This window comes from Pleurodeles waltl, chromosome 11, assembly GCF_031143425.1.
Source record: "Pleurodeles waltl isolate 20211129_DDA chromosome 11, aPleWal1.hap1.20221129, whole genome shotgun sequence".
Classification (NCBI taxonomy): Eukaryota; Metazoa; Chordata; class Amphibia; order Caudata; family Salamandridae; genus Pleurodeles; species Pleurodeles waltl.
This window is the reverse complement of record NC_090450.1, coordinates 854118536-854695251: the sequence shown is the minus strand read 5'-3', so window position 1 is coordinate 854695251 and position 576716 is coordinate 854118536. Positions and strand designations below refer to the sequence as shown.

General features: G+C 45.2%; 1 protein-coding gene across 3 annotated transcripts; it reads left to right on the top strand.

Annotated features, from left to right (window-relative positions):
* Nucleotides 1-280447: 280447 nt before the first annotated feature.
* On the top strand, nucleotides 280448-556830 carry ASPHD2 (aspartate beta-hydroxylase domain containing 2). 3 transcript variants are annotated; one of them, XM_069214698.1, is made up of 6 exons: nucleotides 422880-422941; nucleotides 427171-427211; nucleotides 487511-487568; nucleotides 515531-516665; nucleotides 544796-544909; nucleotides 555451-556830. In XM_069214698.1, the coding sequence occupies exons 4-6, from the start codon at nucleotides 515783-515785 to the stop codon at nucleotides 555558-555560; spliced, it is 1107 nt and encodes a 368-aa protein (XP_069070799.1). In that variant the 5' UTR covers nucleotides 422880-422941; nucleotides 427171-427211; nucleotides 487511-487568; nucleotides 515531-515782; the 3' UTR covers nucleotides 555561-556830. The 3 variants fall into 3 exon arrangements, with proteins under 3 accessions (XP_069070796.1, XP_069070799.1, XP_069070798.1); XM_069214695.1 differs by lacking the exons at nucleotides 422880-422941; nucleotides 427171-427211 and adding an exon at nucleotides 280448-280515; XM_069214697.1 differs by lacking the exons at nucleotides 422880-422941; nucleotides 427171-427211 and adding an exon at nucleotides 482731-482839.
* The last annotated feature ends 19886 nt before the right edge of the window (nucleotides 556831-576716 follow it).

The following is a 576716-nucleotide window of genomic DNA, read 5'->3' as shown; positions in this document are numbered from 1 at the left end:
TGTAGGTAGGGGGGAGATGCAATTTCTTAAAGTTTGCATTTAGTGTGTATTTTAATGCTTCAGAAGTAGCAGTAATGTTCACTTTTGCATAAACGTTAGTCACTTTAGCTTTATAAATAGATAAATAAATCACTGTTGGACCTGTCAGCTTTAGGGTGGTCTCCCCCCAGACATTTTGCATTCACCCCTCCTATTTTAGCTGAATTGCTTTTGTTGGCTGTAGAACTCTATGCACTTTACCACTGCTAATCAGTGCTAAAGTGCTGTGTGTTCATCTTTAAACACAGTAAAAATGGCTGACACCTGATTTTCATATTTAATTTACTTAGAAGTCCCTTTTAGAGTGGTACACCATATACCCAGGTCTGTGAATTAAATGCTACCTTTGAACATACAGCGCATATAGAGTCACCCACTTAAGTAGCCCTGTTGAACATGGCCCTTTTTGCAGGTTCATCCCCAGACTTTTTGCTTCCTCCCTCTTAATTTTGTCTGACCTCTTGCTGTTGGCCGTAGGACTCTGAGTACTTTATCACTGCTGATCAGTGCTAAAGTATAGGTGCTCTCCCTTCTAGAGTAGCTATGATTGGTTTACACCCAATTGGCATATTTAATTTACCTGTAAGTCCCCTTTACAGTGGTATCCCTGTACCCAGGGCCTGTAAATTAAATGCTACTAGTGGGCCTGCAGCGCTGCTTGCACCATCCACAGAAGTAGCCTTTCAAACCTGTCTCAGGCCTGCTAATTCAGGGCCTGCATGTGCAGTTTACAGCCACGGGGACCTGGCATCTAAATGTACTTGCCAGCCCCAGAACTCCCCTTTTACTACATGTAAGTCACCCATAAGGTAGGTCCTAGCCAGCCCTATGGGAAGGGTGCTATGTATGTAGAAGGCAGGACATGTGTGTTAAAACTGATTTGCATATATCTGGGTCCAATCTGGGGTGGCATGGTGAGCAAAAGAATGATGGATTAAACCCAGATATGTGACAGGGGGTGAGTGGTTGAAAAGTTTCAGCACTCCATCTATCATCCTTTTGTGTTGGTAAAGTATCTCTAAGTGGGAAGGGTATGACCGGACGTGGGTCCCGTGCTTGCTATGCCACCAGATTCAAACTAGCGTGGTTGATGAAGGGTGATATCTTGAAACTGGTCCCAGGATGCTTGTTTCTGGTCCACGGATGACCTGGCCTGGCAGTTTGGGATTGACAGTTCCCATAGTGAATAGGGCCAAGACTGATTTGCATATGGCTGGGTCCAAACTGGAATGGAATGGCAAGCAAAAAAAATTATGGATTAAACCCAGATCTGTGAATGGGGTGAATGTTTGATTTTTTTCTGTCCATCATCTGTTGTTTTTGCATTTGTTGCCCCAAGTGGGAACGGTATGCCCAGATGTGGGTCCTATGTTTGCTATGCCACCAGATTTGAGATAGTCTGGCTGATGAAGGGTGATACCCTGAAACCGATCCTAGGATGCTTGTTTCTGGTCAAACGAGAGCCTGGCAGTTCGGGCTGAACTGGTCCCATGGAGAACAAAGTCAAGTCTGATTTGCATATGGATGGGTCCAAACTGGAATGACACGGCAAGCAAAAAAAACTGATGGATTGAACCCAGATCTGTGACTGGGGGTGAATATTTGATTTGCTCTGCATTCAGTTCATCATGTGTTGTTTTTGTATTTGTTACAAGTGGGAAGGGTATGCCCAGAGGTGGGTCCCGTTCTTGCTAGCCTGGCTGATGAAGGGTGACATAGTGAAACCAGTCCCAGGATGCTTGTTTCTGGTCCACGGTGGACCTGGCCTTGCAGTTTGGGCTGGACTGTTCCCATGGTGGACAGGTTCAAGGCTGATTTGCATATGGCTGGTTCCAAACTGGAACAGCATGGCAAGCAAAAAAACTGATGGCTTAAACCCAGATCTGTGAGTGGGGGTGAATGTTTGATTTTTTCCATCCATCATCTGTTCTTTTTGCATTTGGTGCCCCAAGTGGGAAGGGTATGCCCAGATATGGGTCCTGTGTTTGCTATGCCACCAGATTTGAGATAGCCTGGCTGATGAAGGGTGATACCCTGAAGCCGAGCCCAGGATGCTTGTTTCTGGTCAACAGAGAGCCTGGCAGTTCGGGCTGGTTTGGTCCCATGGAGAACAAAGTCTAGACTGATTTGCATATGGATGGGTCCAAACTGGAATGGCACGGCAAGCATAAAAAACTGATGGATTGAACCCAGATCTGTGACTGGGGGTGAATATTTGATTTGTTCTGCATTCAGTCCATCATCTGTTGTTTTTGTATTTGTTACCACAAGTGGGAAGGGTATGCCCAGATGTGGGTCCCGTGCTTGCTAGCCTGGTTGATGAAGGGTGATATTGTGAAACTAGTCCCAGGATGCTTGTTTCTGGTCCACAGAGGACCTGGCCTTGCAGTTCGGGCTGGACTGTTCCCATGGTGGACAGGGTCAAGACTGATTTGCATATGGCTGGGTCCAAACTGGAATAGCATGGCAAGCAAAACAACTGATGGATTAACCCCAGATCTATGACTAGGGGTGAATGTTTGATTTGTTCTGTATTCCGTCCATCATCTGTTGTTTTTGCATTTTTAGAAAGTTGCCATTTTCCTGCCCTAAACTATTTGGTGCCTTCAGCCTGTCCTAGGTCACATGACTGGTGAAGTTGGCAGCTGGACTTTATTTATTCCTCGCAGATAGACACATAATAGAGGGGTTAAGGGGCAGATTTATAAAAAGTGGCGCTGCACTGAGTGCAGCACTAATTTCCCTGCGCCCTTTGGCATCCCCTAGAAACACCATGTGTGCACCGTATTTAAAATACGATGCACCATGGCACAGGGTAGCGGGCAATAGCATCATTATCGAAGACGCTATTGATGTAATCTGCAGGAGTAGCGCCGAAATATTGGCGCTACTCCTGCAGAGTACATAGAGCCCCATTCTAAAGAATGGAAAGCCCCTTTTAACGCCTGCTCTTGAGCAGGTGTTAAAAGTGCTGTAAAAAATGGTTTAAGGAAATCTCAGAGATTTCCTTATGCCATTTTTCCGGCTCCCCTAACGGAGGAACACCCCCTTTGCATACATTATGCCTGGCGCAGGCATAATGTAGCGCAAATGGTTTGCATTACGCCACCCTGTAAATAAGGCACAGGGATATGGGCCTTGTTGGGTCACATTAACGTAAAAAACAATGACATTAATGTGGAGCAAGGCAGCACTAGGGCCCTATAAATATGCCCATAGGTGCGCTTGAATGGGCCATCAACTGGTCAGATCGGAAGATCAGAGCTGGGCACACTACCATTTGTAACTGAATTGGTTGCTGTCTGCCTTCACTCAAGTGACTTGTCACCCCTGCATTGTTCATGCTGCCAGTTTGAAGCCAAGGCAGGGGAGTGAGAAAACTTCAAGCACGTACAAGGGAATTCTCTGGAGGCTTTTCCTACTTCAAACAAGGCACAAGATATAAAAAGGGGACCCTCAGACTCACACTTCAGTTCACTTTCTGGACCTGTTGAAGGACTCTAAGAAGACAGCATGCTGCTGTGGCCTGCTGTGTACTCCACAAGAGTGCTCTGCTGCCCCTGGAAGGAAGGACTGCTTTGATGCCTGGAGGCTGTCTTGAACCCTCAGAGGCCTGCCCTGCTGCTTGAGCCGTTTTATCACCTGAACCCAGAAATTCCAGAGTGAATCCAAAGGCTTGTTGGGTGACCACCTGATCAGAACCTCAGGGACAGAAAAGGCTCCAACCGTCTTGAACCCACACCTGGGCCTAGCCTGAGTGAGCCTTAACCATCCCCAGGTGGTACCCCTCCAGTCCCAGACCCCTGGTTGTGGTGGTACAGATGCCCAGGTAGCCAAAATCCAAAACTTGGAATCTAAAAAATTGATGATGAGAATCTGCTCTGAGGAATGAGAGGAGACTGGGACCAACCTGACTGTCTATCCGACCAGGGTGCATCGCTAGTTGGACTGACTTCACAGAAGCTCCAACTACATTTTTCTCTGCAGCAGCAAGTCATGTTCAGTCTGTCTTTGGCAAAGGGGTATCATTCCTCCTGGAACTCTTGTCGGCTACAGCCTGCAGCTTCGATACTCTGGAGATTTTTGACTTCCAAAAAATGAACAATGTCCGAACATAGAAATCTTCATCATAATTTCGCCAGAGGTTCGCCAATTGATACTCCCTCCTTGAACACTGCCTGCAGCCTTGGCCTCCTGAAATTCACCTTCCTAGAATTTTTTTATTGAAACTTCAACTAAGTCCAAAGGTACAGGCCAACCAGACCCAATTAACTTCCTGTATCAGACTCACACTTCATCACGGTCAGCCATATTTTTCAACTCACCCGAAATAGTATGAAAGACAATATCAAATGCAGCAGAAAGATCTACAAGCATTACCATGGCAGGAGTGTTAAGATCCAAGTTTACTTTGACATATTCAGAGACCTCAAGAAGAGCGGTCTCAGTACTGTACCCTGAACTAAATCCTGACCGAGAGTCATGGAACAAGTGGTTAGTCTCCAGAATGTGAGTGACCTGCCTGTTTACAGTTTTCTCCAAATGTTTGGCAGCTGTCAGAAGAAGGATCAGCTGGTGGCTTCTTAAGTATTGGGAGGAAAAGGGCCTTCTTCCACATAGAGGGGTCAAACGCCTGGGCAAGGGAATCATTGCATAATCTATTCAAATTTGGATTCACCACCAATTTGAGAACAGCCGGGGAGCAAGGGTCAACTGGAGAACCTGACATGGTTTGACAAGATTTTTAAAGGATTCTTCAGGGGATATGGGGCAAAACAGGACAGCATAGGAACAGTAGAGGATGAAATACTTTGCAAAATAAAGATCAGTGCAGTGAATTGGTCATAAATTGCTTGACATTTACTATAAAAAAGTCTGAAAGACTTTCACAAAATTCCACTAAGGGAGTAAGAGTATTTTTGGAAGTTGTAGGGGAAAGAATGGAGTTAACCACCTTCAAAAGTTTATGAGTAGATTCTCTCCTTTAGAAATAGATGTAGCACTGTATGTTTTTGGGCCGCATTATGGGGCATATTTATACTCTGTTTGCGCCGGAATTGCGTCGTTTTTTTTACGCAATTTCGACGCAAAACTAACTCCATATTTATACTTTGGCGTTAGACGCGTCTAGCGCCAAAGTCCATGGAGTTAGCGTCATTTTTTAGCGTGGACACCTACTTTGCGTTAATTATATGCAAGGTAGGCGTTCCCGTCTAAAAAATCTACTCCGTGGCATGTGCGTTGGATTTATACTCCCGGGCAAAATTCAAGCCCGGGAGTGGGCGGGTCAAAAAAAATGACGTACGGCCGCTTTTGCGCCGTTTTTTAGTGCCTGCAAAAGGCAGGCGTTAAGGGACCTGTGGGCTCTGAAGGAGACCAGAGGTGCCCCCCCATGCCCCCAGGGACACCCCCTGTCACCCATGCCCACCCCAGGAGGACACCCAAGGCTGGAGGGACCCATCCCAGGGACATTAAGGTAAGTTCAGGTAAGTGTTTTTTTTTTTTTTTTTTTGTGGCATAGGGGGGCCTGATTTGTGCCCCCCTACATGCCACTATGCCCAATGACCATGCCCAGGGGACATAAGTCCCCTGGGCATGGCCATTGGGCAAGGGGGCATGACTCCTGTCTTTGCTAAGACAGGAGTCATTTCTATGGGGGTTGGGAGTGAAAAAAAATGGCGCAAATCGGGTTGAGGCGAAAAAATTGCCTCAACCTGACTTGCCCCATTTCTTGACACCCAAGCCCCATATCCCCCTACGCCGGCGCTGCCTGGTGTACGTCGTTTTTTTTAACGCACACCAGACGGCGCCGGCGGCTAACGCCGGCTAACGTCATTCAATAAATACGGCGCCCGCATGGCCCTTCAGAATGGCGTTAGCCGGCGCTAATCTTTTTGACGCAAAACTGCGTTAGCGCAGTTTGGCGTCAAAAAGTATAAATATGGGCCTATACTTTTTAAGGGCGGCCTGCTATGTCAGTTTCTTTTCCTTATCATATTTAGTCCATCGTTGTGTTTCTAACTTTTTGCAATGAGATTTCTCAGCTTCAATAGCATCGGAAATCCAAGGTGCCGATGACTTAGATCTCTTGAATAAGTGGGATTTTTTAGGTACAATGGCGTCCATGGCATTCTCAATCCAGATCCCACTATGGGTGCAGGTGAGCAGTTTCCCTGGTTTCTGTGACCAGTAAGTAAGTTTCCATTTTCTTAAATAGACAGCTCTCTTTAAGTGGAGCTATTTTTAAGGCAAGGACTCCGAATAAATCTAAATCTGTAGTGAGAATCCCAGGCAAAGTTAATTTCAGTTGAAGCTGACATTTGGCCCTCATCCACACAGATGATTAGATATGGTTTGGGTGATGCTAGCCATCCAAGTGATCGACCTTCTTTTGTACGTAAACTTCAGTTCAACCGTAGGATATGCTTGTGCAAAATAATGCATGGAAATACTGGTAATGCACATATTTTGGGATTTGTTTTCTGTTTCGTGCGTAGGTGCATGAATCAAGAATATTGATTGGAACTCAAGTGCAGCACGCGTATGCAGGAAGTTCAAATCTTTCCCTGTGCACATGCTAGTAATGCATAACTTTCAAGATTCATTGTGAAATGTACAATTAATGCATTAGTGATATTTACTGTTTTACGTAATGAGGAACGGGGATATAACAATGCTTAATTTGTAAAATCAAATGTAAAAAGAAATGTACTGGAAATTGTTCTTTGGAGGCCGCCACCCACTCCCACCTCTGGCACAGCCCACTTCCCCAACTTCCTCCAACGGATGATTAAGTCCTATGAACCTTCAGTTTTTGTGATCTAAACGGTACTTTTGTTGTGGCTGACTTCAGAGCACTTAATACAAGCAGCTACAATGAAGTTCTGTTTCCATCGCAATAGACGAAGTTTTTATACTTTCTCTCTGGAATGTACATTTTTTAACTATTAGGCTGCAGTTCGTAATCAGGCCTCAAGGTGGTACAAGATTCTCAATTCAACACGCAGACCAACAGAACTATAACAGTGCTATTTACATTTAATCTTTGAGAAAATGTTTCAATATAAATAGGAAGGTAGACATGCTTCAGAAACACTTGTTTGTTACTCAATACAGTGTCATAAATGAAAATGCCACAAGGTGGAGGTGTTTACTGTGTTTTGTAATATGTCTTCCACGCAATCGGAGACAGCTCCCATAGCCGATATTGCTAAATGTTATCTTTAGGCATTTGACTAAATTTAGACATAGATGCCAAGCTTCCCAGGTTCCTATGTGCAATGGTTAGGCCATTCCATATTTTTTCTTAGACTTCTGGCACTTGATTACAAGTCCTAGAAGTGGAAATAGGGATTCATATTGGCGATTTCTCTGTAGCTTTGAACTTGTGATTGTTCACATAGAAAATACACTCAAGTTATTTGCTAATAACTTTAGGCTTGTTTGAGGACTCTGCGTGAAACGGGATGCAGTGGGATAGGATTTGCACTGTGCAGTTCCTTAGTGCAAACTCAACTACAAGCTGCACTCGAGTAGATGGACCTTTAGTTCTCGGCAGAGGTTTAGCATCAACAAATCAGCAATCAATTACTGTGAAGCACATAATTTTATCATGAGAATGACGAGAGTGGTAAATTTGCAAACCACAAAGGTTTATTAGCAGATTAGCAAATTTACAAACTCAAATTCACTTGACGTTATCAAATGCAAATGGTCAGCACAGAAATGTATTTGTTATATCATCAATTCAAAATCAACAAATACGAAGCAAAACGGTAAGAGTTGTCATAGAGCAAAATCTAGCATACTCAGGCCCATATTTATACTTTTTGACGCTAAACTGCGCTAACGCAGTTTAGCGTCAAAAACTTTTGCGCCGTCTAACGCCATTCTGAAGCGCCATGCGGGCGCCGTATTTATGGAATGGCGTTAGACGGCGCAATCAGACCGGCGCTGCCTGGTTTGCGTGGGAAAAAACCACGTAGACCAGACAGCGCCGGCGTAGGGGGAAAATGGCGTATGGGCGTCTTAAAATGGGGCAAGTCAGGTTACGTCGAAAAAATCGTCGTAACCCGACTTGCGCCATTTTTTTTCGACGCCCATCCCCCATCAACATGACTCCTATCATTGTAAAGATAGGAGTCATGCCCCCTTGCCCAATGGCCATGCCCAGGGGACTTCTGTCCCCTGGGCATGGTCATTGGGCATAGTGGCATGTAGGGGGGCACAAATCAGGCCCCCCTATGCCACAAAAAATAAAAAAAAAAATACTTACCTGAACTTACCTTAATGTCCATGGGATGGGTCCCTCCGTCCTTGGGTGTCCTCCTGGGGTGGCCAAGGGTGGCAGGGGGGGTCCCTGGGGGCAGGGGAGGGCACTCTGGGCTCATTTTGAGCCCACTTGTCCCTTAACGCCATGCCTGACCCAGGCGTTAAAAAGCGGCGCAAATGCGCCGTTTTTAGCCACGCCCACTCCCGGGCGTCTCTTTTGCCCGGGAGTATAAATACCACGTAAAGGCCTGGGAGTCATTTTTTAGACGGGAACGCCTCCCTTGCATATCATTAACGCAAGGAAGGGGTTCACGCTAAAAAATGACGCACATTCCGGGAACTTTGGCGCTATACGCCTCTAACGCCATAGTATAAATATGGCATTAGTTGGCGTTAGTTTAGCGTCGAATTTGCGTCGAAAAAAACGACGCAAATTCGGCGCAAATGGAGTATAAATACGGCCCTCAGTTTCCCATGAAGTGCAAATTTACCAATATGCTAAGCTACGAAATTCGGGAAATTCGTGAGAGACGTTAAGCAGAGCGTGTCAGTAAGTAAAGCCTCTAAAAGTCAGAATCAGTCAGGTAAGCGAGAATGGATTTGCTTCTGCTGAGTCTAACTCTTTGAGCAGGAGCAGAGATGTCTAGTCTTGAGAGAGTAGAAGGGGGCATTCAAATCTAACTAGCTCAGCAATGCACAATTCCATCACACAATTCTTTGCAGTACAGCACGGCCCCCTATTGTTCTCATAAACAGAACCAATTTGAGTCTAAGCTTTCACAATAAGATGCTTTCGGTCTCCTTCCCAGGTATCACACAAAGCAAGATTTGTGCTTCACAGCCTTCAAGAAATATCTTGTAGCAGGATAATACATCACGGTCAGTATGTCCCAGGCAAAGGTGAGAAGTTCACTATTCACTCTCTGTGAAACATATTCAGATAAACAAACAATGCTCACAGAAACTAAAACATTTTGGTGGTTATCATCAGTCTGGCAGTCGCACGACCACCAGACTTGCAGTGGCGGTCCCACCGCCAACAGGCTGGCGGTGGGACCACCACATTATGACCATGGGGGCTCCACTGCCAGGCTGGTGCAAGCCGGAAGCCTGGCGGTCCCGGTCGTTTCACCTATTCCCGGGCAGCACTGCTGGCAGCGTGGCCCTGGGGATTAGGAGTCCCCATCTGCCATGGAAAGGCTGGCAGAATGGGGTACTCGGGGAGGCCCCTGGGGGCCCCTGCACTTCCCATGCACTTGGAATTACGGGCAGTGGTATGCACGACGTGTGCTGCTGCACCCGCTGCACTGCCACATTGGCGCCGGCTCCATTAGGAGCCGGCGTCAATGTTAAGGCCCTGGTCAGTGTTTCCGCTTGATGGCCCTTGCGGTGAAGTCCAAATAGGGCCGGCGGGGTTCAGGCCGCACAGGCAGTCTGAGGGCAGAAAGAGTTTGGTCAAACTCTTAATGAGGGCCTTTGTAACTACTGCTGCTTGGCTCTTGGAATGAGAAATAGGAAAAATACGCAGCAAATACAGTGCATTTTGTTTAACATGATTTACTCAAACTGATGCCTACATTAACTATGGCTCACTTAACATAAGCATCATTAACTATGCTAATCCTTAACATGTAAATCACACTATATGTATGCCTGCATACAGTGCAAATTAATGTATTTGTTATGCAAAACAAAAAATAGTGACAAAGCTTCACTAATGGGCAGCAATTTCTTTCGTTCTACCATGTCTTCACAGTTTAGATTTACTGCACATCTGTCAATGGACGAGGGCAAAGTTATTGGCTATTATTTCACACTGTAAGTCACTTAAGACACAGGAAGTGACTATACATGCAGCCACCCTCAAAAGTTTGAAAACTCTGCTACTTATCTGGCAGCTGCCTAATAGGACAAACATACAGCTAATTTGCAATTGGCTGGATAATTAGCTGAAAGCTTCACTAATTATCCAGCTGCTAACTAAATAGGAGAGATTATGTTTTATTAGACTAGGAGCTGGATAAACAGTGAAAAGGAGGTCTTTATTAACAGGCTGGATGTGTGCCCATTTTTGAAAAAAGGAATCTCTAGGCAATGGCAAGTGGTGGCTGTCTTTGACTAGGGTACAGAAAAGTGTTTGAAACATTTGAAAGAAAGTAAGTGCATGTACAATTGTGCACACGTATGTCCACAAGAAATTTCATAAATAATTCGAAGTTGTTCTCCGATAAAAACATTTAAAAAACTGATTTGGAATTCAGACATTTATATCAATATGAAATTAAAATAAGGAATACTGAACTCTGTGGATGCAAACTGCTGCTTCACCACAAATGTAAAAATCAGTTACTGAAAACTGCTGCTTCAGGAGATACAGGCCCTCATTACGACCCTGGCGGTAGGCAGAGAAGTGGCGGGAACACTGCCAACAGGCTGGCGGAAAAAAATGGAATTATGACCATGGCGGTTACCGCCATGGTCATCCGCCACTTCTCCGATCCGACCGCCAGGGTGGAGACAACCGCTGGAGACTTGGGTCTCCAGCCCAGCGGCCGTCACAAGACTGCCGGCGGTATTACGACCCTGCTGACCGCCATGGATTTCATGGGGTTGAGAACCGCCATGAAATCCATGGCGGTAAGCACTTTCAGTGCCAGGGAATTCCTTCCCTGGCACGGATAGGGGTCTCCCCCAACCCCGAGTTTTCCCCCCACTCCCCCAACCCCTTGCCACCCCCCAAAGGTGGCAGGAGCCCCCTCCCCACCCCTACCCCCAACATAGAAACACACCCCCAGCCTACACGCATGCAGACACCACCAACACACATACCCGCACACACACCAACAAACATGCCAACAGACACACACAGTCATACACGCACATCCACATGCAGACATTCAAGCACACATACATACAGACATACAGACAGACATGCACACATTTCCAGACACACAACACCCCCGCATGCATACACGCACTCACACACCCCCTCAACATACTCACACGCACACCCCCATACACGCACACAACACACAATGCCCCCCACCCCCTTTCCCTAACGGACGATCAACTTACCTTGTCCGTTGATCTTCCGGGTTGGGGAGAGGATCCATGGGGGCTGCTCCGCCGCCAGCACCCCATCACCAGAACACCGCCACGCCGAATCACGACCAGCAGTCATAATTTGCCGAGCGGAATACCGCCTGCACTGACGGTCTTCAGCACGGCGGTTCCTCGGCAGTCTGACAAAAAGACCGCCTAGGTCGAAATGACCACCACAGTCTATAGGTTTGGAGATTTTGGGTCTGATTTCAGAGATCCTAGTGCCTCCTTTCGCCACATTAGCGACATTTATTTACGCTAATGTGGCCCAACAAGGCCAAAATCGCCACACCAGATTTACAAAGTGGCGCAATGCAGCCATAATGTGTGCAAAGGGGGCATTCCCCAGTTGGGGGGGGGTTGAAAAAATTTCGCAAAGAAGTCTAAGAGATTTTTTGTGTCATTTTTAAAGCATTTTTATTGCCTGCTCTGAGCAGGCGTTAAAAGAAGGCACACCATTGTTTTCAACGGGCCTCTGTGTGCTTTGCAGGATTAGCGTCAACATTTTTTAATCTGGTCCTGCAAAGCTCCGAACTAGCATAGAAATTTTTACACTAGCTTCCCTAACTATTGCCATGGTGCACCATATCTTAGATATGGCAAATACATGGTTGTGTTAGGGGGGTGCTAAGGGGCGCAAGAAAAGTAGCGCTGCACTGGGTGCAGCTCCACTTTCCTTAAATCAGGCCCATTGTTTCCTACACTGTAGCATTTTGGATGTCCGAATGCCACTCACTTAAGATTTGCAAAGAATCGGAGAAGTGTGGATTGAACACATGTTAAATATATGTTTTCTAAACGTGTGAGAATAAAATGTGTTTAATAAGTATAGTGCCCCTTTAAAGCATTTTAATTCATTTTGAGGGCTGAGCTCATTTTGGGTATCCTATGTTAGTATGTGTTCATGTTTAGGACTTCTTCTAAAGGTCAATTTTACTTGTATTGGATTTCAGACCTGTGAAGACAAGAGCAGCAGAGATACAGGACATGTCCGGGGCAAATGTGAATGGGACACTTATATAAAAACATGTTTTGGGGGCGTGGCTACTCCACGAAACATGACAGATGCTCTTACCTAGAGCTCTGTGCTGCCATGAATGTAAATCCTCAACTTCTTGTTCTTCTGCCATGCCGCAGCCCTGATTTCAGCCAAAGGCACAAAGTGGGCATGGCTGCTACGTGTGGAGACTGGAGACTATGGTGTGACACCAGCCTGAACTGCTCCAGTGGACCCCACAAGACAAGGTCTGCGTATACACCTTAGCTGAGAGAGTTGCTGCAGAGGTTGAGGCCTGCCTTGCGGGAGCATCATGTCGGCTTGTGTCTTGTGGTGAGTGGGCCACTTCCTCTTCCAGGACCGCAGCTGGGGTTGCCACTATGGCAGGGAGGGCAGTGAGCATGTGGTTGTTGCACCCACAGTGGCTTGGATTTGCAGCAGTGGATGATGAGGCATTGAAGCTGCTTCGGTGGATCCAGTAGGCCGAGCTGTGTGGTGGCTGCTGCTTGCTTCAGCCCCCCCCCATCCAATTGAGGCTGAACTGTTCCCTCCCTGGGCCATGACTGAGGTCCTCGGCCCATTCTGCACCGTGAAGCAGCCGACCCAGGAGTGATTCCCCCTGACTTTGTATGTGCACCAAGGATGCGGAGGGGGGAACAAGAAGCAGTGACTGATTTGTGGAGTTTCCTGAGCATATAGAGGAACCCACCCCCCAAAATTCTTGGAAGAATGGCTTAAAACTCAATTGCCGGATGTGCAATTCTTGCATTGTTTTTTAATAGATCGTGCACATGAAATGCTGGGGCCAAGGCCCCCCATCAGGGGCCTCACCCCACGCAATGATTGCTTACTTTCTGAAGTACCGGGACAGAAAGTCCATACTGAAGGTGTTCCAGTGGGCCTTGAGAACTTATATTCAACTCACATCCTCGTCTTCTCAGATTACACTTACATCATCCAGCAGCAGCACTGCATCTTTGATCAGTTTAAACAAAAACTAAGAGTAATGATTCTACGCTATATGCTACTGTACCCAGAATAGCTGAAGGTTCTCTTCAATGAGAAAGCACACTTCTATAACTCCCCAAAACATGCCTGGTCTTCTGTAAACGAATGCCCTGTCCTCCATATTGGACCCGATGGGGCAGACCAATGTGCATGTCCTTCCTTAGGATTGGGAGACCCCATTTCCAGAGAATGTGCAGACATCCGGGACATGCTCTCACAAGTCACAAGTAAAGGATGACAAGTCTGAAAGCGATGTGGAGCAAGCCTCCATTGGCATTGCACAGCATTTACTAGAAGGCATAAATCTGTGTCAGTGCCAAAAATTAACGCCATCCCAGGGGTGGCGTAAGCAGGGAGAGGAATACTTTTATCCCTCCTCGTTTTTTGCTTTTTCCATGTGTGCTACATTCTGAAGCACACAGAGAAAGAGCAATAAGGCAATAAATTATTGTTTGTGTGCAGAAAGGTGTCTTTTCCCGCACATTAACAACAATTAAAAAATGATGATTTGGTACGTCTATGTGTGCTGCACTCTTCAGCACACATAGAAATGCCAAAATGCCATTGTAGATTGTTTATATGCAGGAAGGTAAACCTTTCTGCAAGTAAACAATCACTCCCCTCAACGAAGACACCCTTGCACTGTGGTGCAAGGATGCCTGCATTGGCGCAGGCTGCTTAATTTGGCACCAGCGCAGGGGGAAACACAAGGATGTGCCTATTCTTGTAAATACAGCACATACCTGTGTTTCAAAATTGGTGTGACGCTGTGCATCACTACTATTTTTGGTGCAGCACCGCGCTGAGCCAGTTTCTTGTAGATCTGGCCCTTTATATCTAGACCACAAAGGTAATTATAAAAGTGATATGCAACGGCAAATGTCTATCAATAGCAAAAAACCCTCAAGCGAATCATGCCAGTCAATAAGTCCAAGTCTTCAACTGAATAAACTCTTACCAGCTAGGAGAGTACTCCCGCTTGATGCCGCGAGGACCATATTGGTGCCTATTAGAAATGGGGTCTTTGGTTGGCAGTCAGATTACCACCTGTCCATGCAAGGACCCTCACTCTAGTCAGGGTAAAGGAGAATCACCCTCAGTTAACCCCGGCTCACCACCTTGGTAGCTTGGCACAAGCAGGTAGGTTTAACTTCAGAAGCAATATGCAAAGTATTTGTACCAACACACAGTAATACAGTGAAAACAATACAAAATGGACACCACACCAGTTTAGACAAATAGGTAATATTTATCTAAATCAAAAAAGACCAAAATGACAAAAATCCAACATACACAAGTCAAGTTATGAATTTTCAAAAGAATAAGAGTCTTAGGCCCTTATTACAACCCTGGCGGTCGATGGAGAAGTGGAGGTAATACCGCAACAGGCCGGCGGTAAAGAAATTGAAATTAGAAGCATATCTGTGACCGCCATGCAAAACCGCCACTTTTCCACTCCGACCGCCAGGGTGGTAAAGACCGCTGGGCTGGAGACTTTAGTCTCCAGCCCGGTGGCCGTCACTACACCACCGGCGGTATCACGACCCCACATACCGCCATGGATTTGGTGGGGTTCTGTACTGCCACGCAATCCATGGCGGTAGGCACTATCAGTGCCAGGGAATACGTTCCCTGGCATTGATAGTGGTCTCCTCCACCCCCCCACCCCCTCCCCAGAGTCCTCCCCCCAAACCCACAACCCCTCTACCACCCCCAAAAGGTGGTAGGACCCCCCACATCCCCACCAACATTGACACACACACACCCCCTACACACACACTCACACAACTACACATACACGCACACATACACACAGACATTCACACAGACATACACGCACACATTTTCCATACACACAACACCCCCGCATGCATACACGCACTCACACACCCCCTCTACACACTCACACACACACCCCCATGCACGCACACGACACACAACACCCCTCTACCGCCCTCCCCTAACGGACGATCACCTTACCTGGTCCAGTCATCATCCGGGAGGGAACGGGATCCATGGGGGCTGCTACACCGCCAGCTCCCCGTCACCAGAACACCACCACACCGAATCATGGGATGTGATTCGGTGGGTGGTGTTCTGATGACGTGGAGCAGCCTCCACTTCACCGCTGATCGCCAGTATGGCTGCTGGCGGCTCTCCGTCTGGAAAAGGGCGGAGGGCTGCCAGAAGTCATAATACGCTGTGCGGTCTTCAGCACGGCGGGAGCTCGCTGGTCTTGCTGAAAGACCGCCGAGGTCCAAATGAGGCCCATAATACGCTGTGCGGAAAACCGCCTGCACTGGTGTTCTTCAGCACGGCGGCACCTCGTCGGTCTTGCCAAAAGACCGCTAAGGTCCAAATGAGGCCCTTAGTCCTTAGAAAACGATGAGAATGCTGTAGTTACACAAAGTACTTGGTTAGCGTAAAAAATAAAGGCACACAGGTGAGCGTGCATTAGGAAAGGCAGGAATGCATCGATTCCCACCTCGCAAGGGAGGCTGTGTGTTGTTTTCTTCTCCGGTTGGGTCTGCAATGCGTCGTTTCTTCTCCCTCGCAAGAGTGCGATGCATCGATTTCCAGACAGCTCGGATCTCCGCAGATTTGAGTTGACTTTGATGCCCAGGGACGATTCGTGGAAAATCCTATCACACGGTGTTAGGAAACCACGCTGCGTGGGGTTTGCGTCATTATCAGCAGCCACAAGTGGGTTTTGCATGTTGTTTCTCTAGCCGCGATGAGTCAATCTCCCTGCCGCGATGCAGGTGGAGCGTCAATTTTAGCCGCAAGGCCAACTTCACCTTCCAAGTGCCCAGGGACTAGATAGGACCCATTTGGCAGGGCAGGAGTCTCAGCAAGGAGTCCAGATGCTAGCAGAGGAAGTCTTTGATGGCCCTGAGACTTCAAAACAGGAGGCAAGCTCAGTTCAAGCCCTTTGAGATTCTTCACAAGCAGGAATGCACAACAAAGTCCAGTATTTGTCCCCTTTCACAGGCAGAAGCAGCATTTGCAGGATAGCCCAACAAAGCACAGTTGTAGGCAGGGGCAGGACATCTCTGCTCTACTCCTTGGAAGAGGTTCCTCTTGGTTCCAGAAGTGATCTTGAAGAAATCTTATTTTCAGGGGTCTTAGGTCCCATACTTATACCCCTTTTTGCCCCTGAAGTAAGTCTACTTCAAAGAAATGTCTCTGTTGATCACAAGATCCTGCCTTGCCCAGGCCAGGCCCCAGACACACACTAGGGTGTTGCAGACTGCATTGTGAGAGGGCAGGCACAGCCCATTCAGGTGTAAGTGACCACTCCTCCCTCCACTCTAGCACAGCTGTCTCCCCAGGATATGAAGGCTACACCACAGCTCCCTTTGTGTCACTATCTAGATGGGATTCACAAACAACCCAACTGTCAAACTGACCCAGACAGGCAATCCACAAAACGGCAGAGTCACAGAATGGTTTAAGCAAGAAAATTTCTACTTTCTAAAAGTGGCATTTTCAAACTAACAATCTAAAAATCCACTTCACTAAAAGATGTATTTGTGAGTCCAGAGACCCCAAACTCCAGATTTCTAACTGCTCTCAAAAGGGATCTCCACTTTAATAATATTTAAAGGCAGTCACCATGCATGTTCACCTTTGAGAGAGATGGGCCTTGCAACAGTGAAAAACAGATTTAGCAGTATTTCACTGTTAGGACATATAAAATACATCAGTACATGTCCCACCTTTAAGATACACTGCTCCCTGCTCATGGGGCTACTTAGGGCCTCCCTTAGGGGTGCCTTACATATATAAAAAGGGAAGGTCTGGGCCTGGCAAGTGGGTACACTTGCCAAGTCGAATTGGCAGGTCAAGATTGCCCACACAGACACTGCAGTGACAAGTCTGAGACATGTTTACAGGGCTACTCATGACGGTGGCACAACCAGTGCAGCAGGCCCACTAGTAGCATGTGATGTAGAGGCCCTAGGTGCCTCTAGTGCACTTTACTAGGCACTTACTAGTAAATAAAATGTGCCAATCATGGATAAACCAATCAACAATACAATTTACACAGAGAACATGTGCACTTTAGCACTGGTTAGCAGTGGTAAAGTGACCAGACTCCTAAAACCAACAAAAACTAGTCAGGAAAAATAGGAGGAAGGAGGCAAAAAGTTTAGGGATGATACTTTATAAAGGGCCACTTCTAACAGCGTTCTAAAATCATGCCATATTGAAGTGGTATAAATACACTAAAATGAAAAGAGGACTATTTACTCTGGAACATGACGCCATATTGGAGTGAGGAGATATCTGTCTTTGTGCTTTCACCATGTTCCGATGGTCGTATAGGCATCCCGCCATCTTAGGACACTATAAGTAGACTTAGGAACAAAAAAGGACTGTACATGCCTGAAAGGTGGCACCATACTGAAGTGAGGGATCCTTATTGTAAAGCATTATATATAAAAAAACGTCCCTTCTTCCTTTTCATATCATGGACCCTAGTAATATTAGTTTGTGTGGATAGAGGGAGTCTGGTGGGCGATCGGAGGGGAGGATAGAATCTCCCGGTACCCCGCCAACATACTGCTATATGTTCAACCATCCAAAATCTCTTTTTCTCCTGGATGTCCTCTGTAGTATACGATGAGGCATCCGGCCTTCAGGTAAATTGGGGGAGATCCATCTACTGGGGACCCCTTCCCCTTTGTGAATGTTGCCAAAAAGGATTTTTCAGAGCAGGCAGTGGTCCAATTGACCACTGCCTACACTGAAAAAACGTAACCAAATGTTTTTGTTATTTTTTTTATTTTGCAACTCGTTTTCCTTTAAGGAAAACGGGCTGCAAAATAAATTTAAAAACTGCTTTATTGAGTTCAGCAGGCCACCATCCCTGTGAGTGCAGGGACTCGCTATGGGGTCGCAACATGCGACCCACCTCATTAATATTTATGAGGTGGGTCTTTGCAACCCCATAGCGAGTCGCAGACGGTGTCTGAGACACCGTTCTGCATCAGGATTTGCGATTCTGAAATTGCGAGTCGCACCGACTCGCAATTTCAGAATCGCAAATTCTGACCTTGCTACATCTGGCCCAAAGTTCCTCCTAGGCCTCCTTCCAAGGAGGGGAACACACCTGCTTCTAAAAGCAAAAATAAATCATATACGATTGTGATATCTAATATTCAAGATACTGATGATGATATAGGTGATCCACACTCTGATAATGTTCCTGAAGGATCGTCTAACTCTGACTTTTGATTTGGTTCACAACCTAAGAAACAAAAACTATCCCTTGCCTCTAATGACCCCATTTATTTTAAACACTCCTTGATGTGAAAGGCCAACCCATGTTTGCCACCAAACTAATGCACCACCCCAACTCTACCGAGTGGCTATCTTCAGAACATGAGGGGGGAATATATTACCCTTAGATTACACTTACCTCTTGATAAACAAGCAAGAGCTAAACTCAAGTCTGAGTGCCCCAGGCCTTATTCCTTTTCATATCACCTCTACACCTATCATACATCCCACAACGCTAACCTTCTTTTTTAAATTCGGCACAGATCCATGCAAAGGCATTGATAAAGCATGGTCCACTTGCAAGGATAAAATGTAAGACATTGTTGGTTCATTATCACACATTTTGACATTGCTGAAACAGCCAGACTTGATAACTCCTCCATCGACGCACAAGAGTTGTCGATGTAGGTACAAAGAGCTTTCTGCCTTTTGGGTTGCCAATTTGGCAATGACTCATGAAAGACCCAAGTGGTTGTTGCTTAAATTGGATTCCAAATTGGCAAATCTTGCAACAACGGACCCCCAGAAACAAGGCCAACCATTTATAATTTGGAGATTCCTTTATCAAGGAGCTCAGCAAGTATGTTACCACCTTTGCCTCCATGGACAAGGCACAACCTTCTCTCAAAAAGTTATTTGCTAATCGAGTTTTTGCCAGGGCCGGTAGAGGAAGGAGTCGATTTTCCAGCTGCTCCATGAGAAATCAAGGATAAAAAGGCTCCTTCAACTCATCTCATCAAAAGTTCCTGACACAATTCTACCCTCAGAGGTCAAGAGGCTATTGCAGACTCAGAAACTTCCAGACTGCCTATCCTGCAAGTAAGTATACCTTCTGGCCCACGTTTAGTAGGGGGTTGACTAAAGTTCTTTCTTTACAAGTGGAGAACCATCACATCCAACCCTTGGGTACTAAACACAGTTCAGAGTTATTCCATAGAGCTTTACAAAATGCCTTTTCACAATTTTCTCCATTCTCGCTAAAATGCTCTACGGAAATGGCATCTCTGGTTTCCAAAGAAACACACCATCCAATCCACTTACATCGATCCTTCAGGTTTCTTAAGTTCAATTTTCTTAGTTCAAAAGATAAACAAGAAAATGAGACCATTTTACATCTTAGAGATGTTCTACTAAAAATTGATTGGATGGTAAGTTTGGATTTACAAGATGCAAACATTATCATCCCTATCCACCAAGATCACAGGAAGTTCCTTCAACTCCAATGGCAGGGAAATCCTATCAGTTCTCTTCTCTTCCCTTCAGACTTTCAACCACCATATGGTGTTTCACGAAACTGATATTTGCTCAAGTCCCAAGGTATCAGATTAATTATCTATCTGGACGATATGCTTCTGATGTGTTAAAACCTTCAAACACTTCACATCCAGATTCACATCACTTGCTCTCTTTTCTCAGATCTTAGTTTCCTTATAAACAAAGATAAATCATTTCTAACTCTGTCTCACCACATGGAGTTTATAGGCGTTCTCATAAACTCTATAGACACAAGTCTCAATTTACCCCAATCAAAAGGAAAAGCAATAAAGTCAGAAAACACCCACTCTCCCTACCATCTCTCTCAGTGCTCTTGCAGGGATTGTCGGGGTGCTTTCCTCATCGATTCAAGCCACTTGCTTGGGTCCTCTGCATTATCGAACTCTCCAAAAATTATAAAGTTGACACAGATGCAGAGGGTGTGCTTATTCTGACTCCCTTCCCCTCAACCACAAATCCTCTTTAGAACTCCAATGGTGGCTAGACCACTTAGATGCCAGGAATGACAGGACTATCTTTGCTTCAGCCCCAGATCTTTTATTAGAATCTGATGCAAATCTGATGGGTGGGGCTGCCCGGTGTGGTCAAATATTGACTGGAGGTGCATGGTCTCTACAGGAGTCATCACTGCACATCAACTCTTTAGCGATGCTTGCAGGCTACTTTGTGATCAAAAGTTTAGCAAAAGACAGAGTTCAATGGTCCCTCCTTCTTCAAATGCACAACCTTTCAGCAGTAAAATACATCAATCACCTCAGCAGCACCAGGTAAAGCCCTTAGCGGAAATAGCACAAAGCTTTTGGGAGTTTTGCCTTTTTCACAAGATCTCTGTTCACGCAGAATACCTACCAGGCGATCTCAATACTGTGGCAGATTGGTATTCTCTGTATCTGCATGACTTCAGTGATTGAAAGTTCCATCTATCAGTCTTCAATATGGTATACCATAAAGGGAACCTCCTCAGATAGATCTCTGTGCGTTCTGGTTAATTAAACATCTTTTCCAGTTCTTCAGCTGGAGACAGGATTCTTTAGCATTAGCAACGGATGCTTTTCTTTAAGGACTGGTCCCAGTAAGCCAACTACCCATTTCAACCTTTCTTGATGATCAACAGAGTCCTGTCCTAGATTCGTCGTCAAATTGCCTTTCCAGTTCTGGTCATCCCATTGTGGCAATCACATGTATGGTACCCTTTTCTCCTAGAACTTGCAGTAGACTTCCCCATTCTCTTTCCCTCCTTTCCTGAACTCCTCCTGAATCCAGAAGGAGACACTCACAATCTAATTCAGAACAATACCCTTTATCTATCTGCCTGGAAAGTAGCAGGGCTTCCCAATCTTATCAAGGCATCTCATCGAAGCTTCAGAATATATCAGTAAATCCTGGGCTCCAGACGTGACCAAAGCTTACAGGTCAGCCTGATCTCTTTGGGCTAGCTAGTGTGTGGGAAAGGCTATCAATCCCTTTTCAGCAGATATCATTCTTATTGCAAATTTCCTAGCTTCCCAAGATCCCAAGCTAGTGCAGGCAAAACTTATCATACAGCAAATCTTTACTGTTCTGGAGTCTCCATCAACCATCCACACATCAATGGAAAACCTGTTGGTGAACATCTACTAATGTGTTATCTGTTAAAGGGAGTAACATTTTCTATCCCTCCTATTCCAAAATATAGTGAGTTATGGGATGTTAATGTGGTTTTGCAACTATTCCTGTCCTGGCCTGACAATATTTCTCTCTCCCTCAAAATGCTTTCAGCTAAATTAACAATGTTGTTGGGTTTAATTTCCACCAAACTCCTGTCGGATGTAAAAGCATTAGACATTTCAGCTCACCATTTTGTTCCCACAGGTATTCTCCTCAACATCAGTCGAGATACCAAAGCTAATTTAACTTCTGTTTTTTTATCCTTATTCCTCCAACCAACTTAAGTTTTCTGTGGTAAGTTGTCTTAAAACATATGAACAAAAAACAATCCATCTCAGAAGGTCCTCTTTTACTCATTTCATTCAGAAAACTACACAAACCGATTTCCTCCCTCAACCTGGCCGGATGGGTTATGTCCCTTGCTGGTATTGATACCTCCATTTTTGGGGCTTACTCCTCCCATGGTGCCATGGCTTCTAAAGCTTTTTAGGTGGGTTCACGTCTAGACATTCTAAGATTGGCTGAGTGGTCAAATAGTGTCACTTTTCGTATTTTGCATTGTAAATCAGTTAATATAGCATCTTCTGTAGTTGTTAATATGCTTTGAAGAAGCATAATATGAGCCTCAGATCTTGACATAAAATGTAGATTTTCGTAGTAATTTATGAAGGAAAGCCTTTATTTTTTAAAGACATGGAGCTGAGCATTATCCCTCCAAAACAATATATTAATTATGAGTTTCCCACCCTGACAGGTTCATCTACTCCAACAACACCATCTACTTAAGAAGCTTCTAGGCTGCCATGATGCTTTGGATATTGATCTCCCGGAGGTTTCAACTCCTTCCGGAATCATACCGCCTCGTCTCCTTCTTCATAGCCTGTATTTTATTGGATGGACTTTGTTCAAGTTGTTTTTTTTCTTTTGTCTTAGCTAGCTCCATTGTTTTTTTGCATTTTTCCTAAGTTTAATACTTATTCATGATTTTCTCACGCAAGAAAAGAGGGATGCTTGCAGTTAAGTTAGGTATATTAGAGTGTCCTCGATACTGATTGGTACAATGTGTTAAAATTGTTGTCTTCCATTGTCCTGCTGTTTTCCATTGGCCTTATGGGATATGTCGTTTTTTTGTTTCTTGACTGCTGCTATTCATTAAAGCAAAACTATAGAAGCATAATACTCACCTCAGTGTCTTTAATAAAACGAAGACTTTACTTCATAAATTACTAGAAAAATCTACATTAAGGGCCATTAAGAAGGTCCTAGGCATACCGGCCCTCATCACTATTGGCCTTCCGATTGCTGAAAGAGCATTGGCACAAAATTGGCTCAGTGAGGAGCTCCCCTCATTGGAGGAGTGGAACAGAGATATGGATGTCTGCAACTCAATGAAGAAACTGGTATATAAAGCCCGTGGGGTGCTAAAAAAAATATTAAAATTTGGACTCCATGGAGCTATTCTACCAGAAACCTCTAACGAAGACACTCTTTCAGGAATAAACAACTTGCCTCATTGTCACAAATCCACTTGCATTCCTATTACAAAGATGCCATGTTATGTCCTGATTGACTGTAGATTTTATTATTGTGGTTCTGTGTCATTTCTCACTTTTGACTCATAATGTTTTATTGTTTGACAAAATCAATAAAAAGATTTTTAAATAAAAAAAGTGTCATGTGTTGGAGGTATGGAGAGGTGTAATGGGGTGGAGAGGTAGTGAGACACGGGACAAATGAGGAAAGCAACTAGGGGGCATATTTTTGAGCAGCCTCTAGAGCCACCAGAGCATCACTTTTCATGATATGAGTCCCTCGGACACAGTTCTCTGCGTCAGAGGGGCGTACAATGGGTGTTGAGGTGGGCGTTCCCCCACAACACCCATTGCATTTGACGCTGCCTCAGATTTATGAGTTGCTGTAAACCTGAGCCAGAGCCAAAAACTAACGCCACCCAAGGGGTGGCATTAGCATGGCAAAGCGAGGAGGAATACTTTTATTACTCCTTGTTTTTTGTTTTTTCTATGTGTGCTGCATTCTGCATCACACATAGAAAGAGCAAAATGCCATGGGTTATTGTTTATGTGCAGGTAGCTGTCCCTTCCTGCACATAAGCAATCATTCAAAATAACGCTTTCGTAATTCTATGTGTGCTGCACTTTGCCAAATCGCCATTGTAGATTGTTTATGTGCATGAATAGACACCTTCCTGCACATAAACAATCTATCCCCTTAATGCAGACACCCTTGCACTATGGTGCAAGGATGCCTGTGTTGGTGTTAAGCAGCTGAATTCAGCACTAGCGCAGGGGGAAACGCAGGGGTGTGCTGTGTTCCTCTAAATATGGCGCACCCCAGCGTTTCTAAAGTAGTTCTGCGTGGCACTGCTATTTTTAGCTCAGCACTGCGCTGTGCCACTTGAAAATACATCTGGGCCTAGGTAACTGGCATGAAGAGAAGTATCTGAGGTGAATAACAAGAGAGCAATTTTTATGGCACCCTTGTGGGGTGATTGCAGCCTGCATGGGTCTCTAGCTTAAGATCTTAAGTGATCTGGGACCCAGTAATGCAGCGTAAGAGTCTATGACCCCTGATTAAGACTCTGGTGGAGGAGAATACCTGTTCAGAACTCTGCTCCATCCCATTTCCAGTGGGCAGGCATTCCCTCACCTGTTTTTCCTGGAGTTAGAACACTGGAGTAGGTTTTGCTGGATGATATGAGGCATTGGCAGCAGCAACACCCAAATCTCTGCTCCTGGTTTCTTTTTCTGACTGGAAAGAGCATTTAATGCTCTCACCTGCACCTGTCTGCAATGCTCTTAAGGCAGGTTGAAGATTGACCATAGTGCTGTGGGCAGAAGTGTTTAGAACAACAATTAGGTGGTTCTGGTAGAGTAGCCTGTAAACGTCTTGTTTGGAAGTGTAATGTAAAGAATGGTGTGAGGGGTTTAGTGGCTAAAGAAAGGATTGAAAAAGCTCTGATACCAACTGAGAGCATGTAGAAGCAGTCTGGGGACCGAAAGTGGGGCAACATAATGTCAATGAAAAGAATCAGAAAGTCAAAGGATGTATTCTGAAGCCAATAGTGAGGCAGAGGAAGTCAGTATGTGGATTATTTGATCTTGGAGGGATAACCGAGGAGTTCAGTGCTCTATGGGGACTGGCAAAGAAGTCTCTGACCCTAAAGAGCAGAACAGCTGGGGCACTGGGGTAGTAAATGAAGGGGTGAAAGTTGGCAAAGGTGAGCTCTTAAGGGGCAGGAAGGCAATGGGACGGCTGACAGGGAATCAGAGGGATCTACATTTGCAGTGCAACAGACAGGATCAAAGCATCATCTTAGGGGTCATGCAACAATGGTTTGAAGAGAGCCAACAAATAGTTTTACAGAGTCAACTGAGGACCTTACCTGGCCAGAAAAGGTGGAGCTGAGACACAATGATGGAGAATGTGTTCTGAGCGCGGAGCACTGGTAGTGTGTCTTTGGGTTTTAGGGCCAGCTGAAGGGCTGTAATGCTGACAGAGAAGCATCAATGAGTTCTGATTTTAACAGAGATGAAATTAGCATTCGCCAAGATGTAGCAGGTTGATGATGCTTGCAAAAGTGAGCTAAGTAGTTGAAAAAGGTCTTACAATCTCTGAGGGACAGCTGTAGAGTGTACAACTTGGCAGGGAAACAAATGGGTCAGATAAGCTTTTAGATCTACCAGAGGGTAGATTCAAGAGGATTCTGAGGCATGTGAAGTGTATGGATTGGCCTGGGGCTTCACAGAGCCTGTGGTACTGGAATAGATCCTCTGAGGGTTCGTGGATGTGGTCAGAGATCGGTGAGGGCATTGAACATTGATAGTGAGTCTGCGAGCACCAACAATGGTGTTCTAGGGGCACTGAAAGTCATCTGGTAGCGTCAATCTATTGATGGCAGTCAGAGGAAACAAAAGGCAGACAGGGTGATGGTAGGAGGGCTAGAGGTGGTGTTCTAACAAAAGTTATCAATTTAAAGGGTCTCACAACTGCAAATGAGTGAGGACAGGAGATATTGTGGCTGAAGCTGACTGAGTATCAAGGACCATTCTGGAAACATGTGATAGATTAATCATAAGAAAATGCCATACAACATTCCTCTAATGCTTGTCGACCATTTTGAGAAACATAGACTTCAACCCAGAAGTTATATGGCAACAAAATGGATGTAAGAGAAAAGGGGACCTATTTGATATACCATTCTACTCACATTAGTCATTGGATACAGCGTCAATCAAGCAAACCAATGTCTAGTAACTCCATTCAAAATAAAATGACAGTAAATTAATCACTGTAAGAAACTGCAGTATTAGTTTAGAGAGATGAGAACCCACCTTAAATAATAATCAAAATCCTTTTCAGGGAGGACCACTAAAGTTACTAAATAAACCTGTGCTTAAGTTTCTGGTAGCTTGGTACAAAGCAGTCAGGCTTACATTACAGGAAATGTGTAAAGCATTGGTCCTTAAACTTTTGACTTCTGTGGACTCCTACTTAATCATTACTGAAATTCAGGGATGCTAACTGAATCATTATTGGAATCAGGTGACCCTTCACTGAATAATTATTGGAAGCCAAGCACCCCGGCTTAAGCAATTTCAATGATTTGATCATCAAAATAATGCACAAAAATACAGAAACAAATACACAAATGGAGAAATATTTTATTTAATTCACAAACAATGATAAAGAAAACAACATTTCTATTTTTATGGGAAGGTTGGGACTTTCCTAAATTCATCTGAAGCCACCAATCATCCATAATATATTTTGCTTGATGCATTTGCATTGCTCCATCGAATCAATCTGAGGACAGCAACTTAATTTCTAGCCTAGAGGTTCAAATTCATTCATATTTATGAAAGGTTTTAAAATTTTCAATTTTACTTTTTGCTAATTTATTTGTATACACTTTATTAATCTGTTAATATTATTTAATTTCTATGCAGTTGCAAACCCCCTTAGTAGGCTTCATGGACTTCCAGTGGTATCCAGACCAAAGATTTAGAAGCACTGGTCTAAAGTATTTAAGAAGCTCCCAAGCAGCAATAGAGTGAAAACAATATACTGGAACAATTCCAAAACAATTTTGAAAAATAGAGCACATATTAACAAATAAAATGACCCCAAAATGACATAAATCCAATAAATTGAACCAGAGATTTAAAGAAAATTGAATTAAGAATAGAACCAAAAAGCACAAACTGCCAACTACGGTATCTGGTCGAGCTAGACTTGGTCAAAGTCAAAAGTTAAGGCTGATCGTGTTGGATCACCTTTCAGATACAGGGACCAGGTTTATGCCTTTGGAAAGTTTACTTTCTGACTTAGAAACATTTATGGAGAAAAAGTGGTTGTCAATGAGTTGTTCACAGGGCAAGCTGCAATCTGGATTCCATGCAGGAGTCAATTGTAGCAGGTTGCTGAAGAGCAGGATCCCAGTGTGATTATTAACAACAGTGGGAAATCTCTGAGGGGGCAAAGGTAATTCCCAGAAAGGCCTCAACATCAATCAGATTCTGCTTTGCATTGGTCCCAATGAAGCGCTCCACGTTTGGACTTTTCTGGAAGTCAGATCTCCTTTAGTGGAGCTAACAAGAAAGTTGAGGCCCACCAGTGATTCAACGGTGATCCTGGTCTCCATCAATTCTCCAGGCAGAAAGTTGGCAAAAAGTTTTTAAATCCCACTTCTTGCAATTTTGGGGACAGGAGAAATACACTTTAACACCAGCTAAGGACTGGTGGCACCACTTGGGGGCTAAAATTCACTCCAAAAGAAGCCAGCCGCATGCTCCAGGGCAGAGCCAGTTGGAACTGGTCAGAAGGGCAGTTGTTAGGAAAGAGATTTTTGGGAGCTTGCTGTGTCCCTGTAGTTCAAACAAGAGGTCAGCCAACTGACTCTTAGAGTCTCTTCTGCGGTCCTTTGCACAAAGCATGCAGGTCCAGTCTTCTGTTAGGGACTTAAGACAGCAGGACAGTCCTTCTTCTGATTCTTTACAGTTGTAGGAGAGTTCTGAAGAGAGGTCTGTGGGGTCCACTTTTAGCACATTGCCTCCCTGTGGATGAGGGGCAAGCGTTTGTCTGTCCCCTAAACCAATTCTGGACAGTTCCTTTACTCCTATTGAGTTTTATCTGCTAGTGGCAATGTAGACATCCTCTGAGGCTCGGGAAGGGGCTGGGCACAGCCCACCAGGACATTCTGTCAGAGGACGAGTCCCCCTCCTCACACTCATATCCCTTTGTCCGCTGTCTGGGAGCAATTCACATCTCACCACAGGGAAGCCATCTGAGGATAGGTGACAGCTGGATACTAGCAAGAAAGCCTTTTGGATTTAAACAGGAAAATAAAAACTTTTCTAAAGGTGTAATTTCCAAAATAGTGATATAAAGTGTGACTCAACCACTAATTTGGATTATAAATTACTACTGAAATGAGTCCTTGATCCATTTTCTAGATACTCTCAAAGTGAATTTAGCAATTATTATATATAATAGTGGAAACCAGTGTTAACCTATGGGAGAGCCAGTCTTCCCACAGCAAAAATGACTGAAGGTTATTCACTGCTAGTACATAGAAAACATTTTGGCCCTCATTATGACATTGGCAGTAAATCTCACTTACTGCAACGCTGACGGCTGCCAACTTACCACCGCCGCGGCGGATATCCATTCACCATATTATGACACACATACACCAATCAGACAGAATTCAGCCACATACACAAATCCACCAGCCCAAAGGTCAGTGATAAAGTGGCAGTCCCAAAACCCACACCGTTGCGCCAACAGAACAATGCCCATCACATTATGACCCACGAATCACCACAGGGGACATTTAACGGCGGTAAACCATTGGCGGTATATACCACCGGGCTCACAATGGATACCAACATACAAAACAACACCAGATTGGACAATTCAAACAACACACACCTGATACCCATACACACACCACACCGCCACACACCCACACCACTATAAAAAACACACACACGTTACCCACAACCCACATCATCAACATACTCCACATCACACATCCCCACACATTACCCAACACACCCTCACCAACACACCTCAGATAACACACATGGTACCACAAAGACAACCCCGTTTCACAGAGGAGGAGCTAAGGGTCATGGTGGAGGAAATTGTCAGGGTAGAGCCACAGCTATTTGGAGCACAGGTGCAGCTGATATCAATAGCTAGGAAGATTGAGCTATGGTGGAGAATCATGCACAGGGTCATTGCCCTGGGACAGCACCCCAGAACTAGGGATAACATCAGGAAGGAGTGGAACAACCTACGGGGGAAGGTACGTTCCATAGAAGCAAGACACCAGCTCGCTATACAGAGGACTGGCGGTGGACCCCCACCTCCTCCCCCACAACTCACAGCATGGGAGGAGCAAGTCTTGGCAATAGTGCATTCTGAGGGCCTGTCTGGAGTCAAAGGAGAACTGGATTCTGGTAAGTAAACCCTCTACTATTATCAGCCCCTACCTGCATGCCATCACATGCCCTCACCCACACTCCCATCACTGCACTACATCCCACAAACTCCACCATCACATCTCACTTATCCCAATGCCAAGGCCTGCATGCTGTACCAATGCATGGACACCCCTCACAGCCCTGCATGGACACTCATCAATAAAGCATGCACAGCATAGGGAAACTAATAATCCCACCATACACCAACATACACAAGTGAAAGCTGGCAGGGCAAATCCAACCATAGTGGGGAAGCCACGGATGCACAATATGTCAGACACATTAACCATAACACAACATTTACATTCCCATAGGTACCCCAGTCAATGTCAGCGGAGAAGAGGTGCCAGCACTATCCAGTCCCCCAACTGAAGAGGCCTTCAGTGATGACAGTAACTCTGTTCTTCAGGATCTGGATGATGTACCTGGCCCATCAGGGACCACTGGACAGCTGGTTATCCAAGCCCAGTCATACACCACCACCGAGCCTCCCTCATCTGAAAACACCACCACAGCACCAACCCAGCGTACCCACACCTCTGTCCCCAGGACACGTCAAACAGCAGTGTTTCCACCTCTACAGGGACCCCAGGCCACACCTCCAACACAAGACAATCAGGGCCCTGGGGTCAGTGGGCACCCGGGTCAAGGGACGGAAGCACAGGCCAACATGGAAACTGGGAGGACTGCTGTGCGCCAGGGAACCAACTCTCTAGGAGGCACTCTCCGAGATCCTGGGAGCTTAGCAACATTCCCAGGACACGATGGGCCAGATCCTGGACAACGTGAAGGAGAACAGGTGGCTGCAGGAGGGACAGTACCAGGGGATCAGAGAGGACTTGCAGGCCATCAACAACACCCTGATCTCCATAGCATGGGTGCTGGCAGACATGGCCAACATGATGAGGGAGGCAGTCTCACACTAGCGGGCCCCTGCAATTAGCCAGACATCAGAGAAGCCTTCCACTTCCGCTACCGCTAGTGGCCAGGAGGCCCCGCCACAGGACTCACAGGCTCCAGCACCCCTTCCCCAGCAGAAGGTGAACCACCCCACCAATGTTCCCTGTGATCCAGACAGAAGCCAGAGACACTTTCCAAGACCCCGCCAGGAAATGAGACTCTCCTGATTGTCACCCTTATGTCCCACTCAGTCACCTTGTCCACCTTGAACTGCCATTGCTCCCCTTCCTATGTCCCCTTGGACAATGCACCTATGCTACAAATAGACTGGAACAATACTCTGGACTTTCCTCCATCATCACCCCATCCCATTGCATTTTCCCCCTATAAGTTAGCACTTCAATAAACACTGTTTGAAAAAAATCTATTTGGAGTATGTCATGTATATCAAATATGTATTCATTGAAACAGGTACAAACATTGCCAATTAACTGTACAGACGATGAGCATAGAATAATGACCTGTAGCTGGCTGTAGTTATCACACCAGGAGTATTTGTCAGATCACCAACATGTGCAAAATGAATTGCCAGAGGGAACAGTAGGTGGGCATAGAAGTGGGGAATATCAGCATGCCATTGCTACACAGTTTACAACCAGTCATTGAAATGTAAAGTTACACTGTCCTACCTGTTTGTCATTGGAAGTACTGTCATATAACTGATGTTTGTGGTCCTCAGCCTCTGCCTCCTCATCCTCACTGTCCACAGGGTCTACTGCTGCCACAGGAGCATCTCCAGTCTCCTCCTCCTGCAGAAAAGGGACATGGTGACTGAGGGCCAGGATGGGCAACATGCAGCATGCCATTATTATCTGGCAGACTTTCTTGGGTAAGTAGCACAGGGATCCACCTGTTAGATGGAGGCACTGGAACACGGCCTTCAGGAGGCCACAGGTCCTTTCAATAATCCTTCTGGTTCACCTGTGTGCCTCATTATAACGTTCTTCTGTCCTTGTCCTGCCATCCCTCACAGGGGTCAGCAGCCATGATAGGTTTGGGTAACCAGAGTCACCTGTAATTATTGAGGGACAACATTTAGCCACACACTATCCTATATGGACTACACCCTACCCCTACACCAACATCTACTGGGTGTGAACCAGGGCTCACCTATTAGCCACTCCCTGTGCCTCTGTAGTTGGTCCATCATATTTGAGATGCTGCTATTCCTTAGGACAAGGGCACTATGCACCGACCCAGGATACTTAGCACTGACTTAGGAGATGTACTGGTTCGCCAAGCACACCATCTGAACATTGATGGAGTGGAAACTCTTACGATTCCTGAACACCTGTTCATTCTGCCAGGGTGGAGACAAATGCAATATGTGCACCATCAATCGCACCAATTATGTTGGGGATATGTCCTATTTCATAAAACTCGGCCTTCACTGTGGCCAAATCTGCAACCTGGGGTAAAACAATGTAGCTGCACATGTGTTTTATTAGGGCAGACAACACTTTTGTCAGCCTGTTTGAGAACATTGGCTGTGACATTCTTGCTGCCAAGCCCACTGTCACTTGGAAAGAACCAGTTGCCAGGAAATGGAGTACAGATAGCACTTGCACAAGAGGGGGGATCTCAGTGGGGTGACTGATAGCAGATATCAGGTCAGGCTCCAATTGGGAACACAGGTCTGCGATTGTGGCCCTGTCAAGTCTATAGGTGAGGATAATGTGCCTGTCCTCCAGTGTAGCCAAGTCCACCAGGGGTCTGTACACCGGGGTATGTCTCCATCTCCTATTCATCCGCAGCGGTAGGAATCTATGGGACACAAGAGTGAGGAGGCTGTCACAAACTGAACAATGGAGCCACAACAGTAGTTTGCATTCTGTAAATATGTAATGGGTCAGTGTGATTTGTCCAGTATGTGCCTATTTCTCCAGTGACGCAGCATTATTCCTGAAATGGAGTCTGCCTGTACTGTGTGGAGGGACAGGTGGAAGTGAGGTGATTCCGCTGACATTGTACACTGTGGCGGGAGGCGGTCGGGAGCCGCCATGCAATTCCTCATTGGTTAAAATTGGTCCCTATCGGGTACAGTGGCCAATGGTGATCTACCCCAGTGGTGACGGTATGCACCGCCATGGACCTGACTGCCATTTTCTATCATATTCCTCACTTGTTACCTGACCTTCCATAGGAGAGGACCAACACTGCATGTGCTGCTGTGGCCTGTGTCTGGCCCATGTGACTGGGGAAAGGGACCCAGCCTTTACTTCAGAGGAGTTGGAGAGACTGGTGGATGGGGTCCTACCCCAGTACGGACTGCTGAATGGACCTCCAGACCAACAGGTGAGTACACTGTGGGCACGATACATGTGGCATGAATGCATGGAGTTGTGTGTGTGAAGGCCTGGAGTAAGGGGGGTGGGTAGATGTCCTCTTTGCGGTGTACACGCTGTGTTCTGGACTATGTGTGTGCCAATGGTAATGCAAACGGGTAGGGTGGGCCATATGTGTAACAGGCTGGACTATTTGTCTAATGGTGTTTTCCTGTGTGTATTGTCTCTGCAGGTCAGTGCCCATCAAAGGAAGGGCATATGGTGTGCCATCGCCAAGGAGTTGCTGACCCTGGGGATCTTTGGCAGGCAGAGCACCCACTGTTGCAAATGGTGGGAGGACCTGGGATGCTTGGCACGGAAGACGGCAGAGGCCCAGCTGGGGATGGCCTCCCAACGAGGAAGGGGTGCCCGTCGAACCCTGACCACCTGATGGCCCCCATACTGGCGGTGGCCTATCCAGAGCTGGATGGATGCTTGAGGGCATAACAGCAGCCACAAGTGGGTGAATACAATGGCCAGCATTACAAGTTACGGCTGGTGGGGTGGTATCCGGGTGGTGGATGTGTGCCAGTGGGTGCCCCTAGGCCAGGCCTGACTTAGCGGCGTAGGTCCTGTGGTGGCTATAGTTCGGAAGGGATAATCCTGCCTACCTAGCTTGTAAGCATCCACTACTGGTGAGGGCTGCGTGAGTCCCAGGTGTGCCGCAGTTGGCGGTGTGTTCCCCTCCTCATGCCTTGGTGGCTAGCAATATCAATGGTGTTGCAATGCATAGTGTGTAGGTGTGTTACCTGTGTGTGAGGGTGCTGTGTACGCTAACGGTGGTGTTGGTGCAGCCATTGACCCAGTGTATCCTTTGTCTCTCTCCCCCCCTTTCTTGTTTTGTCATCCTGTCTTTATGAGCATTAGCATCATCTGGCGGAGGAGCAGAGGCACTGGTGATGGAGGGAGCTGCATCCCACAGGACCCAGGAGGCAGAGTCCACCGATGCTGAGGGCACCAGTGGGATAGAGGGCGAGGAGAGCACCACGGCGGAGACTGGAGGGGACAATTTAGACACAGATACCTCCTCCGATGGAAGCTCCCTGGTGGTGGCGGACACTTCTGTGAACACCCCAGCTACAGCTGCCACCCCCGTACGATGCCCGCTCACACAGGAGGGTGGGCATCTCCTTCGCCCCATGCACCTCAGGCCCTGCCCCAGGTAGCCCTGCTGCCCTGAGTGAGGAGGCTATTGACCTCCTGAGATCCATCTCTGTAGGGCAGTCAGCCATTGTGAACGCCATCCCGGGCTGGCAGCCTGGATTCCTGGAGGGCATTCACACTGGATTGGCGGCTCAACAGAGATTGATTCAGGCTCTGGCCTCCTATCTGACGGCTCCCTGTTTCTACCGCTACCCCTCCAACTACCACTTCCCAATCCAATTCTCTTCTATCCCAACCCATCCAAAGCACACAGCCAGACGAGCATGCACACAGGACAACACCCAAGGGTGTTACAGGCAAACACAAGCACCACACTCCATCCCACAAGACTCACGCATACACCATACAGTTGCAGACACTACAGAATACACTGCCTCCACTGTGTCCCCCTCCACCACCGCCCTCCCAGTCACGGCCACACTCACACCTGCATGCACTACATCAGCATCCATTACCAGCATCACCACACCAAGCAGAACACACACCTCACTAGCAGACACCTCCACAACATCCATGCTCACGTCCTCTGTGTCCTCTCCCACTGTGTCTGTCCCCCCCAAAGTACACAAACGCAAGCACTCAGACACCCAACAGCCATCCACCTCACAACAGCATACAGCCCATGCACCTGCACCCAAAACCAGCAGACAGACACCTCCAACAACCACTTCCTCATCCTCAACTCCCATTCTTTCTCCCTCTTCCCGCCCCAATGTCCCTAAGAAACTTTTTCTATCCACCATTGATCTCTTACCTACCCTCACCCCCCCCAGTCCTGCACGTAAGGCGAGGCTATCAGGGACCCAGCCAAGCACCTCAGCCACACAGTCCACGGGCCCAGTTCCATCCGCAAATAATCATGGTGGAAAGGAGTCCAGGACACATATACTGAAGGGGAAGGAGCCTGCACCAGCAGGCAAGAAGGGCAAGTTTTAACAATCTATCTTGAGTGACGCTTTTTCTTTTGGTGTTTGATTCATTTTAGACATGTGCTGGTGAGATACTTTAAATATATTTTGCTCCCTATTTTGGAGATTCTTTCATGGGAGCATGGAACTGGACATTTGACACATTGGAATCTTGTTGTAGTAACCTTGGAAGGAACCAGTGAGGTTGGTGTACTTGCAGTTGATGATTACATATTGACTAACATATACATAACTAACAATATGTGATATTGAGTTAGTTTTTCTACTTTCTGCCTTAGTTTTGTGTCTTTTAGTACCACGGTGAGCAAAGATGATAACAAGGTACATTTGGTATTTAGGACCTTCACCATGTGGGGGTTTATGGTCTCTTAACTAATGCATGTTTTATTTCTATCTAATAAGGTGTGGTATATGGACGCTGTCTATGATATGGTTTTTTTCTCTGTTGAGGTCTATTTTTACACTTTGCATGGTGATATGGGTGTTTGAGCACTTTTTTTCATAAACTCTTGTTTGACAATTTTGGATAAATAAGACTTTGGGTGATAGCATATTTTTTGTTTTAGAAGTTAAGTTTTGTGATTGTTTTGTTATTTGATGTTTTGATCATTAAAATATTTTTTTAACAATTGTATGTCATTAAATGGAATAAGTTTTTAATATTACTTTTTATGTTACCATTTTATCAGCCTTGAGAAAGTCCTAAGAGAGGACGAAACATGTGTCGGCTGAGACGTTTATTTGGGCTGAAACGTATATCTGTTGGCCTGGGAACTTCAAGAGTGTGATTATTAGAGATGTGTCATTGTTTTTGAAAAAAATGGATATGAATTGTTATGTGGTTTTATTTATATCTTTGTATATGTATTAGAATATTTTTTGTGACTATGTATATTTAATAAACAGATTTGTGATGTATGTTATAATTGGAACTATCAATTAGTAAAGAGAGTAACCATTTTCATAACTTTACACCCATACGTCTTGATCCATTTTTACATTGAAGTAGTTCATATAAGTATGCAACTGACATAACTGACTTGTTGTAACTGACGTTATTAATCTTGTCTATCATCCCTTATGGTTAGATTTTTTACATGTGAGATATGGTGTGCTCCACTATGCTTTGGTTTTTAAGAAGAGAAAGGAGCCTGCACCAGCCGGCAAGAAGGGCAAGGAGCCTGCACCTGCCACCTGAAAGGGCAAGGAGCCTGCACCAGCAGGCAAGAAGGGCAAGGAGCCTGCACCTGCCAGCCGAAAAGGCAAAGAGCCTGCACCTGCCACCTGAAAGGGCAAGAAGGGCAAGGAGCCTGCACCTGCCACCCAAAAGGACTAGGAGCCTGCACCAGGAGGCAAAAAGGGCCAGGAGCCTACACCAGCAGCTGTCACAGAGCCTCCACAACCAACCATGGTTGGGCATCCATCCGAGGGTGCAGGGGATGTGCAGGAGCCTCCCACCACCAGCACCACCACGATGCAGCCATCTGAGGGTGCAAGAGATGTGCAGGAGCCTCCCACCACCACCACCAGCACCACCACAGTGTATCCATCCGAGGGTGCAGGGGATGTGCAGGAGCCTCCTACCACCACCACCAGCAGCACCACCACAGTGCAGCCGTCACCGCCGGCGGATGCAATGTGATCTTGCTTCCATGAGCTGCTGTGTGGCCTGTCCACTCCCGAACCAGTGGGCAAGACACCCACTTGAAAGACTTTGACCTTGCACTCCCCAGGACCAAGCACAGGGCATATTGCCCCCTCCGGAACCAGTGGGGAAGACACCCACTTGAGAGACTGTGGCCTATCACTGCCCAGGAACAAGCACAGGGCATGTTGCCCCCTCCAGAACCAGTGTGCGAGACACCCACTCGAGAGACTGTGGCCTATCACTCCCCAGGACCAAGCACAGGGCAAGTTGCCCCCTCCAGAACCAGTGTGGGAGACACCCACTCGAGAGACTGTGGCCTTGCATTCCCCAGGACCAAGCACAGGGCATGTTGCCCCCTCCAGAACCAGTGTGGGAGGCACCCACTTGAGAGACTGTGGCCTTGCACTCCCCTGCTCCCGGCTGAGGTGCTCCCTCCTTCCCCCTGAGGTGCCTGCCTATTTACCAACTGATGCCCTTGCAGTGTTCTCTCCGTATTGATGCAGGTGACAAGTAGGGCCTTGGACTTTGCCCTGTGGCCATGTGGCCCATGCGATCTGAGGACTGGGCAGTGTCCCTTTTTCTTGTACATTTGTAGGTATCTGTGACATTGGCTAAGTTATTTTTATACTGTGTTGATCTTATTACACCCACTTTAGTAAATTAGTTTTGTCCTTGCATTAGGCAGCCGATTTGGGGGGTTAACTTCTTTTATTGTGCATCTTGCGGTGTGTATGGGGTGTGTGTATAGGGTGTGTGTGGTGTGTGTGTGTGTCACTGTCATTTTCCTCCCTCCCTCCCTCCCTTTTGTGCTAGGTGGCTGTACTCACCATCGTCGTCTTCACTGGCGTTGGTGTTCATGGTGAAGCAGAATGTAGAATATCATCGGAAATATATGCAGTTCTGGTTCATGGGGGAGTGGTTTTTCCCTGTGTCTCCAAAGGTGAGTCCTGTCACTTCTGAGCTATGTTTCTGCCAGGCTTTTGATGTTGTTAGTGCCGCCCCAGAAAAGATGGTGGATTGTGTTGTTGTAATATGGTGGGCAGAACTTTGACTTCCGCCTGGCTGTAGGCAGCTAATGACGTGGTAGCTGTTGTTTCTGCCCTGGCTGTCAATGTGGTACATTGGCTGTCTTTCGCCGATCTTTCCGCCATGGTAATAATTTGGCGTTACTTACTGCCGGCCTGTTGACGGCATTACCCCCAGTTTATCACCGAACGCCAGGGTCGTAATGAGGGCCTAGATGTACAAGCCTTACGTTTTAAGACCAAACCCTATGGGCATTTAGGGCTTACCCCAGGGGTGCCTTAAAAGTATTAAAAAGGAAGGTATAGGCCCGGCAAAACATTTGTTTTCCCCTGGTCGTTTGAAATGGCAGTTTTAAAACTGCACAACCCGGTTGCAATAGCAGACGTGGAGCTATGTTTTACAATGCTACTTTATAGGATATGCCTATTCTGACACATTTAGAGAGGACAGCACTAGCACTTCACCACTGATTAGCAGGAGTAAAGTGCACAGAGACCATGACTAGCAAAAATGAGTTCATAAAAAGAAACCAAAAATCTAGGGGATTCAAGGCAAATTATGGTCATTTCCAACACTGAGATTTACAGATTCTTCATAAACCAAGCAAAGACCATTAAAACCCTGACACCAGTCGTGGTCTCACAGCAGCTCTGAATACTCTGTGGAGCATCCCCCTTCCTTGGTTAAGAAGAAAGCAAAACTGGAACTTAGTCGGGTGGTTTAGTTTCTACTTTTATATTCATTCAGACAATGGATGTGGATCTACTGTCTAAGGCCCGGGAATTCATTTACGGTGGCTCCCTTTGAAATGTAATTTTTCTACCGTAGTGCCTGTAGTGCAGACACAACCTCTCAGCAAAACAATGACTCTGGCATCAGGTGGTGATGATGCTGGCTTCAAGCAAAAGGAGCTGCTGATTCACCACCTCTCCCATACCATGAACCAAATGACAGCGCTCAAGAAGATCTAAACAGCTGCTAAAAGGCCCTTATAGAATTTCTAACGAGTTCCTTGTCTCCACCTCACGGACTGCAGTGTCTGGTCCTCCACTCTGCCTGAGCATATTACGCTGGAGTAAATGTAGGAATTTTAGTAATTCTGTGTTACTCTTTGAAGCAGAATTAGTCATTATAACCAATTACACCTGCTCGCATAAGTAAGAGTAATTTGAGGGAAAACGATCACAAGAGCATATTTAGCCACTGTGAGTGGTTGCTTGTGCCCGTTATTTGTGATTTGCTGCATTTAGCGCTATTTCTTAATGAAAAATGCATCCTTGCACCCATTTTGGAAGCCAGGGTACATTTTGCACTAAGAAAATAGAGCTAAAGGTCAAAAGAAAGTTGGTGGAAAATACTATCACAACAGCATATGTAGCGCTATTTTTGGCAAAAATTCCTTCTTGCATCCATTTTGAATGTGAGGGGACATTTTGTGAAAAGAAAATAGAGCTAAATGCTGGGGGTAAGTTGCATGAAAATCGTACCCATAGAGCACATTTAGTGAGCCTGACTGGGTGCTCACACTTGCTATTCGTGTTCTGTTTCATTTAAAACTATTTCTTAGGGCAAAATGCATTCTCACCCCCATTTTGGACGCAAAGGGGCATTTTTATATTAAGAAATAGTACTAAATGCAGCATTGCTCTTCTCTTGAAATTATGGGGGTCATTCCGACCCTGGAGGTAAATACCGCCAGGGCCGGGGACCGCGGGAGCACCGCCAATAGGCTGGCGGTGCTCCCTTGGGCATTCTGACCGCGGCGGTTTGGCCGCGGTCAGAACAGGAAAACCGGCGGTCTCCCGCCGGTTTTCCGCTGCCCTGGGAATCCCCCGTGGCGGCGCAGCTTGTTGCGCCGCCATGGGGGATTCCGACCCCCTCACCGCCATCCTGTTCCGGGCAGTTCCGCCCGCCAGGAACAGGATGGCAGTGAGGGGTGTCGTGGGGCCCCTGGGGGCCCCTGCAGTGCCCATGCCAATGGCATGGGCACTGCAGGGGCCCCCGTAAGAGGGCCCCACTTTGTATTTCAGTGTCTGCATTGCAGACACTGAAATACGCAACGGGTGCCACTGCACCCGTCGCACATCCTCCACTCCGCCGGCTCCATTCGGAGCCGGCATCCTCATGGAGGGCTGTTTCCCACTGGGCTGGCGGGCGGCCTTTTGGCGGTCGCCGGCCAGCCCAGTGGGAAACCCAGAATGACCGCTGCGGTCTTTTGACCGCGGTACGGTCTTCTGGCGGTTCCCTCCAGGCGGGCGGCTCCCGCCGCCCGCCGGGGTCAGAATGACCCCCTATGTGTGTTAGAGATGGGGCACTAGTTGGCAGTCGGTTTGCACCCTGTCGAAGTAGGGACCCTCACTCTAGTCAGGATAAGGGAGCTACCCGCTCAGACAACCCCTGCTCACCCCCTTGGTAGCTTGGCACAAGCAGTCAGGCTTATCTCAGAAGCAATGTGTAAGGCATTTGCACACAACACACAGTAATACAGTGAAAACAGTACAAAAGGATAACACACCAGTTTGAGAATAGCCAATATTTATCTATGTAAAACAAGACCAAAATGACAAAAATCCAACATACAGTAATAAAGACATGAATTTTGCAAGGATTAACTTAAAAATACTATTATTTAAAGTCGATAACTATGTCTGGGTCTACCACAGCGTCGTGAACAACAAATCCAACAGTTCAGGCCGGCTGCGGCATGACGAGTCAGCTTCAGCATCGGGAAGAGCCGCAAACAGTACCTTCGAAATGTAGGGTGTCGTAATCCTCGCAATGAGATCCGGAGCGCAGCGTCACTGGCGTCACAGGTGTCGTTTCAGAGGTTGGTGCGGGGGGTCGTCGGGCCCTTGAAGTCACATGCATTGCAGATCGAACTGCGGACTGATGATGAAATCAGAAGCGTTGGTGTGGATGGCATTGGGACTGCAGTGCGAAGCAGGATGGTTCGACGTCTGAGGCCCACAGGTCACGGTGCAGGCAGTGGCTCGGTGACGGCATCCTGCAGCGTCAGTGAGACCAGGGCTGTGGTGCAAAGTGGGGCAATACGACGTGCGGTCTCCACAGGTCACAGTCAGGCAGCGGCGGTGTCGTTTAAGAAGCGATGTCGTGGCAGGCCCAAGACGGCGGTGCAGTGTGGGGCGGGCTTCGTGCAGTGCCCACGGGTCGCGGTGCAGACAGGAGCATCTGTTGATGACACTGGAGTAGATGGTGCTGGCATCGGTGGCCTGGAGCTGCAGTGCGGGCCGGGACAATGCTTTGTGTACCTCAGTAGCAGTGTGCTCAGACCACGGTGCAGGCAGCGGCACCGGTGTCAGCAGGAGCGGCGGCGTTGGGGATGCCCAGGCTGTGGTGTGAGCAAGGCAATGCCGGAGTGCGGGGCCCACAGTGCAAGCAGCGGCTCTGTTGAGGCGTCAAATATCGGCATCGCTGAGACCAAGGTTGCGGTGTGAAGCGAGGCAGTGCGGCTGTGTGCGGCATCGGCAAGTCACGTGCAGGCCAGCGGCATCGTTGCCGGCGTTGCATGATTTGTCTTCTTTAACAGCACAAAACACACGGTTCCCAGTGATGTGGCAAATGAAGCTGGAGTCTTTGACATCCCTGAGACTTCCATCAGGAGGCAAGCTCTCCTCCAAGCCCTTTGATAACTTTCTCAAGCAAGTTCACCCTTTGGTCTCTTTTCAAGCAGAAGCAGCAACTGAAGACCAACCGAGCAACACTCCAGCTCTTCAGCTCTTCTCCTTGGCAGAGGTCCCTCTTGATCCAGAAAGATTCCAAAAGCCTGGGGTTTTGGGTTCACTACTTATACCCCTTTCTGCCTTTTAAGTAGGCAAACTTCAAAGGAAGGTCTCTGTTGTTAACAAGATTTTGCCTTGCCCAGGCCTGGCCCAGACACACACCATGGGGTTGGAGACTGCACTGTGTGAGAGCAGGCACAGCCCTTTCAGGTGTAAGTGACCACTCCTCCCTCCACTCTAGCCCAGATGGCCCATCAGGATATGCAGGCTACACCCCAGCTCCCTTTGTGTCACTGTCTAGAGGGAATTCACAATATCCCAACTGTCAGTCTAACCCAGACGTGGAAAACACAAGCAGGCAGAGGCACAGAATGGTTTAAGCAAGAAAATGCCCATTTTCTAAAAGTGGCATTTCAAACAGACAATTTAAAAAACAACTTTACAAAAAGATATGTTTTTAAATTGTGAGCGAGTTCCTAGACTCTAAACTCCAAAGGCAACCGGCACTTATAAGGTATTTAAAGATAGCCCCCATGTTAACCTGTAAGAGAGAGATAGGCCTTGCAACAGTAAAATCCAAATTTGGCAGTATTTCACATTTAGGACATGTAAAACACATCAGTACATTTCCCACCTTCAACATACACTGTGCCCTGCCCATGAGGTTACCTAGGGCCTACCTTAGGGGTGCCTTACATGTAAAAAAAGGGAAGGTTTTGGCCTGGCAAGTGGGTACACTTGCCAGGTCGAATTGCCAGTTTCAAACTGCACACACAGACGCTGCGGTGGCAGGTCCGAGACATGTTCACAGGGCTACTTATGTGGGTGGCACAATTATTGTTGCAGGCCCACTAGTAGCATTTGATTTACAGGCCCTGCACACCTCTGGTACACATTACTAGGGACTTAACAGTAAAGCAAATACACCAAACATGGATAAACCAGTCACCAATACAATTTACATAGGGAGCAGTTGAACTTTAGTGCTGATCAGCAGTGGTAAAGTGCGCAGAGACAATAAATCCACAAAAAGAAAAAAATAGGAGGAGGAAGGCAAAAAGTTTGTCGATAACCCTGCCATGAGGGCCATTTCCAGCAATGTGTAATCTTGGTGAATTTGTAAGTAATTCCATGTGATTATGCTCCACTGAATTACACAAGTTAACCCCACCCCTAGTCTCAACCCTTACTCCATCCACCATACTACAAGCAATACACATCCATTACCAGGGAAAGCTATAGCCACTCTCTATCTTCTGCCATGCTAAACAAAGTTTGTGAGAAAACATTTTATAACCACAGCGAGGATGGATAATTGACCACCCCAAGTAATGAACAAGTGATGAAGGCACTATCTTGGAGGTCCAGTCAAAGGTTTCACTAATTTAAACCTGAACCCAACTCCTGGTAGCTATGGCACAGAGCAGACAGGCTTAAGGTAGGGAAATTTGTAAATCATGTAGAGGTATCAAAAATAGTTAAAAACTGCGAAAAAGTCAATAACATAACAAAATAAAAATCCTACTCCAATTTAGAAAAATAGACTCAAATATAATCCAAAAAAATGACACTAAAGTGACCAAAAATCAAGAACGGGAAGTGGAGATATACATTTTTGAAAGATTAAAGTGAAAATAGCACCAAAAAGTACAAAGTGCCAATCGTAGTCAATGGTCACAGCAGCAAAGGAACTAGGCGTCATTTGAGGCCAACCGCAATGGATTTCGGATCAGAAAACACCAAGGCCTACTTTTCTTGTGCCTCATAGTGCCCCCCTACCACCACCATGTTTGTGCCTTATTTAATATACAGCCCACCATGGCGCAGGGTAAGGGCAATAGCATCAGAATTTTTGATGCTATTGATGTACTGTGCAGGATTAGCATCAAAACTTTGGCGTTAATCCTGCACAGTACATAGGGGACCATTGAAAACAATGATATGCCCCCTTTTAAAGAATGCTCTGTGCAGGCATTAAAAATAGCCACTAAATATGGTGCAGTGGAATCTCTTGGATTCCACTGTGGCATTTTTGCAGTCCCGCTAATGGGGGAACCCCCCCTTGCCTACATTCTGCCTGGTGCAGGCATAATGTGGCGCAAGGTGTTACAAAATGGCGCAGTAAATTTTGCCTTGTTGGGCCACATTAGCGTAATAAAAAATGACGCTCATGTGGTGCATGGAGTTAGTAGGGCCTCTTAAATCTGGGCCCCAGTTTATTGGCCCACTATGGCCTGGAAGTAGATGAGTTTGAAAAAGTCCCAGTCTCAAAAGGGACTTTGGTGTTAATTTGAAGAAAAACATTTCTCTGCCTGGGACAAACCTTAAACTAGGTCCTACACTGTGAAACTGCTGATCAGATACATTTCTCGGTCAATCCCCTTGAAGATCTCAAGCAACAGTGTTGAAAAAGTTTGCAAACTTCTTTTCATGCTCAAACATCCATAAGAGTACACTTACAAAGCCCCTATGGCCTCAGGGGGAGCACTTAGAGACTCTTAGGCTGTCAGGCAGATGGCAATAGCAAAGTCCAATACAGGTCCAGTTGTCACTGGTGACTAGGATGCTTCACAGGAGAGTATCCTTCAGCATTTTTCTTTTCCTGCCACCACCCAAAGAATCGAGGAAGGCTGGATGAGGGTCCAGCTATGTAGGGTTCAACAGCCTGTGGGTGGGGAACACGCTACAATACTCCTTGGTGACCAATGCAGTAAAGGTTCCCACGCCTAACCTACCTATTTTTGTAATAGTTCTTGTTGCATTGGTTCCTGTTTGCTTACTTGCAAACAGACTCCAAATGCAATCTGTCAGGGCATTTTCAAGATGGGTAAGACTTCAACCAAGGTAAAGTTGGGCTCTGGGAGTTGGGTGAATGTGTGGGGGGTGTACTATGGTTATCCTAGTGTCCTGCCACATCTAACACCAAAATCCAGAGGAGTTGCATTCAGTGCTCTATATTTAGAAAGTGATGCATTAAGTATAATGCGTCACTTTTCTCTGTCCTGCGTAATGTTTTACGTCAGTTTAAGTTAATGATATGCAAGGTAGGCGTTCCCTCTTAAAAGCACATGCAGAAGTGACACATACATATTTAGAAGTTTTTAGGAAAGTGACGCATGGTTGTCAAATGAGGCATAGAGTCCAAAATGCGTCAAAATTCCTGTGCCTTCTTAACCCAGGTGAAAAACGACTCAGTGGCTCTTCAACAGGAATCTGACCAGTGAAATCACTTTGCATCTGGAATATGTTGGTATTTCACTTTCTTCTAGTAGTAGCGGGTCTACAAATGTTGTAGGAGGCCGTGACCCAGCTGGGACCAGGGCACCCATGATTTCATCATCCACTGCAGGAAGTCAATGTGACAGGACAACAGGTAACTACACACATAAGGTTGGTAAAACACGTATTGCCACTTCACATTCCAACATGTACTTGTATTCACTTACATTACACTGTCACTTGCTATGTCACACATACTCAGGACTATAAGTACACATAAGTAGACTATGCCCACTGTAGTATGACACATAGACATACTGCATACATAACCTCTTACATCCAGGTCCAATGCAAAAGTGTAGAAAGTGATATTCCACCATTTTAGTCTTTTACATTGTTCCTAAAACATTAGGCTACTTGCGTCAAATAAAACTGACGCAGCACATCTAAATTTTGATGCACCACTGAAGTTGCGTAAGTTGTGAGGCCAACTTCAGCGATGCACCACTTTTGGGGCTGATCTCTTACGGTAAAGTTTCTGACAGGTGCGTTAGAATTTCTGATGCACCTTGGGTCCTTGTGCCACGGTACCCTGTATTGTACATCCACGGCATTGTAATGCATTCTTGAGAATCGTAATAATTTTGAGACATCGCTACTGCAACACAGTGATGCATCATTTCTTGTAAATATGCCTCCGGGTTTGAAACGGCCACAACAGAACTCAGAGACAGAAGTCTGAAAGGACAAAACAGGTTCCCTCAGCAACCAGACATGCAATACACAAGAATTGTCCTAGCATTCTTTTCTCTCTCTTTCAGGGGATAAAACTTTTTCATGTGCTTCAGAAAGACCAGTCATGCAGGATTTGGCACTGGGGTGTCAAACGTAGGGACACAACCCCCTCCTTACATAATCTATTTTACTCCAAGAAGTCACCTCTACCAATTTAGGTCAGCCAATTTTGTGCTTCTGGAAGGAATTTTGCACTTCAACACTGAGCACTGACTGGGTGAAGCTGGAAGCAAATTAAAATTATCCTCCTGAAAGTTCAAGCAGGTAAAAGGAAACCTTTGAAAAGCTATTTTGTCTTAATAACTATTGAAACTCTGACTTACCATTGAACTAGATTTTTAATAACTATTAAAATAGTGATTTAATTTTTTTTTCTAGCTGATCCATTTCCCGATTTAATAGTATTAGTATATTAATCTGCACTCTGGTTTCCTACATAGGCTAGCTAGGCCTGCCACAGTGAAAACAGCTTTTTGGGCTAGTCTCTGCAGGGACATGGGAATATGAAATTTCTACGTCCCATTTTTTAATACCATGTACCCTAAAATGTGGGCTACAGGGCCTACATGGCATGACTTACTAATACTTAATGGGGAGTTTTTTACCTGTTAACAAGTGGTACTGCAGATTTAAACTGCATCAGTCAGGCTAGAATGTTAGGCCTGAATCCATGTTTTTCTTGTCACATAAGTGGATGGCACAATACGTGATGCAGCCCACAGATGACATTTAACTTTCCATGCCATGGGTGCAGTTTCAGTGCTCTGAACTATGGCCTTATAGGGAAGTTAAATACTCCAGTCAGTGATTAGCCAATTTCTACATGTTTTGGGGGTCAGCACACATACAATGGGCAATCAATCAATCAATAAATTTGTTGAGCGCGCTACTCACCCAGTAGAGTCTCAAGGCGATGGGGTGGGAGGGTGCTACTGCTCGAAGAGCGAGGTCTTGAGGCACTTTCTGAAGGACAGGGGGTCCTGGGTCTTGTGTTGGTTGGTGGGGAGGGAGTTCCAGGTTTTGGCGGCGAGGTGGAAGAAGGACCCGCCGCCGGATGTGGTGCGGTGAATGCGAGGGACTGTTGCGAGGGTGAGGTCGGCGGAGCGGAGCTGGCGTGCCGGGATGTGGAAGTTAAGTTGATCATTGAGGTAGGCCGGTCCAGCGTCGTGGAGGGCTTTGTGAGCGTTGATTAAGATTTTGAAGACGATCCTTTTGTTGACGGGTAGCCAGTGTAGGGTTCTGAGGTGGGCAGAGATGTTTTCGTGGCGAGGGAGGTTGAGGATGAGACGTGCTGAGGCGTTCTGGATGCGCTGGAGTTTTCTCTGGAGCTTGGCCATAGTGCCCGCGTAGAGGGCGTTGCCATAGTCCAGTCTGCTGCTGATGAGGGCGTGGGTGACCGTTCTTCTGGTTTCTATGGGAATCCACCTGAATGTCTTGCGGAGCATACGAAGGTTGTTGAAGCATGAGGACGAGATGGTGTTGAGTTGCTGGATTATGGAGAGAGAAGGGTCTAGTATGAAGCCGAGATTGCATGCGTGGGTACTGGGTGTCGGGCGGCCCCAAGGTGGCCGGCCACCATGAGTCGTCCCATGCTGACTTGTTGGGTTCGAAGATGATGATCTTGTTTTTTTCTGAGTTCAGCTTCAGGTGGTTTGCTGTCATCCAGTTAGCAACGGCGAGAAGTCCGGTGTGGAGGTTGTTCTTGGCGGTTGCAGGGTTCTTCGTGAGGGAGAGGATGAGCTGGGTGTTGTCAGCGTAGGAAATGATGTTGAGGCCATGGGGTCGGACGATGCTGGCGAGCGGAGCCATGTAGATATTGTAGCCATGTAGATATTGAAGAGGGTGGACAGTAGTACCTCACTGTGCAGAGTCAAAAAGTCAGTAAGAAATGGTGGTGACCACACAAAAAGGGGCATTTTCTCACACAGGCCATCCAAAATGAATCCCACTGCCCCCAGCAAGCATACTCATATAGTATACAATGTACACATGCACTTGATATGCGCACAGTATGTCATCTCCAGTGTCAGAGTATCACACTAAAGGGGAGCTTTTATTCAAGTGGGGCCAGTACACTGCACTCCTCTTGGATACAGAAAAAAGTCTGGTCAAAACCACTAATTCACAAAAACCCGTATGCCCACACCACCGTTTCATGCCAACAACCCATGACATGGATAGTAGTGCCATGATGACAAGAAATGGCACCCGTGGGGTGCCCCTCTAGTTGTTAGGTGGGCCAGTAAAAAGTCAGGATACCAGTTTCAAATGCAGTTAAGTCAGTCAGACAAGGGGTTCACACTTATATACTATGCAGGGACATTTCATTCCCATCACTACCTCTTTCTCTGTACGGATGGCAAGCTCTACAGCACTCTCCCAATAAGAATAAGGACAGACCTAACATATTTGAATTGAGGAGGGCAGTTAATACCGGTCTGTAGTGGATCTTGTTAGTTTTATTGGAACTCAGGAGGTTAGCTCGGCTTTTTGGCTTGCAGGCCTGTGCTCCCATCACCTAGTGACTTTTAACCTACTTAGTTTGCTATGTTTTAGCCCATTTATTTTATTATTTCTTTTAAAATGGCTGCATGTTTATAGTTAGAGAAATGTTTTGATTTTGCAGTATCAGTGCCACTCTGTGAAGGCGTCACTATCAGTGTCATAATCAAGTGATGTACGTAGATAGGCACATCATGTCCCCTTCTCACTTATGGGTGACAGGAACATAATGTATACTTGTCGGGATTGTTTTCATAATTGCCACCACAAGTATGCCTTCTTACCTATTGTTTTGGAACATACCTGCATTAGGGGTCTTTGATGGGCTCCCTTGGTGAGGGGGAAAGAAAACAAAGGCTTTTGGTTTAATTGGAAAACATAGACCGACTTGCTAAGTCTTTGATGGATCTCTTTATTTTCTTAGTGTTCTCGTAGCATATGAATAGAGAAAGAAAGGAAAATAAATAATAGAAATGTGCTTTTATCCTTCTTAGTTTTGTTTGTCTTGTTTTTCTCCTTTCTTCTTTTGAGTCCAGTTATTATTCATTTTGCTTTTCCTTATTTGTCCTTTCTTCTTTAGGTCTTTTTCTCATCACCATTGTCTCCGGATGAAACCTCGTCAAGTAGGGGAATGAGGAATAATGAAACAAAACAGTGTAAAAGGGAAAAAGGAAGAAAAAATAAAACACCAAAAAGAAAAGGTACGTGGGTTTGATTTGTATTAGGTAATCTCTTTTGTTTAATTACAGTGCGGAGAGTAGGACGGGGTCAGAGGAGTGTATGGGAGGAGAACAGGATAGTAGTGAAAAAAAGGAACGTCCCGGGATGACAGAGAAAAGAGTGTACACATAATTGTTATGGACACCTCTGTGAAAAACAGGCCATATTAGAAAAAATATCTGACCTTATCTCTGTTTCCCTGGTCTTCCCCTCTTACCACGCTATTCCGCGGTTACTCCCCTCCACACCCTCCTGCCCGTCCCCCGTCCTCTCTTCCACCTCCCCACTTCTACAATAAACCGCTGGTGTTGGGGAGGTATGCACACACCTGAGTAAGCCACGTCCCTCTGGGGACGTGGCGGGGTTCTCCGGTTTGTCTGGTGAGTGATTTTTGATCTCTGCTCTCTTCCGCGCCCTGACGCGCTGTCGGTAGTACCTCCTCCTCATCGCTTTTCCTCGCCGTCGATTTGAACTCCCTGGGGACTGTTCCGCGTTGTTAAGCTTTCTCCCCCCTCGTGCCGCCAGCCTCTATGGTTTTCTCCTCTCCTCCCCCTTCATCGCGTCTTCCGGAGTCCTCTTGACCTGCCGTCAGTTGGATATCTGGGTTGACGCTCTGGTCCTTGGCCTCCTCTAAGGTACCCCAGGGGTACAAACACAACGGCCCCGTAGTAGCCCCGGGAGACAAGGAGATCGCAACCATGTCAGACGGTCCTACATGGTCTGCATAAATACACCTCACACAGACAAGGTTATCAGAGGGATTCCTACCAGATGCCATCCGTGCCATCTATGCTTCGTGTCACATTGATGAGGACCCAGTCTTCATGTACCACGGAGTCTGATCTAGAGATCTCATTCCAAGAAAACAAGGGTTGGAGGAATGCTTGTCATGGACACAGTACTGGCAGATTAGGTTTATGACACCTAGCTCTCATTAGGTTAGGGATTAGGTTCTCTATGCTAGGGTTTTTACATTTCATGTTGATTGTAAAATGGTGGGGGTCCTTGTACTCACGGATCTCATCCTCACAATCATGCTTCTTTTATTAATAGTTATCCTAATAAGTGCAGCACATGCATTTTACCATAGATTGCATTCTTTTTCAATAAACATTTTGAAAACTCTCCTGCATCTTCTTTATTGCCTGTGTGTGACTGAGACTTATTACAAACACGAGAAAAGGGTAATTTCCATTTGTGTAGATGCTGACAGAAATCACTTTTTACTCTTTGGGTTTTTAGTGAGGTACTGCTTTTGAGCCGGGAGGGTTTGGCCAACAGTTGCGACTTGTAGGATTGGCCTAGTCGCCGACAAACAAAAGTGCTGTCATCCCTAAACTAGCAATCTCATCTAGGAGCAAGAGTCCATCTACAACACACATGGTGTGCCACTTCAGTCGTTAGCTGGGCCAGTAAAAAGTCAGGATACCAGTTTCACATGTAGTTAAGTCAGTCAGACAAGGGGTTCACACTTGCAGGGGACAAGCCTGTCCCACCACTACCTCTTTCTCTGTGCAGATGGCAAGCTCTAGAGCACTCTCAATAATAATGACAGCCCTAACATATTTGAATTGAGGAGGGCAGTAAAGACTGGGCTGTGATCATGCTCAGGCACATTAAATGTATCTGCAATTCCAAAGTAACACAAAAGAGAGGCAGACGTCCTCCAGTTCATATAATCACACAAAGAACGGGTGAGGGAAGGTGAGTTAAAGTGAGAAGTAGAAGCACCACAGGGCACAATAAAGTGCTGTGGACAACATCCAGGGAATCACCAAGTCTATCATCCTATGTGTGGTTCAGAATAGAGGAGCAGTGAGAGGGAGAGGAGCAAGAGAGACGGGGTAGGAGAGGAACAAGTCTGCACACAACGACTTCCAGGGCATCATAAAGCACACCATTCAGCACCTAGGTGCCATGGAGGTGTACTGAAAGGCAGAGTGGGAGGGGTCAGAGAGGGTGGGGGAGATTCAGGGATAAAAGAAAGAGCATGCCCACACTTTTTAGCAGCAGACAATGCAGGACATACAGTCCCATCTGAAGAAAAAGTAATTCTACAATCTCTTAAGTGGAAGGACACACCTTGTCCAATCAAAAGCAAGGGTATAGAAGAAATGCTCAAGGGGTGGGACAAACACAACAATAGCCTTCCAATAAAGAGCAGGGAACTGAGATAGACAAGAAGGCCATACAATCATGAGCAAGGACTGACCCAAAGCCCACTCTATGGTATTGTATAAAGTGCTGTATACGACAGACAGCTGATGCTGTCTGTAGGGAGACCACAGAAAAGTCTTCATGTGTTCAAGAAAACAAAAACTCTTCAGATTAAAATAGCTATTAACTGCTGACTGTCACACTGCTCCACAGCCCCTTTAATTTGATTTTCATTTAAATCTGGTGTAAATTAGCAATAAGATGAAGTAGTCACACATTCATCTGTTCAGCTATATGAGAAGCTGTATAATGTATCTTGTAACAAGAATTAGTTCCCTGGTAATTTTACAGCAATTGATTTAATTCATTTAATTTGTTATTGATTTTAGAAATATAAATGTGGATTTCACAAAATATTTTGACAGCTATTTACTAGAGGACGTTTTTTTAATGAATTGGTATGTGACATACGCAGCGACTAAGGTCGCAAATGCATATGAGAGAGCATAACATTATGTTTTCTTAAAACGTGAAATAAGGGAGTAATTCTCTTCCTGTGCAAATGTGTAAAGAATTATTTTCATGTAACATGGTGCACTGAACTGCATTCAAGTAAAGTGCAAGTGTGAATATAACTTTTCGTGTAAACCACATTAATCATTGTTTTACAAGAATCATTATGTTGCAGTATTTTAGAAACATCATTTTTATAATCATTTTGTATTCACTATGAGAAAGTGGAAATCATTTAAAGAAAAGTGTATTTGTGTTTATTTTAGCTTGGCTGGAATTAATACCCGAGTTCTCTGGTATTTCTAACCTTCAACATGAAAGATTGCTTTATTGCAAATTGTTCTAAAGTTGCAGGGGTGTGATGACGCAGAAAAAGAAGGTCCGACATATATTCATGTATACCGTATAATCAATACATATAATGAAGTGTGATTTTAATAAAGAAATAATGTACGAGGGAAATTGTGCCCTCGGGGTAGTCCGCCATCATTATAAACGAGCTTTATTAATCACGAAGTATTAAAAATGTAGTAATCCGTCATAATCGCAAATGTGTGCCATGATTTCTTGTTTGAAAACTGTTTTGCTTAGCTTAAATTTAGTACAGGCTTTGGCCTAGTTGCTTGGTTTCAAATTCTAACTGCGTGATTTTTTTTTCCTTGAACTAATGAAACATATATTCTTGCTTGAAGTTGTATTTTTCCAGTAGAAACTGGCTGGTACACTTATCTCCAAGGTTTCGTGCTAGGCCGGTTACATCCCCTTTGATACAAGGTCAGTCTCTGCAGGTGCGGACAATGAAGGTACAGATAGTAAAATAATTGGCAAACCATGATACAATTTGTGTTCCAAGGCTCCAAGGACAGTGTATGCATAAATGGGCGCTAGTAAAAGACAATTTTTGATTGGACAATTTGAAGCCAACCTATGAACCCTCCAATGGAAGACCCTGCAGAATTTGGAATGTTTCTTACTTAAACCCACCGGACAAAGAGAAGTCAGCCATTTTCCTCGATGCCAGTTTGAAGCCTGATGCCAGACTCCATTTTGGATGACACCCTGATGCCCTTTTCTCTATCTGAGAGAAAGAGACTTTAAGAATTCTCACCCTAGAGACTTTAACTTTGATTTGCCCCCATCTTGCCCATGCAGTAACTTTGCCCTATTCTCCTTGCCGTTGCAAGGAAGCTTGCCCTTAACTTTGCCCCCTTTGAAATTTGCCCCATGCTGATCAACTGGTACCTGAAGGACGAAGACTTTTCTTGAATGCTGATTGTATTTGGTAAATATGAAAGGATAAATGTATTATGCATTGTGTTTTTCCTTTTAGGTACCAACTGCTATTTTGATAGCGTCCTAGCTAGAAGTTTTCCAAATTTGTGTTGACTAAATTCGTTTTGCATGAAGTCCCACATGCCAATGCTAATTAGAGGTTAGTCGAGGTATTCATTCAATGTATCATGAAGAATTGAAATCTTGTTATGCTGACCGAATGTATGCAATTAGTCAAATACAGTTAGTCACATTGGTGATTTGCATTGCTATAACAGAGTGTATCATTATTCAGATTTTACGTAGATTGCGTTTCTTCCGCCGTTATGGACAGCTAGTAATGTTCATATACATATATCAATTGGTTTTGAGACATATACAGTATATATCGTGCTAGCTTTGTTAATATAGGGAAATAAATTCACTAACTTTTAATAAACTGGTGTGGTTATTCATGACTGAAAGGTCATGGTGCGCCGAAATACCAACTGTTATTGATTTCTGATGTGTTATATTGATCTATTAATTGAGTACTGATTACCGATTACAACAGTTATTGATTATTGATCTGAGTGACTCGACTATTGAGGATGAGGAGAGCCCGACTCGGTTAAAAGATTCACTGACCTCCAACGTGTCCAGGTACAGGTAATTTATAAGGGCTGGACGCGTTATCAGGTGTCATGCTACAAACCTTGAGGTTAATAAGGAACCTACGCCCATATTTATACTTTTTTAGCGCCAAATTTGCACCGCTTTTTGATGCAAAAGCGCCGCAAAGTTACAAAATACAATTGTAAGTTTGCGCCGCTTTTGCGTCAAAAAGCAGCACAAATGCAGAGCTAAAAAAGTAGAAACATGGGCCCTATTGTGCATGAGCGATAAGGGAGCTTGAGAAAAAGCGTTACAGGGAGGAAAGGAGTATCCTGAGCTGGCAGCTGTAACTCTTCTGCAATTCTTGAATGCAAGGGTGCACCAAGGTTGAATACAGATTTCGAGAAACGACTAAAATGTCAATTAAATTTTGTGATTTGTAATCTTGTTTTTCAGTGGAAAGTTTTGATGATGATGTCAGCCTCTGGAAGAATAGAGATTTAAGTGTGGTTTAGCTCATGGTAATTTCAAATTATCCCTGCCCCTTGAACAGAGCTGACCTCTCTGATGTACATACCTCACACTTTATTTCCTAAGAAGCTTCATGCTACTCTCACCTCTTTTTACAGAAGTTCTGTTATGCTGACCTTTTCTCTGAAATCCCTTCAGTATTTAGAATAGTTAGAAATCTATATTCAATGGTTAGGCAGGAAAACGTGATTTTGGATTTTAAGCATTGGACGCTTTTCCTGATTTTCTTCATTATTGCTCCTTTGTTGATTCCATCGATCCATACAATGGTTTTGAGACTCATTTATTTACGTTTGACTTTGAGTCTGTAATAAAGCCCTTTGAACTTTAATTTGGTCTCTGGATTCAATGTCTGGCTCATTGAGTTACACTGTAATTAATCTGAATGATTTGATGTATGTGTCCTCACCCCTCGGAACTGAGAAAGTAAAAAACTTACTGGACCCCAGATATAGAGATAGGGCACAAAACCGCATCACATCCACACAGAGGGTGTTACAATGGTGACCCACAGGCAAGCCAATGTGCACCTGTCCATGCAAGGATAGCCCAGGACTTTCCTACACCATGCAATGCAATTACAAAAATACAACTTGACACTATCAGAAGGGAAGCTTTGATCCATATTTGACATCTGCTTTTGACATATACATGACATCTGTGTTTCTTTGGTGGTCTCAAACAAACTATACGCCACAACAGTAACATGCACCCATATTTCCGTACCACAGCACACATATCACACCCCCACAGTTAGGTGTGCAGTAATGACCAACAAGTGTTGAGTTCAATATCTAGAAAAAGTTTATGACCTTGTGAGTAAAGTTTTACTGAATACGGCATCGGCCTGAAAATCTCGGCTGATGATCATGAACAGGCCACTGTTAAATGTGCTCTGACTTAAAAAGATAACCATTTTTAGCTTACAGTTGACATAAAAGCCACTCTGGTAAATCTGCTGTAAGTGTGCAAAGGTTGTGCATAGTTGTACAAAATTCAGATATGGGTGGACTGGCAAGATACAAAGAAAGGTTTTTCTTTCATGTCTCTAAAAACATAACATTATTTAGGAAGCTTTTGCCAAATTTAAAAGACCTTTTTCTGTGATTAAGGAAGCATCTCTTTGCCCTGGAAATTAATTAATGAAGCGCTCATATAGACCCAGGTGAGTGGTCACCCGTCTCGTGATCACCCAACCATATTTAAAGTTCTTCACCTTTGTGGCAGAGCATTTTTGGCCACCATACTTGTGCAGATGCATTTCCTGCGACTGTCCTGGCAGCCTACCAGGCACTATGTTTTTTTTCTGTACAGAAAGAAACAATTTGAGCAGGAGTTTGTTTCTGACACACTGAAAGTTTTCTCCCAGTTCATGAAAGATATTTCTGTTTTTTTCGTGTCCACAACTGCCATGGTTTACATGATTGTCATGAAAAAAAATAGCCTTATTAGAGCATGCTTTCAGTTGCATTGTAAACAAAAGCCCTGTGGCTGGTGCGCAATAGCCGAAAGGTGTCCAGTGCCTATCTTGCTGATACTTAGCAGACAGAAACCAACCAACTTGCCTATCTCTTAATTAGATGGAGGAACAGCAGGGTTGGTTTGCAGGCACTCGACGATTTTGGTGGATGTTCCTGCACTATGCCCTAAGCCACATGTGGGAAACAGCTGTTCATAGGCAAGCTTTAGAAGTCATTTTACATTTCAAACTTAAGGCCTCATTTAGATCTTGGCAGTCTTACCCCCAATCTGCGGCACTGGCGGACTCGAAAAGACCGTTTCTAGATGTATTGTGGCTGAGACAAAGACTATCGCAACTCTGTTGCAGCAGCTGTATCCTTCAGCTGACGCAGTTGGCTAAAATCTGATGATTTTTTTAATGCAGAGACTATTTAGATAACATAGGGCCAGATGTATCAAAGGGTTTTACCCATTCTACGTCTATGGGAAAATGTGTTGGTACATATGGCCCATAGTCGTGATGGTGATGTATTATTGGCAGCCCCATTTTGGTGGGAGTCCGTCACGGAACCCGTTCAGTATAGTACTATGGCTAGTCATTGGATGCTAGCAGCCCACACCTGTTGTATATTGACAATTGTGAGCACCTGCAAAGCACACTATAAACACTGTCCATTTCAGACCATGATCCTTTGCCTTCAAAAGACAGCAGACCATTTGGATGCAGGAATTGCCACACAGGAGTCAGGGTTTTTTCTGTGTTTCTCTCCCTCTGTTTTTTTGTCACTATAAGTTTTTTGATTATCCTTCATCTTTTTGGGTACCAGTTTTTTTCACAATTAATCACAATGGCAGGGAGGAGAAATCCACGTTTCAAAGAGGGAGAGTTGTCTGTCATGGTGGATGAAATTATTACAGTAGAGCCACAACTGTTTGGAGAATAAGTACAAAATACAACCATATCGCAGAAAAGGCAAATGTGGACCAGAATAGTGGACAGGGTGAATGCTGTAGCTAACAATCTGCGCATACAGAAGTAAATTAGGAAGAGGTGGGATAGCCTGTGGGGGATAGTGCAGTCACTGGCTTCCAAGCGTCACATGGACGCACAGAGGACGGGTGGTGGTTTTCCCACCTCCCTCCCTTACAACTCTTTTCCTGGGAGGAGAAGGTCTTACAGATTGAGCACCCTGAAGCCTTGGCTAGAATCCTTGGTAGAGTAGAGAGTTATAAGTTACACTTATCAATGTCTCAACAATCACAAATGGAGTTCTGCCCTTCAGTGAATTAGCACCCTTATCAAAACAGACAGATCTAAACTTGACTCAACAAAATATTTTGTTTCATCCCAATTACTAGAATCCTGGTTGTATCTCTCTTTTTAACAATGTGAAATATGTTTAGACAGATTGTGTGTTGTTCCCCATGTATCATCTCTAGCAGTTACGAAATTAAACTTGAGTGGAGCCCCCTGCAAAGACCCTGGAGGGGGCCCCATCTCCTCTTGACCCAGTTAGGGCTTGCCACCCATGCAATGTGTACTGGGCACCGAGGGGGCTGCAGGGGCCCTACTCACACCACTGATCACTTGCATTTGCCTAGTACCTTGCTTTCTATCAGTATATGTTGTTCTCCAAAAAACAGGTCCAAAACTCCATCTATTTGCACATGAAGGTATAGTGCTTGGAAGTGCTATTTTCACCCATTCACATCATACCCATATGTGTGTGCATGTTGCAAATGTGTATTGATCTCCGCTATAGTTATTGAAATAAATATGTGCAACTCACTTTTTAGGCCGCGCATAAGCATTCGACCTCTTGTATACTTTTAAGTATACTTTTAAGTGTACTTGCACTGTGGGCTTAAAGTCATGTCATTCGTTCATGTATGTGTCATTTACAAATCCTGGCTTGCTAGTGGTCCATCATGCCTATCTGCGCCACCTTTTTTCTCTTTGGTAGCAGGGACCAACTACTGTATAATTACACTTTGTCGTGTTCATCTGTTCTTTGGGGAACTTTTTTCTCTTCGTTTCCTGCTCGGTGAAGCTTCCCTTTTCACTTTCAGAGCATTCTTGTTCTCAGCTTAGCTGTAAACAATGCTGTTATCTTGGTCACATTTGCTCTTCCTCACTCTCTTTCAGCTGCCTGGCTCCCATCCTTCCTCTGTTTGGATTCTAGTGTGCCTGCCCAGTGTGTTTATTTAATTACTTGTTTGCTAAGTAGCCCAAACTCCACATGAAGGTATTGGAGGCTTTACATAAGTACCAGCTAAATTACACAAACACATATTGATTTTCTGTAGGCACGGTGAGAATAAGTGATCTTGAGCCGGCGCCATGATTCAAACCAGGGTCCTAAGTGCCAAAGACAGGAGCTCTAGTCGTTGTGCCACACCTTCTCTCTGCTCTACTGCATTTCCGTGGAGCACAGGAGGCATTCCAGCTCCTTTCATTGCCACAGCATGGCACGCCGCGATTTATGTCTATCTTCTCCATTTTTTATTTAATTACTTGTTCAAACCTGTTATTGTTTAAGGGTAGGGCATCAGGACTTCGCACATGTGAGCGTCCTATGTCACATGACCACCACAGATGCTTGCACAAAACTACACACACACTCGCAGGTCACACTTTTAAAGTAGATGCATTAAGCAAAAGACATACAAAAACTCCACCCAAAGGGATCAGAGGCTTTACATAAGTACTAGCAACATTACACAAGGACATATTAAGTGTTTGTAGAGACAGATGGATTAAGTGATGTTGAGCCGATGCCATGATTCTAACCAGGGTCCTCAGTTGCAAAGTCAACAGCTCTAGTCATTGTACCACACCTTCTTCCTCTTCTACCATTTTTTCACGGAGAACATGAGGCATTTCAGTTCCTTTCATTGTGACAGCACGGCATTTCGTGCTTTATGTTTACCTCCAACATTTTTTCTTTAATTACTGGTACAAACCTGTTATTATTTAACGGTAGGGAACCAGAACTTCGCACATGTAATTTGCACTCGGCCCAGACCTACACCTCCCATCCCAGATGCAACCACATCTGAACCTATGGATACTTCCACTTCCTGTGGAACAGCGGAACGTCACACCAATCTTGTGCCCCTCAGACCTGGTTGCTGTTGAGACAACACTGACACTGCCTCCAGTTGTGCCAGGACCTAGGGGAAATGGGGTACAGGGTAGTTGGGGTAGGGATTGTGGGAGGGAATCTGTGGTCCAGCGAAGAGAGGCCACTGGCATCATTGTCAGCCAGACCACCAATGACCGAGTCTTGGAAGCAGTAAAAGAGTCCCAAGACGTGATGGGCCAAGTCATAACTGAGCTCTAGGAGATCAAAGAGGTGCAGAGGGAGCTCATGTTGGAAATCCACAGTGATAATGACAGAATGAGCTCCCCAACTGGGGTGCTTTTTGATATCTATCACCACATCTGCAGGGCTTTTCCCATTCTATCTGCCCCTGTCTGTGGTCCAAGTACACGATTGCCAGCCACAGACATTGAGGCCCCGCCACATGAGGAGCCTGTTCTTCCCACCCCAGTCCCTGCACCTGTGCCCACCCTACTACCCCCAGAGGACGGTCATCCGGACAACCAGGAGAGGATGGCAAGACCTCCACCACCTCCAAGAGACTCAATTCCTAATTTCCTCCAGTGTGTGTTCACTATGTGTTCTATTTCAGGGACAACATTTAACTTTTTTAAGGACAGTTGTATTTTGTACATTGGACTCCAAACTTGTTTGAATCAAATACACTTTCATCCATCATGATAGACTATTTTTTTGCTTTGTTCATTGTTTTATAGTTTGAAACACTTTTCAGTTCTTTTGTGTTATGTAAATAAATGATAATGACACATACTCCAAGACTGTTGTCGCATTTATTGCCGCATTTCATTTTTCATGTCTGTCTTCCACCATCATTCTGTCAAATCTATGGAGCAATTAGTTGCAAAGGAAAATGATATATGGCAAAGCGGTAAACAAATCAAAATCCCAATGTATTGATGTCAAATATATGTAGGAAACAAGTCTGACAAAATCAGAGCTGAATTTCACAAACAATGCATAACCCCAATAGTCTGTGCCATTTAGGGGTGGACTCTCTACGACCTTAACACCATGGAAAAAGGGAATTTTACATGGGATCAAATTAAATAGGCAAACTATTATGAATGTATGACCTCAGCTGGAGCCAGACATTCCGCCCTCACAAAGGCATCCTAAATCAATAACATCAATAGTCTACATAATGGCAGTAACACAGTTTGAGGCCACATGATGATTACAGGACTCTGTGGAAGTATCTGGTACAACGCATCAATCACCATTCAGTGGTGTGCTAAAAAAAGTTCTATCAACTATGAGGAGACACATTAACAGCTTCATACACTGAACACAAATTGAAGTGAAGATTTAGCCAATCCGAAGAAGACCATTATGCCATGGCTTGACATACAGATGTGGTTTGAGCAACGTAAGTGGAGCATATTGCCTTGATGGCAACATTTCACAGAAAACAGGTCTTATACAATCTCAAGAACTTCCATTCAATCAAAGTGCAAGTTGTCTCTCTGCAAGATCTGTCCATCCCAAGTGGCTACCGGTCCCAGGATCAACACATGTTCACTTTGTACTTCCCAACTGCAACATATCACTGTAAATGCCACAACATTGACATGTTGAAATGAAGATGACATGATGAGGGGCTCTGAAACAGAATAACAAGAGAAAAGTAATAATTTCACATATACAATTTGACTCAAATGATAAGTTAGAAGGACACATATACTTAGCACAGTTAAAATTAATCTATGTCAATGAACACAGTAGTCAATATAGGGGAACTCTGATACACAAACATCCTTGCCTTGGACTTTGCTGAACTGACCATTCCTAGCAAAATTACCATCACCGGCTGATATGTTCACTATGTCACAAGTTGTTCTGACATTGGAGGTTACAATGAGTAAAGGTACGCTTACACACAGGTGAAGAAGTGGTCAATAACATCTTGATGTAGGTCAATTCCTTCTTCTTCACCACTATTATCTACATTAGGTATTTCAACACCCTCACCTGGTGGCTCTTCACGGTCTCCATCCTCTGAGATGATTGGGATGTTCCGTTGCAGGGCAATACTGTGCAACATGCAGCAGGCAACCGTGATATGGCACACCCATTGGGTGAGTAGAGGAAGGCTCCACCAGGCTTGTCTAGACACCTATACCTGGCCTTGAGGAGCCCAAAAGCCCGCTCAACTGGCCTCCATATTCTTCCATAGGTCTCACTGAAACAGACTTCCCCTGGTGTTGTTGGATTCCTCAGCCAGCAGTCCATGGTCTGTTAGGGTAAGCTTAGTCTCTTACATGGAAGAATCTATCTATAGATTAATATCATATAAAGCCATTGTACCTTCCTAAATAGGGATTAGAGCAAATGATCCTCAAATCATATCGTACTTACCAACAAGTCAGACCCTCTAAGGTCCAAGATCTGACATTTGCAGGGGTATGGTGCTATACCGTAGTACAAAGGAATTGTCAGGAATCCCCAAGGTGTCTGCTGACTTATCTGTCAGTATCCCCAGGGATTAGGGTTAAATCATATCTCTGTTCTTGGTTAAACCTTCATGTTTCTAAGTAAATATAATGTGCTGTGTTACACAATAGGTTTTATCAATGCTTGTTTTACCAATGCTTGTTTGCTAATGTGAGCAGGTGTAGACATGTGCTTCTAATTGGGCGTGGTGATGTTATTTTCATCCACACGTGGAAACTCAACAGCTTTCCTGATTGGCTATAAATAGCAGAGTGAAGCATGCCTCCCTGCTTGCCTTTGTTTTGCTTCCTGATCTCAGCATCTGACTTGGCAGTCCAGCCCTTGCTGTTATCCTCATATTAAGGACTTTTGAGACAATTCTTTTCTTCGGTTCCTGTACCAGCTGACACCAGGCATTCCTCCAGCACACCGGAAAAGACTGCAGCTAAATGACTAGTATTCTCCATGGAGTTTGTTCTTTGAGCGCTGCGCTTTCCTAGAACAGCTGGTGTATGTCAGTCCTCCTATTTTGGCAGAGTGCCTTTCTGGAAGAGTCACATGCATTTCTGAACATTCTACATTATTATTGTAGTTACTTGCCTAAATGTGATCCAGGAAATCTGCTTGAGCTCAAGTACTACAAAAAGTGACAGTGCAATTTTAAAAGAGCCTTTACATAACTTTTCTTTCTCTAATAGCATACTAATAGCATAACTCTTCAATTTAAATCATGTCATTCATGCCTGTGTTTCAGGTTTAGGGAATTTGCTTTTTGAAGGGTTTTTTACACAGACAGTGAAACCAAACCAAACTGTGCCACCCTAACCGTTTGAACCCAAAGTGGACATTTGTATTTCTTGGATTGTTTTGTTCCTCTTAGTTTTACCCTATGCATGCAGGAAAGTTATATGTGATATAATTAATGCCCTTGTTTGCTTTTCTTTTCCATGATAACTGCAACCACAGTTCTAATTGTAGTGTGCAACAGTGAATCTCTGTGAAGCCAGCCCTAGTGTCGCAATACTTATGTTTATGGTACTCAGTTTGTTTTTTTGGTAATGCAGTGTTAGTAATTGTGCCAACAGTTATTATTATCCAAGAAAAGTGCTGGAGCATACCGGTGTTCTTCTACCGCTCCCGTGCCCATATCAGAAAGAGAGATTCAGTTTCAAGAAAGTTGAATGCACTAACTCTACTATCACTCTGTCAACAACGACCTACCCCCCGAAGATACAGGGTGCCTGGCTGGACCGGCAAGATGTGGCAGTGTTTTGTCTCTTTCTCTTCCACTCCCCTTTTCCTTTTGGGACACCTGCCAGGCCTTCTGTGTCCACCAGAAAGTGCCGAGAGGTGTTCCACGAGGTGGGGGCGGGAGGGCATACCATCGCCCCTGCAAACATCCTGTTTTTCAGTTGAGTGACCCCATCTTGACAGGAATCATGTGTTGACCCAGGAAAGTGGGCACACAGACTTGAGATGTACAAATTCACTAAGCAGACAACTTTCACATTGATGGAATGGAAGTTCTTCCGATTGTGGTAGACCTCTTCCCTTGCTTATGATGACATCAAGGCAATATACTCGGCATCTATTGCTCAAACCACATGTGGTAGGCCACCCAAAGCATAAAATTCTCCCTTCACAGTGGCCAAATCCTGTTGTTGTGGGAACTGGATGGAGCTGTTAATGTGTCTCAGCATTGAAGAAAGGACTTCTTGTAGCACATCACTTAAAGTTGGTTGGGACATGCCTCCTGATACTGCTGCAGGGTACTGAAAAGAACCAGTGGCCACAAAATTAAATACTGCCATGAGTTTCACTTTTGATGTTATTGCTGTTGTATTCTGTTAGACCTCACAGCCTTAGGGTGGTCATCTTCCAACTTTTTCCCTGCCTCCCTCCACTTTTCTGACACTGTTTTTGCTGGTTTTAGGACTCTGCACACTTTACCACTTCCAATCAGTGATAAAGTGCATATGCTCTCTCCCTTAAACATGGTAACATTTGTTAATTCCCAATAGTCATATTTGATTTACTTGTAAGTCCCTAGTAAAATGCACTGCAGGTGCCCAGGGCATGTAAATCAAATGCTACTAGTGGACCTACAGCACTGATTGTGCCCCCCACATAAGTAGCCCCTCAACCATGTCTCAGGCCTGCCATTGCACTGTGTGTGGAGTTTCACTGCCACTTCGACTTGGCATTTAAAAGTACTTGCCAAGCTGTAAACTCCCATTTTATAACATATAAGTCACCCCTAAGTTAGGCCCTAGGTAACCCATAAGGCAGGGTGCAATGTGGGCAAAAGGCAGGACATGTACATGTGTTTATTATATTTCCTGGTAGTGGAAAACTCCTAAATTCATTTTCCACTACTGTGAGGCCTGCTCCGTTCCTAGGATAACATTAGGGCTACCCTCATATACTGTTTGAGTGGTAGATTCTGATCAGAAAGGGGTGCCCAGGTCATGTTTAGTATGGCCAGAATGGTCATTGAAAATCCTGCTTATTGGTGAGGTTGGTTTTGATATTACTATTTTAGAAATGACACTTTTAGAAAGTGAGCATTTCCCTGCACTTAAACTCCATCTGTGTCCTATCAACATGTGGGCTAGCTTGGTTGACAGCTTCCTTTTGCATTTCAGCCAGACAACCACAAACACAGGATACTCACTCACACCTGCACTCATCTGCATACTGGATGGGTCTTCCTGGGCTGGAAGGGTGGAGGGGCCTTACACTTACATTTCCAAGGCTAGTGGCCTTCCCTCACACAATGGACTGCCAAACCCCTACTGGGAACCTGGCAGAATGACCTGTACTGATAGGGGTACCTTGTGCACTTCAAAACCGCTCTTAGAAGTCTTCCCTACATCAAAGGCATTTTGGGGTATATAAACTGGGTCCCTGACCCCATCAAATCAAACACTTCTCGACCAGATCCTGCAACCTGTCAATCGATGCACAGCCTGCCGGAAACAACGTACAGCCTGCACTGCGATGAGAAAATTGCTGCATCGTCAAACCAGAACAACACAGACTGACTTCCAAGTGGAGATCAATGCAGCGCCTGCATTGCGACCAGAACTTCGACGCACAGCCATACCGGATCAACACACAGCCGAGCCAGAACAACTCAGCCCGACTTCCTGAGTGAAGAATCAACGCAGTGCCTGCTGTGCAACAGAAACTCCGACGCATCGCCCACGGGATCAACGCAGTGCCTGTGACTTTGTCTCAGATGCCCAGGATTTCCATGCTTAGTTCTTGGGCGTCAAAAGAACTCCGCATCGCAGTGAGGATCCAAGACTGCACGCGGGAATTCAACGCAAAGCCCTTGCAGCATGGGAAGAAACTACCATCATCTGTGCCACGTCTGAAAATCTCATGCACACCTTCCTTTCTGCACGCATCTCCTCCTCTGTGGTCTCCATGCGTGTAATTTTGACGCAAACCAGGTACTATGTGCAAACAAGAGACAATTGTTGATTTTGAAAGAATTAAGACTCTTCTTAACATTGCAAAAAAGATATTTCAACTTGTGCTTTTGACCTTAATTTAACCAGATAAATATCTTATATTTTTCTAAACCTGTGTGGTGTATTTTTGTGGTGTTTACACTGTGTTATTGCATGATTTATTGTACAAATACTTTACACATAGCCTTTTAAGTTAAGTTTGACTGCTCAGTGCCAAGCTACCAGAGGGTGGGCACAGGATAATTTGGATTGTGTGTGACTTACCCTGACTAAGATTGTTGTCCGTACTTGGAAAAGAGTGTATACCTCTGCCAACTAGAGACTCAATTTCCAACATATTCCTATTGTGAGGCAGGAGATCAGGCTCCTACACAAATCCTGGATAGTTTGCCTATTTAACCGAACTGTCTTAATAACATTCCTTTACTCCATTGTGGCAAGGCCTAGAAATGGCCTGAAAACCTGAGGCCATCATCTCAGCCCCATGCCTGGGTTTAAATTTCTGCTTGTATGCAAAAGAAAATATCAGCTTAAATGGTCACACCATACTTTGATAATCAACACACATCTTATGTCTTGGTAACTTTGGGAATTTCATTGTGTCATATATGTACACACCATTTAATCCAGACTATTTTTTACTTTAAAAATCACTTTTTTACATGTCTAATTGTTAGTATGTGCAAATAATACACTTAGGGCCAGATGTATCAAAGGGTTTTTCCCATTCTGTGTCAATGGGAAAATGTGTTCGTACATATGGCCCTTAAAGTGTATTATTTGCACATAGTTAAAAAATAAATTGTAAATACTGTAAACTGAGGTATTAATTTCCCCGCTGCACTATGATGCCAAACACAGTCACAGTTCACTTTTTAATGTGTCATATGTTGCCAAAAACTGTATTGTTCGTATCTGACATTTGTTTAGACAGTAGCCTCCATGTTAAGTCCTGTTGACCCACTAACAATTAAAAAATACACAGCTTCACACCCTAAAATGGCAGGTACCTGACCTTGCCGACAGGACATTAGTTACCTGACGACAAACTTTCACAGCATAGTAGGTGGAACACTCCACAACAGACTCTGCCATAGGCTAACATGTGTGATGGCTACACATGAAAGCCAATGGCTGTGTCCATCTCCATCACAGATTGTGACTGCCGTGTACGTGGCATATTGAAAAAAAGCTCACTTGCCTCTTAACACTCCAGCCAGCAGGACCTCTTAATTTCTCACTGCTTTTACAGACCTCTGAGAGCCAGGATGCCAAGCAAAGCAGGTGACAGAGCCCCTGCCTTCTCCCATGAGGAGCTGGAGCTCCTCACCAGGGAGGCCCTGTCCCTGTCCAGCCAGTTGTATGGGAACCCAGAGGAATATGTATCTGTTTGAGTGAGTAATATTTGCAAAGTAACTTGCTACCTCTAAGTCCACAGGTTATTTGGTCCCTTTTTGTTTACAAGTGAAGTGTTGTGATTGGAGGGTAGTGAACTGAATGATTTAGCTGGGTATAAGGTGTTGTGGGAGGATGTTAGAAATGTCTGTGTTTGAAATAAAAAGTCACCTGTAAGAACTAGCTGAGTTTTCAGTACAGTCATGGTTGAAATGGTAGAGATCTAAATTCAAAGTAGAATCTTCAAAGTTATGGAGTTGTCTGATGCTGTTCTGTCAAGTGAATGTACAGGCCATAATTCTGAATTGGAGTATCTGTTTGTTTTAAACATGTCATGGTGCCAATATGAGGAAAGATATTTCCTGTGCTGCCCGTCTAAATGACACAGGCTCTCAATCAGCCCCACAAGTATGTTCCATTACTACACACACACTTGCTCATGAATCACCCAAAACCATGGTCTCATTGGCACATGGCAGCCCTCCCACACTGTCCTTAGTAACTGTATGTGGTGCAAACTGTAGTATCTGGCCCTTAGAAGTGTAGGCATGAAGAAAATATAGCTGTGAGTCTGGTTATGTCCAAATAATGTACAGATTGTTTAACCTCTAGTATCTCACAATGGGTTGGAGTAATCTGGAGTGGGGCTCACTACATGACAAGTTTCCTATCCCTGGCTTAGATGGTGTTTGTGTCCTGTATTGGTAGCATGAGGAAAACAAATTTGAGGGTACTCCACACATCACTGCAAATGAGTTTTTCTTAGGATCTTAGAAATGTTTGTAGATAATCTGTGCTGACTGTTCTGGGAATGCTAATGAGAGCTGCTCCTAAATTATGTGATTGCATGACAGACAAACAAAATCACTCAAAAACTCTTTTGTTATTATTTGATCTTATCCATACAGGTCAACGCCCATAAGGAGTGTGATTGGTGGAAAGCCATTGCAAAGAAGGTGCAGACCTGGGGATCTTAAAGCAGCACAGCCTGCATTGCAGAAACAGGTAGGAGGACCTCCAATGCTGGACCAGGAAGTCAACAAAAGTCCAGTTCAGCCAGACCTTCCAACGAGGCAAGCTGGTGCATCGCAGCCTGAATTCTCTACTGACCCCCATCCTTGTGGTGGCCATTCCGGAGCTTGATGGGCAGTTAAGGGCCTAGTATCAAGGGGGTGAGTTATTGTATGTAGCTAATCTTGTTGTTTAACCTTTTTTATTTGCAGCAATGTTGTTTGGCATCAACATGACCATTGACACACAAACAACAAGACAAGGATAGCTGGATGCGTACATTTTTCAGACAGTGTCTGATGATGTCTTTGGAATTTAGTTTTGTGCAAAACTATGTCACTAGATTCCTCATCACAAGCCAAGTACTCTTTTGAGCAGACACATGGCAACATGCGAAAAAAGGGGTACCTGCATTTTCTTTATGTTATGAGGGACATTTGTACCAAACATGCCCCAAATGAGGTCTAGGTCAGATGTTATGGTTCATTACATATGTAACGATGTAATGTAGGCCCTGTTACTGGGTGACATGGCACAGTAAGTTCTTGTGAAACAGTTGCTGTTTCAGACCTTACATTGGTAAGTTGGTACAACGAAAATCTAATAATGAGCATCTGCACCAAAAGGACTGGAAACATGTATACAGTGGCATAATTCCTTATCTGGAATCTGTTTAAAAAATGTTTGAATACCAAAATTCAGTTCATTTCATGTAGACAATAGCAAGTTATCAGGAAGCCTCAGTCCTTTCTAAATGTGCATGTAAGCCAGACTGTGTCAACCAACATGAATTTTAATGCCAGAGAGTATTGATTGAAGCAGACAGGAATGTGTCCATATTGGTGACACAGTTACACGTACCCCAAATGACATTTAAGTGTCCTTAGTTATGTTATGGGAAAGCAATGATGGTGAATACTTGAACTGACAATTGCATATAGAAGGTTCCATCACACAGATGTTGGAGTATCCCATCTTGGTGAGTCAATATCAGGCCCAGAACGTGACTCTTTTGGATATGATGAAATGTTTTTGCTCTGTTTGGTTTAGGAAAGTATGCATGCCTATGTATTTACTAATGCTGTTATGCACAGAAGTAAAGGTGAATAAGAGAGAAAATGTATGCGTGGTATGGGAGCTAGCCTGGGGAATTTCTAGACTGTGAGCAAATGGTTTGTGGCATTCTTCCCTACAGGCATGAGATGCTGTTGATTAAGAAGCCAACTTTGAGTACATTGAAGCTAGGTTAATGTGTAGACTTGGCAAATGTTTCGAAAATATTTACCCAGATACCCCCAAACTGTTGTATTTGTCTTTATAGCATCATCTGGGCAAGTTGAAGGTGACAGGGACCACATCGGTGGGAAAGAAGCTGGGCACTGTAGTTCTGGTGCAGACACCACTAACACGAAGGGATCCAGTGCCACGAAGGGTGAGGGGAGGGGACTGGCGCAGAGGCCACAAGCAAATCAGCATCATCTTCAGAGGCCTCCACAGTCGACCAGTCCCTAGTGGTGGTGGTCCTTACTGCTACAGTTCCACCTGCATCATCATCCGCCACCCATGTAATGTACCCCGCCAATTCCAAGGATGACAGGTAACACAGTGACTTACCTTCTGTTCCAATGACAATGGGGTTGATTTTCATCTTGGCCCAGGAGGAGCAGCAGCAACAGTCGGACTTGTATGACCGGATTCATGGTGACAGGAAATGGGAAAGCTCAGAAAATTTTTAGTTTGTCCTTTTATACCTTCCAATCTGGCAACTCAGGTTTGGAGGTTTAGCCACCACAGTTGTGTCGGCTGGAAGACACTTCATGATTGTCTCAGTGGCAGCAGTGCCTGCAGTCCAACCACCAGCCACTTTTGCCTATGGCCCCACCAACGCGGGTGGTGATTCATGGTGGTGACTGCAGTTTGTCGGCAGCCTTTCATCCATGGACCCGCCAACATCTAAATAGAACGGGCGGACTACCTAGTAGGCGGATGGAAATCCTGATGGAAAATCGTCTGCAGGACCATTACTGCCAAGATCTAAATCAGGACCTTGGTCTAAAACTCTTTTAGATTAACCTTCGACAGAAACATGACATCAAAACCAACTGTGCAGTGCACAAGAGAGCCAACTTACATTTTGCTTCAGATACAATGGTTACTATTCTGTCCACTTGTTTAAAATGCTCTGCTATTTTGATGCCTTTATTTAAGTTTTTCAAAAGTGGCAAATATGTAATAGTGTACACCATAAGCAATAAATAAAACCAAAAAAAGGCTGCATTCCTAGTTATCGTCAATGACATGGCATGTACTGCAGTGCTGTATTGTTGGAAAATTGGTTATTGGTAAGGGCAAGTAAGTACCTACACATAGCAATAGGCCACTAACCTCCATTTAAGTCCAGTTAGGTCTCAATAAATTAAACCCAGCTCAACCCTTGGTAACTTGGCAACGGGTGACAAGGCTTAACTTAGGAGACATATGTGTAATACATTTAAAAATCACAAAACACTAAATAAGAAAAAAACAAAACACAATAAAAATCCAACACCAATTTATAATAATAGATTATATTTTTATCTTTAAAACGACACCAAAACTATTAAAATCGGAAAAGGGGAACCGGAGATATGAATTTTGAAAGAATTAATGCTGGTCGCACCTTGATCGGGGGAAAGTCAAAGCTTGAGGTCGAGCACGATGGAGCCCTACTCAGCTACAGCTCACAGGAGGCCTCGATCAAAAGTTTACCTTTGGACTTGGGCGTTTTCTTGAAGATTTTCTTCAGCGGGACCAAGTCGCCAGTCCAATCCGACCTCCTGGAACTCTTCCTCGGATACGCGTCGCGGTAGCCCTGGGTGGAGATTTTTACCTTCGGATTTAGTTGTTTTTATGAGATGAAAATCCTTCGACCGGGTCAAACCTGAATCTTGATCTTATGTCCCTGGAGCCCTCTTCGGATACATTGCCTGGTCAACTTCCTACATTCGGACTTAGTCACTTTTTCTGAGATTTTCTTCACTGGGACGAACCTGCAAGTCAGGCTGGGTCGCGGTTGAGGCAGGCCGGCTACAGTTACTGAAACGGGTCGTCCCTTTATGGAACTTTTTTCCAAAAGTTCTCCAAACTTCTGGATCTTCTTCCAGATGTTCTTTTAAGGTTCTTTAAGGTTCACAATTCCCCCTCCCCCAAGGTTCCAGAAGCTCTGGGATGCTTCTTGAGGGTGCAGCTCCTAGAATGCAGCTAGCGCAAACTCCTTTTTGGGCCACTGGACAGTGGTCAGCTGGTTAGTTTCTTCAGGAGTTGGTGCAGGGGAGTCTGGTTAGCAAGTTTTCACCTGTAACAAACAGGGAGTTCCTCCTTGTACCAGTTGAAGCCAGGCAAATGCCTTCTTGTGGTGGAGCCCAAGTGTGCAGCTGGTGCAGTCCTCCAGAGTGCAGTTCCAGGAGCAGGTCAGGGGTCCAGCAGAGCAGTCCTTCTTCTCCTGTAGTTCTTCCTTGTTGGAATCTGGTGGGGACCTGAGGGGGGTGCAGGTCTGCTACATTTATCTTTGCTCCTGGGTGAAAATAGGGGGGTCCTGGTTCTCCAATTAGGTGTAGGGTCCTTCCCCCTCAGAAGACCACTTCCTGGAACGTGTGACAAAAATCAATCCCAGGAAGCAAAATTGGTAAGTGTGGCTAATAATCTTAAACATACACTTATCCTGCCCTCTCCTAATGTCTGGGTTTGCAGTATGTGAGGGAGGTGCTGAGTTGCTCCAAATGTCCTTCCCTGCCTTTGAAGACCGGTTTGGCAGCCCTCCCACTTTCCTGCTTCCCCATCTGCTGAGGGAAACTCTCCTCCAAAGGCACATCTCTTTGTGTTGAGCCAGGCCACCTCACACCTCATCAAGGCAGCCTGGCAAGGCTGCCAGGGGCTGGTCAATCAGAGCAAAGCAGCAAAACATTGCAGGGGTGGAGTTGGCAACTTTTCTGGTAAAGTTTAAAAACTCTTTCTCTGAACAAGTTATATTAAATCCAACAATTGTAAGTTGTGGGATTTATTACAACAATTAATTTGATACCAAACTAGTGGTATCTGTCACTTAAGGGAAATTCATAAATTAAAATAAAGTCTCCCCATTCTAGTGAATTTGGCTGTTTTACCTCACCAGGGCTCATAAAATTATTTTCATAAGGTCCTGCTTATAGTTACATGGCACCCAACACTAGGGGCACATAGGGCACAACTTAGGGGTGACTTATATGTAAAAATAAGGTAGTTTAAGACTTTGTAAGTACTTTTAATTCCAAAGCCGAATTTGCATGTAACTTTAATTTAAAAGCAGCCAGCAAGGCAGGCCTGCATTTAAAATGAAACTGGACACCTCAGCAGTGTACCTATGGGGGCACCACCTATGCTGGGGTCCCTAAAGCTACATGCCCTACTATATACAAGGGACTTATAGGTAGGTTGACTTAGCCAATTATAATTAGCCTAATTTGCATACTCATTTTATACAGAGCACAGGTCCTGGGACTGGTTAGCAGTACCCAAGGCACCATCGCAGTCAAGAAAACACCAGCAAAAAGAGAAAAATGAGGGCAAAATGTCAGGGGGCCTCTGCAATCAGCCCTGTTTTCTCACATGTAGGATATAATACACCAGACAACTATTTGTAGTACAGAAGAAAGAGGAGCATTTTCATACAGAGATGTAGGAAAATACAAAAAGGAATCCAAATGTGAAACATGATCTGGAACAAAAGAACGAGAAACTACATTTTGAAGGTCCTATAGCTAGAGTAGCAATTAGTTAGTTTGAACAGTGACTTCAGCATCCGCATGGGAGGAGAAACAGAGAAGGTGAATACGCCTTTGTGAAGTATGGTGAAGTTCTCAATGAGAGAAGATGATGGCATTACATTATCCATGAGAATGAGGTCAACACCACGTACTGAGAGAACATTGGGTTTCGATTTGGTCCTGCAGATGAAGTTCATGTTAAAGCAGATTCAACTGTTAAAGTCATCGCTTGCACCAGATCAGGATTTCTTATGTGTAAAGCTGAAGACCTTCAGATGGCCCTCTCCCACCTTCAGACTGTATCAGACAACACCTCTTGGACACTGACTCAGGTCATAAAGCCATGGTGGTTACTCAGGGTGTAATGTTAGTCCATGAGCTCTTAAGGAAACAACTCAGCCCTTGTTATTTCCACTAGAGAGCGTTTAGGGGTAGCTGGAGGTGCAGTTCAATTGAGCACAGTGATTCCTGCTTGGGCAGCACGATTTTAGCACAAATTATATGTCCCATCAAGCTACTGACAGTGGGCATCTTGGGTGGGTCTGTGCTATAAATAGTTGTCCCGACTAGGGCTCATTGTTCTATAGTCCATATCCAAAGGAAATGATGGAGGAATCCTTGTCACTCCCAGATGTGAAAATTAAATGTTGTTGGCAGAGATCCTTGTGAGGCCCTCCACTTTGGTCTGGGAAGTCGTGGTACAGTGTAGCCAATTCAGTTCTGGGTAGTCACACTCATGTGTCAAATTATATGTTTGTTAGTTGATACAAGTATTTTATGCAAAAATCTTAAAATGGCGACAGATATTCCACTACGTTATTTGATTGTGCTGAGAACATACTGAGCATTGAAAGTGAAAGTGCTGTAAAGAACATCATAAGAAATGCGATTATTGTTTTGGGTGAACCTGCACAAGGAAAACTATGGAGAAGTGTCAGAGGAAGTGCTGTAACATCCTCCATGAGAAATTAATGTTACTTTATTTGAACTGTGAAATTTCGTGTTGGATATGTGAAGAGGTTATATGGAGTCCCAAGTAGAGTGAAGGAACCACTGAGGGCTATTAGAATTGAGGAATGTCTTCCCCACATATTCTGCTATGCCAATTTCCCTTCTGAATTAAATTAACTGTATGTGATGGTATGTTTATGCCAGTACCATCATTCAGCCCACCTTATACCTCTGTTTTGATGGTCTCAAAAACCAAGAGAGAATCTTACGTGGTATTTGAGAGATCCTCTCCTTTTGTGAATATTTCAGGAGAAACAGATGGCCAAAGACAGGTAAAGAAGGGAACACTGAAGAATAGAATTAGGCAACATAAACTCTCTCTGTTGCTTCAGGTCTTCTACCCATTTTACCTACCCCAACCATTTTCCCTCATCTGGCCACACTGGACCTCAGTGTTTTTACAGTATACCGAGTCGGTAGTGCCATCACGATAAAAAAAAAATTGGCAACTCAGTAGCCCGATTTAACAGGAAGACTGTGTCATATTGACTGATCTCTTTTGGAATAGAGGGAAGATGCATTAGTCTATTCAAGAGGTCCTTAGAGGTGGGGGAACACTGAATACAATCTATCAAAAAATACTTATTGAGGTGCTCAATTGACATCTTCCTGTTTTTCTTAGCATCAGGAAATCAGGTAGGATTATGGTATGGTTGCTTTTTACTCCGCAAATTAGAACATCTGCTCAGTAAGATGTTAAATAGGTACTGTTTCAGGAATTCTTTTCTGGATTAACTTTCCCAATTATCAGGTCCTCCTATCAGCTGCTTTACCTTCCATGGCAGGGTGAGAAAAGCTCTTCTTTTTCCACACATTTTCCTCTCAAATCTTGGAGATTCTGCAATAGATAGTCACATGAGACATCTGAATAATTTTGCACCACTGCCCTTCCAGGGAGAAGTAAGTCAGGTACACACATACATATCCCTAGGAGAAATTAGTACGATGTGCAACCATCTAGTACACCCTTCAGCAGGTTACTGCGTGCTAGCTGAGCCTGATGAAGTTAGTGGCACCATGACATTCCTGTGTTCAAAACCCTTGCAGTCCTTGTGGGTACCACTGTCTTGTGTGACAATTCCAATCGACTCTTGAGAAAAGAGATCCAGGAATTACAGGGATATTGCCTACGCAGAAATAGCATGCTTTGTATCACCCACAAAGCTATACATGGAACAGGACCGCTTTTTATCAGAAACAAAATAACCAAATACATCCAACAAAGAAACCTCTGCTCAAGATTGGCACTCCGCCTTAGAACACCACAATACAAGAAAAAGACTATAGGTGGTACATCCTTCTCCTTTCAAGCAGCCAAACTATGGAATTCATTACCCCCAACCCAAGAGCCACAGATAACTTTCTTGTCTTCAGAAAACTACTCAAGAGTTGGCTCTTTCCATCATAACCACCATATTCAAACAACTATGGACTGCATATGCCTATGTTGATAAATATTTTTTCTGATTATGTGTATATTTCTAGTTATGTATAGTTCTTTAGAAAATATGTATTGCTACTATGTTATGACAATTAAACACACAAACACTCTTTAAACCTGTTTGACTAAGTATATTTACCCATGGTTCTAATTATGTATTGTATGTACATATATGTGTGCGTATTTGTGTGTATTCATGTGTGTATGAATGTGTGTGTGTGTGTGTGTATATATATATATTATGTATGTGTGTATGTTGTTCTGTGCTTGGCATGTTCGTAGGTCATTGCATGGCTCCTGGGTGGATTGTTATACTAGATATCTATGAATCCCTGCTCTCATCTTATCACACTTATCTACCCATCATCATATGTCATGTCTCTATCAATCTATCCTCCATTCTCACTCTGACTCATCCCAAATCCAGTCTACTACTTTCATCTCCTAAATAACTCTGTCTAAGCTCTTCCCTCTGCTTCCACATCTAACTCACCAAACCTCACTCTACTACCATGACCTCCCAAACAGCCCTACTAAATTTGCCCTCATTTATCTCACCCTGCTACTATGATCTCCCTAACCCTTCCACAGACTATTCCCTCCTCCACCCCCCTTTACTCATCCCAAGCCTTTGGGATGAGTAAATGAGGGATATGCTCCCAATGAACACTTCTGGATTTCTTTCCTCCTCCACCACTCCATTACTCCTGTCAATCTAACTAACAAACTCTCATATCCGCGACTCAAATTAACTCATAATAATACTAAAACTGTACTCATATTTCCTGATACTAATCCATCACTAATTCTTGTTGGGTTCCGGAGTAGCGTGCTACTCACCAAAAAGCGCTTCGATGCCTCATCAGGGGTAGTAAGCGCTATATAAATACTATTACAATTACAATTACAATTAGTAAACACATCAGTAGTGAGTGTCGGACAATTCTTTGAATAAAAGGTATGCACCACTCCAACTGCTAAAGGACACTGAAAGCAAGTTATGGCTACATGAGCAGAGGCAGTCTTTTTTTTGGCCCTATCCATAGCAATCTAGGGCACGAATTGACCGCAACCAATATATACTTATAATGTTGAGATCAACAAACTCAAAAGGTTTATCTGATATCACCAGAGGCATAGAAGTTGGCCTTTAAGCAAAAAAGGATGTCATTTGTTGGCAAATAATACATAGCTATACATATTTATTTGTAGCTTTGGGCATATATGGCCACAATCGTCTTTGTTGTAGCATTGATATTATATATCATTATTGCCTGCATGAGCACATTCAATACCCTCATGTACTGCTTAAATAAGGTCTAACCTAGCTGCTTTACTGGGAAGATGTCTGCTCTCATCCCTGATCTAAAACCCATAGGACCATTATCCTCAATTGAACAGTTTGAATATTTAACAAGGACTCACACAGGTAGGTTAATCCTTTTAATGTTGCCTTTTTACCTACATTATTATCAGTATCGATCTTAGTTTCAGATCATGTTACAGCAGCAACCTTACAGGATTGCACAGCCATCACTGCATCCAGGTCAGCCTCACAGTTACCTTAAGTGTGAATTCCTTCACTTTTATGGGTTATCATATGGTGCACATGGACCAATCATAACTTCTTCTATAGGACACTCTCCTTTCCCTACAGCTGCTTTGCTTCAGTTGATATACCTTTTGAATCTCTGGATCAGTTGAAGCCTCACTGGGGTATGTCTGCTTTGTAACTATGTACAGGGAAAGCAGAAACCAACACTCTAAGGGCCATATTTATAAGCCCCTATTGCCACTTTGCGCCACATTAGCGTAATTTTTTTAGGCTATTGTGGTCCAACGAGGCCAAAATCCTTGCGCCATATTTACAAAGTGGCGCAATGCATGCACTTTGTAATCCTTTGCGCTACATTATGTCTGTGCCAGGCATAATGTATGCAAAGGGGGCGTTCCCCCTTTAGGGGGGCCAAACAAATAGCGCAAGGAAATCTAACAGATTTCCTTGCATCATTGTTTACGGCACTTTTAATGCCTGCTCAGAGCAGGCCTTAAAAGGGAGCTTCCATTATTTATAATGGGCCCCTATGTACTCTGCAGAAGTAGTACCAATATTTTGCCACTACTCCTGCAGAGTACATCAATAGCATCAATAAAAATGACACTATTGCCCCCTACCCTGCGCCATGGTGCGCCGTATCTTAGATACTGTGCACACATGGTGGCAGTAGGGGGAAGCTAAGGGGTGCAAGCAGGTCCGGCTTTTGGGCGGTGTGAACAGTGCTACCGCACCTGACACTGACCTCAGGAGGGCGCTTTTTTGGCCCCCCTAACAGGGGTTATGCCCCCTTCGAGGCGCAGGCATAATGTACCCCAAAGGGTTCCAATGTATGCATTGCACCTCTTTGTAAATATGGCACAGCGTTTTTGGCCTTCTACGCCACATTAGTGTAAAACAATTACACTAATGAGCCATTACAATGGCACTGGGGACTCTTAAATATGCCCCTATGGCAGTGCTTAATTTGTGCTTGTTGTTTCCGGTGCAGAGCACTGGCACTTATTTTTGAGGGCCTGTGCTTTTTTTTCTGCCTCAAGCATTTACAGTGAGAAAAAAGACACCTATGGGAAAGATGGAGGAAGAGAAAAACGAAAAAGTGTCACAATCTGAAAAAGCTGAAATCTGTAGGAGTGAGCGGAAGAGGCCCGAGATGGCTTCAGGATTACGCTGCCTCTGCATTTCGTGGTCACACATTTAATTGCAGCAGTCTCGTGTTTAAGTGGAGGGCTTTGGGCATTGGCACCTTTTTATTTACAAATTAAGCACTGCTCTATGGGGCATATTTGAAAAAAGTGGCACTGCACACAGTGCTGCACCACTTTTCTTGCACCCCTTAGTAACCCCCCCAACGCCACCATATCTGCGTCATCTTTAAAATATGGCGCACCATGCTGGTAGTTAGGAGGCTAGAGTCAGACTTTTTATGCCAGTGCGGCGCTTTGCAGGATTAGCATCAAAAATTTTGAAGTTAATCCTGCAAAGCACCAAGAGGCCCATTTTAACCAATGGTAGCCTCCTTTTAATGCCTGCGCTGAGAAGTCATTAGAAGTGCAGGAAAAAAATGATGCGGAGAAATCTGTCAGATTTCTTTGCGCCATTGTTTTGGCCCCGCTAACGGGGGGATGCCCCCTTTGCATACATTATGCCTGGCGCAGGCATAATGTAGCACAAAGGGTTACAAAGTGGCGCAATGCATGAATTATGGCGCAGCGTTTTTGGCCTTCTAACGCCACATTAGCTTAAAAAAAATTACACTAATGTGGTGTTAGAATGGCATTAGGGGCTCTTAAATATGCCCCTATAGGGCATATTTGAAAAAAGTGGCGCTGCACATAGTGCTTCACCACTTTTCTTGTGCCCCTTAGTGCTCCCCTAACGCCACCATGTGTGCGCTGTCTTTAAAATACAGCACAACATGGTGGTAGTTAGGGGACTAGTGTCAGAATTGTTTACGGTAGTCCGGCGCTTTGCAGGATTAGTGTAAAAAATGTTGATGCTAATCCTGCAAATCACCCAGAAGCCCATTGTAACCAAAAGAAGTCTCCTTTTAACGCCTGCTCTGAGCAGACGTTAAAAGTGGTGGGAAAAAAAGACACAAAGAAATCTCTCCAATTTCTTTGCGCCATTTTCTTGCAACCCCCCAATCGGGGAATGCCACCTTCGCATATATTATGCCTGGCGCAGGCATAATGTAGCGCAAAGGGGTACAAAGTGGCACAAAGTATGCATTGCACCACTTTGTAAATACGGCCCAGCGTTTTTGGCCTTCAAACGGCACATTAGCGTAAAAGAAATGACACTAATGTGGGATTAGAATGGAGCTAGGGGCCCTTAAATATGCCCCTATATGTTAAGTGGCTAGCTGAGTGGATTAGTAAAGCCAGCCTTTACAAGTGCTTTAAAACACATGAGTGCATGTGACAGGGGAGCGATGGAGAGATAAGGGGCACATTTGCCGGGTGGTAGTGAGTGAAACTGAGGAGGAGGTCATGGGGTGGGGGACGCCACAGTAAAATGTTGCACAGGGCGCCACCAGTCCTAAAGCCGGCCCTGGGTGCAAGGAAAGTGGCGCTGCACTATGAGCAGCGCCACTTTACTTAAATATGCCCCTAAGTGTGGGAGCTAACCAATCTGTCTTCTGGAGGGCTAATAGGAAGGCATTATTCTCAGCTATCTGTGCAGTAGAATCATCCAAGGTTTTAGTGGCAGTATGTTGCGGCTTGAAGTCAACACATTGGAAAGCTCCCTGCACTGCAGCCTGAGCAGCACAGCATTTTGGCTTAAACCTAAGCACAGGCTTTGCAGAGCTATCAGTATGGAACACGGTTTTGTACTCATGTGAGGGTAGTATGTGAGCAGTGTGAAGGTACTGCCGGTTGATATTCTAAAACGTATTGTGTGCTGTGTATGGGATCATATTCACATAGTGGGTCATTCAAATGTAAAGTTGAGGTCAATTACACCAAGGGCAAGTTATAATGCATGAACATTTGGTATGCTAGCTTTAAAAGCTGTATTTAGGGTGGGTACACGATAATCTATTATAATTATTTTCTCTGTGCAAGACAACACTTCTTCAAATAGCTGCTTCCACAGCTGTGAAAATGTCCCCCTTCAGACTGAATCATTCAATTAAGCTCTATATAAATGATCTATAGGTTATGGGGATCATTTGTCCCTCATTGTACAAAAACATGTATACCTGCACCTGATGTGCTTGGAACAACACTATTAACAAGGATTCGTTTATTGTCCTCTGTATGCAAATTTGTAATCTCTAGCATATCTGCTTGGAGTGCAAGTGAGATTGCAGCATGTGCTTCAGTTCAATTATTTGCAGAAAACGTGGGCAACATTAAATCAGATAAAGGTGTAACCTTTGGTGGCAGATAAGACCTCTGAAAAAAATCTAAATCTCACTAAAATTTGTAATTTCTTCAATGTGTTCAGAGATTGCAAAGTAGGACTTTCCTGTAGGAAATCTGGTGCCAGTTCATTTCCTTCACTAGATAATTAATATCTCAAAAGTATAACATAACACATTGGGATCATCCTATACAATTTCCATAATTCATGCTGGATGTATGGACAAGTGTTATAGGATTTTTGTAATCCCATATGTGTACATTGGATACCGCCAAATGTGAACACCATCCTATATCCTCATTCAGGTGCTGCACTCTGACTAGAGAACATATTAGCAATGCCAAGCATCATCTTGAAGTTTTTGGGTATTAAAATTGTCATCAGTCAAGTGCTTATGAACATTCAGCATGGCATGTTTATGTGTGTGAGGATTCTACAATCCAGTGCTTTATGGGAGGTGTAGTCTGATTAGCCATCGGAAACAGGTGAATGCTCATTGAGAAGTGACAGGGTGACATTGTGTCGATATACTTTAATATTGTGCTTCATCCCTGGCTTTAATAGATCTTTACTAGATATTGAGCTTGCACCCCTGGGTCACTCCGAAGAATCTGACCTCGTATGATTTCTTTACAGTGCAGTAGCTTGTTTCAAAATCTACTTTTGTGCATGTTTGTTCTTGACATTCTCAGGCACTATGGAAGACGATGCCCACATATCACTTCCTCCCCACGAAAGATGTCCAGCGCAAAGAGTGGAGCCAATCATCCTCAGCTAGAATGAAGAGTGGAGCCAATCATCCTCAGCTAGAATGAAGAGTGGAGCCAATCATCCTCAGCTAGGATGATTTCACAGGCTTCTAACTATTGTATCTTGAAAATTACTTTTAAGGTGCGCAATACGTCACCCTCAATTTAAATTACCACATTATAAACTCTGTGGGGAGAATGTACATGTCCACCCAGTGTTTTAGTCTTAATGTATTCATAGTAGGAGTAATGACTAGCTACACTGTGAGATTCTGATGAACTATTTCTGCTGTGCTGTCCAGAAGCACTACTGCCAAAATCACATTCCACAGCATGAGCCTCCTTATCTGAGGCATTTTTTGTTGTTGTTGTTTTTAGTGGGTAAGCCTGCCACTGTCTTGTTTTTATGATAAGGTTTTGGATTGAATCCTTTCACCTGAGCGTCTTCTGTCCCCAGAAAAATATGAAGACCTTGAAGACTGACTATAAGTATATTGAAACCAATTGGTTTTTTTTATTTGATCACAGTCCCTCAAATTATAAACACCCATGCTGGACTTTTGGAGTCACGGAGACACAAAGCCTGTGTTTTATGTTTAGCCTTCTGTTTCATTTTTTCACAGCACCGCCATTCTTTTTCTGTATTCCCTCTATCTCTGTGTTAGGCATTAGTTGCAGTTTTGAAGGAGGCATACTTAAGGTATCTACTTCTGACATAATTTTATACAATTTCCTTTCCCACTGTTGGAGCGATCGTGCAGCAAGACACTAGTGTCTGGCAAGTAATACCACTCCCACCTGATTGTTACTGAGAGCCATCAAATAAACCATACCACCCATTAATTGCTTACTCTAATTAACTGCCAGAATAGCCATGTGTTCATTTTGTTTTAGTTTTATAACATCATGTCAGAAAGAGACCCTCTCTTTACTCTGTTGACATAGCTATTACTGACCCTGGCCCTCGTGGGAATATAGAGTTACCTCTGTGCCATTATATAGACCTAGGAACAGTGAAGCACCAAAAGTACAAAGTACCACTCTTCTCCATCTGTTGGAAAAGTTCTTTCATTCATTCCAGAATCCCCAGAACCTCAGAGCAGGCATCTAGGCACCAGGTCTGTCCCAGCCAGGGCTTCTACAGGGTTCAATTTTCTGTGATCAGCTGGGCCTTTTTGTCATTAGTCCCTAGTTTTTGTCTGCCTAGATGAGGTAAACCGTTCAAGCTTTGGCATGTAGTAATATACTCTGCTGCAAGGAGTCAGCTGTCCTTCAGTTCTCTTCTTTCAGCAGGAGTCCTTTTCTTCAAACAGAATCTTCTTCTTTCAGATGTTGTCCTTCCACGTTAACATGTGTTTTGGGGAAGTCATGGTGAGGTGCCAGTCTTATCTTTTGCACTAGCTAATGATAGGAAAATGTCCATACCCAGCCCCATCTATTTTCTCATCCTATGCTTGCCACCTTTTGAAGCACTTTCTCTTCGCTTTACAGTAAAAATTGTCACAAGCCCTAAATCAAGGTGGCTGAAAATGTCTTCTCTCTGGAAGTGCTCTAGGTGTGACCTTAGCCATATTCCTATTTAGAGTATGTTCCTCCCCGCTCCAAACTGATTGCTACTCCTGTTGATGTTAGAGTCAAATTATCTAGGAAGGCTATAGGAATGAATGACAGCAGGCCACGTAAGCGATGTTTGGGGGCAGCAAGTTAAAAATAGGGATAAGGCTGCCCTTTGCTCTGCCAACTGTCCTCCACCCCACTGAGATAGATAATCTTCAGCCAGTGGCTAGTTATTGACAATACCCCCGCCTTCCTGGAGCCAGTGGCCGGGTCATTGTCCTCTCACAGGCAGAATTGTTATCACCAGCCAGTAATATACAACAGTCTCTGGAGGTGTGATGAGTAGCACAACTGGTTTAAGCCAGTTGCTTTCTCAGGCATCCAAAAGTATATTTTTATAAAATTACTTTTCCCCTCAAGTTGTTGTAAAGACTCTCATTATAGTAATGAGACTGCTGGATTTGGCAGCAGCACGACCGGGCGCAGGTGACTGAGTCTGATCCTGCACCTTGTGACAACTGCCAGCCTAACCCTTCTGGCCAGCTAGCAGCCCCTCAACATTTTTCAGGAGTAAAAGGTGATTTGTGGCAGCCCATAGCACATCATCTGGATTTCTCAGGGAAATTGTGGGGGAACAGATCTTACCCTTTTCTCTCACTCACATATGTCTCACACATTTAAAGGCAAAACAGAAGCAGGACCAGGTTCGATACATTTTATTGAATCAACTGCATTCTATGTAAAAAGGCATGTAGTGCGATAATAAAGATGATGAAGCATAATAAAAGCATGGCAGTGACAAGAAAAGTCCTGCTATACTGTCACAACAATGGTTTTAAAATCCCTACCTGCACTACTAAGGTTCCATACAGGAGCATGGCACTGTAAGCCCAAATCTGCCCATCATGCCCCCCCCGGGAAGAACCCAATCCCCCATACCTGTGATTGTAGGATAAAAAGAAGTCTGTTGGTCTACTGTGCATTCTCCCACATGGAGGGAGAACTGTGTCAGGTCTCAGCAGAAACCGCAAAGGGGATGTGCATTGTACAATGGCAACTGGTTGGAATTCCCCTCTGTTGTGTAGGGGGCAGTGAAGTGCTTTATAATAAAACATCTGGTGTTATGAGAAAACTGCCCTGAAGTGATAATATATATTTCTGTGTATGAGAGGTGGGGACATGATGAATGCTTTGTGCCGGCAATAACCCATAACTTATCACTTACACCTTGAATGAAGCACTGAATAAAAATGCTGTGCAGAGAAAAGAATAACAGAAGGCTGTGTAAAAGAACAAGCTGATAAAATAATAAAAAGCACCTCCACTAAGATAAGGCTTCTGCTAAAATAATAGAAGAATAAAAAATGCATACTTCAGAATGAAAGGGCACAAGATGCAGGCCTAACCTAAACTAACGTGCCTGTGTAAAAGCTAAAGTAACCTCACGACAAAGTAATTAAGTGTTGGATTTGACTATTATGTAAGATTTTTAAAACTAGGTTTAAAAGAACTTTGAATAATTTTCCTACATTTTCCCAAACGGAGATGGAAAATACATATCACACCAAGTCATGCTTGTGGAAAATCTAGCTTAACCTACACATTCAAAATATGTTTTAGGCCTACAGTCACAAACCTATTTCTAATATGGAGTATCATACTTTTTTATATATATTATGCATCCAACAACTTGGGTTGGCTTAGTAATATATCAAAACAGGTGTTGTTGCATTGCCAAGGCACTTTTCCTTGTCTTGTGTTACAGCAGTGCTTTAAACCTGCAGCCCAGCCAGAGAAGTGTGGTTATCCTGACAGCCATATATTTTTGTCATATATGTGAGTGATGTAGATACACACTGTAACCAGAGTGTTCCATTTAATGTCCCTGCCATTGTGGCATTTCCTGCACCATTTGCAATGGCCTTACAGGAAAGATAAATAGGCCAACTAATGTGATCCAATACATAGTGCAGGTTTTGAGAGAAAAACACAGGTGAGGAGTCCGCAACAAAACAGATCTCCTTTCTCACAGTTTTCATCCAAAAGTGAAGTTAAAAGCAATCGGGTGCTATCATGAGCTTTACCATGGTGCACATCATCTAAGGAACAGTTACACTGTTTATAAACTGTACTACAGGGTGTTCTTTAATACTGCATCATGAGAAAAGTATATTTTTACCTTTATGCTAACTCATTCATATTTTATAGAACATAAAAAAATGGTGGCTTTCAATTTATGATTTAGATTTGTGTCCTAAGTTTAATAATGAATATGCTTTTTGAGGATGTTTCTACATTTTCTCAAATATAGGCTCTACTAAACTGAAATTACATGTGGAACTTCTGTTTTTATTAATTACTGCCCCTCTGAAAATGCAGCATTGTTTGTTTGAGTGTTCCATTTGTAGGTGAGCTACTGGGGCATATTTTCCTCCCTTGAGTAAATGAATATTTTGAATGTGTAATATGAATAGAATGCTAATTGGTTTCTTTTGCATTAAAGTCTGAAAATGGGCTTATTTTAGGAAGCTGTTACAAATAAACAGGATAACCCAATATTCCCCACAGAACTGGGTAATCTAAACTGTTTATGGAGGAATCATTTGTATACAACTATTTCAGCGATATTAAGGAGTGATTTCTGATTGTGATCCCTTAGGAGTGATTTCTGATTGTTTGAAAGACTACATATAGGATTCAAACCTTTTGTGGTTGGACAGTCAGGAGGGTTGGTGCTCTCCTTCTGTCCCTTGGATATAAAGGGATTGTGGACTAGAGGGGCCACCAGTACATTTGTATAAAAACACAAAAAATCTATTTTTTGCTTTGCTATATTGATGGATATATTATTAGTGAATATATAAAAATTATTCATTTTCCTAGAAACGAATTACACGCTGTTTGATTTGAAGATTTACTCATTTATGGAATTTGATCTCTGGTTAATTACAACATTAATAGTATTTAATGTTGCTGAAATATTTGTATGCAAATAATTCCTTCATGAACATCATGTGCGTTACAGTTTATTTTAGAAAGCTGTCACTTTTTGAACCTGTTAGTTACTTGAATGAAGATCCAGAACATTACTTGTACAAAATATTGCTGACTATTCATTGCACCTAGCATGCCATTTACATTGTGTAGTCATTGTGTGGCTTTCATGATAACGCTGCTGGAAAAAGGAGCTGTGGAGAAAATGCAAAACGTTTGTGGCTGTGGACAGAGTGGCTTGACCTACAGCAGCTGTTCTTGGTGTCGCTCTGCTGGGGCGGAGGCCCCACAGCTCCTGGGTGTGGTGTTATTTTGTACCATGTGGAAATGTGGAATGCCTACTGGTGAATTATATAGCTTGCCAAATATGTGGTGATGTGTTAAAGGGTAGTAATGGGTCTAAATTGATTTATTCTAGACGACAATGCTGTAACATGCATTCACATCATTGTATGTGTGCACTCAAGTTTGTGTACATCAACATTTAGAAAGTGGCAGCAGATGTGTCCATAATGGTGGAGCTGATGAGGATGATTTCAGTATACACATAGTTCTGTGAAGCAAGAGGATGGTGCTAGACCTACCACTCCTGTTGCATCCCCCACGGGTTCAACTGCAAAGGTTGTGGTCTGAGGGAGAGTCTTCTTCTGTTCCACTAGGAGTGTGCAGATTACTTTACTGGCAAAGCAGATGCAGTCTGAAACATGTGTCAAGCTATGCTCTGCTCGGGTGTTCAAGTCAACAAAAGTGAGAAAAAGTGATCTTCAACCATTGTCTCTTAATGCCCCACAAGACATTGAGGGAAGGAGACAACATATCTTTGTAATTTATGTTCGTAACCGTTTCTGCTTGATTCCTTAGCACACAAAGGCCCTTTAGAATACCATTTGGCTAAGAAATTGATGAATCTTTTTTATGTAAGTTTGTGGTTTGTGTGTATTTCAGTGTTTGTGAATGTTCTTTTGCTTTGAACAATAGTTCAAAGGATGTTTTTTGCAATGTTAAATTCCAAATGCCCCAGTGAGGTGTTGTATGGCAGGTCTGATAATGGTCTCCCAGGGCATGGGCATCACTCATGCTAACCCTGGATGTTCATTGTGTTCCATTTGTGTGTGCTGTTTGTCTATTGTTTGCAAACTCTGATAATGGTGCAAACTTGTTAGCAAAGTCCAAACCTCATTTGCCCCAGTGAGTTTATGTGTGTCTCAAGGGATATGTGGTTATGGTCCACCAAGGAATGGGCATTGCCCATGCCAACCTTAGGTTGTGTTTTGTGTGTTCCTTATGTATTCAGTGTTCATGAACACTAATAATTGGCAAAGTGTTTTGGTGCAAAGTGAAACACTAAGGGCCTCATTACGACCTTGGCGGTCTTTTTACAAGAACGCCACGGTGGTGGGTGCCAAAAGACCACCATTTTGGCAGTAATCTGCCCGCCATATTGAGTCACATCATGAAGTCCTCCAAAACGCAGTCACAAATCCGACATCGCCAGGACGAGCAGCACCGCCACGCCGACAACCTTCCACCCACCGGATTACAACCCACAAATAACCACTGCAGTTCATCCATGGAGGAAAACCATTGCGTTCTGAACTGCCACGCACAGAACCCACTCCTGCCAGAACAGAGCACCAAATTGGACATTTCGAATAACCCACACATGACACACATCCACACACCAGGCACACCTACTCATTGCACTATATAACAACTCCCCACACACAACCGACAATTCTTTGTGACGAAAACGACCACCACATACACCAAGAAGCCACAAACTCAGCACTCATACACCATAGGCACATTTACACTTCACACTCACCACACACCACACAAGTGCTCGAACAACACTATACACACATCACAACTACACACAAACACCACAAACTACCACCACTCACAATCAAACACCCCTAGAAGACCAAGCACCTTTCACTGCACCGTACACACACAACACCCACCCCCACCCACAACATAACCACCATGTCACATTAAAAGCACCCACGCTTCGGTGACAATGAGTTGAGGGTCATGGTCGATGAAATCATCCGGGTAGAGCCACAACTCCCAGGAGCACGGGTACAGCAATTTTCCATGGCCAGGAAAATGGTGGTATGGCAGAGTAGACAAGGTCAACTCATTGGGTAACCATCCAAGCACAGGGGAGGACATCAGGAAGAGGTGGAACATCGTTAGGGGAAAGGTGTGTTCCATGGTAGCGAGACACCAAATTTCCATGCAAAAGACTGCCATTGTGCCCCCACCTCCTCCCCCAGAGCTAACATCGTGGGAGGAGAAGGTCATGGACATCCTGCATTCAGGGGGCCTGACTGGAATACCCAGAGGACTGGACTCTGGTGAGTAACTACCACTCCCCTGGCACTACTTTGACCTGTCCAGTATACATCCTCACCACCCAAACAGTTCCTATTATATCCCATCTCCCCTACACTTCCCATCTAATCACCAAATGCCCCTCTCCTGCGTGCCACACCACCAACCTACCCCAATGCCTATACACACCCTGGCAAGTCCAGGGATAGCACAGCCAATTACTATCACTCCCACAATGCACTAGCTGATCTACACCAAAACCTGCAAGGTGCACTTCACATCACATCTCTTGCATGTATGACTATTATACTAGCTACACCAAATTGATGCTTTGACTGAGGACCACTACATGGACATGACAGCGATGCTAAGGCACAACACAATGCTAAACAAGTCCTATGGAGCATGGTACACATAACTGTGTCAGCACAGCTGCACCTGTCATTGCCATTGCTGGGAATCAAGTCAAGCCACTGTATGCATCAGGCAAACAGACTACCAATCACATCTCCACCATTAAACCCTCTTTCTCTCCATTCACAGGTACCCCTGCCACTGCCACCATGGAGAGGATTACAGAGACAGACAGCCCTCCTCAGCATGAAGGCCCCAATGAAAGACAATGCCGCTGGATTTCTGGACAGTGACAACCCACCTGGCCCATCTGGGACCCCTGGTCAGTCTTCCACTCCCTGTCTCACCCTGCCCACATCAAACCTCCCCAACTCTGTGGAACCACCATCTCAGCCAACCCTTCATCCCAAAACCTGAGCCTCAAGGACTGTTCAATCAATTGTGTATGCCACAGAACAGGGACCTGAGTCACCCCCTCACACCCAAGACAATGAAGGCCCTGCTTACACTGGAAGTCGGCACACTGTGCAGGGGCACAGGCACATTAGGACAGGGGGCATGGGAGGGGACCTGTGGGCCCGAGGATGGGGCATCCAAGGCAGTCACCTGACCAGGAAGCCATCTCCAAGTCCTGGGAGCATATCATCAATCCCAGGACAGGATGAGCCAGATCATAACCATGTTGAGGGAAAACCAGAGATTGCAGAGGGAATATCACAAGGAGTTCATGCAGCAGTGGCAGGTCCACCATGCCACCATGGCCTCCATTCCAGGGATGCTCAAGGACATTAACAACACCCTGTGTGCTTCCTCTAGCCCCTAGTAGGCCCCTTCCACTAGCCACATCACATCAAAGACTTCTACATCAGCGGCTGCAAGTGTGTTCCTTTCATAAATCTGCCCCTGAGTTTCCTACATTTGAATCTCCATCATTGGAAATCCTTCAGTTTCCCCATCTTGAAATGGGCCAGCTGAATCGTAAATTTGGCGGATGCAACATTTTTTATTTTTTAGCAGATACTTGTATCTACCAAACTCTAAATTACCTCTTTTGCTCCTAGAGGTTGCTGTTGACTGACATGGGACTTAATTGATCTTTGAAAATATACAAATGGGAAGTCAGATTGGGGAACGAATCGTCTTACTATGAAGGTAAAACATGTGAGCACGCTATCACTTCGAGGTCAAAACTTCAATAGGACCTACAGGAAAATACTAGTCCGTACAGTATGAATGCTGATGTTACGAATAGACTCCCAACAGCTGTGCTGCTTAAAGCTGGAGTCAATAGTAATAACTATGATCTACAAATTAATGGGGACATGTCATTTGCCAGTACTAAAGTGTTGGTAAAAATATTTTTCATGTGAAATGTCATGGATCTCACTGACTTATTAAGAAATTTAAATGATATTATATCTTTTCATACAAGATTAGGTTAGAGTACATGGGATTTATTTATTTTCTCTTTACCTCTGGTATAATTAGAAAGACCATCATTTAGTGGTGGTACATCAAGTTTAACAACGTGTTCCTTCATAAAGTGAACTTTAGACCTATGTCTGAGCTATCGAGTTATGTCAATTCTGTCATGTCTAAGTCCTAGACTGCATTTTTTCTTTCCTTATCTGTTAGTGCCTATAGTTTTGTTTTTAGATTTTTTTGAAGTTGCATTCATTTATAGCAGCAAAAGCCTTTCTAGAAGAAAAGCATTAACTAACAACGAAATAGGTCTTGGTTGAATTTGGACAAACATGCAGAGTACTTGGTTAGGTGTTTGGGTGGAGAATTTTCACCTACCGCTAAAAGCGTCAGAATGAAAAAAAAAACATTATGGGCCTAATTATGAGATTGGCGGATGGGAACACCCGTCCGCCAAACTCACAGGGTGGCTGCTGCCATTGTGGCAGCCACCCAGCCGGACCTATTATGAGTTTCCCACTCTGCTGACGGGCAGAAACCGAGGTCCCCCCCATCAGGCTAGTGGGAAACAGTCTACTGCTTGAAATGGAGCCAGCGGCAATGCTGTCTCCTGAAGGGTGCCCCAGCACCTTTGCAATGTTCACTGTCTGCACAGCAGACAGTGAGCATTGCGATGGTGCTGGGCAGGGGGACCCCTGTACTACCCATGTCAAGTACATGGGCAGTGCAGGGGCCCCCCTTGTCTCCCCCTGCACCTATTCTCCGCAAGCTTTTGCATGGTGGTAATACCACCATGCAAGGCAGGCGGAGAACGAGGCTCGAGCGGCGGTGCCCCGAGAGACGATACAGAACTGGAGAAGCAGCAGAGACGGGCTGCAGGACTGCCCTGAGGAGACGTGAGGTGAAATAGGAGGGCCAGTGAGGAACATCGGAGGTGCGGCACACAACCCCGCCACAGAAGGACAGACGGAGGAACGACAAGGTGGAGTGGCAGCTCCGATGTGGACGAGGGCCACGCAGGAGCAAAGCCCGGGCGCAGCCTGGAAGGCAGTGCCCCAAGAGAGGACGCCAGAGAAATCAAAAAGAAGGCTATGGAACAACCCAGGAGAGCGGCACTGAGGCGTAGCAGGCCCAGGACAGGGCGACACCCTGGAGAGAGGTGATGTGGGTCGGGGAGGCCTGTGAGGAGGAACAGCGCAGTAGAACCGCTGCAAATGCAAACCATGCAGGAGCCCGGAGCGACAGCCTTGACGGTGAGTGCCTGGTGGCCCTAGCGGACCTACAAGGCAAGAGGTCCGTGGAAGGGGGAAGACCAGAGCCCTTGTAGGTTAGGAGGAACACAGAGAGGATTGGAGCAATAAGTATGTCGTTGATAGCGGGGAATGCAATTGAGGAGGCAGAGTCCCCAGGCACCAGAGCAATCTTTGTGGGCCCGCATGCCACCGGGCAATAGTCTGCAGGAATGGAGGCCGCTGAATGATTGGGGTCTATAAATCAGAAAGTACAGCTGGAACCATAAAAACAGAAGCCCCACTGAGAAACTTGTGCTCCTGCTTACAGCGATAAAGACCCAACAACAACCAAGCCCACTGAGTAGGGTGCTCCCAGCCCAGCAGACATAAGCAGGCCCAGGCCATACCGGACTGGTTATGGGGAAGCCCAGAGGCAAACAAGGAGACTCACAGATGGAGACTCCGGGCACGACCCACCACACACGAACCTCAGAGGGGGGAAGGAAGCTATGGCCCCCACGATACAAGCACAATTTGACCGCATTCTGGCAGCAATAGCAGACACTAAAATAACGTTGCAGCAAGATACTGGACAAGTGTCCGTGGGCCTGAGGCTGCTGTGGGATGAGCATAGGAAATTGTCAGAAAAGATGGTGGAAGTGGAGAAAGTAGTCGAGGACATGCAACCAACCTAGTGAGACCTCAAGAAACAGATGGGGGAACTAGACGAAAGTGTGCTGAGACTGGAACGGAGGGCTGAAGATGCTGAAGGGCGTAACCGGAGAAGCAACGTAAGAGTGATGGGCCTGCCAGAGGGTACGGAACAGAGTGACATGGTGACATAACTAAAGAAATGGTTTACTTCCGAAGTAGCACCGGGCCGCCTAACATCCTTTTTCACTATTGAGCGAGTGCATAGGGTCCCGGGAAGGCCCCCACAGCCAGGTAGACCCCCATGCCCAATAGTGGCAAGACTTTTACATTTTAAAGATCGGGACACTCTCTTGTAGAGTGCGAGAGACAACGGTCCCTACAAGATTGGTAATGGAAGAGTAATATTATTTCCGGACTACACGTGGGCCTCCTTCATGTCAATTAAGAAAGCACTTAGGGAGGAAGGAATCCAATACTCACTGATGTTCCCTGCTAAACTGAAGACCATACTGAATGGTAAGACCCAGTTCTACAAAGACCCAGTGGTAGCATGGGACTGGCTCAACTCATACAAAGCAATGGGAACTACTGCTGCCACTAGAGAACACAGTAACAGTGATCAACAGATTCCAAGGAAACCGAGTAAAGTGGAGTCAGATAGAGACAGGGCAGTAGCACTACAGGCAGCAGCGGATCTCCGGCACAAATCAGGAATGGATTCTGAACAGGAGTCACAATACAATAAGCAAACAATAGACTCGGAACCCAGGAGATGCACGCTGATGCACAAGGTGTTCTCTGGAGTGACACCTCAGTCAGTGGAAGATCTGATCTGACAGGATGGACAGCCAGAAGACACTACACACTGGCACCAGAGAAGCTGGTGCCCTAAGCCATGAACAAGGGGGACTAGAGGAAATATGAAACAAATGAGAATGGGACGGCTACGGACAGGCACAATGCTTCCCAGGGACTGAGACATACAGGAGCACCTGACAACCCCAGATATCTGGGGTGGCTTTAGGAATAGTAGAGGGCCTCCCCGTATCCACCGCCTGGGTTAGACCCCCAGGATAGAACAATGGGCAGGCTGGAGCTGTCCATGATGGCACCCTAGGCAGCCCCCTTCATCTACCCACTAACCACGCCTAGGGAACTGGACCAGATGGGTTTAATTTTTTAACTTTACAAGATTGTATGGCCGGTCGATATGGCCGGTAGGGCACAAGCACAGACAACAATTGTGGCACAGACACATGACTTACATAATCCGCAGATTGCAGGGGAGGGTCTCACACTGACATGCATTTCCTGGAATGTACGGGGAATGGGGTTAATGTCCAAACGATATGCCATCCACCGCTACCTGAAGCGCAGAGGGGCTACAAATAGCCATGCTACAAGAAACCCACATAGCAGGCACAGAAATAGACTGCCTCTGTCTTAGGTGGCGGGGGCAGCTATTTGCAACAACTGGTAACGGGTAGGCTTATGAGCACAGAAATCACGCTAGGAAGTATACATGCGCCTAACCATGACGACCTGACCTTCTTCCAAACCCTGTCTACACCAATGGGAAAGCTGGTGAGTAGCGCAATGTTGTTAGGGGGAGATTACAACTGTGTGACAGATGTTTCACTAGACCGTTCTACTCCTCATTTACGAAGTGTTCCTACACATAAATTATCCTCTGGCTTTGCAGAATGGCTAAGCAGTTGGGGCTCAGTTGACATTTGGAGGGTCCAACTTTAAGAGGATTGGGACTGCTCCTTTTATTCACCCCTACACTCATTACATACCAGACTAGCTGCCTTCCTTTGTTCGGATCAATTGTCAGACCATGGGCCCATACTACAAGGGTTACAAGTATCTGCTGATAGACAACTGATTCCCACGTGGTGACAGCAGCTGGAAGTGCTAGATGACCCAGTGTATAGGGAGGTGTTACGCACAGCCAAAACTGACTATTTCACCACTAATCAGGGCACAACTACATCCCCCTTAGTGGAATGAGAGGCGTTCAAGGTGTAATGGGGCCACTGCCTAGGACAATCGGTGGGCATCACTAGGGAATTCACTGCAGAACTCCACACATTGGAAGCAAAGATACACACAATGGAAATCTCCACGATTTCAAACCCTACAATTTGCCAACAGCTAATAGACAAAAAGAAACAACATGGGGAGGTAATGGAAAAACTGAGATGCTACGATTATAGAGCATACATGAGCAGAATCTATGCGGAGGAGGGTAAATCAGGCAGATTGTTGGCTTGGCTGGTCAGGCCTGAATTCCGGGGCTCCCCAATTACGCAACTAAAGATGGCAACAGGAACGCAGGTATATTTACCACGGTACATCAATAAGGAATTCAGACAATACTACGAGAAGTTGTACCAAGCCCCACTGACCCCCCTGGGTCCTGAAATGCAGAACTTCTTGGGCGGGCTCCCTCTCCGGACTCTGGCCCAAGCCGCCAAAGATGAAATAGGGGGCCTGATTACACTGCATGAGATCAAACAGGCAATCAAGGACATGGCGAGGAGTAGGACACCAGGCAATAACAGACTCCCAGTGGAGTTTTACGCCACTTACGCCACTTAGCACTGAAACTGGAGCTACTATATGCGGAGTCACTACGGCTCGGGTCTTTGCCTGCCCCGACTTGTGGAGCTACAGTGGTGCCTCTGCCCAAGACATCAACAGTGGAGACACCAGTCACAGAATTCCATCCCTTATATATACTTAACATGGATTTTAAAATCTTAAGCAAGATCCTAGCAACAAGATTGCTTCCACATATGCAAGCACTGGTACACGAAGATCAAAATGGTTTTATCCCTCAGCGGAGCACATCAGTCAATCTCAGGAGACTTTATCATGTACTTTACCCCACTGAGGTCACGAGCCAACCAGCTACACATCTCTTTTCAATAGACTTAGAGAAGGCGTTTGACTCCTTATCGTGGGACTACCTGATGGGGGTGTTGAGCAAGATGGAAATGGGGGAGGACTGGATGAGGTGGGCTTCCCTACTATACGAGAAACCGATGGCGAGGGTTAGGACACGCATCATTATCTCAGAAGAATACTACATTTACAGCGGCACCAGACAGGGTTGCCCATTATCACCACTTCTATTTGCCTTGGCAATAGAACCCCTGGCAGAACATTTTCGTCGGCACGGGAACAGGGGTGCATTCAGACATAGGGCATAGAACACATCACATCGCTAAATGCAGATGACATCTTACTGTATCGATTCAAAGGTGGAGCAGGAGTCGAACGAGTGATGCAGCGCCTGGAAGATTTTAGCATGATATCAGGCCTTAAGGTTAACAAAACCAAGACCTATCTGTTTCCGTGTCAGAGGGATTTGCCTGCCCCATGTGACACTCTGACAGAGCTACAATGGGCGCCAGTGACCTTCAAATATTTAGGAATCCACATATACCATCAAATGGACAAAATGAAAGAAGGGAACCTGGATAGGGCGCTACACTGGCTACGTGGGAGCGTGACATTTTGGACATCCCTGAGCCTGCCACTGATAGCTAGGGTGGCTCTCTCCAAGGTGGTATTGCTGCCCAGACTGCTCTATTATTTCACCATACCCGAGTGAAATTACATGGAGCATGGTTTAAACAGCTAGATAGCCTGCTTGGGGATCTGATCTGGAATGGAGAAAGTCACAGAGTCTCACTTAATAACTTACGAAGACCAGCAGGTTTGGAGGACTAGGGGTACCAAATTTTGAGTCATACTACCAGGTGGCTCAACTACAATGGGTGACTAGATGGATAGCTGAGACCATGTAATGGAGCCCAAAACAGTTGGAGCTAGCACCTAAACAGAATAAACTATTTGCTAATTTAGTACAACAAGACACTCGGCTGCAGCAGCCAGGTGTGTTGATGCAGGCAGCCATACATGGGTGGCGTGGTGGTATGAGACGTACGAGGGAAGTCCCGAGATATATACTCGAGCACTACCACTGGTGGGACTACCCCTGGGAGATCAGTGTGTTATTTTATTGACAACCAACTAAAGGTATGGGCGGAGGCAGGGGTGATGACGACAGACGACTGCTTCGAAATGGGGGCGCTGATGCCCTGGGCCAACCTGGCAGATACATTTCACATCCCACCTGGACAATTCTCGCTCTATGAAGTGCTAGTAAACGCTTTCCGGGACCTATGGGGAACAGGACGAGAGTAACCCCCACAGCACCAGGTTCTGCACACACTGATGACCTTGGCACTTCCACGAGACAAGTGACGTGGATATGCCAGTCGCTAACTGAGATGAAACAATTACCTATGACTGCACTCAAAACCAGATAGGAAGAAATGCTGGGCCATAATATCTCAGATCCGAGTTGGGACAGAATCCTCGTATACCCTCGACATATGTCGTGCTACACTAGATTAAGATGCATACAGTTTACCTATCTCCACATGACATATCTTACCCCCACACAGACCACAGGTGATTTACGGAGGAGATACTAGACACTGCCCGAAATGTCACGTTGAGATGCCAATCTCAAAAGCATGGTGTGGGAGTGCCCAATTATCCAGGAGTTCTGGAGGGCAGCTCTACAACGCCTTGGGGATTGGATTGGGCGGGCACCATCATGGACAATGGTAGCATGCTTGCTGAAAGATTTCCCTAGACCCGCTAGGACCAAGGTTGGGTGCAAGGTTCCTAGACTTGGCTCTGGCCCTGGTCAAGCGTAAAATCGCAATGGCATGGAAATCGAGCACAGGGTTCAAAGTAGATAAATGGGCAAATGATTGATTGGGCCGGAGTGGAGGGATGGACTCTGCACCGAGAGGATGCACAGGGCACTAAACGCAGACCTATGGCCGAGCTATGGCAGGAGGTGTTGAACTGCTGGGAAATACCACCAACAGCGGAACGGGGAGGAAAGTGGAACAATATGAGGGTAGAGAATGCGACGGACGAGTCATACCAGTGTGGAACATAGGAGGGTTAATTCTGGACCAAGAAACATGGTAGGGGCAATAGACCAAGAAGTCACAGGAGGGAACAGACATTACACTGCCATACACTGTATATACATAAACAATATCTTAAAAGGGGGATGGCTATCTCGAAATGTGGAAGACGAAAGGCCCATGCCACCTCAGGACTCAAATCATGACAGATTGTGCCATATAATTTACTAACAAGCCCTCACAGACACGTGTGCATACTTAGAAAGAGGGGAGTTTCAGAGATGTTTAGGTGAAGTTTGAGTTTATATTATATTGCAAGCTATAATGTAGTCATAAATGTCTCTCCCGATACCTGGGAGTCTAAAAAAAGAGCACAGACAGAGACATGCAGGGCACAATAGGAAGGGTAGTGAAGAAATGTTGATGATTGTTTATTTTGTGTTGCTGACGAACTGAGTGATACTATCAGAGTTCTGAAACCAAGTATATGTTATAAAACGAAAATGCAATAAAGATAACTTTAAAAAAATTGTTTTGCATGAAGCCCAAACATGCTATTCTAATCAAAAGGTTAGTTAGGAGATCCACAGAAAATGTTTGCTAATTATTAACAACAGTTGATGTTGTTTCTTTGCTAAATCTAAATGCATGCTATTTCTATTGCGCAGTTATTCTTGCTGTTGATTTGTACTGTAACTCGAGAATGCGTAGTGATCAATGCTTTGGTTAAATTGAGATTCTTTAGAAAATGTGGTCAACCAGTGTTGTTTCTTTATGTGTATCATCTAATTTTGAGATTAAGTTATGTGATTATTGATATTGTTGATTGATGTTATTGATTTGTATTGAATTTGAGTCTTATGGTGGGATTCACTCTAAGCACAGTCAAAAGGTCCATCGAAACTTTAACGCGTCCCCTTATAAATTAAAGATAAGAAACCAAATAAGGTCAGACATGCTCACAGAGATGATAGGAGAGGGTGGTTAGTTTCCTTAAGAGCCCATCATAAAGGTCCGGTACATGGTTTGTCTCCTTAAGAGCCCATCATCATGAGGCCAAATTGCATTTGCCTTCAAGACAAGGTAAGAGAGTAGAATGGTTACGTCTCATTAAGAGGCCATCACAAAAGTTTCACCTTGAGAAATAGATGGTACCCAGAGATTGTAGTGGGGTAATGGTTAGTCCCCTAAAGAGAAAAAATAATTTGCAGATTGGGTAAAAGAAATTGGTGAAAGTTCAGATTTTCAGATACGATGATACAAAGTGGAGAGAAAATGTGTCCCTAAGAACTTAGGATGACTTTCCCAGCACCTTGGAGCTTGCCAATGATGATTTAAAGATGTTCTCGGCATTCTAGTGACAATATAAATGGAATAGGTTTTACACTTGCACAGCTTATGCAAATCGCAGGTGAATTGTGATGTTTGTGAGGGTTTAGGGAGTCTGCGTACTCCAAATAAAGGTGTTGCAGGAGCTTGCGTACTGCAAATTAAGTTGTTGAAGGAGTTTGTGTACTCCGACATGTGAAAGTGGGAAGATGTCGAAATTCACATGTGTGTGGCGCTTGGTGTTCAAAAAACTGTCCACGTGGTTGTTAGTATACGGGCCCTGCGAGGTCTAATACTCCGGAGTATATTGAAAAGTGTATGAGACACTTAGGTCATTGTTGTAATTTGTCTGGTTTAAGATGTCAAACGGGCGTGGTTGACAAACTCAAGAGTGAGTGTTAAAGTGAGTGAAAGATTTTTCGACTGAGATCTGTGTGCACCAGGACAGACCCACTGATCAGTTGAGAGTGAAATTTGCGGGTCGAATTTTGCTTGCAAAACGGGGAAACTGAGAAAGAAAGAGAAGCTGTTGGAGCAAAAGGCATTGTGTTACCCTACCTGTAGTAAACAGACAAATTGGGTTTTGATTTAGTTCAGTGCTCGCAATAATTTTGCATTAGTTCGTGTGAGACTGAGTTTAGGAGGACAAGGCAAAAGACTTTGTCAGCCGCTGTACGTCTGAGTGTGACGTCATTGGAGCCGCGCTAGCATAGGTCAGTTAGTAAGAAGGGTCGCGCATGGATTGGCGGACAACCGTGAAGCGCAATTGGTTGAGAAGGCCGGTGAAATGGATTTTGGAATCGAAAGTCACTTCCTGATTTGATTGAAAGTAGCATAAGTTACCAAAGATGAAATGTTTTAAAGCTTTAAAGAGTGCCCCAAGGGGAGATATGTATATTCCAACAAGAATAGGAGAAATTGCATCACCAGAAGGTACACCCACCTATATTGTATTCAAAGAGCAGGGTGCAGAGCCATATCTTTGGCTGAAACAATGGTCCAAAGTGACAGAGAAAGATGGGAGCTTAGCGTTTCCTGCCCATGGAACATTTTATTTGAGAAGCTTTGAGAATCTGAGGAGGGTACTATGTGATCTGAAGCCTCCGAAGAGACCAGCACAGTTTGAAGCATTAGCTATTTGGAAACTAGTAGCCAGACAGCAACAGCAACTGAAATTTGAGAGAAGAATGAGAAAATCTGAGAAGATACTAGCGGAGGCTACATGGGATAGTGATCAGAAATTTTGGAGAACAGAGATTTTACAAGGAATTAAGTTGTTTACTGCAGTTACACAGGAGAATGAGAACTAAGCTAGAAAGAGCACAAGAAAGAGTGATTTGTATCATTCTAATGATACAGAGCAGAAATCTACAAATCTAGGGAGTCTTTGACACGCAATGAAGAGTCAGATGATGATGAATTCATTTTGCAGTTATTGAGAAATCGTCCTCCGCCATATGCATCATATGAGAGAAATTCAAACACCAGTGTAGATCCTACAGCCCTGATATCAGTTGAATCAACTCAGAGCCAGATACAAGTTAGTCATAATTCTCCAGTTACTTCAGCAGTTAAGAGGCCTATGCCGCAAATGGATATTCCAAGAATTTACCTTGATGTGCCAATTGTAGATACTGCAACAAACTTCATAGTGCCAACAGGACAAGTTTACCAGAAGTCAACATTAGTCCAGATAGAGTCCACCCCGAAATTGATGTCCCCGATACATTCACAGACAGTTCCAAGATGTACCCTCATAACAGAATCCTAGACGGTAATGTTCTACCTTACAAATCAGAATACAGGAATAGTGCACCCATGAGACCCAAATGTCAGACCAGGCCCAGATGCAGTGTCAGTACCAGTTACCATAGGTCCAGTCATACTGTTGTTTGGCCAGGGAAATAGGGATAATAGTGAGCAGAAGTCTCTGAACCCAAGTGTAGAAAGGGAGAGATATAACGCAAATGCATGAATGACAACTCCCATGAGTTGTCATTGGAAACAGGAGTGTCCAATGTTGGTACAGGAAGGTGTTTCTCAGCAAACCAGTGACATAAATTCTTTTCAAAACATGAAAGGACCAAGAATGAGAGGTCAGAGCCCAAATTTTCAAAGCAAAGGTTTTCAGCCCAGGCAACAGGTGGAAGTGCCACGTTTGTAGATGCCTCAGTCGCAGTCAATGCAACCGCAAGTTCATATGGTAATGGTATCTAGACAGCAAATTCAAATACCTCAAGCCACAATGGAGCAGCAGCATGTGAAGCTTCCTCAGCAGGTCACAGGTCAAAGGTTTAATCAGAGTAATAACACAGTGCACCAATTCCCGTTACACAGTGAGAATGGAATAAACGACAATTAGGTGCGTGAGAGTTCGGATGAAGAAGAATGTGTGCTTGCAGCTTCCCTAAAAATAGATCAGAAAGGTCCATATGTAAAGGGAAAAGTAATGGGCCACAAAGTTTCATTCTTGGTTGACATAGGAGCTACATTCTGTACATTAAGAACTGCAGAAGTTCCAAACTTGCCTCTTTCAGGGAAAACAGTCCAGATTGTAGGAGTCGCAAATCAATACCTGACCAACCCAATTACAGGACCAGTTGAGGTTAAAATAGGAAACTTTAAAGGATTACAAAAATTCGTAGTTTGTGACTCAAGTCCAGTATCCTTACTAGGAAGGGACTTGAGTATAACCAGATGCTCAATTACTTGCTCCAATGATGCAATTGAAATTGAGACAAACAGTGAAGATGAGGATGACCCGACTCCAGGAACAAATTGTGACACAGTGAATGAGGAGTACTCTTTGGTTAGCTTCTTTCCGCTTTTCACAGTGGGAGATCTTCTTTCAGACTTACAGGGAACAGTTACAATGAAAGAGTGGGTTTTTACAGGGAAAGACATTGGTCTGATAAAAGGAGTTTAGCCAGTTCATGTTCCAGTCAAGGCAAACGCAATTTTCCCCAGATTCCTCAGTATCAGATGAAGCAGGATACCATTGAAGAGATTGCACCCATAATTGCAGAGTTTGTAAACCAAGGAGGTTTGAAGGAAGTGTTGAGCAGTCCATGAAATTCACCTATAATGGGATTGTGAAAGCCTTGTTGGAAATTTTGAATTGTTCAGAATCTGAGAAAGGTAAATGACATTGTGATTAAATGTTGTTCCGTAGTACCAAATCTAGCATTGATTTTGTTTCAAATCCCATGCGATGCTGAATGGTTCACCATAATAGCCATGTCACAAGCATTCTTGGCTGTACCTCTTCATGAGGATAGTCAATTTATTTTGTTTCAAATTTGTATATCTAGCCTACTGTTGGTGTAGAATTCCACAAGGGTTTCAGAGTCCCCTTCTATTTCCAACCAGATCTTGAAAAATTACTTGGAGTCATTGGCAATGCCTTTCCAGTCAAAATTGGGTCAGTACATTGATGATTTGTTAGTCGCATCAAAGATGAGAGAAGCATGCAAGTATGATACGATTGCCTTACTGACAGAAAGAAGTGAAATATTTGGGTCACCTAATTGAGAAAGTAATCAGGAAAATAACCAGAGAAAGGGTCACAGCCATGTTACAGATGAATCCCCCAGCCATCCAGAGAGATGTCAGGATGTTTTGGGGAATGGGAAGCTATTGTCGCCAGTGGATTCACAACTTTTCAGTCATTTCGAAACCATTGCAGAAGCTGACTCTCAAAGAAGTTACTGATCCCTTAGTGTTAGATCAAACCTGTATGAAAGCATTTTCAGAGTTGAGAGAAAGTCTGTGCAAAGCCCCGGCTTCGTAGAATGCCTGATTACACAAAACCGTTTACGTTGTTTTGTCATGAGTGTGATGCATGTTCATTGTCTGTCTTGCCTCAAGTCCATCAGTTGGACTGAGCCTCACTTAGAGTGAAAGCACTGTGATGGGACACCCTTTAATTGTAATGGCCCCTCACTCCATTGAAGTTTTACTTACCAGAACCAAAATGCAGTATCTTACTGGTGCCAGGCTGACTCTCTATGAAACAAGCATCCTGGGGGGTCCCAAAATGTGTTATTTAAAAGGTGTACCGTGCTTAACCCAGCAACCTTACTCCTGAAAGAGAATGTTGAAATTGACAAATTGGAAGTTGAACATGATTGTCTCGAAGTAACAGATTTGTGCACAAAACCGAGACCTGATTTTAGAGATATCCGGTTGGAGGAAAATTACCAAATTATTTTGTTGATGGTTCCTGTTTAAGAGACAACATGGGAACGCTGACAGCAGGATATGTTGTGTGCACAATTTCTGGTATACTTGAAGCGTCCTGGCTTCGAGGAGTATATTCTGCACAAGTGGTGGAACTAGTAGCCCTTACTAGAGCATTACATGTTTCTGCACAGCTTAAAGTTACCATCTATACGGAGAGCCAGTATGGATTTTGAATAGTCCATGATTTTGGCCAGTTGTGGTCACAGAGAGGTTTCCCGACCTCTTCTGGTTCACCAGTCAGAAGAGAGAATTCATGAATTGTTGCAAGCTATTCAAATACCCGAGAAGAGTGCTGTGGTGAAATGCAGTGCACACCTGAAATCACAAGATTTTGTGTCAATGGGAAATGGATATGCAGATCAAGTCACAAGTTTTTGCACATTGAAATGTATATCGTTCATAGATAAATGGGAATTGTTATCTGATGAAAACGAGAGGTGCCCAAGTTATGTTAGAGATCTCTTAGAAGCATTGAAAACATTGCAGGATAATGTTGAAAGGGGTGAAAAAAAGACATAGATTAAATGGAAATGTGTCCTGCGTGAAGATGAACTGTGGGTTTCAGAAGGACAGTTAGTGTTGCCAAATAGTTTGTTGACTCAAATGGGAAGGTTTTACCATGGTCAAGGACATATTGGGAGGGATGCTTTGATCCGAGTGTTCAAACAAAATTGGTTCAATCCAAAGTTTAGACAGATTGCCAAAGCAGTTTGCCATCATTGAGCCATTTGCCAACAAATGAACGTGGGCAAATGGACAGTGGTCAATTTGAGCCACCTTGGAAGAGCAGGAGGTCCATTCAGCAGAATGCAGATGGATTTCTTTAAGATGCCTGTATGTGGAGGATTGAGATATGTGTTGGAGATTGTCTGCATCTTTAGCCATTGGAGTGAAGCTTACCCTACACGAAGAAATGACAGCCTCACAGTAGCAAAGTTGTAGACTTGTGGAACCGATGAATGGTACTTTGAAATCATGAATGGCGAAAATGTATGTGTCCACGGATCAGAAATGGCCGGACGCACTACCTTTAGTTCTGATGACAATGAGGAGCACACTCGACAGGAAGACAGGACTGTCACTGCATGCAATCCTCATGGGCAGAGCAATGAGTTTGCCAGCGGTTCCAGCAAATGCTCTTGTGAACATAACAGATGATATGGTGTTGGACTACTGCGAAGGTCTGACTGATGTGGTTCGCCCTTTCTCTCATCAGGTGGAACCTACCACATTGCAACCGTCACAAGATCAAGGACACAACCTGAGAACAGGTGATTGGGTTGTGATCAGAAAGCACATGAGGAAGACGTGTTTGGAGCCTCGGTGGAAGGGTCCCTACCAGGTAGTGTTGATCACCACTACATCTGTTAAATGCGCTGGAGTTCGAACTGGATACACATGAGCCTTACAAGGAGAGTGTTTTTTTCATTGGACAATGAAGAGGAGTTGTTGAGAGTACCAACAATGTCTAGACCAACTCCAGAATTGGAGAGGGAGAAGGAGAAACTGAGACTGAGTCTGAGCAAACTGAAAGCGGTTCAGCCACTCTTAGGAAAGACAAAGGAGAAGACCTAGAGGAAAATGAAAGTGAACCAACCTCAACTGAGGTAGCAGGAGAGTCTAGTCAGAGGAGGGCTTTCCCAGAAGCAGACAGTCTTGAGAGATAAACAGAACAAACAACAGACCTCGAGGGGGAAGGATTTGAGGTAGATCAAAGCCCATGTGGTCTGACTCCTCCTGAACCAGTTGCAGGTACATCAAGAGAAAATCCTGCGGAACAAAGAGAAACTACAAGTCCGACACTGAGAAGAGCATTAACGAAAGGTCCACTGAAAGAAGATAAGTGGCCAAAGTCATAAGCAAAAAGAAAAGAAGCAATTACAGTGACAACAATTGAGGAGGAAGTAGACACAACAAGGAAAGAATATTTGAGTGATGTAGAATTAAATGGAGATCGAAGATTAAAAAGAAAGAGAATTGCAAGTGGAAGGTACACTGGTCCTCAATGGGCACATGCAACAAGAAGTGAATGGCAGAGTGAATTTTTGTCTTTTTGTTTTGATTAAGACATTCCAGGTCAATATTTTGGTACTTGAAGGAAATCAATGAACTGAACTGTTGAGAATTGTAAAACTGAGAAAAGTGCAAGAAAAGACTCTTGAAAGTAACAGGAAGAGACCTTTTTGATAACCTGATTTGATAAGCTGCTAAACCGATTTTGACAACTTACCGAGTTTTGACAATAAGGATCCTGGAAGAAAGACTGAAAGCTGTAAATAATCATTAAAAGAAGACACTGAAGATTTGTTTTTGATTTTTGCTGCATAGCACTAATTTTTCTCTTCTACTTTCTTATTCTTTACAGATCATGAGTAATCTTAGCCAGCAGGGAAGGAAGAATAGGTGCTGTAAATACATGAGTATTGCTTGGGCGATTGAGTGCATGATATTGTGCCTAGTATTGATTGTGGGTATGACTGTTCTTGACAAAAGTAAAGCCAACCATTCCTTAGCTTTAGAGACAACTACTACACTCACAAAAATAGAGAAGTTTAGGTTAGATGAGATATATCGGCACATATATGGCACACAAGGGGAACTTTCCTCTAATGTTTTCTATCGCTTATTGAATGAGTATGTTGAGACGATGGATGCAGGAGATTATGGCCCTCATTATGACATTGCTGGTAAATGCTGCTTAACGCCGCAGTGACGGCCACCAACATACCGTCGGGGTGGTGAATTTCCATTTGCCATATTATGACACACACAAAACCGACAGAATACTGCCACATACACAAATCCGCCAGCCCAAAGGTCAGTGGTAAAGTGTTGGTTCAAAGACCCATACCGTTATGCCAACAAAACAACGCCCACCACATTATGACCCACAAGTCACTACAGCAGACATTCAATGGCGGTAGGTGGTAAACCATTAGTGGTACACACTGGCGTGCTCAGAATGGTTACCCCAAAACAAAACAACGCAACATTGGTCAATACCAAAAACACACACCTGACACTAATATATACACCACACCCACCCACCCATAGCACAATAAAACACACACACACATTACACACAACCCTTTACGAATGCCAATAATTGCCACGAGACGAAGACCACTGAGACAACTACACACACCACAAACACCCATCCATCCATCATGCCCCTCACATCCCACATGCCACCACATCACTGAACACTCTCTGCACAACACATGCCACACAACACCCATGCTCTCACTAAGGCACCCCCATTTCACTGATGAGGAGTTGCTGGTCATGGTGGAGGAAACCAGCTGTTTGAAGCACAGGTACAGCAGATATCCATTGCCAGGAAGATGGAGCTATGGCGGAGAATCTTGGACAGGGTGAACGTCGTGGGACAGCATCCAACAACAAGGGACGACATCAGGAAGAGGTGGTACAACCTACAGGGAAGGTACGTTCCATGGCAGCAAGGCACCAGCTCGCCATCCAGAGGACTGGCGGTGGACCCCCACAGCTCACAGCATGGGAGGAGCATGTTTTGGCAATCCTGCATCCTGAGGGACTCACTGGAGTGTCCGGAGAACTGGACACTGTGGTTCTAAAAATTCTGGACCCATGTAATTTACTTTGCCACAGCAGTACAATTTTAGTATCAAAAGACCGATAATGACTAGTACACTAAGCATGAGCATTTTCGCTCAATTCCAGCAGCGTTTTCACCTCGAAATCACCATTTTCGTCCTGCACTCGTGGCTCCCATTTTATACACGGCAGCCATTTTTAAAAGTTGCCCTCACATAGGCTTATAATACAGTCAGATTTGATTCCAAGGACACGTACACCTTGATTGACTTTTCTCTGACCTGGGCAAGCTGGAACCATTGCCTCAGGCCAAACCTGTTTGGTCAGTCCCTCTCCCAGTGGCCGAATCAGATAGCATCAAGGCACACCAGGCCATAAAACCCTTATTATCGCTCACACACCCTGCCTAACTTGCTCACACCTGCACCTGCTCTTTTCTTCTTCTTACTTTACGAGGGGGAGGTGCCCGTTTTTATTAGGGGTCCACACTTATCTGATGTAATATACTAGGCCTTGCCGGGTAATTTATTATGGGTTGGATGACATGAAATATAAGGTTTCATCATGACACTGTTTTCTCCTTTGTAGTGAAAACATGTGAATGACTAACCAAAATGTCAAGAATGTTTGCCTGAAGCTTAAAAAACTGTATATAAGGAAACCTGACTTTGCATTGAAACACAGTCTCCTGAGAACATACAAATCGTGCTGTTGTACTTCTAGGACACTTGTCAATTGGTTGCAGCCAATAAATTAGATCTTTGACTTCACCTAGAAGACTCTGAGTTTCTGTAGTCTGAATCAGGAAAGTACCCGAGGTCTTTGGGTGTACCCTGGCACCGCTGGGTTACCGGATCAGTACCGGTTCTGAAAAACCCAGTACCTCAGTTGGCGCCCAAACGTGGGGCGATACCAGCGGTACCGGTCCAAGCCTGAGGTCCGTGGGGAGCTTCGTGTGAAAATTCTGGAGGAAGGCCGCCACTTCATCGACCCCTGCATGTCGACGTGGTCCGAAAGTCTTTGTTGCGAGGTTCCCCGCTTCCCGACGGCTATGAAGGACTGCTGCCCTGGCTATCGCCCTGATTTGGACCCTTGATTTTTGGTAGAGCGAAACGATAAGACGAGTCTTCTGGTGACGTCATTGATATTTTCAGTTAAGTATAAGTGGAGCGTCTCCCAGTCCTTAGTTGGACACTTGGTTTGGTCCTTAGTTGGACACTTGGTTTGGTCCTTAATTGGACATTTGGTTTGGTATCCCTTTGGGATCACTTTGATTTGGAACTTGCAAGTACCAAAGCCGAAGGACTCGTGTATTCACGAGACTATCGTAAACGATAATCCTTTGAAGTTTGAAGCTAGACTAGTGAGCGAAGATGCCTGGTCTTAGCAGACTTGGAAATTTGTTTTGTCTTGGTTGTAAAAGGGACTCCCGGTTGGAGGACTCATGTCCGGTTCCTCCGATTGGAACTCCAACCTTTGAACTATATGTGAAGCACGGAGTGGGCCCCATCACGTTTAATAAAGTATGGGTCCGCTATTCTCGGAAATAATTGAGAAAAGTTTTTTTTTTCTTGTAAATATGACTTACAACTAGGATCTGCAAACGGTTCTGTAAGTAAATTGCGACGGCGCTATTTATGAAAAATGGCTAAAGCGCGCTGTATTGTGTGTCCTGAGTGTTTTCTGTTTATATCTGAAATGAGCTCAATGTGTGTTTGTGGGTCTTCTTGATGTTTTCAGTTTGTTAAGTAAAATGTTGGTTAATTAATATTAAGTAGAAACTTAGAAAAAATCCAGAAATGAACTATGTGATGTGCTAACATAGCTATATGTTGCTCTTTAATTTATAGAATGAGCAATTGTGCACATATACAAAACTGCCGTTAAATGCTTAATAAATTAGAAAACACATTCAATAGATATAAATAGGGCCCCCCAAAAAAAAAACGAAATTATCTATTTTCAATTCAGCCAGCACTTTCCCAGTTAAACATGGGTGGAATTTTGCATAACCTTCCTTTTAAATGAAAGTGGCGCAAAAATGTGATGCATTTCAAGTTAGGCTTATGCGCTTAGGCTTGTGAGTTAATGTATCCCAAATAATAGGCAAGGGATGCAGCTTGCTTTTATATGTGGAATTATCAACAAAAAAAACAAAGAATAATTGGGTTCTTATTTTTTTTTTAAAAGAAAATTATTAATTATGGAAAAATTATTTAAAAAACACGTTCCTTTCAAAATCGTTTTTTAATATTTATAAAGCTTAATACCTATACTATGACCTCCTAACATTAAAATTTAATTTAAGTTATGTTGCACCGCTAAAATGACATTTGTATGTGCAATTTTCCCTTGGCGCAGGAGCAAACAAGCTCATTTCTATAAAGTATAAGTTAATATTTTCAATGGCTGACTCATGGATTGTGTAATAGACATTCTGGTAATGCATATTATGCAAGAAAATTGTAGGATATTGATTTTTTAATGCCTAAAATATCAAAGTCGATTTTGGGAAAAAGCACTGTTTAAACTGCATTTTCTTTCATTCAGAGTACTTTTTAAAGTGTCTCAGGCTTCAGTAAATGCATACATTTAGGTTTGATATATATTTGCAGGTTGTGCCTTCTTATGATTCAATGAGTCAATGTGCCAGTACAAAGGCTTGTTTTAATATCAAGGTTGAAGGTTCTAACTTCAGCTGGGCCTACTGAGACGTTCATTCATTCGAGGTTGATGAAATATGTACCATTGCATGGGATTGCAACAAGCATTTATTCTAACAACTGGTATGTGTGTTATTAAGGTTTGTGAATTATTCACAGTAAATGTAGTTTAATAATCTGGAAATAGAGATAATTTTTTTAGTGCCTAAAAAGGAATTTGTTTTTTTTTTTTAAATAGAGTGAATTATTGCAGGTTAAAAGGAAAATAGGAAGGCCTACTGTCTTTGACAGATTCAGAGTGGCAGAAGCTAGGAGAGCTACAGAGGCTGGCTCAAGTCACGCTGCTGAGATGCTATCTTTAGTTTTCCCATAAACAATGGAGGAGGCTGTCATGTTGACACCTGTGACCTTTTAACTTAGGGCCTTGTCTCTGTGAAATGCAGAATGACCCTACGGGCCTCTAAAAGTGGGATTTCTGGTTTCTCCAGAAGAACATCAATACAATTAAAGAACTTAATTCCAAAGGGAAAATATAAAAAAAAGGGGTTTCTTCGAATGTCCCAACATCATGTTAAATGCTCTGCAGAACTGATACATTTGTGTCTCCGCTCTAAAAAAATAAAATGATGCCTGCTAGTTGCTTTTATTTGGCAGAAAACGAAGTGTTGCATTAAGTCTTAGACAGAAAATAAGATGCAGCCCTTTTTTTTTTAATTTTGAAGGCTACATGCCTTAATGAGAACGATTTGCCAATTAAGACTTATTTTTCACAGTGGAAATTGTAGGTGCCAAATTAATATGGAGTGTCAGTGTAACAATTTTTACCTTTAGAAAGGTAAAACTAAGGTGGCTTGATGTTGGGAAGTAACTGACAAGAGGGTAACAGTTAAGTAATGGAAATTTATTTTCATGTATTTGGTCCTATCATGAATTGTTCTTGCTGGTCCTGTATGTTAGAAGAGAAACAGTAAAGTTATATTTGACAGCAGATTTCCATTGCCTGGTGATCTACTGTCAAAAGGAGGGTAAGGATTTTAAACCTGACAAATTAAACAGGCCCAAATATTGGGTTTTGGGCTGCAGGTTTACAGTGCATAAAGTACATGACATGGTGTTGTGTGTCACCGCTTATTCACACATGCTATTGTTTTGTCTATGCTTTTTGTGCTTGATACACAGCAAGTATATCTGATGGCTTGACGTTTTGTGCGTTTTTATTATTTTTTATTTGTTTTTTGCATGTTTGTTGCTGCTTTTGATACTATTACAAGCTCCCCTGTGTTGTGAGGGGATGGTCATGACGATGCCCATCGCTACGCAACAGTTGGTTGAACTTGTTCTTGTTACTAAATTCCACAGATAATGATATTTCATGCTGTGAACATAAAAGACAACACTTCACCAGTGAATGTCTATTTGGCTATAATGGTATTGAAGGAAAATAAAAAGAGATATACAGGATCAAAGTGTGTCACCTGCAGTTAGTCACGTTACTGCCCCTTCCCTTAAAGGAACAGGCAGCCCTACATTTATGTATCCTTGATTGGACCTAAGGATGAAATTATAGATCTGTGACTCAAGGTGGCCTAATTTCTATATTACATTAGTTAATGATGTTCTGTTTCCTAAGTAGCATATGGCTTTCGTTCCTTAAAAGAAAACCAGGTTTTCATTTTTTCCTGAAGAAGGAACTGAAACATTAGCTAGGAGTACCGTATATGGTGTAGTCGCCAACGGTAGAGTTAAAATTTGTGTAACTTTGGCCTTTGTGTATCACCCGTACTCTTGGTGTTGTGTCACATGCCTGACTATCACCCAAATAATTTTTTTTGTTCTTTCTATAGATTTTTTCTTTGGTTACTTCCCCTGACCAATGTCGCACCATGCTTAGTTATTGAGATTTTAGCTATGTCCTAGTCCCATTTCTCTTTTTCGAATTCCTTTCACCAGTCAGCCCTTTTATTATTATTGATGTATTGTTCAGGTTCACATTTCCAGACTGCAGTGATGTACCAGGGACCCCCATGTTATGTATAATTCCCTTTGGTATGACCAGACTGGTTTTCAAGAATTTGCCTGCTTCAATGTTTTCCAGCCTGACTGTCAGGGTAGCGATAGACTGGTTAACTGACTCAATATTATAGTAAGACAAGTTTTCCATCTCAATAGGAGATATCTTATGTTTACCTTTTTGAACATGACGAATTTTCAATGTCTACTTTAATTTGGTTTTCGGTTCCCTTCTGTTCCTGCTACTTTAATTTTTTGTGGGATCAGATGTGTCCTAATCATGCAAATATCAGGACCCTCTAGTTCTTGTCTTTTTGTTTGCACATTTGACTATTAGCCTGTGTATTGCATAGTGCACCTGATGCACAGTTTTTAAAGGAAGGTTTCTACATGTCCCTGATAATCGGTATCATGTGATTTCTCTATTGAGATGTTCTAAGGTAAGGAGGAACACCTAGACTTAATCATTGAGGCAAATATGTGTTTACCCCATTAGACAATGCCACTGTGTGAGGAAATCCATTCAGATAGAATTCTCATGTAGCTATAGATGGCAGAGAATAATGGAGAGAACTGAATTAAAGATGCTACAGACCCTGTTTTGCCCTTCTGCCTTTGTCTTTGTATTTTATGCCCATTGTGTATGGCTACTCCTTTGAAGATTGTAGACCACCTGCTTGCAGTCCCCTTGTTAAAAACCATGAACTGTTTTTGTACTAAATTGAAGGAAACTAACAGCTGTGGCACACTTCCTACGTCACTAGATTCTGCGGGTATCAAGTCATAATAACCTGCAGGACATTGATTTAATCCTAATTCCCATCAGTGACAGCTACAGATGAAAGACGGACGTCTTGGCCCTACAGTCTCAGCACCCAGGAAGTAGCAAAGCTGGACAGCGATCGCCAGCGCATGATATCGTACTTGCTCCATCAGACGGCGTTGGACATCACAAAACCAAAGTTTCAGTGTAAAAGAACTAAAGAGAAGGATTCCTGTTGTTGATGGCAGAGCTGTTTTGAGGTTTCATTTCTCTACCTGTCATGTGCTGGTAACCTCTGACAGTGTGCAATCCCTTGAGCCCCTTGGCCTGAGTTTTGGCCACACACCCCCTTTTCTTTGCTCCAACGGAAGAAGGGCAGTGCACCGGAGATTTCAAGTTTGGAAAAAGGCACTATATTGTGGTGCCCATGAAAGAGCAGCTTGAGCGTCCTCTGACACTAAATAATGAGTGTTGGAGTCTGAAAGTGCTGCTAAGCTTGAGCTATTTCCCAATTAATGGTGCTTGCGTCTGCACGAGATGATTTGTGCCCTTGATCAATGAAGAGCACATTGTTTGTAGTGTCTGCCACAGAGGAGAGACACTGGTGCATTGCTTTAAGACATTGAGACTTTCGAGTGAGCTGTGGGTGTTTGCCAGGAGGGCACTCCAACTAAGCAGTACTTTTCTCACGAAGAGGCCTGAATTGAGAGGCCCATGCGAAAGAAAACAACAAAAGAAAATTTGATGGACAATAGAAGCCTGCCAGAGAGGCTTTTTGAACGGACTCTGGGCATAGTTGGTTTCACAAGAGGTTTCCGTGTGATTGTATAGACCAGGTGTTAGGAGACTGGTTGTTTTGCTGGCATTGTTTTAAAGTACTATTCTGTTAAGTAAAAGCAGAATAAAGTCCATTTTCTGTGGAAAGAGTACCCCCTTTTCACCTTAGAGCATTGATGAGAGTCACCACTGTTCCACCTGAACATACAAAAATTACTGAAATGCAGAGGAGCCCTAAAAATGTTACTAGATAATTTTAGGATTTGCTTTTTGGTTAGGGTTGTGAAAAATTATTATTTCATTTGTAAATAGTGGTCACTACTTTCTCCCGTTGTCTATATGTTCTTAATAACGTGTTTTCTAGTGTCTTTTAAACATGACGTTGTCATTTATGGGTGGGATTGTTTTTCTCTACTCAATTGACTTCTGCACCCACTTCCCAACCTATGTCTTTTCCTACTATTGTTTCTTTGCACTCTTTTCACCCTTTTCCTGAACATGAGCAGGTCAGAAGATCAGAATTTGTAAGCAATTCTTTTGTACAGCTTCTGCATCAACACTAGTTAGTAGTGAACATCACTAATTGTTGGGTGTGTGATCTTATGCCACCTACTGCAGATAGAGGTATTCCTTATTTTGTCCTGCCATATGTGGCCTTTTGTGCTACTTCATGTTCGAGGAGACCTGTCCAGAGAGAGTTACCAAGTACTAGAATTTTGCTCCAGCAACATCTCCATGGCCTTATAAACATAGACCTGGACTCAGATTAGCATGAGAATAGGTTTATTACCTATGTAAGGGCAAAAGGAGGGTTTGTGGTTCTAAAAATTCTGGACCCATGTAATTTACTTTGCCACAGCAGTACGATTTTAGTATCAAAAGACCGATAATGACTAGTACACTAAGCATGAGCATTTTCGCTCAATTCCAGCAGCGTTTTCACCTCGAAATCACCATTTTCGTCCTGCACTTGTGGCTCCCATTTTATACACGGCAGCCATTTTTAAAAGTTGCCCTCACATAGGCTTATAATACAGTCAGATTTGATTCCAAGGACACGTACACCTTGATTGACTTTTCTCTGACCTGGGCAAGCTGGAACCATTGCCTCAGGCCAAACCTGTTTGGTCAGTCCCTCTCCCAGTGGCCGAATCAGATAGCATCAAGGCACACCAGGCCATAAAACCCTTATTATCGCTCACACACCCTGCCTAACTTGCTCACACCTGCACCTGCTCTTTTCTTCTTCTTACTTTACGAGGGGGAGGTGCCCGTTTTTATTAGGGGTCCACACTTATCTGATGTAAAATACTAGGCCTTGCCGGGTAATTTATTATGGGTTGGATGACATGAAATATAAGGTTTCATCATGACACTGTTTTTTCCTTTGTAGTGAAAACATGTGAATGACCAACCAAAATGTCAAGAATGTTTGCCTGAAGCTTAAAAAACTGGATATGAGGAAACCTGACTTTGCATTGAAACACAGTCTCCTGAGAACATACAAATCGTGCTGTTGTACTTCTAGGACACTTGTCAATTGGTTGCAGTCAATAAATTCGATCTTTGACTTCACCTAGAAGACTCTGAGTTTCTGTAGTCTGAATCAGGAAAGTACCCGAGGTCTTTGGGTGTACCCTGGCACCACTGGGTTACCGGATCAGTACCGGTTCTGAAAAACCCAGTACCTCAACACTGGTGAGTCAATATTTACTACTCATCACCCCCCATACCTGCATAGCATCACAACCCCTCACCCTCACTTCTGTTACTCCACTCCATCCCACACACTGCACCTACACATCTGACTAACCTCAATGCCAAGCCCTGCATGCTATACCAATGCAAGGATAGGCCTCCCAGCCCTGCATGTACACCCATCACCAAAGCATGCACAGCATGAAGAACTAATAATCACAAAATACATCACCATACACAGAAAAAGGTAGCAGGGCAACAGCAACAATAGAGAGGAAGCCAGGGATGTATGATATGTCACAGACATGAAGCACAATACATCACTTACATCCCCACAGGTGCCCCTGCCAATCTCAATGGCGAGGAGTTGCCACGACTATCCAGTCCCCTAAAAGAAGATGCCCCCAGTGATGACAGTAACTCTGGACTTCAGGATTTGGATGAACTACCTTACCCATCAGGGACCACTGGTCAGTCGGCCACCCCAGCCCACTCACAGTCCACCACAGAGCCCCCTCATCACTAACCAACACCACAGCACCCACCCAACGTCCCCATACCTCTGTCCCCAGGACACGTCAATCAGCAGTGTACCCACCTGTATAGGGACCCCAGTCTACACCTCACCCCCAAGACAATCAGGGACCTGGGGTCACTAACAGTGGGCACACCGTTCAGGGGACACAAGAACAGGGGAACAGGGACACTGAGAGGATCTCTGTGCACCAGTGGGAGGACATGCCCATGGAACCGACTCTCCAGGAGGCACTCACAAATGTCTTGGGGGCTTACCAGCAATCCCAGGACAAGATGGGCCAGATCCTTACCAACATGCAGGAGAACAAGCAGCTGCAGGAGGAACACCATCAGGAGATCAGGGAGGATTTGCAGGCCCTCAAACCCACCATTGTCTCTATAGCAAGGGTGCTGGCAGATATGGCCAACATCATGAGGAAATGGACAGCACACCAGCGGGCCCGTACCATTAGCCAGTCTACTGACCAGCCCACCACTTCCACTGCAGCTAGTGGGCAGGAGGCCCTGCCACAGGGACTCACAGGCCACTAGCACCCCTCCCCCTGCAGAAGGTGAACCACCCCGCTAACGTTCCCTGTGACCCAGACAGAAGCCAGAGACACTTACCAAGACCAAGATCACCGCCAGGAAATGAGACCCTCCTGAATGTCCCCCTTGTGTCCCACCCTGTCACCTTGTCCACTTTAAACTACCTTTCCTCCTCTTCCTATGGCCCCTTGGACACTGGACCTGTGCTACAAACAGACTGGAACAATACCCTGGACTTTCCTCAACCATCACCCCATTACATTGCACTTTTCCATCAATTATTTGCACTACAATAAACACCCTTAAACACAACTTGAGTGAAAGTGTTTTATGTGATGAAAATGTGCATTTATGGAAACAGTCACAGTATGTGCAAATGATTTGAACACTGTGATTGCATACATTTAATGACCAGTAGCTTTCTGTAGTCATCACATCAGTACGCATTTGTAATATCACCAATATCTGCAAAATGAGAAGCCATAGCTGAATAAGTAGAGATGCAAAGGAAATGAATGCCATCCTGCTACAGCCACACAGAAAGCATCAATAATCAGAGGAATGGTCAGTTCCACTGTCTCACCTGTGTGTCATTGGAAGTATTGACATATAACTGATGGTCTGTTGTCCACATCCTCATCCTCTGCCTCCTCATTCTCACTGTCCTCAGAGTCCACTACTGCCACAGGGGCATTTCCAGTCTCCTCCTCATGCAGATAAGGCACATGTTGTCAGAGGGCCAGGTTGTGCAACATGCAGCACAATCTGGCAGACCTTCTCTGGTGACTAGCACAGGGATCCACCTGTTAGATGGAGGCATCTGAACCTGCCCTTCAGGAGGCCAAAGGTCCTTTCCATAATTCTCCTGGTTCGCCCATGTGCATCATTATAACGATTCTCAGCCCCTGTCCTGGCATTCCTCACAGGGGTCAGGAGCCACAATAGGTTTGGATAGCCAGAGTCACCTGCAAGTATTGAGGGACAAACATTGGCCTTAAACAATGGTATGGGGTTGACAACAGAAGGCATACACTGACATACATTAGGTGGGGAGTTAGGCTCACCAATTAGCCACAACCTGTGCCTCTGTGGTTGTGCCATCACATTTGGGATGCTGCTATTCCTTTGGAAGAAGGCGTCATGCACCGACCCAGGATACTTGGCAGTGACGTGGGAGATGTACTGCTCCACCAGGCACAACATTTGCACATTGAGTGAGTGGAAACTCTTCCGATTCCTGAACACAAGTTCATTCTGGCAGGGGTGGACAAACGCAACATGTGTACTGTCAATCACCCCAATATTGGATATATGTCCCATTGCATAGAATCCTGCCTTCACAGTGGCCAAATCTTCCACCTGGGGGAGAGCAATGTACCTGCAGATGTGTTTCACCAAGGCAGACTTAGAAAGAACCAGTTGCCAGGAAATGGAGCTCTAATGGAATGTGCACAAGAGGGGGGATCCAAGTGGGATGATGGATAGCTGATATCAGATCAGGCTCCAATTGAGCAAACAGCTCTGTGATTGTGGCCCTGTCCAGTCAATAGGTCAGTATTATGTGCCTGTCCCCTAGTGTAGCGAAGTCCACAAGGGGTCTGTACACAGGATCTTGTCTCCTCCTCCTATTCGTTCACAGTGGTAGGTACCTAAGGGACACAAGAGTGAGCAGTCACAATTTGAACACTGGGACCACCTCTCCAGTGCACATTGAGCATTGATGTAATGGGACAATGGGAATGTCAATATATGTGCAAATTGTAGCAATGACGCAGTTATGGATTATCTGAATGTAATCCACCACCATGAAATGGCGACTGCCTGTCCTGTATCTAGGGACAGGTGGAAATGACGAAACTCCGCCTACATTGGGTGTCATGGCGGAAGGCGGTCTTGCACCACCATGCAAATCCTCATTGGCTAATATGTGGCTCTATGGAGTACAGTGGCCAATGGGGATCAGCAGCGGCGGTGACGGTGTACACCGCCGCCGACGTGACCGCCATTTTCTTTCTAAATCCTCACTTGATTCCTGACTTTCCACAGGACAACACCTACACTGCATGTGCTGCTGTGACCTGTGTCTGGATCCTGCCATGGCCCATGTGACCGGGAAAGGGACCCTGCCTTCACTTTGGATAAGTTGGCGCACTTGGTGGATGGGGTCCTACCCCAGTATGGACAGCTGTATGGGCCTCCAGACAATAGGTGAGTACATCTTGGGCACGATACATGTGACAAGGTTGCATGGAGATGTGTGTGCAAGCATTGTGTCATTTGGGGAGGTACTATGTCTGGTGGTAGTGTACATGGTGGGCGCTGGGTGATGTGTGTGTGCCAATGGAGCTGAAAATGGTATTTGAGGGCCATATGTGTGACAGACTGGATTGTATGTTTAATGGTGTCCTCCTGTCTGCATTTTCTCTGCAGGTCAGCGCCCATCAGAAGAAGGAATTGTGGTGTGCCATCGCCAAGGATGTGCAGACCCTTGGGTTCTACAGCAGGTGGAGCACCCACTGCAGGAAAAGATAGGGGACCTGAGACGCTGGGCCTGGAAGACCGTGGATGCCCAGCTGGGGATGGCCTCCCAGTGAGGCCGGGGTGCACATCGTAACCTGACCTCCCTGATGGCCCGCATACTGGTGTTGGCCTACCCAGAGCTGGATGGGCGCTTGAGGGCATCACAGCAGCCACAAGGGGTGAGTACAGTGGGTCTTACAACTATAATTGGTAGGTGGCATGGGATCCTGGTGGTGGGTGTTAGTTAGTGGGTTCCCCTTAATGCAAGGTCAGATAATGGATTGTGATGCAGCTCAAGGGTAATGGTTGCATTGCAAATTCTGGTAACCTAGCTAGGTTGCATTCCATGTCAGACAGGGCTTAGTGACTCCGAGGAGGGGGGCAGTTGGCGGGGTTGGCTCACATCTTGCTGTGGTACCTAGCCAATGGAATGCCAGTGTGATGCATGGTGCTCAATCCTGATCCCTGTGTGTGACGGTAATGTGTATGCCATCTGTGGTGTTGGTGCTGTAATTGACCCAGTGCTCCTTTTCTCTCTCTCCCCGTTTTTCTTCTGTCTTCCTGTCCATATGTGCATTAGCATCATCTGGTGGAGGAGCAGGGGCACTGGCAACAGAGGGAGCTGCTTCCCACAGGACCCAGGAGGCAGAGCCTACCGACGCCGAGGGGACCAATGGGACGGAGGGCGATGGGAGCACCACGCCAGAGAAAGGAGGTGACAACACTGACTCTGATTCCTCCTCCGATGGAAGCTCCCTGGTGGTGGCAGACACCTCTGGGACCACCCCAGCTATAGGTACAGCTGTGACCCTTGTGTCAGCACCGCCCTCTCAGTAGCCTCTCACCGAATTGCCCGTGCCCGCTCACCCAGGAGGGTGGACATCTCCTTCGCCCCAGGCACCCCGGGCCCTGCCCAAGTCAGTCCTGCTGCCCTCAGTGAGGAGGCTATTGACCCCTGAGATCCATCACTGTAGGACAGTTAACCATTGTGAATGCCATCTAGGTGTAGATGAGCATCAGGAAGACTTGAAGTTCCAGTTCCTTGGCGGCGTTGATCTTCTCTGTGTCTATGATGGTGAGTCTTTCATCCTCTGTGTTATGTTTCCGCCAGGATTTTGAAGGCATGGGTACCGCCCCGGAAATCCTGGCCGTTTGCTATGTCATAATATGGTGGGCGGAACCTTGTCTTCTGCGTGGCTGTTGATAGCTACCGCCGTGGTCAGTGGTGTTTACACCCTGGCGGTTGGTGTGGTACATTGGCTGTATATGGGAGTTATCACCTAAATCGTCTTAATTTGGCGGTAATTACCGCCATTGTCCTAATGACCACCTATGTTTGCACACAGATTCCTTCATCAGTCAAGGAAGGAGTTACATATCATAGTTTGCCCCTTCCTTATGGGATAAGTTGTAGTCTGTTACTAACAATATTCTGTAACCAGGAGTACATTCAGTATTTCTATTCCAATCATGTCATATTTTCATTTATCCCTATAATAATTAAGTAGCTGAGTAGAGTAGGGAAGGAGAATACTATAGAATTAGTGAGAGGATTCTTTGAGCCTACGTTGACCTTTGGCACAGCTTACGCACATAGAAATTACCTGACATGCTTGCTTACACCCATAGAAAAGAGCTTCTTTGATCAGACAGACGACAGGAGAAAAGCATTAAAGGAGAAATTAGAAAAGGGCTGAGAAAAAAGGACATTTAGAAATGATTATGCATTTAGTGAGATAAGACACAGTGAAGGTTAGCCTTAGATGTGCAACACGTAGGAAAGCTTTGTGTATATAAACCTAAATCTAGATCTGATACATTGTTTGTGGGAACGAGTGAATGCAGACTTGTTTCTGTTTCAGAGTAAAGGGATGTTCATGTTGAGTGGACAGGATCCGGCAATTTCAGGAGTTTGTTGCATCTGTGGACCAAATGGGTATTACCGTCTTCCAAGAGGATGGTATGGCACATGTTACTTGGGGATAGTTTTCCCAAAGATATTTCAGATAGAGAACTTACCTAAAATGACTGTTATACAAAAGCGAGAATCATATTCTGGCAGAGTTGGAGACATATTTGGAACAATTATTCCTTCAGTAATAGTTATTTTGAATTCATTGAAAATTTGAAAGTTGTCTACTATAGTGGATAACGTGCTGACAATTTTTTCAGGAGCCATGATCCTAATGGATTCAGAAATAGCTGCGGTAAGATCTATGACTCTTCAGAACCGCCTTGCGTTAGACATTCTTTTAGCAAAGGATGGCGGAGTTTGCAAAATGTTGAACTCGAAGCATTGTTGCTATATATTCCTGATAATAGTAAAGAAATTAGAAGCTTGATTAGCAATCTGACTAATGATAGTGCTGATTTGAAAGAGCTGAAAGAACCAGAAGTTTGGGAAAAAGTTGGCAAAGGATTTGCTTCCATGGGAAATTGGCTTGGCAATCTGGAAAAAGGGATAATATTGAAAATAATACAAAGGATATTGATAATTGGCACTTGCGTAATTCGAGCTTGGGGAATATGTAAATTGTATCATGTGATTAAATTAAAGAAAATGAAAAATCATGAGTGGAGGGAAGAAATTAAAATGGAAAAATTATTCAGGGAAAATTTGAAAAAAGAAAGAAGACAGAGGGAGGCCAAATTTTAGCAGAGAAAAGATTTGTGTGGGAAGATGTAAATGTGATGATATATTTAGTCATCAAAGGAGGGATTTTGAACATGGAATTTTTACTAATAAATATTCATGTATTATAAATGTTGAATCTACATAGAATTTGAATTAATATAGAAAATAATGCACGATTTGGAAAATGTGCATACTTTACTGGCTGCCAATAATCACAAATTGTCCTTATTAATTGCTTATTAAAATGAATTTATGTGCTCATGTTTAGATTAATCTAGTAGTATATTATATTAATGATTGCTTATTATGCATTTGCTTTATTAAATTGTAGGCCTTAAGTTAGCGAGGTCTTGGGCCTAGATGCAAAGCCTCATGTTAAGTTGCACTGTTCAAATAAATCACATAAAATGAATGTTTAGAGAAATGAATACTTGCATTGTTTCACTGGGTTGACCAAATGCTAGTAGACGGTTTCTTTTCCCATGAGAACTGCTTGTAAGAATATGCTGTATTAGTTATTGTTACAATGTAAAGTTTAGTGTGTGAGAAAGCAATGTTCCCAGGAGCTAACAATGGATGCACTGACGGAAGGACAGAGAGATACAACATTTTTACCTGACGAGTCCGACGATGGGAACAGGAGGAGAGGAACCAATCGTCAACATATGAAAGACAGTTTACTTATATTTTAGATTTGAAGTTCTACTTTCATTGGACTAGATGTAAACATACGATGCTTTGATCAATGGCAACGTGGGAAGAGTTTTAGATGATTTTAACTTAGCCTGACCGCATTGAGAGGAGGAAGCTTATTCCCGTTTTCTCTCTCCACCGATGAGGTGTACTCACCTTGATTTCCTTTACTTAGAGAAATTCTATCTTTAACTGTGTTGCTTAGACTTTCGATGCTGAATGCTGACCCTTAGACTTTGATTTTGTAAATGGTTTGGATACTTAGAGCCCCAGATTCTGAACCATTCTCTTTCATGGTCCGATGCTGACCGAACAGATGTCCAATTGACAAAGACAGTCGCAGCTTGCTGATCCATGCCCAGGAGAGGTATTAATCAAATGTTATTGTTTGATGTAATTTGTCTTTTGTTCCTAGGTACCAACCGTTAATTTTGATAGAAACATAGCTAGATGTTTTTCAAAATTTGTGTTGACTAAATGATTTGCATGAAGCCCAAACATGCTATTCTAATCAGAAGGTTAGCTAGGAGATTCACAGAAAATGTTTGCTAATTATTAACTACATTTGATGCTGTTTCTTTGCTGAATCCAAATGTATGCTATTTCTATTGCACAGTTATTCTTGCTGTTGATTTGTACTGTAACTCTAGAACGCGTAGTGATTCATGCTTTGGTTAAATTTAGATTCTTTAGAAGATTTGGTCAACCAGTATTGTTTCTGTATGTGCATCATCTGATTTTAAGATTAAGTTACGTGATATTAGCATTGTTCACATAGGGAACTAAATATTCTAACTTTTACAAGAAAGGTGTGGTTATTTATGGCCAAAGGGGTCATGGTCCATGGAAATAATGACTCCAAAGATTACTGATATTGTTGTTTGATATTGTTATTGATTTGTATTGAATTTGAGTCTTCTGGTGGGATTTACTCTAAGCGCAGTCAAAAGGTCCAGCAAACCTCTAATGTATCCCCTTATAAATTAAAGATAAGAAACCAAATAAGGTCAGACGTGCTCACAGTGCTACCTAAGACCATTCGCCACCCTCAACCCTTCACCCCACAATTAGCTCCCAAACTGATTTTTCTCCTGGCAAATTGTGTGGTTTGGGAAAAGCATCTTGCCTGTGGGAAGTGAAAGTTGGTTGAAGGAGTTAAGCACTCATTGAAGGCATCTGTTACCTACAGGTTACTATGGTAAATGTTGACAGGGAAAATTACATTTTTCATTCTCCTAAGGTTAATAAATTGACTACAGTTAAATTAGTGCAACACTACTGTTATTTGCAGCACTTGGAAATTACAACACTGTTATAACGATCTATGTAATACAAGTTAAGAGGGGCCGTGGCCAACAACCAGACATGGCGGATGCATAGTTCTAGTGCTCCCATACCCGGGCCCCAGAATCCAGCAAAAATTGTGCCCTAACCACACATCGTCAGCCTGGCCCGGGGCGGCGGCAGTTGCAACAACACTGCTTGCAATGATGGAGCAGTCAAGGGACAAGAAATGCCACTACAGCTTTGCCAGCCCGCCAAGGGGAGACCATGCTGTGCACACAAGATGGCGGGTGGTGGCTGGACTTGAGCGAGCGGGCTGCTGCTGCAATCCTGTGGGAGAAACCGAAACCAATGTACTCCGGTGCCACCGCTGTAATAGGAAAGCAGCCATGTTGGGGTGCGCGGTGCGCGTGTGGCAGACTAGAGACCTGCCCAGGTGATGCTTAGCAACGAAAGGCTGGGCCCAGAGAACGATAGTGGAAAGATGAGCCCGCTGGAGGCCCTGGCAGTCAGCATTTACCAAACAGTACAAGGGGAGGCAGCCATACCTGACACTAGCTCTGACACCACATCTGGTCAGAGGAGGAGAGTGCAGAGTGCCCCCTCACCTGACCACCTGGCATTAAATAAGAAACTCCGCATCCGGCCCTCCAGCAGCCCACAACGTCAGAGAGGCGAGGCCTAGGACACTCCCACACCTGGAGCTGGCATCCCCACTCTTGTGCAAATCTTTCTTCCCCCTACCTGCAAACTATTGGATGACTCCCTGCTTAACTAATTCTGCACACTTTCAAGCCGCAATGGGAGGGGGGCTCACAACGGCCCACACTGATGGGGCAGGAGGTATGACGGACACTTGAGGCCTGTGAGGAGACGACCAAGGGCAATGGATAGTGCGGCCTTGGGGCCCTGCTGAGAGTCTATCTGGAGGTGTGACCCTTTTGCATGCAATAGGCTCGGGGTCCAGGTGGTCCCTGGATCCACGACTGCAACTGCTTGCGACCTGCAGTTTCTTCATCCATAACCTTGCAGGGCACAGGAGGTTGGGCTACAGAGACAATCCCCAGAAGGCCCCCTAGTCACACAACCATAATCATCAGCTACGCTGCTGCCTGTGGCCCCCAACACCACTACGAGATTCTTCATGGTGATGAGAATGGGTTATTCCTAACCACTCCAGCAAGGCCTGGACTGCGACGGGTTAAGGATACCCTGGGAGACCCCTTGCTTAACTGACTGGTCTGCTTAGGGCCATAGTATGGAACACACATCAATTGTACAGACTGACACTGAGACTGTGCGGTGCCCCTTGGGGATACCCTAACCCCCTGTTCTCAACTGGCTTTGTACGACACAGCGCCTTGGGTTGTGTGACTCCTTACTACCAAACTACAATAGTGGTGGGGATCACTCCCTCAGACCAACAGTAGCCCTCTTGTTTTGAGATTAAAATCAGCGGCACCCCCACCAATACCACTGAGGACTCCTTCCTGCCCTCCACCCTGAGTGCCACCGTAGACTAGAGAAAGCCTAGAGGTGGACCAACACCTTAGCTGACAAGCTAACTCCTGCTGCATACCTCGGCACACCCCAGATAGCTCCTCAGCCAAGACATCAGATCTTGACATACCCTCAAAAGATGAGAAACCCCCACCCATGGACAAACTGGATCTAGTGTTGCAAGAAATAAGAGAATCACTAATGGTCATGGAGCACAGACTGGTGCCATCACTATTGATGTAAGTCTACTTAAAGATGACCATCGCAAACTGTCTGATAGAGTTAAAGCTATTGAACTCTGGCTCTCACACTCTCCCCGGGACATGAGGAACTTACCACACAGGTGGCCCAGCTCCAGCGCTGAGTGGATCTTATCCAGGACCGAGCGGAAAACGCAGAGGGGAGAGCTCTCTGTAACAATGTACACATCTTTGGATTCCCCAAAGGTGCAGAGGGCACATACATCACTCAGTTTGTGGAGGACTGGCTCTGAACAGTGGTGGCCCCCACCGGTCTCTCAGACATGTTTGTGATAAAGCAGGTCCGCAGGGGCCCTACCAGGAAACCTATTCGTCGAGTGCCCCCCCCCCCACTACCCATCGTAGTCAAATTTCTTAATTTCAGAGATCATGATACTCTAATGCAAGCTGCCAGGCAACGAGCACCTATACTAGTAGACCATACAAAGGCCTCCCTCTTCTCCGATTATACCATTGCTGTGCAACACAAACTGGCTTCTTTGCAAGAGGTCAAAAGGCAGCTTAGAACAGCGGGCCTCACATATGTGCTCCTTTTCCTGGACAAACTTAAAGTACTCCATGACCAATGAGCCCATTTTTTGGAGGCCTCAAAGGAACCCTTGAGTTGGTTGGAGCACCACTTCCCTGATTCCAAGAGACAGGAATGGCTGGGCCTAGCATCACAAAAGGCAAAGTGAGTACAGAGGAGGAGATGACGAACCACGATAGTTCAGACTCTGTGTGCTGGCCGGGGTCTTCTTCACCACAACAGGCGCTGGAGGGTCAACTAGCAGCCATTCAATCTGTGACTACCCTCAGGAACCCTTGTCAGTCCATATGTTCTAGCTCATCCCAGAGCAGTGCCTCTGACTCTGAAGCAGTGTAGCATTGTTCCCGATGGTTACTCTGCAAACCACAGATGATTTGTAGGGGGGAGCCATGCCGCATCTTCAGCCCAGGGATGTGTGTATCCAAAGATGAACAACGCCGCTACCCTATACTGACCCATTATACATACCTCCGTGGTCCCCCACAGGAGTGGCCCCCCTAGGGGAGTGTTGTTCGTTGCTATCTTTCCAGATGGGTCAATCTGATTTCCACTGACCAGCTGCACAGAATGCCTTGATATAACACTGATAAATCCTCTCACCCTTACTTTGTGCTGGTTCGGGGCCCAGGGACCAGGTGGTTCTTGAACCGCCTCTAGATCATGCTACATTATAACAACACCTATTACAGGTTTGGCTTCATGCACTCCTATAGCAGGTGCAATTGGTTTGCAATGTTTGTAATGTTATTATCATGTTTACAGTTCCGCTTGACTAAGTATTGGGGGGAGTTTAAGAGGTTTGATTGTATCAATGGGTGCATCGCCACTTTTCTTACATCTGCCCCCTAGTATTTTCGATCATACTGCAGTTACCACATTACCTGTAAAAGGCAGGCAGCTTGCAATTCATCTCTCGCATCGCACTTTCTTGCGCTGGCAAAAAGACACAAGTCATCCCAAATAAGAAAACACAAGTTTTTCTGTTTAATTTGGGATCTTAATCAGTGCTTATTAATAAAACTTATCTAAAGACAACGATAACATTTGGATCAATCTTGTGACTGAAAAGACATTAGAGAAAGTTAAATTTCTTGTATTAGCTGAACCTTCCTGGATCTTGTGCTCATAGTTGGTTTTCAATCCATATTTTCGGAATCAGAATCTGATGTTGGTGTTCTAAAGACTTTTGGGACAATTGAAAACTATACTCTGGTTGCCATTGCATATTTGCACATGAACCTTGAAGTCTTGAGACTTTTGAACTACTGAAGAATTTGAAGTTGTTTTGTTGTGGCTAACCTAGGCATTTTCTCTCAGTGGAAATTCCTGTAGATGATAATTCCAGTTCATGATAATTCCTGGATAATTATTGAATCACACTGGGGAATGTTTCTAGTGTGAATTATTGGTATGTTGAATGTATGATAGTGAATTAAAAAAAGGTTTGTTCAGTTTTTCCTGTTTTAAAGTGTGGTTTCATTACATGGAAATCCGGGTCCAGACCCCTGAATCTGAATAATCCTGATTGACACTATCCTGAATCCAGAACCATAATCCAGATATCCTTGAGCCCAGCAGTGCCCAGAGTAGAGAAAGCCAAATATCCTGGTATTTCTCTCTTTCTGCCTCATCCCAACCCCCTTCCACTTAGAAACTTCTAGGGTTTCAATGTGTCCTTCAGTGCTGCCCTGCCAGTTCTCTTTGCGATTCGAGGATTATCGTCGCCCCATCGGAACCACTTGGAGTTCAGTTGAGCAGCGCGCAACACCTTTGGGGTCCAGGACTCCAGAGTAGACATGCAGGGTCAGTATGTGTTGGTGTGGGGTACCCTAAATGAGGACTTATTAGTACTGGGTGCATATATTCGCCTAATACAGAGAAAGACACGTTTTATGCCCATTTATAAGCTATGTTGAAGGACTGGGCTCATCACCAGTGGGTGCTGGGAGATTTCAATGCTGTACTAGATGTCACCCTATGGCCCGTCAAACTTGAATATTGAAAAAGTGGATAGATGGTTGGGAATTACGGGATGTGTGGCGTTGTTGTTATGAAGGTGTGAGAGAGTACTCCTTTTATTCACATGCACTACATTCTCGATTAGATTGATTCCTATTCCCAGTACATCTTTAACAGAGTGTCACTCACCACCTACCTTGGTAAGACCATATTGGATCATAATCCCCTAGCGATCTCTCTTATGTGGGGACAAATACCAGTGCCAATCCCCACATGGAGGCTCCAGTCCACCCTCATAGAAGACACTGTTTCAGGTGTGCCCTAGCGAATGTCATTAACACATACATTACAGACAAGACTGGCACTGCTTCCTCATCCATCATAAAGTGGAAGGCATTCAGACATTAACACAATGGTGAGTGTTAGAAAGGTGATCCTTCAAGACCTGAAAAAAGTAGAGGAATCCCAAGGTCCCCTTGACTTAGCAACATCAAATGATGCAGATATGGTGCACTGGTTGCAAGAAGATAGGGTGTAATATGCAGAATTAGTGTAATGCCTCCGGGTGGTGGATTTTTGCCTGAACACACAGAGGGTGCGTGCCGAAGCAAACAGATCGGACTCACTCCTGGTGCATTTAATATGACCAGAACTCTCCCCCACACTGATACTAGCAGTTTATACCCCAACCTAGGGCACAGTAGTAACTCAACTAGGGATTAATTCAATTTTCTAGACTATTATACAGAATTATACTCATCCCCATCCCACCACCCTCCTGACGCAGAAATGTGTGCTGAGGTTCCTACAGGGGACATGACTTCCTGGGTGCCGGCTACCAACAGGGAAGCTGTCTCTGTTTCTATCACAGCCAATGAAATCAGAGGGGCCCTGAAAGATCTGGCACACAATAGAACACCTGGCTCTGGCAGGCTCCCAGTGGAGTTTTATGCCACGTACTCCACACAATTGATCCCACAATTAGAAAAAATATTTAACACAACCCTCGACACAGGCCTTCTTCCCACTTCCACCAGGGAAGCACTGGTGGCATCTCTACTGGAACCTGGAAAGTCCCCACTGGAGTTGTCCTTGTATCGTCCCCTATCAACACTAAACACCAAAAATAAAATCCTTAGCAAGATTTTGGCTCGCAGGCTACTGCCATTGCTCCTATGGCTGATGCACATAGACCAATGCGGATTTGTGCCTCTCCAAAACGCTTAGTTGAATATCTGGCACTTATTCAGAATAATCGATCCCAGTTGGGACCTTTACCCCTATACTGATTGTCTCTCCCTAGACATCAAGTACGCTTTTGATTCATTGTATTGGGACTCCATGCTAGCAGCCCCACATTACTTTGGGATACCTTAGACCTATGTTAAATGGGTTAAACTGCTGTACACCATCCCCACAGCTCAGACACAAACAAGTCCACACATATCCAAGTCCTACCAGGTGTGGCAAGGCATGAGGCAAGGTTTCCCCCTCTTCCCGCTCTCTTCATCCGAGCAGTCGAACTCATGGCTCAAAGCATACACCATGAAGCAGGTCATAAGGGGATCACCGTGGGCAATGCTATCCATACTATCTATCACTCTACGTGGATGACATGATTTTGTATCTTAAGGATCTCCAGGAGGTACAAACAGAGATGTCCCAATTAATTTCCACCTTCGGGAGTCTTTCAGGACTCCACATTAATGCAGATAAGTCTTGGGCATATTCCTTTGATGGCACGAACCCGGAGCCCACCCTACACTTCGGTGACCATGTAATACCACCTTTCAGCACCTCAGGGTCCAAATATATCGAACTGGCCCTGACTTACCAGAGGGCAACCTTTCACACACAATAACAGCACTTAAATCACAGGTTGCCATTTGGGTTACGTTGCCCCTATCCTTGGCTGGGCAGATAGCCCTTGCCAAAAAGGTAATGTTACAGCCCTTTTATACCACTTTGTGAATTTACCAATCGTCAGACCTGCAATGATCTTCCAACACTTGAACACTATACTAACTGATCTGGTGTGGAAGCAGGGGCGCCGCAGAGTCAGCTTGGTGAAACTGCAACTACCAACAGATGAAGGAGGCATGGGGGCCCACAACTTAAAAACCTATTGTATTGCGGGGCAACTATAATGGTTGTCCTACTGGCTTGCTAGTCATAATCTGTTCTGAAATAGACCACACTATGGCTCAATTAGAATTTGGCTAGATGCACCCACATCTATACCCTGATGCGTGGACACTACCCACTCATATGTTGCTGTTACGCACAGCATTTATATATTGGAAACAGTTGACAAAATACACTGTGATCCGGTCACCTTAGGCACCCGATATACCCTTACGAGGGCTTCCTACTGCCTTGGGTACCTTAACTAAGAGAAGACGTGAACCTTGGGAACAGGAGGGGATTACTACGGTGGGGGACTTATTCACAGAGGGCTTACTCATGATGCACAAGGATTTTATAAACACACAGAACCTCCTGGACTCCCCATTCCTCACACATGCCAGTATCCTTAGATATGTGAGTAAGTACTAAGCAGTGGATGTTCATGAGCTGCCAGCCCATGAGCTATTCCGGCCTCTGCACATGATGGGAGACGGACGGCACCTGATGCGGTGGATATACAGGTGCCTCTGAGTCCACCTTATGACACCACTTATGTCCCTAAGAAAAAAGTGGGAAGCAGCCTTATCCAGAGCACTTTCTGACAAGAAATGGGTGGATATTTTTGAATATCCCAACAAAGTGTCCCACAATTCAAGATTTACATTTATTTAATTTGTCATTTTACACAGGGCATACAACACCAAATCATTAGGATGTACCCCACAGCATCATTGGTCTGCCCCGTTGCCGGGTGGAGAGAGCAGACCTATTCTATATTCTATGAGCCTGTCCACACCTCAACTCCATGGAGTGGGATATCCTGTTAGAGGGATTTAGGGCACAACATCCCAACTCCTGAGATGATACTGACTCACAGTGAGGTTATCTGTACTGGTCTAGCACCAGTTCTACACTGAGGGATATGTGTCATTCAGAGTCTCTATGGCCATCGATACAATTAGGTCTACACCTAGATTACACTATACTTGCATTTCTAACCCCCCTTCTTGTTAGAAGCAGTTGCCTCTAGGTGATACATCGAGGGTTCTAGTAATGGTTTGAGATCCGGGTGGGGGCTGATTATGTTGTAGAATTCTGTTTGCCTTTTATACTGGCTCAACTGAACAAAGACTTAAATACCACAATTGTAGCATTTTATATGTGCCACTGGCTTTAACTGATTGTTCTGATTTGCTACTTGCCAACCATTCACCTGTAATGTCTACCATTTGAAAATGCAAAACCTTTGTGTATAAAAAGTTAATATTATTGTCAGACAATTAAGCATGTAATTTACACTATGTCTGTGGTGTTCAAGGTTGATGGGGTAAAGTGATCAGGTAACATAAAATTGCCAACAATATTTCATTGTATTATATTTTTTGTAGCATTCACATATCACTCCATACCCCTGCATGGTTGACAGATAGCACACTGCTCAATTGGGAAGTGTGTGGTCGGCAGAGTTGTATTTGTTGCAATTTTAAGTAGAAAGAATTTTGGAGTAGTAATGGATTCAATAGAGAGGTGCACTTCTCTTGTTTTGGGGCACAGCACTAAGGAGTTTGATGAATGAGGTGGTATGAGAGATAAATACACAAATTATAATTATAGTTTGCACTAAAATATACATGACCAACCTAGCCAGAGGAGCAGTGGGGTGACTTGTGAGTGTACACCACAAAAGGGGGAAATCAAAGACTTTTCAATCCACGTAGCAACATGCAGAAAGCAGAGATGCTGAAAATTATGTCGAGAAGTGAAAGAAAAATCAAGCCTGGCAAAATAAGTAGAAACTAAATAATTTTGAAAAGGCTAGATCTTACCTACTCGACCAAATGTTTGAGCTGGACTTTACGTTCCAAGACCCTGTCATGTTCCAGAAGGTTTCCAAGTAAGGACGAGCTCTAGTTGGGTCATGGCTCAGGCCTGCATTAGACCTGCATCCTGCACATGTGAGAGTGAGGGAGAAAGCGTTTGGTAGGTTTTTGCACTGGAAACACAAGAACTAATTTGCCCATGTCATGTTACCCTTCTGTCTTCAACCCTCCAGATGAGCCGGGTACTTTCTCTTAGATACATTACATTTACTATTCCCACTCCAATCTAATTCATTTTGGGGACGGTGGTGGACAATACAGGGGTGACATTTACTCAACCCTTTTTAAGTAAGATGTTGGACACTAAACGGGTGGCATTTATTATTCCCATTCCAATGTATACCACTTTGGGGAAGGTATTGGACATTAATGAGGTTACATTTACTATTCCTACTCTAATCTAAACCATTTTGGGGAAAGTGTTGGACACTAAGGGCCTGATTTATGAAAAGTTAGCGCCGCCTTTACATCATTTTCTGACCCAAAAGGGGCGCAAACATACAAAATATAATTATATTATAATCAGGCCCTAAATAAGTTAAATTGAATTTTCCCACCTCAATCAATCTAAACCATTTTGAGGAAGGTGATGGGCACTAAAGGAGTTGCATTTAATATTCCCATACTAATCTAAACCTTTTCGGGAAAGGAGTTGGACACTAAAGAAGTTATATTTACTATTCCCACTCCAAAGTAAAACATCTAACAGAAATGAAATAACTTAAAACACACTCTTACCTAATAAATATTTGCAATACAATTAACAATACAAATTATTGAAAGAAATATGTGCAATCGAAAACAATAAATAACATAAAATCACATTAACAAACAGTAAACAAATTACAAAATTACAGACATATCTAAAATTATGTATTTAAAATACTCTGTATTAATTATAATACATATATAACATATAATAATTTTTGATTACACACATAAATATTTAATTTATCTTTACAGATACCTATTTTATCATTTTTATTTTTTTCTCTCATTCTCGACATTAGTTTTAATTTGTAAAGAAACATTATTTCAATATGTAATAAATACATTAATAACCTAAAATGTAAGCATATAAAACATATTAAAATGACATTAAACATATTTTTATTATAATTTAATATTTACTTATTTTATACAATAATCAAAAAAATAAATTATGAATGATTCCTAAGCTAAAACCATAAGATTATGTATTGTGATTACATTTGAACTATAAATAATTACGTTAAAATTGTACATCTTTTTAAACATAAACATATATTTACAATAAAATGTTTATTATGTAAAATATGTAAAACAATTCATAAAACTAAAAATACATTCTTATGAAAATGTAACAGATAGTTCATATAAATACAAAAAATGTAATATGAATTAAAAATAAATATTAATTAACATTTTGAAACCATCTTCATGCATTTTAAATATTTAAAATAATTCAAAAAGTTGGCACATGAATATTCACAGATTTCTATAATCTCCCCACACATCTCCCCTAAAATCACAACATCCAGCCTTATAATATAATTACACATTTACATATACATTAATTAAAAACATGAATCAAATTTACAATACAATATTTTTTTAACTTTTGTAGATTAGTAAAAAAAATTGAAAACACATTAACACAAGAACTAACATACAAATAAAACAAAACATTACAAAAAACACTGATAAATTAACTCCTCAATGTGATCTAACATACAACGATATTTTTTAAAACAATATTTTTTACAACATTAAAAACAACACTCAAAACGATATTCTTATCTGCAGTATTCCTGTACATGATATTTCTGCCATCACAATATTGTATATTATTATATACCATATATCATATATTTATATTATACTATACTATATATATATATATACATATATATATATAGTATTATGTTCTACTTATAATGTAAAACAGCATATAATTACTTTTAGAAAAGCTTTTGTCACAGCGGAGCCAAGATGGCCTCCTGAGAGGCTGTCTCACCATATAGCTCTGACGGATTATCCATAACAGGACCCCTCTAGGTCCTATCTGCCACAATCTGGGGTGAAAAAAGCCTGGGTGTGCACACTCTGACCCCAAATTGTGGGGGGGATGTGCCTGTATTCTGCAATTAGTGACTCGATGAGTGGCCTGGGCAGGGTGCAGCCACGCTAACAGGGAGATTGCACAAGAAGCCACCGCGGCTAAGAGCTGTGTGTATTCTGCATGCCACCTTGCAGGTAGGAAGTGATCATAGGCATCTCCCCTGCCCTTGCCTCTTACTTCCACAGTACATCCACGTGTGGGGGCTACCACCTCCACCTTCACAAGTCATTGCGGGGCAGGGCAGCGGCCACAGCATGAGTGGGTAGTCATCCCAAACCAGCTGGACTGAAGTAAGTGCACTGTGAACAGTACTGGGTTGTAAGGAGCCGGGGAGCTGCTTTGCTGAGAGGAGGAGGTGAGAGCTGCAGCCGCTGATATTACCTGACTTAACTAGGGGCGGTGATCGTGCCCTCCCCATTCTCTTCCCAACACATGATACCATTGTGCAGGGGTTCCCACTCCCCATAGTACAGTGAGAGGACAGGACTTTGTGTGGGGAGCCCAAGGGCTGTGCACATTCCCCATGCTCACCCCCGAAGAGAAATTGTAAAACATGTTTCGGGCATGTGAACTGACTCCTGTCCAACTGAGTGAAATCTGAGGACACCAGGACCCCAGCGTTCTAGTGGTTTATGATATTTTGACCAATCCCGCTAAAATGGGTGGAGAAGAAGTCATGGTGGTGTAGACCTGGAGGAAGGAAACGTGCAAGGACTGTCAGTAGAAGGAGCTTGTTGTGTGGAAGAGGCGGCGTCTGGAGAACTGGGACAGGAAGACCTGAAGGACATCTGCAGGAGCGGAGGGAGCTACCCATGGGAGACTTGAGAGGATGCAAGAGGATGCATCTGATGGAAGAGCGAATAGTGTGATGAGGAGACGTCAGAAGCTGCTTGTGAGGAGGCAGAGGTGACTACCCTGCGGGGAGGCATTTTGGATGTGGCTGTCGCAGCTCTGACTCAGAATTGTGGCCTCAGGCAGGTGTGCAGGGAGTGCAACATGGTGGGCTGCAATACGGAAGCCGTATTTGGCCTCCAGCTGTGATTGCACGTATAGGCCCATGGGGTGTTATTGCTGCACTATTTTCACTTGGGTTCTGTTTTTTATTTGATGAACAACGTCACAAGGTTTTGACATGGGCTAGAGATTTCACTGTGTGAGAAGTTTTCCCTCGCTATGAGTCCAGAACAGTCACTTTATGGTGTAGTGTTGGAACCTATAAGGAGTATTAGGAGACTGATTACTAAGACCTATGTTCTTTTATCCTCAAGGGTATACCACTCCATTGTATGGAGGGCAGAAGCCAAGGAGTCTGGTCGGTAAAACAAAGAAAGGTCCCTGTGTATGGTGGTTCCACCTTATTGGAGTGTTACCAAGCATATTCTGAATAAAAAATATTACACCCATACCTCCTCTGTAGTTGAGTCCAGTCCATCATCCTTTTACAGGGGTATCAGACGTGGGATAAGCAAACAGTCCCAACAGGAGATGGATGCTACCTAGCTCATCACCATAGAGGACATGATCAAACAGCAGGCAGAGGGATAGCGCACCTAAAATTAGTGGGGGAGCAACAGACACAGCAGCTCACCAGGAGACAGGTGAGCTGCATACCACCCTTAAACCTGAGGCCACTGCCATAACCAGTAATCAGCAAATACAGGATACCGCTATACAACGACTTGCTAACACAATAGCCAGTACCTAAGTACATTCCAATGTTCCCAGTTGTGTTTTGCAAAAGTGTCAACCTGGGAGAGATCTCGATTTCTATTTTTACAAATTTCAAAAGGGTAGCCACATCAGCTAGCTGGCCACAGAAGTGTTGGAGCCAGTATGTTGCAGCTCTGTTGTGTGGGGTGAGGGGCAGGGGAGGGCAACAAATCTGATGCCATACCATATACAGAGGTGAAGAGAACTATCCTTGAGTGGCTAGGTTTTTATGCCAAATATTACTGGGCAAAATTTCAGAAAGAAAAATTGAATCCCCATGACAACCTCAGGGTGCTCTTCTATCGAATTCAGGACTTGGGAGACTGGTAGCTCAAACCACAGAGGGCCACCCTTGAAGATGTCATGTACAAAATACTGTTGAAGCTATTTTTGGAGGCCCTTCTGGGGCCTATGGGGGCCTGGATAAAACAACATCCTAATGGGACTGTCACCACGGCCATAAACATAGCATGTACTTTCTATAGGTTTCCAGATTTTAGGGTCACTCAGCCGAAAGTAGGTCCCTCTACAGCACCAGTTGGAGAAATTCCACTTCCAAACCATTCCCTTACCCCGTTCTGACCCAAGGTTACCAATTAGACCTCAGGAGAGGGACTTGACTTAGGGACCGCAGTGTTTTCATTGTGCAGAATGGTGTCATATTGGCCGTAACTGTCCCCAGAAAGAGGCTCCGGCAAAGTCCAAAGAAGTCGAGTATTCTAGGGGATGGGTTCTCTGGGCAGGGGGCAGTCCAAGCAGGTGAGGAGACGCATAGAAGTGAATGGGATTCTGACAATGTTATTAGTGGACTAAGGTTTTTGGCATCTAGTAATAAGTAAAGAAAAGGTGAAGCCAGAACAGTGGGAGCAAGGAGAAACAGTAATTATTTCATGTGTCCATGGAGATAGTAAACCCTATCCTGTAGCTAAAGCCACCATCAATTAGGACAAAACACGTGTTCGGCTACAACATCATATGGGCTGAAACTCACCTTTATTGGTTGAGAATTTATAAGCACTGGCCAAAATACCACACAGGCTGAAATTTATCTCCATCAGTGGAGGACCAACAAGGACTAAACATCTGGATCATTATCATATGAACTTCATCTTATCATCATTGACCAATGTGTCACAAAGATTGGATATTTGAGTTCTATTGACATTGAAATGTTAGATAAATGTTTCTCGGTTTATTTCTATAAGTGAACTGGTTTGCTGTTTTTTTATGTGTTTGTATGAATCATGGTTTTGACGAATTGTATATTGCTTTTTTTAATATATAGAAATAAATTATTATTGTTAAAGATGATAATGTTCAAGAGAATGTGGACACCCATATGGTTTCTTAGTTAACATTTTCATGCTTGGCTTTCCCTTCTTTACCCTCCATGTACTTATTCATTACATTTCTTCCGACGTCTCTCTTAGTAAGATATTAAGGAGTTCAAAAAAGAACTTGAGTGCTCCACCATTTAGGAGGCTGGCCTGGCTTATAGTGGGTACCTTGTGGTACTTACACCTTGTGCCAGGTCCAGTTATCCCTTATTATTGGGTTAGAAGTGTTCTAGCAGCTTAGGCTGATAAAGGTAGCTATAGCAGAGCACCTTAGGCTGCACTAGGAGAAATGCAAAGCTCCTACTACACCACTTATATCATATGGCACTACATCACAAGAAACACAATACTCAGAGTTACTAAAAATAAAGGTACTTTATTTTAGTGACAATATGCCAAAAGTATCTCAGAGGATACACTCCCTTAGGAGGTAAGTGAAATACACAAAATATGCACACAATCCAAAATCAGGTAAGTAAACACTTAGAAAAGTAGTACAAACACTGTAGAACACAATAGAATGCAATAGGAGAAAATAGGCCTAGGGGCAACACAAACCATATACTCCAAAAGTGGAATGTGAACCACAAACTGGATCCCAGGCCTAGTGTAGTGTGTAGAGGGTCACTGGGAGTGTAAGAAAACACTACGGGTGTCCAAGATACCCAACCCCAAGACCCTGAAAAGTAGGAGTAAAGTTACCCTACTACCCCAGAAAGACAGTACAGTCGAGATAGGGGATTCTGCAAAGACAACAACTGACTGCAAAGCACTGAAGATGGATTCCTGGACCTCAGGACCTGCAAAGGAAGGGGATCAAGTCCAAGAGTCACGCAAGTGTCCGGGGGGGCAGGAGCCCACTAAACCCCAGATGAAGGTGCAAAAGGGCTGCCTCTGGGTGGGAGAAGCTGAAGATTCTGCAACAACAGAAGGTGCCAGGAACATCTCCTTTGGTCAGAAGATGTCCCACGGTGTGCTGAAGGATGCAGAGTTGTTTCCATGAAGAAAGACAGCAAACAAGCCTTGCTAGCTGCAAGAGTCGAGGTGGAAGATTTTGGGTGCTGCCAGGGCCCAGGAAGGACCAGGAGGTCGCACCTTGGAGGAGGAGACAGAGGGGGCACTCAGCGACCGAGAAGCCCATGCAGAAGCAGGCACCACCCGCAGAAACATGAGCACAGCAGTCATCTCAGCACAACAAAAGAGGGTCCCACGAAGTCGGAGGTCAACTCAGCGAGTTGAGCAATGCAGAACGGAGTGCTGGGGACCTGGGCTTGGGCTGTGCACGAAGGAATCCTTGCAAAAGTGCACAGAAGCCATAGAAGCTGCAGAACACGTAGTACACAGGATTACTGTCTGGCGTGGGGAGGCAAGGACTTACCTCCACCAAATTTGGACAGAAGGACCACTGAACGTTCGGGGTCACTTGGATCCAGCTCCTGTGTTCCAGGGACCACGCTCGTCAAGATGAGAGGGGACCCAGAGGACAGGTGATGCAGAAGTTTGGTGCCTGCGTTGGCAGGGGGAAGATTCCGTCGACCCACAGGAGATTTCTTCTTGGCTTCCAGTGCAAGGAGAAGGCAGACAGCCCTCAGAGCATGCACCACCAGGAAACAGTCGAGAAAGCCGGCAGGATTAGTCACTACAATGTTGCTGGTAGTCTTCTTGCTACTTTGTTGCAGTTTTGCAGGCGTCCTGGAGCAGTCAGCGGTCGATCCTTGGCAGAAGTCGACGAGAGAAGTGCAGAGGAACTCTGGTGAGCACTTGCATTCGTTATCTGAAGAGGAACCCACAGGAGAGACCCTAAATGGCCCACAGTGGAGGATTGGCTACCTAACCAGGTAAGAGCCTATCAGGAGGGGTCTCTGACGTCACCTGCTGGCACTGGCAACTCAGAGGTATCCATTGTGCCACACACCTCTGCATTCAAGATGGCAGAGGTCTGGGACACACTGGAGGAGCTCTGGGCACCACCCCTGGGGTGGTGATGGACAGGGGAGTGGTCACTCCCCTTTCCTTTGTCCAGTTTCGCGCCAGAGCAGGGGCTGGGGGCTCCCTGAACCGGTGTAGACTGGTTTATGCAAGGAGGGCACCATCTGTGCCCTTCAAAGCATTCCCAGAGGCCAGGAGAGGCTCCTCCTCTCAGGCCCTTAACATCTATTTCCAAAGGGAGAGGCTGTAACACCCTCTCTCAGAGGAAATCCTTTATTCTGCCTTCCTGGGACTGGGCTGCCCAGGCCCCAGGGGGGCAGAAACCTGTCTGAGGGTTGGCAACAGCGATAGCTGCAGAGAAAACCCCAGAGAGTTAGTTTGGCAGTACCCGGAGTCCGTGCTGGAGCCCTGGGGATGCATGGGATTGGCACCCCTATACCAGATTTGGCTTGGGGGGACAATTCCATAATCTCAGACATGTTACATGGACATGTTTGGAGTTACCATTGTGAAGCTACACATAGGTATTGACCTATATGTAGTTCACACGTGTAATGGTGTCCCCGAATTCACAAAGTCCGGGGAAATTGCCCTGAACAATGTGGGGGCACCTTGGCTAGTGCCAGGGTGCCCTCACACTTAGTAACTTTGCACCTAACCTTCACTAACTGAGGGTTAGACATATAGGTGACTTATAAGTTACTTAAGTGCAGTGTAAAATGGCTGTGAAGTAACGTGGACTTTATTTCACTCAGGCTGCAGTGGAAGTCCTGTGTAAGAATTGTCTGAGCTCCCTATGGGTGGCAAAAGAAATGCTGCAGCCCATAGGGATCTCCTGGAACCCCAATACCCTGGGTACATAGGTACCATATACTAGGGAATTATAAGGGTGTTACAGTGTGCCAATCAGAATTGGTAAAATTAGTCACTAGCCTGCAGTGACAATTTTAAAAGCAGAGAGAGCATAAACACTGAAGTTCTGGTTAGCAGAGCCTCAGTGATACAGTTAGGCATCACACAGGGAACACATACAGTGCACAACTTATGAGCACTGGGGTCCTGGCTAGCAGGATCCCAATGACACAGGCAAAAACAAACATACACACAAGTAATAAATGGGGGTAACGTGCCAGGCAAGATGGTACTTTCCTACACACTATTATTATTTATATTTGATATTTAACTGGTATTTTTCCCAGTTCATACATGGTGGCAACAGATGTGTTATAGTGTTATTGAGCACCATCAATTGATATTAAAAGTTTTGAATTTAAACTGTTTGGATGTGCGGCTAATCCTAAATCATTGTTGCCATGTTGTAATTCCACATGCGAAAGGTGTCAGGTCACCAACCCACCACATATGTGGAAAACCCCTTAAAGACCACTACCTGTTATTAATATCACTTTCTCCTGAGTGGGCATGGACCTGGTTGTTCCACTTGTGGCCTCTGTATGAGGGTATCAGTGCATCCTTGTTCTTGTTGACTACATGGCACGATATCCAGAGGCCATCCTGTTAGCAAGCACGACCTCAACCACAGTTGGCCATGCCATGATTGAATTCTTCTCAAGAGTAGATTTCCCCAAGGAGGTGCTCACCGACCAGGAAGTTTCTTTCATGTCCAAATTAATGACACAAATCTGTACCATTCTAAGTATAACCATAATCCGGACTTCTTTTTACCATTCACAGGCCTATGGGCTTGTGGAGCAGTATAACCAAACCATCAAAACCATTGTAAAATAATTGGTATCAGAGACGGGGAGGAAATTAAATCTTCCCCTGGTGTTGTATGTCATCTGTACCATGTACGATCATCCACCGGGTACAGTCCATTTGAGCTGGTGTTTGGAAGACAGCCCCGTACACTGCTGGATATGGTGGCGGGGCACAGAGAGGAGGATGAGAATGAGGAGTTAGGACTTCTAGAGTATGCCACAACCCTCATAGAGAGAGTCCATAGTCTTAGGGAGGAGGTACAGAATAAGTTGGAGAAAGCACAGGACAAACAGAAACAGCTGATGTCAAAACCAGTAGAGTAAGGGAACTGCAGGTGGGGGAAAAGGTTTAGTACTTCTTCCCTCTTCAGACAAGAAACTCTTGGCCCGCTGGCAAGGACCCTATAAAATGGTGTCTCAGATCACTACAGTGACCTATAAACTGGAGGAACAGATATACCATATCATCCTTCACAAGAGGTGGAAAACGAACAACACGGCAGGAGGATAGTATAACTGTGCCGTGTTTGTGACTAACTCACAACCCTTAGAGATTGCTTTCATTCCTGAGATGACAAACCCTGAGAGAAACAAAGTTCTTCTAGTGGTTACCCTAGATGTCACGCAAAAAGAGCAGGTAGAGAGCCCCATAAGCTGAAACACAGGAGTATTTGTAACTAAACCTGGGTGAACCTCACTTATTTGTCATGATATTGTTACTTAGGGCAACCAGGTGGTATGATTACAGCCCTGCAGAATCCCGGAAGCACGTAGGGAAGCTGCAGAAACAGAAGTAAGCAATATCTTAAAGGAAGGCATGGCAGAGCCATCCAAAAGTGGGACCATTAGGTTTTGTATTGACTTCTGACCATAAAAGCAAATTCATCCCATGCCCATGGTGGATGAATTAATTGAGAACCTGGGGTCCGCCTCTTACCTCACCACCCTTGAACTAACAAAAGAATATTGCCAGATACCTCAAAAACTGACAGCCAATAAAAAAACAGTGTTTTCTACACCTGCTGATCTTTAGCAGTTTAAGGTCCTGCCTTTCGGGCCACATGGGGCACCAGCAACTTTTCAGAGAGTCGTGGACATCACATTACGATCTCATCAGGGCTATGCAGCAGCCTACTTGGACAACATTGTGGTATACAGCCCCAACTGGGAAAAACACCTCCTTAATTTCAATGCCATATTTCAAACACTTAGGGCCTCATTACGAGACTGGTGGTCACAACGAAGCCAGCCTCATGTGGCTGTCGGACCACCGCGGCTGTGGCGGTCAAACTACCACATTACGAGTTTGGTGGTCGGACAGCCATCTGACTGCCGTCTCCACCATGATCCTAGGCCCTGATGAGGTGACAGGGATCTTGGTTGCAATCACCCAGGGCGGCACTGAACTCAGCACCGCCCTGCTGATTACAACCTTGTTCCCCAGCAGCCTTTTCAAGACAGTTTCACCACCATGAAAAGGCTGGTGGAGAATGCTCACTGTCTGCTCTGCAGGGTGCTGGATGGCCTCCTCTGTGCTACGAGATAGCACTCAACTCCTTTAAGAGAGCTGAGTGCTCTCTCGTAGCACTGTTCCGGTCGGTCAGAATGGTGGGAAAACTCTATTTCAAGGTTTTTGCTGATCATCCCAGCGAAAACCTTGTATTAGGGTGGAAGTCACCATCATCATGGTGATAGCATCCTCCCCGCGAGTTTCGTGGTCCTTAATTGGGGACAAACTTGTAATGAGCCCCTTAGAGACGTACGGCTCACTTCAAACGCTGAAAAATGTACTCTGGCCACTACTTCTATTTGGTACTTAGGTTATCATATCAGAAAAGAAAGATCAGTCCCGAGGTGGACAAAGTACAAGCAATATGTGATCTGCCCAAACGCCAGGATAAAAAAGGGGGTTTGCTTTTTCTTAAGCTTGGTAGGGTACTACTGCAGATGTATTCCTCATTTTGCTGATAAAGCTGCTCCACTGACTGATTTCTTGCTCAAATCCCAGCCCAACAAGATTGGTGAGTGGACCCTTGAACAGCAACAGAGTTTTGTGTACTAATCCCATCCTAATCTGACCCAACTTTGAGCAACTGTTTGTTCACTAGACCAATGCCTCAGATAATGGTATCGTTGCTATTCTGTCACAACCTTATGCTGCCAATTTTTTGAGGCCCAATTCTAATATAAGTAAGAAACTAATTTCCTGAAAACTCCACTACCCAACAATTGAAAAAGAATGCTTGGCCACCAAGTGGGCCATGGAAGCGCTTCAATTTTACTTGTTGGGTCACTCATTCTTGTTGCTAACAGATCATGCCCCTCTGGTTTGGCTATCCAGGAATAAAGACATTAATGCCCAAGTCCTCCGGTGGTTTTTAGCTCTTCAATTTTAATTTTAGACTCCCAGAGAAGCTACAAGGTACTGCTGATTTCCTTTTTTGGGACTGCTGATTCCTCATGGCCCAATCAGCATACCTGGGTTGAAGGTACTGTGAAGTAACTCCCGTACAACCAAGTGAAATGCAGAGACTCCAGGACCCTGGAGGTACCAGACCAGAGATCGTCAGATCAGCTTTCTACTGGTTAATGATGTTGTGGCCAATCCTGTTAAAAGGGGCTGAGAAGGAAGTAATGGGGGCATAGGCCCAGAGTAAGGAGAAGTGCGAGGACTGTCAGGAGAAACAGCGTTGGTGCGTGGAAGAGATGGCAGCAGGAGAAAAGGGTCAGGAAAGCCTGAAGGACATCTTCAGCAGTAGAGGGAGCTACCCTAGGACTTGGGAGACTCGAGAGGGACTGAGAGGAGGCGCCCGGTGGGACAGCGGACAGCATGACAAGGAGACATCTGCAGCTGCTGTTGAGGAGATTCCCTGGGGATAGGTGTTTTGGACATGGATGCTGTGGCTCCGGATCAGAGCCATGGCCTCAGGCAAGTGATAAGCAAGGGCTCAGGGAGTTAAACATGGTAGGGGGCAATACGGGAGATTATATTTGGCCTCTAGTGATGATTGTACATATAGGCTCATGGGGTGTTGCCAGCTGCTGCATTATTTTTACCTGGGTTTTGTTTTTTACTTTGTAGACAACATCACAAGGTTTTGACACGGGTGGAAAGTTCACTGTTTGAGAAGTTTTTCCTCATTCTGAGTCCAGAACAGTCACATTATGGTGTGGTGCTGGGACCTATAAGGAGTATTAGGAGACTGATTACTTAGGCTTATGTCCTTTTATACCTGGAGGTATGCCATTCCATTGTACAGAGGGCAGAAGTCAAGGAGTCCAGTTGGTGAAACAAGGAAAAGGATCCAGGGCGTGGTGGTACGACCTTATTGGAGTGTTACCAAGCACATTCTAAATAAAATTCATTACACCCATACCTCCTCTGTTGTTCAGCTCAGTCCATAATTATCTTACAGGGACCCTATACAGATACTGGTGTGAGGCAGGTGCTTGCACCCCCACCCCTTTGCCCCATCTGTGGGGCATATGTGCAGGAGCTGTACCTATGGACATTGCGAAGCTGGACCAACAACTGGAGATGAAATCTCATTTTTGGTGCCTTCTGCCTATGGTCATAATGTGCCCCTAGACCTGCAGGGTGGATCGAAGGTGCTAAATTGAATTACATTTGGTGAAGAGCGTTGTACATAGTATTTGGCTCCCAGAATTTATAGTACCACATCGGTGGGTACGGATGCCACCTAAACCCAAGGGGGGGCCTGGGAACGGCCTCCAAAATGCGCAACACATGATGACTCAAAATGCAACCCCTGGAGAGAAACCCTGCTGGGTAAGGCAGCACCCCCTCTAATCTAGATATAAAAAACTTGATCCTGGAAAGCAACAAGGCTATCACAGAAGTGATCAATGGAGTTGCCATAGCGGTAGAGTTGCTGCACCAAGATGTGGACAAGATGAGAGCGTGTGAAAGACGTGGGCACTAGGGCTGAGGGGGTATATGTGACCTTGCGGGCCCACACTAGCCAGCTAGCTAACCAAGAGAGATGTCTCCAGATATAGGAGGCCAAGTTGGCAAACTTGGAAAACAGGTATAGACATAATAATCTGCACATACTGGGATTGCCAGAGGGAATGGAATCTGCACCTGTGGAATAATTTTTGGCCCTGAGGTGTGAGGGAGGTTTGCAGGTAAATAGAGCCCACAGATCTCGAGGAGGCAAACCAAAACCCGGCACACCACTGCATATGCTCATTCTTTGGATGCTGAGGTACAAGGACCAAATAGGCACAATGGCGGCGGCTCGTCAGCAGGACGATGTGGAATTCAATGGAAGCAGGATCTCTTTTTACCCTGACTGTCGTGTGGCAAATGAAAAGAGACATATATCATTCATGGAGGTGAAAAGGAAACTCAGAAATCGCGGACTAGCCTATGCACTGTTGCCTCCAGCATTCCTCCAAGTGGATTTGCAGGGAAAGGGACAGTTTTTCAACCAAGCTGAGGATGACATGCAGCTCATCGAGAGTTATTGATTGGAACATTTGAGGAGAGTGCACTCATATGGTCACAGGTTTATCATTGAAGCGGTGGGGGAATGCTGATGATTATTTGTTCAAACCCTAGGGGGGTGCACATCAGCTGATTGAAAATGTCATGCAAGTCTGACGTGATAGGGGCGGAGTCTAGGTACACCAGAGCTTGCCAGTGGGTGTGTGGATATTGGTGGCGATGTTTTTGAGGTACCTCATATCTGGGGGCCACAGGAGCACCACGCTATATTGAGGAAGATTGACACTTCTTTACAGGGGGTTGGGTCGACACCATATGTGTCGCTTGTGGAGACCAAGTTGGGGTGGGCCACATGGGAGGAGGGTGGGAGGGCAACACACTTTCTGTTTTTTTAGAGGAGGAGCATAGGCTATTAGTGCTATACTCATTTGATAGCAGGGGCAGGGCAATGGACAAGTGAGGTACATACCTTACACACATGGGGTGATAGCATTATCCTGGTTGAGGGAATTCAAAATCCTATGAAGCGTGGATGCCAGTGTTCCCCTCTAGGTGGCATTAAATGCAGATGAAGGCTGCTATATATGAGTGCTGGAAGAAATTTGTGGCAGACCCGCAGTGCTGCTGAATACATATGCACCCAACACAGATACACCAGACTTTTTGAGGGAGTAGTGCTCCTCTTGACACTATACGCACACCACAACATCATATCAATGGGAAATTGTAATTGTGGGTTAGATAGAACTTTGGAGAGCTTGTGGCCTGCTGTTCGCCCGTTGGGCAGATCTTCAATGGCATTTTGGAGGGTATGGACAATTGGAATCTACTTGAGCTTTAGAGGTCAAGAGACTGTCAGACCAGGGGTTACCCCTTTTATTCTCCCCCACATGGGATCTTTTACAGAATTGATTACTTGTTTGTATACCTAGAACAGGTTGCATACTTTAGGGTGGTCCGATTTTTGGATCCCACATTGTGGTATCAGGCTCCTCTGGGGGGGGACTACAGGGCCAGGCCTATGTAATTGTAATTGTAATTGTAATCGTATTTATATAGCGCTTACTACCCCTGACGAGGCGTCGAAGCGCTGGTGTCAGTAGCGCAGTTCCAATCCCTAGCAGTCAGGAAAGAAATCAGGGAGGCGGTGCAGGAGTTCATTGCTGTCAATACAGGGTCAGTCCAATATGCTGGACTGGTATGAGAAGCCTTTAAGGTGACCATACAGGGGAAGAGTATGGCTATAACGTATGGGGCACAAAAATCATCAGGACACACAGTAAGGAACCTGGAGAAACAGATAATGGACATAGACAGGCAAGCTCCACACACAGATGCGATTTGAGTAGTGCGACATGGGTTACAGACTGAGTTGGATGAGGACCAGGACACCTTAGGGAAACATAACTATAGCGCACACACAAACACACAGCTTGAGCAGGGTGATACACATGGTTGGTTAATGGATTGGCTGGTTAACAGGGAGAAGGGGGAATGCTGTTGTGTCACTCAGGGATGCGAATGGGACAACTCTCATGGCACAGGAGGATATTCTGGGTTGGTTTGCGGAGTTCTATACAACACCGTATGCACAACAGGGCCAGAATGATGAGTTAGGCATTGCTGCTATCCTGGATGAGGTGCAAGTACCCAGGATAGATGAGGAAGGAAGGGCTTTTTTGAACATATTAATAGAAGGAACAGATAGCAGATGGGCTATCAAACAAATGAACACAGAGAAGACACCAGGCAACAATGGGTGGTCAGTTTGTGGACCTCTCATGTGCACCACTGTTAGCTATGTATGAGAAGATGTTTGAATTGGGGATGTTACCGGCATCACTGAAATAGGCAAACATAGTAGTCCTGCCTAAACCCAGGAGAAGCCCCAATGATTGTGAATCATATCGACCGTTGTCAATGATCAACGTTGATGCGAAGACTCTGGGGAAAATACTGGCCCAATGCTTGGCAAAGGCTGCGGAGGGGATAATACACAAAGATCAGTCGGGATTCATGAGTGGCTACACCACCACTACTAACATACAGAAGTCCTTCCTGATAATAGAACAGATCTCAAAAGGGAATGAACCCTGTGCTCCTGCTAGCTCATACGCACATAAGGACTTTGATACTGTTAATTGGACATTCTTGAACAATGTGCTGCCCTGTTATGATCTGGGAGCCAGTTATTTTAAATGGGTGTAATTACTTTACACTGATAGCAGGGTGAGACTAAAAGTGGGTCACTGCGTATTGGTAGGTGGCCGGTATAAAGGGGGACCCAATAGGGATGCCCTATCTCCCTGCTGATATATCTCCCTGTGAAATACTGGCTCAGGTCATACGTGCTAGGCACGGGGATGCTGGCTTACTTGTGGGAGGCATATGGAAGGTCATTTCGGTCTATGCAGATAACATCCTATTGACCATGAGGGATCCGGAGGTTACATGGCGTGCAATCAATGATACGATAACTGAGGTGGGGTTTCATTCAGAATTTTGGCTGAATGCAAACAAGTCTGTGTTTTATCCCATTCACGTGGCTCGGGCTGCAGGTGACGATCTTGGGGGTATCCCTTGGATTAGTCACCTCTCCTCCTTTATACATGCCGAGTCATTACCACCTATTTTCCACTCATCCACAGTGCAGTTTTTGTATGACTACTGCCTTTTATTGCATTGCTAAATGTGTTGACATCCAGTGTTGCTAATATGTTCCTTTGACAAATCTTGGTGATGTCACTCATAGCAACTAGCTCTTGTTTTCTGTTTGTTATTCTTAGCAACTTATAAAGATGATCTAAAAAGAAAGAAAAAGTTATTGGGGGTATATTTGAGCTCCGATATGACTGAAGCCTATGACTCTAATGGTGGCACTCTGCTGGATGGTTTATAGAGAAGTGTGTGCAAGTGGTTATGGTTCCCAATGTTCATGATGGGGCACAGGATGATTATGCTGCCTAGAGCGTAAGTGCTATAAACACATGCTGATGCGTATACCAGAATCCTGCTTTCGCAAGCTGGATGAATTGCTCCGGTTGCTCTACTGGGGACAGAGGAGGGCACGGATTAGCTTTGAGGTTTTGAGACTACCATGGACGGGGTGGGATGCAGGCACACAACTTCAGGACTTATTACTGAGCTGCCCATCTACAACATGTGGTATCATGACTCCAGGAATGGGGCACTGTACCCATGGCTGGGATACTGGGGCATTTAGTTTGACTGTGGGAATTACTAGCATTACCTCTGGTTACCCAGAAAAAAAGTCAGGAACTTGCTGGATATTTGGGTGTGAGCATCTAATAAAGAGGGTGATTTATATATGTATCTGCAGCAACTGGTTCCCCTACCACACAGGGATTATTCCTGCACTGCCTATATTCTTAAGGTGCAGGTAAGAGGGGGCCAACCCACAACCTTTAGAAGACTTGAATGAAAATGGTCAGCTGGTAGGTTAAGCAACCTTCTGTGCCTGGTGGATACTTCCTAGCATATTCTCGCCTAGCAGCAGCTATTCGCAAGGCCTGAGTAGGGTTTCCACAGGAGCTGGATATGCATATACTAAACCAAACAGTGCCGGACATCGGAGGAAAGGGCAAGCTCATTACATGACTATATGCTTTATTGTACGTACTGCCACCCACATGGCCAAGTTGAAGTTACAGTGAGAAGACTATTTGGGCGTGGAATTACGGGACCGTGACTGGGCATATATACCGGGCAATTGTAGCCGGGTCACACATAATGCGTGATTAAAGTTGATTCATCATAAATGTGTCCATAGAGATTATATCACACCGCAGTGGTTACACAGGTTGGACTCTTCCAAGACAGAACACTTTTCCAAATGCATGATCACAGTGAGAACTTATGCACACATGTGGTGAGCATGCCTGGGAGTGGGAATTCCTGGAGCAAGCTAGTAAAAACACTAGGGGAAGTGACCAAGCTGATGTTACAATGCAGGGCCTAACTCTGCCTGTTGAGCCTAGTGACCTGGGTCAAACACACATAATTTTCTGAGAAGGTACTAGAACTAGGTTTGGTTGTAGCAAGAAATGTATAGCCCTGAGATGGATGACAAACTGAGTGCCCTACTGAAAACAATAGTTATGGGAACTTGCGAGATAGGTATAAGCTGAGCGCAGGGTACACCACAGATTGGTGTATAGTAGGGCGGGCCAAGGGGGCAAAATGGAATGGGACATGGTAGAGGTCAGCTTACAGCAGGAAATGGAGGACCCAGCAGTGGAGGTGATGGTTTATTGGATGATGTGGAAATGGGATTGATGAGGTGCAAAATGGCAACAGGTTGAACTTAAATGCTATTTATACTGCCCGGATGCTGTATATAGACAAATGGTGAACGTTATTGCTGCAGCATGCTCCTCTTTCTGTTTGAGGGAGGGTGGAGGTTTGATGGGGAAAGATGTGAAGATGTAATATTGCATTGCAGCTGAAACCAATGAAAGAAATATGACAAAAGAAACATTTTTGTCATAATCTCACTCTCTTCTCTATTTAAGGTTGCTACCTTTTTTGTGGGTCTATGCTCTTTTTTATCGATATTGTTTCTCAAAATGTAATGTAAACAAGAATTCATCAGAATTATGTAATTCATATTGTTCAAATCAACTTTCTATGCAAACTCCACTACCTCTAATACAACATATGCATGATGAAAATATATCAGCAGTTCTTATGGTGATGAGGATTGTTGGACTTGGCCCTCTCTGCAGCATCACCACTAAACGTTTTGTTTTTGCTGAATTCAGTTTTGTTGACCATAGGACTCTGTGCCCTTACCACTGCTAGCCAGTGTTAAAGGGCTTGGGTTCACTCTTTAAACATGGTGAAAATTGGCTTACACCTTATTGGCATATTTAATTCACTACAAGTGGTTAGTGGGCCTGCAGCACATATTGTGCCACCAACTTAAGTAGTCCCTTAAAACATGCCACAGGTCTTCCATTGGAGTATGAATGCAGTTTTAGACCCCCTTGCCAAGCCTTAAACTCTCCTTTTCTTACATATAAGTCACCCCTATGGTAGGCCCTAGTCAGCCGTAAGGGTTGGGTGCATTATAATTAAAGGTTGGACATATACTTTTAAGTTTTACATGTCTTCATATTGAAAAACTCCTATATTTGTTTTTAACTACTGTGAGCCCTACCACTCCCATAGTATAATATTGGGTTGCCTTATTACATTTAATAAGTAATTACTTTTGATTGGGGGTCGGTGAACATTTCATGTTTGGCGTCTGAAAAAACAAATACCTCAGTTTTTCACAAGGATCCTTTCTGATCATCACATCAGTTAGTATCCATATTTGCAACAGAAAGGTGCAGTTTATACTCTTTCAAGGTTATCTCTGAAACAATAATTTAGGCAATTCAAGTTAATTTTTCACATTGGATTATCGTGGTCATTACAACCCTAGCGGTCGGTGTTAAAGCAGCGGTAAGACCGCCAACAGGCCGGCGGAAAAAAAAATGGAATCACGACCGTGGCGAAAACCGCCAACATAGACAGCCACTTAAACACTCCGACCGCCACAGCGGTACAAACAAACAGCATGGCGGTCACCGCCAACAGACAGGCGGAGGACAATGTACCGCCCACAGTATCACAACCTACCAATCCACCACCTTTTCCGGGGCGCATTCACCGTGAACAAAAACACGGCGGGAACAGGACTTCGAAGGGAAAACGCTCACCTCTACACAGCCCACGAGGAATCCGGACGCCATGGAACCCGAGCTCCAGATCCTGCCAGCCCTTATCTTCTTGCTCCTCTACCAGGAGCACGAACGCCGGCGGCGAAGACCACAGTGAGTACTGCACCTACGACACAGGGGAGAGGGAGGGAAAAAACAGGGACACACACACGCAACACCCCCACCCTCACCCACTACAACACACACACTAATACAGCATGATACATTACAGTTACACCCTCCAATCCCCCCGGAAGAATGCAAAGACAAAAGGAAATTAGTGTAACCATTGTAATATATTAAAATCCAGTACGCAAAAATATATATACACTATAAACAAATATATACACCAAGAATGGTAGTCCAGGTAGTGCTCCATTAAAGTCCGTGGAACACTGGGCCCACAAGGCATGGGCGAGGCCTACACTCAATCCCCGAACATGACGGAGAGAACACTGCAGGGGCATCAGATAGCAATAAAACAGGCACCTCAGGGGGAAGGGAAAGGGGGGGAACCTCAGCCGGTTGACTGTCTGATGCCAAATCCACGAGGGGGCCACATGCCCACTGTTCAATCCTGGGGAGTGCAAAGCCACAGTCTCTCAAGTCTCTACAGTGGGTGGGTTGCCCACTGTTCCATCCTGGGGAGTGCAAAGCCACAGTCTCTCAAGTCTCTACAGTGGGTGGGTTGCCCACTGTTCAATCCTGGGGAGTGCAAAGCCACAGTCTCTCAAGTCTCTACAGTGGGTGGGTTGCCCACTGCTCAATCCTGGGGAGTGCAAAGCCACAGTCTCTCAAGTCTCTACAGTGGGTGGGTTGCCCACTGTTCCATCATGGGGAGTGTAAAGCCACAGTCTCTCAAATGGATAACAGTCTCCACTGGTTCTGGAGGGGGCCTTGTGCCCAGAGTGCTTCATCCTGCCAAGGACTGAGGTAGTGGATGCCTTACTCCATTGGTTCTGGAGGGGGCTTTGTGCCCAGAGTGCTTCATCCTGTCAAGGACTGAGGTAGCGGATGTGAATCTCCACTGGTTCTGGAGGGGGCCTTGTGCCCAGAGTGCTTCATCCTGCCAAGGACTGATGTAGTGGATGTGAATCTCCATTGGTTCTGGAGGGGGCTTTGTGCCCAGAGTGCTTCATCCTGCTCGTGACGGACTCAATAGCGTCAGTGCCCTTGGCGCTCATGGGCCAGCGGTGCTTGTTGCGGTGGTGTCCTTGGCAGCGGTGCTTGTGCCGGCAGTGTCCTGTTCAGCAGTGCTTGTTACGGTGGTGTCCTTGGCAGCGGTGCTTGTGGCGGCAGTGTCCTGTTCAGCAGTGCTTGTGGCGGTGGTGTCCTTGGCAGCGGTGCTTGTGGTGACAGTGTCCTGTTCAGCGGTGGTTGTTGCGGCGGTGTCCTGTTCAGCGGTGCTTGTGGCGGCGGTGTCCTTGGCAGCGGTGCTTGTGGCGGCAGTGTCCTGTTCAGCGGTGCTTGTGGCGGCGGTGTCCTTGGCAGCGGTGCTTGTTGCGGCAGTGTCCTGTTTAGCGGTGCTTGTTGCAGCGGTGTCCTTGGCAGCGGTGTTTGTGGCGGCAGTGTCCGGTTCAGTAGTGCTTGTGGCAGCAAGGTCCTTGGCAGTGACTCAGCTGCTGGCGGTCCTGCCTGGCCCAGCGGGGCTGGTGCTGGCGGTCCTTTATGGCCCAGCGGGGCTGGTGCTGGCGGTCCCTTATGGCCCAGCGGGGCTGGTGCTGGCGGTCCTTTATGGCCCAGCGGGGCTGGTGCTGGGGTCCTTTATGGCCCAGCGGGGCTGGTGCTGGCAGTCCTTTATGGCCCAGCGGGCCTGGTGCTGGCGGCCCCTTATGGCCCAGTGGGGCTGGTGCTGGCGGTCCCTTATGGGTCCTTTTTGGCCCAGCGGGGCTGGTGCTGGCGGTCCTGTTCTGGGCAGCTGGGCTGGTGCTGGCGGTCCTGTCCTGGGCAGCTGGGCTGGTGCTGGCGGTCCTGTCCTGGGCAGCTGGGCTGGTGCTGGCGGTGGCCTCCTGGGCAGCAGGGCTGGTGCTGGCGGTGGCCTCCTGGGCAGCGGGGATGATGGCGGTGGCCTCCGCAGCGGGGATGATGGAGGTCTTCTCCGCCGTGCTGCTCTTCCCGGACTTGCTGAGTTTCTTGTGCCCCTTCCCCACCTTGGAAGGTGTTGCAGCTGACTCCACACTCCCACCTGTACCCCTGGGAGCGGCTTTGGTGGCTGGAGTCTTCCCCCTCTCCCGCCGGGCACTGGCCAACTTTTGATGCTTGACAGGTGGGGGACTGTCCGTGCTGTGGCTCCGTGCCACACTGGCTACCCTGCTGCCCGGTGCACTCCAGATTCCGGTGACCACAGGCAGCACTGGTCCTGGAGATGTTGTGGCTGAGGTGCTAGGTTGGGACCTGGAGAGTCGGGTCCTAGGAGACTGACGGGGTGGGGGAGGTGAGGGAAAGAGGTCAAGGGTGGACAGGAAAAGTTTCTTGGGAACACTGGGACGGGTAGCTGGAGGGGGTTTGGGAGTGGAGGAAGAGGTTGTGGTTGTAGGAGGTGTTCGTTTGCTGACTTTGGGTGAAGGTGCATGCGCTGTAGGCTGTCATGAGGTGGATGGCTGTTGGGTGGGTGTGTGGCTGCGTTTGTGTATCTTGGGAGGTGGCGTCACAGACACACTGGGAGAGGACACAGGGGACGTGTGAATGGTAGTGGGGGTTGTAAGGAAATGCCTCCTTGGCATGGTTACCCCCTGACTTTTTGCCTTTGCTGATGCCAACTTATGATTTGAAAGTGTGCTGAGGGCTGCTAACCAGGCCCCAGCACCAGTGTTCTTTCCCTAACCTGTACCTTTGTCTCCACAATTGGCACACCCTGGCATCCAGGTAAGTCCCTTGTAACTGGTACCCCTGGTACCAAGGGCCCTGATGCCAGGGAAGGTCTCTAAGGGCTGCAGCATGTCTTATGCCTCCCTGGGGACCCCTCACTCAGCACAGACGCACTGCTTGCCAGCTTGTGTGTGCTGGTGGGGAGAAAAAGACTAAGTCGACATGGCACTCCCCTCAGGGTGCCATGCCAACCTCACACTGCCTATGGCATAGATAAGTCACCCCTCTAGCAGGCCTTACAGCCCTAAGGCAGGGTGCACTATACCATAGGTGAGGGCATAGGTGCATGAGCACTGTGACCCTACAGTGTCTAAGCAAAACCTTAGACATTGTAAGTGCAGGGTAGCCATAAGAGTATATGGTCTGGGAGTCTGTCAAACACGAACTCCACAGCACCATAATGGCTACACTGAAAACTGGGAAGTTTGGTATCAAACTTCTCAGCACAATAAATGCACACTGATGCCAGTGTACATTTTATTGTGAAATACACCCAGAGGGCATCTTAGAGATGCCCCCTGAAAACATACCTGACTTCCAGTGTGTGTTGACTAGTTTTACCAGCCTGCCACACACCAGACATGTTGCTGGCCACATGGGGAGAGTGCCTTTGTCACTCTGTGGCCAGGAACAAAGCCTGTACTGGGTGGATGTGCTTCTCACCTCCCCCTGCAGGAACTGTAACACCTGGCGGTGAGCCTCAAAGGCTCACCCCCTTTATTACAGTGCCACAGGGCATCCCAGCTAGTGGAGATGCCCGCCCCTCCGGCCACAGCCCCCACTTTTGGCAGCAAGGCCGGAGGAGATAATGAGAAAAACAAGGAGGAGTCACTGGCCAGTCAGGACAACCCCTAAGGTGTCCTGAGCTGAGGTGACTCTGACTTTTAGAAATCCTCCATCTTGCAGATGGAGGATTACCCCAATAGGATTAGGGATGTGACCCCCTCCCCACCGGGAGGAGGCACAAAGAGGGTGTAGCCACCCTCAGGGCTAGTAGCCATTGGCTACTATCCTCCCAGACCTAAACACACCCCTAAATTGAGTATTTAGGGACCCCCAGAACCTAGGAAGATAGATTCCTGCAACCTGAAGATGAAGAAGGACTGCTGACCTGAAGCTCTGCAGAGAAGACGGAGACACCAACTGCTTTGGCCCCAGCCCTACCGGCCTGTCTCCCCACTTCAAGAAAAACTGCAACAGCGATGCGTCCCCCAGGGTCCAGCAACCTCTGAAGCCTCAGAGGACTACCCTGCCTCTAAAAGGACCAAGAAACTCCAGAGGACAGCGGCCCTGTTCCACAAAGACTGCAACTTTGCAACAAAGAAGCAAGTTTTAAAGACCACACGTTTCCCACCGGAAGCGTGAGACTTTCCACTCTGCACCTGACGCCCCCGGCTCGACCTGCGGAAAACCAACACTACAGGGAGGACTCCCCGGCGACTGCGAGCCCGTGAGTAGCCAGAGTTGACCTCCTGAGCCCCCACAGCGACGCCTGCAGAGGGAATCCAGAGGCTCCCCCTGACCGCGACTGCCTGCTTCAAAGAACCCGACGCCTGGAAAAACACACTGCACCCGCAGCCCCCAGGACCTGAAGGATCCGAACTCCAGTGCAGGAGCGAACCCCAGGCGGCCCTCTTCCTAGCCCAGGTGGTGGCTACCCCGAGGAGCCCCCCCTTGCCTGCCTGCATCGCTGAAGAGACCCCTGGGTCTCCCATTGAATCCTATTACGAACCCGACGCCTGTTTGCACTCTCCACCCGGCCGCCCCTGTGCCGCTGAGGGTGTATTTTTTGTGCCTGCTTATGTCCCCCCCGGTGCCCTACAAAACCCCCCTGGTCTGCCCTCCGAAGTCACGGGTACTTACCTGCTGGCAGACTGGAATTTCCATTGAAGCCTACGTGTTTTGGGCACCACTTTGACCTCTGCACCTGACCGGACCTGAGCTGCTGGTGTGGTAACTTTGGGGTTGCCTTGAACCCCCAACGGTGGGCTACCTTGGACCCAACTTTGAACCCTGTAAGTGCTTTACTTACCTGTGAAACTAACAAATACTTACCTCCCCAGGAACTGTTGATTTATGCACTGTGTCCATTTTTAAAATAGCTTATTGCCATTTTTGCCAAAACTGTACATGCTATTGTGATGATTCAAAGTTCCTAAGATACCTGAGTGAAATACCTTTCATTTAAAGTATTGTTTGTAAATCTTGAACTTGTGGTTCTGAAAATAAACTAAGAAAATATATTTTTCTATATAAAAACCTATTGGCCTGGAATTGTCTTTTGAGTGTGTGTTACTCATTTATTGCCTGTGTGTGTACAACAAATGCTTACCACTACCCTCTGATAAGCCTACTGCTCGACCACACTACCACAAAATAGAGCATTAGAATTATCTCTTTTTGCCACTATCTTACCTCTAAGGGGAACCCTTGGACTCTGTACATGCTATTTCTTACTTTGAAATAGTACATACAGAGCCAACTTCCTACAGGGCTGGTGAGCGGGGTGTGGTGGTGTGTGTGCTGGTGATGGAAGTAGTGGCTGTAGATGTAGTGCATGCAGGTGTGAGTGGAGGCAGTGGATGTTGGTGTGTCTGCATGTGTGTGATGCTTGCGTGAGTGCCTGTGGGATGTGTGGTGCTTATGTTTGCCTGAGCTTCCCTTGTGTGTTGACGTGTGTGCATGCTGGTCTGAAGGTGTGCTTGGGATAGGCTGAGGTAGAGGGGCTTGGGTCTGGGTGGAGGAAGTTGGAGGGGGGAGGCTAGAGACAAGGACAATAGCTGCCATCAGTGCTGAGGCCAGAGTCTGAAAAGCTCGCTGAAGGGCCGCCTGACCAGAATGAATGCCCTCCAGGAATGCATTTGTTTGTTGCAACTGCCTTTCTACACCCTGGATGGCATTCAAAATGGTAGACTGCTCAACAGTGAGGGACCTGAGGAGGTCAATGGCCTCCTCACTGAGGGCAGCAGGGGTGACTGGGGCAGGGCCTGAGGTGCCTGGGGCAAAGGTGATGCCCACCCTCCTGGGTGAGCGGGCACGGGGCAAAGGCTGAGGGGCTGCTGAGAGGGCGGTGCTGGTGGGGGGGTGGCGGCTGTACCTGTAGATGCAGGGGGCACAGATGTGGCACCACCACAAGGGAGCTCCCATCAGAGGACGAGTCCGTATCACTGGTGTCAGCTACTGTCCCCGCCGTGGAGCTCCCCTCGCCCTCCGTCCTGTGGTGAATTCCGAGTCCGTAGTGTCGCCCTCCAGGGCCATGTGGGATGCAGCTCCCTCCTGCTCCAGTGCCACTGCTCCTCCGCCTGATGATGCTAATGAACACAAGAACAGGGAGACGACAAAAAGGGGGGGAACGACAGAAGAAAGACATGTTGAGTGCATGCATTACCGCTACCGTTGGCGGACACGACAGACACAGAAGCCCCCTGCACTACGCCGCACACTTGGGGTCCACCGTTCAATCCCTGGGACATGGCCTAAAAGGCTATGGCCGACATCTGCACACATGGATGTCACAGGAGCCTGACTAGGTGTACTTGGCACTGTACACAGGTGGGATGGGGTGCCACAGGGTCTGCCAGAACAAGGGGACCTAACTAGCGCACTCGCCCTGGCCTAGGGAAACCCACAGCCCACCTCTCCCACCCAGACACCTCCACTGCGCGCAAAATCAGCAGAATGAGAGTGTACTCACCCCTTGTGGCTGCTGTGATGCCCTCAAGCGCCCATCCAACTCCGGGTACGCCACCGCCAGGATCCTGAACATCAGGGGGTCATGGTGCGACGGGCACCCCTCCCAGGTTGGGAGGCCATCCCCAGCTGGGCCTCCGCCGTCTTCTTGCTCCAGCGGCAAATGTCCTCCCATCTCTTACGGCAGTAGGTGCTTCGTCTCTGGTAGACCCCCAGGGTCCGGACGTTCTTGGCGATGGCACGCCAAATATCCTTCTTCTGGTGGGCGCTGACGTACATGAATTGTACAGGGGAAAAAGAAAAGTTATTACCAACTGCACCGTCACAGTCATTGGCCCACATCCCTACCCTTGCCATGTGGCACATGCACTCACCGTCGTTTCATGCACGCCTCAATCTCCCCCCCCATCTTTCATCCACCCCACTCCAAACAGGCATAGCCCATACAGCATGCTCCCAGTGTACTTACCTGTTTGTCTGGAGGACGGTAGAGTAGAGTGTACTGGGGGAGGACCCCATCCACGAGTTTCTCCAACTCCTCCGATGTGAAGGCAGGGGCCCTTTCCCCAGATGCACGAGCCATTGTCTCTTACAGACAGAGGTCACAGCAGCACTTGCAGTGTAGGTCCACTCCTGTCGAACATTAGGTATCGAGTGATTGAACAGATAGAAAATGGTGGTCACGTCTGCGGCGGTGCGTACCGTCACCTCAAGCGTACATCGTCATTGGCTCCTGGGACCCATAGGATCCAATGTTAACCAATGCAGAAGTGCGCCACGGTCTTCGACCGCCTACCGCGACGGTGTACAACGCCAGAGCAGTTACCTCACATCCCATTGTCCCACCTTACAGGTCAGGCAGCTGCCATTTCAGGGGCCCACATGGCTTAATTTTTAACTGTGTCACACATACCTAGGCCTTGCCTCAACACTCATACAGGCCAAATTTCGGATTATGATTCGTGTTCTGTGTAAGCTGTGAGTACGTACCTCTAAGTTGGTTGACTCTGTGCTCGCTGTTGTCCTTCATAGGCACCGTCCGCTGGGACATGTGAGGAGATGGTGGCATCCTCCGGTGTACAGACCGCTGGTGGACCTGTCGACAATGGAGGAAAGACATGTGATCATCACCTACAGGCTTGATCGTGCCACAATCCTGGAACTGTGTGCCCAGCTGGAGCCAGACCTGATGTCAGCTATCCGCCATCCCACAGGAATCCCCCCTCTAGTGCAGGTGCTGTCAGTACTCCATTTCCTTGCAAGTGGGTCATTTCAAACAACCGTGGCCATAGCATCAGGGATGTCCCAGCCTATGTTTTCCAACGTGTTGTCCAGAGTGTTGTCTGCCCTGCTGAAACACATGCGGAGCTACATCGTTTTCCCTCAGGTGGAGGATTTGCCTACAATGAAAGGTGGCTTCTATGCCCTGGGATATATCCCCAACATCATAGGTGCCATTGATGGGACACATCGGGCTTTGGTACCCCCCCGGACAAGTGAACAGGTGTACAGAAACCGGAAGAGTTATCATTCCATGAATGTGCAGATGGTGTGTTTGGCAGACCAGTACATCTCCCATGTGAATGCCAAATTCCCTGGCTCAGTGCATGACGCTTACATCCTGCGGAATAGCAGCATCCCTTATGTGATGGGTCAACTCCAGAGGCACCGTGTGTGGCTATTAGGTGAGCACCTGGAAGCAAGTCAGTGGGAATGGTTGTCTGGGTCTGGGGATATCCCTACAGGTTAGTGTGTTTCTAACAGTTGTCCCTCGCCATTTGCAGGTGACTGTGGTTACCCCAACCTGTCATCGCTACTGACCCCAGTGAGGAATCCCAGGACAAGGGCAGAGGAACGCTACAATGAGGCCCATGGGCGGACTCAGAGGATTATAGAGGGACCTTCGGCCTCCTGAAGGCGAGGTTCAGGTGCCTCCATATGACAGGTGGATCCCTATTCTACTCACCAAAGAAGGTGTGCCAGATCATCGTGGCCTGCTGTATGCTTCACAACTTAGCTTTGCGACGACAGGTGCCTTTTCTGCAGGAGGATGGTCCAGATTGCGGTGTTGTGGCAGCTGTGGAGCCTGTGGACAGTGAAGACGAGGAAGCAGAAGAAGAGGACATCGACAACAGGAACTCAGTTATCCTGCAATACTTCCAGTGAGACACAGGTAAGAATACAAACCTCCTTCTACATGTACTTTAACACTACTACCTCTCTACTGTCTGTCGTTTTCACCCAGTGCATGGTCACTGAGTTGTCACTTTCCCTTACGATTTCACAGATGTGGGTCCCACTTTGTGACATCTGCTTTGTTTCCTCATGGACTAGAGCTGTGTGACATAGGTATGTTGATATTACAATTGAAAGAGCATTTTGTCACAGTAATTGCTAATACACTATTTCGGAATCACAGACAGACTCCAGATTGTTTTGTGCTTTAAGGGTGTTTATTTCAGTGCTCAATATTGTAGGGGGTTGTAAAATGGTGAGGGGTGATGGTGGAGGAATGTCCATGGCAGAGTCCAGTCTATTAGTCTCACAGGTGCATGGGCATAGGAAGTGGAGCTGGGGCAGTTTGAGGATGGACAGGGTGACAAGGTGGGACAGAAGGATGACATTCAGGGTGGTCTAATTTCTTGGCGGGGTCTTGGCATCGTTCTCTGTCTTTGTCCTGGATCTCAGGGACCGTTTGCGGGGTGGTTCTCCCTCTGCAGGGGGTGGGGTGCTGGTGTGGTGGTCCTGTGGCGGTGCCTCCTGTCCACTAGCACCGGGGGAGGTGGTGGGCAGTTCATCGTCCAGGCTAGTGTCAGGGGCCCCTTGTTGTGCCACAGTGCCCCCTGGTGTTGAGGACTTTCTTCAGCACCCCTACGATGGTGCCCAGGGTGGAATTGATGAATCTGAGTTCCTCCCTGAAGCCCAAATACTGTTCCTCCTGCTGGCGCTGGGTCTCCTGAAGCTTGGCCAGTACAGTTGCCATCGTCTCCTGGGAATGGTGGTAGGCTCCCATGATGTTGGTGAGGGCCTTGTGGAGAGTGGGTTCCGTTGGCCTGTCATCCCCCTGTCGCACAGCAGCCCTCCCAGTTCCCCTGTGTTCCTGTGCCTCCGTCCCCTGGACCGTGTGTCCACTGCCACTGCCCCCAGGTCCCTGTTGGTGTTGGGGGGGTGGGTTAGCCTGGGTTCCCTGTAGTGGTGGACACACTGCTGCTTGACGTGTCCTGGGGACAGAGGTATGGGCCCACTGGGTGGGTGCTGTGCTGGTGTTTCCAGAGGGGGGAAGCTCTGTGGTGGCCTGTGACTGTGTCAGGGGAACTGACTGTCCATAGGTCCCAGATGGGCAGGCTGGTCATCTAGATCCAGTTGGACAGAGCTGCTGTCATCACTGTGGGCCTCTTCTGTTGGTGGTGTGGACATGTGTGGACCCTCCTGTCGGGTGACGATGGGTAGGGGTCCTGCAGGGGTATAAAAGGATGTTTATTACATCTGTGTGTGCCATGGTGTGCAATGGGTGGGTGAATCTGTACCCCAGTGCTTGCATTCCTGTGTGGGTCCTTGTGTGATGGTGGTTTAGGGGGGTGTATGGGTATGTGCAGTGGCCATGCTTTGGTGATGGGTGTCCATGCTTTGTTGTTGCATGCAGGGCTTGGTGTTAGGATGTGTGGTTTGTGATGTTGGGACATTTGTGAGGAGTTGGAGTGATGGGGGTGTAGGAGGCTGGACTGGCTTGTAGTGAGTACCAAGGGGTACTTGCACCTTGCACCAGGCCCAGTTATCCCTTATTAGTGTATAGGGTGTCTAGCAGCTTAGGCTGATAGATAATGGTAGCTTAGCAGAGCAGCTTAGGCTGAACTAGGAGACGTGTGAAGCTACTACAGTACCACTTAGTGTCATATGCACAATATCATAAGAAAACACAATACACAGTTAAACTAAAAATAAAGGTACTTTATTTTTATGACAATATGCCAAAGTATCTTAGAGTGTACCCTCAGTGAGAGGATAGGAAATATACACAAGATATATATACACAATAGCAAAAATATGCAGTATAGTCTTAGAAAACAGTGCAAACAATGTATAGTTACAATAGGATGCAATGGGGAAACATAGGGATAGGGGCAACACAAACCATATACTCCAAAAGTGGAATGCGAACCACGAATGGACCCCAAACCTATGTGACCTTGTAGAGGGTCGCTGGGACTATTAGAAAATAGTGAGAGTTAGAAAAATAACCCTCCCCAAGACCCTGAAAAGTGAGTGCAAAGTGCACTAAAGTTCCCCTAAGGACAAAGAAGTCGTGTTAGAGGAATAATGCAGGAAAGACACAAACCAACAATGCAACAACTGTGGATTTCCAATCTAGGGTACCTGTGGAACAAGGGGACCAAGTCCAAAAGTCACAAGCAAGTCGGAGATGGGCATATGCCCAGGAAATGCCAGCTGTGGATGCAAAGAAGCTTCTACTGGACAGAAGAAGCTGAGGTTTCTGCAGAAACGAAAAGGGCTAGAGACTTCCCCTTTGGTGGACGGATCCCACTCGCCGTGGAGAGTCGTGCAGAAGTGTTTTCCCGCCGAAAGAACGCCAACAAACCTTGCTAGCTGCAAATCGTGCAGTTAGCGTTTTTGGACGCTGCTGTGGCCCTGGAGGGACCAGGAGGTCGCAAATTGGACCAGAAGAGAGAGGGGACGTCGAGCAAGACAAGGAACCCTCTCAGCAGCAGGTAGCACCCGGAAAAGTGCCAGAAACAGGCACTACAAGGATGCATGAAACGGTGCTCACCCGAAGTCGCACAAAGGAGTCCCACGTCGCCGGAGACCAACTTAGAAAGTCGTGCAATGCAGGTTAGAGTGTCGTGGATCCAGGCTTGGCTGTGCACAAAGGATTTCCGCCGGAAGTGCACAGGGGCCGGAGTAGCTGCAAAAGTCGCGGTTCCCAGCAATGCAGCCCAGCGAGGTGAGGCAAGGACTTACCTCCACCAAACTTGGACTGAAGAGTCACTGGACTGTGGGGGTCACTTGGACAGAGTCGCTGGATTCGAGGGACCTCGCTCGTCGTGCTGAGAGGAGACCCAAGGGACCGGTAATGCAGCTTTCTGGTGCCTGCGGTTGTAGGGGGAAGATTCCGTCGACCCACGGGAGATTTCTTCGGAGCTTCTGGTGCAGAGAGGAGGCAGACTACCCCCACAGCATGCACAGACAGGAAAACAGTCGAGAAGGCGGCAGGATCAGCGTTACAGAGTTGCAGTAGTCGTCTTAGCTACTTTGTTGCAGGTTTGCAGGCTTCCAGCGCGGTCAGCAGTCGATTCCTTATCAGAAGGTGAAGAGAGAGATGCAGAGGAACTCGGCTGAGCTCTTGCATTCGTTATCTAAAGTTTCCCCAGAGACAGAGACCCTAAATAGCCAGAAAAGAGGGTTTGGCTACCTAGGAGAGAGGATAGGCTACTAACACCTGAAGGAGCCTATCAGAAGGAGTCTCTGACGTCACCTGGTGGCACTGGCCACTCAGAGCAGTCCAGTGTGCCAGCAGCACCTCTGTTTCCAAGATGGCAGAGGTCTGGAGCACACTGGAGGAGCTCTGGACACCTCCCAGGGGAGGTGCAGGTCAGGGGAGTGGTCACTCCCCTTTCCTTTGTCCAGTTTCGCGCCAGAGCAGGGCTAAGGGGTCCCCTGAACCGGTGTAGACTGGCTTATGCAGAATTGGGCACATCTGTGCCCAACAAAGCATTTCCAGAGGCTGGGGGAGGCTACTCCTTCCCTGCCTTCACACCATTTTCCAAAGGGAGAGGGTGTCACACCCTCTCTCAGAGGAAGTTCTTTGTTCTGCCATCCTGGGCCAGGCCTGGCTGGACCCCAGGAGGGCAGATGCCTGTCTGAGGGGTTGGCAGCAGCAGCAGCTGCAGTGAAACCCCAGGAGGGGCAGTTTGGCAGTACCAGGGTCTGTGCTACAGACCACTGGGATCATGGGATTGTGCCAACTATGCCAGGATGGCATAGAGGGGGCAATTCCATGATCATAGACATGTTACATGGCCATATTCGGAGTTACCATTGTGAAGCTACATATAGGTAGTGACCTATATGTAGTGCACGCGTGTAATGGTGTCCCCGCACTCACAAAGTCCGGGGAATTGGCCCTGAACAATGTGGGGGCACCTTGGCTAGTGCCAGGGTGCCCTCACACTAAGTAACTTTGCACCTAACCTTTACCAGGTAAAGGTTAGACATATAGGTGACTTATAAGTTACTTAAGTGCAGTGTAAAATGGCTGTGAAATAACGTGGACGTTATTTCACTCAGGCTGCAGTGGCAGGCCTGTGTAAGAATTGTCAGAGCTCCCTATGGGTGGCAAAAGAAATGCTGCAGCCCATAGGGATCTCCTGGAACCCCAATACCCTGGGTAACTCAGTACCATATACTAGGGAATTATAAGGGTGTTCCAGTAAGCCAATGTAAATTGGTAAAATTGGTCACTAGCCTGTTAGTGACAATTTGGAAAGAAATGAGAGAGCATAACCACTGAGGTTCTGGTTAGCAGAGCCTCAGTGAGACAGTTAGGCACTACACAGGGAACACATACATATAGGCCACAAACTTATGAGCACTGGGGTCCTGACTAGCAGGGTCCCAGTGACACATAACAAACATACTGAAAACATAGGGTTTTCACTATGAGCACTGGGCCCTGGCTAGCAGGATCCCAGTGAGACAGTGAAAACACCCTGACATACACTCACAAACAGGCCAAAAGTGGGGGTAACAAGGCTAGAAAGAGGCTACTTTCTCACACAACCCCCCCCCCCAAACGAAGGACAATAAGGCTAACCTTGGCCAGTTGAGACTTTATTGTCTAAGTGGTGATAAGTAGAGAGTAGCTCTGCAATAGACTGGTTACTCCCTTTATCATCCACTATATGGTTACTTCCCTGTGGGGATGTAAACCACCCTGTTTGAAGTTTTTTAGCTAAGCAACAATGTGAAGATGTATTTTCAGAGTTTCTATCAGTAAGTTTTAATTTAGAGCAGTGGGAATTGTCCACTGAACCTATTTGTAATGATGGAAATGCCAGACAGGGATGCTGTCTCAATAAAGCCATAGCTGGGCAAAAACTTTGTCCATATGGCTGGAAGAGAGAACAGGGATGCTGTTTCTCTTTAGTTGGAGCAGGGCAGGGATGCTGTCCTATGAGCTCCACACTAGGGCAGGGATGCTGTCCTAAGTGTTGTGAGGCAGTGCAGGGTTTCTGCACTAAAGTTTCTCTGGGAGGATTGGAGGGATGCTCCATGTTAACTAAAATGGTGCTCTTTTTCTCAGCAATGTTAGTTATCCCACAGAGAGGTACTTCTACCTCAGGGAGTCCAGCTTTGCCAGCTGATGATTCCCTTGGAACAGGTGCCACCCCAGGAGAGGTTTCTCCCACCACAGGAATGGTATCCTGAATGGTAGGGTGGTTAGGGGATACTGTGATACCCTTTTTACCTGTTGATGGAGAGGGATCCTGAGTTTTCAGGCCTTCTCTCCTTTGCTTTTTCATTTCAGGAGAAATGAGAGGGAACAATTCCTCAGGGATGCCCAGCATGGCTGCATGGGCATAAAACTCTACATCAGCCCAACCTGAGGCCTCTAGGTCATTACCTAAGAGACAATCTACAGGTAAGCTAGGTGATACCACCACCTGCTTATGGCCAGTAACTCCACCCCAACTAAACTGAATTATAGCTAAGGGAAGAAACTTAGTGGAGTTATGGACATCAATAATCTTATACTGTTGTCCAATGATGTGTTGATCAGGGTGCACTAGGTTTTCAGTCACCAAAGTGATACTGGCACCTGTGTCCCTGTAGGCCAAGGCCTCAACACCATTTATTGAAACTGTCTGCCTGTACTTATCCATTGTAAGGGGACAAGCAGCCAGTGTGGCAAGGCCAATGCCACTAGGTGTGACAGAAACTGTCTTGGGACTGACTACCCCAGTTTCTATGATGGACCCATAAGTGAACCCAACTACACCCTTTGCTTGACTGTTGCCAGCAGTCCCACCACTAGTACCACTACTGCTAGCGGCACTAGAGCTTGATGTATTAGTGGTGGTAGGCTCAGGGGGTTTACCTGGACCGGACTTATCCCCTGGCCTATGGCCTCTGTTTTTACACACAAAGCACCAAGGCTTTTTAAATTGTGTACGTTGAGAAGAAGAGGAAGAATTTGTTTTATCCCCACCCCCTGAAGAGTGTTTAAGATTTGAAGTGGGATCTTTGGTTTTACCCTTGTCCCCATGCTTATCTTGAGATTTTTCACCATCTTTCTTCTTAGTGTTCTCTTTGTCACCCCCTGTATGAACTTTTCTGTTCACCCTTGTTCTGACCTATTTGTCTGCCTTCTTTCCCAATTCTTGGGGAGAGGTCAGATCAGAGTCCACCAAGTACTGGTGCAACAAATCAGACACACAATTATTAAGAATATGCTCTCTCAGGATCAAGTTATACAGGCTGTCATAATCAGTAACTTTACTGCCATGTAACCACCCCCCCAAGGCCTTCACTGAATGGTCAATGAAATCAACCCAGTCTTGTGAAGACTCCTTTTTGGTCTCTCTGAACTTTATCCTGTATTGTTCAGTGGTTAAGCCATAACCATCCAGGAGTGCATTCTTAAGAACTTGGAAATTATTAGCATCATTTTCTTTCACAGTAAGGAGCCTATCCCTACCTTTTCCACTAAATGATAGCCATAGGATAGCAGCCCACTGTCTTTGAGGGACACTTTGTACAACACAGGCCCTCTCAAGTGCAGCAAACCACTTGTTAATGTCATCCCCCTCCTTATAAGGGGGAACTATCTTGTGCAGATTCCTGGAATCATGCTCTTTTGCAGGATGACTATGGGGAATACTGCTGCTGCCACCATGGGTTTCTAAACCCAGTTTCTGTCTCTCCTTCTCTACTTCTAAAGTCTGTCTATCCAAATCCAGCTGTTGCTTCTTGAGCTTCAGACTGGTTTGTTCCACTCTCAATCTATTGAGCTCCCTTTCTAACAATCTGTCATCAGGGTGGGTGGGAGGGACATGCCTTGAAACAGAAGTATGGTGAGAATGGACAGAAGGAGACCTGTCCCTTACAGAAGCCACCCTAACAGCTTGGCTAACAGAAACATCACTACCAGTATGGTGAGAATAAATGCTTTTGCTATGATGTGAGACAACACTATTTATATGGTGTGGCTCATCATCATTACCAACTATGCTAGACTGTCTAGTAATGGGCAGGCTAGGAAGTTTCTTTCCTGAATCTTTTCCTGGGGGAGTCCCTGGATCAGATTGAGAACCATTAGCTACTTTTTCAACAGATGGGGCACTTCTAGCCTTATCCTGTTCTCTAAGCATGTTAAGTAACAGTTCCAAGGAAGGATTCTTGCCTACACTCAAACCTCTCTCTACACAGAGACTCCTTGCTCCTTTCCAGCTAAGGTGGTCATATGCAAGTTTGGACAGATCAACATTTTGGCCTGTGCCAGACATTTTTAGAGAGAGTTAAAGTGATAGTAAAAGATAAAAAGTTTGTCAGCGCTTTTTAGAAAGACAGAGAAAAAAAACTTTTAAAACTTTTTAGAAAGTTAGGAGTACTTTTCAGCACTTAGAAAAGAGTGAAAAGAGGAAATGCAAAACTTTTTGGCTATGTGTATATACACTGACCTTGTTTTGTATATTTTTCTCTCATGAAAAGTACAATGACAAGAGTGGTAAGTAGTCTCAAAGCACTTATCCCACCGCTGCACGACCAATGTAGGAGGCTGGACTGGCTTGTAGTGAGTACCAAGGGGTACTTGCACCTTGCACCAGGCCCAGTTATCCCTTATTAGTGTATAGGGTGTCTAGCAGCTTAGGCTGATAGATAATGGTAGCTTAGCAGAGCAGCTTAGGCTGAACTAGGAGACGTGTGAAGCTACTACAGTACCACTTAGTGTCATATGCACAATATCATAAGAAAACACAATACACAGTTATACTAAAAATAAAGGTACTTTATTTTTATGACAATATGGCAAAGTATCTTAGAGTGTACCCTCAGTGAGAGGATAGGAAATATACACAAGATATATATACACAATAGCAAAAATATGCAGTATAGTCTTAGAAAACAGTGCAAACAATGTATAGTTACAATAGGATGCAATGGGGAAACATAGGGATAGGGGCAACACAAACCATATACTCCAAAAGTGGAATGCGAACCACGAATGGACCCCAAACCTATGTGACCTTGTAGAGGGTCGCTGGGACTATGAGAAAATAGTGAGAGTTAGAAAAATAACCCTCCCCAAGACCCTGAAAAGTGAGTGCAAATTGCACTAAAGTTCCCCTAAGGACAAAGAAGTCGTGTTAGAGGAATAATGCAGGAAAGACACAAACCAACAATGCAACAACTGTGGATTTCCAATCTAGGGTACCTGTGGAACAAGGGGACCAAGTCCAAAAGTCACAAGCAAGTCGGAGATGGGCATATGCCCAGGAAATGCCAGCTGTGGATGCAAAGAAGCTTCTACTGGACAGAAGAAGCTGAGGTTTCTGCAGGAACGAAAAGGGCTAGAGACTTCCCCTTTGGTGGACGGATCCCTCTTGCCGTGGAGAGTCGTGCAGAAGTGTTTTCCCGCCGAAAGAATGCCAACAAGCCTTGCTAGCTGCAAATCGTGCGGTTAGCGTTTTTGGACGCTGCTGTGGCCCTGGAGGGACCAGGAGGTCGCAAATTGGACCAGGAAAGAGAGGGGACGTTGAGCAAGACAAGGAGCCCTCTCAGCAGCAGGTAGCACCCGGAGAAGTGCCAGAAACAGGCACTACAAGGATGTGTGAAACAGTGCTCACTCGAAGTCGCACAAAGGAGTCCCACATCGCCGGAGACCAACTTAGAAAGTCGTGCAATGCAGGTTAGAGTGCCGTGGACCCAGGCTTGGCTGTGCACAAAGGATTTCCGCCAGAAGTGCACAGGGGCCGGAGTAGCTGCAAAAGTCGCGGTTCCCAGCAATGCAGCCCAGCGAGGTGAGGCAAGGACTTACCTCCACCAAACTTGGACTGAAGAGTCACTGGACTGTGGGGGTCACTTGGACAGAGTCGCTGGATTCGAGGGACCTCGCTCGTCGTGCTGAGAGGAGACCCAAGGGACCGGTAATGCAGCTTTTTGGTGCCTGCGGTTGCAAGGGGAAGATTCCGTCGACCCACGGGAGATTTCTTCGGAGCTTCTGGTGCAGAGAGGAGGCAGACTACCCCCACAGCATGCACAGACAGGAAAACAGTCGAGAAGGCGGCAGGATCAGCGTTACAGAGTTGCAGTAGTCGTCTTAGCTACTTTGTTGCAGGTTTGCAGGCTTCCAGCGCGGTCAGCAGTCGATTCCTTATCAGAAGGTGAAGAGAGAGATGCAGAGGAACTCGGCTGAGCTCTTGCATTCGTTATCTAAAGTTTCCCCAGAGACAGAGACCCTAAATAGCCAGAAAAGAGGGTTTGGCTACCTAGGAGAGAGGATAGGCTACTAACACCTGAAGGAGCCTATCAGAAGGAGTCTCTGACGTCACCTGGTGGCACTGGCCACTCAGAGCAGTCCAGTGTGCCAGCAGCACCTCTGTTTCCAAGATGGCAGAGGTCTGGAGCACACTGGAGGAGCTCTGGACACCTCCCAGGGGAGGTGCAGGTCAGGGGAGTGGTCACTCCCCTTTCCTTTGTCCAGTTTCGCGCCAGAGCAGGGCTAAGGGGTCCCCTGAACCGGTGTAGACTGGCTTATGCAGAATTGGGCACATCTGTGCCCAACAAAGCATTTCCAGAGGCTGGGGGACGCTACTCCTCCCCTGCCTTCACACCATTTTCCAAAGGGAGAGGATGTCACACCCTCTCTCAGAGGAAGTTCTTTGTTCTGCCATCCTGGGCCAGGCCTGGCTGGACCCCAGGAGGGCAGATGCCTGTCTGAGGGGTTGGCAGCAGCAGCAGCTGCAGTGAAACCCCAGGAAGGGCAGTTTGGCAGTACCAGGGTCTGTGCTACAGACCACTGGGATCATGGGATTGTGCCAACTATGCCAGGATGGCATAGAGGGGGCAATTCCATGATCATAGACATGTTACATGGCCATATTCGGAGTTACCATTGTGAAGCTACATATAGGTAGTGACCTATATGTAGTGCACGCATGTAATGGTGTCCCCGCACTCACAAAGTCCGGGGAATTGGCCCTGAACAATGTGGGGGCACCTTGGCTAGTGCCAGGGTGCCCTCACACTAAGTAACTTTGCACCTAACCTTTACCAGGTAAAGGTTAGACATATAGGTGACTTATAAGTTACTTAAGTGCAGTGTAAAATGGCTGTGAAATAACGTGGATGTTATTTCACTCAGGCTGCAGTGGCAGGCCTGTGTAAGAATTGTCAGAGCTCCCTATGGGTGGCAAAAGAAATGCTGCAGCCCATAGGGATCTCCTGGAACCCCAATACCCTGGGTACCTCAGTACCATATACTAGGGAATTATAAGGGTGTTCCAGTAAGCCAATGTAAATTGGTAAAATTGGTCACTAGCCTGTTAGTGACAATTTGGAAAGAAATGAGAGAGCATAACCACTGAGGTTCTGGTTAGCAGAGCCTCAGTGAGACAGTTAGGCACTACACAGGGAACACATACATATAGGCCACAAACTTATGAGCACTGGGGTCCTGACTAGCAGGGTCCCAGTGACACATAACAAACATACTGAAAACATAGGGTTTTCACTATGAGCACTGGGCCCTGGCTAGCAGGATCCCAGTCAGACAGTGAAAACACCCTGACATACACTCACAAACAGGCCAAAAGTGGGGGTAACAAGGCTAGAAAGAGGCTACTTTCTCACAGGGGGTGAGGGTGGGGGTATGTGATAGCATGCAAGTAGGGTGGGGGATGTAATAGTAAAGATTTGACTTACCAGAGTCCATTCCTCCATCTACTCCTGCGAGGCCCTCAGGATGCAGAATCGCCAAGACTTGCTCCTCCCATGTTGTTAGTTGTGGGGGAGGAGGTGGGGGTCCACCGCCAGTCCTCTGTACCGCGATGTGGTGTCTTGAGACCACGGAATGCACCTTCCCCCGTAGGTCGTTCCACCTCTTCCTGATGTCATCCCTATTTCTTGGGTGCTGTCCCACTGCATTGACCCTGTCCACTATTCTTCGCCATAGCTCCATCTTCCTAGCTATGGAGGTGTGCTGCACCTGTGATCCGAATAGCTGTGGCTCTAACCGGACGATTTCCTCCACCATGACCCTGAGGTCCTCCTCAGAGAACCTGGGGTGTCTTTGCCGTGCCATGGGGTGGTGTGGGTGATGTGTGGGGTGGTGTGTGTAGTGATAAGTGGGGTGATATTTAGTGGTGTGTTGTGTGAGGTGCGTGGAAGTTATGTGGGTGATGGTATTGTGTGCCTGTGGATGCTTGGTAGTTGTTTGTAGTGTCTCTCTCTGGCCTTCTCTCGGTAATTTTGTCGTAGGGGTTTGTGGGTGATGTGGGTGGGTGTTTTATATTGTAATGGGTGTGTGAGAGTGGTGTGTGTATGTGTATCAGGTGTGTGTATTTCGAATTGTCCAATGTGGTAGTGTTTTGTAAATGTGTGTGTATTTTGAGCGCGGTGGTGAGTACCGCCAATGGAATACCGCGGTTGAATGACCGACGCGTGGATTCGTGTGTCGTGATAGTGTGGGCGTATTTCTGTTGGCGTGACGGTGGAGGTTTTGTTTTCGCCAGTTTATCACTGACCTTTGGTGTGGCGGACTTGTGTGGGTGTCTGAATTTTGGCGGATTCCGAGCAGTGGGTCATAATGACCGTGGCGGAATTCCGCGGCGGTGTGTTGGCGGTCTTCTGCACGGATGTAAACGGCTTTTGCCACCAATGTTGTAATGAGGGCCTATGTTCCTTAGAATACATTTCTGCATTAGCTTCATCTTCAAACACACTTCCAAACAGAAAATAAATAATCTCCTACATTTTCTCCAAGTCTGGCATCAAGGTCCTAGCAAAGTATCTTGATTGCTGTTAGGATTTGTGGTATGGAGGAGGGAAACTGTTAACAGCCCCAGTTATCCACCCATTCCAGCTCAATTGTGAACCAGAGGAAAAATGGGAAAAAGTGGAAGACACTGTTTCGAAACTGAACCAGCTGCAGCAGCTTTTGATGGTCATAGAACTACTACTCTGTATCCTTGACAAAACAATTATGCATACAACAGTACAAATATATTATAAAGTGTTATGATGAAAGAAATAGATAAATGCACAACACATGGGCCACTGGCATTAGCAGCTTAGCTCTCACTTGGCTCAGGAAGACTATAAATGGCCTCGGTCATACCAGGATACAGCCCCAGAGCAAAGAAAGCCTAGTAGAGTAAAGCAGCACTGAAGTGATGAAAAAGAGGTCAGATGCTGACTGATGAACTGTGACAGAAAGTGAAATGTTCTGGTTAGGCGTTGCATGGCTGTAGAGGTTGAAACTTGAGAGATATGTGCACTCAGATTAGTGAACGAACCAGAGTTCTGTAAGAAATGAATGAACAAGGGGAAATATGACCTGGGAAGGAAGAAAACCAAAAAGTGTAGGGATGCAAAGCCAAGTGACAAACTGATATGGAAGTGGAAAGCTGAAACAATATGAGACATTGCCTAGTGCCCATTGCACTGCCCTATTTGCCACGGATATCCAGCCCCTAAACAAGAAATGTGACCAGGCTAGCTCTAATGCTAATTTTCATGCCCATGTTTTCCATAATCTCCATATCTGACTTCTTCTGAGCTAATACAATGCCTTAAATCCTTGGTACCAATCAGTATACACCTCATTCCATGTTTACTTCCTGTAGTTTTACCAAGCACCACCAACATTCCAAGTGCACTGCCAGCATTGCCTGCCCTGGAACATATGTAGCACTTGTGAGTTTGGAGTACTGCACTCGCGCATGGAGCACAAAAAGTAAGTTTGTTACACAGATCACAGCACTCACGCTGCTTGACCCAACCTGATTCTAGTGAAAGCCACCTGGAATTATGGCTTAATCTTGAAACTATTACCATTTTGTCAGCAGGTCAATGAGGTTGCTTTGACAGCTTTTTCTATCTCAGCATGTTACAGAAAGTGATCTCAGTATACTAGAAAACTGTGGTGCAGCCCATCATCATTGCCCGTTTAAACTTCAGCAATGCCCTCTATTTAGGCTTGCCTGATTCTCACACTCATCATTTACAGCAGCGGTTTCCAACCTGTGGTTTGCAGACCCCCTGGGGTCTGTGACACATTCCCAGGGGGTCTGCAGGCCTGGTTCGCCAGGAACTTCTCCTGCTGGGGCCTCTACAAACACGTGGATGTTTTTATATTTATTACGTCCTTTGTGCAGCAGTCTTAAAAGCACTGCAAAGGTAATTGTACATTAAGCAGCTTTCTGGCAAAAAAAAGCATCAAAATAACTCTAGTGATTAATGTACCTGCTGGAGAGAGATGGGAGTTTTGTCTAGTGGCAGTTTTCACTCAAAGGTAGCGCAGATGTTAATATACCTGCTGCCAAGAAAGTGTATCATGCCAAGAACAGTATTTTATGTGCATAGCACAGTGGGTTACTGCTTTTGTCACAGAGATTATTTTGTTACTGTGCAATTCATAAATTACAATCTCAACCTAGCACAGTGGGCTATAAACTGCCATCAACAAGCTGCATGTAACTGCATGGCACAAATTAGAAAGTTGTTTTTCCCAGTCTTTCATTTTCCTTATGCTGCTAAAAAAGGTTTGTTTGCGTAGAAATACATTTGTTTTATTAAAGTCAACGCTAACCTGTGTAGTGTTCTGAATCCTAAATTTGTGCTTCTCCAGACCAAGCACTCTTAGAAAATACCTACAGTGTGGATGGCATGTGAATCCTATACCTTGTAGTCCCCTGTAAAGTGCTCAGGCACCCTTCACTGGTATGAGAGGTGTTATAAAACAAATTCACATGGAACAGAGAGGCCCTGGAGAGATGAGAGGTCCCTATGGTTTACTTCCTTTTCTTTGTTATGTGAAAAAGCTTTCTCAGATCCTATGTACCTAAAAGATAAAAAGTGAAATTGCTTGGGAAATGTACAGCCAGACCTGCGGATTCAGCTTTCCTAAATAAAACCATACATTGAAAAGTTAGTCACAGAGATGCTGCACCAACCTTCCCATTACATTTTTCAATTTTTTTATATTTTTTCAATACAAAATAATTATATCTTTAGTAATTAAAGTATTTGTTTGCTGTGTACCTGTTTGTGCATTGTTTGCAATTTACTATTTTGATGTTTGAAATTTAAATCATACAAATGGCTTGGGGGTCCCCGGCTTCCAGTAATGATGCAGTGGGGGTCCTCAGGAGTCAAAAGGTTGGGAACCACCGATTTACAGGTTGTGGAAAATTCTGCTGTGATGCTCATAATGGGGCTTTCTAATTATTCTTCATAAATTTGTCACCTTGCCGTCTTCCATTGGTTTCCAATGGCCTATTTCTCTTTGTTTAAGCCCCTCTGCACCTATTATCGGGGCGTGTACAGTACCAGTCTGCTTTTGATGCAATGCAGGGAGGCCTCTTACATCCCCATTTGAACATTTCAATCTTCTGCTGCTAAGGTGCTTTCTCTTTCTACCATAGAAAAAATGCATAAATGAGGGTGCTTTGCCTCTTCATTCATTCGTTCATTTATTTATGTTAACACCTTGGATTAGTCATTGAATTATCCTGGAATAATCTACTCATTTTGTGAAGTTATCATGAAATCAACCTTTAGTAATAAATGTCATCCTGGGAGTACCCTGCAGCAATGGAGCCCAGGAAGTCATCATACAATTAGAAATCGACAACCACCATGAAATTCTCATGGTGTCCTCCTATACTAATGAGACCCCATCATGAAATAATCCGAGAGATATACATCACAATTATTAAATTAGCATAGATTAAACCTGTAGTGACTGAAGACCATAACACATTTTCCACTGAAAGTAGTCAGAACACCATCCTATTGAAGTAACTATGACATATTATTGATATAAGGTATGTTAAATGTGTATTTCTGCAAGGTCTTGGTCTTTGACAAAAAGGATCAAATGAATTCAGAAAATTTTCTCATTACTGATTTGAGAATATATTCAGGAAGACATTCCCTTTAGAATTGTGAAGTGCTCTATTACAAGTGCATTGGAAATACCATGTTGGTTTACCTGCCCAAAATTATAACACATATTCATTTTGATGTTAGTTCACCTGGAGCCAGATGTACCAAAAAGTGGTCGCACAATACTAGTTGCAAACTGTGACTAACATTTTTACGACAAGTAAAGAATTTTACGAATCAACCTATATACTAATAGGTCCGTTTGTAAGATTTCAAATCGTAATAGGTCGTAATCCGACCTACCTCATAAATAATAATGACATAGGTAGCAAATTGCAACTCTCTACAGTTAGGGGCTACCACAGCAATGGTCCCCTACAAGGGTTAGCAGACCACCATGTGTTTGATTGATATTTTTAAAAAATAAACTTGTTTTTTAAATGCAACCAGTTTTCCTTAAAACAACTTTACATTTTTTCTAAAGATTGAGAGTTACTAGTGGTTCCCTGGACCACTTTTTACTCCCCATCAAACTTTTTATTTTTACTTACAAAGAGGAGGTGGTTTTTTTTCAAATGCATTACTACCTAAACTTAGGGGTACTTGAATTTTCAATGTTTGCAACCAAATTTTGGTTGTAAAAAATGTATTCACATATTACTTCGCTAATTGGAAGGAACGCCTACAACATGCCCGTTCAAATATCGAGTTGGTACGGATTGCTATTCCATTTTAAGAGTCAATTATAGTTTACTGACTCCTAAAATGGTATTGCTCCATGCAAAAGAACATATTAACTAATGCAAAAACCGAATAAAATGTGCATCTGGTCCCTGGTACCTACAGTAATTCTAAATGTCTTCAGCACACTCCCGTCCGGAGAATACACCAGCTTTCAGAAAGTGAAAGTGAAATACCCCATAGGGAAACAACGGGGACGCCGTATTCCAGTAGAATCTGTAATTCCAGGTGCATCCAGATGATGACTGAATCGAGAATTACACCTCACGGGCATGGATATTCAACGAGTCAAAAAATGATTACAATTCTACCACTCTATCAGTTCAACAGTAGGCTGCGGTCTAGGAGGCTGCTTTTAGAGCAGGACGGTCTACCATGACCCAACAGTGTCCCCTTATGTCCCCACTCGGGCACAGCCTCCTACAGTGTGGGCTGGTTTGAGCAGTTTTACTAGTGCTGATAGTGGGCTGATATTGGTTTGCAATCTGCGTCTGCGCATGGCTACAAAACGAGTGACAATTCAAACCGACGAAAGCCAGCGCCTTTTTGTAGCACGTTCGTCACGCAAAACATTAAAAATTCTGGTTCTACGCAAAAGCAATAGACAACCCATTCTACCAGAAAAATAAGAGCAAATAAAGGTATTTCAAATGGCATTTAGTGTAAGCAAGATGAGCCGATGAGTTGAGAAAGTTATTACCGCTGTGGCTTCTGCACACTATTTCTTCCAATCTGACATTTTAAAAGAGTGGGCTGCAGCCAGCTTCTACACTGGTGACTCATCGCAATGAGTCAGACAAAAACGCGCAATCTGTTGAAAGGGGTATTTTCGAGATATCAAAAAATGGAGAGAACAATGTTTAATGGATTTATAAATAGCAGCAGAGTGCTGGGTGCTAACTAGTACCCTTCATTCTATGCACTTTCTCTAAGCAAAATGTGTACAAATGAAAAGAAGAGTTCTTTCATTTTTATTTCTATTTATTACATTGATTGTGTATATTAAATCATGATTGTACCATTTTAAACGTTACTCCAGCATGCTTTGTATAAGTTACCACTGTTGTGTGAGAAAAAAGACAGAAACCACTAGTAGAGCGGCCCCAATTCACAAACTGCATTCTGTAGTGATGGAAAGTAGTATTACAGTTGTACTTGCTGCAAAATACAATTACAAACCTCGGGGAGACCTTAGTCTCTCCTATCTTTTTGTCTGGAGATCCCGGTAGCTGAGATCGCTGCGCACATATGCATACTACTTAGCAGTAAATGGGACAGGCATCAAGGGGAGTGGTCGGAAAATAGGGAATAATTACTTTGCATGTATTAGTGTATACCTCCCTAAACCCCTTTTTAAAATTCCCTAAATGCCTCCGATTTAAGAGTAAGTATTTCCCATTTTCCAGACACTTCCCCTTGGCCCTCCCATATTTACTGCAGAAATATACATCCATGTGTGTAGAGATCGCCACCATTGTGGTGAAGAGCACTACTGAGAAATGGTAGAAGAGACGGAAGTCTCTATTCAGAGGTTTGTAAAGGACATTTTGTAGTACCTGAATAGTACTACTTTCCATTTTTTTTCTCAAACATCTGTTTATTGGTATTTATAAACATTACAATGTACATCAGCAATAGGATAACAAATTTGTGTAGTTACACGGAACTGCGCACGCACAATGAAGAACGGTAGGTGTTAGCCAGCTCTCCAATTAACGCATCCAGCCTCATTGTACCCAATTGTCACATAGCGTAGGATAATAAACATTGCGATTCGAACAGGAGGGTTCATAGCATGGAACTCTAAATCCTGTAGACACCCTGAGGGAGAGCCAATATCTACCTGTCTCTTCAAACCACACCGGAGGATCAATGCGCCCATACAATGGTTCCCTGGCAGATACATAGTTTTAGCTCCCCACAGACAACAATAAAACAAAATATGAACAAGAACAGCTGCTGGAGTGTTATCTGTGCAGTCTATAAGTTGTGATTTGAGCATGCCGCCGGATGTGCAGGATTCACTGCGTGTTATTCTTTCATACCAGTATAGGACGGGATCGCATGCAGGCCTAGCTATTTGCCTCCTTGACAACATTAAGCTCCCTTTACCGCACCAAGACCAGGCCAGCTTCTCAGGCATTAACCTTCCCTCACTCCCACTCCCAGTCCAGAAGCAGACGCGCACTCGCCCCAGCAGCTAGTCGCATTCCTCCACATACCAGCCCGGACCCTCATCCCGCAGGCAGGATTCTAGTTCCCCCCACCTGTCTGATAACGGATACTGGCGCAGCCCTGGCGCGTCTTCTTGCCTCAACGCCAGTCCCTCCGCTGCTGCCCACACCCTGAAAGATTGTTTCCAGGCCTGCTCAGCAGGTCAGCTGACTTCCATCTGCAGGTTATCATCCGCTTAGCCGTTATCAGGCCTAGATCTAGGAATCGCGCCTCCGCTCTATTACGCCTACCCCTGGGAAATAGGCCCCGCACACAGACCTCCCAAGTGAGCGGAACCGGACATGACGTACACTCCGATAAGCAGTCGACCACCGCCCTCCAGAAGCGATTCAGGTACCCACAGGACCATATCATGTGCAGCATGTCAGCATCTATGGAAGAGCAGCGGGGGCATGCCGCATCCTGACGAGCAAAATACCTGTTCACACGAGCCGGAGTAAGATAAGCCCTGTGGATAATATAGAACTGGATCAGGCGAAACCTAGAATTTCGGGGAACATTAATGTGTCCAGAAAGGGCTAACCTCCATTGCGTGTCCGTAACTGAAGCGGAGACAGCCCTGTCCCAGGCTGCACGCAGGGTATCACACTCCAGGGCTGTATGTATGCGCAACGTGTCAGTGAACCATCTGATCAGGTGTTTCCCCTGTCCCATCACCTGTATGTACTGTACCAGCAAATGCGTGGGAGTGGCCACTGACATGTCACCCCACCTGGATGCTAAAGACCTCAACAGTGAATTGTACAAGAGAAACTGCCCTGCGGGCAGCCCCGACTCCTGAACCAGTGTAGGAAACGGAATCAGTCTGCCATCATCATAGAGGTCACCCAGCATGCATAACTCCACTTCATGCCACGTGCACAGCTCATAACTTGACGTAATCTTAGGGCCACAAGGGGTTCCCAGTAACGCTAGAGCTGGAGCAAATGGAACCACTCCCCCGATAAGACGCAGGGATCTGCGGTAGCAGCTACAAGCCACCTTGAGGAATATTTGTCCCGGTGACACCCCGCTTGTAAGAGGGTGAAATAGGTGTGACACCTGCACGAGGGACCAAGGGCCTTCCGTAGTCTCTGTGTCTGCGAGATGAAGGCCCGCCATCCACTTAGATACCCACTGGAGCTGGGAGGCCAGAAAGTAGTGCTCCAGATTAGGGACCCCCAGGCCACCTTTCTCTAACGGCAAATACAGCTTTTTCAGCGCAACCCGGCATCGACCCCCAGTCCAAATGAATTCCCTCAAGGTAGATTCCAGTTTCCTAAAAAAGCTGGGAGGGATATAGTGCTGGAGGTTAGAAAAGTAATATAGCAGGCGCATTAAAACTATCATTTTGAGAAGCGCTATCCTGCCTGCCACTGACAGCGGCAGTGTCTGCCAAAATGCCTTCTGGGATTTAATCAAGGATACCGCCCTCTTAAGATTCCCATCTACTAGGTCTCCCTCTCCATAATAAATACGAATGCCTAGGTACCTGAAAGTATGAGGTTGCCATGGGACCACATTCCCTGCAAGACAAAGCCCTGGGTTCTGTAGCGCGGGATCAAAGGGAAAGAGGCATGATTTGGACCAATTGACTTTTAGGCCAGACAGCGAGGCAAACTGCTGCAACAGAGTCCCAACCTCTGGGGGGATACGCGTTACATCCCGGAAATACACCAGGAGGTAATCAGTGTACAGCGATACCACGTGCAGGCCGTCCCCCAGGGTAATACCCCAGTCAGTACCCCTATACCGAAAAAACCGCCACCAGTGGCTCCATGGCAAGGGAAAAAAGCAGCAGGGAGAGGGGGCAAACCTGCCGCGTACCTCTACACACCCTGACGGGTTCTGATATAATGCCCCCACCTTGACCCGAACCTGAGGATTAGTATATAGCAACTTCACCATTCAAATAAAGTGGGGCCCAATACCAAACCGCCGCAGTACTCGGAAAAGATACGGCCACTCTAGGGAATCAAAGGCTTTCTCCAGATCAAGAACAAGGCAACCCGCTCGTGGCCAGTCCCGTCTTGCGTAGTGCATGATGCGAAACAGTGGCCTGATATTATGTGATGTATCTCTCACTGGCACAAATCCATTTTGATCCGGGTGCACCAGGCCCGGCCTTATAGGCGCAAGCCGCATTGCTAACGTTTCGGCCAGTATTTTGTAATCCGTATTGAGCATTGCTAGCGACCGATACGACCCTAGCTCTACTGGGTCCTTGCTAGATTTAGGAAGGGACACAAGCAGCGCCTCCCCCTGAGATGGCGACAAAAAGCCCCTTCGCTCTGCCTCCTCATAAACACAGAGTGACATGGGCGCAAGTATTAAGCTAAATGCCTTGTAAAAGTCGGGCGGTAAAGCATCTGGACCCGGCGTCTTACCAGATGCCAGTTCGCAAATACTGGCCTGTATCACAGCAAGATCAAGAGGCTCCTCTAGTACAATCCCCTGGTCCACCGTCAGTTGTGGGAGTTCCACACTAGCAAGGAACTCAGTACAAGATCGTTCAGATGAGCTCACCATTGAGGCATACAAGGCCTGGTAATGCTGCGTAAACGCAGTATGTATTTCCCTCGGCTTATAGAACAGACGCCCGGACTCAGAGCGAACCTTCATAATCGGGCCATGGTCACGGTCCCCTCTGACCAGCCAGGCCAGAAGTTTGCCCGACTTATCCGCTGAGGCGTGCAATCTCGCTGAGTGCGCAGCATAATTCAGGCAACGCAGGCGTTCAAGCAGCAACAGATGCTCAGTTCGAGCCCCGGCTAACCAGGCACCACCCGCAGGGCTCCGTGCGGCCTCTCTCTCTAGGCATAACGTGTTGCGTTCTATACGAGCTAGGTTATGCTCGATCGAGCGACGTAAATTCCACTGAGTCTTCCTGCAGTGGCCCCGGATAAATACCTTGAATGCATCCCACTCCATTAGGCCTGAAGAGGCCGTACCATTGTTATGCTAAAAAAAATCAGGGATCGCTGTTTCCAAAGATGCCTTAAAGGCCGTGTCTTCTAAGAGCTCAGGATGAAGTTTCCAGGTAGGAACAGCTGGGGGGGGGGTGGGAGATCCCAACCCAACCTCACAATCTGTGGGTTGGAGTGCGTGCGCCCTAAGTAATCTACACCCACAACCGCTGAGGTCCCGCGTGCAGAGTATTCTATCCAACCTTACATGGAGGGAGTGCGGAGCAGAGTAGTACTCTGTCTACAGCATTCCGCTGCATCCAAATATCTATCAGATGCCACTGTTGTGTTCAATCTGGAACCCACGTGTGGCGACCACCGCAGGAGACGTAGGCAATGGGGGGAAGGAACGATCTAAATCAATATCAAGCACACTATTAAAGTCCCATCCTAATAACCAGGGATAGTCGCTCCAGCACGCTAAGTGGCAGGACAGACTCCGCAGAAAAGGAGTCTGATCCACATTTGGTGCGTATATAGAGCCCAACACTATGGCCCAACCCGCAAGTCGGCCACGAACCAGGGCAAACCTCCCCTGCGGGTCTATGATCTGCTCCTCTGCTAAAAAAGGGACACCTGCTTTAATCCAAATCAGGGCACCTCTAGTATAAGTGGAGTGCTCCATTGCATATAGTTGCCCCCTCCAGCGTCTCCGCAAACGAGGGAGCTCCAAAAGCACCAAATGGGTCTGCTGCAAAAAAGCGAGGTGGACCGAGTGCCTTTTAAGGTATGAGTATATGGAGTACCGGCACCTAGGCGTGTGTATACCACGCACATTCCAAGTAACCACAATATATGGATTCATGGCAGCTTTAATTTAGTACGCCCCTCTACCACTCCTCCCGTCCGCAAGCGTGACGCTGCGCGCGCAGTAACAGACTCCCAGCACCCGGTCAAGCGCCCTGCACATAGCCTCCAGCGGAACTAAAACTAAAACTAAATCAATACCATCAGAGCAGATAAACAACCGGTCTCTGCCCAAACCTAGCAACTTAAACATCCAACAACATAATCACACATTCTAAGCCTCCGTTAGCAGGAGATTGGGGCAGGCCAACTCACTCAGTAAAACAAGCACTTACTAAACCGGTCAACCCGGCCATGACAAATAACAGAGGGTGGCTGGCAGCCAGCTGCACTTTTTTAAGCAACAGTCAGTGACAGTTACAGTGCCATCGGCCACTTGCTTAGTCTGCCCATGGGAATTCCTCACGCCCGCAGCCAAGTCAACCGTTGGCATGCAGTGAAAAATATATCGACTCTGCTGCTCAGGCAACCCATGAGCCCCAACCAGGGGGTTACAACACCACAGAGTCCACCAAGCAGGTCTCCGCAGGGCCTAGAAAAGTTTGTCTGCTGTGCCAGGAGTCACAGATGGGCATTCTTGAAAACCCAACTCCGAGAGTTGGTCGGGCGTAGTCGGCCGGCCGCTGGGAGGCTGTGAATTCTCAGTTTCTGATTCCGACGCAGCCGGCGAGGTGCTTATAGCTGCAGCCAATTGAATCACCTCGCGTTGCTCCTGTATGAGCTGTTCCAAGTCAGGCGCATGTGCCACTGCCACGCGGTCACACCGCTTCCCTTGCGGCCCGCCTCGCCAGGCTGCGCCTGCTCCTCGGTGCGGGCAGGTTTCTCTCCCTTTCCCGACCCGAGAAGCTTCCCGTCGACTCCAACCATTCCCACGCCGCTTCTGCCGTGGTGAAAAAATGAGCTTTGTTCTCAGCCACAATACGGAGTTTGGTGGGAAACAGTATAGAGTAGTCCAGGTTCGGAGTCTGCGCTTCAGGGGCATATAGGAGGCCCGATCTCTTTGCACCGCCAACGTATAGTCCGGAAACAGCATTATTTGTGCATTGTCCACTCGGGCAGTGAGGAGGATCTCACAGTCTTGAGTATAATGTCACGGTCCGCATAGTGGAGCAAGCGAATTATAAAGGGGCGAGGACCGCTCCCCGGAGGTCTGGGCTGCATGGGGATTCGATGAGCCCGTTCCACCGAGAAGAAAGGAGTCAGTGTACCAGCCGGCACCAGTCCTCAGGGCCAGCTCTCTGAGTAGGCCACCGCATCCCAGCCCTCCACTCCCTCCGGCAAACCGATCACGCGTATGTTGTTTCTTCTGGTGCGGCCCTCCGCGTCTTCCACACAACATTCCAGCTCCGCCACTCGCGCTAAAACATCCCCCATCGTGGACTCCAAACGAGACGTCACTGGTGCCAGCTCATCCACTCGCGCCTCAATCATACCTGTTTTGTCTACCAGGTTACGGTGGTCAGCATGCAGGAGTACAAGGTCGCTGGCCACTTTGTCGATCTTAGCCTCCTAAGATGTGCAAGCCCACTCCAGCGAGTCCCCGATGCACTCCACTGCGGCCAGCACAGCATCCAACTTCTGGCTATCTTGCGCTGCAGCTTCTTGTGACCTTCCAGGCCCAGTGCCAGAGCGAAGGCGGCCCGTCCCCGCCATGACCAGGGTAAGTGCAGGCTAAAACACGTTCCACTCCACTCACCGGGTGCCTCACCACAAGTTCCAGTAGTTCAAAACCCTTCAGCTCGCACCATCAGCTCCGGAAGACCAGGTCAGAGGATTGCTGTAATCAATGCGGTGTTCCCTCAGCAGGTTGGGCCCTCCGAGGCAACCCCCGACTTCTCGCCGTGCTCCACCTCACTATCATGAGTCCTCCCTGCCAGGCACCAGAGGGGGCCCACTCTCCATCACCCTCATCTCCGCAGCTGGCAGAAATTTCGCTCCCCTGCCACCTCCGATTTCAGGCAGAAGAAGGCTGCTCCTAGGGCCAGGCCCGCTTGCCTGCACATCCAATACTGCACTGCGCAGCAGCACAAGCAGCCCGGCCCACTGCTGTTCCGCTGCCTTCCTCCTGCTCCGCGCCCCCAGGTCTCTTCACCTCGACGTCGGGCCTCTGTTGATACCTCCCGCAGCCAGTTCAGCCAGGGGGAGACCAGTGGCCCAGCCACGTGGCCAGCAGGCCCGGCCCTCCCGCGTTGTGCCCGGGCACTCCCAGCAGGGAGCCATCTCCTTCCACTGCGGTCTCGCAGGATCCCCCTGCTCCTCTCTGCCCGTGACGGGGCAACAACTCTTCCGGGGGGGCCCGCCGCAGGCCAGCGTCCACCGCTCCCTCGAGCCGGCGGGCCGCAGCCTCTCGCAGGCTCGGCTCGATTCCTCCTTTGCTCCCTGCCGTGGGGGCCAACGCCGGGCTCTGTCGCTGCCCGGGTCCCCACAGCTGCCCAGCACCTTCTGCAGCAGGCGCCTATCCCCCATGTGGCTCCGGATTAGCCAGGCGGGACGCGGAGCTCTCCTAGCTCGCGTCCGCCATGATCGGCTGCTTAGCCACGCCCCCCAATAGTACTACTTTCCATACTATAAAATGTGGATTATGTTTAGGCAACCACAGGTGCAACATATACATTACATAGGTTTAGATGATTCACTCTGAGAAAAGAATTCCAGAATATACATGGAAATGTAAAGTGTCCTAGGGCAAAACATGGAGGGGCCAAAAAAGGCAATCCAAACCAAAGAACACACCTATAAATACGTATATTTTACAAAATGTGTGGTGACTCACAAAACATGTAATGCACAACTACTGATGCTTTTCAAGGTTTTTATTGATTGTGGCAAAAAACTGCAATGTAAACTCTGCAATTCATTAAAAAACAATACCACTGTGAAAATGCAAGTGGAAAAATTATATAGGTTTCCATGGCTATGTCTAGAAACCAATAACATTTTCAAATTTCCATCCATACTGCTAGAAACTCTTTTATAAATTAACATTTGCAACTATGTATAGGCTCTTCCCCATGTACAACTGTACATAGTTGTCATGGGTGATGGAGCATTTTTGCAAAAGAGGAAATCAGGTAACAAATGTTAATTTACAGTGTAATCAGTTTGGCTACACAATGAAAAACTGAATCAGAAATAGAGTTAAAAGGTTTTATTACAAGTTAGCACTCAAGTTAATGTAACCCAGTCTCAAAAACATACTGTAAAGATACATAATATTAAATTGATGCCAAATCACCAGAAACAAAATAAATTCAGTAACAGCTATACAAAACATTAGAAAGATTATTTGATGTTCAGTAAACAACAGCAGGTCCAATCTCTTACACATTAAAGCAAGTTAAAATCATCTAACTGAATTAGCTAGGGGCAAATGAGAACCCTCCCTAAACACTTAAGCAAATGTCAAAATAAATCTGACTAAATGATATGGGGGCAAAAAGTAAAGAGCAAATTTAGAAGAAAAAGAATTTGGAAAAAGGACATCTGGGGCAAAAAGAAGCTAACAAGTGAAGGAAAGAAGAAGGTTAAAAGGGAAGGTATCAGCATTTTAGAAGCTCGGTCAAAAGTCTTCTTAAAAATCAAGTGTAAGCCTAAGCCTCACTCAGCAAAGCATGGGGAATACGGGGGGGAAGTCAGAGGACTGTACTTCTCCAAAACCAAAGGAATTTGCCTCTCAATCACTCAGTGAAAGTCCTAGTTAATACAGTGAGAAGGCCACCCTAAATCAGGCCATCACGTTGTTCAATCTTCTCACATCGCACAACAAACTTGAAACATTTCTCTACATTCCCCACACAGTCCTGGGAAGATTGCTGTCCATGATCTCCTATACATCTTTGCAACGTGTATGAATAGGAACAGTCTTTTCTTTCTCAATCTCTCCATGTACCTTCTCCAAGTTTGATTTCTCAAGCTCTCTATTAGTGAAACAATAGCACATCTATTTCCAAACTAACACTTCATGAAAAATATATGCAACAAAATGACACCTTTGCAGAAAATGAAAAACATTTTCTCACATTAAGGAAATTACAGACCTAGTCAAGTCAACAATAAGCAAAAACATAGCAAAGGCACATTTAATCCCATGTTAGACTTGCACACGTTTAATTCTACATATTACTTCATGTTACATTTCATAAAAACTAACTAAATTATGGATACATGTAAAAGAGCATAATGGAGAATTGCATTTTAAACGCTAACCTTTAAAATTAGTGCACATACTACATAAACTATTATTGTTTCAAATTAAATTACATTAATATGATGTAATGGTTGTTTAAAAGAAATAGCCTCAATGATTACATTTTGTTAATAAAGCTAAAGCACACAGCATGTAAATTCTCTGACGTTACAGTGAATGTAATTTGTTATTGACTTAGAGTGCACCACTTTACAAAGGTCCAACATTAGTTCATACATAGTACGGTGAATCATGGTCACATATAGATCAACATTGTGATGTCAGGAGTGAAAAAAATATTACACTGTTTCAGTCCACCCTCTAATAAAGCCATCATATCTGTTATCTCCTCTTTCTATCAGTGAGACAGATCAAAATCTTAGAGGTCGATCCAGGAAAGATCTTCTGGACTCCTCTAACTGCTTAATGTCACTATCACTTATGTTTCATATATTCTCAAGTTTTATTTCTTTCTTTCTACTCTCCTTTTCTCCTCTCTTCCTCTGCTCTCTCTTGTATAGCTTGAAAGATCCAAATACAACTAATTTACACACGGCAATTATCAGGAATGGTCTCAGATACTGCCAATTATTCCACTCCCTAAATTCCAAAACCACTTTCCGACAACTGAAAGTCCATTTCCCATTGCTTCCCATACATCTATTGCTTTTAACTCCTTCAGATCTCCTCTCAAATTTATAATGTTCTTAATGTATTTCTTCAACTCCTTACTATTGTCTGGTGTTAGACCGACAGCCTTAGGGTGGTCACCCCTAACTTTCTGTGTGCCTCTTTCCACTTTTTGGACACTGTTTTTGCTAGTTTCAGGACTCTGTGCACTTTACCACTGCTAATCAGTGCTAAAGTGGATATGCTCTCTCCCTTAAAACATGATGACTTTGGATCATACCCAATTGGATTATTTAATCTTCTTATGAGTCCCTAGTAAAGTGCACTATCTGTGCCCAGGGCCTGTAGATTAAATGCTACTAGTGGGCCTGCAGCACTGATTGTGCCACCCACTTAAGTAGCCCCTTAACCACGTCTCAGGCCTGCCATTGCAATGCCTCTGTGTGCAGTTTCACTGCCAATTGGACTTGGCATTTAAAAGTACATGGCAAGCCTAAAACTCCCCTTTTTCTACATATAAGTCACCTCTAAGGTAGGCCCTAGGTAGCCCACAGGTCAGGGTGCTGTGTAGACAAAAGGCAGGACATGTATCTGTGTAGGATACATGTCCTGGTAGTGTAAAACTCCTAAATTTGTTTTTGCACTGCTGTGAGGCCTCCTCCTTTCATGGGCTAACATTGTGCTACCCTCATGTACTGTTGGAGTGGTAGCTGCTGATCTGAAAGGCATAGGAAGGTCATATTTAGTATCTCCAGAATGATAATGCAAACTCCTGCTGACTGGTGAAGTTAGATTTAATATTACTATTTTAGAAATGCCATTTTTAGAAAGTGAGCATTTCTCTGCACTTAAATCCTTCTGTGTCTTACAATCCACGTCTGGTTAGGTTGAGTTGACAGCTCCCTTGTGCATTCACTCAGACAAACCCAAAACACAGGATGCTCAGCCTCACTTCCATTCATCTGCATATTGAATAGGTCTTCCTGGGCTGGGAGGGTGGAGGGCCTGAAACTTACATTTCAAAGGACAGTAGCCTGCCCTCACACAAAGGACTGCCAAACCCCCTACTGGGACCCTGGCAGACAGGATTGAACTGAAAGGGGACCTTGTGCACTTCTAAGCCACTCTTCGAAGTCTCCCCCACTTCAAAGGCACATTTGGGTATTTAAACAGGGCCTCTTCCTCTACCAACTCAGACACTTCCTGGAGAAGAAATCCTGAACCAGAACCTGCAACCTGCCAAGAAGAACTGCATGGCTGCCCAAAGAACTCACCTGACTGCTTTCTGAGAAGGACTGCTGCCTTTCTGTTGCTCTGCTGCCTTGCTGTTCTCTGGCTGTGCTAAGAAGTGCTCTCCAAGGGCTTGGATAGAGCTTGCCTCCTGTTCCCTGAAGTCTCAGGACCAAAAAGACTTTATTCTTGCTAGAAGAACTCCCTGTGTGGCAGAAATCAACACATAGTCTGCATAAAATGACGCACAGCCTGCTTTGCAGTGAAAAATTCACTGCATGCCGAACCGGAACGACGCAGCCTGACTTCGCAAGGAGAAGATCGACGCACAGCCAAGCCAGAACGACATAGCCCGACTTCCTGAGAGGAATCGACACAGCGCCTGCCATGCAGTAGAAATTTCCATGCAACGCCAACCGGATCGATGCAGCCCCTGTCACTTCATCCTGTCAGCGCCGGATTGCAACGTATCATCCCTGGGGCATCTGAAATCCCTTCCACCCAAAGAAAATCCAAGACCGAGTACCGGAAATCGACACAAAGCCTTCCCTGCATGAAAAATAAACAACGCATCGCCGTGTGCACCCTGAGAAATTGACGCCCACCTCCCTTTTTTCCACGCATCTCCTCCTCTTCAGTTCCTTGCTGAGATTTTGAATGCAAACCAGGTACTTTGTGTTTGCAAGAAACATCTGTTCCTTCTAGGAGACTAAAGACACTTTATATAATTTCTATACAGTAGTGATATTTTTAAAATATACTTATTGCTTCTTAATCGTTTTGACCTGCATTTATCCAGATAAATATTATATATTTTTCTAAATACTGTGTGGTGTATGTATGTGCTGTTCTACTGTGTTATTGGGTGATTTATTGCACAAATACTTTACACATTGCCTTCTAAGTTAAGCCTGACTGCTCAGTGCGAAGCTACCAAAGGGTAGGCAGAGGATAATTTGGATTGTGTGTGACTTACCCTGACTAGAGTGAGGGTCCTTGCTTGGACAGAGGGTAACCTGACTGCCAACCAAAGACCCCATTTCTAACATAATGGATGTAGGTGCAACATTGTTGAACCTTCAGCATCCGACAGACTCCGTCCTCTTTTGTGAGAAGGACGTCTAAAGCAAATCTGTTATGCAAGGCCATCGATCTAATAACAATCATCTGTATATCTATAACTAAAAATCCTCCTAGTGGACAACTTATCAACTACAGTGGAAAGTATTCTAATTTTGTTTGAGTTCAGTATCACTCCTACAGACGGTATCAGAGCTCCAAAAATGTCTCCTATAATTTCAAGGCAGTAGCACCTCTCCTTGTTCTGCTGTGCTGCTCTTCAATTGTGTCCTCTTTTTGTCCTAAACGATAAAACTTTAGAAAAACTATCCCTATATAGCGTGTTTCATACCACCTCTTGGCAATTTGTAAAATGCATGTGTCCCACAAATGTAACAAACTCCAGGCAAAATGGTATCTGCTCCATCCAAATAAAGCCCCCAATTTCCTCTAACTTCAAATGTATGTGCACATTCACTAGACCATACAAAATTCATGTCAATTGTGGATTTCCTAATGGAACTGCATATTTTCCCTTTATGTTGCCAGTCTAAAGCTCATGTTGCCATGTTTCCTACTAATCTATGTTCACCTTCATCTTTAGTCCATTGTGGCACTCTTAAATTATTCATTTACTTTGGAATACAGGTCTCTTCTTTTGTCTTCCAATGAATCTATGAATCTCTTTTGTACATCTGTCAAGAGCAAGTCAGATTATATTGGTGTGCTTATGTGGTGTACAGTTTCACGATAGGTCTAAAAAAAATGTCCCACTATCTCACCATTTTTGGAATCAGTTTGTCCATTCAAATATTTCAGCACAGGAATTTCAGAGAAAATGAAATCCTGTATTTAAAATGATCTTTCCCATAAAACATATGTCCAAAGGAGGTGGTGACAGATTATTCTCTCCACAACTGATGCAGGCCTCCATAGTTTCAACATACTCATATAGTAATTTTGAATACAGATTCAACAAATAATCTCCTGAAGAAGCATCTATATGTGAATCTCTATCATCTGATTCAGACAACTTATTGTCAATGGAGATGATGTGCAAGGGGCAATTGGAGATCTAATATTATCTACTCTAGGAGGTGCAAGTAAGCTTAACCATGTAAGCAGTGCAACCATCATGATAACAGATATGACTATTACTCCTACGCATAGTATCTGCATCTACTCTTTTTGTTTCCAGACTCCATGGCTTCTTTCAACTCAAGCCGTTTAATAAATTTGCAGCAATGCCAATGGTGTGGTACTGAAAATTCTGGACCCGTGTTATAAACATCGTCGTATCACAACGATTTTGGTATCAGCAGACCGAGAATGATTAGAATAGTAGGCACAAGCATTGTATTCATATTCGGGTAACGAAATCACCCGAATATCAGAGTTTCCGTCCTGAACCCTCTGTTCCATTTAAACAACAGCCATTTTATGATTGCCCTCACATAGGCCAATGTCTAATGCTGAAAACGAGTCTGAAGGACACGTACATCTTTGCTGACTCCTCTGTGACCTGGGCAAGCTGACTCCACTGCCTGAAGCCAAACCTGTTCGGCCAGTTTCTTTCCCAGTGGCCGAATGAGATTAGTATCAAGGCACAACACATCATAAAACCTTTCATCACACACAAACCATGCCTAATCTTACACACACCTGTCCCTGTTTCTTCTTTATGACTTGCTTTACAAGGAGGAGGTGCCCGTTTATATTGGGGGTCCGTCGATATCTGATGAAAGTACTAAGCCTTGCCGGGTAATTGATGGAGGGCTGGACAAACTGGAATATGGGCTTGTCATCATAAACCTGCTATTTCTTTGTAGTGAAAATATGTGAATGATCAACTGTAAAATAAGGAATGTTTGCCTAAAGCATAATATTTTGTATAAAAGAGAAGGTTAGCTTTGCAAAGGGAGCAGTCTCCTGAGAATATACACCGTGTTGTACTTCTAGGATACCTGTTGCTGGCTGCAGCCAATAAACAAGATCTTTGACTTCACCAAGAAGACTCTGTGTTTCTGTAGTCTGAAACAGGAAGGACTCGAAGTCTTAGGGTGTGTTCTCTGGCACCACTGGGTTCTGAAAAACCCAGTACTTCAGTGGCAGTAGTTTCTTTCAGTCTTTCCGATTGAGCAAAGCCATTGCAAGCAATTGTCTTTATCAAAAGTTCAAAAGTGAATTTCAATATCTTTTTAGTCTTCCTTAAACCTACTCCGTGTTCTTCTAAAAGTCAATCATACGATGAATGTTGCATACTCGGTTCCAGGTACTCTTCTTTATTCCTTACAAAGTCTATCAAGTGTCTCTAATAAAAGCACAGTTCATAGTCATTAATAATCACATTCAGGATATAATGTGTCATTCTATTTAGTGGCAATGACATTTTCAAAGCGCAGTTCTGTTACAAAGATCAGCTCAAGAAGGTTCAGCTGGATATGAATTGTTAAAACAAAAGAGTCCAAATTCTTGCTCCCAGTTGTTTGCAGCAAAATATTGTTAGAAATAGGGCCTTTGGTTGGCAGTCAGGTTGCCCCTGTCAAAGCAAGGACCCTTACTCTAGTCAGGGTAAGTCACACACAATCCAAATTATCCTGTGCCCACCCTCTGGTAGCTTCGCACTGAGCAGTCAGGCATAACTTAGAAGGCAATGTGTAAAGTATTTGTGGTATTTGTGCAATCAATCATACATACAGTAACAGAGTGAAAACACCACTACAATACAGCACACAGGTTCAGAAAAATAGATAATATGTATCTCAATAAAATAAGGTCAAAACGACAAAGATCCAATAAATGTAAGTTGAAATATCACTTTTAGAAGGTTTCAGAGTCTTAGGCTTTCATTATGAACATGGCGGTCATGGCTCCACCGGCGGTGGCGGAAGAAACCGCCAACAGAGGAGTGGGCCAGACCGCCAAATAATGAACCAAACGAAACACACGCATCCCGCGCACCACCCACCGCCAGGAAAGGAGTCCTGCTGATGATGGCAGAGTCCGCCCACAGGCCGTCGGAAAGGCCCAACCCACCCATCAAATTATGAACCACCATTCCGTCGCCAGTTCCGGGGCGGGAACCCCCGCCACACAAAGCCAGGCGGAAATGAAACAAATAGAAGGAAAGACTCATCGGAGTTCCACAAAACGTGCAGCGGCAGCCATGGACAGAGAGCTGCTGATCATGCCAGCCTTGCTCCTTGCCGTACACCTACACGACCGAGACCGCTGGCGAAGACGACAATGGTAAGTACCAATACCTATGACACAAGGGAGGAAAGGGCACAGTTACATAACCCACCCACTCCACCCACTCTGCAATGCTCCCAACCCTTCCCAGCAGCACAAGTCATACACCCCACACCAAGAGGTACGTACCCGACCAAAGGCCACTGCAACTTGACCATAGTACATACAATAGCCCCACACCCATAAACAATTAAAACAAACACCAGGGTGGAACTGTGTGCAGCCCAACCACAGGCCACACAGAAACTTTAATTAGTAGCTCACTGAGCTAAACAGTGCCAACAGGGCCAATGGCCAGTCCATAAAATTCACATTGTCCTTGGACACAACTGGCCACACCTGACTCCCACAAGTGCTGGGTACTCCACAGAACGGGGCACCATATGGGGATCCAGGCACCTCACGGAAGGGGGAAAGAAGGGGTGGGGATTTTCGATGGGGTGGGACTTTGACTTGCGTGAGGAGGTTAGAGGGGGTGGGATTCTCCTTTGAAGGGGTGGGGGCTGTTTGGCTTGGGTGGAGCTGGATGGCCTAGGCTCTGAGCGGGACTTCTTCTTCACCGGGGAAGGGGCACGGGAATGGGAAGGCTGGATCGGGGTGGCCTGTGATGTGGAAGGAGCGGAAAGGGCAAGGAGGTGGGCACGTTTGGGGCCAAGATGGGGTGGGCCAGTGGGTTGGCTGCAAGTCTGGTGAGTGTGCTGCATGTGTCAACTACAGTAGAGGTGATGAGTGCAGGTGTGGTGAATGGGGTGCATGTATAGCTGTCTGCTATCGTGATGAGTGCAGGAAGAGGAGCAGTAACAGTGAGTGAAGGTGCAGTGCATGAGGGTGTGGATGTAGAAGGGACAGACCAGGAGGCGGAAGAGGTGGGCACACTGGGGGAAGTGGACGTTGTTGTGTGTGCAGGTGTCTGTTGGCTGTGTGAATGATTGTGGTGGGAGGTGTGGTGCTTGTGTTTTGAAGTGTGCTTCTTGTGTGATGGTGTGCCTGTAAGCGGGTCTGATTGTGTGCTTTGGACGGGTGAAGGGAGTGGGGTGCTGGAAGGGGTAGAAGAGGTTGGAGGGGGGACGGAATGGCCAGGGAAACTGGCTGCCGTCCAAGAGGAGGCTAGAGCCTGAAAAGATCTCTGTAGGGCAGACACAGCAACGTGAATGCCATCCAGATAGGCATTGGTCTGCTGCACCTCTGATGCCAGACCCTGGATGGCATTGACGATGGTTGTCTGCCCTACAGAGATGGTTCTCAGGAGGTCAATAGCCTCCTCTGTGAGGGCAGCAGGGCTGACTGGGGCAGGGGAGGAGGTGCCTGGGGCGAAGGAGACACCCACCTTTCTGGGTGGGCGAGCACGGGCAACTCGGTGGGGACAGAAGGGAGGGAGGTGATGGTGTGGGGGTGGCGGAAGATCTCACGGTAGTGGTGTGTCCACTAGGGTCCGCCACTGATGGAGGACCCCCAACGGAGGAGGTCTCAGAGTCACTACCTCCTGTGGTAGTAGCCTCCCCCGTGGAAGTCCCCTCGCCCTCCCACCCACTGGTCCCCTGGGCGTCCGTTGTCTCTGCCTCGGAGGATCCGTGGGCCGCTGCCTCTCCACATGCTGATGCCTCAGCTCCCTCGCCTGATGTTGATGGTGTATCAAACCGACACAAGAAAACAGGGATGGGGAGACAAAACAGGAGAGACACTTGTAAATAGCTGAACGCTGATACACAATGGCCAGACATACACCCACCCAGCAGACACACCCAACAGGCAGCACTGTGCACTATGCCCATGGCCATGCCCCTGAATACTGAGCAGAATACTGACCTATACCCATCCCCTGAAATAGTATTGGAGCTGAGGTAGGTGAAACCTGACAGGGACACCCCTACACCCTTTGGGGAACATACAGTAGATGGACACCAGTCAAATTCCCTGCTCTAAGCAGCATGAACCCTATCGCACACACACTCATCCTTCTAGACTAAAGTATGGTCTGTGAGTACTCACCCCCTTGTGACTGCTGTGCAGCCTTCAAGCGCCCATCCAGATCTGGGTACGCCACCGCCAGGATCCGACGCATGAGGGGGTCAGTGCACGACGGGCACCCCTTCCACGTTAGGAGGACTTCCCCAGCTGGGCCTCAGTGATCTTTCGCGCCCAGCGCCGCAGATCCTCCCACCTCTTTCGACAGTGGGTGCTCCACCGGTTGTAGAACCCCAGGGTCCGTACTTCCTTGGTGATGGCATGCCAATGTGCCCTCTGCTGGTGGACGCTGACCTAGTAGGGTGACACAGAAATGGAACACAGAGGTCAGGCACTTGCACGATGGGAACAGCTGGCAGATTGTCAAACATAGGACTGACAGTACTCTCAGACATGCAGGACAGTGGCACGCAGCATTCCATGCACCAAGGCCCATCCTGGCTCAAAGGAGCACACATATGTGCATTCCACTCAATCCATTTCTCACACAGTGCCCCCCCAAACCCGGACACACCTGTACCTCTGGCCGTCCGTAGAGTCTATCTTACAGGGGCAGGACCCCTTCCACTAGCTTCTCCAGTCCTTCCTGAGTGAAGGCCGGGGCCCTTTCCCCTGCACCACGTGGAACATCCATAGCCAGAGGCAGGCGACAGCAGTACACAGAGTGGAGTACCTGTCCGCACGAGATCAGGGAGTCAAGTGATCAAACGATGACGAACGCACAGACGTTCCACGGCAGTATGCACTGTCACCGCCGGCGGTGATCATGATACGCCAGGATTCCCCATAGGCATCCATGTTGGCCAATGAGGGTGCGAACAGCGGTCAACACTGCTGTATGCTGTGACGTCAACCGCTAGCGGTATTAGGTCGCTTCCACAACGAAGGGGCAGAACTACAGTGGGCAGACATTTTTCCATCACCTATGCATCTTGAAATTCATACTACTCACAATGCAGGGCCTACTAGCCACATGAAGCACCTAGGCCTTTATCCATTGCGTATAGTAGCACACATGATTTACTCTGTTCCCTCCTAATGATGCACATGTACATCTGTCAGGTTGCAGTTATTGTACAGACACTACTATGAACAATGCACTGCATGTATTTAGCAAATATGGCAATGTATGTGTGCACATCACTTCTTTTTGTAACCCCTCATAGGTACCGACCCTTGTAGCGAGGAAGGGCACCATCGGTGTACAGACCACTTGTGGATATGGAGACCATGGTGGAGTGTCAGATCATTATCACTTACAGACTCACACGTGCAACTATTCAGGACCTATGTGCATTACTGGATCCTGCACTGACTCCCGGAAATCATAATCAGCATGCCATTCCAACTGAGATGCAGGTGCTCTCCGCACTCCATTTCCTGTCCACAGCCTAATTTCAAGTGACAGTGGGCATGGGTGCTGGTTTCTCACAGCCAATGTTCAGCCAGGAACTGACAAGATTTCAAAATGCATTTGTACAACATCTGCAATCCTATGTGCGATTACCCCAAAGTGCTGACCTCCCTGCCATCAAGTCTGACTTCTATGCCTTTGCAAACATTCCCTATGTCATAGGTGCCATCGATGTCACCCACATAGCTATCATCACCCCAAGAGTGAGTGAACAGGTGTACAGAAACAAGAAGAACTTTCACTCCATGAACATCCAATTGGTATGTACTGCAGGCCAGTACATTTCCCATGTGAATGCCATGTTTCCGGGTTCAGTCCTTGATTCATTTGTTTTGAGGAACGGTAGTGTGCCACAGAAGATGGAACAACTACAAGAGGACAGAGGGTGGATCATAGGTAAGTTTGCCTGTCACTAACTGACACATTGCAGAAAACCTGCCTGTCTGACTAAGGGACATTACAATGACGACTCTGTATTGACCCTTTTTCTAGGTGATTCTGGCTATCCAAACTTGCGTTGGCTCCTGACACCAGTGAGGAATCCCAGGACGGATGCAGAGAGGAAATACAATGAATCCCATGGATGTACTAGGAGGGTGATAGAGCGTACCATAGGTCTCCTGAGGGCTAGATTCCGGTGTCTACATATCTGTGGGGGTTCCCTGGCCTATGGGCCTGATAAGGTGTGTAGAATAGTGGTGGCCTGCTGCATGCTGCACAACATGGCTCTGAGACATTCTATCCCCCTTTTGGAGGTGGAGGGTGCTATAGGTCCTTCTCAGCTACCTCAGAGAGGTGAGGAGAGTGATGGTGAGGATATGGAAGATGTCAATTCCAGGAACCAACTGATACAACTCTACTTCCAATAACTGTGGGACTTAAGTCTGTAATTGTGGTAAGTGACTGATACTGTCAGTGTGACATGTCATATAGGGGGATTGGTCATGATAGGCGAGACATGGACCTCTTCTGCATGGTGCTGACAGACAATATATGCATTCCCTCCTTGCCTAATTTGAAACACACATTACCACCACCAAGCACAAATTGACAATAAAGTTGTTCTCTGCCAGTTGCACCCATACTCCACTTTGTTCAACATTGAAGACAGGGGACAGTGTTACAGGTGAGAAATGTGTTTTATTGGTCGAATACAATGAATTGTGCTCTATGCAGTGATGGAAGTCGTAAGGGTTGAGTGTCCTCAAAACCGACTTGGGGGCAGCCCTGTTGGATGTCATAGGTGGGTCCTATTTGTAGTATAGTACTTCAATTTGCCCTCAGCTAAGTGTTGTTGGTGAAAGGGTGGGATGGTTGCTTTGCAGTAGTAGCAGTGTCAATTGTTGGAGTGGGGCTTGTTCTTAGCTGGGTTTCCAGTGCCATATCTACGTTTGGGTGCCTGCTGTGGAACTTCTTGGGGGGACATGGTTGGCCCTTGTGATTCCTGGGAGGGTATTTCCTGTGCTGTTTCTGCTGCTTGGGTCATCTGTTGCTGGTTGTCCAGTGCTGTTGTGGGGGTCTCTTGTCCGGTGTGGGTGTCTGACTGTTTGTTGACCAACTGCAGCAGTGCTCCAGCAATGGTGGCCATTGTGACATTGTGTACTTTCCACTGCTCCATGGCCTGTTGGTGTTGTAGCTGCTGCACACTCTGACTTTGCTCCAGGGTGGACACAATCTGTGCCAACCTGTCTTGGGTATGTTGGTAGGCCACCAATACCTCTGCAATGACGTCCTGGGCTTCTGCATCCATCCGGTGCCCTACCCCCTGACCCACTGGGGCACATGAACTTGCCCTAGCCCCTTGTGCCTGTGTCCCATGCGCAGGTCTTGACGTGCCACTTGTACTGGGGCCCTCGCCTTCCTGCATGTTGGGAGTGGGAGACTGAGGCCTCTGTAGTTGTGTTCCACTTGTCTGTGCCCTGGGTATACTTGTGTGGGTACGCCTCCCCTGGCCTGCTGGTCTTGACTGGGTGTTAGAGATGACAGTGGTTTCCTGGGTGGAGCTGCTGCATGGTGAGCATCCAGGGCTGTGTGAGGGGCCTGCCTGGCTCATCAGTGTCCAGGGGTCCTTCACCAAGGTCTTGTGATGGGCCTCTGTCTCGCTGGAGTGCTTTGGCACTCCTTGTCCCCTCCATTAGGGTTGCATGGGTGGTGGTGCCTGTTGGGGGACATAGACATGTCTGTTACATATGCCTGAGGGTTTGAGGTGTACAGAACTGTGCAATTTTGTGCTGGTGTGACTTTCAGTGGCCTTCCAGGGTGCCGTTGTGAGGTGGACATTGCACTTAGTGGCAGTGGTGAGGTTACATTGTGGTGGGGGTATTATTCCATTGTGGGTACGTGCAGGGGTGGGTGGCTGTGCACAGCGGGAGTGATGTGGGCCTGGTAGTGAGTTGTGGGTAATGCATGGTGGTGGATGTGGTGGGTAATGGCTGGGTGGGGTGTGGGTCGAGGTAGGTGTAGGTGGGGTGGGGTGGTGCATGCATTGCAGATGTGTTGTATATGGGGTCATTGTAGATGACTTACCTGAGTCCATTCATCCAGTGAGTCCAGTGAGTCCCTCTGGGTGCAGGATGGCGAGTACCTTTTCCTCCCAGTCGGTGTAGTCGGGTGGTGTTGGTGGCGGTCCTCCCCCAGTCTTCTGCACTGCGATGTGGTGCCTGGATGCCATGCCATGGCCCTTCCCCCACAGGTCATTCCATCTCTTGCGGATGTCGTCCATGGTGCGTGGATGGTGTCCCACTGCATTCACCCTGTTGACAATGTTCTGCCACAGCTCCAATTTCCGCGGGATGTGGGTGTGCTTGGCGGTGGCGAAGTGGGGTGGGCCGGGATTCCTGCCGACAGGGTCCTGGCGGGGAGTGGTGGTCTGGGATTTTTTGGCAGGGTTGGGTTTTTCAATCATTATATGGTGGGTTTCCATTCGCCGCCACCGGCGGTATTCTGTTCACCGCCGACACGGCGGTCGGCGGTCTTTCCCGCCATGTTCATAATGACCGCCTCAATCCTTAGAAATAAACAATTGTCTCTTTGTTACACACAGTACCTGGTATGCGACGCACTGAGACCTCAGAGGGGAAGATGCATGGAAAAATAGGGTGGTGTGTCGAATTCTCCTACGTGGCACAGACGATGCATCATTTCATTCCCTGCTGCAAGGGGTTTGTATCATTTTTCGGCATGCAGTCTTGTATCTCACTGCGATGCGGGGTATTTTGACACCCAGGGACGATGCAGGGAAAAATCCTTGACGTGCTGGAAGAAGGCAGGCAGGCGCTGTGTCAAATTTCCACTCAGGAAGTTGGGCTACGGTGTTCTGGTCAACTGTGTGGCGATTCCTGGGTCGCAATGCAGGCTTCGCATTGATTTTGGCAGGCGGTGCGTTAATGTTCGACACACAAGGAGTTTCCTGAAGAGATGAAGTCTTTTTGGCCCTGAGACCTCAGAAAACAGTAGGCAAGCTGAATCCACGCCCTTGGAGAGCACTTTTGGGGAAGGCAGAGCACCTCTCAGCAAAGTCAGAGGCCAGCAGGACAGCAGGACAACATCAGGGCAGCAGTCCTTCTCAGCATAGGAGTCAAGATCAATCCTTTGGGCAGCCAGGCTGTTCCTCTTGACAGGTTGCAGGTGTAGGTCCAGAAGTGTCTGAGTTGGTGGGGTCAGAGACCCAGTTTATATACCCAAAAATGCCTTTGAAGTGGGGGAGACTTCAAAGAGTGGTTTTGAAGTGCACAAGTTCCCCTTTCAGTTCAGTCCTGTCTGCCAGGGTCCCAGTTGGGGGTTTGGCAGTCCATTGTGTGAGGGCAGGCCACTGGCCTTTGAAATGTAAGTGTCAGTCCCTCCACCTTTCCAGCCCAGGAAGACCCTTTCAATATGCAGATGAGTGAAGGTGTGACTGAGTGTCCTGTGTTTGTGGTTGTCTAGGTGAAATGCACAAGGGAGCTGTCAACCAGCCCAGTCTAGACGTTGATTGGAGACAGACTGTAAGGCACATATGGTTTTTAAGTGCACAGAAATGCTCACTTTCTAAAAGTACACAAAAGAAACAAGAGCCAACACTGTGATTAACTTCAAAAAAGTTATTATTTAGAATGAGAAGGCAAAACCAATAACATCTCCCTAGCATTAATACATAACATTTATCCAGAACAATTGTAATTGAATAACATTTATCGCACACCGAAGAACAAATACAAAAGTGAGCAATTACCTCATATACACATTTTTTTTGGCACTGCACACACATTACTTACATCAAAAACATTTGACAATAATACAAATTCAAGAACAAAAAATGACACAAAAAATCAACCAAAAAGTCAGGTTATGCACTAACTTGAAAGAGAGGGAACTCAGAGCCTAATTCATTCGCAAACTTTTAAGGCTCCTCCTTGAAGAGCAGAAAGGCGTGGAGGTGCTAATTGTAAGTCTTTGTGGTAGCTCAAACAGGAATGATGTGCATTTCAAGACAATGATTTGAATTCTACCTGAAGGCCTAATCTTCTTTAATAGCACTCGCCACTGCTCCCTATTGTAGATGAGTTTTGAACCCACTGGATTCAAGGGTTCTCTTTAGGATACAGAACACCAAAACACAACTGGTCAGGAGGAACTGCCATTTTGTGAATGGCTTACCACCAAAGTAGGGGTCTCACGGTTCGAGTAGAGAAAGAACCATTCCTTGACTTGCTGCACTGAAGTATAAATCACTTTAATTGCTTGTCCTTCTGCTTGCTCATGATGTCTCAGACTGATGTTAATCCAGAAAAAAAAACTACTAAATATGACTTGGTTGCCCCTTTTAGATCAGAATCTACCACTCAGATAGTATATGAGGGCAGTCCTAATGCTAGTCTATGAAAGGAGCAGGCCTCACACTAGTTAAAAACAACTTTAGGAGTTTTTCACTGCCAGGACATATAAAACACATGAGAACATTTCCTGCCTTTTACCTACATAGCACCCTGCCCCATGGGTTACCTAGGGCCTACCTTACCAGTGACGTATATGTTGAAAAAAGGGGATTTAAGGCTTGAAAAGTACTTTTAAATGCCAAGTCGAAGTGGCAGTGAAGCGGCACACCCAGGCCTTGCAATGGCAGGCCTGAGACATGGTGATGGGGCTACTTATGTGGGTGGCACAATCAGTGCTGCAGGCCCACTAGTAGCATTTAATTTACAGGCCCTGGGCATATGTAGTGCACTTTACTAGGGGCTTACAGGTAAATCAAATATGCCAATTGGGAATGAACCAATGGTACCATGTCTAAGGGAGAGAGCACGTGCACTATAGCACTGGTTAGCAGTGGTAAAGGATGCAGAGTCCTATAACCAGCAAAAACAGTGTCAGAGAAGTGGAGGGAGGCAGGCTAAAGGTTGGGGGATGACCACTCTAAGGCTTTCAGGTCTAATATATATGTCGATTCAGTGGCTGCAATCTGCTGACAAGGTAGTCTTACTCTTTTTGATCTTCTAACTACTGGCACTTCAGCATCACTGTCACTTTGACCAGGCTCTTCATTTTCTTTTGGAATAGTTTGTGGAACTCGCACCTCAGACACAGTCTGCTCTTTTGGCCACTGGTCTTCAGGCACAATTGATTTTGCCACAGCACTAGGTCCTTCGTTAGCATCTGAGTTTTGTGCAGTCAACTTCTCTCTGATTGACCCTACTGTACCGACTTAACTTGTTGGCTCACTCAGACCCCCCTGAGACCGAATATGTGCTGTTTCTGTCACTTGCTCACCCCCAATAACTTGGCTAATGTGGTCCCTTCGTCCCACTGCAACCGGCTATTCAGGGACAGGTGCAGTTATATCATCAAGAGGACACAGAACTCTACAAATATGCGATGCAGGAATCTAATTGGAGCGATCTTACATTTTACAGCTGTCGTAGTTACCAAAACAACCTGGAAAGAGCCTTTCTACCAGGGATCCAAGCACAACCTCCAAACATGCTTCTTCAGCATAAACCAGACACCTGGACCGAAGTAATGGCACTGCTCTCATTGCAGCTGTGTTGTAGCTTCTTCAACCTGATGAGACACAGAATGAACCACACCAACCAGTCCTTTCCAATAAGCAAGTACCAAGTCATCTGAAATGTTCACAAATCCGTTTGAAGACACAGCTGGTAATCTTATGGCTTGGCCCATGATGATCTCATGGGGCAACAGTCCTCCCTTTCTGTCTGGAGTCCTGGAAAGGTCATTTCGATCAAGTGGAGGCACTTACTTTAGCCAACAGGGATTTCAACATTTGGTTGACTTGCTCAACAAGACCAGAAGCCTCTGTTTTGTAACTTCAATGTAGTCTCTGCTCAACCTGCATTGCTGCACACAGTAATTTCAGTAACTTCACTGTTAAAGTGTGTCCTTCAGTCTGACGCAATAAAAGTTGGGAAACCAAAACCTAATATGTGATCTTAACAACAGCTTTGCTACTGTGAGGCTGCAATCTTTCCTTGTCAGGTAAGCCTCAACACAGTGAGAGAAAATGCACACAATAACCAAGACGTATCTCTGTCCATTGCACACAAGCAGTTTGATAAAATCCAAATGCATCATGTTGGAAGGTCCTCCTGATCTCCCTATGTGACTCAGTGTTACTGCAGTTCATTAGCCTACATTTATCTGTTGACATGTAACACATCTCTTACACAAAGCCTCCACCATCAGCTTAAACCATGTATGTTGAAACAATCTCACAATTGCGTCACATCCCACATGAGATGGATCACCAGAGGAGGTAACAAACTATTGGGCATCACAACTCTTCCATCACTTGAAACCCATACATCATGCTCCTCTCTTTTGAAACATCATGCTTTAATCCAACCCCGCTGTTCTGCCTCTGACACTTCTTCCTGTAACCTCCTGATTTCTTCCCATACATCTGCTACAGTTAACAAGAGATTGTAATTTGCCTCATCTACTCCCTCATTAATGTAATTGCCATTAAATGCACAAGATTTCAGAGCACAGTATCTGGCACCCTCATCTGCAAAGTTATTTCCACAGTAACATAGGCCCAGATGTACGAAACTTTCATTTCGCGTTTCCTAAATAGCGAGTCCAAAGAAATGGCTATTTAGGAAATTCAGAATGGAATGTACGAAATTTGGAAATGCAAATCAATTCGTACCTATGTGCCTGAGACTCCCCTTAAATCTATAGTAACAGATAGTGGTGCACGTGGAAAGCGCTCCTATGCCCTCAGTGAAAATGCATGCACTATTGCACTGAAAAAACTGCAATTTGGGTGCCTTTTTTTAAAATTGCACCTGGTTACCATCGGACTAGATTCAATGATAATAGTGTTTCCTAATGCCCATTTTGCATCTAGGAAATGGTGTGTACATGCAGTTTGGATATAGCAAATAGGAAATCCCTATTTGCAATTCTCTATTTTGGTAATCACAAAATGTGATTCCTACTGGGTAGAAATCGCTGTTTGTGATGCCACAGAGCCCTTTTGTACATTTGAAAAGAGAATTTTGCATTTTTAATGGCCCAAAATTGTGATTCGGACTGTTAAGAATTGCAAAAATCTTTTTACACATATGTACCATAATCATTTCCCTTGTGGTGTGCAGAGCACTTGGCAACCACAATCTGAGCGGATAGCTGTAATGCTTTCAGTAGGTTCTTGACTTACTCACCATTGTTTATCAGGGAGCCAGAGGAGGTCATAAACCCTCTCTGGGGCCACAACTGTCCAAAGTCATGGACAACACCAAAGCCATACTGGCTTTTGGTGAAAATGGTCACCTTCAGCTGGTCTGAAACACAGCATGCTCTTGTAAGGGCAATGAATTCAGCCACTTGTACAGAAAAGACACCTTGAAGCCAGGAGGCTTTGACCACACGTGAGACAGTAAAGACTGCGTAGGAAGCTCTCAGGTTTCCTTCATGGTCTCTCAAGCAGAGGTCATCAACAAACATAATATGATCTGTTTCAGGAAATGTTGAATCTTGTATGTCAGGTCTTGGCGTGGTGCATAATTCTGTGACATCTAGACAGTCATGCTCAATTTCATCATCATTCTCATTTACAGGCAATGGCAGTAATGTGGCAGGACTTAGAGTTGAGAGTTGTACAGCGCTTTAGATTCACATTAGGAGATACCAAGATCACCAGCTCGTATCGGGCTAACCTGCCCCGGGTCAGGAGTTGGGTTTTGGCCAACAAAATCTCTACAGAGTTGGGAACAAAAACATTCAAAGGATGACCCATAACAACGCTTTCGCTCTGCTGACACCAACAGCAGCATTAGCATTCAAACAGCTGGGCAATGCTGAAGCTACTGAGTCAAGTGTTTTGGGTGCCGGCCTGGTTTGTAGTGGGTGTCTGTGGTACTTACATCTTATACAAGGTCCAGTTATCCCTTATTAGTGAAATGTAGGCAATGTTTAGAAGCCAGGCTCTCTAGAGGTAGCTGTGGATGAGCAGCCAAGGCTTATCTAGGAGACATGCAAAGTTAATCTTATACCACTGTAATCACAAAGTACTCACACACGAAAGAAAATACTCAGTGTTACAAAAATAAAGGTACTTTATTTTGGTGACACAAATGCCAGAAATACCATAGAGACTATACTCCTTTAGGAGGTAAGTAATACACAAATTATATACAATAGTATGCATAAATAGGCATAACAACTGTTAGAAAACAGTGCAATTAGTGAAAATCACAATAGTTATAAATGGGCCTATGGGGAGCACAAACCATATACTAAGAAAGTGGAATGTGAAAGTCGGTACCCCACCTAGGCAATTGTAGTGTGTAGAGGGGAGCTAGAAAACCCCAAAGGTAAGTACTAGAACCCACCCCAGGGACCAGGAAAGCAGGAGTAGCTTTCCCAGAACACACACAGAAACTAGAAGACGAATTATGCAAAACCCAGAAGAGGCTACAAGACACCAACAGTGGATTCCTGGGAGAGAAGACCTGTGGAAGTAGGGGACCAAGTCCCAGAAACACAGAAGAGTCCAGGAAGAGCAGGAGCCCCTACTAACCCAGATGGAGGTGCAAAAGGAGACCCACCGGTGAAGAAGAAAATTCAGCACTACACCCAAGAAGACGAAGTCGGGTTCCTGGAGGGTGCAAGGGATGTCCCACATCCGATGGAAGATTGCAGCCTGGTTGCAATCCCTGTAAGTCTCTAATTGGGCTAAATCAAGAGTTCCCAGTAACATTTCAATTAATTCCTGTATGAATTTAGATACATTGAACATCTTCTCTCATTCTGGAGTTTAGAATATTCTCCTACTCAATCCTGAACTTTAATATTCATTTGGGACATCAAGTCCTTTAAGTCAATTGTCCATTTCTTGTGCAGGAAGGGCCAGATGTATCAAAGGGTTTTACCCATTCTGTGTCTATGGGAAAATGCTTTAGTACATGTGGCCCTAAATCCCTTAATTTCTGCTGGGGTATTTAATAATATATTTTCTTGGCAAGTGATTAAGTTTGTATGTTCTGGGGGATTCGCAACAGACATTGCAGAATCTGGCACATTAAAAGGTGTTCTTCTATTGAGAGTACTACAGCCTCTATTTAAAGAAGGGGCTGATCAGAGTAAGAAAAATGAGAGGGATCCTTGGGAAAACCTTGCATCAGGAGTAAATCATGTCTGACTTGCTGTTGGTTCTGGGTCTGCAATACGTGTAGGGTTCATCTGTCTCGGAACTGAAGAAGCCTCCTTATTTCTGAATACCCTGAAGTGTCATTACTCAAGAGATTGTTCTGTAACGGCACAGTTGCAACATCCAATGTGTGTATTCATCCCTGTTGCTCCTTGACAATATAATGGAACTGCAGGACCTATTGTCACAAGAACAGTTAGTGCATTTGGAGTAGTTAAAGCATTTGGGCTCTGAGGAATTGCCATCCCTAAATTTCCTCCCATCTGATTTAAATTTGGTTCTACAGATGCGTTAGGTATGTCAAAGATCTCATTTCCCACAGTTTTCGATGTCCTTACTGTCAGGACTGCATTGTAAGGTGGTAAACGACTCAGCAGTAGCTCTTTTATGAAATCATTGCCCGAATCATCTTTACAGTCATCATTCCTATTCTTGGTCTCCTTAGTCACTTCTTTCTTTTTCTTTTCACTCTGTTTAGCCTTCCCCTCTTCTTCATTACCTAAGGCAGGAAATGATCTTGTTCCCTCAATTATGTCTGTTCTCCAAGAATTTTGTTGATTGCCCCATATAGCATCTGCACAAGTTCTCATTGCTTTCCTCACTCCTCACTCCTCACTCCTCACTCCTATTTCTCTTTCTGTATTTCATGTGCTAAGTATTCCCAAATATTAAGTGTTTCGAATTGGGCAGGTCTAGGAGGTGGTTTTATCACATATAAAATTTGCCTCAAATTCTCAGTAATTCTCATATTGTGCGTTTGTAGTGTGGAAATGCCAGTGCACCTTCTTTCTCAGTGATTTTATGTAAATGTTCAAGCCAAAGACCTGCTGAAGACCTTCCTGTGGAGTGTCCACTCCTTCTAACCAGTATAAATGCATCTCCCTTCATAAAATGTTTCAATACATTAAAGAATTTCTTTTTTCCACCCAAATTTCAATAATCCACTTTTCGTTCACAATCAGGAATTCTTCACCCACAATTCTCTATTCGGCGTACACAACCAATATCAGTGTGACACTCTGTGACATAGTCCACCAATACCAGCCTAGTTTTACACCAACTGACCTATACCAGCGCAGCACATTGTGAGGTCAATCTCACTCCTTGCAGCATCACACACTGCTTTACGATTTCTCTTGCAATCACTCTCTCAGGCAAACCTAAATGCAAAAGAATGCAAGCGATATTTAACAACAACTGTGTCTGCTCCACAAAAGGATAGGGGTAATCAAATACTTCACAAACAGTTCAGAGCTACAGCTTCTGACCTATTCTCACATTTACTTCTTGAATGAGACCTTGACTAACAGATCACACTCTGATTGATACGGTTCGTCCCTCTGCACCTGGGATTCCCTATACCAATCTCTCACAATCACACAAAGTCCATTACTGATGGTACTGTTGACGACATCTCAAGAAATGCACCATTTGCACAGTAGACAAGAACAACAAGTGTCTTCTAACACTTGTGACATATCCCAGGATCTTAGTCCACAAAAGACCTGATAACCAACTCAAGTGCCGCCTTCACACAATAACCTCAACTTATCTCAACAAAACACTTCACAATCAGCTCAAATCAGCGTAATCTTAGCATAAACAATGCAAAGCGCAGCCCTATTAATACTTACACATCTGCTGCATTGGAAAGATGCTGAAACTCCATCAATCCTCCGAACAAACCATGGTCTTGGGGTTTTAGGCTGGGTCTGGACAATTTCATAATGGTACACCCTAATTCCCCATCTCTAACTCCATGAAGTCAAAACTGTCCTCTGCTACCAGCTTTGATGAAGCATTTTCTACATGCTGTAATTCGAGGTTGATGAGTCTTGGAGTCCGTGCAGAGGGTTTGTGAAAGAGGGAGTCAGGTAACAATCAAACAACATTAATTTACAGTGTAACCAATTTGGCTACACAATGAAAATCCGAATCAGAAAGAGAGTTAAAGGGTTTTACACTGAGGTTAACGTAAACCTCAAAAACATACTATAAAGATACATAATAGAAAATGGATAACTGAATTGACAAAAGAAAGTTAAACTGATTAGCATAAGACAAACAAGAAATTCAATAACAGCAATACAAAACTTTAGAAATATTATCTAGTGTTCAGTAAACAACCGCTGGTCCAATCTCTTACAGATTAGCACAAGTTAAAATCATCTAACTGAATTAGCTAGAGGCAAATGAGAATCCTGCCTAAACAATTTAAGCAAATTTTAAAATATATCTGAGTAAAGGGCAGGGGGGCAACAGGTAAAGAGCAAATATAGGACAAATAATTTGGTAACGTGATGTTTGAGGCAAAAAGAAGGGAACAAGTGACGGTAAAAAGTAGGTTAAAAGGAAAGGTGTCAGCATTTCAGAAGCTAGATGAAGAATCTTCTTAAAAATCAACTGTAAGCCTAAGCCACACTCAGAAAAGCGTAGGGAATGCAGGGGAAAGTCAGAGGTCTGTATCTCTCCAAATCCAAAAGGATTGTGCCTCTCAATCATTCAGTAAAGGTCCTAGTTAATACAGTGATCAGGCCATCACATGGTCCAATCTTCCAGCATTGCACGATAAACTTGAAACAGTTCTCTACGTTCCCAAGATAGGCCTGGGAAGGTTGCTGTCTTTAGTCTCCTGTGCATCTTTCCAACATTTATGAATAGGAACAATCTTTTCTTTCTCAACAGTACTTTGTTTGGACTCTCCTTTGTGCCTGTCGAGGTGGGACTTCATGCCCCAACAGGACTTGCTGTACCACATAGCAGAGAGGGGGACGAGTCATCAAGGCACTTTTAAAGCGCTCCATCAGCCCTGCTGCGCAGGGTGAACTGTAGTTTGTTTGGACTTTCCTTTGTGCCTATTGGGATGGGACTTCATTACTCAACAGGACTTGCTATACCACATCGGAGAGAGGAGGAAAAGTCATCAAGACATTATTAAAGCGCTCCATCAGCCCCGCTGCACAGAACGTGAGCTGGCCATGCCTGGGCGAAGACCCTGACTCTTGGCCCTGCGTTTATGGACACTGCCTTCAACTTGTGATTGATTTAAGTAGATGCCTCCTGTTTTGTTTGTAATTTGGTATTGTTTGCTGCATAGCATCCCAAATGGGCAAACAGAAAGGCACTCACCTAGCGGTAAATATGAGTAAAGGAGGCTCTGGCCTAAATTTGATGACAAGCTATTTGTCATCCAATGTGGCTGCGTGAGGTGCAACTCCTGCATGTAAGTTAGGGAATCCGTGTGTTGTAATAGACACTGATTTACTGATTGTGGGCTCACGTCCTCCACCCCTACTAATAGCCCCCCTTTTAAAAAGAGCAGACCAGATGCTCCCTCCGGTGTGGGAAACTCCTACACTAGTCCAGCATTATCCAGTGTTAATATCAATCCCTTGCCTGTTGTAGGGACGACAGGCAGGAAACCAGCAAGGAAACGGGCACACAAAAGCTCCACACGACGGTGGAGTACCTGGAAAAGAAGCTTTACAATTTATTAGCCCTGGATAATACCTCTGGTGTAATGTTACAATTGGGGGATGGCTTGATTTCTAGGTCTGCGCAGGTGCAGCTTCCGCCAGCAATTGTCTCGGCGGAGCAGAACGTGGGGTCAACCGCTAATCATACTGCAACTTTAAACACCCCTGTTCTACCACCAAACAGCTGCGGAAAAGAGCCAAGGAGGGTCGATGGAAACGGGTGTCAGTTATTAAAAGGATTAATCAGTTGAATACTCCTGGGTCATTGGCCCCTCAGGCCCTCCAACCTCACATCCCCGGCCTGCACACCATAATAATTATATTGGAAAATGCTCCAAGACTGGAAACGCCGTATTCTGAATCTTATACTTCTCTACTAAACAAAGTTTTGTATTGGCTAAAGAAGCATTCAGGCTGGAGGTCGTACTTGTCAGGGAAATTATAACTGTAAGGAGGGTCCCATGGACCATCCCAACTTGTAAAGCTTCAAATGCTGACTGCATTATTGTTAATTTCAGGAGCCTGAAAGTAGTTAGTGCCTTATTTCACAGTCTTGCTCAGTCAGCTTTTGAATTTGGGCCTACTAGAGTTCATCAGTTGGCTTACTTCAATGGAGGGCCCACTCAGTTATGTAATCCTAGTGCCAAGATGATGCAACAGCCTAGGGTGCCTGACAGTCCTCATCATCTCAGGTCCCACGGTGTCCGCTACCACTATCTAATAGATTTGAGAACTTGAGCTCCCTAGAGCAATTCGATTGACTACCCCAGAGTGGTGACGTTTCAATGGAAAAGATTAATGTAATTTTAGCTCCCACAATCGAATACCGGCCATTAGGAAAAGTTACAACCTCCCAGTTTAAGATCTTCGAGATCATTTCTGGAATGTTTCAGGACTCCAGACTAAGTTGGTAAATCCGGATTGGATACAGATAGTTATTAGATCCGCTTTCTTTTAACGGTAATCCCATTTATAACATTCCAGCTGTTTAATCTACACCAGGTTGGGCTAGCGGGGGTTGGTTACTTTTATTTCCATGTCATTAAAAGGGGTGGGTGTACGGGTTGTTGGTACAATGCCATATTTTTTTACTCTTCTCCTCAAACTCTGTAAGCCTTTTGATGTTTTGTTGATAAACTATTATCATAATATCTTTGATCCATCCATAAATAAGGTGATTGATGACTTAGAGGACTTAGGGCTATATGTATGAACACATTCTCCCATAGACATAGAATTAGTAAAAACCTTTGATATGTCTGGCCCTTAGAGCATAAATCATTGAATGACAGTAAGATTGCTCTTTCAAATGTCTGGGCAGGGAATTTTAACATTCGTATGTGTGACCCTGGACTCATGGAATCTTGTGGCATTACCGATGAGCTCGAACATCCTCTTCCGTGCTTTAGACGCACTCCTTATGCGTATGCATTAAATAGAATCACTGCTGCTAATTCCATGATTTTTCCAACTCTTGAAGTTAAGGGGACCCCCACGTATTTTGGTGGAGGAGCAAACTCCATAATTGATTTCATGTTTTTTTCAAAAGAACTATCTTCATTTGTGGGAAAGTTTAGTGTGCTGCCAGCCAACCCGAGCAGCCATAATCCTCTTGCTAAACAAGAAGGAACAGATTATGGCTGCTCTTGAGGAAAGTGCGACTGTGAATGATGTCATCAAGGCATTTTCTGCTATTATAGGTTTTATTGCTGGCACACTAACAAGCAACATCACTAGGCTAGATAGAAACCCTCACTGGTTCAATCATTCGGATACAGCTGCCCTACGAGCCTCAAAGAAGGCCATTAGTGCTTATTCCCGTAATTAGACCAATATCAGGCTGGCTAGGAAGTTTTTCAAAGAACCTATAGCAGCAGGGAGGAAAGAACTGAGGGTGAAGGCGAGTGGGGAGCTAAAAGAAGCAAGTAGTAAGAAAGATGTGATGCCAGGGCTCGCGTGTGCCATTACCAGCTATGCCCTAGGTGTCACACAAGTTCAAACTATCCATCCTGCCTGTGCCCTGGCAATGCACTCAGTTACCCCTGATAGTCCAACAGCAGCTCAATGCAGTAGTAGTATATGGCCGGGTCCCATAGCCCGCCAGCCTCCAAGATGGCAGCAGTATCTGTGTCACAGAACCCCTGGGGGTGGTGTGCCCACCCCACCTCGAGTACCTAAGCTCTGCTGTGATGAGCCCGGTCCTCTCACTAGGGATGTGATTTAGCATGGGCCTCCTAGATCTGGCCCCAATCACAAGGGCCACTGTTGCACTCCACGATTCGGCGCTCCCACGTTCCTCCACACTTTGGATCTCCAGGCCTCCAACGGTACTCAGGGGATCAGCACACCATGGGAAGTGGCGGAACAGCCCGCATTCCCATCCAAGCCTCTGGTCGCAGTCATAGTGGGGTATGCAGGTCGAGGAGCATGCTGGTGCCCCCGGCCTAACTCACCCTGATGGGTCAGTATGCTGCTGCGGTCTGATGTGTCATCTCAGGAGGATCACTGGGCACTTCGCTGGTACCAATGCTGTCTCCTGTGTGCCTGTATCTTGCAATTACATGCTATTCAGGGTGTTCCATCGGAGCGTCAATTCAGTGCAGCCATTACAGATGGCTGCTTGGCCACGCCCCCTACAGCTATTGGCTTTATCAAGACAATTGAAGTTTCAGATGTCATAGAGGCTATTCAAGGTTGCCCTTCTGAAAAAAAACCTGGACCAGATAGAATTCCTGCTGATTTATATAAAACTCTACCAGAATTTTGGGACCCTTTACTCATCAATGTTTTAAGATCTGCCATGGTTGGCCCGTTGATTACTTCCTGGAGGGGGGCAAGGCTGAACCATACTATTATCGCACAATTCCTCTTTTAGACAGCTGAGTGAAGATTTTAGGCCAAGTCTTATTAGCCAAATTAGAGAACTGGGCTGTGGAGACTCACTGCTTGTCTGAAGTTCAGTTTGGGTTTCACCCAGGGTTAGGCTGCGTCCATCTTGTCTTTATGGACCTAACCTCTGCAATTGACACAGTTGACAGATCTAAATTATGGGCTGTGGACAAAGGCATTATGGGCCATATGTACTAAAGCATTTTTCCATAGACACAGAATGGGTAAAACCCCTTGGTACATCTGGCCCTATAACTCGTCTTAGTAGACTTCATGAAAAAACTTCTGCTAAGGTGCGATATAGCCAGGAGTCCGACTTGACAGAGGAGTTCCCCCCCTTGAAGGGGATAAGACCAGGTGTGTGTCAGCTTCCTTCCCTTTTCTCCTCTATATAAATGGCCTGAAAGACCATCTACATAGCACAGACAAAGTTTTGCCAGTTATCAACTTGCGGTCAGTACCCATGCTTCTTTATGCAGATGATGCTGTTCTCATTTCGAGAAGAGCCAATGGCCTTCAATCCTTATTGGATGTGTTCCATGTTTTTATGGGTAATTATTCTGTGCTAGCTACTCACCTGAATTCCAGGCATTCCAATGGGGCGATGGCAATTCCCCAATCCCAGTGAGGACTAACGTAACCACGTTGAAGAGTGCATCGCCCTCTCGCAAGTCCTCAAGGGGAAGGGGGTTTTGGGAAGAGAAAAAGAGAAAATACCAGCTTCTGCTTCGTGGACTGCAGAATCGAACTGCTGGACCCTGGTCTGGGTGTCAGGACTTCTGACTTCTCAAAATACTGAGTTCTTGGTTTTTAGGATTGTGGGCTGCAAAAGAATTACTTCATTATTACATTGAACTTGCATAAACTAGTGAACATTGCATAATGTCAGTTATTGTTGACACATTGTGCATACATTTCTATAAGGCTGAACAAGTCTGTTCCTCTTTGTACAATATTTTCAGAGTCTCTGAAGCAATGTATAAAATCAAAAACAATCAACTTCTTTGTGTTCTGGTGTAATTTCTTGCCACTAATAGTTTTGATAAACTTGCTCTATTTCCAATCTCCTAATTCTCAGACGAGCGCTTGCTACAGGAGATAGGTCTTTCCTTAATGTCTGTTTAGCGGTATCTTGGATTCACACTCAAACAATAAATCACACTAGTTCTTATTGTCATAAATTATTTAAAACTCATAGCTCTGTTTTCATTCATTTAAGCAAATTATCTTTTTTTACCTTGAAATGAAGTTACTTGGTTTGAAAACGTCAGAAGAACCCACACAGGGTTTTTTTCACCTTTCTTATTTTCTCTCTTTTACAGGAAATACGGGATCATCCGCAGAAGATGGAAGAGGAGAGCTGGGACTCTGCAGGAAGCCAGCCGGAGGACAAGGATCACCTGAACTCGACTGGAGGCTGCCCGGAAGACGAGAAATGCTTTAACTCGACTAGAGGCATGCTGGAGAACAAGGAACTTGGCATGCACTGGAACTCAACGGAGACAGGCTGAAAGACAGGGGACCTTGACTTGCACTGGAAACAGGTGAGCAGAGCAATAGGTACAAAGCCAAGCAAGCCCTCAGACTCACAAGCATCCTTAAATAGTCAAATGTACACACGTGCCTTTTGGCAGTTGATTGCTTGTTAGGTAAATGAGCAATTATCCTCCTGATTGTGGCAAATGTTCAATACAGATCACATTGGGAAGAACACGTTTTAGCAGTTACAGTTGGAGCAGGTGGAAACAATGTGCATAATCAACAAGCATTGGTTATAATAAATTTGAAATTTAACAAGCATTGGTCATTGCAAACTTGATATTCAAGGATGTAATTAATATACCCAAATCATTCTGAATGTTTCAAGCAACAGCATCTTACTGTAATTGAGCTCTTGGGTGTGCTAGTGTACCCACAACAGTAATCTTGGCCTCAAGACAAATAGATCCAAGTTCTTTGTGAGGAAATTTGGCCCGAAGCTTACTGAAACATAAAGAAATTGTGTTCGAGGGCTCAGAGATTTTAATTGTTCCTAATTTTACTTATTTTGGCTTGTCTTTAGATGTTGATTTCAATTGGAAATTTTTAATGACTATTCACACTTTACAATTCCAAAGATCCATAGATGCTGTTGTTAGATTTTCAAAACATTTGGGCCCTAAGCCAGTGAACAAAATGCTTACCATGTTTACAAGTAAATGTCTATCCATAGCTTCTATTGGAGCTGGTGTATGGGGTTATAGCAACAGCAAGAGTCTCCAGACAGTGGAAAATAAAAATGTTAAACGGTTGTTAGTGGTTCCACAATCAACCTCGCCTTCTTTTTGTCATGCTAAAGTTGGTTTGAGGCCTATAGCTGATTGTATTAGAGTGCAACCTTTACTGCTCTGGATCATAGTTTGGAGGAATCCAGAAGTCAGTTTCTACAGAGCAGTGTTAGCAGACTGTTTGTAATTGGATCGGGCTATGGCAATTCCTTGGCTTAGCTATGTTAGAAGAACATTTGCCACCTTGGGGTAGGGGAGATTTTTAGTGTTCCTGATTCCCTGTCGGCATTAGCAATAGATGCAACTAAGGAGCTATATTGGCGCTGGGCCTGCAATTTGAATATGAACGGGCTCTTTTTAGGCCAACTGAGAATTTTCAAATGCTCCCGTCATATCCTGCCCCATATCCTTCAATCATTCCCTCTGAGCGGCATAGATTTTTACTGACCAGATTCCATTTGAATATTGTACATTACTTGGTTGCATTTCCTGGCCAAGGCACGTGCTTTAACACACTTCCACCATGTCTCTGTGATGGTTTTACTTCTCAGAGCACAATGCCCTTTCTTCTTTTCTGTTGTTTATATCATGCCCAGAGGAGAAAAGTTTTACGTCCAGTCCTTTTGGCCTCAGGCATTAGATCAAGCCTTATAAACTCTTCAAATTTGTACAATTTGGGATGTGAAGCCACTGTCTATGCTGTGTTAAGTTTTGTATTATGCTCCATCCGAATTTGTAACTATTATTAGTGATGGTGTCTTAGATTGTCATACTTTTTTATTAATTGATTGTATGTATTGTTTTAGTGTTGAGGACTTTTATGGCTTTTTTTTAACCGAATAAAGTATTTGTGACTGACTCTCCATGTACCTTCACCAAGGTTGATTTCTAAGGCTCTTTATTGTTGAAACAATAACACATCTATTTACCAACTAACACTTCATGGAAAACACCTGCAATGAAATGACACGTTAGCAGAAAATGGAAAACATTTTTGTTGTGTAGCCATTTTAGCTATAGTTTTAGACACGTTACTTTAGAAAACTAAGCCTGCCGCTGTGCACTTTAACCTAGATATGTTTTATTCTAGCTTTGTTATATTACTTTAACAATAGCCACATTTGCGGTCTTGTTTTATTTTCTCTATCTAGTTGTTCTTAACCTAAGTCAGCACTACGTTCTTAAACAAGACATTTCTTGCACTCTGTGCTTTCTCAAGGCTGCAGTGAGATAGGTTGCCGGCAAAAATGGTATGCTTTGTCTCCAATGTTCACAGAAACATATATACTCTTACGTGGGGATCCTTTCTTGGAACATCAGCTGTTTTATTATAATAACACTACTTTGACCAATGTACGTTAGAGGGAGATTCCAGCCAGATGACCACAACTGTATGCTGATTGCTGAATGCTTCGCTGCAGCTGCTTATGTAGACTATAGGCCTCTTGAACAGGTATGGGGGATGATGTTTTTCCAGGGGAACCTGAAGGGCAGAATTAGAGCTTAACATGCTGTGCTCCAACCTAGACTAGGTAGGACTATTCTTAAAAACTGTAGTGAAAACATGGTAGTGTTATTTTTGTGTTTTACACTCTTTGTCACAATTTGAATCCTGTTGTGCTTCATCGTCCTAATTATTGCAATATATGCTTTATTATCTAAGATGCAGTTACTTCAATAAAACCTTATTGAACTATTCTCTGCCTCTGATTGTCCTTGCATACGTGATACTAATGTAACTGAGAGAAACGGATTAGATCTGAGTGACCACGATTCCCCTGAGGAGTCATTTATGTCATGCGCCCGGTTGCCCAATCATCCCTACTCTTGGATGGAGATGAGGCACTGCTAGCTAGCCGGAACAAAACCAGATTAGGCCGACAGGCATCACATGGAGATGGTTCAGATTCAGGCCCCCGCAGTCCAGGCGATTCTGCCGCCCAAATCCAGCAGTCTCATTAGGATAATGAGAACCTACGTGACAATTTCCTCACGTTAAGGAAATTACAAACCTAGTCAAGTCAACAATAAGCAAAGGCACAGCAAAGTCATATTTGATCCCACGTTATACCTGCACATGTTTTAATTCTACACTAGCATAAATGTAGATTACTCTTTCTTATTTTAATTCATGTTACATTTGATGTAAGCAACCTAAATGCTTAATACATGTAGATGAGAACAATTGAGTATTACATTTTAAACGTTAACCTTTAACTATTGTTTCAAATGAAATTAGATCAATATGGTGTAAGGATGGTTTAAAAGAATACCTTCAATGACTATGGCACTTATTACAACCCTGGCGGTCTTGTGTTGTTGTGGCGGATTTCACCACCAGCAAGCTGGCGGTGAAATCCACAGTATTACGACTGCGGTGAAAGCGCCGCGTTCGCACCGCCGGGACCGGCGATTCCCCGCCACATTGGTCCGGCGGATTTAATCCGCCAGGGCAGCGCTGCTAGCAGGGGATTACGAGTCCCCCTACCGCCAGCCTTTTCCTGGCGGTTTGACCCGCCAGGAAAAGGCTGGTGGCATGGGGAGTGGCGGTCCGATCTGAAGCCGCCCGCCAAGGTCGTAATGAGGGCCTATGTTTTGTTAATAAAATTGAAGCACACAGCATGTAAATTCTCTAACTTTACAGTGAATTCAATTTGTTATTGACTTTGTGTGCACCACTTTACATAGGTCTAACATTAGTTCACTCATAGTATGGTAAATCATGGTTACATATAGATCAACTTTGTGACATCAGGGTTGACAACAATATTACGCTGTTCCATGGGGAAATGCTAACGTGCTTTTTCAATTTTATTTCTCCAGTGGGGAAATACTTTTTACAAGAGGAAAAGTTCCATTACATTCCCATAGATTTTTGGTCAGTTGGTCAGAGAAAGGTTCGAGGAGCGTTCGAGTTTGTGGGTTTTCCCAAATGTTCCACAGTAATCCCCCATGGAACACCCACTCCCAATCGCTGGAGTGGAATTTATTCAGAAGCAATATCGTGAGGTCATGAGTTAATATTATATGTGTAAATGCATTTACACCTGCAAAATAAACACTTGTGAATGCCTTGCATTGATGAATCGAGCCATTTCTACTGTATTTTGAACTTACAGGCATAATTAGCTTTTGTGAAAAGGGCATGTAGCTGTAGCGTTATATTACAAAATACCACATTCATCATCGTGATCCAGTTGAACATAAAGATTAAATATAATTTCAAGCATACACTATGTAATATTATTGAAAAATTAAAGTACAGTCCATAAATCCTGAATTTCAAGGAAATGATACAAACACAAGTCTTGATTCGTTGCTAAACTGAAAGTGGCAAGGGTTTCTGAGCATGACATCTCCTGGAAGCCGACGGATCTCAAAGCCCTTCTCAGATCTTGGTAAAATAAGCAAAAGGCAACTAAAAAAGGAACAGTTTCAGCAACAAGAGCAATGGGGTGGATTTAGACCATCATACCTAACCAAGCCACAGGACTTGCCAAACGTCTGCCTTGTGAAACATGTCTGCCTTGTTTAATTATGAGGATTTGGTGACTTGGGATCACATAGAATCATATTATGAAGTTGGATATAGCTGTGGGTACGGGTGTGGAGCTCTTGGGGGACTGCGCAGTCTTGAGATCTTGGGGGACTGACTCTCATTAATGATCACTGAAAGAGAACTGAACAGGTGTAATGGTTTAGAGACAGGCAATGTGACTGAGCCTGACTCATTAAAAGTTGCAGTACTATTGAATGTCTGTTTTGATATGCTAATAAAGTTGGTTATAAAAGAAAAATACAGTATCAACCTGTAGGTAATGGATAGGACTGTCCAAATTCCATTTTGAGAAAGTGCTCCATCAAAAAAGTTGAGAAATATTAATCTTTGTAACAGAAATGGAGCATGTTGCGTGTGTTATGTCCTTGGTGGAAGCTCTGTTGTATGTTAAAAAAGTATATAAAGATTAGGCCTGGGATACAAATTGTTTTTACAGTCACAAACAGATTCTATTTTAGGAGTTGGTATATTATTACAGATTTCTAAAACGGAGGTGTGACTCCATAATCAATTGCAATTCAGAAGGGACATGTTGTAGGCATCCCTTCGAAATAGCAATTCTTTAGAAGATGTGCCAGTGCTTTGTGACCTACATCTGGTTGGAAAATGTGAATATTTACAGACTACAAATACGAATGATAAGCATTCAAAAAAGGGAAGGGCTCTCTTTTAGAACAACCATTGTGATTGTTTTAAAGAAAGTTTGTTGATTAGTAGGAGTAGTCCAGGAGACCTCTGCAAACTCTCAAACTTTTTTTCAAAAAAGTAAGCTTTCTTTTATAAACGCACCCACTTTACTTAAAAGAAAAATGGCTACATTTATAAAAAAAAGTTTACTTTAATTAAATACAATCACAGATATGTCTGCTGCCCTCAGCAGGCCAATATAAGTCACAATCTGTGACCGATCTCATTAATATTCATGAGATAGGTCAGATTGAAACACACTTCGAATGGGAATTTTGCAAACAGACCTATTGGTACATCTGTTGGCTTGCACAATTCCACATTGGTCACTAAAAACCTGATCGCAATTTATGGCTACTATTTTGTAACCAGCGTCTGTACATCAGTCACTTACTGTGTTTAAGGCATGTTTTAGAGTTTAGCGGAGGGGCTGGACTTGAAATCAAAAACGAATTTTGTCACACCAGTCCTCATACTGATTGAGCACGTAAAAGCGAGCCTGACCACTGCAAGAGGGGCTTTTGGTTGGTTCATTCCCCAATAAATGTTTGTAAAAAGTTGCAAACATGGTGCTTTTTCCAACACATTTTTCAAGCTAGAAGCTTGCACAATCATTGAATGGATTAATCAAGATTGGAGACATGCTGCATGGCTTAATGAGAGCAGTTGGATGTATGAAGAGTGGGTGCTCTTATTTTTCTTCAAACTAGAAGAGGAATGTAACCATGCTAGATCCGTTCCCATGCATTTTTCATTGCTTGTAGGGTGATATTAAAACAAAATGAAACAGTGTAAATTAATGTAATGTACAAGGTCATTCAAACTGGTGAAGACAATGGAGCTACTGACCAAAAGATGTGTAAAGAATTACAGAAAGATGAAATCATACCGGACGTGCCACCTCTGAAGACATCGAATAGGAGAACCAATGAGAGACTTGTAAAATAATATGGGGTGAAAGATGGGTGACCTAATGTGTTTTCTGATAGGTTAAAGATAGTGGGGTATAACAAATGTCCAATAGAATTTTGGGGGAATGTACGAGAAAGGGATAAAAACCCATGACACGAGAAACCATTTAGGTGGGTTAGGGAATGCTATTGATTTTATCCAGAAACGTTGTCACTCTGTTTGGTGACTTGTTGGTTTACTTAAAACCATCCTCGCCCTTAGATTTGTCCATATTACACTTTACCTCCTTATGAGGGAAGTGCCCCCTTTTTGCCCCGGAGCTGAGTTCTGACAGATGGCAATTTGACTGATGTCCTGAAGACGAAGACTGAACCTGCACGCTGACCTAAACTTTGGAGGGTAATTATGACAATGCATATGTGATTTGTCTGTTTGCTTTTCCTTTCTAGGTACCAACTGCTTACTTTTGACAGAGACCATAGTTAGATGTTTTCCAAATTGGTGTTCTAAATCGTTTTGCATGAAGCCCAACATGCTAATGCTAATCAGTGGTTAGGACAGGTGTTCACTAAACTGACGCAAATAAACGACCGAATCTATGCTTTGTTGAACTGATGCGTTATTGACACTCTGCTAAATTGATCTGTGTTCACGCCGTGTTATACTCTGATGTTTGTGATTCTCGCCTTAATGAAATCTTACCAAAGTTGCCATATCGTGACTATGCTATTATGTTTCTTAGTTTTGAGATTGACGCACCTGCTTTTAGAATTGTAAACAATAGGGAATAAAACTCATAAAATTTTACTAAACTGGTGTGGTTATTCATGACTGCAAGGTCATGGGAGTGTTTTGAATTGATTAATGACTTTAACTAAAGTGAAATGTATTGTTATAATAAATATTGATGACATTATTGACGTATTGATTGACATATTGATTAGCTATCTCATCCTAAGGTGTCTCTCAACCGGGTCAAAAGATTCATTGGCCTAAAACGAGTCCTGATGTGTAATAAATTATCATTAAGGGACACGTTATCACTGTGTTTAAGACATGTTTTAGAGTTTAGCGGAGGGGCTGGACTTGAAATCAAAAACGAATTTTGTCACACCAGTCCTCATACTGATTGAACACATAAAAGCGAGCCTGACCACTGCAAGAGGGGCTTTTGGTTGGTTCATTCCCCAATAAATGTTTGTAAAAAGTTGCAAACATGGTGCTTTTTCCAACACATTTTTCAAGCTAGAAGCTTGCACAATCATTGAATGGATTAATCAAGATTGGAGACATGCTGCATGGCTTAATGAGAGCAGTTGGATGTATGAAGAGTGGGTGCTCTTATTTTTCTTCAAACTAGAAGAGGAATGTAACCATGCTAGATGCAACGTTTGCCCATTTATAGTAATGCCCCAGGCCACATATTTGGGAAGAAACTGCTGACTTCCCTCTTGGTTAACTAATTGCACAGTCATCAGAGCAGTGGTGAAGGGGCATGAATGTTTCTAATTTCATGATCTAAAAATTGTCATTTAATGCAATGGTATCATTTAATATACTAAACTGAAATGAGTTGCAGTGGTCACACTATAAAGAAATACAACTTTTTAATTTGAAGAGTTTTTGTCACACATATGCTCGACTCTCTGAGCCAAGCAACAGCAGACCTCACACCCCCCTTCCTTAAATGCTGTGATAGTGACACTGCAGCAGACAGGGACCAACCAAATGTTTTTCAACAAGTGTGGGAATGCTTTAAAACCACTTTTTGTGCATTGTTTGTAAAGCGTTGAGGGGTGGTAGGTAGAAATGTGACCAGATGAGCCACCGGCTTCAAAACAGGCCCTCACCAACAATAACACCTACCCCCACCATGTTAAAACACCTGGTACCCGGCATAGCCAGTCTGGGCCTCTACGGATAAATGTCCTTCAAGACAACGGAGTGCTTTACGAACTGTCCACCAAATTTAGAGGCCCCAGCTGACATTTCTAGGAAAAGTGTGGTAGATGGTACCGTAAGCCATGACAGCCAGCTGTAAAACTTTACAAAACTTTTTTGCTGTTCAAAAATTCCCAACATGGGAGGAAAAGGATATGAAAAAAATAATTACACCATTTACCTAAATAGGGTGGACTGTATAATGCCCTTCCTCTGACAGCCCTTGCTTCGTCGTTCCTTTACCAGAGGAAGTATTCAGTCATGGTTAGGGTCCTTCTGTCCTTAAATTAAGCTGGCGGACCAATGGTTTTGCAGGCAGAGTACTCAGTCATTTTGTGGTAGTGTATCCTGTCTGACAAACTCTAAATCGAACTCTAAGGGCCTGATTACAAGCTGAGGTGTTATTTATCGCCCCTGATAAATAAGAATACCATGGGGTACAATATTCATCAAGTGCAAAAAATAACACCTATTCCAAGTTTATGGGGAATAACGTGAATTTTGGTGTTTAACTCACCAAATCTGTATGCTGTGGTAAATATTGTATGTTTTCCCCTGTTAAATTTTGGCAGGTCTGACCTGCCCAAATTTAATAAAGCTTGAGTTATTTAACGCATCCAATAATTATCAAATGTGTTAAATAAAACCAACCTCACAATTCTGTCCCATGCATAATCAGGGGTTTTGCGCACGGGACAGAATTAACCGCCCAATGTGTAATCTGGTCTTTAGTTCATTTCTAAATGTTGAAAAGGTTCAGATTTCCTTCTTTGTCTCAAATCAGATGTATAAATCCATTAGGAAATACAAAGTTGTAATAATCATTGAAATACAATGCATCTAACCTAATGACTTTCTATAAATGTTCACTTGACCAACCAATAATACAATTCTCTATTTTTTGTAATAACATTTGAGCAAACAATATATTGCACTATCTGGGACATTCAACAGTATTACTGCCATATCATAGTGTTGTAAATAACAGGTACAATTAACAAACTCACTGACACTCATTTTTCCAGTTTAGCAGGACAATAACTAGTGCATACTGGCATACTTTTTATTTTTCATTAATTATTTATTTATTTAATTTTGACTGTGGACCTAGGCACGAGGGGCTGGGGGTGCTTTATTTGAAATGTAACATAGTTACAGTAGTTTTATCGAACCACAAAAAGAAAATTCAGCCATGCAATAGACTTTTACTGAGAAGGCCAGAGATAATAGAAGGATGGGATCAGAGGAAGGAGTCTATTTTGGAATGGAAGACATGATAAAGTCTGGTGTATCCTAGGATTGATCTGTAACCTGCAATTCTATGAAAGGACTGGAGCCAGGATCACAATTTTCGATTTCTATAGCTTTAATTAGCAGCTCTATAGTAAAGTAACATAAAGCCACAATAAACATGAATCACGTGGTGAAACAAACTACAAATCATGAGTTGTAAGCCACCCAATCAACAATAACTAAGTCCGTAACAACGCACTCCACAGCCAATTTGTCTTCTTTCCATTGCTGCTTGCAACATAGATAAGCGTTTGCTGTGTTTCTGACTGCTTTCAATGGCTATGCTGTAATTGCTTAAGAGTTTTCATTGATATGCTGATATTGCCCCGAATGTGTACACTTTGCTGTGGCCTGGCAGCCTTGCAGACTCTTTATTCATTTTCAGTGGGCCAAGGCGCTGTCAGCAGTTGCCTCGGCTCTCCACGCTGTGAGAAACATATCTGCTGACGACTACAGAATATATGCACCCACATTCATGGATACCAGCCTGACCTGCCAATTGTGTGCACAGTGTGCATAAAATTCTCCTAGACCTCCTACCTGATACTGTTTAGAGTTGTTAAATCAGTATCAAGGCGATCCCAAGTGGGAACTCAATTTTGTTCTTGTTCCTGGGGGATGGACAGTGGGGTCTCTCCCTCCCCTCATTTTCTTCTGGCCGGCAGCCTGATGGGTGCAACATCATATAGCTGAGCTGCCCCCTTTTAAGCTGTGGGGTGTGTTGAGGAAACATATTTGTAAAATGTTCTATTAAGTCACAGCACTGCAATTTCGCCCACTTGTCTGCAGTGATATGAGGGATCTGCCTGATCTCTTCCTTCACTATGTTGCTTTATTACCAGGCCTTTCAACGACATGTGAACATTGAGGAATCCAATGCATTTGTTTTATAACAGACAGTGTTTCTCAAACTGTTAGTGCAACAATTGATGAACAGGTTGAGCACGCAGCAGAACTTGCACTGAAGTCTCTATTGTCGAACTAAATGGACCTGCCACAATCCCCATGACCATCAGAACAGAAGGGCAAGGTCCATCAGGTTGAGAACCCATATTTACAGGAATAACACCCCTCAGCAAGGCCAAGTGGAAGATGAATACAGATTTTGATGACATTTTTGAGAAATAGAAAAATGCGCTCCTAGCCAGGTGAAAGAAATTGAAGTCAAGACCAATAAACTTCATTTCCCTCTCTGAAATTCACATTCTAGACCGTCTCCACGCGATGAGGAGACTCAGAGACACCATTCTGACACCATTGTTGCAATGGTGGGGACTCTGATGACTTCCAGTTGGAGTAGAGATTCTGGGGGTCATTCTGACCATGGCGGTAATTACCGCCATGGCGGAGGTCGGCGGTAGCACCGCCAACAGGCTGGCGGTGCACCGCGGGGCATTCTGACCACGGCGGTTCAGCCGCGGCCAGAAACGGAAAGTCGGCGGTGTACCGCCGACTTTCCGCTGCCCGTCTGACGCCGCCATGGGGATTCTGACACCCCCTACCGCCATCCTGTTCATGGCGGCTCTCCCGCCATGAACAGGATGGCGGTAGGGAGTGCCGCGGGGCCCCCGTAAGAGGGCCCCAAAAAGTATTTCAGTGTCTGTCCAGCAGACACTGAAATACGCGACGGGTGCAACTGCACCCGTCACACCTTCCCACTCCGCCGGCTCAATTCTGAGCCGGCATCCTAGTGGGAAGGTTGATTTGCCCTGGGCTGGCGGGCGGTCTTTTGGCGGCCGCCCGCCAGCACAGGGCAAATGTCAGAATCACCGCCGCGGTCTTTCGACCGCGGTGCGGTGTTATGACGGCGGTACCTTGGCGGACGGCCTCCACCGTCCGCCAAGGTCAGAATGACCCCCTCTGTCTCCCTGTATCCTGGAACCAGAGGAGGCATGGTGGTATGGCAGCATCTGAAGTGCCTCCATTTGAAAGCCATTTGAAAGCCTGTCCCTGCATGAGTGTGTATTGGAGGGAATTTTGGTCCTGAAGACAACATATCCCCAGGTCAACTGGCTGGGCACCTTCCTTCAGGGTGCCAGCACATGTCGTAAATATGCTATGCTGATCTATTGAGAAGGAGGTTAGGAACCACCTGCAGGCACAGTTCCCCAACCCTCTTAAGGGCTAAAAATTGCCTGCACTCCTGAAATAAAAACAATAAGTTAATCTTCCTCATCAGCTTTTCCATAGCCTGGACTGTGCTTAATAGTCATACCATCACAAGTTGTTAGATGAATGTGGGTCATTCCTAAAGATCTTGAATCTGTCTTTGTGGGTCAAAGACCCTAATTCAACCGTTGACTTGGACATTGACACACTTGGCCGAGGGAGCCATCTGCTTGCTATGTAATGCGAACTGCATTACATTGCAGGGGCCCCGTAGCTCATGGCCTCCTTTTTGGCTAACCATTTCTCAAAGAATTGAGCAGATTATCAGTAATGGATGAAGCTTAGTTATCCCCTAATAAAACTATCTCCAAGCATTTCATGAGTGCACAACCGTCTGTTTCTACTGGGGAGGCCCTCCCGGATGACAAATATGCTGCAGCACTTGGAACCAGCACCGTTTTGCCTCCTTTGCCTAATCATGTCCCTGAGGCATAAAACAAAGCGTTGAAGAGGAGCGCTTGATTATAGATAAATTCTTCCCCTATGGGTATTGGTAGTCCGAATCGAGAAAGAAAATCCACTCATATAAGGAAAATTCCTTCTTATTCAGTTCATCACCTTCATTAGCCAAGTATCAGCAAGGAGCCACGTTGTAATGTCACATTCACATTTTCTTAGATTCTCTTTGTAACATACAGCAGCGCAGCCAATGCGTTTCATCCAAAGAACGACTTCCTCAGGGTCATAGTACCAGTATATTCATATTGCTTTTATTCTTCCTGCCAGATAGATTCCCCACAATCCAATACATATGAGAAATTGTAGCTTGCCCATTTAAGATCTGTACCAGCTGACCAGCACCAAATAAAAAGATCTAATCTTCAACGCTTTGTTTTATGTCTATGACTGGTGATTCTTAAGCTGTGGATCCTGAGAGGTGGGGTGATGATCAGACTTGGTTTTAATTTACACTGGTGCAAGCAAAATTGACCCATACTGCTTTGGTATTGGTTGTATTGTTCCTGAGGCAATTTGTGATTGGTAGGTTAGCATCATTCATTTCACCTGCGTAAGACAAGGGGCGAGGCATGAGTCTTTTACCACAAGTGGTAGGCTCTGACTATACATGAACCCTTCAGAGGGTTCAGGGCTTTCAGCTGGAAGTTTGTCACTGACTCAAATCTTCCCTGTGCAGTAGAATATATTTGTAAGTCAGGAATGCACATAAAACTCCATGAATATACAAGCCCTCCTATGCAAAGGTGCCATTACCTGAGTTCCATCTGAGTCAATGTTTTACCAGACATGTATTTTTAGTTCAGAAAGGAAAATGGGTTCCATTTGAGGATAAACTTCTACTGGGACTTGAAAAAAGAGATGGTAGAAATTCACAGAGGAGTGTACAGAGACAGGGGACTGAATGGTCTGTCCGCACCATGATGTACAACTGATGGTTAGTGTCTCCTCATCAGAGGTTCTTACAATTTCCTTTGGGCAACATGCCCAATGTGTTTTGTGCCCTTCCTTTTCGGCTATCATAAGCCCCTTGGAGTTCTACCAAGCTAATGAAGTCTATGGTACAGGATGTCAAATCTTTGGGTGTTCCTCTGCTATTTTACCTAGGCGACCTAGTACTTATGTCTCAGAATCAGTCCATTCTCCTTCCCAGCTAGCTATTGTGGTGAACATACTTCTGCGTCTGGGTAATATTATCAATGGTCCGAAATTGCAACTGAATCTAAGAGAAATATAGATTTTGGGATTCAGAATAAATACCCTGTCCACTTCTCTACATATTCGTAGGTCAAATATCAAGGTTCTCAAGCAGGATTACAGAACTTCTTTTCTCTCAATTACATCCCCCTGAGACATCAATGAAGAGTTGTGTGCCTATTATCTGTGCTAAATCAAACGATCTTCCCATATGGCATAAATCTCCTATAGCATTCCATTGTAGGCACTCTGGTCCAAAGCACCATAATCATTCAGGGGACAGGAATACCCTATATAAATACTTACATTGAAAGCAATAGAATCTTTCATTTTGTTTCATGAGGGACTGTTAATCCAAATGTCCATTATTCATCTTCTTATTGGCCGACATTGCCCTCCAAAGCCTCTCTAAGTCGAGCAAAGGTTTCAGGGGAATTTATTAATGGAACAAGGGTTTTAATCCCCTGGGGGCAGATGTAGTGTTCATGGTCAATTCTTTTTCAAACAGGAGACTTACATGCGAAACCGCATGTATATGGTGAATCTAGTGAAAGGTATGTCAAAAGATGCTGGTAACCTTGGACATAACTTCCTGTCACTGAAATATTACACAAGAAGAGAGTATTAAGATATAAGAACAAACTCTCAATACCCGTAAGTCTCCCATGCAAGTGCCCACGGAAATTATCATAGGACGTCTAACTGTTGCACTGTCCAGGAATGAGTTCTAATATAATAATCATTACTACCAACACCAACACATGTTCACTGACAAGTACCACTTTAGGACTACTATCAAGTCATGGAAGAAATACAGTGACAATATTGGTATGATTTGGTGTGACTCAGAATCAAGCCTGAATTAGTTTATTTCATACATGCATCAGACACAAAACAATCTCAAATTTACCAACCATCATAATGATCAAGAAGTTGCTTTCCTTGATTTAAAAACAAACATGACAATGGTAAATTGATTACGTCACTGCAAGAGGAAATCTACAGAAAGGAACTCACTGCTGACTTACAATAGTTTCAGCCTCGTGCCCTGAGAGATGGACTACTTTTGGTAAATTCCTCAGGATATGCCGTAATTGCACACGCAGGGTGACTACTTTAGAGAAGCTCATGTCCTAAAAACTAGGCTGATAGAGGTTACGCACACAAACTTGTCAAAAAGGCCCTTAAAAGAGCTTGGCACAATCCCCAAGAAGGCCCTTTGAAGGACAAGCCCACAAAATGAAATGGCAAACTAGTCAAGGAGTAAAGGAGATAGCTTGGAAGTGTTTGCTGCTCCCCACATGCTGCAGGAGAAGAGCAGGTACAGCAGCTTCCTGCAACCACACCAACTCCTGTGTTAGGTCAGTATCTTCAGGCTCAGGATTACTTGCTCTGATATTGGCATGCCCTGAATTTATGAGACTGGAGACACTGGGAAGTATGTAATTGCCCATAGAAGGGAAACGGCATCCCCTCTGGAGACACTTCTCTTGGAAACTTCTAATAAGGGCCTTATGGAGCTGCTACTCAAAGTAGGTGTGAGACACTACCGGGATATCATCATGGAGGGGTGTGATGCCCCTGCCGATGATGTAGTGTAGAGCAAAGTCTTTACAAACCAAGTAGCGCATACATAAGACTTTGGACAAGCAGATGAATAAGGTGAAGACTGATCATATATGTTTCGCCTCAGTGAATGTTTGGAGCTGTCTTTCGAAAGAGCTCTGGTTATTTTAAATAGATTTCATTCTGCTGTGCAAAGGACTTTATGAAAATGCCCTTTTCGCACAGCTGTGTCAAGGGCTTTTTGAGAATGCCTTCCCAGCAGGCTTGAATTTTGTGTTCTTTGTGGGACTCACAGTGGAGGGTTTTCTGAACCCAGAAACCAGAACGAGGGCATTTGTATTTTCTGTATGACACATGATGTATCATAGGAGTCGGCGGCGGCCGCCGCTAATCTCAAGGTCTGAAAGGGAGGGGCGAGAGGAGCGGGGGGAATAAAATACTATATTTTGTTTAAAAATCTTACCTACTGCTGCCACCCACCTCAATCCTCTTGTGTTGGTGTCCCAGCATTCCCTGGGACACCAGCACAGGCTCCCCAGCAATCTTGATGCTGCTTTCATGATATTCCTTGCCTGAGAGCAGCATCAGGATTGGTCTGGGTGACTTGTTCTCCCACTCAGACAGTGCACTGAGGCCTGTGCGGTTTCTCCAAACCGGCTGTGCAACACAGCTGCTATGGAGAAACCTAAGTGCGCATGTCAGTTTGCCCAGCGTAAGACGGCTGGCCAAACTGACCCGCTCACTTAGGCCCATATTTATACTTTTTTAGCACCGCATTTATGCCATTTTTTGATGCTAAAGCAGCGCAAACTAACAAAATACAATTGTATTTTGTAAGTTCGCACCGATTTTGAGTGAAAAAACGACGCAAATGCTGTGCTAAAAAAGCATAAATAGTGCACAATAACTCCACTAACCCTCCTTTCCCCTCCCATAGACCAGCCCCACCCCTCCCTGCTGGTTGAGCCATCAGCTGAAAGCTAAAACAATATTAAAATATTGCTTTATTTTTCAGCTGCTGGCTCAGCCAGTGGGGCGGCACGCCTTCGCCATTGCGAAGGAGCCGCCCCTGACAAGAGTGTGTTAGACTTTTCATCCTTGGCGTGGTCTCCCTTAACTTTTTGCCTCTGTTCTTCAGGTTGTTGATGTGTGCTGGACTCTGATGTTGCTGTTTTTGTTACTCTGGGCACTTTACCACTGCAACCCAGTGCTAAAGTGCAAGTGCTCCTTTACAAAATGTGTATGTAATTGGCTTATCCATGATTGGCATATTTGATTTATTAATAAGTCCCTAGTAAAGTGCACTGGAGGTGCCAGGGCCTGTAAATCAAATGATACTAGAGGGCCTGCAGTAATGGTTGTGCCACCCACATGAGTAGCTCTGTAATCATGTCCCAGACCTGCCATTGCAGTGTCTGTGTGTGCAGTTTTAACTGTAAATTCGACTTGGCAAGTGTACCCACTTGCCAGGCCTAAACCTTCCCTTTTCTTACAAGTAAGGCACCCCTAAGGTAGGCCCTAGGTAGCCCCAAGGGCAGGGTGCAGTGTATGGTTAAGGTAGGACACATAGTAATGTGTTTTATATGTCCTGACAGTGAAATATTGCTAAATTCGTTTTTGACTGTTGCAAGGCCTGTCCCTCTCATAGGTTAACATAGGGGCTACCTTTAAATCTGATTAAAGTGTAGATTCTCTTTGGAAGCGAATGGACATGTGGAGTTTGTGGTCTCTGAGCTCACAATTAAAAAGTACATCTTTTAGTGAAGTTGAATTTAAGACTGTGGCCCTCATTCCAATGTTGGCGGGCGGCGGAGGCCGCCCGCCAGAATTCCCCCCTCCGAAATACCGCGCCGCGGTCAAAAGACCGCAGCGGGTATTACAAGTTTTCCCCTGGGCTGGCGGGCGGTTGCTGAAAAACCGCCCGCCAGCCCAGGGGAAAACGACCTTCCCACGAGGATGCCGGCTCGTAATCGAGCCGGCGGAGTGGGAAGGTGCGACGGGTGCAGTGGCACCCGTCGCGTATTTCAGTGTCTGCAAGGCAGACACTGAAATACTTTGCGGGGCCCTCTTACGGGGGCCCCTGCCGTGCCCATGCCATTGGCCCATGCCATTGGCATGGGCACGGCAGGGGCCCCCAGGGGCCCCGCGACCCCCCCTACCGCCATCCTGTTCATGGCGGCTTTCCCGCCATGAACAGGATGGCGGTAGGGGGGGTCGGAATCCTCATGGCTGCGGAGCGCGCTCCGCAGCCATGGAGGATTCACACGAGCAGCGGAAAGTCCGCGGAGACCGCTGACTTTCCGCTTCTGACCGCGGCGGTTAATGCTCGTTGGAGCACCGCCAGCCTGTTGGCGGTGCTCCCGTGGTCGGTGGCCCTGGCGGCCACCGGCCGCCAGGGTCAGAATGACCCTCTGTGTGTTTGAAAATGCCACTTTTAGAAAGTGAGCATTTTCTCGCTTATAACATTTCTGTGACTCTGCCTGTTTGTGGATTCCCTTTCTGGGTTAGTTTGACAGTTGGGCTGGTTGCACCTCACACTAGACAGTGACACAAAGGGAGCTGAGGTGTAGTCTGCATTTCTTGATGAGCCATCTGTGCTAGGAGGGAGGACAGGAGTGGTCACTCACACCTGAAAGGGCTGTGCCTGCCCCCACACAATGCAGTCTCCAACCCCCTGGTGAGTGTCTGGGGCCTGGCCTGGGAAAGGCAGGATTTCACATTCAAAAGAGACTTTATTTTGAAGTAGGCCTTCTTCAAAGGAGAAACTGGGTATAAGAAGGGTACCCAAAACCACAGACTTTAGAACACTTCTGGAAACAAGAGGAACCTCTGCCTGGCGAAGAGCTGAAGAGCTGAGGAAGAAGAGCTGCCCTGCCTGTGACTGTGCTTTGTGGAGCTATCCTGCAGTTGCTGTTTCTGCCAGAGTAAGAGGGCAAAGACTGGACTTTGTGTGCCTTCCATCTTGAGAAGAACTCTCAAAGGGCTTGATTTAGAGCTTGCCTCCTGTTGTTTGAAGTCTCAGAGACAGCAAAAACTTCTCTCTGCCAGCACCTGGAGTCTCCGGAGAGACTCCTACTCTGCCCTGTGGTGCCCATCCAGTTCCTGGCACCCAGAAAGGAGAAGCTGGCAGCCTCAGAGGAGGAAATCCACTCACAGAGCGCCGTGCGGTCAAAAGAGCAGCGCAACTCCAATCTGCAGATGAAGAAACAATGCACCGCCAGCTCCGCAGCTGAGAAATGACGCTTTCAGGAAACGCGACCAAAAAATCGATGCACGGAGCAGGAGAAACGACGCGCAGCATCGCTGATGGAGATCGAAACCCGCGCTGCGTGGTTTTTGAATCATTGTGCGACTTGATTTACGATGCAAGTACCGCTGGACGTGTAAAAACAACGCAAGGCCTTCCTAGACCCGAGAGTGCTGACCAGATTGACGCATCGCTCTCTAGCAGAGAGAAGGAACGACGCGCCCCGAACCGATGAAAGGAGAAACGACGCAAGGTCCCGCTCGTGAATGGAATCGACGCATTGCAAGCCCTTTCTGATACACACTTGCCCGTGCAGGGTTATTTTTGACGAACCCAATGTAAATGTTCACGTTAACAGTGTTAGTGTGTGTTTAAAACTACTTAAAGACTCTTTTTGCATTTTTATTGATAACTTGACTTGTGTATTGTGGATTTTTGTCGTTTAGGTCTTGTAGTGTTTGGATAAATATTCCCTGTTTCTCTAAATCTGTGTTGTGTCATTTTGTAGTGTTTTACATTAAGTTACTTTGTGTGTTGGTACAAATCCTTTACACCCAGCACTCTGAAGTTAAGCCTACTGCTCTGCCAAGCTACCAAGGGGGTAAGCAGGGGTTAGCTGAGGGTCATTCTCTTTTACCCTGACTAGAATGAGAGTCCTTGATTGAACAGGGGGTAACCTGACTGTCAACCAAAGACCCCATTTCTAACAGAGTGCATGTAATATGTGGACAAGGAAGTGAGTCCACTTGCCCACTGAGGCTCGGAATTGCACCAACTGATCATGGGGACTCTCAAACATTTTCCCAGGGGCCAAAACGTTTGGTCTATGATGTGACCGAGAGCCGCAATGATGCCAGCAGTGCACTCTCAGGTTGGGTCTGAAGGGGTATTTATGGTAAGGTGGGTTTAGGGGAAGTGAAGCATATACGTCGAGTTGATGAATTGCAAAATGGGAAGCCAGAAAACCTGGGATTAATCCTGGCTTCCTTACCAAATTGTGTGATCCTAGGCATTTGGTTTATTTCACTTTCCCTCCTTATTCTTCATTCTCACATATAAGTGGACCTCAAAATGCATGACTTCAGGATGAGAGCTGTACAAAACCTTCTCCTGTGTTTAATTTCACAAACTATAATGTTCTTCATGTATAGTAAGAGCCCAGGTCACATAATAACTAACTTACCTCTTTAGTTCTGTATTGGCAGTGTTTTCAGGGTGGGAAGAAGAATTAATGTTTCTAAATTAATGTTTGAAACCTATCGCTTTTAAAATAATACTTCTCAATGCACTGATATAATCCGATGTACTGAAGTGTAAAGGTTCTCCATGTTAATAAAATAGACTTTTTGAATTTTGAAGAGACTTTATTGTATTTTTACACTTTTGCTGCAAGATTTCTTTAAAAACGAAGGTTCTACTAAAGTTAAATGGTACAGGACTCAATAGTTACTTCCTTCTGTAACACTAATTAACCTATAAATAAATGCTTACCTGTTTATTTAACATTGTTTTATTGTTAGCATCTCTCTGGTAAACAGCAGCCGAGTACTGCTGTTCACCAGGGAGTAGCATGTAAAGGTCAGGAGAGTGCATGCAGCTTGAGGGCCATACATTGAGAATCAATGAGCTAGACCCATTGTCCCTACGTCCTAACGTCCTCATTCCAGTCATTTTCTCATGAGATAATCCTATCTCTCTACAGGACTAAAACCAGGACATGATCCAGTCTTACCCCTTAAGGTGTGGTATAAAACATGGCCAGGCCCATTCCTCTTCCAGTTTTTTTTCCCAGGCTTCTTTCTTCAATCAATCAATCAGTATACTTGTAAAGCATGGCTAGTCACCCGCTAGGGTCTCAAGGCGCAGGGCGGGGGGTAGTAAGTGAGTGGTCGTCAAAGAACAGGGGGGGGGTCAGGTGAAGAGTCTAGTTTTGAGGTCTTTTCTGAATTGCAATAGAGTGGGAGATCTTCTGATCTTCTGAGGTGGATGGGAAGGGAGTTCCATGTCTTTGCGGCATGGTGGGAAAAGGACCTTACTCCGGCTGTGGCCATCCGGACACGTGGGACGGCAGCAAGGGCGAGGTAGGCGGAGCAGAGCTGGTTGGTGGGCGTGTAGAAGTGGAGTCTGGTCGGCGCTGTGGAGGGCTTTGTATGCGTGCGTGAGAAGTTTTAATGTAATTCTCTTGTCTATTGGGAGCCAGTGCAGGTCTCTCAGTAGGCCGGAGGTGTGGTTGTGTTTGGAGGTGCTCTTGATGAGACGGGCGGAGGCGTTCTGGAAGCGTTGCAGTCTTTTCCGTTCCTTGGTGGTAGTTCCAGCGTAGAGTGCGTTGCCATAGTCCAGGCGGCTGCTGACGAGGGCCTGGGTGACTATTCTTTTGGATTCAGTTGGGATCCATTTGAAGATCTTCCTGAGCCTGCGCATGGTACAGAAACCGGCAGAAGAGACTGCGCAGACTTGGCGGTTCATCAAGAGTGCTGAGTCCAGGATCAATCTGAGGTTGCAGGAGTGGTAGGTGGAGGCCGCAGTGCTTCAGAGGGCAGTGGGCCACGAAGAGATGTCCCAGGCTCAGGGGTTGTTGCCGATGACAGGACTTCTGTTTTTTCAGTATTTAGCCTGAGGTATCTTTCCTTCATCCAGGCGGCGACTGCGCTCATTCCATTGTGGAAGTTGGCTTTGGCTGTGTGCGGGTGGTTGGTGGGGGAGATGATTAGCTTGGTGTCATCGGTGTATGAGACAATGTTGAGTGCGTGGTGTCTGGCGATGGTGGCTAGAGGGGCCATGTAGAGGTTGAAGAGAGTGAGGCTCAGAGAGGAGCCTTACGGGATGCCGCAGATGATCTTGGTGGCCTCTGAGTAGAAGTGGGGGGAGTTGGACATTTCGGGTCCTGTCAGAGAGGAAGGAGGTGATCCATTACTTGTCTCGGATGCTGGTGTCGTGGAGACAAGTCTGTAGAGTGCAGTGGGAGATGGTGTCGAAGGTGGCAGACAGGTCAAGGAGGATGAGACCCTTGGTCTCACTCCTGTCTAGGAGGATGCGAAGGTCATCTGTGGCGGCGAGAAGGGCGGTCTCGGTTGCTCTGGAAGCCTAACTGTGAGGAGTCCAGGATGTTGTTGAGTTCGATGTGTTTGGTGAGTTGTCTTTTGACAGCCTTTTCGATGACTTTAGCTGGGAGTGGGAGTAGGGAGATGGGCCAGAGGTTCTTGAGGTCATCTGGGTCTGTGATGGGTTTCTTCAGTAAGGGTTTGATTTTGGCATGTTTCCAGATTTCTGGGAACGTGGCAGTTTCGAAGGAGTGGTTAATGATGTGCCGGAGTTTAGGTGCAATGGTGCTGCTTGCTTTGTGGAAGATGTGGTGGGGGCAGGGATCGGGAGGTAGAGCCGGAATGGATGGAATTCATGATGTTGAGGGTTTTTTCATTGGAGATGTTGGCCCAGCAGAGTAGGTGGTGGGGGTTCGGAGGAGCTTCGGTAGTGGATATGACGGTGGTGTGATGGTCCTGAGTCGGGAAGCTGTTGTAGATGTCGGCTATCTTGCGGTGGAGGTAGGTGGAGAGGTTGTTGAAGAGTTCTTGTGAGGGGAGGATGTCCGTGGAGTTTGCTCTGGCGTTGGTCAGTTCGCTAATGATCGCGAAGAGTTCTTTGCTGTTGTGTGCGTTTTTGTTGATGCGTTCCTGGAAGGCGTTTCTCTTGGTGGTCGTGATGAGTTGGTGGTGTGTGTTTATGGCTTTTTTGAAGACTTCCTGGTTGGTGAGAGTCTTGTCAGTGCACCATTTTCTTTCAAGGTGTCTGCAGTTGTGTTTGGACTCCTTGAGGGTGGGGTGAACCAATTGGCTTTCATTGATGTGCGTCTGTTGGAGGGTTTGTTGATGGGGGATAAGGTGTTGGCACCGTCTAAGATCCAGTTGATGAGGTCCCGGGCAGCTGTGTTAGTGTCAAGGTCGTCTGAGGGGGTTGAGTTGTTGAGGCTGGTGAGTAGCTGGTCCTTGGTGATCTTGTTCCAGCTCCTGCGGGGTGGTAGGTGAGCGAGGTGTCGTCGGGGATTTGCTGAAGGTAAAGTGGATACAGTGGTGGTCGATCCATTCGAGTTCAGTGATGTGACTAACGGAGATGGGGTTGCTGGCGGTGAAGATGAGGTTGAGTGTGTGTCCGGCGGAGTGGGTGGGCCAGGTGATGAGTTGCTTGAGTCCAAGGTTGGCAAAGTTTTCGAGCAGCGTTGTGGAGTTGTCATTGGGATTCTCCAAGTGGAAGTTTAGGTCCCTGAGGAGTATGTAGTCCTTGGATGCAAGCGCGTGGGTGGTGGCAAGGTCAGCGATGGTGTCGCAGAATGGGGGGTGGGGCCCCTGCAGCCTGTAGATGAGGGTGCCCTGCAGAGTGGTGTTAGGGTGGGTTCCAATCTGGAAGTGGAGAAGTTCCATGTTGGTTGTGGAGTCTTCGGTGATGGTAAAGAGGCACAGGGACTCCTTGTGGACAATGGAGATGCCTCTCCCAGAGCGGTTTGTGTGGTCTTTGCAGATGATCTTGTAGCCGTCTGGGATGGCGATGTCTGGAGCCAAAGAGGGGTTAATCCAGGTTTCAGTGAGGAAGGAGACGTCTGGGGATGTGGTGTTGATGAGGTTCCAGAGTTCGATGACGTGCTTGTGGATGGAGCGAGTGTTGATCAGGATACATGTGAGGTTGTGTTCTGTTTTGTGGGTCCTCAGTGACAGAGGTTGGTGAATTTTCAGTGGTGACAGGTGAAGGGTCCCTTGGTGATGCCTGCTTACAGTTGTTGTCATGTCCTGGGTTGAGTGCGATGAGTGCTGCTGATGAGTAGCGGTGGCGGGCGTGAGATCCGGGGTCCTAGTGCTGGTCGCAGAAGGGTCGCGGACTGGTTCAGATGGGCTTGCCTTAGGTGCGCCTTCGGCGCAGCCACGCAGCGGCTGCCATTAAGTAGGGAGGGGGGACGGGAAGACAGCTGGGAGGTGGGAGCAGGAAATGGTGTGAAAAAAGTGGGAAGAATGGGTGAGAGGAGGGGGCAGGCCGCGGGGGCAGCAGCGGTGAGGAGAGAGAGGAGAGAGAGAGAGAGAGAGAGAGAGAGAGAGAGAGAGAGAGAGAGAGAGAGAGAGAGAGAGAGAAGCGAAAATGAGAGGAATGATAGTGAAAATGAGAAAAACGAGGGAAAAGATAGAGGAAACCGCAGAAAGCAAAAGGCAGAATAAAAACATCATACTCAGAAAAAAACGAGAGAAGATGGAGAAAAGAGAAAAGGGGCAGAGGGAAGCCCAGCAGAAGAGCAGAGTTCTCCCACTAGACACTAGGGATGAGGTGCAGCAGAGCCTGCAGGTGGATGAGGGCCTCAAGCTACTGCTGGGGGTCAGAGTTCAGAGACAGACAAGCTTCACTTACTAGTGGAGCTACGTGGTGGCAGAGCAGTTAACTGACCAGTCAGCTTCCAGGTGTTTAAGGGAGCCCTGAGACAGGTAAATGTCAGTTTGACTTAGTAGTGAGGATTCTGTTTGTCATCAGATTATTTTATCTATCCTTGCTGTGTCAGCATGGGGAAGCCTCATCGGAAGGCTGGACACTTAGACCCTCATTTAAAAATCAGTGGTAAAAACTGCCTACCTCCGCGGCGACGGCCGCCAAAAGACTCTTGCTGCAGCTACCAGCTGTCTGCCATATTATGTACACAGCCGGATTTCCACCACAAGAATTGCGGAAATCCGGCTGTGGCCATGCCGGCGGATGGCGGTAAGGTGGTGCTGCTGCCTCCAGGAGCGCCACGCCAGTAGATCACCGCCAGCCGTATTATGACATATAATACGGCCTGGTGGTGTTCTGCTGGCGGTAGCAGCGCCCCGTCCCCTGCCGCAGAACCCCCTGGATCCAGGTAAGTCGGGTCTCCGACAGGGGAGGGGGGTGTGGGGTGTTGTGTGTGTGTGTGGGGTTGTGTGAATGTTTGTGTGTGCGTGGATGCAGGTGAGTGTTGCGTGTTGAATGCGTGTGCGCATGTATGGAGGTGTGAGTGCGTGTCTGTTGTGTTATGTGAATGCTTGTCTGCATTCATGTTTGAAAGTGTGTGCGGATGTGTGTGAATGGATGTATGTGTGTGTGTGTGAAGGGGGCGTGAATGTAGGGGGGTGGGTGTGGTCTGGAGGGGTCGGGGTGAGGGGGAACTGGAGAGGAAGGGAGGGGAATTCCCTGGATATGGCCCACCACCATGGTTTTCATGGCGTTACGAACGCCACGGAAATCATGGCGGTAGGCAGGGTCATAATCCCACAGGCAGAACAATGGCGGTTGCCGGGATGGAGATGGATATCTCCAGCCTGGCGGCTGTTACCGCCGTGGCGGTCGGAGTGGAACATTGACCCGCCAATGTGATAATATGGCGGTGCTTACCGCCACATTAACGCCGCCACGGGGTCGTAATGACCCCCTTAGTTTATAGTTCAAATCTGTTTTTATTGGTGCAATAAGCCAACAATATAAAGCATCACAGCGCGAGTGAAAGTAGTCAAGAAAACACATTGCAATATAATTTCAACTTCCCCAAAATTGCCTCCCTACCTCTCTCTCCCCTCGCCCTGGAGTGCTCACTGCCAATGAGCACGAAAAGCAAGGCATTAATCAGTAGGTGTAGGAGCTAACTGTGCAGTTCCCCCATTCTGCGTTGGGTCATCTGTGTCCGTCAAGCATAGCAGATGCAAGTATTTGAGACACGTCAGTTATTGAAATTCCTTATGCAAGAGAGCTATGTACAGCTGCCAAAGTTCCCTATAGGAGTTTCCTTGAGCTGTTAGGACTAGGGTGGTCTTCTCCATACGCAGCACATGCTATATACGGTGGAGACACCCAAGATGGGTCGGGAGTTTGTCTGTGCCCCAATGTGTAAGGATGGCCTGATGGGATGTTCCCAACAGCAGACCAGACCAATGTGACGTCCTCTGTGAGATTTAAGAGGGAAGGTGAGCTTGTTGGGGAGTCCCAGCATTGTGTAAGTGGGAAATCTAGGTAGCTGCATATCCAAGTGGGCATCTATGTCATTCAAGACCTCATTCAATAATTGTGAAAGTTTGGGGCATTCCCAGAGTATATGGAGTAATGTTCCGGGTGACCTACAATGTCGCCAGCATTCTGAGCTTTGTGCCGGGTTGCCCTTTTGCAGACATGGTGGTGTAAGGTACCACTATATGGTCATTTTGGTGGCAGTCTCAATACTAGCTGTACTATGTGCTGTGTGCTGAGCTCTATAGTACACCTCATGCCATTCTTTGGATGTCAGTTGCCTACCTAATTCACAGATGGACTCCCTCGGCTGCCCGGTCCATGAACAACCAATCTTTCTCTGACTCTTTCCGAGACCATTCCACAATATAGGGTAGTTGGGCCTCTTGGTAGTATTGAAAAATATTCAGGAGCCCTATACCCCCCTCAGCTGGAGGTCTGTAGCTCTGATACCAGCTCATGCCCAGTCGTCCCTCTGCCCATACAAAGCGGTGCTTCTCCCTTTGCAAAGACTGAGTCATTTTGGTGAGAGGTTTGATCAGAAGCATCTGAGAGAGGAAGAGTATTTTCGTCAGGGTTGTCATTTTTAATGCTAAGTGGCACAACCTTCATTTGTCCAGATCTCTTTTGATTTGTCAGAGAAGAGTCTGATAGTTTAGGACTGCTGTCTCGGTCACTGTCAAGGCTGATGTATACCCAGGTTAGGGATAGAGGTAGATGACCAATGTATCAGGTATAGCTGGACTTCTGTTTCTGGAGTGACCGGTAGGTTAAGAGCCTGTGATTTGTGGATATTTATCCGAAAACCAGCCACTCCACAGAACACCTCCACCTCATCCAGAAATGCCAGGAGGGCTGTGGTAGGATTATCCAGTATCACAATAACATCATCCACGTAGAGACTAACGCGTCTTCCTCCCTGCCAAAATAGACACCAGTGATGTCTGGGTTGTCCCGCACCTTTTATGTGAAGGGCTCCATGTATAACACAAACAGGAAGGGCGACAACGGGCACCCTTGCTGTGTACCCTTGCAAATGGGGAATGGAGTCAAGGTCTGGCCATTGACTCTAAAAGTCGCTCTTGGATGGCTGTAATTGGTCAGAATCCATGTGCGGAACCGCATCCTGAAGTCAAAGTGAGTGAGAGTCACCGCCAAATAGGGCCAGCGGACACGATCAAACGCCTTCTCAGAATCTGACTAGGAGCATAATTTCCCTTATGGAGTGCTTTGCTTTACCTACCAAGTGTACAACCCTCTTAGAGTTGTCACTACATTGACTGTGTGGGCCAAACCCCAACTGGTCCGGGGGTATAAGGCCCAGCATAAGGGGATTCAGCCTAGCTGCCTGGATACTAGTGAACAATTTTGCATCCACATTGAGGAAAGAAATAGGGTGGTAGGAACCACGCTGCTTTTTGTCATTTCACAGTTTGGGAATGACCACTATGGATGCTTCCATCATTGACGATGGCACCATGGCGGGACTGGTGACTGAGTTGAAAACCAGGGTCAATATCGGGGCAAGCATAGTGCAAAACATATTGCAGAACAGTGCTGGAAATCCTTTGGATCCCGGCGAGTTGAGGAGTTTTCAATGCGCAATGGCAGAGATGCCTTTCTCTATTCGGATTGGGCAATCCAGCGTAGTCACCTGGTCCTCTGTCAGACATGGTGTATGAGTGCCCTGGGGGTAAAGGTCTGGGTTATCTAGTGGTAGAGATTGTTCTGAGTGTATGTTCTCATACAAATCGCAGAACTTACAGGTGATAGGGCCCCCTCCCATCTCAGTGCCATCCTCGGCTATGAGGGACTCTAATCCAGTGGCCAGGCTCTGCGCCTGTAGCCTATTGGCCAGTAAGCACCCATATCTGTTTCCTCCTATGCAGAAAGAGTGTTCTAAGTCAAAGTAAGGAGTATTCAGCCTTGTCGAGGTGCAGCTCTGTAAGTTGCATTCTGGCCAACTACAACTGCTGCCAAACCCAAAGGGTGCCTGTTCACTTATGTATGCATTCCAGCTCCTATACCTTGCATTCTAACTGTTCCCATTTGTCCCAGTGTATTCTATTATCTGCTGTCAAAATTGCAAATAATTTCCCCCCTAATGACTGTTTTTAAGGTCTCCCATAACAGCAAAATAGAGGTGTCAGTTGATTCGTTTATGGTTAGATAAGTAGTTATGGCCTGTGTGACAGGGTTCACCACCTCAGGCCTCTGTAGGAAGGTTTCTCTTAATCCCCATGACTGGAGAGTACATCTCATTGGAGGGAGTATGAGGTCTAACAATACCAGGGCATGGTCTGACAACAAGAGTGGTTCGATATCTATGGAGGTGATAAAGTCCTGAAGCTCTTTAGTCCCTAAGAAATCATCAAGTCAGGCATAGGTCTTGTGGGCATGGGAATATAATGTATAATATCGAGTCTGGCGATGGCCCTCCCTCCACAAGTCTCGCAATCCTAATTCTCGCAGCCATTGAGTGCCTTCTTTGGACACATCTTTGGCGACCCCATACCTATGTGCTCAGCTGTAAAAATCATTATGGAATACTAAATTGAGGTCTTCCTTAATCAGCACCAGTCTGCCTTATGAGGACATACGGGTGCCATAGCTATGCAGAGAAAACGTTCCTGACCATCGTTGGGGGTGTACAAGGAGCCTAAAACTACATACATGATATGCTAGTAACCAGCCCCCAATCTCCATAAGCTTAGCCCCCACCTTCTCCCGTAAAGATCAGAAGGCCAAAATGGCCCCACCATCATTTTGGTGGCTGCTGGAGGGAACAATTGTTGTGGGAAGGTGAAGAGCTTAAGTCTATGCCAATCGCCCAAGACTAAGTGGGTTTCCTGTAGGAGCCATAGGTCAGCCCCTCTCTGTTCTAAATTCGATATGATGTCTCATCTTTTAATCAGGTTATTAAGCCCTTTCACATTGAGGGTGATAATCTTTAGTTTATTGTGTGGGACAGGTGTGGGATGGGTAGGAGAAGTAACTGCCCTTGTTGCCTCCTTATCTACATGTCAAAGCATTGCTTTGGGGAGATAGCGAACCCTCTGGTTGTCTCTGTGTTAGTGGGAACCTATAGAGTAATGCACCCGCAAGAAGTGTGAATACCACCCTGAACTCCCAATAACAAGAACAGTGTCCCTGGTAAATCAAAACTGCTGACCATAGCCAGTGATGTCCCGGTAGAAATGTGGCTAGAAGGGTCTATGGCAAGGCTCTAGCCCTTCTTCAGGCCATCTTGTCCCCTTCACCCCAGCTTCCCATCACAATAGTTTCAGGGTCGGGTCTCAGTCCTTTGGATGGAGCCGTGCCTCTCTGCCATCTGGAGCATTTCTTGGCTTTCCATTCCTTGGGACTGATCCCGTTGGTGAGGTCAGTGTCATCCTCAGTCTTGAGCACCTGCAAGCTTCCGTCAGTGATCGGAGCTCGTGAAGTTTCCCTTTCCAGCAGAAGACAATGCAGAACGGATGTCCACAGGAGTAAGTGATACCTTTGTTTCAAAGATAGGAGGTCACCAGGTAGAAGTCTCGCCTCTTTTGAACCCTTAGGGCTGTGTGGCCTTGGTAAAGCATCAATGTGTCTCCTCTGAACTGTAGGTGATGTAGGTCTCTGGCCCTGCAAAGTATCCATTCTTTAAGGTGAAAATCCTGCAGACACACTAGAATGTCAGTAGGGTAGGAATTTTATGGACATCGAGAACCTACTCTGTGAGCCCTATCCAGCTGTATGTCCCCGTCTGGTAAGATTTCCAAGAACTGGGAGAAGAGGGCTCTCACATATAAAGCTATGTTGTCTTCTTCTGCATTGATTGGAGCCCCTCCTATTCGTATTTTGTTACATCTTGACTTGTTTTCCAGGTATTCTGCGCATGGTTGTAGATTAACCTGTTGGTCCCTGGGGAGGATGACTTCCTGCTGAAGTTGCTCTGTCTCTTCATCTCGGCTGGTCTCGTGATCCTCTAGGGTTGGAGACTCTATCCCCTATCTCAGCCAGGTCCCTGCAAACTGTCTTTAAATCTTGGGAGAGATCTTTTTTGATGGTCTGAAGATCATCTCGTAACGATGAAAACAGGACGTCTAAGGATCGGGTCACTGGGCCCTTAGCATCTTCTCCCTTCGATTGCAGGTTCTGGCTAGTGGAAGGGGGCTGTTCTTCCACCGAGATCTCTGATGGTTTCGACAGCAAGTCCTTGAGGGCAACAGTCTTTCTTGGCTCGCACCATCGGCATGTCCAATCTCAGTGTCGAACGTCCCCTCCAGCGGAGGACTTATGTCTATAAGATCGCACTGGGCCATCAGGATGGAGGGGCCTCTCATCAATGAAAGGAGGTGTTTCTTGACCCACAATGTGACGCCTGGTGTCCTTTGAGGGTGGCCTTCGCTCTGTGTCAGTGTCCCCATCTTGGGTCTGTGGTACACCTATCCGCACCACTCCCGGCATCGCCAGAGGCAGCCTTTATGGGCCTTTCGATAGCTCCTGGCTCACTGCTCCCACCATGCTGTCCAGTGACGCACTCCACTTCTGAGTATTGAGCTGGTCCACCCTGCTCACATGCGGCCCTCCCTAGACCTCTAGGTGTCTCCTTGCCGTGGCCATCTACATTCAACTAGACATCAGGGAGGTGGCAACCTATGTTATCCTCTGCTTTGAGGAGCAGCTCATCACTTCAGGCTGGGTCAGTAGGAGCAATATCTGGGGGACCAGTAGCATAAAACTCAGGAGTGATCTTTGTGTACGCTCTGAGTAGGGAGCTCACAAGTCCCAAGTGCTGTAGTCACATTGTTGTCAATGAGAGGTACTATGCCTCTGTGAAGGGCTATTGGCCTTTGGGCTACTGGCTCCAGCCCCTGTGGACCATAGGCAGACTTTCGCCATCAAAGAAAATGCAACTCTCTGCCCCACAGGAGGATTGTATCTGAAAGCGAGACCTAGCGCTGCTGCTCCCTGCTCAACAAACAACCAGTCACTCCAACCAGGGGTCAGGGTACCAGAAAGAGCCGATGAGTGGGTCAGGTGGCCGTGGATGTGGAGCTCTCAAGGCCTGCTGCACATGCCCCCGCCCACAAGCATTCCTGGCTGTAGTCCACACTGGGGGTGTGCACCCTGGGTGTGTCAAGTACCTCATCAATTCCCACCTTCGAAGAATCGCTCACTGCCCAAACGCTGCCTGAAAGATCTGTTGGAGCCACAGGCCTAGCCTCACCCATGATTCTGCCTGCACCTTTGCCGAATGCAAGGGGTGGCTTGCCTGTGCCGATTTCTGGGGGCCTGGGATGATCAGAGCACTGTGACGCTGGGCACCTTCCTCAAAGGGCAGTAGTTTGGTGGGCGATTGCCTCAGGTCCCCGACAACAGATATGCCACTGCTTGGATGCTGGGGGCCTTAGTGCAACTTAGTTCTCTTCCGTGTCAGTGCGGCCTTCCCCATCATGCAGTCCACAATGCAGCCTGGCCGCATCTCTGGTCTAGCTCTGCGTGGTGCTCCACCCTCCACCCACCCCTCCCAGTGCTCAAAAGGTCCCCGATCACAGGGGGGCATTGCAGAGGCTCTTCCTGGCTGTAGACAGGGGGATATGATAAGGATTACTGGCGACGGGGATGGAGAGAAAGTAAGATGCATCCTATCCACCCACCATCTTGGCCACGCCCCTCAGACTCTTCTGTTTAGAGTGATTCATCTTCTAGGTTGAGATCCCCTCCAAGGAAGAGATCTATGAGATCAAGAGGTTTTGAACAAGATTACTTTTTTGAGGAAAGAGGCAAAAAATTCTTCTGGACACTATGGGACAGAAGAAAGATGTGCCCAAAAGCCAGAGAAACAGACTCTTAACCCTGTCTCATCAGGTAGTAAGGATGAGGAAGAAGAAGAGTTGGTGCAAACATCTGATTTCAAAGGGAAATACATTGATAGAGCTATTTTGCCTGACATTGTCTCTAGAGTCTGGCTGAATGTGGGGCTTCCTTCTGTGGATATGCCTTCTTCTACTTCAGAACCGGTATTAGGACAGTTTGTGAAGGTTCACACACTAGCTTTGCCTATCCACCAGTATGCCTCTGATGTGGTTCTGTGAGAATGGAGAGATCCAGACAGAATTATAATGCCTTACTTCATGTCCAAACTATACCCTCGGAAGGGTATAGTTTAGCTGTATAGCTCCATGATCATACAGCTAAATGGGCTAAAAATCTTCTCAGCTTTCTTGTGTCTTGACCTGAACAAAGGATATCTTTAACTTGATCTGAAAGTGAACTGTAGGCACATTACCACTTTTTTGACTCATGTTGTTTTGTTCAAATACAAAAGACTGAGTTTTGGAGTACCTTCAGCTGCTGAGATATTTTAGGATGTTATTTGCCGAATTATTCAACCTGTTACTCATGCTTTCAATTACAGTGATGACAAACTGGTATTTGGGGCAACACAAAAAAGTGTGACAAGGCTCTTATGCAGGTGTGTCAATTACTTGCGGATGCAGATCTCACCGTGAATGCAGAAGGGTGTGAGTTTCACAAACCCAAACTTAAATTTGTTGGGCACATATTCTCTGATGGGGGGATGACTCCTGACTTGGATAAGATGCAAGTACTGTCACCTACCTGCCTCCCACAAGACATAACCATGCTTTGATCCTTCTTAGGCATGGCCAGATATTGCTCAAGTTACATTCATGACTTTGCTGCAGTGAGAGCCCCAATGAGAGACTTAACAAAGCAGAACGTCCCATTTCAGTGCGCTCCTGAATGCAATCACAGTTTCAAAGAAATAAAACGTGATTGAGAATGCAACTGAAATGGCCTTCTTTGACCCCAAGCTACATACTGAGATCACAGCAGAGGCAAATCCGGTGAGGCTGGGAGAATTCCTTGCTCATCACAATGGCAAATGAACAGAGATACTTTGGTGGTCATTACAACCCTGGCGGTCGGTGTTAAAGCGGCGGTAAAACCGCCAACAGGCCGGCGGTAAAAAAAAATGGAATTACGACCGTGGCGGAAACCGCCAACATAGACAGCCACTTTAACACTCCGACCGCCACGGCGGTACAAACAAACACTGCGGCGGTAACCGCCAACAGACAGGCGGAAGACAATGTACTGCCCACAGAATTACAAGCCACCAATCCACCACAGTTTCCGGGGCGGAATCACCGCGAACAAAAACACGGCGGAAACAGGACTTCGAAGGGAAAACGCTCACCTCTACACACCCCAAGAGGAACCAGGATGCCATGGAACCGGAACTTCAGATACTGCCAGCCTCTATCTTCCTGCTCCTCTACCTGGAGCACGAACGCCGGTGGCGAAGACCACAGTGAGTACTGCACCTACGACACAGGGGAGGGGGGAGGGAAAAAACAGTGACACACACACACACGCAACACGCAAAACCCCCACCCCCACCCTCACCCACGACAACACACACACCAATACATCATGATACATCACAGTTACAACCCCCAACTCCCCCTCCGGAAGAATGCAAGGGCAAAAGGAAATGAGTTGAATGATTGTAATATATTAAAATACAGTAATCAAAAACATTTACATATATACACATTTACACTATGAACAATTATATAAACCAAGAACACAAGTCCAAGAGATTCCACCATCATAGTCCGTGGACCACTGGGCCCAAAAGGCATGGGCGAGGCCCACACTCAATACCCGAACAAGACGGAGAGAACACTGCAGGGGCATCAGATAGGAATAAAACAGGCACCTCAGGGGGAAGGGAAGGGAGGGGCACCTCAGCCGGATGAGTGCACGACGCCAGCTCCACGAGGGGGCACCATGCCTATTGATGTATCATGGGGAGTGCAAAGCTACAGTCTCACAAGTCTCTCCAGTGGGTGGGTTGCCCACTGCTTTATCCTGGGGAGTGCAAAGCCACAGTCTCTCAAGTCTCTACAGTGGGTGGGTTGCCCACTGTTCAATCCTGGGGAGTGCAAAGCCACAGTCTCTCAAATCTCTACAGTGGGTGGGTTGCCCACTGCTTTATCCTGGGGAGTGCAAAGCCACAGTCTCTCAAGTGGATAACATTCTCCACTGGTTCTGGAGGGGGCTTGGTGCCCAGAGTGCTTCATTCTGCCAAGGACAGAGATAGTGGATGTAACTCTCCACTGGTTCTGGAGGGGGATTGGGGCCCAGAGTGCTTCATCCTGACAAGGACAGAGGTAGTGGATGTAACTCTCCACTGGTTCTGGAGGGGGCTTGGTGCCCAGAGTGCTTCATCCTGCCAAGGACAGAGGTAGTGGATGTCAATCTCCACTGGTTATGGAGGGGGCTTGGTGCCCAGAGTGCTTCATCCTGCCCATGGCGGCCTCAGTAGCGTAGTAATCATTGGCGCTCACTGTCCTGCGGTGGTGCTGGCTGTCTTGTCCTGGGCAGCGGGGCTGCTGGCGGTCTTGTCCTGGGCAGCGGGGCTGCTGCTGGCAGTCATGTCTTGGGCAGCGGGGCTGCTGGCGGTCTTGTCCTGGGCAGCGGGGCTGCTGCTGGTGGTCCTGTCTTGGGCAGCGGGGCTCCTGGCGGTCTTGTCCTGGGCAGCGGGGCTGCTGCTGGCGGTCTTGTCCGCCGTGCTGATCTTCCCAGACTTGCCGGTTTTAATGTGCCCCTTCCCCAGCTTGGAGGGTGTCGCAGCTGTCTCCACACTCCCAACTGTACCCCTGGGAGCGGCTTTGGTGGCTGATTTCTTTCCCCTGTCCCGCCGGGCACTGGCCAACTTTTTATGCTTGATAGGTGGGGGACTGTCTTTACTCTGGCTCCTTGCCACACTGGCTGCCCTGCTGCCTGGTGCACTCCATAATCCGGTGACTACTGGCACCACTGGTCTCGCCGATGTTGTGGCTGAGATGCTAAGTTGGGACCTGTAGAGTCAGGCCCTAGGAGGTGAGGGAAAGAGGTCAAGGTTGGCCAGGAAAAGTTTCTTCGGAACACTGGAACGGGGAGCTCGAGGGGGTTTGGGAGTGGAGGAAGAGGTAGTGGTTGTAGGAGGTGTACGTTTGCTGACTTTGGGTGAAGGTGCATGGGCTGGAGGCTCTCGTGAGGTGGATTGCTGTTGGGTGGGTGTGTGGCTGCGTTTGTGTACCTTAGGAGGTGGCCTCACAGACACACTGGGAAAGGACACAGGGGACATGTGAATGGTAGTGGGGGTGGTGACTGCACGTGAGCGGGGTGTGGTGGTGGGTGTGCTGGTGATAGGCGTAGTGGCTGAGGATGTAGTGCATGCAGGTGTGAGTGGAGACGAGACTGGGAGGGAGGAGGGAGACAAGGAGGAGGGGGACACAGTGGAGGCAGTGGATGTTGGTGTGTCTGCATGTGTGTGATGCTTGCGTGAGTGCCTGTGGGATGTGTGGTGCTTATGTTTGCCTGAGCTTCCCTTGTGTGTTGAGGTGTGTGCATGCTGGTCTGATAGTGTGCTTGGGATAGGCTGAGGTACAGGGGTGTGGGTCTGGGTGGAGGAAGTTGGAGGGGGGAGGCTAGAGACAGGGACAATGCCTGCCATCAGTGCTGAGGCCAGAGTCTGAAATGCTCGCTGAAGGGCTGCCTGATCAGAGTGAATGCCCTCCAGGTATGCATTGGTTTGTTGCAACTGCCTCTCTACACCCTGGATGGCATTCAAAATGGTAGACTGCCCAACAGTGAGGGACCTCAGGAGGTCAATGGCCTCCTCACTGAGGACAGCCGGGCTGACTGGGGCAGGGCCTGAGGTGCCTGGGGCGAAGGTGATGCCCACCCTCCTGGGTGAGAGGGCACGGGGCAAAAGCTGAGGAGCTGCTGGGAGGGCGGTGCTGGTAGGGGGGGTGGCGGCTGTACCTGTAGATGCGGGGGGCACAGATGGGCCCACCACCGCAAGGGAGCTCCCATCAGAGGAGGAGTCTGTATCGCAGGTGTCAGCTCCTGTCTCCACTGTGGAGCTCCCCTTGCTCTCCGTCCCACTGATGAATTCAGACTCTGTAGTTTCGCCTTCCAGGGCCATGTGGGAGGCAGCTCCCTCCTGCTCCGGTGCCACCGCTCCTCCGCCTGATGATGCTAATTCACACAAGAACAGGGAGACCACAAAAAGGGGGGGGAGACAGAAGAAAGACATGTTGAGTGCATGCAATACCGCTACCGTTGGCGGACACGACAGACACAGAAGACCCCTGCACTACACCACGCACTTGGAGTCCACTATTCAATCCCAGGGACATGGGTTACAAGGCTATGGCCGATTTCTGCACACATGGATGTCACAGGAGCCTGGCACAGGTGGGTTGGGGTGCCACAGGGCCTGCCTGACGAAGGGACCTTGCCTACTAAACTCGCCCTGGCCTAGGGGAACCCACAGCCCACCTCCCCCACCCAGACAACCTACAATGCGCACTGAATCCGCAGAATGAGAGTGTAATCACCCCCTTGTGGCTGCTGTGATGCCCTCAAGCGCCCATCCAACTCCGGGTACGCCACCGCCAGGATCCTGAACATCAGGGGGGTCATGGTGCGATGGGCACCCCTCCCACGTTGGGAGGCCATCCCCAGCTGGGCCTCCGCCGTCTTCTTGCTCCAGCGGCGAATGTCCTCCCATCTTTTCCGGCAGTGGGTGCTCCGTCTGTGGTAGACCCCCAGGGTCCGGACTTCTTTGGCTATGGCACGCCAAATGTCCTTCTTCTGGTGGGTGCTGACCGACAGGAATAGTACGGGGAAAAGGAGAAGATATTACCGCCTGCACCGTCACAGTCATTGGCCCGCAACCCTACCCTTGCCATGACACACATGCACTCACCGTCTTTTCATGCATGCCTCATTCTCACCCCCCTATCTTTCATCCACCCCACTCCACACAGGCATTGCCCATACAGCATGCTCACAGTGTACTTACCTGTTTGTCTGGAGGACCGTAGAGTAGCGTGTACTGGGGGAGGACCCCATCCATGAGTTTCTCCAACTCCTCCGTGCTGAAGGCAGGGGCCCTTTTCCCAGAAACACGAGCCATTGTCTCTACAAGACTGAGGTCACAGCAGCACTTGCAGTGTAGGTCCTCTCCTGTCGAAGATCAGGTATCAAAAGATTAAACAGAGAGAAAATGGCGGTCACATCCGCGGCGGTGCGTACCGTCACCGCCGGCGTACATCGTCATTGGCTCCTGGGACCCTTGGGTCCAATGTTAACCAAAGCAGGATTGCGCTGCGGTCTTCGACTGCCTACCGTGACGGTGTACAACGCCAGCGCGGTTACCTCATATCCCCTTGTCCCACTTTACAGGTTAGGCAGCCGCCATTTCATGGGCCCACATGGCATTATTTTTGACTGTGTCACACATATGTAGGCCTTGCCTAAACACTCATACAGGCTAATTTCGAATTGCTAATATTTTCAGAGTAAGCTGTGTTTACGTACCTCAGAGATGGTTGACTCTCTGCTCGCTGTTCTCCTCCATAGGCACTGTCTGCTGGGGCATGTGAGGAGATCCTCCAGTGTACAGACCGCTGGTGGACCTGTCGACAATGGAGGAGCAACATGTGATCATCACCTACAGGCTTGATCGTGCCACAATCCAGGAACTGTGTGCCCAGTTGGAGCCAGACCTGATGTCAGCCATCCGCCATCCCACAGGAATCTCCTCTCAAGTGCAGGTGCTGTCAGTACTCCATTTCCTTGCAAATGGGTCTTTTCAAACTACAGTGGCCATAGCATCAGGGATGTCCCAGCCTATGTTTTCCAACGTGTTGTCCAGAGTGTTGTCTGCCCTGCTGAAACACATGCGGAGCTACATCGTTTTCCCTCAGGTGGAGGATTTGCCTACAGTGAAAGGTTACTTCTATTCCCTGGGACATATCCCCAACATCACAGGTGCCATTGATGGGACACATGTGGCCTTGGTACCCCCCGCAGGAGTGAACAGGTGTACAGAAACCGGAAGAGTTACCATTCCATGAATGTGCAGATGGTGCGTTTGGCAGACCAGTACATCTCCTATGTTAATGCCAAATTCCCTGGCTCAGTGCATGACGCTTACAACCTGCGGAATAGCAGCATCCCTTATGTGATGGGGCAACTCCAGAGGCACCGGGTGTGGCTATTAGGTGAGCACATGGACCCAATACAGTGGGAATACTTATCTGGGTCTGTGTATGTCCCTATGAGTTTGTGTGTGTCTAACAGTTGTCCCTCGCCATTTGCAGGTGACTCTGGTTACCCCAACCTGTCATGGCTACTGACCCCAGTGAGGAATCCCAGGACAAGGGCAGAGGAATGCTACAATGAGGCCCATTGGCGGACTAGGAGGATTATAGAGCGGACCTTCGGCCTCCTGAAGGCCAGGTTCCGATGCGTCCATATGACAGGTGGTTCCCTATTCTACTCACCAAAGAAGGTATGCCAGATCATTGTGGCCTGCTGTATGCTTCACAACTTGGCTTTACGACGACAGGTGCCTTTTCTGCAGGAGGATGGTCCGGATGGAGGTCTTGTGGCAGCTGTGGACCCTGTGGACAGTGAAGAGGGGGAAGCAGAAGAAGAGGACATCAACAACAGGAACACTGTGATCCTGCAATACTTCCAGTGAGACACAGATAAGAAGACAACACTGCCTGCTACATCTGATTTAAATGTACTTCCTCTCTACTGTCTGTCATTTTCACCCAGTGTATGGTCACTGAGTTGTCACTTTCCCTTACGATTTCACAGCTATGGGTCCCACTGTGTGACATCTGCTTTTATCCTCATGAACTATAGCTGTGTGACATAGGTATGTTGACATTACATTTGAATGGGCATTTTGCCACTGTAATTGCTAATACACTCTTTCGAAATCACAGACAGACTCCTGATTGTTTTGTGCTTTAGAGTGTTTATTTGAGTGCTCAATATTGGAGGGGGTTGTAAAATGGTGAGGGGTGATGGTGGAGGAATGTCCACTGCAGAGTCCAGTCTGTTAGTCTCCCAGGTGCATTGTCCAAAGGGGCATAGGAAGTGGAGCTGAGGCAGTTTAAGAATGGACAGGGTGACAAGGTGGGACAAAAGGATGACAATCAGGGTGGTCTCATTTCTTGGCGGGGGTCATGGCATCGTTCCCTGTCTTTGTCCTGGATCTCAGGGACCGTTTGCAGGGTGGTTCTCCCTCTGCAGGGGGTGGGGTGCTGGTGTGGTGGTCCTGTGGCGGTGCCTCCTGTTCACTAGCGCCGGCTGAGGTGGTGGGCAGTTCATCGTCCAGGCTAGTGTCAGGGGCCCCTTGTTGTGCCACAGTGTGCCTCCTGGTGTTCACGAGTTCCTTCAGCACCCCTACAATGGAGCCCAGGGTGGAATTGATGGATTTGAGTTCCTCCCTGAAGCCCAAATACTGTTCCTCCTGCAGCCGCTGGGTCTCCTGAAACTTGGCCAGTACTGTTGCCATCATCTCCTGAGAATGGTGGTAGGCTCCCATGATGTTGGAGAGGGTCTTGTGGAGAGTGGGTTCCCTGGGCCTGTCCTCCCCTTGTCGCACAGCAGCCCTCCCAGTTCCCCTGTGTTCCTGTGCCTCTGTCCCCTGAACCGTGTGCCCACTGCCACTGCCCCCAGGTCCCTGGTGTTGTTGGGGTGGTGGGTTAGCCTGGGTTCCCTGTAGTGGTGGACACACTGCTGCTTAACGTGTCCTGGGGACAGAGGTATGGGCCCGCTGGGTGGGTGCTGTGCTGGTGTTTCCCGAGGGGGGATGGTCTGTAGTGGCTTGTGCCAGTGTGAGGGGAACCGACTGTCCCGAGGACCCAGATGGGCCGGGCTGGTCATCTAGATCAGTTGGACAGAGCTGCTGTCATCACTGTGGGCCTCTTCTGTGGGTGGAGTGGACATATCTGGACCCTCCTGTCCAGTGACGTATGGTAGGGGGCCTGCAGGGGTGTAAAAGCATGATTAATGCATCTGTGTGTGCCATGGTGTGCAATGGGTGGGTGACTGTGTACCCCAGTGCTTGCATTCCTGTGTAGGACCTTGTGTGATAATGGTTTAGGGGGGTGTATGGGTATGTGCAGTGGCCGTGTGTGTTGTGATGTGTGGGGTGATATTTAGAGGTGTGTTGTGTGAGGTGCATGGATGTTATGTGGGTGATGGTGTTGAGTGCCTGTGGATGCTAGTTTGTTGATGGTGGTGTCTCTCTCTGGCCTTCTGTCGCAATTGTGGTCATAGGGGATTGCGGGTGATGTGGGTGTGTGTTTTATATTGTATTGGATGTGTGGGAGTTTTGTGTGTATGTATATCAGGTGTGTGTATTTCGAATTGTCCAATGTGGTAGTGTTTTGTAAGTGTGTGTGTATTGTGAGCGCGGCGGTGTGTACCGCCAATGGATTACCGCCGTTGAAAGACCGCCGCATGGATTAATGGGTCGTGATAGTGTGGGCGTATTCTTGTTGGCGTGACGGTGTTGGTTTTGTTATCGCCAGTTTATCACTGACCTTTGGTGTGGCGGACTTGTGTGGGTGTCTAGATTTTGGCAGATTCCGGGCTTTGGGTCATAATGACCGTGGTGGAATTCCGCAGCCGCGGCGGTGTGTTGGCGGTCTTCTGCACGGCGGTAAGCGCCTTTTACCGCCAATGTTGTAATGACCCCCATTGTGTCCTACGCCAGTAGAAGCCTGTATGAATCCGAACATGCCTACTCTCAGCCGGAAAAGGAGAGTCTGGCTATAGTTTGGGCCTGCAAACATTTCCATGTGTTTTTATATGGGAAATGTTTCACTATCATCACAGACCACCAGGCATTGCTCACTATCTTTAGAAACCCGAAAGCTTAGATGCCCCCTCTCATCGAGAGGTATGGGTTGCGACTGCAAAGGTATGACTACACGACTGTACTCAAGACAAGAAACCCACAGATTACTTTTCATGAGTGCTGCTACATCGCCACAGTTCAACATCTAAAGTGGCTGGAGAGTATCTCAACTTCATTGTGAGGTCTACCACACCAGCAGATCAATCCATTGAACAACTTGTTGCTGCTACCAATTCAGATAAAGACATACTCATCCTCAAAGACATCATTACAACATCTTGGAAGACAAGTGTCAAACCTTTTGCTGACTATGTTGAATTCCAAAAATTCAAAAATGTACAGGATGAGCTATACACCACTCAAGAGGGTATCATATTGAGAGGCTCGAGAATTGTCATACTTGAGAGCCTGTAACACCAAGTCATTGAGCTAGCCCATGAAGGACATCCTGATATTGTAGCCACCAAAGGAGACCTAAGAGATCGAGTGTAGTTCCCTTGCCCAAATGAATGAACTGAGAGAGAGCTAAAAGCATGCCAACTGTGCAACTGTTTATCCCCCAGTGTGACACAGCATCAATTAACAATGTCTGACCTTCCTGCGCATGCCTGGAAGAGATTTGGAGATTTCTTTGGGCCTCTAGAAAATGGGCATCATGTCATGGTAGTCATTCATAAATACTCATGTTTTCCTTTGGTGGAAGACTTATCATTGACAACCCATGATAAAGTCATAGAGTGGCTGAATGACTGCTTTGCAACGTTGGGCATCCCCTCTATTCTCAGATCTGACAACGGTCCACCTTTCAATAGCAAATAATTAAAGGAGTTTCTTGGTCAACACAAAGTACACCTCTCTGGCCCCATGCCAGTGGTGTTGTTGAATAATTTATGGGCACATTACAGAGGGTCAGTTAGCAAGCGTCGATGGAAGGAATCAATCTAAATCAAGCCCTGTGTCCAGTGCTTTGGGCCTCTCAATCAACTTCTCACTACACAACTGGTGAGAGCCCTGCACTTTGCTATTTGGGAGAGCCATCAAAACTAAGCTACCACAATGGACATCGAACCGATCGATGAATGGCAATAAGATTTGTGTCACAGATACTTCCAAAAGTGCAAAATAAAAAGATATGTGATCAGCACGGACACACCAAGAAAACAGTCTTTGAGAAAGGGGACTGGGTACTGCTCAAACAGAAATGGAAGCAGAAAACAGACACTCCATTTGCTTTCAACTCTCTGAGGGTTGTGATATGCAAAGGACACATGGTGACAGTGCATTGTCCCGGAAAAACCAACACACTGGACTTGTCACACTTTAAACACCTAACTGAACATTCCTGAGCTCATGAAATCACGAGCGAGGTGATGCCGACTGAACATCCAGAACCAACATCTGAGCCTATATCATGGATACATGATGGAGATGCATCTCAACTACCTCATATTACCCGATCTGGCAGACCAGTGCGAGCGCCTCACTGACTCATTGAGGAAATATGATGCTAATGTTGTTTGTACTTTTTTTTTAACAAAGGGGTAGATGTAGTGTTGTTGATATAATGCGCACTAGGGCCCTCACGGTCTTAGGTGGACTCTAGACAGGAATTACGTAATTAGATGGGAGGTGTTAAGGTGTGGTTATAAAAGTTATGATGCAATGTGTGCAGACCGTGAGTGTATGTTGAAGAATAAAGATGTCTGTTATAGAGCTCCGTACATAGCGTATTTACTTACATGCTACCGGGCTGGGAAGGATGCTACAGTAAGAGCAACAGCGTTGTCAGAAGGAGAGATAATTGTGACTTGAATAAATGTTCTTCTTAGAGACTGGCATACAGATTATGCTATGAAGAATACCACACTTATAATGACTTTAGAGAGGGGTAAGCTATTTGGTCCTGAATTGGATGAGAAACTACATAGTGCTTTTAAGAAGAAAAAGCATTCTTCATCTTTTCGACTATCCCAGTCTACAGTTCCTTCATCAACAGGAACCAAATCAAAAAGGTCTTTCAGGCAACCCTCCAGGAGGTGATATAATCAGGGTTCAAAATGACCAAAAGGGAAATCATTCAAGCAATCTGATCCAAAGAGCCAGTCTCTGTCATGTGGAAAGTCACAGAGGTCCTGACTGTGCCAGAAATAGCCACGTTTGGCCTGTAGGAGGAAAATTACACACTTTCTGGAGGCTTGGAAGCAATCTATTTTAGACTCTTGAGTCCTTCAGATTGTGGAGGGTTACAAGATAGAATTTCAGTCTGTTCCTCCAGAAACTGGGACCATTCCTATTTGAAGTCGTTGGGCAAAAAACAATTGGAAGTACTGAATTGTTCCATATAGTCCCTACTCCACAAAAATGCTATAATTCAAACTCATCAACAAGGAACAGGAGCTTCTTCAAGAATATATCTGGTTCTAAAGGTGACAGGAGGTTTTTGCTTAGTCATAGACCAAAAATATGTCAACAAGTGGATCAAGAACATTCATTTCATACTGGAGACCATCCAAAAGATAATTCCTGTGTTTTCCCCAGAAAGCTATATGGTGACTATGGATCTAATAGATGCATACATTCACATGCCCACAGCAGTAGAACATTAGAAGGCTTTACTTTTCTATATTTTTGGCATCCACTATAAGTTCCAGGTCTTGCGTTTTGAAATCAAGTCTGCCCCCAGTGTCTTCACAAAAAGGATGGCTCCTCTAGAGGCTTGTCTCCATTTAAAAGGTCTACAAGTCTTTCTGTATTAGATGATTGACTGCTGGTGGCCAGCTCAGAACAAGATACTCTGGAAAGGTTATAGATCTTAGAACATTTTTTACAGACACAGGGCCTCATCCTGAATTATGCAAAATGCCAACTGGTTCTCTACCAGCAGAGAGTGTCCATTTGAGACCTCTTCAGTACGGTTGAAGGCATGGTCTGTCTCCCTCAGACCAGAGCAGAGGTGTTGAGACAGACTTTGAGGCACTTACTCAAACAGAACAGGGCCTCAGCAATACTATGGTTGAAGGTTCCAGGATACATGGCCTCTTGTGTCTTCTTGGTTCAAGGGACCATGTTACATATGAGACCTTTGGCTCATCATCTCCTGAAGTTCTGGAAACCGTCATCAGTGAAGTGCAAGTGGACAATTCCTGTTACAAAATAAATATTGTTGTTACTCCTGTGGTGGCTGAAAACATCATCTCTGAGCAAAGGATTCCCGCTGAATAAAAATCTTCCTTTTGTACTTACGACAGATGGCAGCCTGATGGGCTGGGGAACAACCCTGGAGAAATCACACAGTACAGTAGAGATGGTCCTGGAAACAGAAACAACACTTCTCAAATTGGAGAGAACAGTCTGCAATATGGGAAGAATTGAAAGCATCCCAGGGGACTCGAAAATATAAAAATATTCTGGTTCTAATGGGTAACAGGGTTGCCATGGCATATAGTAACAGAGAGGAGAGTCGTGATCTTCTTCATTGATTCCAGTGGCAATGATGGTAGGGTCTTGGGCAGAGAAATCCCTCTTATCCCTCTCCGCCCAACATATCAGGAGGGTGGACAATGTTCAAGTAGATACTCTGACTTGAAGATTTGTATTTTCTCTCGATCTGGCCCTTACTCATCAGACAATCAAAAGGATTTGTCGTAGATTCGGTCATCCACATGAAGATCTCTTTCCTTCTCCCACCAATGCTCTGCTAAAAATGTTTTGCACTCAAAACCCGACTCTGGGAGAATGTGGGTGGATTCCTTAACAAGCCAGTGGCCCCGGAAACTCATGTATGCCTTTCCACCCTTTCCATGAATTTCCAAGCTTTTACTAAGGGTTTAGAGGGACGAAGACAGTGGTAGTAGGTCCTTTTTGGCCAAGGAGATGCTGGTTGAATCTACTTCTCTCTATGTTCATTTTTCCTCATGGGAAGATCCCAATGTATCCTTCTTCTTTGGTGAAACAAGGTCTCCTACCCCTACCACATCTAATACTTTCATTCTGGAAGTTGAAAGGGGGGTTGTAAGAAACACAGGGGTTCTTGACGATTAACTGTGCCAATTCAGCGGTCTAGGTGTCCTTCCACGCTAGCTTCTTACGCTAGACACTGTAAGAATTTTCAGAAGTGCTGGTTGATGGTTTCAATAAGGGGTTAGCAGTTGCTGCATTGAAGACTCGATGAGCAGCAATTAGGGCCTTTAGGCATCCTGGAGCAGCAGACAAAGAAGATCTATTCTCTAGATTGTTAAAAAAAAGTCTATCTTTGGCAAGGCACTTCTTTCATCCTTGGTATTTACCTTTGGTTCTCAACGTTCTTCAATCTATTCCCTTTGAACCTCTACCCGTGGTTGACCTTAAGTGGCTTACAGTTATGGCAGATTAGCTAGCAGGGGTGCCTCCTTCGCTATGGTGCAGGAGAATGAATCCCCCGCCCCCCCCCCCCGCCAGCAGCAGCAGCTGCAAAACTTTTACAGTCAAAACATAATAAGCTATGTTTATTATGTTTTCACTGTAAAAGAGGCGGGCATGACAGGGATGGAGGGGAAGTGCACAGCACTCCCCTCAGTGTGCATGTAAGTTTGGCTGGCTGTCTCCAGCAGGCCAAGCATGCATGCACAGGAGGCTCTCTCCAATCTGGCAACGCAGTGCTGCGTTGGAGAGAGCAGGCAGAGGCTCCCACTCTGCCTCGGAGTGCCTTGGCTGGGCTCCTCTTCCAATCCTACCACAACTTTCATGTTGCTGGCAGCATGAAAGCAGCAGTAGGATTGGACACAGGGCAGGCTGGGAGCCTGTGCCTGCAATGCAAGACTAGAGCAGAGCAGAACGGATCGGAGTGGCACAAGAGAAAGGTACGTTTTTTAAATTATTTATTTTTTTGTTCCTCCACACGCCGCGCCGCCACTTTTCCCTTTGGCAAGCTGCGCCTGTTAGGTAGTAGCCATATCATCAGCTAGAAGGATTAGAGAAATGGGGGTTTGACTGTGTAAAACTCCAGGATAAGGGATTTTGAAGATGGTATTCTTTGAACTGACCCAGGTTTTTTGACGAAGATTTCTTACACACAGCAAGAGAGTTTTCTCCTTTCTTCTTACCCTAATCCGATTAGTCAGGAGAAGCTCCTGCTTCATTCTTTAGATGTCAAACGATCAGTTTTGGTGTACCTAGAATGTACTAAAGCATTCAGGAAAACTGACAGTTTGTTGCTTTTGATAAATTTAACCAGGGCTCTAAGGCATCTAGCATTTGTATCAGCAGGTGTATTAGAGAAACTATTTCACTAGCCTACAAATCTGCCAGTCTGCCCCCACCCGTGAATAGTCAAGCAGGTCAACAAGAGGTGTAGTTGCCTCCTGGACTGATTTTAAGGGACTGTCTCCATCAGAAATTTGTTAAACAAGAAACTGAGCAACTCCACACATCTTTCTTAAACATTACAAGCACTAGGAAACGGGTTTAGAAAGAGAATGTTTTGGTCACTTTTTAAATCAATTCCCTGGATCGTGTAATGTTTAAAAAAGGTGTGGATCTTGTAATGTTTAAGAAAGGTGTGTGAAGTTGCCCGTGTTCTTGCTGGGTAACTCCAGTCCATATAGCACTCCATAGAGTGCTACTATATTCTGGTTCCCTTTTCTTTATTGCTTCCTGAATAAAAGGACATTTGTGTTGTAGTAATGGTGATTTCTGTCGTTCTTCGGTCAGTTCAGCTTTGGTATTCCTCATGAGTAAATGACTGGAACAAGGATGGTATGATGTAGGGATAATGCCCTGGTTACTTCCAGGTAATCTTCATTATCCTTAGTCCATTGTAGTGGATCCTATTTGGTTTTATTGGGTATCAGGAGATAGCTTCGCTTTCTGGCTTGCGGGCCTGTGCCCCCGTCACCTAGTGACTTTTAACCTACTTAGCCTGCTCAGGCGTCACTATCAGCGTCCAAGACAAGTGATATATGTCGGTATTCACATCATGTTCTTTCCCACTGACGTGTGACAGGAGCATAATGTACTTTTGGAGGGAAATTGTTTATGTAAATGCCACCCTAAGCATGCCTTCTTATCTATTGTTTGGCAACATACATGTGTCAGGGGTCCTACAAGACCTGTATAAATACATCTCACACAGGCATGGTTATCAGAGGGATTCCTACCAGATGCCATTAATGCTATCTATGACAAACATCACCTTGATGAAGACCCAGCCTTCGTGTCCACACGGAGTCTGATCTAGAGACCTCATTCCAAGGTAACGAGGGTTGGGGGGTGCTTCTCATGGACATGGTACTGGCAGATTAGGTTTAATACACCTAGCTCTCTTTGCGTTAGAGATTAGGGGCCAGATGTATGAATCTGGCCCATTGCGATTCGGTAATTGTGATTTTTAAGAAATCGCAATTACCGACTCGCAAAGGGCCATGTATCACATTTGCGATTCGGTAATTGCGATTTCTTAAAAATCGCAAATGCAATTACCGAATCGCAAATTGCGATACTGGCCCCGATTTTTTGCATTTCCTAAATTGCGATTTCTGAAACAGAAATCGCAATTTGGGAAATGCAAAAGGCCAGGGTGCTGGGGGCCTAAGGCCCCCTCTCCTGCACCCCAATTTTTTTTTTTTTTCCATGTAAAGTACACACATGCCAAAAGGGCATGTGTGCTTTACATATTAAATTTAAAAATGCAGTTTTTCTGCATTTTTAAATTTTGCACCAGGTTACCACCTGGTTGCATACAATGGTATTTTGCATGTGCAAAATACCATTCTGCAAAAAATCGCAATTTGCAATTTTTTGCAGAATTGCCTTGCGACCTGGATTTTGCAAATCGCAAATTGCGATTCGCAAAATCCAGGTCGCAACGCAGAAAATCAAAATTTTTGTGATTTTCATTTTGTGGTCTGCGAATGCCTTTGATGCATTGCAGACCACGATTTTGCACTCGCAAACGGCCGATTTCGCAGTTTGCGAGTGCAAAATCATTTGATACATCTGGCCCTAGGTTCTCTATGCTAGGGTAATAGGGATCTTCTACATTTCATGTTATTGCAAGATGGTGGGAGTCTTTGTATTCACGACTCTCATTTTTACAGTTCTGATTCTTGCATTGTTAGTTATCCTAATCATTGCAGCTCATGCATTTTACAGTGGATTCCAGTCTTGTTATGAAACCTATTGAAAACTTTACTACATCTCCTTCATTGCCTGTGTGTGAATAAGAATTATTGTGCTCATGTGAGAAACGGGTAATCTCCGTTTAATCACGACTCCCCTGAGAGGTCGCACTCTCGTGTCCATGGATAAAGGCTGCCAGAAATAACCTTCTCCTGTTTGGGATTTTGGTGAGGTACTGTTTGTGAGCCAGGAAGGTTGGGCTGACAGTTCCAACTTGTTGTAGGATTGGCCTAGTCACATACAAACAAAAGTGCTGTCATCCCTGAATCAGCAGTCTTGCCTAGAGCAAGAGTCCAACTATGACATGACACCCCCAACAATGGTGTTTTGGCACTAATTTACGGATGCCCTGAGCATCTTTGTCTCACACACAAAAGGTACCCTAAGTACCATTATATGGAGAAGTCCGTGGTCTTGGGGATAATCCTCCTCAGCTGAACAGGGAGCACCTAACTAGGTTGTAGGTTGTTCGAGTTTGAACTCTCAAAAGGACTTTCTCCCCATTTGGTTTTCCATCTCTGTATCCATTTCATTATATGGCTAATGCCATAGACATTCCTGAGAATGTCAGACGTTCATTAACACTCCACCTAATGGAGCATGGCTTGTCAGATGTTACATTATTTGTGTAAGCTAATGAAGCTTACCAAACAGAAACATTCTATTCCTGGGTTACCTTTCCTGAGAAGGACAACACTACATTCACATTCCTTACATACAGAATTGCAACTGTACCACAACGGTACCAAGCATACCAGTATCTTGAAATACCGATTACTTATCAAGAACATCAGAACTGGTTTAATGGCACCCTACCACACGTAATACAGCCCATGAGATTAGGTCCTGTAGGTAATTGCGGACCAACGTGGCCCATGTTTGCCACATATACACCGCACCCAGGTGTACAAAACATGCAGGCAGATGTTCTGCACAACCTTTACAATGAGCTAGTAACACTATATAGATGTCTCTTTCAGTTGATAATGTGAACTCTGATCACAACACAGGCGTGACCAGCACCAGCTGGATATCAACTGACCACTACTGGGATTAATCCACAGGCAGTGCATTTTTGTCATGCGCAAAGTGCCCACGGAACAAGAGCAAATCCCGTTCTGGACTACCCAGAAACCTAATCAGCTGGAAGCTGTGTGTCCCCTTTCAGGGCCACAGGAAAAACATAGAATTCTCACAATGAGCTTGCCATTCAGAATGGTTCCCTCTTTGGACAACTGCGCCACAAGGGGTACAGTCTTCACTGCAATATACAATACCACACATTGTACTCTGACACTTGCCAATTTACCAAGAGTGTCAAAACAAGCTCAGAACGAACACAGAGCTTCACCAGCTCTGGACTTGGGGATAAAATTGATGCGTAACTTCGATGCAGTCTCTTCAATAATACTCAGTAATATTAAAGGGGAAGCAGTAGCATTGGCTGTACGCCAAAGGCTCAGAGAGATTCCACATTTAGAACATGAGAAAGAGCTTCCAAATAATTATTTCTGACACCTCTACTAGTGTAGGACAGTGTAGTTTGAGAGCCAAGCCGAAAAAGCCTGAAACTCAGAGTATCACCCCTAAGGAAAGTATCAAACAAGCACAGGAGGGTTCTAAAAAGCACTGGGATAATCAAAAACAAAATAAAGACAGACTAAGTCAGAGAGCAGACTCTCCACACCCGGAGAACTCCGAAAGGAGATATAATCTCAGTAATAGAGAAAAATTTTAAGTTCCTGACAGATATACTGATTCACCTCCGTCTTGTTCCTTTCAGAATGCACCGGATAGACTTAGTGAGAAAGTGGGCCAGTCAGAGCAAAGTCCTGACTACTTGAAACAGAAGAAAGAGTCACAGTGGTCTTTAGTCAAGGAAGAAGACAAGTCCCCACAACAAAAGCCACAGTTTAAAAAGAAAAATGTGGCAGCACTTTCAATAAACAATGCCAGTAAACTTGAGAACATTGCTGAAGAACAAGACATGGCCTGTGAAACTGTTGGACAGCGTGGCAGAAGTCACAATATGTTGCCAGAGTCAGAAAGATCATCTGGATGTGACAGCAACTAGTGACTTCTTTGGAGTCGAGACTTCAGATAGGTGCGTTCTCCCACCCGACAGGGTTTATGATTTAAATATCCAAATTGAGGGAGGCACAGAGCGCACCATTAGTGTAATATTATGGGATGAACTCAGTTCTGATATCCTTCTGGCCGAAAGAGACTGTCCTCCTGAGCACATGGGGAAGATGTAATTTTGCCTTCTTTCTCTGATCTTGTTCCAAGCCTACACTGTCAACTGGGCTTTAGCTCAGGCACCTGCACTATACCGCAACCATGTAGGTTGGAATAGGGATTCTCCTTACCATGTACTACAGATTAGGTCTACACCTCAGCCTCAGCCACAATATCCTGTTAAACACAAAGCTAAAGCTCCAGTGAGGGAGATCCTCACTCAGCTCGAGTACCAGGGAGTGATTGAGCTCTGTGTCTCTGCAATGAATATCCCATTATTCCCCGTTGCGAAAACCGACCATTCATAGAGAATAGTCTTAGATTAAAGAAACATTAAAGACAAAGTCATACACACACATACGCAATACAAAATTCACACTGCACAGCACTTATTAACAACATAGTGCATACGAAATACAAAACAACCTTGGAAATCTCCAATGTTTCTTTCGGCCAAAACTTAGCACACGAAAATTGGGACCTGAGTGCATTCTCATTTGGCTCACAAAAACGCTTCTGTCGTTTGCCCCATGGCTACAAGAACAGCCCAGGGCTGTTCTCAGCCCATGGAACATCAATATTGCATGGTATTGACCCCGAGGCGTTGTCCTATGTGGATGATATATATCACACAGATGACGACCTCAACATTCAACTTGATAGGGTCGATCAGATCATTCTAGGATTAGCAGCCCTTGGCTACACATTCAATTTTAAGAAAACTAAAATAGCCTTTCTCAGTGTTTTGTTCCTGGGATATGAGCTATCAAACGAGGGCAAGAGCCTGGCCCCGCACTTTTTAGAAAAATGTGCTCAGCTCCAGCCACCAAATACTATCAGGAAACTACAGTCTTTACTTGGTTTCTTCAACTTTTGCAGAACTTCCATTCCTGACTATGCACAACGCATCAAGCCACTTTATGATTTAATACGCCCTGATTTTTCTAGCAGACACTGGACAGTTGAACACAAACGCATCCTTAGAGGATTGCAAGAGCACATGCTAGAAGCAAAACCTTTACACACCTGTGACAGCAAAACAAATTTGGTCATCAGAATAATTGCTAGTGTCATTGGGTTCACTTATGTCACCTTTAATGAAGGTGACATGGTGCCCATAGCATATAAATCACATTTATATTCCAATGCAGAACGCTTTGCACCTACAGAAAAAAATCTGACTGCAGTACAGATGGCTATCATTAACCCCTAAGGTGCCTTGGACGAGGTGATCTCGTCCAAGGCACCGGTTCCAGGGGGGCCTTGGACGAGATCACCTCATCCTGCAGCTGGGAACCGGGGGGAGCGCTAGCGCTCCCCCCCATGGGCCCCCCACCCACACCCCCCGGTGGTTGATGGAAGGGGTATCCCTTCCCCTTCCACTCCGACCCCCCCCACCCCCCCTGTGATGTCAGCGCGCATCGCGCGCTGATTGTCACAGAGGCCTCTCTTCTCTTCCGATCACGTGGAGGAGGCCGAGAGAGGCTTCAAAGGGAAGGAAATGTATTTCCTTCCCTTTGAAGTCTTTCTCAGCATTTCAAAAGCCGGATTGTAAAGCAATCCGGCTTTTGAAACGCCCACTAGACACCAGGGATTTTATTTGGATATTGGCATAAGTGAGCGACCCCTTGGGCAAGGGTCGCTCCCAGGGGGGGCATTTTTTTAAAGGCCTTTTCTGTCCCCCCAGGGGCAGATCGGCATATTGTTAGGCCTTTTCTGCCCCCATGGGGGCAGAAACCTCTAGGCACCAGGGATCATTTTTTGTTTTTTGTTTTGTTTTTGTTTTTTTAGAGGTGGGGAGTGACCCCTTAGGCAAGGGTGGCTCCCCTAGAGGGCAAATTACATTTAGGCCATTTCTGCCCCCCTTGGGGGCAGATTGGCCTATTTTTATGAGGCCGATCTGCCCCCAAGGGGGACAGAAACCACTAGACACCAGGGAGTTTTTTTTTCCTTCGTGAATTTCACGCAAGGGGAGCGCCCTTAGGCAAGGGCCGTTCCCCTGGGGGGCAAATTTATTTTAGACCATTCTGGCAGATCAGCCTATTTTAATTAGGCTGATCTGCCCCCAAGGGGGGCAGAAACCACTAGGCACCGGGGATTTTTTTTTGTTTGTTTTACAGATGGTGAGCGACCCCTTAGGCAAGGGTCGCTCCCCTGGAGGGGCAAATTGTATTTAGGCCATTTCTGCCGCCTTTGGGGGCAGATCGGCCGATTTTAGGTCAATCTGCCCCCAAAGGGGGCAGAAACCACTAGGCACTGGGGATCTTTTTTTTGCGCCAATGTCACACAAGGGGAGCGACCCCGTAGGCAAGGGTCGCTCCCGGGGGTGGGGGTTGGGAGTGGTGGGGGGCAAATTTATTTTAGGCCATTTCTGCCCCCACGGGGGCATATCGGCCTATTGTTATTAGGCCGATCTGCCCCCGGGGGGGGGCAGAAACCTCTAGGCGCCAGAGCAAATTTTATTTTTGTGTTTTTTTTTGTTTTTTTAGAGATGGGGAACGACCCCTTAGGCAAGGGATGCTCCCGTAGGGGGCAAATTACATTTAGGCCATTTCTGCCCCCCTTGGGGGCAGATTGGCCTATTTTTATGAGGCCGATCTGCCCCCAAGGGGGACAGAAACCACTAGACACCAGGGAGTTTTTTTTCCTTCGTGAATTTCACGCAAGGGGGGCGCCCTTAGGCAAGGGCCGTTCCCCTGGGGGGCAAATTTATTTTAGCCCATTCTGGCAGATCAGCCTATTTTAATTAGGCTGATCTGCCCCCAAGGGGGGCAGAAACCACTAGGCACCGGGGATTTTTTTTTGTTTGTTTTACAGATGGTGAGCGACCCCTTAGGCAAGGGTCGCTCCCCTGGAGGGGCAAATTGTATTTAGGTCATTTCTGCCGCCTTTGGGGGCAGATCGGCCGATTTTAGGTCAATCTGCCCCCAAAGGGGGCAGAAACCACTAGGCACTGGGGATCTTTTTTTTGCGCCAATGTCACACAAGGGGAGCGACCCCGTAGGCAAGGGTCGCTCCCGGGGGTGGGGGTTGGGAGGGGTGGGGGGCAAATTTATTTTAGGCCATTTCTGCCCCCACGGGGGCATATCGGCCTATTGTTATTAGGCCGATCTGCCCCCGGGGGGGCAGAAACCTCTAGGCGCCAGGGCAAATTTTATTTTTGTGTTTTTTTTTGTTTTTTTAGAGATGGGGAGCGACCCATTAGGCAAGGGTCACTCCCCTGGGGGGCACATTGTATTTAGACCATTTCGGCCCCCCTTGGGGGCGGATCGGCCAATTTTAGGTCAACCGGGGATCTTTTTTTGGTACCAATGCCTACGGGGTCGCTCCCCGGGGGGTTGGTGGGAGGCATATTTATTTTAGGCCATTTCTGCCCCCCAGGGGCCGGCTGAGCTAGAGGCCAAAATCTACAGGTGGGCACTTTGCAAAAAACACCTCTGTTTTCTGTCAAAAAATGTGATGTGTCCACGTTGTGTTTTGGGGCATTTCCTGTCGCAGGCGCTAGGCCTACCCACACAAGTGAGGTATCATTTTTATCGGGAGACTTGGGGGAACGCTGGGTGGAAGGAAATTTGTGGCTCCTCTCAGATTCCAGAACTTTCTGTCACCGAAATGTGAGGAAAATGTGTTTTTTTAGCCAAATTTTGAGGTTTGCAAAGGATTCTGGGTAACAGAACCTGGTCAGAGCCCCACAAGTTACCCCATCTTGGATTCCCCTAGGTCTCTAGTTTTAAACAATGCACAGGTTTGGTAGGTTTCCCTAGGTGCCGGCTGAGCTAGAGGCCAAAATCTACAGGTGGGCACTTTGCAAAAAACACCTCTGTTTTCTGTCAAAAAATGTGATGTGTCCACGTTGTGTTTTGGGACATTTCCTGTCGCAGGCGCTAGGCCTACCCACACAAGTGAGGTATCATTGTTATCGGGAGACTTGGGGGAACGCTGGGTGGAAGGGAATTTGTGGATCCTCTCAGATTCCAGAACTTTCTGTCACCGAAATGTGAGGAAAATGTTTGTTTTTAGCCAAATTTTGAGGTTTGCAAAGGATTCTGGGTAACAGAACCTGGTCAGAGCCCCACAAGTCACCCCATCTTGGATTCCCCTAGGTCTCTAGTTTTCAAAAATACACAGGTTTGGTAGGTTTCCCTAGGTGCCGGCTGAGCTAGAGGCCAAAATCTACAGGTAGACACTTTGCAAAAAACACCTCTGTTTTCTGTCAAAAAATGTGATGTGTCCACGTTGTGTTTTGGGGCATTTCCTGTCGCAGGCGCTAGGCCTACCCACACAAGCGAGGTATCATTGTTATCGGGAGACTTGGGGGAACGCTGGATGTAAGGAAATTTGTGGATCCTCTCAGATTCCAGAACTTTCTGTCACCGAAATGTGAGGAAAATGTGTTTTTTTAGCCAAATTTTGAGGTTTGCAAAGGATTCTGGGTAACAGAAACTGGTCAGAGCCCCACAAGTCACCCCATCGTGGATTCCCCTAGGTCACTAGTTTTAAAAAATGCACAGGTTTGGTAGGTTTCTCTAGGTGCCGGCTGAGCCAGAGGCCAAAATCTACAGGTAGGCACTTTGCAAAAAACACCTCTGTTTTCTGTCAAAAAATGTGATGTGTCCACGTTGTGTTTTGGGGCATTTCCTGTCGCAGGCGCTAGGCCTACCCACACAAGTGAGGTATCATTTTTATCGGGGGACTTGGGGAAACACTGGGTGGAAGGAAATTTGTGGCTCCTCTCAGATTCCAGAACTTTCTGTCACCAAAATTTGAGGAAAAACGTGTTTTTTAGCCCAATTTTGAGGTTTGCAAAGGATTCTGGGTAACAGAACCTGGTCAGAGACCCACAAGTCACCCCATCTTGGATTTCCCTAGGTCTCTAATTTGCAAAAATGCACAGGTTTGTTATGTTTCCCTAGGTGCCGGCTGAGCTAGAGGCCAAAATCTACAGGTAGGCACTTTGCAAAAAACAACTCTGTTTTCTGTCAAAAAATGGGATGTGTCCACGTTGTGTTTTGGGGCATTTCCTGTCGCGGGCGCTAGGCCTACCCACACAACTGAGGTATCATTTTTATCGGGAGACTTGGGGGAACATAGAATAGCAAAACAAGTGTTATTGCCCCTTGTCTTTCTCTACATTTTTTCCTTCCAAATATAAGAGAGTGTGTAAAAAAGACGTCTATTTGGGAAATGCCCTGTAATTCACATGCTAGTATGGGCACCCCGGAATTCAGAGATGTGCAAATAACCACTGCTCCTCAACACCTTATCTTGTGCCCATTTTGGAAATACAAAGGTTTTCTTGATAGCTATTTTTCACTCTTTATATTTCAGCAAATGAATTGCTGTATACCGGTTATAGAATGAAAACCCCACTGCAGGGTGCAGCTCATTTATTGGCTCTGGGTACCTAAGGTTCTTGATGAACCTACAAGCCCTATATATCCCTGCAACCAGAAGAGTCCAGCAGACGTAATGGTATATTGCTTTAAAAAATCTGACATTTCAGGAAAAAGTTACAGAGTAAAATGTAGAGAAAATTCGCTGTTTTTTTACCTCAATTTCAATATTTTTTTTCAGTTGTTATTTTCTGTAGGAAACCCTTGTAGGATCTACACAAATTACCCCTGGCTGAATTCAGAATTTTGTCTACTTTTCAGAAATGTTTAGGTTTCTGGGATCCAGCATTGGTTTCATGCCCATTTCTGTCAGTGACTGGAAGAAGGCTGAAAGCACAAAACATTGTAAAAATGGGGTATGTCCCAGTAAAATGCCAAAATTGTGTTGAAAAATTGGGTTTTCTGATTCAAGTTTGCCTTTTCCTGAAAGCTGGGAAGCTGGTGATTGTAGCACCGCAAACCCTTGTTGATGCCATTTTCAGGGAAAAAACCACAAGCCTTCTTCTGAGGCCCCTTTTTTCCATTTAAAAAAAAATAAAACTGTATTTTGCCTAATTTCTTGGCCTCCTTCAGGGGAACCCACAAAGTCTGGGTACCTCTAGAATCCCTGGGATGCTGGAAAAAAAGGACGCAAATTTGGCTTGGCTAGCTTATGTGGACAAAAAGTTATGAGGGCCTAAGGACGAACTGCCCAAAATAGCCAAAAAAAGGCCTGGCACAGGAGGGGGAAAAGGACTAGAAGCGAAGGGGTTAAGGAGAGGCCATTTGCCTAAGGAAAACGCATTATTGTCATTACCATGGTGCCAACCTTAGAGGCCGTCACCAAAGTTAGTGTTCCTAATGCTAAAACACTGCATCCATGCTGGATTCAGTGGGCAAACTCCCTGACTGCCACCGATGTGGATTACATCTTTGCTCCAAATCTTCAAACACAAGATTACCTCCAATATGAACATGAGTACCCAGCACCTATAGACATTTTTCCGCTCGACAGATACCATACTGTAATTTACATTGTTGGTTCAGCACAACCTGCTGTAGGTATTAAATACCAATACTCAGTCGCTTGTGCAGCTGTGAGCGGAGTGATGAAGGATGGTATATTCTGCGCTCACAATACCTACATACAGACCATGGGGGACTGCACAGCTCAGCTAGCTGAACTTAAAGCACTTATCCTAGCACTGGAACATACGGATCCAGAACAACACACATTGTTGGTGATTCGTATTACTGTGCCCAGTCTTACAATGATTATCTTAATCATTGGCGATTGAACGGGTTCAGAGACTCAAAGGGGAACACCATAAAACACAGAACTCTGTAGGGGAGGGCAGCTGATCTTAACGATAAGCTACCTAATGCTCATGTAGTCCATACATTGGCCCACAAATATGTAGGGATACACTTTAATGGCAACACTTTGGCTGATGAAGCGCCCAAATCCGTAGTAGCTACAGCTTCTGTTGCTGCAGTAACTTGTTCCCAGAAGAGATTGGATAATGACATTTTGGCTGCCATGAAAGCTTCGACTGAAGGCAAGCCTCTCCCAAAAGCAAACCCTACAAAATATTCAAACCACATCAGTGCACAGAATGTTGCCTTTGCAACAATTCCTGGTGTCAGAGATCGAGTGATCCTCAACCGAGATGAGATATTAGATCTAATCAAAGCAGCGTGTGAGGGTATCACCTCTGCACATGCTGGTGTTGTGGCCACAATAACACTATTACAGAAATGCTTCTGGTGGCCAGTTCTATACAAACAGACTAATCAATATGTTCTTTGCTGTGACATTTGCTAGCAGATAAAGGGCTCAAACATCAAACCCCCACCGTAGACATCCCTTTTAGTGTCAAACAGGCCACTACAATGTGTGTACCTGGACCATTGTGGTCTCCTACAACCTGATGGGGCATACAAATACATCTTAGTCGCTGTCAATTCTTGTTCTAGATTTCTGTGGATATGGCCTCAGCGGTCCACTGACGCTCAAACTGTTATAAAAGACTTGCTGACATCGGTACATATGGAGTTACAGCATTCCATTCAGACCAGGGCCTTGCCTTTGCCTCTAAGGCATTCAGGGACACCATGAGGACGATGAGTGTTGAATTCCATTACTCCTCACCCTACCATCCTGAGGGTAATTCAGTTGTGGAGAGGAGGAACCAAGATCTAAAGCAGTCCTTAACAGCTAGAGGTTCTGGCTGCAGTTGGCTGCATCCCCTGTATGGAGTCTAGAGAGCACTGAATAATCTGCCAAGACTTATGAGGTTCTCTTTGGGATACCTATTTACGTCTCAGATTTAGATGGCCCTGCTTTGGTGGCAACAGATACACCTTTTGACATAAATGAATGTCTCACTGTCTTACAGGAGCGTCAGCAATTTCATAACGATAATTCATCCGCCAGTGCTGCCACCTTAGGAATAAGGGATTTGCCAACAACTTCTACAGGCTAGATGCCTAAAGTCGGGGATCTGGTTTGTGAGAAGGTTGCTGTGAAGAAGGAATTTGGCCCATCCTACAGAGCACCAGTCCCAGTCCTGGGAATACAAGGCACCAGAACAATCATCTTACCATCGCTGCCACGGTCTAAGGCAAACAGGTATGTCTCCATCGACAACATGAAATTACACTATGTGGCCGATCCTGCACAGCAGACCCAGAGGTCCCTTGGGTAGTTCCCGGTCCCCTCTCACTACCCAACAGGACATACCTCTTCAAAAAAGAAACAACAACCATTCTGACTACACCAGCATGTATAAAAATGCTACGAATGCTTCCTCGAGCACAGGAAGAGCGGAAAATGAGCTTTTGCTGATTCCTGTTACCACTTCACTGACAACAACTGTCCAAGATGTGGCTGTCCTCTACTTCGACTCAACAGAAACTGACAACACCATCTACTTTGAACCTCCATATGAAGTGGATCCATCCACCAGTAATGGACCAGCTCCTGTGTTTGCAGAGACTGCTTCTGGCTACTTCATCGACCTTGATGACTTTTCTTCAACTTCATCCGCACCTGCAACTGAAACTATTTCAAAGACAACTAAGCTGCACATATGAAATAACTACATAGTTTATCCATGGAATTATCTGTGCATATTTCTATATTGTTTGCCTTTCTGCTATGGATTGGTTTTGTTACTCTTTCCTTTCTCTTGATAAATGGTCATTATCTTCCCGAATTCTGTTGAGCCAGTGAATGAAGTTCTAACTCCTTATCTTTCCTCACGTAAGGTCCAAAGAGACTTGTCCTTTACGAATATTTCTGGGGTACCAATTCCAGATGGTATTGTGTGGGTCAAAGTTCTATTTGATATATACGGGACTACTCTGGTCATTCAAATTCCATATGTCTTTAAAATATCAATGACTAATGTAATTACACCTGGTATTGTTTCTGATGACTGGGCTATTCAAACAGTTGATTCAATGCTTTGTTGAACTGCAGGGTTATACTGTATTTGAAAGTGATGAAGTGTACACTAACATAAAGAATTATGGGGAAATGTTCTGTTATAATAATTGGGGACATTACTACCTGCTCCGAGCAACTAGACACAGATCAGTTTTTAATTACACACAGTTGGAACCCTGTTCAACTCCGCCTGTGGGGAGCCCAAAGCATTATTCAGATAAATGTATATATTTTTCTGAGCATGACATTAAGAATGCAGAATCATACTACTTCAAGTTACCACATTCTAAAATTAGGAAGATTTTGCTAGCAAACACAAAATTGATTTATACAGATTCCCTTGTTTCCCGACTTGCAGTTGAAGGATACGAATACTGGAAGAACTCTATTAATGTAAAGAGTGTATGGGGAAGATTGGCAAATTCAGGGTAGGGAAGCTTTATTTAGAGCACGCCTTATTCCTGTTCAAATTACCTTTTTAAATGACACATTTCAACAGACATCCTGTCAAGGGTTAGCAAAAAAGGAAATGAATGCGCCCTCACACTGGCAAAATTCAATTAATTGGCAGTCCTTCCTGAACATCACCCATGAAGAATTAGATGGAAAGTTTCAGGATGGTACCTATAATTCTTCCCTTTCTAGTCCCAGCAAGTGATTACTGTGGCCAATAGACACAAATGGGTGTCAGGCATGTTTTGATAATTCCTCAGGGGGTTTCAAGATAGGCCGACTGGACCCTCAGTTTGTCTTGGGCAACACTCGGGTGTAGTTACCTCATACAGTGTGGGTAAACTGTGCCAACAATGGTTGCAGACTAACACCATAGAAGCAGTTAAAGAACATCATAATACGTTATCGGAAGACATAGATTTGCAAGATTTCTTGTTAGGTCCGTGAAAGCCTTGCTCTAAAAGATTTATCTATGCCATATCGAATGAGATCTGGAAGCTTTCTGAGATGGAAGCAGCTGCGCGTTTAAGGCATAGATAAAGAAAATTTGGAAAAGTCTTTAGATGTTGCCGACAATGGCATGAACACTCTGTCCAACAGAATATACTCTCTTAATAACATAGGTGGTCATTATGACATTGGCGGTGACTGTTCAAGTGCGGTAATACCGCCAACAGGCTGGCGGTAATTGCAGCCAAATTATGACCATGGCGGTGATAACTCCCATAGACAGCCAATGTACCACACCAACCGCCAGGGCGTTAACACCACTGACCACGGCGGTAGCCATCAACAGCCAGGCGTAAGCCAAGGTACCGCCCACCACATTATGACATAGCAAACCACCAGGATTTCCGGGGCGGTACCAACGCCATCATAAGCCTGGCAGAAACACACTGCACATACAATGTAAGACTCACAAACAGGGACACACAGGATTCCACTGCCACCATGGAACCGTAACTTCAAGTCTTCCCGATGCTCTACCATGCCATGGTCATCCTGGACCACTAACGCTGATGAAGGCGACAACAGTGAGTACAGCCACCTAGCACACAAGAGAGGGAGGGAGGAAAAGGAGAGTGACACACACACGCACAACACACACCATTCACACACACACCATAGACAGCACCAGCTACAGAGTAAAACCAATGTCACAGGACCCACGTTAAATTAAAACAAGGACAACAATTAGAGTAAATAAACAATGGAATTTGCTGTCAACAGCCACCATAATGTCAAGTCAAATGCAAATGCATGCATCAATGTCCAGATTGGGCCAATGGCCAGTCCAAAGTACAAAATGTCCACATGGCCACAGGGCACAATCCAAGGCCGAACTTGACTCCTTACACCATTCGGACTCCACTGTTCAGGGGCATCATGTTGGAAATGGTCAGGCACCTCAGGGGGAATGGGGTGTGGGGGGCACCACAGCTGAAGTGCGGAACATGCCCACTGGTTCTGGAGGGGGACTCCTTGCCCAATTGTCTCTGGTGGGGAGTGTAAGGCCACAGTCTCTGAAGTGGGTAACATGACCACTGATTCTGGAGGAGGCTCCTTGCCCAATTGTCTCTGTTTGGGAGTGTAAGGCCACAGTCTCTGAAATGGGTAACATGCCCACTGGTTCTGGAGGGGGCTCTTTGCCCAATTGTCTCTGCTGGGAAGTGTAATGCCACAGTCGCTGAATTGGGGAACATGCCCACTGGTTCTGGAGGGAGCTCCTTGCACAACAGTCCCTGCCCTGGAGGGTGGCCTACATGCCCCCTGCTGGAGGTGAGTGCTGCTTTGCCTCAGCTGGTGGAGGTGTCTCATTGGCAGCTTCTGCTGAGGTAAGGGCTGCTGCGCCTCTGCTGGAGGTGAGGGCTGCTGTGCCTCTGCTGGAGGTGAGGGCTGCTGTGCCTCTCCTGGAGGTGTGGGCTGCTGTGCCTCTGCTGGAGGTGAGGGCTGCTGTGCCTCAGCTGGTGGAGGTGTCTCCTTGCCTTCCTTTGGTGGTGGAGTGGGAACCTTGCCTTTCTTTTGTTGGTGGAGTGTAAACCTTGCCTTTCTTTGGTGGTGTGGGGTTATCCTTTGCTCTCTTTGGTGGTGGAGGTGTATCCTTTGCTCTCTGTGGTGGTGTAGGGGTATCCTTTGCTGTCTTTGGTGGTAGAGGGGGATCTATGTGTCCCCTCTTGTGAAAGGCCCCCTTGACTTTTGACATATCACTTGTGTCCTTGCCCCCAGGACTAGGAGGTGCCTCCACTGTCCTTGTCCTCTGTCCTTTGGTTTTCGCCACCCGAGTCCTCCCTTCCTGAGGTGGAGATGTGCTCTCAGTAGGAGTGGCTGCCGTCACACTCAGGGGCCCCTTTGTGCCAGCAGATGATTTTTTGGTGGGAGCAGTGGCAGACTGTTTGGCTGAGGTGCTGGGCTGGGTCGTTGGGACCCTGCTCTTACGACCATCCCAGGAGGTGGAGGGGGAGGGAAGAGGTCAGGTTGGGCAGGGAAAAGCTTCTTAGGGACATTGGGGTGGAATGTGGGAGGAGAGATGAGAGTGGAAGTAGAAGGGCTGTTTGTAGGAGGGGTACGTCTGCTGGACTTGGGTGCAGGTGCATGGACAGTGTAGGTGTGTGAGGTGGATGGCTGTTGGGTTTCTGAGTGCAAGCGTTTGTGTTTCTTAGGAGGGGGACAGACAGGGTGGGAGAGGACAAACAGGATGCGTGGATGGATGTTGTGGAGGTGTCTGCAAGTGAGGTGCATGTGCTGCATGATGTAGTGATGGTGGTGGTGGCTGTTGATGCAGTGCATGCAGGTGTGAGTGCGGATGTGACTGTGAGGGAGGAGGAGGTAGAGGAGGAGGAGGAGGAGGGGAAGACAGTGGAGGCAGTGGATGTTGTTGTGTGTGCAACTGTCTGTTGTTTGTGTGAGTGCTTGTGGCTTGAAGTGTGCTGCCTGTGTTTGTCTGTGCCACTCTTGTGTGATGTTTTGTGTGCATGCTTGTCTGTATGTATGCATGGGATGGGTTGGGGTTGAGGAGACTGGGACTGGGAAGTAGTAGTTGGAGTGGAGACAGTAGAAACAGGGGCCCTGGCTGCCATCAGAGAGGAGGCCAGAGCCTGAAACGATCACTGTAGGGTCATCAACCCACCGTGGATGCCCTCCAGGTAGGCACTGCATTGCTGCATCTGGGATGGCAGCCCCTGGATGGCATTCACTACGGTTGACTGCCCTACAGGGGTGGATCTCAGGAGGTCAATAGCCTCCTCACTGAGGCCAGCAGGGCTGACTGGGGCAGGGCCTGAGGTGCCTGGGGCGAAGGAGATGCCCACCCTCCTGGTTGAGTGGGCATGGGCAACTCGGTGGGGGGCTACTGGGAGAACGGTGCTGGTACGGGGGTGGCGGCTGTACCTGTAGCTGGGGTGGATCCAGAGGGGTCCGCCACCACCAGGGAGTTGCCATCGGAGGAGGAATCAGAGTCAGTGCTGTCACCTCCTGGTGCTCCCCATCACCTTCAGTCCCACTGGCCCCCTCGGCTTTGGTGGACTCTGCCTCCTGGGTCCTGTGGAATGCAACTCCCTCAGTCGCCGGTGCCCCTGCTCCTCCACCAGATGATGCTAATGCACACATGGGCAGGATGACAAAAGAAAAAATGGGGGGAGAAAGGGAGCTCTGGGTCAATTACAGCACCAACACCACAGATGGCATACACATTTCCATCACAATAAGGAACATGATTGAGCAATATGCACCGCACTGGCATTCTGTTGGCTAGGTACCACAGCAAATTGAAAGTCAACCACTGCCATCTGTACTCCTCCTGGGACCCACAAAGCCCTGTCTGACATGGAATGCCACCTAGCTAGTTAACAAGATTTTGCAGTACACCCATTTACCTTGAGCTAGACCACACAGCAATGTCTGAGCTGGCATTAAGGGGCACCCACTAACTGAAACCTACCACCAGGATCCCATGCCAGGCAACAAAGATGGTTGTTTCTCACACTGTACTCACCCCCTTGTGGCTGCTGTGCTGCCCTCAAGCACCCACCCAGCTCTGGGTAGGCCACCACCAGTATGCGGGCCATTAGAGGGGTCAGGTTCCGACAGGCACCCCTCCCTTGTTGGGAGGCCATCCCCAGCTGGGCATCTGCGGTCTTCCAGGCACAGCGTCTCAGCTTCTCCCACCTTTTCCTGCAGTGGGTGCTCCACCTGCTATAGACCCGCGGGGTCAGCACGTCATTGGCGATGGTATGCCACAATCCCTTCTTCTGATGGGTGCTGACCTGCAGAGGAAATACAGACAGGGGGCACCATTAATCATACAATTCAGCCTGATATCGATATGGCCCACAAATACCATTTCCCCTCAGTTGGCACACACATCACCCGGAGCCCTGCATGTGCACTACCACCAGACATACCCCCCACCCAATTGACACACTGCCAACACACACATCTCCATGCAGCCTTGTTGCATGCATCGTCCCCATGGTGTACTCACCTCTTGGTCTGGAGGCCCATACAGCTGCCCCTACAGGGGTAGGACCCCATCCACCAGGCACTCCAACTCCTCTGAAGTGAAGGCAGGGGCCTTTTCCCCTGTCACATGGGCCACGCAGTGGAGGCGTTGTCCTGTGGAAAGTCAGGAATCAAGTGACGTTATAGACAGAAAATGGGAATCACGTCCGCGGCGGTGTACACCGTCACCGCCACCAGTGATCCTCATTGGACACTGTACTCCATAGAGCCCCATGTAATCCAATGAGGAATAGCACGGCGGTGCAAGACCGCCTTCTGCCATGACACCCAACGCCGGCGAAGTTACATCACTTCCTCCTGTCCCTACATACAGGACAGGCGGTCGCCATTTTATGGTGGTGGTCAACAATCTGTAACTGGAAACTGCGTCATTGCTGTCTATTGTACATACATTGACATTTACATTACTTTTCTGGATGCCCTTCCGTTCGATAGCTTCGAGACATTCTTCAAGATTGTGACTACTGTTAAATAAATTTGACTATTGGCTTATTCTAAAGTTTCAAAGTTTTGCCAACATTGCCTTTAACTTTGGCCTGCTGTGCTTGTCACGGTAGACATTTTGTCTCTTTTATGTTTTAGCTATTTTAACTGGTTTTAATTAGGTTTTAGCCATGTTTTAATATGATTTTACCTTGTTTTAGTTCAAGAGCATTTTATCTTGGGTGCATTCACTTTCTCTGGTGTCATCATTATGGTGTCATACTTGTTTCAGCAATGGGGAGGGTGTAGTGGATCCTATCTGGTTTTATTGTGAATCAGGAGATAGCTTAGCCTTCTGGGTTGGCAGGCCTGTGCCCCTATCACTTAGTGACTTTTAACCTATTTAGACTGCTCTGTTTTAGCGCATTTGTTTAATTATTTCTTCCAAGATGGCTGCTATGTTTATAGTTAGGAAGATGTTTTGATTTCAAGCTATCAGTGCTATTCTGTGAAGGTGTCACTATCAGGGACAAAAGACAAGCGATGTACGTAGGTATTCACATCATGTTCTTACCCACTTACGTGTGGCAGGAACATCATGTGCTTTTGGAGGTAAATTGTTTATGTAATTGCCACCCCAAGGATGCCTTCTTATCTATTGTTTGGGAACATACCTGCATCAGGGTTCCTACAAGATCTGTACAAATACATCTCACGCAGACAGGGTTATCAGAGGGATTTCTACCAGATGCCATCAACGCTATCTATGCTACACGTCACCTTGATGCAGACCCAGCCTTTGTGTCCTCATGGAGTCTGATCTGGAGACCTCATTCTGTGGTAATGAGGGCTAGGGGGCGCTTCTTATGGACATGGTACTGGCAGATTAGGTTTAACACACCTAGGGCCAGATGTAGCAAGCAGTTTTGCCCATTCTGTGTCTATGGGAAAATGTGTTTGTACATATGGCCCGTAGCTCTCTTTAGGTTAGAGATTAGGTTCTCCATGCTAGGGTGTTGTATTTAGCACGTGCCATGCAGCGTGTTATTCATGCTCATGTCTCATGCATGTTAACTGTTGGCAATGGAATCTAGAAGGGTGTTTAGAGAATGCTGATGTAGTGCCGGCAGTTGCTGTCTTGGCGGCCCCCCTGCTGGACGTGCAGAATTGTACGTGAACTAAAGGAAATCTTCTTTCAACTTATTGGAGGTAGTGCTTCATTACCTTAGGTCGTGACGAGCTTCGGACCCCACCGCTTCCAGCAGGGTGGCGTTTGATGTACACTTTGACGCATTGAGGTACTTGAGCGTCATTTTTTTTCCGGCAGTTATCTTGTGTGGAACAACGCTGCGGGAAGTGTGTCGGCAGCGTGGAGTACTTAACAGTGAGGACACCAGGACAGAAGAACCTTGTTCGGAGCCCCACGACGGCAATTTTCTGCATTTTGGTCCTCTGTGTGAAGGGGTGCACGGACGACATTGGCGCGAGGAGAGTTGGCTCCAGTGGCGTGCGACATTGGTAATGCGCACCAATGTTGTGGGCGGGCCTGCGTTGTGGTTGTCATGGCAACGCACGTCGCACACAGCAACGGCGCACATCATTTCTTGGTAATGTGTGACACTGGTTGCGTGCATTCATGTGGTCAGTGGGACTGCCTCATTAGTTGTTAAGGCAACGCACGACGCACAAGTCAGCTGCGTGCATTGTTTCTCGGCATCGATTTTGGAGGCAACGAGCGAAGCAGAAGTCTACTGATTTGCTCGTTGAATGTGACACGCACATGCAGCCAGGTGTTTGCAGACCTAACGGATATTGTTTCACCACAGTATTTGCAGGTTGTTTTTTTGGGAGGAAATTTAAGCCTGCATTCTGGGATTAATTTCACTTTGGCGAACTGGTTTCGAGTGCAAGTCCTCAGTGATTTGCACACTTTAGTGAGATTCTAGGTGATCTGTGTTTTATGTATGGATAACGTCTGTGGGATGTTGGTTGTGGGTTTGTAATTGCAAAGGTACAGTGCAAGTTTGCATTGGGAAGTATTTGTTTCCTTTTAACATATGTATATAATACACATAATACACATATATATAAAAAGGGTGGAAAAATGCAGCAAGCAGTTTTGCCTCCGATTCCATTCTTGTCCTCTCCAGGTTTACCTCCTTTGGAGTGGTAACAATGGAAAGAAGGTTTTGAGGCATATTTGGATGCTATTGAAGAGGATAGTTTCACACAAAAGAAGAAGTTTGCTTTGTTGAAGCATTCTTTGGGAATGGAGGGCAGGAAGATTTTGAAACATTTGCCAATTGTACCAGTTACAGGTGAAGGAGACGAAATTGATGAATATGAAGCAGCCATAAAAGCTTTGGATGTTCGTTTTAAAAGGAAGAGGAATGTTATAATAGAACGACACAGATTTTATGGGAGACTACAATTGCCTAATGAACCCACAGAGAGTTTTGTAGGGGAGTTGAGAATTTTGGCTTCAATGTCTGATTTTAAGACTTTTGAGGATGAGGTAATTCATGACCAGATTGTGAAAAAGTCGAGTAGTATAAAAGTTCAAGAAAAACTGTTAACAATAGAAAATCTCACGTTGGACAAAGCTATTGAAGTTGCTAGTGGCATCAATTCTACGACAAAGTATATGGAGCAGATGAATTTAAAAAGTGAGGTGCAAAGTGTGCAGTAGCAATGTTGCATCAAACAAAAAGAAAAGCATTGTGCGGGATTTGGTGATAAAAGGAAGCCTTATGGATGTTATTGTTGCGGGAGTAGAAGGTATTTGGGGAATTCACTATCTTGTCCCGCAGTTGACAAGTGTTGCAACAAATGCAGAAGGGACATTTCATGAAAGTGTGTAAAGGGGAGTGGGTCAAGAAATCTAAATGTGCAAAGTCGGTAAATATTGTGGAATCCTGTTCTGTGGAAAGTATTCATAGTGATTCAAGTGATGAGTATGTAGTACTTCTAGTGGGGGGGGATACAGTGGTTGGCAAGGACACGGTAGTGGTGTCACAGATTCAATTCAAGAAACCTTTGTGTTCGGTGAAGATTAACGGAATCAATTCAAGGATGATGGCAGATTCTGGTTCTTTCTTCACTCTGATAAGTTTAGAGGAATATAATAAGTTACAAAATGTCCAATTAAAACAATCTAAAGTCAAACCGGTGGTGTATGGGGCTAAACCTATCGAAGTGGTAGGAGAGTTCGGTGCATCACTGGATTTTAAAGGTAACCAAACTCACACAACAGTTTATGTGGCACGTACAGGATAGAATTTGTTGGGGTGGATGGACCAGAAAAAATTGAGATTGTATTGGACCCTAACTGTGATGAACAAGTGGTGTAACACCAAGAGGTGATAAGTTCAATTACTGAGGAGAAGGTTAAATGGGCTGAGGATTTTCCAGAAGGTTTTAGTAATAGATTAGGAAGAATAAAAGGGTTTGTTCATCGAATACAATTGAAATCGGGGATCGTGCCTGTGGTACACAAACCTAGACATGTTCCCATAGCAATGAGTGAAGAATTAACCAAGGAATTGGAAAGGCTTTGTAAACATGATGTGATTGAGCCTATTGAGTGTTCTGAATGGCTTTCTCCCATTGTTTTAGCGAAAAAATCCAGTGGAGCGTTAAGAATGTGCATTGATTTGAAGGATTTGAACAAAAGGATATGGGTTGACCGGCATCCTTTGCCCAACATCACTGAAATGCTGACTATGATTAAGGGTGCAAAAGTGTTTGCGACTTTAGATTTGTTATCAGCGTACCATCAAGTTGTTTTGCACAAGGATTCACGTCATTTGAAATCACTCGTTACACCGAATGGTGGTATTGTTTTAAACGCATGCCATTTGGTTTGGCGTCTGTGTCATCACTCTTCCAAAGAATTATGGAAGCAATGTTCAAGGGTTTGGAGAAGATCAGGTGTTTTCAAGATGATATTTTGATTTGGGGGGTGGACAGGAAAGAACTTGATCAAAAGTTGAGGGTGGTGTTAGGTATTTTGAGAGATAAAAGAGTCACCTTGGAAATAAGCAAGTGCAAATTTAGTGTGAACAGTGTGGATTACTTGGGTCACACGTTGTCTGAAAAGGGTGTTGAACCAAAGGAAAGCTAGGTGAGAGCCATTAGAGAATTTCCTGCACCTGTAGACAAGAATCAATTGAGATAATTTTTTGGAATGGTGGAACTTATTTCACGTTTCCTTCCAAGGTGTGCTGATCGGACGAGGGGAATGCGACAGTTGTTACAAAGTAAGTCCAAGTTTGAGTGGACAGAAGAGAGGGATCAATAAGATCAAAGTGGAATTGGCTTCTGCTATTCTAGTGAAACGTTTTGATACAAGTGATCCTAGCATAACTGTAACTGATGCCAGTCAGTATGGTTTGGGGGTTATATTGATGCAATCCAGGAATGGAAGAGATGAGGTTGTGCCATATGGTTCTAGATCGTTGCGAGGGGCTGAATATACTTATTTGGTCATTGAGGAAGAAGCTTTGGCGTGTTGGTGGGGAGTGAATCATTTTAGGAAGTACTTATGGGGGACTGAATTCATTGTCAGGACCGATCACAAGCCGTTGGTCAATTTGTTTTCTATGAAGGGGGCATACAAGGCTACACCCAGGATTGCCAAGTGGCATTATAGGTTGCAGGAATTCCAATTCAAGTTGGAGTATATTGCTGGCGTGAAAAACGTTTTTGCTGATTGTTTATCACATTTTCCTGTGGATAATGGGGGTGATGTGGTAGTTAGTGATGATCTTCAGGTTGCGGCGTGTACTATGTTGGATGAGAAGGGGTGTATTGATGAGCAGGAGTGGAAAGATGCCGTGAGACAAGATAATGTGTTGCAGGAATTGAGAATTTAAGTAATGGACGGGTCAGGAATGAAATGTGTGACAAGGTGAAAAGGTGTAAGGAGATATTTCTGGAGTTGAGTTGTTCTGATGGTGTCTTAAGAAGGGGAAATTTGCTGGTGGTGCCTCAGTGGATCGGGGAGAAAGTATTGAATTTGGCGCATGAAGGTCATGTAGGGAAGACTGCAATGAAAAGTAGGATAAGGGAAATGTTTTGGTGGCCAGGAGTAGATAGACAGTTTGAACATTGGGTGAGAGAGTGTGTATCATGTGCTTTGAGTGACAAGTTGCAAGTAATCACCCTGAGTCCGATAGAAGCTGTTTTGTGTCCACAAAAAACTTGGAATAAGTTAGGGATGGATATAATTGGGCCTATGAATGTGTTGAGTGAAAATTACAGATTTGGAATTGTGTTGGTGGGTTATTATTTGCGGTGGCCTGAAGTCAAATGGGTCAGAGTACCCAACACTACAGAAGTGACAAAGGTTTTTAAGGGATTTGTTTATGAGGGAAGGTGTTCCAACTGAAATTGTCATGGATAATGGGGTGCAATTTGTTTCTAAGGAATTTGAGGTATTCATGAAGAACTGGAGAGTGAAGCATGTGATGACGTCTTTGTATCATCCAGGAAGTAATGGTTTAGTAGAGAGATGTAATTGAGTTATAAAGGATAACATCCAGTTGTCTTTGGTGAATGGGTTGGGGTGGAAGAAAGAATTGGAGGAATTAATATGGGTGTTACGGACAATGCCTAATGCTGTCACTAGGGTGTCACCTTTTGCTTTACTCAAAGGCAGGGAGGCTGCAAACAAGTTTGTGCAGCCATGGATGAATAATATGGAGTGTTTAGAAGAGAAAAAAGTACATAATGATGAAAGGTGAGCATGCTCAGAGTAAATTTGTGGAAGAGAGAAAGAGCAGGAAGAAGGATGTTGAGGTAGCAGATTGGGTTCGTATCAGATTGCCTGGGATCGTTGTCAAATGGAGCTCTAAATTTTCAGTTCTAAAAAGAGTGGTAGAGGTGAAAAGGTGTGTGGTCAAATTGGAGGATGGCAAATGGTGAAACAAAGAGAGACTAGCTGTTCAGAAGGATGAGTGTGGTAATTCCGGGATGGCGGATAGGAAGGGAGTAAAGGACAAGAAAGAAGTGGATGGTTCTAGGGATGAGTGTAGGAGATCAGGAAGGGAAAAGAGGAAACCAACATGGTTGCAAGAGTATATCGAATAGTTAGAGTGCAGTTTGTGCCATGGTTCATCAAATTTGTGGGACGCAGATTGGGCATGTATATTAGTGGGTCACGTCATAATGTCAAATTTTGTTCAGATTTAATTTCACGTGGGATTGCTTTTCTTATTGTGCCATTGTTTCCTCATTCTTCACATTTTTTTTGTGTTTTGTTTTATAGTTGAGTTATTAATTTTTCTGAAGTGGGAAGATGTGATGTATTTAGCACGTGACATGCAGCGTGTTATTCATGCTCATGTCTTGTGCATGTTAACTGTTGGCAATGGAATCTAGAAGGGTGTTTAGAGAATACTGATGTGGTGCCTGAAGTTGCTGTCTTGGCACCCGCCCTGCTGGACGTGCAGAATTGTACTTGAAATAAAGGAAATCTTCTTTGAACTTACCGGAAGTTGTGCTTCATTACATCATAGGGCTTTACAGATTTTCTACATTTCATGTTATTGCAAGATGGTGGGAGTCTTTGTATTCACGACTCTTATTTTTACAGTTCTGATTCTTACATTGTTCTTTATCCTAATCATTGCAGCTCATGCATTTTACAGTAAATTGCGGTCTTGTTAATAAAACCTATTGAAAACTTTACTGCATCTCCTTTATTGCCTGTGTGTGAATGAGATTTATTGTGCTCATGTGAGAAAAGGGTAATCTCCATTTAACCACAACTCCCCTGAGATGTCACACTTTTGAGTACATGCGTAAAGGCTGACAGAAATCACCTATTGCTATTTGGGTTTTTGGTGAGGTAGTGCTTGTGAACTGGGAAAGTTGGACCGTTGCAACTTGTTGTAAAATTGGCCTAGTCACCTACAAACAAAAGTGCTGTCATCCCTGAAGAAGCAGTCTTGCCTATAGCAAGAGTCCAACTATGACACCATTAGTCCTCCTCACAGTTATTACACCCTCCCTCCCTTGAGCTGCTGGCCTCAGAGGGCTTGGTAGTTCAGGAAGAGGTGTGGGCCTGGCCATGTATTATACCACGCCTTGAGGGCATGGGACCGGATCATGTCCACTCCTACTTCCTAGTTTTAGTCTTGTAGAGAGGTGGGGTCACCTCATAAGTAAATGACTGTGATGAGGACTAGTAGACTAAGGATAATAGAGATTACTGGTATGTAACCAGGGCATCAGTAAGAGTGCCACCCAGAAAGGCAATGTTATCGAGTTTTGAAAGTTAGTAGGAAAGAGAACTAAAACATCACAGGAAGTGGTATCACACAATCTTATGACAGCGATGACATTAGAGGAAGAGAAACCTGTGAAAGAATATACAAACCAAGATATATGTAACATTTATAAAAGAAAAACAAAGTCTCATTGTCCCCCAGTTGAGAAACCAGGGGGAAAGCGTTTCATCTGTACCCTACTGTTTGAACCCGGAAAGGGAAAATTCTTCCTTTGTGATCGTAGAGGTTGCACAGTCTCTTTGGGTGCACAGTCCAGCGTTTTTCAGAGACAAAAATAGTTTAATATGCCAGGAAATTTAGCATTTTTCATTTGCGACTGTTTCAATTGTTAGGTTTAGCCAGGCCTTGCTTGTTCACACCATCCAAGCCGCTCTGAAAAATATCTGACTATGCAACAATGAGCAATGAGCGAGCATGTCCTGTGGGCATGTCAAACATCAGGGCACTAGGGACAGGAATCAGTTTCCCACATATTCGGAAACATTAATCAGATTTCTAAAGTGCCCTATGATAACCAATTCATCTCAGTGGAAAGGGAGTGTAGCATTTGCACTGAAAGGCCCCTCACTAGAGTTTTGACACATTTACAGCAGTGACAGACCTTCCTTTAACAATGTTAATGAGGTGTAGCGGGACATGTTCTTTTTCAGCTTTGATCTGAATTAGACTAACTTGATGCTGGTAAAAATAGGGACAAGGGAGCAATTGTAAGGAGGGTAATGCTCTTTTAAGTCGAGACTCTTGTTGTCATTGTTATAATTTTTGTATTATTATTATTAATATTATTATTGCTATTATTATTAATATTATTAATATTTAGGAGCGTCATGCTAGGCAATACCGCATCTAGCCCTGATGTCCCCGTAATAGTTGTTCCTTTGAATCACTGACGTGCTCCAACATCTCTATGTTCGCTCTGTTTCCGCAGCATGAGTCGTTTATATCAACCACCTCTGAACAGAAACAAAAGCGCTATTAATTTGAACTCAATCTCTGGAGTGTGGACAGAACGGTATGTCTCAGATGCTGCAGGTGGCAGTGTTCCTGGAGTCTCAAAAGCCTGTCTTGTTGAGGTCCTCCTTACAAGTATATTCTGCATTGTCAAAGCCCCTTGTGGGGAGTGTAGTTTTTTGTTTTGCACTTAATGAGACAAAAAATTTAGTCGGAGCTCAAATGGCCCATTCTGCTGGGAGATCTAGATACTGTGTGATCTTTCCAACCCGTATATTCGTACTCTATGTAAATGAATAATGTATGGCTAAATTCAAATCCTCGGTAAGCATTAAGCTCAAACTACAATTCCCATCAGCCCAGGCGTGCTGAGACGCCAACGAATGCACCAGAGTGAAAGGCTGTTTGAGCTCTGAGGCAGAAGCTGCAGCACGTTGGTAAGGGGAATTTTACTGCAAAATATACGTTACGTTTTTTACATCGCAACTTTAAACCAGTTGGCGTGAACAGACGCCGATAGAAAGTAGAATGGTTGCACCGCTCACACGCACAGATTAAGGCTGTTGTTTTTTAGTAAATTTTGACTTCTGCTGCACACGTAATTGCTGATTTTTGTTGCCTGAATGAAAGCGTCTCCGTCTGCTGTCAGTGGAGGGCTGTGCCCTGCTGAGCCTATCGGGTCACTAAAGGTTGCATGCAGGCCTCGTGGGCCAAAAGAGGGGCGTTTGGATGCCTGGGGTGTGGGGCGAGTAGGATATTCCAACAAACGTCTAGGCATGTATCACAGTTTCGGGTTGTGATGCATGTACTACGGTATACACCAATTATTTTTGATTTGAGCTTAACATCAGAGTCAAGCCTTTCCCACCAGAGACTGTATTGGTGTTTTAATTTGCAGCCGTGCATGTTGAGGGAGATTTGGGTGTGATAAACTGCAGAAAGAGCAGACACTTCCCTGATAAACTCTTAACTGTTTAAAGGCAGGTACTGAACACATTGAAATGCCATCCAGGTATCTGCAAACTGAAGACAGCATCTTCCTCATTGAAACATACAGATTGCCCTGCATGAGCTAGCCCGCAGATTGCTTTTGACTGCTTCGCGTTTTGTGTCTTGAATTGTTTTACGGTGACGTATGAGAAGGCAGCGGACAAGAAACTTTTGCAATTCAAATGAATCCAAAGGTGAATGAAATTCCATTATGAGCTTTATCCACGATGACATTTAATGATTTCTTTCAAGAGAAAGTAATGAATATCCCTTCCTCTTCTTAGGTTATAAAATAATATGTTATGCGGAAGTACGAAAATAGTACTAGTAGTGTACTATTTTTTTTTATTCGGCATAAAAAGGCGTGCTTCAGTTTTGAAGATTAATTTTTGCTGTAACCTGGTATTCTTGCTTTTGAGGACTGTGTTCTGCAACGTGTGTCTAGAGTCAGAAGCTTTATATAGAAAAACAAACTATACGCCTCTGAAATAATAGGCAGTCGACATGTAAACAGCAAGGTTTTACTTAACAGATGCATTTGCCCTACTAGGAAGCATTTGCAGGTCCATCAGGTAAAGTGATCGAGGGCACTAAAGAATAAGAAATTTGCCCGGGATCACAGAATGTCGTATAGTTGATAGCTCAGAATTAGAACCCATGCATTTTGGTTCCCCAGCCAACTCATCATGTACATCATACACTCACCAGAATGATTTTAGTGATGTGTCCTTTTACACCTATCAGACAGGTGAATTGTTTGCTTTACATGTCAATTAATGGCATTTAAGGTGTTAATTTAGAACTTTTGTATTCGACTGCCTGTGTTTTTGATGTTCATTGTATAATAGCTGGATAATTACCAGAATTAGGGATGTGCGAAATTGCACTTTTGTCCTCATGAATTCCAGTAGTTATCACAAAAATATAAAAAAATGTATGCAGGTGGTAATGCTTTACGGAAAGTGAGCTTTTGCAAACATTTTGTATGCAATTGTAATTTCTGTTGAGATTCTAATGAGGAAAAGGTTTATTAGGTTACATGCTCCAATACAAAAATTGTGAATTACAGGCCTGACGTGTAGGGCTCTCTAGTTTCATACGTATAGGTATTAATAGCTTATCCAGTCAAGGTACTTTGTGGTCCGGAACTTGTGTTCCTGTTTTTCCTGCGATAAATTTACGATTGCAGAGTGTAATTTGAAAGCCTGGGCTGGATGAGCCCCTCACGCATGGGCCTGGGAAATTTATGAGCCCCTGGCATGGTTTCAGAATTGTCTTGAGAAAGCTAAGCAAGGTATGCATTTGTTTACATAATTCTTGTGAATTACTCGCACCTCCAAACACTACAAGAAAACAACTCGAGGGGATAGGACGAATTTGAAGCTTCATTAACTTGTTGTGGGTATACCAACAATCAGGAATTCTGAAAGGCTATGCTTGTGTAATAAAAACATTGTACACTTAGTGCTAGATTGTAAATATCCAATGGTACCAGATGAATAACCATAGACCGACATAGGAAAATAGCTAATGCTAGCCTAACGTTTAATTCTTCTGCTGGTATTTGTAATATTCCATTTGTAATTGTAAAAAAAACTACGAGTATTCAAAGATGAGACATGATTGAAGTAAACACTAATTTCTGGCGTGGAGAAGTTCAATATCCCCTGATGTCAAAGTCGATGTCTGCATTCTGTCTGTTCCCCTTGGCTGCAGTTTTGGAGTTTAGGGAAAAGCTGTGTGAGCCACCTTTTGAAGGCTCTGGGTTTGACGTTTGTAATTTTTGCATCAAATTATGAGATCTGTCTGAGCCGTCTTCAATTGAATTTGTAAGTACTTTTGTGTTGTTGAATTAAAAAACGTTGCTTATAAAATCGTTATACGTAGATTAAAACGTGGTACAGAAGAACTTTATGGTGGGCAGGAGTGGAAATCAATAAACTGGAGAGGTGTAAGTGGGACAAAGTAAAACGTTTGAACCCTGCTTGGACCCCAGAAACCTCTACGTGGTGGATTTTGCTCAGTTTGGTTGCTTTTAGAAGCTCACTTTGGTAATATGAAGTGCCACAGACACAGACCTGCGCTTTACATTGCTGCCTAATAGTTCAATTTCGTGTCTAGCACTTTTGTTCAGTCCATCTTTTTTAGCAGCAGCTTTCAACATGATGATAATGTAAAGGTTTTTTCAGTGCTTGAAATGGAAACATAAAAGTGCAGGTACTCACTAACCTCGAGTACCTGTTTGCTACTTAGAAGTGCTGGCACTCTCCCGTTAAAAGGATTGTACAGATGTTGAGCTGTTCAGGTACTCTCCCCTTCAGATTAAAGAAGTGCAGGTACTCAGTACCTGCACATTTAAAGCAATGGCTTTTTTTTACGTATTATAGGTAAAGCAAAACTACAGGTCTCAGAACGCAAAGGGTATTGGCAAAAGAATTGGGGTGGATTGATGTTACATATGACATTGGCCCATATGGCAGCTAGGAATTTATTAGTAACTCAGTAAACACAATGTAACTAAAATGGTATTATTTTCAAATGCTAAATCTCAAAAAACTCTTCTAAAAGCCTGCACTTGAATTTGCGTTGCTAGCATGGTAAAGGAGTCATGAAAGATAATCTGACTAAAAATGTTTGACTATGAGCAAATTGATTCCTTGTCATGTCTGTTTTTTTGTCTCCTGGCCTTTAAGCATTCCAGCACTGCATGATTTGGGGGGAAGGGAGTTGTCTAAAAACAGTTTATTTGCTAATAACTTAGGCTTGGTTTGAAAAATGCATATTAGAACATTGGAATGTTGGGAGCTCCATTGCAGACAATGGAGTGCTCTGGGCTGTTACTGGCCGGTAAAAGCCCAAGCATCAACATTCCAATGTTCTCTTTGTTAACAGCAACAGCTGTGAACAAAGGCCTCACGAAACCCGAGGGGATTTTCATCCCCTCGCACTCCGTGAGGACTTAGTTTTAGTTTTTTTTAGAACATTCTGCCCTCTAGTGGCAGAATGTTCTAATAGCCTTAGACCCCGCCATAGCGGACTCTACTCTCCAATTAAAAGTCTGCTTCCTTGTTAAAAGCCTATCGCCTTTGGCCCCTGCCTTTAACGCTGGAACGTGCCTTTAATGGCCGGTAGAGCCTGATACGGCGGACTCTAAGGCTATATTAGAACATTGGAATGCTGGATCTCCATTGGAAACAATGGAGTGCTCCAGGCTTCTAATGGCTGATAAAAGCACGGAGCCTCAACATTCCAATGTTCTTTGTTCACAACGTCAACTGTATACAAAGGCCTCACGGAGCCGGGTTCCGTGAGGCCTTTGTTTTATTTTTTAGAAATTCTGCCCTATAGTGGCAGAAGGTTCTAATAGCCATAACATCCGTGCCTTACGCTCAGGCCTTTAACGTTAACGCTCAGGCTTTTAACGCTGGAGTGGGCCTTTGATGGCAGGTAACATGAAATTTGGCAGACGTTTCACATGTTTAGTCTTCAGCACGGCATGCTGCATGTAGATCTATCTGTGGGGATAGAGTTCAAAGTGGGGGGATCAAACATTTTCTTGTGATAATAACTTTGGTGCAGTTTAATGAATTTGAATGAAATTTGTCAAGCTGTTGGCAAGCTTAAGCCAATGTAGAAATTAATCAGTTTTAATGCAGACCCAACAAATGAGAAGGGGGGCAAAATCTTTGATATGCTGATAAGCTTTTGGTGCAGTTTCACAGATTTTCATGACACTTGCTAGACAATCTGGTCAAAGGGTGAAATGAAAATGTTAATTTGCTAATACATATTGCTGGTGTCTATGAATCTGCATTCACTTTAGCTGGTTGTTAGTAAATAAAAAGAAGTGCAGGGAGTTCCAATTTCAGTGAGATCATGAGAGAAGGCAACATTATAAAGCGGAGGTCAGTGCTCTTTTATTTGCTAATAACTTTGGTGCGTTTTTTTTGGAGCTTCTCAGAATGTGGCACCCACCTGGCATTATAAATTTGTGATACAACATACATCACATATCCACACAGCCACAAATAAAATTACTGTTTCATCTAAAACACATGTAATTTGAATTTATGGATAATTTTGAACAGAACACCTTAATGTATGTTTAAATATCTGAAATTCACTTTGATGTTCAGTTAGATGGTTATGAAATATCAGTGAAAAAATCCCCTGGAATCCCCCACAACAGTTAGACCCGCAAACCAGAGTTAGCACACCTGCCATATGTGCCATAATCCCCGCACCAAATGCAATGCCTAAGATTTAACAATAGTTATACCAGTCAGTAGAAAGAGTGCACATTATACCTGTAAGTTACAACACATGCACAAGCAAAGAGCTCATACTGTATTATTTGTCCTGTTGTTCTTAATGTTCATAGTAAGGTATAATTTCATGGCGAGAGTGAGATGATTCATGCCATTTGTGAAATCATCCATTATATCAGAGGTGAGGGAAATCGCATGATCCAAATAAAAAAAAAAAAATATGCAGAAGAGACTGGACCAGAGAGGGTTTTCTCCCCTCATCCACTTCAGATCTCCTGAGCCAAAGCATTCGAACTCGGTCCTGAATCCGTAAACTATATAGGTTCTGCAAATCAAGCCCCCACGATTCATGAATGGCATGATCTGACCTGGTGAAGGCCAAGCTCAGTGGCTGAACCCTAAATGCTGCAGAAGTTGTCTGGAAGCCTCACCCTTAGGTCAACCATGGCAGAGCGGGACATGTACACAGCAGATAGATGCATTATCACATATGTATAACGCAGAAATTCACTTGAAAGACTCAATTATGTTTCAGTGAGTATGAGACCAAAAAGCCTTGAAATTCGCCTGGTATGTGTGCAGTGCACAATGCACTGCATGACTCATGCTGCTCGCCTTGCTCAGTGCACCCCTTTGCTAATGGGGGTGTGTGTGTGTGAAAAAAGCCTACCTCCTAAAAGAACAACATGGCAGATGGCATGAGTTATGTGTGTTACATACCATAACTGCTGGGTATCAGGGTTTTAGGGTTTATGATAGTTGAACCGTAACTCCCTTTTAGCTGTGTGGGCAAATACATACTGATCACTCAAACATTAAAAACGTGGTTACACAATTGTAAATTCTATTGTAGAGAGATTTATTCATAGCTCAAAATCAGTGAGCAGCAGAGTAGCAGCTAATCAAATTCTGTGGTTTTAGCTTTCACCTGCAGCACACTTGTGAAGGCTGTTGTATTAAAAAAAAAAAAAAAAAATCTTAAAATGGGTTTAGAGCCCACCTATTACTAACCTTTACTTACAGTTGGCTGGTTCCCACGTGGCTCCCACATCACCTTGCTTACCATTGGCTAGTTTTTGAATCACTCTTGTTTCCTTGATTCCTATTTGTCAGCGCCTTCTCCTCGCATCGGTCTTCCTCCTGGGCTTCACGTCTTCATTCTACCATGAAGCTTGGACAGAATACTGCTTCCGCTGGGCAGTGCCCTTCCACTGCAGGCAGTTTTTTTTTTTTAAATTAACCACCAACATGTGTTGGTGGCATGCGCTGCGCGCACTTCTTCTCTAGGTACACAGGGTCAGAGGGGTGCACAATGCCCCCGCCAAACTCACTCTTGAAACTTCATCCTCTGTGCGCTTACTCTCAGGTTTTGTTCTTTCCTTGCATACTTTCTGTGCACCAAACCATTCGCCTTAATTATCATTACATTTCTGCTCCTTTGAGGGCAGCTCTTTTTTTTAAGGTCACCTGCTCGCTCCGAATGCGCACAAGCCCAGCCTAGAATTTGCAAGCCCACCCAAATAAAGCTCAAATTTTGGAACTAATGTGCACTGATTTGGAGACCTGTTGTTATCTGTGAGGGCCTCATTAATGCAGCAAATCTGATGCTTTCAGCTACCCCGTGCACCCCCTCTTCACCTGCTCGCCATTGTTTTTGTTTTCAAACAAACCACCAACCTAAAATTGCACATGTGGATTTCCTTACCCTCCCCCGCTCTTTTTTCTTACATGTTGCACAGCAGCGTGGATTGCTGTGCAACAGGGCTTAAGAGAAAAAAAGCATCATAGTGCTTTTATTTTTTACTTTAAGCCAATTTTCACAGCAGCTCAGACTGCTGTGCAGCTTGTAAAAAAAATAACTTCGACAAAGCCAGTAGATTTTGCATAAGCGAAACCTAGTTATTACCTTTGCCAATGATTGTTCCTATTATTGTTGTACCCGCCGAGATCCTTTAGATGTCCCATGTCACATCTGAGTAGCTCTTCCAGGAATAGGTTTTCTTGACACGCACCATGGTTTGATTCGTACCTGTCTTTGGCACTACGTCCAGCCATACAAATGGGGTAGAGATTTTTTTGGGAACAAGTGTGGGAATTCTGTGTGGTAGGAATTTTGTGGAGCTCTTGAGATTCCTGAAGTTACGTCACAGAAGTGCAAGGAAGGTGTGCAATGTTAGGCCATGTTTGAGGTTTGCAGAGTATTATGGGTGTGAAACCGTTGTGGGATCCACGGGAGTCACACCATCCAGGACTCCTCTGGGTGTCTAGTTCTCACAAATGTCTTGGATTGATGGGTTCCCCTGGGTAGCCATCCAGCCATGGCCCAAACCTTTGCTACCCCTATGGCCAATTTCTCAATTTTTGGTTTTGGGGCATTTGTGTTGCGGGTGTTAGGCTCAGCCACACACATGGGGTACAATTTTTATCAGGTCAAGGATGGGCTGTGTGTGGTAGGAAATTTGTGGTTCCCTGCAGCTATTGGAACTTTCCTTCTCAGAAATGTGAGAACAATGCATGATTGTATGCAAAGTTTGAGGGCATTGTGAGTACGAAAACATTGTAGGATCCATGCAAGACACCATATTTTAGTTTCTCCAGCAGTAAAATATAACAATTGGGTCTTGTGTGCATTCTGCCACCTGTAAGGGGCAGATTGATGGTGAAATCCGCATCTACTCCCCAGGGGAGCTCAGGTCATGCCATTGGGACTGCCCCCCCCCCAACCACCACACCCAAAAAATACTGAAAAGTAATCCCTGGTATCTAGTGGGCTTTCTGACCCCCACTAGTGGGGCAGATTGGGGTAAACTGGGCAGATTTGGAGTTAACTCCCCCCATCTCGCCCTGGGGCGGCAGAAAGACAAATGAGATCTGACGGAGGAGTAGCATAGGCCCATGCCCAGCCCCCCCCCCCCACAAAATAAAACAACAATCTAAAAATCCCTGGTGTCTAGTGGGCTTTATGCCCCCTCCTCTGGGAGGGGCATTGGGTGCACATTAGGAGCAAACACCCCCATTTACTCCCCTCGGCTGGAAGAAAGACCTCTGTAGCCTGTGGGGAGCACAGGCCTATGCCTGGGGTATGCCCCTCCAAAATAACTTTGTCTACATTCCCTGATTCCCTAGTGTCTTGTGATCTTTCTGGGGCAGATTGGGGCATAGGACAAGTGGAGCACAGGCCCATATCCAGGGGGCTACTCCCCCTCACCCCCCAAAAAAAATACTGTGCGTCATCACTCCCTGGTGTCTAAGGGGATATTTGCCCCCCCACCCCAGTGAATGCAGATTGAGAAAACACTCCCATCCACTCCCCAGATGGGGCAGAAATACTTTTGGGCCTTGGGATGGGGGAGCACAGCCCCATGCCGAGGGGGCTGCCCCCTCACCCTCCAAAAATACTATGCATTTACATTCCCAAGGTTGGGGGGGTGCTCTCCTCACTGCAGTCCTATCCCTGGCGTCTAGTAGGTGGATGCCTGCATAGGAACCACCCTCCTGCACCAACCCCCAAGGAAGAATCCACGAGGAGAGATCTAATTGAAAAGTGAAGATTAGCCCCTTTGCAATAACACCTGGTCAATTTAAATCGGTGATCAGGGGGACAGAGAAATGCTTCCAAGCACGATCCAGTGAAATGAGCCATTCTGCTCATTTTAATTTCAGTTTTCGAGAAATGACGTCAGTGCGCCAAGTGCACTGATCCCCATTTCTTCCAGAAAAAAGGCTGCTGGAGAAGCTCTTTCCCAGCAGCCTGACCTAGAAAAAAAAAAAAAACCTCTGGTGCAGGCACCAAAGGGTCCTTTACAGCCCTCCCCAGCGTCAGCTAGTTATAGACAGATGCACTGGGGAGGGAGTGCAGGCATTGGCCAGTGGCCGATACACACCTAAAAGGTTAAATTGGCACAGTGATCGCTCCAAACCATGTTGCTTCAGAAGCTGAAAGGTCTTCATGCAGGCAGTTGGTGCAGGCAGTGAACTGCAAAGCTGCAGTATCATAGAGCAAAAGATTCCATGATAGCTTCACATAGGACTAAAATGCAGGCATTGCCTCTTTGTGTACTGGAGTTTAAGGGTCAAATTCACACAATTCAATGAATATTTTTCTGATTACAACTGTTTGTGCCATTTTGCATCATGCAAGTCCTGGTTAACGAATGCAGTCTGCAATGTTGCCAGCACAGGTGCTCCGGCAAACTAAAACTGCTTGTTGCATGTCAATCATGAGCATGTTTTAGCTCCCATGAGCCTCTTGGGGGAGGGACATGTACCTGTTGATGTCATTATGCCTCTGGCACTCCACACATTAGTTTCATTATGCGCATTCTACTGGGCAAGCTGGGAAAGGCCTGTCCACACAAATGTACGCAATTCTAGTTTTGATATAGATAGTAGAATTACTATGTGCCCCAGTGCTCTGGCATAGGGGTATACAAAGCAGACTGGCATATTTGTGCAATATTTGCATAGCAGTTCGCCTGTGCCAAGTCTAGCTGGACAGAGTGGAACAGTATGCAGGGCAAATGCAGGAATTGTTGTAGCACTTTGTGAGTGAGGGACACCAACAACAATTCACACATTTTGTGTGTGTCCAGTCTCTGTATGTACAATTAATTTTGCTCAAATGCAATATAATGTGTGTTAACATAAATACATTTTGACATTTTGACCCTGCTTCTGCAGGCAGGTCGCTCCCCGCTCCGCCTTCCGCGCCACCTCCATCTCGTTTCCTTGCTGCTGTTTTTCCCGCCGCTGCGTCCCCTGCGGCCCCTCCCGCCTCCCCCCTCCTTCTCACCGTCTCCTTGCTGCTGTTTTTCCCGCCGCTGTGTCCTCCCCTGCGGCACCTCCCACTCCCCCTCCTTCTCACTGTGTCCTTGCTGCTGTTTTTCCCGCCGCTGCGTCCCCTGCGTCCCCTCCCACCTCCCCCTCCCCCTCCTTCTCACCGTCTCCTTGCTGCTGTTTTTCCCGCCGCTGCGGCCCCTCCCGCCTCCCCCCTCCTTCCCACCGTTTCCTTGCTGCTGTTTTTCCCGCTGCTGCATCCCCTGCGGCCCCACTCCCCAGCCCTCTCATTCGCCAGGCCCTCCCGCCTCCCAGCTGCCACTCCCACCCTCCCCACCTCTTATGGCAGCCGTGGCCCGGTAGCAGGGAGCAACCTTTGACCCTGCTTCTGCAGGCAGGTCACTCCCCGCCCGCCTTCCGCGCCACCTCCATCCTGTTTCCTTGCTGCTGTTTTTCCCGCCGCTGCGTCCCCTGCGACCCCTCCCGCCTCCCCCCTCCTTCTCACCGTCTCCTTGCTGCTGTTTTTCCCGCCGCTGCGTCCCCTGTGACCCCTCCCGCCCCCCCTCCTTCTCACCATTTCCTTGCTGCTGTTTTTCCCGCCGCTGCGTCCCCTGCAGCCCCTCCTGCCTCCCCTCTCCTTCTCACCGTCTTCTTGCTGCTGTTTTTCCCGCCACTGCGGCCCCTGCGGCCCCTCCCCCCTTCCTTCTCACCGTTTCCTTGCTGCTGTTTTTCCCGCCGCTGCGTTCCCTGCGGCCCCAGCCCTCTCATTCGCCAGGCCCTCCCCCCTCCCAGCTGCCACTCCCACCCTCCCCTCCTCTATGCCAGCCGTACCGAAGGCGTGCCAAAGGCAAGCCCGTCTGCGCCTGGACTGCGCCCAGCGCCAAACCCCCTTGCCCCGGCAACAGCCACACCGTCAGCATTCGCTATTACACCGACACCCTCCGCGCACTCAACACCAGCCAAGACACCACCTGCTTCCAGGCCTCTCCAAAGAGCACGGACAGACCCTTCTCCTGCCACAACTGCAGCTTCACAACAGAGCCCACAAACCTCCTAGGATCAAGACCAACCACCTCCGTTGCATACTCCTTAACACCCGCTCAGCACGCAAGCCCGCCATCGAAGTCTGGGACCTGCTCGACTCCACCTCCCCGGACGTGGACTTTCTAACCGAAACTTGGTGGAACAACTCCTCAGCACCCGACATCGCCATAGCCATCCCGAACGGATACAAAGTCGCTCGCCGAGACCGCACCAACAGAACCGGAGGAGGCATAGCCATCGTCCACAAAACCACCCTCGAAGTCAAAACCACCCTGTACGTCTCCTTCAGCGCCGCCGAACTCCTTCACTTCCAAGTCCGCACCGACCCCAACACCACGCTCAGAGGAACACTCATCTATAGACCCCCAGGACCCAGGGCACCTTTCAGCAACGCCATCGCCGACCTGGCCAGCACCCACGCACTCGCACACCCCTTGACCCCATCTTCTCCACAAGCAACCACGTCACCTTTAGCCATACCACCGAACTCTACTGGACCGACCACCACTGCATCCACTTCACCTTCAAGAAACAGACAGAACACCACCTCACCGAACAACCACCACGCCGCCGATGGGGCAAAGTCACCGAATTTCAACTAACCAACGCCCTAGCCCAGAAACCAACCGTCAACCCCACCGACCGTGACATCGCAGCACACAACCTCAAGCTATGGATCAACGACTGCGGCGACCGCCTTGCTCCACTCAGAAAACCCTCCAACAACCACATCAACAAAAAAGCCACCTGGTTCACCGACGACCTCCAAGCCTCCAAACTCCACTGCCGAAAACTCAAGCAAATATGGCTACTTGAATGCACTCCAGACAACCACACGGCACTCAAGGATGCCACACGCAAACATCACTGACTCATCAGGATAGCCAAAAGATCCTCCTTCAAAACCCGCCTATAAAACAACGCCCATGACTGCAAAGAACTTTTCAGCATCGTAAAAGAACCATCCAACCCACACGCCACCGTCAACATCACCCCCTCCCAAGAACTTTGCGACGCCCTAGCAACCTCCTTCCACCAAAAAATCACGGACATCCATGACCGCTTCAACTCCCCTCACACTCCGGACGCTCCTACCCCACCCACCACAAACTCCACCCGCTACAGCCGACTGACCTCCTGGACCAACATCAGCGACGACGAAACCCGCACGACCATGAACTCCATCCACTCCGGATCACCATCAGACCCCTGCCCACACCACATTTTAAACAAAGCAGACACAGCCATCGCACCACACCTACTCCTTCGAAACTGCAAGATTCCCAGAAACTGGAAACATGCCAAAATAAACGTCCTTCTCAAGAAACCAAAGGCGGACCCCAAGCACCTGAAAAACTTCCTGCCCATCTCTCTGCTCCCTTTCCTGGCGAAGGTCATCGAGAAAATCGTCAACACTCAGCTCACTCGGTACCTCGAAGACAACAACATCCTCGACCCCTCCCAGTCCGGCTTCAGACGCAACCACAGCACCAAAACCGCCCTCCTCGCCGCCACAGACGTCATCAGGAGCCACCTCAACAATGGAGAAACATCAGCCCTCATCCTCCTTGACCTATCAGCCGCCTTTCGACACCGTCTGTCACCACACCCTAAAATCCTGCCTCCACGCTGCAGGAATCCAGGACCAAGCCCTCGAATGGACCGCATCCTTCCTCGCCGGCAGAACCCAAAGAGTCCGCCTCCCCGGTACCAATCCAAAGCCTTCAACATCATCTGCGGCGTACCCCAGGGCTCATCCCTCAGCCCGACGCTGTTCAACATCTACATGGCTCCCCTCGCACAAGTGGCCCGTCAGCACAACCTCAACATCATCTCCTACGCCGACGACACCCAACTCATCCTCTCCCTCACCAAGGACCCGCACACCACCAAAACCAACCTCCATGAGGGACTAAAAGCCATCGCCGACTGGCTGAGAGACAGCCGACTAAAACTGAACTCGAACAAAACAGAGGTCCTCATCCTTGGGCGCACCCCCTCCGCCTGGGACAACTCCTGGTGGCCGTCAACGCTGGGTCCCCCACCGACAGCGCACGAAACCTCGGCTTCACCCTTGACTCCTCACTCTCCATGTCAAAGCAGTTCAGCGCCATCTCCTCCTCCTGCTACAACACCCTCTGCGTGCTTCGCAGAGTTTACAAATGGATCCCAACAGAAACAAAAAAGCAGTAACCCAGGCCATCGTCAGCAGCAGACTCGACTACGGCAAAGCCCTCTACACCGGTATCCCATCCAAACTCCTCCAACGCATTCAAAACGCCTCCGCCCGACTCATCCTCAACATCCCTCGCCACTGCCACATCACCCCCCACCTAAGAGACCTTCACTGGCTCCCCGTCAACACGAGGATCACCTTCAAGCTCCTCACCCACGCACACAAGGCACTCCACAACACTGGACCATCATACCTGAACAACAGACTCAGCTTCTACACCCCCACCCGGCATCTCCGCTCCGCTAACCTCGTCCTTGCCTCCATCCCCCATATCCGACGTAAATCCTCCGGCGGCAGATCATTCTCGTACCTCGCCGCCAAGACCTGGAACACCCTCCCGCCAGATCTACGACAGACTCAGGACCTTCTTTTGTTCAGAAAACTCCTCAAGACTTGGCTCTTCGAGCAGTAGCAGCACCTCCCGCTCCCCCCTAACCAGCACCTTGAAAGCCTCACGGGTATGTAGCGCGCTTTACAAATTGTTTGATTGATTTGAGCATTCAACCATGCACAAAAACATTTTTTTTCTGCATCATGAACACTGTGTTCATGCGTATTGGAAAATATCATTGTGAATCTGCACCTAATTTCCAAATTTGCAGTCATGCTGTTTCACACTTGTCATATATAGCTTTTTTCAGGGGTTCTTGTAAGTGTGGATGAGATGCTTGGGAGTCCTTCATGTAGTGATTTTAGTTTCTGGGAGTTATTCTTGGTTTCTGCAATATACTGTGGTAACATCGCTGTCTCGCCATATCTCAGAACTGTTGATGGTATGGATTAGAACTGCCTCTGCTCAGCTCTCCTTGGTCAAACTCTGCTACTAAAGTAGCACAATTCAGAACAAAAGATCACTTTGATCCAGTGCCTGGTCCAGCTGTTGCCCTTTTCCCCTTCCTGGATTGTGTTTCGTGCTGACAGCATCAGATCTTCAAGCATCATAAGATAGTTTCTTCTATCAATATCATACGCAAAAGGGCCATATCTAAAAGAATGTCACTCATGTCTCCTCCTGGTTGGTGTTTGGCTAATCAATTAGAAAACGGGGGTTAGTATTTCACTGTTACATTTTTAGAATTAAAGAACCCAGCCAACCTGTGGTGGAGACAAGCTGGTATTTTCTTCGACTCCTGAACTACTTCAAGGACAGCTGGCAAAACGTTTGCTGGCGGAGCAGAGTTCATATTTTCAAGATTCTGTTTGTGATCATGTAGACTAGCACATGCATACAGAAACTGAGCTTCTGCCATTTTACCAAAGGTTAAAAAAGAAGGGAGATTTAAAACATCAGGGAATTTAAAAAAAAACTATTTTCTTCAGAAATGCAAGGGCTTCCTACTAGGGCTGGCCATGACATCTTCTTCAATATAGTCCATCTAGGTCATCATCTATTGACGTCTGCTTGCTTCAGACAGCAGAGCCTTGTCATTATCTGCCCCGTTGCCTTTTGCATATTACTGCGTCTTCCAATTTGGTGACCTGTCCTCATACAGGAAAAAGTGAAACGAGATCCACAAATTCAAAGTGTGATTACCTAAAAAAGATGCATTCTGTCATTAATAAAGCCACATGTGGAGTACACCATTGCTTCTCCTTATCTCTCTACTTATGTGTATTTATGTGTTGAGATAAAATTGAAAGCTCCTGATTGGGCCACTTGCATGCAGCAGGGCATGATTGGTGGATGCGTGAATATGCGCTAGACATGCTGGCCATGGAGACTCATGTTTCAAATGCAATCCTCAAAACATGGCCTCCCTCGTGACCTTTCTTGCACCAATGTGGTCTACTGCTGTTTAAAGACTTTGAAACAGATCCTTCCCCAGCAGAAAATCAACCGAAATTGTATTTTTGCAGTACATTCCTGTACTGCAGTCTTCACATGGAAATGCCAGACACGTTTTAACTTTGATCCGAAGCAGCCAAGTTTTGCTTGGAATTGAAACAAGTTTCTCACTATTGTTAAATGTGCCTGAAACACCCTAATCGTAATGCGGTCAATACGTTTCACAGTCCTGTCATGTGCTGGGCAATTTAGTTTCATTCTCAATAAATCTGTCACATGGAGTATATTAAAGGCTTTGCATTATTTATGCAAATACTTTTTATTGTAGGAGCAGGAGATAAGCACATTTCTAGGAAACAGAACCTTTTTGAACAAGTTAGGAAATGAAGAAATGTCCCCCTATTCTTTATAAGGGGGTGTCTGGTAAACGGTGTCACAGAGTCTCGAAATCCAAGCTGACTTAATCAAACAAAACAACAATCTAGAATGCCCATTGTTGGTGATTGTTAACAATGCACAACGCTAGGTAAAGAGTACTGTTTTCCCCTCTAACCTGAATTGCTCCTTTAATCACTGTATCCTTTTCTGAATAATGCCCTCTGGATTGCCACGGCCAAATAATGAGTTCGGTTTGTTATTAGTAGTCCTGCGTACATCATCAACAAAATCACCACTAAGCGCTGCCCTGTTAGAGGGGCTTTAATGGAATGCCCATTTTGATTACCATGTTTTTGACACATCCCTCTGGTTTCATTCCTTAAAAATCCTTGTTGAGTGCTGTTGTGCCTGAAGCTCTGGCTGGAAGAAGCAAAGGAGTGGGGAGAACGACAGGAGGTACAAAGGCAGGCCGCTGAGTCGGAGCAGGAGGAGTAACAAAAGGCCATCAACTGTGTCTGTAACACACAGATGAGCAGGATGAGTGATGCGGGGAGACCTATGGGGAGAGCGGGGCCATTGATGTGGGTGTGAAAGAGTCAGATGTAAGGGGAAAAAAAAGTTGTCTCAGGGTTTAAGAAAAGTAAGATGGGTTAATGGTCAAATACCATAGCAGTGACCTGACCAAATGTAGTGGCTCTGTGGATGAGCTGCTAAGAGAGATGTGGAGACCTGAGGGTGAATGCCTTTTGATCCCAACAGTAATACAGGGAAGGCGACTCCTGAAACTGATAATTAGAGCGGAACTAGAATATAATAGCATTGGAACTGTTATACTACACTTACCCTTAAATAGCATTGTAGCCAGGTGTTTTGCGCATAAACGCGCAGAGGAGCAGCCATTATCCTTGCCAAAATAGTTCCAGCCAAGCAATCGGTAGCTCCCTGCTTATTTAAATGAAGCTGTATACTGCTACTGGAACTAAACGGTGGCTACAAAGCAATGGCGGGCATTTGTTTTTCTGTCTATCAGTGCTTTTCAAACTCAGTGAAGGCCTCAGGTTAGGCCTTCCGTGTCCATCAGTGTCCATCAGTGTAAAGCTTACATATGTGTATGCACAAGATGTCACTTGCCCTCTTCCTCTATGAACTGCGCGCCAACAGCTTCATAATCTGATCAGAATGTAGATGAGCCAAACGTTATTGTCCTGTAAACAGTGAATTATTGATGGTGGCAAAGCAATCACCTACAGGTCACACTGTTAAAAGGCAACTGGTGTCCAGGAATATTGTAGTAGATGATAGGATTTGTTATCTGTCTCTGCCACTGTATCTACAACAAGGTGGAAGCTGAGTCACACTTCCTTATAAACCGCAGAATTATTTTTTTCTGTTTCATGTAGCTGAATTAGAGTGCTTTACAGGAGAACCAGATGTTACACATTTCTAAGGTATGCAGGAATTTGTTATATGCTCAGAATTATAAGATGTTGAGTCGAGGCCGGATTCGAACCTCATGCTCGAATTTCAAAGTGGGAAGCTACTTCTACAACGCCATACAGTCTGTGTTGTGTGAGGCATGAATATGTGTAGTGAGGGGAACAGTTTGTCTTTGTGTGTTTGGAAATTTGTTGTTAATCAGCTAGGCATGAGATGAAGGTTACAGTTCTGGCTGCCAAAGGCATGGTTGTCAATTCACTAAAATGGCAGGTTTAGTGGAAGTGACATCACACAACCCACGACTCTCTCATGGAATATCACAGGATGCTGCATTATATAATAATCTTAGGAGCAGATGGCCATACATTGAATGTTTTGTTTTAATGATCTTTATTGAAAAGCCAGTAAAATAAGCAGTCAAAGGTGATGGCATAATCACATGGTCTGCAAAGCGGCCTATAGAGCAGCGTTGCTTCTAACAGACAGAATTTAAGGTAGTTATTCTACTTTGGAAGCATCTGATAAATTAATTTTAAAATGGACCTTCAACTAAAAATATAATAACTGAGATCCTGATTACAGTAACAACACGATCATAACATAGTCTAGACTTGGGAAACACCTAGGTTCGAATCTACCCTCCCAGATCGACCTATTTGTGTGTCTTGGGCAAACCTCTTTATCCTCCATTTCTTGCAGGCATGGTGAGCTTTACTCTTGATCAGATATCCATAACATGCACACAGTCCCTTTGAAGAAAAGTCCTAAATTACCATTATTTTTGCTCTTAAAAACTGAAGTAGTGAGTAAAAAAATAGTTTTTATACAAAAAAAGCAGAAAAACAAAAACAAGTTTAACGTATGAGCACTGATGAGCATTTGACCAAGGCTCACATGGCCTAGCTACATACATATTTACGTTAGGGGATGAGCCGCCTGAACCTACGGGAAGCTGCCTTTACAGCGCGTCCGTTACCACACAATACCTTTACCACACATTCATTACAACGCATTTGCTTTTACCATGCAAAATATTACCACGCATGACTTTACAAAGAAAATGTCAGTATTTCACAGGTAAGTGTAGGACATTATTCTATTATATATATTAGGGCAAGGGTGTTTTTAGATTTTAGGGGTGGGTGAGGGTATTGGGTTGCAGGTTTTTTTTAGGGTTTTGGCTGTGTTATGGTGTTAGGATGGCAAGGGCATTTTTAAGGTTTAGGGTGGGTAGGGTTTTTTGGGTGTTAAGGGTGTTTTTAGGGTTTAGGGTGGATAAGTGTATTTGGATGGCAAGGGTATTTTTAGGGTTTAGGGTGGGTGAGGGTATTTAGTTGGTATAGGTATTTTGTGGGGTGTAGAAGTAGGTAAGGGTATTTAGGTCATATAAGTATTTTTAGGGTTTAGGGTAGGTAAGGGTATTTGGGTAGGAAGAATATTTTTGGGGTTTAGGGTGGGTAGGTGTATTCAGTAGCAGGGGTATTTTTAGGGTTTAGCGTGGGTAAGGGTTGGGTTGGGGGTTGTTAAGGTAATATATGCAGGCCTCAAAATCATAAAAATATTACTAGACCTGCAGGTCCTGTAGCTTGAATAATCTACTCAACCTAACTGTAATGTACTTGACCCGGAAACGGGTCTCAAATTGTGTGCTCGGTGGCAAATATTGTATTTTACAATCGCCTTTTTCTTCGTTCTCACATTTGAGGGCACCTTCAAATGTGTGAGTTCATCGTTTCTCCTGTAAAAAAAAATCCTCTTATGTTTGATTAATTACACTAAACGTTTGCTTCATGTATAAGCATTCTAGCCCACATATAGAGTAAACATGATTCATGCATGACTTGTCTCTTAGTTTACTAATAGATTTGCCATCAGGGCAGGAGTGTTTCTCAGTTTATGTTTAAACACTCACTTTTAACAAATATGTTACTAAAGCATGATGTGGTAGCAAGACAGTACATTTCCAAGAAATGTCCAAACATCTTCCCACTAACTTCCAGCTTTAATGATAAAACTATACAGTGGAGATAACATGTTCCATATGGGGGCAACATGTGTTAAACATGTTTGACCTTATAAAAATCAGGTTGTAAAATTTTTTTACATAACCACGCACCTTTTAGTTTTCAGATGTCTACTTTTAAACAGCAAAGGTAAACCCAAGTTATCATAAAAAAACAGTATTGCAAAACCAGTAGGTCAAGCATTGGATGCCTGCAATTTGGCTTTGTCAGTTCTTATTTTGTCATGGGGTTTCCAAAATGTGGTTGGGAAAGCTGCCAAACACACATCAATGTAAACAAAATACTAAAATGAAAAATACATTTTGATCTCTCTCAAAAAGCACACATTTCCATAGCATTCCCTGGCTCTACAGGGAACCACTTTGTGTGTGAATATGCTCCTTGTGACAAGGCAGAGTGCCGTCCCTCACAATGAAGTTAGCTATTGGCTAAAGTAGGCTGATCCATTACCCCATACTTTGTTATTGTGAGAGGAACAAAATGTGAATGACAACAGCAGAACATTGGATGAAGAGGGCCGACAGAGTCCCTCTAAAAAAGTATATTATATATAAAATTGTACTAAAATCAAAAAGTCATGGATAACTCCAGGTCTAACAAGGGGAGTGGCCGTGTGTAAGAGGCACCTTCAATCTGTTTTTTACAGGGCAGTGCTTTTCTGGTTGAAAGAACAGCCCAAAAGTAGTGTTAATTTTTTTAGTTCATCCTGAGATTAGGACATCTTTCTCTTTACATCACCTGAGGTGGCTTATTTCCCTTAAGCTGCCAAGTTCACATTTTGTTACAAGGTCACCTCTTCAGTCCAGATGGATTTCATTTCACTTTGAGGCTGTGTGAATGAGCCTGCCGGGTTAATACAGAGTTGTGATATTGGGATTGAAGATTTCATAGTTAGTGGCGGGCTTACCGTTTTTGTTCAATGAGGGAAATGTACCTTAAGTGTAACATAAAAAAGTAGATTATTTGACATACAAGTACCAACATCTTTTCCACTGTAGCCAGGGAACAAACTTACTGGAAGCATTTTCTTTACTGATGAATAGTACAAAAGTTGAAAAACAGTAGAGAACCCATAAGAAATGTATATGCTCGGTGAACATCCGCAAGGTGATAAAGCAGAAGAGTTATCAGTTCTAAGTAGGCTTTGTCAGCAAGACTACATACAGGAAGATTCACAAGAGATTAGATTATGAGCTAGGGTAATGGGATGTTAGCAGTGATAACATACCAAGTGTGCAGGTAAGTATCATAGAGAGGATTCATCAGTTCTAGATAGTGGTTGTTAGAAATGGAGTCTCTAGTTGGCAGAGGCATACACCCTTGTCCAAGTAGGGACCACAATCCTAGTCAGAGTAAGTCACACACAATCCAAACTGTCCTGTGTCCACCCTCTGGTAGCTTGGCACTGAAGACTCAGGCTTAACTTAGAAGGCAATGTGTAAAGTATTTATGCAATAAATTATACAGTAACACAGTGAAGACACCACAAAAATACATCACACAGATTTAGAAAAATAGATAATATTTATCTGAATAAAATAAGGTTAAAAAGACAAAGATCCAAAAAGCACAAGTTTAAATATCACTTTTAAAAGGTTTAAAAGAGTTTTAATCTTTAGAAATAAACAGTTGTCTCTTTCTTACACACTGTACCTGGTATGGGTAAAAAATAATGACGCACGGAGCACGCAGAGGAGGAGATGCGTGGAAAAATAGGGTGTGCATCAGATTTTCCAACCCGGCACAGGCGATGCGTCGTTTCTTTCAACATTGCAAGGGGCTTGCATAATTTTTCGCCGCGCAATCTTTGTTCCTCACTGTGAAGCGGGGATATTCTCTTGCTGGAAGAAGGCATGGGTGCTGCGTCGATCCAGTAAGAGATGTGTCAAATTCTCCATCGCAAGGCAGGCACTGCGTAGAATTTCAACTCTGGAAGTCGGGCAGCGTAGTTCCGGTCAGCTGTGCGGCGTTTTCTTGGTCACAATGCAGACTTGGCATCGATTTCGGCAGGCTGTGCTTCGATTTTCAATGCACAAGGAGTTTCCTGAAGAGATTAAGTCTTTTTGGCCCTGAGGCTTCAGAAAACAAGAGGCAAGCTCAATCCAAGCCCTTGGAGAGCACTTTTGGGGAAGGCAGAGTCCTTCTCAGCAAAGTCAGAGCCCAGCAGAGCAGCAGGGCAACAGCAGGGCAGCAGTCCTTCTCAGCAAAGCAGTCCAGACGAGTCCTTTGGGCAGCCAAGCAGTTTCTCTTGATAGGATGCAGGTGTCGGTCCAGAAGTGTCTGGTTTGGTAGGGTTACAGACCCAATTTATGTGCCCAAAAATGCCTTTGAAGGAGGGGAGACTTCGAGTGGTTTTAAAGTGCACAAGTTTCCCCTTTCAGTTCAGACCTGTCTGCCAGGGCCCCAGTAGGGGGTTTGGCAGTCCATTGTGTGAGGGCAGGCCACTGGCCTTTGAAATGTAAGTGTCAGGCCCTCCACCCTTTCAGCCCAGGAAGACCCATTCAGTATGCAGATGAGTGCAGGTGTGACTGAGTGCCCTGTGTTTGTGGTTGTCTGGGTGAAATGCACGAGGGATCTGTCAAACCAGCCCAACCCAGACGTTGAAAAGTACTTTTAAATGGCAAGTTGAAGTGGCAGTGAAACTGCACACACACACCCATTGCAGTGGCAGGCCTGAGACATGGTGAAGGGACTACTTATGTGGGTGGCGCAATCAGTGCTGCAGGCCCAATAGTAGCATTTAATTTACAGGCCCTGGGCACATGTAGTGCACTTTACTAGGGACTTACAAGTAACTCATATGTGCCAATTGGGGATGAACCAATGGTACTGTGTTTAAGGGAGAGACAATATGCACTTTAGCACTGGTTAGCTGAGGTAAAGTGTGCAGAGTCCTAGAACCAGGAAAAACAGTGTCAGAAAAGTGGAGGGAGACAGGCAGAAAGTTGGGGGATGACCACCCTAGAGCTGTCAGGTCTAATAGTGGTCTAGACTGTTCCATAAAGATTTAATGGCCGAGATTCAGGAAATTGAGTTGCTAGTTTTGAGTGAGTTCCTCTAATATATCTTAGCCATCCCCACCATGTATTGTTGGAGGCATTTCCCAGTGATTTCCAAGAAGACAGGATAGTTTTATGGGCTAAGGTAAACATTAAGTCCATTAGGAGTAAGTCATCCCTTTGCAGTCCAATTGTGTGTGAGGACCGCAGATGTAGAACGAAAAGGTACTAGTGAGTTTAGTGTGAAATATGTTGTCAATAGTATTGTGAATTTTAGTCCACAAATTTTGTAATGAGCGGTATTAATACATCATGTGACAAAGGTTCATATTCCTGGGGTAAGAACCCCAACATGTACTTTTGTCCATGAGACCTAATTAGTTAATTCAGTGTCCAGAAGGTTCTGTAAAGTATATGTAATTTAGTCTGGACAAGATTTTGTGTTATGTTCTTAGTGAAAGGGGAGGCCCAAAGTTTTGACCTGTCCGTGTGCAATAGGTTAGGTAATCCATCTTGGGACCAGTCAGAACACCATTTCTGTTGGGTAGAATTACATAATGAACTGGTTAGAGGTCTGAGTTTGGCATACATTTTAAAAGCTAGGCTTCCGCCTCTCCTAAATAATGCCAGGAGGGTCGGCACCATAGCTTCTTTAAATTGAAAAGCTCTGTGTTTTGAGAAGGCAGTTTTTAGTTTGAGGAAATCATAAAAATCGGAAGGAGCAATATTGTATTTTTGTTTAATGTCATAGAATGATTGGTGGAAGTATTTGGAGCTAGAGTCGGGTACCACAGAAATTCCCTTTGTCCTCCTTGAACGTCCTATAGAGATAGAGAGCTCACATTTAATATCTTTGTTGAACCAGCTTGAGGCCTTACGGGAGTGTCTATTTTTTACCATTGAGAAACAAAGGTCTACATATAATATGACATTTCTAGTATGTTTCAAATTGAGTCTATCAAGAATGTGGTGTTCTTTGGAAATGGTTAAAAGAGACGGCACAGATAGGTTGTCTGCTAGCGTTTGTTCAAGGAAAGGACGAACGTCTGGGACATCGTCAAGCCATTTCGCTCCTTGCGCAGCTTGAAAAGCAAATTGGTATTTTCTGAAGTCTGCAAGGTTAACACTGTCTAAGTGTTTAGATAGACAACTTTTTTTTTTTTTTTTTTTAGAATTCCAAAATAATTAGTTAAGGCAGTCTATATTATGAAAAAATGAATCAGAGCAGAGGATGGGGGGCAAGTTTAGTAGATGATTAAGGTTGAGGAGTACTCCTTGGTATCGGGGTATAACCTTAATAAAGATAAATACGAGGTTCGTCCACTTAACATTACCTGCACCAAAGAGGTTTTAGGCTCCTCAGGCTTACCATGGCAACCCACCTTTCACAAAAAACTAGTACTCAAGTTTAATGACTATCTTATTGAGTCAATATACGACATAACGAAACCTTGGTCCTTCAAAAAGTTGAGAAATTTCTAGAAGGCTGGTCACCAAAATTCCTGACAGGGTGGGGAAGACTCGAATACATCAAAATGGTTATCACTACGATTGTCAACTAGCTACTATACTTATCCCCCATCCTCTGCTCTGATTTATTTTTTTGTAATACAGACTGCCTTAACTAATTAATTGGGAATTCGAAAAACAAGCAGGACCTACTTAATTGCAACTGCTGCAAGTTTGCACAGCTAGAGCGTCAAAGGTGTGCCAGAGGCAAGCCCGTTTGCGCCTGTCTGTGCCTGGACTGCACCCAGTTCCACAGATCCTGGTCTGACCGAACGCCACTGCCACACAGCCTCTCTCCTTCATGCAGTCAACCCTGGACACCGCCACAACAGCTGCTTCCACAACTCACCTCGCTCCACGATAGGACGTTTGTCATGCACTCACTGCCATTTCACATGCACCACCACGTCCACCCCATGCGCCACACGTCTTGTCCCATCTGGCATGCATACTCCTCAACACCAGATCTCTCAGCAAACAAACCATAAAGATCTAGGACACCATCAGTATGTGCTGCCCAGACGTCCTCTTCCTGAGAGAGTCCTGGCTAAATTCCTCATTGGCATCCACCATTGCCACAGCCATTCCACTGGGCTACAAAATCTCCCACTAGGACAGACTGAACAAGCCAGGACTCGCCATCTTCCAGAAGGACTCCATCACCTGCATCACCTCCACCGATGAGAACACAACTTTCGTGGAGCATATGCACTTCGGACTACGGACCACCAACTGCACCATCATCAAAGACACCCTAACTTACCGACCATGCGCCACCTTCAGCAATCTCATCAGCTTGAATGGCTCATCTAACTCACCGATCTCAACTTTAATCTCGATGACTGAAAAGATCCCAACTTCACTGCCTTACTCGAGAGTCATGAGATCCTGGCATTTACCCAGGTCATCAAAGACCTTACCCACAATACAGGACACCCCCTTGACCCCATATTCACAGTCAGCAACAAGGTCAAGTTGAGCCACCTTACTATGCGCACTAGGACTGACCACTCCATCATCCACTTCTTCAGTGGCGCACCCCAACGCCCCTCCCAGCCAGGACTACTAACAACCTCAGACATATGTTGAACAAGATAAAGGACACACACTGAACCGACACCCTCTGTGCCCACCAACCAAACCTCATTGGCAACCTGCATGCCAACATCAAAGCCTTCAACAACTGGATCACTGCCGGCACAGGCACCCTAGCTCCCTGAAGAATGTCAAACACTCAAGAACCTACACACAAGCCAGCTGGTACACTGAAGGCCTTAGAAACTTCAGCACCACTGCAAACAGCTGGAGAACAATGGACAACCAGCCTGGAAACCACTGTAAGAAACACTTAACAGTCCAGGCTCACGAAGTACCACACCCAGCTCACAGAGGCAAGAAAAACAACCCTTAGCTTTCAGACAGGAAAACAGCTCCAACAACTGCCACCAACTCCATCACCCCTTTGCAAGACCTTTGTGACAGCCTCTCTGATTACTTTCACAACAGAATCTTCAGGATCTACAGCATCTGTGACCTCCAACACAAGACACAAGAACTCATCAGCCAGCTGCCCAGCATCACTAAATCTGACCACCTGATCACAAACTGGAAACCCCTCACCCCAAAAGACACTGCCAAAATCATGAGAACAATCCACTCCAGGGCACCAAGACCCTTGCCCCTACCATATCTACAGTCTAGGAAGAACTCAGATCCGCTTTTAATTCACCACCATCAACATCTCCATCCAAAGTGGAATCTTTCAAGGCAACTGGAAACACTTAGAAATTACAGCTCTCCTGAAAAATTCCACCGCAGACCTAAACATGCTCAGAAACTTCAGACCCATCTCATTCCTGCCCTTTCCATCCAATGTCGTTGAGAAAACTATCAACAAACAACTGTCCAACCCTCTTGAACAACACCACATACCAGCCATCTCAAAGTCTGTATTCCGCCGCAACCACAGCATAGAAACCACTCTCATTACAGTAATTGACAGCATCTGGATCATCACGGACAAAGAGGAAACCGCAGCACTCATACTACTCGATCTCTCCACAGCCTTCAACACCGTCTCCAACAGCGCCCTCATCACAAGACTTCAAAGCTCCACAGTGCATGAACTCACCCTGAAATTACTGGCCTCCTTTGTTTCTGAGAGGTCCCAGAGAACAAGGCTTCCACCCTACACTCCTGAACCTAAAAAATGCATCTGTGGAGTCCCTCAATGATCATTGCTGAGCCCTACCCTCTTCAGCATCTACATGATACCAGTCGCCCATGTCATAAGATCACATAGAATCAACATTGTTCTACACAGATGACACCCAGTTCATCCTCTCCCTCACATGCAACAAGCACACCACCACTTGCATGTCAAATGTAGTAAACTGGATAAAACAGAACTGCCTAAAACTCAAAACGGTTAAAACAGAAGTCCTGATCTTTGGGAACAAGAGCTCTCCATGTGACACTGACCAAGGCAAAAATCTTGGTATTATCTTGAATGACAGACTCACAGTGGCTAAACAAGCGAGTAGTGTAACTTCCTCCTGCTTCTTCAGCCTTTGTATGTTCTGCAAAGTATTCCAATTGCTCCCCACTAACACCACATGGTCACCTGGGCCTTCACCAGCAGACTAGACTACAGCAACATACTCTACTCCGGCATTATGAATCAACTCATAAAAAGACTCCAGAACACCGCCACCAGGCTCATCCTCAAGATCCCGCAAATTGCACACATCACACCACAATTCAGAGAGATTTACTGGCTACCAATCCAGAAGTGATGCCAATTCAAACTGCTGCCACTGACACTCAAAGCCGTCCACAACTTTGGACGTTCCTACCTCAACCACCGTCTCAACTTCCCCAACCCACCAGGCAACTGCTCTCAGCCACACTCCACCTCGCTCAAAAACCCTGCATCTGCTGGAGCAGTTCATGTAGACACTCCTCCTACATCGCCGCCAAAATTCTGGAATGACCTTCCACACCATATCAGGAGCTCTCCATCACTACTCGAGATCTGCAAGAAACTGAAGACCTGGATATTCAACTAGAAGCCCGATTAGCCTACTCATCTACTCTGATGCCTGGATACCCCTCTGGTGATACGCACACTATACAAATCCACATAACATAACATATGCATCCATAACTTAATGCAAATGTTCTTTATGGAATATTAGTCCAGTCCTAGAATATGTTGTTTTGCATTTATCTGGCTTTAAATACAGCCCATTTTTTTTAGGAAGATATTCACTGTAGAGACTTGCCAATTTATATTTGGAAAGAGTTAATATTTTTTCAAGATATGTTTTTGCAATTATTTTTTGCGTTGAACTACACAGGCTGCACCTGTAGAGCATACATTTTTCACCCCATGCATTTCGTCGGACATTCAGGAGCAGATAAGGTAACCATCTCATTTCATGTCATTAAAAGACACTGGTTGTCTGGTCTGGAGTTTTCATGAGACATCCCAATGTGTTGTAGGTGTTATAAATTTCCTTTGCTACCATTTAAACAATTACACAAATTAACTTCATAGCTATGATTTGTATGTAAAAAAGTCCGGGACTGAAAAAACTGCGTGTGTGATGACTTGGAGTGTGAGCTTCTCCCTGGAAGCAGGGGGTGGTTGTGCACAACACAAAGGGCAACATAGCCTCAGAATCTAAAACTGAACTTTGCTTCTTAAGTCTTTAACTCTGTTGACTCAGAAATAGACAAATAACGTTTTAGGTTGACTGATCAGTTAACTGAAAAGTGATAGGGGAAGATATTTTGCATTCAATGCAACCTCATTGATTTTCCTTGTCTCATCTTACAGAGGTTTATCAACCTACATTACTTGAAAGGAAGATGTTTTGCAGTAACTATATCCTGATATGTCCCGTTTGAGAAGTGACATCTTAGAATTGATTATGATATTGCCAACACAATATTTTATGATGATTTTGAATGATTTGTTAAAGTTTAACATCACAGTTTGCTCCGAATAAAATCCAGTTTCTTTTAAATGCTGCACCTTTGGCAGTTATAGCTGCAGGTGTGGAGCAGCAGCTGTGTTCTCCCAGGATAGTATGTCCTCTTCTTCAACAGCACTAAAACAACACAGAACATACAACCAATGCTGTTGTACTGTCCAACATTTACATTTTTGCAAGAATTTAGTGGCTACACAAACAAAAGAGGTAGTTGCATTTGGGTGGTTATTGCATATGTACAGTACCTCTATTAAATGTAGAATATTAATCACATTCATATTGATAGGTCTCAGTATCAGCGGGAAGAGAGACTGAGGGCTACAAGGTGTTGCTTGTCAGGACGATATTGTCGGTTTTACTTATCTTGTAGAAGAGCATGAGTTCCTGCAAGCAAATCTTTGAGCGCAGAGTGTGAGATAATGCGCATAATTCAGCAGCCTATGAATTAAAATGGCGAGGCCTGATCTGGTTGCATGATCAGCACCCTGAGGTGGCACATGGAGGTTTGGAAGTGATTAAAAAGGTAAGCCTGGCTTAGGCATAGATTGCAAATGGAGATATTGGAGGTGAGGATTTGGAGAGATCATTAGAAAGCTTTCCTTTGATGGCTTTGATAGTGGGATCAATCATTTCTACAGTAATCAGTTTTTAGTTGATAAACATGGAGTTTGGTGGCAACTGTGAGAAGTAGGGATATGTCTTAGGTGGATATATGAAGTTCTTGGGGCCAAATCAAGGTTGAAACTTTTAATTTGGCAGAAACAGTGGTGAGGGAGATAGACGTGCTTTTAAAGGGGTTGCGTTTACTAAGCACTGGTTATCACTTCTAGTCTCTTTGTAAATTAATATTTGGGACCATCTTATGTAATTTTAGAACTTGATACATGGCTGTGACAGTTATGAATGAATACACCCTCATACTGTGGTTGAAAAGCAGGCAAAAACGTCAGTCTGACAACTGTGGAAAAGATATGGTTGCTCTTGAAAGTCCGTGCACATGTGGCTTAGTTTTAGTTCTGTTCAAAATGAGTGAGCAGAAAAGTCATTCTATAGCTGATAGCTGTGAGACTTTCATAAAGCTGCAAATGGGACTGATGGTTAAAGTCTGGGATGACCAGATTGTGGTACGTCCATGAATTACCCTTGAGAAAACAACGAAGCATGGAATCGATGCATACAGCAACAGCATAAAGTTATGGCAGCAAGTAACACCAACATCACAACTGTAATACAGTGCAACAACAACACACTAATACAACACATTAATAAACAATGCAACAAATCCAACATACCAGCACATCTTAGCAGACTTAAATATTATACTGAAGGATACCGATATTCTAGGTTATCAGGTAAGTGTTGTTGCTCAAAAGGGACAATAATTGGGTGACGTGACTGCCAACTCAGTGAGTGAGAATGACCCAGACGGGATCCCACCCAGATCCTCAGAGTGGAACCTGCCATGAACCTAGCACTTAATTATAGTTCTTACCCTCTTCTTAATGTAACATTTTGGGTTCAAATTGGACCATTTTCAAATGGTAGTTGAGTCAGCCCTTAGAAAAGGCAAAACTGCAGGATTAACTGCAATATGAAAATTGATCATGCATAAATAGTAAGATCAGAACATATAATCTGCAAATGTAGTACTAAAGTCACTTTCTGTAACTGTACTGGAAATGTATGCCCACTTGCAGTCTGTTGGCATAACGTACTTAACACAGAATGGCTTGTTTACATTGTAAGATGGGGCACCTTGGCATCTGGGGGCAGTATGTCATGAATTGGCTCATCGAATAATCTCCGGATAAGGTAAGTGAGAAAAATCAGATTTATGAGCTTGATTTTCTAAATCCTCTTTAGAGAGCCTGCACTCTTGTCACCTTGTCATCGGCTTCTTTCTGAGGCAGCCTTTAAGCACTGCAGGCATGCCAGCCAACACTTCTTAGGCACCTAGGCCATAGAATCTGCTCTAACAAGACTGCATTTCTCATAGAATCAGTTCTTTACTTGTTGCCTCGAGATCCCATCATCCTCATGTCATGGATACAGTGATCCCACCTCTGCTTCTTTGGTCTGGGCCACACCTTTGACATTTTCGTCTCCCTCATACCTAATGCATCCTCCTTTATTTCACCCTTCTTACAACCCTTCTAATAATTCATATTGCCTTTCAGTCCATAGCGCTGCATGTGAAATGTCATGGACTTAAAAAAATATTAACCTTACTTATTTTTAGTTTGTATTATTATTGTTTATATAAATATGCTGTCAGTGGTTTCCAATCTGAACCTGGAGGAGTTTGGGTTTTGTAGGTAGATCTGATCAGTTTCCTAACCCGCATCATACTATGGTGCATTGGTTATAAGATAGAAAATGCAGGGACACGTTTGCTGCTAGAGTGACAGCTTGGATCAATGGCCACCACATCTTCTGTTGTGTGCTTGCCTGAAAGCCTAATGCTCCTGTCTTCTGGCCAGAGGGTGCTCTAGGCAGTGTACACAAGCTCATCCTGATGTAAGAGTCTGACTGTAGTGGTATTTGTGTGGATGGTGCTGCTGTAGATGAAGTTGAAAGTTTTCAGCCTGCTCATTCAGATTTAGTAGGAGATGAGTTTGGTGAGATGACTACCAAAGTGCAGACCTCAGTTTCTCTCTCAGGCCAATAGAAAGTGAGGAAAAGGGCATGCTTCAGGTTAATTGCCTTGAATGAGCCCCCCTGGGATCTGACGGCTGGACACGTTAGCACTGGGTTGGATATAAGTCATTTGCAGGCAGATTTTCCCCAAGACCTCCAGGGCACAGGGTGCCTCAGGAGATGAGGAGTCGTCAGATGGGACACATCTACTTCCGGGTCTCGTGAAAGGCTGTAAGCGGATGGGCATGCAATTTGGCACCACTTTAGGGGGTTTGGGCATGGTTAGGGTTCTGCCCGTGCCCTTGGAGTGGAATCTGTCTTTAACCTAGCACACAGCAAGATGTTAATGCCAGGAACTCTTATCAACAATGTTTAGGCTTACTTGGTCATGTGTATTCTCTCAAGGTCAGTCCCTCATAGGACCTAGTTGTTTTCTTCATTGCACAGTGCTCTTACATCTGGCAAAGGTGCTTGAGACACCATTAGGAGGCTGGCTTCAGGGTAAAGTGTCTACGATCCTGGGTCGATTTCATATAAGGCTCTGACAAGGTATGAGTGAGGACTACTACAGTGTAATGCGTGTGGAATAGAGTGAATGTAATCCAAGAAAATGAGAATCAGCTGTAAATTGGTCAACTATATGAAAAGTCTGTGATGCAAGTTTCAGGTTTGTTTGAATAATATATTTTAAAACGAAATTTTCTGTCACCCTGTATTTCAGGAAGAATTGTTTTTATTGTAATGAGAACCTGAGTACAACATAAAGCCACATTAACGTTAACAAGAGTCAATAATTCAACCTCTGAAGACGATCCTTATACCCTGAAACACTGGGTCAGGTACATATGTACAACGAAGTATCAGAGATTTAGGGTACAGATTTGGAGTTGCTGGTAAGAGATCACTCACATAAACACTGTACCAGGACTTCGTATTCAGGCAGATTGTAGGCCCTCTCCTGTATAGGTTAGTCCCAGTCCCCCACAGTCAAGCATGCGTGGTGAGTAGTGCAGTGACATTCTAAAGAAGTGACACACAGTAGCAATTGCAAGGCAAAGAATCAATTGTATGCAATTTGGGCTTTTAGGCAAAAACAAGGGATATACTATATCACAATGTACCTTTGTGATTTCCATTCATAGCTAACACGCATTTATAAATACCTGTGTTCTTTAACTTTAATATTTTTGTTGCTGTTGGACCTGGCTTTTTGACAGGGTCATCCCCAAACTTTTTGCCTCCTTCCTCCTATTTTTTCTGACCTGTTGTTGTTGGCTTTTGACATCTGGGCCCTTTACCACTGCTAACCAGTGCTAAAGTGCATATGCTCTCTGTGTAAATTGTACTATTGATTGGTTTATCCATGATTGGCTATTTAATTTACTTATATGTCCCTAGTAGAGTGCACTATATGTGCCTAGGGCCTGCAGATTAAATGCTGCTAGTGGGCCTGCAGCACTGGTTGTGCCACCCACTTCAGTAGCCCCTTAACCTTGTCTCAGGCCTGCCATTGCAAGGCCCGTGTGTGCAGTTTCACTGCCACTTCGACTTGGCATTTAAAAGTACTTGCCAAGCCTAGAACTCCCCTTTTTCTACATATAAGTCACCCCTAATGTGCGCCCTAGGTAACCCCTAGGGCAGGGTGCTGTGTGGGTAAAAGGCAGGACATGTACCTGTGTAGTTATATGTCCTGGTAGTGTAAAACTCCTAAATTCGTTTTTACACTACTGTGAGGCCTGCTCCCTTCATTGGCTAACATTGGGGCTGCCCTCATACACTGTTGAAGTGGCAGCTGCTGATCTGAAAGGAGCAGGAAGGTCATATTTAGTATGGCCAGAATGGTAATATAAAATCCTGCTGACTGGTGAAGTTGGATTTAATATTACTATTCTAGAAATGCCACTTTTAGAAAGTGAGCATTTCTTTGCACTTAAATCTTTCTGTGCCCTTCAGTCCACGTCTGGCTAGGTTTAGTTGACAGCTCCTTGTGCAGTCACTCAGACACACCCCAAACACAGGGTACTCAGCCTCACTTGCATACATCTGCATTTTGAATGGGTCTTCCTGGGCTGGGAGGGTGGAGGGCCTGCCCTCACACAAAGGACTGCCACACCCGCTGCTGGGACTCTGGCAGACAGGTTTGAACTGAAAGGGGGCTTGGTGCATTTCTTAGACACTCCTTGAGGTCACCCCCACTTCAAAGGCACAACTTAGTATAAAATAGGGCCTCTGCCCTACCTCATCAGACACTTGCTGGAGAAGAAACCTGAACCAGAAACTACATCCTGCCAAGAAGAACTGCTTGGCTGCTCAAAGGACTCACCTGTCTGCTTTTCTACAAAGGACTGCTGCCTTGCTGTTGGCCCGCTGCCTTGCTGAACTCTTGTCTGGCTGTAAAAGTGCTCTCCAAGGGCTTGGATAGAGCTTGCCTCATGTTCCCTGAAGTCTCAGGACCAAAAAGACTTCTCTTTTTCACTTGAACGATTCGTGCGCTGAAATTTTCGACGCACAGCTTGTTTTGCGGTGAGAAAAACGCCGCACTCCGACGTTGATCGACGCAACGCCTTCGGGACGACCGGAACTTCGACGCACGGCCTCGCAAGGACAACACCGCCCGACTTCCAAGGAGAAATCAACGCGACACCTGCCGTGAGAATGAAATTTTGACGCACAGCCCCGCGGAACGACGCGCAGCCGGAAAACAAGCAGGAGAATCCACGCACAGACCCGGGACATATGGTAATCCCCGCGATCCTCAGAAAGAGACTGTCCGCGCGCCGGAAAATGACGCACAACTTCCCCGCTTGAAAAATTACGACGCAAGTCTGTGTGTGCTGGGGAGAAATCAACGCACACACCATTTTTACACGTATCTCTTCTTCTGCGGCCCTTTACGCAGATTTTCCACCAGAAACCAGGTACTTTGTGCTTGAAAGAGACTTTGTTTGCTTTTTAAAGACTTAGGACACTTTATATCACTTTTCAGTGATATCTTTACAAATTCATATTGCATCTTTGATCGTTTTGACCTGCAAATACCCAGATAAATATTATATATTTTTCTAAACACTGTGTGGTGTATTTTTGTGGTGTTATATTATGGTGTTGTATGATTTATTGCACAAATGCTTTACACATTGCCTTCTAAGTTAAGCCTGACTGCTCGTGCCAAGCTACCAGAGGGTGGGCACAGGCTGATTTTGGATTGTGTGTGACTTACCCTGACGAGAGTGAGGGTTCTTGCTTGGACAGAGGGCAACCTGACTGCCAACAAAAAAAACCATTTCTAACATTGGTGATCAGCGTTGAGGATAGGACTTGTGTTTGTGCAGTGACATACAGTAGCTAAGTATTTCACTACCTACCCACAGTTGAAGGTCAACTTGATTTTTCATCTTTTTGCTTTTGGTTCTCTGACGTCCTCCTGGATATACTATTGATATTTTAGACTTTGGATTTTGGTTTTTGCCGGTAAGATCTTATCAGAATGGGATTGTGTACCTACTCATTCTTTGTACGTACTGACAACCTCACTAAGGCTGACCTAAGGAAGCTTTGCAGAAAATGGGGCCTTCCCGTAGCAAGGTAGTAAGATGGAAATGCTACATAACTACATAGTCTGGGGGGAAGAAAGATGGGCAGAGAGAGAGGCAGCAAGAAACCAAATGACTAAGTACCCCTAAGATGAGGAGGAGGACTGCTCACATGAGGAGGAGGACTGCTCACATGAGGAGGAGGACTGCTCACATGAGGAGGAAGACTGCTCACATGAGGAGGAAGACTACTCAGATGAGGAAAGAGACCCAGAGAGAGTTGAATAGCTCTGAGCTCAAAGGCGGCAGGAGCAACAGTTAGAGGAGTATCTTGCAAGGGTTGAGGCAAAAAGACTCTTAGCCCTGGAAAAAGAAAGGACTGCAGCTCAAGAGTTGAGCTGTGAAGAGCTGAAACTGGAGGCCGGAAGGGGTGAGTCCAGTTCAGATGGTGGCAGCAAAAATCTTGCATCCAGTACTGCTGAAGAAGGGCACAAGCCCAGAGATGTGGTGCCCAACTTGAAGAAGGGAGTTGACACACCCCAGGTGGTTCAAGGGTATGAGGTAGTTCCCATTATGCACAGGGTCCCTGAGAAGGATTGGGGAACTGGCACAGGGAGTCATATTCCTACTGGGGGCAGGGACACTTTACTGGCCCTAGCAGAGAGTGACAGAGAAAAGGGTTCCCCCCTGGTGGACGTCCTGGATATAGAGTGTAGAGACATCCCAGAAGAGTATGGGTTGAGTGTCAGGGAAAGGCAGATACTGTCTCACCAGTCTCAGGAGGGTGATGTAGAGTGCTTTTCCAAGGCTGAGTTACTGGATGATGGGGTGAAGGGTACTGTGGTTAATACATGCAAAGGGCAGAGTGATGTAATTGCTAGAGAGCATATGTCTGGTCCTTATTTTCAAGAGTTACGGCAAACACCCGGTGGAGTGTGAGTTCTCTGACCCCAGAGAGCTTACAATGGAGGCAGACTTCTGGGTGAGTACCAGAGAGTCTGAAGAGGCATTTGGGGGTGCTCCTGAAGGGAGTGGTCTAGGTGTTTTCCAACCAAGTGAGGTGGGAGAGGATTGTAGTGTCCCAGATAGGTCCCAGAGCCTAGCCTGTACCGTAGGGCCACCTGTTGAGGGAAGCTCCGCAGTGTCAGAAGAACTTGGGGGGTGACTGTAGCCAGCATCCCAACAGTTCTGGTGTCTGGCAGTACCACTCCTAGTGAGGGGGTGCAGAAGTCCAGACATAGGGTTGAGAGGGGGTTGCGGACCCCAGTGGAGGACCTGGAGAGTCAGGGGTCAGCTCTGAGAGCAGAGACCCCCAGGAATGACCCAGGTGAAACAGTTTCTGGTTTGGGGGAGACCCAGACTCTGCCGGATGGGCAGAGGTCAGGAGACCTGCGCCAACCAGACTCTTGTGTGGCCCTTGGGGACAGTGTGTCCCTTGTGGGGGGTGAGAGTGCTCCCCAGGAAGTCCTGGCATGCCAGGCAAAGATTCAACCTCAGGGCAGTGACTCTGGGTTGGGTATCCAGGATCAGGGGTTAAACTCTGACCTGGTGGGGGGTAGGTGTGCCTCCCAGAAAGTCCTGGTGTGCCAGGCAATTGTCCAACCTCAGGGTGGTGACTCTGGGTTGGATGCCCAGGTTCAGAGGTTAAACTCTGACCTGGTGGGAGGTAGGTGTGCCTCCCAGAAAGTCCTGGTGTGCCAGGAAACTGCCCAACCTCAGGGTAGTGACCCTGGGTTGGAGAACCAGGTTCAGAGGTTAAACTTTGACCTGGTGGGGGGTAGGTGTGCCCCCCAGAAAGCCCTGGTGTGCCAGGCAATTGCCCAACCTCAGGGTGGTGACCCTGGGTTGGATAACCGGGTTCAGAGGTTAAACTCTGACCCGGTGGGGGGTAGGTGTGCCCCCCAGAAAGTCCTGGCATGCCAGGCAATTGTTCAACCTCAGGGTGGTGACCCTGGGTTGGAGAACCCGGTTCAGAGGTTAAACTCTGACCCAGTGGGGGGTAGGTGTGCCCCCCAGGAAGTCCTGGCGTGCCAGGCAATTATTCAGCCTCAGGGTGGTGACTCTGGGTTGGATGGTCAGGTGCAGAGGTCAAACTCTGACCTGGTGGGGGGTAGGTGTGCCCCCCAGAAAGTCCTGGGTTGCCAGGCATTGATCCAGTCTGAGGGTACAGACCCTGGGCTGGAAGACCAGGTTCAGGGTGTCCCCCCGGACCTGGAGGGAGGGGCTACTGATAACAGTGCCCCTACCATGTTGTCTTCTGAGGAGGCCACTCCTAGTTGGAGGGTGCCGGACCCCAGAAGGGAGGGCAGGGGGAGGGAAGCCTCACCCCGGGCCCTAGTCCAACCTGAAGGTACAGACCCCAGGTTGGAGGGCCAGTTGCAGGTTAACAGCCCTGCACTGGTGGAGGAATGGTACAGGGCGACTTCTATAAGCACCCTGACCATGTTGGACTCTGGGGGTACCGCTCCAGGAGGGAGGGTACAGAGCCCCAGAGGGGAGGACCAGGTTCAGGCTGTCATCCCTGACCTGGTGGAAGGGAGAGTGGTTAAAGGGTGCCCAGCACCTGGGGCTACCGCCCCCCACTCTCCACAGCCACAGTGGTGGGAGAGCTTTGAGAGGCCTGGCTCTCATCCCTGGCAGCTGTCAGTAACCACTGTGGCTTGCTGTCCGGGTGGACAGAGTTATCCCTGGGGAGGGGACAAGTGTCACACCCCGGGGGTAGAGTGGGCAACACCACTGTGTTGGTCATGGTGGTACTATCCTGCTCCTGGGATACATCTGTGAGCAAAGTAAGATTAGGTGCTGCACAGATGGGACCCGCAGGTAAGGAGAAAGGTTCCCCATGGGTTGGCTTAGTGGGCCCTGAGAGTATGGACAGAGGGATCCAATTGGAGTCAGGAAGGTGAAGAACTGGAGCATGCCCCTGCTGTTGTGGGCCTGGGTCCTTGTTCTGTCGCCTCAAACAGGGAAGTACATCAGGATAGTGATTGTTGGACCTGGCTTTTTGACAGGTTCATCCCCAAACCTTTTGCCTCTTTCCTCCTATTTTTTCTGACCTGTTGTTGTTGGCTTTTGACCTCTGGGCCCTTTACCACTGCTAACCAGTGCTAAAGTGCATATGCTCTCTGTGTAAATTGTACTATTGATTGGTTTATCCATGATTGGCTATTTAATTTACTTATATGTCCCTAGTAGAGTGCACTATATGTGCCTAGGGCCTGCAGATTAAATGCTGCTAGTGGGCCTGCAGCACTGGTTGTGCCACCCACTTCAGTAGCCCCTTAACCTTGTCTCAGGCCTGCCATTGCAAGGCCCGTGTGTGCAGTTTCACTGCCACTTCGACTTGGCATTTAAAAGTACTTGCCAAGCCTAGAACTCCCCTTTTTCTACATATAAGTCACCCCTAATGTGCGCCCTAGGTAACCCCTAGAGCAGGGTGCTGTGTGGGGAAAAAGGCAGGACATGTACCTGTGTAGTTTATATGTCCTGGTAGTGTAAAACTCCTAAATTCGTTTTTACACTACTGTGAGGCCTGCTCCCTTCATAGGCTAACATTGGGGCTGCCCTCATACACTGTTGAAGTGGCAGCTGCTGATCTGAAAGGAGCAGGAAGGTCATATTTAGTATGGCCAGAATGGTAATATAAAATCCTGCTGACTGGTGAAGTCGGATTTAATATTACTATTCTAGAAATGCCACTTTTAGAAAGTGAGCATTTCTTTGCACTTAAATCTTTCTGTGCCCTTCAATCCACGTCTGGCTAGGTTTAGTTGACAGCTCCTTGTGCAGTCACTCAGACACACACCAAACACAGGGTACTCAGCCTCACTTGCATACATCTGCATTTTGAATGGGTCTTCCTGGGCTGGGAGGGTGGAGGGCCTGCCCTCACACAAAGGACTGCCACACCCCCTACTGGGACTCTGGCAGACAGGATTGAACTGAATGGGGGCTTGGTGCATTTCTTAGACACTCTTTGGAGTCACCCCCACTGCAAAGGCACAACTTAGTATAAAATAGGGCCTCTGCCCTACCTCATCGGACACTTGCTGGAGAAGAAACCTGAACCAGAAATTACATCCTGCCAAGAAGAACTGCCTAGCTGCTCAAAGGACTCACCTGTCTGCTTTTCTACAAAGGACTGCTGCCTTGCTGTTGGCCTGCTGCCTTGCTGAACTCTTGTCTGGCTGTAAAAGTGCTCTCCAAGGGCTTGGATAAAGCTTGCCTCCTGTTCCCTGAAGTCTCAGGACCAAAAAGACTTCTCTTTTTCACTTGGACGCTTTGTGCGCCGAAATTTTCGACGCACGGCTTGTTTCGCGGCGAGAAAAACGCTGCACACCGACGCTGATCGACGCAACGCCTTCGGGACGACCGGAACTTCGACGCACGGCCTCGCAAGGACAACGCCGCCCGACTTCCAAGGAGAAATCGACGCGACACCTGCAGTGAGAGCGAAATTTTGACGCACAGCCCGCGGAACGACGCGCAGCCGGAAAACAAGCAGGAGAATCCACGCACAGACCCGGGACATCTGGTAATCCCCGCGATCCACAGAAAGAGACTGTCCGCGCGCCGGAAAACAACGCACGACTTCACCGCGTGAAAAATAACGATGCAAGTCCGTGTGTGCTGGGGAGAAATCAACGCACACACCATTTTTACACGTATCTCTTCTTCTGCGGCCCTTTGCAGAGATTTTCACCAGAAACCAGGTACTTTGTGCTTGAAACAGACTTTGTTTGCTTTTTAAAGACTTAAGACATTTTATATCACTTTTCAGTGATATCTTTACAAATTCATATTGCATCTTTGATCGTTTTGACCTGCAAATACCCAGATAAATATTATATATTTTTCTAAACACTGTGTGGTGTATTTTTGTGGTGTTATATTATGGTGTTGTATGACTTATTGCACAAATGCTTTACACATTGCCTTCTAAGTTAAGCCTGACTGCTCGTGCCAAGCTACCAGAGGGTGGGCACAGGCTGATTTTGGATTGTGTGTGACTTACCCTGACTAGAGTGAGGGTTCTTGCTTGGACAGAGGGCAACCTGACTGCCAACCAAAAACCCAATTTCTAACAGTTGCTCAATATTCAGGTAAGTCTTTTGCTGTGTTGGCATTTATCTAAACATTAATGTACTGTTACATAATTGATATTTGATATGGTTAGTCTCTTACATTCTATGTTTTTTATATGTTTAATTGATATTTTTAATTTTACCCTGTCAATATACTTTAATTGAGCCTCATGTGCACCCAGTCTGACTGTATTTTTCAAAGCACCATTTTTGTCTCAATTACCATATTATCTGTCAGTTTCTAATCGCTTGACCGTGCATACCCTTGCAGCTACCTGTTGTGGCTGGGGGTGACTCTTGACATTTTGCAGAGCAGTGGTAGGCTATAGATGCTGCCAGGGGTGTCCAAAATCATGTCTGAAACATAGATGTTGCCAAAAACACAGTGTTGGACTTGGCCCTTTCTGCAGGGTTATCCCCATACTTTTTGCCTTCGTCCTCCTATTTTTGTTCTGACCTGTTTTTGTTGGCTTTTTGACTATTGGCACTTTCCCTCTGCTAACCAGGGTTAAAATGCATATACTCTGTGTAAATTGTATTGGTGATTGATGTATCCATGATTGGCATATTTTATTTACTTGTAAGTCCCTAGTAAAGTGCACTGTATGCCCAGGTCCTGTAAATCAAGTGCTACTAGTGGGCCTGCAGCGCTGATTGTGCTACCCACATTAATAGCCCTGTAAACATGTTTCTGACCTGCCCTGTAGGATCTGTGTGTGCAGTTTTAAACTGCCATGTGGACCTGCTAGGCCAAAACCTTCCCTTTTACTTTATATAGCTCACCCATAAGGTAGGCACAGGGCAGCCCGATGGACAGGGTGCAGTGTATGTAAAATGTAGGACATGTACTAGTGTGTTTTACATGTCCTGATACTGAAATACTGCCAAATTCGGTTTTCACTATTGTAATGGCTATCTCTCCTAGAGAGTAACAGGGAAGGGGGTTGCCTCTACATGTCTTTTAAGTAAAATTTCCAATTGGGAGCAGATAGACATTTGGAGTTTGGGGTCTCTGACCTCACAATTTTTAAAATACATCTTTTGATGAAGTTGGTTTTTGATTTGTAATTTCGAAAATGCCACTTTCAGAAAGTGAGCGTTTTCTTGCTTAAACCATTCTGTGCCTCTGCCTGTCTGCTGAATACATGTCTTGGTCAGGGTGGCTGTTTGTGTATTCACTCTAGACAGTCACACAAAGGGAGCTAAGGTGTGCACTACATATCCTGATGGCCCATCACCAGGCTGATAGCTCTTCCTGAGCTAGAGTGGTGGGAGGAGCTGACACGTGCACCTGAATAAGGCTGTACCTGTCTTCACACAAGTCAGTCACCAACCCCCTGGAGTGTGTCTGGAGCCAGGGCAGGGAAAGGCAGGGCGTAGTGCATTACAAAAACTTATCTTTGAGTTTGCCTACTTCATAAAGGGGTGTAGGTTCTGGACCTCTGACCCCACAAAGTTAGAATCCGTCTGGACTGAGGACATTCTGCCAGGAAGAAGATCTGGATGCTGTAGGAGGGACTGCCACTCTGCCTGTTGCTTTGCTCTGCTGGCTTGCTGCTTCTGTCCTGGGAGTGAAAGGACTGGACTTTGCTTTCTACATACGGCTTCCAAAGGTTCTCCAAGGGCTTGGACTGAGCATGCCTCCTGTCAAGAAGTCTCAGGGACATCAAATACTTCATATGCCAGCACTGGGGTTCTCTTGCTGAGAGTCCTGACTTGCCAAGTTGTGCGATAACCAGTTCCTGGGCTCTTGGGAGTGAGTTCTGGTGTAACCAAGAAGAAATGAGCACATCTACCCCAGAATAACTTCGGAACAGGCATCGCAGTCTGACTCTGCACCTCTGCTTATACCGGAGCCGGGATCTTCTCTGACTGCAACGACCGCGACAGACACCGCAGATGTGATGCCGCAGCAGTGCCTCCAAAGTCCCACACAGCGTAAGTCCAGAGTGCCATGTCACTGACGTCTATGACACCCGACTCTGCCCTAGCACCTGTGGCCCCGTGGTGTGATCGCAACACCTCGAAGTTGACATCTTACATCATGACTTGCTAAATTCATCAACCCGCCTTGACATAAAGAACCAATGCCCAACCACTGACGTTGCATCACCTCCCCTGCAACCGTAAGGAACCGATGCCTCACCTTCCCTGCCTGCAGTAAGGACTCAACGCTTCACCTCTCTGGTAGCAGTAAGGAACTGACGCCGCACCAGCTCCAGCGACGCCTCATGTCCCCAACTCTGAGCACCGTATTTGTTTCCTCGTTTTCCAAGGTACTGTACCTGGGGTCTGTGCGATTCCGTGACCAGCATGTGCTCCATCGCAAGTGGCGTCGGACTGTTGGGAAGGACTCCGTTAAGACGTAATTGTAGCCCTAGTTGGAGTCAGTGTGTTTCTAAGAGCTATACTAAGATTTCATCCTTGAAAATTCATATTGTTGCTTGTGTATGTTTTTTTGGTTTTCTTTTACTCAGATAAACATTGGCTATTTTTCTAAAGTGTGTGTGTGTGTGTGTGTGTGTGTGTGTGTGTGTGTGTGTGTGTACAAATACTTTACACATTGCCTCTGAGATAAACCAGACTGCTTGCAGCATGCCACCAAGGGTGTGAGCAGGTGTTATCTTAGCTGTGTGACTCTCTTACCCTGACAAGAGTAAGGTTCCCTACTGGATAGGCTGCAAACCACTGCCAAGTAGAGACCCCATTTCTAACACGCAGAATCACAAATACACTACTAATATTACAGTTTATGAGCATAGCCAGGCTCTGATCAGTGTTGGAAACCTCAACACTGAAGGCTCCAGTCCCTCATGGTGGTGCTGTTGCTAGTATGCACACCATACAAATAAGTCCAACTTAACAGTGACCAATGGTGTGCCATCGGCCTGAGAGCAGACTTTATGGATATTTATTGTGATCCTTCACTGGAGATGCTGTTGGTGATGTGGACCATGAAACAAACTCTGTGGTGATTTTTTCTGAAAGCCTCTTCTAGTGACAAAATTTGACTAAAGTAAAATTATGTAGGTTAAAAACACCCATTATTGGAAAGCTGTGTAAGGACACCAGTTGGTGTCTGGTAAAATCTAGTGGACTTATCACCCGAATATTTTATGCAGCACCTTTATAGGGAAACCTTGAGAGAGGCATGAAGGCGCTTGAGAGAGATCGTGGAAGCTAGTTGGTCAGTGGATCAGACCATTGAGATGATTTGTTCGTAGTTTACAGGTAGCACCTTCCCCTTGTCATGCTTTCGAGTTGTAGTACTGATGTATGGAACACATTTGTAGGCATTTAATTTTATTTCAGTCCAGCACAATAGCAGAAATTGTAAAATTACCTTTTCCTCATGGGTACCTTCATTTGAATTATTTCATATTGATGTCAGATTTGTTCCCATTGGAACTCACTGAAATTTTATGACAAGGGGGGTTGCTTGGTATCCAGCTCTTGGCAATTTCATTCAATTTACAAAATGCTGTGCATGCTCAGGGCTTTTGTTTGAGAGATGTGAAGCTTTTTCTCTGCGGACGTCTACGTGAATGTCCTGTGCATTGTACCCTTGGGTTCTGTTGAGCTCCTGAAAGAACATAAATTATCTCTCTGATACACGTGCAAGATCCTTTGTTCCTGAAATGGCAGTGTGGAGCGTGGGAAGAGGATCACAGCATGCTGCTGAAGAGGGAGTAGGATGCAAACAAGACTATCTTTTCCTATTTGATTCCTCTCTTCATCTGTCTATAGTGGCTCAGCGACAGCCAAATATCAAGATGTCCATTCCAATAGACCTTTCCTCTTTAAGGAACGTTCTGACAGTGATATTCTGGTAACTGTAGATCTAATGTTGTCCCCTGCACTGACTTTTTTGCTTTCATACCTTTCTGACCTGGAGAGTTCAGAGTTGTTTGAACACTTGAACAGCACATGTTTAGAAAACTGTTTTGTGTGAGCTATTCTGTCATACTTATGGAGAATTGGGAAATAATTCTTACATCAAATCTTTTGGCTCTGTGTTTGGTTTAGGATGATGCTTCTCACACCAACTGAGTTATGCATCCTCACTTTACACGGTGTTGGAGAATGAGAACAGACAATGCATGGAAGCTAGAGAATTGATGAGCAAACGTGCGCATAGAATTTAATTTGTCCATTAAGCCAAGTACGGTAGGTAATTAGGACTAGATGTTCAAAGCTGTTTTGCCATTGCAGATGGCTGCTTTGCTGAAATCGGACCGTTTGCAACTGCAAAAATGCTTTTCCTAATGTATCAAACATAAATTGTGATTTGGTAACCCATAACTGAATCACAGTTCGGGTTTGCGACCAAATACCGATTGGATAATTCAGTTACTGAATAGGAATTGTATGTATTAATGTCTTAAAACCTATTCCCGGCTGCAAAGCATTAATCATTACCACTTACTCAAAGGAGGTGGTAAGCCTTTCACAAATGGGAAGTGGTCCTCAAGGGACTCCTTTCCCTTTCTGAATGTTGAACAAAAATATTAAACCCCAGGGTCCACTGCCTTCTTTAAAAAAATGAAAATACACATCAATTTTTTGTTCAAATGCATCTCGTTTTCCTTTAAGGAAAATGGGTTGCATCTAAAGAAAAATAATTGCTTTGTTTAAAAGCAGTCACAGACATGGTGGTCTGCTGACTGCAGCAGGTCACCGTTCCTGTGATGGCTGTGATTCCTAGTGGGGCGCAATTTGTGACCTAACTCATTAATGTTCCTGAGGTAGGTCAAATTGTGACGCGCTATATATCGCTAATTTAAAAGTAAAAGTTGCAAATATTAGGCATAGCAATTTCCTGTTTGCAATTTGGAGAAATTTCCAATTTGGAAATCGCTATTACCATTGTTACTACATCTGGCCTCTAGTCTCTGGGGGGGAAATGAGCAAGTCCAACCCAGTTCTCCCCGTCTGTATGTGAAGCTCCACCGTTAATAATTAAAGTCTGTAGACATTTTTGTTGTGTCCTGTTTTTTTTTTTTTTTAGCCCTTCTTATTTTGCGTTTTTGCACTTACAGTGTAGTTTTCCTATTAGAAATGCAGGGTTTGAAGTTTTGGAATGTAAACAGATTAAAGCTAAAAAGCTGAAGCTGATTTAATACCTCATATGGGAATACACAAGTAGAGCATGGTTAGGGCTGCCTTTATTTGTGTAGATGACATGGTGCAATAAGTTGTATTGTATGGCAAGACTTTGGAGGTACGTTTCTGGATGGCTTGTCATGGCAAATCTAGCCAATGGCAGGTACCTCAGAGAAGCAGCCATCTGCCAGTGTCTGGTTACAATATAGCTCATGGTTGTGGGAAAATGGCTGGTGGACCTACTGATGACCTAACATATTTTCAGGTATCAGGATTTACCATCGCAAGAATATGAACATCAATGACAGCAGCCTATGGTCCATGAGTTGTGGTATTCTAAGTACCTAATAGACATCCTGGGAGCTCTACTCTTGACTTTAAAGGTGTATTGTATAGTTCTTTCTGCAGAATACCTCACAAACCTGGGCATTTCAGTACAGTATAGGCAGATGACATTTTGAGTAGACCATCTGTCTATATCTTCATATTCCTTAAAAAGGACTGCATGTCATGTTTTCTCATAAGCTATTTTTATGCCCTCTACTTTGTGAATGGTGATTTTTTTTAAATGACTGGTTGAGTAACTTATCATGGAGTAATGCCTTTAAACAGTATGAAGATGATCTGTGAGGTAAAGGTCTAAAAACTCTTTACAAGATTGTTTCATTTTGCAAATACTCCACCAGGGTTGGTAGCATTTTGGAATGTAATACTGTCGTTTTCTGAAAAAGTAGATACAAACAGAAATATTGCATCCCATTTTTCCAGTGACTTTGTTATTCTGAATGTGATGACAGTTCTTCAAATTGAGTTTAGACGTTTCTTGAGCAGAACACTGGACCAGCATCTTTGAAAATGTTCAGTAACACTAGTAGGAAGGCCAGGTTGTGTTCTGAATGTGAGATGATCATTATTTTACAGTAGGTTGCACCACTATTAACTTTGATAGGAGGTATACAAAATGCAGTAGAAATCAGTATATTTACCCTCTTCGCTGCCAGGCCTCCCCCCCCCCCCCCCCCACCCCCCCAGGTGCCAGGCCTTTTTTTGGCTATTTGGGGCAGTTTGCGCATAGGCCCTCCTAACGTTTTGTCCACATAAGCTACCCACGCCAAATTTGTGTCTTTTTTTTCCAATGTCATAGGGATTCTAGAGGTACCCAGAGTTTGTGGGCTCCCCTGAAGGAAACCAAGAAATTATCCAAAATACAGCAACAATTTCGTTTTTTAAAAAAGAAATGAGAAAAAAGGGCTGCAGAAGAGGGCTTGTGGTTTTTTCCCTGAAAATGGCATCAACAAAGGGTTTGCAGTCCTAAAATCACCATCTTCCCTGCTTTCAGGGACAGGCGGACTTGAATCAGAAAACCACATTTTTCAACACAATTTGGGCATTTTACTGGGACATACCCCATTTGTACTATTTGTTTGTGCTTTTAGCCTCCTTCCAGTTAGTGACAGGAATGGGTGTGAAACCTATGCTGGATTCCGGAAAGTTAAACATTTCTAAAAGGTAGACAAAATTCTGAATTCAGCAAGGGGTCATTTGTGTAGATCCTACAAGGTTTTCCTACAGAAAATACCAGCTAAAATAAAAAAATAATGAAATTACGGTGACAACAAACAGCCATTTCTCTCCATGTTGTACTTTGTAGCTTTTTCCTGCGATGTCATATTTCTGAAAGCAATGTACCGTTATGTCTGCTGGACTCTTCTGGTTGCGGGGATATATCGGGCTTGTAAGTTCATCAAGAATCCAAGGTACCCAGAGCCAGTAAATGAGCTGCATCTTGCAGTGGGTTTTCATTGTATACCGGGTATACAGCAATTCATTTGGTGAAATATAAAGAGTGAAAAATAGGTACCAAGAAAACCTTAGTATTTCCAAAATGGGCACAAGATAAGGTGTTGAGAAGCAGTGGTTATTTGCACATCTCTGAATAATTCTGGGGTCCCCGTACTAGCATGTGAGTTACAGAGTATTTCTCAAATAGATGTCTTTTTTACACACTGTCTTACATTTGGAAGGGAAAAATGAAGAGAAAGACAAGGGGCAATAACACTTGTTCTGCTATTCTGTATTCCCCCAAGTCTTCTGATAAACGTGGTACCTCACTTGCGTGAGTAGGCCAAATGCCTGCAACAGGAAACGCAACATGGACACATCACATTTTTACATTGAAAACTGATGTGTGTTTTTGGAAAGTGCCTTGCTGTGGACTTTGATCTCTAGCTCAGTCGGCACCTAGGAAAACCTACCAAACCTGTGCATTTTTTAAAACTAAACACCTAGTGGAATCAAAGATGGGGTGACTTGTGGGGCTCTCACAAGGTTCTGTTACCCAGAATCCTGTGCAAACCTCAAAATTTGGCAAAAAGTACAACTTTTTCCTCACATTTCGGTGACAATTTCTTGAACCTAAGAGGAGCCACAAATTTCCTTCCACCCAGCGCTCCCCCAAGTCTCCCGATTAAAAATGGTCCCTCACTTGTGTGGGTAGGCCTATTGCCCCGACAGGAAATGCCCCAAAACACAATGTGGACACATCACATTTTCCCAAAGAAAACAGAGCTGTTTTTTTTTACAAAGTTCCTAGCTGTGGATTTTGGCCTCTAGCTCAGCCAGCACCTAGGGAAACAAACCAAACCTGTGCATTTTTGAAAACTTGACACCCAGTGGAATCAAAAATGGGGTGACTTGTGGGGTTCTCACTAGGTTCTGTTACTCAAAATCCTTAGCAAACCTCACAATTTGCAAGTAAACCCACTTTTTCCCCACATTTTGGTGACAGTTTTAGAATCTGAGAGGAGCCACAAATGTTCTTCCACCCGGCGTTCCCCCAAGTCTCCCCATAAAAATGGTACCTCACTTGTGTGGGTAGGCCTAGTGCCTACGAAAGGAAACGCCCCACAACACTATGTAAACACATCAAAATGATCAAATACAAAACTACCTGTTTTTGCAGAGGAGGGGGCACCTGCCTTTTTGGTCCTGGGCTCAGCAGCCATATAGGGAAACCTACCAAACCCAAGCATTTCTGAAAGCTAGACACCCGAGGGAGTCCAGGGAGGTGTGACTTGCCTGGATCCCCCAGTGTTTTCTTACCCAGAATCCTCAGCAAACCTCAAAATGTGGGCAAAAAAACACGTTTTCCTCACATTTTGGTTATAGAAAGTTCTGGAACCTGAGAGGAGCCACAAATTTCCTTCCACCCAACATTCCCCCAAGTCTCCCGATAAAAGTGATACTGCACTTGTGTGGGTGGCACAGGTTCCTGCAACAGAAAAAGGCCAAAACCCTGTAGAGATAGAGGGGATAGCACAGCGAGTTGATAAGCACATATTTTTCTTCTTTGATACATCTTAGGCTGACTCTGCTTTGGGGACCCACACAAGTGAGGTATCATTTTACTTGCGAGACTGAGGGTAACGCTGGGTGGTTGGAAATTTGTGCCGGAGCGGTGATCCTACAAAGAAAAGTGAGGTAAATATGCTTTTTTTAGGCAAATTTTGAGGTTTGCAGGGGAGTCTGGGTAAGAACATGTTCCACGCAAGCTACACACCCCTGGACTCCTTTGGGTGTCTAGTTTTCCAAAAGGGTCCTTTACAGCCCTCCCCAGCGTCAGCTAGTTATAGACAGATGCACTGGGGAGGGAGTGCAGGCATTGGCCAGTGGCCGATACACACCTAAAAGGTTAAATTGGCACAGTGATCGCTCCAAACCATGTTGCTTCAGAAGCTGAAAGGTCTTCATGCAGGCAGTTGGTGCAGGCAGTGAACTGCAAAGCTGCAGTATCATAGAGCAAAAGATTCCATGATAGCTTCACATAGGACTAAAATGCAGGCATTGACTCTTTGTGTACTGGAGTTTAAGGGTGAAATTCACACAATTCAATTAATATTTTTCTGATTACAACTGTTTGTGCCATTTTGCATCATGCAAGTCCTGGTTAACGAATGCAGTCTGCAATGTTGCCAGCACAGGTGCTCCGGCAAACTAAAACTGCTAGTTGCATGTCAATCATGAGCATGTTTTAGCTCCCATGAGCCTCTTGGGGGAGGGACATGTACCTGTTGATGTCATTATGCCTCTGGCACTCCACACATTAGTTTCATTATGTGCATTCTACTGGGCAAGCTGGGAAAGGCCTGTCCACACAAATGTACGCAATTCTAGTTTTGATATAGATAGTAGAATTACTATGTGCCCCAGTGCTCTGGCATAGGGGTATACAAAGCAGACTGGCATATTTGTGCAATATTTGCATAGCAGTTCGCCTGTGCCAAGTCTAGCTGGACAGAGTGGAACAGTATGCAGGGCAAATGCAGGAATTGTTGTAGCACTTTGTGAGTGAGGGACACCAACAACAGTTCACACATTTTGTGTGTGTCCAGTCTCTGTATGTACAATTAATTTTGCACAAATGCAATATAATGTGTGTTAACATAAATACATTTTGACATTTTGACCCTGCTTCTGCAGGCAGGTCGCTCCCCGCTCCGCCTTCCGCGCCACCTCCATCCCGTTTCCTTGCTGCTGTTTTTCCCGCCGCTGCGTCCCCTGCGGCCCCTCCTGCCTCCCCCCTCCTTCTCACCGTCTCCTTGCTGCTGTTTTTCCCGCCGCTGCGTCCTCCCCTGCGGCCCCTCCCACTCCCCCTCCTTCTCACTGTGTCCTTGCTGCTGTTTTTCCCGCCGCTGCGTCCCCTGCGTCCCCTTCCACCTCCCCCTCCTTCTCACCGTCTCCTTGCTGCTGTTTTTCCCGCCGATGCGGCCCCTCCCACCTCCCCCCTCCTTCCCACCGTTTCCTTGCTGCTGTTTTTCCCGCTGCTGCATCCCCTGCGGCCCCACTCCCCAGCCCTCTCATTCTCCAGGCCCTCCCGCCTCCCAGCTGCCACTCCCACCCTCCCCACCTCTTATGGCAGCCGCGGCACGGTAGCAGGGAGCAACCTTTGACCCTGCTTCTGCAGGCATGTCACTCCCCGCCCGCCTTCCGCGCCACCTCCATCCTGTTTCCTTGCTGGTGTTTTTCCCGCCGCTGCGACCCCTCCCGCCTCCCCCCTCCTTCTCACCGTCTCCTTGCTGCTGTTTTTCCCACCGCTGCGTCCCCTGCGACCCCTCTCGCCCCCCTCCTTCTCACCATTTCCTTGCTGCTGTTTTTCCCGCTGCTGCGTCCCCTGCAGCCCCTCCTGCCTCCCCTCTCCTTCTCACCGTCTTCTTGCTGCTGTTTTTCCTGCCACTGCGGCCCCTGCGGCCCCTCCCACCTCCCCCCTTCCTTCTCACCGTTTCCTTGCTGCTGTTTTTCCCGCCGCTGCGTTCCCTGCGGCCCCAGCCCTCTCATTCGCCAGGCCCTCCCCCCTCCCAGCTGCCACTCCCACCCTCCCCTCCTCTATGCCAGCCGTACCGAAGGCGTGCCAAAGGCAAGCCCGTCTGCGCCTGGACCGCGCCCAGCGCCAAACCCCCTTGCCCCGGCAACAGCCACACCGTCAGCATTCGCTATTACACCGACACCCTCCGCGCACTCAACACCAGCCAAGACACCACCTGCTTCCAGGCCTCTCCAAAGAGCACGGACAGACCCTTCTCCTGCCACAACTGCAGCTTCACCTGCAACAGAGTCCACAAACCTCCTAGGATCAAGACCAACCACCTCCGTTGCATACTCCTTAACACCCGCTCAGCACGCAAGCCCGCCATCGAAGTCTGGGACCTGCTCGACTCCACCTCCCCGGACGTGGACTTTCTAACCGAAACTTGGTGGAACAACTCCTCAGCACCCGACACCGACATCGCCATAGCCATCCCGAACGGATACAAAGTCGCTCGCCGAGACCGCACCAACAGAACCGGAGGAGGCATAGCCATCGTCCACAAAACCACCCTCGAAGTCAAAACCACCCTGTACGACTCCTTCAGCGCCGCCGAACTCCTTCACTTCCAAGTCCGCACCGACCCCAACACCACGCTCAGAGGAACACTCATCTATAGACCCCCAGGACCCAGGGCACCTTTCAGCAACGCCATCGCCGACCTGGCCAGCACCCACGCACTCGCACACCCCTTGACCCCATCTTCTCCACAAGCAACCACGTCACCTTTAGCCATACCACCGAACTCTACTGGACCGACCTCCACTGCATCCACTTCACCTTCAAGAAACAGACAGAACACCACCTCACCGAACAACCACCACGCCGCCGATGGGGCAAAGTCACCGAATTTCAACTAACCAACGCCCTAGCCCAGAAACCGCCCGTCAACCCCACCGACCATGACATCGCAGCACACAACCTCAAGCTATGGATCAACAACTGCGCCGACCGCCTTGCTCCACTCAGAAAACCCTCCAACAACCACATCAACAAAAAAGCCACCTGGTTCACCGACGACCTCCAAGCCTCCAAACTCCACTGCCGAAAACTCAAGCAAATATGGCTACTTGAATGCACTCCAGACAACCACACGGCACTCAAGGATGCCACACGCAAACATCACAGACTCATCAGGATAGCCAAAAGATCCTCCTTCAAAACCCGCCTATAAAACAACGCCCATGACTGCAAAGAACTTTTCAGCATCGTAAAAGAACCATCCAACCTACACGCCACCGTCAACATCACCCCCTCCCAAGAACTTTGCGACGCCCTAGCAACCTCCTTCCACCAAAAAATCACGGACATCCATGACCGCTTCAACTCCCCTCACACTCCGGACGCTCCTACCTCACCCACCACAAACTCCACCCGCTACAGCCGACTGACCTCCTGGACCAACATCAGCGACGACGAAACCCGCACGACCATGAACTCCATCCACTCCGGATCACCATCAGACCCCTGCCCACACCACATTTTAAACAAAGCAGACACAGCCATCGCACCACACCTACTCCTTCGAAACTGCAAGATTCTCAGAAACTGGAAACATGCCAAAATAAACGTCCTTCTCAAGAAACCAAAGGCGGACCCCAAGCACCTGAAAAACTTCCGGGCCATCTCTCTGCTCCCTTTCCCGGCGAAGGTCATCGAGAAAATCGTCAACACTCAGCTCACTCGGTACCTCGAAGACAACAACATCCTCGACCCCTCCCAGTCCGGCTTCAGACGCAACCACAGCACCAAAACCGCCCTCCTCGCCGCCACAGATGACATCAGGAGCCACCTCAACAATGGAGAAACATCAGCCCTCATCCTCCTTGACCTATCAGCCGCCTTTCGACACCCTCTGTCACCACACCCTAAAATCCTGCCTCCACGCTGCAGGAATCCAGGACCAAGCCCTCGAATGGACCGCATCCTTCCTCGCCGGCAGAACCCAAAGAGTCCGCCTCCCCGGTACCAATCCAAAGCCTTCAACATCATCTGCGGCGTACCCCAGTGCTCATCCCTCAGCCCGACGCTGTTCAACATCTACATGGCTCCCCTCGCACAAGTTGCCCGTCAGCACAACCTCAACATCATCTCCTACGCCGACGACACCCAACTCATCCTCTCCCTCACCAAGGACCCGCACATCGCCAAAACCAACCTCCATGAGGGACTAAAAGCCATCGCCGACTGGCTGAGAGACAGCCGACTAAAACTGAACTCGGACAAAACAGAGGTCCTCATCCTTGGGCGCACCCCCTCCGCCTGGGACAACTCCTGGTGGCCGTCCACGCTGGGTCCCCCACCGACCGCGCACGAAACCTCAGCTTCACCCTTGACTCCTCACTCTCCATGTCAAAGCAGTTCAGCGCCATCTCCTCCTCCTGCTACAACACCCTCTGCGTGCTTCGCAGAGTTTACAAATGGATCCCAACAGAAACAAAAAAACAGTAACCCAGGCCATCGTCAGCAGCAGACTCGACTACGGCAAAGCCCTCTACACCGGTATCCCATCCAAACTCCTCCAACGCATTCAAAACGCCTCCGCCCGACTCATCCTCAACATCCCTCGCCACTGCCACATCACCCCCCACCTAAGAGACCTTCACTGGCTCCCCGTCAACACGAGGATCACCTTCAAGCTCCTCACCCACGCACACAAGGCACTCCACAACACTGGACCATCATACCTGAACAACAGACTCAGCTTCTACACCCCCACCCGGCATCTCCGCTCCGCTAACCTCGTCCTTGCCTCCATCCCCCATATCCGATGTAAATCCTCCGGCGGCAGATCATTCTCGTACCTCGCTGCCAAGACCTGGAACACCCTCCCGCCAGATCTACGACAGACTCAGGACCTTCTTTTGTTCAGAAAACTCCTCAAGACTTGGCTCTTCGAGCAGTAGCAGCACCTCCCGCTCCCCCCTAACCAGCACCTTGAAAGCCTCACGGGTATGTAGCGCGCTTTACAAATTGTTTGATTGATTTGAGCGTTCAACCATGCACAAAAACATTTTTTTTCTGCATCATGAACACTGTGTTCATGCGTATTGGAAAATATCATTGTGAATCTGCACCTAATTTCCAAATTTGCAGTCATGCTGTTTCACACTTGTCATATATAGCTTTTTTCAGGGTTTCTTGTAAGTGTGGATGAGATGCTTGGGAGTCCTTCATGTAGTGATTTTAGTTTCTGGGAGTTATTCTTGGTTTCTGCAATATACTGTGGTAACATCGCTGTCTCGCCATATCTCAGAACTGTTGATGGTATGGATTAGAACTGCCTCTGCTCAGCTCTCCTTGGTCAAACTCTGCTACTAAAGTAGCACAATTCAGAACAAAAGATCACTTTGATCCAGTGCCTGGTCCAGCTGTTGCCCTTTTTCCCCTTCCTGGATTGTGTTTCGTGCTGACAGCATCAGATCTTCAAGCATCATAAGATAGTTTCTTCTATCAATATCATACGCAAAAGGGCCATATCTAAAAGAATGTCACTCATGTCTCCCCCTGGTTGGTGTTTGGCTAATCAATTAGAAAACGGGGGTTAGTATTTCACTGTTACATTTTTAGAATTAAAGAACCCAGCCAACCTGTGGTGGAGACAAGCTGGTATTTTCTTCGACTCCTGAACTACTTCAAGGACAGCTGGCAAAACGTTTGCTGGCGGAGCAGAGTTCATATTTTCAAGATTCTGTTTGTGATCATGCAGACTAGCACATGCATACAGAAACTGAGCTTCTGCCATTTTACCAAAGGTTAAAAAAGAAGGGAGATTTAAAACATCAGGGAATTTAAAAAAAAACTATTTTCTTCAGAAATGCAAGGGCTTCCTACTAGGGCTGGCCATGACATCTTCTTCAATATAGTCCATCTAGGTCATCATCTACTGACGTCTGCTTGCTTCAGACAGCAGAGCCTTGTCATTATCTGCCCCGTTGCCTTTTGCATATTACTGCGTCTTCCAATTTGGTGACCTGTCCTCATAAAGGAAAAAGTGAAACGAGATCCACAAATTCAAAGTGTGATTACCTAAAAAAGATGCATTCTGTCATTAATAAAGCCACATGTGGAGTACACCATTGCTTCTCCTTATCTCTCTACTTATGTGTATTTATGTGTTGAGATAAAATTGAAAGCTCCTGATTGGGCCACTTGCATGCAGCAGGGCATGATTGGTGGATGCGTGAATATGCGCTAGACATGCTGGCCATGGAGACTCGTGTTTCAAATGCAATCCTCAAAACATGGCCTCTCTCGTGACCTTTCTTGCACCAATGTGGTCTACTGCTGTTTAAAGACTTTGAAACAGATCCTTCCCCAGCAGAAAATCAACCGAAATTGTATTTTTGCAGTACATTTCTGTACTGCAGTCTTCACATGGAAATGTCAGACACGTTTTAACTTTGATCCGAAGCAGCCAAGTTTTGCTTGGAATTGAAACAAGTTTCTCCCTATTGTTAAATGTGCCTGAAACACCCTAATCGTAATGCGGTCAATACGTTTCACAGTCCTGTCATGTGCTGGGCAATTTAGTTTCATTCTCAATAAATCTGTCACATGGAGTATATTAAAGGCTTTGCATTATTTATGCAAATACTTTTTATTGTAGGAGCAGGAGATAAGCACATTTCTAGGAAACAGAACCTTTTTGAACAAGTTAGGAAATGAAGAAATGTCCCCCTATTCTTTATAAGGGGGTGTCTGGTAAACGGTGTCACAGAGTCTCGAAATCCAAGCTGACTTAATCAAACAAAACAACAATCTAGAATGCCCATTGTTGGTGATTGTTAACAATGCACAACGCTAGGTAAAGAGTACTGTTTTCCCCTCTAACCTGAATTGCTCCTTTAATCACTGTATCCTTTTCTGAATAATGCCCTCTGGATTGCCACGGCCAAATAATGAGTTCGGTTTATTATTAGTAGTCCTGCGTACATCATCAACAAAATCACCACTAAGCGCTGCCCTGTTAGAGGGGCTTTAATGGAATGCCCATTTTGATTACCATATTTTTGACACATCCCTCTGGTTTCATTCCTTAAAAATCCTTGTTGAGTGCTGTTGTGCCTGAAGCTCTGGCTGGAAGAAGCAAAGGAGTGGGGAGAACGACAGGAGGTACAAAGGCAGGCCGCTGAGTCGGAGCAGGAGGAGTAACAAAAGGCCATCAACTGTGTCTGTAACACACAGATGAGCAGGATGAGTGATGCGGGGAGACCTATGGGGAGAGCGGGGCCATTGATGTGGGTGTGAAAGAGTCAGATGTAAGGGGAAAAAAAAGTTGTCTCAGGGTTTAAGAAAAGTAAGATGGGTTAATGGTCAAATACCATAGCAGTGACCTGACCAAATGTAGTGGCTCTGTGGATGAGCTGCTAAGAGATATGTGGAGACCTGAGGGTGAATGCCTTTTGATCCCAACAGTAATACAGGGAAGGCGACTCCTGAAACTGATAATTAGAGCGGAACTAGAATATAATAGCATTGGAACTGTTATACTACACTTACCCTTAAATAGCATTGTAGCCAGGTGTTTTGCGCATAAACGCGCAGAGGAGCAGCCATTATCCTTGCCAAAATAGTTCCAGCCAAGCAATCAGTAGCTCCCTGCTTATTTAAATGAAGCTGTATACTGCTACTGGAACTAAACGGTGGCTACAAAGCAATGGCGGGCATTTGTTTTTCTGTCTATAAGTGCTTTTCAAACTCAGTGAAGGCCTCAGGTTAGGCCTTCCGTGTCCATCAGTGTCCATCAGTGTAAAGCTTACATATGTGTATGCACAAGATGTCACTTGCCCTCTTCCTCTATGAACTGCGCGCCAACAGCTTCATAATCTGATCAGAATGTAGATGAGCCAAACGTTATTGTCCTGTAAACAGTGAATTATTGATGGTGGCAAAGCAATCGCCTACAGGTCACACTGTTAAAAGGCAACTGGTGTCCAGGAATATTGTAGTAGATGATAGGATTTGTTATCTGTCTCTGCCACTGTATCTACAACAAGGTGGAAGCTGAGTCACACTTCCTTATAAACCGCAGAATTATTTTTTTCTGTTTCATGTAGCTGAATTGGAGTGCTTTACAGGAGAACCAGATGTTACACATTTCTAAGGTATGCAGGAATTTGTTATATGCTCAGAATTATAAGATGTTGAGTCGAGGCCGGATTCGAACCTCATGCTCGAATTTCAAAGTGGGAAGCTACTTCTACAACGCCATACAGTCTGTGTTGTGTGAGGCATGAATATGTGTAGTGAGGGGAACAGTTTGTCTTTGTGTGTTTGGAAATTTGTTGTTAATCAGCTAGGCATGAGATGAAGGTTACAGTTCTGGCTGCCAAAGGCATGGTTGTCAATTCACTAAAATGGCAGGTTTAGTGGAAGTGACATCACACAACCCACGACTCTCTCATGGAATATCACAGGATGCTGCATTATATAATAATCTTAGGAGCAGATGGCCATACATTGAATGTTTTGTTTTAATGATCTTTATTGAAAAGCCAGTAAAATAAGCAGTCAAAAGTGATGGCATAATCACATGGTCTGCAAAGCGGCCTATAGAGCAGCGTTGCTTCTAACAGACAGAATTTAAGGTAGTTATTCTACTTTGGAAGCATCTGATAAATTAATTTTAAAATGGACCTTCAACTAAAAATATAATAACTGAGATCCTGATTACAGTAACAACACGATCATAACATAGTCTAGACTTGGGAAACACATAGGTTCGAATCTACCCTCCCAGATCGACCTATTTGTGTGTCTTGGGCAAACCTCTTTATCCTCCATTTCTTGCAGGCATGGTGAGCTTTACTCTTGATCAGATATCCATAACATGCACACAGTCCCTTTGAAGAAAAGTCCTAAATTACCATTATTTTTGCTCTTAAAAACTGAAGTAGTGAGTAAAAAAATAGTTTTTATACAAAAAAAGCAGAAAAACAAAAACAAGTTTAAGTATGAGCACTGTTGAGCATTTGACCAAGGCTCACATGGCCTAGCTACATACATATTTACGTTAGGGGATGAGCCGCCTGAACCTACGGGAAGCTGCCTTTACAGCGCGTCCGTTACCACACAATACCTTTACCACACATTCATTACAACGCATTTGCTTTTACCATGCAAAATATTACCACGCATGACTTTACAAAAAAAATTTCAGTATTTCACAGGTAAGTGTAGGACATTATTATATTATATATATTAGGGCAAGGGTGTTTTTAGATTTTAGGGGTGGGTGAGGGTATTGGGTTGCAGGTTTTTTTTAGGGTTTTGGCTGTGTTATGGTGTTAGGATGGCAAGGGCATTTTTAAGGTTTAGGGTGGGTAGGGGTTTTTGGGTGTTAAGGGTGTTTTTAGGGTTTAGGGTGGATAATTGTATTTGGATGGCAAGGGTATTTTTAGGGTTTAGGGTGGGTGAGGGTATTTAGTTGGTATAGGTATTTTGTGGGGTGTAGAAGTAGGTAAGGGTATTTAGGTCATATAAGTATTTTTAGGGTTTAGGGTAGGTAAGGGTATTTGGGTAGGAAGAATATTTTTGGGGTTTAGGGTGGGTAGGTGTATTCAGTAGCAGGGGTATTTTTAGGGTTTAGCGTGGGTAAGGGTTGGGTTGGGGGTTGTTAAGGTAATATATGCAGGCCTCAAAATCATAAAAATATTACTAGACCTGCAGGTCCTGTAGCTTGAATAATCTACTCAACCTAACTATAATGTACTTGACCCGGAAACGGGTCTCAAATTGTGTGCTCGGTGGCAAATATTGTATTTTACAATCGCCTTTTTCTTCGTTCTCACATTTGAGGGCACCTTCAAATGTGTGAGTTCATCGTTTCTCCTGTAAAAAAAAATCCTCTTATGTTTGATTAATTACACTAAACGTTTGCTTCATGTATAATCATTCTAGCCCACATATAGAGTAAACATGATTCATGCATGACTTGTCTCTTAGTTTACTAATAGATTTGCCATCAGGGCAGGAGTGTTTCTCAGTTTATGTTTAAACACTCACTTTTAACAAATATGTTACTAAAGCATGATGTGGTAGCAAGACAGTACATTTCCAAGAAATGTCCAAACATCTTCCCACTAACTTCCAGCTTTAATGATAAAACTATACAGTGGAGATAACATGTTCCATATGGGGGCAACATGTGTTAAACATGTTTGACCTTATAAAAATCAGGTTGTAAAAATTTTTTACATAACCACGCACCTTTTAGTTTTCAGATGTCTACTTTTAAACAGCAAAGGTAAACCCAAGTTATCATAAAAAAACAGTATTGCAAAACCAGTAGGTCAAGCATTGGATGCCTGCAATTTGGCTTTGTCAGTTCTTATTTTGTCATGGGGTTTCCAAAATGTGGTTGGGAAAGCTGCCAAACACACATTAATGTAAACAAAATACTAAAATGAAAAATACATTTTGATCTCTCTCAAAAAGCACACATTTCCATAGCATTCCCTGGCTCTACAGGGAACCACTTTGTGTGTGAATATGCTCCTTGTGACTAGGCAGAGTGCCGTCCCTCACAATGAAGTTAGCTATTGGCTAAAGTAGGCTGATCCATTACCCCATACTTTGTTATTGTGAGAGGAACAAAATGTGAATGACAACAGCAGAACATTGGATGAAGAGGGCCGACAGAGTCCCTCTAAATAAGTATATTATATATAAAATTGTACTAAAATCAAAAAGTCATGGATAACTCCAGGTCTAACAAGGGGAGTGGCCGTGTGTAAGAGGCACCTTCAATCTGTTTTTTACAGGGCAGTGCTTTTCTGGTTGAAAGAACAGCCCAAAAGTAGTGTTAATTTTTTTAGTTCATCCTGAGATTAGGACATCTTTCTCTTTACATCACCTGAGGTGGCTTATTTCCCTTAAGCTGCCAAGTTCACATTTTGTTACAAGGTCACCTCTTCAGTCCAGATGGATTTCATTTCACTTTGAGGCTGTGTGAATGAGCCTGCCGGGTTAATACAGAGTTGTGATATTGGGATTGAAGATTTCATAGTTAGTGGCGGGCTTACCGTTTTTGTTCAATGAGGGAAATGTACCTTAAGTGTAACATAAAAAAGTAGATTATTTGACATACAAGTACCAACATCTTTTCCACTGTAGCCAGGGAACAAACTTACTGGAAGCATTTTCTTTACGGATGAATAGTACAAAAGTTGAAAAACAGTAGAGAACCCATAAGAAATGTATATGCTCGGTGAACATCCGCAAGGTGATAAAGCAGAAGAGTTATCAGTTCTAAGTAGGCTTTGTCAGCAAGACTACATACAGGAAGATTCACAAGAGATTAGATTATGAGCTAGGGTAATGGGATGTTAGCAGTGATAACATACCAAGTGTGCAGGTAAGTATCATAGAGAGGATTCATCAGTTCTAGATAGTGGTTGTTAGAAATGGAGTCTCTAGTTGGCAGAGGCATACACCCTTGTCCAAGTAGGGACCACAATCCTAGTCAGAGTAAGTCACACACAATCCAAACTGTCCTGTGTCCACCCTCTGGTAGCTTGGCACTGAAGACTCAGGCTTAACTTAGAAGGCAATGTGTAAAGTATTTATGCAATAAATTATACAGTAACACAGTGAAGACACCACAAAAATACATCACACAGATTTAGAAAAATAGATAATATTTATCTGAATAAAATAAGGTTAAAAAGACAAAGATCCAAAAAGCACAAGTTTAAATATCACTTTTAAAAGGTTTAAAAGAGTTTTAATCTTTAGAAATAAACAGTTGTCTCTTTCTTACACACTGTACCTGGTATGGGTAAAAAATAATGACGCACGGAGCACGCAGAGGAGGAGATGCGTGGAAAAATAGGGTGTGCATCAGATTTTCCAACCCGGCACAGGCGATGCGTCGTTTCTTTCAACATTGCAAGGGGCTTGCATAATTTTTTGCCGCGCAATCTTTGTTCCTCACTGTGAAGCGGGGATATTCTCTTGCTGGAAGAAGGCATGGGTGCTGCGTCGATCCAGTAAGAGATGTGTCAAATTCTCCATCGCAAGGCAGGCACTGCGTCAAATTTCCACTCTGGAAGTCGGGCAGCGTAGTTCCGGTCAGCTGTGCGGCGTTTTCTTGGTCACAATGCAGACTTCGCATCGATTTCGGCAGGCTGTGCTTCGATTTTCAATGCACAAGGAGTTTCCTGAAGAGATTAAGTCTTTTTGGCCCTGAGGCTTCAGAAAACAAGAGGCAAGCTCAATCCAAGCCCTTGGAGAGCACTTTTGGGGAAGGCAGAGTCCTTCTCAGCAAAGTCAGAGCCCAGCAGAGCAGCAGGGCAACTACAGGGCAGCAGTCCTTCTCAGCAAAGCAGTCCAGACGAGTCCTTTGGGCAGCCAAGCAGTTTCTCTTGATAGGATGCAGGTGTCGGTCCAGAAGTGTCTGGTTTGGTAGGGTTACAGACCCAATTTATGTGCCCAAAAATGCCTTTGAAGGAGGGGAGACTTCGAGTGGTTTTAAAGTGCACAAGTTTCCCCTTTCAGTTCAGACCTGTCTGCCAGGGCCCCAGTAGGGGGTTTGGCAGTCCATTGTGTGAGGCCAGGCCACTGGCCTTTGAAATGTAAGTGTCAGGCCCTCCACCCTTTCAGCCCAGGAAGACCCATTCAGTATGCAGATGAGTGCAGGTGTGACTGAGTGCCCTGTGTTTGTGGTTGTCTGGGTGAAATGCACGAGGGATCTGTCAAACCAGCCCAACCCAGACGTTGAAAAGTACTTTTAAATGGCAAGTTGAAGTGGCAGTGAAACTGCACACACACACCCATTGCAGTGGCAGGCCTGAGACATGGTGAAGGGACTACTTATGTGGGTGGCGCAATCAGTGCTGCTGGCCCAATAGTAGCATTTAATTTACAGGCCCTGGGCACATGTAGTGCACTTTACTAGGGACTTACAAGTAACTCATATGTGCCAATTGGGGATGAACCAATGGTACTGTGTTTAAGGGAGAGACAATATGCACTTTAGCACTGGTTAGCTGAGGTAAAGTGTGCAGAGTCGTAGAACCAGGAAAAACAGTGTCAGAAAAGTGGAGGGAGACAGGCAGAAAGTTGGGGGATGACCACCCTAGAGCTGTCAGGTCTAATAGTGGTCTAGACTGTTCCATAAAGATTTAATGGCCGAGATTCAGGAAATTGAGTTGCTAGTTTTGAGTGAGTTCCTCTAATATATCTTAGCCATCCCCACCATGTATTGTTGGAGGCATTTCCCAGTGATTTCCAAGAAGACAGGATAGTTTTATGGGCTAAGGTAAACATTAAGTCCATTAGGAGTAAGTCATCCCTTTGCAGTCCAGTTGTGTGTGAGGACCGCAGATGTAAAACGAAAAGGTACTAGTGAGTTTAGTGTGAAGTATGTTGTCAATAGTATTGTGAATTTTAGTCCACAAATTTTGTAATGAGCGGTATTAATACATCATGTGACAAAGGTTCATATTCCTGGGGTAAGAACCCCAACATGTACTTTTGTCCATGAGACCTAATGAGTTAATTCAGTGTCCAGAAGGTTCTGTAAAGTATATGTAATTTAGTCTGGACAAGATTTTGTGTTATGTTCTTAGTGAAAGGGGAGGCCCAAAGTTTTGACCTGTCCGTGTGCAATAGGTTAGGTAATCCATCTTGGGACCAGTCAGAACACCATTTCTGTTAGGTAGAATTACATAATGAACTGGTTAGAGGTCTGAGTTTGGCATACATTTTAAAAGCTAGGCTTCCGCCTCTCCTAAATAATGCCAGGAGGGTCGGCACCATAGCTTCTTTAAATTGATAAGCTCTGTGTTTTGAGAAGGCAGTTTTTAGTTTGAGGAAATCATAAAAATCGGAAGGAGCAATATTGTATTTTTGTTTAATGTCATAGAATGATTGGTGGAAGTATTTGGAGCTAGAGTCGTCTACCACAGAAATTCCCTTTGTCCTCCTTGAACGTCCTATAGAGATAGAGAGCTCACATTTAATATCTTTGTTGAACCAGCTTGAGGCCTTACGGGAGTGTCTATTTTTGACCATTGAGAAACAAAGGTCTACGTATAATATGACATTTCTAGTATGTTTCAAATTGAGTCTATCAAGAATGTGGTGTTCTTTGGAAATGGTTAAAAGAGACGGCACAGATAGGTTGTCTGCTAGCGTTTGTTCAAGGAAAGGACGAACGTCCGGGACATCGTCAAGCCATTTCGCTCCTTGCGCAGCTTGAAAAGCAAATTGGTATTTTCTGAAGTCTGCAAGGTTAACACTGTCTAAGTGTTTAGATAGACAACTTTTTTTTTTTTTTTTTTTTAGAATTCCAAAATAATTAGTTAAGGCAGTCTATATTATGAAAACATTAATCAGAGCAGAGGATGGGGGGCAAGTTTAGTAGATGATTAAGGTTGAGGAGTACTCCTTGGTATCGGGGTATAACCTTAATAAAGATAAATACGAGGTTCGTCCACTTAACATTACCTGCACCAAAGAGGTTTTAGGCTCCTCAGGCTTACCATGGCAACCCAACTTTCACAAAAAACTAGTACTCAAGTTTAATGACTATCTTATTGAGTCAATATACGACATAACGAAACCTTGGTCCTTCAAAAAGTTGAGAAATTTCTAGAAGGCTGGTCACCAAAATTCCTGACAGGGTGGGGAAGACTCGAATACAGCAAAATGGTTATCACTACGATTGTCAACTAGCTACTATACTTATACCCCATCCTCTGCTCTGATTTATTTTTTTGTAATACAGACTGCCTTAACTAATTAATTGGGAATTCGAAAAACAAGCAGGACCTACTTAATTGCAACTGCTGCAAGTTTACACAGCTAGAGCGTCAAAGGTGTGCCAGAGGCAAGCCCGTTTGCGCCTGTCTGTGCCTGGACTGCACCCAGTTCCACAGATCCTGGTCTGACCGAACGCCACTGCCACACAGCCTCTCTCCTTCATGCAGTCAACCCTGGACACCGCCACAACAGCTGCTTCCACAACTCACCTCGCTCCACGATAGGACGTTTGTCATGCACTCACTGCCATTTCACATGCACCACCACGTCCACCCCATGCGCCACACGTCTTGTCCCATCTGGCATGCATACTCCTCAACACCAGATCTCTCAGCAAACAAACCATAAATATCTAGGACACCATCAGTATGTGCTACCCAGACGTCCTCTTCCTGAGAGAGTCCTGGCTAAATTCCTCATTGGCATCCACCATTGCCACAGCCATTCCACTGGGCTACAAAATCTCCCACTAGGACAGACTGAACAAGCCAGGACTCGCCATCTTCCAGAAGGACTCCATCACCTGCATCACCTCCACCGATGAGAACACAACTTTCGTGGAGCATATGCACTTCGGACTACGGACCACCAACTGCACCATCATCAAAGACACCCTAACTTACCGACCATGCGCCACCTTCAGCAATCTCATCAGCTTGAATGGCTCATCTAACTCGCCGATCTCAACTTTAATCTCGATGACTGAAAAGATCCCAACTTCACTGCCTTACTCGAGAGTCATGAGATCCTGGCATTTACCCAGGTCATCAAAGACCTTACCCACAATACAGGACACACGCTTGACCCCATATTCACAGTCAGCAACAAGGTCAAGTTGAGCCACCTTACTATGCTCACTAGGACTGACCACTCCATCATCCACTTCTTCAGTGGCGCACCCCAACGCCCCTCCCAGCCAGGACTACTAACAACCTCAGACATATGTTGAACAAGATAAAGGACACACACTGAACCGACACCCTCTGTGCCCACCAACCAAACCTCATTGGCAACCTGCATCCCAACATCAAACCCTTCAACAACTGGATCACTGCCGGCACAGGCACCCTAGCTCCCTGAAGAATGTCAAACACTCAAGAACCTACACACAAGCCAGCTGGTACACTGAAGGCCTTAGAAACTTCAGCACCACTGCAAACAGCTGGAGAACAATGGACAACCAGCCTGGAAACCACTGTAAGAAACACTTAACAGTCCAGGCTCACGAAGTACCACACCCAGCTCACAGAGGCAAGAAAAACAACCCTTAGCTTTCAGACAGGAAAACAGCTCCAACAACTGCCACCAACTCCATCACCCCTTTGCAAGACCTTTGTGACAGCCTCTCTGATTACTTTCACAACAGAATCTTCAGGATCTACAGCATCTGTGACCTCCAACACAAGACACAAGAACTCATCAGCCAGCTGCCCAGCATCACTAAATCTGACCACCTGATCACAAACTGGAAACCCCTCACCCCAAAAGACACTGCCAAAATCATGAGAACAATCCACTCCAGGGCACCCCGACCCTTGCCCCTACCATATCTACAGTCTAGGAAGAACTCAGATCCGCTTTTAATTCACCACCATCAACATCTCCATCCAAAGTGGAATCTTTCAAGGCAACTGGAAACACTTAGAAATTACAGCTCTCCTGAAAAATTCCACCGCAGACCTAAACATGCTCAGAAACTTCAGACCCATCTCATTCCTGCCCTTTCCATCCAATGTCGTTGAGAAAACTATCAACAAACAACTGTCCAACCCTCTTGAACAACACCACATACCAGCCATCTCAAAGTCTGTATTCCGCCGCAACCACAACATAGAAACCACTCTCATTACAGTAATTGACAGCATCTGGATCATCACGGACAAAGAGGAAACCGCAGCACTCATACTACTCGATCTCTCCACAGCCTTCAACACCGTCTCCAACAGCGCCCTCATCACAAGACTTCAAAGCTCCACAGTGCATGAACTCACCCTGAAATTACTGGCCTCCTTTGTTTCTGAGAGGTCCCAGAGAACAAGGCTTCCACCCTACACTCCTGAACCTAAAAAATGCATCTGTGGAGTCCCTCAATGATCATTGCTGAGCCCTACCCTCTTCAGCGTCTACATGATACCAGTCGCCCATGTCATAAGATCACATAGAATCAACATTGTTCTACACAGATGACACCCAGTTCATCCTCTCCCTCACATGCAACAAGCACACCACCACTTGCATGTCAAATGTAGTAAACTGGATAAAACAGAACTGCCTAAAACTCAAAACAGTTAAAACAGAAGTCCTGATCTTTGGGAACAAGAGCTCTCCATGTGACACTGACCAAGGCAAAAATCTTGGTATCATCTTGAATGACAGACTCACAGTGGCTAAACAAGCGAGTACTGTAACTTCCTCCTGCTTCTTCAGCCTTTGTATGTTCTGCAAAGTATTCCAATTGCTCCCCACTGACACCACATGGTCACCTGGGCCTTCACCAGCAGACTAGACTACAGCAACATACTCTACTCCGGCATTATGAATCAACTCATAAAAAGACTCCAGAACACCGCCACCAGGCTCATCCTCAAGATCCCGCAAATTGCACACATCACACCACAATTCAGAGAGATTTACTGGCTACCAATCCAGAAGTGATCCAATTCAAACTGCTGCCACTGACACTCAAAGCCGTCCACAACTTTGGACGTTCCTACCTCAACCACCGTCTCAACTTCCCCAACCCACCAGGCAACTGCTCTCAGCCACACTCCACCTCGCTCAAAAACCCTGCATCTGCTGGAGCAGTTCATGTAGACACTCCTCCTACATCGCCGCCAAAATTCTGGAATTACCTTCCACACCATATCAGGAGCTCTCCATCACTACTCGAGATCTGCAAGAAACTGAAGACCTGGATATTCAACTAGAAGCCCGATTAGCCTACTCATCTACTCTGATGCCTGGATACCCCTCTGGTGATACGCACACTATACAAATCCACATAACATAACATATGCATCCATAACTTAATGCAAATGTTCTTTATGGAATATTAGTCCAGTCCTAGAATATGTTGTTTTGCATTTATCTGGCTTTAAATACAGCCCATTTTTTTTAGGAAGATATTCACTGTAGAGACTTGCCAATTTATATTTGGAAAGAGTTAATATTTTTTCAAGATATGTTTTTGCAATTATTTTTTGCGTTGAACTACACAGGCTGCACCTGTAGAGCATACATTTTTCACCCCATGCATTTCGTCGGACATTCAGGAGCAGATAAGGTAACCATCTCATTTCATGTCATTAAAAGACACTGGTTGTCTGGTCTGGAGTTTTCATGAGACATCCCAATGTGTTGTAGGTGTTATAAATTTCCTTTGCTACCATTTAAACAATTACACAAATTAACTTCATAGCTATGATTTGTATGTCAAAAAGTCCGGGACTGAAAAAACTTTGTGTGTGATGACTTGGAGTGTGAGCTTCTCCCTGGAAGCAGGGGGTGGTTGTGCACAACACAAAGGGCAACATAGCCTCAGAATCTAAAACTTAACTTTGCTCCTTAAGTCTTTAACTCTGTTGACTCAGAAATAGACAAATAACGTTTTAGGTTGACTGATCAGTTAACTGAAAAGTGATAGGGGAAGATATTTTGCATTCAATGCAACCTCATTGATTTTCCTTGTCTCATCTTACAGAGGTTTATCAACCTACATTACTTGAAAGGAAGATGTTTTGCAGTAACTATATCCTGATATGTCCCGTTTGAGAAGTGACATCTTAGACTTGATTATGATATTGCCAACACAATATTTTATGATGATTTTGAATGATTTGTTAAAGTTTAACATCACAGTTTGCTCCGAATAAAATCCAGTTTCTTTTAAATGCTGCACCTTTGGCAGTCATAGCTGCAGGTGTGAGCAGCAGCTGTGTTCTCCCAAGATAGTATGTCCTCTTCTTCAACAGCACTAAAACAACACAGAACATACAACCAATGCTGTTGTACTGTCCAACATTTACATTTTTGCAAGAATTTAGTGGCTACACAAACAAAAGAGGTAGTTGCATTTGGGTGGTTATTGCATATGTACAGTACCTCTATTAAATGTAGAATATTAATCACATTCATATTGATAGGTCTCAGTATCAGCGGGAAGAGAGACTGAGGGCTACAAGGTGTTGCTTGTCAGGACGATATTGTCGGTTTTACTTATCTTGTAGAAGAGCATGAGTTCCTGCAAGCAAATCTTTGAGCGCAGAGTGTGAGATAATGCGCATAATTCAGCAGCCTATGAATTAAAATGGCGAGGCCTGATCTGGTTGCATGATCAGCACCCTGAGGTGGCACATGGAGGTTTGGAAGTGATTAAAAAGGTAAGCCTGGCTTAGGCATAGATTGCAAATGGAGATATTGGAGGTGAGGATTTGGAGAGATCATTAGAAAGCTTTCCTTTGATGGCTTTGATAGTGGGATCAATCATTTCTACAGTAATCAGTTTTTAGTTGATAAACATGGAGTTTGGTGGCAACTGTGAGAAGTAGGGATATGTCTTAGGTGGATATATGAAGTTCTTGGGGCCAAATCAAGGTTGAAACTTTTAATTTGGCAGAAACAGTGGTGAGGGAGATAGACGTGCTTTTAAAGGGGTTGCGTTTACTAAGCACTGGGTATCACTTCTAGTCTCTTTGTAAATTAATATTTGGGACCATCTTATGTAATTTTAGAACTTGATACATAGCTGTGACAGTTATGAATGAATACACCCTCATACTGTGGTTGAAAAGCAGGCAAAAACGTCAGTCTGACAACTGTGGAAAAGATATGGTTGCTCTTGAAAGTCAGTGCACATGTGGCTTAGTTTTAGTTCTGTTCAAAATGAGTGAGCAGAAAAGTCATTCTATAGCTGATAGCTGTGAGACTTTCATAAAGCTGCAAATGGGACTGATGGTTAAAGTCTGGGATGACCAGATTGTGGTACGTCCATGAATTACCCTTGAGAAAACAACGAAGCATGGAATCGATGCATACAGCAACAGCATAAAGTTATGGCAGCAAGTAACACCAACATCACAACTGTAATACAGTGCAACAACAACACACTAATACAACACATTAATAAACAATGCAACAAATCCAACATACCAGCACATCTTAGCAGACTTAAATATTATACTGAAGGATACCGATATTCTAGGTTATCAGGTAAGTGTTGTTGCTCAAAAGGGACAATAATTGGGTGACGTGACTGCCAACTCAGTGAGTGAGAATGACCCAGACGGGATCCCACCCAGATCCTCAGAGTGGAACCTGCCATGAACCTAGCACTTAATTATAGTTCTTACCCTCTTCTTAATGTAACATTTTGGGTTCAAATTGGAGCAATTTCAAATGGTAGTTGAGTCAGCCCTTAGAAAAGGCAAAACTGCAGGATTAACTGCAATATGAAAATTGATCATGCATAAGTAGTAAGATCAGAACATATAATCTGCAAATGTAGTACTAAAGTCACTTTCTGTAACTGTACTGGAAATGTATGCCCACTTGCAGTCTGTTGGCATAACGTACTTAACACAGAATGGCTTGTTTACATTGTAAGATGGGGCACCTTGGCATCTGGGGGCAGTATGTCATGAATTGGCTCATCGAATAATCTCCGGATAAGGTAAGTGAGAAAAATCAGATTTATGAGCTTGATTTTCTAAATCCTCTTTAGAGAGCCTGCACTCTTGTCACCTTGTCATCGGCTTCTTTCTGAGGCAGCCTTTAAGCACTGCAGGCATGCCAGCCAACACTTCTTAGGCACCTAGGCCATAGAATCTGCTCTAACAAGACTGCATTTCTCATAGAATCAGTTCTTTACTTGTTGCCTCGAGATCCCATCATCCTCATGTCATGGATACAGTGATCCCACCTCTGCTTCTTTGGTCTGGGCCACACCTTTGACATTTTCGTCTCCCTCATACCTAATGCATCCTCCTTTATTTCACCCTTCTTACAACCCTTCTAATAATTCATATTGCCTTTCAGTCCATAGCGCTGCATGTGAAATGTCATGGACTTAAAAAAATATTAACCTTACTTATTTTTAGTTTGTATTATTATTGTTTATATAAATATGCTGTCAGTGGTTTCCAATCTGAACCTGGAGGAGTTTGGGTTTTGTAGGTAGATCTGATCAGTTTCCTAACCCGCATCATACTATGGTGCATTGGTTATAAGATAGAAAATGCAGGGACACGTTTGCTGCTAGAGTGACAGCTTGGATCAATGGCCACCACATCTTCTGTTGTGTGCTTGCCTGAAAGCCTAATGCTCCTGTCTTCTGGCCAGAGGGTGCTCTAGGCAGTGTACACAAGCTCATCCTGATGTAAGAGTCTGACTGTAGTGGTATTTGTGTGGATGGTGCTGCTGTAGATGAAGTTGAAAGTTTTCAGCCTGCTCATTCAGATTTAGTAGGAGATGAGTTTGGTGAGATGACTACCAAAGTGCAGACCTCAGTTTCTCTCTCAGGCCAATAGAAAGTGAGGAAAAGGGCATGCTTCAGGTTCATTGCCTTGAATGAGCCCCCCTGGGATCTGACGGCTGGACACGTCAGCACTGGGTTGGATATAAGTCATTTGCAGGCAGATTTTCCCCAAGACCTCCAGGGCACAGGGTGCCTCAGGAGATGAGGAGTCGTCAGATGGGACACATCTACTTCCGGGTCTCGTGAAAGGCTGTAAGCGGATGGGCATGCAATTTGGCACCACTTTAGGGGGTTTGGGCATGGTTAGGGTTCTGCCCGTGCCCTTGGAGTGGAATCTGTCTTTAACCTAGCACACAGCAAGATGTTAATGCCAGGAACTCTTATCAACAATGTTTAGGCTTACTTGGTCATGTGTATTCTCTCAAGGTCAGTCCCTCATAGGACCTAGTTGTTTTCTTCATTGCACCGTGCTCTTACATCTGGCAAAGGTGCTTGAGACACCATTAGGAGGCTGGCTTCAGGGTAAAGTGTCTACGATCCTGGGTCGATTTCATATAAGGCTCTGACAAGGTAGTCCTTACATATCAGGATGAGTGAGGACTACTACAGTGTAATGCGTGTGGAATAGAGTGAATGTAATCCAAGAAAATGAGAATCAGCTGTAAATTGGTCAACTATATGAAAAGTCTGTGATGCAAGTTTCAGGTTTGTTTGAATAATATATTTTAAAACGAAATTTTCTGTCACCCTGTATTTCAGGAAGAATTGTTTTTATTGTAATGAGAACCTGAGTACAACATAAAGCCACATTAACGTTAACAAGAGTCAATAATTCAACCTCTGAAGACGATCCTTATACCCTGAAACACTGGGTCAGGTACATATGTACAACGAAGTATCAGAGATTTAGGGTACAGATTTGGAGTTGCTGGTAAGAGATCACTCACATAAACACTGTACCAGGACTTCGTATTCAGGCAGATTGTAGGCCCTCTCCTGTATAGGTTAGTCCCAGTCCCCCACAGTCAAGCATGCGTGGTGAGTAGTGCAGTGACATTCTAAAGAAGTGACACACAGTAGCAATTGCAAGGCAAAGAATCAATTGTATGCAATTTGGGCTTTTAGGCAAAAACAAGGGATATACTATATCACAATGTACCTTTGTGATTTCCATTCATAGCTAACACGCATTTATAAATACCTGTGTTCTTTAACTTTAATATTTTTGTTGCTGTTGGACCTGGCTTTTTGACAGGGTCATCCCCAAACTTTTTGCCTCCTTCCTCCTATTTTTTCTGACCTGTTGTTGTTGGCTTTTGACCTCTGGGCCCTTTACCACTGCTAACCAGTGCTAAAGTGCATATGCTCTCTGTGTAAATTGTACTATTGATTGGTTTATCCATGATTGGCTATTTAATTTACTTATATGTCCCTAGTAGAGTGCACTATATGTGCCTAGGGCCTGCAGATTAAATGCTGCTAGTGGGCCTGCAGCACTGGTTGTGCCACCCACTTCAGTAGCCCCTTAACCTTGTCTCAGGCCTGCCATTGCAAGGCCCGTGTGTGCAGTTTCACTGCCCCTTCGACTTGGCATTTAAAAGTACTTGCCAAGCCTAAAACTCCCCTTTTTCTACATATAAGTCACCCCTAATGTGCGCCCTAGGTAACCCCTAGGGCAGGGTGCTGTGTGGGTAAAAGGCAGGACATGTACCTGTGTAGTTATATGTCCTGGTAGTGTAAAACTCCTAAATTCGTTTTTACACTACTGTGAGGCCTGCTCCCTTCATTGGCTAACATTGGGGCTGCCCTCATACACTGTTGAAGTGGCAGCTGCTGATCTGAAAGGAGCAGGAAGGTCATATTTAGTATGGCCAGAATGGTAATATAAAATCCTGCTGACTGGTGAAGTTGGATTTAATATTACTATTCTAGAAATGGCACTTTTAGAAAGTGAGCATTTCTTTGCACTTAAATCTTTCTGTGCCCTTCAGTCCACGTCTGGCTAGGTTTAGTTGACAGCTCCTTGTGCAGTCACTCAGACACACCCCAAACACAGGGTACTCAGCCTCAGTTGCATACATCTGCATTTTGAATGGGTCTTCCTGGGCTGGGAGGGTGGAGGGCCTGCCCTCACACAAAGGACTGCCACACCCGCTGCTGGGACTTTGGCAGACAGGTTTGAACTGAAAGGGGGCTTGGTGCATTTCTTAGACACTCTTTGAGGTCACCCCCAGTTCAAAGGCACAACTTAGTATAAAATAGGGCCTCTGCCCTACCTCATCAGACACTTGCTGGAGAAGAAACCTGAACCAGAAACTACATCCTGCCAAGAAGAACTGCTTGGCTGCTCAAAGGACTCACCTGTCTGCTTTTCTACAAAGGACTGCTGCCTTGCTGTTGGCCTGCTGCCTTGCTGAACTCTTGTCTGGCTGTAAAAGTGCTCTCCAAGGGCTTGGATAGAGCTTGCCTCATGTTCCCTGAAGTCTCAGGACCAAAAAGACTTCTCTTTTTCACTTGGACGATTCGTGCGCTGAAATTTTCGGCGCACAGCTTGTTTTGCGGTGAGAAAAACGCCGCACTCCGACGTTGATCGACGCAACGCCTTCGGGACGACCGGAACTTCGACGCACGGCCTCGCAAGGACAACACCGCCCGACTTCCAAGGAGAAATCGACGCGACACCTGCCGTGAGAATGAAATTTTGACGCACAGCCCCGCGGAAGGATGCGCAGCCGGAAAACAAGCAGGAGAATCCACGCACCGACCCGGGACATATGGTAATCCCCGCGATTCACAGAAAGAGACTGTCCGCGCGCCGGAAAACGACGCACAACTTCCCCGCTTGAAAAATTACGACGCAAGTCTGTGTGTGCTGGGGAGAAATCAACGCACACACCATTTTTACACGTATCTCTTCTTCTGCGGCCCTTTGCGGAGATTTTCCACCAGAAACCAGGTACTTTGTGCTTGAAAGAGACTTTGTTTGCTTTTTAAAGACTTACGACACTTTATATCACTTTTCAGTGATATCTTTACAAATTCATATTGCATCTTTGATCGTTTTGACCTGCAAATACCCAGATAAATATTATATATTTTTCTAAACACTGTGTGGTGTATTTTTGTGGTGTTATATTATGGTGTTGTATGATTTATTGCACAAATGCTTTACACATTGCCTTCTAAGTTAAGCCTGACTGCTCGTGCCAAGCTACCAGAGGGTGGGCACAGGCTGATTTTGGATTGTGTGTGACTTACCCTGACTAGAGTGAGGGTTCTTGCTTGGACAGAGGGCAACCTGACTGCCAACAAAAAAAACAATTTCTAACATTGGTGATCAGCGGTGAGGATAGGACTTGTGTTTGTGCAGTGACCTACAGTAGCTAAGTATTTCACTACCTACCCACAGTTGAAGGTCAACTTGATTTTTCATCTTTTTGCTTTTGGTTCTCTGACGTCCTCCTGGATATACTATTGATATTTTAGACTTTGGATTTTGGTTTTTGCCGGTAAGATCTTATCAGAATGGGATTGTGTACCTACTCATTCTTTGTACGTACTGACAACCTCACTAAGGCTGACCTAAGGAAGCTTTGCAGAAAATGGGGCCTTCCCATAGCAAGGAGATCTACTAAGATGGAAATGCTACATAACTACATAGTCTGGGGGGAAGAAAGATGGGCAGAGAGAGAGGCAGATAGAAACCAAATGACTAAGTACCCCTCAGATGAGGAGGAGGACTGCTCACATGAGGAGGAGGACTGCTCACATGAGGAGGAAGACTGCTCACATGAGGAGGAAGACTACTCAGATGAGTAAAGAGACCCAGAGAGAGTTTAATGGCTCTGAGCTCAAAGGCGGCAGGAGCAACAGTTAGAGGAGTATCTTGCAAGGGTTGAGGCAAAAAGACTCTTAGCCCTGGAAAAAGAAAGGACTGCAGCTCAAGAGTTGAGCTGTGAAGAGCTGAAACTGGAGGCCGGAAGGGGTGAGTCCAGTTCAGATGGTGGCAGCAAAAATCTTGCATCCAGTACTGCTGAAGAAGGGCACAAGCCCAGAGATGTGGTGCCCAACTTGAAGAAGGGAGTTGACACACCCCAGGTGGTTCAAGGGTATGAGGTAGTTCCCATTATGCACAGGGTCCCTGAGAAGGATTGGGGAACTGGCACAGGGAGTCATATTCCTACTGGGGGCAGGGACACTTTACTGGCCCTAGCAGAGAGTGACAGAGAAAAGGGTTCCCCCCTGGTGGACGTCCTGGATATAGAGTGTAGAGACATCCCAGAAGAGTATGGGTTGAGTGTCAGGGACAGGCAGATACTGTCTCACCAGTCTCAGGAGGGTGATGTAGAGTGCTTTTCCAAGGCTGAGTTACTGGATGATGGGGTGAAGGGTACTGTGGTTAATACATGCAAAGGGCAGAGTGATGTAATTGCTAGAGAGCATATGTCTGGTCCTTATTTTCAAGAGTTACGGCAAACACCCGGTGGAGTGTGAGTTCTCTGACCCCAGAGAGCTTACAATGGAGGCAGACTTCTGGGTGAGTACCAGAGAGTCTGAAGAGGCATTTGGGGGTGCTCCTGAAGGGAGTGGTCTAGGTGTTTCCCAACCAAGTGAGGTGGGAGAGGATTGTAGTGTCCCAGATAGGTCCCAGAGCCTAGCCTGTACCGTAGGGCCACCTGTTGAGGGAAGCTCCGCAGTGTCAGAAGAACTTGGGGGGGTGACTGTAGCCAGCATCCCAACAGTTCTGGTGTCTGGCAGTACCACTCCTAGTGAGGGGGTGCAGAAGTTTAGACATAGGGTTGAGAGGGGGTTGCGGACCCCAGTGGAGGACCTGGAGAGTCAGGGGTCAGCTCTGAGAGCAGAGCCCCCCCAGGAATGACCCAGGTGAAACCGTTTCTGGTTTGGGGGAGACCCAGACTCTGCCGGATGGGCAGAGGTCAGGAGACCTGCACCAACCAGACTCTTGTGTGGCCCTTGGGGACAGTGTGTCCCTTGTGGGGGGTGAGAGTGCTCCCCAGGAAGTCCTGGCATGCCAGGCAAAGATTCAACCTCAGGGCAGTGACTCTGGGTTGGGTAGCCAGGATCAGGGGTTAAACTCTGACCTGGTGGGGGGTAGGTGTGCCTCCCAGAAAGTCCTGGTGTGCCAGGCAATTGTCCAACCTCAGGGTGGTGACTCTGGGTTGGATGCCCAGGTTCAGAGGTTAAACTCTGACCTGGTGGGAGGTAGGTGTGCCTCCCAGAAAGTCCTGGTGTGCCAGGAAACTGCCCAACCTCAGGGTGGTGACCCTGGGTTTGAGAACCAGGTTCAGAGGTTAAACTTTGACCTGGTGGGGGGTAGGTGTGCCCCCCAGAAAGCCCTGGTGTGCCTGGCAATTGCCCAACCTCAGGGTGGTGACCCTGGGTTGGATAACCGGGTTCAGAGGTTAAACTCTGACCCGGTGGGGGGTAGGTGTGCCCCCCAGAAAGTCCTGGCATGCCAGGCAATTGTTCAACCTCAGGGTGGTGACCCTGGGTTGGAGAACCCGGTTCAGAGGTTAAACTCTGACCCAGTGGGGGGTAGGTGTGCCCCCCAGGAAGTCCTGGCGTGCCAGGCAATTGTTCAACCTCAGGGTGGTGACTCTGGGTTGGATGGTCAGGTGCAGAGGTCAAACTCTGACCTGGTGGGGGGTAGGTGTGCCCCCCAGAATGTCCTGGGTTGCCAGGCAATGATCCAGTCTGAGGGTACAGACCCTGGGCTGGAAGACCAGGTTCAGGGTGTCCCCCCGGACCTGGAGGGAGGGGCTACTGATAACAGTGCCCCTACCATGTTGTCTTCTGAGGAGGCCACTCCTAGTTGGAGGGTGCCGGACCCCAGAAGGGAGGGCAGGGGGAGGGAAGCCTCACCCCGGGCCCTAGTCCAACCTGAAGGTACAGACCCCAGGTTGGAGGGCCAGTTGCAGGTTAACAGCCCTGCACTGGTGGAGGAATGGTACAGGGCGACTTCTATAAGCACCCTGACCATGTTGGACTCTGGGGGTACCGCTCCAGGAGGGAGGGTACAGAGCCCCAGAGGGGAGGACCAGGTTCAGGCTGTCATCCCTGACCTGGTGGAAGGGAGAGTGGTTAAAGGGTGCCCAGCACCTGGGGCTACCGCCCCCCACTCTCCACAGCCACAGTGGTGGGAGAGCTTTGAGAGGCCTGGCTCTCATCCCTGGCAGCTGTCAGTAACCACTGTGGCTTGCTGTCCGGGTGGACAGAGTTATCCCTGGGGAGGGGACAAGTGTCACACCCCGGGGGTAGAGTGGGCAACACCACTGTGTTGGTCATGGTGGTACTATCCTGCTCCTGGGATACATCTGTGAGCAAAGTAAGGTTAGGTGCTGCACAGATGGGACCCGCAGGTAAGGAGAAAGGTTCCCCATGGGTTGGCTTAGTGGGCCCTGAGAGTATGGACAGAGGGATCCAATTGGAGTCAGGAAGGTGAAGAACTGGAGCATGCCCCTGCTGTTGTGGGCCTGGGTCCTTGTTCTGTCGCCTCAAACAGGGAAGTACATCAGGATAGTGATTGTTGGATTGGCTTTTTGACAGGTTCATCCCCAAACCTTTTGCCTCCTTCCTCCTATTTTTTCTGACCTGTTGTTGTTGGCTTTTGACCTCTGGGCACTTTACCACTGCTAACCAGTGCTAAAGTGCATATGCTCTCTGTGTAAATTGTACTATTGATTGGTTTATCCATGATTGGCTATTTAATTTACTTATAAGTCCCTAGTAGAGTGCACTATATGTGCCTAGGGCCTGTAGATTAAATGCTGCTAGTGGGCCTGCAGCACTGGTTGTGCCACCCACTTCAGTAGCCCCTTAACCTTGTCTCAGGCCTGCCATTGCAAGGTCTGTGTGTGCAGTTTCACTGCCACTTCGACTTGGCATTTAAAAGTACTTGCCAAGCTTAGAACTCCCCTTTTTCTACATATAAGTCACCCCTAATGTGCGCCCTAGGTAACCCCTAGAGCAGGGTGCTGTGTGGGGAAAAAGGCAGGACATGTACCTGTGTAGTTTATATGTCCTGGTAGTGTAAAACTCCTAAATTCGTTTTTACACTACTGTGAGGCCTGCTCCCTTCATAGGCTAACATTGGGGCTGCCCTCATACACTGTTGAAGTGGCAGCTGCTGATCTGAAAGGAGCAGGAAGGTCATATTTAGTATGGCCAGAATGGTAATATAAAATCCTGCTGACTGGTGAAGTCGGATTTAATATTACTATTCTAGAAATGCCACTTTTAGAAAGTGAGCATTTCTTTGCACTTAAATCTTTCTGTGCCCTTCAATCCATGTCTGGCTAGGTTTAGTTGACAGCTCCTTGTGCAGTCACTCAGACACACCCCAAACACAGGGTACTCAGCCTCACTTGCATACATCTGCATTTTGAATGGGTCTTCCTGGGCTGGGAGGGTGGAGGGCCTGCCCTCACACAAAGGACTGCCACACCCCCTACTGGGACTCTGGCAGACAGGATTGAACTGAAAGGGGGCTTGGTGCATTTCTTAGACACTCTTTGGAGTCACCCCCACTTCAAAGGCACAACTTAGTATAAAATAGGGCCTCTGCCCTACCTCATCGGACACTTGCTGGAGAAGAAACCTGAACCAGAAATTACATCCTGCCAAGAAGAACTGCCTAGCTGCTCAAAGGACTCACCTGTCTGCTTTTCTACAAAGGACTGCTGCCTTGCTGTTGGCCTGCTGCCTTGCTGAACTCTTGTCTGGCTGTAAAAGTGCTCTCCAAGGGCTTGGATAAAGCTTGCCTCCTGTTCCCTGAAGTCTCAGGACCAAAAAGACTTCTCTTTTTCACTTGGACGCTTTGTGCGCCTAAATTTTCGACGCACGGCTTGTTTCGCGGCGAGAAAAACGCTGCACACCGACGCTGATCGACGCAACGCCTTCGGGACGACCGGAACTTCGACGCACGGCCTCGCAAGGACAACGCCGCCCGACTTCCAAGGAGAAATCGACGCGACACCTGCAGTGAGAGCGAAATTTTGACGCACAGCCCCGCGGAACGACGCGCAGCCGGAAAACAAGCAGGAGAATCCACGCACAGACCCGGGACATCTGGTAATCCCCGCGATCCACAGAAAGAGACTGTCCGCGCGCCGGAAAACGCACGACTTCCCCGCGTGAAAAATAACGACGCAAGTCCGTGTGTGCTGGGGAGAAATCAACACACACACCATTTTTACACGTATCTCTTCTTCTGCGGCCCTTTGCAGAGATTTTCACCAGAAACCAGGTACTTTGTGCTTGAAACAGACTTTGTTTGCTTTTTAAAGACTTAAGACATTTTATATCACTTTTCAGTGATATCTTTACAAATTCATATTGCATCTTTGATCGTTTTGACCTGCAAATACCCAGATAAATATTATATATTTTTCTAAACACTGTGTGGTGTATTTTTGTGGTGTTATATTATGGTGTTGTATGACTTATTGCACAAATGCTTTACACATTGCCTTCTAAGTTAAGCCTGACTGCTCGTGCCAAGCTACCAGAGGGTGGGCACAGGCTGATTTTGGATTGTGTGTGACTTACCCTGACTAGAGTGAGGGTTCTTGCTTGGACAGAGGGCAACCTGACTGCCAACCAAAAACCCAATTTCTAACAGTTGCTCAATATTCAGGTAAGTCTTTTGCTGTGTTGGCATTTATCTAAACATTAATGTACTGTTACATAATTGATATTTGATATGGTTAGTCTCTTACATTCTATGTTTTTTTATATGTTTAATTGATATTTTTAATTTTACCCTGTCAATATACTTTAATTGAGCCTCATGTGCACCCAGTCTGACTGTATTTTTCAAAGCACCATTTTTGTCTCAATTACCATATTATCTGTCAGTTTCTAATCGCTTGACCGTGCATACCCTTGCAGCTACCTGTTGTGGCTGGGGGTGACTCTTGACATTTTGCAGAGCAGTGGTAGGCTATAGATGCTGCCAGGGGTGTCCAAAATCATGTCTGAAACATAGATGTTGCCAAAAACACAGTGTTGGACTTGGCCCTTTCTGCAGGGTTATCCCCATACATTTTGCCTTCGTCCTCCTATTTTTGTTCTGACCTGTTTTTGTTGGCTTTTTGACTATGGGCACTTTCCCTCTGCTAACCAGGGTTAAAATGCATATACTCTGTGTAAATTGTATTGGTTATTGATGTATCCATGATTGGCATATTTTATTTACTTTTAAGTCCCTAGTAAAGTGCACTGTATGCCCAGGTCCTGTAAATCAAGTGCTACTAGTGGACCTGCAGCGCTGATTGTGCTACCCACATTAATAGCCCTGTAAACATGTTTCTGACCTGCCCTGTAGGATCTGTGTGTGCAGTTTTAAACTGCCATGTGGACCTGCTAGGCCAAAACCTTCCCTTTTACTTTATATAGCTCACCCATAAGGTAGGCACAGGGCAGCCCGATGGACAGGGTGCAGTGTATGTAAAATGTAGGACATGTACTAGTGTGTTTTACATGTCCTGATACTGAAATACTGCCAAATTCGGTTTTCACTATTGTAATGGCTATCTCTCCTAGAGAGTAACAGGGAAGGGGGTTGCCTCTACATGTCTTTTAAGTAAAATTTCCAATTGGGAGCAGATAGACATTTGGAGTTTGGGGTCTCTGACCTCACAATTTTTTAAATACATCTTTTGATGAAGTTGCTTTTTGATTTGTAATTTCGAAAATGCCACTTTCAGAAAGTGAGCGTTTTCTTGCTTAAACCATTCTGTGCCTCTGCCTGTCTGCTGAATACATGTCTTGGTCAGGGTGGCTGTTTGTGTATTCACTCTAGACAGTCACACAAAGGGAGCTAAGGTGTGCGCTACATATCCTGATGGCCCATCGCCAGGCTGATAGCTCTTCCTGAGCTAGAGTGGTGGGAGGAGCTGACACGTGCACCTGAATAAGGCTGTACCTGTCTTCACACAAGTCAGTCACCAACCCCCTGGAGTGTGTCTGGAGCCAGGGCAGGGAAAGGCAGGGCGTAGTGCATTACAAAAACTTATCTTTGAGTTTGCCTACTTCATAAAGGGGTGTAGGTTCTGGACCTCTGACCCCACAAAGTTAGAATCCGTCTGGACTGAGGACATTCTGCCAGGAAGAAGATCTGGATGCTGTAGGAGGGACTGCCACTCTGCCTGTTGCTTTGCTCTGCTGGCTTGCTGCTTCTGTCCTGGGAGTGAAAGGACTGGACTTTGCTTTCTACATACGGCTTCCAAAGGTTCTCCAAGGGCTTGGACTGAGCATGCCTCCTGTCAAGAAGTCTCAGGGACATCAAATACTTCATATGCCAGCACTGGGGTTCTCTTGCTGAGAGTCCTGACTTGCCAAGTTGTGCGATAACCAGTTCCTGGGCTCTTGGGAGTGAGTTCTGGTGTAACCAAGAAGAAATTAGCACATCTACCCCAGAATAACTTCGGAACAGGCATCGCAGTCTGACTCTGCACCTCTGCTTATACCGGAGCCGGGATCTTCTCTGACTGCAACGACCGCGACAGACACCGCAGATGTGATGCCGCAGCAGTGCCTCCAAAGTCCCACACAGCGTAAGTCCAGAGTGCCATGTCACTGACGTCTATGACACCCGACTCTGCCCTAGCACCTGTGGCCCCGTGGTGTGATCGCAACACCTCGAAGTTGACATCTTACATCATGACTTGCTAAATTCATCAACCCGCCTTGACATAAAGAACCAATGCCCAACCACTGACGTTGCATCACCTCCCCTGCAACCGTAAGGAACCGATGCCTCACCTTCCCTGCCTGCAGTAAGGACTCAACGCTTCACCTCTCTGGTAGCAGTAAGGAACTGACGCCGCACCAGCTCCAGCGACGCCTCATGTCCCCAACTCTGAGCACCGTATTTGTTTCCTCGTTTTCCAAGGTACTGTACCTGGGGTCTGTGCGATTCCGTGACCAGCATGTGCTCCATCGCAAGTGGCGTCGGACTGTTGGGAAGGACTCCGTTAAGACGTAATTGTAGCCCTAGTTGGAGTCAGTGTGTTTCTAAGAGCTATACTAAGATTTCATCCTTGAAAATTCATATTGTTGCTTGTGTATGTTTTTTTGGTTTTCTTTTACTCAGATAAACATTGGCTATTTTTCTAAAGTGTGTGTGTGTGTGTGTGTGTGTGTGTGTGTGTGTGTGTGTGTACAAATACTTTACACATTGCCTCTGAGATAAACCAGACTGCTTGCAGCATGCCACCAAGGGTGTGAGCAGGTGTTATCTTAGCTGTGTGACTCTCTTACCCTGACAAGAGTAAGGTTCCCTACTGGATAGGCTGCAAACCACTGCCAAGTAGAGACCCCATTTCTAACACGCAGAATCACAAATACACTACTAATATTACAGTTTATGAGCATAGCCAGGCTCTGATCAGTGTTGGAAACCTCAACACTGAAGGCTCCAGTCCCTCATGGTGGTGCTGTTGCTAGTATGCACACCATACAAATAAGTCCAACTTAACAGTGACCAATGGTGTGCCATCGGCCTGAGAGCAGACTTTATGGATATTTATTGTGATCCTTCACTGGAGATGCTGTTGGTGATGTGGACCATGAAACAAACTCTGTGGTGATTTTTTCTGAAAGCCTCTTCTAGTGACAAAATTTGACTAAAGTAAAATTATGTAGGTTAAAAACACCCATTATTGGAAAGCTGTGTAAGGACACCAGTTGGTGTCTGGTAAAATCTAGTGGACTTATCACCCGAATATTTTATGCAGCACCTTTATAGGGAAACCTTGAGAGAGGCATGAAGGCGCTTGAGAGAGATCGTGGAAGCTAGTTGGTCAGTGGATCAGACCATTGAGATGATTTGTTCGTAGTTTACAGGTAGCACCTTCCCCTTGTCATGCTTTCGAGTTGTAGTACTGATGTATGGAACACATTTGTAGGCATTTAATTTTATTTCAGTCCAGCACAATAGCAGAAATTGTAAAATTACCTTTTCCTCATGGGTACCTTCATTTCAATTATTTCATATTGATGTCAGATTTGTTCCCATTGGAACTCACTGAAATTTTATGACAAGGGGGGTTGCTTGGTATCCAGCTCTTGGCAATTTCATTAAATTTACAAAATGCTGTGCATGCTCAGGGCTTTTGTTTGAGAGATGTGAAGCTTTTTCTCTGCGGACGTCTACGTGAATGTCCTGTGCATTGTACCCTTGGGTTCTGTTGAGCTCCTGAAAGAACAGAAATTATCTCTCTGATACACGTGCAAGATCCTTTGTTCCTGAAATGGCAGTGTGGAGCGTGGGAAGAGGTTCACAGCATGCTGCTGAAGAGGGAGTAGGATGCAAACAAGACTATCTTTTCCTATTTGATTCCTCTCTTCATCTGTCTATAGTGGCTCAGCGACAGCTAAATATCAAGATGTCCATTCCAATAGACCTTTCCTCTTTAAGGAACGTTCTGACAGTGATATTCTGGTAACTGTAGATCTAATGTTGTCCCCTGCACTGACTTTTTTGCTTTCATACCTTTCTGACCTGGAGAGTTCAGAGTTGTTTGAACACTTGAACAGCACATGTTTAGAAAACTGTTTTGTGTGAGCTATTCTGTCATACTTATGGAGAATTGGGAAATAATTCTTACATCAAATCTTTTGGCTCTGTGTTTGGTTTAGGATGATGCTTCTCACACCAACTGAGTTATGCATCCTCACTTTACACGGTGTTGGAGAATGAGAACAGACAATGCATGGAAGCTAGAGAATTGATGGGCAAACGTGCGCATAGAATTTAATTTGTCCATTAAGCCAAGTACGGTAGGTAATTAGGACTAGATGTTCAAAGCTGTTTTGCCATTGCAGATGGCTGCTTTGCTGAAATCGGACCGTTTGCAACTGCAAAAATGCTTTTCCTAATGTATCAAACATAAATTGTGATTTGGTAACCCATAACTGAATCACAGTTCGGGTTTGCGACCAAATACCGATTGGATAATTCAGTTACTGAATAGGAATTGTATGTATTAATGTCTTAAAACCTATTCCCGGCTGCAAAGCATTAATCATTACCACTTACTCAAAGGAGGTGGTAAGCCTTTCACAAATGGGAAGTGGTCCTCAAGGGACTCCTTCCCCTTTCTGAATGTTGAACAAAAATATTAAACCCCAGGGTCCACTGCCTTCTTTAAAAAAATGAAAATACACATCAATTTTTTGTTCAAATGCATCTCGTTTTCCTTTAAGGAAAATGGGTTGCATCTAAAGAAAAATAATTGCTTTGTTTAAAAGCAGTCACAGACATGGTGGTCTGCTGACTGCAGCAGGTCACCGTTCCTGTGATGGCTGTGATTCCTAGTGGGGCGCAATTTGTGACCTAACTCATTAATGTTCCTGAGGTAGGTCAAATTGTGACGCGCTATATATCGCTAATTTAAAAGTAAAAGTTGCAAATATTAGGAATAGCAATTTCCTGTTTGCAATTTGGAGAAATTTCCAATTTGGAAATCGCTATTACCATTGTTACTACATCTGGCCTCTAGTCTCTGGGGGGGAAATGAGCAAGTCCAACCCAGTTCTCCCCGTCTGTATGTGAAGCTCCACCGTTAATAATTAAAGTCTGTAGACATTTTTGTTGTGTCCTGTTTATTTTATTGTTTTTATTTTTTTTAGCCCTTCTTATTTTGCGTTTTTGCACTTACAGTGTAGTTTTCCTATTAGAAATGCAGGGTTTGAAGTTTTGGAATGTAAACAGATTAAAGCTAAAAAGCTGAAGCTGATTTAATACCTCATATGGGAATACACAAGTAGAGCATGGTTAGGGCTGCCTTTACTTGTGTAGATGACATGGTGCAATAAGTTGTATTGTATGGCAAGACTTTGGAGGTACGTTTCTGGATGGCTTGTCATGGCAAATCTAGCCAATGGCAGGTACCTCAGAGAAGCAGCCATCTGCCAGTGTCTGGTTACAATATAGCTCATGGTTGTGGGAAAATGGCTGGTGGACCTACTGATGACCTAACATATTTTCAGGTATCAGGATGCACCATCGCAAGAATATGAACATCAATGACAGCAGCCTATGGTCCATGAGTTGTGGTATTCTAAGTACCTAATAGACATCCTGGGAGCTCTACTCTTGACTTTAAAGGTGTATTGTATAGTTCTTTCTGCAGAATACCTCACAAACCTGGGCATTTCAGTACAGTATAGGCAGATGACATTTTGAGTAGACCATCTGTCTATATCTTCATATTCCTTAAAAAGGACTGCATGTCATGTTTTCTCATAAGCTATTTTTATCCCCTCTACTTTGTGAATGGTGATTTTTTTTAAATGACTGGTTGAGTAACTTATCATGGAGTAATGCCTTTAAACAGTATGAAGATGATCTGTGAGGTAAAGGTCTAAAAACTCTTTGCAAGATTGTTTCATTTTGCAAATACTCCACCAGGGTTGGTAGCATTTTGGAATGTAATACTGTCGTTTTCTGAAAAAGTAGATACAAACAGAAATATTGCATCCCATTTTTCCAGTGACTTTGTTATTCTGAATGTGATGACAGTTCTTCAAATTTAGTTTAGACGTTTCTTGAGCAGAACACTGGACCAGCATCTTTGAAAATGTTCAGTAACACTAGTAGGAAGGCCAGGTTGTGTTCTGAATGTGAGATGATCATTATTTTACAGTAGGTTGCACCACTATTAACTTTGATAGGAGGTATACAAAATTCAGTAGAAATCAGTATATTTACCCTCTTCGCTGCCAGGCCTTCCCCCCCCGCCCCCCCCCCCCCCCCCCAGGTGCCAGGCCTTTTTTTGGCTATTTGGGGCAGTTTGCGCATAGGCCCTCCTAACGTTTTGTCCACATAAGCTACCCACGCCAATTTTGTGTCTTTTTTTTCCAATGTCATAGGGATTCTAGAGGTACCCAGAGTTTGTGGGCTCCCCTGAAGGAAACCAAGAAATTATCCAAAATACAGCAACAATTTCGTTTTTTTAAAAAGAAATGAGAAAAAGGGCTGCAGAAGAGGGCTTGTGGTTTTTTCCCTGAAAATGGCATCAACAAAGGGTTTGCAGTCCTAAAATCACCATCTTCCCTGCTTTCAGGAACAGGCGGACTTGAATCAGAAAACCACATTTTTCAACACAATTTGGGCATTTTACTGGGACATACCCCATTTGTACTATTTGTTTGTGCTTTTAGCCTCCTTCCAGTTAGTGACAGGAATGGGTGTGAAACCTATGCTGGATTCCGGAAAGTTAAACATTTCTAAAAGGTAGACAAAATTCTGAATTCAGCAAGGGGTCATTTGTGTAGATCCTACAAGGTTTTCCTACAGAAAATACCAGCTAAAATAAAAAAATAATGAAATTACGGTGACAACAAACAGCCATTTCTCTCCATGTTGTACTTTGTAGCTTTTTCCTGCGATGTCATATTTCTGAAAGCAATGCACCGTTATGTCTGCTGGACTCTTCTGGTTGCGGGGATATATTGGGCTTGTAAGTTCATCAAGAATCCAAGGTACCCAGAGCCAGTAAATGAGCTGCATCTTGCAGTGGGTTTTCATTTTATACCGGGTATACAGCAATTCATTTGGTGAAATATAAAGAGTGAAAAATAGGTACCAAGAAAACCTTAGTATTTTCAAAATGGGCACAAGATAAGGTGTTGAGAAGCAGTGGTTATTTGCACATCTCTCAATAATTCTGGGGTCCCCGTACTAGCATGTGAGTTACAGAGTATTTCTCAAATAGATGTCTTTTTTACACACTGTCTTACATTTGGAAGGGAAAAATGAAGAGAAAGACAAGGGGCAATAACACTTGTTCTGCTATTCTGTATTCCCCCAAGTCTTCTGATAAACGTGGTACCTCACTTGCGTGAGTAGGCCAAATGCCTGCAACAGGAAACGCAACATGGACACATCACATTTTTACATTGAAAACTGATGTGTGTTTTTGGAAAGTGCCTTGCTGTGGACTTTGATCTCTAGCTCAGTCGGCACCTAGGAAAACCTACCAAACCTGTGCATTTTTTAAAACTAAACACCTAGTGGAATCAAAGATGGGGTGACTTGTGGGGCTCTCACAAGGTTCTGTTACCCAGAATCCTGTGCAAACCTCAAAATTTGGCAAAAAGTACAACTTTTTCCTCACATTTCGGTGACAATTTCTGGAACCTAAGAGGAGCCACAAATTTCCTTCCACCCAGCGCTCCCCCAAGTCTCCCGATTAAAAATGGTCCCTCACTTGTGTGGGTAGGCCTATTGCCCCGACAGGAAATGCCCCAAAACACAATGTGGACACATCACATTTTCCCAAAGAAAACAGAGCTGTTTTTTTTTTTACAAAGTTCCTAGCTGTGGATTTTGGCCTCTAGCTCAGCCAGCACCTAGGGAAACAAACCAAACCTGTGCATTTTTGAAAACTTGACACCCAGTGGAATCAAAAATGGGGTGACTTGTGGGGTTCTCACTAGGTTCTGTTACTCAAAATCCTTAGCAAACCTCACAATTTGCAAGTAAACCCACTTTTTCCCCACATTTTGGTGACAGTTTTAGAATCTGAGAGGAGCCACAAATTTTCTTCCACCCGGCGTTCCCCCAAGTCTCCCCATAAAAATGGTACCTCACTTGTGTGGGTAGGCCTAGTGCCTACGAAAGGAAACGCCCCACAACACTATGTAAACACATCAAAATTATCAAATACAAAACTACCTGTTTTTGCAGAGGAGGGGGCACCTGCCTTTTTGGTCCTGGGCTCAGCAGCCTATAGGGAAACCTACCAAACCCAAGCATTTCTGAAAACTAGACACCCGAGGGAGTCCAGGGAGGTGTGACTTGCCTGGATCCCCCAGTGTTTTCTTACCCAGAATCCTCAGCAAACCTCAAAATGTGGGCAAAAAAACACGTTTTCCTCACATTTTGGTTATAGAAAGTTCTGGAACCTGAGAGGAGCCACAAATTTCCTTCCACCCAACATTCCCCCAAGTCTCCCGATAAAAGTGATACTGCACTTGTGTGGGTGGCACAGGTTCCTGCAACAGAAAAAGGCCAAAACCCTGTAGAGATAGAGGGGATAGCACAGCGAGTTGATAAGCACATATTTTTCTTCTTTGATACATCTTTAGGCTGACTCTGCTTTGGGGACCCACACAAGTGAGGTATCATTTTACTTGCGAGACTGAGGGTAACGCTGGGTGGTTGGAAATTTGTGCCGGAGCGGTGATCCTACAAAGAAAAGTGAGGTAAATATGCTTTTTTTAGGCAAATTTTGAGGTTTGCAGGGGAGTCTGGGTAAGAACATGTTCCACGCAAGCTACACACCCCTGGACTCCTTTGGGTGTCTAGTTTTCCAAAAGGGTCCTTTACAGCCCTCCCCAGCGTCAGCTAGTTATAGACAGATGCACTGGGGAGGGAGTGCAGGCATTGGCCAGTGGCCGATACACACCTAAAAGGTTAAATTGGCACAGTGATCGCTCCAAACCATGTTGCTTCAGAAGCTGAAAGGTCTTCATGCAGGCAGTTGGTGCAGGCAGTGAACTGCAAAGCTGCAGTATCGTAGAGCAAAAGATTCCATGATAGCTTCACATAGGACTAAAATGCAGGCATTGCCTCTTTGTGTACTGGAGTTTAAGGGTGAAATTCACACAATTCAATGAATATTTTTCTGATTACAACTGTTTGTGCCATTTTGCATCATGCAAGTCCTGGTTAACGAATGCAGTCTGCAATGTTGCCAGCACAGGTGCTCCGGCAAACTAAAACTGCTTGTTGCATGTCAATCATGAGCATGTTTTAGCTCCCATGAGCCTCTTGGGGGAGGGACATGTACCTGTTGATGTCATTATGCCTCTGGCACTCCACACATTAGTTTCATTATGTGCATTCTACTGGGCAAGCTGGGAAAGGCCTGTCCACACAAATGTACGCAATTCTAGTTTTGATATAGATAGTAGAATTACTATGTGCCCCAGTGCTCTGGCATAGGGGTATACAAAGCAGACTGGCATATTTGTGCAATATTTGCATAGCAGTTCGCCTGTGCCAAGTCTAGCTGGACAGAGTGGAACAGTATGCAGGGCAAATTCAGGAATTGTTGTAGCACTTTGTGAGTGAGGGACACCAACAACAATTCACACATTTTGTGTGTGTCCAGTCTCTGTATGTACAATTAATTTTGCACAAATGCAATATAATGTGTGTTAACATAAATACATTTTGACATTTTGACCCTGCTTCTGCAGGCAGGTCGCTCCCCGCTCCGCCTTCCGCGCCACCTCCATACCGTTTCCTTGCTGCTGTTTTTCCCGCCGCTGCGTCCCCCTCCTTCTCACTGTGTCCTTGCTGCTGTTTTTCCCGCCGCTGCGTCCCCTGCGTCCCCTCCCACCCCCCCCTCCTTCTCACCGTCTCCTTGCTGCTGTTTTTCCCGCCGCTGCGGCCCCTCCCGCCTCCCCCCTCCTTCCCACCGTTTCCTTGCTGCTGTTTTTCCCGCTGCTGCATCCCCTGCGGCCCCACTCCCCAGCCCTCTCATTCGCCAGGCCCTCCCGCCTCCCAGCTGCCACTCCCACCCTCCCCACCTCTTATGGCAGCCGCGGCACGGTAGCAGGGAGCAACCTTTGACCCTGCTTCTGCAGGCATGTCACTCCCCGCCCGCCTTCCGCGCCACCTCCATCCTGTTTCCTTGCTGCTGTTTTTCCCGCCGCTGCGTCCCCTGCGACCCTCCCGCCTCCCCCCTCCTTCTCACCGTCTCCTTGCTGCTGTTTTTCCCGCCGCTGCATCCCCTGCGACCCCTCCCGCCCCCCCTCCTTCTCACCATTTCCTTGCTGCTGTTTTTCCCGCCGCTGCGTCCCCTGCAGCCCCTCCTGCCTCCCCTCTCCTTCTCACCGTCTCCTTGCTGCTGTTTTTCCTGCCACTGCGGCCCCTGCGGCCCCTCCCACCTCCCCCTTCCTTCTCACCGTTTCCTTGCTGCTGTTTTTCCCGCCGCTGCGTTCCCTGCGGCCCCAGCCCTCTCATTCGCCAGGCCCTCCCCCCTCCCAGCTGCCACTCCCACCCTCCCCTCCTCTATGCCAGCCGTGCCGAAGGCGTGCCAAAGGCAAGCCCGTCTGCGCTTGGACCGCGCCCAGCGCCAAACCCCCTTGCCCCGGCAACAGCCACACCGTCAGCATTCGCTATTACACCGACACCCTCCGCGCACTCAACACCAGCCAAGACACCACCTGCTTCCAGGCCTCTCCAAAGAGCACGGACAGACCCTTCTCCTGCCACAACTGCAGCTTCACCTGCAACAGAGCCCACAAACCTCCTAGGATCAAGACCAACCACCTCCGTTGCATACTCCTTAACACCCGCTCAGCACGCAAGCCCGCCATCGAAGTCTGGGACCTGCTCGACTCCACCTCCCCAGACGTGGACTTTCTAACCGAAACTTGGTGGAACAACTCCTCAGCACCCGACATCGCCATAGCCACCCCGAACGGATACAAAGTCGCTCGCCGAGACCGCACCAGAAGAACCGGAGGAGGCATAGCCATCGTCCACAAAACCACCCTCGAAGTCAAAACCACCCTGTACGACTCCTTCAGCGCCGCCGAACTCCTTCACTTCCAAGTCCGCACCGACCCCAACACCACGCTCAGAGGAACACTCATCTATAGACCCCCAGGACCCAGGGCACCTTTCAGCAACGCCATCGCCGACCTGGCCAGCACCCACGCACTCGCACACCCCTTGACCCTATCTTCTCCACAAGCAACCATGTCACCTTTAGCCATACCACCGAACTCTACTGGACCGACCACCACTGCATCCACTTCACCTTCAAGAAACAGACAGAACACCACCTCACCGAACAACCACCACGCCGCCGATGGGGCAAAGTCACCGAATTTCAACTAACCAACGCCCTAGCCCAGAAACCGCCCGTCAACCCCACCGACCGTGACATCGCAGCACACAACCTCAAGCTATGGATCAACAACTGCGCCGACCGCCTTGCTCCACTCAGAAAACCCTCCAACAACCACATCAACAAAAAAGCCACCTGGTTCACCGACGACCTCCAAGCCTCCAAACTCCACTGCCGAAAACTCAAGCAAATATGGCTACTTGAATGCACTCCAGACAACCACACGGCACTCAAGGGCTCATCCCTCAGCCCGACGCTGTTCAACATCTACATGGCTCCCCTCGCACAAGTGGCCCGTCAGCACAACCTCAACATCATCTCCTACGCCGACGACACCCAACTCATCCTCTCCCTCACCAAGGACCCGCACACCGCCAAAACCAACCTCCATGAGGGACTAAAAGCCATCGCCGACTGGCTGAGAGACAGCCGACTAAAACTGAACTCGGACAAAACAGAGGTCCTCATCCTTGGGCGCACCCCCTCCGCCTGGGACAACTCCTGGTGGCCGTCCACGCTGGGTCCCCCACCGACAGCGCACGAAACCTCAGCTTCACCCTTGACTCCTCACTCTCCATGTCAAAGCAGTTCAGCGCCATCTCCTCCTCCTGCTACAACACCCTCTGTGTGCTTCGCAGAGTTTACAAATGGATCCCAACAGAAACAAAAAAACAGTAAGCCAGGCCATCGTCAGCAGCAGACTCGACTACGGCAAAGCCCTCTACACCGGTATCCCATCCAAACTCCTCCAACGCATTCAAAACGCCTCCGCCCGACTCATCCTCAACATCCCTCGCCACTGCCACATCACCCCCCACCTAAGAGACCTTCACTGGCTCCCCGTCAACACGAGGATCACCTTCAAGCTCCTCACCCACGCACACAAGGCACTCCACAACACTGGACCATCATACCTGAACAACAGACTCAGCTTCTACACCCCCACCCGGCATCTCCGCTCCGCTAACCTCGTCCTTGCCTCCATCCCCCATATCCGACGTAAATCCTCCGGCGGCAGATCATTCTCGTACCTCGCTGCCAAGACCTGGAACACCCTCCCGCCAGATCTACGACAGACTCAGGACCTTCTTTTGTTCAGAAAACTCCTCAAGACTTGGCTCTTCGAGCAGTAGCAACACCTCCCGCTCCCCCCTAACCAGCACCTTGAAAGCCTCACGGGTATGTAGCGCGCTTTACAAATTGTTTGATTGATTTGAGCATTCAACCATGCACAAAAACATTTTTTTTCTGCATCATGAACACTGTGTTCATGCGTATTGGAAAATATCATTGTGAATCTGCACCTAATTTCCAAATTTGCAGTCATGCTGTTTCACACTTGTCATATATAGCTTTTTTCAGGGTTTCTTGTAAGTGTGGATGAGATGCTTGGGAGTCCTTCATGTAGTGATTTTAGTTTCTGGGAGTTATTCTTGGTTTCTGCAATATACTGTGGTAACATCGCTGTCTCGCCATATCTCAGAACTGTTGATGGTATGGATTAGAACTGCCTCTGCTCAGCTCTCCTTGGTCAAACTCTGCTACTAAAGTAGCACAATTCAGAACAAAAGATCACTTTGATCCAGTGCCTGGTCCAACTGTTGCCCTTTTCCCCTTCCTGGATTGTGTTTCGTGCTGACAGCATCAGATCTTCAAGCATCAGAAGATAGTTTCTTCTATCAATATCATACGCAAAAGGGCCATATCTAAAAGGATGTCACTCATGTCTCCCCCTGGTTGGTGTTTGGCTAATCAATTAGAAAACGGGGGTTAGTATTTCACTGTTACATTTTTAGAATTAAAGAACCCAGCCAACCTGTGGTGGAGACAAGCTGGTATTTTCTTCGACTCCTGAACTACTTCAAGGACAGCTGGCAAAACGTTTGCTGGCGGAGCAGAGTTCATATTTTCAAGATTCTGCAGACTAGCACATGCATACAGAAACTGAGCTTCTGCCATTTTACCAAAGGTTAAAAAAGAAGGGAGATTTAAAACATCAGGGAATTTAAAAAAAAACTATTTTCTTCAGAAATGCAAGGGCTTCCTACTAGGGCTGGCCATGACATCATCTTCAATATAGTCCATCTAGGTCATCATCTACTGACGTCTGCTTGCTTCAGACAGCAGAGCCTTGTCATTATCTGCCCCGTTGCCTTTTGCATATTACTGCGTCTTCCAATTTGGTGACCTGTCCTTATAAAGGAAAAAGTGAAACGAGATCCACAAATTCAAAGTGTGATTACCTAAAAAAGATGCATTCTGTCATTAATAAAGCCACATGTGGAGTACACCATTGCTTCTCCTTATCTCTCTACTTATGTGTATTTATGTGTTGAGATCAAATTGAAAGCTCCTGATTGGGCCACTTGCATGCAACAGGGCATGATTGGTGGATGCGTGAATATGCGCTAGACATGCTGGCCATGGAGACTCATGTTTCAAATGCAATCCTCAAAACATGGCTTCCCTCGTGACCTTTCTTGCACCAATGTGGTCTACTGCTGTTTAAAGACTTTGAAACAGATCCTTCCCCAGCAGAAAATCAACCGAAATTGTATTTTTGCAGTACATTTCTGTACTGCAGTCTTCACATGGAAATGCCAGACACGTTTTAACTTTGATCCGAAGCAGCCAAGTTTTGCTTGGAATTGAAACAAGTTTCTCACTATTGTTAAATGTGCCTGAAACACCCTAATCGTAATGCGGTCAATACGTTTCACAGTCCTGTCATGTGCTGGGCAATTTAGTTTCATTCTCAATAAATCTGTCACATGGAGTATATTAAAGGCTTTGCATTATTTATGCAAATACTTTTTATTGTAGGAGCAGGAGATAAGCACATTTCTAGCAAACAGAACCTTTTTGAACAAGTTAGGAAATGAAGAAATGTCCCCCTATTCTTTATAAGGGGGTGTCTGGTAAACGGTGTCACAGAGTCTCGAAATACAAGCTGACTTAATCAAACAAAACAACAATCTAGAATGCCCATTGTTGGTGATTGTTAACAATGCACAACGCTAGGTAAAGAGTACTGTTTTCCCCTCTAACCTGAATTGCTCCTTTAATCACTGTATCCTTTTCTGAATAATGCCCTCTGGATTGCCACGGCCAAATAATGAGTTCGGTTTGTTATTAGTAGTCCTGCGTACATCATCAACAAAATCACCACTAAGCGCTGCCCTGTTAGAGGGGCTTTAATGGAATGCCCATTTTGATTACCATGTTTTTGACACATCCCTCTGGTTTCATTCCTTAAAAATCCTTGTTGAGTGCTGTTGTGCCTGAAGCTCTGGCTGGAAGAAGCAAAGGAGTGGGGAGAACGACAGGAGGTACAAAGGCAGGCCGCTGAGTCGGAGCAGGAGGAGTAACAAAAGGCCATCAACTGTGTCTGTAACACACAGATGAGCAGGATGAGTGATGCGGGGAGACCTATGGGGAGAGCGGGGCCATTGATGTGGGTGTGAAAGAGTCAGATGTAAGGGGAAAAAAAAGTTGTCTCAGGGTTTAAGAAAAGTAAGATGGGTTAATGGTCAAATACCATAGCAGTGACCTGACCAAATGTAGTGGCTCTGTGGATGAGCTGCTAAGAGAGATGTGGAGACCTGAGGGTGAATGCCTTTTGATCCCAACAGTAATACAGGGGAGGCGACTCCTGAAACTGATAATTAGAGCGGAACTAGAATATAATAGCATTGGAACTGTTATACTACACTTACCCTTAAATAGCATTGTAGCCAGGTGTTTTGCGCATAAACGCGCAGAGGAGCAGCCATTATCCTTGCCAAAATAGTTCCAGCCAAGCAATCAGTAGCTCCCTGCTTATTTAAATGAAGCTGTATACTGCTACTGGAACTAAACGGTGGCTACAAAGCAATGGCGGGCATTTGTTTTTCTGTCTATAAGTGCTTTTCAAACTCAGTGAAGTCCTCAGGTTAGGCCTTCCGTGTCCATCAGTGTAAAGCTTACATATGTGTATGCACAAGATGTCACTTGCCCTCTTCCTCTATGAACTGCGCGCCAACAGCTTCATAATCTGATCAGAATGTAGATGAGCCAAACGTTATTGTCCTGTAAACAGTGAATTATTGATGGTGGCAAAGCAATCACCTACAGGTCACACTGTTAAAAGGCAACTGGTGTCCAGGAATATTGTAGTAGATGATAGGATTTGTTATCTGTCTCTGCCACTGTATCTACAACAAGGTGGAAGCTGAGTCACACTTCCTTATAAACCGCAGAATTATTTTTTTCTGTTTCATGTAGCTGAATTGGAGTGCTTTACAGGAGAACCAGATGTTACACATTTCTAAGGTATGCAGGAATTTGTTATATGCTCAGAATTATAAGATGTTGAGTCGAGGCCGGATTCGAACCTCATGCTCGAATTTCAAAGTGGGAAGCTACTTCTACAACGCCATACAGTCTGTGTTGTGTGAGGCATGAATATGTGTAGTGAGGGGAACAGTTTGTCTTTGTGTGTTTGGAAATTTGTTGTTAATCAGCTAGGCATGAGATGAAGGTTACAGTTCTGGCTGCCAAAGGCATGGTTGTCAATTCACTAAAATGGCAGGTTTAGTGGAAGTGACATCACACAACCCACGACTCTCTCATGGAATATCACAGGATGCTGCATTATATAATAATCTTAGGAGCAGATGGCCATACATTGAATGTTTTGTTTTAATGATCTTTATTGAAAAGCCAGTAAAATAAGCAGTCAAAGGTGATGGCATAATCACATGGTCTGCAAAGCGGCCTATTGAGCAGCGTTGCTTCTAACAGACAGAATTTAAGGTAGTTATTCTACTTTGGAAGCATCTGATAAATTAATTTTAAAATGGACCTTCAACTAAAAATATAATAACTGAGATCCTGATTACAGTAACAACACGATCATAACATAGTCTAGACTTGGGAAACACATAGGTTCGAATCTACCCTCCCAGATCGACCTATTTGTGTGTCTTGGGCAAACCTCTTTATCCTCCATTTCTTGCAGGCATGGTGAGCTTTACTCTTGATCAGATATCCATAACATGCACACAGTCCCTTTGAAGAAAAGTCCTAAATTACCATTATTTTTGCTCTTAAAAACTGAAGTAGTGAGTAAAAAAATAGTTTTTATACAAAAAAAGCAGAAAAACAAAAACAAGTTTAAGTATGAGCACTGTTGAGCATTTGACCAAGGTTCACATGGCCTAGCTACATACATATTTACGTTAGGGGATGAGCCGCCTGAACCTACGGGAAGCTGCCTTTACAGCGCGTCCGTTACCACACAATACCTTTACCACACATTCATTACAACGCATTTGCTTTTACCATGCAAAATATTACCACGCATGACTTTACAAAAAAAATGTCAGTATTTCACAGGTAAGTGTAGGACATTATTATATTATATATATTAGGGCAAGGGTGTTTTTAGATTTTAGGGGTGGGTGAGGGTATTGGGTTGCAGGTTTTTTTTAGGGTTTTGGCTGTGTTATGGTGTTAGGATGGCAAGGGCATTTTTAAGGTTTAGGGTGGGTAGGGGTTTTTGGGTGTTAAGGGTGTTTTTAGGGTTTAGGGTGGATAAGTGTATTTGGATGGCAAGGGTATTTTTAGGGTTTAGGGTGGGTGAGGGTATTTAGTTGGTATAGGTATTTTGTGGGGTGTAGAAGTAGGTAAGGGTATTTAGGTCATATAAGTATTTTTAGGGTTTAGGGTAGGTAAGGGTATTTGGGTAGGAAGAATATTTTTGGGGTTTAGGGTGGGTAGGTGTATTCAGTAGCAGGGGTATTTTTAGGGTTTAGCGTGGGTAAGGGTTGGGTTGGGGGTTGTTAAGGTAATATATGCAGGCCTCAAAATCATAAAAATATTACTAGACCTGCAGGTCCTGTAGCTTGAATAATCTACTCAACCTAACTGTAATGTACTTGACCCGGAAACGGGTCTCAAATTGTGTGCTCGGTGGCAAATATTGTATTTTACAATCGCCTTTTTCTTCGTTCTCACATTTGAGGGCACCTTCAAATGTGTGAGTTCATCGTTTCTCCTGTAAAAAAAAATCCTCTTATGTTTGATTAATTACACTAAACGTTTGCTTCATGTATAATCATTCTAGCCCACATATAGAGTAAACATGATTCATGCATGACTTGTCTCTTAGTTTACTAATAGATTTGCCATCAGGGCAGGAGTGTTTCTCAGTTTATGTTTAAACACTCACTTTTAACAAATATGTTACTAAAGCATGATGTGGTAGCAAGACAGTACATTTCCAAGAAATGTCCAAACATCTTCCCACTAACTTCCAGCTTTAATGATAAAACTATACAGTGGAGATAACATGTTCCATATGGGGGCAACATGTGTTAAACATGTTTGACCTTATAAAAATCAGGTTGTAAAAAAAATTTACATAACCACGCACCTTTTAGTTTTCAGATGTCTACTTTTAAACAGCAAAGGTAAACCCAAGTTATCATAAAAAAACAGTATTGCAAAACCAGTAGGTCAAGCATTGGATGCCTGCAATTTGGCTTTGTCAGTTCTTATTTTGTCATGGGGTTTCCAAAATGTGGTTGGGAAAGCTGCCAAACACACATCAATGTAAACAAAATACTAAAATGAAAAATACATTTTGATCTTTCTCAAAAAGCACACATTTCCATAGCAGTCCCTGGCTCTACAGGGAACCACTTTGTGTGTGAATATGCTCCTTGTGACAAGGCAGAGTGCCGTCCCTCACAATGAAGTTAGCTATTGGCTAAAGTAGGCTGATCCATTACCCCATACTTTGTTATTGTGAGAGGAACAAAATGTGAATGACAACAGCAGAACATTGGATGAAGAGGGCCGACAGAGTCCCTCTAAATAAGTATATTATATATAAAATTGTACTAAAATCAAAAAGTCATGGATAACTCCAGGTCTAACAAGGGGAGTGGCCGTGTGTAAGGCACCTTCAATCTGTATTTTTACAGGGCAGTGCTTTTCTGGTTGAAAGAACAGCCCAAAAGTAGTGTTAATTTTTTTAGTTCATCCTGAGATTAGGACATCTTTCTCTTTACATCACCTGAGGTGGCTTATTTCCCTTAAGCTGCCAAGTTCACAATTTGTTACAAGGTCACCTCTTCAATCCAGATGGATTTCATTTCACTTTGAGGCTGTGTGAATGAGCCTGCCGGGTTAATACAGAGTTGTGATATTGGGATTGAAGATTTCATAGTTAGTGGCGGGCTTACCGTTTTTGTTCAATGAGGGAAATGTACCTTAAGTGTAACATAAAAAAGTAGATTATTTGACATACAAGTACCAACATCTTTTCCACTGTAGCCAGGGAACAAACTTACTGGAAGCATTTTCTTTACTGATGAATAGTACAAAAGTTGAAAAACAGTAGAGAACCCATAAGAAATGTATATGCTCGGTGAACATCCGCAAGGTGATAAAGCAGAAGAGTTATCAGTTCTAAGTAGGCTTTGTCAGCAAGACTACATACAGGAAGATTCACAAGAGATTAGATTATGAGCTAGGGTAATGGGATGTTAGCAGTGATAACATACCAAGTGTGCAGGTAAGTATCATAGAGAGGATTCATCAGTTCTAGATAGTGGTTGTTAGAAATGGAGTCTCTAGTTGGCAGAGGCATACACCCTTGTCCAAGTAGGGACCACAATCCTAGTCAGAGTAAGTCACACACAATCCAAAACTGTCCTGTGTCCACCCTCTGGTAGCTTGGCACTGAAGACCCAGGCTTAACTTAGAAGGCAATGTGTAAAGTATTTATGCAATAAATTATACAGTAACACAGTGAAGACACCACAAAAATACATCACACAGATTTAGAAAAATAGATAATATTTATCTGAATAAAATAAGGTTAAAAAGACAAAGATCCAAAAAGCACAAGTTTAAATATCACTTTTAAAAGGTTTAAAAGAGTTTTAATCTTTAGAAATAAACAGTTGTCTCTTTCTTACACACTGTACCTGGTATGGGTAAAAAATAATGACGCACGGAGCACGCAGAGGAGGAGATGCGTGGAAAAATAGGGTGTGCATCAGATTTTCCAACCCGGCACAGGCGATGCGTCGTTTCTTTCAACATTGCAAGGGGCTTGCATAATTTTTCGCCGCGCAATCTTTGTTCCTCACTGTGAAGCGGGGATATTCTCTTGCTGGAAGAAGGCATGGGTGCTGCATCGATCCAGTAAGAGATGTGTCAAATTCTCCATCGCAAGGCAGGCACTGCGTCGCATTTCCACTCTGGAAGTCGGGCAGCGTAGTTCCGGTCAGCTGTGCGGCGTTTTCTTGGTCACAATGCAGACTTCGCATCGATTTCGGCAGGCTGTGCTTCGATTTTCAATGCACAAGGAGTTTCCTGAAGAGATTAAGTCTTTTTGGCCCTGAGGCTTCAGAAAACAAGAGGCAAGCTCAATCCAAGCCCTTGGAGAGCACTTTTGGGGAAGGCAGAGTCCTTCTCAGCAAAGTCAGAGCCCAGCAGAGCAGCAGGGCAACAGCAGGGCAGCAGTCCTTCTCAGCAAAGCAGTCCAGACGAGTCCTTTGGGCAGCCAAGAAGTTTCTCTTGATAGGATGCAGGTGTCGGTCCAGAAGTGTCTGGTTTGGTAGGGTTACAGACCCAATTTATGTGCCCAAAAATGCCTTTGAAGGAGGGGAGACTTCGAGTGGTTTTAAAGTGCACAAGTTTCCCCTTTCAGTTCAGACCTGTCTGCCAGGGCCCCAGTAGGGGGTTTGGCAGTCCATTGTGTGAGGGCAGGCCACTGGCCTTTGAAATGTAAGTGTCAGGCCCTCCACCCTTTCAGCCCAGGAAGACCCATTCAGTATGCAGATGAGTGCAGGTGTGACTGAGTGCCCTGTGTTTGTGGTTGTCTGGGTGAAATGCACGAGGGATCTGTCAAACCAGCCCAACCCAGACGTTGAAAAGTACTTTTAAATGGCAAGTTGAAGTGGCAGTGAAACTGCACACACACACCCATTGCAGTGGCAGGCCTGAGACATGGTGAAGGGACTACTTATGTGGGTGGCGCAATCAGTGCTGCAGGCCCAATAGTAGCATTTAATTTACAGGCCCTGGGCACATGTAGTGCACTTTACTAGGGACTTACAAGTAACTCATATGTGCCAATTGGGGATGAACCAATGGTACTGTGTTTAAGGGAGAGACAATATGCACTTTAGAACTGGTTAGCTGAGGTAAAGTGTGCAGAGTCCTAGAACCAGGAAAAACAGTGTCAGAAAAGTGGAGGGAGACAGGCAGAAAGTTGGGGGATGACCACCCTAGAGCTGTCAGGTCTAATAGTGGTCTAGACTGTTCCATAAAGATTTAATGGCCGAGATTCAGGAAATTGAGTTGCTAGTTTTGAGTGAGTTCCTCTAATATATCTTAGCCATCCCCACCATGTATTGTTGGAGGCATTTCCCAGTGATTTCCAAGAAGACAGGATAGTTTTATGGGCTAAGGTAAACATTAAGTCCATTAGGAGTAAGTCATCCCTTTGCAGTCCAGTTGTGTGTGAGGACCGCAGATGTAGAACGAAAAGGTACTAGTGAGTTTAGTGTGAAATATGTTGTCAATAGTATTGTGAATTTTAGTCCACAAATTTTGTAATGAGCGGTATTAATACATCATGTGACAAAGGTTCATATTCCTGGGGTAAGAACCCCAACATGTACTTTTGTCCATGAGACCTAATGAGTTAATTCAGTGTCCAGAAGGTTCTGTAAAGTATATGTAATTTAGTCTGGACAAGATTTTGTGTTATGTTCTTAGTGAAAGGGGAGGCCCAAAGTTTTGACCTGTCCGTGTGTAATAGGTTAGGTAATCCATCTTGGGACCAGTCAGAACACCATTTCTGTTGGGTAGAATTACATAATGAACTGGTTAGAGGTCTGAGTTTGGCATACATTTTAAAAGCTAGGCTTCCGCCTCTCCTAAATAATGCCAGGAGGGTCGGCACCATAGCTTCTTTAAATTGAAAAGCTCTGTGTTTTGAGAAGGCAGTTTTTAGTTTGAGGAAATCATAAAAATCGGAAGGAGCAATATTGCATTTTTGTTTAATGTCATAGAATGATTGGTGGAAGTATTTGGAGCTAGAGTCGTCTACCACAGAAATTCCCTTTGTCCTCCTTGAACGTCCTATAGAGATAGAGAGCTCACATTTAATATCTTTGTTGAACCAGCTTGAGGCCTTACGGGAGTGTCTATTTTTTACCATTGAGAAACAAAGGTCTACATATAATATGACATTTCTAGTATGTTTCAAATTGAGTCTATCAAGAATGTGGTGTTCTTTGGAAATGGTTAAAAGAGACGGCACAGATAGGTTGTCTGCTAGCGTTTGTTCAAGGAAAGGACGAACGTCCGGGACATCGTCAAGCCATTTCGCTCCTTGCGCAGCTTGAAAAGCAAATTGGTATTTTCTGAAGTCTGCAAGGTTAACACTGTCTAAGTGTTTAGATAGACAACTTTTTTTTTTTTTTTTTTTTTAGAATTCCAAAATAATTAGTTAAGGCAGTCTATATTATGAAAAAATGAATCAGAGCAGAGGATGGGGGGCAAGTTTAGTAGATGATTAAGGTTGAGGAGTACTCCTTGGTATCGGGGTATAACCTTAATAAAGATAAATACGAGGTTCGTCCACTTAACATTACCTGCACCAAAGAGGTTTTAGGCTCCTCAGGCTTACCATGGCAACCCAACTTTCACAAAAAACTAGTACTCAAGTTTAATGACTATCTTATTGAGTCAATATACGACATAACGAAACCTTGGTCCTTCAAAAAGTTGAGAAATTTCTAGAAGGCTGGTCACCAAAATTCCTGACAGGGTGGGGAAGACTCGAATACATCAAAATGGTTATCACTACGATTGTCAACTAGCTACTATACTTATCCCCCATCCTCTGCTCTGATTTATTTTTTTGTAATACAGACTGCCTTAACTAATTAATTGGGAATTCGAAAAACAAGCAGGACCTACTTAATTGCAACTGCTGCAAGTTTGCACAGCTAGAGCGTCAAAGGTGTGCCAGAGGCAAGCCCGTTTGCGCCTGTCTGTGCCTGGACTGCACCCAGTTCCACAGATCCTGGTCTGACCGAACGCCACTGCCACACAGCCTCTCTCCTTCATGCAGTCAACCCTGGACACCGCCACAACAGCTGCTTCCACAACTCACCTCGCTCCACAATAGGACGTTTGTCATGCACTCACTGCCATTTCACATGCACCACCACGTCCACCCCATGCGCCACACGTCTTGTCCCATCTGGCATGCATACTCCTCAACACCAGATCTCTCAGCAAACAAACCATAAAGATCTAGGACACCATCAGTATGTGCTACCCAGACGTCCTCTTCCTGAGAGAGTCCTGGCTAAATTCCTCATTGGCATCCACCATTGCCACAGCCATTCCACTGGGCTACAAAATCTCCCACTAGGACAGACTGAACAAGCCAGGACTCGCCATCTTCCAGAAGGACTCCATCACCTGCATCACCTCCACCGATGAGAACACAACTTTCGTGGAGCATATGCACTTCGGACTACGGACCACCAACTGCACCATCATCAAAGACACCCTAACTTACCGACCATGCGCCACCTTCAGCAATCTCATCAGCTTGAATGGCTCATCTAACTCGCCGATCTCAACTTTAATCTCGATGACTGAAAAGATCCCAACTTCACTGCCTTACTCGAGAGTCATGAGATCCTGGCATTTACCCAGGTCATCAAAGACCTTACCCACAATACAGGACACACGCTTGACCCCATATTCACAGTCAGCAACAAGGTCAAGTTGAGCCACCTTACTATGCTCACTAGGACTGACCACTCCATCATCCACTTCTTCAGTGGCGCACCCCAACGCCCCTCCCAGCCAGGACTACTAACAACCTCAGACATATGTTGAACAAAATAAAGGACACACACTGAACCGACACCCTCTGTGCCCACCAACCAAACCTCATTGGCAACCTGCATGCCAACATCAAACCCTTCAACAACTGGATCACTGCCGGCTCAGGCACCCTAGCTCCCTGAAGAATGTCAAACACTCAAGAACCTACACACAAGCCAGCTGGTACACTGAAGGCCTTAGAAACTTCAGCACCACTGCAAACAGCTGGAGAACAATGGACAACCAGCCTTGAAACCACTGTAAGAAACACTTAACAGTCCAGGCTCACGAAGTACCACACCCAGCTCACAGAGGCAAGAAAAACAACCCTTAGCTTTCAGACAGGAAAACAGCTCCAACAACTGCCACCAACTCCATCACCCCTTTGCAAGACCTTTGTGACAGCCTCTCTGATTACTTTCACAACAGAATCTTCAGGATCTACAGCATCTGTGACCTCCAACACAAGACACAAGAACTCATCAGCCAGCTGCCCAGCATCACTAAATCTGACCACCTGATCACAAACTGGAAACCCCTCACCCCAAAAGACACTGCCAAAATCATGAGAACAATCCACTCCAGGGCACCCCGACCCTTGCCCCTACCATATCTACAGTCTAGGAAGAACTCAGATCCGCTTTTAATTCACCACCATCAACATCTCCATCCAAAGTGGAATCTTTCAAGGCAACTGGAAACACTTAGAAATTACAGCTCTCCTGAAAAATTCCACCGCAGACCTAAACATGCTCAGAAACTTCAGACCCATCTCATTCCTGCCCTTTCCATCCAATGTCGTTGAGAAAACTATCAACAAACAACTGTCCAACCCTCTTGAACAACACCTCATACCAGCCATCTCAAAGTCTGTATTCCGCCGCAACCACAGCATAGAAACCACTCTCATTACAGTAATTGACAGCATCTGGATCATCACGGACAAAGAGGAAACCGCAGCACTCATACTACTCGATCTCTCCACAGCCTTCAACACCGTCTCCAACAGCGCCCTCATCACAAGACTTCAAAGCTCCACAGTGCATGAACTCACCCTGAAATTACTGGCCTCCTTTGTTTCTGAGAGGTCCCAGAGAACAAGGCTTCCACCCTACACTCCTGAACCTAAAAAATGCATCTGTGGAGTCCCTCAATGATCATTGCTGAGCCCTACCCTCTTCAGCGTCTACATGATACCAGTCGCCCATGTCATAAGATCACATAGAATCAACATTGTTCTACACAGATGACACCCAGTTCATCCTCTCCCTCACATGCAACAAGCACACCACCACTTGCATGTCAAATGTAGTAAACTGGATAAAACAGAACTGCCTAAAACTCAAAACGGTTAAAACAGAAGTCCTGATCTTTGGGAACAAGAGCTCTCCATGTGACACTGACCAAGGCAAAAATCTTGGTATCATCTTGAATGACAGACTCACAGTGGCTAAACAAGCGAGTACTGTAACTTCCTCCTGCTTCTTTACCCTTTGTATGTTCTGCAAAGTATTCCAATTGCTCCCCACTTACACCACATGGTCACCTGGGCCTTCACCAGCAGACTAGACTACAGCAACATACTCTACTCCGGCATTATGAATCAACTCATAAAAAGACTCCAGAACACCGCCACCAGACTCATCCTCAAGATCCCGCAAATTGCACACATCACACCACAATTCAGAGAGATTTACTGGCTACCAATCCAGAAGTGATGCCAATTCAAACTGCTGCCACTGACACTCAAAGCCGTCCACAACTTTGGACGTTCCTACCTCAACCACCGTCTCAACTTCCCCAACCCACCAGGCAACTGCTCTCAGCCACACTCCACCTCGCTCAAAAACCCTGCATCTGCTGGAGCAGTTCATTTAGACACTCCTCCTACATCGCCGCCAAAATTCTGGAATGACCTTCCACACCATATCAGGAGCTCTCCATCACTACTCGAGATCTGCAAGAAACTGAAGACCTGGATATTCAACTAGAAGCCCGATTAGCCTACTCATCTACTCTGATGCCTGGATACCCCTCTGGTGATACGCACACTATACAAATCCACATAACATAACATATGCATCCATAACTTAATGCAAATGTTCTTTATGGAATATTAGTCCAGTCCTAGAATATGTTGTTTTGCATTTATCTGGCTTTAAATACAGCCCATTTTTTTTAGGAAGATATTCACTGTAGAGACTTGCCAATTTATATTTGGAAAGAGTTAATATTTTTTCAAGATATGTTTTTGCAATTATTTTGTGCGTTGAACTACACAGGCTGCACCTGTAGAGCATACATTTTTCACCCCATGCATTTCGTCGGACATTCAGGAGCAGATAAGGTAACCATCTCATTTCATGTCATTAAAAGACACTGGTTGTCTGGTCTGGAGTTTTCATGAGACATCCCAATGTGTTGTAGGTGTTATAAATTTCCTTTGCTACCATTTAAACAATTACACAAATTAACTTCATAGCTTTGATTTGTATGTCAAAAAGTCCGGGACTGAAAAAACTGCGTGTGTGATGACTTGGAGTGTGAGCTTCTCCCTGGAAGCAGGGGGTGGTTGTGCACAACACAAAGGGCAACATAGCCTCAGAATCTAAAACTGAACTTTGCTCCTTAAGTCTTTAACTCTGTTGACTCAGAAATAGACAAATAACGTTTTAAGTTGACTGATCAGTTAACTGAAAAGTGATAGGGGAAGATATTTTGCATTCAATGCAACCTCATTGATTTTCCTTGTCTCATCTTACAGAGGTTTATCAACCTACATTACTTGAAAGGAAGATGTTTTGCAGTAACTATATCCTGATATGTCCCGTTTGAGAAGTGACATCTTAGACTTGATTATGATATTGCCAACACAATATTTTATGATTTTGAATGATTTGTTAAAGTTTAACATCACAGTTTGCTCCAAATAAAATCCAGTTTCTTTTAAATGCTGCACCTTTGGCAGTCATAGCTGCAGGTGTGAGCAGCAGCTGTGTTCTCCCAAGATAGTATGTCCTCTTCTTCAACAGCACTAAAACAACACAGAACATACAACCAATGCTGTTGTACTGTCCAACATTTACATTTTTGCAAGAATTTAGTGGCTACATAAACAAAAGAGGTAGTTGCATTTGGGTGGTTATTGCATATGTACAGTACCTCTATAAAATGTAGAATATTAATCACATTCATATTGATAGGTCTCAGTATCAGCGGGAAGAGAGACTGAGGGCTACAAGGTGTTGCTTGTCAGGACGATATTGTCGGTTTTACTTATCTTGTAGAAGAGCATGAGTTCCTGCAAGCAAATCTTTGAGAGCAGAGTGTGAGATAATGCGCATAATTCAGCAGCCTATGAATTAAAATGGCGAGGCCTGATCTGGTTGCATGATCAGCACCCTGAGGTGGCACATGGAGGTTTGGAAGTGATTAAAAAGGTAAGCCTGGCTTAGGCATAGATTGCAAATGGAGATATTGGAGGTGAGGATTTGGAGAGATCATTAGAAAGCTTTCCTTTGATGGCTTTGATAGTGGGATCAATCATTTCTACAGTAATCAGTTTTTAGTTGATAAACATGGAGTTTGGTGGCAACTGTGAGAAGTAGGGATATGTCTTAGGTGGATATATGAAGTTCTTGGGGCCAAATCAAGGTTGAAACTTTTAATTTGGCAGAAACAGTGGTGAGGGAGATAGACGTGCTTTTAAAGGGGTTGCGTTTACTAAGCACTGGGTATCACTTCTAGTCTCTTTGTAAATTAATATTTGGGACCATCTTATGTAATTTTAGAACTTGATACATGGCTGTGACAGTTATGAATGAATACACCCTCATACTGTGGTTGAAAAGCAGGCAAAAACGTCAGTCTGACAACTGTGGAAAAGATATGGTTGCTCTTGAAAGTCAGTGCACATGTGGCTTAGTTTTAGTTCTGTTCAAAATGAGTGAGCAGAAAAGTCATTCTATAGCTGATAGCTGTGAGACTTTCATAAAGCTGCAAATGGGACTGATGGTTAAAGTCTGGGATGACCAGATTGTGGTACGTCCATGAATTACCCTTGAGAAAACAACGAAGCATGGAATCGATGCATACAGCAACAGCATAAAGTTATGGCAGCAAGTAACACCAACATCACAACTGTAATACAGTGCAACAACACACTAATACAACACATTAATAAACAATGCAACAAATCCAACATACAAGCACATCTTAGCAGACTTAAATATTATACTGAAGGATACCGATATTCTAGGTTATCAGGTAAGTGTTGTTGCTCAAAAGGGACAATAATTGGGTGACGTGACTGCCAACTCAGTGAGTGAGAATGACCCAGACGGGATCCCACCCAGATCCTCAGAGTGGAACCTGCCATGAACCTAGCACTTAATTATAGTTCTTACCCTCTTCTTAATGTAACATTTTGGGTTCAAATTGGAGCAATTTCAAATGGTAGTTGAGTCAGCCCTTAGAAAAGGCAAAACTGCAGGATTAACTGCAATATGAAAATTGATCATGCATAAATAATATCAGAACATACAGGGGGTTATTCTAACTTTGGAGGAGTGTTAATCCGTCCCAAAAGTGACGGTAAAGTGACGGATATACCACCAGCCGTATTACGAGTTCCATAGGATATAATGGACTCGTAATACGGCTGGTGGTAAATCCGTCACTTTTGGGACGGATTAACACCTCCTCCAAAGTTAGAATAACCCCCATAATCTGCAAATGTAGTACTAAAGTCACTTTCTGTAACTGTACTGGAAATGTATGCCCACTTGCAGTCTGTTGGCATAACGTACTTAACACAGAATGGCTTGTTTACATTGTAAGATGGGGCACCTTGGCATCTGGGGGCAGTATGTCATGAATTGGCTCATCGAATAATCTCCGGATAAGGTAAGTGAGAAAAATCAGATTTATGAGCTTGATTTTCTAAATCCTCTTTAGAGAGCCTGCACTCTTGTCACCTTGTCATCGGCTTCTTTCTGAGGCAGCCTTTAAGCACTGCAGGCATGCCAGCCAACACTTCTTAGGCACCTAGGCCATAGAATCTGCTCTAACAAGACTGCATTTCTCATAGAATCAGTTCTTTACTTGTTGCCTCGAGATCCCATCATCCTCATGTCATGGATACAGTGATCCCACCTCTGCTTCTTTGGTCTGGGCCACACCTTTGACATTTTCGTCTCCCTCATACCTAATGCATCCTCCTTTATTTCACCCTTCTTACAACCCTTCTAATAATTCATATTGCATGTGAAATGTCATGGACTTAAAAAAATATTAACCTTACTTATTTTTAGTTTGTATTATTATTGTTTATATAAATATGCTGTCAGTGGTTTCCAATCTGAACCTGGAGGAGTTTGGGTTTTGTAGGTAGATCTGATCAGTTTCCTAACCCGCATCATACTATGGTGCATTGGTTATAAGATAGAAAATGCAGGGACACGTTTGCTGCTAGAGTGACAGCTTGGATCAATGGCCACCACATCTTCTGTTGTGTGCTTGCCTGAAAGCCTAATGCTCCTGTCTTCTGGCCAGAGGGTGCTCTAGGCAGTGTACACAAGCTCATCCTGATGTAAGAGTCTGACTGTAGTGGTATTTGTGTGGATGGTGCTGCTGTAGATGAAGTTGAAAGTTTTCAGCCTGCTCATTCAGATTTAGTAGGAGATGAGTTTGGTGAGATGACTACCAAAGTGCAGACCTCAGTTTCTCTCTCAGGCCAATAGAAAGTGAGGAAAAGGGCATGCTTCAGGTTCATTGCCTTGAATGAGCCCCCCTGGGATCTGACGGCTGGACACGTCAGCACTGGGTTGGATATAAGTCATTTGGAGGCAGATTTTCCCCAAGACCTCCAGGGCACAGGGTGCCTCAGGAGATGAGGAGTCGTCAGATGGGACACATCTACTTCCGGGTCTCGTGAAAGGCTGTAAGCGGATGGGCATGCAATTTGGCACCACTTTAGGGGGTTTGGGCATGGTTAGGGTTCTGCCCGTGCCCTTGGAGTGGAATCTGTCTTTAACCTAGCACACAGCAAGATGTTAATGCCAGGAACTCTTATCAACAATGTTTAGGCTTACTTGGTCATGTGTATTCTCTCAAGGTCAGTCCCTCATAGGACCTAGTTGTTTTCTTCATTGCACAGTGCTCTTACATCTGGCAAAGGTGCTTGAGACACCATTAGGAGGCTGGCTTCAGGGTAAAGTGTCTACGATCCTGGGTCGATTTCATATATGGCTCTGACAAGGTAGTCCTTACATACCAGGATGAGTGAGGACTACTACAGTGTAATGCGTGTGGAATAGAGTGAATGTAATCCAAGAAAATGAGAATCAGCTGTAAATTGGTCAACTATATGAAAAGTCTGTGATGCAAGTTTCAGGTTTGTTTGAATAATATATTTTAAAACGAAATTTTCTGTCACCCTGTATTTCAGGAAGAATTGTTTTTATTGTAATGAGAACCTGAGTACAACATAAAGCCACATTAACGTTAACAAGAGTCAATAATTCAACCTCTGAAGACGATCCTGAAACACTGGGTCAGGTACATATGTACAACGAAGTATCAGAGATTTAGGGTACAGATTTGGAGTTGCTGGTAAGAGATCACTCACATAAACACTGTACCAGGACTTCGTATTCAGGCAGATTGTAGGCCCTCTCCTGTATAGGTTAGTCCCAGTCCCCCACAGTCAAGCATGCGTGGTGAGTAGTGCAGTGACATTCTAAAGAAGTGACACACAGTAGCAATTGCAAGGCAAAGAATCAATTGTATGCAATTTGGGCTTTTAGGCAAAAACAAGGGATATACTATATCACAATGTACCTTTGTGATTTCCATTCATAGCTAACCCGCATTAATAAATACCTGTGTTCTTTAACTTTAATAGTTTTGTTGCTGTTGGACCTGGCTTTTTGACAGGGTCATCCCCAAACTTTTTGCCTCCTTCCTCCTATTTTTTCTGACCTGTTGTTGTTGGCTTTTGACCTCTGGGCCCTTTACCACTGCTAACCAGTGCTAAAGTGCATATGCTCTCTGTGTAAATTGTACTATTGATTGGTTTATCCATGATTGGCTATTTAATTTACTTATAAGTCCCTAGTAGAGTGCACTATATGTGCCTAGGGCCTGTAGATTAAATGCTGCTAGTGGGCCTGCAGCACTGGTTGTGCCACCCACTTCAGTAGCCCCTTAACCTTGTCTCAGGCCTGCCATTGCAAGGCCCGTGTGTGCAGTTTCACTGCCACTTCGACTTGGCATTTAAAAGTACTTGCCAAGCCTAGAACTCCCCTTTTTCTACATATAAGTCACCCCTAATGTGCGCCCTAGGTAACCCCTAGGGCAGGGTGCTGTGTGGGTAATAGGCAGGACATATACCTGTGTAGTTATATGTCCTGGTAGTGTAAAACTCCTAAATTCGTTTTTACACTACTGTGAGGCCTGCTCCCTTCATTGGCTAACATTGGGGCTGCCCTCATACACTGTTGAAGTGGCAGCTGCTGATCTGAAAGGAGCAGGAAGGTCATATTTAGTATGGCCAGAATGGTAATATAAAATCCTGCTGACTGGTGAAGTTGGATTTAATATTACTATTCTAGAAATGGCACTTTTAGAAAGTGAGCATTTCTTTGCACTTAAATCTTTCTGTGCCCTTCAGTCCACGTCTGGCTAGGTTTAGTTGACAGCTCCTTGTGCAGTCACTCAGACACACCCCAAACACAGGGTACTCAGCCTCACTTGCATACATCTGCATTTTGAATGGGTCTTCCTGGGCTTGGAGGGTGGAGGGCCTGCCCTCACACAAAGGACTGCCACACCCGCTGCTGGGACTCTGGCAGACAGGTTTGAACTGAAAGGGGGCTTGGTGCATTTCTTAGACACTCTTTGAGGTCACCCCCAGTTCAAAGGCACAACTTAGTATAAAATAGGGCCTCTGCCCTACCTCATCAGACACTTGCTGGAGAAGAAACCTGAACCAGAAACTACATCCTGCCAAGAAGAACTGCTTGGCTGCTCAAAGGACTCACCTGTCTGCTTTTCTACAAAGGACTGCTGCCTTGCTGTTGGCCTGCTGCCTTGCTGAACTCTTGTCTGGCTGAAAAAGTGCTCTCCAAGGGCTTGGATAGAGCTTGCCTCATGTTCCCTGAAGTCTCAGAACCAAAAAGACTTCTCTTTTTCACTTGGACGATTCGTGCGCTGAAATTTTCGACGCACAGCTTGTTTTGCGGTGAGAAAAACGCCGCACACTGACGTTGATCGACGCGACGCCTTCGGGACGGCCGGAACTTCGACGCACGGCCTCGCAAGGACAACACCGCCCGACTTCCAAGGAGAAATCGACGCGACACCTGCCGTGAGAATGAAATTTTGACACACAGCCCCGCGGAACGACGCGCAGCCGGAAAACAAGCAGGAGAATCCACGCACAGACCCGGGACATATGGTAATCCCCGCGATCCACAGAAAGAGACTGTCCGCGCGCCGGAAAACGACGCACAACTTCCCCGCTTGAAAAATTACGACGCAAGTCTGTGTGTGCTGGGGAGAAATCAACGCACACACCATTTTTACACGTATCTCTTCTTCTGCGGCCTTTTGCGGAGATTTTCCACCAGAAACCAGGTACTTTGTGCTTGAAACAGACTTTGTTTGCTTTTTAAAGACTTAAGACATTTTATATCACTTTTCAGTGATATCTTTACAAATTCATATTGCATCTTTGATCGTTTTGACCTGCAAATACCCAGATAAATATTATATATTTTTCTAAACACTGTGTGGTGTATTTTTGTGGTGTTATATTATGGTGTTGTATGACTTATTGCACAAATGCTTTACACATTGCCTTCTAAGTTAAGCCTGACTGCTCGTGCCAAGCTACCAGAGGGTGGGCACAGGCTGATTTTGGATTGTGTGTGACTTACCCTGACTAGAGTGAGGGTTCTTGCTTGGACAGAGGGCAACCTGACTGCCAACCAAAAACCCAATTTCTAACAGTTGCTCAATATTCAGGTAAGTCTTTTGCTGTGTTGGCATTTATCTAAACATTAATGTACTGTTACATAATTGATATTTGATATGGTTAGTCTCTTACATTCTATGTTTTTTATATGTTTAATTGATATTTTTAATTTTACCCTGTCAATATACTTTAATTGAGCCTCATGTGCACCCAGTCTGACTGTATTTTTCAAAGCACCATTTTTGTCTCAATTACCATATTATCTGTCAGTTTCTAATCGCTTGACCGTGCATACCCTTGCAGCTACCTGTTGTGGCTGGGGGTGACTCTTGACATTTTGCAGAGCAGTGGTAGGCTATAGATGCTGCCAGGGGTGTCCAAAATCATGTCTGAAACATAGATGTTGCCAAAAACACAGTGTTGGACTTGGCCCTTTCTGCAGGGTTATCCCCATACTTTTTGCCTTCGTCCTCCTATTTTTGTTCTGACCTGTTTTTGTTGGCTTTTTGACTATGGGCACTTTCCCTCTGCTAACCAGGGTTAAAATGCATATACTCTGTGTAAATTGTATTGGTGATTGATGTATCCATGATTGGCATATTTTATTTACTTGTAAGTCCCTAGTAAAGTGCACTGTATGCCCAGGTCCTGTAAATCAAGTGCTACTAGTGGGCCTGCAGCGCTGATTGTGCTACCCACATTAATAGCCCTGTAAACATGTTTCTGACCTGCCCTGTAGGATCTGTGTGTGCAGTTTTAAACTGCCATGTGGACCTGCTAGGCCAAAACCTTCCCTTTTACTTTATATAGCTCACCCATAAGGTAGGCACAGGGCAGCCCGATGGACAGGGTGCAGTGTATGTAAAATGTAGGACATGTACTAGTGTGTTTTACATGTCCTGATACTGAAATACTGCCAAATTCGGTTTTCACTATTGTAATGGCTATCTCTCCTAGAGAGTAACAGGGAAGGGGGTTGCCTCTACATGTCTTTTAAGTAAAATTTCCAATTGGGAGCAGATAGACATTTGGAGTTTGGGGTCTCTGACCTCACAATTTTTTAAATACATCTTTTGATGAAGTTGCTTTTTGATTTGTAATTTCGAAAATGCCACTTTCAGAAAGTGAGCGTTTTCTTGCTTAAACCATTCTGTGCCTCTGCCTGTCTGCTGAATACATGTCTTGGTCAGGGTGGCTGTTTGTGTATTCACTCTAGACAGTCACACAAAGGGAGCTAAGGTGTGCACTACATATCCTGATGGCCCATCACCAGGCTGATAGCTCTTCCTGAGCTAGAGTGGTGGGAGGAGCTGACACGTGCACCTGAATAAGGCTGTACCTGTCTTCACACAAGTCAGTCACCAACCCCCTGGAGTGTGTCTGGAGCCAGGGCAGGGAAAGGCAGGGCGTAGTGCATTACAAAAACTTATCTTTGAGTTTGCCTACTTCATAAAGGGGTGTAGGTTCTGGACCTCTGACCCCACAAAGTTAGAATCCGTCTGGACTGAGGACATTCTGCCAGGAAGAAGATCTGGATGCTGTAGGAGGGACTGCCACTCTGCCTGTTGCTTTGCTCTGCTGGCTTGCTGCTTCTGTCCTGGGAGTGAAAGGACTGGACTTTGCTTTCTACATACGGCTTCCAAAGGTTCTCCAAGGGCTTGGACTGAGCATGCCTCCTGTCAAGAAGTCTCAGGGACATCAAATACTTCATATGCCAGCACTGGGGTTCTCTTGCTGAGAGTCCTGACTTGCCAAGTTGTGCGATAACCAGTTCCTGGGCTCTTGGGAGTGAGTTCTGGTGTAACCAAGAAGAAATGAGCACATCTACCCCAGAATAACTTCGGAACAGGCATCGCAGTCTGACTCTGCAGCTCTGCTTATACTGGAGCCGGGATCTTCTCTGACTGCAACGACCGCGACAGACACCGCAGATGTGATGCCCCAGCAGTGCCTCCAAAGTCCCACACAGCGTAAGTCCAGAGTGCCATGTCACTGACGTCTATGACACCCGACTCTGCCCTAGCACCTGTGGCCCCGTGGTGTGATCGCAAAACACCTCGAAGTTGACATCTTACATCATGACTTGCTAAATTCATCAACCCGCCTTGACATAAAGAACCAATGCCCAACCACTGACGTTGCATCACCTCCCCTGCAACCGTAAGGAACCGATGCCTCACCTTCCCTGCCTGCAGTAAGGACTCAACGCTTCACCTCTCTGGTAGCAGTAAGGAACTGACGCCGCACCAGCTCCAGCGACGCCTCATGTCCCCAACTCTGAGCACCGTATTTGTTTCCTCGTTTTCCAAGGTACTGTACCTGGGGTCCGTGCGATTCCGTGACCAGCATGTGCTCCTTCGCAAGTGGCGTCGGACTGTTGGGAAGGACTCCGTTAAGACGTAATTGTTAGTTGGAGTCAGTGTGTTTCTAAGAGCTATACTAAGATTTCATCCTTGAAAATTCATATTGTTGCTTGTGTATGTTTTTTTGGTTTTCTTTTACTCAGATAAACTTTGGCTATTTTTCTAAAGTGTGTGTGTGTGTGTGTTTGTGTGTGTGTACAAATACTTTACACATTGCCTCTGAGATAAACCAGACTGCTTGCAGCATGCCACCAAGGGTGTGAGCAGGTGTTATCTTAGCTGTGTGACTCTCTTACCCTGACAAGAGTAAGGTTCCCTACTGGATAGGCTGCAAACCACTGCCAAGTAGAGACCCCATTTCTAACACGCAGAATCACAAATACACTACTAATATTACAGTTTATGAGCATAGCCAGGCTCTGATCAGTGTTGGAAACCTCGACACTGAAGGCTCCAGTCCCTCATGGTGGTGCTGTTGCTAGTATGCACACCATACAAATAAGTCCAACTTAACAGTGACCAATGGTGTGCCATCGGCCTGAGAGCAGACTTTATGGATATTTATTGTGATCCTTCACTGGAGATGCTGTTGGTGATGTGGACCATGAAACAAACTCTGTGGTGATTTTTTCTGAAAGCCTCTTCTATTGACAAAATTTGACTAAAGTAAAATTATGTAGGTTAAAAACACCCATTATTGGAAAGCTGTGTAAGGACACCAGTTGGTGTCTGGTAAAATCTAGTGGACTTATCACCCGAATATTTTATGCAGCACCTTTATAGGGAAACCTTGAGAGAGGCATGAAGGCGCTTGAGAGAGATCGTGGAAGCTAGTTGGTCAGTGGATCAGACCATTGAGATGATTTGTTCGTAGTTTACAGGTAGCACCTTCCCCTTGTCATGCTTTCGAGTTGTAGTACTGATGTATGGAACACATTTGTAGGCATTTAATTTTATTTCAGTCCAGCACAATAGCAGAAATTGTAAAATTACCTTTTCCTCATGGGTACCTTCATTTCAATTATTTCATATTGATGTCAGATTTGTTCCCATTGGAACTCACTGAAATGTTATGACAAGGGGGGTTGCTTGGTATCCAGCTCTTGGCAATTTCATTCAATTTACAAAATGCTGTGCATGCTCAGGGCTTTTGTTTGAGAGATGTGAAGCTTTTTCTCTGCGGACGTCTACGTGAATGTCCTGTGCATTGTACCCTTGGGTTCTGTTGAGCTCCTGAAAGAACAGAAATTATCTCTCTGATACACGTGCAAGATCCTTTGTTCCTGAAATGGCAGTGTGGAGCGTGGGAAGAGGTTCACAGCATGCTGCTGAAGAGGGAGTAGGATGCAAACAAGACTATCTTTTCCTATTTGATTCCTCTCTTCATCTGTCTATAGTGGCTCAGCAACAGCCCAATATCAAGATGTCCATTCCAATAGACCTTTCCTCTTTAAGGAACGTTCTGACAGTGATATTCTGGTAACTGTAGATCTAATGTTGTCCCCTGCACTGACTTTTTTGCTTTCATACCTTTCTGACCTGGAGAGTTCAGAGTTGTTTGAACACTTGAACAGCACATGTTTAGAAAACTGTTTTGTGTGAGCTATTCTGTCATACTTATGGAGAATTGGGAAATAATTCTTACATCAAATCTTTTGGCTCTGTGTTTGGTTTAGGATGATGCTTCTCACACCAACTGAGTTATGCATCCTCACTTTACACGGTGTTGGAGAATGAGAACAGACAATGCATGGAAGCTAGAGAATTGATGGGCAAACGTGCGCATAGAATTTAATTTGTCTATTAAGCCAAGTACGGTAGGTAATTAGGACTAGATGTTCAAAGCTGTTTTGCCATTGCAGATGGCTGCTTTGCTGAAATCGGACCGTTTGCAACTGCAAAAATGCTTTTCCTAATGTATCAAACATAAATTGTGATTTGGTAACCCATAACTGAATCACAGTTCAGGTTTGCGACCAAATACCGATTGGATAATTCAGTTACTGAATAGGAATTGTATGTATTAATGTCTTAAAACCTATTCCCGGCTGCAAAGCATTAATCATTACCACTTACTCAAAGGAGGTGGTAAGCCTTTCACAAATGGGAAGTGGTCCTCAAGGGACTCCTTCCCCTTTCTGAATGTTGAACAAAAATATTAAACCCCAGGGTCCACTGCCTTCTTTAAAAAAATGAAAATACACATCAATTTTTTGTTCAAATGCATCTCGTTTTCCTTTAAGGAAAATGGGTTGCATCTAAAGAAAAATAATTGCTTTGTTTAAAAGCAGTCACAGACATGGTGGTCTGCTGACTGCAGCAGGTCACCGTTCCTGTGATGGCTGTGATTCCTAGTGGGGCGCAATTTGTGACCTAACTCATTAATGTTCCTGAGGTAGGTCAAATTGTGACGCGCTATATATCGCTAATTTAAAAGTAAAAGTTGCAAATATTAGGAATAGCAATTTCCTGTTTGCAATTTGGAGAAATTTCCAATTTGGAAATCGCTATTACCATTGTTACTACATCTGGCCTCTAGTCTCTGGGGGGGAAATGAGCAAGTCCAACCCAGTTCTCCCCGTCTGTATGTGAAGCTCCACCGTTAATAATTAAAGTCTGTAGACATTTTTGTTGTGTCCTGTTTATTTTTTTTTTATTTTTTTTTTAGCCCTTCTTATTTTGCACTTACAGTGTAGTTTTCCTATTAGAAATGCAGGGTTTGAAGTTTTGGAATGTAAACAGATTAAAGCTAAAAAGCTGAAGCTGATTTAATACCTCATATGGGAATACACAAGTAGAGCATGGTTAGGGCTGCCTTTATTTGTGTATATGACATGGTGCAATAAGTTGTATTGTATGGCAAGACTTTGGAGGTACGTTTCTGGATGGCTTGTCATGGCAAATCTAGCCGATGGCAGGTACCTCAGAGAAGCAGCCATCTGCCAGTGTCTGGTTACAATATAGCTCATGGTTGTGGGAAAATGGCTGGTGGACCTACTGATGACCTAACATATTTTCAGGTATCAGGATGCACCATCGCAAGAATATGAACATCAATGACAGCAGCCTATGGTCCATGAGTTGTGGTATTCTAAGTACCTAATAGACATCCTGGGAGCTCTACTCTTGACTTTAAAGGTGTATTGTATAGTTCTTTCTGCAGAATACCTCACAAACCTGGGCATTTCAGTACAGTATAGGCAGATGACATTTTGAGTAGACCATCTGTCTATATCTTCATATTCCTTAAAAAGGACTGCATGTCATGTTTTCTCATAAGCTATTTTTATGCCCTCTACTTTGTGAATGGTGATTTTTTTTAAATGACTGGTTGAGTAACTTATCATGGAGTAATGCCTTCAAACAGTATGAAGATGATCTGTGAGGTAAAGGTCTAAAAACTCTTTACAAGATTGTTTCATTTTGCAAATACTCCACCAGGGTTGGTAGCATTTTGGAATGTAATACTGTCGTTTTCTGAAAAAGTAGATACAAACAGAAATATTGCATCCCATTTTTCCAGTGACTTTGTTATTCTGAATGTGATGACAGTTCTTCAAATTGAGTTTAGACGTTTCTTGAGCAGAACACTGGACTAGCATTTGTGGGCTCCCCTGAAGGAAACCAAGCAATTATCCAAAATACAGCAACAATTTCGTTTTTTTTAAAAGAAATGAGAAAAAAGGGCTGCAGAAGAGGGCTTGTGGTTTTTTCCCTGAAAATGGCATCAACAAAGGGTTTGCAGTCCTAAAATCACCATCTTCCCTGCTTTCAGGAACAGGTGGACTTGAATCAGAAAACCACATTTTTCAACACAATTTGGGCATTTTACTGGGACATACCCCATTTGTACTATTTGTTTGTGCTTTTAGCCTCCTTCCAGTTAGTGACAGGAATGGGTGTGAAACCTATGCTGGATTCCGGAAAGTTAAACATTTCTAAAAGGTAGACAAAATTCTGAATTCAGCAAGGGGTCATTTGTGTAGATCCTACAAGGTTTTCCTACAGAAAATACCAGCTAAAATAAAAAAATAATGAAATTACGGTGACAACAAACAGCCATTTCTCTCCATGTTGTACTTTGTAGCTTTTTCCTGCGATGTCCTATTTCTGAAAACAATGTACCGTTATGTCTGCTGGACTCTTCTGGCTGCGGGGATATATCGGGCTTGTAAGTTCATCAAGAATCCAAGGTACCCAGAGCCAGTAAATGAGCTGCATCTTGCAGTGGGTTTTCATTGTATACCGGGTATACAGCAATTCATTTGGTGAAATATAAAGAGTGAAAAATAGGTACCAAGAAAACCTTAGTATTTCCAAAATGGCCACAAGATAAGGTGTTGAGAAGCAGTGGTTATTTGCACATCTCTGAATAATTCTGGGGTCCCCGTACTAGCATGTGAGTTACAGAGTATTTCTCAAATAGATGTCTTTTTTTACACACTGTCTTACATTTGGAAGGGAAAAATGAAGAGAAAGACAAGGGGCAATAACACTTGTTCTGCTATTCTGTATTCCCCCAAGTCTTCTGATAAACGTGGTACCTCACTTGCGTGAGTAGGCCAAATGCCTGCAACAGGAAACGCAACATGGACACATCACATTTTTACATTGAAAACTGATGTGTGTTTTTGAAAAGTGCCTTGCTGTGGACTTTGATCTCTAGCTCAGTCGGCACCTAGGAAAACCTACCAAACCTGTGCATTTTTTAAAACTAAACACCTAGTGGAATCAAAGATGGGGTGACTTGTGGGGTTCTCACAAGGTTCTGTTACCCAGAATCCTGTGCAAACCTCAAAATTTGGCAAAAAATACAACTTTTTCCTCACATTTCGGTGACAATTTCTGGAACCTAAGAGGAGCCACAAATTTCCTTCCACCCAGCGCTCCCCCAAGTCTCCCGATTAAAAATGGTCCCTCACTTGTGTGGGTAGGCCTATTGCCCCGACAGGAAATGCCCCAAAACACAATGTGGACACATCACATTTTCCCAAAGAAAACAGAGCTGTTTTTTTTTACAAAGTTCCTAGCTGTGGATTTTGGCCTCTAGCTCAGCCAGCACCTAGGGAAACAAACCAAACCTGTGCATTTTTGAAAACTTGACACCCAGTGGAATCAAAAATGGGGTGACTTGTGGGGTTCTCACTAGGTTCTGTTACTCAAAATCCTTAGCAAACCTCACAATTTGCAAGTAAACCCACTTTTTCCCCACATTTTGGTGACAGTTTTAGAATCTGAGAGGAGCCACAAATTTTCTTCTACCCGGCGTTCCCCCAAGTCTCCCCATAAAAATGGTACCTCACTTGTGTGGGTAGGCCTAGTGCCTACGAAAGGAAACGCCCCACAACACTATGTAAACACATCAAAATTATCAAAATACAAAACTACCTGTTTTTGCAGAGGAGGGGGCACCTGCCTTTTTGGTCCTGGGCTCAGCAGCCATATAGGGAAACCTACCAAACCCAAGCATTTCTGAAAACTAGACACCCGAGGGAGTCCAGGGAGGTGTGACTTGCCTGGATCCCCCAGTGTTTTCTTACCCAGAATCCTCAGCAAACCTCAGAATGTGGGCAAAAAAACACGTTTTCCTCACATTTTGGTTACAGAAAGTTCTGGAACCTGAGAGGAGGCACAAATTTCCTTCCACCCAACATTCCCCCAAGTCTCCCGATAAAGGTGATACTGCACTTGTGTGGGTGGCACAGGTTCCTGCAACAGAAAAAGGCCAAAACCCTGTAGAGACAGAGGGGATAGCACAGCGAGTTGATAAGCACATATTTTTCTTCCTTGATACATCTTTAGGCTGACTCTGCTTTGGGGACCCACACAAGTGAGGTATCATTTTACTTGCGAGACTGAGGGTAACGCTGGGTGGTTGGAAATTTGTGCCGGAGCGGTGATCCTACAAAGAAAAGTGAGGTAAATATGCTTTTTTTTAGTCAAATTTTGAGGTTTGCAGGGGAGTCTGGGTAAGAACATGTTCCACGCAAGCTACACACCCCTGGACTCCTTTGGGTGTCTAGTTTTCCAAAAGGTCTGGGTTTGGTAGGTTTCCCTAGATGAAGGCCACACTTGGGCTCAAAAACATAGGTGCCCCTCCCCCCCAAACACAGGTAGTTTTGTAATAGATCATTTTGATGTGTCCACGTACTTCTGTGATGTTCCAAACACTAAAATTGTGAAAAGAAATGCACTTACGTTATGTTAAAGAGACCCCTCACCCACCAACCAAGTGGGTGGCATGCTTCATTATCGGGGTCCCACCTGAGACACCTAGCATGACACGGGTGTGCTGCGACGCCTGATTACAGCAGAGCAGGTTTTGTCATTTTTACCACACATACTGGTTGGATTTGGCACGAGGGTGAGTGATGGTTCAGTAGATCAAATTTCATTAACAAGAGATTTCACAAAAATGAAATGCACTGTTTATAACTGAAAGGCCAAAAAACTGAACCAATGACTCGCAACTCATGACCTGTCAAGCCTGACAAGGCACCAACCGCTTTACAGCCACGGGCCCAGCACATTACAACACTCGCTTCGACAGACAGCACCACTTAAGGGCCCATCACTTACATAAGCCCACATGCCTGATACAGCAATCACACCAGCTGATGAGTGTGTGGACTGGCGTTTGGTGGCACCGCCAGCCAAGCGCCACTCGACGCACACCGCTAGCCAAGCGCCACTCCACGCACACTGCTAGCCAAGCGCCACTCCACGCACACCGCTAGCCAAGCGCCACTCCACGCACACTGCCAGCCAAACGCCACCCCAGGCACACCGCCAGCCAAACGCCACCCCAGGCACACCGCCACCCAAACGCCACCCCAGGCACACCGCCACCCAAACGCCACCCCAGGCACACCGCCAGCCAAACACCACCCCAGGCACACCACCAGCCAAGCGCCACCCCAGGCACACCACCACCAGCGCCACCCCTGCACACCGTCAGCCAAGCGCCACCCAATGCACACCTCCAGCCAAGCGCCACTCCACACACATTGCCAGCCAAGTACCGCCCCACCCACATCGCCAGCCAAGCGCCACGCCACCCACATCGCCAGCCAAGCGCCACTCCACCCACACCGCCAGCCAAGCGTCACTCCACACACACAGCCAGCCAAGGGCCACTCCACACACACACAGCCAGCCAAGCGCCACTCCACGCACACCATAACTTTTTTTTGTTGTTAAACAACAAAGAAACCTCTAACTAATGATAAATAGGTACAAAACTACAAACACAAAAGCTCTAACTGAATACATGACAGAAATGCCAACAGTGAAACTGAACCTATGAAAATATAAATCGGGCAGTTTACGCTCAAGGTATTTCCCAGAAATTCTTCTGGGTGTGGTAACTCCTGAAACAGCCAGCCACACTCAGCCCAGGCTTTTAAGGGCAATCGGGCAGTACATCACGCTCTCCCTCTGGGTACCTCTTCAAGCTCAGACTCTACATTTCTTAGTGGGCAAGTCTTTTTTGGGAGTGGGAGGAATGTGATCAGGAAGGTGGCGATCTTTCAATCTAGCCACATCCTCCACCACTGCTACTCTAGGAACTCTTGCCTGTTCCACTACAATAAGGCTTTCTATCACTGACTCTGAAATTTAACAAATTTCATCCTTGACTCAGGGGAGCACTCCTTGAACACAATAAAAGCATTAAAAGTTGCCAAATGAAATAAATGGATGGCCACTTTTTTATATCACATGTAAGACTTACGAAGAGCAGTGTAAGGTTCCAACCTCTGATCTACTCTGTCAACACCACCCATGTTCTTATTGTAGTCCAAAATGCACTCGGGCTTGCGCACTTCCGCAGCCTGACCCCAACCAGTCACAGGGGAAGTACTCTCATCATGGATGGTGGTTAGCATGTACACATCCCTCCTGTCTAAAAAAAATTTAGAGCTAGCAGCTCATTACTACACAAGGCATTGCACTGTCCCCTCTCAAGTTTTATACAGACAAGCTCCCTTGGATAGACTTTCCGGTTAGAATGGATTGTGCCACAAGCAACAGTGTCCACCCAGAACAATTCCTTTAACAACTGCATTCCAGTGTAGAAATTATCTACATATAAATGGTGACCTTTGTTAAATAGTCATCTACCAAGTTCCCACACCATTTTCTCACTAACTCCAAAAAGTGGGCGGACAACCAGGGCAGTCAATACTGGAATCCCTACCAGTATAGACCCAGAAATTATACACATATCCCGTACTACTTTCAGACAGCATATACATTTTAATTCCATACCGTGCCCTCTTGCTAAGAATGTACTGCTTAAAAACCAAACACCCCTTGAACAGGACCAAAGAATTATCCACACTTATTTCTTTGCCTGGAACGTACACCTCTGAAAACTGATCTACAAAATGATCAAAGACAGGCCTAATCTTAAAAAGACGGTCACAATCAGGGTGATCTCGTGGCAAGGCTAAAGCTTTATCAACAAAATGCAGCATCCGAAGAAGAAGCAAATACCGATTACGAGTCATGGTTGCAGGAAATGTAGCCGTTGCCATCAAAGGACTAGTAGACCAATAAGAAGCCAAGGACGGCTTCCTTATCAACCCCATCAGAAAAGTCAAACTCAAGACCTTTTTCATCTCTTCCAGATTTGTGGGAATCCACTGGGTAGCTTTAGACTGATGCCTAAGTCTGGTAGCGTTGTCCCTCAAATACTGCTCCACATACAAATTAGTCTGCTCAACAATCTCTTCCAAAAATACATTGTCCATAAACAGCTCAAAGAAATTGATAGGCAAAAAGTTTTCCATATTTACTCTACACCCTGGGAGACCATTAAAGGCAGGCAACTGTGATTGCTCCATGTTTGGGGCAACCCAGGTTTCAGGTCTTCCAATGGGAAAGCTTTGAACCCCAGGCTGCTGCTCTATTGGCACATCAGCGTCCTCCTCTAAAACAGGCCCTTCATCTGCACTCCGAGTGGCCTCCTCATCAGAAGATTCCTCTCGGACAGAAAACTCACTGGCAGAATCTCTCACTTCCTACTCTGCCTCAAATGCAGAGTCAGTCTCATAATCTCATAAAGACGACTCAAAAATCATGCCTGCAACCTGCTGAGCGGTCACTCTTTCTAACAACAAATAGATTGCCAACAACAACCAGCACTGTCTAAAATAATTAATAAGGAAAGTGTGGCTTTATCACAAAGAGTTATATATTCAAAAACTATACCACTCACTTGCTCAAAAATTTAGACTCACCAGCAACTACTCTACACAGACACAGCAATCACCAATGATATCCCACTAAAAAGAAAAAAAGAAAAGCAAATTAGACATAAGACAACACAAATATAATTGAAATGGCCAACAGACACAAAAAACACAATCCCTGGGGCCTAGTGGGTTTCAACCCCCCTGAGATCTAGCCCCAAGGGGTGGGGGGGCTGGGGGACAAAACATATTAAAAAAAATATATTGCCCCGGGCAGCAAACCTTGCCTAAGGGGTCGCTGCCCTAAAACATTATTTCAAACGAAGTCCCTGGTGTCTAGTGGGTTTCGACCCCATCCCCTAGGGGGTGGGGGGGGGGCGGAAGTGGCAAAGCACAGATATACTTATGCCCCCAGGGGAGCGACCCTTGCCCAAGGAGTCGCTCCCCAAAATAAACAAAAAACAATCCCTGGTGCCCGCAATTTTGGAGCAGGAATTCACTCAAAACAGGCACGGGGGAAAGGAAAAACTCTTTCCTTTCACCCTGTATCTGTTTTCCACCCCCCAGGAGAAGGACTTACCTTTGATGCATCTAGTGCTTGAGTATAGGCAACTGTGCTGCCACCCTCCCACCAAAACTACCCACCCCTACAAAAAAACATGCTCACTACCAACCCTCAAGGAATAGCAAAAAATATAGAGTGTTTGCAAAAAAGTATTTGGGAAGCAAAGGGTGAGTATACACTTCATGGGGAGGCTGATGTTGGACCTTGAGTCCATACTGCCCCCGGCATCATTTGACTGTTGAAGTTAAACATGTGAATGTGGATGTTGCACAGCATTTGAGATTGTCCCTGGGAAAACAGAAGTTTCATTTGGATTTCAAAGCTACACCTGTGTTTAGATTAAAAGGTAACTGTACACGTGGAAAGGCTACAATGTGTTTTTGAAATGGCATCTTCATTTTGGCAAAATGTCCTAAACACGTAAAGCTACACTTAGGCAGGATTGCACTAGAATTCTACAATAGGAGACAGAACCGTGTGTTTGTGGCCATGCCTGGCACGACAAGGTAGCACTGGGCTTTCGAATCAATACATGTGCAAATGAATGCTGCAGTCACGGTTTGAGGCTACAACTGTGCTTTGAAACGTTGTACTTTGCATTTTATCCTTCACCTGTACTGAGGGACTTTGCACTGGCAAGGTGTTGTATTATAGCAAATCCTTTGCACTCTTTTACCTCTTGGTGGGCTCCAAAATGCTTTACAGTTGGGCAAGTAAGCAGCTACTCATTTTGCATGTATGGTTGGGTGAATGTTTTAGTTGAAGTTTCAACTTAGGGTGGTGTATTTTGATCTTGTGTGTGATGTGGATGTTTTGAGCAGGGTTTACTTATGCAGCACTATGCAATAAGAGTTGAAGGTTAGATTTTAAGGCAGCAAATACCAACCAAAGTTTTCAGTAGTCATCTAGTTGTTGGAACATGTCATTGTAAACAGCTAGTTCTTTGGTGGCTGCTGATGATCCTTGATCTTTTCGGTAGCCTATTCTGGCCCATATAGGTTTGTACAGAACAAAAGCTTATTCCAATTCTTGACTTTGTGTTTTTTGTTGTTTTTTAATGGGTAATGATCTGGGGTGAATCCACAGTGAATCTGAAATTCTTCCTTTGGCTGTACAGTTTGAGCTTAGACTGCAAGAAGACTCGTTCTGTCCATTAGATCACCCATTGTGGATTAAAGAGTAATTTGTAAGAGATTGTTCTGACTACTTATAGCCAGTGTAGGTCTTTTTGCCAGAGCCTGTACATTGAGAGGCAGCATTGGTCCTTGAGGAAATACTTGTATTTCGGGAGGCTGCTGGGAGCATTTCATGTTCACACTTCACATGGGTAGTCTAGGAATGAAAGTCATTTTTGGAAATGTAAGCAGTACCACCTTAACTATGTTGGACCTTTTCTCCAGTGATGTGATTTTTCCTTTCCCCAATCAATTGGAAAGTTTGTGAGTCCATTGGAGGCTTTCTGTGTTTTGCGGTTGTTCCCTAGCACAGCACCAAGCTCAGCTGGCAAGGATAGGCCCCAAAATGTCATCCCACCTATAGCTAAGGGTGACTATTGCTCCTCAAACTGTGCCTTAGGGTGAATTATTCACTTTTAGCCAATTGTAGTTCAGAGGCACTTGTCTTTTTACTTTTATTGCTGGGGGAAAGATAGCAGTCTTCTAGCATTCCTTGGTGGGAATCCTGTAACTCCCCATAACTGGACTCCTCTATCCCCCTCAAGTGTTTATCATGCTGTATGTGATGCATGTTACACATGTATTGTGTAGCTGAATGACCATGTGCAACATGAGCGATGTTTTGTGGAGGGCATTAGAAATGCTGCCCAAAATGATCTCTTTATTTTGAGTGGCCATGACAGTCTATATGCTGCTACCCCTGATACAGCCCTTTCAAGACCCAGTCAATGCATGGGTGTCAAACCTGGCAGCAGTAACTAAGTCCCATGTTGGGCATTGTCCTAGAGTCCTTAAACTGGCCATTTGGATCCTGGCCATGCCTCACTACTACCACCCTGCAAACGTCCAGGAAAGGATCAGGCAATAATACACTCAAATTTGAAAGGTAGATTCAACTTTGGTTGGCTGTGAAATCCCACTGATTGTCTTTAAAGTAGGATTGGGCTATGGAGTTAAATTTGTACCTCATCTGAATATCAAGAAGCTGCTGCCAAGAAGAGAATTTTGAGTGTTGCTGTTGGCTACAATCAAGCCTAGGACTTTGAAAGATGTCCTGCTGTTGTGCCCAGCCCTGTATGAATATGAACACCTCTTTTGTGGAGGGAGCATGCCCACTGAGTAGGAGGAGGAGAAAGAGCTAGGGACAGTTGGTCTAAAGGCTGCACAGAGGCTGTCTCGAAGAAGTGAGTACCCAAGTAGCAAGTGACCAGAACTAACCTGAATACCTTTATGACATTACAAGTGTTAGTACGCGCATGGAGCATACCATGACTACAAGTGTGAAGACCCAGCAACGCCCCTGACTTGTTCTGTATCATCCCTGACTATGTGGGCAGCCGTTTCCAGCCAAGCGAGATACAGCGGTGTGTAGTCTTTACTCAAGGTGTTCATCTACTTTCTCATTGGATGAGTCTGGTTGCCATTATTCCTGATATGTTTGAACCTTCTCTCTAACCTCTGTAATTTTGGAGTTGGAGAAATTAGACCCTAAATCTCCTCTCCCCAGTCTCAGTAGTTATCTGGTGAGCCCTGTGAGGAACAGCAGGGCAGTGGTCACAGCGGTTAAGCCTAATCCTCCAGGGAGGCAGAGGATGCCTTTTCTTTCTGAGGTTATTCATTTCAATTTAAGTACATTGGAATGGGAACATATATTATTTACAGTGCTTCCTAATTGCGGATGGTGTAAATAGCACAGTGGAGATTGGTAACTTTGCGTTGCAGGCTGAATGCCTGCAGCGAGTTTTGAGATTTGTTGAGCCAGATTGCGGATTAACTAAACTAGAATAGAAGAAAATGGAGTGAATAAGAAAATACCCCCATGAAGCCCGAATGAACTGCGTGATTAAGTGTGGTGAAGATAGATTTGTAGAGAAGAGAGAGGGTTGCGAGAGCTCTGCTCCAGAGTCCAGACCGTTGCAATTCCTCTGATAATCTGAGACACATCGTAAGGTAGTACAATATAAGACCTATGAGACAAGTTATTATAAGCATGTGTAAATCAGCCTCTAATTGGAAGATCTTTAGTGACAAGAACATTTCCAAGCAGTTTCCAAGCGCATGAGAACAGGTACTCAATTAAGGTCTGATACTTACTCAAACTTAAAACACATAGCAGAGTTATTGACTAGAGGCATTATGAGATTTGTGTCTGGGTTGAAAACAAGGTGACTGGTGCTCAAGCAATTTATTGTGCTTTGTATGGAGCATTACGAGAACCTAGAACAAAATGCGAACAAATGTGGCCTGCTTGTGGCTGGGAATATAAGAAGGAGATGTCTTGGAGGATTCATGGTTGACGGCGTCCTTATATTTAGTAACTTTTTGTAACTTCTGTGGGGGAGATAAAGAAGGACCACTTAACTAGTGTGTTGTCAAGGAATGAGAGTTTTAATTGTCCCTCCTTTGCATTTATTCCTCTATGACCAGGGATGTCTCCCCCACCCCACCACTAACTTTATTAACTTATTCTAAGCCGGGGACAGTAAATACTAGAAGACAATGATGCTGCCAACTTTGCCTCTTACTTCATGTGCTCTCAAAAGGATGTGTCCTTGAGAGAACTGGAGAATTTACAAATATGCCAAAGTCTGGGCAGGTTTAAAACAGGTACAAACCTTCTCCCCTCCCTCATGATTTCACATGTCAAACATGAAGGGTAGCTGTGGAGAACATATTTATTTAATTACATATGTGACATGACTGTCCATAGGTTTTTTTCATAAGGCAGCCATTTAGGATGTGGTTTCTTGCAACAAGTGATATGTGGTGAAGGGGTATTGAATTTAGGCTGGCCAGTCACATGGACTTGCATGTGGTATGGTCTGGGACAAGGACAGTGGGAGGTGGAGCTCCTTCTACTTCTCTCCTTCACCCTGGGTAAGAATAGAAAAGTTAATTCAGACTCACAGCAGTGTCTTAAGTGGTGATTATACAGGTCAGGAGAATATAATGTGGCAAGGCCATTAGAGTTCTTTTTCCTGGCTGTTCACCCTATATTCACATTATGACATTATCCTGACTTATTGTACACTATTTTGAGTATTGGGGGACTCACATTGTCAGCATTTAGGAGCTACGTGACTTGAGGCTTTCAGCACTAGATGACATCAGACAAGATTACACAAGCAAGGCTATAAATAGGTATGGTCTGGTAAACAGTGGTGCAGCATTGGCTAAATTATTGTGCAGAAAAATATTTTCCCTTGTCAGAGTACATGTTTACATTTCCATTAGACATTGCTCCATGCAATGCTTTTCTGAACATGGGTATTTAAGGATAGTATCAGGCAGTAAAGTACCTCAGTGGAACATCCAGGGCTGCAGGTTCCGCCTGGGGATGTAATAGAACAACTGCATGAGTCCAAGGTAATGCAAATTGGGTTGATTAAGCATTGGTAGAGTGAAGGAGGACAATGTTGGCAGGTACTTGTAGCCCAGACAGAAAGAGACCACTGCGGTAAGTCACTACAAGACTGCCCCGGTAGCATGATGTAAGAGGGTGATGTGGAGTGGAACCTCACAGAAGAACACATAGTATATATAGAATAGGAAGAGGTTGAATAAGCCCAGATGTTTGGGAAAGGTACCCAGGAAAGAATGGGACAGTGCCAGAGTCTAATGGCGTGCAGACCACAGATGGGGCAGATGAGATGCTGCAATAAGAGAGAGAATACAGCAATAGAGGCTGAAAGGGTTTCTTTCTTACAAAGAACTGGGAAGACACTGTAGTTATCTTTCTGCCTTCAGTTGAAGTTGGCAGGGTAGCTGACATAGTGCCCTATTTCCCCCTAGAAGGTTTGTAAGAAGGTTTGTAACAGATAGCAATGGGAAGTACCTGCTATATGGGAGAAAGAAGAGTGTCAGTCAGATAAACACACCATTTCTTTCCTGAATCTTTCACTTGCCTTGAGCCTGGGACCAGGACATATTGATGACAAGTTAATATCATTGGACTGGAAAAAGTAAGCCGCGCTGAAATGGCAGGGGGAGCTTTTAGATGGGGAAAAATGTCCTGGGTTATGGAGGTGCAGAAAGAAAAGAGGTTGATCAAACGGAGAACAGATGACCATAATCCATACATAGATGGCACAAAAAGCGATAGTGGATCAGAGAAAGAAAAGCAGGTTTGCAGCCGCCAAGCATAGTGGTGAGCAAAGCAGAGCCAAGGAACCCAGTTGTGCACAAAGATACAAGCAGGAGCAAAGTATGGAGAACAGATTTGACCCAAGTGTCAGTACAAGGTGCGAGAGAAGGGTAGTAATAGTATTTACAGATAGGATAGCCCCAGAACTAAAGTGAAGAGGCTGGAAAAAAGAGAAGTAGTAACATTGGAACTGTTCAAATTTCTGGATTCGGAAAACAGGAGGCCCAAATAACTGGGGTTGGGCAGGTGGATGAAATGACATGTACAGACTCGGGAGAATAGAGGGAAGATGTTGAGACGCATTATGACAAGGACTTAAATGTGAATCTCTAAAAATGGGCTAGCAGTGGCCAGGTAGCAAGAATAGCCTCTTGTGGGAGAGCAAAGAACGAGAGACATCACTGAGGGGCAAGCATAACAGCAGGGTCAGTAAATAGGGGACGCTCAGTAGTGTCATGTGGATGGATTATAGTAGGGTAGATGTCTAAGACAGTGGTTCCTGACCTGTAGTCTGGGGACCCCTGTGAGACCGTGAAGCCTCGTCAGGGGGTCCGCAAATGCTTAGAAAATGTAATAATATTTACTGATTAGGTCCCCTGCTTTCAGTAGTGACTCAGTGAGGGGCTGACCGGATTCCAATAATGATTCAGTGGGGGTTCTCAGGTTCCAGTAATGATAATGCGGGGGTCCACAGAAGTCAAAAGGTTTGGAACCACTGGTCTAAGAGACTGTTGTGTTGGGACCAAGACAGTCCCACTGGATTATTGCTGAGACGGGTGTTATGTCAAAAACCCCTCTGCCTGAACACAGTGGTGGTTCTGGCCATCACGTGCAAAGGGGAGTTAATAAATAGGGGCATAGCCCAGGACCTCGTGGTATTTTGTATCACCTAATCTGAAGAGCTGTGTCCTTGCTGCCTGCGCTGTGCCAGCCACTGCGCATTACAATAATTGTAGGCCCCGGGGAGGTCGCAACAAACTGGCAACAAGGGGAGTGCCCGGATCCATTATGTGGCCTTTCTCGCACCTCTCCTCTTGAGCTAGGGCAGTGCTGGCTATCTCACCTCTAGCATGGATGACCTCTGAGGCTCAACTGTGGTTTGGACCTGCCCACCGTGAGCCTCCTTTAGGGCAGTGAGCTGGTTACAACAGCCATGGGCATGAGAATTCCTGGCACTGGAGGCCCCTACATGATGTCTCTACCCTGGGGTGGCGTTTTGGCCACACCAACTCTGATCTCACCGCTTTTGGCAGCAGCTGGCCTGTCTTTTGGCCATGCCCACTCCAGCCTGGATGCTCTGGCAGCAGCTGGCAGGTTCTCTGGCCAAGTGAGGCCACGGCTGAGGACAGCTGTAGTGGAAGCAGGCTCCGCCCCTTCCAGCTAGCCCTGAGGGTGCTTCCATTGCACCGTGACATTCCCGGCAACTCCTGCTCATTGAAACAAGGGGGTTTGTGGAGCTGCCTCCACTGGGGTCATTTTTGGATCCCTTCTGTGCCTGTGGGGAGTTTGAGCTTCCGATGTGACTGTTGAACTGTGTCTAGACTGGTGTTTTGCCCCTCCTGTCCTGCACTAGCCATTTTGCTCCACCTGGAGAGTTCCATGTGCTTCTGTTGTATTGCAGCGGCTACCCAGGCTGTCATGTCTCAACCCAAACCCCTGGCGAGTGGCACATGGTGTACCAACAGCATCTGTTCCGACCCCTGAGCTGTTAGTGGTGGAAAGGTCTCCATCTTCATGGGCAGCAAAGTAGAAGGTGTAGGTGGACCATCTGGAAACTTATTTTGCTGTGGTCAGGGTTGGACCGACCAGAAAGCGACCAATGCTCCTACACCTGGAGGGAACTGCTTTTAAGAAGAGTGCTAAACCAATAGTAGAAGCCAGCCTACCCTTCACATACACAACCCTGAAACAAGCTTTAACTGACCACGTTGTACCTCTTGCAAATGCCAACTATAGGCGGTTTCTCTCACTACAAGCCACGACTCAACGCGTAGTCGGTGGATTCATTTTATGCCTGGTTAAAAGACTTGCCCAGTACCCGCACTTTGCCTGACGTTGAGATCAAGGCGCAATTCATTCAGTGCAGCTCCTCTGCCAAGTTAAGGGAGATTATCCTCCAAGCTCCAAGGTTTTCCATGGCCAACATACTTTCTAATGGGCCACTCAAAAGAAGTGTTGAAAGCCCATGCTGTGGATATGAAGGCAGCCCTCCAACAGCCTGTCAAATCAGAACCAGTCAACTCAATTGCTAAAGCTAGCCCAGACAAAAGAAAGGCTCAGCCCAAGTCACTGGCTACGCCAAAGACGTGCCACTGGTGTGGAGGCCTGTATCCACATCAAGGTGACTGTCCAGCGCAAGGGAAAAGGTGCTCTGCATGTAATAAACTCAAGCATTTTTCTAAAGTATGCCACTCCACCGCATCCCAAAAAGGGCAGAAGTCCAACTTTGTAAACACCATGGACATCCCTGTGTCCCAGGAAGATGAAGAGGACATGGACGATGATGAGCTCGATGGTGCAGTGCATGTCATTCATGCCATGAAATCTGAAGACCCCTACAGATGTTGCATGGTTACCATTGCTGGTCACTCAGTTCCTGCACCTTCTGACCAGGTACCTCAGTAAACATCTTGGCCCACGCTGTGTTGCCGAAGCTCTCGTAACAATCTCTTTTACGCACCATGTCAACACGGGTAAATGCACTTTGCTCAACACTGCCTCTCCAGCTGGGACTTGACCCATGGAGCCCGGACAACACGAGCTAAAGTATACTTCACAAAAGGAGGCTCTGGAATGCTGATCAGCTGCCAAATGGCGGAATGCCCCCAACTAGTATTGTTTGCATTCGGTGTGCACTCATTCAACATTGAAGCTCTGTTGAAGGAGTTTGGACCATTGTTTGAGGGCTTCGGTTGCCTCAAGGATCGCATGATTCGGTTTCACACAGATGATACCATTCAACCAGTCACCTTGAAACCACACAGTGTGGCCTTCCATTTACACACTAGGGTTGAGGAAGAAGTATGAAAGCTCAAACAAGCTGACATGATTGAGAGGTTTGACACCCTGTCCCAGATGTTTGTTGCCCAGAAACCCAGGCAACTGGGTGAGGTCAGAATTTGCGTGGACCTGCGATTGCCTAACAAGGCAATCCGAAGAGAAAGAGATTTGGCACCATAGACAATATCGTTGCACAAGTCACTGGATGGAGATGGTTCTCCATGATGGACCTCAGGGCTGGATATCATCAGCTTATGCTTGCGCCCAAATCTAGATTAATCACCCTTTTTCCACCTATGTGGGTTTGCGGAAGTAGAAACTCCTTAGCTTTGGGGTTTCAAGTGCAGCCAAAGTATTCCAAGAGACCATCAAGGGAGTCTAGCAAGACGTTAGGGTGTTCTCTGTGTAAACTATGACATCTTGTTGCACGCCCCTACATTTGAAAAACAATTTGAGAGGATGAGGACAACATTCTGGTGACTGCCAGAAAATTGAGTCACTCTTCATCATGAAAACTGTACATTCCTTCAACGTTGAAATCTGCTTCTTTGGGTACCGTTTCAGTGAGTATGGAGTTATGACTAATCCTGGGAAGGTCAAAGAGATCCAGTCAGCCCTTGCCCACACCAATGTCATGGGGCTATGCAGTTTTCTAGGAATGAATACCTACTGCAGTCATTTTATCTAGAACCTCACCACCCTCAGAGGTCCACTCGCAGAGATGTGATCAAAGTAAATGCTGTGCGAGCATGGGGCTCTGACCAAGAACAGGCTTTTCAGGTGGTTAAACAGTCCTTTTGGAACACACTACTGTAGTATATTTCAGTACTCTCTATGAATCAGAACTGTCAGTCGATGCCAGCTCCACTGACCTTGGGGCAGTTCTGTCACAAAAATAAGACAGCGGAGAATGGGCCCTGATAGCCGATGCCAGTCAAGCTTAAAAGGATACAAAGCAGTGCTACTTTCACATGGAAAAGGAGGCCATAGCTATCCATTGTGGTGCTGCCATTTCCACGTATATTTCTATGAACACCCTTTCCTGGTACACACAACCACAAATTCCTTATTCCTCTTTTAACTGGGTCGCCCTCCAAGCTGCCTTAAAGAATAGAAAAATTGATTCTCTAGTTGCAAGAACATTCTTTCTCTGTTGAATATCAACCAGGGACACAGAACCCAGCAGATTATCTGTCCCGACATGGGAGGCCAGCTACTACTGGTGTGGAATCTGAGGTAGAGGAAATTGAAGAGTATGTAAAGTTCTTAGCTGAGTGGTCCCGTCCATTACCAATTTCCCTGGAAGGAATTGTGGATGCCACAAGAACAGATGAATGTCTCCAATTGGCCCTATCGGCTATGACATCAGGAAATTGGTTGATGTTAACACAAGATTTGTCCCATTGAACTGCTGAGGCTCAGCAAGCTTTGCTGTTGTTGCATCAGGTCCACCATGAGTTGGGGGCCTCCTCTGAAGGCTGCCTGTTGAGGTGACCAAGGTTGATGATTCCTGAACATTTGAGACAACAAGTGGTGGCTCTAGCTCATACTGACAAGAAAGTTCTTGTTAAGACTAAATCCAGGCTTCAGTGCACGATTTTGTTACCTGGACTGGATGACTGGGTTGAGCAGAGAGTACAACACTGCCCCCTGTGCCAGGTGGCTGGTCCATCAGATCCACCTGCACCCATTATCACAGAAGTCATTGCTCCTCTTCAGTGGTGCAGAGCGAGCTCTGATTTTAAGAGTTTACCTGATGGTTGGCACATGCTGGTTGTAATTGATGATTTTTTGTAATATCCTGAAGTGGAGATCATTGACTTTTACTGCCATTCAGACTGCACCCCGATTGGAAAAGGTCATGGCTACTCATGGGTTGTTGAGTGAACTCCGTAATGACAGTGGACCTCCATTTCAAACCAGGAGTTCATAGAATACTTGAGGTCACAAGGCATTATCCATTAGAAGTCACTTCCAGGTGTTCTTAGGCCAATAGAGAGGCCAACCGCTTCATAAGGAAGCTGAACAAAGTGTTAAGAATTGCTGTAGCTGACAATCAGAATCTGGAATGTGCATTATATTTGTTAGACACTGAGAGTACAAGCTTATGTCATATACCACAACAGGAGTGAGTCCCAACATGTTATGCATAAACAGGATGTTGTGACACTGTCCTTCATATTGTGGAGCCGTAAGCAGCTAAGGATGGAGTGGCAGATGGCTTACGCCAGCGCAAGGAGCAGAACGACAAAGTTTCTTCGAAGCGGAAGGCCTGGCAGAGGAATCTACAAATGGGCAATCGGATACTCATCCAAGATCGACATCTGGGGAGCAAATTTTGCTTACCATTTGAAGTTGATCCATGGAAAGTCAGTGATATACGAGGGACAATGATCACAGCAAAGAGAGGTGATGCCGTGGTGACCTGGAATGTGGTGTTCTTCAAACAGTGCTCACCATCAGACCATGCAACAAGTGTTAATCCTCCGCAGTCTCAGGAGGATGACACTGGACTTGAGGAAGACATATTGTCAGGTTCTGCAGGAAGTCCCACAGAAGGCTCCACAGGCCGGATGACTGAGTCTGACATTCAGGATCTGTGTGGTTGATCAACTAGCTTTCAGGACAACGGCACTGGAACTTGTGTAGGTGAGGTTGCAGATGAATAACCTGTGCCACAACCGGGAGACCCAGGGGAGAACAATCTGGTGGTCTGTCGAAAGGAGATGGTGAGGTATTACCTCAGACCACATCCAAGAAAGACTTAGTGCCTGAACTGATCATGAAGACAAGTTGCTGACCAACAAACAGTTTGACCTGTGTGTGAATTTGGTGACTGTGGTTCTGCTGTCCTCAGCTTGTTGTGTTTTTTTTTTGTTTCTGTTTTTCTCTACTTTTGCGTGATGTGTGTTTTCTCTGTGTGTTATTGTTCTCTTAGGGTTAACATGAAATATTATGTGGGGACTAGGTGGGTCCCACTGGAATATTGATTGGAGGGCAGTTAAGTTGAAAACCCCCTCTTTATGGACACAGTGGGTGTTTGGCCATTACATGCAGAGGGTAGTCAATAAATAAGGGTGTAGCACGGAACTTGTGGTCTTTTGGATCACCACACCTGGAGGGTCATATTCTTACTGTCCACGCTGTGCTACCAACTGTGCAGCACAATAATTGTAAGCCCAGGGGAGGCCACAACAGAGACCTAGGTGAATTAAATATGGAGCAGTGTCCTGGGTGATTGAACTCTCTCAAGCTTAGAAAGTATGAAAGCCACACTTAGGAGTCGATTGAGATAGACATTTAGCACAGTGTAAAGTATTGTGAAGAGCCTTTTGTAACAAAAGACATAAAAGGAGATTGAAACCAAGATAAACGGGCACTCCAAAGTGGGTGCATTGGGAGAGCAACATATGGATTTGAGATATCCATTTTCCATACGATGGCACACTTGAAGAGGCACCTACATCATGGAATTAAAACATTGTTTAGCTTGAATCAGCAAGCATGAGCTACTACGTGAAAGTGAGGTTTGTTGGGATTAAGAGGTGGATCCCACAAAGGGTAAAGCCAGGTAATAGAGACAAAGGTGTATTAGTTTGGTGCTCAGAGATTTATTTTAGTCCATAACGCCATGATGGAGAGGATGTGATTTTGTGAGTGCTGTCCTGTCTCAGCAAAGAAACAACGTTTTCTCAAATGTAAAGCATATTTATGACTACTTTGTTTTATCCCCTGTCTTGGCGACAGTGGACATTATTGCATTGTAAAAAAGGAGATTTTACCATCAAGCACCTAATGAAGTGAACTTCTGAATAGTTGGCAAAATCACACCACTGGTAACATCAGGGGATAAAACGTTCCAAAAGAGCCTCATAATGCTAGAGGGAACCATACGTAACTACTAGCAAAGCACAGTCACGACCTAATGCAATTATATGACATGGACACAGCAATTATAGGTGGGTGTGCCAGCTAGAGAAAAGTGCTTTACTTGTGTGCGGCTGCAAGAAATGAGGACTTGATAGCTGCAAGGTTCTTCTGGATGTGATTTGGTAGTTTAGAGGGTTAACATTGCTTAGTTTTCCTTTCCAAAGGTTCATGAGAGAGATGTTTAGTTTCTTGCTCCTGACTATCAAAGTGAGACGAGAGAAAACATAATATGAAAAAACTCCAGATAATCTATTAAAAAAGGCAAGTAAAATGTAGTTAACCGTACCACAGATCATTAGCTATATTCTGTGGGATTAAAGGACAAACCAGCAATAGGAAAGAATGGACTGTACCACTTCACGAAGTTAGAGAAACGCCAGCATACATCTTTTATGAATACGTATACCAGTAATCGGACAGTGCAGTCTGGCTGATTTTCTATTCTCATCCTATTCTCCTGGGATGAAAGGCCCTGAATACCCCTATCTCTCATCTGTGAACCAGACACGAATATTTGCTCAATGACTACACACCACATCAACCAACGAAGCTTCACAATGCGACAACGGGAACATGTAGACATATCTTCAGGAGTCCAGGGCCCTAGCTTGTGGAATACTGTGAATCCTCTGTCTTTCAGAAATCAGTTACAAACTGAAAGTTTTAAACGTGTCAATGACAGCGCTCCAGATAGGAAAGAGGTAACAACTGACAATGTTTCACCCTACCGACAATTCTGCAACAAGCCTAGTGAATGACCAAATCACACTTTTGTTTACAAGTTTTCTGTGCTCTGAAGTAATCAAAATGGGCTGCATAGCAGTTCAAAAAACCTCCAACAAATAATTCTAAAGTATAAAAAATCCTGTTGATTTCTTACTGATTTTAGCTGAGTGATTTCAGCACCTACTAATCAACAAACATGTTTCTAACCTAGTATTCTACCTGTTATCCAAGCCCACGTTACTCCTATTGACTTAAGTCCATATTTGATTGAAGGTTTGACTTTTATATTCAAAGGAGGAGTCCATATAAAACGTTTTAGTGGATGTTGGACCTCCCCTTTCTGCAGGATCATCCCCTAACATTTTTTTCTTTCTCCTTCTCCTTTTTTCCGAATCCGTTTTTGTTGGCTTTAAGACTGTGCACCCATACCACTGCTAACCTGTGGTAAAGCACTTGTATTCTCTTCTCACAATATGCTAGAATTGGCTTATACCCAGTTTCCATATTTCATTTACTTAAAGGTTTGCAGTAAAGTGCACTAGATGTGCCCAGGACCTGCAAATTAAATGCTACTAGTGGACCTGCAGCACTGGTTGTGCCACTCACTTAATTAAACATGTCTGAGGCCGGCCAATGCAGAGCCTGTGTGTGCAGTTTAAACTGCCATGTCGACCTGGCAGAATAAACCTTTGACCAGACCTACATTGTTAATACATTTGTCACCCCTAGGGTAGGCTCTGGACAGCCCAGAGTGCAGCGTGCAGTGTATTCAAAAGGATAGACATGTACTTTTAAGTTTTACATTTCCTGGTTGTGAAAAACTTTTTTTTTAAAAATGTCATTACTGCAAGGCCTATCTCTCCTTTAGGATAACATTGGAGTTACCTTATTACATTTATATCCCCGATCCCATGATAAGTACGGACCTAGATTTGTACCCTGCACGATCCTCCCCACCAGAGAATGCTACGTCCTACCATCAGGTAGTAGCCCGGGCAGCCGCCTTCCATAATGTTGAGCCGCACAGGGACCCTATTGAGCAGGATTTCCTTTTTGATACCCTAACATCCACACACAGAGATATCCAGGTTATCCCCATGTTCCCTGGTATGCTTTGTCATGCAGACAATATTTTTAAAGAATCGGTCTGCTCTAGGGTTATTACCCCTAGAGCAGACAGAAAGTACAAGCCTGCTCCCTCTGATCCACTATATATCAGATCCCAGGTCCCGCTAGACTCCATAATGACCACCACTGCACGTAAATGGGCCAATAGTCAGGCCATACAGGACTCTCCTCCCCAGACAAGGAGAGCAAAAAGCTGAACGCTGCCGGCAAAAGAGTGGCTGCACAGGCGACCTATCATTGGTGCATCATCAACGCACAGGCATTGCTAGCAAGATTCGATCAGGCTCACTGGGATGAAATGAAGGAGCTCCTCCAATATCTCCCAGATGAGCACTGCAAAAGAGGACAGCAGATTGTTGCAGAGGGTCAAACAATCACTAAAAATTCCATCTTTTGTGCCCTGGATGCTGCACTTGGTATAAACACCAGTATCTTGGTTAGGAGGCACGCCTGACTTTAAGGCTCTGACTGCAAATCAGAGGTCCAGCCATCTGTGCTCAATATGCCCTTCGACAAGGAGCATCTTTTCAGCCCACAAGTGGACTCCACTCTTGAGAAGCTGAAAAAAGATACAGACACGCAAAAACCATGGGTTCTCTTCTGTAGCTCTCACAAAAAGGTACTTTTCGTTGCCCCACATTCAAAGATGGCTATAATTCAGCAACTTCAGAAGTGTCTACCCCCCACTATCCCCCAGTCCAGATAGCTTTCATCCTCATATTCCCAAGGTTTTTTCAGGGGAGTCTATAGCAACAATAACAACTGAGGCTGAGTTAAGAACACCACCACCTGCAGCTCTACCTCCACATCAAAACAGCGAATACCTACGTCTCCTCCTCCCCCCCACTCCACACCTTTCAGGGGATGACTTTAAAATTATTATACAGATTTGGTCAACATCAACTCAGACCAGTGGGTCCTTTCCATTATCCAACATGGTTACTGCCTGGAGATCATTACTACCCCTCCAAACATTCCCCCTCACTCTCCCAGGTTATCCAATGAACACCTCACCCATCTCATACAAGAGGTGCAATTCCTTCTTCTCAAAGGGGCCATAGAGCCTATTCCAGTACACAACCAGGGAATAGGAGTATACTCTATATACTTCCTCACCACCCAAATTGGCCTACTTTGGATCTCAGACCCTTAAACCACTACATTCGATCAGAACACTTTCACATGGTCACTCTTCAAGACGTTATTCCCCTCCTACAATAGGGCAACTTTATGACAGTCCTAGATCTGACAACGCTAACTTCCATATCCCCACCCATCCCCACATCGAAAATACCTAAGATTTGTAGTTGCAGGCAAACATTACCAGTCCAAAGTCCTGCCTTTCAGAGTCACGACTGCTTCCTGAGTCTTCACAAAGTGCTTAGCACTAGTCGCCACACACCTATTCTCTTGTAGTCTTGTAGAGCGCATGGCTACCCGGAGGCCTCCCAATGCTATTTCAGACATTGCAACGGCAGCAGTTTCTGGCAGGGGAAGCATTTGCTGAAGAGCCAAGTCTTCAGAGCTTTTCGAAAAGGAAGCTCATGCTCCTGTAAACAAAGTTCCAATGGGAAGGAATTCCAGAGCCTCAGGCCAAAGAGGCAGTAGAATGGCCACCCCAGCGGGCTCTCTGAACAGTGGGAACCTTTAGCAAATGGGCTGAAGAAGAACCAAGGAGTCTCCCTTTGAGATGGGGACAGACTAAAGATCTAAACGGGAGAGGATCCTTATGATGAACTGCCCTGTGTAGAATACAAAGAAACATAAACTACAATCAGTGTTCCATCGGGAGCCAATGCAGGTCCTTCAAGGTCCTATTGGCCAAGGTATGCTTAGGAACATTCGTCAGGAGGGGAGCGGCGGCTTTCTGCACAGTCTGAAGTCTCCCGATAACATAACAAGGTGAGCCCAAAAACATGGCATTCCCATAATCAAGACTTGTTAAGCCAAGGGCCGGAACAACCATTCTACTGACAGGGAAGGGAAGGAGGTGGAAGACCTTCTGCAACAACATCTGAGTGCCATTGCAACTAGCCGCAACTGATTTAGCGTGGGAGTCCATAGTGAGGCTGGAATCAAACCAAAACCCAGTGATCTTTATTAGGTCTTTAGGGGTGTGTAAATAAATAATACTACCTGAGACACAGCTCAATGCTCAATAACTGAGATTGTTGCCCAACAGCATAACCTCCGTCTTATCTTCATTACATTTTAAGTTTTAGTTTACAGCCCGCCATTCAACCGGCCACATCATTAAGGCAAGAGGTCAATGATGAGTGCTAGAATTTCAGTCCTGGAGATGGACATGGCCAGCTGAGTATCATCGGCATAAGAGACCAACTATAAACCATGGGCTTGGAGAATGTCATCCAAAGGACAGAGCTAGAGGTTGAATAGGGTGGGGCTCAATGAAGAGCCCTGGGACTCTCCACAGCAAGATGGAAGGCTGGCTGAGACTAAGGTCTGGTGCTGGACCTGAAAGGAGTGGTTCTACAAAAAGAAGGAGAGACAATCCAGAGCTCGACCCATCTCCCCAATACTAGCTTCAGCAACCTTCTGCACGAGGATGAAATGATCCACAGTATTGAAAGCCACACTAAGATCTATGAGAATTATGGCTGGAGAACTTTGATTCAGGATGCTCCTAAGTTCCTCAACCACTGCCAAGAGTGCAGATTATGCTGTGTGAAGGGCAAAAGCCCATCTGGGTAGGGTGCAGCAGAGATTTCAGCACAAGGAAAGCAGAGAGATTGGTGTGGACTTAGTTTTCAAGCAGCTTAGAGGCGCCAGGCAGCAAAGATATTGGCCTAAAGTTACTGAAAATGTTGGGATTTTAATTGGACTTCTTTAATAATGGCTTCACAATTGCATGTTTCCATTTAGGGGGGTACAAGCCTGGAGGAGAGAGAGAGGTTAAGTAGGTAATTTAATACTGGAACGATAACCTTAGACTCTTGAAGAAGAATGTGACAGGGAGCAGGGTCCAGGGGTGAGCCTTACTTTACAGAAGACAAAACATACATGTGTTCTCTTACTTAGACGACTGGCTTATCAAAGCCAGCACACTACTACACTACCCATGTCAAACTCAAATGACAGTAAACCTGCTTCACAGACTGGGATTCACAATCAACTTTGTCAAATCCCATCTTCACCCTCGTCAGATATAGCCCTAACAAGGAGCTATTCTCAATGCAGAGTTGGGGCTAGCATACCCCAATCCTGCTCGGGTTCACACTTTTCAGTCTCTTCTCCCACAGTTTCAGGAGAATCGTACATGCACAGTCAGGAATATCATGCGCCTGTTAGGGATGATGGCTTCCTGCATTGCCATCATTCCCCATGCCATACTCCACATGCATCCTTTACAGCAGTATCTGTCTCGTCAGTGGTCTCAGTCACAGGGTCACCTGAAAGATCTACTGTTGTTAGACTGCCATGCCCACCGCTCTCTGCAATAGTGGAACACCACCAACCTATTGAAAGCGCAGCATTTTCTGGACCCTGTGCCACAGGTCATTTTGACCCACAAGTGCATCCCTGGCTGGTTGGGGTGCTCACCTTCAAGAACTCACAGTAGAGGGACTTTGAGATCTCAGTCACCAACCCCTACATATCAATTAACTCGAGCTTCAGGCAGTATTTCTACCCCCTGAAAGCATTTCTTCATCACCTGTCCCACAAGGTTGCCTTAGTCCACAACAACAACATGACAGCCAGGTATTACCTAAAGAAACAAGGAGTGGACACAGTCGTCCCAATTGTCACAACTCTCAAGACAGTATGGAAGTGGGCAGTCCACCAACACATTCATCTGGTGGCAGAGTATCTCCCATGAATGGACAACAGCTTTGCAGACCTTCTCAGCAGGATGTCGCAACAAGTCAACAAATTCTTCAAAAATACTTCCTAAAGTGGGGAACTCCTCAGATAGACATTTTCGCCACAGTAGAAAATGCTGAATGCCCAAGCTTTGCCTCCAGGTAGCCACACGCACTATCCAAGGGCAATGCTGTATGGATGAACTGGTCAGGGATATTTGCTTACGCTTTCCCATCTCCCTCCCATTCCATTTCTGGTTCAGAAAATCAGGCAGACATCTCTCACCATGATCCTTGTAGCTCCCACTTGGGCACGTCCGCCATGGTTCACCACACTTCTGGACCTCTCAGTAGTCCACCCACGAGAAGCTCCCATACAGACCAGACCTTCTTATTCAAAATCAAGGACAGATTAAACATCCAGACCCCAAGTCACTCAACCTTGCGATATGGCTTCCGAGGTCATAGAGTTTGGTTACTTGGGCTTGCCTGTGGAATGTATGGATGTCCTCAAGGAATCTCATAGATACACAGCTGGAGCATGTTATGCTGCAAATGGAAACCTTTTGTATGCTCTGTCAACCCAAAGTATTAAAGCTACTGTCCAAGACATGGTTTGTCACTTGCTCAACTTACAGAAAGCAAATCTAGCTTACACTTCCATTTGCTTTCATTTCTCAGCTACAGCTACATATTTTCAGAACAAGCAACATACTTCCTTGTTCAGAACTCCAGTTATCATAGTTTTCATGGAAGACCTTAAAAGGGTTCTTTCACCCACACTGCCTCCACACCATCCTGGAACCCTCAGTATTGTGTTCAAGGACCCTCCTTTTAAGCCACTTGATTCATGCCCTCTTAAGTATCTTTCTTGGACAGTGATGTTCCTAGTTCCTATCACATCTCTTAGACATGTTGGTGAGCTCTAGGCCCTAAGCTTGGAAGAACCTTTATTCCAGATCCATGGAGACAGTGTGGTCCTTCGCATAAGCCCAAAGTTCCTTCCTAAAGTGGTTTCCTAGTGCCAAATCAACAAATCCATTGAACTGTCAGTCTTCTTTCCATAGCCTGACTTAGTTGCAGAAAGAGCCCCCGACACTTTAGATGTTAAACGTGCATTGATGTTTTCATTGACAGAAATAAAGACTTTAGGAAAACCTAACCGCTCTTTGTAGCTTTTTTTATTACCTCAGAAAGGCTATCCAATATCTAAAAACAGCATAGCTAGATGGATAGTGATATGCATACATACCTGTTATGCCAAGGCAAAAAGACATATTTCTGTCACTCCCAGAGCGTGCTCCACTAGGAAGAAGGGTGTCACTATGGCTTTTCTTTGAAACATACCTATAGCTGACATCTGTAAGGCAGCTGCATGGTCTACACCACATACATTTACAAAACATTATTGTGTGGATGTACTTGCACACCAGAAAGCCAGTGTAGGCCAAGCAATGCTAAGATCAGTTTTCCAGTCAACTGCAACTCCCATAGGCTAGCCATCGCTCTCAGGGAGGGACTGCTTTACAGTCTGTGCAGAGCATGTGTACTCCCACAAAATGCCTTCAAACGGAAAACGTTACTTCCCCAATAAGCATCTGTTCATGGCATGTAGTGCTATAGATTTACATGCACCCTCCCTCCTCCTGAATGCCTGTGGCCGTTCCAGTTACTTTATATTTGTATATACTTGTACATATGTAGTTTATTTTACATGGACATCTGTATCTCTACTTCGTCTACACTACTTTTCTCACCTGCCTGCGGGAAAACAATCCAACAAAGGAGTTAATGCCCAGGCGCAGTATCACCAAGAAACAGGAGCCACTTGATCCTATGACTCGGAAAAATACTTATTAAAAAAAAAAAAAACTTGCAACACTACAAACTCAACACTAGAGGAGTATGCAGAGCATGTGAATCTGCAGCACTACATGCTGCACACAGATGCTTACTTGGTAACTAACATTTTCAAGTTTGTTTTTTCCGGCCTTAGCCATTGGCCACATGACTGGGCATAGATGACAGTTGGGCTTTGCGTATTCTACCTAGACATCCACTCATAATGGGAGCTTATGTTTGACTGGATGGGAGGGAGGAGCTGGACCTCACTTACACCTGAAGAGGCAGTGTCCTGTCTCCACACAAAGGGCTTAATGGGCCTGCATTCTCACTTCAGCCAGCCTGGAGCCAGAGCAGGGAGGTAGGGAATTCCATGCACTTCAAAGACACTGTCTCGAAACGTCTCCCACCTTCCAGAACCTGGGCACCAGTATATATAGTAGAAGGACCTCAGACACCACCACTTCAGTACACTTGTGGACCTGTGGTTACTCTGCCACAAAGAAGGACTGCAGCTCTGCTGGACTGCTGCTCTACAAGGAACTGCTGCCCTGCTGTGCTGACCGACTGCCTTCTTTCCTGGGGAAGAAGAACTGGACCTGCAACTCCATCTTGAGCACAGGACCCCGGAGTGAGTCAAAGGGCTAATGTGCTGGCCTCCTGATATGAGCCTCAGGGACATAACATGCTCCCCGACAGCTCCTGGACTTGTCTTCAGCACGTTCCTGATCCGCAAGAGGTGCTTCTGGGATTGTGGACCCTCGATGTGGCTCTTGAGCTCTTCAATTCAAACTTTTGGGCTCTTCGCAGCTGGGAGTGGACCCATTCGCACCAGAACTGAACTGCTCACACTGAAAATAAGCGCAAGCCGCCACAAGTCTGTCTTCGCACAGTAGCATCAGCAGCCCACAGGGGACCACTGATGTAAAGCTCCAGCCGCCTAGCCTGCTCTGCGCGCCACGCTGACTGACTTCCGTGATGCTCTACTTGCTCAAAGTGACCACCCATGCGAACAGGACTATTGGCACAAAACTTGAGATGATAAACCTTCAGCTGGATTAATCTGGGACGGTTTACGAGCTGCGTTCTATTGTGGTCAGCATTAAACGTTTGACTTTGATGCGGTTCAGCACAACCAGATGGCCGTTATTGGTGCTTTATGCTATTAGGCACTATATTGCAGTTTATTCTTAAAAAATTCAGAACGCCTGTTCTATTGAATCACTTTTTGTCATTTTGGTCTTGTTTATTTATGAAATTTAGAGCTATTTTTATAATTTGGTGTGGGGTTTTTTATGCTGTGTTTTCACTGCTTTACAGTTTGAAGTCTTGCACAAATACTTTACACATTGCCTCTAAGTTAAGCCAGACTGCTCTGTGCCAAGCTACCAGGGGAGTTGAGCACAGGTTAATTTAGGGTTAGCTTGTGCCTTACCCTGACTAGGATCGAGGTTGCTTCTTGACCCGGGGTCACACTCCAGTCAACAAGTAGCCCAATTTCAAATAGTGTAAAACGAAGGCCACATGTAAAGTTTCAGTTATGGTCGTGAGTGCTTATAAAATACTGTAAACATCAATGAGAGTGAAACCACTCCATATCATTCACCAAGGTTGTCCATACATTGTAAGACCATCACCAGCCATTTTCTACGAGTGGTATATTCTTTGCATCTGGTGGACTAGTAGCCGATAGTAACATCATTGGGTCTTCTTTTTGCCTCTAACCAGGAGGATGTATCACCACTGGCAATGGAAGCTTGATGGGATCTGTGAAAAAGATGTGGTGAAGGTGAGAGTGAATTAAAATCACCTCTGTACCCAAGTAAATTCTTAATTTATTATGACTGGGATAGGGTAAAGAAATAAAAACATTTGTGATAATAGTGTTCTGGAGCAAATTACGCGACCCTCACATCAAAAAGTCAACATATTTCAGCCTATTTGTGCCCAGATAGGATGTCGGCTTTCTTCAGGACCGATCTCACTGCACCTGCCAATCAGAGCTTGGAAGATATACCTTCTGGAATCTTATACGTTCAGGTACATTGACTTCATGGACATGAAAGGCTTGCCTATAGGCCCTAAGAAATAAATACACAATCAGTGCTTTCCACTATTAGCCAGCTTAAAATGCAAATGTGGTTGTTCAACTGATTTGCTTCAATACTTAAACCAAACCCAGTGAAGCAGGGACATAATTGTCCCCGATGTTTTTTCACTACCAATTGACTGCCACCTTTTCCCCAGGGCGTAGACGTACAAAGTATTCACCCAACCCATCCACTCAGTCCTAAATATGTTCTGTAACAGCAAACAAAGGAGGAGAGGAGAGACATAAAATGCTTGCCTCATGGTAATTCTGACGGCACGATTGTTTTTAAACGTTTATACAGACACTTAACCTTATCCTGAATATGGTTAAGGAATCAGTGAACCACATCACATATTTAGACCAAACCCCTTAACATCCAAACGAATCAGGTCATACATTTCAGTGTAACTCAAAATGCAGTTATTTCTAGGTTCCATTGTCATGCTAAATATACAAAATCCACTAGCTACGGCAATGATTCGTAGGCTCACCAGGGAAGGGACTACCGGGTAACATGTGGGAACGTGCAGGGCATGTGGGCATGTAACTTGTGCAGATATAGTGGGTAAATGCAGCGCCAGGATACTTTTACATTACTAGAAAGTCCGCCGCCTTCACTCCTTTGCCTGGCCGTCCAGAATAATAACATAAGGAAAACAAGCATTTGCAATACAATGGGTCTCGCGTTTGCTCCTGTTAGAGCTGATAGCGTTGTAAACTCCTAACCGGACTTTTCACTGGTAATGAAACCTATCGGCAAAATTGCAATTATGTGCGTAACCGGAAAAGGTGCCATTAACTGTTTAACAGGGTCGATATTATGAAAAAAGCGCTCGACTTCTGCCAAGCGAGATCACGCTGGGAAAATAGAGAAAAAGTAGTCCACGAGCCAGACAGAAAACAGCGAGCCTCGCATGTTTTCTGTACTTGGTCGATGCACTCGAGGAGGGCTATTCACCGGAAAAGGCATGACGTATGCATGCCTTCCACTAATGAAATCAAGCAGATTGTAACAGGCAAGCCCACGAGCCAATGAAAGACACTGACGTGACGTGGACAGGGCTCCAAGCCCTTTTTAATTCCTAAAGTGTCTCGCTTAGCGAAACGCATGCGCAAGCGCATGCGACGCAGGCTCTACCCTAATACTTCTGCCCATACTCCTAAAGATCACGTTGGGTTCCATACACACACATACACATGCACCTGTCTGCCCTGTTAAAGGTCAAGTAACGACCATAGTTTATACAGTGAAATCATGGCTGTGCCGCCACGTTTAAGCACTTAACCAAAAGAGAGAATCGCTCGCACTACATTCGCATTGTCCTCCTTCTCCTGAATATCAGGGTGGAGGGTGCGCAAAACTTGCTTATATCGTAGCACCTGACACTGATCTAGATCGGGTGCGTAACTGCAAGGGATTTTTTTTTTTAACTGAGAAGATACTACCCCCTAAACTGTTGTGTTTTGAGAGAGATCCTAACACTACATTTATGTAAAAGAAAACAGAAATATATTAATACCAGCTGCCTAAAAAATGGCCAATTGAGCGTTTTTCACAAACTTCTTCTATGCGCCGAGGGTGTTCCTATCTACCTAATTAGGGAATATCTTCTAAACCCAAGGCAGGGTAGAAATTACGACACGAAGTTGCCTTTGCAAAAAAAAATAATACCGCAATCAAAGAGTTTAGGAAAACACAGAGGGCTTTTAAAATTTTGCATTCTGTTTGTGATTTTAACTAATATTATAGATTCATGAGGTTTCTAAATGCAAAGGCATGTTAAGTAATTCTTTACAATTCTCTATTTTCTCTTCAGTACCAGTTCCTTTTAGAAATCTTACTAATAGTTAGCGTATCATGCTCCTAACTGATAGTTGACCAGCTCACCCAGTGCTTCTTCTATGTTTTATTACTTATATAGGTCTGAGTATTCATTCTACCAAATTAGTCGTATTTTAAGTTCTAAACTGAGAGTGGCCGGCTGTCAAGCAATGTCAGCAAATACATGAGCATAATTGCTTGTCGTATTTAATACTATAATCATCTGAAGATAGTTGCAAAAGACCTTCAAGTTAAGGACCCTATCATGCAACCTGGGACCAGAGTGTCTCGTCATTGAGAACCTGGCGATGTGTCTTCAAACGATAGACCCAACGCTGTTCCTTTTGTAAACAACTTTCTGTCTGTGTGGATGTCTACATAATCCAAGGTCTCCAAGACCACCCCCCTCAAAACATCTACTGAATGTTGTGCAGTCAAAAAATAGTTACTCATACGTGTGGTTGCTCTGCAACATCTAATGTTTTTCCTATGCACCCCTTAGCGGGTCTTTATTTTATTGCATGTCATAACGTTATAACGTAGATTGAATGGACATGTGATCATGTAGATGGCATGTGGTGTGTTACAGTTAGTGTGTTTTCTTAAACTCTATTGAAAATTGGGCTCAAATGTGATGGTCATAGTCACTGAGGTAAGGTGGCATACTGCACATGAGCCACATGGAAAGTGGCCCATGATGGGCATGAGGCCCCATGCTGTAGATATTGTTCCTACTTTTTTCTGGCTTTTTTCGATTGTGTATGTATCAGTGCTTAATTTGTACTTGTTGTTTCCGGTACGGAGCACCTGCACTTATTTTTGAGGGCCGCGCTTAGTTTATTTTTGCATCAAGCATTTAATGCGAGCAAAATACACATATGGGAAAGATGGTGGAAGAGAAAAACGAAAAAGCGACACAATGGGAGAAAGCAGAAAGCTGTAAGGGTGAGCTGAAGGGGCAGGGAGTGGCTTTATATGGATTGAAGAGGCCCGAGGTGGCTTCAGGATTACGCTGCCTCAGTATTCCGTGTTCCCACATTTAGTTGCTGCAGCAGCCACGTGTTTAAGAGGAGGGCTTTAGGCACCGGCACTGTTAATTTACAAATTAAGCACTAAAAGTAAATCTGTCAGGTAGTGTTCTCTTCTTTACGGAAACCTCGGTTTGTGGCAAGTTAAGGAACCTGATTTAACTATGTCCCATTTCTTAATCACTAAGGGCCAGATGTAGCAAATAAAAAATTTGCGAGTTGCAAAGTGCGAGTCCATGCGACTCGCAATTTGCAACTCGCAAATTGGTATGCAGTACGGTGTCTCAGACACCGACTGCAACTCGCTATGGGGTCGCAATGACCCACCCCATCAATATTCATGAGGTGGGTCGCAAATTGTGGCCCCATAGCGAGTATAGGCACTCGCAAACATGGAGGCCTGCTGTCGTCAGCAGACCTCCATGTTCGTGACTGCTTTCAATAAAGCAGTTTTTTTATTTTTTTTAAGTGCAGCCCGTTTTCCTTAAAGGAAAACGAGCTGCACTTAAAAAAAAAAACGAAACCTTTAGTTTCGTTTTTTTTTCAGGGCAGGTAGTGGTCCCTTGGACCACTACCTACCCTGAAAAAATATTTTTGGGTCCATTCACAAAGTGGAAGGGGTCCCATGGGGACCCCTTCCAATTTGCGAGTGGGTTACCATCCACTTGAAGTGGATGGTAACTGCGACACCATTCAAATGGTATTGCATACCACTCAGAATCGCAAATAGGAAGGGAACACCCCTTCCTATTTGCGATTCAGAAATGCATATTGCGTGTCGGTACCGACTTGCAATATGCATTTCTGCATTGGGAAACGCGTTTAGCGACTCGCAAACGGCAATTTTTGCCGTTTGCGAGTCGCTAAACGTTTCCTACATCTGGCCCTAACTTCTTCACTAGGTTTGATTCAACATTGTAAGCTGTCACACAGGTCATGATGTCAGAGGTTTCAGGTCGTTCTACTGTTTGTAGGAGTGTATCCATATTCTGATACTTAGCTCTCATACAGCATTAAGAGACAATATGGGACGGATACTTTCTAGTTCTTAAGTTATTTGTCTTTCTGTCCTTTAGGTTGCTGCAATTCCTACGCAAGCTTAGGAATTGGATGTAAGGTAGGTTTTCTCTTATTTTGTTTGAATAAAAGCCATCAAACAGAAGTAAGCGGTTTTTTATCTGTAGGTTTGTGATAAGTCTTAGTTTGCAATTCCATGCCATCCTCGAAATTGGTAACATCTAGAAAGGTGAGTAAGGTGTTGCTCATGCTGCAAGTGAATTTCAGAAAGCTATCTCTTGTATTCAACCATTCCAGAAACTTGAGGACCGTTTGATCTTCGCCCTCCCATACTATCAGGACATTGTCTATGTAGTGTTTCAACAAAGTAAACCTCTGGTAGAATTGATTGGTTTGGGAAAAAATATGTTTTTTTTCAAAATTGTTGATATTCAGTCCTGCCAAATTAGGGGCAAAAGTACTGCCAATCAGAGTTCCATGGACTTGCAGGTAGAGCGTTCCTTTGTATTCAGTATACTTTTCTGTGACGGCAACTCTGCATCATTCCAAGATGAAGTGCCTGGGTGCTCTGTACTGCCAATCTTTCTTGAAAATAATTTGTTCCACTTTGTCAAGTGTTACAGCCTGGGGTAGACTGGTGTATAAGTTTTCAGTGTCAAGGCCCACCAACAGATTCTTGTGTAGATCAAAAGGGCAGTATTGTAGCAGTCTCAGTAAGTCACATGTGTCTTTTAGGTAACTCACTGTTCACTGTACTATCGGCCTTAAAAAATGGTCAGCAAATTGCAATACTGGTTCTAAATAGAACCTATTTGGGAAACAACAGGACAGCCTGGTGGTGGGGATTGTTTTTTATGCATCTTAGGGAGCGAGTAGAAATTGGGTATCTTCGCTTCTGTTGTGCACAGGAAGTCTGCCTCCTTTTTGGAAATCCAACCGCTGATTTCCGCTTCCTCTACTACATTTTCAATAATCCAATGTAGTCTCTTTGTAGGGCCCTGTGTTATGACTGTAATACCTTTCGTCACTCAGTAGATCTGTGCATTGTTTATCATAATCAGATTTCTTTAACCGGATGATACTGTCACTTTTGTCTGCTGTTTTTACTGGCCACTCTCTGTTTGTTAGTTCTGGAAGGTGTTTGAATTCTTTTCCCATGCTATTATTAAAAATAAACTGAGCTTTGAGACATTGAGGATTTCTGTCTCTTGTAAAACTGCCTGTTCGAAGGCTAGTATCTCCACTGGAACCATATCATTTGGAGGACTGAAAGTGGATTTTCTTCTCAAATGTATCTCTCCCTCTTCCGCAGTACTCTTTGCCACTGCAAAATGCCTTCTGCTATTTCAGGAAACAGTTAGGAGAATACTGCCTCACACTTCAGCATGCAGTTTGTCCCATTGCATTATGGTGAATGCAGTACAAATATGTGCTTTCTTCATCTGTAGTCTGCTGTTTTCACCTTAGTGGGTGCAGCTAGAGCTGTATATCTCTAGACAGGTGTTTCTGGGTTTAGCTCTTTGTCAGTAGAGAGCAGCAGGCTTTTTTCTGGGGTTGCTGGAAACGCTGCAAACATCCTCTCAGGTCTCAGTAACACTTACTGGCACACAGGTGCATCAAACAAAGCTTGTCTGCTTGCTGGCTCAAGGGAGCCTTTTTAAACCAGAAACAGTTGGGAGCACACTGCCTCACACTCCAAACTATAGATAAAGTAAGCACAACTTTGTACTGCATTTACCATAGTGCAATGGGGCAAACTGCTTGCTGGAGTGAGAGGCAGTGCGCTCACAACTGTTTTTCTATCTGCCATTTCACTCTGGAGACAGAATTTGATGAAATTAGTAGGTTTAAACAAGTTGATCTTTTGATGTGAGGGACACATAATTCGTTCTGAGCACACCATGTCACAGATGTTCATCCGTGTTGCTACGTTGATCATGGCTGTCGGCTTAGGACACTATATCGAGTCCGTAGGATCTGGCGATGTCTGCAAGGGGTGTCATGTAGATGTTGAACAAAGTGGGACTGAGGGAGGATCCTTTGGGTATGCTGCAGGTGATTTTCTTGTGTGTAGAAGTGAAAGGAGGAAGGTGGATGCTGTGCATGCGACCTGAGAGGAAAGAGGCGAACCACTTAAAAGTGTTTTGTTGAATTCCTATGTTGTGGAGTCTTTTGAGAGTGTGGTGAAAGACTGTATCGAATGCTGCAGACAGGGCCAGAAGGAACAGAGCTTCCAACCTTCCTCGGTCGAAGAGAGTCCTGATGTCGTCTGTGGCACCAATCAGTGTACTCTCTATGCTGTGACTGGCCCATAATCCTGATTGTGAGGTGTTGAGAAGGTGGTTTTGTTTAAGGTAGTCGGTGAGCTGTTGGTTGATGGCTTTCTCAAGCACTTTGGCCATGAAGGGGAGCAGGGAGATCAGTCTGTAGTTTTTCTTTAGTAGGGGGTCTGACCTCTGTGTGGTTCAGTTCGTCCGGGAAGGTTGCCGTGGTAATGGAGGTGTTGAGGATGTGGGTTACTTCTGTGCTAATTGTGTTGGCTCAGAGGTTGAAAAGCCGGTGTGGGCAGGAGTCGGTGGGTGCCCCAGAGTGTATGGATGACATGATGGCTGCGTGGTCTGAGTAGTAACCTGGGACCAAGAGGATATCGTGTGGCTGATGCTCACTGCTTTAGAGATGTTGTCTAGGCTGGAGCTGGAGGGTTGGGGATCGAAATTGTTGTATATGGTGGTGATCCTGCTGTGGATGTTGTCTGAGAGGGTGTCACAGAGTTTCTGGCATGGGTGGAGGGTGGTCTCTGTGGCAATTGAGTTAGGGAATTCCTTGATGATTCTGAAGAGTTCTTTTGGTGGTTGGCTACGGTGTCGATGCAGGCTGGGATTGCTGTTTTTTGCTGCCTTGATGTGGTGATGGTGGTAGTGGTTGAGGGATACATTGTAGACGGCTCTGTTGGAGAAGTCCTGGGTCACGTGCCATTGTTTCTTGAGTCGGTGTCAGTTGGGTTTGGAGTTTCTGAGCTCTGGAGTGTACCATCTCCCTGGCTTGTAGGTGTTATTGTTTTTTGTTGGTTTCAGCTGGGCAACTGGTGATCCATATGGTGAAGTTTTAAACGGCCAGGTGTTCAGGTCGAGGTCTGTCGTGGGTTCAGGTTGTGCAGTGTCTAGGGCCTATGCCCACAGTGCCTCGGGTATCTTGCCCAGCTTCGGTGGGGGTGCTGAGGTGCTTGGAGGTTGTGTGCTGAAAATTGGAGATGGTAAAGTGGACGAAAACGTGGTCGGCCCAGGTGAGTTCATTCACGTGGGTGAAATTGGTTCTGTCGCTAAAAGTGAAAATGGTGCCCAGTGTGTGTCCAGCTTTGTGTGTGGGTTTAGTGTCCAGTTGGGTGAGGCCAGTGTTGCTCAGGTTCCCAGTGAGGGAAGTGGAGTTGATGTGAGTTTGCTGAGTACGACTTAGTGGACGAAGTCGATGGCGAGTTGGGTCATGAGGTTGGCAATGGTGTCGCAGAAGGCTGGGCGTGGTCCCAGCCGTCTGAATGCAAGGGTGCCTCGCATGATGGTGTTGGCATCGATCTGGAGTCGGAAGTTGAAGTGCTCCATGAGGGTCGTTGGGTCGTTGTTGGTGATGGTGCATTGGTTAGTTTCCTTAAAGATGATGGCGAGGCCCCTGCCATGTTTGTTGGTGTGGTCTTGGTGTATCATCTTGTAGCCATCAGGGATGGCTGTGGCGATGTCCGATTTTGAGGAAGCTGTTAGCCATGTTTCTGTGATTAAGGTGACGTCCGGGTCGTGGGTGGCGATGGTGTCTCAGATTTCCTTGGTGTTTTTGCGTAAGGAGCTGACGTTTAGTAGGATGCACTGGAATGGTATTTGGTTGTTCGTAGTCTTCTGTGTGAGTGCAGTGTGGGCATCAGTGTGTGCAGGTGAGCCTGTGTTACAGGAAAAATAGCAGTGTAGGCAGGTCCTTTAGTTGAGCATGGGATGCTGTTGATGGGGTGTCTGAATTTCACATTCTGGAGTTCGTTGGTGATGTGGGGAGAGTTGTCGCAATCAGGCTCAGGAATGTGGGCAAATTTGTGGCAATCAGGCTCAGGAATGCGGGCGGAGCTGTCAGCGGCAGGAACGAGGGCCATGGAGCGACTGGGGGGCTGTGACTTGCCCAGTGGGTGTCATCTTCACTACACCTTTTTCACAGATCCCACCACGCTTCCATACCCAGTGGTGATACTTCCTTCTTGTTGGAGGCAAAAAGAAGACCCATTGATTATACTATCGGCTACTAGTCCACCAGATGCAAAGAATATACCACTGGTAGATATAGCTGGTGAGAGTCTTACAATATATGGAAAAACCTGGTGAATTTTGTGGAGTGATTTCACTCTCATTGATATTTATAGTAACCTGACTGGAAGCTGAGTGAAGGCCTTGCATTACTTCTGTCTCCCTTTCTCTTGATGTTTGAGTGCGTATAAAATACCACTTTATTGAGCAAGTCTCACTAAAACTATCCTGTGTGTTGCATACATCAGGTCCTGATAACACAGAAGTCTTAGTGCTACTGGTACCCGATGTATGTAATGTATAGGATAAGTTTAGTATATGTATGGTACTCACATAGAACCTATACTTGCACCAATTTAATGAGCTCTTTTGGGCATAATGTATTCAAGTCATACATTATGTATGCATAGTGTTATGGAACATCTATAACTTGCTAATTCTTTCAGTTTGTTTTTTCCAAAAAGATTTGTGTTGCTCTTCCTTGCAGCCCTTCCATCACACTTCGGGTTATTAATATATTGAATCATACCTTCAAAGTTTTTGCACAGTTCAGATCATATCTGTGTCGGTGTCTCAAGTTTATGTAGGAAGTGAGTTCCTAAATGCTGCGAAAGACCACAAGTTTAATGCAGTCTACGAGTAAAATTAATCTGCGTTTCTTGTCTTTGTCTCTGCCTATTCACACCCATTTTTTCATGTTCATTTTCAATTTCTGTATGATTAAATTAAGCACGCATATCTTACGCATAAGAAACTTTCAACTTACATGTTTTTCATGACATGTCCAATTCGAATAAGAACCAGTGCTTAATTTGTAAATAAAAATGTGCCGGTGCCCAAAGCCCTCCTTTTAAACATGCGGCTGCTGCAATTAATTGTTTGAACACAGAATACTGAGGCGGCGTAATCCTGAAGCCATCTCGGGCCTCTTCGATCCATATAAAGCCAGTCCCTGCCCCTTCAGCTCACTCTTGCAGCTTTCTTCTTTCTCTCTTTGTGACGCTTTTTCGTTTTTCCCTTCATCCGTCTTTCCCAAATGTGTCTTTTGCTCGCAGCAAATGCAAGAGGAAGAAGAATAAGCCCTGGTCCTCAAAAATAATCTCCGGTGCTCAGCACCGGAAACATCAAGCACAAATTAAACGTGGATTAGAACTAATTATTTGAATCCCCCATCTCCCTTACCATCAACTAATCTTTTGCTACCAGGACGTTGTGCGAGTTCTGGTGCTCCGCATATTTCTGAAAAGCAAAACTACGTTTATAATAATAAAAAATGAATACAGTATTGATAAAAATCAGTTTATAAAGCGTTTCCTGCCTCTTGTCTGCGTTTCTAAGCTTTGTAAATGAAAGCTGTTTATATCATATAGGTTAATGGTGTTCATTTCATCAAGCTCGGAAAATTGAAGCCTGAAGTTTCATTGCTGGGTCTAACAAACTCAAAACCCTTGGATCTCCGCATAGCTCAGTTGAGGAGAGTTTACTTGAGTGAGCCGCCACGCGTGTTACTTATTTGTCTGTTTATTTACATATGTATGTATTATGTATTTACTGATTTATTTATTTAAAGTCCCCTGCCCCATTCCAAGAGGCATGTTAGCATTGTACACAATAAGTGGCCAGTAAAAAAATAACTTCGCTGCATGTTATTGAGTCAGTTTTTGCACCCTATGTATATTTTTGTGGTTTTTATTGGTGAATAACGTGCAAGCATTGCGTGCATCCGCTTTTGTGCACAGTAATACTCCCACATTACTGGTATGTTTTCGCACAGTTCCTTCAGCTGAAGGGCATGTCTCACTCTGCATGATGAACCATGGAGTTTCTGGATGAATTAGCTCATGCAAAATGCGGCAGTTTGTGCTGCTCAGGTTATGGGCGCACAGTGAAAACCACCTGAAATGTCCTCTTTCGAAACACAAAGCAAAAAATGTATTCCCTTCATCACGCAGGGCGAAGCATACCGTTCAGCTGTAGTCTATGAGCTGTGTAATCACCTGTTGCTTATGATTTTCATATAGGAAACATTTGGAAAGATGGTTGTAGTTAGATCCTCATGAGCCTTTTGTGAAAACGAGACCAACGGGAAATGCCAAGCCCTAGGAAATTTGATTTTCTGTTGTGTACTGAGTACAGAACTGGGGCACAGGAAAAATCAAATGTGCTTTAACACCTCCGTAAAATGTAGGCATTCACTAACTCCGTGCCGCTCTGTTTATCTAGCCAGTACTCCCATGGCTTCCATTCATGAGGAATCATGAATGTAAACAGCAAAAATATTTGTAATTACTCCCCGCACAGTTGTTACATCACCCGAAGAGCAATTTCTCTCGTTTACTATCAGTTCAGCCTCAGCTCTCATTAATGCTGCACCTCTCCTTACCTTTTCTAATGTACATATGCTATGTTGCAAACTACAACAGGAAGTAAGGGGCAATGTGCAGCGCTTCTCAGTCGTCAGGTTACTGGGGAGCGTGTTACGCAACAAAGAGTTGTTTACTGAAAAGGAGGGTCTTTATGTTTTTCCTTATGTGAAGCAGAGATGGTGCTTTGCGGATTTCGTCAGGGACAGTGTTCTCCAACCTTGGTGCATTACATTAGGAGGACAGTTGTCTGGTTTTCTCTTTCATCCTTTTCCTGGCTTCGAGTCAGTTGATGCTCGTACGTTTTTAATATAGTACTCTGTAGGTTTGACCTTATGCTCTCAATATGCTGTGGTTCCACTGTGCAATGCTTTGAAGGTCATGCAACAAATCTTAAAGGTACTGCAAGTGAAAGGAGTGAGCCATTGGAGATCTCAGTGTTAGGGTTATCGTTTCATACCAAAGAACTATGATGAGGCATGCTTCTTTATGGAAAATGTTTTTAGATGAATTGTGTGTTTTCTGGGTTTCCCGCTAACAAAGCGTTGCTTATGTTGAAGTGGAATAGTACAGTTCAAATGCCTGTTCTGTAGTTTTCATCTGGGAGGAGCGGCTTCACCATGCCGGGCATGGTCAGTTGATACAAAGCTGTTTTATCTGTCTATGCAATATCTGTTTTGGAGCTAAGGTCGAAGTCCAACTAGAAACATAGTGATTTAGCATAGCTGACAGATTGTGAAGTGAAGCCATCTTTACCCACAGTAACTTGCTGGCATCTGCAAGCTTAAACAAAGTCAATAGGTCTGGCTTTTTGTTTGGGTTGTATTTTGAGGGTGGTGGAGAGTGAGCAAGTGTGTATGTTTGTATGCATTCCCACGCCCATCGGTCCTAAAAACAAAAACTCATAAAGAAAGAGTATCTTGGCTTACAACAAAATGGAAGTGAGCATTTGGGCCCCCTTGTTGAACAAACTACATTAGAAGAGAGAAATTGTACCCTCAAAGAAGAGAGCTATGAAAAGGATCTAGAAGATAAGGTTAGCATTATAATTTGATTAAACACTTTTTGATGCTCCACAGTAAAGAAGGTAGCATATAAGGTGAGCAGGCAGGTCTAACCATTATTAGTGATCTGGATGCCACTGCAGTTGTATTGAACGTATGCTGTATCAGTGCTGCCTTTGGGGCTGAAAGACAGTTTTGTAGTACTGCACGAGAGTATAGGTTCTGATTCTGTCATGAATGTTATTAGCAAAATCCTTCTCAACGTTGTCGCCCAAGAATGGGTGGATACTTTATTGGGCAGCAAGTAGCGAGGCCTTTATTATCCAGGATGGGCTTTTTGAGGAATATTCAATCAATCAATCAGGGAATTTGTAAAGCGTGCTACTTACCCGTGAGGGTCTGAAGGCGCTGGGGTGGGGCTGCTACTGCTCAAACAGCTTTAGGACCTGTCCAATTTTTGAAGGCTTCTGGTAAAGTCCTGTATTCTAGAAATGTGTTGATGATACCCAGGATCAGTGTCAGTCCTTTTTCAGTTATTCTCTTTATTTTTAATGATGATATGATGTTATGTTCTGAAGGGGTCGATTTTAAGGATTTAAGTATGTTCATCAGGTCCTCTGTAGAGGTGATTTGGAACATAAATCACTAGGGCGTTTTTTGCTTGAAATTGCAGTGCAAAAGATGGGGATGATATGCAACAGAATGTGGTCTATCTTGTGATTGAGGAAATTGTTGATGTCTCAATGCTTCTTATTGTTCTGCGTCTGGCTAGGTGTCATTTTGGGGTTGATACAGTGTTTTATTGCCCTGGTGTCATTGTGGGGTTGATGCAATGTTTTATAGCCCTGAAGACTGCTCTTCTTTTACTGGAGGCCTCTGATGATGTTTATGTAGTAGATAGTCGTGGCCTTTCTAATAAGGTCCATGCAGGTGGAGCAGATTTTTTCAGGGTGGCAAGCCAACTGCTGTCGATTGAGTGTATGGCTGTATGAAGGTCTTCATGAAGGACAACTTGAGGAAGGTTTGCGAACGATCTGCACATCATTTTTAACATGTTTGGCCACAGCTGTTGGAGCGGAATAGGAAAGGACGATGGCTATGGCAGCACAGTTGGCCAGAAGGAAGTGCTGTAGAAGGTGTTGTGTCACGCTCTCCTTTGGTGTGCACATAACATGTTGCTATTGCTGGTGGTTGGATAAGGGATGTGTTTGGATGCGTTGTATGATTTCAGCAGTGGTCAGTACGCAGAGGAAGGCATCCTCAAGTGTCTTCATGGAAGCATCACCAGCGTGGTTAAAGTGACCAAGGAAGAAAGTGTTTGCAGAGTTACCGGAGGCTGTTATGATGAGGTCTGACATATTGTTATTGCAGGTGCTTAGAAGTCACCTGCACTTGAATATCTTAATATGATCTGCTGTGAGCAGAAAAAAATAGTAGATGAGTTTGGTGCAGTAGTGCATAGCTTGTTTCTAAGAGATGCATGCCTTTGAAGTTTGGTGGATGACTGTAACTCCTCTACTGGTTGGTTGGTCTTGATGGTGTGTTGAGTCCCTCAGTCATGTGGGACTAGGAAACTGAGAGTGGAGTTGTCCTTGGAGATAGCCAGGCTTCTGTAATGAAATGTGCGTGTCAGGTTTGTTGTTGATGTGGCTAAATAATGTCAATGGTATGAAGGAATTGTTAATGTCAATTAATAAACATGAGCCTATAAAACCATTCATTATGCTTGCTGTGACTGGCTCTGAATGGGATGCTAGTGAGATTACCTGGATTGCTCGGGCATGGTAGTTTGGGATGTGGACAGTGTGTGATATTCACATGATATGAGTCAGTCAGTCAAAATTCTTTATTCAGCAAATTACCATAAAAGCACAAAATTCATTACACATAATATTATTTACAATATAATTCATAAAATATAAAACGTCAATAATAAAATACCACATCTATATTAGTTACAGACTTACTTCAAATTCATAAGTTCCATATTCACGTAAAATCCAGAAAACCACAAGTAAAATCTCATCACGATCAAATCATGTACACTATCACACTAAATTAAGGTACAGCTGCCTCCACTAATTCGTAGCGTTTTCTAGTAGCAATAGCTATTCTTAAAAAATGTAAAATGACATAACAAATATCAATAGAATTCAGTTGTTGTATGTACATCAAAGCATCATTCTAAGATGTGAATTGTAATTTCCGTAAAAATGGTAGTAAAAATGTACGTCTAGGAGCAGAATAAAGCAAACAAAATAAAAGAAAGTGACGTGCTTTGTTTAGTAATAGAGTCACACGGGCAATTCGGAAGTGCTTTTTTCCAGCAACATTGCTTAGGAAAAGCTACTCTAAAGTGTATCAAATTTAATCTGAATAAAACAAGGAGGAAATATTCTGAAAAATTTGGGAACCAAGTTAAATAGGGTTCCATCCGAGATGTTGTTGAAATCGGAGCATAGGGGTCAAAAGTTTTCAATTGCAACGCCCCATGTAATCTCTTATTTAAGGTATAATCAGAATATCAAATTATAACCAAATCCTTAGTGTTCGAAGGCAGCGACTCAGGATGAGAAAACATATTCTCCAAACCTAAATTCCGGAAATGAGTTTGTAAGCAAGAAAGCCACGGGATCCTGCTAAAGTTGGCCAGATGGATACAGTCAAATAAACAGTCTTGTACCAAAACGGCCGCAGGATTCAACCAGACTTTCAGCCATAATAAAAGTGGGGCAACACCAATCAAATCCCCAATGTAACTTAATCCCAATTCCTCATGACAGATAAAATTTGCAACATTCTTACGCAGCATCAATACCCTATGTACAAATTTGTTCTCAGCACATCGGAGAGAATCGACTTTATTCGAGCCCCACAAACCTGCCCCATAAGTAGCTGCAGATACACATTTTGCTTTATAAAGCCTAATTATATGATAAACTGGCCTATGACCTAGTTTGTGAGCAAACCTGAAAATTGCTTCCAGGTTTCTCACCATCTGTTGGGTTTTACAGGTAGGATGGGACTTCCATTGTAAGGAGGAATGAAGATGTAAACCCAGATAGCAAAACTCCTTTACTTTGTTTATAGTGATCCCTCCCATAGTAAAACGTTTAGATCTTGTATTTCTAGGGCCACATGTCATCACATACGTCTTTGTATAATTTACTTTCAAATCTAAATCTTGCATGAAGATTAAAAAATAATCTATCAAATTTTGTAAACTGTTGGCAGTGCGGGCAATCAAAACCGCATCATCTGCATACAATAATACAGGGAGCTGTCTCCCACCTACTCTAGGGAAATCTTTACCATTTGCTATTAAAAAACTATAAAGACCGTTTATATATAACAGAAATAAAAACGGTTCTAAAATACAGCCCTGTTTGACTCCTCTCAAAGAAGAGAAAGGGGCAGACCTCTCACAATGTGATCCATATTGCACTGAAACCCTCAAATCCGTATATAAACGTTTGATTAACTCCAAGATGTTCCGATCCACCCCCAGGAATTCCATAATTGACCAAAGTTTCTCTCTATTCACCAGGTCGAAAGCACTAGATAAATCTATAAAAGCCAGATGAATAGATTCCTTCCTGGCGGTCACATATTTGCTCAAAATAAGGTGCAAGTTCAATGATTGTTCAATAGTGGCAAGACCGGGTTTAACACCATATTGGATTGGAGAAATAATCTTTGCCTCAGTAGCCCAATCCTCCAATTGGGTCAAAATTACACTTCCCAATATCTTAGCTATAGAATCTATTAGGGAAATTGGTCTATAACAGGATAGATCTTTCCTGCAGCCCTTTTTAAAGATGGGGATAATAATAGCCAATTTCCACAAAGAGGGGATTTTACTCATAACTACACATCTTAGTACAATAGTAACTAAAGGACCCCAGAGGTCCGGCATGGACTTATGAGGTCAATATGAACCCCGTCCGGTCCAGCAGCTTTCCCGGATCTCGAATGGGAAAGGGCATGATTAACCTCATACAGGTCAAACGACAAATCAATAGTAGTGAAGTTAGAGTCCACAGGGCTCTGATTATCTCTTTCATCCCCTACAGACACTATATTATTCTCTGGCTGAAAAACCTTAGTGAAATGGGTTACCCACACTGTTTCTGGTATCAAGCATTCATCCTCCTTATTATTCTGATCCATAAAATAAGAATGATTGACCACCCTCCAGAATTGTATGGTATCCTTCAGTTCAGTAGCTGCCATTAGTTCATCCCCTGCACTAGACCTGTTTTAATTTTTCCTCACTGCCAAGGCTGCCTTATATTGTGCGGTGGCTGTTTGTACTAAATCGCGGGGAAAAAGGGCTTAATCTAAGAGCCCTTTTCAAATCTTTATCGGCCTTTGTGCAAGCAGAGTTGAACCAACGGCACGCCCTTGGACCGCGAAAAGGCCTATCAATTACCAAGGACTCTGAGATAGCGGAACATAATTTCACATATTCTAATGCTAACTTATCAGGGGTGCTTTGTTGCGATAGACATAAATTAATAGAGTCCAAATTATGTTCAATAAATTCCTGGTTAAATACTCTATCCCACTTCATACGTAGATCAAAACTTTTATTAAAAATGGTTGCCCTGTTTAGTTCCCTGTTACTTATAACTGGTTTACTATTACCTGCAAGTTCACTAAATAATGGGTTGTGGTCACTGGCACAGTGAGGTATTATCTTAAAATCAAGAATTAAAAAGAAATCAGCAGCACTAATAAGAACAAAATCAATAATGCTTCCTTTAGAATTCGCCGTAAAAGTCGGTAACTTTTGGATAGCTGCATTTGCCTTATCTCTACCGTATACAAGATCCAATCTGTAAACAAAAGTATTTAAAACTTCCCCTTGATTAGTATGAATACAATGAGTTAAAGCCTCTGTCCTCCATAGGAATACAATGAGCATCTGAAGCTTCCGAGTTGCATAATGGAGTGTTGAAGTCCCCAGCCCATATAATAGGAGTATGGCTTATCAGAAAAATCCAGGAAATCTGTAACCTCTTCAGAACTTCCATTCAAAAGGTCATTTGGAATATTATTATAAAAATGTATTATCAGGAGGTCTTTACTCCCTTCATACAACAATAAAACAATCATAAAATTAGGTGAGTACCAGATTAAAAAGACCTCCAGTTTTGGGAGATGCAAAGAGACAAGAACCATAAGGCCCCTGCTTGCTCTTCCCGCTGAGGAGGGGATTGCTGCTGGTTAATGTACAGAACAATAACCATCCAAAAAAATGGGGGTCCATTGACCATGTCTCCTGTAAACAAATCACATCATAAGAGGATATAAATTCTAGCCACTCTGGATTTTTTACATTTGACCGAAGCCCTGCAATATTCCAACATAGTAGCATTAACAATTTTGATCCTGAACCTACCACCATATTCTCATCACTCACTACTTCTAATAACTTGAGTGGAGAGGTATCTATCTCATAGGGCCCCCCTTGTACTGAGCACTTATCCGACCCAGTATCATCAACAGAACCCTCCCAAACATCTTCCAGTGCCCTAGCCTTGGTTGGATGTCAATCGTTCTCATCAACGGGGGTTAAGGCCTGTAGGTGACATGAGTGATATTAAATTGCCAAAGGAATGAAGTCTAAGGATTCTGGTCCTACCTCCGTCCCTGCCCTAACAGACAGATATAGGAATCACCATTTTCTTCGGCAGCCTTAGCTGAAATTGCTAGGGGGAGAGATAACGGTTAAGTGATTGCCTTGCTGATGTAAATGTGTTGGATGGAGCACATTGGCAGTTTGTCACCTGCTCTCATTATGAGGGACCCTTGCCTGGTGCCTTCTGCTGTCTGACTACTTTAAACTGGTCATTATAGCAGGAAGCAGATTGGAGGGAGCAGATTGGCTGGGGAGCCACCAGGGATCACATAATCTGCCAGTGGTGTGTTTTGGGTTTTCTATAATTCATGGGAAGAATTTCCTTTTTCTGAATCCATGTTTTTGTAAATACTTTATACCTGCAATTTTTGTTCTGCAGTTAGGATTAGTGAGCAGCTAAATAGGTACATCATGAGGCTATGCCATCATGGTACATCATGAGGCTATGCCAGTACATACATGTTTGAGGTGTCTGATAAAATCATTTTGTATGTCAAGGCAATGGTTTATTCATAGAGTGGTGGTAAACCTTGCTGTTTTGTCTTCTACATACTACTTAGCTAACATTAAAAGCTAGACTTCAAATTTTGTATTTATCAAGATCAAACATAATTATATCACTCTTGTGCTAGCTTCCCCATACCAGTAGTTGTTTGTGGTAATGCTGTTCTCCTTCAAACAAGAATTCTGAGTGTACAAAGACAGTAGTATTAGGCATGACTTGGAGAATAGGGGAGGATTGTTGTGACGTAAAGAAATATTTTCATTTAATCAGGATTTGTACTGTTTCCTCTGCATCTTGTCTGCTAGTTTGTGTAATTTCTGTACTTAGTCTGTCACTTATAATGACCTTCATGGAAAAATACAGCCCAGACAACCGTTGCATCTTTCCTTGTGTTATTTCTTTCATGAATCTGCATTTGTTATACAATCATTATCTAATATAATAAATGCTTTTATTATAGGAGTTGGGTGAATTAGAATAGATTGAGCTTATACCATCCACAGAAAATGTTTTATATTTTTTGTTTTATTGCGTTTACATTTTCACAAGAAGAGGATTATTGTTGTCTACTACAGAGGATGAAAGTGTTTATTTCACTTCAGGTAAAATGAGATACCGGTAGCTGAAAACTAGCACAATACTTATAAAGTACCACTTTATTGCCCACAGATGAAAGGTATGATTGAGTGATTCAGTTAAGTAACAATACAGATATACACTTATCTATTACATAAAATATGTTTACTAGAGATAATCAAAGTGACAAGCTTTGGGTTGGTAATAAAATATCTTATAACCATTGATTATTGAAATTGTTGACAATAGCATGAGGTACTTAGATTTGTTAAGGGTGTTCAAGAAATCTCGTTCTTAAGAATATACATTGGTTTATATGTGAGAAAGCGCAGACGGTAATGCAGCATCATCAAAATCATACTATGGCAAGCTCAAGTCAGTCAAAACCTTGATGATGGTGAAGGATGGATGGGTGAAAGTGTGGAAACATATGCGTAAAGAAAATACTGGTGGTGTTCCTGCAGTCTAAGAAAGTGAATAAAGCTCCCAATTCTTCTATTAAATTACAGAATGGAAAGACATGGAGCAAACATAGGTTAGTGAAAGTGAGAAGTATGGGGAAAGGTTGCAATGAGATGATGTATGTACAATGACAGCACGATTCAAGTTCAGTGTTAGAAAAATTATCCTCTAATAGCATTGTGATGTCAATCAAGGCTAGTTTATAGATGTAACCCCAAGAGGTAATTTTGTCAGAGCATTGAGGCTGTGGACCATTTACTTTCTGGGTTGCATAATCTCTGCCATTTTGCATTACAGATATGATGCATAATGCCCAAGATTACACTCCTATAAACCCATCTCATAAATAATATTTCCTTTCTGGAGGATAGGAACGCATGCATATGCAAGTGGTGGTTCTTTAATGAGGGCACAGATAAAATTAAAAAGAAAACTCATTTTTAGTTCATCTCTTTATTTACCCAAATGGATCGGTTGGATAACGTTTTTAGTGCACTATGCATCTTTTTTTTTTTCCTTTACAGACAAAGGGCCTGATTTAAAGTTTGGCAGTTGGGTTACTCCATCACAAACATGACAGATATCCTGTCCGTCTTATTACGATTTCCATAAGATAATATAGAATCGTAATACGACGGACGGGATATCCATCACTTTTGTGATGGAGCGACCCCGCCCGCCAAATTCTAAATCAGGCTCCAAGTCTCCCAGGTTGTGGGGCTACTACTGTCTTCCTGTCCTGAAGGCTCCTCCTTGTTCTCTGTTCAGCATGTGGTAATTATGGAGTTTGAATTTGGAGGGAAGTCATCAGTTATCCTTTCTCAGCATTCTCTGCTGAATCATCCAGCCGTGGAATCTTGTTATTTTTTGGGGTAGGACCAAATAGGTTCATTGCAGTACTTTACAACATGTTTGTTGTTTGAGAGGAAGCAGGTTCCACTATTTTATTCCCTTTTTAGGTTTTTGTTTAATTTTGTTGGTTTTTTGCATGCAGGCCCATGAGAATATAAAATATAAGCATATAAGAGTAGTGGACACTATGGGATCTTAAAGGCCTTATATACACTTACTCCTTTTTTTCCTTTTTCCTTGTTTTGTGTTTGTGATTTTGTTTTTAGATTGGTCATTTTACTGTTGGGTTTTACTTTTCGGTGCCTAGTCTGCTGGAAACCATGCATGTATTTTTAAATGTTTTTTTCACATTCTCGGCTTATCCTTTTACAGGTGTATGGATAGCCTTGAATGAATTCCAATTTTCTTATTTGCCTGTGTGTTCATGGCTAGGGTGGCTTCAGGAGTCAAAGTCCATGTAGCCAAACGCGTCCCTTTGTTCTCTGCCAGTTCTGTGACCCTGTGCTTCCCACATTTTTGTGTGTGTATGTGTATGTGTGAGGTACCTAATTAATGCGCTCTTTTTTGCAACTTCCATTTTTTTTTTGTTTCGTATTTCCAGTTATATTTATTTTTGCTTGTGGTTGCATGAACTAGTGTGTAGTACCAGTTGCTTTAATTACTTTAATTTTGATTGCCTCACTCTGTCATGAGGTATTTATTTCCAATTTGGGTTATGGTTATAAATATTTTAAATTAATTAATTAGACTTTTGCCAACCTATGCCTGCCTCCCACAGGTGTTCCATGTATCGTTTTATATTAAATTTAAAAACTGTCCTATTAGTTTACATCTTAGTATAGTATTGTAATAATGATGATGATTGATGGCTTATATTGCATTGACAGGTATGGCCAAGTCTGACGTTCTTGCTTCTTATTTATTATTGCCTGCTGGTGGACAATACTGAACTAGAGAGAAGTCAGTGAAATAGCTGACACGAGAGTCCAGAGTCCTCTCTGCTAAGTGATCCTGTTCGTGCTTCTGACTAACAAGAAGTAAAGAAGATGGCACCTAAGAAACAGGCTGAAATCCAGAATGACACAATAAGAAGAAAGATGTGTGTTGCCATCACTGGCAACAAACCATCATACGTTTTCTGCCTGGGTGCACAGTGCAGCTTACTTGCTGCACCCTCTTGCGGGTAGAAAGACATTGGGAGGAGAAATACCCATCGAGTCTCAACAGTGCCACCACCAAAACTAAAGCGGACATCTCTTAGCGCAGCAGTGACTGCTGTCATTGCTGAGAGCAGTGAGTCAAAAATAGAATTATCTCAGCACAGTATATCTTCTCATGTAACTCAACAGCAACAAGAATATGCCAGATCTGATCTTACTGAGTTAGTAACAGAGCAGAAAGTTGAGTTTGCTGCAAGGCAGAATATTGTGACTGCTTTTCCATCTGACACATTGTCTTCACTATCTATTCCGAAGAAAAGAAAGACCGCTCCCTTATCATCTGAAGACCATCCTTTAGATGAATGTGCAATTTAGTGGACCCCTGCATCCTGCCATTGGAGATAAGGGAAAAAGAATGTTCTACAAAGCCTAGTTGGTGGGAGGAAGAGGAGTCAGTAATTGTTTTTGTTCAGTGGCACGGAGAAAGTGCCAATTACTTCTATTCAACCTGCTCTTGCAGCAATACCAATACAACCTGCTTCCATTTTTTCAAAAGCCCAGAAACCAGCACCAACTACCACCCTTACTGCAGCTGCAGACCTCTCACAGGAAAGGAACATGCAACCACCTAGCTGCACCACAACAAATTCTAGCTTGGGCTCTTTAAGGAAGTTCTGCTGCCTGGTTTGGGACTTCTTTATACTTAAATAGCATGAGGGCCACATTGCAGACTGCACAATTAGTAGCAGACTAGTGTGTGTTTAAATGCCAGGTGGACATTATGGTGCTGGGGGTGAATTGGCCGAATAACCCGAACAGATAGGAGGTGGTGATGACGAAGATGTCATCATGTGAAGCAGCCTTGTCTCTTACAGTGTGCAGGTGTTACCTGCAGCATCATTATCTTGGCACAAAAAAGCTACCCCAAAGCATCTAAGCTCCCTGCTCCTCCACAGAGGTCACTAGAGATAGGTTTGTCAACCAAAGAACACAATGTCCCACTATCTTGTCCGTGTTCCACAAGGAGTCACCATGCCACCTCAACCATGAGCTGTTTCATTTGTTCAGTGAGAAATTGGTCATGAGTGTTAGGGCCGTACCTACACAGTTTTTTTTTTTTGTGGAAGGAGAGAAGTTTCTGGAAGTTTTGGAGACCCTCTGCACGGGAAGTTTCCAAATCAGACCTATTGCTGAGCCACTGCTACACCATCTAATGCTGGAACTGGTTAGTGATGCAGTGAAGGATCATGTGCAGCCTATCCATCACACTACAGACAACTATACCATTTGTCAAGCTATAGACAACAGGTGCACATTTGGTCTTCTTCAATTGGGTTAAGCAACGGCTGGCCTCTGGTGTCAGCGTTGGCGGTGTTAATGCTTTTCATGGCCCTGCAGAAAGGGCCATGTCCAACACACTGAAGCTCACAGAATAGGAATGGTGAGGGCTGTGAGCATCCTGTTTGACGGTCCACTGTCAAATCCTGCTGGACTGTCAAATCCGAACTGACGCAACCGAAGACTTTCATCATCTTGAAAATGCCCAAAGTGGGTAGAGTTGGCTTCAGGAATCTTAACCCTATTGGTAAGGATGTGCTATTCACTAGCTCATTCCAAGCATATATCTGGGGTCTCCGGGACTTCAATTTAGAACCCTCTCTGGATCAGTGGAAGATCAGAAGAGGACTAGACTTGCTGTCATTGACCTGAGAGGAGCCATGAAGGACTGGATCTGTCCACTCCTGTACCCAGGACAAAGAAATGGACTCCAAGGGTTATAGGGCTGACCTCCTGTACAAGCTACAGGGATACAACAAACAATAAGAAGCACTTCCTACAAATGACCAGTGTCGATTGCACCAGGACTGGAAACTCCCGTTTCCTACTTGACACCCTGTGAGTCTAAGTGGCTCCCATGGGGTCCGAGGGCTTTGGAATTGTACTCCTCTGGTAGATTGTGACTTAAAAAATGAAAGTCAGAAGATACAATCTTTGACCAGGAGGAACCGGGATTGGTGTATTCGACCCACGCTCCATTTCGGGTCAGGCTACCACGACCATTGACTTTCATTGGAATGTTGTGCTTTTTGGTGCTTTTAACTTCATGGAAATTTACATTTCCGGTTCCTCTCATTGGATTTTTGTCATTTGGTGTCATTTTGTTTATTTATTCTAAATCAGTTTTTCTAATATGCTTTGGGATTGCTGTTGTTTTGGAATTTGACTTTACTGTTTTGATACTGCATAAATATCTGACACATTGCCGAAGTTAAACCTCTTTGCTCTGTGTCGTAGCTGCCAGGGGGTTGAGCTCAGGATAATTTGGTGACTTTAAGGGTTCACCCTATCATGGGTTATAATTATGTGTTAAAGTGGGAAGTCACCCACCCCAAATAACAATCCAATTTCTTGCAGAAGGGTTTTAGGATATATATGTTGAGGAAAGTACCATATGATTTGGTTTTGTGTGTGTGTTGGGCTCTTTCAGAGTAGAGAAAGGCCTAACTGGGAGTAGGAAAACAGCGCCTTAAAGATGTGTGCTTGTGGGAGAGAGATGTGTTGTGGTTTGAGGACTGTCATGGTGGTGGTTCAGCTTAGATATGTCAGTTAGCTCCTTTTAGGTGAGTGGATGAAAAATGTGTGATCTGGTCAGTAGTAAGTGGCTGTAATGAAACATGAGGCAAGTAATCACATTTTCTGTGAATCATGCCTTTGGGTGGGTGAGTCCTTCTGTGGAGAATCGGTTTGTGTGCAGTTGATTTGATGTACCTAGACTAACAGAGCTTTGGTTACAGAGGAAGGCCATATTTATGGTAGTGCTGGCTACAGAGAAGGGTATTGGTTTGGTCCTTGGCTGTAATTGTGTTTGTGTCAGTGTAGTAATAGATTTGTTTCAGGTTATGGTCTCGGCTGCCTTGATTTATTCTGACACTATACTGCCTGGTTTCATTCTATGAGGAAGTGGATGAGGGTAATTTTGTGGTGCCTTAACAGAGATGAAAGTGATTGTATTAGTGTTAATGCCCCAAACCCTGATATGGGAGGATAATATTATGGCCTTTTCATATTCGTACAGGATGAGGTGTAGCTCGCATTTCCAGCTAATGTAAGCTGAGATTTTATGTTTTTCCCTGAAAATATGGTTATTTTTGGAAAATAATAAAAGCCTACTGTATCAGTTGCGGGGGTTATATCTGTAGTGAACAAAAAAGAAAAAGAGTAGGCCTGTTTATATGCAGCCCAGCTGACACATTAGCATTTGTCACGGACTACATTTTCTGCATTGGTTGTCAGGAATTGCTTGTGTTGTTAAATGGCAGGGGAGGGGAATTCGATTTCTGAGGTTCTTTTACATGAATCCTGAAATCTGATGCTTCTTGTTTTAGGTTTCGGTGGCCATAATAAGATCACACAAAAACACAAATTCAGTTTGGGATAGCCACAGTATACCCATAGCACAGTATAGAGGTGAAAACTCACAAGTAGGATGTATGGTAAATTAGGTATAAAAGTGTGCATTAGTATGATTTCACATTTAGATGACATCACATTGATGTGCAGATTATCCTAAATTCAATATCAACATGTGTGAAATACATTTAGGGGCAGAAATCAAATTAAGGTTCAAAGTAAGCAGGGTCTGTGTATATCATTTGCAAAAAACACTTTCAAATTCAAAATTACCCTCATTGAAATATCAGCAAGAGTGTAGAAACACCTTTAGAAGCAAACAGCACATTTAGGATGGGAACCCGATTAGGTAAAAGTAAATATTCTTTCATCACCTGAGCAAACCCACAAATGGGGCAAATATACATTGAATGTAAACTCACATTAAAGGGCAAAAGCACCCTTGGTTCAACACAGCAGAACCGTGGTGAAATGCTTATGTGCAAAACATATCTAGAAGCAAGCTTCACATGTGGGTGTGTGTGGCATCAGATGGGAAATCAATCATTACAGAGTAAAGAGGGATAGTAATGACACTTTTAGTGTTAAGCTTGTGCACCAGTAAAACATTTCTTAGTGACACATCAGCATGATTGCAGAAAACGTTTAGAAGCTTAAATCACCTTTGGGTGTAAAATCACTTTTGGAAAATTGCAGTTGGTGTAACATCAAAAAGAGCGTGAAAACATTTGTACGGCCAAAAAAAGGTGTTGGAGCACAAATCCCATTTAAGTGTAAAATCGCCACTTGTGCAACATCAGCTTTAGTTTGAAAACACTTTTAGGTGGACAAGTGCTTCTCCATTATATTGCATGGACGGGCACTGCTCTTCATTTTCAATGTACTGAGGTTGGAGCCTGTCTTTAGGCAAGCAGACTAACACAGGTAATGCCCAGTAACTAAATATGAGACTGAAATACTCCTCTGGCTTTTTTCACAGTGTGAAGAAGCGTTTGTCAAACAGTGGCTGAAGGAGGTTGACCTCAACGAACCATTGGCTGATGGGGGGCTGATTTAAAGCTCCTCCGCTTCTGGTTTTAATGTTGATGACGTGAGCTTGTAGCAAGACCTAAAATTGTCAGTAACAGATAATTACCAGTGACATTTTAAGGATTTTGAGGGCCCTGGGCCAAACGTTTTTTGGGGTGGCACTTTTCAGAACAGCTTTGAATATATGATCCAATTTTAGCTTGTTCATGCCCTCTTTGACCAGGTCACTGACAGCTCACAGGCACATCCATATTCCAAATGTTTTTACATCTAATATTTAGGGTTCCAGATGATCTTGCTACACCTCAGTCTGTGATCCCAGGCTTCGTTGACAGTGATGCTTAAGCCTGCCTTGGCAATGGGCTAAGTGACACCTACACTTCAAATTCTGTGGGGGAGGTCAGTGACTAATGGGGTCTTTAAGGACCTGTAAAGAGGTGCCCAGAGGGAAGACGCTATCTGCACTCAACGTCCCTGATTCCGTACAGAGACAGCCTATGACAGACCTGCCACCTTGCTTTCTGCCCATACATAGTGATTTGAGCAGTAATCCCTCAGTTACATGTTGACCGAAGGAGAGTCAGGAATAGATGAAAAATAAAGTTTGAATTGGCTGGTCCAATATAGAAATTTTCCTTGCTATTTGGCAAACAAAATTGTGTTAACATGGAGAGTGGGGTGGTTGATGTCTTGATCCAAGGTCCTTCATGGTGACTGTCATCATTAATTTTAGATCTCCCTTAGGTAGTTCAAACCTAGTTAGTTAGCCCCCCCAGCTTCCCATTCGTCCCACAAGAGAATCAGTCATTGAGGGACTGCCTGTGGGGAATTTTTATAAAGCCCAATCGTACTATGAGATTGGATTGATTTGTATGTAGACTCAATAACCAGATAGCCGCAGCGCCACTGATGGCCCCCATTGACCATGCAGTTAGACCAGGTATTTTCAGAATCCCCAAGTGGAACTGCTTTGCTGTTTTGGAGGAGGTTGACTAACTCTTCCGTAGTAGAACCCACAGCTCCCTGACATGCATTCTTATGGCAAGGGATGGGGACAGGGAGATAGTAAGGGCTGAACAGATATTTTCGATGTAAAGTGGAGAGCTCCGGGGAGTTCTTTAGGTATGGGGTGCAGAGATGATGGTCTTTGTGGTGCTGGGTCACAGATCACAGTAGAGCTAAATGGTGATTCAGGATGGACAACAGTAGGTCACTTGGACCATCTAAGTTTTTAGAGGTGGCACGAGAAGATCCCTGGATATCCCAAAGCAATGCAACTATTTCATAGTGCCCATGGGCGGAGAATGGTAGACACCTGCTCACCCATTGTAACCCAGGCTCTACCAGCCTTTCATACTGATCGTGTCAAGCCTTTAAGACTGGGCAATTAAGGGGAGGCATCAAAAAATATTTGATTATTGCGGCCAAAATGGTGTCTTAGAACGTAGCAGGGCCGGCAGCAGCCAGACTTGATATTCCTGAATGGGCTAATTTTCATAGATGCTCATCTTATTTGCCTCTTCTAGGAAACCTGGTCCACTAGACCTCTTCAAAGAGTAGGATATGCTAACATTAGTAAAGAGGCAATATTTAACGGGAAGGGTAGACCTTCAGGGGAGTTAGCAACATGGGTAAGCGCTGTGTTCACCTGTAAGGTTCAGGAAATTTCAATACCCTCTCCTGACATTCTTTGTGTTTCACTGGCCACCCCGACCCAAACAGTCTACTCTTATAATGAATATTTGAGGCCAGTTGAAAATAACGGTGATTCCCCCCATTATAGAGTTGTTGAATGCGCATATGGCCGCAGCTCCGGGAGACGTTTTAAAGTTTGTGCGCGGGGATTTTAACTACCATTTTCAAACATTAGATGGTAGTACAGTAGCGCTTACTCTGGAAGAGGACATTGTCTGGCACATTCCCAAGTTGTCCAGTGCCCCAATGAAAAGATGGTTCCCCGACATTACAAATTAATGCCTTTGTTATGAACCAGGGACTGCGGGCAGGGAATGGTAGAACAAGGTCTGACAATGAGGGAAAGCATACTTTTAAACATGCCCCTGGCACTAGCCTTATTGACTATATTTTGGTGGATGTTAAGGGCTTGGCCCTGTTTGATTGATATGGCTGCCGTCCTGAGACAATATAGCACCCATAACATTCTGGCCCCTGAAATTGACCTCCCTGACTTTTGTTTGAGGGCAAGTTCTGGAGAACCAATTGACCGTAGACTGCAAGTGACTAGTAATATACGTAAAGTGAAGCGGGCGACCTTGGTCAATTCGCAGACACTGTTAGGGAAAGTCTATACTATAGTTGCAGATAGCATTGAGGACCTCCTTTACAGGGTGGGGTGTTGAGCAGGGTATTGGGAAAAGATTAGTACTATTCGCAATAATTTATTTGTAAGATCAAATGAACCATTTTGTGTGGCCACAAAAGGGGCCTCTAGGGGGGAGGACCCCTCAGTCCTGGTAGAATAGAGCATGCAAGGAAGCCAGGCTAGAACTTTTATCTGCAAATAAACAGCAGTATAGGGAGTAATTAAAGCCCGGAGGGACCCTCTATAGGAAGCCTGCTGAAACTGCCAAAAGAGGTTGGGAAGCAGAGAAGTGGGAAGATCTGCTGGTTGCAGCTAGGAAAGGGGTCAGCATGTGTTCTGAAACATGCTTTTAACAGGTAGTTAGAGGGGATCTGACCTGTGGTGGTCAGTGGCCCATCAGCAGATAGGGTCACCCACTTGTATTGCTTTTCACTTAAAATAACTGGACGCAATGCTAAAGGAATTCATAGCTTTTAATCTGAATAATGTATTTATTAAGGCACTTCCGAAACATCAAATAAAAGACAAGAATATATGAGAATGAGTATATAACTCATGTACAACAGAACTTGTGTATATACATGAATAAGTACATCAGTTAGGTGCTCAAGTGAAGAAATGGGCCATGCATCAACAGAGCACGGATATATGAACCAAATAATCAAGGCTTAGAATACATCAATGATTGAGTTGCAGACAACATCCTGGCCAGCACGACTATGGAGCCCCCAGGTCAGTCAAGCAGGAGTCTCAGTCAGGACCACAAAAAGACCCCTGGGCAGTGCGTCCGTTCCACAGATGAGCTCCTGTCTTTTATACCTTAAAACAACTCAAGAAGAGAATTCTAGAAACCACTTCCTTCTTTTATGAAATTAAAGCTGGCTATACTCGTCTACATCGAAATCACTCACAGGAGCTGGCCAGACCCTCATGTTTGTTCCGAGACAGAGCGGTACATTCCTCTGGCAAAAACAATCTCAACCTTGTGAACTTTACCAAATGTGCATCCCACATACCGTCTTCCAGAAACTGTCTAACTCTCTACTTGTGGGAAGAAAAAAAACTTCTGTGAAGAAAAACACCTGCGCTGCCCTGCAACTGCCGCAGGACACTAAAGGGAGTCACTCATACAAGATGGAGTCGATGGTCAAATCAACATCGCATCACACTCCACCCCTCGACCATTGGCTCTCATAACATTTTTGTGTGAAATCAACTGTCTCAGGTCGAAACATAGATAATAAATTAGGCATGCATTGTATATAGAAACAAAGCATTATTTTGACACAGATTACCATAACGTGTCCCTCCTAAAATAGAACAAAGCTGACCAAAATCAGGTAACCATCCAAATAGTCCGTCACACCACCCTTTTATCTACATCTTTTTTCACTCCCTTGACTAGTTCATTCAAGACTCCAATGTGAGATTGGATTGATTTAGAGTGGTCCGACAGGTTGAAACAACACATCCCTTCAAATTCTGAACATCCATGATCATGTTTTAAAAGCAAATAATCAATCGCTGCTCTATTTTGCAAAGCGGCTCTCCTTGTTCCCCACATATCTAGTAATAATTCTGCCAAAGCAACAGATGTTTGATTAATATTCTTGACCATTAAACATGCTATTTTATTAATAACTCAAGTGTTATAAATAGTTCATCCTAGTACCCCTACCATTGAGGTGCTTAAGCCTATATATTATGCTTAAGACATTAATCGGATCTGCGTGTTGCAATCTTCACCAAGTTGCATTGTTTCCCTAGTGTTCCAGGTGTGCAATGCTGGTTGTAACGGAAACACCATAAGCCCTAATCGTCTGAAAGCACACGGTCCTTCTGGTATATTTGCTGGAATATATCTGCATGTAACATTACCACAGGAAAATAACCATCCAGTGGGCAACTTAACATGCTTAATATGACTAGCAGCAGACACTACATTCTTACAGTACATACTACTATTCACATGTTTTCACATGTTGTCATTTCATTTCTGGCATAGCCTTTTCTTCCTGTGTAATCCTTTGTGTCACATTTGAGAACATTTACCAATATTAGCTGCGTCACAGGTTAAATTATAAGAAAAGTCACCTATGGTGACATTTTAATTTATTACTAGGGTCAAATTGTTCCACGTATCATCAGTGGTTTCTTGATAAAACCTGCAGTATTCATATAAAGACAAGTGGGTTCGCACGGCAATTTCTTCCACCGCCTGTCCACATTTGATGCTTTGAATATCTGTAGCAAAACACTAGCAGGGGTAGGCATAGCAACTAGGCAGGTGGAAACGATATCTGAGGTGCTTTTCATATTTATCATGCTTAAATGCGACCTGTTGAGGAGAGTTTGTGCCAGGTGGGTCCACACGTTTTCAGATTTATGCAGAAGAGATGCCGATCAGCACTGTCGGACAATCACTTCAGAGTTCGGGGTTCTCAGCCCCTCTCAACCCCAATCACGACACGACCAAACACACTCCAAGCAGCGCACTCAGTACACAAAGACCTTGTAGTATGATCTAGAAAAAAGCAAATAACATTTATCAGCTGGCACATATTCCCACTTCTCTTGTCCTGGTTTCATGACTAACAGAATGTTGAATGCTATGATTTCTGCTGGTTCAAGGGGTGGGAGGGCAATTTGGAGATTCTACCCACACCTTGGCACCTGAATTTTTATTGGTGGAGCCAAAGCCCTTTCCCCTTGCACAGTGAGAAAGTCTGGGGCAGTTCCCTTTTTGACTGCTTCTCCATACACTGGGACGGTAACAATTTGGGCAATTTTGTCTCCAGCTTGCCTTACCAAATCAGCAACTCCAATGTTCAATAATATCACTTGTATCTCTCCTTGATAGTCTGCATCGATCACTCTCCCCAAGACTTGAATGCGTTGTGCGCCAACCCTGATCGAGGAGCTATCAATCCGAAGTGTTCTGGGGGAATCTGTATCCCCACCCCCTGTTTCAGTGAGTAACATATCTCTTGGTTTCGGCCTATACATGTTCAAAGCATGCAAATCAAGACCTGCAGCCTCTGGTGTTGCTTGGTACGGAGCTAAAGCTCCTGTGTTTGTCTCCCAATACATAATAGTATTGGTTGCCACATGGGGCTGTATCTGCAACACTGGGGTTAACATTCGCATCAAAGGGGTTTCTGCATTTGTCAGTAGTCTATTATTCAATATTTGTAATGCTTCACTTAAATAATCCCTCCAATTTTTTAATGACCCGTCCGACAATTTCCTCAATTGAGATTTGAACAATCCATTTATTCTCTCATTCAACCCGCAGCTTGTGGGTAATTGGGAATATGATAAATCCATTCTCTATTGTGCTGTGAACAATATTCTTGTGCCAACTTACCTTTAAAATGAAATCCATTCTCACTTTGGATCTGGAGTGGAATTCCATAGTGCAAAATCAACAAATCTATTTGTGCTAGACTGGGTAGCACGCTTACATGGATACGCTATCAAATAGCCAGAATAAGTGTCCACCACTGTGCCCACATATTGACATCCTCGACTATTCGGCAGTGGCCCAATGTAATCAATCTGCCATATCTGCCCGGCAACTTTCCTCTCCCCGGTTGACCCCTGACCATCTGTGGGACTGATCTCTGCTGATTGTTTTGACAAAAAGAACAAATTCCATAATCACTGTATTTATCAAATCTAGGGGAATGTGCATCCCTCTAATCTCAGCCCACCTTTTAGTGGTCTTCTCTCCCAGGTGTCTATATTTTTGGTGAGGCCGTATAGCCATCCCCACCGAATCAGAATCTTGTGTCGCCACTTCTGCTTCCGAGATTTTGGCTTTCTCCTCTGCAAGCGAATTAAACCATTGTTCTAATGAGTCAGTGGGCGTCTACATGATATACAGTAACTGTATTTCTGCTAACAGTTCCCAGGTTTCTTCTCACATTTCCTTGCCCTACACCTCCTTAGAATGTATTTACCAGTTATGTGTGTGCCACGTAGGAAGCCAGGTAGCTAACCCATTGGCAGTGGACCAAGAATTAGTATAAATGTGACATGTCCCAGGTAATTCTTGTTTTAAGGCTTGCTATACAGCATACAGTTCTACATATTGACTACTCCTTCTTCTCCAGTAGTGGAAAGCAGCTTTTTGTTACCAGATTGTATGACGCTGCTTTTCAATGTCTCTTGGCCCCCACATACTTTGCTGAACCATCTGTGAAACACACGTGCTTCCTATTCTCAAGGGACAATGACTCAAATGGCTCACCCCACTTCACAGGCAATTATTTTGCCTCTAGCACCTCCTATAACACCTTTTTATCCTCCACTGGGGACTGTGCTACCGTTTCATGCAGGGTGGCTGTTCCCGCTTGTCCCATCCGGGCCCTGTATTGTATGTACCATTTCCACTTAATGACCATAGCTTCTTGTGCATGCCCTATTCGATGTGTTTTAGGTGAACTCATCACCCTCTGTATTATCGGAATCATGGGCCTCAGAATCACATTATGCCCTATTATCATTTGTTTGGTATCTACCCGGGCCCAATAACACGGCAGTATCTGGTTTTCAAATGGTGTATAAAGTTCTCCGGTGTCTGGCAAACATTTAGTCCAAAATCCCAGGGGCACCATCTTCTTTTGTTGTTTTTGCCGTAGGCTCCAGTTTGCATTCTGTCCCTGAAATGTCACCTTTAACTCAATGTCCCCTTCCTGTTTTGTCCACAAATCTAAAGCATGTTGGATAGCCGCTTCACCAATTCGAACACACATTGCTGCTGCTCTCCCCACTCAAATTCATGTTTGTTCTGAGTCACCTTATACAAGGGGGACCCAATCTGATTTAGGTGAAGGATATGCTGTCTCCAGAAACCAAGCTGCCAAAGGAACCACTGGGTTTCCTCCTTATTAAGGGGTGTAGCAAATTCCTGTATCTTCCGTCTCACCTGTAGCAACACCACCCTATGTCCCTAATGCCATTGAATTCCTAGGAATTTCACACTTTGAGAGGGTCCTTGCACCTTTTATGGGTTTTTATCTCACACCCCTTACTTTGCAAATGCTCCACAATACTGTTCAGCTTAGTTTGCATCATCGCATCATCAATATAATGAGAAAGCTGCAGCCCTGGAATGATGGGTACTTGATCCAGATGTTCTGCCACCAGCCTGTGACAGATAGTGAGGCTATGCACATCTGTACTGTCTCCTGTGCCATGAAAATTAGAATTGCTCTTGTTTCTCAGGAGCTAGTGGTATAGTAAAGAAGGCATTGGCAATGTCAATCTTTGTATACCAGGTCCCTTTTTGTCTCTTTATTTTCTCAATTAAGTTAATCGTATCTGGGACGGCGGCAATCAAAAAGGGTGTATGTTTATTCAACTCTTGATAATCAACTGTCATTCTCCGACTACCATCCGTTTTGCACAAGGCCACACAGGATTATTCCGAGCAGTGGTGACTGGGGCCATCACCCCTGTCTCTACCAAATCCTGTATGGTTTTACTTATCTCTTCCTGCCCTCCTGGTATTTGGTACTGATTTAAATGAACCACCTTTGAGGCTGGAAGAACGTTTACTGGAGGTATTTTTAAGTGATCCACCTTCGCTGCCGCAGCAGAGAGATATTTCTTTGACCCAAATTGATAACATTCATCTTCCATATATAGAGTCACCTTCAAAATTTCGACTCCAAGAATATATTCGAAAAGGGGCACTATCAAGACTGTGTACTCTGTTTTTGGCATTCTTTCTATTTTCATCTGGACCCTGGTTTGCACACATGTTTCTTTTTTGCCAATCCCTGTAAAGGTGCAATGCTGTCCTTTGACATTTTTTGGATTTCCATATATCAAAGGAGCCTTCACTCCGATATTCACCAGGGTCCAGCCCTTCTGTATATTCCTGTTTTTCCAATAAATTTCTACATCAACATGGGGTCTATTATCCTTGTGAGCCAAACCCTGTACCAGAGTTTGGCCTACTTCCTTGTCTGACTTCAACCTGTTGACTTTCGCCCAGGTCAAATCTGCATATATGCTTTCATACCTGTGGGGAAACTCTTCTTCCCCCAATCAACCAATCAGTGTCTGAGTCTTCCTCTTCCTTCACCTTTGGGGGAATACTTTTCTCGCCATTTTACTCTTCCTCCTTCACCTCTGACGTGCCCTGATTCATCTGATTGCTATTCTGTTTATTCACCTTCCTCCTCCCCTCTTTTCTTTCCAGCTCTCACTTCTGATACATCTCTCATAGAATCTTAGTATCTATTCCATCTGTCTGTTCTTTCTCCACACCATCCTTCAACAATACCATGAACATATCTCTCCGGGATACCCTATTATTATTGTCTGTGCAATCTTCGGACCGGCAGGTTCTTCAAGTTTTATCCACTCTTCTAACTCTCAAAACTCATGGACTGACTCAAGCACCTCTTTCAATGCGTGTCCTGTCTGATTAATTAGTCATTATCACCTGTTTCTAGGCTGAGGGAGCTCAGCGAATTATTTAGTTTTGGCACTGGTACGGTCAGTGGTCCCTCAAGTAGATTGTGAGCCTCATTCAGATAAATGGCAGTTTTCATATTTTCTTCCTTAATTCTCTGTATACCATCTCTCAATGTATACCAGTGTTTATCATTTGGTGGCCAGTCTGACTCCGTATGAGCTAGATTGTCACCCTCATAACCCCTACATTTCCCCTGTACAGTGGGGTCAGTGCTTAGTATACAGAACTTCGCTGTATCTCCTACATCCAACCTCGCTCCAGAGGTTCCTGTATCAAACAATCGCACCATCGACATAAGCAACATTTTCCCCAGGCCTTCGCCTAAAACCTATCCATAATGTCATAAATCTCTTGCTGAGAATAATCTTCTAGGGATTGTATCACGTTCCCCCTCCCCAATCCCCCTTGAGGGCCACCTTGTATTTTCCACCTAAATGTGGGCTGTGCACAGATGACCTTCTGGTCCTCTAACTCATCCAGGCCACTATTTTGAAAACACTCTTCCCCAGAATCCGAAAACTCTGAAGAATCCCAGATATTACCCTCCCATTCCTCAGTATTCCAGTCTATCCCTGCCTTGGCAATAGCTCCATTGTTGTGTAGCCATTTTAAAAATAGCTCCATGCATGTTAGTTTGACACATTAGGCCACTGTGCACTTTAACCTAGATATATTTTATTCGGCTTCGCACTGTTATTTTTACAATAACCAGTTTTACGGTCTTGTTTTATTTTCATCTAACTGTTTTTGCTTAGTTCAGCACTGTGTTCTCAAACAAGACATTCTTGATCACTCTGTGCTTCATTCAAGGCTACAGTTTGGTACATTGCCGGTGAATGTGGTAGAAGTTTAGGCCCAGATGTATCAAAGGGTTTTACCCATTCTGTGTCTATGGGAAAATGCGTTGGTACATATGGCCCTTAGTCTCCAACATTCGTAGAAAGTACACATCCTTACGTAGGGACATTTTCTTAGAACATCAGCTGTGTTATTATAAAAACACTTCCTAGTCCCATTACACGTTAAGAGGGAGATTCCAGCCAGGGAACCACGACTGTATGCTGGTTGCTGAATGCTTCGCTACAGATGCTAACGCAGACTACAGGCCTTTGCTCAGGTATGACGGTTTATGTTCTCCCGGGGGAACCTGAAAGGCAGAATTAGAGCTTAACATGCTGTGCTCAGATTATGACTTAGATAGGAAATAGTCCATCATTCCTAGTGACAATATGATAGCGTTATTCTTATGCTTCACTCTTCTCGTCACCATTTTAATACTGTCATGTTGTGTTGTCCTGGTTATTGCAGCTCACGCTTTGCTATCTAAGATGCAGTTGTTTTATTAAACCTATCATTGAAACATGTACTGCTTCTGTCTGTCATTTATATACAAGACTGTATTGTGAATGAGAGAACCGGATGTGACCTGAGTGACCATGACTTCCCTGAGAAGCCTAATATGTCATGAAATCCCTATCTTCTGGTAGAGATGAGGCACTGCTAGTTAGCCGGAGCAAAACCCGGATTTAGAGCGACAGGTGTCACCCACCGTGGGTCGGACTCAGTCTCCCACACTGTGGACGATCTTGCTGCTCAAAATCCAGTAGTCTCATTAGAACAATGAGAGCCTACGCGACATGGCGCCGCCAACGTTTGGTCAGGTTCTAATTTTCGGGTCCTCCGGAGCATCTCTGTCTCATTATTATATATAATAATGATAGCTCAGTGCCTTATGCGGAGACGTCCGTGGTGCTGAAGATTTCCACCACAGCTGTGTAGGTGATCCTACTACAACTGGAGGTTGTTCAAGCTTGAACCTTCCTTTTATTAACCATCCCCCTTTTCTTCTTATATTTGTATTGCGCCACTCGCACCGCTGCTCTTTCAACCACTTGTCACGATAACATTGTAGAGATATTTTTAGCTTCCACCAGTTACTTTTCCATCTGATTACGTTCCTGCTCTAACTAAGCCCATTTCTCATGCCTCTTCACCTTAACGTACTAAGCTCTTTCCCTTTTTCTACTGGCTCTTTCTGCAAACAGGCTAATACATCGACTGGCTCAGCATCTGCCATACACATATTCCAGTTTTCTCTCAAGCCAGCACAGTGAGACCACTTATGCGCAAGCATACTGTAGAGGGCTATTTCCTACCCCAGTATCTCATTTGGGAAGCTGCCTTTGCATTTTTGCCAAACATCTTATACTTTAATATCGTATCCTGCAGACTACACCATAATGTTTTGCTTTTCACTTAGTATAATAGGACATGATGTCAAAGGAATTCAGCACTCTTGATCTGAATAATGTATTTATTAAGGCACTTCCCAAACATTAACTAAAAGACACAAATATATGAGAATGAGTATGTAACTCAAGTACAACAGAAAATGTCTATATACAAGATTAGGTACATTGGTTAGGTGCTCAAGAGAAGAAATGTGCAATGCATCAACAGCGCATTTATACTTGAAACAAATAATCAAGATTTAGAATACATCACTGATTAAGTTGCAGACAACATCCTGGCCAGCACGACTGAGGAGACTTCAGGTCAGTCAGGCAGGAGTCTCGATCTGGACCACAAAAAGCCCCCTGAGTAGTTTGTCTGTTCCCCAGGAGAGCTCCTGTCTGAGCACCAAGTGCCCCCATCGTTTATACCTTAAAACAACTCACACAGAGAATTCTAGAAACCCTCTCCCTTCTGTTATGGAATTAAAGCTCACTGAACTCGTCTGCATCAAAAACACTCACAGGAGCTGGCCAGACTCCTATGTTTATTCCGAGACAGATCAGTACATTCGTCTGGCAAAAACAATCTCAACCTTGTGAACTTTATGAAATGCGCATCCCACATACCATGTTCCAGAAACTATCTGACTCTGTACTTGCAGGAAGGAAAACAACTTCTGTGAAGAAAAACACCTGAGCTGTCCCGCAACTGCTGCAGGACACAAAATGGAGTAGATGGTCAAATCCACATAGCATCACACACTTCTCCAGCCTCTATTCAGTGAAGGGAGAAGTAAGCCCTCCCCAACACTCTGCTGGATGATAACCAGGGGGGGGGGGTGAGGGGCTGGGGGGACGTTAGTGGCACTAAAGGTTTGCGCCAATTTCATTATAAGAAGAGTTGCAATCTCCAAGATAGCTCCTAGCAAAACTCCAGGACTGGATAATGTTTCGGTGATCTGTATTTATGTGAAATAGATGTGTGGGGTCCCTACTCCATACTAATATTCAATTCCATCCGGGGTGGAGCACCAACCCCTCCAACATGGGCTGGGGCAGAGATAATTCCTGTGTTTGGGCTTTCCTGCTGATCCATGCAGCTACAGGCCTCTAAGCTTAATCGATTGTTCCCAAAAGTTATTTAGTACTATACTCCTTGAGCGGCTACACACCTGGATGAGTGAGGAAGATATATTGACTCCACTTCAAGCAGGATTCAGGGATTGTACCAGCACTGTGGACCAAATCTTCAGACTCCAACTAATATTTTGGAAAACTGTGGTCTTGAGTGTGGGACGTCTTTATGTTGCGTTTGTTGACCTGCACTTGGTGTTTGACCTAGTTCCCACAGCAAAGTTATGGCAGGTGTTGGCTGATATAGGAGCCCCTAATGACCTTCTGGCCATTATAATATGGTTCCTTAGGCATAATTTTGCCTTTGTGCGTTGTGGACCAACACATGAGATGACAGACCCTTTTTCAGTGGATCGAGAGGCGAGGCAGGATTGTATCCTTGCCCCAAGCCTCTTTTCACTTCATAATAATGAACTGATCTTTGTGAACCACTGTGATGGGGATGCCCCTTGTTTGGCCACCATTAAGACCTCTGCTTTAATGTTTGCGGATGATACACTTTTAATATCAAAATCGCCAATGGCCTACAGAAAATTCTGTGCCGTTTTGAGAGTTGTTGCTGCCAGAGGGGACTAGAAATTAATGTAGATAAAACTAAATATATGGTTTTAAATCCTTGTAATTCTACTAGACCAAACCCTAATCTCATAGGGGTCCGCTTGGAACGTGTACATACCTTTTGATTACCTCAGGTTGACCTATACAGAACATCTAGTTTGGTGTAGCCGTATAGAAAAATGCAGGCTTAAACTAATGCAATCTAATGGGGCATTACTCAGAGGACAAGGAAGCTCCCATTTTCGTCCAGTTACCCCAGTAGCCCAAATTTATAAGCAGCAGGTTCTGGGAGCAGCCCTTTATGGGGTTGAACTCTTGGGGTATAAGGACATGACCAAATTGCAGGTTACTGAGAATTACTTTCTATGCCAACTCCTAGTGCTCCCACCTAGCACACCATTGTTACCGCTTAGGCTTGATGTGGGTCTTAAGCCAATTATGGAGGGGGTGGGGGATTATGCCAATCCTCTATTGGAGACGTATCTGGGCTACCCCTGAGTTATATACTTATTGTCAGGGGCTTAAAGAAGTCCTAGGTATTTTAGGCTCGGGAGTATCCCTTGGATTAGGGACATTAATGATGCTGTGACAAAGATAGGGTGTGTAGACCTGTGAACTGATCTGGAGGCTGCTTGCACAATCGGTAAATCCACTCTAAAAGCAAAGTATTGGCAGCACAAAACCAGTGAAATGTTGGCTCTTTCTACCCTTGGTACCTTTACTGATCACTTTCTCCACATGAAAGACAATTATAAATTAGAACATTTTTAGATGAGAATGAATCCCCCCCCCCCCCCCCCCCCCCCCCACAGCAAGACAACTATATTTGCCTTTTCGATACGGTACACTAATGACTGCAACTTTTACTGGCAAATGGACTAGTAGGATGGCCCTAGATCGGAGTGCTCGTCCCTTCTTTTATTTTTATTTTTTAATTTTTTTTGGCATACTTGAAGGGAAGGAGAAAATGGAAAACCTCTGCCAGCCGGCCTTTAGGTTTTAGGGAACACCTATTAGCCCTCCGTATTTTAAAACTGATGAAAGACAATTTTAGTTTTCGCTGTCTTTGCTATTTATGTGAAGGATCAGACAAAAAGTGTGTAAGGAAATGGTAGCCGTTGGGAATTCAACGCATCAGGATTTGGGGAGTACGCACTCTTAAAATGGTTTTTATTATGGATTAGAGGGATTTGAATTGATATTTAACCCCTTCTGTGCCCAGGACGTAATGGTTACGTCCTGAGGCACAGTGCTGCTGTGCCCAGGACGTAACCATTACGTCCTGTGCACAGAGCCCAGAGGGAGCGCTCTCGCTCCCTCTGTGGGGTTCCCCCCCACCCCCCCAAGTCAGGGATGGAAGGGGAAGCCCTTCCCCTCCCACCCCCGACCCCCCCCAAGCCCCCCTGTGACGTCAGCACGCGAGCCCCCTGGGGGCAGATCGCCCTATTGGTATTAGGCCGATCTACCCCCAGGGGGGGCAGAAACCTCTAGGCGCCAGGGCACATTTTTTTTTTGTGTTTTTTTTTTTTGTGTTTTTTTTTTTTTTTTTTTTTAGAGATGGGCAGCGACCCATCAGGCAAGGGTCGCTCCCCTGGGGGGCAAATTGTATTTAGACCATTTCTGCCCCCCTTGGGGGCAGATTGGTCGATTTTAGGTCAATCTGCCCCAAGGGGGCAGAAACCACTAGGCACCGGGGATTTGTTTTTTGGCGCCAATGTCACGCAAGGGGAGCGACCCCGTAGGCAAGGGTCGCTCCGGGGGGTGGGGGGGTGGGTGTTCGGGGGCAAATTTATTTTAGGCCATTTCTGCCCCCCCTGGGGGCAGATCGGCCTATTATTAGGCCGATCTGCCCCCAGGGGGGGGGGCAGAAACCTGTAGGCGCCAAGGCAATTTTTTTTTTGTTTGTTTTTTTTAGAGATGGGGAGCGACCCATCAGACAAGGGTCGCTCCCCTGGGGGGCAAACTGTGTTTAGACCATTTCTGCCCCCCTTGGGGGCAGATTGGTTGATTTTAGGTCAATCTGCCCCAAGGGGGCAGAAACCTCTAGGCACTGGGATTTGTTTTTTGGCGCCAATGTCACGCAGGGGGAGCGACCCCGTAGGCAATAGTCGCTCCGGGGGGTGGGGGGGGGTTCAGGGGGCAAATTTATTTTAGGGCATTTCCCCCCCCCGGGGCCGGCTGAGCTAGAGGCCAAAATCCACATGTAGGCACTTTGCAAAAAACACCTCTGTTTTCTGTGAAAAAATATGTTGTGTCCACATTGTGTTTTGGGCCATTTCCTTTCGTGGGCGCTAGGCCTACCCACACAAGTGAGGTACCATTTTTATGGAGAGACTTAGGGGAACGCTGGGTGGAAGGAAATTTGTGGCTCCTCTCAGATTCCAAAACTTTCTGTCACCGAAATGAGAGGAAAAAGTGTTTTTTGTCCAGATTTTGATGTTTGCAAAGGATTCTGGGTAACAGAACCTGGTCAGAGCATCGCAAATCACCCCATCTTGGATTCCCCTAGGTCTCTAGTTTTCAAAAATGCGCTGGTTTGCTAGGTTTCCCCAGGTGCCGGCTGAGCTAGAGGCCAAAATCCACATGTAGGCACTGTTTTCTATGAAAAAATGTGATGTGTCCACGTTGTGTTTTGGGCCATTTCCTGTCGCGAGCGCTAGGCCTACCCACACAAGTGAGGTATCATTTTTATCGGGAGACGAGGGGGGAACGCTGGGTGGAAGGAAATTTGTGGCTCCTCTCAGATTCCAGAACTTTCTGCCACAGAAATGTGAGGAACATGTGTTTTTTTAGCCAAATTTTGAGGTTTGCAAAGGATTCTGGGTAACAGAACCTGGTCCCAGCCACACAAGTCACCCCATCTTGGATTCCCCTAGGTCTCTAGTTTTCAGAAATGCACAGGTTTGGTAGGTTTTAGTAGGTGGCGGCTGAGCTACAGGCCAAAATCCACAGGTAGGCACTTTGCTAAAAACAGGTCTGTTTTCTGTGATGTGTCCACGTTGCGCTTTGGGGCGTTTCCTGTCGCGGGCGCTAGGCCTACCCACACAAGTGAGGTATCATTTTTATCGGGAGACGTGGGGGAACGCTGGGTGGAAGGAAATTTGTGTCTCCTCTCAGATTCCAGAACTTTCTGCCACAGAAATGTGAGGAACATGTGTTTTTTTAGCCACATTTTGAGGTTTGCAAAGGATTCTGGGTAACAGAACCTGGTCCCAGCCACACAAGTCACCCCATCTTGGATTCCCCTAGGTCTCTAGTTTTCAGAAATGCACAGGTTTGGTAGGTTTCCGTAGGTGGCGGCTGAGCTACAGGCCAAAATCTACAGGTAGGCACTTTGCAAAAACCACCTCTGTTTTCCTTCAAAAATTTGGCTGTGTCCACGTTGCGCTTTGGGGCGTTTCCTGTCGCGGGCGCTAGGCCTACCCACACAAGTGAGGTATCATTTTTATCAGGAGACGTGGGGGAACGCTGGGTGGAAGGAAATTTGTGGCTCCTCTCAGATTCCAGAACTTTCTGCCACAGAAATGTGAGGAACATGTGTTTTTTTAGCCAAATTTTGAGGTTTGCAAAGGATTCTGGGTAACAGAACCTGGTCCCAGCCACACAAGTCACCCCATCTTGGATTCCCCCAGGTCTCTAGTTTTCAGAAATGCACAGGTTTGGTAGGTTTCCCTAGGTGGCGGCTGAGCTACAGGCCAAAATCTACAGGTAGGCACTTTGCTAAAAACAGGTCTGTTTTCTGTGATGTGTCCACGTTGCGCTTTGGGGCGTTGCCTGTCGCGGGCGCTAGGCCTACCCACACAAGTGAGGTATCATTTTTATCGGGAGACGTGGGGGAACGCTGGGTGGAAGGAAATGTGTGGCTCCTCTCAGATTCCAGAACTTTCTGCCACAGAAATGTGAGGAACATGTGTTTTTTTAGCCAAATTTTGAGGTTTGCAAAGGATTCTGGGTAACAGAACCTGGTCCCAGCCACACAAGTCACCCCATCTTGGATTCCCCTAGGTCTCTAGTTTTCAGAAATGCACAGGTTTGGTAGGTTTCCCTAGGTGGCGGCTGAGCTACAGGCCAAAATCTACAGGTAGGCACTTTGCTAAAAACAGGTCTGTTTTCTGTGATGTGTCCACGTTGTGTTTTGGGGCGTATCCTGTCGCGGGCGCTAGGCCTACCCACACAAGTGAGGTATCATTTTTATCGGGAGACTTGGGGGAACATAGAATAGCAAAACAAGTGTTATTGCCCCTTGTCTTTCTCTACATTTTTCCCTTCCAAATGTAAGACAGTGTGTAAAAAAGACATCTATTTGAGAAATGCCCTGTAATTCACATGCTAGTATGGGCACCCTGGAATTCAGAGATGTGCAAATAACCACTGCTTCTCAACACCTTATCTTGTGCCCATTTTGGAAATACAAAGGTTTTCTTGATAGCTATTTTTTACTCTTTATATTTCAGCAAATGAATTGCTGTATACCCGGCATAGAATGAAAACCCACTGCAGGGTGCAGGTCATTTATTGGCTCTGGGTACCTAGAGTTCTTGATGAACCTACAAGCCCTATATATCCCCGCAACCAAAAGAGTCCAGCAGACGTAACGGTATATTGCTTTCGAAAATCTGACATTGCAGGAAAAAATTACAGAGTAAAACTTAGAGAAAAATTGATGTTTTTTTCACCTCAATTTCAATATTTTTCTTTTTCAGTTGTTATTTTCTGTAGGAAACCCTTGTAGGATCTACACAAATTACCCCTTGCTGAATTCAGAATTGTGTCTACTTTTCAGAAATGTTGCGGTTTCTGGGATCCAGCATTGGTTTCATGCCCATTTCTGTCACTGACTGGAAGGAGGCTGAAAGCACAAAAAATCGTAAAAATGGGGTATGTCCCAGTAAAATGCCAAAATTGTGTTGAAAAATTGGGTTTTCTGATTCAAGTCTGCCTGTTCCTGAAAGCTGGGAAGCTGGTGATTTTATCACCGCAAACCCTTTGTTGATGCCCTTTTCAGGGAAAAAAACACAAGCCTTCTTCTGCAGCCCATTTTTCCATTTTTTTTTTTTTAAAACGAAATTTTCACTGTTTTTTGGCTAATTTCTTGGCCTCCTTCTGGGGAACCCACAAAGTCTGGGTACCTCTAGAATCCCTAGGATGTTGGAAAAAAAGGACGCAAATTTGGCGTGGGTAGCTTACGTGAACAAAAAGTTATGAGGGCTTAAGCGCGAACTGCTCCAAATAGCCAAAAAAAGGCTCGGCACAGGAGGGGGAAAAGGCCTGGCAGCGAAGGGGTTAATATTTATTATTTATGTGCTTTGATTGTATGTTTTTTTGTGATTTTGTTTTTGCTTTTATGGCACATTGCTGAAATAAAGATCATACATTTGCTGCTAATTTTGGTTGTGGTTCTGTTTGTGACTTATACTTTGCTTCCTTTAGAGCGTAGATTGTGAGATAATGGTGTATATATGTTTTTATCATTAGATTTAGGAGAGAATCCATCAATGCATTTGTACATGAGCCCTAGAACATTGAAAATCATTCTTCCGTGCACGGGGACCAAGTAAAGGTCGTTTTTTATTGTGATATTATTGATTGGCTATTTTATTGCTAATAGCCTGTGGGGCTTTTTTGTAGCCTTTTGATTAAGAATGTGGGGAGGCCAGGGTGTAAAATAAAGTCGTAGTCTAGGTATGAGTTATCCACTGCTCATACAACCATGGTGTGTTTTTAAGAGGTAATGAAATGTGGGGTAGGCTTGGGGATTTTCAAGTAGAAGGCATGTTCACTATTGGTTCTACCTGTAAGTTTTAAGCTGAGGCACTATGCCATAGGATGCTCAGTTTTCTTTCGTTTGGTTTGACACGATTTGAGTGAAGAAAGTGGTTGGCAGTAGCAAATGACTTATATGATGAGATGGTGTGGTTCCAGGAAAGAATTTCTGTTTTTGAGGCTTTCATGTCTCATGCATGTTCCCCTGCGGCCCGTTGAACACAGGGTTTTAATTCCTCTGTCTTCCTGGTACCCGTATGTAAATTAATATTATTAAAGAAATGCCAGCTGTAGGGGACACGAGTTGGAAGAGAAGCAACTTTATGAGCTAGTGCCTTTAAGAGAAAAGCTACTTCAGCAAAAAAATGCTAATCAATAAGATTAAAAAAAAAAATTGTTTTGAAGCTGATGCACATTTCCGGAAATGTAATACACTGTTATGTATTCGTGTCTGGGGAGGAAGAATGAAAGGTGAGACAATAAGGCTTAAGCAACCTATGAGTCTTTAATGCGAGTCTTAATGACAGGGCAGGTTTTATTGATTTTCTTGAAAAATATAGCTACAAGCAGGTCCAACACGTCCAGAAGGGGGAAATAGAAAACGACCTGAAGAACAGTACAGACGACAAGATGGGTAGACATGACAGAGGGAGAAAAGTAACCTCAAAGATAAAGGATGCTATTTTTACAATCAATGACACAAACGTTTGTAGTCTGTTAAATAACGTCCAAGACATGGATAAAATACATTATTACAATTATTGTAACAATCATAGAAGCATGCTTTATTAAGCATCTTAAATTACCTCTGAACAGACAAGGTTGTTGTTTTCTGAGCGAGGGAATAAATTATAAAAAAAGAGCTATGAAACGAAATAGAGAACCACAAGAGAAAAAGTATAAGATCATAATTAATATTAAAGAAGTCTGCTTTCCAAGTGTCTCTGGAGACAAAAATAAATGAAGGGCATTCTACGTAAAACAAGCGCTAAAATTGAGTGAGAGAGACATCCAAGTCAAGTAAGTAGCTGAATGCGCCTGCGATTTTAACATAATCAAGCGTTCGTTGACAAAGCATCCCAAAATGTTTTTCTCCATCTTCTTCTCAAACTGGTACCTTGAAAACCTAAAGCTTAAATGTTTCCAGTTTCTGCATTTGTGCTGACTACTCTGCTGATTTTTGCTTAGACATTAAGCAGTTTTTAGGATTTTTTTCCTACAAGCAATTATTTCTTGACCTAGAGTGCCTCATAACTAGCTGAAGTGTGACCTCTTAGTTGTATTCATGATTTCACAAACAGAAAAGGGATTTTCAGTGTTTCCAAACTTATACGTTTATTTTTTTCAGAATGTGAGCCCAAACTTTACAAACCTTATTATGTTGAACAAGTGAACAGCTTGCAACACTAGCACCAATGAAATTCAACAGACCCAACTAATGCATGCATGTTCACAGATTACAAGTTATTATTTGTGCATATTGTCTGTTGTCACAATTCACCGAACGTGCCTGTATGAGTTTTAAGAAAGTCATGCATGGTAATTTTGAATTCTGAATTACCACTATCAAGTTTATGCCCTCTCTCCCAGTCTTCTATATGTTGCAAGTAGCTGTCAGATTAATCAGCAAGTGGAAACGTATTTATAGATGTGAGAAATGTTAATGTGACTGTTTTCTCAAACGCGATCTATAAAACAAAAGCAAACGTTTTTGTTTGACTCCATGCCATTACCAGGGTCTTCAACACAACCTTTCCATTAAAGTGCTCCAGACATTAAAACACTGAGGATTATGCCTAGCTCATAATTTCACAGAGTTAAACGTTCTTGAATAAAGAGTTTTGCCAGTGTACCACCTTTAGTAAGGTTTATCTTTATCCTTGAGCAGAGAGTTTTGCCACTGTGGAGAAAATTGACCAGTAAGAAAAGACTAGTTACGCTATCAGCAAAGGCAGTCTTGTTGCTAAGATAATACTTTTTAGGTCATAAGTAATAGGTGATGTTTGTGATTGCATGTCCCTCCAGAAAAGACCTTTCTAATGACAGCCACAATGCAGAATCCATTGGGTTATTGCTAATAAATTCTCAAAGATTAAAAACATCCTTATATACTGGAACTAAAAAATAGAGGGATTCAAAGTCACATGTCACTTTCAAATATTTCTTATATATAGCGTCCACTGGAATAGATGGCACATTCCAGAAAACAAACAGATGTATGAGTGAGATTCAGCTTTGTACCATTAAACATGAACATAGTCTCTTTCATCCCCAAGTATATAATGTAATACTCAACTAAACGTGTGTGTGTGTGTGTGTGTATATATATATATATATGTCAAACCAAATCCCTTTCAGGGTTAGAGTGAGCGACACTCTAGATTTGCTCACCTCAAATGTCTGTTTATCTAGCAAAGTTTTTAAGCATTGGATCAGCACAGTGCTGTCCACGCCGAGCTAGATAGTGACAAAGTCTTTAGCCATTTATACAGCAAAGTCATTAAGCATAGGTTTGACACAGTGTCAACCTTGCTGAGCTGTAAAATGTCGCTGGTGTTGCAGAGTGCTCCTCATTAGAGCTTCTCTCCAACTAAACTTGGGAACTACCTAGAGTTCTATATTCTCTTTTTTTGCATAATTTATGCGTCACTTAAACCCGGAAAGGGATTTGTTTTGACTTATACTGGGTGCTCCCTTGTGTCTGGACAAAGCTAAGCCTCTCTGATGAGCTCTAATGAGAGCGAAACACGTGTCCGGGGCTGCTTTTGCTCATTCCTGGTTGGCTTGGATGGTATTTTACCAGTCTAAAGCTGTAATACTGTGCCTGGAGTGGTAAATGATCAGAGAGGTCTTGGTGCTGCGATTGCTGCGGAAGCTGGATTAGGAGGTGTTGAGTAGCTGGTTCTGCTCCAAGTTTGTCATGAGTTGCTTTTCCATTACCTTAGTTGGGAAAGAGAACAGAGAGATTGGCTGGTAGTGTTTGAGTAAGCTGGGTCTGCAGCCGGTTTTTTGAGTAGTGGTTTGACTTTGGCATGTTTCCAAGCTTCAGGGACGGTTGAGGTAGTGATTGAGGTATTGAGTAGAGTTGTGAGTTCCTGGCTGAGCCTTTGGTTACCAAGTTTGAAGATATGGTGCGAGTAGGGGTTTGTGGGGGCTCCTGAGTGGATAAATATCACGGTGGCGGTGGTGTCCTCCGCAGAGAGAAGATTCCAGATGGTTAGTCTGTGATTGGTGTTGGTTGTGATGACTCCGTCAATAAAATCCGTAGGTGTAGGTTGGGGTTATGAGTTCGTATATATGGTTGCATCGTGAAATAAAACAGTGAGATTGTCGCACAGCTATTGTGAGGGTATGATGTTGTTTTCACTAGCCGCCGTGTTGGAGAATTCCTTAACAAGGTTAAAGAGTTCATTGGCATTGTTGCTGCTGATTTTGATACGTGTGGCTAATGCTGCCGTCTTTGTTGCTCTCAGCAGACAGTGGTAGAGGTCGAGGAAAGTCTTGAGAGCTGCCCTGTCGGAGGTGTCTTTGCTGGTACACCACTCCCTCTCCAGCTCTTTGGTGTCTCATTTAGCTGTTCTAAGTTCAGGGGTTTACCAGCTGGCCTTTTTGGAGGGTTTTCTGTGGATGCTGCTTTTGACGGGGACAATACTGTTGGCGATCCAGTTTTGGAAGTTCTTTACTGCTTGTTCGAATTCAGTGGGGGTGGAGATTTTGAGGGCGTCAGTCTAGGTGGTCTTTGAAACTTTCCTCCACACCCAGTGAGGGGTGCTGGAGGTCTTGGGGTGTCAGTGTGGGGCTGGAGATGTGACGTGGCTGCTGGAGGTGAAAATGGGGTCCAGTGTGTGTCCTTTGGTGTGTGTAGGGTTGTGGATGATCTGGGTTAATCTGAGCCCGCTTATACTGTCGAGGAGGTGTGTGGCAATGTGGTCATTGGGGTTGTCTGTGGGCGGGTGGGAGCAGCAATGAGGAAAAAAGCAGGGAGAAAGCAGTGAAAACGAAGGAAAATCAAGGAGAAGGCACACAAAAATCGTGGGAAAACAAGGAGAAAGCAATGAAAATGAGGCAAAAGCAAGGAGACGGCACAAAAAATAGGGGAAAAAGCAAGGAGAAAGCAGTGAAAACCATGGAAAAGCAAGGAGAAGGCACACAAGAAAAGGAGGAGGGAGCAAGGAGAAGACAAGAGCAAGAGTGATGCAGCAGCATGGGGAGAGCTGGGCCTGGGACCTGCTCATTGGGCTTGCGCTCAGTGACCTGAACTTCCAGGTCTCTGAGAACAGGATTACATGTATTTTTGGACTACTAGTGTTTTAAGACATGCTGCATCACCCGCAGTTCAGTAACAACCAGCACATCACTCTACCCGGTGGAAAAACTAGCCATATCAGCAGATAAAAGCAAAATAAAAAGGAAGTACATTGCAAAATTTATACCAAAGAGAGTTTAAGAAAAAAAAAAAAGACAATCCTACTAAGGCGATCCACCGAGAACGTGGAACAACAAACCCCTACAGATCAGACTCTCTTCTCAGTATTGTGCTTCAGAAAAATAATTGAGAACAGGATTACATGTATTTATAGACTACTCCTGTTTTAAGACATGCTGCATCACCCGCAGTTCAGTAACAACCAGCACATCACTCTAACCGTGGAAAAACTAGCCATATCGGGAGATAAAAGCAACATAAAAAGGCAATACATTGCAAAACTGACACCAAAGAGAGTTTAAGGGAAAAAAAAAGACAATCCCACTAAGGTGATCCGCCGAGAACGTGGAACAGCAAAGACCTACAGATCAGACTCTCTTCTCTGTATTGTGCTTCAGAAAGAGCTTAAAACCAGTCTCTTTCAGGAGAGCGTCACCTGCCAAGATAAGGAACCTCAAAGATTATGATAAAGCACAGAATAACAAGAGACTTATCTTCTGCGCCACCCTGCTCACACTCACTATACCATCTTGAATCATTCCCTGCTCAACACTTCATTGCTTTTTAGCTAGATTACTACCTATTAAAACCATATCATCCACCTGACATTGCATTGACGAGCTCCAATCAAGGTGAAATGGGCCTTGGCTTGTTGAACATCTTCAAAAGATTTCTTGCATTAGCTGATAAGCTCGCATTTTAATTAACCTTGCCTTTAGGTTACAGTGTGATCTAAAGGCGTTCGATGTAAAAATGCCAATTTGACAGTGAAAATGTGCATTTTCCTGGCATGTGTCTTGCTCCTGGGGTAAAATTGTGCATGGGGGAGGGCGATGCAAAGCAAATCATACAGAATACGTTTTAAATTAATTCACATTTATAGAACATTTTAAAATGTTCAAATTTACATTTTGCTTTTTTTAATGTATATACCCTTTATTAATGTTAATAATGTTATTTAATTTGCCAAGCAGTTGGGGGCACACTGAGTAGGCTTCGCGGTCCCCGGACCAGAGGTTGGGAACCACTGCACTAGAAGACTACTGGCATAATGTTCAAGCAATTTCTAGCACTGCTTAACAGTACAGTAGCACGCAATGCAACATTTCTTAGGTGAAAAATAACTAAAATGTCCAATATAAAATGTTTTAATTTAAAAAGGGGGAGATGCACAGTACTCTTGTTTCCCACCTCTTGTTCTGAATGCAGAAATTGATTTTTCTCTGGTGTCTTGGTTTAGCCTGGCACTGAGCATTATTCACCAGTTGCGGAGTGGTCCGAGATTCTCTACACAATTGATTTTGTTCTCTGCTGTTTGCACAGTGGGCGGTATAATTCTCTTTACATGAGGAAGCAACATGATACAAAATTTAAGTCTACAGCGAGAGAGTGTTTTATAAATTTCTGCATGAAAAGCAAACGGGCTTACGATTGTCTCAAGATGCAAACGATTTGTATTTGGCTGCAAGCCTGGATGCACCAGGTCAATTTTTTCAGACTACCTAAGTCCATATAAGAGGGCTGAAATTGTTTCACAGGGATCCAGTCGGTGAGGCCATGAAAATCATGGAGTCAGGAAAATCCTCCCATCAATAGTCATTTCATTGATGAGTGACGCAGGCGTCACCGTTATGACTCCACTACAATATTTTTTTTTAAAAAGAGAAGCAGCTGGATAAAATTCGCAATATAAAATGTGTGCTGGACAGAAATGCTTTAAGGTTGCACAGCAACAGGGTAGGTGACTACTTTGCAGGAAAGGTATGATCGTATTTTCTTTTCTAGGGGATGTTAATTTTCCAGGGAATTTATAGCACAGCGGATGCAAATCGCAATAATTAAATGCTATTCGTGTCAAAGCAAAAAGTTACTGCCCTACTTTTCTTTACCAAATAGTTAAGGATTACTATGTATACATGTACAACCTATAGAAAATCATAGTTTGGGCCTCAAAAGTAGATGTCTACCCATCACATTATGGGCATTAAATGGCTCACGGGTCAAACCCCAGAATTCTACTGTCTGTTTTTTCATGTTTTTGTTTTCCAATGTATCCTCTGAATCTTATGCCAACTGCAACAGTTAAAAGTTAACAGTGAGCATCTTGCGCCTTATTCTCTGCTGCTTTCAAATGGCAAAAGGAGGCATGTACTGCTTTGATAGTTTACTTTGGGCACGCATATCTACGTGAAGTAACAAAGTTACCTGTGACTGCAGTGTAGCAGACCCATAGAAAGATGGTGGCTGCCTAATGTTAACATTTAGAGGAAAGAAAAAAGCGATGGGTGGAAATAATCTCAGCCATTGGTAGTTATCCCTGAAAATGCTACATGGGGCACCACCATATGCAAATCCACTCTGGTAACTTTGATCATCAGCAGGTCTGGGGACCTGGACTGACAGTTGGAGCTGGACCATTGTGAAGTCACTTCATATGTGCAGAAAACCCAAGTTACAAATTGTACAGAAAATAGGCACTAGGTAATGACAAGTTGTCATGTGGGATTAGATGATATTTCCAATACCAAGAGACATCTTCACCCCTCCTGGTTTCTTTTTTAAGATGGACAAGGAGACACGTCTATATCTCGCTCTGCTGTTATGAACAGTTATGCATTTCTATTCTCTGTTTTGAAACCAAAATGGAGTCTGTTAAAATCAAAGCCACAAGCCCACTAGGCCAGGGCACCCCTTTTTCATGATGTAATAAAAAGTACTTCGCTCTTCTCCTTCCTTTTCAATGCATGTCAATATTGCATGCTGTAAGCAGAGACTTAGATTCCTGTTTGACAAATATATTATTGAAAGAAATGTGCTTTTAGTGTCTAAAATTGATTTTTAAACTGCAAATTGGATACCAGCCTTTTATGTTTAAAAATAGTCAAAGGCTGGAGATTTGGCGCACTGAAATATATTCTCAAATGTTTACATTTGAAGACAGGAAAAAGGCTTGTCACATCATAATAGACGTAGACAACCAGCATTGCGAGCTGCAGACTTTTGACTCAACTTTTAACCAAAATTGTATTTTTAATTAAGAATTATAGTCCGCTGCCGAGGGCAATAGTGGTTGTTAAAGGCTGCAAACCTGAGTGCAAGCCCTGAGCCAGAGTCGAGGGACGGCAGCAAGGGTGAGGGCCTTTAAGAGCAGTTGTATCCTGAAGCAGAAAGCTGTACACGTATTGGAATACTGCACACACTAAATGTGAAATGTTCTAACTAAAAATGGAGAAACTGAAAGGCAAACATTAAATAGGTGGAGCAGAAGGTCCACCAATCGTTAACCATTATTGATTAAAAAATATAGTTTCCGTTTTTTTGTATAATCACGCAAAACAGCAACTGTGCGTCTTAGTGACACTTTATTAAATCGTAGTATTAATGCAGTAGTGATAGTGGCTAATGGTTCTGGGGTTTCTATATAGCTTAGTCCAGGAAGAATGATTTAGGACATTGCTTCTTAATCTTCTAGCGCTCTTTCTTCTGTTTGTCTCTGTTCTAACTCATCTAGACTGTAAATGGTCCTCTATCTACCACATACTTAAATTGGTGCAGGCATTGCTTGGTTTCTTATACTACCCTTTCTGCTTCCATATGAATTTCAGTTTTTGCTTACCAATTAAAAAGGTAGCGCTTGGTTCACAGAGCACCCTTTTTTGTGTTAATCCATTCAGTAGTTTTTGCAGTATTAAAGTGAAAATAAATTTGTATATCTAGAGTCGTAGATCCAGGGAGATCTCCTGCTGAGGTCTGATTGGCTGCCAACATTTCAAACAAGAAGTGTTTGCAGGCATTTTGGGACTCTGCTTCATCCGAGTCCCAAAATAATGTAAAACAAAGAAAAAGGGGCAGGGTATGTATAGGCTTTAAAGTATTTTTTTGAAATCATGGAGAAATCCACGTCTGGATCTGCGGATCTCGTTGTGATTTTAAAAAAAAAACAAAAAAAAACTTGGTCTCCTGCATTTAAAAATGCTTTTTCTGAGACAGGGTGACCAACCAAGATGGCTGGTGGGACTCATCTCTAGTGCGCTCCGCCGTCCCAACATAATCCTTCAGGGATCCTGGGGTGCCTGACTGTAGCGGCTCCCTCCAAAAAGTGAGCGGCAGTGCCCCGACGGCTGAAGCTGGTTCATGCCCACTTTTGGTGACTTTTGCAGTCCCGGTTGGCCGAGTGCGGAGTCGGGCGTAGACCGGGCGGGTGCAGACTTGCGCTGGGTGAGGTGGACCTGTGGCGGCCTTCCCTGGCGGGCGCAGCCACTTCACAATCCCAGACAGGCACCTGGTGTTCTCGGGGAGGGGGTTCTCTGGGGCCGTTCCCCCCCCTCCACCAAATCCCCATTTCCCCCCCCTAAAAGGACCCGGGATGGGTGTGTGGTCTCGGCTCGCCCGTGATACCATTTCGAGGTGGGGGCACACATCGCCCCCCTCTTTGGATCGCCTTGCAACATATCAGGCCCAGATATATTTCCCCCATATGCTGAGGATCTGACCTGGGCGGCGACAGTGAGGTGCGGGAACCAGAGTGGAGGTAGCGCATGACCCAGTCTGGGTCTCTTGTGGGAGACGGCGAAGGTTGACGATCAGGGACTCGACAGGTGGCTGCACTGAGATGATGAGGTGTTTTTGCGGTTTTGGAGTTTGTGCAGAGGTCTGGGACCTACGACGCTGCGTGCAGTGAGCAGACCTGACCTACATTGCATTTGTGTTTACTGCACGGCTGCGTGTGCATGCAGCGGCTCCCTATTTTGGATATTTGGGCTGGACAGCTGATCTGCATTGTTCTGGTGGTGACACATCATATTATCTCTTAGTGGAGGTGAGATGGGTGTGGCATCAGCAGACCACGCCGTTGCAGAGGAACACAGTGGAGCAATATACTACACCTACACCGCTCCTGCAGCGACAGACTCGTTTGGGGGGGTCTGGAGAGGTATTGGCGGGCAGGCTACTGCGGAGGAGCCCTCACATGCTGAACTGTTAGCCGCGATACAGGGCGCTAGAGTGGCCCTGGAGGGGGAAATAGAAACAGTGGCTGTGGAGGTGAACCTTCTTCGAGCTGATCTCCGCAAGGTCTCTGATAAGGTCAAGGTGGCGGGGGGGACTATTGTGGACTTGCAGACAGAGGTTGGCACCTTGCGCAAACAGATGGCTCAGGTCTCTTCCACTGTTGGGAAGTTGGAGGAGAGGTTGGAGGACTCAGAGGGCAGATCCCGACGGAAAAACGTGCGCCTCCCTGGATTTCCGGAACGCATGGAAGGCTCAATGGTGGAAAGTTTCATTGAGCAACGGATCAGAGACGTATTGCAGCCAGTGGGGTTGTCCAGGGTGTTTGTGGTGGAGCGCGCACACAGGACCGACAGGACTGTTTTTGAAAATTGCTAAATATCCATTTACTCGGACTATACGAATATGGTCCAGTCCTCCCGAAAGGGTTTTTTAGGAGAAGGCCAAGCTTTGTGCCATGAACATCAGGTATATGTTATTGTATCCGGCACGTCTGAAGGTGATTTCCGGAGGCAAGTCGCAGTTTTTTGATCAACCCGAGGAAGTCTGGAGATGTAGGACAAGGTTGGACGGGGTCCTTCTGTGCGGTCTCGAGTTGGCTCGGCTCGTACTTCTGGAGTGGACGGTATGGACTGGAGGAGGCGAGGAGGGGGCCCTTTGCAGGTCACTGCGCAGGGTTGGGATAACTCTGTCAGCAGAGTTGAAATTCAACATTGTAGGAAGTTGGCTCTGTATATACTATTTCAAAGTAAGAAATAGTGGCACAGAGTCCAAGTGTTCCCTTTAGAGGTAAGATAGTGGCAAAAGTAGATAATTCTAATGCTCTATTTTGTGGTAGTGTGGTCAAGCAGTTGGCTTATCAGAGGGTAGTGTTAAGCATTTGTTGTACACACACAGGCAATAAATGAGGAACACACACAAAGACTTACTCCAGGCCAATAGGTTTTTATATTGAAAAATATATTTTCTTAGTTTATTTTAAGAACCACAGGTTCAAGATTTACAGTTAATACTTTAAATGTAAGGTACTTCACTTAGATACTTTAGGAACTTTGAATGAAAGCAATATCACATACAGTCTTTGTAAAAATGGCAATAAGCTATTTTCAAAGTGGACACAGTGCAAAAATCAACATTTCCTGGGGAGGTAAGTAAAGGTTAGTTTTGGAGGTAAGTAAAACACTTACAAGTCCCATGTTTGGGGCATAGGCAGCCCACTGTTGGGGGTTCAAGGCAACCCCAAAGTTACCACACCAGCAGCTTAGGGCCGGTCAGGTGCAGAGGTCAAAGAAGTGCCCGAAACACAGGCGCCTATGGAGAACGGGGGTGCTCCGGTTCCAGTCTGCCAGCAGGTAAGTACCTGTGTCCTCGGGGGGCAGACCAGGGGTGTTTTGTAGAGCGCCGGGGGACACACGAGAAGGCACACAAATTACACTCTCAGCAGCACAGGGGTGGCTGGGTACAGTGAGCAAAGCAGGCGTCGGGTTTCAGGTAGGAATCAATGGAGGGACCCTGGGGTCACTCTAGCGGTGCAGGCAGGTACAGGGGAGGCTTCTCAGGCAGCCACCTCTTGGGCTAGGCAGACGGTCGCCTGGGGGTCACTCCTGCGTTGAAATTCGGTTCCTTCAGGTCCTGGGGGCTGTGGGTGCAGTGTTGGTTCCAGGTGTCGGGTCTCTTGTTACAAGCAGTCGCGGTCAGGGGAGCCTCTGGATTCTCTCTGCAGGCGTCGCTATGTGGGTTCGGGCGGGCCGTCTCTGGTTACTCACGGGCTCGCAGTCGCCGGGGAGCCCTCCCTGTGGTGTTTGTTCTCTGGATCTCGAGCCGGGGGCGTCGGGTGCAGAGTGTGAAGTCTCACGCTTCCGTCGGGAAATGTGAAGTCTTTGGAAGTTGCTTCTTTGTTGCAAAGAAGTTGCAGGTTTTGAATTGGGCCGCTGTTCACTGGAGTTTCTTGGTCCTGTAGTCCAGGGCAGTCCTCTGAGGCTTCAGAGGTCGCTGGTCCCTGTCGGATGAGTCGCAATAGCAGATTTTCGAAGTCTGAGACAGGCCGGTAGGGCTGGGCCCAAATCAGTTGCCGTCTTCCTCCTTCTCTGCAGGCCTGTAGGTCAGCAGTCCTTAGTCTTTCTTCAGGTTGCAGGAATCTAATTTCCTGGAATCTGGGGTGCCCTTAAATACTGAATTTGGGGGGTGTTTTGGTCTGGGAGGGCAGTAGCCAATGGCTACTGTCCTTGAGGGTGGCTACACCCTCTTTGTGCCTCCTCCCTGTGGGGAGGGGGGCACATCCCTAATCCTATTGGGGGAATCCTCCAAAACCAAGATGGAGGATTTCTAAAGGCAGGGGTCACCTCAGCTCAGGACACCTTAGGGGCTGTCCTGACTGGTGGGTGACTCCTCTTTGTTTTCCTCATTATCTCCCCTGGACTTGCCGCCAAAAGTGGGGGCTGTGTCCAGGGGCAGGCATCTCCACTAGCTGGAGTGCCCTGGGGCATTGTAACACGAAGCTTGAGCCTTTGAGGCTCAGTGCTGGGTGTTACAGTTCCTGCAGGGTGGGGTGTTAAGCATCTCCACCCAGTGCAGGCTTCGTTTCTGGCCTCAGAGAGCACAAAGGCTCTCACCCCAGGGGGTCAGAAACTCGTCTCTCAGCAGCAGGCTGGCACAGACCAGTCAGTCCTGCACTGAAGGATTGGGTAAAATACAGGGGACATCTCTAAGATGCCCTCTGTGTGCATTTTCTTAAATAAATCCAACACTGACATCAGTGTGGGTTTATTATTCTGAGATATTTGATACCAAACTTCCCAGTATTCCCTGCACGCTTCTCAGTCAAGTCAGCATCAGTATCAGGCAAAGATCCTGAGCAGGCTTTTGAACTTGCTGACTCATCAGATGGGGGAGCTGAGATGCTTTCTGTTGCTTCTTGAATCTGTTGGCCTTTGGTGGATACTGCTTTTGCGGTCCCGCCAGAGGTCCTGTGTTCAGCTTGAGGAACACGCCTAGCATAGTTGGGAGCAATGGAAATGTTACAGATGTTGGTTTAAAGGGGCTCCGTATGCATTTGTATTTTATGATTGGGGAGGAAAATGCTTGTCCTAGACTATGGTTGGGGAGGTAGGCACTGTGTATACTGTCGTTGGGACGGGGGAGGGGGTGGTCACTTTCACTGTTGTGATAGGGCTGTTGGGTGTTAGGGTGTGGGCTGTTGTCCTGGCAGCAAACAAATATATGGATCTACAGTATGTTTTGATATGTCTGTTTTACTGTTTATCCGGGGTGGGTATATGGTTTGCGGGTTTACAGTTTGCGTAAGGTCGCAGATGTTTGATGTTTACATTAGCAGTGTATTATTATTTGTGGGATGGGCGTGGTATTGGTGAAGGGGACCTAAGAGGAGGGGTGGATATGCATTCCTAACATGGGTCGACAGAATAATATACTGACATGGAATGTTAGGGGGCTATATACTTCACGTTATAGAGTACACTCCTTCCTGAGGCGACATAAGGTTCATATAGCGTGTCTCCAGGAAACACATATGACAGAGGAGGAATCACATAAGTTGGCTAAAAAGTAGCGGGGTCAGGAGTTCTCCTCGTCCTTTTCCTCCTATGCAAGGGGAGTGGTGATATGGATTGTGCCCGGGGACCCTTTTACACATATCTATAGTGAAGCGGATGTGGAAGGGAGATATATACATCTACAGGGTAGTTTGGATGGACTGCGATCTTACCATTTTCAACACTTATGCACCTAACATAGACCATCACTCCTTTTATGACAATATACCTGAAATGCCTGGGGGGGAGGGTAGTCGCCCCTCTAATATGAGCTGGAGACTACAAATGTATATTGGATGGTGAGATGGATCGTTCTCCGTCTAAACTGGGCACCAAACCATTAATGACGAGATCACTCACAGAGGTTATGCATAATCTAGGGCTCAGGGATGGATGGAGAGAATTACATCCGGATACTTAGGGAATACACCTGTCATTCTGAGATGCACAATACATATAGTCGGTTGGACCGACTTGTTCACAGGTAATGGATGTCAAGCATTTGGGGAGATTTTTGTCTGATCATGCACCAGTGCTGATGCACGTGCTGTGGGGATCTGATGCTAAAGTGTCCCGCAGTTGGTGTATGCCTACTTTTTTTTTATGGATGTTGGTTGTCGTGAGAAAATGGTGGTGGCCCTTAAGGACTATTTGGATTTGAATTGGGGTACAACTAACTCAAGGGGCACTGAATGGGAAGCCATGAAGGTGGTATTAATAGGATTGTGTATCAGCACTTCATGTGGGGTGCGCAAACAAATGGAACAGGAAATTACAGACTGGGAGAATGCACTGGAGGTATTACAGCACCAGGCGCCGATAACTCAAGAAGTTCGGCAAGAGCAGCTCCGGCTGTTTAAGAAGGTCAGTAGCTGCATTAAGAACGCAGAGAGCGTACAGGTTACCAATCGCAGAGATATCCTTTGGGTATTAGTGGATCACTTGCAGGTTGTGCCCAGGGCTGGTCCTCCTGTCCTGGATGTTAGCTTAGGAGAGTTTCTGAGGCGGATGAGACTTCCGCAGCTGGAGCCGGACAGTATGGAAAGTCTAGAGGCTGAGATAACAGTTGAGGAAGTGGGTACGGCTCTGGGGGCGTTGTCGAAATCTAAATCGCCTGGTGGGGATGGTTCCCTGATCAAGTTGTACCAATCATTTTCTCTCCTTTTGAGAGAGAGGTTGTTGGCTGTGTTTGAGGAAGCCCGGAAGCGGGGCATTCTTTCTGAGACCATGCGTTAGGGCATCGTCTGTCTAATGCTTAAGCCTGGGGGGGTTCTGATGAACCTTCTTCAAATCGTCCGCTCACTATGCTCAATACGGATGTCAAGATTCTATGTAAAATTGTGGCTACTCTATTGCGTGGAGTGATCTGGAGTTTGGTACATGAGGATCAATGTGGATTTATTCCTGGTAGTAGTATGATTTATAACTTACTCCGTTTGCCACACATTCTACATGAAACTTCGGGGGCAGTAGACTAATTGGTTTTAGTATCGCTAGATCTAGAGAAGGCTTTTGATACTGTGGTGTGGGACTGCCTTCTGGCAGTCCTGCAAAGAGTGGGATTTGGCCCCCATTTTTGTGCTTGAGTTCGTTTGTTGTACACTGCCCCCACTGCACATGTTCGGGTGAGCGGAGAGCTTTCGGGCTCTTGGGCGATTGGTAGGGGGACCTTACAGGGATGCCCACTGTCACCGCTCCTTTTTGCATTAGCGGTTGAACCGCTGGTGGTCTGGCTGCGTGAGGAATTGGGGCCCTGGGGTGTGCAGGTGGGATGGGTCACTAATATTGTCTCCCTACATGGCAACGATGCATTGATATACCTCCGAGAGCCGCGTGTTTTGGTCCCTTTGTTGTTACAATTGTGGGAAAAATTTGGAGCTGTATCTGGTCTCCGGGTGAATAGGAAAAAGTCTCTCCTGTTTCCTTTAGGATCATTATGTGGTGCCCTCGTAGAGGACTTGCCGGTGGGGCTCAGGTAGGAGCTCAAAAGTTTTAGATATTTGGGCATATGGATCACACATACGAGGATGGCACATGTGACGCATAATGTGAGCTGGTGGTGAATGGTCTGGAGCACCCTGTCTCGTTATGGAATAAGCTACCTAACTGCATGATGGGAAGGACAGCTGTGGCCAAGATGGTGTTCTTGCTGCGGTGTCTTTACCTTGTGCAGAATTCTCTGTTTCCGTTGGCAGCACGGCTTTTCAATTGTCTGGACAGTTTGTTGATTTCCTTGGTCTGGGCTGGCCGTCGTAGCAGGGTGGCGTTGTCCACGTTACAAAGGGATATGAAAGATGGAGGCTTGGCACTCCCTAATATTAGACTTTATTATTATGCAGCTCATTTACAATATGCTGCTAAGTGGATAAAGCAGTCGGACAATTGGGAGAAGCGACTATTCGCGGGCATTTTGGGAGGTGAGGCATTGGTGCACGCTTAAATGACGGGCGGTCGGTCGGAGACTTCGGTCCCCTATTTGGTTAAAACTATAGCTGGGGTCTTGGAGCAGGCAGTTAAGAAAGTACTCCAATGTGTCCCTTTTGATAGGGAACTAAAGATTTGGAGTGTAGCCCCCTTTCGGGATATGGATACTTTAATGTCAATGGAAGCTTCGAGAGTGGGTGGCTGCTTGGTTGCGGGTGATTTATACCCTAACAGGGTGTTTATCTCCTTTCAGGAGGGGCGACGCACGTTCGGATTGAGCGCTGGTCAGGTCTTGCAGTATGCCAAGATTGAGAGTGTGGCTCGAGAGGTCTGGTCTGGATTCCCGGTGGCCCACCAGACATCAAAGGTGTTGAACGGGTTAATAAATTGGGGAGAGGATTCTCACTTGGTTACCCTGTTTTATAGAGCGCTGTGTGGGGATCGTGCAGATGTGGAGTGTGCAGCACGTAGGGCCTGGGATCGAGAACTGGAGGATCCTCAAGAAGATGTGGACTGGAATATGACACTGTCTCTGGTACGCACGATTTCTTGTAATAACAGATTTAAGTTGTTGCATTTTAATTTTGTTCATCGTATATATCTTACGCCAGCTCGACTTAACAAGATGGATCCGACAAGGGAGACTGGGTGCCCTTGATGTGGGGAGACAGGTGCTTCCTTTCTCCACTTAGCCTGGTCCTGTATGGAGGTGCAGCAATTTCATCGGTCTGGTGCTTGAAGCGACGCCTTTGACTAGCCTCCTGGGTATATTACGGCGACCTCGGGGTAGGCGTGTCCCATACAAATTTGCACAGTTTGCGCTGGTGCTGGCTAAGCACAGGGTGGCTATAGGCTGGATGAGTACGCGAAACCCATCCTTTCCTAGCTGGACCCGTGATGTTTTGGAATGGGGTGTTGTGGAAGAACAAAACATGACTGACACGTAGGGAAGAAGGGGCTCTGACTGACATAACGGCTTGGAGTACATTATTAGAATGCTTCACAGGGGTTGAGGAGTCCAGCTCTGATTGGAGCACTGATGATGATTGTTGACTGTGGAATGTTATGCTGTGACAACCAACTGTGGTGATATGGTAACGCTGGTAAACATAGTATATGAACAAATTGGTTACATGTGAGCTTCTCGGGAAGAGGAGGTAGGGGTAGCTGCTATTGTTAGGATTGGATATGTTCCATGTTTCTCTCTGTATGTGTCATCATTCTCCACTCAGGAGAGCAATAGACATTGTGATATCTTACATTAATATGCACTACTTTGTTTCTGTTTTTGTCTTTAAGTTGTTTCTATTTTAAACTCAATAAAGTAGAGTTATAAAAAAAATGCTTTTGCTCCTGGATGGGACAGGTCTCGGGCATTTTGGTCAAAAATAGAAGGGGCCACATGAAGCCCGCTCCTAGGTCTTTCAGAAACCCCAGGGAGGGCACCTCCCCGGGGTACCATTGATGTAGAGTGTGTGGGAGGGGGCCATACCCCACCCCCCACCCCCTCAACCAGCCGTAGAACCGCCACCTCTACAGGGCACATAGAATGCGAAGTGTGCTTGGGGGTGGTGAGCAGCCCCTCCCACGCACTCCTGGAACCGCCACCTCCCCCACATGTGATTAAAGTGTGTGGGGGCATGCGGCGCCCCCGCAGTCCCAGGGACCACCACCTCCCTAGAGCACATAGAATGTAAAGTATGCGGGTGGCCGCGTGCCCACTCCGCACACCCCCAGGTCCCTGGAGACTGCCGCCTCTCAGGGCCACACATTAAAAAAAATAATAGGGGGGGTTCCTGGAGAGCCCCAGGGCTACCAAATGCAATTAGGAGGGGGTCCATCGCCTCCCCCTGGCTCCAGGGACCACTACCTCCCCGGGGCAACATATAAAAATAAATAATGGCTGGTCCTTCAGACAGCCCCCCTTCCCCCAGGTCCCGGGGATGGCCACCTCCCGAGGCTACAAATACACTTAAGAAGAAGGAGGTCCGTCGCAAACCCTGTCCCTGGGAACCACCACCCCCTCAGGGCCAAATTTAAAAGTTAGCGGGGACCATACATGGCCCTGGGGACTGCTGCCCACCAGGGCCGTCTCCTGCTACCGCCTGAGGTGCCCACCTTCAGGAGGTAGCTGTTTGCTTTTGCTTGGAGGGAGCTGACAGCTTCTGCCAAACAAAAGAAAACATAACTCCACTTTCAGCAAGCGGAGCTGTCAACCAGCTCCCTCTTGCTGAAAATTGACTTGTTATCTCTTTCCCTGCATGCTAACATGCGTGCAGGGAAAAAGATGAAAATATTGTTCCCTCTTACAAGTAGCTGCTTATTTTAAGTGACTCCCTGGATGCAGAAATGTGGGGAGCCGATAGGACTGTGGGGACCTTAGGAATCCTCCCTGTTTTGCTTTTCACTAACGACCGAGCTGACAAAAATCTCTAGAATGCCAAAGAAGAGATTTATTATTTCACTATGCATAGTTCCTAAAAGGAGATTAGCATGTTGAAAGCAAACATTTAAAAATAGCACACAGCAATTAAATGAAAACATACCAAAATTATTTTTCACTGCAATATACACAGCAAATATGTGTATCTCTACTGTAATGCAAAGCAAATAATGAATTAAAAATACATCACCGTAGGGCATCTCAGGTGCTTCATCTTTCTCATGCCAGCAAGACGATGGCCCCGTTCGACTGCGAAAGAGAAAGAGATCTCTACCCTCACGGGAAAGATATCAGGCATCCAACGTCTAGAATCCTGATTGAGGCCACTGACCCTCTCACTGTTGCACTGGGTCGTTTTGTATCTTAAAAAATCAAAGGAGCTTTCTGGGAAATACCCCTCATTTTGCAATTCAAACATGCTGGCTAGTTTAGGTATGCTTTGAAAATAACACGTTGGGGTTTGGCCAAAATCCCAAGATGTCAAGTCAAAACAAGGCCGCTCCCTGCCGTCTGAGTACATCCATATCAACCAAAGCCCTTGGTGAGAAAAATCACGAAAACAAGACAGAATGCACAGTTTACAATGAGGAAAATTACGGGCAGCCTTTAACATGTCAGTGTCTAATGCTACAATATAGTCAGTAGGCAGAATGAATCTAAGGCTAAACTGAATACAAAATTTAGTCTATAACTGGTAATCACTGGACAACTAATCCAGGTACAAAGTGTGGCAACACAAAGTCAGTGGTCAAAACACACATTTCACTACACTCCCACGGTCCCCTCTCTCTCTCCCTCTCTCTTTCCCCCCATCCCATACTGAGAAGAAAGACAGATTGTTATTGCAATAGTGTCTCAATACAATGACTTCAAAGCGTCACACTAGCACGATGTTTGGTACTCATGTTATAGCTGCGTTTTAATGCAGAGCAAAATAGAGTCATCTGTGGCTACTGGTAAAGCTTTTGAAGTGTCACTCAGTAGGTTGAAGGTTCAAATCCTGGTATCTCATGGCAGTGTGACTGTTTATTTACTAATGTTTTGAATGTTAAACGTTACTACTGTTGGAACATTTACATCTTTTTCCCATCACCATTTTTGGATTGAATGTCATAGTGATGTCTGGACACTGAATACTAAGGAGTCACCTGTGGCCTAGTGGTTAAGGTCTCAGACCCTCACACAGAAGGGTGAGGGTGCCATTTGAGGTGTCAGTTTTCATTTCTCAACTTTAAATTTTTTTCAACTTCAAATATTTAAGGTACGTACAGAAAGGTGATCGCATTCTTTTCACTTGTTGAATACATTTGTTTTCAGTTTGTCAGAACATTTGTCTTTGTAAGTGGTGCAGAGTTCAGTAGTTATAGGGGGTTGGCTGCAGGGCCTGGACGCAGGCCGGGTCCTGCTGCCAAACCTCCGCCACGGTTGGCCGAAGACCATGCACGGCAGTGGTTGTATTAATGTATAGTAATTAAAATTACGTTTAAAAAAACCTGAAATTCGCTGAAAAAGCCCAGGGTGACAGCAGCGTTAAAATTTAAAAAAAAAAAAAAACATAGAATTTCACTTAACAAACCAAAGGTTACAGGGACATTATACTTAGGCTCACATTTTAAACTTACAAAACTGTAAAAATGCATCTGTTATAGTTATAATTATTTCAAGTAACTATAGCTCGTGCCCTAAGGTAACTGTAACTTGTGCCTTCTCCATGCACTGCTAATAACCCCTAATTAGCGTACTTATAAAACGCTCAACAAGTCCATTGGACTGTGGACACAAAGGTATGTTCTTTTTATGCTTTATGTTCAGATAATCCAGAAATTCTTTGAATTCTTTACTGTTAAATGATGGGCCATTGTCAGACTTAACAATATATGAAATTCCCCAAATTGCAAAAATGGCATAAAGTTTTACAATAACTCATTTGTGAGTTTTATTACAGCATCTTTTATAACATCATTGATAATATCACTGTAACATTTGCTGTAAAAATAAACTGTCTAAGGCGGAGGCATGAGTTATAGTCACCTTGGGGAACGAGTTATAGTTACTTGAAGAATAACTCTAACTGGTGAATTCCTTTGGCTTTGTACGTTTAAAATGCATGCCTATAACTTTTGGTTTTTAAGTGAATATTTGTGTGTGTGTGTGTCTGTGTGCGTATTGTGTGTAAAAACCTTTGCCATCACTTGATTTCTATTTATTTCCAGCTATTGTAAATTTTCAGTTGTGGTGGTATTTTTATTGACTATTGTCTGTTGAATATCCTGTCAAGCGACTAGCAGAAACTGTTGTGTTCCACCAGAAGCATATTTGCCCCAGCAGTGATGCAGTTTTGCCCCATGTCCACATTACTTCCGCAGTGATCCCCGATAGTAATTAGTTTTTTTAAGCTCCTATGCGTTTCACAAGTTCTAGCTAAAGGAAGCCACTGATTGAGAGGGTCCATATATCTGCAAAACATGAACGTTTTGGAAACAAAGCTAGAAATCCGCATGGGAAAATAATTTGTGGATGAAATTATTTTATCTAGATAAATGTTGTAACACCAAACAATTGGTGTTTCAATAATCTGTAATTAACAATGCTTTTTCCACTGAGCTCAGCAATTAATTTGATCCATTCCAAGATTCTTTATATAGTATTCATATGCTTACTGTAACTGTGATAAATTAAGACATATAAAATAGGTATGGATAAGAATAAATGGGTTTCTGGTTCTAAAATTTTGCATTTTCCCATTTTCCTATTTTCTTGAAGGTGCACATTGATGCAAATCCTCCCAGGAAATGATCAGACCTTTCCGGAATGGAATGTTGTGAGTATTTTTTTATACTGCACAGAAAAATGTTAATGTTGTTTATTTTTTCTGGAAAGAAGATTAGTTATACCTGCAAGCATTAAAATACACAGTATTTAGCTTTGAAGCTATTCTGGTTGTTGAAAGCTCGGGTAACTCAAGATTTGAAAACAAGGAAATTCACTCATAGTTATAGATGAGATATCTTCAACTAACGGGAACTGTGAGTATTCATCAACTGTAACCATCAGTTGATGTCCATTGTCTAGTGGACCAAAGAAGTTGATAGCTAATCTCTCACATGCTTGCTTGGGGAGTTCTGACATGTTCATTGCATGCTGAGTTACATTGGTAGAAAGGAAGTGGCATATATGACAGGCTTTGAGTTTTGGGAGCTATGGAAACCAAACTCTGCCTCAGAGACAATGATATCACGATGCCCTTTGTGAGCAACTTCAGTTACTTTCTGTCGTAGGCTCTCCGGAATCAGGATTCTTGACCCTCATAGTATTAATCCTTCTTGAGTTATGGACAGTTTATTCTTGACATTCTTGTATTTTTGATATTCACAGTCATGGGTGAGAGGTTGAGAGTGTCTGTTCGATGACTGATGTGTAATTATGTCCTTCAAATTCAGCATGTCACTATCATGGCTCGTGGCAGTGATAATATCTGGGCTAACTAAAGGGCAGCTAATGTACTTGACCAAGACATTAACGTAGTCCTCAGCCTCCTTGGATGGAGTACCATGACGTTGTAAAGGCACTCTCCAAAAGTGATCAGCACGATTAGGATTCTTTCTTGGACGATGCACAATTGTATAACTTATATTCTTCGGTGTCCCCAGCGTTCCATGCGAGTATGCCTTTTGGCTTTTAGATTGCCGAAGATAGTCAGTAGAGCTTGATGATCCGTTACCAGCGTGAAAGGCATTCCATACATGAATGCATGGAACTGTTCACAAGCCCATACTGTGGCAAAACTTTCTTTCTCAGTTGTGAGTAAGCACATTGTGTTTGGGACAGACTTCTACTAGCATAGGCCACAATATGCCGTTGGGCATTTTGTCGTCCACTATGCTGTGCAAGAATAGCAACTAACCCGACTGGACAAGCATCAACAACAACCTCTGTTGGTGGGCAGCTGTTTCGGGGATGGACTGCTCTGTAAGCACAACCCTGAACACTTCTCCATGAGCCACTCCGTTGAATGCTGTGGCGCGATTACTCTCTGTAGCGGGCTCAGTAAGTTATTTATTTCCTCCTTTCTACACATCAGTTGCATTTTGTGACACCTGGTTCATCTCTAGCCTGCAGCGCTTCAGCGCCTGTAAACCTGGTTGTATCCGCCTCTATCATTAACGTTTCGCACCGTGTATAGCTTTATTTTCCGTGGTAGCTTAGTATCTTTTATTAATGGTCTTGGTCGTAACTTCTTGAGCACCAATGCGTAGACTTCTCAGTGATGCTTTCTTTATCTTCAGCTGCTTCACGCTGGCTGGAGTTGTACTTTGACTCCACATATGCAAACCATCGACTCTGCACTTCAACAAAGGCACACGTGGCATACACAAGCAGTCTGCTTGGACCATGGCAAACTCTCGGGGAGAGCACTGTTCTTCTTTGGATTATTTATCCCTTATCTTGTCACTAATTGTAGCGTCCTCCCCAGCCTGGGTACCCACCAATGACCACACCACACACACAGCTGTAAATCACACTCTTTATTCCTCTGTGTGTACCTGTGAATTCCAACATTCTAAGGCAAGCTTTTATTACATTCTATTCTAGCATTAATGTCACACTGCTTCGAAGGCCTTTCTGAGCCAAAAGAGTATTGGTGTAAAATGTGCAAGACACTACACATAGTAGGAAAATCTTTGGAGCACATGCGTAAGAAACCAGAGTGGTAGCCAAAGGGTGGTGGGTAGCAGTGCTTAATTTGAGCCCACAAAAGGGGGAAGAAGGACGATGAGAAAGACAGAAAGCAGTAACAAAGATGGGAAGCAGAGGTAAAAAAAGAACTTTCAAGATTGAGATAAAGAGGCAGGGATTTCTGATGGGTGAAAGAGGCATGAGATGGAATCAGTACTGTAGTTTTGGTATTTGACAACCCAATCTTTAGTAGCACCAACTGCAGGCTTCTGAATAAAATGTGAGCTTTAGCGCTTTCTCTTTTTCAAATTAAGCACTGGCAGTGGCCAAACGTTATAACAAGTGCTATGGATAGGTGCCTCTCAGACTGTTGTCCTAAGCTCAGAGGGCAAGGACTACTCCCAAAGGGAGACAGCTGCAAGTGCGTGGTAGCTAGTATGGAACAGAAAGTCTGCAGCAAAATGTGTCTGGCCTAAGCCTCTTTAACTCTTTGAGTAGATGTGGATGAGCACTTTCGGCTTCACTCACGACAGCTATGTGTAGCGAGTCTAGTTGCACTATCACAAATACTACAGCTGCAATGGAGTGTGTCTGACTATTAAGCCCAGGTTGTGTGGTACACAGAACGTTTAATGATCCATTAAGTAAATCATTTATATTTACAATACAATATAAGGAGTAAACAAGAAGCTTAGATAACACAATACACAAATTGACACAGTAATGCTTCAATTAGCTGCTAATCTTGCAATGAAAACAGTAGTTAATAAACTGGTAATCAAATTAACAAGATGGCAATAGAAGATGCAGAAGCCACTCTAAACAGCGGCGTAACAAAACTTTAGAGTGCCCCACCTGCAAAGTACATATGGGCCACTCTCCCCCCCCCCCCCCACCCCAACCCCTAAATCCTCCCGCCCCTGACCTAGTTAACAAGAGCTATCAGGTCAGGGGCCCACCGCTCGTGCACAGTGCCAGCCATGTTTAACTGTGTGCTGCTGAGGTGACTCCCTGGAACTCTGGGGCACCCCTCACCACGGAGGTTGCGGGGGCTATTGTTACGAGGTAAGCAACAGCATGATAAGCAAGCAGAGTTTCAGCAGGGCTCCGTGCTTACTCATAGTAAAAAATAAATTAAAAAAAAGTGGGAATCACACTGACTTCACACTTAGATCCAACGCAGTAATAAGGATTGACACAAGTTCAAGAGGTCATTATTGAGCTCTGGGGCAGCTCCAGTTTATAATTCCAAAATCAGGCAATCAGACAGAGGCCCACTGTCTGTCATTGTCTATTGCAAACATGCAATTCAAATGTACTGCAAAACAGGATAGGTCAGTCTTTCCTTCCTCGCGGATGAATTCCAGTAAATCATCTCTCTAGAATGTAGTGCACATGTCCCTACCCGCGTACAGGGTAGCCTGCTAGAGGCTACCTTTATGGGAAAATGTGGATTCACACTAGGCAGGCTCCTATCCAAAGATAGAGCACAAGGACATGGAAGATCAATTGCACTCTGTGAGGAGTCCGTGGGCTTCATCTACTAAATACCATTTTACATCAAGGTAAATATACACAGATAGTTATGGGTAATATTAAATCATCATACATAGGTAATGTTTGAGAAGCCCTGTATTGTAATTCACTCATGCAGATGTTTGCAAGGGGTGGGTCAGTGATGACTGCACCTAATGTTTTCAAACCTCTCATTACTTTAAACAAATAAATAAACGGGAAGAGATCCCAGTCTGCCGAAGGAGCTGAACTTAAACTCTCCTGTAGGCACTCAAAGACCCTAAAATCCATCATCAGCTGTCACTAATCAGGACATTAGCAGAAAGGTTGTTTTCCCAGTGAGACTACATGGTAGAGTGACCAATGAAGAGTTAAGCGCCTAAGGGCCACAAACTTGATTGAACGTGAGGTGCACCCATCTGTGGTTAGGCGAGCCTCCAGGGCTTAATGGCCCTTAACACTGTGATCAAAAAGAAAAATACAGGGGTAACTTCAGGAACAAATGAAGCATTGTGGGATCACAGAGTTGTGCCACCATGTTTTGGGAAATGCTGTCTTTACAGCTCCCACCTTACCATTTCAAAAATACACAGAGGCAAACCGAAGGTCTCTTCAAAGTATCCTTTTTTTCCCTTAGATATTTTGAGCTGAGCTCAATACTTCTTTACTTGCCTCAAAAACGCTCCAAACAATTTTAGGTCCTACTAATAAATAATGCATTTATCTATCTATAAATAAATCTTTTTTTGTAGCCTTTCCTGAAAATCAGGCAGGAACCTGTCCTTCCTGGACCTACATTAGACAACCCTGAGTTTAAAAAAAATATCAAATACAACTTTTAAACCAAGTTAACAAAAGGAAGTATTTGTTAGCTAATTACCACATAAACTCCGTAGAAAACTGACCAAGGAAATATGGGTACAAATATCTGTTGAATGAGTCAGTGAGGTTGACCATTGATATAGAATTCTATAGAAATCGGTGTTTTCTTGTGGGAAAAGATGAAAAAGTCACAGTAATGCCCACATGATTCCAGGCAGTCTTTTATTTATTATTCTGCAGGAATTGGATAAAAATCAGAATGACATATGAGTGCACACAAAGCACAGACTGTTTGCCTTTAAAACAAACAGTCAATGATATTTTTATGGAACTTACTCTGCTCCAAAGGGGGAACTGATCTAGTTGAGTAGACTGTGCACAGAGTGCGAGTGGTTTGCTGTCCCTGCTAAATGGTGTGTCAGCTAGAGTCACTCGTGCCCTCTTGATCCTGTCTGGTTGTCGAGTTAGACAGTAAGCCAAGGCTTTAGTCAGAAAAATAATCATAACCCTGGTCAGGATGATTTTTTGGCTAGTTAATATGGCTTGCTCAAGATTACTTGTCAGAGGATAATCTTTATAAGGCAGATTACAAGCGGAGTCTTAGTGTTTTTCCTCAATTTTGCCAACTTGTAGGGTGGGGAGTAATTCCTGGACCTTTGCACATGGTTCATATTATGCCCATTTTTAAATTTCCTTTAGTGTGTTGTCCAATATCCATTTCCTTTAGTGTGTAGTTCACTATCCTTGTAGTATATCAGTTTCAAATTGTTTAGGAAACTATTCCTTTCTGGTTGATTAACTTAGTTTGCCATTAAAAGCATAATGTTTGCTGCATGTGTGTCTCTATATCACATGCTTTCCACACTCCTGCCGTCTAAAAAGAATAATTTCTGATTTAAAAGCATCTTTTAGATCTGACATTAACACTAATGTGCAATCATTTTTTGTCACTAAACTCATACAAACTGTGCTACAAATGATTTGCTCTGTGTCAAAGCAGATGTGCCTTAAGTCAACAACACCACTGTCACCATATTCACATTTGCAGATAATGTAGCCACATTGCAGTAAACTGTGAAGAAACACCATCTTCATACTCTCCTCATGATAAAGATGTCTAGCTTCTCTTTCGTGGTAACTACTTCAATCGCAGGCTGACACGACCACCCAGGGGGCACGCTGCTGACAAGCCCATCTGCACCCATCCGCACACCGACCACGAACATGACCAGCCATGCTGCTGGTTGCATTACTGAGATGCATGAGGTCATTAGTTTTACGTCAGCCTTCAGTCGGGTATACAAGGGAATAACTGCTGCAAATTGGTAAGCAGCCTCATATTTTTCAGTTGCCCACTACCGTAGAAATAGCGCCTAGGTCATCGCCTCATCATGATACTAGCATACCTGCCACTTTGAACTTTCTTTTTATAACAGAAACATGCCAACACTGAATCAGCAGTAGACATGGGAAAGAATAGACCCTTGGGCTTTAAAGCCCTCCATAAACCCCGCATAAACAAGAAGGGTGGAGGAGTTGCCATTATTTACAATGAAAAGTGGATATTTTCCACTGTCTCATTTGATGAACTAGAAGGCATAGAAGTGCTTGGTTTCTCTTTGAAATCTGGGAGTGATAATGCTTTTTCAGGGACTCTGTGCTACAGAACACCAGGCTCCCCGAATGTACATCTTCAATGTTTTATAGAAGCCTAATCTAATATGGCTCTTACCCATTCTAACTGTTTCTTTCTTAGGGTATTTCAATCTGTGGGGAGGACCTCTTGCCCCTTTTAAGAAACTGCAGAGTTCCTGTGAAATTCATGTCCTTCATCAACTGGTGCACGGACCCACCCATTGGGGGGCCATACACTGCATCTTAATTTTGCCCCCGATGGTCTGAGCTCTGTTAAAGAGATCACTCCTTTATGTTGGAGTGATCATGCGTTAATATCCTTTTACTTATATATGCTGGAACCCACCCCCCCCCCCCCCCAAGACATTTGCTATTCATATAGGAAAGGGAAGGGCATGGCACTGACTTCACAGGCCTTTATATGGACCTGTTTTAACCTCTCTACCTCATTTGACCATTACAATTTAGTAGAAACCAACTACATGAAGAGGAGGTTTTAGCAACATTAGATAAAGAGATCCCTCTTACTAATTTGAAATCTCGTTACTGACCAAACGGCCCCTGGTACAGTGACTCGCTAAAGCTGCAAAACTAGTGCACAGGAAATTGGAAAGAAAATGGTGTTGGCGGTATACAGAGGAATAGACAATGTCTAAACATTGCTCTTAATAAATATAATAGAGAGGTTTCCAAATCAAAGTTGTTTTTTATGCTACTATCATTTTAGCAGCTTCAAATAGTGGTAAAAAGGTCTTTGACATCTTTCGAGATTTATCTAATCGCCAGTATTTAAAACAGGAAGCAATACCTTTGCAAGATCTTTGTGATAATCTGGGGGTCTTCTTCGAAAAGAAGATCAGCAAGATCTTGCAGGATATCGAAGGCCCTCCACAGCCCATAGCTCCTGGGCTGGACCACTTACATTCTAATGGAAGTATTGCCATGGATATAGAGTCCCCATCCAAAATAGAAATATCAGAGACTTGTGATTCTAAGAAATTTGATAGGTCAGACTCTTCTGAGAACTCTACATGTAGGTTTAAATTTTTCAAACCAGTCTCCGAGGAGAGCTTTCATACTATTGCCATGTCCACTTCATCTAGCTCTCCTCTAGATCCTCCCGCATCTATGCAGTAGAAAATAATGGGCAGATAAATGAATGTTGCCTACACTGCAGTTATGCAATCAGTCCTTGGAATCACGCTTGATATCTTGGTTGTGGAAGAGAGCCATAGTTACCCCCCTTCTGAAAAAAACCCTCAGCAGACCCCCTGGTTCTAAGCAACTGTAAGCCTATATCACTTCTCACTTTTCCAGTGAAAAGACTGGAACTCTGTAAGCAGGAAATCGTCTTAATTTTTGGAGTCTCACTCTCTTTTGTTAAGAGGAAAACCAGTTTGGCTTTAGACCTGGGCATGGTGCAGAGTTGGCTTTATTGATATCCAGGGTCAAACTCTGGATAAGGGTCGATAGCGGCCTGTCGACATTGTTGATCCAGCTCGATTTTTTTGGCCACCTTTGACCACATCCTGCTGGCTTGGTTAGCCTCAGTGAGTGTTGGGGACACTGTTCTGAAGTGGATGAAATCCGAGCTTCAAGCTTGTTGTCAGGTGGTGGCTCCACCCCCCTACTGCTCTGACTTCAAAGGCATTCAGCATGGGATCCCACCGGGCTCTGCGATTAGCCCTGTGTTGCTCAACATCTATGTGAGGTCATTAATTGCTTTAATAAAAACTCATAATATCAGTTTAGTCAACTGTGCAGATGATATACAGCTGATCTTGTCTCTCAAAAATAGCAGGATACAATAGAGATCTTTTAGACCTGCCTAGCTGATATTATACAGTGAATGAATATAAAACTCCCCAAGTTGAATGCAGATAAAACAGAATTTCTTTGCTGTTCGGTGAGCAAAATCCTCATTATATTACCCCCTAATTTCTGGTCTTTGTCAACTGAGGCGGCGCTGCATCCATCTGACGCAGTACGCAATGTTGGAGTTAAATTTGACGATAAATTGTCTTTGGAGAGCCATGTTAATAAAGTTGCAGGTGTTTGTTTTGCACTGCTTCACGGCCTTAGGAAGCTTTTACCTGTACTCCCTGCTCATGCAAAGTCTCTAATTGTGCGCATTGTTATACTCAGCAGATTGGACTATTATAATGCTCTACTTCTTGGAACCTGGACTACCTGATCAATAGATTATATAGAGTCCAGGAAGCAGTGGCCAGTTTGGCACTATATAGATCCCAAAGAGCCTCTGCATCCAACACCCTGAAGGAACTCCAGTGGCCCCCTGTGGAACGGAGGATACATTTTAAGTATATGTGTTTTATGTTTAATGCCCTTCAAAGCAAAGACATTGTGCTATTGCAAAACAGGTTGAAAGGATACACTGGAGAGACATCTGTGTTCAGCAGATGCCAACCTTATTTGTGTAACCAGGTTCTATAAAGCAAGACAGGATGGGCGAGCCTTTACAGTCAAGGCTGCTCAAATGTGGAATAGGTTGCCATCTACTCTCAGGTCGTTCACGGACTTGCTGCAATCTAGGAAAGCCTTGAAGACCTGGCTTTTTCCGAAGTAACCGTGGATGTCTGAATATATGCATTACACTCTGCAATTGATATGATCAGACTTAAGCTCTCAGCGCCAGGATACCAGCTTGGTGATAGTGCTCTCTATAAATGTTAAAAATAAATGAATACATTTGTAAATATTCATCTCTATATGGAGTAAAGAATGCCCTCCCCACCCCTAAATGCATGCTGTAAGGATATTGCGAGTCATCGAGGAGTAGACTCAAAAGTCTTGCTTCTTTGAGGTGACAGCTAGCAGAGTCTCAATATTTCTATGTAAGCTTTAATCGGTCTTTACCATTCAGTTACAGCACTTGGCTTTCTGTGATTTCTAAACCCATAGCAATAACGGAAATTCTAAAACTACAAGTTAAGGATTAAGGCATGGACAAAAGCTAGTGGAAATGAATGTGCTGAGTTCAGGAAGTTGACATTACCGAAGAGAATGTCTATATACAGTGAGATCTGGCAGCAAAAGTGTCTGTCTTTGATACATTCTGCTTCCACTGGAACAGTAGAATTGTTCTGGTAAACGGTTAATGGGGCAGAGATCACAGCATTACACTGTTGACACAGCTCTGGGACCATGCCGTAAGGAAAGGTTATATGGAACGCTCCAATGATAAATTAAGCTGTAGACAAAAGCATGCGTCCAGTGCCCTGTCACAGGCTCTGTGATCATTGGTATTAAAGAGAAAGTCATATGCTGCTTCTTCCAAGCTTGATTGGTGTGTCTTATATCCCATACCACCTGCACAATGTTTACCATGGACAGATTGAGGTTTTTGTGAGAATTATTGTCATATCTACATTGATGTTTCCTTTTGACGTAGTTGTTCTGGGTATTGTCAGCCCTTCCTGCACTAGAGTCTCCTCTTGAAAGCTGCTGAGAAGAATGCATGTCTTCTCCTCAGGCTTTCCCCGCCCATTGGGCCTGACTTCTCAACACCACCTGCACCGGTCTTGGGATGGCAGATGTGAAGATAAAGAGAATTTGAGAGCTGTCAGTTCTGGCCTACCATCAGTTTTCATTTGATGTGCAGCCAAGAACTGGAACTGCATCCAGTGGAGATGCAGAGAGATCCTTCCGTCCTCCTTTTCTGGAAGGAAGTTAAAACATTTTTTCAAGGCGCGTCTTGTTTTTAATTAAAGCGATCTATTGCAGTCCAGCCCAGGATGTTACCTGAAGAGAAAAACCCCTCATGCAAGAGAGATGTATTCGGATAGACGTTGTGAAGAGCACCGTTGCTTTACAGCTATATAAGAACTTTACCAATTCATGTCCTTTTGTAAATCAAGATGCACAATTTGCAGTGCTTGTACTTTGTGTCTTGGAAAGGCAGAAAGCCTCTGTGGCCGGGTTATGTTTTCCTGTTGGGGTGGTCATGGTTTGCCTTTTCCATCATCAAAAAAAGTCCCAAATGTAAAGGACACACCTAGAAAAGAGTCAGTTAAACATGGAGGTCACTAGTTTTCTAGCTAGATACTAGAGAATGAAATATTGTGTAGTTATTTTGCTGCTATTCAATGAAAGTGTACGAAACTATCAAAAGATTTGAAGTGCATTTTTCAAGGGATGCAGGTGTTATTAGAAAAGTGTGAGAAATTAATATTCCCGTATTAATTTCCTTAAGAAAAACTCCGTTGCATGTTGCCAAAAACAGGAGGATGGACCTGTGCCAAATTTAAATTAGGTGAAGCAGCCAGGTCAAAATCACAAACCTGTTTTTTTTTTTTTTTTTTTGGTTCCTGAAATCCATTCTTCAGACTGCAATTTTGGAAAAAATGCTAAAAAGGTCGTTGCCTTTGAACAAAGCTGCATTTGGCAGACAGGGTTTTCAACTTGGATAGTTTTCTCGTTTTAGGCAGATATTTTTTGAGGGAGGAGAGTTAGAAGGTGGGTGTCAAAAAATAATGTTCTATTTTATACCACTTTAGAATTTGACTCTTGAGAAGAAAATACTGAAGAGAGTTACAATAAATTTGATGTGAAGCTAAAACTACTCAGAATAATCCCTTTTTAGGTTTCACCTGCACAACGCTGGCACTGTAATTGTGAAATCTATTGTTTATATATATATATATTTTCAAAAAACAAGATTCTCTTTCTGTTTTAGCAAGAGAAAACCGCACTCTGTCGTTGTGCCAAAAATACCTTAACTTTTAATACATTAGTGAGATCATAAACAAACAAACAGGAATCCTGAGTGCGGTTTTCTCTTGCTAAAACAGAAAGAGAATCTTGTTTTTTGAAAATATGGTTGGCCTGCCTCAAACCAGCACCACCGGAGAATTAAGTGCGCCGTAACACGCAGATCAGGACATCTTTTCTTTCATATATCTCGTAAAAGTGGCTTCCATCGGCCCCCCTTCTTTTCAATAGTTCCTGTGCTTGCCACATACTTTTCCTCCATTTCTGTTGGCTGTAGTATATTTCCTGCATTTATCAATGCTTGTTCCTCATGTGTTTGCTCTTATCAGTGCCTGAGGCCCAAATACTCTTTACCTCCACTTTTGGGGAACTTTTTTTTATGTTTTGGCTGCACAGTGTTTGCGCTGTCCTCGTTTTGTTTGTCTTCCACCCTTTACCTATTCCTCGTGGCTGCAGGTATTTAATGAGCAAGCGTGTTTCCCAAACCCCTCCCTCTGTTAATTCTTTTATTTTATTAACTTTAGATAGCGAGACATGCACCGCCTGCATTCCCTACTTGCCAGGTCGCCGCTATTGTGTGTCAGCTCGGTTCGAGGCCACCAACCCTTTGGGTCACTGAGACACTGCAGCGCTGGGAGAATGTTGGAACTCGGCTCCCGCGTTTCTGTGGTGATCCGAGGCTTCCCCGGGACGTCAAACCAGTCACTGTAGCATTCATGAACCAGCAATGAGCCGGCGCAACTGCCCCGCTCCCTTGAGCATCATTAACATGGGACACCGACATTTCCAGCTCGCCTGTGTCCAGGAGATGCACCTTGGGGGCTGCATTACCTGTGCTTGTCTCCGCACTGCATGTTCACGGCTGGCTACGCTTGGCTGTTTCAAAACGCAGAGTCACCACAAAAGGATGCAGCCCTCAGGTCATTAATATGTGTCCCCTAAAGTCAGGAAAATTGTTTAGTGTGATATTAGATTAGGGGATTCTCTGTGCACACAGAAGCTTCCCTCCTCCTCACATTAGGCATATGCATATTCTTCGTGCTTTAGCCTATTCTAAACTTTGATATGCTGCCTTGTGTCATAAAATCAAAAGCACAAGGGAAATAAGTTGAGTGTTATATATTCTGTGCCCCATGTATTTCTTTAAAACATTTTAGAAAGATCAGACAATCGTTCTACAGGAAGAAACCTACTTTTAGCTAGCAATGTCTAGAGTGACTGGTGGAGCGAGCATTAAGGAGTTTTTGAGGTGGGTTCACTGAGGACCTTGGACCTAGTGGCCTAACAGATATTTTATTCAGGGCCTTATGTGGTGAATCTTGTCATCTGCATAAGCATTCACTATTGTGCCCTCTCATGTATATTCATACACATGAAATAACACATCCATGTGCATGGATACAGTACGAGAATCTGTGTAAATGCGTACACTAGCCAAGTGACCGCTCACAGAGCTTAGATATACTAATATTATTTTCTGAAGCATAATGTTCCCAATTGAAACAATCCTTAGGGAATGGGAGCAGATAGTTCAGGATTGGACAGTTGTATTCCCACAATGTTTGTATGAAATCTGAATACTTTTCACATACAATATCCTTCAGGTTCATTTTAATTTTATTAGTTAAAACCTTTAATATGTGTTGTGCTAGACAGTGCGTACGTGAAATTTTTATTAAGTTTGGTTTTAGTTTACAGAATTAACACACTCCATTATGTCAGGGGTCTTTTATTAGGTTGACAGTATAGTATGCCAAGTAGCATATTTATGTGTGTGTGTATAAATATATATATATATATATATATATATATATATATATATATATATATATATATATATATATATATATATATACAGGGAGTGCAGAATTATTAGGCAAATGAGTATTTTGACCACATCATCCTCTTTATGCATGTTGTCTTACTCCAAGCTGTATAGGCTCGAAAGCCTACTACCAATTAAGCATATTAGCTGATGTGCATCTCTGTAATGAGAAGGGGTGTGGTCTAATGACATCAACACCCTATATCAGGTGTGCATAATTATTAGGCAACTTCCTTTCCTTTGGCAAAATGGGTCAAAAGAAGGACTTGACAGGCTCAGAAAAGTCAAAAATAGTGAGATATCTTGCAGAGGGATGCAGCACTCTTAAAATTGCAAAGCTTCTGAAGCGTGATCATCGAACAATCAAGCGTTTTATTCAAAATAGTCAACAGGGTTGCAAGAAGCGTGTGGAAAAACCAAGGCGCAAAATAACTGCCCATGAACTGAGAAAAGTCAAGCGTGCAGCTGCCACGATGCCACTTGCCACCAGTTTGGCCATATTTCAGAGCTGCAACATCACTGGAGTGCCCAAAAGCACAAGGTGTGCAATACTCAGAGACATGGCCAAGGTAAGAAAGGCTGAAAGACGACCACCACTGAACAAGACACACAAGCTGAAACGTCAAGACTGGGCCAAGAAATATCTCAAGACTGATTTTCGAAGGTTTTATGGACTGATGAAATGAGAGTGAGTCTTGATGGGCCAGATGGATGGGCCCGTGGCTGGATTGGTAAACGACTCAGACGCCAGCAAGGTGGAGGTGGAGTACTGGTTTGGGCTGGTATCATCAAAGATGAGCTTGTGGGGCCTTTTCGGGTTGAGGATGGAGTCAAGCTCAACTCCCAGTCCTACTGCCAGTTCCTGGAAGACACCTTCTTCAAGCAGTGGTACAGGAAGAAGTCTGCATCCTTCAAGAAAAACATGATTTTCATGCAGGACAATGCTCCATCACACGAGTCCAAGTACTCCACAGCGTGGCTGGCAAGAAAGGGTATAAAAGAAGGAAATCTAATGACATGGCCTCCTTGTTCACCTGATCTGAACCCCATTGAGAACCTGTGGTCCATCATCAAATGTGAGATTTACAAGGAGGGAAAACAGTACACCTCTCTGAACAGTGTCTGGGAGGCTGTGGTTGCTGCTGCACGCAATGTTGATGGTGAACAGATCAAAACACTGACAGAATCCATGGATGGCAGGCTTTTGAGTGTCCTTGCAAAGAAAGGTGGCTATATTGGTCACTGATTTGTTTTTGTTTTGTTTTTGAATGTCAGAAATTTATATTTGTGAATGTTGAGATGTTATATTGGTTTCACTGGTAATAATAAATAATTGAAATGGGTATATATTTGTTTTTTGTTAAGTTGCCTAATAATTATGCACACCTGATATAGGGTGTTGATGTCATTAGACCACACCCCTTCTCATTACAGAGATGCACATCAGCTAATATGCTTAATTGGTAGTAGGCTTTCGAGCCTATACAGCTTGGAGTAAGACAACATGCATAAAGAGGATGATGTGGTCAAAATACTAATTTGCCTAATAATTCTGCACTCCCTGTATATATATATATATTTATATATATATATATATATATATATTAGAGAAAGGTTGTTTTAGGGTGCTTGTAGGTTTTTGGGTGGTATGGCAAGGGCATTGTTAGGATTTAGGGTGGGTAAGGGTTTTTGGGTAGTAAGGGGTGTTTAGGGTGGGTATGGGGTTTTGGGTAGTAAGGGGTGTTTAGGGTGGGTATGGGTTTTTGGGTGGTAAGGGGTGTTTAGGGTAGGTATGGATTTTGGGTGGTAAAGGTTATTTAGGGGTGTATATATATCACCTATGGCTGTCTCCACTCAGTAGTTCTAGTTAGGACCTAGTTTCTATAGAAAAAACATGTTTTTTACTTGCCTGTATCTTTGGCGCCGGTTGATGAACCTTCATGACATTTTCCAGGAAAATATGACGCTCATGTCAGCTGCTGTCTGGAAACTTTTGGGGTGATCCCTCAAGCAGGGTCCAAAAAAAGGGGTGGGGCCTAAGACTATTTTTCCCCATTCATTTTTCCATAGGGATTTTGAACAGCGATAGCAACCGGACCACTAGACAAAATTACACCAGATTTGGCAGAAAGGTAACTCTTGGGCCAGAAGGCGACCTTTTTGTTATTTGGTGTAAATCCATTCAGTAGGTTTTTAGTAATTAAAGAAAAAACAAATTTGTATATATAAGGACTCAAAGGCTTTGTGAACCCTCCCAGTCTTGTGCTGAGATCTGATTGGATGCCAACACTTCAGCAAGGAAGTGTTGGCAGCCATGTTGGGACTCGGCTTCAGCCGAATCCCAGAATTTGTTTTTAAAAAAATAAGAAAAGGGCTGGGGTAGAGTCAACCTGACCCCTTAGCTCAGGTGCTGGGCTTTAAAAGCATTTTTTTTTTTTTTTTTTACATTTTCGATTCTGATCTACTGAAAATAAAAACAAGCACAGGAGCTTCCGTGCTTGTTTTGTAAACGGCTCTTGGGTGGCCCGGCTCGTGGGGGCAATTACATTTTGCATGGGAGGTGGGCCTGGCCAATCCCTCCCAACCCCACAGCCTCAGTGACCACCACCTCTCTGGGGCTTTTATCGAAATGGATGTGGGGAGGGTCACCCGGCACCCCCCAACCGCATGGACTGCCACCTCCCTGGGACTTTAAACTAGTGTGATGCAATCAATCAATCAATCAATGCATTTATAGAGCGCGCTACTCACCCGCAAGGGCCTCAAGGTGCTAGGGAGGGGGGAGTTACTGCTGCTCAAAAAGCCATGTCTTGAGGCGCTTCCTGAAGGCGAGATGGTCCTGGGTAGTTCTTAGGTGGTCGGGGAGGGAGTTCCATGTTTTGGCTGCAGGTGGGAGAAGGATTTACCTCCAGCGGTGGTTCTGCGGATACGTGGGACGGTGGCGAGGCTGGCTGAGCGAAGCTGACGGGTGGGTGTCTAGAACGAGAGGCATCCGTTGAGGTATTCGGGGCCCATGTTGTGGAGGGCTTTGTGTGCGTGGGTGAGGAGCCTGAAGGTGATCCTCTTGTTGACGGGGAGCCCGTGCAGGTGTTTCAGGTGGGCGGATATGTGGCTGTGGCGCGGTATGTCGAGGATGAGGCGTGCGGAGGCGTTCTGTATGCGTTGAAGACAATTCTGTAGCTTTGCAGTGGTTCCTGCGTATAGTGTGTTTCCATAGTCCAGGCTGCTTGTGACGAGGGCGTGGGTAACTGTCTTTCTGGTTTCAGTGGGGATCCATCGGAAGATTTTTCGGAGCATGCAAAGGGTGTGGAAGCAAGAAGACGAGACGATGTTGACTTGCTTGGTCATAGTGAGGAGGGGGTCCAGGATGAATCCGAGGTTGCGTGCGTGGTCTGAGGGGGTTGGTGCGGTGCCCAGAGCCGTGGGCCACCAGGAGTCGTCCCAGGTGGACGGGAAATGTCCGAGGATGAGGACCTCCGTCTTGTCTGAGTTCAGCTTCAGGCGGTTGAGCTTCATCCATTCCGTGACGTCTTTCATTCCTTCCTGTAGGTTAGTTTTGGCGGTGGTTGGGTCTTAGGTGGGGGAGAGTATCAGCTGGGTGTCGTCGGCGTAGGAGATGATGTTGATGTAGTGTTTGCGAGCGATGTCGGCGAGGGGGCTCATGTAGATATTGAAGAGGGTTGGGCTGAGCGATGAGCCTTTGGGTATGCTGCAGATGATCTCGGTGGGTTCTGCAGGAGGTAGACTCTTTGGGTTCGGTCCGAGAGGAACAAGATGATCCAGTCAAGGGCCTGTCCTAGGATTCCAGTGGCGCAGAGGCAGGTTATTAGGGTGCGATGGCACACGGTGTCGAAGGCAGCCGAGAGGTCCAGGAGGATGAGGGCGGCTGTTTCTCCGTTGTCCATCAGAATTCTGATGTCGTCGGTGACTGCGATGAGGGCGGTTTCCGTGCTGTGGTTGGCTCGAAAACCTGATTGGGAAGGGTCGAGCGAGTTGTTAGCTTCAAGAAAGTTGGTCAGCTGCTTGTTGACCTTGGCGGGAAGGGGAGAAGAGAGATGGGGCGGAAGTTCTTCAGGTCGTTGGGGTCAGCCGTGGGTTTCTTCAGGAGAGCGCTGACTTCCGCGTGTTTCCTGCTTTTGGGGAAGGTGGCAGATGCGAACGAGCTGTTGATGATGCTCTGGAGATAGAGGGCGAAGATGGAGTCGGCTTTGTTGAAGATGTAATGGGGGCACGGTCCGAGGGGGAGCCGGAGTGGATGGTGTTCATGGTGATTCTGGTCTCTTCAGAGCTGATGGGGGTCCAGGCGTTGAGGGTAGTGGAGGGGGCTGTTGGTTCAGTGGTGGACGGCGCGGTCTGGGGTCCGAAGCTGTCGTGTAGGTCTGCGATCTTTCGAAGGAAGAAAGTAGCGAGGGAGTTGCAGAGTTCTTGTGAGGGCGTGATGGTGTTGGAGCTGGCACTGGCGTTGGAGAGCTCTTTGACGATGTTGAAGAGTTCTTTGCTGTTGTGGGTGTTGTTGTCAAGTCTCTCTTTGAATGATGCCCTTTTGGTGGAGCGGATCAGCTGGTGGTGTTCACTGGTGGCGGTCTTGAGGGCTGACATGTTTTCTGCGGTGTGTTCTCTGCGCCAGGTTTTTTCGAGGGTACGGCAGGATTTCTTGGATTCTTTGAGGGCATCCGTGAACCACGGGTGGTTCCTGATGTTGGTCCTGCTTGGGTGGCTTTTAAGTGGGGCGAGGTTTTCGGCACAGTTGGTGATCCATTGTGTGAGGCTGAGGGCTGCGTTGTTGTTGTCGGCGGTGATGGCTGGTGGGTTTTGGTTCAGAGTTGAGAGGAGCTGCTCTGTGGAGATTTTGCTCCAGGGTGTGCAGGGGATTTGTTGTGTGCAATGGTGGTGGGTCTCCCGTTTGAAGGTGAAGTGGACGCATCTGTGGTCGGTCCAGTGTAGTTCAGAGGAGTGGCTGAAGGATATGTGGTTGCTGGCGGAAAAGATGGGGTCGAGCGTGTGGCCAGCGGTGTGGGTGGGGGTGTTCACCAGTTGCTTGAGACCGAGGTTGGCGAGGTTGTCGAGCAGGGTGGCGGTGTTGTTGTCGTTGTTTTTCTCCAGGTGGAAGTTCAGGTCCCCGAGGAGGATGTAGTCTGGTGAGGCTAGGGCGTGCGGGCTGATGAAGTCTGTGATGGTTTCGCTGAATTGGGCGCGTGGGCCCGGGGGCCTGTAGACGAGAGTTCCTCTGAGGGTGGTTCTGGGGTCGGTGTGGATCTGGAAGTGTATGTGTTCGGCGGCGAGGGGGGTGTCTTCGGTGGTGGTCGTGATGTTGATGGAGTTCCTGTAGATGATGGCGATTCCTCCCCCGGTTTGGTTGATGCGGTCCTGCCGGGCGATCTTGTAGCCGTCGGGGATGGCTAAGGCGATGTCAGGAGCAGAGGAGGCGTTCATCCAGGTTTCTGTGATGAAGGCGACGTCAGGTGCTGTTGTGTCCAGGAGGTCCCATAATTCGATGACGTGCTTGTGGATGGAGCGTGTGTTGAGGAGGATGCACTTGAGGTGGTTGTTGGTGAGAGGGCCGGTGGAAGGTCTGCAGGCTCGGTGGAAGGTATACTTGCAGGCTTGACAGGCGAAGGGTCCATGAGTGCATTTAGGGCTGGCTTGGTAGCAGGTGGCTGTTCGTCCGGGGTTGAGTGCGTTGAGGGAGGTGGCGTCGTATCTAAGACGGGGGTTTTGAGTGCGGTGGGGGTCAGGGGTTCTGGCGCTGGGCGCGGTCAAGGCGCGGACGGGCGCAGGCGGGCTTGCCTTTGGCGCGGCCGCCATAAGAGGGAAGGGGAGGAAGAGGGGTCAGCTGGGAGGCGGGAGGGAGGACAACGAATGGGAGCGGGGGCGGGCTGCACGGGAGGCAGCGACGGGAAGGCGGGAGACCGGGAAAGCTGAACAGGAGAGAAAAGGAAAATCAGAAGCACAACAGGAGAGAAAAGGAAAAACCAGAAGCACAACAGGAGAGGAAAGGAAAATCAGAAGCACAACAGGAGAGAAGAGGAGATTCAGGAGCAGAGCACAACAGGGGAGAGAAGGAGATTCAGAGGAGCAAAGCGCAAAGGTAAAAACCTAAGACCTACAAACCAGTGGCAGGGGCCTGGGCAGGTGGAGCTGCAGCGGCGGGGAAGCGACCTACCCGAGGGTCAAGGGTCGCTGTCTCTGCCACGCAGAGACCGCCATAAGAGGGAAGGGGGGGGAGGAGGGGTCATCTGGGAGGCGGGAGGGAAGACAAACGAATGGGAGCAGGGGGGGGGGCCTCACGGGAGGCAGCGGCGGGAAAGCGGGAGAGAAAAGGAAAATCAGAAGCACAACAGGAGAGAAAAGGAAAATCAGAAGCACAACAGGAGAGAAAAGGAAAAACCAGAAGCACAACAGGAGAGAAAAGGAAAAACCAGAAGCACAACAGGAGAGAAAAGGAAAAACCAGAAGCACAACAGGAGAGGAAAGGAAAGTCAGAAGCACAACAGGAGAGAAAAGGAAAAAAACAGAAGCACAACAGGAGAGGAAAGGAAAATCAGAAGCACAACAGGAGAGAAGAGGAGATTCAGGAGCAGAGCACAACAGGGGAGAGACAGAGATTCAGAAGCAAAGCGCAAAGGTAAAAACCTAAGACCTACAAACCAGTGGCAGGGGCCTGGGCAGGTGGAGCTGCAGCAGCGGGGAAGCGACCTACCCGAGGGTCAAGGGTCGCTCCCCCAGGGGGTAGGGGGCTGTGCAGCCTTGGGGACAACCACCTCCTGGGCTTTAAACTAATATGATGCGGGCGGCCTACCACCACCTCCCTTGGGCTACAGTAAAAGAGTAATGGGGGTCCGTTGCGGACCTCCAAGCCCTGGGGACCACCACCTCCCCGGTGCAACGCTCGTTGACCCCACACGTGGGGTCAGTAATGGCCCTGGGTACCACCACCCTCATCTGCTTTGTTGCAGGGTTCCCACCCCCAGGACATGGCTGTTTGCTTTTGCTTGGAGCTGTGCAAACAAAGTCGGCTTTCTGACAGTGGGAGCTGTCAAACAAATCCCGCTGACAGAAATCGGTGTTTTCATCTGTTTCCCTGTACGCCTCAGATAAAAACATTTGTCCCACGAGTAGGGAGCTGCCTTTTAAAGCATCTTCCTGCTTGTGGGAGCAATGCCGGCTCCCCCAGTATGCGGGGAGCCAGCTAGGATTGTGGGGGCCTTGAGGCTCCCCCCGCAATCCTGTTACACTCTCTCTCTCTCTCTCTCTCTCTCTCTCTCCCACCCCATCCCATCCCATAATGGGATGAAAGAGAGAGCATCACAATAAGGAGTGACATTTGGCCTAGAGGCTAAGGTCACAGACCCTCACACTGAAAGTTTAGGGTTCTACTCCAGGTGTGTCCGTGGTCATTTTCCTTCTTTAATTTTTTATAGCCTTCAAACGTTTAAGGTTCGTACTGAAGCATGATCTCACAATTTTTAATTTACAGATAGATTTTTCTTTTCAATTTGTCCTGAAATATCTCATTCTAATTATATCATTCATCAAAGCCTTGAAAACTCTATCTCTCTTTCTCTCAATTTCTCTTTTTCAATCTTTCTCCCATCACACACCCACTCAGACCCTTACGCATCCACTTGCAGACCCACTCAGCTTATACTTCACTGGGTTCAGCTGCTGTCTTGAACGTTAGGCGATGATCCGTCAAACGGGAGCCATGAAAAAGGGCGATTCCAAAACACGTTTTAACCATTTCTTTTTCCATAGGGAGGTAGATTTTGTAGTGCAGATTGTGTTTTTTTGTAATTTGGTGTAAATTCGCTCAGTAGTTTTGAATATATTAAAGATTAAAAAAATATAAATATCTAGATCCAGATATCCAACTGCCCCCGTGCTGATATCTGATTTACTGCCAACACTCCAACAGGCTTCAGCCGAGTCCCAGAAAAAAAGTTTTAAAAAAACAAAACGGGGGGGCCAGAGTAGGGACACCTTGACCCCTTAGCCCTGGTACTGGGGTCCCCTCCATGGCATATTTTTTTAAGATGTCAGAAAAATCCACAGATCCAGGTCCACAGATTTTTCGGATGTTTAAAAAAAACTATAAAATAGGCGTTATCTGCCTTTTTCTTTTAATTAGCCCCCGGGTGGGCCAGGTCTCGGGGGCATAGTGGGGTTTTAAAAAAGAGGGGCCCCGCTCCTAGGGCCTCTATTAGCCCTGGACACTGCCACCTTCCTCCCCCCCTCCCTCCTGGGACCATCACCTCCCCGGGGCAAACGTTTTTTTTTTTATGTGGGGGAGGCCCTATGGTCTCGCCTAGAGCCCTGGGAACTGCCCCCTCCTGGAGCTAGACACATTCTGTATGCGGGGGCCACATGGGCCCCAGCAGTGGGAACTGCCACCTCCCCGGGGCTAAATACATTAAGAATGCCCCCCTCAGCCATGGGGTCTGTCAGGGTGCCCACCCCGGGACATAGCTGCTTGCTCTGACTTGGTGTGTGCTGACAGCTCCCGTCAAGTCAGAATAAACACTCCGTTCGCAGAAAGTGATGGCTGTCAAACAGCTCTCACTTTCTGCGAGCTGAGGTTTCCTTTGTTTCCCTGCCTGCAGACATGTGGGCAAGGAAACAGAGGAATCTATTGCTCTTACAGAGAGCAGACTGCACCTTTAGCAGCTCCCTCTCTTTGACAGCAATGCTGGCTCCCGCAGGAGGCAGGAAACTGATTGGGATCGCAGGGACCTTTAAGATCCCCCCGTGGTCCCCAACCGTTTTGACTGGGTGCCTTGGAGGTCATCCAGATGACCTGGCTGGGCCATGGGAGATGGGGTCCTGGGGACGAGATCGGCATGGGGAGCGGTGCTGTGTGTCTCCGCCCCACCCCTCCCCCCCAAAAGTAAAATGTTTAGGCTGAAGGATGGGCCTTCCCCCCCCCCCCCCCCCCAACAACAAAAAAATAAATATTAGAAGGCCTGGCCTCGGGGATGGGGTCCCCTGGGCCGGAAACGGCTGGGGGGGGGGGGGTATGCCCACCAATGGAATTATAATGAGCCCTGGGGTATGGGGTTCCCGGGGCAGAAATCGGCTAGGAGAGGGGCCACACAGACTTGCAGCCAGCTCCTGTTTCACATGGCCAAAGGGTGTGCACAGCATGGGGTTGGGTGGATGGGGGGTTGGCCAAAGAGAATGGCTGCAGGCCAGGCCTTGCAGCCAACCCCACCGCATGGCCAAAGACCATGAGTGGCGCATGGTTGGGTGGTTATAGGGCCAGGCCCTACTACTGCCATGCAATGGTGGTGGTTGGATTAACATATAGTAATGACAATTACTTTACAAAAAAGACACCATAAAAAAATTCACTGAAAAAAACAAAGGTTACAGGGACGTTATAGATAGGAAATAGAATTTAAAAAACAAATTCACTTAAAAAGCCAAAGGTTACATGGATCACATTTTACACGTACAAAACCATAGATGTCATGAATGCCGTAATTTGTGGAGTAATTAGCAGTGCATGACGAGGGCATGAGTTATAGTTACTTGAGATAACTCTAACTACAAGAGACCTACTGTGAATTTTCTCTGATACAAGATAGCAACAAGACTAATTACAAGCCACAATTGACAGGAAACTGGGTACAGAGCTGCCATGTTTTTTTTAAACAATGAAATATAGAGGAATTGGAACATACAGACATGTTACTTGAAATGATTCAAATGTGTCTTACCAACAATATATTCATTTTTAACCATGAGTTATAGTAACAACAATGTGGGGTTGGAATGAGCATTTCATTTCTACTCCGCTATGCCCACCTCACCATGGGCTGGTGGGAGAAGGAGATAGATTGGGATTAAGAAAATGATCAATAGCTGGAGAAAATAAGATATAATGAAGATCCGTTTATTATTTGGAAGGGATCTGAAATAAAATTTCAAGATTATTTTTCAGTCTTGAACAATAATGATATGGGTCGCCAGGCCTCAAAAAATCATAAAAATGTTACTAGACCTGCAGGGCAAGTAACTTGTATAATCTCGACCATAACTGTAATGTACTGTAATGTGCTTGACCCGTAAATGGGTCTCAAATTGTATCATCCTAGGCAAATATTTTAGTTTACAGAGTTACCTTTTTTGTCATTCTCACATAAAGCAGCATTTCTGCTGCACAAAAAACTTCTATGTTTTATTAAATAGACTAAACATTTACACCATGCATACAAAAGATTTAGCCCCCAAATATGGGACACATGATCTATTACTTGCCTCTTAGTTTACTAATAGCATTGCTACCAGGGCGGGAGGTTTTATGTTTAAACACTCATTTTTTATAAATATGTTACTAAAGCATCATTTGGTCACTCACACTCATTTACAGACCAAAATATTCAAAGAAATGTTCAAACTCCTTCCAACAAACTTGCAGCTTTACTGACAAAACTATATAATGTATTACCAAATCTGTGAAAATCTGGTTTCAGAAAACATATTTATTCTTTGCACATCACCAAGCAAAGTGTTCTGATCTGATTTCACCCTTTAAAAAACATAATTCATCGCACAGAAGTACAAATAGGCTTTCCCACTACTGAAATATATTTTGAAATGTTTGTGCAGATGAAATGAAGTTATTTAAATGTTCTGTGTTAGGAAAAACTGACAAAATCCTAGAACTCTGCAGTCAGAAGGAAAAATAATTGTAAGACAAACTGACTTTTGACCTCAGTCTCTGAACTCAGAGGAAATGTGACAATAACAAGATTTAAAGGCCTTCTTCACTTTTTGGTTAAACAGAACACCTCTTCTATGTCAACTCGCCAGAAGGGGCGAGGGCGAGTAAATCCTCAAAATGGCTCAACCTGGTAAAATACAACTCACCGAAGTACCGTGAGTGAGTAGAATTTTCGCTGCCTGGGTCACAAATACACATGTAGAGCAAACAAAAACAAAGTGAACTTCTTAGACACAACAATATGCATTATAAAATCAACAGATAGAAACTACCCTAGATAAAAAAGAGATATCAACAAACAGTATTCAACATGGCACAGGTTTCCATCTAAAATCATTGTTGAGTATTCCATGTGGTGAATTCTTAAGAATAAAAAGGAGCTGCTCAAATAAATAGGATGTGTAACAAAGAAACAGTGAAGTGGAGCAACAATCCTTGAAAATAGGATATTGAAAATGAGACATTAGAGGGAGGCAAAACAATGTTAGAGACGTTGGACACTACTGAAAACAAGACAGGATAATAAGAAAAAGTCCAGATAAGAGTAATATCAACTTACTATCGGGCGAATACTCCAAAAATAGTGGCATCAATTAGAAAAATGGGCCAATAGTGGGAAAAATATCACCTTCAGGAGGGCACTTTTGCTTGAAGACAAACTCATCAAAAGCCATTTTACCACTACTAAAGAGGAAAACTGAAAGGTTTTAACAAATACCAGTCCTCTAATGCCTGTAAAAGTGTAAAAAAAAATATATATATATATATGTACATATATATGTATATGAAGAAATTAACAGACAAAAACGACGAAATAATTAAGATCAACATGAGGACCACATGTGGTTCACAATTTGTTATTTATATTTCGGAATGCGCCAATGTTGATTGAAGTATATTGGCAGCACGATAGGCCCATTGAGAGAGAGATTTTTTACATTTATCAGATCCATGCGGTACAAGGATTCAATATATGAAATAGCTAAACATTACAAGAGCAATCATCCTGAAGACTGGAGGACTAAGAGATATTATGCCATCCACATAATCACTAAAAATTAAAGAGGGGCTAATTGAACATGTCAGCTGTGACAATTTGAGTTGAAATATGTTCTAAATATGACAAGAGAGCTGTATGGCCTAAATAATGATGAAGAGCTACGTGTTCATCTATTACTACACAAAGTCTCCTTTAGTTTGTGACTGATATGACATAGGCAGAAGCAAAATACATTGTGTGCAATGTGACCAAAAAGTAAATACACTGACAAATGGCAGGAATGTCCCTCTGCAAGAGTGCCAAATATTGCTAGCAAATTTTTATCACGCCCACTTAGATGGAAATGGGATTAACTAAAATGAATATATATATATATATAATAGCTATGATAGTATTATAGCTAAGATAGTATAGTCATAAGATATATATTCATCTTAGTTAATCCCATTTCCGCCTAAGTGGCCGTGATTAAAATTTGCTAACAATATATAGATATATATCCATCCAACCGGCGGTCGCCAGTAGGTAGTTATAGTTAGGACCATGTTTCCATAGTAAAAGCATTATTTGACTTGCCTATATATTTGGCGTTCTTTGACAGATCTTCACTGAATTTTCCAAAAAACATGTGCTGATGATTCTTGTTGCACATTGAAAGTTTCAGGGTGAGCCGTCAAGTGGGGGTTGAGAAAAAGGGAGGGATCAAAAAACATGTGTTTCCCATGTTAATTCCCATAGGAGTTTTGAATATGACTACAGCCTGAACTTCTGGATGGAATTACACCAAATTTAGCAGAAAGTTAGTTTTTGTCTGCAGATTGTGCTTTTGGTTATTTGGTGTAAATCCGTTCAGTAGTTTTTGAAATATTAAAGGGAAAATACATTTGTATATCTAAGGCAGAGGTTCCTTTGCAAAAACTTTTAGGTGATCACAGCTTAGTCGCGAATGCACACACCACCGGGAATGCTGTGATTGGCTGGCCGCAACCTGAGCAGAAATTTGCGGCCGCCATTTTATGCTGTGCGACACAGTCCCCGGGCAGAAAATAAAAATAAGTGCCATAAGGGGTCAGGGTGGAGGTACCCTGACTCCAGGGGTGTGAAATAGGAGTCTTTGTGGGTCAATTTATGACCTTAACGTTTATTTTCCCATAAGGAGGGTTGGGAGCACACTGCCTCACATCCCAGCACAGTTCACCCATTTGCATCCTTGTAAATGCAGTTCAGAATTAGCTGTAGTACTTCACCAAAGCTGGTGCAGATATTACTGTATATCTCCAGACATGTATTTCTAGGTTTAGCCATTCATTGGTAAAGAGCAGAAGAGAGCAAAGAAAATTCATCTGGAGTTGTTGGAAATGCTGCCAAATTCCTCTCAGGTCACAGTACCACTCACAAGGCACACAGGTGCATCTCAAAAGCTCGTCAAATTGCTGGGTCAAGGGAACCTTTGATACAGAATAGCGGTTGGGAGCACACCGCCTCACATCCAAGCACAGTTCGTTCCTTTGCATCCTGGTAAATGCAGTTCACAATTAGTGCTTACTTAAAAAATAACCAAGGTTTTCCCCCCAAGTTGGTGCAGGCATTACTGTATATCTCTAGACATGTGTTTCTGGGTTTAGTCCTTCAGTAGTGGAGAGCAGAAGTAGTAGAGAGTAACTAAAATTCATCTGGGGTTGCTGGAAATGCTGCCAAAGTCCTCTCGGGTAGCAGTACCACTCACAGGCACAGAGGTGCATCTTTAAAGCTCATCAGCTTGCTGGCTCAAGGGAGCCTTTTAATGCGAAGGGAGGTTGGGAGCACACTGCCTTACATCCCAGCACAGTTCGCCTCTTTGCAACTTGGTAAATGAGCTATTGAGCTGACAAGCTCTGGCTGATGCACCTGCGCCCAGTGAGTGGTACAGAGACCCGAGGAGACTTTGGGCAGCATTTCTAGCACCGCCAGAGAATGTGTTGCTCTCTACTGAAGAAGGATAACTGTCCTGAAACATGTGTCTAGAGATAGCCAGCACTGGCTGCACCAATAAGGGTGAAAAACTAAAGAGTGTCACTGAAGCAAATGTTACTATGCACTGCGTTTACCAAGATGCATTGGGGCAAACAGAGTGCTGGGATGTGAGGCAGTGTGCTCCCAACCCCCTTTTTTTTTTTTTTACGATGCGTGATATTCGCAAATACATTGCGATGGTCAGCGCAGGCCCCTTGTGTAATGTTTTGACGAATTTGCGAATATTGGTTGCGATGAATACGCGAATAAGCCAAAAAAATGCAAAAAATTCACACTTATTCATACACTCATTCATTCAGTCATAGATGCACTCAGAGACTCACGCGCCCACTCACACACCCACTCATAGATTCACACACCCACTTTCAGACCCACTCAGACACTTACGCACCCACTCACTGATCCACTCACAGAGAAAGACAGTGTGGCAAATCCCTGCCAAAGGTGGTGCGTGGCGTGGGGTTGGGTGGTTATACAACCCCAGCCACGTAAGTTTGGGTAGTTATAAAGGCTTGGTCTCAGGTCACGCCCTGTGGCCAACCTCTGCTGCGCACGGCCAAAGGCACAGCTAATTACTCCACATATTGAATATATATATATATATATATATATATATATATATATATATATATATATATATATATATATATACACTCATACAAACATACTTATACATGTATGCATCTGTGGTAAAGGCCTATGCATGTAAACATTTTCGTTGTAAATGCATGCGTGCTAAAGACTCATTCTTTGTTATGAAGGCGTTGTAAAGGCATGCTTGGTTCTGTCATACAACCTTCTGTCTCTGTCTTTCTCTGGTTCTCCATATACGCTGTTAACACTGCCTCCCAATCCTTTCCTTTACGATGTTCTGGAGGGCATGGTGCTAACACACTTCCTCGTCCCCTTCTAGACTTTACTCCCTTGCTGATAATATGAATACCTTTGATGTATTTTGTCATTCATACACCAGTGTCTTCCATCTCTTCGTGGCACAATTCTCAGCCGTCTTTGATGTCCATCAGCTACTCTTGAATGTCTTCACTCTTTCTTGCTAGGACAGACATTCTCACTTCTCATTTATTGCCACCTGCTCTCACTTTGACTGTTACCTTTTCGTTCCACGCTCTAGTTTTGATTTCTAACCTTAATGGTCTACCTACACCTAACGTCTTGTCCTTTCCACATCTAAATTCTGTTTTTCTCACTTTACTCCTCGGAAATCCCACTTTTTCAGTTCCTATCTTTAAGCCCCTGTGCAGGTCAAATCCTTTTCACTAGTTGCCCCAAGCTCGGGAACCCGTTTCTATCTGCTTCTCGCAGTTAGCACTCCCCCTTCTCTGGGTCCAAGTAGTTTGGTGAAAGCGCCTTCTGTTCATGGCTTTGCTTAGCAAATTTCATTTACCTCACTGTTTGGTATCTCTGGCAATGAAGTAATGAATTTGTAATCTGACATTATATCGTGATTTACAATGCACTGCCAGTTGTCCGTATGCTGTGGTGGAAAAGTATGTTATTAGAAATTCTTTATTTCTTCATTTCATTTATTTTGTAATTTAATTTAAAAAAAGGGAAAGACATCGCTTACATTGAGATGGATATTGGTAACAAGTCCTAGATATGGGGAACTGTTCAAATATTAAAAGGAAAAATATCTAATGTATTCCAAACGGTGATAGTCAATCCTATAATCCTTTATCTTTTGTTTTGTGCTCTTCCAATACTATTCACTGGTTTTCACCCCAAGCATGTTCTATTTCCGACGCGGTAAGAGCAAAGAAAAAAGAACATTTTCAGTCAGGGGATGAAAAAATATAATTATGTGTGACTTGTTTGTTGCAGATTCTGCCTCTCAGCTGCACTTTGAAATGACTAACCAGGGGGAAGCAGCAGGGACCATCCAGATGACACATTGCTGAGCCGTAAAGGGAAGCAGCCCACGGAAATCACTATGGTCAGATGCACTCGGAGGGGTTTAAATGTGAACACAAAAGACTTGCCCGTTCCTAATGCAATGCTTAGATCTTTTAAAGCGACACGCAGAATCATGCTTTTCTGCTCCGAATACCCGCCTACTCATCCGTACTAACCTGCATGGTGTGGGTGCCTTTGAGAAACCTGAAGACTAATCGCTTTGCCTTGTACTCATCTAACAACAGCTGCCCCAAAATGTCAGCAGACTGGCTGATGGAGTGGAGCTGGTCACTAGACGGACTTCGCGATCTGATCGCCACAGGCATACACTCTTTTCGCGACTGCGATACCATTGCACTTTCTACTGTCGCTTGCCTTTTGGTGTTGTTTGTGTGGTACTGTTATCACATTGGGAGGGAGCAGCCACGCACTTACGTCACTGTGAATTCCATCATTCAGAGCTCCGATGTGAACGGGCTACAGAACGGCTATGCCTATTGCCATTCGCCTGAGTGTGTACGGTGTACCCACAATGAGGGACTTAACCAGAAACTCTATCACAATTTGCAGGAATACGCCAAGAGGTACTCCTGGTCGGGGATGGGCAGAATCCACAAGGGTATTCGAGAACAAGGGCGGTACCTAAACAGCCGGCCGTCCATACAGAAGCCGGAGGTCTTCTTCTTGCCTGATTTACCAACAACGCCATATTTTTCTCGGGAAGCACAAAAGCACGACGTGGAATTACTGGAGCGGAACTTCCAGACCATTCTGAGTGACTTTGAGGCCCTCTACAAGTCGTTCTCCAACTGCAGCCTTCCGCAAGGATGGAAGATGAACAGCACCCCCAGAGGAGAGTGGTTCACGTTTTATTTCGTGAATCAGGGAGTCTGCATTCCCAGCAACTGCCGGAAATGCCCACGGACGTACCGCTTACTTGGCAGCCTTCGCACCTTTATTGGGAACAATGTCTTTGGAAATGCTTGTATATCAGTGCTGAGCCCTGGAGCAGTAATAACAGAGCACTATGGTCCCACAAACATCAGAATTCGATGCCACTTGGGTATGTACATTGTGTATCATAATTATTACTAAAAAAAATATTTTCTATTTCTTAACTTGTCCAAAGTACAAAAGGTGGCGGGCATAGTGTCAATGCATGCAATACACATGACCACACGTTGCATTCTAATTCGGATCTTAGGCCTATTACATCCAGTGGTGAGCAGTTTTAGGTATTTTGGGGAAAAAGACAAAAAATGGCTCATTACACATCTTCTAGGAGTTATCAACCCATGAGAAGGTATTGACCCTGCCTAGGCGTGGAGACAAAGGTAATTGTTGGGTGAGGTGAATTTTCTTTGGACAAGTGTGAAATTTGTGTTTCTCCCAATGCACAAAAAACACAGTTTAACAAAACAGTGTCCCCCAAGTGTTTTGCCCAAACATGCATTTGGTAATGTAGCTATACATTTATTCAAAAATCAAATCAGTTAATGAAAAACTACGCGAGGAAAAAACTAAATGGATTTGTGAACCAAGCACAAAACGCTTTCCTGTTACACACGGTTTGAGTGGATGTGGAGTTTTCCCCCAGAAACTGGGTTAGTTCTTACTGCTCAAAAAACAATAATTAGGTCCGACGTTGTTGGTAGGTTGAGCCTTATAGTTGAGCTTATCCACTTTATTAAAACCCTAAGATGACAATACCCTTTTTGTTGTGTATGTAGTATGGGTGTATTTTTGATGTTATTGTTGTGAAATACAAGCAACCTTGTTTTGCTTATTCTCTCCCTCTCCGGCCCCCACTCTGTCATGAATCTTGAATAGTGATTAATAGATTACATATTAAACTACCTCCTAATTTAAATGAGCAATACTTCTTTCACAGAATGAGTACTTAAAAATGCATCAAGCATAACTGCATGAAAGTAGATTTTAAAATGTTGGGAATGGGTAAGGAATTAAAACTTTATACTTATGAACTAACACTATTTGTTTTGGATAAAAGGAGAAAATTAACTTGCTCTCAAATAACAGCATAGGCAAAGCCAATAGTTGTAGGACTAATGTGCTAATTAGAGTGAGGCACACAAGATGCAACCAGCAGGACCAGAGAGGGCGAAAACTGTAAATTACTCCCTTGCTCATTTCTTTGCAAAATACTCAAGTGCAGACAAAAGAGTACACTCAAAATCCAGTCGCATTTGATGAGGGATTAATGCTCCACTGGGATGAGGAAAGACTTGTTTGACAAAGTCTCAAGCCAACGAGGAGGTGGACCCAGACCCATTATATGTATATTTTTACCACTAGCTCTGCTGTCAAAATCTAGATCTAAAATGTACGTAAATACCAGCAGTGCCTCCTAACCCTCCTCCAGAAGTGGAAGGGGAAAATCTTAGCGTTACTATATGCTATGGTACTGGTTCCTTAATTGAAGGAGAGTTGTAACAAAGGAAAGGGAAGAATCTGATCTTGCACTAACTTCGGTAGATACTGTGGTTTATATAGAGTGCAACCAATTCCATTGGGTCACGGCTCCCACTGACAACCCTGCCACTGGTTCTGCTTTTGCAAGGTTGAGCATTACCAAAGAGGTATGGTAAAGGGGCCTGAGCCTTTTTGCTATGACATAAAGTTTAAATATGTCAGTTTCCACCAATGTGTTTTTGGGTTGCCATAAGTGTCTTGAAGTCAGTTAGTTGCCTGTGGACCAGAAGGCAGTGAAATTGTTTCAGACTAAAGTGTTATTTGCTTTCTTATCTCTAGATGAGCTGCTCCATTTCCTCTGTTTTGCTGATTTTTCCTAGATATTGTGGAAATCTCGTAAGAAGACTGTTTGCATAATTAAGCCTGTATACAGTGGTGGATAGTGTGGCTGAGGCAGTCTGTAGCAGGGGGACACAGCTCACCAAGTAATAGCAGGAGGTCTTTTATGTCTCTTTAATTTGCAGAAGCTTTATGTATAGGATGCTGTTTAGGCCCTCATTCAGATGGGACGCAGTGATACCTGGATCAGGCACTAATGTTGTTTGTGCCAGATTTCCAGTATTCCATGTTCAGTAGTAATTTTGCATACCATATTTTGCATTCACTAATCCAGAAGAACAGAAGACGGGAAGACAGAGTTCCCAGTGTACTGATGCTGAAACCTTATGTTAACCCTCGTTCCCTGGGGCAGTTTTACCTCCCCTTATCTCAATGACACTTTGGGCGTTATTACGAGTTTGTCAGTCGGAAAACCCGACTGCCAGACACTTGGTGAGGAGACCACTGCCCCATTAGGAGTTTTCCACATGGAGCCAAGTCCAATGCCGTCACACAGGGGGCCTCCCTAGCACCCTGGGAATGTGCACTGTCTGCTGAGCAGAAAGTGTGCATTACTACAGTCCTGGGGAGGGGAGCACGTGCACTGCCCGTGACAATGTCATGGGCAGTGCAGGGGCCCCCTGTGGCCCCCAGCACTTGTTCTCCGCCGGCCTTTTCTTGGCGGTTAAATCACCATTAAAAGGCTGAAGAAGAACATGGTTATAATCAGCAGGGCGGTGTTGTCTTCAGCGCCACCCTGGCTGATCACAACCAAGACTGCCGTGAGCCCATCGGGATCAGAGATCCTGGTGGAGATGGCAGTCTTTTGGTAGTCCCACCGCCAGACTTGTAATGTGGTGGTCAGGCCGCCACAGCCGCGGCAGTCCGATTGCCACCGCGAGTGGCGGTCCAATCGCCACCCTAGTGGTGGTCTTGAGACCGCCAGACTCTTAATCTGGCCCTTAGTCTCTTATCTTTCTTAAATGTTGTGTGTCAATGCTTATAACTAGAAGTATGTGGATCAGTTATCACTGTGACTTTTCAACAATAGAATTTCTTTCTCCTTAGCATTGATGTACAGCAAGTTTGTTTTCATCTAAATAGAGAACTACCACAAACAATCTTGAAGTTTGTTGAGGCAAGCTCAAAGCTTCTTTTTTTGCTGTTGAACATCAGCATGATTTAGGTATTGTCAGAGGACAAAGTTATCAAGGTGCGAACATGAACCTTAAAAATAGTGATGGAAGGAATACTTAGAGGAATTTCAGCCACTGGTGAAGACTCTGAGCTGAATTTCAGACCATGGTTTTTCACCCTTTTCCACCATGCTACTCTAGAGAGAGATCGGCCATATGCAAATCAGTCCTTTTTCTACTCCAAAAGGAACTGTCTAGTCTGAAGTGCTAAGCCACCCCCCTCCCACACCCATCCCCCCAAACAACCTTTAACTGCTTCCAGCCAACTTAGACCTCATGAGTGAGCTATAGCTTGAGACCTGTGGCACAGTGGGCAAGGGACCCAAGTCGGAGCATACCTTTAGGACCTACTGAAACAAACTGATAGAAGGAATGTTTGACTTAATTTCAACCGCTGGTGAATGCTCAGGGTTTCATTCCAGACCATCTGTTATTTCATCCACTTTGCAGCTTATGACAGTCTGATGCCTGTGCCATAGAACTCAAGCTGTACCTGTAGGAGGCTGGACTGGCTTGTAGTGAGTACCAAGGGGTACTTGCACCTTGCACCAGGCCCAGTTATCCCTTATTAGTGTATAGGGTGTCTAGCAGCTTAGGCTGATAGATAATGGTAGCTTAGCAGAGCAGCTTAGGCTGAACTAGGAGACGTGTGAAGATACTACAGTACCACTTAGTGTCATATGCACAATATCATAAGAAAACACAATACACAGTTATACTAAAAATAAAGGTACTTTATTTTTATGACAATATGCCAAAGTATCTTAGAGTGTACCCTCAGTGAGAGGATAGGAAATATACACAAGATATATATATACACAATAGCAAAAATATGCAGTATAGTCTTAGAAAACAGTGCAAACAATGTATAGTTACAATAGGATGCAATGGGGAAACATAGGGATAGGGGCAACACAAACCATATACTCCAAAAGTGGAATGCGAACCACAAATGGATCCCAAACCTATGTGACCTTGTAGAGGGTCGCTGGGACTATTAGAAAATAGTGAGAGTTAGAAAACTAACCCTCCCCAAGACCCTGAAAAGTGAGTGCAAAGTGCACTAAAGTTCCCCTAAGGACAAAGAAGTCGTGTTAGAGGAATAATGCAGGAAAGACACAAACCAACAATGCAACAACTGTGGATTTCCAATCTAGGGTACCTGTGGAACAAGGGGACCAAGTCCAAAAGTCACAAGCAAGTCGGAGATGGGCATATGCCCAGGAAAGGCCAGCTGTGGATGCAAAGAAGCTTCTACTGGACAGAAGAAGCTGAGGTTTCTGCAGGAACGAAAAGGGCTAGAGACTTCCCCTTTGGTGGACGGATCCCTCTCGCCGTGGAGAGTCGTGCAGAAGTGTTTTCCCGCCGAAAGAACGCCAACAAGCCTTGATAGCTGCAAATCGTGCGGTTAGCGTTTTTGGACGCTGCTGTGGCCCTGGAGGGACCAGGAGGTCGCAAATTGGACCAGGAGAGAGAGGGGACGTCGAGCAAGACAAGGAGCCCTCTCAGCAGCAGGTAGCACCCGGAGAAGTGCCAGAAACAGGCACTACGAGGATGCGTGAAACAGTGCTCACCCGAAGTTACACAAAGGAGTCCCACGTCGCCGGAGACCAACTTAGAAAGTCGTGCAATGCAGGTTAGAGTGCCGTGGACCCAGGCTTGGCTGTGCACAAAGGATTTCTGCCGGAAGTGCACAGGGGCCGGAGTAGCTGCAAAAGTCGCGGTTCCCAGCAATGCAGCCCAGCGAGGTGAGGCAAGGACTTACATCCACCAAACTTGGACTGAAGAGTCACTGGACTGTGGGGGTCACTTGGACAGAGTCGCTGGATTCGAGGGACCTCGCTCGTCGTGCTGAGAGGAGACCCAAGGGACCGGTAATGCAGCTTTTTGGTGCCTGCGGTTGCAGGGGGAAGATTCCGTCGACCCACGGGAGATTTCTTCGGAGCTTCTGGTGCAGAGAGGAGGCAGACTACCCCCACAGCATGCACAAGCAGGAAAACAGTCGAGAAGGCGGCAGGATCAGCGTTACAGAGTTGCAGTAGTCATCTTTGCTACTATGTTGCAGGTTTGCAGGCTTCCAGCGCGGTCAGCAGTCGATTCCTTGGCAGAAGGTGAAGAGAGAGATGCAGAGGAACTCGGATGAGCTCTTGCATTCGTTATCTAAAGTTTCCCCAGAGACAGAGACCCTAAATAGCCAGAAAAGAGGGTTTGGCTACCTAGGAGAGATTATAGGCTACTAACACCTGAAGGAGCCTATCAGAAGGAGTCTCTGACGTCACCTGGTGGCACTGGCCACTCAGAGCAGTCCAGTGTGCCAGCAGCACCTCTGTTTCCAAGATGGCAGAGGTCTGGAGCACACTGGAGGAGCTCTGGACACCTCCCAGGGGAGGTGCAGGTCAGGGGAGTGGTCACTCCCCTTTCCTTTGTCCAGTTTCGCGCCAGAGCAGGGCTAAGGGGTCCCCTGAACCGGTGTAGACTGGCTTATGCAGAATTGGGCACATCTGTGCCCAACAAAGCATTTCCAGAGGCTTGGGGAGGCTACTCCTCCCCTGCCTTCACACCATTTTCCAAAGGGAGAGGGTGTCACACCCTCTCTCAGAGGAAGTTCTTTGTTCTGCCATCCTGGGCCAGGCCTGGCTGGACCCCAGGAGGGCAGATGCCTGTCTGAGGGGTTGGCAGCAGCAGCAGCTGCAGTGAAACCCCAGGAAGGGCAGTTTGGCAGTACCAGGGTCTGTGCTACAGACCACTGGGATCATGGGATTGTGCCAACTATGCCAGGATGGCATAGAGGGGGCAATTCCATGATCATAGACATGTTACATGGCCATATTCGGAGTTACCATTGTGAAGCTACATATAGGTAGTGACCCATATGTAGTGCACGCGTGTAATGGTGTCCCCGCACTCACAAAGTTCAGGGAATTGGCTCTGAACAATGTGGGGGCACCTTGGCTAGTGCCAGGGTCCCCTCACACTAAGTAACTTTGCACCTAACCTTTACCAGGTAAAGGTTAGACATATAGGTGACTTATAAGTTACTTAAGTGCAGTGTAAAATGGCTGTGAAATAACGTGGACGTTATTTCACTCAGGCTGCAGTGGCAGGCCTGTGTAAGAATTGTCAGAGCTCCCTATGGGTGGCAAAAGAAATGCTGCAGCCCATAGGGATCTCCTGGAACCCCAATACCTTGGGTACCTCAGTACCATATACTAGGGAATTATAAGGGTGTTCCAGTAAGCCAATGTAAATTGGTAAAAATGGTCACTAGCCTGTTAGTGACAATTTGGAAAGAAATGAGAGAGCATAACCACTGAGGTTCTGATTAGCAGAGCCTCAGTGAGACAGTTAGTCACTACACAGGTAACACATTCAGGCACACTTATGAGCACAGGGGCCCTGGGTTACCAGGGTCCCAGTGACACATACAACTAAAACAACATATATACAGTGAAAAATGGGGGTAACATGCCAGGCAAGATGGTACTTTCCTACACAACCCCCCCCCCCCCCCAAACGAAGGACAATAAGACTAGCCATGACCTGATGAGTCTTCATTGTCTAAGTGGAAATATCTGGAGAGTCCATCTGCATTGGAGTGGCTACTCCCAGGTCTATGTTCCACTGTATAGTCCATTCCCTGTAGGGATATGGACCACCTTAACAATTTAGGATTTTCACCTTTCATTTGTTTTAGCCAAAGTAGAGGTTTGTGGTCTGTCTGAACAATGAAGTGAGTGCCAAACAGGTATGGCCTCAACTTCTTCAGTGCCCAGACCACAGCAAAGGCCTCCCTCTCAATGGCAGACCAACGCTTTTCTCTAGGGGTCAACCTCCTACTAATAAAAGCAACAGGTTGATCCTGGCCCTCAGAATTCAGTTGTGATAGGACTGCCCCTACTCCTAATTCAGATGCATCAGTCTGGACATAGAATTTTTTAGAGTAACAAGGGCTTTTCAGGACAGGTGCAGAGCACATGGCCTGCTTCAGCTCCTCAAAAGCTTTCTGACAGTTTGCTGTCCATAATACCTTTTTAGGCATTTTCTTGGATGTGAGGTCATTAAGAGGGGCTGCAATGGAGCCATAGTTCTTAATGAACCTCCTGTAATACCCAGTGAGGCCTAGGAAGGCTCTCACCTGAGTCTGAGTGGTAGGGGGAACCCAATCAATAATTGTTTGGATTTTCCCCTGAAGTGGTGCAATCTGTTCCCCACCAACAAGGTGTCCCAGATAAACCACCTTACCCTGCCCTATCTGGCACTTTGAAGCCTTGATAGTGAGGCCTGCCTTTTGCAGGGCCTCCAAAACTTTCCATAGGTGGACCAGGTGATCATCCCAGCTGGAGCTAAAGACAGCTATATCGTCCAAATATGCTGCACTGAAAGCTTCCAGCCCTTGCAGGACTGTGTTCACCAACCTTTGAAAAGTGGCAGGTGCATTTTTCAAACCAAAAGGCATTACAGTAAACTGGTAATGGCCTCCAATGGTAGAAAATGCAGTCTTAGGTTTAGCATCTTCTGACAATTTGATCTGCCAATACCCTGCAGTCAAATCAAAAGTGCTTAGATACTTGGCAGATGCCAGTGTATCTATGAGCTCATCTGCCCTGGGTATAGGGTGAGCATCAGTTTTGGTTACCAAGTTGAGACCTCTATAGTCTACACAAAACCGCATTTCCTTGTTTCCATCTTTGGAATGGGGTTTTGGTACCAGTACCACAGGAGAAGCCCATGGACTGTCAGAGTGCTCAACTACTCCTAGTTCTAACATTTTCTGGACCTCTTGCTTTATGCAGTCCCTGACATGGTCAGGCTGCCTATAGATCTTACTTTTGACAGGTAAACTGTCTCCAGTATCTATAGTGTGCTCACACCAAGAAGTGGTACCTGGCACAGTAGAGAAGAGTTCAGAGAATTGATCTAGGAGGTTTATGCAATTGTCTTTCTGCTCAGTAGTAAGACAATCAGCCAAAACTACACCTTCCACCACAGCATCTTGTTCTGTGGAAGAGAAGAGATCAGGTAGAGGATCACTGTCTTCTTCCTGTCCCTCATCTGTTGCCATGAGCAGGGTGAGATCAGCCCTGTCATAGTAGGGTTTCAGGCGGTTGACATGGAGCACCCTAAGGGGACTCCTGGCAGTGCCTAAGTCAACTAAATAGGTGACTTCTCCCTTCTTTTCAACAATTGTGTGGGGTCCACTCCATTTATCTTGGAGTGCTCTTGGGGCCACAGGCTCCAAGACCCACACTTTCTGCCCTGGTTGGTACTGAACCAAAACAGCCTTCTGATCATGCCATTGCTTCTGGAGCTCTTGGCTGGCCTGAAGGTTTTTACTGGCCTTTTTCATGTACTCAGCCATCCTTGATCTGAGGCCAAGTACATAATCCACAATATCCTGCTTAGGAGCTTTTAAAGGTTGTTCCCAACCCTCCTTTACAAGTGTGAGTGGACCCCTAACAGGGTGTCCAAAAAGAAGTTCAAAGGGGCTGAAGCCCACTCCTTTCTGGGGTACCTCCCTGTAGGCAAAAAGGAGGCATGGTAGAAGGATATCCCATCTCCTGCGGAGTTTTTCAGGGAGACCCATAATCATGCCTTTGAGAGTTTTATTAAATCTCTCCACCAGTCCATTTGTTTGTGGATGATAGGGTGTTGTGAACTTGTACGTTACACCACACTCCTTCCACATGGCCTTTAAGTATGCAGACATGAAATTGCTTCCCCTGTCTGATACTACTTCCTTTGGGAAGCCCACCCTGGAAAATATTCCCAGGAGGGCCTTTGCCACTGCAGGTGCTGTAGTGGTCCTTAAAGGAATAGCTTCAGGATATCTTGTGGCATGGTCCACTACCACCAAGATAAACCTATTGCCTGAAGCAGTAGGAGGGTCAAGGGGGCCAACTATGTCAACCCCTACCCTTTCAAAGGGAACCCCAACCACAGGCAGTGGAATAAGGGGTGACTTTGGGGTGCCACCTGTCTTGCCACTGGCTTGACAGGTTTCACAGGACTTACAAAATTCCTTTGTGTCCTCAGACATTCTAGGCCAATGAAACAGGGGAACAAGCCTGTCCCAAGTTTTCATTTGTCCTAGATGCCCAGCTAGGGGAATGTCATGTGCCAGGGTTAGGAGGAACTTTCTGTACTCCTGAGGAATCACTAATCTCCTGGCAGCTCCAGGTTTAGGATCCCTATGCTCAGTGTACAAGAGGTTGTCCTCCCAGTAAACTCTGTGAGAGTCACTGACATCCCCATTAGCCTGTTTGACAGCTTGCTGTCTGAGACCCTCTAATGTGGGACAGGTTTGCTGTGCCACACTCAGCTCCTCTCTGGCAGGCCCCCCTTCACCCAAAAGCTCAGCAGTGTCTGCTTCCAGCTCCTCTGGTGTAGGTTCTGCACAGGGAGGGAATTCTTCTTCCTCAGAAGTTGAATCCACTGTAGAGGGAGGGATAGTAGGAAGTGGTTTGCTTCTACTAGCCCTAGCTTTAGGGAGCACTTGGTCCATTGTTCCAGGATCCAAGCTTCCCTGTCCTTTTTGCTTTTTGGCCTGAGCCCTTGTCAAAGCAAAAAGATGCCCTGGGATGCCCAGCATTGCTGCATGGGCCTCCAACTCCACATCTGACCAAGCTGATGTCTCCAAATCATTCCCTAATAGACAGTCTACAGGTAAATCTGAAGCTACCACAACTTTCTTTGGACCTGTAACCCCCCCCCCCCCCAGTTGAGATTTACAACAGCCATGGGGTGGCTAAGTGTGTTGTTGTGAGCATCGGTTACTTGGTACTGGTGACAAAGTAGGTGTTGTTCAGGGTGGACCAGTTTCTCTATGACCATAGTCACACTGGCTCCAGTGTCCCTGTAGGCCTGAACCTCAACACCATTTATTAGGGGTAGCTGCTTGTACTTATCCATATTAAGGGGACAAGCAACTAAGGTGGCTAAATCAATAGCCCCCTCAGAGACTAACACAGCCTCTGTGGCCTCCCTAACAAGGCCAACCCCAACTAAGTTACCAATAGTGAGCCCAGCTACTCCCTTGGATTGGCTATTGGTAGGTTTGCTCCCACCACCACTGCTATTAGTAGGGACACTAGGTGTAGCAGTAGGGGTTGTAGTGGTAGGAGGATTGGTGCTTTTCTTTGGACAACTGGGATCTGTTGTCCAATGGCCTTTTATTTTACATAAATAGCACCATGGTTTCTTTTCCTTGTTCTGATTAAAAGAGGATTTGGGTCCACCACCCCCACCAGAGTGTTTTTGTGGGCCTGATGAAGACTCATTTTTAGATTTTTCCCCACCCTTGTCAGAAGACTTACCATCCTTCTTTTTGTTGCCATCTTTGTCACCCCCTGTATGAACTTTTCTGTTCACCCTTGTTCTGACCCATTTGTCTGCCTTCTTTCCCAATTCTTGGGGAGAGGTCAGATCAGAGTCCACCAAGTACAGGTGCAACAAATCAGACACACAATTATTAAGAATATGCTCTCTCAGGATTAAGTTATACAGGCTGTCATAATCAGCAACTTTACTGCCATGTAACCACCCCTCCAAGGCCTTCACTGAATGGTCAATGAAATCAACCCAGTCTTGTGAAGACTCCTTTTTGGTCTCTCTGAACTTTATCCTGTATTGTTCAGTGGTTAAGCCATAACCGTCCAGGAGTGCATTCTTAAGAACTTTGAAATTATTAGCATCATTTTCTTTCACAGTAAGGAGCCTATCCCTACCTTTTCCACTAAATGATAGCCATAGGATAGCAGCCCACTGCCTTTGAGGGACATCCTGTACAACACAGGCCCTCTCAAGTGCAGCAAACCACTTGTTAATGTCATCCCCCTCCTTATAAGGGGGAACTATTTTGTGCAGATTCCTGGAATCATGCTCTTTTGCAGGATGACTATGGGGAATACTGCTGCTGCCACCATGGGTTTCTAAACCCAACTTCTGTCTTTCCTTCTCTAGTTCAAAAGACTGTCTATCCAAATCCAGCTGTTGCTTTTTAAGCTTCAGTCTGGTTTGTTCCACCCTCAACTTATTGAGTTCCCTCTCTAACATTCTGTCATCAGGGTTGGTGGGAGGGACATTCCTAGATACAGAGGTGTGATGGGAATGAACAGAAGGAGACCTGTCCCTTACAGAAGCCACCCTAACAGCTTGGCTAACAGAAACATCACTACCAGTATGGTGAGAATAAATGCTTTTGCTATGATGCGAGACAACACTATTTATATGGTGTGGCTCATCATCATTACCAACTATGCTAGACTGTCTAGTAATGGGCAGGCTAGGAAGTTTCTTTCCTGAATCTTTTCCTGGGGGAGTCCCTGGATCAGATTGAGAACCATTAGCTACTTTTTCAACAGATGGGGCACTTCTGGCCTTATCCTGTTCTCTAAGCATGTTAAGTAACAGTTCCAAGGAAGGATTCTTGCCTACACTCAAACCTCTCTCTACACAGAGACTCCTTGCTCCTTTCCAGCTAAGGTGGCCATATGCAAGTTTGGACAGATCAACATTTTGGCCTGTGCCAGACATTTTTAGAGAGAGTTAAAAGTGATAGTAAAAGATAAAACGTTTGTCAGAGCTTTTAGAAAGACAGAGAAAAAAAACTTTTTAAACTTTTAAGAACTTTTTGAAAGTTTAGAAGTACTTTTCAGCACTTAGCCAAAAAGTTTTGCATTTCCTCTTTTCTATGTGTATATACACTGACCTTGTTTTGTATATTTTTCTCTTATGAAAAGTACAATGACAAGAGTGGTAAGTAGTCTCAAAGCACTTATCCCACCGCTGCACAACCAATGTAGGAGGCTGGACTGGCTTGTAGTGAGTACCAAGGGGTACTTGCACCTTGCACCAGGCCCAGTTATCCCTTATTAGTGTATAGGGTGTCTAGCAGCTTAGGCTGATAGATAATGGTAGCTTAGCAGAGCAGCTTAGGCTGAACTAGGAGACGTGTGAAGCTACTACAGTACCACTTAGTGTCATATGCACAATATCATAAGAAAACACAATACACAGTTATACTAAAAATAAAGGTACTTTATTTTTATGACAATATGCCAAAGTATCTTAGAGTGTACCCTCAGTGAGAGGATAGGAAATATACACAAGATATATATACACAATAGCAAAAATATGCAGTATAGTCTTAGAAAACAGTGCAAACAATGTATAGTTACAATAGGATGCAATGGGGAAACATAGGGATAGGGGCAACACAAACCATATACTCCAAAAGTGGAATGCGAACCACGAATGGACCCCAAACCTATGTGACCTTGTAGAGGGTCGCTGGGACTATTAGAAAATAGTGAGAGTTGGAAAACTAACCCTCCCCAAGACCCTGAAAAGTGAGTGCAAAGTGCACTAAAGTTCCCCTAAGGACAAAGAAGTCGTGTTAGAGGAATAATGCAGGAAAGACACAAACCAACAATGCAACAACTGTGGATTTCCAATCTAGGGTACCTGTGGAACAAGGGGACCAAGTCCAAAAGTCACAAGCAAGTCGGAGATGGGCATATGCCCAGGAAATGCCAGCTGTGGATGAAAAGAAGCTTCTACTGGACAGAAGAAGCTGAGGTTTCTGCAGGAACGAAAAGGGCTAGAGACTTCCCCTTTGGTGGACGGATCCCTCTCGCCGTGGAGAGTCGTGCAGAAGTGTTTTCCCGCCGAAAGAACGCCAACAAGCCTTGCTAGCTGCAAATCGTGCGGTTAGCGTTTTTGGACGCTGCTGTGGCCCTGGAGGGACCAGGAGGTCGCAAATTGGACCAGGAGAGAGAGGGGACGTCGAGCAAGACAAGGAACCCTCTCAGCAGCAGGTAGCACCCGGAGAAGTGCCAGAAACAGGCACTACGAGGATGCGTGAAACAGTGCTCACCCGAAGTTACACAAAGGAGTCCCACGTCGCCGGAGACCAACTTAGAAAGTCGTGCAATGCAGGTTAGAGTGCCGTGGACCCAGGCTTGGCTGTGCACAAAGGATTTCTGCCGGAAGTGCACAGGGGCCGGAGTAGCTGCAAAAGTCGCGGTTCCCAGCAATGCAGCCCAGCGAGGTGAGGCAAGGACTTACCTCCACCAAACTTGGACTGAAGAGTCACTGGACTGTGGGGGTCACTTGGACAGAGTCGCTGGATTCGAGGGACCTCGCTCGTCGTGCTGAGAGGAGACCCAAGGGACCGGTAATGCAGCTTTTTGGTGCCTGCGGTTGCAGGGGGAAGATTCCGTCGACCCACGGGAGATTTCTTCGGAGCTTCTGGTGCAGAGAGGAGGCAGACTACCCCCACAGCATGCACAAGCAGGAAAACAGTCGAGAAGGCGGCAGGATCAGCGTTACAGAGTTGCAGTAGTCGTCTTTGCTACTATGTTGCAGGTTTGCAGGCTTTCAGCGCGGTCAGCAGGCGATTCCTTGGCAGAAGGTGAAGAGAGAGATGCAGAGGAACTCGGATGAGCTCTTGCATTCGTTATCTAAAGTTTCCCCAGAGACAGAGACCCTAAATAGCCAGAAAAGAGGGTTTGGCTACCTAGGAGAGAGGATAGGCTACTAACACCTGAAGGAGCCTATCAGAAGGAGTCTCTGACGTCACCTGGTGGCACTGGCCACTCAGAGCAGTCCAGTGTGCCAGCAGCACCTCTGTTTCCAAGATGGCAGAGGTCTGGAGCACACTGGAGGAGCTCTGGACACCTCCCAGGGGAGGTGCAGGTCAGGGGAGTGGTCACTCCCCTTTCCTTTGTCCAGTTTCGCGCCAGAGCAGGGCTAAGGGGTCCCCTAAACCGGTGTAGACTGGCTTATGCAGAATTGGGCACATCTGTGCCCAACAAAGCATTTCCAGAGGCTGGGGGAGGCTACTCCTCCCCTGCCTTCACACCATTTTCCAAAGGGAGAGGGTGTCACACACTCTCTCAGAGGAAGTTCTTTGTTCTGCCATCCTGGGCCAGGCCTGGCTGGACCCCAGGAGGGCAGATGCCTGTCTGAGGGGTTGGCAGCAGCTGCAGTGAAACCCCAGGAAGGGCAGTTTGGCAGTACCAGGGTCTGTGCTACAGCCACTGGGATCATGGGATTGTGCCAACTATGCCAGGATGGCATAGAGGGGGCAATTCCATGATCATAGACATGTTACATGGCCATATTCGGAGTTACCATTGTGAAGCTACATATAGGTAGTGACCCATATGTAGTGCATGCGTGTAATGGTGTCCCCGCACTCACAAAGTTCAGGGAATTGGCTCTGAACAATGTGGGGGCACCTTGGCTAGTGCCAGGGTGCCCTCACACTAAGTAACTTTGCACCTAACCTTTACCAGGTAAAGGTTAGACATATAGGTGACTTATAAGTTACTTAAGTGCAGTGTAAAATGGCTGTGAAATAACGTGGACGTTATTTCACTCAGGCTGCAGTGGCAGGCCTGTGTAAGAATTGTCAGAGCTCCCTATGGGTGGCAAAAGAAATGCTGCAGCCCATAGGGATCTCCTGGAACCCCAATACCCTGGGTACCTCAGTACCATATACTAGGGAATTATAAGGGTGTTCCAGTAAGCCAATGTAAATTGGTAAAAATGGTCACTAGCCTGTTAGTGACAATTTGGAAAGAAATGAGAGAGCATAACCACTGAGGTTCTGATTAGCAGAGCCTCAGTGAGACAGTTAGTCACTACACAGGTAACACATTCAGGCACACTTATGAGCACTGGGGCCCTGGGTTACCAGGGTCCCAGTGACACATACAACTAAAACAACATATATATACAGTGAAAAATGGGGGTAACATGCCAGGCAAGATGGTACTTTCCTACAGTACCTTACTCACAAGGCTTAAGTAGCCTGAAACCAGCCTAAGGAGGCTTGTGTTCCCGTTCAGATAGGATATGGCTTGGCAGTTCATGCTGCAGTGTTTCTATTGGAGCAGGACCAAGGCTGATGTGCATCTAGCTGGTCCCTGTCTGGAGTAGGATAGCGGGTGAAAACTAACAGACTTGAATGTCTCTGCCGAGTGATTGCCAATGGCTGGACTTTTTGCATGCATTTCTCCCATCACGTCAGTATTTTTCATGGGATAAAGTTTTTGAGAAGTCAGATTATTTGTATGGTGTGCTTAGAGCCTTTGGTTTATTCTTGGGAATTTTATACAGCTTACCAGGTCTCTGTAGTGTTGGCTCACAATCGGATAGATCATTGATACTCAAAGTACGGCCCGGGGCCCGCATGCGGCCCCCCTGACCTTTACATGCGGCCCCAAGTTCAAAAGCAGTAGTGGGCTGAATCAGCTAACGCTGAGCAAGAAATGAAATAAACAAGCAAGCAGTTATGTAAAGGTTAACTGAAATTAAAGAAAGGAAGTAACTAGGTTATCCTGCACTGTTTATCTTTAGAAACACCTTTATTTTTAATGCAATACTGTAAAAATATGATAAAATCCACTCAAAATTCAGAAAGTGTATTTCATTAACATATAAAACCGTTTCACCTTCGTACTTCACATGTTATCAGTGCATTGAGAACTATTTTTTTCTTTAAAGCAATAGTTTTTAAACATGAATTTACATTTGTTTTCCCTCGCCTTGACAACAGTGTCAATAGTGAGCTAAGATGCATCTCAACTGTTAAGTGCACCCTGTGGGTTGGGTTCCTATTATACACAAACATTTTAGATTATTAAATCAAACACAGGTTTTGCACATTCCACATCTTGAAGTCATGTATTTCAACATCCTTTTGTATGTGATAATGAAGAAAAAAAGGGAAAGTGGAACAAAATAATTACCCAGGATCACACAATTTGTTCAAGTGAGGAAGCTTGGATTAATTCTGGTTTGCAGGTGTTCTGTTTTTCGCTTCCAGGGCACCCACTTTCTGGCACCACTCCCTGGAACTTTCTCCTCATGAGTGCCACATTGCTGGCATCAATGCGGCCCTTGTCACATCATAGACAAAAAATGTTGGCCCCCGGGAAAATGTTTGTGAGTACCCATGGGATAGATAATTGATGGTCCAGTGTTCCTCCAGTGCTCAGGGACATGAAGCACTGTGGTTTTTGGCACTGCCTGCAGACTCATAGAATTTCCACTTTCAGCTCATTTCACCTCTATTACAATACCGTTCAGTACAAATGCTGGTGAAGTAAAGTTGTAAGTGCCATTGGTCTCTGTCAGTGTTTCTTGCTTTTGATGCGAAATGCATTATTACTGCGTAATAGGTGTTCCGTATAATCCTATTTGTTATAGCAATAGAGTTAATAAAATCTCTCACAGTCGACAGCATGATCTGATAGAAATTATATATATAGGAAATTACGTCCTTCAAGCCCAGACTGTTTCTTGGCCTCCTTATGGGGCAGAGCCAGAGAAAGATGTATGTCTAGGCTTTCTGACTGGGTCAGGCGTACACCACTTTAACAAATTTAAGATCCAGAAATGCCCATCTTTGTAGCAGGTGGATCTATTCTAGAACATTGTAGTGGATTTGGAAACAAAAAAATATATATATATTCTGTGTAGCTCAGTGCTGTTGGCTCCCCTTATCTTATCCGATGATTTGCAGTGGAATGAGGTGGTGCTTGCCCTAAAGCAGTTTGATGAATGTAACCGTTTCTCCTTGGCGATCCATTTGAGTTCAGATCATTTGTCCACAGAGAGGAAATGGGAGGCTTTAAACGTTATCTTCAGATGTTTGATAGACGCCGCTTAATACATCACTTTCTGCATCCTCACACATTGCTGGAAAGAGATGTTCAGACCACAGAGATTTACTGATATAACCTAAGTCCTAGTGCCATAAAGTCTCGACTGCTGATAGTAATCTTATTTCCTGAGAAGCGGTCCATAAGGCAGAGGTTTATAGAATCACAATGCAGTACATTACTGTTTTAGGAGTTGGATAAAATAGCACTGAGGTAAAAGTCAATAGCTAAATCATCTAGTCGGGAAACAAAGATCATGCTCAGTGAGTTGTCGCCATGCTGCACTTTGGATATTTTATCTTTCTGTTCTTCATACACTGATTACATCATTGCTGTTCTGAGTACTGTACAAATAAATGCTTTTAACAGGTATCTGTTTCTCAACCATAATATAGCAAATCGTAACATTTCATGTTGCATTTTCTGTTCTCGATCTTGTATTGCCTTTTTTCTGATAGAGACTTGTAACCGCAGAATCCTCACCTCTTGAATTCTCCCCCAGCCGTCAGATTGGATCTGGAAAATCTTCAGTGAGTGGCACAAGCGGCTCCACATTGATGCCATTCCTTGCGGATAAGATTGCATGGGCCTGTATAGGCACCATCCATGTGTGCTGACACCAGTATCTTTCTTTCCACGCCAACAGATGAGGAGCTACCTCTCATTTCATTGAGACAATTTCATAAACATTCTGAGACAACATTCTACAGTGTGCAAAGGACTATGTCACCTCTCAAATCTACGGGGTTCAAACCCTGTCGTGAATTTGGCAAACAAATGTCTTTGACCCACATGTGACTTGCCTATCGTGCCTAGGATCAGACTGCGAATCTAAGACCTGCAGTGATTGTGCCTTGATGCAGCTCAAGGACATTCAGGACTGGATAGTGAAGCTCTTTGTCATGGACCCCATGCCAAGATCGGTTGAGGTCCAAAGAAAAGTCTGTCCCTCCTCTGTAGGTCTCCCTAAAAGGCACAAGGGCTTTTTCGTGCCTCTTCGTTCTGTTAACACTAGCTGTCTCCTGAGCCTCTACACGCATGCTCAATTGGACTCTATGGCCCAGGTTCTGGCCATAGTTCTGGAGGAAACTTGTTTATCCTTTCACAGGTGACACAGGCCGGCCGTGATGTGGCAAAATTCATAATCTACTGCAGCTTGGACACAGTCCACTCGCTTAGGAGAGCCAAAGGCACCAGTGTGGCTCTTTAGAGGTATGCCTGGCTGAATTGACTTTGTTTTCTGGGGACGCTCAGGTGAGCCTTGTGGACATGTCATTTGCCGGTTCCTGCCTTTTTGAAGACAAAGCAGATTCAGCCCCGGAGTGCTTCCAAGACAGCAAGGCCCATGCGCTACATGTGCCACTCTGTTCCCCTTTGACAGCCACAACATAATTTTTGCCCCCTCTGTAGCCATGGTACGTGCTTTCAGCATTGGTGGCAGATCCAGCTGGCACACCACCCAGACAACCATCTCAACCCCACACCCAAGTCTTTTCATAGTTGCAGCATCCACTGACCACCTGGACAACAAGGGCAGCTTGCAGCCCAGTTTCAAACTCTGCTACAGCCCCAAAACCTCTTTAGCGTGCCATGACGGCACACAGCTGCCCTGTCAGAGACAGAATCCAACATTTTCTGCGAGGGTGGCAGGTGGTAACTTTGGGCAAGTGGGATCTGCATATTGTGTTACAAGGTTACTCCCTACCATTCTTTGGGACTCTGACACATCTTTCACCATCCCGAGAATGGGTGACGGAGAACTACATGTCCATGTTGCTAAAGAAAGTGCAGGCTCTTTTTACCAAAGGAGCCAAACGGAGGGTGCCAATGCCAGAAGTGGGCTGTGGTTGTTATTCATGCTAGTTTCTGGTGCCGAAAAAAAGAGGAGGGCGTCATACCATCTTGGATCTCTGTCCTTTCAATGTCTTCCGATGGAAGGTCAAATTCAAGAGGCTCGATCTGGCTGGGTTTTGCCTGTTTTGACCCTGAAGACCAGATGGTGACATCATAGCTGCTGACTTTTATTTCCATATCCCCGTTTTACGGCCCACAGGAGTTTCTTGTGTTTCACGGCGGGCCAGGTGCATTTTCAGTTCTCCATGCTTCCTTTTGGTCTCACCAGTGCCCCTTGAGTGTTCGTGAAAGTGATGGCGGTAGTTGCAGCTTATCTTCAGAGGTTGGGGGTTTCAGTCTTCAATCTGCCTTGACGACTGGCCGTTGAAGGCTGGCTGAACTCAGTAGTCCTAATCCACCTCCAGACAAAGGCAGACCTACTCACATTGTTGGGGTTCACTGCCAATGTCACACCTGACTCCTTCATAGATGCTCCCTTTCACAGGAGCTATTCAGGATACAATGCAGTTTCAGTACCAGTTTCGTACCTATCCTCCAGAGCAGAGTGTCCAGGACATTTAGAATATGATCCCGATGTTTCAAACTGTGTCCTGGATCTCAATGAGGATGACTCTGAGATCCCCTGCTGCTTGTCAAATACACCAAATGACACATGGGCTTTGCAGTAGAATCTGAAGTCCTAAGCATAAGTGTGATTTTTCCCATAGGAAATATAGGCTGCTTATAGTTCTGAATTTACTCATACAAAACCATAGAAATTCAGCAGTTAGAGTTAGTTATTTCAAGTAATTATAACTCACACCCTAAGGTAACTATAACTTGCACCTTCCCCATGCACAGCTAACTACTCTACATATTATAGATGGCACATTCTGTGGCATCATTGATATTATCATTACATTTGCAATGAAAATATTGGTGAGAAAACTGTGCTTGGCGAGGCGCAAGTTATAGTTACTTCAAAAGAGGCTGCACAAGGCATGTAGGGTTGGCTAAGGGACTGCAAATGGGTCAGCCAAAAAACACCTTCTTTACCCCATGGCCCCCAACACAAGATACTGGATGCACCCGCTGAATATGGCCTTTAGCCGTGCGAGACTCAAGGTGGGTGCCTCTGGGTGGGTCTGCTGCAGAACTTGGGCAGCAGACCCACCACCGCGCATGGCCAAAGGCTGTGCGTGGCTTGGGTGCCTACTGGGGGTTGGCTGCGGCCAGACCTGTGGCCAACCCCTTCCACGCATGGCCGGAGGCCCCCACTGCGCCCACCTGAGGGCTGTGTGTGGTGCAGGGCTTGATGCCTACGGGGGTGGCCATAGAGCCTGGTAACAAGCCAGGCCCCGCACCCAACCCTCTCCATGGCCCAAGGCCATGTGTGCCACAGGATTGGGTGTGGCCAAAGGCTGTGTGCAGCGAAGGTTAGATAAACGTAAGGTAATTAAATATTACTTAACATCAAACTCTAGAAATTCACTGAAAAAACAAAAGTTACAGGATTGCGATAGTTAGGTTCGGATTTTACACCTACAAAACCTTAGAAATTCAACAATTATAGTTATACTTATCTCAAGAAACTATAACGTGTCCTAAGGTAACTATAACTTGCGCCTTGGCCATGCACTGCTACTTACGCCTCATATTACATCAGTAATGACGTCTTCTGTGACATCATTCATAATATAACTACAACATTTGCAGGAAATTTATTTTACTGTCTTTTACTACTTTGCTGACAGATACTTGTGAAAACCAATAAAGATATTTAAAAAAGGAAAAGAAGGTGTCATATAAATGCTCTGCAGAATCTGTTCAGTCTACTGAATTGAATGAAGCAAGAAATAAAGACCAACTGGGGCGGAGTTGGAGTTGGGGTGTTGACTCAATACTTCCTACTCTGCAGAAAGGATGGAGGCTTGAGGCCTATTCTAGCTCTCAGTGTGCCAAACTCATTCCTCATAAAGCGCTCAAGATGCTTGCAAGGGTTGAGCTGGCCGTAGTTAGCAGGCATTGGATGGTGTCCTTTAATCGAAAGGACATGTACTTTCCTGTGCCGTCCTGCAGTCCCATATGAAGTATCTCTGTTTTTTGTCTAAGCTGACAACTTTCAGTTCAATGTCCTAGTTTTGTCATTACATCGGCCTCTCAGGGCTTCACACATATCATATTGGTTGTTGTTGGTTCCAGCCCACCTTCACAGGTCGAGGATACACTGGGCAGCTGAATATCTGAGGGTGTAGAAAAAATAGGAGACAGATTAACGTCAGCCTGCAGAGGTGGCACCTATATGCAGCTCTCTTTCATCGTTTTCGGAGGATGGACATAGTGATGACAGAGGCCAATGGTGCCATCTACTGATAAATAGCATCTATTGCAAGTGTTTCTGAATCCATCTGGCACCATGGAAGATTCACAGAATGAGGAATCTGCGGTTAGATGTAGTATTCACGAGAAAGAAAATTACCAGTGATAAGTAATGTATTAATTTAGTTCAATACATCACTTCCATCTAGGACCTTTGTTTTTGATCATGATCATATCACTGCCTTGTTACAGAGGCTTAATCTGCACAATTTATGACAACATGTCTATACTGTCAAACAATGTGAACTATTTGAAGATGTTTTAAAATAAAATCTTTTTACTTAGGTTGCAAGACACCACCATTTGTCATTGCTCGATGGCAGTGCTTAATTTGAGCATTTTATTGCCGGTGGGGCCCACCGGCACTCATTTTTGGGAACCAGCGCTTATTTTTCTCATCTGATATTTCCTGCGAGCAAGAAAGAAAAAAACAGACAAAGGGGGAAGAAGGAGGAACAAAATGACAAAAAAACTGTCTCAAAAGGAGAATGCAGGATCCTGCAAAAGTGAAATTAAGGTGTGGGGAGTGTCTGAAATGGATTAGAGACTGCAACCTTGCATATTTGCTAGCGTTCAGTTTATTTGTGCCAGCCCCCAGGCTTCTGACTCATGCTTTGGGCATTGCCACTCATTCTTTTGAAAATTAAGCACTGCTGGATTGTATAATTCTTTGAGTATTTATTTTCTTATTGGAACAGTATACATGTTCCCTTGACTCAGTGGGAAAATATCTTTGAATTTCAAACCCAACATATTTGAGTGAAGACCCTGTCTCCTCACACCTAGGCTTCCTATGTCTCACTGTCTGGAAGCAATATCTAACTCACAACAGCAGAGCCATTCACAGTCATATGACCCAGGACCCTGGCGGGAAGGCGCAGTAGGTGTGGGCAGAAAAATGGCAACGTTCTAAAAGTTGCATTTTTGAATTGTAACTTAAAATCCTACTTCAGCATTAAAGAGGAACTCAAATGACAATTCATTTGGATGTAAACATTATTTCTCTGTCTGCTCCCAGTCTGACATTAGCACTTATTAACTGTAATAAGGTAACTCAGTATTATTCTATGAGAGAGATAAGCCTTAACAACCTTGAAAAAGCATTTGCAATGCAATGGGTCTCACATTTTATTGAGTTAGAGCTATTGCTGTTGTAAATTCATAACTGGACTTTTCTTGCCACATAAATTGGTCAACCCTGCCTCTTAATTTGGCCTTTTCCTGCCACATAATGCCAGTGGCCCTGCATATACCTAAAGCACTTCAATTTACTTCTTCCTCTATTTGTAGCCAAAAATGAAAATGTTGCCATTTAGCATCTTAATTTAAGTCTGCCATTCTAATTCCAATAGAATACCACTTTCACCACCCCACCATGAGAGTTGCTGGCTGGCGAACACAATTCCCAAAAAAAAGACATAAGACAGCCACAGAGTAACAAGAGAAATAAACTAGAAGGGTCACCCAAATATATTGAGTGTTTAAACAGTCATAGTGTAATAAGGCCTAAATCATGGTCATATATGCAATAGGGAGAGATTAATAAAATATATACAATTATCATATAAACTCAATAAAAACATTTAACAGAAATAAACTATTGGCATTAGAATGCAATGCTCATAACAGCCCCTAGTTGACACCACAATGAAAATAGCTTTTGTAAGAAACATGGTCATGTAACCATATAGTTAGCCACAAGAGAACATAACAACATAAACGAAAATGACCAAACGTAATGCACTCTAACCATATATTTAGCCCTAGAGGACATAGTGCATTACACATTTTCAGGGCTAGCAGGCCTACTGCAATGATATTGCAAACAAGACTCTTAAAACATAAATTACTCTCAGCTGTAAAACAAATGTTACAGCCATTAGTGAGGTTAAAAAGACACTGAATGGTGGGAGGGGCTACTACTTGGGATCCCCCCACTAACCTAGTGTGGCGACTCAGGGATGATCTAGGCAGAAAGAGCAGGTTGTGGTGAACGTTTCAAAGGTGGTCCCATTGTCCTAGTTGTGAGCAAAAATGTTTTTTAAAAGAATGCCCTGCAAAGCATTATGGGACAGCTGAGTGCAGCTAATATTGTAGTATGTTGACTGCAGTGCTCAGAACAGCTCCTAACCCCTTTTGTGCCCAGGACGTAATGGTTACGTCCTGAGGCACAGTGCTCGTGTGCCCAGGACGTAACCATTACGTCCTGGGCACAGATCCCAGAGGGAGCGCTGGCGCTCCCTCTGTGGGGTTCCCCCCACCCTCCTAAGGCAGGGATGGAAGGGGAAGACATTCCCCTTCCACCCCTAACCCCCCCACCCCCCCTGATTGTCACAAGGCCTGAGCTTCCAGCGTGGAGGAGGCAAGAGAGGCTTCAAAGGGAAGGAAAGGAATTTCCTTCCCTTTGAAGTCTCTCTCAGTGTTTTAAAAGCCAGATTGCTTTGCAATCCGGCTTTTGAAACGCCCACTAGACACCAGGGGTTTTATTTTTCCAAATGAAACTGGCATGAGGGAGCGACCCCTTGGTCAAGGGTCGCTCCCAGGGGGGGCATTTTTTTTTTTTAAGGCCTTTTCTGCGCCCTATTATTAGGCCGATCTGCCCCCAGGGGGGGCAGAAACCTCTAGGCACCAGGGATAAAAAAAAAAAAAAATGTTTTTGATTTTAGAGGTGGGGAGCGACCCCTTAGGCAAGGGTCTCTCCCATAGGGGGCAAATTATATTTAGGCCATTTCTGCCCCCCTTGGGGTCAGATTGGCCTATTTTTATGAGGCCAATCTGCCCCCAAGGGGGACAGAAACCACTAGACACCAGGGAGTTTATTTTTTTTTTGTGAATTTCACGCAGGGGGAGCGACCCCTTAGGCAAGGGTCGTTCCCCTGGGGGGCAAATTTATTTTAGGCCATTTCTGCCCCCTTTGGGGGGCAGATTAGCCTATTTTAGTCATTTTGGTCACTAACTGGAAGGAGGTTGAAAGCACAAAAAATAGTAAAAATGGGGTATGTCCCAGTAAAATGTCAAAATTGTATTGAAAAATTGGGTTTTCCAATTCAAGTCTGCCTGTTCCTGAAAGCTGGGAAGATGGTGATCTTGCCACCACAAACCCTTTGGTGGTGCCATTTTCAGGGGAAAAAACACGACCTGCCTTCTGCAGCCCTTTTTTCCCATTTATTTGAAAAAAACAAAATTTTCACTGTATTTTGGCTAATTTCTTGGTCTCCTTCAGGGGAACACACAAAGTCTGGGTACCTCTAGAATCCCTAGGATGTTGGAATAAAAGGACGCAAATTTGGCGTGGGTAGCTTATGTGAACAAAATGTTATGAGGGCCTAAGCGCGAACTGCCCCAAATAGCTAAAAAAAGGCTCCGCACAGGAGGGGGAAAAGGCCTGGCAGCGAAGGGGCTAAAGAACACCACAATAAAAATATCATTTGTAAGAAACATGGTCATGTAACGATATATAGTTAGCCCCTAGAGGGCATAACCACATGAAAACAGACTGACAGAAAGTAATGCAATACAACCATATATGTAGCTCCGGGAGGGCAAAGTGCATTATATATTTTCAGGACAAGCAGGCCTACTGCAATGCTAAGCCCCTTAGAACACAAACTACTCCCAGCTGTAAAACAAACATTCCAGCTATAAGAGAGCTTAAAAAGACACTGAATGGTGGGAGGGGTTATTATTTTGGGGTGTATGTTGTGCTAAACGTTTTGGTGGTCGTCCTACTGTCCTAGGACCACCAAAGGCTGAGTTATGGGCAAAAATGTTGTGAAAAAGAATGCTTGCAAAGCATCATGGCTTAAAGCTTCCCAAGTGCTGTGAATATTTTAGTATCGTCTCTGCTGCTGTTTCACTTTGAGGATTTCTTTTTTACGTAAAGCATTTACCAATTTCAAGTGTTATAAAGGGAGAACCACAAGAAATGACTCTGATTAGGTAACTGTGAACAATGTGACCAGCGCTATACCGCCAATCAAGTTCACGCTTTTCTGCCTGTTCGCACTGTGAGCGCCATGGCTGCTGTGCAGCACAAAGGGGAGAGACAAAAGAAAAAAGTTCACCCAGGCTGAAGTATATCGTCAATCATGCAATGATCCATGTAACGGGCATTCTGCAAGGCGTGACTAAACCAGCCTCAAGGCGGGACAAACTTAAAGCATTTACCAATGACGTAAAGCCCTCATTATGAGTATGGCAGTCTCAAGAATGCCACAGACAGGGCGGTCCAACCGCCCTATTATGACCATGGCAGATGTGCCACAGTTCGACTACGAGTCCCCTTTCTGCCAGCCTTTGCATGGCGGTCTCACCACCATGCAAAGACTGGCGGAAAGGGGGTGTTGGGAGACCTTGCACTGCCCATGCACTCAGCATGGGCAGTCCAGGGGCCTCCAAGGACAGCCCTGTTGCGCATTTCACTGCTCGAATTACGGGCAGTGAAATGCACAACGGGTGTTGTCATCCCGATGTACCACAACATTGCCGTTGGCTCGATTATGAGCCGGTGTCAATGTTGTGGTGAGTTTTCTGCTGTTTTCGCCCACTGGCCCAGTGGAAAACTCCTAAAAGGGCGGGCAGCGGGTTCGGCGATCTTTTAAAAAAAAAAAAAAACGCCAGAGTCGTAATTAAGGCCCAATTGATTTTTGAAAGGCAAGCCTAGGAACAAATTAAAGTGAAGGTGTGAAATGGGTGTGGTTAAAAGCCCACAATACTTCCAACAGGTCAGAACTCTTACACGCTCGACCTAAAAAGGCTCTAGAAGTTTTTCATTGACAGGGCATGTAATACCTAAACATAGTTCCTACTTTTTATATACCTTGCAACTTGCCATGTGAGCTTTTAGGGCCTATCTTAGGAGTGATTTATAAGAAATAAAAAAGAAGGTACATGTGTGCTTCAAAAGGTTGATTTTGCCATGTCAAAATGCAAGTTTGAAACTGCCCTACCGGTACCTGTGGCAAGCAGATCTAAGACGTGTTTTACAATGCTACTTTAGTTGGTTGCACAATGATTACTGCTGCCCACTAGCAGTATTTAATATACCGGCCCTGGATATACGTAATTTCACTAACTAGGAACTTGCATGTAAATTAAATGTGCCATTTAGGTGTAGGCCAATCTGACCATGTTTTAAGGAGAGAGCACAAGCAATTTAGCACCAGTTAGCAGACGTAAAGTGCAGAGTCCTAATGCCAACAAAAGCGAGATTAGCAAAGTAAAGGAGTGAAGGTAAAAGGTTTGGAGGAATACCATGCCAAGAACGTTGGGTCTGAAAGTCATGATGCCCTTTTGCGAATTTGATGAATGCTTGCGAGTTGGAGCGCTATACTCCTTGTACATTTAAGTGAGATAAAAATCTCCTTCTAATGATGCCTACATTCAAACCATATTCTGTCCGCAAAGTAACGATCTTTAAAACCAGTTTGGAAACTGTGTGTGTTTCCATTTGCAAACTTTGATAAAATCATTGAATCGGGAAATATGCTACATTTTAGAAATAAATCAACATTGGGCTTGCTGAATTATCCTCTGTAAATAACAAGAACGTAAATAAATTGAAGGAGAATGAAAAGAAACTTACTCTAAATTCCAGGTGGAAATATTTAAATTGGACAATCTAAAGCAAAGCTGGGTTTGCTTTATTAGATTTATTGTTACGCTTATCTGCTTTCTTCTTATGGCCCCGATACACAACATTGCCAAAAGGTTTTGGCAAAGCTAGTAGGTCCCAAAGAGAAGATCTGTTGTCTTTACTAGTGCTTGTTACATTTGTGGTTCCAGTTATATCGACCTAATGTTGAAGTAGTATGGAAACCGTTCCTAGTTACTCATAACAGATGAACAAATCACCTCTCGTTTTGTCACTTCGCACGAGGTTGATATGTTTATGGCAGACCATTGTCTACTACAGCCCAACTCTTGTTAAGTGCGCCATCAGAGGTCACCTAACTCCGCCAATGGTCTTCTGAAAACAGTATTTACAGTTGCAAAGTCTTGGATCACCGAGATGCTGCATGCATAGTTACTTTGATCCCTCACTGTGATGTCACACCATTTCATATTTGAGTTGTTTATATTATATACTTTCGCAGCTTTTCTTTGTGCAAAATTAAAATCCAGAATCGCTGAATTTTGTATTAGCAACTATTCGCCTTTCAGTAAATATATCAAAGTGTACAGCTAGTTTACACTATAATACTTTGAGATCAGGAAGAATACACAGTAGAGAAAGTCAGCGATTATGGTTTCTTGTCAGGGCTGTCTAAAAGCTAGATTGAATTTCCAGCAAAAAAAAGCAGAAACCTGACCAGAAGCCTAGTGAATGCAAACACGTTTAAGTTGTAGCTGTTTCAGCCCATACCTCAGAAATGGTTGTAGCCAGAGTTTCTTGGCTGGCCTCTGGGATCCCTTAACTAGTGCGTATTTCTCTGTTTTGTCCTAATGGATTATCTGTTCCATGATGTCCTTTTTATGGCCAAATTTCATCCAAAGTGTTTTGCAGTCTGGTTTTGGAACAGTAGACATTTCTTTTTAGCTCTCACATCACAAGCCACAAGCAGATACTCATTCATCCAGTATAATGGCAGAGACAAATTTGCTTAAGTTTAGGAAACAATCTTAATGCGTAGCTGGACTGCCCTGAAAGACCTAGTCTTATTTGTAGTGTGGTGTAATCATGTTGCACTTGTCCTACGTCTGTGGTTTGCTTTCTACATAAATGTTGTGTTTTAGCATACCTTATCTAGCCTTTCATGCAGCTAGTTAGTGTCAGTTGGGGATATGTGACAATGTCACAATTTACACGTGCCACTAGTTCAGAGAGGAAGATGACAGACCGTGCATTGCTGTCTGCAGCCCCCTGGGTTGGGTATGGTTCAGTCGTGTACCCCAGATGTTCAATTATGCGCCGAAGCAACCAAATAAGTGAGTTACAAAGATATGCCGCCAGCTGGCAGAGGCACCGCTCTTGTAGTGGTTCTGTTTTACATATGAGGCTTTTAATAAATGTGTCACTTGGGACAAGAAGAGGCACGCTGGGCAGTAGGGCCAGAATCCAGTTGTTTGTGAAGTAGGTCCACATCTATCGAGGGGGCTTTGAGCTCCAAATAAGAATTCAAACTGATTTATCTCCAAGCTCACAGAGAACCAGTACATGGCAGGTTTGGCTTCAGTAAGAGATAGCAGTCCTGTAAGTATTTTGTGTTATCTTCATCTTTCACGATTGTGCTTTGTAACGCATCATTATCGCACTAACCGCATAATTACTCAAATAATCTGACATGTTGCTTTCGTATGTGAAGGTCTGAAGACGCCCAGTAACTGTGAACTGGTGGTTGGAGGAGAGCCTCAGTGCTGGTCGGAAGGCCGGTGTCTGCTGTTTGATGACTCTTTCTTGCATACTGCATTTCATGAAGGTAAGCTGCTGCGTTCTGCACACAAAATTGCGTTTTTAAGATTGTACTTGCTGTATTAAAAATAAGAAATAAATTAAAGTATTCGTCAAACAGGCCACCTTAACTTTAAATAATATTAATATATAAAAGTTATTTTAGAATAGTTAATAAATAAAAGCCATTTTTAAAGAGAATTAGGAATGTTTTTACAAACGCTGGACTTGATTAAAAATTTTGTAGGAGTCCGTGTCATTTCCTGGTGAAAGGTGAGCCTTCACTTCCGCCAGGATGTAAACATTTTACAGAAGAAGACTGCAAATTTGCATCAAAATTGCACTGTCTTTACGGATTTTTCTGTAGAAGGTTTAAAGCGGCAATTTTCGATCATCGTGCATACCTCTACTTGTTCGCTTCTATTTCACAACCTCTCCATCCTTCATTCGCACACGTTTTTCTTATTCTCGAAGGAAAGTTCTTTTCTCAGAATAAACGAAGTGTATTTTTCAGAAAAGAACATTTCATTAGCTTGGTTATGATGACAATGAAATACATTTTGATCTGTCTAATAACTGGGGCAAAATTACACCTGCGGATGGGATGTTTGTGAATCAGTTAAGAGTGGTAAATCGCTGCAATGCCTATGTTCCAGAGACGTAGATTTGTCTTTGCATGTCCCTAATATTATGCAAGTGACTGACAGAATACAAGAAATCCTAAAATAATAGCCGTTTCCTAGGTGAGTCAAAATAATTACCACACTAAGACCCCAAAGCATTTATCTGCCTAATCAAGAGAACTAACTCACTTCAAGACGAGACTTGTGGCGCCGCGCTCCAGTCTGCGGCTTTCAATAACTGCTAGATTTGAAGAATACAGCAATCTTCTTCGGATTTTATTTTAATGTTTCTAGTTTCCGAGAATGGCATGAACTCCATATATTTATGAATTTATTGAATTTTCCGAGAATGACATGAACTCTATATTTGTGAATTTATTGAATGATATAGAGAATAACTGTGCTAAAATGATATATTAAAATGTATGTGTTGTGGAGAGAAGCTGCATATACTTGAGCAAAAGAGTGTAAATGAAAGCGAAAGTAAGAGGGACGGAAGTTTAAGGAAGATATAGCAGAAAGAAAAATAAAATGCGAGACCACAAGAGAATAAAGGAGTGCAAGGGGAGACGGAGACTGAGAGAAACATAGAGCTGCAGTGGAAAGGAGCATGAGGAAGAGATGGAGGATAGGAGAAAGAAATGAGGAAGTTAAAGGAAAATAGAGCAAGTATGAATCGTGGGACAGGGGAAAAGAGTGGAAGAAAAAAGGGAAGATGGGAGAAAAAGAAAATAGAATGCGCAATACAGAAAAAAGTGAGAACAGAAGTGAAAGATCTGGAGAATCGTTGGAGAAAGAGTGAAGTGGAAAGAGCAAGGACAGCAGGATGTGAGCTAAAGTGAAGGAGTAGAAGAGTACAACAGAGTGAGCAACAAGAGAGTGAGAAGCAGTGTGACACCACAGGGCTAAGAATGGTGGAGGGATAAAGAGCAAGAGGGACATAAAAAGATAGCCTCGGAGTGAGTGAGGGAGGCAGCCAAGGAGGGAGGAAGCAGTGAGTGAGAGAACTACTCAACTTACTGGACATTTGTTTAGAGTTAGCCATAGATGTACTGGTCTGTGAGGAAATCACAGGATCCACCAGTAGGCTGATGCCTCTAAAAGGATGTCTGGCTATACAACCGTCATGCTGATGGTGCTCTGTGAGATGTGCCATTGGCTATGCCCCAGCTACAGTAGACTTCATGGTAGTCATTCTTTTCCAGCTCTACCAGCCTGTCTTGAATTTTCCTACTTTCCCCAGGAATCATGTAGGCACATGGTGGACTGTGACCAAAAAGTAGAAAAGGACAAGAAAGTGCTGGTCTAGGATCAGAAAAAGGGGCGGTTGAACTACCAGTATATAACAGCAGTGCATCTGTTGAAGATATGGTGCCCTTCAACAGTGCCATGCCATCCAGGGCAGGAAGGTTGTGTACACAGTGCTTGTTTACAGCTAGCAATATGCAATTAGACTCAGCAGCCTGTGGAGAGGCCAGGAAAGCGGGGGCGGTTGGGGAAGCTGACCCCACTCACATCTTCTGCATGAAATGGGGCATCACCACATGCCTAAACCAGTTTGCAGATACAGCTCCCCACCCCTCCCCTCTCAGGAGGAGGTATCCCAGTTGACATAGCATTGTGTATTACATTCTTACCTGTCCATGAATCAGTGAGCTGAGCTTGCGTAACCCTGCTCCTCCTTTTTGGAACTTCCACCTGTGCTTTCAGAGGCTGCAGGAAGGCTATGAGGGCAGCTTTCACCTGCGTGATACGTCTGCTCCCATCTGGTGCCAGTGGCTGACTCATCTTCCACTAGGCAAAGATGCCTGGGAGAGGACCTCGTTGGGCTCCCTACACTTTGGACTCCCTTATCCTCACATCCAGGCCAGAAGGTAGGCCATGTTCATGAGGCTGACGTTGTTGCTCTGCCCACAGGTTCTTGCTCAACCCCAGTCACCAGGACTAGGCTTCACACAACACAATAATTCGACAGTGAGGCACTTTGGGGTCGATTTACAGAAGCATTTATGAGAATGGAATGGGATGTGGGCACTACAGAAGTTCTCTTATACTTTGTTAATCAGACCCAAAGTGGCCAACTCGCTATTAATAAAAGAGGAAAGATATCACGTCCTTTAGTTTAAAGAAAATCTCTCTCTCTCTATATATATATATATCCCTCAATGGCAGCCCGGATCTTTCATCCCAAGAAGACGTTCCCCTATTACTCCGGGATAGTTCTCCCATTTCTGGCCCACCTCCTATACAAACTACGGACGCCATTCCACTATTAGTTGCCAGTAGTTCGGCAGTTGACTTATTCACCCAAACACACACCAGAGCCAAAGCCAAGATTAATAAGCTAAAGCAAACTGTGGTGGCAGAGGTGTATGACCTACCACCAAATAAACGCAGAAGGAAGATGAGGGGTGGTCAGGGGAAGAAAAAGATCCCCCACTCTGATTTTGGAAAGTCACTTAAGTCCGTACCTATGTTGGACAGGCCTTTAGTTAATGTGCAGAAGGCTACTCCCCACAAGGGTACTAATATTATTACCACTGCTTCCATTAGCGACAAAGGGAAGAGCCCACTTAACACATTATTTCCCGGTAGCTCTTTGGGGAGCATTGAATCTTTAATTAGATCACTCTTGTTGCCCATTAGCGAGAGCTTGCAGAAAATAGAATTCAGGCTGACCACTCTGGAGGCAACTTTAACCACCCTGAAAATTTTGGACAACAAACAGAGTAGAACCACTGAGTCCAATCTACCAATAGGAACCTTCCCCAATATACAAAACCCACCGATCCACACGGGGCCTCCCTTGGGCACCACTGCCGCCCCTCTTTTACAGCCACCTATGGCTATCCCAGTTCCAATTTTACCTACTAACTTTAACATCCTACCATCAGAAACAGATGGCCCAGCACTCCAACGTATACTCCCTGGTAAGCCTGCCCCTAGACCACGAGGACCCGACTTACCACCAGAGGCTAACAGCCTCATGGTGGTGTTGGCTGGTGTTCCCTCTCTAGAATTGGGTGAAAATGAGAACTATCACTCACTCAAGAGGAAAACCATTAAATGGTTGAATTGGAATAGACCTCTTCCAGCTCACCTCAACAATGAGATCATTATGGTAAGAAGGGTACCATGGTTGGGGAAGTCGGGGAAATCAATAGCAGGGGACTGTATCATTGTGTCTTTCCGAGACCCTGGAACAGTACTATACATTTGTGCTGGGTCAAATAGATCATTAGATTCTACCATACAGACTTTGCCAGTTTCTTTCTTTTTCCCTCCCATTCGCTTGCACCATGACTTGTCACAAGGTAACTGGACAAGGGTGGAACGAAGATCTAGACACAGGGGATATGCTCCACGTCCAGTTTATCGACCTTCGGAGTCTCCCTTTTTGGACCACAATCGTTTTAATTGTCTGAAGGGTCTGGATGGTGTGGACTGACTGCCCCCAAACCCGAACTCAAATCCTGTGACCTTGGATAATGGTCCCAGTAAACTGCCTGATCCGGCTGAACCCACTTCTGAAAATGCCCCTGGTAGAGCAATTGGTGTAGTTTCTGGCTTTGGTACTGGCTCTTCCCCCCATTCCATCCCTGCAATCTGTTCTGTGGCTTCTCCAGCGCACATGAGACTAATTTGGTGGAATGTGGCTGGTTTAGCCAGCAAACTGGGCACCCAAGATTGGATAACTTACATTGAGTCCGGGGATGTTTGCATGTTCCAAGAGACTTGGGCAAGGGAAGATTAAAACCATCAAGGTTACGAGTCATTTTCCATCTCGGCTAGGTGGGAGGGTAAGGGCCGCCCCTCTGGTGGACTTACAACTTGGGTGGCTTCCCACTTAGGATGTCAGGCTTCACGCCTACCGGTGCCATCAGATGATATCCTAGTGGTTTTATTAGCCTGGCCGAACCTAGCGAAACTAGCCCTGATAAATATTTACTCTAGGCCAGTGGGAGCTTCGCGTGAATCCCCCACTATAGAGGAGCTTTCAGTATATTTAGCGGAAATGCCAAGAGATATCCCTTACATAGTGGGAGGGGATTTAAATTCCCATTTCGAGCCGTTGGTCGGTCTCGTAGAGGGATTTCCCATGGAAGAAGAGTTCAGGTGGTCAGTACCCTCTGTTGTAGCACCTTCCCCAAAGGCATGGACGCCTGTGGCTTTGCAGATTACTGCTCTCACCCTAAAGCATGGAATTAGAGCCTGCAATGGACGTATTAAGTCTGATGTACCAAGCAAAACCACGTACAATAGAGTGGGAAGAGAGTCCCGCTTGGACTATGCTCTTGTACAGATAGTGAACTGGTCTTCTATCCTGGACTTTAGGGTGGTGGAGAGACTGGATAGTGACCATAACGCCCTTGAACTCGATCTTAGCCATCCTGGGCCAAAGGCCTCCACAACAACCATGGGGGAGTCCAAACCTGAACTACTATTAGACAATAACAGGAGAAGAATCAGGTGGGATAAACTAGCTACGAGCCAAGTGAAACTTTCGAAGCTCTACGCAGGTTTAATCCCCATTTTGAAAAAAGTGGGAGAGCTAGCCAACGATGTGGGCAATATAGCCCACTATGAGAAATTATACCAGGCTCATGAGGACCTTATAAAGGGAGCGGCCTCTGAGCTTTTTACCAGGGTCCAGAATCAGAAGAGGATCCAACAACATAACTCCTTATGGTATAATGCAGTCTGTAGGAAGGCAAAGGGAGAACTCCTCAGATGCATCAAGGAGGGAACAGATAGAGAGAAGCTGCGAGAAAGTAGACGGGCTTATAAAAAACTGGTCATCCATGCTAAAACCGAATGGGAGGAGAACCAGTGGGAGGAGCTTACCACTTCCCTCGCAACAAGAGACCACCGAATGTTTTGGAGAGTAGTAAACGGGGGGTCGGGGAACCTCCATTCGGCAATAGAACCAAATATTGCAGCAGGGGTGTGGCTGGCACACTTCCAGTCTCTCTACAGTTCCGAGCAGGGAGAAACTAAGATTGATTGCGGTACTGGACTGGTAGAGTATGGCGGGGATTTGATAACAGTGGGGGAGGTGAAGGTAGCACTAATGGGACTTAAAGCTGGAAAGGCGCCAGGATTGGACGGCCTGCCCGGGGACCTGTTCAAGCAGGAGCCTGGTGTTTGGGCCCCCTATCTGGCTGCAGTGTTTAATGGAGTTTTGTGTGGCATGGAAATTCCGAGTACTTGGCTGGGGGCAGAGGTGGTTCCTATATTTAAAAGGGGCTCGCCCCTGCTCCCAGCCAACTACAGACCAATCAGTCTAATTGACGTGTCACAGAAGCTGTTTGGCAGGATACTGCTGAATCGGCTTCAGGACTGGGTGGAAGAAACGGGTGCCCTTAGTCCGTATCAGGCGGGATTTAGAAAGGGAGTTTCTACAGTGGACCAGGTTTTTCGTCTGAACGTTATCTATTGGAGGGCAGCAATATTGGAAGGGGGTAGTTTATACACTATATTTGTGGACCTGAGGGCTGCGTTCGACCTCGTGCCCAGAGGGAAACTCTGGAGTGTTCTGGCTGAGATGGGGGTCCCCCCAGACATCCTGATAATTTTAAAGAGATTGCACCATAATAACTATGCCCGGGTCAGGTGCGGGAAACATGGGGAATTAACAGACAGATTCCCCGTTGACAGGGGGGTTAGACAGGGCTGTGTATTGGCACCGACCCTGTTCTGCCTCTTCGTCAACGGGGTAATCGCCCATCTCAATGGAACTGAATACACTGATGCCCCAAAATTGAATGGCGGCAGGGTGCCTGCAATCATGTTTGCAGATGACGCCCTGCTGCTGTCCAAAACCCCCATGGGGATACAGAGGATTCTTGATTCTTTTGTGGCTTTTTGCACAGATAGGGGGTTAGAAATCAATGCTAACAAAACCAAGTTTATGGTTATGAACCCAACCCCAAGATCACGCCCGAACCCCTTACTGGGAGCTTCACGTTTAGAGAGAGTTTCCACCTTTGAATATCTAGGTGTAACGTTGAATGAAACCATGTCCTGGGGAACTCACCAGACTAGGGTTAACCTTAAATTAGTGCAGACCACTGGCGGCATTGCTCGGTTGATGAGAAGCTCCACATATCGACCGCTGGGGCCGCTTATCCAGATATACAAGGCACAGGCTAGAGGAGCTCTGATGTACGGGGCGGAACTGTGGGGTCACACAGCTTCCTGCAGTTTGTCTATAACTGAGAACAACTTCATTAGACAGATAGTAGCACTTCCGTCCAGTACTCCGCTCCTCCCCCTGAGGATGGATCTGGGTCTGAGACCAATAGCAGATGAATTAGGTCTCAGACCCATAGTCTTCTGGCGAAGGCTATGGAGCACCGAAGAACTCTCTTCTTATAGGGCGGAACTGAGGGAGTTTTTAACCCACCCTAAAGCCCTACAGATCCCGTGGATAAAATATATAAAAAAGTCCTGTATGGGATTGGGCCTCCCTGACCTGTGGTCGGATCCAGCTAACGCCTCACTAAGGATCCCACGAAGAGCTTTGGTCAGTGCTTACCACGAGCAGAAATTAGCTATGGCCCTAGACTGCAAGAATGAGGGGTCATTAACATCTGTATTCGCGCAAAGCAAGGACTCATACCGTTTGGAGAGGGTTCTGGATGCTATGTCTCCTGTGCTGGCCAGGAAGCTTTTTCTCCAATGGAGATATGGCACATTGCCTCTGCGATCTTACACCTGCTCCTGGTCAACACTGCCATCTACCAAGCTATGTCCGACATGTGTGGGAGCAGAGGAAAGCGATCTGCATGTGGTCTTGTTTTGTCCAACTTACATGGCCGCCAGGAAATATTGGCTCCTACCACTTATTAGAAACCTTGGTTTTAGGGAGTACCTCCCGGTGTACAGAATTTTAAAAACTGATGTTTCAGGTCCAATTGTGTTTGCACTAGCCAAATTCCTTACCAATGTCTGGCATACTCGTACCCGTATTTTAAAGTTGCAGGCTCCTATCTAATTTTAAGTTTTCATTTCAATTGTATGGTCTTTTATCTGATGTGTTTCCTGTTTACTTTCCCTTGATGGTTTTACATGTTCATATGTGTGTTTTTTGTGTACATCTTTTATGGCCTAATTGGCCGAAATAAAGAAAAGAAAGAGTTTAAAAGATATATATATATATATATATATATATATATATATATATATATATCCCCTAAATATTACCTTTGTGCTCCCATTTTAGGCTTTTGGGGCCAGTTGACAGGTGCATGTAAGAGTACCAAGCATGCTACTTTACAAACTCAAAAATGTCTTTTTGACTAGCCCCCCCTGTATTTTGCCAAGGTAGAGTAAATCTCTTCTTCAAATAATATAAGATGGGCTGGCTCTGCTGGTGTTTGCACCTGTGTCCAGTGCAAAATGAATCTTGGGATAGCAAAATATATAGCGTCTGCTTTGGCAAACTGTCAGCCATGCACTGCAGTTTCTCAGCTGTGCAGTTGTATGAGATGCTGAAGAGTAGTGAGAAACAAATATGGATAGAGAACGGTGCAAATGTAAATTAATATTATTGTTGATAAAAGGAAAATCATTAATGATGAAAAATGGTGCATTATCGTAAAAAACTATTTAAGAGACACCGTCTGGTTGGTTATTAGAAATGGGTATCAATTTTTGTGAGTAATTTTGGATAGATATAGAATAACTTGTTATCAATACAGTTATGTGGGGAATTGCTTAGTTTCACTTTCAGTCAGTATTAGGGCAAAACTCTCAGTAGGGATACCGGTTTCTTCAGTGTGCACATTAACTCAAAGCAGCCTGAGAACATTAAAACGGTTATGTGCTCCTGCACAGTGACATACATCATTATGGCCGTCTTTTTTAAGTATGTTGATTGCTGTGTAACAGCTGCTTGTAAACCAATTAATGGATTTTCTCAGTATGTCATTCTTTTAACCTAATTGTTTTTTATTGTTTTTGCCTGGAATGTGTATGGTCTGTAAGACATTTCACATAAAATATCTGCCACTCAAAACAGCATGCGCAAAGCAATTTAAATTAAAAAGATAAAAAAGGAAAACATTAATACGATGTCATCCAATAACCTTTTCCATGAGCGAGAGAATTGACCAATTGAGGAAAGGTGTGTGAAGTCCATTACAGATTTTTTTTTAAAGTGTCCAGGAGTACAATAACTGCAAGCAGATGTCCAGCTTGAGAAGTAATCCTTGGACATATTTTGTTTCTACCAAAGAAAACATTAGAAGACTTAATAGACAGGAAGAATTGGGTGGGAGTTTAATTACTGCTCTTCTGACACCCAAAAACCTTAGATTTTCTGGAGAAAGAATGATAACTCAGTGACATTGGGAACATAGTTTCTAGTGCCCTTATGTTGTTGGAAATTGATATTCAGCCCAAGGAATTGTAGGAGGTGCAGCAAGAGTAACAGGGATGTTTTCATTGTTTTTAACACATTGGGACCTCACCAGTGGTAAATAAACAATTCTGGATCGTAAAGGTATCCACTCAAATTTCCTTATGCCTCTCCCTCTTCCTTTTTCTCTCTTTTTTTAAAATATTTCTTTATTGTCATTTTCAAAATGCAAAAAGCAAACCAACCATAATCATCATTAATGTGTAGTACACATCAGTGCCACCTCACATCTTAAACTTTTACAGTGCATATGCACACGGCTAATATGCCCGTAATCTTACCCTCCCTCTTATTGTAGAGCCAGTGGTCAGCTCATGTTATCAGTATTTGTTTTCAACACAAATAATCATGTCTCTGCATATCCAGTATCTATAGGAAGAGCGACTGACCAATGTAATACAATGTAGCCTCGTCTTGCAAAATGCAATCTAAAATAAAAAGTTAGTCAGAAACAAATACTGACGTGAACAACAATCCCCCCTCCCACCCTTCCCCATCACCTTGCTTCCAGTTGCCTACCAAACCTCATTTAACAAGAGAGTATCAATCCTCATCTCAGGCCGTCGGCCACTCTCATGAGCCCTTCCCGTCTGTCATGCCACATTGGGGAGTATCACTATCTACCCTTATCATCCACCCACATTCTCTTGATCCATCTCCTCTTCCTTCTTTTGTTATCAGATGATGCAAGAGAAAGCCAGATGGAGGTTGGGAGTGAATAAGTATTCACCCAGCCCCAACACTTTCTTTGGCACCTAAAAAACGCCTCTCGCTCATATGTCCCTCAAACGTCAGCACTTGTTAGTGTCTCATGACATAACGGCACATGCACTTCCTCTTCCAGATGCCTAGTTTCCAAATGCCAGTGATAGCTACGGTTCCTTTTACTGCTCTAGTAACAGTTTTACACCCCTCTCCCTTCAAATCCAATAGAATACCAGACATCTTGCCCCCTTCCTTCATCATTCTCTCTCTCTTCAAATATAAAAAAAAAAAACTGACACACCTTGTTTTAAAGGAAGAGGTCTTGCCACCCCATCCTCTGTCTCAAGGTGAAGCGGAGATATGCCTACTGCTAGTCCCAAGTGTCATGTTATGTTCTTCATAACGAATATCACAGAAAGCTCTGGGAGATGGATACCTACAAATATATATTTTTTTGGAGGGGGGGTTATTGTCCTCCCATGAACATTATGAGCACATGATGGACAAGATAAGAAAAGGTGAGGAAAAATGTATGGGTGCTTATTGCTTAAATCAAAACAAGGCTTATCTTTTGGGGTGTTGGTGAACCTTACAGAGTAAGGAATTATTCCCAGAAAGAAATATGCTTTAGATTGCTGTCTATCTTTTTAGTGAAGCAAAGTTTTATTGTTCTCTCATAAAGCTAACCTCTTTGTAAACGGTGCTAATTTGCTTCAACATGAGATAATTTGTTAGTATCCTGGTTGTATTGAATGATGTTTCTTCTTTCTCTCTTTCACTGCCACAAGTACATAATTTTATGTTGTTTGTTTACAATAGGTCTGGCAGAAGAAGGACCTAGAGTAATTTTGATGGTCGATCTGTGGCATCCAAACGTGGCAGCAGCCGAACGCCAAGCTCTGGATTTCATTTTTGCCCCTGGCCGATGACTCTATAATCAACGCAGGCATGTCAGTGTGGAACCTGAAACGTGGGAGTCTTGGCACCCACAGCTGAGATTGCACCATTTAGACCAATTGAAATCTGCCTCAATGGAAAGCTTTACCACAGCACATGGTGTTTCCTCTTGTTTGTTGGAGATTTCCAAAAACAGAGATGTCTCATTTATGTTTGACTCATGGTGTCTATTTATTAAACCATTTGCTTATCAGGGATTTCAATTTTTCAAATGACATTTGCTGACTTCCCTTACATTCTGTGATAGAATATGGTATCACTGTAGTATGTGCTATGCTGCCACTGTGTTTTTGCAGTGTTCAGAAACACACAATTAGTAATTACTATACTATTAAGGGGGTGTTTTGTTTGAATGTAATATACAATTCTTTGTGATCATCTTAAAAACAAAACTATGATGTGCTCGGCCAGACGTCTTGTCCCTGTGTTGATAGTTTCTCTTTGTGGAAGGTTTGTATATGAAGCAGAAAAATACAGATATCAAGGAACCATTAATGAGCCAATGCTTTTGCTTTATTCACACAAACTGTTGAGTGTGGTTGGTAGGGGAGGGCATGGAGCTGGGTAGTGGGAGGGTGGGTTTTGATGGGAGTTTAAGCAATCTTTAAACCTGTGACCTGTGTTCAGAAAAACAACTGTTTCCAGTCCTGTAAAGGAATTCCTACAATTGAGCATCAACTTTCTCAGCAAGACGGGCTATGATGTACATATCCATGAATACAGACTTTTTGAAACCTTCCTTTGCAGAAGCTGCAGTGGTTTTTGCATGCCATTGCTTAAACCAGCAAGTTACTCTGGCCGGTCTCAATTGCACTATAACGGAAGTCAGTTGCGGGCCTTATTTACTGAAGGGACGTAGTTTGATGAATGTCGTACAGAGGAACACTACACTTAATGGACTCAGTTTGACTTGAGGTGGTAAGGGCTTGCCAAGGTAACTTCGTATGGAGGGGGTAAGCATTGTAATAATATTGACCATCTTCTAAAGCGACTCATGGCAAATCGCTGTGGAGCGAACATGAACCTTTTAATCTGACCAAAGTTTTCCTTTTACTTGCCTAAATATACAAATGTCATTTATATGTAATTGAGCCTAAGAGTGTTTGAAAAACAGATTAAAAGGTCTCTTTTGTGATGGTTGTGCACCAGCCACTACTTCCTCTTTATGGAAAAAAGACGTTTTGTTGTGATTTGCAAAGTAAAGGAATAACATTTGTTCTGAAATAAAATTGAGTAGACAAGATCAAAGAAAACTGTGTCTGTACCTTCCTATATGGACCTAGAGGCTACTACTGGTGTCTTGCTATTTGATGGAGACATGAGTAGCTGGTGTGGTTTTTTATTTTGGAGATAATCTGCTTTTTGTTTGTATAAGAAAATACCAGTGCGTCTCTTTTGAGCGAAAATAAGGTAGGATGGCATTCCAGAGACCTCTATTACTTGGAAAGGGGGCCCTCGTAATGTTCAGGTGAAGATGTAAGAGGAAGGGAAGTGAAGTAGGGTTCACAGTGGTAGTTGAGCAGTGTGTATTATAGAAGGCTAGGTACTAATACATGGGAACATGACATGTATTTTCTGATCAGCTTATAGCCAATTAATTGGTGCCACATCACAGAAATGCAATTCGTCCAGCATGTCACCCCATTCTTGAGCCACTGGAAGTCTTCACCAATGTTTTATGCACCCGAAAGGTCTCCAATGCCAAAATTACATAAAGACGCTGTAACTTGGATAGAGATCCTGAGAGCCATTGGTTGATGAAAATAATATTTATCACCAATATCAATGTGTGGCGAAAAAAGATTCTAGTCTATAAGGAATCTTAGATAAGCAGACTTGATTTGCTGACAACCCAACTATAGTGAGACAGTGTTAACACGCCGATCCCTAATAAATGAACTTACAGGGGTACAAGTATAGGTCGATGAATCTTTTGATTCGCTTAGAATAATCTTGCCATAGCTCTAACATAATATACAGTAATCGATTCACGAGAAGCCATAATCATTAGTCAAATCAATAATCAATAGTAAGTGATTCTCACCCACCATGACTTTTCAGCCATAAATAACTACACCTTTAGTAAAGTTTTGTCATTTTATTTCCCTTTGGTTTACAATACTAAATCATGAATTTAACTCAAAGCTCAATTCAATATGCATATGAGAACGGTATTAATTAGCCAAGAGACACCAAAAACACAATCTAATTAAGACTTGTATCACAATACATTCTAGAGCATTAGCACAAAAAAATAAAGTCAGTTTCAGTATTTCAACACTGTCCATAAAGTTCAGCAAAACATTTCGTCAAACATTTGTCTCTGTAATCTGTCAATCGTCGGGTAGAAAAACCCTCATCTAACCCAGATTAGCATCAGCATGTGGGGCTTCATGCAAAATAATTTAAAACAAGAATTTGGAAAACATCTAGCTAAGGAAAACTAACTAAGACAGTGCAGTTGGTACCTAGAAAGGAAAGGCACAAAAATAAATTTCAGTCATATTGTCATATTTAACTATCCACGGTATTGGTCAGCAAACAGAATCAATCTTCGTCCTCAGGGCATCAGTCGATCAGCATCACATCAGACTCTTAGTCAGAGAGTATGAGCCCAATGACAGAATCTCGAATTTCTTCTAGTGTCTCTCTTCTCTCCAAATCTGCATAAGTCCAATCATCTGTCTCTCTCCTAAAATCTGAATTTTTCTCCCCTGTCATGTTTTAAAATCAAAGTCACCCAAACTATCCCCTAGTTTTCACTTGGTCAATTAATCGTACGTTATTAATCTACCCAATAGTATTACTGTCCAAATCTATGAATTCTAATATTTCACCTTTCTCATGTGGTTGATTGGTTCACCTTACACTGTTCTCATCATCCGGCTTGTCAGGTATCAAAATTGTTGCATCTTCCTCTCCAGTCAGTGTCTTCATTGTTTGCGTCCTGGGAAAGTACATCTAGCACATTTTACATACAATATGATACAGTTGTAGAATTTCATCTCTTGTCCGTCGGTTCCCATAGAAAGCTTCGGTTAAGCATTTTATTAAAACAATGAGCATTTCACAATTAGTTCAATCTGTCGGCATTTTCATTAAACGCTAAGAAATACAGCTTTCCATTAGGCCTGGCAAGACTAGGCCAAGACACTCGCTAAGTTAAGGCCTACATTGATAAGTAAGAGCATACTTCATAACTCTCAATAGGACATATTACTAAGTTGATCTAATACATCTTCAAAATTTCTTATGTGTTAATCATTCATTTGGTACATTTCGTGAATCAATCAATCAATATATTTATAGAGCGCACTACATACCCGTTAGGGTTTCAAGGCGCTGGGGGGGGGGGGGGGGGGGGGGGTTAAGCTGCTACTGGTCGAAGAGCCAGGTCTTGAGGAGTCTTCTGAAGGCGAGTAGGTCCTTGGTCCGTCGCAGGTTGGTTGGGAGATTGTTCCGTGTCTTGCCGGCGAGGTAGGAGAAGGATCTGCCGCCGGATATCTTTCGATGGATGCGGGGGACGGTGGCGAGTGCGAGGTCTGCGGAGCGGAGCTGTCGGTGGGGGTGTAGAAGCTGAGTCTGTTGTTGAGGGAAGCAGGTCCGGTGTTGTGGAGTGCTTTGTGTGCGTGGTTGAGGAGCTTGAATGTGATCCTCTTGTCAACGGGGAGCCAGTGGAGGTATCTCAGGTGGGGTGTGATGTGGTTGCGGCGGGGCACGTTGAGGATCAGTCGGCTGGAGGCGTTTTGGATGCGTTGGAGGCGCCGCAGGTGTTTTGTCGGGATGCCTGTGTAGAGTGTGTTGCCGTAGTCTAGCCTGCTGCTGACGAGGGCCTGTGTCACTGTTTTTCCTGTGTCTGTTGGGATCCACTTGTAGATCTTGCGGAGCATGCAGAGAGTGTTGTAGCAGGAGGAGGAGACTGCGTTGACCTGTTTTGACATGGAGAGGGAGGAGTCGAGGATGAAGCCCAGATTGTGTGCGTGGTCGGTCGGTGTTGGTGGGGTTCCTAGAGATGTTGGCCACCAGGAGTCGTCCCAGGCGGAGGGGTTGGGTCCGAGGATGAGGACCTCAGTCTTGTCAGAGTTCAGTTTCAGACGGCTGTTTCTCATCCATTCGGCAACAGCCTGCATTCCCTCATGGAAGTTGGACTTGGCGGTGTGCGGGTCCTTGGTGAGGGAGAGGATGAGCTGGGTGTCGTCGGCGTAGGAGATGATGTTGAGGTTGTATTGGCGGGCTTCTTGAGCGAGGGGTGCCATGTAGATGTTGAATAATGTTGGGCTGAGGGATGAGCCCTGGGGTACGCCGCAGATGATTTTGGTGGCTTTGGAGCGGAAGGGAGGGAGGCGGACTCTCTGGGTTCTGTCGGAGAGGAAGGATGTAGTCCACTCGAGGGCTTTCTCTTGTATTCCGGCTTCGAAGAGGCGGGTTCTCAGAGTGTGATGGCATACCGTGTCGAAGGTGGCTGATAGGTCCAGGAGGATGAGGGCTGATGTTTCACCGCTGTCCATTTGGCGTCTGATGTCGTCTGTGGCGGCGACGAGCGCGGTCTCGGTGCTGTGATTTTGTCGGAAGCCCGACTGGGAGGGGTCCAGGATGTCGTTGTTTTCGAGGTGGCGAGTCAGTTGTGCGTTGACGATTTTCTCTATGACCTTCGCAGGGAACGGGAGTAGGGAGATGGGTCGGAAGTTCTTAAGGTCCTGGGGGTCTGCTTTGGGCTTCTTAAGGAGGGCGTTGATTTCGGCGTGTTTCCAGCTTTCCGGGAATGTTGCTGTTTCGTAGGAGATGTTGATGACCTTCCGTAGTTGGGGAGCGATGGCTGCGTCTGCTTTGTTGTACACGTGGTGAGGGCATGGGTCTGACGGTGATCCGGAGTGGATAGAGTTCATCAATTTGCGTGTCTCGGTGTCGCTGACGTTGGCCCAGGAGGTTAGGCGATCGGAGCGGGTGGTGTTAGCGGGGGTGGTGTCTGGCGTGGTGGGGTTGGCTGTGGTGTTGAAGCTGTCGTGGATGTCGGTGATCTTTTGGTGGAAGAAGGTGGCCAGAGAGTCGCAGAGCTCTTGTGAGGGTGGAATGTCATTGACTTTGGCGCTGGGGTTGGAGAGTTCTTTCACGATGCTGAAGAGCTCTTTGCTGTCGTGTGCGTTGTTTTCTAGGCGGTCTTTGAAGGAGGATCTTTTTGGCTAGTCTGATTAGTTGGTGGTGTCTGCGGGTGGCGTCTTTGTGGGCCGTGAGGCTGTCAGGTGTGTGTTCGGTGAGCCATTTATTCTTAAGTTTCCGGCAAATGCGCTTGGAGGTCTGGAGCTCTTCGGTGAACCAGGCGGCTTTCTTGGTGGCTTGGTTGTTGGTGGTCTTCGTGAGTGGTGCGAGGGAGTTGGTGCAGTCGTTGATCCACTGTCTGAGGTTGTGGGCGGCGGTGTCTGGGTCAGTGGGGTCGTTAGGCGGGTTTTGGGCAAGGGCCCTGGTCAGCTGGTCTTGGGTGACTTTGCTCCAGTGGCGGCGGGGTGGCTGTAGGGTACGGTGGTGCTTGACCTGTTTCTGGAAGGTGAAGTGGATGCAGTGGTGGTCGGTCCAGTGGAGTTTGGTGGTGTGGTTGAAGGTGATGTGGGTGCTTGTGGAGAAGATGGGGTCAAGCGTGTGGCCGGCTCCTTGGGTGGGTGTGGTGACGAGTTGTCTGAGGCCGAGGTTGTCGATCAGGGTGGTGGAGTTGACGTCGTTGTTGTTCTCGAGGTGGAAGTTAAGGTCCCCGAGGAGGATGTAGTCTGTACAGGAGAGTGCGTGGGCGCTGGCGAGGTCAGAGATGGAGTCGCTGAAAGGTGCCCGTGGTCCGGGGGGTCTGTAGACGAGCGTTCCTCTGAGGGTGGTGTTGGGGTAGGTGTGTATTTGGAAGTGCAGATGTTCGGCGGTCTTGAGGGTGTCGTCCGTGTGAGTGTGGACCTTGAGGGTGGCCTTGTGGGCGATGGCTATTCCTCCTCCGATTCTGTTTGTGTGATCACTGCGGGTGATCTTGTAGCCCTCCGGGATGGCTATGGCGATGTCGGGTGCCGAGGAGTCGTTCCACCAGGTTTGGGTAAGGAAGGCCACGTCCGGGGCTGAGGTGTCGAGCAGGTCTCAGAGCTCGATGGCGTGCGTGCGTGCGGAGCGGGTGTTAAGGAGTATGCAGTGGAGGTGGTTGGTTCTGGTTTGTGGAGGTTTGGTGGTTCTGTCGCAGGTAAATCTGCAGTTGTGGCAGGAGAAGGGTCTGTGGGTATTTCTTGGTGAGGACTGGAAGCATGCTGTGGAGCGGCCAGGGTTGAGGGCGTTGAGGTCGCTGGCAGTGTAGTGGCGTCTGGAGGTGCGGGGTTCCGTGGACCAGCGGGGTGGTGCTGGGCGCGGACGAGCAGCTGGGAGGCGTGGACGAATGGGGGCTCGAGGGGGGCGGGGCCACAGGGAAGCAGCGGTGGGAAAAGGAGACGACTCGGGGGAGCTGAGGTGTGGGGGGGCAGGGGGTCAACACGGGGCGGCGAAAAAGAGAAAAAAAAACAGCTAAAACTGGGCAAAACACGGAAAAACACGGAGTAAGCAGACAGCTAAAACTAGATAAAACACAGAAAAACACGGAGTAAACAGCTGAAACTAGGCAAAACACAAGAAAACACGGAGTAAACAGACAGCTAAAACTAGATAAAACACAGAAAAACACTGAGTAAACAGCTGAAACTAGGCAAAACACAAGAAAACATGGAGTAAACAGACAGCTAAAACTGTCCTCTAACCAATACTATGTCATTATCTTTAGCTATTCTACTCAGATATCTAATAATAGGAACAAACGAAAACACAACATCATGATTAGAGTAAAAATATTGAATGTACTCCTGATTATAAAACCTTGTTAGTAACAAACTACAACTTATTCTGTACGTTAATGGAAGACTATGATAAGGGACTCCCTCTTCGACTGACGAAGGAATCTGCGTACACACAAGACAATCCTTTGCATCCATCGTCTCAACATACTCACTCAACAAGCAATAGAAAACGTTAGAAGAAAGTTCTCCTTGCACATTAGTATAATCATGCAAATACTTCTCATCTAGCTTAAACGTTTCTAAAGCCGTTAGTGTAGTAGTCTCAAAAGCAGAAGTATGGTTGGCTCCTCTTCCATCAAGAACAGTCAGTCCCACAATCAATATTATAAACAAAATCCCACATAATTGCCAAACCAATGCTCATATATTTACAGCGCCTAGCATTCCTAATTTGCTTATCTACGTCAGCCATGATCTATGAAGAATCAGAAAGTAGAAGAAACTTAGAAAACGTGCAGCAAAATCAAAAATAGACAATTCTTCTTTCAGCAGTTTCAATTTCTCTTTCAGGAACCCTTTCTTCCTTGTCAAAAATCGGTTAGCAGCTTGTCAAATCAGGTCTTCAAAAGTCAAATCAGGTTATCAATGTCTTTTCCGGTTACTTTCAACCGTCTCTTTCTCAAAAATATTTCTTAGATTGTCTCAACAGTTCAATTCATCAACCTTTTTCAGGTCACCTCAAAATATTGACTCAGAACTTCCCTATCAAAACAAAAAGACATAAACTCTTGTTGCCACTCATTTGTAGTTGCATATGCCCATTCAGGACCTGCGTATCTTCGATTTGCTATTTTTCTTCTCTTCAAATTCCGATCACCATTCAACTCTCCTTCACTTAATTCTTCTTTTCTTGTAGTATCTACCTCTTCCTCTATTGTTTGATCAACAAACACTTCTTTCCTTTTCTCTACTTGCGATTCAGACTCCTTGTCTCCTTTTCTTGAACCTTCCATCAGTATTCTCTTCAGAATTAAACTCAAATCTTTTTCTTTCTCTGTGGTGTTTTCTCTTGACGGACCTGCAACACGCTCAGGAGGAGTTGGATCACTTTGACTTTGATCCAGCTCAACTCCTTCCCCTTCTTGGTCTGGCACTTGCTCTGTTTGCCTCTCAGAATCGTCTGCTTCTGTGAGAGCCCCCTCCGTACTAGGCTCTCCTGCTGCATCAGTAGAGATAGGTTCCCCAGCAGCCTCTTGGAGGTCTACACCCTCGTCTCTCACAGGAGTGATGGCCCCTCCTCAACATGTTCAGGTTCAGCCTTCAGTTCCTCCTTGCTTCTTTTCCTGTTCGGGTGTTGTAATTTGTCTCACAGTTGTTGGTACTCTCAACAACGCTTCTTCATGATCCAGTAGACATGCCACTTTCTTCGTGTGACTCGCGTGAATCCAGTTCAGAATCCCTGCACACTTCACAGCTGTTGTAGTCATTAAGATCACTTTGCACGGTCCCCTCCAACGAGGCTCCAAACACGACTTGCGCACATGCTTTCGGACAACAACCCAGTCACCGGCCCCCAGGTTGTGCCCTGGATCGTGGATTGGTGGCAGTGTGGTGGCCTCCACCTGCCGAGAAAAAAAGGGAACCACATCAGCCAGACCCTTGCAGTAATCCAACACCATATCATCTGTTATGTTGACAAGTGCATTGGCTGGAACTGCTGGCAACCTCATTGCTCTGCCCATGAGGATCTCAAGGGGTGACAAACCTGTATTCCTGTCAGGTGTATTTCTCATAGACATCAGCACCAAAGGCAATGCATCAGGCCATTTCAAATTCGTAGCTGCACACATTTTTGCAATTCTTGATTTCAAGGTACCATTAATCTGCTCCACTAGTCCTGAGGCTTCAGGGCGATAACTACAATGCAACTTCTGCTCAATGTTCAATTCTGCACACAATAGTTTAATCACTTCATTATTGAACTGCGTTCCCCTATCTGATTCTAAAGAGATCAGAAATCCAAAACGTGATATCTATTCCCTAAGCAACAGTTTTGCTGCTGTGAGGCTATCATTTCTTCTTGTAAGGTACGCTTCAATCCAGTGACTAAAGATGTACACAATCACCAACACGTACCTCAAACCTCCACACTCCGGCATCTCAATGAAATCCAATTGCATTCTGCTGAATGGACCTCCTGCTCTTCCAACGTGGCTCAAATTAACCAATGTCCCTTTACCCGCATTTAATTGCTGACAGATGACACAGCGATGGTAAACTGCTTCAGCTGCTTGTCTAAACTTGGGGTTAAACCAATCAATTTTGAACAGTCGAACCATGGCAGCCCTCCCATTGTGTGCCTGGCCATGATAATACCTTGCCATCTGAAACAACAGACTATTCGGCAGGACCATCTGACCCTCCTCAGATACCCATAACTCATCCTGTCTTTGAACACATTTTATTTTGCTCCATGGTTGTTTCTCCTACTTGTCAACATTGCTCTGCAGAGTTTTCATTTTCTCTAAGGTGTCGATCACTTTTATGCAAAATTCGTACATGTAGTGTCTCCTTCAGATAACAATTCCCACTTGTCTTTGAACGTGCAACTTGATCCTCATATCCATTTCCCTGTGACAAGTAGCCCTGTGACTTTAGATGTGCACTGCATTTCACCATGGCAAGTTCTTCAGGCAATTGTATTGCATATAACAACTCCTTTATTCTCTCACCATTTCTCACTGATGAGCCAGTAGAGGTCAGGAAACCTCTCTGCGACCATAATTGACCAAAATCATGAACTATCCCAAATCCGTATTGACTATCTGTATAGATAGTGACTCTCAAACTGGCAGAAACATGGCACACCCTAGTAAGAGCTACCAATTCAGCTACTTGCGCAGAATATACTCCTCGAAGCCAGGAAGCTTCTAAGGTGCCTCTAATCGTGCACACAGCATATCCTGATCTCAGTGTCCCTGTGTTGTCTCTTAGACAAGAGCCATCAACAAAAACAATTTGGTCATTTTCTTCCAATCGAGTATCTCTGTCAGGTCTCGGTTTTGTGCACAATTCAGTTACTTCAAGACAGTCATTTTCAACATCTTCCTCCTTTTCAATTCCAGTAGCATCACTTGGAAGTAAAGTTGCTGGGTTCAGCACTGTACATCTTTTCAATGTCACATTAGGTGCTCCCAGAATACTCGTCTCATACCTTGTCAACCTAGCACCAGTCAAGTATTGTGTTTTCGTCCTTGTCAGTAAAATCTCAATCGACCATTAACAGTCATGGGATATCCCATCACTACGCGTTCACACTGTGAAAGACTCTGACCAACTGCGGCAACTGCTCGCAAACAACCCGGTAAGGCTGCTGCAACTGGGTCCATGGTAGCATAAAAATATGCTACTGGGTGATGAGCACCTCCATGGACCTGCGTCAAGACAGACAATGAACATGCATCACGCTCATGACAAAACAATGTGAAAGTTTCATGTAATTAGGCATACCCAATGCTAGAGCCCTGCACAAACTCTCTCTCAACTCGGTGAACGCTTTCATTTGTTCCTGGTCTAACGCTATGGGATTGGTGACATCCTTATGAGTCCGCTTCTGCAAAGGCTTTGAAATCTCTTAAAAATTCGTGATCCATTGGGGACAATAGCCCACCATACCCAGAAACACCCTGACATCTCTCTGTGAAGTCGGGGAACTTATCTGCAATATCAATGTGATCCTTGTGGTCCTCTCTCTGGATATTTTCCTTGACCCTTTCTCAGTTTGGTGACCCAGATATTTCACTACCTTCTGACAGTACTGCAACTTCTGTGGTGAATCCCAAATGATTCAACAAGGCAATCGAGTCATACTTACACTCGTCCCTTGTCTTGGAAGCAATCAACAAATCATCAATGTACTGCACCAGAGTTGATTGAAAAGGTAACTAATGACTCCAAATTCTTTTTCAAGATTTGAAGGAAAGTGACTCTGTGTACTCTTGAGGAAGTCTACACCAGCAGTAAACTCTAAGAATTTGAAACTAAAGAGAAATTGACAATCCTCATAAGGAGACACAGAAAAGAACGCTTGTCCCAAATCAACCACTGTGAACCATTTTGCATTGCATGGAATCTGGAACATTATTACAGCTGGATTGAGCACTACAGGACAACACTTACTCACAATGTCATTTATTTTTCTCAAATCCTGAACAATTCGGACTTTCCTACATGGTTTCTTCAAACCCATTATCGATGAATTACAAGGGCTGCTCAACACTTCTTTTAAAACTCCCTGCTTCTCAAAATCTGCAATAATCTGAGCCACTTTCAACAGGACATCTTGGGCCATATTATACTGTGGAAGTTGCGGAAACACTGCATTCGGCTTCAAGGTAACCTTAACCGGTACCACTCCTTAGATCAAACCTACTTCCTTCCCCGTCAAGGCCCAAACGTTCTCTAGAACTGTTCCCTGCAAATCAGAATGCAGCTCTCTCACTGTGAACATTGGGAAAAACTCAATCAAGGGGTACTCCTCATTTGTAGTTTCACACTCGGTCCCTGGAGCTGGATCTTCCTCATCATCACTATTTGTCTGGATCTCAATTCCATCATTTGAACAAGTAATCAGGAACCTGGTTTTACACAACAAGTCCCTTCCCAGTAGGGATACTGGACTCAAATCACAGACTACAAAGTTATGCAGTCCCTGAAAATTGCCAATCTCTACTTGGACTGGATCTGTGATAGGGTTTGTCAAGTACTGATTCGCTACCCCCACGACAGGAACTGTTCTTCCTGAAAGGGGCAAATTCGAGACCTCTGCACTCCTTACTGTAGCGCGTGTAGCTCCAGTGTCTACCAAAAATGAGACTCTGTGACCCATTGCCTTCCCTCTCACATAGGGTCCTCTCTGATCTACTTCTAAGGAAGTCGCAAGCACGTATGGCTCCTCATTCGAACTATCGCTCATCATGTCACCATTAATTTTATTCTCACTGTGTAATGGGAATTGGTGCACTGCATTACTACTTCTGTCTTGCCTCTGACCTGTTGAGCAAGCATCATCTGTTGCTGCTCCATCGGGGCTTGAGGTACCATGGGAACCTGCTGATGCATCGGTTGCAACTGTGACATTTGTGCACAGGACATTTGCACCTGCTGTATGGGTTCAAAATTTTGCATCTGATTCACATTAGTCTGAAAATTTGGATTAGGACCTCTCACATTTTGAAATGTATTGACATTGTTATTTTGCTGAACAACACCCTCCTGCCCCATCATCGGACACTCCTGCATCCAGTGTCCCACGGCTCTGCAAATGTGACACAATAACATATTTTTCATCCCCTGCACATCATTCTGAATCACAACAGTATTTAAACCCGGATTGCGATTCAAATTAACTCCACAACCTCTACCTATCATCTGGGGCTGAAACATGACATTTCCCTGCTGCTGCGGCATCTGTTGCACCAAGTGTCCCTGCACTCCTGTTTGAGGTGCCTTAATCTGCATTACCATTGCCTTCTCTTTTAACCTTTTCTATTTCAATTCAATCTCATCACTACAGTGTTTCGTATACAGCAACACCTCATCAATCGGCTTCGCTTGCCAGCAAATCAAATGACTCTGAATCATCTGAACTATTTCAGGTCTCAGTCCTTCCACAAACCTGAACACAAAATGCAACATCTCCTTCGGCTCAATCGCTTCCTTGCCACTGTACTCCTTGAATGCCTTGAACAAACTTTCATAACGCATGTATCGATTCCTTTACCTCCTGCACTGTCCTGTCAATGCCAATCAATATTCTTGACGAAATCTGTGTCTTCAAGAACTCAATCACCTTATAGTAGTGCTTCATTACTTCAGGAGATGGTGCACCTGTACTCTTATCTCTCTCTGGCTCACTTTTCCAGTAAGGTATTCAGGTCTTCCCACAGACATTTCGAGAGCTTCACAAACCTATCTGTCTGCTGAAACCACTCAACTGGTTTCTCCCTCAATTGTGGATAATCGTTTGTGAATGACAGAATATCACTCCTACTCCAAGGAACATTAACAAAAATTCCCCCTGGTATTTCCCTCATTGGTAAAATCTTTACTGGATCCTTGTCCTGTTGTACACTTTCAGTCACCTCTAATGAATCTCGATTCTTTTTATCTCTCTCCTTTACCCATCTGCCTTCCCATTTCTCCAAAGCTCCCCAAACCTGAGCACTCTGCAATAGTTCTTTAAGGTGCACCTTCATTCCGGCTGACCTCATGTGTTAAAAATCCTTTGCCTCAAAATCTAACCTGTAGCTTCTCTTCAGAGGCTTCATTTTCTCGATTTCTATGCCATGCTTCTCTGCCAACTCTGCTAATCTCTGGTGTACCTTGCCCACCTCTCTTGTGATTCTCGGACATAAGTATCTCAACTCTGCTTCTGTGTAGGACTCTAACCTATGCACCCCCATTGTCCCTTCAACCAGTTCACCCGCTTCCATGCTCAATCTGACACAATTGATCTGCTCCTCACCTTTGGAAGAATTCTGTGGGGTATTCAATTTGTCTAACCATTCAGTCAACTGCTGAGCTGTCAATCCTTGTGGCGAAATGTTACTTGCATTCATCGGGGGCACCTGCGGTACCACTGCATTTGATGTCTACGGAATCAATAGCTTCAAGCTCTGACCTGCACTTGGTCCAGTCACAGCATCAGGAAGGGCAACCAGTCGACTGAGATCTAACAATGACCTTGATCCATCAAAGGTCTTACCCACGGAAGAGACTACTTGAACCTATTCATTTATTTTCCTCCTCATTAAACTCTGAGACATCTCTCCCTGTTCACCCGTAATTGATTTCTTCTGTGCAAATAATGACACCACTGGACCAACAGTAATTGGCAGTGATATTGCATCTGGGGCTGCTCTGGCACCTGCACTCTGTTGAAGAGTGACTTCCAGGCTCTGATTCATTACCGGAGTCCAATCCGACTGTGCCCCTGTCATTGGCGTAAACCTTGGCATCCCCTGTGGCTGTGCCTGAGGCAGTAAAATCGGAGTCTTGAAACCATTTGCTCCGTAGGTACCACTAAGTTCGAAGTTGTCTGTAGAATTGGTACATCAGGATAAATTCTCTGTACCGGCAGTGGATGCATCTGTGCCTGAACTACTGAAGTAGTCAACACATTAGGACTATCCTGCACCCCACCTTGCTGACCATCATTAACCTGTATCGGACCCACTCTCCCCATTGCCTGTGCCGGGGCTATTGGATCAGCACTAGTACTTGGACCACCCTCATGCACCGCATATGGTGGGGGTCGGTCTCTCAATATCTGCGTAACAAGCTTCTCAGCATTTGATTCTTCTTCCACTATGGAAGCCCTCTTTGCTTCTTTACTCCCAGATGGACTCTTATTAGTTTTTCTAGTCGTTTTTTCCCTTCTGTCTCATTCTCCTGTGTAACAGCAGGAAACAATTCCTGCAATGTCACTGCTCTCCATTTCTTCTGTTCCCAATCCCATCTCGCCTTTGCTAATTACTTTTCTACTTTTCTTACTCTCCTTTCGAATTTCATTTGCTGTTGCTGTCTAGCCACCAATTCCCAAACTGCTAATGCCTCAAACTGTGCTGGTCTCAGAAGGAGCTTTGATTCATATAGCGCCATCTGCAGTTGCTCCAGAATTCTCAAATTAAATGTCCCATTCTCGGGAAACGCTAAGCTCCCATTTTTCTCTGTCAACTTGCACCATTGCTTTAACCAAAGACATGGTGCGACACCTCGCTCCTCCATTACAATGTAAGCTGTTGTATTCTCTGGCGGTGTAGACTCCCCTACACTCACTTTAATGTATGTATCCCCCTTTAGGGCACTTTTTAATGCCTTGAAAAACTTCATATTTTCTACTTTTTATGTATTCAAATCAAATCAGGAAATTACTTTTACTCCCAAGTTTCCTTTCACCCAAGTTCTCAGTCAATTGCCTCTCACAGACGGCTGCCAATCCATGCATGACCCTTCTCACTAACCAACCTATCCCAGCGCGGCTCTAATGACATCACACTCACACGTACTGCGGCTGACAAAGTCTTGTGGCTCGTCCTCCTAAACTCAGAATCTCACAAAACTAATGCAAAATATTGCGAGCACTTATCAAAAACCAAAAAACAAATCTGCTGGTTTACTACTGGAAAGGTAACACAATCGCTTCAGATACCTTATGGATTTTCACTGATGGCCCTTTTCGCTCATACAGCTATTCCTCTTTCTCGGTCTCCTAGATTCGCAAGCAAGTTTCGACCCCCAAATTTTACTCTCAACTGGTCAATAGGTCTGGCCTTGTGCGCATAGAACTTGCCAAATGTCTTGCCCACTTTACCTCACACACTGAGGGCAATATTTCTTATGTGTTAATCATTCATTTAGTACATTTCATGAACACTGGTGGCCATTCTTCGAGGTCACAATTTCAAACGTGCACATTATTTTTCTATGTTATTTAGTTTGTACAAAATTCATTATTCAAATTACATAGACATTCATTAATAACAGTTTCCTTGGACGGGAAGCCAAAATGCAGAAGACCATACAACTTGATTGTCATAGGCAATGATGATTCTATTAAGTTAAACAGAGGATCCTTTCACCTTCCAGGAGAAGATCTTAGGATGCTGAAATTAATGGACGTGGTCTGGACTGCGGCAAGTCTGCGTTGATCGTGCGGCTGATCTGTGAATGTGGCCACTGTACTACGTGTAGATGTCATGACTGTGTACATTACTACACCTGCATATACCCAGTTCACATCGGTCAGCTTATGCATACGCCTGCTCTCACATCCACCCACCCAGTCTGCATCCTTTCTACCCATCATCGAACTCCTATCTGTTCAGCCCCGAGTTACTTTTGTATTCACTCAGTCATCAGCACATACACCAGCACCCAATCATCCATAAATACCCTTTATGCCCACATTCTTGCCTTAGCTTTGACTACTTCCAGGCATGAACCGCCACAGGAACTCAAACTTAGTTTTAGGGAAGATGCCCCATTTTCGTTCTGGAGGAGGTTTCTCTCACCCTGGTCTAGCCTGCTGCCACGGTTGGTGCGCAAATTGCCAGGGAGCCTAGATGGCTCTTGGGGCTTGAGTTGTCAATGGATTTGATGAAAAGAAACTGGGGGATCCCCTGCATAGGCGAGTCCCTAGCAGGAAGCTTGATGGAGAACCATTCACCAAACTCTGAAGGCAAAACACCACGAACTGGAACCCCAGAGATTTGCACCCTAAGACAGGTGTAGGAAGTTGGCTCTGTATGTACTATTTCAAAGTAAGAAATAGCATGCACAGAGTCCAAGGGTTCCCCTTAGAGGTAAGATAGTGGCAAAAAGAGATCATTCTAATGCTCTATTTTGTTGTAGTGTGGTCGAGCAGTAGGCTTATCAGAGGGTAGTGTTAAGCATTTGTTGTACACACACAGGCAATAAATGAGGTACACACACACTCAGACAATTCCAGGCCAATAGGTTTTATATAGAAAAATATATTTTCTTAGTTTATTTTAAGAACCACAGGTTCAAGATTTACAAACAATACTTTAAATGAAAGGTATTTCACTTAGGAACTTTAGGAACTTTGAATTAGCAAAATAGCATATACAGTTTTCACACAAATTGCAATAAGCTATTTTAAAACTGGACACAGTGCAATTTTCAACAGTTCCTGGGGGAGGTAAGTGTTTGTTAGTTTTGCAGGTAAGTAAACCACCTACAGGGTTCAAAGCTGGGTCCAAGGTAGCCCACCGTTGGGGGTTCAGGGCAACCCCAAAGTTACCACACCAGCAGCTCAGGGCCGGTCAGGTGCAGAGGTCAAAGTGGTGCCCAAAACACATAGGCTTCAATGGAGAAGGGGTGCCCCAGTTCCAGTCTGCCAGCAGGTAAGTACCCATGTCTTCGGAGGGTAGACCAGGGGGGGTTTTGTAGGGCACTGGGGGGGACACAAGTCAGCACAAAAAGTACACCCCCAGCGGGACGGGGGCGGCCGGGTGCAGAGTGCAAACCGGCGTCGGGTTTGCAATGTAGTTCAATGGGAGACCCAGGGGTCTCTTCAGCGAAGCAGGCAGGCAAGGGGGGGGGGCTCCTCGGGGTAGCCACCACCTGGGCAAGGGAGAGGGCCACCTGGGGGTCGCGTCTGCACTGGAGGTCGGATTCTTCAGGTTCTGGGGGCTGCGGGTGCAATGTCCTTACCAGGTGTCGGGTTCTTAGAAGCAGGCAGTCGCGGTCAGGGGGAGCCTCTGGATTCCCTCTGCAGGCGTCGCTGTGGGGGTTCATGGGGGTCAACTCTGGCTACTCACGGGCTCGCAGTCGCCGGGGAGTCCTCCCTGTAGTGTTGTTTCTCCACAAGTCGAGCCGGGGGCGTCGGGTGCAGAGTGCAAAGTCTCACGCTTACGGCGGGAAACGTGTGTTCTTTAAAAGTTGCTTCTTTGTTGCAAAGATGTTTCTTCTTTGGAGCAGAGCCGCTGTCCTCGGGAGTTCTTGGTCCTTTTAGATGCAGGGTAGTCTTCTGAGGCTTCAGAGGTCGCTGGACCCTGTGGAACGCGTCATTGTTGCAGTTTTTCTTGAAGTGGGGAGACAGGCCGGTAGAGCTGGGGCCAAAGCAGTTGGTGTCTCCGTCTTCTCTGCAGGGCTTTCAGGTCAGCAGTCCTTCTTCATCTTAGGTTGCAGGAATCTCTCTTGCTAGGTTCTGGGAACCCCTAAATACTCAATTTAGAGGTGTGTTTAGGTCTGGGGGGTTAGTAGCAAATGGCTACTAGCCCTGAGGGTGGCTACACCCTCTTTGTGCCTCCTCCCTGAGGGGAGGGGGGCACATCCCTAATCCTATTGGGGGAATCCTCCATCTGCAAGATGGAGGATTTCTAAAAGTCAGTCACCTCAGCTCAGGACACCTTAGGGGCTGTCCTGACTGACCAGTGACTCCTCCTTGTTTTTCTCATTATCTCCTCCAGCCTTGCCGCCAAAAGTGGGGCTGTGGCCGGAGGGGGCGGGCAACTCCACTAGCTGGAGTGCCCTGGGGTGCTGTAACAAAGGGGGTGAGCCTTTGAGGCTCACCGCCAGGTGTTACAGTTCCTGCAGGGGGGAGATGAGAAGCACCTCCACCCAGTACAGGCTTTGTTACTAGCCACAGAGTGACAAAGGCACTCTCCCCATGTGGCCAGCAACATGTCTGGTGTGTGGCAGGCTGCTAAAACTAGTCAGCCCACACTGGAAGTCGGGTATTGTTTCAGGGGGCATCTCTAAGATGCCCTCTGGGGTGTATTTTACAATAGAACGTACACTGGCATCAGTGTGCATTTATTGTGCTGAGAAGTTTGATACCAAACTTCCCAGTTTTCAGTGTAGCCATTATGGTGCTGTGGAGTTCGTGTTTGACAGACTCCCAGACCATATACTCTTATGGCTACCCTGCACTTACAATGTCTAAGGTTTTGCTTAGACACTGTAGGGGCATAGTGCTCATGCACCTATGCCCTCACCTATGGTATAGTGCACCCTGCCTTAGGGCTGTAAGGCCTGCTAGAGGGGTGACTTTTCTATGCCATAGGCAGTGTGAGGTTGGCATGGCACCCTGAGAGGAGTGCCATGTCGACTTAGTCATTTTCTCCCCACCAGTACACACAAGCTGGCAAGCAGTGTGTCTGTGCTGAGTGAGGGGTCCCCAGGGTGGCATAAGACATGCTGCAGCCCTTAGAGACCTTCCCTGGCATCAGGGCCCTTGGTACCAGGGGTACCAGTTACAAGGGACTTACCTGGATGCCAGGCTGTGCCTATTGTGGAAACAAAGGTACAGTTTAGGGAAAGAACACTGGTGCTGGGGCCTGGTTAGCAGGCGTCCGCACACTTTCAAATCATAACTTGCCATCAGCAAAGGCAAAAAGTCAGGGGGTAACCATGCCAAGGAGGCATTTCCTTACAACAGGCTAATAGCGAAAAGGATAAGATTTTATCATACTGTGCACTGTACTGTCCTGACCCCTTGGGAGGCTGGAGTGGGATGGGATAAGGGGATTAAGTTGAGTTATTGGGGAAGGATATTACTTGATCCTGCAACCTGTTGTTAACACATTCTCATCTTTAATGTGATGACTCAAAGTAAACTACATTGTATCTATACATTTGTAAGATGTGAAACCCAATTAAATCTGTTTGCAAAAAAAAAAATGCAACTTCTGCTCGAAGTGAGAACTTGCATTCTGGCAGCCACCTCTTGGATCCACAGTCGTGCTTTATTACGTCGACTCCTGGAGAACCAACTCTACACTTGAAAAGCTCACTGTAGCAAAGTTTCACCTGATCCTGTGTGTATCTGCCTTTTGCTTGTCTTGCGGCCAACCAGGGCACCTGGACTCATCGCACCTTTAAGAAAGAAGAGCAAAAGACATCAATTAGGTAATCTAGAAAACCACCAATTTAATAAGATTTGCATAGTCTGTATATTTATTTTTATAATGAAAACACCACACAGAATTCAGAGACAATGCTGCAAAGAGATTAAGAACATTGGTTGCTTGAGCAGTTTGGACTAAGGGTATAGCCCTGCTCGAACCAGCATACAAATATACAAACTTTAAAGAACTTGTACATGCTCCCATGTGCTGTGATTGAAGAACATTGCTACTTTTGTCAAAACAAAAAGCTGAATTTGGTAAGAGAAACTTGCTAAAAAAAACAAAGGCCTGATTTATATATTGGAGGAGAGGGTTTTCCGTCACAACAGAGTTCCCTCCCTGCCAATATAGTGGTCAGCCCGCCAGACTGAATTGAAGGGAGAGCTTAAGTTTGGCCACAGAGAGGACTACTCTGTCTCGGCCATGGTCAAACCTCTCCCACAGCTCTAGGAAGTAAGGGCCATCAGAGAAGCGGCTACATGTCAGCCCACCCGTTTAGACGGGTGGACATGTAGTCATTTTAAAAACCTGGCGGTAAGTGACAGTAAAACAATTGTTGTGTCCTCTTGATGCAGCCCTGTAGCAAACAGTAAAATGCATTGACAGTAACTGCTGCCACAGTGATTCCTGCCAGTGCCTTTATAAATGACCCCTGGGTTAGCAGTCATTAATAAATTAGGTGGGTGGCCTCCCCACTGTGAGGACAGAGTGATTTACTCCTTCCCCTTGGTAGAATGGCGGGATAAATCAGGCTGTAAGTGTTTGTTGGGAAAGGAAACACTTTAGAAGAAACAGTATTTATATCTATTTTTACTACCACAAGAGAATTAAAACCATTCAGAGGCAGGAAGCCAGTGAGAACAATTGGACACAACCAACAGCAGCACAGGAAGAAGCAATACCTTCAAGAGAGAGGTAGAACCCCTGTATGGGTTTTTTAGTTGTCTTTCTCTTTCTAGCCCCCATGCCCCAGTGCGTGACATTTTGAGCGGTGGATCAGTGTGACTTATGCAGAAACCTGGTCTTGAAGTGAGTGAGGCCTGAAAGTAGTGCATGGCCACTGTTGATCACTGCAAGGGCCTGTCCAACAGTGATTATCTTGGAAACGTGATGGTACTTGAGAGTAAGTCACTACTCCATGTGAAGTGAAGTGGGCCTGCTAAGAGTGCTTATTCTTGCCTCTGAAGCCCCTCCTCTTCAACTGCTGGCTGGTGCCTGATGATAAGGATGCTCCTGTAGGTTGGGTGGGAGTGAAAGGAAATAAGCCTTAAAAGACCTGAAAGCCTTTGCCAGCCAAAGGAGACAAGTTTGAAGTGTGTCAAAAGCATGCAACAATTTGGCCATGCCCATTTTCAGAAATATGGAACCTTTTGAGGTGGAGGGCTGAACAAGCGTTTCCCATTAAGAAGGTTGATTACTTTTTTTACCTGGGCATCTTGCTTAAGGTCTGAAGGTGTAAGTCTACAAATGATATTTTGTGCTCCATTACTCCAATAGAATGAATCCTTGTACCATTAGTTAATTGTATTTTATAGCCGGGACTGTACTACCAGCATAAACAGTAGTTGTGACAAAAGGTAACCTTTTACAGTACCCTGCTATTGATTAGAAGTCCCTGAGTCAACTACCACATTAGCTTTCTGGGCTTGATAACTCGCCATTACTATTTTTTTTATTTTTATAAAGACATTTTTATTGATTTTGCAGAGAAATAAAACAATGATACATACACGTAACTAGGTGCCAACGGGCACCTAACAGTGGTCAAACCCATTGTCCCAGGCAACACATTGTAAGTGAAGATTATACGCCGCCTTGTTGGAGTAACCTTGTGGATGCCACACACCAGTTGGGAAGGAGAGGGGGGGGGCTCACGCCGACCCTCTCCGATGTAGTGCCGTTC

Bases quoted from the DNA above. Each gene is read 5' to 3' on its own strand.
- ASPHD2 (XM_069214695.1), top strand. From the start codon at position 515,783: ATGGTGTGGGTGCCTTTGAGAAACCTGAAGACTAATCGCTTTGCCTTG. The intron at 516,666-544,795 runs GTATGTACATTG...TCGTATGTGAAG, and splicing joins CAGAATTCGATGCCACTTGG to GTCTGAAGACGCCCAGTAAC. The intron at 544,910-555,450 runs GTAAGCTGCTGC...TGTTTACAATAG, and splicing joins GCATACTGCATTTCATGAAG to GTCTGGCAGAAGAAGGACCT.